This window comes from Tenrec ecaudatus, chromosome 6, assembly GCF_050624435.1.
Source record: "Tenrec ecaudatus isolate mTenEca1 chromosome 6, mTenEca1.hap1, whole genome shotgun sequence".
NCBI lineage: Eukaryota > Metazoa > Chordata > Mammalia > Afrosoricida > Tenrecidae > Tenrec > Tenrec ecaudatus.
In genome coordinates this window covers 32616528-33193243 of record NC_134535.1, presented here as the reverse complement: position 1 = coordinate 33193243, position 576716 = coordinate 32616528, and the positions used below count along the sequence as shown (strand labels likewise).

The 576716-nt window shown below is 44.3% G+C and overlaps 2 protein-coding genes and 1 non-coding gene across 5 annotated transcripts; 1 reads left to right on the top strand and 2 right to left on the bottom strand.

The window, feature by feature from the left end:
- Positions 1 to 141360: 141360 nt before the first annotated feature.
- Positions 141361 to 345075, top strand: PLXNC1 (plexin C1). The gene is made up of 31 exons (XM_075551175.1): positions 141361 to 142422; positions 168095 to 168235; positions 190818 to 190952; positions 196094 to 196194; positions 217955 to 218069; positions 228869 to 229016; positions 233590 to 233677; positions 236173 to 236275; positions 236392 to 236490; positions 256691 to 256821; positions 260501 to 260680; positions 264016 to 264103; positions 268359 to 268562; positions 268714 to 268899; positions 271820 to 271922; positions 276496 to 276597; positions 276891 to 276994; positions 283872 to 283910; positions 284164 to 284288; positions 285139 to 285337; positions 294194 to 294340; positions 315964 to 316141; positions 318629 to 318732; positions 329843 to 329897; positions 333423 to 333454; positions 333543 to 333650; positions 334892 to 335055; positions 337173 to 337320; positions 341120 to 341260; positions 341367 to 341441; positions 342650 to 345075. Exons 1-31 carry the CDS (start codon positions 141361 to 141363, stop codon positions 342752 to 342754), a joined length of 4710 nt encoding a protein of 1569 aa, XP_075407290.1. The 3' UTR covers positions 342755 to 345075.
- A 712-nt stretch (positions 345076 to 345787) lies between these two features.
- On the bottom strand, positions 345788 to 477490 carry CEP83 (centrosomal protein 83). 3 transcript variants are annotated; one of them, XM_075551172.1, is made up of 16 exons: positions 477026 to 477159; positions 432241 to 432511; positions 430409 to 430559; positions 406384 to 406476; positions 404461 to 404592; positions 394721 to 394972; positions 392079 to 392210; positions 382511 to 382625; positions 381286 to 381430; positions 381025 to 381174; positions 370307 to 370382; positions 367044 to 367201; positions 365085 to 365214; positions 350380 to 350483; positions 347713 to 347902; positions 345788 to 346441 (listed from the first exon to the last, which is right to left on the bottom strand). In XM_075551172.1, the coding sequence occupies exons 2-16, from the start codon at positions 432411 to 432413 to the stop codon at positions 346337 to 346339; spliced, it is 2106 nt and encodes a 701-aa protein (XP_075407287.1). In that variant the 5' UTR covers positions 432414 to 432511; positions 477026 to 477159; the 3' UTR covers positions 345788 to 346336. The 3 variants fall into 3 exon arrangements, with proteins under 3 accessions (XP_075407287.1, XP_075407288.1, XP_075407289.1); XM_075551173.1 differs by lacking the exon at positions 477026 to 477159 and adding an exon at positions 448135 to 448265; XM_075551174.1 differs by lacking the exons at positions 430409 to 430559; positions 432241 to 432511 and having other exon boundaries at positions 477026 to 477490.
- LOC142452047 (U6 spliceosomal RNA) lies at positions 434709 to 434815 on the bottom strand. The gene has a single exon (XR_012785111.1). It is a non-coding gene; the product is annotated as a U6 spliceosomal RNA (small nuclear RNA).
- Positions 477491 to 576716: the final 99226 nt, after the last annotated feature.

Sequence of the window (576716 nt, the reverse complement as noted above, 5' to 3'; positions counted from 1 at the left end):
AAGCCGCCTTGTTCTCCCACAGAGAGGCTGGTGGTTTCAAACTGCTGACCTTCCTGTTAACAACCCAAATTGTAACTTCACACCAACAGAAAGTAAAGTACTGGTTAATTATGGGCAGTATATGAAGTATATATATATTCCAATATCCTTTGACAACATCTCATATCCTAAGGGTAGCCTTCTTTGGCAAGCTGTGGAATCGACAGTGTTACACAGGGCTAACATGTACTTTGCACAATTGATGTATGTATGCATTGTAATAAGAGTTGTATGAGCCCCCAATAAAATGATTTTTTTAAGTTCTTCCTAATTTTAAAGGACCGTATCTTAGAGATGTCCTTCTCAACTAGATGATGGCAGGAACAAGGACCATATCTTTTTTTCCTCAGGAAAATAAACCAAAGACTCATATATGTACAATGGCAAAAAAAAAAATGTGGCGGTGGTGCTGGTGGTGGAGGTGGTGGTGGAGATGGTGGTGGGTAGTGGAGGTGGAGTGGAGGTGGTGGTGGTAGTGATGATGGTGGTAGTGGAGGTGGTGGCGGAGGTGGAGTTGGTGGTGATGGCAGTGGTGGAGGTGTTGGTGGTGGTAGAGGTGGAGGTGGTGGTGGTGTTGGTAGTGGTAGAGGTGGAGGTGTTGGTGATGTTGGTGGTGGTGGAGGTGGTGGAGGTGGTGGTGGACATGGAGGTGGAGGTGGAGGTGGAGGTGGTACTGGAGGTGGAGGTGGCAGAGGTGGAGGTGGAGGTGGTGATGGTTAGCAATGACTCATGATGACCCATACACAGAGGAATGAAACATTACCTGGTCCATGATGTTTCCACTGGTGAATTTTTAGTAGTATGTTGCCATGCTTCTCTTCTGAGTCCAGTTTCATCTGGAAGCTTCAGGAAACTGACTTAAGACCATAATGAAACACAAGCCTCCACTGACAGAGAGGTGGCGGCTATAGCTACACCTGAGAATAATAGTGGAGAGAACTGGGAGACGTTTTGCAATGGGCAGAGAGATCGCTTTCGGTGGATGCTAGAGCATGCAGGGATCATCGGCCCCGTGGGGTGTGCATTTTGTTGTCCTTTGTGTGGGTGTATTGATAACCATAGAGCTGGAAGTGAATTTAGGAAAATGATTGTAATGCAAGCAATCCCTGTGCAGAAGCACGCAAGTTATATCCAGTGGAATGCGATTGATTATATCCTGTGGATTTTGACTGACTCTGTTAGTTTGGCATCCATTTTTCAGTTTATTTCCTATATCCCCTATCTGTCTACACATTTAGAATACTTTGAATTTTCTTTAAGCTGATTAAAACATTTTTCTGGTCCCCTCATTAAATAATTCCCTAAATTTAAATATTGAACATGTTTGTTCGTTTAAGTGGGTCACCATCTTATCTTACTTTTAGAACATTGCATTTACACTAGATGCCCTTCTAATTTACCTAAGTTTTCATGTATCTTTTGGTTTCCTCATCTGTACATGAGGCAGTCTGCTCCTGTAAAGATTCGCAGCCTTGGGAAACCCGATGGGGAAGTTCTACTCCGTCTTAGAGGCTCAGCATGAATCAGAATCAACGCCAGCCCAAAGGGTTTGGTATTTGGCTTTTCTTAGAGGGTCTATGGCGAATGAGCAGGTGATGTAAGTAGAGCACGTAAGAACATGCATGGCGTAGGAAGAAGTCTGCGCCTGCGCTCTCCCTTGGCCTGACTGGACAGAGCCTCTCCCTCTCACTCACACTGCTGCTACATCTTACGGCTCTAGAAGCCACACCCAGCAGTTCCAGGTTGTGTCTGTGAGTGAAGAGCCACCATTTTTCAATCTAGAGCTCTTTCAATGTCATTACTTTCTAATTTTCTCCTCTGCCAGAATACTATTAAGTAAGAATTTATAGTGCAATTTTCTTCAGGGACGATGCTGCCTTTTTTTTTTTTTTTAACAGACCAGCATCACTCACCCGCACCACAGTCCTTGAGCTGAAGGCAGGTGGCATTGTCTTCTGCTGTTCTGCTGAACATCAGATATGAGCAGCCTCTAGTTCTGAAGGCGTCCTGGGGCATGGTGGTTACCCATAGGGCTGCTAACTGCAAGATCAACCGTTCGAAACCACTAGCCGCTCCGCTGGAGAAAGATGAGGCTTTCTACTCCCACTAAGAATTGCAGTCTTAGAAAGCCACAGGGGCAGTCCTACCTCGGCCTGTAAGATCACTATGAGTCAGAGTCACCTCGGTGACTATGAATTTGGGTTTTCATTAGGTGGTTTGACTCAAGCTAGGGGGAAGCAAAAGGCTGCCCAGTCAACTTGGAAAGCCAGCAGGTCTGTCTTTTGGTTGTCAGATTAGGGAGCCCAGAGGAAAGGTTCCCTTTTGTGAACAGGTGAAAGGACCTTGTTTAAATTCTTCAATCAGTTTCTGAGCCATTAAACTCCTTCTTCAGAATTAGACTGTTAGCCTCATGCTTCCAACAAGAGTAATTCCCGGCACAGCGTGACAAATCCCTATTCCTAAATGTATCAATCAAGACGGGCTTGGTTTTGCTGCTGTAACAAGGACCACCCCAAATCCCAGTGCTTTATCAAGGTTTGCTTCTAACTGATGCACATTTCCTATGTGGGCTCAGCTTCATGGTATGCCCACTCTGGGTCTCAGCCTAATTTGGGGTGTCTCCAGACTCACAGTCGAGGAAGAAAGCATGTGGCCACTGGTTGATTCCAACTCGGGGTGGCCTTCTTGTCCTTCCGAGTCGGACTTTCAACAGCAGATTGTTTGCGCAGTCACCATTTTTCTTCCAAGGAGTACAATCATACCATCAACCTGTCTGTCAGATAGTGGCCAGGTGCTTGTACTGCCTCAGGCATGTCATAAAACTACAGCCCAAACCAAACTCACCGCTATTGAGTCTATTCTTACTTACAGCAGCCCTGTAGGTCAAAGGGACTCTTCACAGGAGCAGAAAGCCTCCTCTTTCTCCAGTGCAGTGGCTGATAGTTTCAAACTGCTGACCATGTGGTTAGCAGCCTCATGCATAGTCCACCACCCCACCAGGGATCCTATGAAACCACAAAGCATCTCTTGGATGTTTTTGCAGCAACTTGTCGGGGAGTGTATCCTTCCCGTGTCCCCAAAGTAGAGAGGCACCGGCCGGTAAGCATAGAATGGGTGCCCCACTGGAGAAGGCTCCCAGGCCGCCTCACCGCCTTCATTATGGTATATTAGCTTCCCTGTCAGCATTTGAGACAGGAAATAAGTCCGTTTCACTTGGCCTTGCTTCTAACTTGACAGCATCCCTAATTCTAGCTGAAACCTCTGTGTGGGAACTGAGCACCTTAACGGTACCAATTTGCTCCCTGGAACTGACAAAGCTTTTCTAAAGAGGTGCCTCTGATGTTGTCCAGAGCAAGGCTTGTTTTCCCTCCTGAGTTCTGCTTCATGCAACCCCTACCTGGGTCTGATTGTAAAACGCATCTGCATATCTTAAAAGCTCATTATGTAAATGTATCAGAGCCCATATCCATCAACAGATAATTAAGAAGTCTATCTACATATTTATGAGCTTGCTTGATATCACATTAATGAGGAGATTTACTAGAAATATCAAATCAAGGAGGCACGAAGAAAGCGGCTCTAACAAAGATGTGCACCAGTGTTTATCAGTTCTTCCTCGCTGAGGGCTGTCAGAAGAGAGGGCCTCAGGCTGAGGTGGCGCCTCTCAGTGGTAGGATGATGTTAGGGAAAGAAGACCACACTGGAATGCTATGCGTCTTTGAAAGCAGGCCTGCATTTTCTGGCTTCAAGTAGACGGAAGATATTCTGAACCCAACGTCTCACTTTTTCCGTTGTCTGTAAAAATAGGATCATCAAGGGGACAGGGTGACAAGACAAGCCATTTTGCCTCCTATCGAAACCTAGGTGTTTTGCAATTCACATTTCATGAATGAACCTCTTCCCCTGTGTCATCTTTCCTCTGGGGTCCTGGAGGTGGGACATCTTTGCAATTAAAAACATGACCAATCATTCTAGTTTGCCAAGGCTGAGGGGCTTTGAGGGCGTGGGGCTGTGACGTTCAAAATCAAGAAATCCAAAGCCATACTAGGCAAGTTGGTCACGCTCGTTCCTAAGAACCATGGGTTATCAGAAATGATAGCAAAGACCCCTATTTCCGTATCCCAACTTTATCTCAACTCTGTAGTTCATCTCACTTGGTGATTCTAGCCTCAAACGTCACACGTGGAGATCTCCTTTCTTTTTCTCTTTCTGGAAGTCTTCCGAGCCTCCCTGCTCTCCTTCCCAGTTGCCATGGTTTCCCTGGTGTTCAGTAGGTTGCCCTAGGATTTAATTGGTGTCTATCTCTAGGTCACCTTTCCCCTTGCTCACCTCAGTTGACCTGCCTGATCTTCTGGTCTTTTTTCAACTGGAAATGCCTGACCTCTAGGTCAGATGACAAGACAGGAGGAAGAGTGACCAAAGAAAGAACTTCTGCTGAGCAAATATTGAGGGTCATCACCAGGAAACCCCTTGGGGTATTAAGTGAAGACCTTCAGTAGATAGTTAATAGCTACTTTTGGGCCCATTTCTAACACATGCAGTGGTAGCCTGCAACACAAATGTTATCACAGAGCTCGGCTCTAAGAGAAAGGGACTGCCCGGAGCTGCCTTCACTCGCCTGCCCACCACTGTTTGCCCCCGTGCATCCTCTCCCTGACATTTCTGCCTTGGCTTATGAATGGGTGTGAACTATCCAAAAGTACCTCGGCAGCGACAGCCCAAAGAAAAGGGGCTATTCAGAAAGAAGATAACTGCGCATGCTTCACCGAATTCCTTCCTGTTGTGAGTTTCCATCCTGAGGAGCAAACAGCACAGCCCTGCCAGAGATGCTGACCCAGAGATGCTGACCCAGAAGCATGACTCGTCGGGAGTGAGTGCTTCAGTCGGGCCCATCTGACTGAAGATTCTTTTTATTGTTGTCAAGTCAGTTCCTGACTCGTGACAGCCTCATGCACAATGGAACCACGCGTTACCTGGTCCTGTACCGTCCTCACAATTGGTTCCTGATTGTGACTCATCGAGTTTTCACTGGCTGAGTTTTGGAAATAAATCACAAAGCCTTTCTTCCTAGTGCGTTTGCCGAGACCCGCTCCTTATCAGAGCTTCACACAAGCCCCCACCAACAAGCAAATGATGACTCCACGGGGAGTACATGAGCCTAACACCGAACCCCGGTTTCCTACACGGAAGGCAGCAGTGCTGTCGGTGAACCGCAAGAGGAGAGAAAAGGGAAAGAATTTAAAACACAAAACCAAAACAAAAAATTATGTAGCCCCACCCAGATTTACTTCAGTTAAGGTCTTCAGAGGGAGAGAATTGAAATTGTGCATTTTAACAAATACACCAGATATTATTTTTTAGGTTTATTGATATGTAAATAAAATACTAAAATATATATTAAAAAACCACAAACACTACACAATTCATCTCAACAGAAGGAATACACAGAAATCAAATAGATTGTGTCTATGGGAAGAGACAATGGGGAAACAGTATCAGTAGTCAAAATGAAGCCAGCGACTGACTGGAACAGACCATCAATTGCCCACATGCAAGCTCAATTTGAAGCTGGAGAAAAGTAATACAAGTCCACAGGAGCCAAAATATGACATCGAGTCTATCCCTCCTGAATTTCAAGAAGCTCTCATGAAAAGACTTGACTCCCTGAGCACTAATGACGGAAGATCCGACGAGCTGTGGGGAGACACCAAGAACATCATGCGTACAAAGCAACGGCATTAACAAGACGGGGAAGAAGAGATCAACGTGCATGTCAGAAGAGACACTGAACCGTGCTCTTGTTCCGAGAGTAGCTAGAAAACATGGAGGAAATGATGAAATAAAAGCACTGAACCGATGATATCAAAGGGCTGCTTGAGAAGACAAAGTAAAGCATTGTGATGAAATGCGCACAGACCTGGAGGTAGAAAACCGACAAGGAGAAATGTGCTCAGCATATACCACTCTCATAGAACTAGAGGAAAAAATCAAGCCTCGAGTTGGAATATGGAAAGATTCTATGATGGAATAATTCAGGAAGCTCTCAAAGGAGATGGAGATATTCTTTTACTGTAAAAAGAACTCATTGATATTCAACCATTTCAAGAGGCAGCATATGGTCAAGAACCTACGGTACCGAACGAAGCAGTCCAGGCTGCACTGGAAGTATTAATGAAACGCAAGTTTCCAAGGATTGATGGAACACCAACTGAAATGTTTCAACAAGCTGATGAAGCCCTAGAAGCACAGCTGCCTTGCCAACAAGCTGGACGAGATCCATATTTGTGCCCATTCCAACGAGAGGTGACTCACCAGAATACAGAAAGTATTGAACGATGTCATTAAGATCACGGTAAGTGAATTTTTGCTGAAGATCATATAAGAATGCTGCAGCAGTATATCAAGAGGGAGCTTCCAGAATTTCAAGCTGTACTTAGAAGAGACATGGAACAATGGATACCATTGCTGATGTCAGATGAATCTTGGTTCAAAGCAGAGAATACCAGGAAGATGGTTACTTGTGTTTTATCGGTTATGCAAAGGCATTCAGCTGTATGGATCATAACAAACTATGAATAACACTGAGAAGAATGATACTTCCAGAACACTTCATTGTGTGCATGCAGAACCTGGACCTGGACCAAGAGGCAGTCATTCAGATAAAGCAAAAGAACACTGCATTGATTAAAAGCAGGAAAGGTGTGTGTCCGAGTTGTATCCTTTCACCACACTTATTCAATCTGTACACTGAGCAAACTATCTGAGAATATGAATTTCATGTGCATAAAGTACAGATTGAACTTTATGAATAAGAAAACAGTATCAGAATTTGAAGAAAGGTTATTCTGCGATAAATGCGTGGCCGACCTTTGTAGTAGTTACATACTCTGGTGCCAATTTGGGACGTAAGAGGAGTAAGAGTGAAGAGGTGGAGTCTACACTGTCATTCGGGTCATAACCAATGAGGCTTCTGTGTGGGCATGGCCTTCCACTGAGAATTCTGGGAACTCCAGTATTTCCTCCTTGGAGGCAGAAGACACTCTCTCTCTCTGCTCACTCCCTGCGAGACATCCCTGAGGAGAAGCCACATGGAACTACCCTGATGCAGCCCTGGAAGCTGGAGAAGCCACATGGAGACCCCTGCCAGCGCTGAGATGCTTACAACATCACTGGATTCAAAGACTTTCTGCCCACTGGCTTGTGGTTGTCCTGCATTTGGTGTCATTGCATGTGTTTTGTAAGGCTGAAGAGGACTTTATAGATTAGTATTGGACATATGGGCTAATATCGGATTTATGGGCTTGGGCTGGGTGAACTGGGTTGGGATGCTTTCTTAATGTTCAACTGCTCTTGTATGTAAACCTCTTATACACATATGCGTTTCTATGGATTTGTGCCTCTAGTCTACCCATACTAACACAACCTTGTTTACTGAAAGTGAGAAAAACATGAAGTACTTGCTGATAAAGATCGAGGATTACAACTTTCCATATGAATTAAAACCAAAGAAAACCAAAATCCTCACAACTGAGCCAATAGGTAATGTCACGGAAATGGAGAAAATTTTAAAGTTGCAGATGATTTCTTTTAAGTTGGACCCATAATCAATGCTCGTGGAGGTAGCACACAAGAAACCACATGACCCTTTGGATTGGGTAAATTTGTTGCCTAAGACCAAAGCTACGGTCTTTTCAATCACCTTTTATGCGTGTGAAAGTAGGACATTCGATAAAGAAGACCAAAGCAGAGTCCATACATTTGACTCTTGGTGCTAGCAAAGAACCGTCTAAGCACCATGGACTGCCAAAAGAGCACACAGACCAGTCTTGGAAGTACAAATCTAGGGCTCCTTGGAATCAGAGATGGCAAACCTCTGTCTCACGAACTTTGGGCATGTTGTCAGAAGAGACCAGCCTCTGGAAAAGGCCCTCATGCTGGGAAAGTAGAGGACTAGTGGACAAGAAGACTGTCATGGAAGTCGATTGACACCACGAGCACAGCAGTGGGCCTGGCCTTGTTTCCCTCTGTTGTACTTCAGGTCTCTATGAATTGGAACTGAATTGCTCTACAATAGCACCTAACAACAACAACAACAAAAATACACACGTTCATTCAAAATGTTCAATTCAGTTGCTTTTAGTATATTCTTAGGGTTGTGCAGACACCAATCAAATTTAGAACATTTTCATCACTCCTCAAAACAAGCCATTCCTCTTACCCATCAACACTCAAAATTCCCATTCTCCTCCCCATGCAGTGTCAGGGGAAGCCAGCCCCTAACACATCATTAAGGGTCCGGTAGGCACAATTGTACAGCGATAATAAGTAAAGATCATAGTAAAGTTATAGAGAGCATGAGAGATCGAAGAGAAGTATTGAAATAAATGGAGTCAGACACAATTCATGGTAGCATGCTCACCTCAGCCCCGCTTGGTGGTCCACGTGGAGGGAGGGAGGGAGAGAGAGAGAGACTTTAATCCTAGCCAAGGGTTTTATATTCTCTGGGGACATGCACGCCCCCTAATTACAGGTGAGGACCCACGTCACAGGAAGGGGTTGTGCTATAGGTAATATAGTAATGAGAGGGGGTGGTCTAGGGACATACATGCAATAGGAAGAGGAGGGATTGGGGGTATACATGTGACAAGATAGGCGGATCCTAGATTTAGGATGGCAGCCTAACTTTGATCTGTTCTCTGGATCTCCATAGGAACCATTATCAGTAGGGTGTAAACCCCACCTACAAGAACCAAGCTAATGATCGCAAGCTTCAGGGAGAAGTAATCCATTGTCTCCAGCAGCAGGGAGTAGGCCCACCCCTGTGGTGTGGGGAGACAGCAGTCTGGCAGGGACTGCATTCAGGGAAGATGCCTGTAAGCATCTGACCTCCCCTCACAATGCAGCCCCAGTCAGTCACTACTTTGTGTGTTGTATGGATGTGCCAGCTGGTCATTTCATGTACATGGAATCCCATAATGTGTGGCTTTTTGTGACGAGCTTCTTTACTTAGTCTACTGTTTACAAGCCTCGCTCATGTTGTAGCTGCATCAACACTTCTTTTCTTCTCAAGGTTAACTAGTATTTCATGGTTTAAATAGACTACCTTCCTTTTACTTAGCCATTTGTCAGTTGATGGACATCTTAGTTGTTCCAGTGTTTTAGCTATTAAGAACAATGCTGCTGAAGACATGTATGCAAAGGCTTTGTACGGACATATGTTTTTATTTCACTTGGTTATATACCTAGAGGCGGAATTGCTGGGTCATATGGTAACTCAATGCTTATCCTTTTGCAGAAGTAGGAGACCATTTTCTGCAGCTGCTACATTCCCCCCTGCAGTGTATGAGGTGTCTGTTTTTGCCTCATCCTCACCAACACTTGTTGTTACATGCCTTTTTTATTACAACCATTCTAATAGGTATGAAGTGGTAGCTTTTTGTGCTTTTAGTTTGCATCTTCCTGATGGTGGGTGCAAATGCTTCTTATGCAGCCTACATTTTGAGAATATTTGATTCCCATAGTATAGGGATAAAGTGCAACAGTTAAGCGTTTCTTGCTAACCAGAAGGGCAGTGGTTTAAACCACACTGACTCTATAGCAGCAATGAGCTTCTGCAAAACACGTTGTTTTGTAACAACAACAGCAAACTCTCTAAAGACACAAGTTCTACTGTGTCGTGTGGGGTCAGATGAATTGGAATTGACTCAATGGCAATAGTACCATGATGGTGTTACTTGGCAATGGCCCCTACTAAATGGTAAGCTCCCAGAAGACCTATAATACCCGCCAGTTTAGAACCCTTCAGTGACTGGCTGGTATCTGACCCAAAGAAAATTCAAAGCAATCAAACTCACCTTGATTCTGACTCATAGTGACGCTATGGGACAGGGTAGAATTGCCTGTGTGAGTTTCAGAACCTGTAACTGTTTACAGGGTAGAAAGGCTTCTCTTTGTCCTTCAGAGTAGCTGGTGATTTGGAATTTCTGGCCTTGTGGTTTGTGGCCCATTTCATAACCACCACACCATCAGGGCTCCTTGACACATAGTAGGTGCTCCCAAAGTAAGAACTAACATCATTTACGGCTTATACCGATATCAGGCCCAGGTTACACAGATTCCCTCATTTAATCATCAAAGTATTCCTTGAGACTGAAACAGTCCTAACATTTTAGAAATTAAGAAACTGGGGCACAGAAATGTTAAGTGGCTTGTCCAGGGTTACGCCCATAACAAAGGATAGGGCCAATATTTGAACGCAAGTTTCATGGTTTCCGACTGGGTTTCTTCCTGCAATAACTATTACTTGAGGAAATAAATGACTTCAGAAGTCTGTAAAAAGAAGGCGGAGACCACGTGCTACAAAGACAGAGATCATTCCATTACCCAACAGCCATCTTTCAAGAAAAACAGGCCTAGATGTTGGGGCTGCCTTGTTCCTGGGAATAGCCCTTTAACTGGCAAACACCGAATTCCTGATGAAGGATGAAAGACACAGGAAGTTTCACAGACTTAATTTTTTTTAAGCCAGATAGGTATTCATCTGAGCTTCCCACGCCATGATTTTTTAAAAAATTTCCTTATCTATTGCCTGATAGGAATGAAAAAATAGTATAATTGTTGTGGGAATCAGTCTGCCAGTTCCTTAAAAATGAAATTCCTAGGTGGAAATGCTATATACCCAAATGGCTCGAAAGCAGAGCCTCAAACAGAGACCTGGACACCAAGGACTGTGAAGCACTATTCACAACAGCCATCAACACATGAATGAAAGCAAACTGCGGTACATCCTTACAATGGAATACAACTCTGTCCGTAGGAGAAAGGAAGTCTTGAAACATGCTACAATCTGGATGCAGCTTGAAGTCATTGTGTTGAGTAAAATTGGTCAATCACAAAGGAAAACTATTGTATGGGCTTATACAAAACAAAACTCCCAAAACCAGCAAAAGCAAGTGCATAGAATACAAAGTGTATTAGTGGTTACCAGAAGGACATCATATTTGGTAAAGTAGAGGCAGAGCCAAAAAGAGGAAAGCCCCCAAGGAGATGGACTCACACTGACTGCAACAGTGAACTCAGCTTAGGGACACCTGTGAGGATGACGCAGGCCTGGGCATCTTTTCATTCTGTTGTGCATAAGGTCTCTATGGATTGGAACCAGTTCGATGCACTGAACAACAACAATACCAGGGGTGAGAGGGCGAGAGGGCGAGAGGGCGGGGAGGGGTGGAGGAAAGGAAGATAATGGTGATATAAAAATTACATTAAGGGTAGATTCGAAAGTTGATTATTGTAATTATGGTCAATAAGTTGCATACCTACGGCAGTTACATAATCTCCTGTCAACTTGGGAAGGGGTGGAGTCTACCCTGTCAATCAGGTCATAGCCAATGGTGCCTCTGTGTGGCCATGGCCTTCTCCTGAGGAGTCCGGGAACTCCTTTCTTTCTCCCTGAGTCAGGACACACTCCCTCCCTGCAAAACATTCCCATTGACAAACCACATGGAGCTACATGGATGGTGCCAGAGCCCTGGAACTAGAGGACCAACATGGAGACCCACGCCAGCACTGAAATGCTTCTACCACCACTGGATCCACAAGAATTTCCACCCACTGGCCTGGGATCTTCCTGCCTTCGGCATCATTGCATGTGTTGAGTAAATCTGAAGAAGTATTTATAGACTGGTATCAGACATATGAGCTAATATCAAACTTATGGACTTGATCTGTACTAACTAGGCTGGGATGTTTTCTTAATATACAATTACTCTTTATATAAACCCCTTTCTTATACACATATGAGTGTCTCCCTGGATTTGTTTCTCTAGTCAACCCGGACTAACACAGTACCTATAAAGACTTGAATTGAAAAAATATAGATACATTTACAGCAATAAAAAAGAGAATGGTTGCTGCGTATGACCAATCAAACACCCATGGGATTTGCTTCCTTGGTTTGGAGGTTTAGGGTCACACCAGAGAAAGGAGAGTCAGAAATAGGAGGAGGATTTGGAATATGTGGTGAATTGCCTCTGTAAATAACTAACTGCATCCTTTGCCAAGAGACCAGAAGAACTACATGGTACCTGGCTACCATTACTGCACATTTTGATCAAAGATTCTATTTTTAAAAATCTGAAACAAAAGGTAGAAAATGCAGAATAGAATTTCACATGCTCATGGCCTTCAGACTTTCTGGAACCACGAAGGGTGGATGAAACCTGGAAATGATTGTCCTAAAATAATCTTAGTGGCCCTATGGATAACCAAAAGAATGCGTTATTGCATCATCCTCACAATTGTCCCTCTGCTTGAGCCCATTGTTGCAACCACTGTGCCAATTCATCTCATTGAGGCCCTTCCTCTTTTTCACTGATGCTCTGCCAAGCACGATAACCTTCTCCAAGGACTAGTCCCTCCTGGGGATGTGTCCAAAGCAGGTAACACAAAGTTTCACCACCATCACTTCCAAGGAGCATCCTTCTTGCAGTCCTGACATTTTCAGTATTCTTTGCCCATGACTACACATTCCTACTCCTGGGTGAACACAGGAATCTTGGCAATTGGGGAGCCATCTGCCATAAATCAAATAACGGATTGTTAAAAGTCACAGTTTTTTATAAGCCAGATGAAAGAAGCAAAAATGGAGCCAGCAACAAACGACTTTAAAGCCTTTGTCTGGTATAACAGGCGAGAGAAGCCAGCTAGAGCCTAGCACACACCATTCAAGCCAAAGCCACTCTCCAAAGCCAAAATCATTTACTATCTTAACTTCCATGCTTACTCCGGGAAAACAGGACACCCCTGGAGACCTGAAAGACAGAAAATGCACCAGCAAAGACCTGAAGGCATTCTCCTCACAACTGCAGGCAACTGCTCACCATGGGATCAGATCAACTTCCAGCAACACATTTTGCTTTTTAAGAAGTTGACAAAGTCATCCTTTGAGGCAGACTTTGTAAAGTGGCCCCATGAGGTACTCACTAACAGCCAGTCAGTGTCACCAAGCAACGCCTGCCTGAAAACAGCCGCAGGAATCAGGCGATAGAGGTAGAGAAGGAGTGGGAGAGGAAGAAGACAGCCAGAGAGCACCCACTATGATTTGTCTCCTTCCGAATTCCCAAGCCACTGATACACAACCTCCAACGATTTGGCAGGGCGGTGACTTGCTGTGGTCAAAAGCATTCAAACAGAGGTTAAGAGAGGAGTATTTTCATATGAACAGAGAGGCAGAGTCACGCTTCTGGTAGCACTCATAATAATTCTAACAGCATATTTATGAGTTGTAGTATTGATAATCTGCTAAACCTGCACTATGCCCTTTACTCACTTAAAAAAGGCATACAGCAACTAAGATGTGGATATTAGTATCCACGTCTTAGCGGGGAGCACGCTGAAGCTCAGAGAGGCTTAGTGACTTACCCAAGATCTCACAGCTTCTAAGTAGAGGAGCTTGGAACTGGAGCCCTGGCTCGGTCTGTCTCCCAGCTCCTTGTTCTTCATCAGATCCCTACTTTACATCTCAAACGACTGTATCTTGGGTATACATGAGCCCTAGAAATGGTTTGTGTTTGGCTGCTAACTGCAGGTTTGGGGGTTCAATCCCATCAGCTGCTGTCTTCTTCCATAATGATTGGCAGTTTCAGAAACCCCATATACGGTTGCTAAGAGTCAGAATCGAATCTATGGCAGTGGGTTTATTTTGTTGGGGATATGAATCTGTGAAGCCACGTTGGTCTTTAAGGTCACAATCATGTGCATTGAGCATGTTGTCCCCATCCACCTGTCTACCCACTTGGCTTGATGGCGGTGGGTTTGGCTTTTGTGGGGTTTTTATTATGGGATCCCCAGGGACACAGAGAGCTCCTAACCACAAGGCCAGCCATTGCAACCCACCAGCTACTCCTCAGGAGACCTGCTGCCCTGTAAAGAGTCAAAACTTTGGGAAATCCAGTGAGGCACTTCTGTTCTGTCCAGAGTGTATCTCGGAGTCAGCATAGACTTTGTGGTAGTGCGGTTTCTGATTTTTTTTGAAGAGCAACATTGTCATTTTTGATTGCTGCCAATTGGACTTCAGCTCGTCGTGACAGAAAAGAACTGTCTGTTGGGATTTCCTGGCTGTAGCCTTGCGGAAGCAGGTCTCCAGGTCTTTGTCCCGCAGAGCTGCTGGCTGGGCTCGGTCTTAGTCATCTAGTGTTGCTATAACAGAAATGCCCCAAATTCAGAGTGGAGGCTCTAGGGAAAGGCTTTCTCTCTGTCTACTCTGGGTGAAGGTCCTTCTGCCTTTAAACCAGCTTCCTGGCCCCGTAAGGAGCCCTAGTGGTATAGTGGTTAGGAGTTGGGCTGTGATCCCCCTGATTGGCAGTTCAAAACCACCAGCAGCTCCATGGGAGAACGATTGGGCTTTCTACTCCCATAAACAGGTGCAGTCCTAGAAACCCACAAGGGGGCACTATGAATCAGAATTGACTCGGTGGCAATTAGTCTGTTATAGTTTTCCTGGTTCTTTGGAGAACTCCAAGTGTCTTGGTCTCTAGCTTTCCCACAGTGCTTCTTGTTCAGTCTCTTCTGTATCTCAGAAGAGATTGACTTGAGATGCTCGTGAAGCCTTAACACAACATAGACCACCCATTCCCAGATGAGAGTATATAACCTCAGGCATCTCAGCTCACTGCCGTCGAGTTGATTCGGACTCATGCCAATCTCATAGGACAGAGAAGAATTGCCCCTGAGAGTGTCTGAGACAACATCTTTACCGGAATAGAAAGTCTTCTCTTTCTCCCCTGGAGCAGGTGGTGGTTTCAAGTTGCCAATCTTGAAGTTGGCAGCCAACACATAACCCACTTTGCCACCAGGGCGCCTAACTAGAGGTATTCAAAACCAGCACCAGATCCACTGCTGACTCACAGCAGCCCCAGAGGACAGGATCTGTGGGTTTCCAAGACTGTAACTCATCTTCCCACCAACCACTGCACAGGTTAGAATTCACAACACTGATTTTACGGGGATCAATTTAACCCCCAACAGGTTTAAATCTCCCATCTTTCAGTTAGTAGAAAACATTACCTTCAGAACACAAATGAATAAGAAAAAAAGAGAACCCTTCCTTCATGGCATTTAATGAAACTTGAGTACATGAAAGGCTGGTTTCAGAAAGTTTTCTGGTGGAAAGATCTTGCAGGAGAGCTGGGCTGCGGGGAGTGGGGCTGGGGAAGGGGGAGTTCAAGGCATCTGCATACTTATCTGAGCTCCCCATCTAATTTGCAGTTTAACTGCAAAAGCACCGGCCCTTTCTGGCCCTGGCCTTCCCTAGCTATGAAACGAAGACGGCAGCCTGCCTCCTCTTGGTCTCATAGACTCTTAAGAGAAACCCAAGGATATGAGAATGGAAAGGCCCTCCTCCACTGCAGCATCCCCCATAGGTGCGGTGGGTGCTTCACAGTGGAGGCTGCAGCAGAAGCGGGGGGGGCCGGCAAACTGGAAGGAAGCAGCGACCTTTCAGAACAAAGGAATTTCTGGTCTCTGGAGTCTCCCCCTTCAACTCAGGATTACCCATTGCTAAGAGCTTTACTTTGAAATATGTCAGCCTTGCTTTTTCTGCATACCTGCTTTTTTATATTTTTTACCTCTGGCCAGGATAGAAAAAAAGAAAACCTTTTAAATGACAAATTGTCCATTGTTGGCCCTTCTAGCTATAATGTAGATATTTCTCTGTGTGTTCATGAGTCAACAGGTCTTTTTTGTTGCAGTTACAGAGTGATCCAGGATTGGGGAGGAATTTTATAAGCAACCCAGTAGGCTGCAAGGAGCCCACAGATGAATAAACGTCTCACCTGGGTTACAAGAGAGTATCAAATATGCCACGATTCTGTTTAAAAACTCACTAGTGACTCCCCTATGTGCTGCATAGAATGCCCACATTCCTTGAAAAAGCACTAAGATCCTCCATGATCTGGCCATTGCTTACCTCTCCAGCCCTGCCTCTCACTACTCCCCTTCATAGGATTCATCACAGGTATTGATTGCCTTGCTTCACTTCTGCCTTCGCAGAAGCTATTCCTTCCACCCATATACCTCCCTTCCATCTTTGCTTAGCTAAGTCCCTAAACCTTCATTGTCCTTTCCACTGGACAGAAATCATTGACATCACTGTTACACACCCAAAAGTCATCTACTTCCTTCAAGTTAACATCTCACTTGTCAACATCTACTCCCTAGCAAGCAGTAATAGTCAATGACATTTTGTGTTAGGTGTGTTTGGTTTGTCCTATTAGACCATGCCCACAATAATCATTCTAGACAATTTTCCCTATCAATCACGCTAATGCTCCATATTATCACTCCTTGTTATCCCGTCTGAAGGGCCCAGTAAACGGAAAGAGTCTGAAGAACAAGAGCAGTGCCTTGTTCACTCTTGAAGTTCCTGATCTTGGTATAGAAACCAACCAATTGAGTCGACTCATGGCGACCTGCTGTGCGTCAGAGTGGCACTGTGCTCCAAAAGTGTCTATGGGTGGATTGTTCAGAAGCAGATGCTAGGCCTCTCTTCCAAAGTGCCCCTGGGGGCCTCCAACATGCAAACTTTCAATTAATACATAACCATTTGCATCACCCAAGGAAGATACTAGTAATCTGATGTTGTATGCTGTTGAATAGACTCTAACTCAGTTAGATTCCAACTCACCACAACCCTGTCGGGCAGGATAGAGCTGTTACTGTGGGTTACCAAGACTGCGACTCTTTATACGAGTAGAAAAGCTTATCTTCCATGGAGCACTGGTGGTTTCAAACTACCAACCTTGTGGTTAGCAGCCCAACTCGTCACCCATTGCCCTACAGTTTCCAGGCTGCAATCTTTACAGGAATAGATTGCTAGGTTTTTATTCCTCCAATAGAGTCACTGGTAGGTTTGAACAGTTAGCCGACTGAGCCCTTACCTGTGGCATCACCAGGGTGCCTTGACTCTAGGATAGTGCTCCACCTAGTGCATGGTGTCTAGCATATAATGAAAAAAAGAACAACGCATTTCCTTCAGCTCAATGCTGATTCACAGTGATTCCTTGTGGATTTCTGAGACTATAACTGTTTACAAGAATAGAAAGCCCATTTGAGAGTGATTAGGGCAAAGAATGTCCGGATGTGCTTTATACAATTGATGTATGTATATGTGTGGATTGTGATAAGAGTTGTATGAGCCCCTAATAAAATGTTTAACAACAACAACAAAAAGAATAGAAAGCCCGGTGTTTCTCCCCTAGCGTTTAGTAGGACCTCAGAAATTTCTTGTTGACTAGATGAAAAGGTTTTCTCTTTGAGGACTGATGTGATGGTTAGAGTTTATGTCAACTGGACCCCACTGGGTGAAGGTAGATTTGAAGCCCAACCTATTCATCACGTGACAGCCTGATGACATCTTCTTGGGGGGTGACCTTTTGTATAAAAGAGAGAGCCAGAGCAGAGATGAGTGTTCTTCTTCTTCCACCTTCCACTGGATCTGAATACTGCACCTTATTCATTGATCTCCTGTCTTGTTGCCTGCCAATCCCAGAAGCCATCAACAGACTGCCAACCTCAGGTTTATTTTGGTAGGCCTTGGATCCATTTACTTCTGCATCCACCAGCCTGTGGCCCTTCTGGTTCATCATCCTGCTTCCTGTTCATCCACTTCCACAGCTGTAGGAATCAGAAGAAGCATCCAGTTCACAGCTTCCAAACTGAACTGACTTTATTGGCTTCTACAACTGTGTAAGCTGTTTCTTGATAAAAATCTCTTTCCATATGTATGCACATACAAGTCTCACTGGTTTTGCTCCTCCAGAGAACCCAGACTAACACAAGTGAGTTACTTCCTCCAAGGAGCCTCTCAATGTCCCATAGAGCCCACTCACCATGATGCAAACCCAGGCCATGATTGCTTCTCCAATCCCAGGCAAGGCTACCTGGCATTCCATCCCTTCAAGCATTTCCCTTGCTTCTTACTGCAGCACAAGCCCTAACAGTCCCCTTGATGATCAGGCAGGGCAGATTAAAGAAGCAAATCTCCTGCATTATGGCTCCAAATGAAAATCAGGAAGACCAAAGAGCCTTTCCCTGGCCAGGCCTCCTGCCCATCTCTCCAGTCCCAGCAGGTGAGCTAACTGGCAGGCCTCCAGGGGCTTTGTGCTGCTGCTGCTGGGAACCAAGGTTCACTCTATTCCTGGATTCAACTCCCGAGAGAGAGCTATTGGGACTGCAAACACAATCCTCACCATTCTAATAGGCTTATGGAGCAGCCAGGATTTTCCCTGGATAATGAGCCTGCATAATTTAAATCAAGGCTAATTGATGCACTTTGCAAACTTGTTGCCAACCATAGATGAGCCGCCCTGTCTGCCACTTGTTATTGCAGGGGGCAGGTCAAACATCATTAACAGTCTGGGTGGCAGGCAAGCCTGATATTCAGTTATTTGGGCTCAAGGGACACTACACACACCTTCGGGTTTTAAGAGGTTTGGGAAGGTCTGGAAACAATGGAATTGAAATAAGAGAACTGAGAATAATGTCATCATATTAGATAACACCACTGCCAACCTTATGGGTACGACTTGTTTGGGCAAGACACAAACAATAGATAGATAAAAGGAAGAAAGGGAGAAAGAAAAGGAACAAGAAGGTCTTTGCTAAATGATGGGCTTGCAAAATCCCAGGAGCTCTGACAGATGCTGGATTGGAACCAGGTGAAAGCAGAGGCAGAAGACGAGAAAGAAGCATAAAGGCTTGGAGTGGTCTCCGCTGCAGTGTGGACCACTGGGGCAGTTCAGTAAGGTTAGCAGCTTACAGGAACATATGCAGCCCTAGGAAGAGGGGTAAATGGAAGGTAAAGAATGGAAGACAGGGTTACAGATCTGAAAGGTGACTCATTTGGCCTTCTCTGCTTGTTATTTTTCATCTTGAAACTGAGAAGGCCGGCCTGCTCTAGCCTGTGCTTAGCCGTGAAGCCCATCCCACTTTAAAATAACCCCAGGCTACAGAGTTGGAAGCTTTATCTTTTGCAGAAACCGAGCCCTTCCATCTTGGCTTACATAAATGGAGCATGAGAACCCCCTGCAGCCTGTAGTTGCTGCATGTTTCTACTGGTGCCAGCAAAGCACACCTTCTAGTAATAGGATCAGTAACCGAGGAAGAGACGTGAAAGGCAAGTCTGAATTTATTGCCATCTGTCATGTTCCAGTGAACAATGAAAGCACAGTAATGAGAAATGTTGCATTTTTACATGTTCATGCTGGTCCAGCTCTGCTAAGTACTATTATTAGTAGCAGTATTAATAAATACTTCTGACATGCAGTAAAGATTCAGAGTGCTGGAGACAGCGCTACAGCATGTGCCAAGCACTTAAACTGACTGCCCTCAGTGGCTCCTAGGCATGAAGGATACAAGAGGAGGCCCAGCCGGGCTGGGGAGAAGTTACAAGATGGGGAGATTTTTCCTGCCTGTGCTGGAGATGCGAATGACAAGGCTTGGCACCCACTGCCTAGCAGTTGATCCCCTCAAGAGAGCTACTCTGGGGAAATCATTGGCAAGATGATGGAAGACAAGTGACAGTCCACTGCCAACATCACCTCTATCATCTTGGAGCCTTTAGGGGAAAACGAAAGACCTGTCCAGCCTAACAGCTACGTAGGTTAGACTGAGGCCAAGACTTCTAATTGCTCCCTAGAGAGTATCCTCATCTTTACTTCTAGAAACACAATCTAAGTGAGGAGAGAACTCCTGCAAATAGAATTCCTTAAGCAAGAGCAAGAGACAATCTAGCCTAGGCTCCGTGGCTGTGGCTGTGGGTAGATGGCGGAATTCTGGCCAATGGGTTGAGAGCAGGAGTGATGTATTCTACTTAGAAGTCTCATGTGTGCCACACAGAAGTTCTACAGTATGTTCCCCTCCCACTGGCTGGGCAAGGGCAGCCAATGGAGCACCCACCTGGGACCAGAGAAGAAGACCGACTTGGCCCCAGAGCATGGGAATCTGTTCTGGCAGCATCCTTCCCTACTGCTCTCGACTTCCAGCTTCCTCTGCTCTGCCTCAGGGAAGACAGCGAAACCACTCCTTGTCTTAGCTTCCTCCGGTCCCTGTAACAAAATGCCACAACAAAGATGGTTTTAAAAGAAGAGAAATTCGTCCGGATAACAGCCCTGCTGATTGTTTCTGCAGAATCCAAGAGAGGAGCGATTCTAGGCCTCTCTCCTCGCTCCGGGAGGCTCCCAGCCATCCTTGCTGTTCCTTGGCTCGCAGATGCATCTTCATATGACATCTTCTCGGTGTGTCAGCACGTGGCTGCTCTTCTTCTGCCTTTGTGTCTGCCCTCGCTCTTTTCAATCAATCATCAATGGGACATTAGCAGTCTTGTTATAGTTTTCTATAAACACTGTATGATTTGTGATGGCTCCCAGATGTTTTCATGTTTTGTGGCATCAAATTGCAATCGTATACATCTGTATTATACATCCCACAAATTAATCCAATATTAATGCAATAACCAAAGAGTAGTCAAGAGCATACACCCAGAAGATACTAGAGCGGGATCTAGTTGTTGCTTTGTTGCATGCCGTCAATTTGATTCTGACCCATAATGACTCCATGAACAAGAGAAGAAAGCGTTACCAAGTCCTGGGTCCTCCTCAGAATGACTTGCTCGAGCCCATTGTTGCAGCCACTGCACCCACCCACCTCATCAAGTTTCTTCCTCTTTGCCACTGCCCTTCCACTTTACCGAGTACGATGTCTTTTTCCAAGGCCTGGTCTCTCCCGCTAACATGTCCAAAGCATGTGGGACCGAGTCCTGCTGTGGAATCAAGAGTGTTAAGAACCGTGTTCTCTTGGAAGCAAGGTCTTAACTTCTTGAAACTGTTGTGCTGGTCCAAGTCAGGTCCCAAATATTCCAGGTGAATGATTTGTTATAGCTTGGATCACAAACCTCAAAGCAGAACTGGAACAAACCAAGACAGACCACACATGTGCCTAAGGTCAGTCTCAATGGCTGTGAACACAGAAGAGGTGGCACATTCCCAGGCACGAGGGCTGCTCTTGATGATTGAAATAATGGAAGTCTCATGCCCCCTTGTCAGTGATTGCTCGGGAATGAACATGTGACACGTGTGTCTTTTAGGAAACCCCCCAGAATGAGTTTACTTATTCTTGAGATGTGACCTCTGAGGAGTATCATAATTTCTGGAGCGATGCCTGAACTTTGGCAGCAGGAGGGTTCCTGAGTCTGGGTCACCCAGTGTGTGCGTAATTCCCAGTGTCGTGTCCCCACCCTACACAGACCCCCTGCCATACCAGAATCCTTAGCAATATTTTAAATCATAGAATAATGTATGATAAACATGATTGTAAATTTCTTAAATGGAGTATATCTTAGATCATATTAGTACTAACAGCAGAATTGTTTTGTAATATCTTTCTACATCAAATTACCTTATTAGTATACAAATGGGAACTAAAAGATCATTTTAGTTTTTTAAATTACATTATCAAAAAAATTTATGGATATAGGTCCACAGATACTAATGACCACAATATTTTAGCTAAAGCAACAGAGCACTTGGGGGGGGGAAATCAACAACTATAAAATCATCAGAAGCAAGGAAAACAAGAGCAAAAGCTTGCTGCACATGCAGATGTAACCGTGTGATGCGAAACATCCCGGTAATTGGGTAATAAGGATAGCTTTGGCCAGAGTGCATTGTTGTTCGGTGCCTTCCAGGCGGTTCCAACTCACCACGACCCTGTGTGTAACCGAACGAAACACTGCCCGGCCTTCTCCAGCCTCACAATGGATCCCATGTTGGAGCCCACTGTTGCAGCCATGAGGTCAGTCCATCTTGTCAAAGGTCTTCCTCTTTTTTGCTGCCCAACAGCTTTAACACCCACGAAGTCCTCCTCCAGGTACTGGTGTCTCCTGATAACAGGTCCAGAGTTCACGAAACAAAGTCTTGCCACCCCTGCCTCTACCAATGGACTCTTTCCTACTCAGATTTGTTAGCTCTTTGGACCAGTCCGTGGTACTTTCAATATTCTTTGCCAACACCGTACTTCAAATGCATCCATTCTGAGTCCTCAAGGTAACATCTTTGCTTTTCAACACTTTAAAGAAGTCTTGTGCCGAAGATTTGCCCAATGCAATGTGTCATTTGATCACTTGACTGCTGCTTCCATGAGCATGGATTGTGGATCTAGTCAAGACAAAATCCTTGGCAACTTGAATCTTTTGAACACATCAGAAGGTCCCAAACGTAATTGAGCATGGAGTCTTAGCCCAGAGCTATGCTGAGAGTGTAAGCTGGCTTTACAACAAAAGGTTTTTGTTATTAGAGCTAACTACAGGCCTAGCTTTATTCAAAATAAATCCATTTCTGCTATAACACTGCGCACAGATTGTGTTGGCAGCCACTGTGATGCCATCCGTCTGAGTGTCACTCAGTGTGGTCCACCTTTCCCATCCCCTGAGAGGCTCCACTGGCCACTGAGAGAAGCCAGTCTGAGGACACAGCTGGCACACCGAGGAACACTGGGAAATGCCTGGGCCCTGGAGAGTGTGGTTGGACTTGTAAAGTACCCAAGGCTGAAGTTTCTCTCTTTGTACTCTTTTTTTTTTTAATTTTTTATTTATTTTTTATTTTAACAATTTATTGGGGCTCATACAATTCTTTTCACAGTTCATACATATACATACATCAATTGTATAAAGCACATCTGTACAGTCTTTGCCCTAATCATTTTTTTCTCTTTTCTTCTTTTACATTTTATTAGGGACTCATACAACTCTTACCATAATCCATACATATACATACATCAATTGTATAAAGCACATCCATACATTCCCTGCCCCAATCATTCTCAAGGCATTTGCTCTCCACTTAAGCCCCTTGCATCAGGTCCTCTTTTTTTCCCCCCTCCCTCCCCATTGCCCCCTCCCTCATATGCCCTTGGTAATTTATACATCATTATTTTGTCATATCTTGCCCTATCCGGAGTCTCCCTTCCCCCCTTCTCTGCTGTCCCTCTCCCAGGGAAGAGGTCACATGTGGATCCTTGTAATCAGTTCCCCCTTTCCAACCCACTCACCCTCCACTCTCCCAGCATCGTCCCTCATACCCTTGGTCTTTGTACTCTTTATGGGGCAGGGTATTCATTCCTGCTGAACTAACCACTCCAAACCTTACATCCTTCACAGTCTTCCATTTGCTCCTGGTTCTGGTATCTGAGAATATGACTGGCAAGATCAGCTCATGGCCGCTCCACTTGGTACCAGCTAATGAAGGCGAAGGGTTAGAATCATCTGAAGACTTGCTCGCTCGCTTACTTGAGGTTGGCTGTACTTGAGGTTGGCTGTTAGCTGGGACCTGAGCTGAAGCTGTCCATTGGAACGCTACCTTGCACATTGTCTCTGTGTACCTGGACTTTTTTCAGTGTGGTGGGTGGGGTCTTAGGCGAAGCATCCCAAGAGAGAGAGCTCAAGATGGAATCATCTTGCCTTGGAAATCAGACCGTATCCCTTGCTCTTTCACTTCTTCATGACCTCGGCCCAAATATGGCCTTGCCACTGATGCTACCTGGCCATCTGTGGCCCTCCGCTGGCCTTCTGGTTCTCCAGTGTATTTATCACCGTGTGTTTATTTCATTTTACTCTTTTGCAACCCTATTTATATGTTTATTGTCTTTCTACCCTCTCTGGAGCATGAATCCCATTCACCGGGGGTAAAGAAGGCATTCCTTAACCGTTAGTGAATAAAGAAATATAAAAATGCACATTATTTTTAATACTCTCAACATCACTAACATTATCAGTTAGATATTTTAATGGCATTTCTATACATCTATATAACTTTCACATATGCATGTAAAAGTGGGACATTGAATAAGTGTGCTAGACTGGGTTGATTAGAGAATTAATCCAGTGACATTCATGTATTTGTAAGAGAGAATTTTATATTACGGAGTAATTACATATCAAGCAAACATCCCGGCCCAGTCCAAATCAAGTCCATAAATCCTATGCTAGTCCATAAGTCCCTCTCCAGACTCATGCAGCCACATGCGATGGTGCGGAATGCAGGAAGATCACAGACCAGTCAGTGGGTAAGAAGTCTTGTGGATCCACTGGCAGTGGGAGCATCACAGCGCTCTGGAAGGTCTCAGCATGTCTCACCAACAGGAAGGTAAACGTAGTGCCACTGTGAGTCAGCATTGACCCAGAGACAATGACTTTGGGGTGTGTGTGTGTGTTTGTGTGTGTGTGTGTGTGTGTGTGTGTGTGTGTGAGAGAGAGAGAGTTTCCTTCTCCAAATATAAAACAAAAGCCCTGTCAGACAATATTTGTTTAAGAAAAGGTGATGAAAACAGAATCTCTAAAACTTATATCCACAAACTTTTAAAAGCATAAATGAGTAGAAATGTATACATGTTTTCCTTAACTGATAAAATTAGCAAAGAGATGGTCTGCTATAATAAAAGAAATTTTAGGGATAACTGAAGCTCCGTTGAAAATGTCAAATGCACTTTCATGATAACATATATTATAAATTTTACATAAAAACTTTCTCTAACATAGATATTGTATTAGAAATATACACAAATTTGCCTTCTTGTCACAGAGTTTACAAAGCCTGAGTCGGTCCTCTGCCCAGTGTTCGTGGGGCTTCAGGTCTCTTATGAAGTTCAGCCCTCAAGTGCCCCTGTAGAGTGGGGAAACCTTGACCCCAGGCTGCATGGCCTCAGAATGCTGACTTACTTACGGACTCTGTCCTTGGGTTTCTCAGGTATTGCTGCCAGGCCCCTTGGTGTCTGCTGTCACCCCTCACGAGATTAATTTCCTCCCTGATGAGCATTCAGTTGCTTAGATCCAAGTCCAAGAATGTGCCCTTGGCCCTTGGAGCAAAGTACAATGATTCCCCTAAAGACCCTCTCCTTCAACTTCCAAGTTTGGTTCTCTGCTGGGTGGTTGGCATGCCCAGAAATATGATCCCAGAGGACAGGGCATCATGGAAACACCTGCCTGATGATCTACTTAGCAAAACGATGACACTCAAGTCATAGGCTAATTGTGCAAACCGTATGCGATCAGACTTCCAGAAATCTCTGGCACCAGAAATTTTCCCATGAACCCAGGCCATAGAGAACTAGCAAGTGCATGGGAGTCCCCTCAGGGTCCTCTGGAGAAAGTCTGGCTGGGCTTCCGACCTATGTGCTGTCAACAGCCTCAAAGTGGGCATCAGATAAAGGGTGATGTTGAGAAACAAATGTCTGAGTCAGGGAAGGTGGAAGAGGAGACACAGTGGCAGTGGACCAGAGCGGGGGAGGGGGAGGGTGGAGGGTGGGGAGGGTGGTGCTCTCCCTTCCGGATAAAGGATGGGTAAATGACAGATAAGGTCAGAGAGGACTGCAGGTCACATATGACCTTTCTCGGACATTCTTTTTTCTTTCGGTTATTGTGTACATGTGTTTCCCACTCTGTATAATCCTTAGAATTGCTAGTTCACAGACTACGAGGTAGGCCAGATTTGGCCCACATGCTGTCGCTTGGCTGAGGAGTCCTGGCCCCATCACTATTAGCTTCCATGACCAGAGAAGAGGCAACTCGGCTGTCCGTGACTCAATTTCATCTTCTATAAAGTGAGAATGCAGCACCCCGACTGCTGGGGTGCTTCATCACGGCCCTGGTTCCCAGTAGTGTCAGTGTGTGGAGAATGGCTGTCATGCCTTTTCCTTGAGTAGTCATGTATTCTCAAGGGAAGGAGGCTTGGTGTTGTTTTCTATGAACAAATATTTTTCTCACTGTCGAGGAGGTGAGAACTCTGAGTTTGGGGCACGGGCTCTCTCTGCTGGCTTGGGAGGAAGGGCTGTCTCCTTTCTGCTTCCGCTCCTCATTTCCAGGACAGTCATCATGCGGCATGGCACCTGTTGTCCCTTCTGTGTGTTCCTTGCTGCTATGTCTGCTCTGCTCATCTTTTAAACCATGTAATCGTCTCATTGATATATAATTCATGTATCATACAATTCCATAAAAGTTGTACAATCACCATTACGATCCATTTTAGAGAACTCCCTTTTTTTCTTGCACTTATAATGAGCTGCCTGTTTTCCCAGCCCCCACCATAACCCCAAAAAGTTATTAATCCAGTTACTGTCTCTATAGATTTACCTATGCTGGGTTTCATGTAAAGAAAAACACTCAAAAGAATAACAACAAAATAGAATTTTTAAAACCTTGATCGAAAAGATAACAGAAAATAATAAAAACTAGAACAAATTAGAAGTGGGTCAAAGAGAGAGCACATGATAAGGTGTTAAATTTTATCCTAACTGTATCTGCATTAGCCCATTTCCAATGCACTCTTCCACTCTCGATTTTGATGAGCCACTGTCGCCTGTGTTCCTCGAGTTACAAACCGTTAAGGGGCTCAGTAGCTTTGGATACATGAGTCCACCCAGTGGACCCTTAGAAGAAAGACCTGAGGATCTATTTCTAACAAACCAGCCACTGAAAACCCCAGGGAGCCTAGTTCAGCTCCAATACCCATGACGTCTTCCTGGCTTGGAATCAACTCGGCAGCCACTGGTTTCGCTTTCCCTTCATTTCCACTTTGTCTGAAAGGGTCACTCAGATGTGAAGGTTAAGGTTAAGATTCAAGGTGAGTGGTTAGCCCCCACTCTCACGTTCCCAATTCTACCTTACAAATCTGGCTAGACCAGAAGATATACACTGGTACAGATAGGAAGTAGAAACACAGGGAATCCAGGGCAGATGATCCCTTCAGGACCAGTGGTGTGAGTGGCGATACTGGGAGGGTGGCTGGAAGGTAAGGTAGAGATGGGGAACTGATTACAAGAATCTACATATAACCTCCTCCCTGAGGGACGAACAGAAAAGTGGGTGAAAGGAGACGTTGTGCAGTGTAAGATATGACAAAATAATAACTTATAAATTGCCAATGGTTCATGAGGGAGTGGGGAGCAGGGAGGGAGGGAGAAAAATGAGGAGATTATGCCAGGGGCTTAAGTGGAGAGCAAATGTTTTGAGAATGATGAGGGTAATGAAGGTATAAATGTGCTTTACACAATGGATGTATGAATGGATTGTGATAAGAGTTGTATGAGGTGTAATAAAATGATTTTTTTGAAAGAAAAAAAAAAGATGGGTTACATCCGTACCCAAGTAGACCTAGAAGAGTAGGAGAGATTTAAGGATGGTTCCGACAGGTCTTTCCTGCCAACTGACAGGATTAGAACAGTCCCCATGAGACTCCCTCTTCTGCAACATGGCGCTGTGTCTCCAGAACTCCCTGTTTTAATGCAAATAGGATTCCTGGAGGAGATACAGGCCATCTGGTCAACCCCGCTAACACGCCAGGACAAGGTTGCTTACCAAATTAGTGAATCTTTGAGCATAAAACCTGAAGGAACTACCCAAAATACAGCCAGAAGACAGCTTGGGGAGGAGGTGGGCAAAGGGTTTGTGAGAGATGAGGGCTGGATTATAGGAAAGAGATTGGAGGGAAGACTGGGGTTGATGAGAGGAGGTAAGTAGAGACAAAGTTCTGGTGCCCTGTCAATTTTGCTGTGCTGAGCCCTCTCTCTTTCCCAGCTTCAGAGACCAAGTCCCTGCGTGGTTGATGCTTGAAATTTGGTTGCCTCTCCTCCCCCCGGTCAAGTTAGCCACATCCTGCCTCCATGATCTTGTCAGTTGTTCTCTTGCTGACACTGCAGCTTGTCCTTAGAAAGTTTCATATACTTGATCGTGGGGTAAAAGTAGAATTATTTTTCTCTCTTGGCTCTTGTGAAACATAGAAGTGCATAAAATGTAAATCATAAGCAAAAGAAATACCATTGAATCCCCAGACCCAGAAGCACCCTCAACCCCAGTAATGACTCCCCAACCTTCCACCCTGGTCACTGCCACTCTCGTGACCATTGGGAGATTTTTCTACCTTTCTTATCTTAATATTTTCTACCTTGTTCTGCCTACCTGGGCATCTTTATATATTGTTTGTACCAACAAAACTAAAAATAAATAAATATTGTTTGTCTCACCCAACTCAAAACACAAACACCATTGACCCTGTCATCAAGTGGATTCTGACTCACAGTGACCCTATGGGATGGAGTAGAATGGCCACTGTGGGTTTTTCATGGGAGCAGAAAGTGTCACCTGTCCCCTGGGTGACTGATGGGTTCCAACAGCCGATCTTCCAGTGAGCAGCATCTCCTGTAAGCCACCATGCCACCAGGGTATCTTTGTCTCCACTGAATGGTGCAATTCATTAAAAATATATATTTTATTTATTTTTGTTGGAAACAGATACAACCCAGTGTGCATCTATTCACAATGTGTACCCAGTTAGTAACAGTTAGTTCCACGTACTGCCCATGGTGTCACCATTCTCCTATCCACCCATATTGCTTCATCGTCCATAATTCATAGGTTCTCTGCCCTTTAACATCATCATCTGAGCTTTAGGTGAACTGCTGTCAGATTCAGGTCATAGCAATAATTCTTCATAAGAGCACAATGCTCAAGGCAAACATAACTTATTAATTAGGCTGAACTTTTTTCCCTTCCATTTAATAATGGCTTCCTGGGATAGTTTCATTTCAAGATTATTTCCAGGCATTGGTTTCAGGGGTTTCTCTCATCTCAATGGATTCAGAGAGTATAGAATGATGAAATATGTATTTTTGCATGCCTGGCTTCTCTTGCCCAATGTCCCGTCTTTAAGAAAGTTACCTGTGGGTGTGTGAAACAGCTCGTGTTTATTTGGATTGCTATGTGGGTTCCACCATTTGAACACATGCCACTTGTTTACTCAGTCTACCAGATAGACATTTGGGATGTTTCTGTGCTGCTGCTGTTGTTGTTAGGTGTCGTTGAGTCGTTTCTGACTCATAGCAACCCTTTGGGGAACAGAATGAGACACCATCTAGTCTTACACCAGCCTCACAACTGTTCAGATGGTAAAGCCCCTTGTTGTAGGCACTGGGTCAATCCATCTCCTGGATGGTCTTCCTCTTCTCTGCCTTTCTACCAAGCGCGATGTCTGTGTTAGGTTGAACTCTCTAGAGAAGCAAAACCACTGATGCTTAATGTGGTGGTAAATGAAAAGAGAAGTAAATCAAGAAATGGCTTACACTACTGTAGAAAGAGGTTCAGTCCAGTCCTGTTCAAGTGAGGCTCCTCCTGCCTCATGGAAGCTGATGAATAGGAATTAGGAGGGTGAAGCTGAGGTGGCAAGAGCTGAGGCTGACAATGCAAGGTGAAAGAATCCAGAGTTAGCCGCATGAATCCACTGTCTGTAGTCTGCTAATGGCTTCTGGGAGAAGCAAGCAAGGCAACAAGAGTCAAGGAACCAAATGCAAGACCCATCTCCAACAGAAGGCCAAGGGCCAAAGAGGACTCAATGTATCCTTGTACAAAGAGCCACAGCACAAAGCCCACCGCCGAAGAATTGTCATTGAGTTGCAACACAATTGATAGGTGGGACTCCACCCCTACCCTTACCCAGGAGTGTCTAGCCGGCGTAATCTCTAACCAGCACGTTGTCCTTTTCTGAAGGACTGAACTCTCCTGTACATGTTCTCAGTGCCTGACATGAAGTGTTGCTCTCGGTGCTTCCAAGGAGCGTTCTGGCTGTTGCCAGTCCACGGTACTGTCACTGTGCTTTGCCAGCCCCGGAGTGCAAGCGCATTGATTTCTCTTTGGTCTTTCTTACTTACGATCCATCTTGCTCAGCATGTGTGATTAAAAATACCATGGCTCCAGTATTTTAGTCCTCAAAGTAACTTCTTGTTTTCCAACACTTTAAAGGGGTCAGAATCACCCATTGCAATGTATTGCTTCATCTCTTGACTGCCGCTTCGATGAGCATTGATTGTGGATCCAAACAAGATGAACTCCTTGACGATGTCAGTCTTTTCTCCATTGATCAGTTATGTTAACCACTGGTCCAGTTATGAGGATTTACGTTTTCTTCGCATTAAGTTGTCATCTTGGGTTGACATCATTGATCTTCACCAGCAAGTGCTTCAACTCATGCTCACTTTCACCAAGCAAGGCTGTGTCATCTGTTAGTAAGCCTTCCTCCAATCCTGCTGCTGCGTTCTTCTTCACAGAATCCAGTTTCTCTGATGATTTGCTCAGAATACAGATGGAGTCGGTGTGGTGAGAGGATACAACCCTGACACACACTTTTCTTGATTTCAAAACATACATTATTCCAGTGCTCTATCTGCACAATTGTACAAAATGTACAGGTTTCACGTGAGCCTGATGAACTGTTAAAGAATTCTCATTCTTCTAAGAGGAGATCGAAATGCCTGGGGCTCAGGTTTGGGAGTGGAAGGGCTTGGTCTAGAGCAGTGGTTCTCAACCTTCCGAATGCCGAGACCCTTTAGTACATTTCCTCATGTTGTGGGGACCCTTAACCACAAAATTATTCTCGTTGCTACTTCATAACTGTAATTTTGCTGTTATGAATCTTAATGTGAATATCTGATATGCAGTATGTATTTCATTGTTACAAATTGAACATAATTAAAGCATAGTGATTACTCACCAAACAATATGTAATTATATATTGTGAAATATCTATGTGTTTTCTGATGGTCTTAGGTGACCCCTGTGAAAGGGTCATTCGATCCCCAAAGGGGTCGCGACCCACAGGTTGAAAACTGCTGGTCTAGAGTCTTGTTTCTATTGCGCACTAGCAAGCGGGTCAGGCTGAGTCCTCGAATGCCTCCACCCTGCTGATACTCAGTTCCCTGACTGCCAAGTAGAAACGACGATGTGATGTTCAAGAGCCCTCGTTGTTCTCTGGCTTAATAGAGTGTACTAAACTGACCAGAGTGTGTGTGTGTGTGTGTGTGTGTGTGTGTGTGTGTGTGTGTGTGTGTGCCGAAATTGCAGAATAAACTAATCATAATACAAATAAGTTCAGCTGGGAGAATGGAGATCACTGATTTGACGCTTTGCTTTCTTAAAAAAAAATTTCTTTCTCCCAAATCAATCAACCAACCTACGTTGAGGCAGTAAAGATGAGGTTGCTTCTACGTGCTGTCGTTAGGTGCCACAGAGCCTGATCCGACCCATCGTGACCTTATCCACACTGGAATGAAATACCGCCGCCCTCACAATCGCTCCCATGCTGTAGCCCATTGTTGCGGCCACTGTGTCCATCCTCTCTTTGAGGACCTGCCTCTTTTTTTGCTGCCCCTCTGCTTTCCCAAGCATGATGTGCTCCTCCAGGGACTGGTCTCTCCTGACAACATGTCCAACGTATGTAAGATGAAGTCTCACCAGCCTGGCCTCGAAGGAGCACTCTGACCTTACTTCTTCCAAAACAGATCTGTTTGTCCCTTTAGCAGTCCAGGTGCTTTGAATATTCTTCTCCAGTGCCACAATTCAAATTTCTCATTCTCATAGCATATACAAATGGTTTTTAATGCTTCAATGTCCAGACATTTTGGTATTTGTCAGGCCAGATTTTATTCTAAAGCAGTAGACTAGGGACATTATATTCCCTTTTCCCGTAGTTTAGTATATAGTTAAAGGTACAAGAATAACAAAACACCCTCACATGATGGACCAAATGCAGCTTGAAAGTGAGACGGGACCTTAAGAAAGAGCATTGTACCAAGATTCTATCATGAATAACAATTTTACTGAGCTTCAGAGTTCACCATAAACTAAGAGTAACAATTTCTGCCCCCGCATCACATGATGTTAGGAGGGAAATGGAGGAGTCCCTGGGATCCAAACATAAGATTGGAGGTTCAGCCCACGCAGAGGGATCTTGGGAGAATGGCCTGGTGATCTAATCCCAAAATATCAACCATCCAAACCCCACGGGAGCACTGTCCTACTCTGATGCACATGGGGTTGCCATGAGTTCGAATTGATAAGTGAGCATAACATGCCTTAAGTGGTGCACTGAGTAGCATTGCAGTATTTATGAGGTATCGAGTGTTTCAGCCTCAGTCCCAACCAGCTTCCACTGTATCCCACAGCAGTATGTGATGGCTGGCTGAATAAAATGTTAAATTCTGGACCACAGGCCAGACCCAGGCTCCCCTTCTCCTAAATCCTCAGGTAATGGCTAAGTACAGTAAACCTTGGAGGCACTGTTCTAGGAACTAACTTTGATGGACTAGAAGAAGAAGTCTAGACTAGTGATTACCTGTTTAAGTGTCTATATCTTCTTGGCATGGTGATGGGTGCTAACTTATAAAGGATAGACCCTCTTCTTCACATTGGCATCTGCCCCGTGGGTGGGACAGAGAGCTCCATTAAAAAGCGTGGTAGCCTGGCACTTGGCAGAATTTTAAGTAGACCATGGTAATTACTACACGCATGCCCTCTGAAGGGACACTTTTAATGTAGACTCTTCTGTCTACAGATGAATTTCCATGATCTTTTCCTGGTCCCTCCCCTGCCCTCAGAACTCTCCGCCTGGCCTTCGCTTGGTACTTTGCTACGTGCTACAAATTTCAGGACTTGGCGCGTTCGTGCCCTGAAAGACCTGGGCTCGTCTCCCACAGCCCTTCTATTGCCGTGGCCGAATGGCCATCACACCTGCAATACTGATCTGGGCAGGTGCCCTGAGCACAGCCTGTGCCGGATGAATGCACTCTCCAGTGCTTGCTGCATATTGACTCGGCAGGACCCAGAGGTTCTAAGAGCCAGATGGACACCGGTTATGTCTACACAGATAATGAGCCCTCTAGCTTGACTCCCAACGCCAGGGTTTCTGGCTAGATATCACTCCCTTCACACAAGATGCAAGAAGCATTGCGGTCACACAAAGGTGCTCTAGAATTCATTTGGAAGAAGTTGAATGTGTGGTAGAGAAAGAGGAGGGCATTGCTAAGAAGGGCCAGCAACACTTGGGGATTTGTTCTCTAGGTAAATAGGGCAGAAGCAGCTTCTTTACTTCTGAGATCCAGCAGGAAGTGATCTGGGAATTCTCTCCAAAGACAACCCACACATTCTCTCTATTCTCTGCCCCCCTCCCATCGTACTGTAAAGCTCTGGGCTGTCCTAATCAGTGGGCATTTCCCCTTCCCTGCCTAGGACACAGCCAAGGTCACTCTAGCTCATGGGACACAAGTGGCTCTAGACTGTTTTTTCACTCCCACAAATGACACCAGTGCAAAGGAAGTCAAGGCCAAGTGCAGCCTGTGTGAAGGCAGGCCGAGAGCCCAGCAGATCAGAGGCCGGGCCCAATGATAATTCTCAGAAAGAGATACTTCCAAGCATCTGGTGACAAGCTGAAGGGGAGAAAGCATCCAGGTTCAATTTCTTCTACAGAAGGACTTTCAGATTGTGGTGAAGGTTGAATGAGCTAATGTCTGAAATAAAGTTCTTAGCACAGTCCCTAGAAACTAGTAAGTACCTGAAAACTAGGTGTTGTTGCTATTCTTGTTGTTGGTCTTCTTCTTGTTAGGGGATGTCCAGTTGGTTCCCACTCATAGTGAGCCCACGGACAGCAGAATGAAGCACTGTTCAACCCTGTGCAGTCCCCACAATTGCTCCCATGTTTGGCCCATTGTTACAGTGCTGTTATTAGCGGCTCTCCCTCTGCCCCAGGAACAGAGAGGCGGAATAACTGAAGCTGTAAAGAACAAAGGAGTTTATTGACGAGCTCCAGCTAGGGTCCGAGTGCCAGTGCACCAACGCAGTGGCCACCAGGGACAGGGACCCCCTCCCTTCGTAGAGCTGTCTTCTTACACTTTTCTGCAGGTTACATAAGTTGGGCAGGCTCCCCACTCCCTTTCCCACCCTCTCCCTGGGTTCATTGGCTTCTTTCTTTATGGCTGATTGTCTTCAGCTTCCGGATTGGTCAGTTCCAGGCTTGAGACAGTAACGACAGATCGTGTTGGCTCTTAATTGGCTGTCACCAACCTCGGACTTTCCAACTGCGAATTGGCGTCACTTCTAAGGAATGCGGGGCGGTCTTGGGGAAACCGAAACACAGACCTAGTCCAGGAGGTTCAGGCTGTCATGGAGTGACTGCCCCCATGCAGTGTCAATCCATTTGTTGAAGGCCTTCTTGTTCCTCACTGCTCCTCTACGTTACCAAGCCCCATGTTCTTTCCCAGGGACTGGTCTCTCTTGATAACCCATCTGAAACACTTACTTCTTTGCTTTTAAGGAGCATTTTTTTTAAACTTTATTTATTTATTTATTTATTTATTAGGTGTTTGTCATTTTTTAAAAATCATTTTATTGGGGGCTCATACAACTCTTATCACAATCCATATATACATCAATTGTGTAAAGCACATTTGTACATTTGTTGCCCTCCTCATTCTCAAAATATTTGCTCTCCACTTAAGTCCCTGGCATCAGCTCCTCATTTTTCCCCTCCCTCCCTGATCCCTCTCCCTCATGAATCCTTGATCATTTATAAATTATCATTTTGTCATATCTTACACTGTCCGATGTCTCCCTTCACCCACTTTTCTGTTGTCCATCCCCCAGGGAGGAGGTTATATGTAAATCCCTGTAATCGGTTCTCCCTTTCCACCACACCCTCCCTCCACCCTCCCCAGTATCACCACTCTCACCCCTGGTGCTGAAGGGATCATCCACCCTGGTTTCCCTGTGTTTCCAGTTCCCATCTGTACCAGTGTACATCCTCTGGTCTAGCCAGACTTGTAAGGTAGAATTGGGATCATGATAGTGGGGCAGGGGAAGAATTTAAGAACTAGAGGAAAGTCGTATGTTTCATCGTTGCTACACTGCACCCTGACTGGCTCGTCTCCTCCCTGAGACCCTTCCATAAGGGGATGTCCAGTTGCCTACAGATGGACTTTGTGTCTCCACTCCACACTCTACCTCATTCACAATGATATGATTTTTTTGTTCTTTGATGCCTGATAACTGATCCCTTCTATACCTCATGATCACACAGGCTGGTGTGCTTCTTCCTTGTGGTCTTTGTGGCTTCTGAGCAAGATGGATGCTTGTTTACCTTCAAGTCTTTAAGACCATACATGCTATATCTTTTGATAGCCGGGCACCATCAGCTTTCTTCATCACATTTACTTATTCGCCCGCTTTGTCTTCAGTGATTGTATGCAGAAGGTGAGTGTCATGGAGTGCCAGTTTAATAGAACAAAGTGTTCTTGCATTGAGGGAGTACTTGAGTGGAGGCCCAATGTCCATCTGCTACCTTACTACTAAACCTATACATATATGCACATAGATCTATTTCTCCATCCTCATATATAAATATATTTGCATATGTACATGTCTTTATTTAGACCTCTATAAATGCCCTTTGCCTCCTAGTTCTATCCTCTATTTCCTTTTACTTTCCTCTTGTCCCACTATCATGTTCAACCTTCATTTGTGTTTCAGTAATTCCTCTTGGTTACATTACCCTGTCACCCCCTACCAGGCTTCCTACCCCCTCCTCACCATGGATTTGGATCACTTGTTGTTACCTTGTCCCTGAGCTTGTTAACAGCACTGCCTTTTCCCCCTCTCCCATGTCCCCCTGGAACTGTCAGTCCCATTGTTTTCTCCTCCACATTGTTCATCTTGCCTATCTTATTTAGACAGACCTGTGGAGATAATAACATGCACAAAAACAAGACAGAGCAAAACAAAGCAACAAAATAAAACAAAACAACCACCATCACAACAAAAAGCCAATGAGAAAAAACAAACAACAAGAACAACAAAGAAAAGCTTGAAGTGAGTTCAAGGACTGTTGGCCTTTCAGAGTGTTTTCCGGTTGAGTCTCATAGGCTGCCAAGCCCTGGCCTCACAGTCTATTTTTGGTATTCCCTGGGGACTTCATTGCTCTGTTCCCCTTGCTGTTCTGTTGCACGCCTCTCAGGAGCATTTTGAATGTGTTTATTCCAAGACACATTTGTTGATCCCGTTGGCAGTCCTCGGTACTCTCAGCAATTTTTGTCAGCAACCATAATTCAACTGCATCAGTTTTTCTTCAGTCTTACTTATTCAATGTCCAACTTTCATATGAAAGGAAGCAATTGAAAATACCATGACTTGGAGAGGAACACCTTGAACAGTAGTTATTGTTACTGTTAGTAGGAATTGTTATTATGAACAAATAATCAGGGAAAACACAAAACTCACTGCCACAGCATTAATTTTGACTCACAGTGACCCTACAGAACAGGATAGAACTGCCTGTGTGGGTTTCCAAGACTATTACTGTTTATGGTGGTAGAAAGCCTCACCTTTCTCTTGCAGAGCAGCTGGTGGTTTCGAACCGCTGACCTTGCAGTTGGCAGTGTAATGTGTAAGTACTATACCACCACAGTTCCAGATTAAGTTTGGAGGAAGGTTTATCAACAACCTGCAATACGCAAGTGACACAACCTTGCTTACTGAAAGTGAGGATAATTTGATGAACGTGATGGTAAATATCAAGGATTACAGTCGCTAGTGAGAATTACAACTCTATATATGGAAAACTAAAATCCTCTTAACCAACCAATAGATAACATCATGAAGAATTGAGAAAAAACCAAAGTTGTCAAGGATCCACAATCAATGTTCAAGGAAGCAGTCGTCAAGAGATCAAGTAAATAGGGTGGGGAGGGGGGGGGAAACAACACTTTATGAAACTTCTTGTGTTTCTATGAGCCCACCAGTAGCTAGTGTGTCCTAGGGAAGATGATAAACACCGGGTTGGGAAGAATTGAGGACTCCTTCTGCCCAGGTGCTACCTCCTAACTAGTCCCACAGAGCAAAGGCTGCCCATTCACTCCTTCTGTCTCTCGAGCATCCATTCCATAGCTCTTTAGGCACCATGTAGGTGTGTCAGACACGCTTGCAGGCACTGGGCTAGAGCTCTGAACCAGCCTGGGGTATTCCAGAGAACAAGCACAAATGAGTATATAAGAAAGACATGATGGGACGATCTCTAGGAAGCATGAATAGAGGGGTTTGTGATGGACAGAATGGAGCTGCCATTCTCACAAGGTGGCATCGAAGGCACTGTGTCAGTGACAGGCAAGAGCCACCAGGCAGAAGAGTGAAGAGTGTTCCAGCCACAGGGGGGCATGAGAAGATAAGTCCAGAGACAGGGACACGTTTGCAAAATACGTGCCAGGACTATGTGTCAAGCACAGAGAGCAGAGGCCAGGGACAGAGGGAGGCAGGGCCAGGAAGCATAAGGTGTCTTAGCTTATCCTAAGTGCATAGGAAGCTAGCTCACTGAGAGGTTAAGCAAAGAAACCATATGACCATCTCCTTTGTTCATAGAAATGGCCACATGGTTTGGTTGTCATCAGACTCTCCCCTTGACGTGAGGGTAGACTGAGATACTCATGCCAAACTCTGAGTCTGGAGCCCGAGGAGACTATGTGGCCTTGAGGAAGGCAGAGAGTGTGTGCTGTGCTGAGCTTCTCCAGGGGTATAGGGTTAGAAGATCCCAATGGACGGCTGGTTTGCAAGATGATGTTTGCCATGTTTTCATGGTTGTCCTGGACCTGCTTGGCCCCAGGCCAAGGTGCTTCCTGACCTGGAATGCCTTTCATCTTCCTCAGTGCTACCAGTCTTCATGGTCCACTTCCCCATGCTGCCTCCTGAATCTACCAAGCCCTCTCGGGCCCCTGCGCTCTGACAGCTCAGCGTTATCATCAGCCTTGGCCGACTCTGTGCGGGTGACTCTTACGTTCCCAGCAAGACAATGTGGCGGGTGCCAGGCCTGTGAGTCACTGCTTTCTCCACTTTAATACCAGCCCCAAACCATGGAGTTGGTTCCAACCCTAGTGACCCTAGTGGTCAGAGTAGAACTACCCCTCCATGGTTTCTAAGACATCTCAATGAAAGCAGACTGCCACGTGGTTCTTCTGCAAAATGGCTGGTGGCTGCACTCCGACAACCAAAGAGCATTTTCACCACGGTGCCACCAGGACATCCTACCAACTGCCTAACATGGTGCTTGTTAAATGCCTGCTGACTAATTATAACTGCCCCCTCCACACACTTTTTAAAAAGTCACACTCCTGTGTGTGTATGATGGAGTGATGGTAAGCAGAGCAACTCCGTTTCCAATTGAATGCTTTTCTCATGGAACACATGGTGTTTCATGTACTTGATTGTGTTTGTTTGGTTTTGTTAGGATCAGCTCTAGCTGGGACATAGACGTCAGCTTGCAAAATCAAATTGGATAACACAATCGACTTGTGAAAATTAGGCGCCACCTGAATGAGAAATAAGCTGTGGCAAAACAAGGACGGAAGGGTTAGTCCACCTCACGCATGAGAGGGAGTGAGCAAAATAAATAAAAGTCCCCAGTGACATCAGTTTTGGCAGTCCCTAGTGGAAAGTGACCTGCCAGAACCCTGCTCCCTTGTTCCATCCGGGAACACTTTCCTTTAATGCTATTAACCAGGAGCAGCGGTCAGAAGCAGAGCTGGAGGCCTAGCCAAATGTGCTGGGCTCCAATTGCTGACTCATTTCCCTATCTCTTGCCCTTCCTAAGCCTTTGAGACTTAGAAGAAGCGGAGGAGGAGAGCACCACACCAGATGCTATTAACCCGTGCAGTGCCGTCCGCCTCCTGCAGGCCTGCTTCTTCCATTAACAACAGTCCTCCAACACGTGGAGACTTCTCGAAGGTAGCATTTTTGAACCGAAGGAAAATTCTCAGCTCCCCAACACATTTCTCGTGGAGAAACATCACTCTTTTCAGTTTACATCTTGACTTTCTGAATCCTGATGGGAAGAAGAGAGGACTATGTTGCTGTTGCCTTCATTCAGCGTGATCAAAATTGCAAACGAATCCCGGGACCAGAGATGTGAACAGGTAGGAGTAAGTGCAAGTCACACAGAACCGAGAAACAGGCAGATTGGGTCCTCCGTGAGATGTAAGTTGGAGGTGGGAGCATCTGATAATTAGGAGAATCTGCAGAACTCTGAACTCCACTTAAGGCCGTGGGTTTGACTTGAGGGTTTGCCAAGAAGGCTGCACTTCCTGCAGTATTTCACCCAAGGGAGACACGTTCCGTGGTGTTTCCAGACTAAAAGAGACCAGGAAGAAAGACCTTGTGATCCACTTCCAAAATTTAGTCAATGAAAACACCTGAGGGTCACAACAGGATACTCTCTGACATCGTGCTGGAGGATGTTTTTGTTGGTGGTGGTTGGTGCCCAAACAGAATAAGACCTCGCCCTGTCCCGGGCCATCTGTACCATTGTTCTTATGTTTGAGTCCATTTTTTCAGCCACTGTCTCAACCCCTTCTTGTCAAGGGCCTCCCTCTTTTTCACTGCCCCTCCACTTTACCAAGCACAATGTAGCTTTCCAAGGACTGGTCCTGTCTGATAACGTGTCCAAAGTACATGAAATGAAGTCTTTCTATCCTTACCTCAAAGAAGCATTCTGGCTGTACTTCCTTCAAGACAGGTCTGTTTGTTCCTCTGCTAGTCCATGGTACTTGCAATATCCTTTGCCAGAATGGTACTTCAAATGCATTGATTCCTCTCACTCTTCCTGATACACATTGGCCACCATCATGAACTTGAGCATGCGAATGATCCTGAAGATGGAGCAAGATTGGACAAACTTTGTATTTGAGGAGAGTAGGTGCTGACTTGATGGCATCTAACAAGAAACAGGCTTTTCATTTATGATCTCAGCTGGTGTGTTAGTCCAGATAGACTAGAGAATCAAATCCACAGAAGCTCATGTATGTATAAGAGAGTTTTATATAAAGGGTAATTGTACATTAAGAGAGCATCCCAACCCAGTCTAGTCTAAGCCCATAAGTCCGATATTAGCCCATATGTCCAAAACCAATCTACAAAGTCCTCTTCAGACTCTCAAAACCCATACAATGACACCGAATACAGGAACAATCACAGGCCAGTGGGTAGAAAATATTTGGATCCAGTGCCATTGAAAGCACTGGCTCCTCCAGTTCCCAGGGCACATATCAGCATAGTGATATGTGTCTTGTCAGTAGAGTCTCCAAGGGAGTGAGCAGAGAGAGAGAGAGAGAGAGAGAGAGAGAGAGAGACTGCCGCCTCCAAGGAAGAAAACCAAGCATTCCCAGAATTCTTAGAAGGTCGTGCCCACCCCGAGGCCTCATTGGCTATAACCGATTGACAGACTAAACTCCACCCCTTCACTCTTAATCCTCTCAAGTCCCAAATTGACACCAGATTATATAACTACCACAACCTTAAGGCTATTGCTTTCTGAAAAGAGTGAGACCAGGAATGTCAATTATCATGCCTGACCACATACAAGTGGTTACTCACAAAAGCAAGGATCCTAACCCAGAGATGAATCACTCCACTGTTCATTTTCTTGCTTTTTGTCTTTAGAGTTAATCTCTCCTTCTTGGACACCGGTAACTGTGGGTGACTTAATCATGCTCTGTGGAATTGCCAGCAGTTCAGCCCAAGCTACATATTAGAATTACCTGGAGGTATTTTCTTACCTGCCAACCGCTCAAGTTCCACCTCTGGAAATTCTGATTTTAACTGATCTGAAATGAAGTTCCAGCTTCGGTAGATTAAAAAAAAGTCCTCCAGGTGATTTCAATGTGTAACCAACATCAAGAATTTCTACTTTAATTTAGCTGCAGAAAAGGCGGAAGCAGCAACCATTGGTGCCCCAATACCTAGGACTCAGCATTTAATAGGATTTAATATCCTTTCTAAGGATACAGGCAAAATAATAGAATATGCTTTGTGATGTTGTGGAAGAATGAATAATTGTCTCCCAAAGATGTCCACATCCTAATTCTAATCCCCTAGAATTCAACAAACAGGACTCTACTAATTTTTTGATAAGCCATATCTCAAACCTATTGTTGTCTAGCTGATCCTGGTTAGAAAGAAGTGTTCCATGGGTTTTCTTGTTTATAAATTTTACATACTTATATGTAAGTATATATGCATGTGTATGTGTACACACACATACACAAATCACCTGGGCATTGTTAACATATCGATTCTGTTTCAGTATCTCTGAGGTAGAAATGCAAATTCTCAGTAGGGGTTTGAATTGGAATAAGTTGGTGAGAAGCCCTCCTGTGGGGTGAATGGAGAGTGAATTGGTAAAAGCTAGTGGAAGTGATCAGAAAAGCTAGTAGGATTGCGCAGCCAGCTGGATTGTGAATCATCACGTGCACCATAAGGAGCCTGGTGGCACCGTGATTAAGCACTCAACTGCTAACTGCAAAGTGGAGGTTTGTACCCACTACTTGCTCACGGGTAGAAAAGATCTGGCAATCTGTTCCTATAAAAACCGCAATCTAAGAAGCCCTGTGGGGTAGACCTACTCTATCCTGTTGGTCACTAAGGTAAAGGGTCAAAATGGACTTGCTAGCTTTAAGCAACAGGGGTACAAATAATAATGATAAATGGGGGCACAAACAGTTTGTGTTGAGTCAGAATGGAATCCAGGGTAGTGAGTTTGGGCTGAGGCTATCCTAAAGGATGGTGTTTCCAACTCGCTCTGCAGTGCCAAAGAAGAAAGGGACTGGAGATCTGCTTCGATTAAGATTATGAAATGGTGCTTACTTAATATTACTGAACATTTAGATCAAGTAGTCTATAGAAGAATCCTGATCAGGGTGGGAGTTAGGGGGTAGTGGCGGGGAATGAGAAACAGAATTTCAAATTGTTATAGAATCCAGATTTTCTAGAACCATTGAGGCCAGATGACACCTCTTCCTCCCACCCCCGAAAACTACCATTGTTGTTATTCAGTGCTATCAGCTTATGTCTGTCTCCTAGAAATCCTGTGTCTAAAAGGAAGGGAAAACAGCACTGCCCACTTCTGCTTCATGCTCACAATCATCAGTGTACAAAACTACTGTCCTGAGGAAATCTTTAAACCTTAAATCGAACCCATCTCCTGAAGTCATCTCTGAACCAAATAATTACTCAACCTAGCTAGAAAAATGTCTGCTTTAAGCATTACACTCATAAAGAATTATCTCTATGTGACCAAATTGACAGCAGCAACTTGAAAGGATAGATGAGACACTTATTAGGGAGCAATGAGTTTGTGTTAATGATGGTGAAAGTTTGGGGAAAGTTGTCAAGAGATGGGGCTCAACTTGAAGGATATAATTAATGTCACTGAATTGTACATGTAGAAATTGTTGGCGTGGCATATGTTTTGCTGCGTATATTTTTATACACACAGATTCCAACCAAGAAACCCCCGAATAGCAGTTCCACTCTGTAGCACATGAGGTCATATTAAATCTTAATCAACTGGAAGACAATGTGTTTTTCCCCCCAAACCACCCAGATTTTATACTTGCTATTCCTTCTGGTGACACCAAATGCTGTTTTGACCCTTAGTCTAAAGCAACCCAGCTTAACTTTTACCTTGACCACATCTGATTTCAGCCAGACGTTAATAATTCCAGACAAGTCCGACTTGGCATGACACTGTGATCGCTTCTTGATTACTTCATCTCAGCAGCTGAAAGCATTGGAAAAACACAGCAACCTAGACCAACAAAAAAGAATGCACCCAAGCTAATATCCCCAGGGAAACATTCAGCACCTTACTGCTCCCTTCCCACCACTCATGCTCTAACTAAAAAGGCAATAATCTTTCCTAAAGTTAGTACAAAATTAAAAGGGTGAAGCATGCTTTGATTTTAGATGTGCTGTGTACATATGTCTCAGCGATAAGAGCAAGACTTCAGATAGGAGAAAACGAAATTCTCAAATGCTGACCTTTGAAAAAAAGTTCTTCTTGAGGTTGGAAGAAAGACAGAGTTGAATACCTGACTTGTTCAATTGAGTTATAATCAGTTAAGATGGTCGTTTAGCCATAATTCCTTATGTTTTGTATCAGTGGTTCTCAACCTGTGTGTCGCGACCCCTTTGGGAGTAGAATGACCCTTTCACAGGGGTCACCCAATTCATAACAGTAGCAAAATTAGAGTTATGAAGTAGAAATGAAAATAATTTTGTGGTTGGGGGGTCACCACAATATGAGGAACTGTATTAAAGGGTGGCGGCATTGGGAAGGTTGAAAACCATTGTTTTATATCATAATTCGGGCTTTATATGTATGTGGCTATAGTCCTATTGGACAGGACATTGTCCACTAATGCAAAGGAATAGGATGGGATTAAGACCTGAATTTAGTAGACGGTGTCAGTGGAACCACACCCTTTGTTTACTGGGTGACAGCTTTGAGATCCTACTTTAAAACCAGCCCCCATGAACCCCTTCTTTCCCATGTCCCTCCAAAACCACTGGTCCTGTTGTTTTCTCCTTGGGATGGTTCGTCCTGCCTATTTTATATAGCTAGACATAGAGTGAAAGAAAATGAAAAACAAAACAAGCAAAAACCCAATAGAAAACCAATAGCTAGTACCAGGTCTGTATGCTGACCCTTATTTCTGTTTTCTGATCTAGCCTGATGAGTGACAAGCCCTGTCCCCCAAGTCAGAAGTCTATTTTCAGATTCCTTGGGGGCTTGGTTACTTTGCTCCCCTTGCTGCCCTGTTGCACTCCCTTCATGCTTCACCCCACTGTGCGTGGGGCAGAGTGGGCACACTTTCCGCAGACTGTCTCCAGTGTTGTCCCCATAGTGCAGTGCTATGGGTCAGTGAGGAAATGTCGTGTCTCATGATCCATTCCTATCATGGTGGGGTTGGTCCTAAGGTCCACTCTATGCACTGGCTGTTCCGAGCAGATTTGTCATTCCTGGGGTTTGGTGGGCCATGAAGAGATCCATTCTCTCTCTCTCTCTCTCCCTCTCCCTGCCCCCCCCCCCGCTCCTATGTGGTCTGCACAGACCCGGCTCTCACTCTATGGGCTATATCTTCAGTGCACGCCTCTATATTGCCTTCTTTGGGGGAGAGGGTCAACATAACTCGACTTGGGCCCAGCCCATCGACCTCTCTGTCAGTTTGCTGTTCCATGCCAGTGTAGTACCCCTAAGGCTTGGCACTCAGGCATGGGGTCTGGTCCCTCTCTCCCTTTACTGTGGCGACATAAACAATACATCCCCGTGGATGTATTTGTGTCCAATTCCCCATCACCTTTGTTTTCTTTTTTTTCCCCCTCTCTTTCCCCCTACTTTTTAGTTGGCTGCCATATGTATCCCAGAGTTGGGTCAGACCCCTGCCCAAGTGCATGGACGTCGACCCAGGATTTATGCATTAAGAAGCTTATCTTCTATGTTCATTGTACTTTTTGAGCTTATCTCAGTGGACTCATGTTGTACTTGTCCATTTGTGCTTAGCTAACTTCGCTCAGCATAATTTCCTCCAACTCTTCCCATGAAGCAAAGTGCTTCATGCGCTCATTGCTGCTTTTATGGGCTGCATGGTACTCCATTGTATGTATGTACTAGAGTTTTTAAAGCCATTCATCATTTGATGGAAATTTAGATTGTTGCCAGGTCTTCCCAACTGTGAACTGTGCTGGGATGAACATTGGGGCAAAGATGTCTGGTCTTGATCTGTTTCTTTCTTCTTCTGGGTATTTACCCAGTAGGGGGATTGTTGGATCATATGGTAGATTGATTTCCATTTGTTTTCAGGATTGTCACATCAATTTCCATAGTATCTACATGTATCTACAGGGCCACCGGCAGTAGTCGAGAGTTCTTATCCCACCACACCCTCTGCCGCACTTGTTGCTCTCTGATTTCTTTGACTGGGCTATCTTTAAAGGTGTTAGTTAGGTGGTATCTCATTGTTGTTTTAACTTGAATTTCTCTTTTGGCTAAAGATCGGGAATATTTTCTCATATGGTTATTGCCCATTTGGATTTCTGCCCCTGTGAAACATCTGATCAGGTCCTTTGCCCACCTCCTCAGTGGGTGATTCGTTTGTTTTTGTTTTTTTTCTTTTTAGAAGCTAGCAGAGTATTGTAGATTTTAGTAATAAGCCCTTTGTCTGAAGTGCCATTGCTAAAGATGTTTGCCCAGTCTGTGGGCTCTATTATTACTAGCTTGGCAAAGTCTTTCGATGTGTACAAGTGTGTTATCTTCAGTGTATCCCACTTGTCAATTTGTGCCTTCTCTGTTTGTGTCCTTCCTTGTTTCTGATAGCCTGTCTATTCCCTGTACCATAGTTCTTGAGTTTGTCCCAATTCCCTCATTGATGGCCCTAATAGTTTGAGGTTTTACTTCGAGGTCTGTGATCCACCTTGACTTTATTCTTGTGGATGGAGTGAGGTGAGAGTCTTGCTTCATTTTTCTGCAGGTAGATATCCATTTTTTTTCTGGCACTCTTTGTTGAAGAGGGTTTCTAATTCCCATTTGATATTTGGGGGGCCTTTATCAAAGATCAGTTGTCTATATGCTGATGTTTTATTTCTTCATTTTCTATTCTTTTCCATTAGTCTGAGTATGTGTCTTTATACCAATATCATGCTGTTCTGACCACTGTGACTGTATTATAAGTGTTAAAATCAGGTAAAGCAAGCCCTCCTACTTTGTCCTTCTTCCTGAGTATTTCTCTACTAATTCTGGGCTTCTTCCCTCTCCATATGAAGTTGGCAGTAAGTTTTTCCAATTCCTTTAAAAATATATGTTGGTACTTGTATGGGAAAGCGTTCAATTTATATAATGTCTTAGGTAGGATTGACATCTGTGCTATATGAAGACTTCTGATCTATGAGCATGGGATATTCTTCCATTTGTGGGGTCATTCTTGGTTTCTTAAAATAGTGTTCTGTGGTTCTCCTCGTATAAATCTTTTGTGTTTTTTTGGTTAGGTATATCCTTAGATATTTCAATGTGTGCTTAGCTGTTCTGTGATCTTGTCCGGTGTATATAGCAATCCAATAGACTTCTGTTTGTTGATCATGTATCCTGCCACTCTGGCATGTTTTTCTATCACTTCCAGCACTGCTCTTGTGTTGCTTTGGGGGGTTTTCGATATATAAAATCATATAATCTAAAAATAATGATAGTTTCACCTCTTTTTTCCCCAGATGAATTCCTTTAATGCCCTTCCTTTGCCTTATGTTGTTAGCTAGGATTTCCAGTATGATGTTGAATAAAAGAGGGGGCAAGAGACATCCTTGTCTGGTCCCCTTTTTCAGTGGACATGCTTTTGTCTTTTCTCATTTTACTACTTCCTTGGCTGTTGGTTTTTTATAGATGGCTTGTATTATATTGAGGAATGTTCCTTCCATTCCTGTATTCTTGAGTGTCTTAAACAGGAATGGGTGTTGGAGGTTATACAATGCTTTTCGGAGTCTATTGGTATTATTAGGTAGTTCCTATCATTTTTCTTGTCAATGTGGCAAATAATGTTGATGGACTTTCAGATATTGAACCATCCCTGCATCGCTGGAATGAATCTCACTTGGTCATGATGAATTACTCGTTTTATACACTTTTGTATTCTATTGGTCAATATTTTGTTAAGGATTTTTGCATTGGTGTTCATTAGAAATATTGGTCTATAGTTCTCAATTCTTATGGGACCCTTGCTGCATTCAGTATCAGTGTTATACTAACTTCATAGAAGTTTGGGAGTTTGCCATCCCTTTTTATGCTCTGGAAGAGTTTGTGTAGGTTTGGTGTCAGTTCTTTTCTGACTGCTTGGTAAAATTCTCCTGTGAAGCTGTCTGGCCCAGGGGTTTTTTTTAGTTGGTAATTCCTTGATAACCTTATCTATTTCTTCTGTTGTTATGGGTCTGTTGAGGTTCTTGACTTCCATCTGGGATAACCTAGGGAGGGATTGTTTTTCCAGGTATTTTTTCATGTTTTCCAAGTTGTTAAATCATTAGCATCCAGGCCTTTGTAGAACTGTGTAATTTACCTCTTAATTTCATTAGGGTCCATTGTAATTTTTCCCCATTTAATTCTTCATCCCGGCTACTGATGTTTGTTCCTTCCTGTCTTGGTGAGTTTTACCATGTCTATCAATTCTGTTAATCCTTTAGAAGATCCAGCACCTTTTTTTGGCTGTATTGATTTTTGCATTGTTTTCTCACTCGTTTATCTCTCCCTTGATTTTCATTTCTTCTCCCTTGCTATTGATAGGATCATTCTGTTGACTCTGCTCTGATTACTGGAGGTTTTGTGACAAAGTGTCAATCAGAGTCTCTCTTCCTTTCTTATATGTGCATTTATCACTATCAAACTTCCTATGATAACTGTTTTTGCTGTGTCCCAAAGGTTGTGGTATGTTGTATTCGCATTCTGGTTGGCTTCTAAAAACTTCCTAATTTCATCTCTGATCTGAACCAGTCCCCATGCATTTTGCAGCAAGGAGTTATTCATCCTTCAATTATTTGCTCTTGTTTTTCTTAATTGTCTTTTTGTTGATTTCCAGCCTTATTGCACAGTGGTCTGAGAGGGAATTTTGAGTGATCTCTATGTGCTTGAATTTACTCAGGCTCAACTTGTACTCCAGCATGTGGTCTATCTTTGGGTATGTGCCATGTGCACTTGAAAAGAATGTTATATATATATTTGCATTTGGGTAAAGAGCTTTGAAAATGTGTATGATGTCAAGTTGCCTAATTATAGAATTTCGCTCTGATGCTTCCTTGCTAAGCTTCTTGCCCTGGGAACTATCTTTCTAGGAGAGCAGTGTATTAAAGTCACCTACTCTGATTCTTGAACGTGTGATTTCATTTTTTCATCTTTTGGCATGTTTGATGAATTTTGAAGGTCTCTCATTGGGTGCATATATAACTTTGCACAATTCTATCATGTGATCTCCAGCGTTATTTCCAAAACTAAGACCATAATTTCCAACCACTATTTCTTCTTTTGTTTCCAACTCTTGCATTCCAAATGCCAATAATTATCCATGCATCTTGATTGCATATTTGGTCAATTTCAGACTGGAAATTTTGGTGAAATTTTTCAATTTTTTCTTCACTAGCTTTTATGGTTGGTAGATAAATTTCAGTAATAATTGTATTAATTAAATTAACTTGAATGCAGATAGATTTAATCCTATTATAGACAACTCTGTACTTCAAGATAGATCTTGAATTATCCTTTTTGACAATGAAAGCAAAAATACTTTTAAAAAATCTTCATCTCTGACTACTTTTTCAATTAAAAGATCATTTAATTGAGGGATCTTACAGCTCTTATAACAATCCATAACTCAATTGTATCAAGCATATTTGTGCATATGTTGCCATCATTATTTTCTAAACATTTACTTCCTATTTGAGCCCTTGGTATCAGCTTCTCTTTTTCCCCTCTCTCCGCCTCCCAGCCTTTTGACCCCTTGATAAATTATAAACTATTTTTGTTTTCATATCTTACACCAACCACTGTCTCCCTTCCCCCATGGTTTCTGTTCTTCATTCTCCTGGGGTGTGTATGGTATAGCTGTGTGTCGATCATTGCAATTGGTTCTTCCTTCCTCCCCTCCTCTCCCCACCTTTCTCCTACTCTCCTGGTATCACTACTCCGATTCCTGTTCGTGGATTCTGAATATCATGAGCTCTTATCTCTTATCTGTACCTGTGTACATGCTCCAGTCTAGTCTGCAGTGAAAGGCAGGACTGGGGTCATGATAGTGGGGGGTGAGGAAGCCTCAAGGAATCAGAGGAATATTGTGTGTTTCATCGGTGCTATAGTGAGCCCTGGTTGACTCATCCCTTCCTTGTGACCATTGTATGAGGGGATACCCCATTGTGTACAGATGGGTTTTGGGTTTCTGCTCTGACCCTTCTTGTTCTCAACAATATGGCTTTGTTTTTTTGTTTGTTTGTTTGTTTGTTTGGGGGTCTTCTGATGCCTGTTACCTGATCCCATCAACATCTCATGATCACATAAGCTGGTGTGCTTCTTCCATGTGGGCTTGTTGTTGCTCAGCTAGATGGCCGCTTGTTTCACTTCAAGCCTTTAAGACCCCAGATGCTATATCTTTTGATAGCTGGGAACCATCAGCTTTTTTCACCACATTTGCTTATGCACCCACTTTGTCTTCAGCAATCATGCCAGGAGTTTTAGCATCACAGATTGTCAGGTTGTTAGAACAAAGTGTACTTTCATTGAGACAGGACTTGAACAGAGGCCAAAGTCTGTCTACTACCTCAGTGAAAAATATTCCTTTTGATCATATCATTCCTCGTATGCTAAACCAAAATTTCCTGATTCAAAATGGCCAATACTGGTCTATTTAAGCTCATTAATGCCTACGATATCAATATTTATGCATTCCACTTCATTTTTGATAACTTCCAATTTTCCTAGATTCATACCTCTTACATCCCAAGGTCTGATTATTAGTAGATTTTGGCAGCTTTTTCTTCTCACTGTGAGCTGATCCCCATCAGAAAATGGATATCCTGAAGGCTTTACTTCATTCATGTCCCCATAGTCCACTCTTCTTCAAGAAAGCAGCTTCTCCTCAGTCACAATTTAAATGCCTTCCAACCTGAGGGCCCCATCCTCTTGCACTATCTCTGACAATGTTCTGCTTGCATTCATTGGGCCTTCAGAACCTGACAATGTTGGAGATCAAAATGATAAATCTGAAGTGAATGGTTAAAACCTTGTCACGTGATCCTCCCTGGGATACACATTGAGCCTGCATTGGTTTTCAACATTTTCTGGGTTTGTTTTTTGTTGTTGTTTTCATATTGGGGTTTATCTCTGATGTGTTTCATCATCGTGGGTATACCTCTTGAATTTTTGTCATATTGTTTTCTGCTTTCTGGCAGATAAAACCCAGGACTGATGAATTTATAGAGACAACAAGTAGAATAAAGTTTCCTGGGGGTACAGGAGTGGGGAAGGTGGGGTAAAGGGCCGCTGATATGAAGGAGTTCAAGAAGGAAGAGAACGTTTTTAAACTAGTTGTGGTAGCAATTGTACAATACTGCTTGATGTGGTTGAACTATTCCTCTGTAGTGGGCAGCCAATTACTTCTTCATCTGTTCTTAGTCTTGAAGCTCCACTGAAACCTGTTCTCTTTGGGTGACCCTGCTGGCATTTGAAATACCAGTGAGCCAGCTTCCAGAATCACAGCAACACACAAGCCACCACAGTACAACAAACTGACAAACAAGTGGTTAACTGAAACCCTGGGCTCAAACATAGCAACGATTTGAGGAGGCACAGCAATGGACAGTATTTCATTTCATTATGCATAAATGTGCTATGTGTCAGGACTGACTCAAAGACACCCAGCAATTACAGCCATTTGTTACATCCTTCTTATGCCCAGGACACTTCATATTTAGCACAAGACTGGGCAATGTTTCCTTCTGTTGTCTTTTACTAAATTTGAAACAATCACCCAATCATATGTAGTCACCCTTAGCTGCATGTTTTCCTCAAACTCCACCCTGATAAATTTTCCCATGAGAAACACACTCTGACCGGTGAATGAAAGAACAATTGATCAAGTGTTTGGCAAAAGATGGGAAACAATGGCTAAGTCATCTTTGGGGCTTAGGCATTTTGGTCCTGTACTTATTGCCAATTTACTTATTTGTTTCCACCTATAAAGAGGAAACTAAAATATATATATTTCTTTCTTCCTCACTATTGTCTCCTCATTGCTTACATATTGCCTATCACACAATAGTGCTCAAATAACAGTAAGCAAATGAATGCAAGGATGTATATCCTTATCTGTGAGAAATAACCATACACAATTGCATCTGGAATCTCATCCTGATATTTTCCCTTCTGACCTTCTGGTAGTCTTCCAATTACAATTTCATGTGACCCTTTCTACTTCTTAGGATATTTTGGTCTCTATCATTTGAACCACATCCTATAATTACAAAACAGCTTGAACCAACACCCTATTTCCCAATCCTTTTCCTTTTTGTGACATAGCACGAATAAAGACACAGCCTACAATTTGCCTTAGGATAACATCCTTTGGGATGTTTCCAGTATTTAAATCCATGTGTATGTTGACATATCTATGCCAAAAGCCTTTGCCTTGTACGATCTCGTTAGTGTAAACGGCAAAAGGAACTGATAGAAAGAATGCCAGGCAAGAAGTCAGAAAATCTAAGTTCTAAACAGGACTTTGAACCCGTTCAGCCCAGTTCAGTGATGGCTGACCAAGTGACACCAGATGGGTCCCAAGTTTTTTAACTCGAGTGAACCAAAACAGGAAAAATTATGGGTCAAGGGCCTACTAGAAAGTTCATCTCCCTCTTAGAAAACACAGGCTACAATGCATGTTGCATAACAACCAAGTCTCTTGATGGGTTGAATCTAACACATTGGTGGCCAGCTCAAAGATGGCGGCCAACTGCACTATTTTAAATATGTGTTGCTCTCCAATCAATTTGCTGCTGTAGAGTTAGTGCCTATTCACGGCGACCCCACAGGACAAGGTTTAAAAGAAAACCCTGTGAGTTTCTGTGACTGTAACTCTTTGTGGGATTAGAAAGCCCCATCTTTCTCCCTCGGAGCAAGTGATGGGATCAAACTGCTGACCTTATTCTTAGTCTTTGAAATAATTCAAGGTCAAGCATCAGACTCCTGAAGAGGCTCCCTACTGTTCTTCTGAGTCACACATTGTAGGACTTCAATGTATCATTTTTCCTGATCTAGTCGAGGCCATCCAGATGTTAAACATTTGAGTCTGTGCTGGTCTCACTTGACATTCACTTGGCCATGACTGACATAGCTCAAACTGGTTAGAAGCTCAAGCTCGAGAGCTATGGCCTGCTTACACCCCTTTCAAACAATGCCAGCATTCTTCCCTTGGCTTCTTTACAAATGGGGACAATAGCTTATGCTCTTACCATACCCTCTAAAATTATTTTTCCCCAGAGAACAAATAATTGATGTTTAAATAAATATCAAGTATTTTCTCAGTAAAAAGGAAAATTGTTCAATCAAGCTGTGCTCTTGGCATTGGGAAACACTGACTCCATGGATATAAAGTACAAATTGTAAACCGATAACTTCAGGGACCACAAAAGTACATTACAAGTGTTTTGTTTGTTCAGAGGTTTATTTTTTTTTAATTGACTTCAGTTATTAAAATGTTTCCATTTTGGGAAGCTTCACATAAAAATTCTGGAGTCCTTTAGAATATATAAAAAAGTGTCAGCAACTGGCTGGAGTTAATCAATGACTGTTTCCTCTTCAGGATGCCTGGTTGCAGTTCCCATCACTCCTCCTGTTATTTCCCCAAGTCTTTGCCACAGTTCCCACCACTCCCAAGTCTTTGCCACAGCCCCAATACACCCAGCTTTCGTGACTCTCCTGTGTTTCTGTCTGGTTCCTGAAGGTCTTAGACTTTGGAAACATCTTTTAAGGGATATTATCCAGCATGTAGTTCGATCCTCACGCTGCAGCTTTCAGAGTGGTCCTGTCCAGAAATACCTCCAAAGAAGAAAATGTGATTTTTGGTCATCCATTTCAACCTTGACATGTCTCTCTTCCATCTAGAAAAATTTCTTTTCAGTATAAAGAGACTCAACAAAAATAATACAAATTTAGATCTGGGTAACATCTTATAGCTCATTTGGACCAGCACCTTAATAGTATAAATGAGAAAAGTGAGGTACTATTTGGCCAGGATGCTTGCTTGAAATCCAGTAGGTGATCTCTAACTCACTGCCATCGAGTTGATGCTGATGCCTAGAGACCCTACAGGAGACTAGTTTGGGTACTTTAAAGAAACAAATCCACAGAAACTCATGTAAAAGAGAGTTTTATGTAAAGGTTAAGTGCACATCAAGAAAACATCCCAACCCAGTGCTTCCCAAGCCCACAAGTCCAACATTAACCCATAGGTCCAACACCAATCCACAAAGTCTTCCTCCATCTCACAAAGCAGACACAATGACTGCAAGAGGAAAAGCCGACTGCAAGAGGAAAGCCCAATCAGTGCATGTTTAAGTATCTCAGTGCTGGCAGGGGTCTCCACACGGCTGCTCCAGCACCCAGGTCTGCATCGGGGTAGGTACGTGTGGCTTCTCCTCAAGGATGTCTTGCAGGAAGTGAGCCTTGCCAGCTAAAGCAGGGAACTGGCTAAGACAGCTGCACCCTGGTCCAACCATCAGAAAGCAAGAGACCCGAGAACTAGAAAGGTGAGGCTCACCGAGCTATTTATCTTTCTGCCTTTCAATTAACCCCACATGTGTTTATTGGTCAAGTTGGCACAATAAGCTAACTAACTCAGAGACGTACAACTTCCCCGTGTGGGTTTCCAAAACTGTAGCTTTTTGTGGGAGTAAAAGCTTCGTATTTTTCCCACAGAGCAGCTGGTTGTTTCAAAGTGCTGCCCATGCAGTTAGCAGCCCAATGTGTAACCACTATGTCACTGTGGCTCCACCGTAGATGATAGAAACCAGAATTACACTCTTTCTGGAAAGCTTTCCAAGTGGCCATTTCTACTTGTTCTTTCCAGTTGCTTACTTTCCTTTATGGGAAGCACATGAGATTTGACTCAAGAATAACAGTGGATTTTTTTTTCTCTTGTTCTAGCCTTTGGATACACAAAGAGCTTATTTTCTTACCCTTAGTTGCCAAAACATTTTTTGAACCCTTCCCAAATGTTCCAACATTTAAAAAAAACATGTAGATCCTCCCAGTGGGCCTGGTTATTTCATGATACCGAAGGGCCCTACCACCATTGCTATAAATCATTAAATGTACTTCTGAAAGGTGATATACTCAAACTCTTATTAGCTTTCTGATTCTTGAGGTCTTTACCTGCCATTCTTATAGCAGAGTGTAATGGTCAAAAGCTTGGATATTTGGTCTTAGGCTATTTGGCCTTGAGAACCATTAGCAAGTCTTCTTTTCAATTGCATCATAAGCATCTAACAGACATTTTTAGAAAGGAAGACAGAAAAGTAATTGATGCATTTGAATTGTGGTATTAGTGAAGAATACTGAATACCCTGTGAACTGCCATAAGACTGAACAAATCCATCATAGATGTAATATAAGATGTCCTTGCAAGTACAGAATATGGGCTTTGACTCACTTTGAACAAAAGCTCACTGCCATAGAGTCAATGTCGACTCATAACAACTCTATAGAATAAGGTTGAACTGCCCCTTTGAGTTTCTAAGACTGTGACTCTTTACAGGAGTGAAAAGCCCCATCTTCCTCCTGAGGAGTGGCTGGTGGTTTCAAACTGCTGACCTTATGGTTAGCAGTCCAGCTCATAGCCACTACACCACCAGGGGTCCTTGGACAGTCATCAAAAAAGACCAATCACTAGAAAAGTGCATTATGTTTGATAAAGTGAAGAGTCAGAGAACACGAGGAAGCCCCTCACGGAAGTGGATTGGCATCACTGTTGCAACAACAGAGATGGCACAAGACCGGGCAACATTTCATTCTGGTATCCATAAGGTCCCCAAGAGTTGGAGCCAACTCAGCGGCATCAAACAACGAAAACCCTAGAGTAGAGGAAGACTGGGAAAATGAGCCTTGGGAATTGTCAGGCCCTTTCTCCAGGAAGCAGGTTTTGCCAAGAAGGAAGAGCAATGAAGAAGAATGGCTCTGGGCACAAACAGTACCTGCCGTTGCCTCTAACGCTTGGCACAAAGAAAGCACTCACGGATATTGGATATTGTTGTTATTCATATGACTATTTTGTATATGAGTTGTTTGCTTCCCCCTCCCATTCTTTCCTTTGACCTACTTTCTCAAAGGGACTAATTTATTTTATTTTCTCAGTGCCTAATAGGAGCTGGTAGGCATTTTTCAGTGAAATAAGTTAGGTAACTGAAGATTTGTCCATGAATTGGGGTAGAGTTAAAACCCAGCCCATGGACAATGCTTCAGAGTCCCAAGACTAGTTCTGTAGCCAACCAATGTTTAACAAAGATCTTAACTATGAACTGTGGCCCCAAGAGGTATGCTCATGAAGTCATATCTACCCAGCATCCTTCAGAGAGATTAACTACAGAGATCAACCACTATGTTAACTTGTGTTAACATACAAGTTCATGGCTTACTCTATCTTACATTATTTTACATTCCTGAAGTGTACAATTTAAGTAATTTAATGGTTACCATATGTCATTGATAATAAATTGTACTTTTTTACACCATTTAAATTGGAATGCATCTTCAATTAGAAATGCAAGTCATAATTTATTTGATGATTTTTTTCTGCCCTTATCATTCGCTGCTATTGTCAGTTGTGACTCCTGGCAACCCTACACAAACAAAGCATCACTTGGTCCTTCATCATTCCCAGGATTGGCTGTAGATGGGACGATTGTGATTCACAGGGTTTTCATTAGCTGGTTTTGAGAAGTAGATAACTAGGCATTTCTTCTTAGTCTGTCTTAGTCTGGAAGCTCCGTTGAAACCTGTTCAGTATGATAGGAACATGCAAATCACTACTGAGAGAATGAGGTGAATGGGCTAAATATCAAATTCAGGGCTTCTAAAATAATTTCAATAACATATGATATTTGAACTTTGGGCTCTAGAGTTTTTCAGCCCTAATATAAAATGTAGTGCTAATATAGTACCCTAATACAATACCAGAAGACGAGTCCTTTAGACTAGAAGGTATTCAGAATACAACTATGAAGATCTGCCTACTCGATATAGAATTGACCTTAATGAAGTGAACGGCACAAAGCTTTTAGAACTCTCATTTTCCACTGTGGCCGACTCAAAGTGAGAAGCAGCACATAGAAGCAACCAGTAATAACCAAAAGGTGAACTCTAAAAGGCAGACATCTACAAAAATGGGAAGTTGTCAAAAATGAAATGGAATTTACAAAAATCAATATCATAGGCATTTTGAATTGGACAAGAACATGCTCTACCATAGCAGAAATGACAGAGTAAACAGGAATGGCCTCACATTTTCCTGTCCAAAAGAGCTTTTCAATATCTATCCTGAAATACAATGTTGACAGTGACATAATATTATCCATCCTGCCTACAAGGAAGCCTGGTTAGTGCCCCTGTCATTCAAATTTTCACACCAACGACTAATGCCACTGATGGAGAAGTTGAAGATTTAACAACTTCTGCAGTGTGAGTCTGATGAAACATGCAATCAAGGTGCATTGATAATTACTACTGATAGGAATGTGAAGCTTCAAAATCAAGAAGGGCAGGTGGCTAGTGAACATGGCCTTGGTGATAGGAACAATGCCAGGAATCCCATCATAGAATTTCTCAAAACCAACAACTTTTTCAAATACTGTTTTTCGACAACATGAACAGTGACTCCGCATGGGTACCTCACCAGGAGGAATGCACAGTAATCAAATCGACCACACCTGTGAAAAGAGATGATGAAGATGCTCAGTATCATCAGTCAGAATAAGGCCAGGAACACCAACAGTCCAACATTTGCTCAGATATCAGTTCAAGTTGAAGCTGAAGACCCTTAAAACAAGCCCATGAAAATATATGTACATCCCACCTGAATCTATATATCACATCAGAAACAGATTTGACATGCTGAATACTAATGACCAAAGACCAGATAAACCACAATATGACATCACAGACCATCTACATGAAGAAAGCAAAAAGTCATAAAAACATAAAATAAGGGAAAAAATAACAAAGTGAATGTTAGAGGAGACTATGATACTTGCCCTTAAATATAAAGTAGCTAAAACATATGAAAGAAATGTTCAAAGACCCGCAATTAGGAAACAGAATGGAAAGAATACATTTGATATATCTCAAACTGGAAGAATGGAAGATGGATCTTGGCTGAAAACAAAGAATACCAGAAAGATGTTAGCCAATGTTTTATTGACTATACAAAAGCATACAACTATGTTGATCATAACACAGTATTGATAACACTGTGAAGAATGGCAATTTCGAAACAGTTGGCCCATTCCGAACTGGTACATAGACAAAAAGGCAGTTGTTTGAACAGAGCAAAGGCATACAGCTCAGTTAAAAATATCAGGAAAAATATATTTCAGGATTATGTCCTTCCCCTAAAGGTACTAAATCTGCATGCTGAGCAAATAATCAGAGAAGCGGAGCCATATGAAGAAGCACATGGCATCAGAATGGGAGGAAAATTCACTAACAATCTGGGATCTGCAACATAACTTGACCTGCTGAAAGTTAAGACTGAAACAAATTACTGGATTACACCTCAATGTAGAGGGGGTGGGGGAATTCCCATAACTGCATCAGTATCATGATAAATGGGGAAAAGATTGAAGTTATCAAGAATTTCACTTTACTTAAATCCACAATCAGTGCCTATGGAAAGAGCAGTCAATAAATCAACCTATTGCATCAGGCAAATTTGCTACACAAGACCTTTTTAAAGTGTAGCAGAGCAAAGATGACACTTGAGAACTAAGTCATGCCTGCCCCTGCCATGGTATTTTCAAGCATCTCATGTGCGTGCCAAAGTAAGACAATGAATAAGGAAGACTAAAGAAGAATGGATGCTGTTGAATTGTGGTGTTGGCAAGGAATATTGAATATACAATGGACTGCCAGGAGAACCAACCAATCTGTCTTCGAAGAAGTACATCCCAGATGCTCCCTAGAAGCAAGGATGGTGAGACTTCATTTCACCTGCTTTGGACATGTTTGCAGAAGGCACCAGTCCCTGGAGAAGAGCATCATGCTTGGTGAAGTAGAGGGTCATAGAAAGAGAGGAAGACTCTCCATCAGATAATGTATTGACACCGTGGCTGCAGCAATTGACTCGAACATAACAATTGTGAGGGGAATGTAGGACTGGGCATAGGGTGTGTCTATGAGTCAGACCTGATCCAAAATCACCTAACAAAAACAAAGACAACATTTTTAAAAAGAGCTATTGGAAAATGATCTCCACTTCTTGTAAACCTGTTAGTAAATAGCAAGCACATTAAGGCTTAACATCCAACTAGAACTGCTACCATAAACCTCAGAGAGATCCCAGCACAGGAGGCCACTGGGCACTTCTGTTGAATTATCATGCCTCCTTACTAGGTGCTATTGTAATGGATCCTTGTGGCTTTCCTTTTAACCAAGGCCCCCAAGAAGTTCCAAGCTAATGTTCTTAATACTTTGATACTATTTTCTTTATATGTATATTTTATAAACTGTTTTATTGGGACACGATCCAAGTATCATACAATTCAATAGTTCAATCATATCAAGTAGTGTTATGCAATCCTTACTACAATCTTAGAGCATTTTCTATTTTCTTGTACTCTTTATTTGCTCCCCAGCCCTCTTCCGTACCCCTGAGGAACCATTAATCCAGTTGCTGTCTGTATAGATTCACCAATCCTGGATTTTATAGACCAAAAACATACCAAAAAAAAAACCAAAGAGCCAAAAAAACTAGCAACAATAACAAAATACAACAGAGAACAATCCTAGTTAGAAAGAAACTATTAAAAACTAGAACAACTTTAAAATGGATCAAAGGGGGGGTTAAATGATAAAGTGTTCGATGTTAACCTAGTCATAGCTGTCACAATCCACTTTCCAATACCTTCTGTGTGAGATAGCAAGGCTATGTTCAGAGCATGTACCACAGGCCTCTGCCACATGTATTTCCCCCACACTTTCTTTTTTAATGTAACAGTTGATTTAATTCCCCTTTTCATGCATCTAAAAGCTCTAGCAGTTAAAAGTTAACTTTTGTGCCAACAGGTTTCTATAACCTTCTTCAACCTCGGTCCTCCTGTCTGCGTTTCCAGGGAGCCTTGTCGGATTGCTGGGGAGGAAGGTGTTATTTGCAGTGACACAACTGAACAAGAAAAATATAGAATATTCATATTTTCTAAAATGCACCAGCTAAGGGTTAACCTCCCCTCCTAGAGGTCATTCTCAGTCCTGTTTTCTACCTCCAAACGGTGTCCTGAGAATGTCATCTCGTGGTTCTATGCCATTGAGTAGATTCCAGCTCAGGCTGACCGTCTCGCAGAATAGAGTTTTCTTGTTTTGTCATCTCTTATGTTTGTTTTAGTTCTTTAAAATTTTTTTTGTATGTTTTAGGTGAAATTTTACGCAGCAAATTAGGTTTCCATTTCACAGTTTTGCACAAAATTTTCTGTGATGTTGGTTACAGTTTTGCAATGTGATAACATCTCATTATTTCCAGTTACCTAGCTTCTCTGCTATTTCTTCCCTTCTCAGCTTTTCTTTTGAGTAAATATTGACCACTTGATCTTTTAGAGTTGGTTGTTTAAGGGAACACATGCCTCATAGATGGAATCCTTACAGATCCCCATGTCTTTTCTCCCTTGAAGCCACTTGCATGGGCTTGAACTGCCAACCTTTCAGTTAGCAGATGAGCGCTTGCTTAATCATTATGGCACGAGGGCTCCTGTCCTTTTTACTACCTGCAGTAAATCAGGTTGGGGTGAAGGGATCATGAAACTTGCAACATCCGCTTAGAAAAGATCAGAATCCCTCAGGAAGCCAGAAGCCCATACCCACCCCTTCTGCTAGCCATCTCTATTTCCAGGAGAGTGATTTTCACACAGTAATTAATGACTCCGCATACTGTGGCAGAATAATGCAACATTAAGAATAGGAAACTAGACATAATTAATTGGAAGGTGACCCCAGTAAATAATCAGTCCTTAGGTTTGATCTTTAATAGCTTTTATCTTTACCCATGTATCTGCCCAATGAGCAGCATCATGTATTTCTTCTCATACGTCTCTTTAAAGGGACTCTATTCTTCCCTTTCCCCATCTTTCTACCTGGAACTCGCTTATGATGGATAGAGCTCCAGAAGCTGCCTGGGACCAGGAGGATGGGAATTAAAACCCAGAGGAAGGAGCCTGGGTCGCTGATGATGTGGGGAAGTTGCCTGCCAACCTATGCTGCCCCCTTCTATTTCTTGTAAAATAAGAAGGTCTTGGGGACTCATACCACTATGTTGGAGAACTCTCCTACCACCAGGAAAACCCAGTTAATCACTGATGCAGCCTTATTGATTGATCTATAAATAAAGGACATAGAGCATGTCAGGGATCAAAATCAGAAAAGAGCCTAGGCCTGAGGGTTGAAACCCTTTTCTAGTTTTTGCTCTGAAAGTTATGCCAGCAGTGCGCTCCATGCATTTAAGTGACCCACTTCACCTCTAGTTAATCACATGACTTCACTTAAAGAAAGAAAAAGTCCTTTCACGGGGTATGACAATTAGATGACATAGAAACGGGAAAGTACTTTGAGACAGTGAAACCTTGCATCTTTTTCTCATTAGCTGCCATAGTGAATTACTGTGAAACAATTCCTCCATTATCGCACTCCTAACTGAACTCAATTCTAGACCCTCACCCTCACCCTTGGCAATGGTGTTGAGGTTAAAGTTAAACCATCAACAGTGGCTAGAACTGTTTGGCTGGCAGATTTATCCATGAGCTATTTGAACTCCTCCTACAAGAGGGAAATAGTGGTATCTGAGTAGATACAAAGGTGGTCTGCTTTGTTTCCTTTGTTCTCTAAGGAAGCCAAGCCCACCTCTGTCCAGTTAATTCCGACACATAGTAACCTGATTAAGACGGAGTAGCACTACCCCATAGGGCTTTCAAAATGTGGCCCACAATACCGTTTGGGTTCTTTTCTCGAAGGATTTTGTTGTTGTTAGTGCCGTCAAGTCGGTTCTGAAACCCTAGATAAAGTGGAACAAATCCTGTCCAATCCGGTGCCATCCTCACCATTATCGCATCCGAGCGCATTCTGGCAACCACTGGGACGGCGCCACTCACCTGGGGACTCCTGTCTTTGCCCACGCTCCGCTTTGCTTCCCAGGGAAATCTCGCTTGTTCTTCTGGCAGTCCACAGTACTTTCAACATTCTTCACCAGCTCCATCATTCAAATGCATCTGTTCTAGTTCTTCCTTACTTATGGTCCAACCCTCACACGCAATTGAACAATACCACAGCTTGGATCAGGCATGTCTTAGTCCTCCCAGTGGGATCCTTGCTCCTCAACACTTTAAAAGAGGTCTTGTACGGTAGATTTGCCCAGTGCAATAGGCGATTTGATTTCCTGACTACTGCTTGCCTCCATGAGCATTGTTTATAAATCCAAGCAAAATGAAATCCCTGGCAATTTCAATATTTTCTGTTTAACATGATGTTAACTACTGGTCCAGTTTTGAGGACCCTGGTTTTAGAGGGGGGTTTGCTCTTCATCAGCACGTGCGTCCAGTCCTCCTTACTTCCACCAAGCAAGGTCCTGTCAGCTGCACATCGCAGGTGCTAATCAGCTTCCCTCCGATCCTGATGCTGCATTCTTTTTCATAGAGTCTTCAGCTTCTCCGGTGATTTGCTCAACACACAGATTGAATAAGTACGGGGAGAGGATGCCACCCTGACTCAACCTTTCCTCATTTTGAGCCAGGCAGTATGCCCTCTGACCGTCTGCTGGAATGACGGCCCTTGGTCCGTGTGTGGGTTCTGTATGAGCACAATAAAGTCTTCTGCACAGTTGAAGGACAGCAATTAGTGGAGGAAAGACTTTTCTGGTTGACTGTTATCTTAGCCCCAGTTCCATAATAGCAGAGGCTGTGAGATAGGGATTCTTAGGCAAGAGATGTAAGGGAGAAAGCAGGCACAGATTAGAATAGACTGAAGCCTCTTCTCAGTCAGCTACCAGAGGAACGAACCATTGAAGCAGAAAGCCCACCAAGGAATTCTCCCTCCCACCACTCCAGCAAAATGCAGCCACCTCCCAAGCATCACTGGGTAAAGAGGTTCTCCTGACCAAGGGTGACATTCAAAAGGCCAGCTAAGGGGGATCTGGGTGGGACACCCCATTGACTTTACGGGAATGGAATACTGAAACACTAACGCAGATTATAGAGAAATCTTCTGCCTGAAGGCAATAGGACTTTCCAAAGACACTTATTCATACTTTCAAACCCTTCCAGACCTGCTATCCTGAAAAACGTATATCTGTCAATGATGGGTGTGCTCTTAATGATCACCTCTGAGCTTGTTCTTAAATATCAACTTAAGGCAGGGAGGAAAAAAAGGACATGTTACTGACCCTTAGAATTGGCATCTCACCTCATGAGTTTTCCCACACCACTGGGGGGGGGGGGTGAGATTCAAGTGTGCCAATTACCCAGTTGCTTCTTGCCTCTGATCCAGGACAGAAACAATATATCAGAATGAAAGATCACACTAAGGGTGGTGCTGCCAAGACTTTGAAGCCTTGACTTAGATTCAAGGCCAAACAATACATCTTCTCCCCAGCCTTGACCTGAAATCAAGACCAGTTTACAGGTTGAGTGGTGCAAGTACACAGCCAAGCCTCCTGGCTGTACTTGCACTTGGAGAGGAGGATGGGCACTCAGAACACGCTGAGTGAGGTGAACGCTGTGCTCAATCCCTATTTGCCCTAAGGCAGAGGAGACAGATGGGCTGGAACCTTCCTAGGCAAGAACATTGCAGAAGAGTCCTATCTCAGGTAGAGATCATGTGAAGGCAATCATCCCTCCCAACAGATAGCTAAAAGAGGAAAAGAAAACAATTGGCATGGGTCTGACTGACTCGTGGAGATCCTGTGTGTATCAGAGTAGAACTAATCTTCTAATGTACAGAATTGTTCAGACCGTAGTGGGTAGGTGGGCACGAGAGAGCGGGAGGTGTGGGGGAAAGAAGTGGGTGCTAACAAACACAGTGACAAGGGGAAAACAAGTGATCTGAAATCGCTGATGAGAATGGCATCAGATGCCTGGAAGGGCTTGATCAAGGGCAATATAACCGAGAGGGATTAATGAAATCCGAATGAAGATTGAACATGATAGTGGGACAAGAAAATAAAAGGAAATAGAGGAAAGAACTAGGAGGCAAAGGGCATTTATAGAAGTATAAATAAAGGCATGTACATATAACAATAGGGAAATAGATCTAGTACATATATTTATGTGTTAAGTATCAAGGTAGGAGACAGACATTGGGCCTCTACTCGAGTACTCCCACAATGCAAAATCACTTTATTCTAATAACTGGCATTCGATGATGCTCACCTTCCCAACACGATTGCTGAAGACAAAATGGGTGCATAGGAAATGTGGTGAAGATACTGATGGTGCCCAGCTATCAAAAGATATAGTGTCTGGGATCTTAAAGGCTTAGAGTCAAACAAGCAGCCATCTAGCTGAGAAGCAACAAAGCTCACATGGAAGAAGCACACCAGCCTGTGTGATCACGAGGTGTCATTATGATCAGGTATCAGGCATCAAAGAACAAAAAGTAGTATCATTGTGAATGAGGGGGACTGGGTAGTGGAGACCCAAAGCCCATCTGTAGGCAACTGGACATCCCCTTACCGAAGATCATGGGGAAAAGATGAGCCAGTCAGGATACAGTATAGCACCAATGGAACACACAACTTTCCTCTAGTTCTTTAATGCTTCTCCCCCAGCTCCCCCATTATCATGATCCCAATTCTACCTTACAAATCCAGCTAGACCAGAGTATGTACACAGGTTCAGATAAGAGCTGGAAACACAGGGAATCCAGGACAGATAAACCCTGTAGTACCAATAATGAGAGTAGCCATACCAGGAGTGTGGGGGGAGAAAGAGAGAACCAATCACAATGATCTACATATAATCCTCTCCCTAGGAGATGGACAACAGAAAAGTAGGTGAAGGGAGATATCAGTCAGTGTAAGGCATGCAAAAATAATGATTTATAAATTATCAGGGGTTCGTGAGGAGGGAGGGGAAAAATGAGGAGCTGATACCAAGGGCTCAAGTAGAAAGAAAATGTTTTGAGAATGATGATGACAACAAATGTACAAATATGCTTGACACAATAGCTAGATGGATGAATTGTGATAATAGCTATATGAGCCCCCAATAAAATGATTTTTTTTAAAGAATTGTTCAGACAGCTTCTGGCTTTTCTGAGGTAGACCATCAGCATTACCCAGGGATTCCAAAAACACTTCAGAGACAGCTTAGGAGTCCTGGTAGACATGCTGTGAAAGAGGAGCCCACCTGGGCTCCTGACTTGCTCACAGAATCACCACCTGTCGACTGTCCCAGGTTTCTTCATCTTTTGCACAAAGCAGCTGCCTGGTGCTGTACTTCTTGGCCACATCGCTTGGGCATATCAGCTCCTACTCAGTCATACATATCACATCTGTCTTCTCTGGCCTTTGCGGATGGTTCCTTTCCCGTCCCCTCTCCTGAAAGCATGATGCAGCATTAAATAAAGGGTGACATTTGAAGTATTGCTTTTCCTGAATTTGTCACATCGCAGTTCTTGGAGGTAATGGATTGCCCGCTCTGCTCGCCTTCGAAGCAGTCACAGGTCTCCTGTCACCGCAGCTCGGGATACATTAGCAGATTAGGCAGCGTGAAAATGACAGCGTCTTGGGTGCCACATGCTTTCCCGATCCGAGTGATGTTTTCCAATCTGCTAGCGTGTCACAAAGAAAACATTGTTTGAATGATCTGGGGCTCTGCACATAGGGCAGACTTTTCTCTGTCTTTCTCTCCCTGGCTCCCTCCGTGTCTCCTGAAACATGTACTTCCAGTTGTCATGAGCACCCTGGGAGGTGGGCGGAAGGGCGCTGCTGTTTATCATCTCCTCCCGGGGTTGGTCTTCACTTAGTGGATCACTGGATTGCTTGCTTGGTTGATTTTAAGATTAACTCTCACATATTTGACTGACCTGATTGTCTACCCACTTTAAATGACCTCCTACTTCAAATCCTTGTACATGTTAAGCTGTTCAGTTGCCCAAGCAGGGCAAAATGTTCCAGATGAAGCCATGTCAGGGCAGAGGGTAACGCAGTTGGCTCTTCCTGGTTGTGCAATGGCTTCCCCTAACAGGCAAGACTGCCGGGAGTGAAGGAGAGGCAGGTCCCACAAGAGCCAAGAAGAATGTAGGCGAATACCCCAGGGCTGAATGGTCATGATGGTATCTTGAATTTGTCTCCCTTCCAAAGAACAAAGGTGTATTTGATGTACACAGGATCTCAGTTTCACAATTTTTATTTTTAACGATAAAATTTATTTTAAAGGATCTCTAAACCACCCCTCAGCCCACCAATTTGGGGCCTTCATTCTCTCTTACCGACATTGGCCTTTAATCCTTCCACTCTGCTCTTGACCCCCCAGCTACCACCATCGCCACTACCCCCATCCCAGTTCGCAGCCTCGGGCTCCTAGCACCTGTTTTAATCGTGTATTTGTTTTAAAAACTGTCCATCTTGCCTTGACTTAAGTACAAATGTCTTAGTCTTGGGTCAAGTTCTGCTGGGAAGTAGCTTTGACTGCCCCTTCTCAGGATTACCTAATCGCCAGCCCCTCAGTCTGCTTCCTCAGAGGGATGCCTTCACAAAGTAAGTACCATCAACTGGGCAGTTTGTAAGACTAGGAATAGACCCTCTCTGGACCACTACTCCCTTTACCACCTGACCAGAAGAAATGATGGTGCCTGGCTACCGTGACCGATCATTTTGATCAAGGGCCCAACAGAGGGATCTTGATTCAAAGGAAAAGCATGAAACAGAAATTCAGGGTCATCTGGCAACCAGACTTCCTGGATCCATTAAGACTGGGGGAACCCCAGATTCTAATCCCTGAGAGTAATCTTTAAACCTTGAACTGGCATTATCCCATGATGCCATCATGAAATTAAAGGACAGTTGACCTAATTACTAAAGAATGGTTGTCTCAGGCATAACACTGTTACAGAGAACTATCTGTGTAAGTGTAAACTGTCAACAAACGGTCTACATCACAGAACTTTCAGGGGCAGAGAATTTCAATGGATGGTGCTGCAGTAACACTGGTAGAGACAGAATGGTGACACGGCATCAAGTGTGCAACCAAATTATGTATGGATATTTGATAGTATCTATTGACACCAAAAAAAACTAAATAAAGCATTAAGTTGAAATCTGAAAAATGTTAAAATAACAGAAGTTTACTGAAATCACAGTTGTGGACGGTCCAAAAACTAAAACTCAACTGCCATCAAGTTGATGCTGGCTCATAGCAATCCCATACGGCAGAGCAGAACTGTTCCCATGGGTTTCCAAAGGTTGTAACTCTTTACAAGAACAGAAATCTTCATCATTCTCCGGAGGAGTGGCTGGTGATCTCGAACCATTGATCTTTTGGTTACCAGGGTTAGGAGTCTAAAACCAGGGTGTTGGCCAAGACTCTGAGGAAGAATCTGTTTCCTGACTCTCTCCTAGCTTTTGATGAAGGGCAGCCATCCTTAGGGCTCCTGGTCTTACAGATCCAATCTCTGCCTCGGCCGTCCCCGAACTGGCTTTCCTGTAGATGTGCCTCTGTGGGCCTCTGCTCTTGTGTAGTTATCCTGGCCTAGACAGCCTTTTAATATGGCCTCTGGGAACTTAAGTGATCACCTTCTCAAAGGCCTTATTTCCAACAAGAGCACATTCACAGGTTTCAGAGGTTACAACTTTAAGATCTCTTATGCGTGTGTGGTGAAGGAAAGGACACACGATTCAATCCATGAATGTCCCATTGCACCTCTCTCCCCTGCTCAGATTGATCTTTCACTGACTACTTGTGTTATCTCAAACAACACTCTTAGGAACTCATTGTACTCAGTCCAACAATTCATTCAATGGCTATTAAGAACTCACAGACAATATTCATCACTGAAGGCTTATTAGTAATGTTAACAGGTTGCGATTAAGATGAGAAAAGTCGAGGATTCAGTGGTTCAGTCAGGACACATTATAAAGTTCTTTCAGGACTGCTAATAAATGCCCATAGGGCTTGCCACTCTGCTATAAGATTCGACCTGAAGGCATTCAGCTTAAGCTCAATGGGCCAACAAGTTCACCTACCCAATTGAGTGCCCAGAGTCACGGCACTCCACAAGCCAGCCACCTCCCTGAAAGCATTCAGTTTTACTTGCTCTGTGGGCTGGGAAGCCCACCACTCTGTTCTATGCTCTGGCTCCTGGTACTGCTGCTGCTGCTCTTCTGATGTCACAGTTGCCTTCTGGATCAAGGAGGTTCAATGGTTCACTTGGGGTCCAGAGAACATATTCCATTCTTCGTTCTAGCTTACGGTAAAACCCTCCCACCTCCTGCTTCTCAGAGGGCTCATTTTATATCCATCAGGATGGCAATGCAATGAATTCTGTTAACAGTTACTCACAAGGGAATCCTTTCAGTGTCTTTCCCCCACCTTCTCACCCAGGCCCACGCAAGAAAAGGTTGCTTGGTGGGAGTTACAGAGACTTTGGCTAGAAGAGTCTCATTAAAGAATTCACTGCCCCCACAGTGGTCTTGAGCACGGTATTTAATCTTTTATCCCCAGATTCTTATTCCTAAATGGGAGTCAAAACTATCTATTGTACATATTTTTCATGAGGCTTTCATCTAAAGCAGTGGCTCTCAACCTTCCTCAGGTTGTGGTGACCACCTCCCCCACCATAAAATTACTTTTGTTGCTATTTCATAACGGTCATTTTGCTACTGCTATGAATCGGACGCCTCCTATGAAAGGGTCTCTCGACTCCCAAAGGGGTCACGACCCACAGGTTGAGAACCACTGCTCTAAAGGTTTCGGTGAACTCCTAGCAGGTGTCGAGAAGATGAGTGCTTCCATCACCATGCTCTCTTCTCATGGCTTATTTCAAAATCCAATGCTGACCTTTCCTAGTGCATTGGCTCCCTACCACTCCCTTGGCCTGCCTCGGACTGCAGTTGGTGCAAATATTGACTATGGCTAAGCCCCAGCACCCAGATAATGATCTGACAGAATGGACAGTGTTCACACACAGGAGTATTCATTGACCTATGCCACAGATGTTCAAATACATGTAAAAGGTAAAGGGATTTCCTTACATCAAAGGGAGGTCGGCATAAATGTGGTAATGAGACACCCCTGGCAAAGTCCACAAACCCCATCGCCCAAGGCCCACCTCTCTCAGAGCTGTCCGCAGACTGGATGCTGCCAGACCACTGCAGCAGGACCGGCTTCCTTGGTCAGGCCCCCATACAGCAGACACCTGCCTGGTCGAATACTCTGCTTTGCTGCCTTGAAAACCTCCATCACCAGCCATGCAGACATTTTCTCACCAGCCATGCAGACATTTTTACTTTGCACTGGGCCCCACGAATAGCGTAGTCAGTTCTGCTGGTAGACATTTGAGTTCTCAGTCCCAGTATTTGCGTCCTATCTATGGGGAAAGGGAATCGTGCTGAATGCCTTTGGTGTTTGGTTGCCTGACATAGTCAAACTCACTGCCATTGAGTCAAATCTGACTCACAGAGACCCTCTAGTATAGGACAGGGCACAAGTACCCCGAGAGCTTCCAAGACTGTTGCACGGTTGACGGGCACAGAAAGCCCTGTCTTTCCTGCTCAGAGCAGCTGGTGAGTAGGCACTGTGGTTCGCAGTCCAATGTATAACCACTACACCAGCAGTCCCCTCCCGATATCCTATCTGCTCATAGATATTTCTAGATTAAGTCGATCAATTTCACCTCGGTGACCACCTAGAAGTTTGCATTTAAGGTTTACGATGTGAAGTGCACTGTACATGGGACTTGAGATGCTCAAAAACACAGTGGTGTTATGTCCTAGAAAATCTGACTGCAGAAGGAATGAAGAAAGCAGCTGGCTGACTCCTTGTTGTTGTTGTTGTTGTTGTCGTCCTCCTCCTCTTCCTCTTTCTCCTCCCCTTCCTCTTTCTTGTCTTTCCTCTCCTTTTCCTTTTCTTTTCTTCGTTTTTGAAGATACCAGATACTTTATTGAAAATGAGTGGGAAACACGTACATTGAAAACAATCATCGACACAAGGCCTTAGAGACTGACATGTGTTTAAATTATGTGTTTTTTCCCTGCCACTGAGCACCAACATTTTAAGTACTGAAGCATTTGGTGGGATGATCTAGTCTCACATAATTTCATGATTGTGCCCTCATCTCAGGAGGTCTGGTGGTGCAGTGGTTAAGTGCCCTGTTGCCAACTGAAAGGTCAGCAGTTCAAAACCTCCAGCCACTCCTTGGGAGAAAGATGAGGATCTCTATTCCCATAATGAATTACAGTCTCAGAAACCCACAGGAACAGATCTACTCTGGGTTACCGGGTCATTCTGAGTAGGAGTCAACTTGATAACAGCGAGTTGAGAAGTTGGCTTAAAAAAAACACCCAGCTTTAACGAAGGCAATTGCTCGTAAGGAGAGGGTCTGTGGAGCTCTGTTTCCTTCACAACTGTTAGAAAGTGTTGTTGCTGTCTTGTTAGGTGCCACAGAATTGTGTTTCTTCCGCAAGTTCATGTGCTTTCAGTATTCCTCACCAGCACCAGAGTTCAAATGCACCAGTTCTTCCATCCTCCAAGTTTCACACGCATAGGAGGCAACTGAAAATACCATGGCTTGGGTTAATCCTCAAAGTAATTTCCTTGCTCTTCAACACTTTAAGGAGATCTAGTACAGTAGATTTGCCAAATCCAACATGTTCAATTTCTTGACTGGTGCTTTCATGAGTGTTAATTGTGAATCCAAGTCAAATGAAATCAAAGAAAAGATGGAAATCTAGAAGTGGTAGATGATGAAAATCCTACATAATTGTTAATTGACTAACAGAACTCAGTTCTTAACACTCCCGTTTGACATATTTATTTTACCCATGTGATTATCCCCCTATATCTCCTCACACTCAATGCCCACCCCCATCCCCTATCCCCCGCCCCCGACACACACACTTCTTTCTGACCTGGTTTTGAGGTCAGGTTGTACTCTCAAATAAACAAAATGTCTAGCATACATCTGCACAGCAGTTCAAAGGCGCTGGAGCCGCAGTAAGCACGGAAAAGAGACATTTGAGAAGAGATTCAGATAGAGTGTGAATGAAAAAATTACAGTACTCCATCTAAGCCTTTCGGTTTTTGAATATGTAGCATAACATCTGTTGAAGATAGGCTCTAATTTCTCTCATCACCAGGGAGCCAGCTGGTCCACCTCTCCCACGCAGCCCCCAGAGGTCACCTGCCATCGCAAAGAGAGTGCCGCCAGGAAGGAGGAAGAAATGACATCTCCAGGGAGAAATGTTTGGCAAAACCTGGGTTTCTTAATCAGTATTTCAGAAACATCCTTTCAACGCTCATATGCCCAATGGGAATGGAAACTTTATGAACAAGACACAGATGAATAAAGGCCTCACACCTTCAAAGATCATTTCCAAATTAACTTAAAGGATCCTCAAATCTATTCCAGCTTCCAGCTTGCTCTGAAACTAGTCAAGAGGGATGAGGTACAGGACCTTCTTTCTCTCTCCGTTAGGAAAGCGGAATGTGGAGATGGAGGGCAGGAGAAGAGGAGGTGAGGAGCCCTGGTGGTGGTGGTGGTTAGGTGTGGGGCTGCCAAACCCAAGGCTGGCAGTTCAAACACACCAGCCACACTGAGAGAGAAAGGTGAGCTATCTGCTTCAGTAAAGATTTACAGCATCAGTCACCCGAGACAGGGTCACTATAAGTGAGAATCAACTTGATGACAGTGGGTTTTGTTTTGATTTGGTCCAAGCATTTGGCCATGTAGCCATCATCCAAATTTCTTGAAGATGAGGGAGTGCTTTCAGAGCTACATCAGTATTTTGAACATTTCGATTGGTGTCTCTCAATTCTTGGCACCTGTTTTGGACTAATGTCTTCAGTGCCATTAGAACTTCGTCCTTCAGTATGATTTTTGACCATCTGCTACCTCTTGAAATGGTGGATGCCAACCAATTCTTTTTTGGTACAGTGACTGTCTATTCCTTCCATCTTCTTCTGATGTTTCCTGCATTGGTCAATATTTTGCCCATAGACTCTTCACGCTTTCAACTCAAGGCTTAAAATATTTTCTTCAGTTATTCCAGCTGAAGAATGCTAACTATGTTCTTCTCTTCTGGTTTTCTCAATTTAGGTCTTTGCACATTTCATTATAATGCTTTACTATTTGTCTTCTCAAACCTCCCTTTGAAATGTTCTGTTCAGCTCTGTTGCTTCATATTTCTTCCATTCATTTTAACCACTCTCTGTCCAAGAACAAGCTTCGCAATTTTTTCTGGCACGCTTCGGTCTTTTCTTTCTTTCCTATCACTGTTATGGCCTTTTGCTTTCTTTATGTTCGATATTGTCCCACGACTTGTCTGGTTGACTCTGTTCTTAAGAGGTTCTCTAAATTCAGAGGGGCTATCCTCAGGGTCATATTTGGGCATATCCTCTCATGGACTTGTTTTTATTTTCCCAAGCTTCAATCTGATATTGCATATAAGAAATTGATGGTGTGTTCCATTGTTGGCCCCTGGCCTTGTTTTAACTGATGATACTGAGTTTCTGTTTTCTCTTCCCAAAGATGTAGTCAACTTGATTCCTATTTATTCCATCTGGGGAGGTTCAGGTGTATTGTCACCATTTATGAGGTTAGTAAAGGGTATTTGCAATGAAGAAGTCTTGGTTTTGCAAAATTCTATCACGGAATCTCTAGCTTCCTCTCTATCACCAAGGCCATTATTTCCCAACTACAAAGTCTTCCTCTTTGTTTCCAACTTTCACAATCTAATCTAACTAATAATTATCGATGCATCTTGATCGCATATTTGGACAATTTCAGGTGAACGAGTTGGTAAAATTCTTCAATCTTTTCATCACTACCTTTAAAGTAAGTGTTTCGATGTGAATAACAGTTGTACTGACTGGCCTTCCTTGTACATGCATAGATATCCTATCACAGACTACATTGCATTTCAAGATAAATCTTCACATGTTCTACTTAATGATGAATGTGAAGCCACTCATCCTGAATCTGTCATTCCCAGAATACCACGCGATAGTGTGATTCATAAGGGCTGATTACCAGTGTCCATTTTAGCTCACTAATACCTGAGATTTCCATTTTACAGTGTTCCATTTCATTTTTGATGACTTCCTCAATTCACACTTGGTGCATTCCACATTCTGATTATTACTGGATGTTTGCAGCTATTTCTTCTCATCTTGCCATCTGCCTCATTAGCAAATGAGTGTCCTGAAAGCTTTACTCCATCCCCGTTGTTGAGGTGAGCTTCACTTCGAGAAGATGGATCTTCCCCAGCGTATGAGTGCCTTCTCACATGAGGGGCTCATCTGCCAGCACTGTATCAGATAATGTTCTGCTGCTATTCATAAGGTTTTCAGTTGCTAATCACTCAGAAATAGACAGCCTATTCCTTCACCCCAATCTACGTTTGTCTGGAAGCTTCGATGAAACCTGCTCATCGTGGGTCACTTTGCTGGCTGGTGTCTGCAATTCAATGGCATTGTTTCCAGCGTCATGGTAGCACACGAGCCACCACAGAATGAGAAACTTACAGTGGAGATTCCAGGCACAGGAACTGGGAAATGCAAAGGCCTAGATTTAGAAGAAAAAAAAAATGATGTGCTCAAGCTGCAGAAAGCAGGCTCCTCTGACCAGAGCATAAACGAGAGACAGTTGGTAGAGAAGGGAGAGCCATGTGGGTGTGGCAAGGGTTTTGACAGTTATGGTAGCCACAGGAAGGTAATAAGCAGGCTAATAGTTTTGCTTTGTGCTTAAAGGAGCCTGCCAGCTGCAGGGTAGAAAATAGAATGTGGGGGTAACAAGGGTGGTAAACTAGATTGCAACACTCTGAAAGAGGCCAGACCAGATGCCACCTTCATCACTCACTGCACGGCAGGGATGGGAGCCCTGGTGGTGTAGTGGGCTGCACGTCGCAAGTACCACCTGCTTTTCTGGAGAAGGACGAGGCTTGCGATGAGTCTACATCAACTCAGTAGCATGCACCCTAAAAGGCACGTAGGGATTTCAAGGTTGTCACTCTTTGTGGAAGCAGACTGCCTCATTCTTCTCCCATGGAATAGCTGGTGGGTTAAAACTGATGACCCTTCCACTAGCTGTCCAGTACTTAATCCATGGAACCACCAAGGATCCTCCTATACTTACAGATACTCATTGATTACAATAAAAGGCTCCAAGTGAAACCTATCAGGTAAGGGTTGGGAGAGCTACCAGCACAAGGCCGCCATTGTCCCCAAGGATGTGCCAACCTCTTTAGTTCTTAGCTGTTCAAACCACTCCAGGCAGAACTGAATTAGAAACCTCCAATATCCAAGATTCGTTTGTCATTGGACCTCAATAAATATGCATAACTGGAAATTTAATGTACGGTTTGATTAATACAACCAATGAATATGCATGACTGATTGCCTCGTGCCCCCTTCTTTCCTGTAGGCCCCTGGTTACTTACTGTTGTTGTTAGATGCCATAAAGTTACTTCCAATTCATAGTGAGTATGGAAGTTACATAATCTGGTGTCAATTTGGGACTTGAGAGGATGAAACGTGAAGGGATGGAGTCTAGTCTGTCATTTGGGTCACAGCCAATGAGGCCTCTGTGTGCACGGCCTTTTCCTGAGAATTCTGGGAACTCCTGTATTTCCTCATTGGAGGTGGAAGACACATGCTCTCTTTTGGTTCACGCCCTTGAAGACTCTCAAGTGACAATGCTTACTCCCTGAGCTGCTCTACTAATAAGAAACATGGCTCTACGCTGATAGACATCGTGCCCTGGGAACTGGAGGAGTCACGTGGAGACCCCTGCCAGTGCTGAGATGCTTTCAATGGCACTGGATTCTACCCACTGGACTGTGATTGTCCTGTGTTTGGTGTCATTGCATGTGTTTTGTGAGTCTGAAGAGGACTTTATAGATTGGTATCAGACATATGGGCTAATATCGGACTTACAGGTTTGGACTAGACTGGGTTGGGATGCTTCCTTAATGTACAATTATCCTTTATATAAAACTCTTTCTTATACATATGCGTTTATATGGATTTGTTTCAATAGTCTACCTGGACTAACACAATGAGCCATTGTGAAACAATGAATTGCTGCTCAGTCCTCTCAATCCCTGGCATGTTTGAGCCCATTGTTGCAGACACCATCTCCATGAGGGTCTCTCTCTTTGTCACTCCCCTCTACTTTACCAAACTTGACCTCCTTCTGCAGGATGCCTCCCATTAACATGTCAAAGGTACAAAGGAGTGGTCTGGCTATACTTCTTCCAAGACATATTTGCTTATTTTCCTGCCAGTCCATGGTATATTTGATATTCTTGGCCAACACAATAACTCAAAGCCATCAGTTCTGTGGTCTCTCTTATTCATTGTCCTGCTTGTGCATGCAGTTGAAACTACCACAGTTGGGAGTCAGGGGAAGCTTAGTCCTCAAAGTGACATATTTGCTATTTAACACTTTCAAAAGGTGTTTCATCGGTAGATTCTCCCAGTGCAATATGTTGATGTTATGAGTGCTACTTCTTGGGCGTTGGTTGTGACTATAGTCAGTAGTCTTCTATCTTCACCAGGACCTACCATTCACACATGTTGAAGTGCTATCTAAGAAGTTCTGAGAGAAGCCCTCATGGTGTAATGGTTATTCATTGGACTGCAATCTGCAAGGTCAGCAGTTCCAAACCACCAGCCAGTCCTTGAGAGAAGGATGGGCTTTCTGGTCCCATAAAGAGTTACAATCTTGGAACTCGCAAGGAGCCATTCCACCCTGTCCTATGGATCGATATGAGGCAGAATGGACATGAAAGCAGTGAGTTTGTTTGGGGTTTCAAGAAGTTCTGATGGCTATACACTAAGTTAAAACCAGAACATCTGCCCAGCAGCTCCATGGGAGAAGTAATGAGCTTCGAGAAGCCTGTGGGACAGTTCGACTCTGTCACACAGACTAGCTTAAGTCATAATGGACACAGCAGCAAGCATTGCCTAGGTGGTGTGAGCTAGTCACGCAAAGGGAATCCATTCAAATCCACCTCTCAGCTCCATGGATGAAAAGACTTAATGATCACATCACTCAGAAATTACAGCCAAGGAAACTTTATGGGGCAAGCTCTATCACTTTAGGTAGTTTGAGTGAAATCAACAAAATGACACTTAACAACAATGACAGCAAGTTTTGCCTGGCTATGCTGGAGAATAAAAGGCTCCTTAACTACTAAGGCTATTTGCAGGAACTTGAGAAACCCAAGTTCTTTGTTCCACATATGCGAAGGGACTTCAAAAAGTTCATGGAAAATAGCATCAAAGATAATAGGCACAGGCCCCTAGTCCCCATGAGCGTCTTCGTATGAGTTATTTTTCTTTTTATTATTAATCCTTTTATGGGGAGCTCATACACTTATCATAACAATCCATAATTTAATTGGGTCAAGCATAATTGTACAGTTGTTACCACAAGCATTTCCACATATTTCCTTTCTTCTTGAACTCCTTTATGTCAGCTCCCCCTTTTCCCCTCCCTCCCTCACTGTACCCTCCATGAACCCTTATTGTTTATATCTATATAAACAGAGAGAGAGAGAGTCATATTTTACCCCATCCAATAAATCCATTCATCTACAATTCTGTTGTTTGCCTCCCTTGAGTGGGGTTGTATAATCATCCTTGCTATCAGCCCCCCTGAGCTTCTTAAAGGCCTCTCATACTAACTCAAATGATAAAATCTCACCACTAGAAGGACAGAGCTAATACCCTTCCCAAATTTTATATTGTGTGTGGGGGGGGGCGGGGAGACTTGGCAGGTAAACATTTACTGCACACAGGAAGAAATTTAGACTATCGAATTTTCCATTGATATTGTTTTGGGACACCTCTCTGTTTTAGAAGAAGTTGGCATTCTTGTGCTATTTTTGACTCAGCAAATGCTGGCAATAGAAGATCATTTAAGTCAACCTCTCCACTTCTATGGAGCAGAGAACTGATTGCCTCAAATATGAAGAGCAATACGTAGGGTGCAAATGCATGTCTTGTAAACTTCCTGGCTGTCTAATTGGCAAAAGATAGGCTAGATTTCCATGCTTCCTGTAGGCAACAGGGAGCCACTAAAGGGCTTTTAGCAAAAGGTTAATGCAACCATATCTATATTTTAGAAACTTTCAAGTCAGGAGGTGGTTGCACATTGTTTCCCTACTAGGGCCTGTCGCAAGAATATCAGAATAGAGAATAAAGGAAAGCAAATTCCAGAGGACCAAGAGGTGGTGATGAGACAGGTCAAAGAGAGGTCTAGGTCTTCAACTTCAGGGAGTAAGACCTTTTAGATTAGGGAAATGGGATTTGAGGCAGAACTAATCAGGTCAACTTTAGTTCTATGATTTCAGAAGAGCAAAGTCTTCGTGTGGAGTAGAGAGTTGGACCTTCATGCCCAAATCCTGGAAGGGATGACTGGTCTAGAACTATAGTTAGATATCTATCAGCAGCATATGGAGTCATGAAAGGGCATGAAACATCTTGGGGGAATTACATGGAACATGAAAAGGCCCAAACCAGATCTCTCAGGCAGAGTGAAAAGGGGGACTGCGAAATGGGACATTCAGACAGTCAGAGGAGGGGGGTGGCCATCCATGCCAACCGGCCATCCACCACTGGACTCTCCATTGCAGAACTGAGTTGGTCCAGTCACTGACTGGACCGCCACTCGCTGCTCCCCTGGCAACAGAATCTTTTTTCTTTGAGTCTGTCTGAAGAACAGAAGGAGGTGTGCTGGGATGTGAGGAGATGAAGGGCCTACTGGAGGTGTTCGACAGAATCAGAGAAGGCTTCTTCCTGATGCCGAATAACCTAAGCAATCTTCTTCAGGGGCTGTAGGCGTTAGTCCATCACCAAGCTTGGACTAATAGTGTGGAGCGGGGGGGGGGGGGGGGGGCAGGGGAGGGCTATTCCAGACAGAGGGAGTAGCAAATTGCAGACTGTAAACTGCCTGTGATCCGGTTTGCATGGACTCTTGGGTGCATGTGGGAAAGGCATGACAAATGAGACCAGAGAAGAGATAAGGTGAAATGACAACAGATCTTAAGTTCTTCTTAAGGGGGTGGCACATGTTTAATTTTAAGGGTATGAGGATTTGTCGAGGTATTTTAAGCAGAAGAATAATATGATCAACTTTACATTTTGGACTGGTCACCTTGGCAACAGAGAGAGGTTGTTACATTGATGCAAGGTGAGAAAATGCAAAGGGCTCTGGCCGGGAGGATGGACGGGTGATGTACTAAGGAAGAACTGGCAAGGTTCTTTACTCTGACTGCCAAAATTAGAAGGTGACACCCCGAGTCAGGTCCTGAAGCAAAGACTACTAGTAACAGAACGGTGTCAGCTAGACATATGTCTGCCGCAAATACCAACTGCATTTCTCACCCTTCCTTGCAGGTATGAGCGACGTGTCACTTGTTCTGTCCACTGACATGTCTTCCTCTGGGACCCCTGGTGGGATAATGGTTAGGCACTGGCCTACCATCCGCAAGGTCAGCAAGTCAAAAACCACTGGCTGCTCCTCAGCAGAAAGATGGGGCTTTCAACTCCTGTAAAGGGTTCTTGTCTCGGAAACCCACAGGAGCAGTTCTCCCCTGTCCTGTAGGGCCGCGATGAGTCAGCATCTACGTGCCGGCAGTGATAGTGAGAGTGGATTGTTGGGTGCATGTGGATCCACCACCCTCTTAGGAGACCCAGTTGTGCAATCATTCAGCGCTGTTGCCCATGGAAAGGTTGGCAGTTTGAGCACCCAGTCACTCTGCAGGAGAAAAGACCTGGTGATTGGTTCCTGTAAATATCTCTGCCTAGGAAACCCGTATGGGGCTGTTCTACTCTGCCCTATAGGGCTCCTATGAGCTGGACTCTGTCCTATAGGGTCCTTATGAGTGAGAATATTCTTGATGGCATGCAACAAGACCACAGCCCACTTTAGACATCTCTAGGTGGTGCGCTCCACTACTGTATAAAAGGTTGGAAGTTGGCAGCTCAAACCCAACTTTCAAGGAGTCCTCTTGAAAGACAGCCCTGGCTCTTAGTCTGCATGACCCTTGAGAATACAATGATTTTAGGAATGGAGGTCGGACATAGGAGCCTGGGTCCCAGAGGGCTTCTTCTAGCAGGGCCTCTATACTCACTCTGGAAAACCAGAAACAAGCTTCACTTTCCTAACTCATTTAAGCCCTGTCATTCTGGCTCTTTATCCTTTTACCTAATTAGTAGGACCTAATGACAAGTTCACACAGTGACCATGCAGGACAGAGCAGAACTGCCCCTATGGGTTGCTGACACTGCGACTCTTTATGGGAGGAGAAAGCCTCTTTTTCTCCCATGGAGCTGCTGGTGGTTCTTGACTGCTGGCCTGGGCAATTGCAGCCCCATGCACCCATGACACCACCAGGGTTGACCCACTAGTAGGGAGTTTGGGTTTTTCTTGGAATGACGAGTGGGCCTCCTAACCACAAGGGCAGCTTTTCACAGGCTCTCTGTGGGAGAAAGACATGGCCTTCCACTCCCGTGAAGAGGGGCAGTCTTGGTAACCCACAAGGGAAACGCTGTTCTACCCAGCCATGCGGGGTTGCTTTGGTTCTGAATCGATTCGATGGCAGAGAGTTTGGATTTGGGAATTATTAAAGCTCTCCTTCTTGTTGTTGATGATGTTATTAGGTGCCGCCCAGTTGGTTCCAACTCAGAGTGGCCGTGTGTGCCACCGAATGAAACTGTGCAGTCCTGCCCCCGCCTCACGGCTCTCATGATGACCGGGCCCATAGTTGCAGCTTCTTTGCCAGTCCATTCCCTTTTGCGCTCACTCTCTACCAAGCAGGATGCCCTTGCACAGGGACTGGTCCACAGTATATGAGATGAAATCACGCCATCTCTTCTTCTCAGGGGCATGCTGACTGGATGGGACTTCCTTCAAGACAGATTCGTTTATCCTTCTGGCCATCCCTGTTACTTTCAATAGTCTTCCCCAACATCATCATTCAAACGCATCAGTTCTTTGATCTTCTTCATTCATGACCTCACTCTTACATCCATGTGAGGCAACTGAAAGCGTCATGGCTCGAGTCGAGCACGCCTCTGTCCTCAGAGTGACTTCCTTGCTCCGGACACTGTGAGGAGGCCTTGCGCGGCAGATTCCCCAGTGCAATAACCTCATTTGATTTCATGCCTGCTGCTTCCAGGAGTGTTGCTTTGTGACACAAGGAAAATGAAATCCTGAACAACTTCAATCTCTTATCCATTGATCATGCAATTGGCTACGCGTGGGGGCCAGTGGTGGGGTTTGTTACTTACTTTACATTGCTGTATAGACGATACAACAACAACCATAAATCTCTCATCTTTAGCTGTGCATGAAATCTTACACTCGGGGACCCATGGGTCTGCACACCCCTTTGCCCTTTAGCATAGTCCTCCGTGTCTCTGATGCACATTTGCACCCAATCCCATAGCTGAGGGAGTTTGGCAAACATGGAGGAGCGCGCAGCACCCAGAGCTGTCTTGTCTTGTTTCTGAAGTCAGTGGTCACCATACTAAAGAAAGAAAGAGAAAAAGAAAACTGTAATGTAAACTTTATCATGCAGAATAGCTAAAGCCCTGCCCAGTGTCACTCAGCTCAGGAGTGTGAACGCATAGGCAGGAGAGGCCAGCAAGATTCTGACTCTGATTACCTCACCCAGAGACATGCAGCCTTGAATGCCCTGACTCACCAGCTCCTTCACCGTGACTTTTACCCCACTGCAGCAGCAGGTGAAGACTGACAGCATCGCCAGGAAGTTGGAGGAAAGCTGAGCCCGAGTCTCAGGTGAGCACTTCAGCTGTTGCCCATGGCACCCTCTCAACCTCTGCTTTCCCCTTGGAGCACATATCTTATTTACAGCCAGTCAGTGTTTGCTGCAGTTATATGTTTCCAAGGGAGCCCTGGTGGGACAGTGGGTCATGAGGTGGGCTGCTAACACATGGTCACCAGTTGGAAACCACCAGCCACTCCACAGGAGAAAGAGGAGGCTTTCTACTCCTGTAAAGAGTTATACTTTGGGGAGAGGAATTCAATATGGCCATGTGGTTGGAGCAAGGCAAGCTGAGTCTGCCCACAGGAAGCAGCAAGCAGCAGGGTGGGTCACCGAGTCAATAGTTTGGGAGCAGGCCCAGGTGGGATATGGAATGCAAGCAATGCAAGGTGACAGAATCCACCAGCCTCAAGCTCAAGCGATGTATGCACCAGCAGCATGGCGAAGCAGGTTCAGAAGGAGCCTCAAGCTCTAGTGACACAATCCACGGATTAGCCTGGCCCACAGGTGATGTAACTCACAGGTTGAGGCAGAGAACTAGTTAAAGCAGCAGCACGCACACTCCAGCACTGATCACCAGAGAGCAAGGGTGGGTGGGGTGGGTGGGGGCAGGTCTTTCAGAGCCCTTTATCTCTTTGCCCGCCAATCAAACTGTGACCTGATTAATCCCACATGTTCCTATTGGCCAGATTGGAACAATAAACCTAACTGTTACAGCAGCCAAGCCCTTCACCAGGGCATCACCAACACTTCTTGCTTGAGAGTAGACCATTAACTCCACCAAAATCAAGAGCCAACTCTGCTTTCTTGACCCTGGTACGTGGTACATCAAAGTGAGGCAATAATATCCAGGTTGACTGGGTGAAGAGCCAGGCAATATAAAATGTGAGGGTGCTTGGCAAAAACGATAGAGACAGGGAAGATGCTGGGAGGAATGCAAGGGTTGAATACAACAGAGGCCATTCCTGTCATATATCCAATCCTGCATTAGCAGTGATCTACAGGAAGATGCATGAATGGACATACCAGCTAAATGGGTGTAGGAGAGAAAATGGGTGCATACTCACAGAGAGATACATGTGTTTAACAGAGGATATATTTGTTTCTTATATATCCATGAATGTGGTGGCACACACAGGGAGCCAAGTTATGAAAATTGCTTAGATGTAACCAAACAACTTGAGAGAATGAGTTGCCAGGCCTGAGGGCTCAGAACTTTAGTCTCGGGGGACACCAAGGTCAATTGGCATAAGGTACCCCACAAAGACGAGGTTCGAATCATACTTTAGTGAGTAGTGACCAGGGTCTAAAAAGCTAATGAGCAGCCATCTAGGGTACCACTCTTGGTCTCTCCATGACCCTGAGACGAGAGGAACCAGATGGGGCCTGTGTTAGGCCGGGTTGACTAGAGAAACAAATCCAGAGACAATCGTGTATATGTAAGAAAGAGCTTTCTATCGAGAAATAATTATTTATTAAGAAAACTTCCCAGCCCAGTCCAACTCAAGTCCATAAGTCCGATACTAGTGCACAGGGCTCTCTTTGGACTCACGCAGCAGGTGCAATGATGCAGAATACAATAATATCACAGGTTGCAAAGTCATGTGGATCCAATGATGGTGGCGCTGGCAGCGATCAGGGATGGTGAGCAAGAAAGGGAAGGCAGAGAAAGAAGGGCAGGTTCCCAGGACCCTCCTTAGGAGCAGGCCACCCCCACAAGGAGTCACCATTAGGCTGTGACCTGATTGACAGGCTAGACTCCACCCCTACACTTTTATATATCTTCAAGTTGACATGAAATTATGTCACTACCACAGTACCTGACTGGACTGCAAACTGTTCTGTACACGATCACATTAGAAGACCCTGGACAGACTGAGAGATTCAAAATCATATAAGGGAAGGGCTTAAGGAGTCAGATAGAGACTGGTGGAACCTGAAATAATGGCCCTTAGTCACCTTTCACTCGCCTCTATGGCTCAATAGTCAGTCAAACAATAGACCAGTCTACAAAGGGGACAATAACACTGGGAAGGTCCTTGCACCTTAGAATAATAAACCTTGAGATCAAAAGAGCAGTGTCTGTCCAAGGACAAAGGTGAGAGGGATTAGAAAGAAGGAGAAAGGGAAACAGGAAGTACAGGAAGTAGGTGACTTTACACAAGGGCTTGTGGTAAGATGAATGGGGTAAAATGGGTAGGAGGTATTGGGGATCTGCTCTGTGAACCTCCACTCAATTCACAGTTGAAAGTCTTTTGCCTCTTTTTTAAACAGAAAGATAATCAGTTCAATACAATCACTCACTCCCTGCCATCGAGTGGATTCTGACTTATGGGCAGAGTAGACCTGCCCCTGTGGATTTCCAAGGCTGTAAATGTTGATGAGAGCAGAATCCTTTTACTCCCCTGGAGTGCCTGGTTGGTGTGGCTGCTGACAGCTGCTCAATGCACAAAGCAGCACACACCAGGGACTCCTTTTAAAAGAAAACATGGTCGACAAATGCATCCAAGAATTTCATACAAAGAGAGAAGTGATTAATAAATAGTGTGGACCAAGCTTGGGAAAACCCGTTTGCAAATGTGTCCATTGTTGACACTTGTGTATGAGTCCCCGCAGAAGCCTCTTTACTGCGCTAACTACCTTAGCCAGGTTTTCGGATGCCCAGCGGCCTCTCCAGGCGACCTGGAGCTCCGGAAAATGAAAATGAGTTTCAACCTCCATTTAAAAAAGAAAGGACCGCTAAACGAGTTGGGAGGCAAAAGACAGGTCCTTCAAAGGCCATGCCCAAGACCGAACAGAAATGACTTCTAAATTTTCCCCACAGGAGGACGGCTAGACACCTGGGGTCGGGGGTCCAGGTTGGACCGGGGGTGGGGCCTGGACTAGCGGGGGTTGCCCCGGCGGGGAGCTGGCATGGGAGAAAGGCACCCTCTGCCGGGAGTGGAAGGAAACGCATCCACACCCGCGGGGTGTCCTTGACTCCAGGGACTCCCTAACTTCAGACTCAAGCGAGTGGTGAAGAACACCCCCTTCAAACGCCTGACAGATAGACAGACGGTGCCCCCACAAGGGTCCTCCGCCTCTCACCCCTTCAGCTCTAACTTCTGCTTGGCACAAGCAAAGATACGGCAGCACTTATTGGCTGAAGCTCGGGACTCTAGTCAGGACTTTGGAGGCCACCGCAACGCCTCACCCCAATCCCAGGGGAAAGAGTGCTTGGGGCAACCAGAAGTGGCCGGTCCTAGGGGACCTGCAGGCTCTCTCTTCCGAGCTTGGCACAGCCCCTTCCTGGGTCCTGGGCCTCCATCTCCTCGGAGAGAAGGCTGAGCGGGCATCTCGGGGGTACCTGGAGCTGGTTCCAGACCCCATGACGGGTCAGGACACACTTTAACCCACTTGGGCAGGAAATGAAGGATGGACCCGGGAGGAGAGGTGTGAACTGGCCTCTGCCTTGGCCCTTCACAAGCCCCCACTCTGAGGGCCCATCTACAAAATCAGGAGGCTGAAATAGACAGCCAGTTGACCCCCAAGCCGAGGATGTCCTGGCTCCGTTGCCCTTTTTGAGATCCAGATTGTGTTCGCGGAGGGAGTTGAAGAAAGGTGGACATGGATGGAGGCCTTCAACCAGCCCCTCCACAGGAAAGAACTGCCCGGGACCCGGGATTCCGTTCTTGAATCGGGAGTGACACCTAGTGGCACATCAGCCGCACGACCATGCTGAGTCTGAGTGGGGTTTTCAGGACTCCCACTTGACTGCCCTTGGCAGTCTGCTAAAAGAAGACATGGGGACACTGGGAGAGCATTTCCTGGGGCTCCCGGAAAACATTTCCTGCCACGTGGCAACAGCCCTGCCGCCCTAGTATACAGCTCCTTATACGCACGCCCTTCTTGTCTGGCGAGCTTTCTGGGCCCAGCATGCACTCTGAGGCAGCAGATCATTGTTAAGGCCACCGTGATTTGGATGTTGGGGAACAAAGATAAATAAGGTCTGGTTCCTGCACTCCCAGCCCAACTGGAAGGGAATAGGCTAGCACAGCCCCTGGTACTAGCTGGGACAAATGTTATCTTGAGTTCGTTCTGGCTGCTTTGAGGAGACCAGTAAGCTGCCGAGGCAGCAGGGGTAGGCCTAATTCTACTTAGGGACATCAAAAAAGGCATTAACCCTTGAGCTGGGTTTCCAAGATAAGAAGATATGGTTGGCAGAATTCTGAGATTTTCCAAGAGCCCTAGTTACTGGTATAGATACACCCTCACCCAGGTATTTAATCAACTTCTCATCTAAGTGCTGTAAGTTGGAACATCCAGGTGAAAAGTCACATAGATAAATGGATAGAATAAGATAGACACGCTAAGGTAGGGTGGTACCATAGGCTACATGGAGCTGCTGCTGACCACAACATCAGCAGTTCAAAAGCACCAGCCACTCAGCAGGAGAAAGATGAGGCTTTCTACTCACATAAAGACTTACAGTCTGGAAAATCTCCGGAGGCAGTTCAACTCTGTCCTATAGGATCTCTATGAGTCACAATTGACTTGATGTCCCTGAGGTAGCTGAGGTCATGGCACGGTGTCTATAGGATGAGAAGATAGTTGAGAACACACAAGTTTAAAGTGTACCAGAGTTAGGGCAATGTGCCTAGGAGTTTGAGCGTGAGTTGAAGGGGAGAAGGTTAGTGGTATGCTCTGTGAAGGTCAGTCCAAGGTCGGGTCTTCAGGGTCCTAAGCTGTGGAGCAGTCACACAAAGGAAGCACATTTCTGGGGTACACTCACTTGCACACCTGCAAGTGGTGGCATTTCCCTGAAGTTCATTACAGTCTGGTCACACACACACACACACATACACTCTGATATTGCCCACCAGTTGGCTGTCAGTTTGTCGTGCTGTTGGGGCTTGTGTGTTGCTAGGATGCTGGAAGCTATATCACTGGCACTTCCAAGGCCAACAGGGTCACCCACAGGTTTCAGTGGAGCTTTCAGCTTAGAACAGATAACGAAGAAGGAGTAGGCTGCCCACTGCAGAAGAAGTGGGCCCTTAAAACCTTCTGTATAGCAGGGAAACGGTGTCAGCTAATGAAGTAACAACGACCTAGGAGGGGGCTTCAAAAGGGTCATGAAAAAAGTGGAAGTGAAAGATAACAGATTATCCCCCATAAACATTTTGAAGCCCCCTCATATAAATGATAAATGTTATATTACTATATCTATTAAATATAATAAATAGTATATTGTAGCCAAGGATCCCTGGTAGCATAATGGTTATGAATTGGTCTTCTAACTTCAAGGTCAGCAGTTGGAAACCTCTAGCTGTTCCATGGAGGAAAGATGAGGCTTTCTAATCCCGGAAAGATTTACTGACTTGGAAACCCACAGGGGCAGTTCTACTTTATCCTATAGAGCTTCTATGAGTCAGAATTGACTCCAGGTAGTGAGGGTTTGTTTTTTTAAGTATAGCTGATTGTGTATATTATAGTAGTATCTATATCATATCCCTGATCAAGACAGTGATTATTCCTCAATGATCAGTTATCTGGTCCTATGTACTCTCTCTGCTCAGTCTCATTGTCCAGTTCATCTATCAGCCACTGTTGCAAAGGTCTATTAAAATGGCCTATATAAAAAACTAACTATATATATAAGTGAAGATATATATATATATATATATACACACACACACGTAGTTTTGCAGAAAGGAACCCACTCAGACATAGACAAGGGGCCAATTATCATGTTGCAAAACTGTGAAGGATCAGAGATTTTTTTCCTGCTTATAAAGGAGCCCTGGTGGCAGAGTGCATTATGTAATTGGCTGCTAACCACAAGGTCGGCAGATTGAAACCACCGGCTGGCTGCTCCGCAGGAGAAAGATGAGGCTTTCTACTTCCATAAAGATTTACCATTTCAGAAACCCTGCCCTACAGGATTGCTATGAGTCAGAATCATCTCAAAGGCAATCTTTAGTTTTGCAGTCACAAGCTAAGAAATGAGTCGGCCACTGTTTCATCAATGCTGGCAGATAACACAAGCCTCCCGGTCAGAAACAAAGGGTTCTATTGCTCCCAGCAGAGATGTAGCTAGGATGTCTGCTTTTTAATCCGTTCTCTGAGCTCAGTTCCCACCGGGTAATGCAGATGATGCCTACACACCTAAATCAAAAGCAAGCCTCCTGCCAGCTAGTCTGTTGACCGAACAAGAACTCAAAATCCCGTGACTCACCATTAGTATTGTAGCATGTCTTCATATAGACTCGCAGTGAGCCTATATAGGGCTTCCAAGACTGTCATCTACACAGGAGCAGACAGCCTCATTTTCTCCTGCATGTGGGCTGAATTACACAAGAGGAATCTTACTCAAACTCACTCACTGCCATTCAGTCCATTCCAACTACCGGACAGGGGAGAACTAGAGCTGCCCCTGTGGGTGTCAGAGACTGTCACTGTTTCTCCCAAGGGGCAACTGCTGGTGTGAACCGCTGACCTTGTGGTTAGCAGCCCAATATGTAACCACTATACCACCGGTTAGTCTTAGGAAGTCTACATCTCTTGCAACAAGCAGTAAGCATGCCTGTCCTTTCCTCTAGAGGGAGACACACTCTCTATCTCCCATAGATGTGCATGACACAAACCTGTCTCCAACAAAGGCAGAGGAGGCCCCTCCCCTTAGGCAGTGGAGCAGTCCTACCTCCCATCAGCACGTGGTTCGAACAATTAGTATTCTGATGACTACTACAGAGAAACGTATCCACGCTGCATAACCTCCTTTCTTTTGGTTACTCTCCAATGGTTATTCTCAAATGGACAGAAATGATCATAGAGCAAACCAGGACACAGACTAAGGAAAAGTTACAAAGAGTAATGGCGAGTCATCGAGTTTTGAGTTAATGTTTGGTGACTAGACTACCAAATGTGCTTCCCAAATAGGTTTCTGAAGAAACCGCTGTCAGCAATTGATTATGACATTGGGCACATGAGTTTGCGATTTCATGATGAATGATCTATCACTCCCTATCTCAGAAACTCAGGCACTCAATCTTTTTTGACAAGCAGCATGTATATTCTATTGCCAGAAAGGAAGGCATTTGTCAAATCCCTAATTTTTCTCTTTGAGAAAGTAATGCTTAACTCAAATGTAAGATCCAGAAGAACACATACGACTTTAATTACAAAGCACAACCCGAGATTTGCATTAATTGATAAGGTGAGCTTTAGACACGCATGGAAACTCAGAGAAGAAGGAAGGAGGGGACAGGGTTTAACCAGTGCCAACACTGAGCTCTAGAAAAGGCTTACATGTATCCACACAGGCAGCTCCCCCTCGGTCGTCCTTGTAACGCACTCATTGCGATGATCAGTTCTAGGACTTCAGGGGCCGAACAGAACTATGAAAGAAGAATATTTCTCTAAACTTTGCCATTTCTGACAGTTGTGTGGTTTCCATGAGTTGGAGCTGACCCACAGCAATAAAACAAAATAGCAACCGGTGTGACCTCAAGCTAATTATTGACACTGCGTGGTCTCAGTCTCCTTAGTGGTCAAACAGGGGTAATAATAGTACCTCGTGGTGGTTGTTAAGTTTCTACATGATAAACTAGCCACGGAAAGCCTAGTGCATGTGAGCCAGTTCTCGGTGCTCAAGATAAAGAGTTTGGAAGGCCATGACTGGCAGAGGAAGATGAATCCCAGCCACAGTCTCCAGGCTGAAAACCATCCCACGAACTGCCCCCATCCTAGAGTTACTGTTAAGATGATTCTTACAAGCAGATGGCTGCTTACCATAGAGGCTATCTGCCATCAAAAGCAATTGGGCCCATTAGCCGCCCCTCCCAAAGCACAGCCATTTCCCTTCTGATACTGATATTGTTCCCCCTGTAGAGGGCTCAGGGCACACCCAAGCTCCAGCCAGCTCAGAGACATCAAAGGTTAAGTCGTCATGTTAACCATAGTACTTGCCCATCCTGTTACGTATGTGCGTCTAGTACCTGCACACCTTGTTATGCATAAGTGCTTCCCGGAACTTGCTAGCCCACGACTATATCAGCCTGCTGGAGAATACATTTGTTCTCTCTCTTGGTCCTGACTCCATGGACGTGGTGAGCCCTTGCCTGCCTTGTCTGTCGTCTCTATTTTCCCTTCCAATTGTACAACTGCTCCTTAGGACCCTCTTGGTTACAAGGCTGGTCCTGGCAAAGAAACAGTAGATCTTGGAGATGCTGCGGATTCCGTACCAGACCACCACAAAGAAGCGAGTATTGCAATGAAGCCAGTCACGTGGATTTTTTTGGTCCCGCTGTGCCTATCAACGTTGTGCTTACACCATCCTGTCATCGATTAGTGTGTGATCACATTATGAAAAAGTTGGAAATACTGTGAGAGCAACCAGAATGTGACAAGGACATGACTTCACTTGCGGTTGGAAACAGCAGCAATCTGACTTGGTTAACCAAGTTGCCACAAACTTTCAGTTCGCTTTAAAAAAAGAAGGACATATTTGTGAAACGCAACAAAGCAACATGCAATAGAACAGGGGTATGCTTGTTTTCGTGAAAGCACCTGGCCCACACCCAGCACTCTATGAGTTTTAGCTCTTGCTTATTTTTATGATGACTACTGTTTACCAAGTTCCTGATTTGGAAGGACTCTAAACTCCCTGCATCGATTATTTGCTTTGTTTTTTATTTACTTAAAAATCCACTTCACCAATATCTTCACCAACCACAACCATACTCCTGCCACAGAGTCAATTCTGACTCTTAGGGACTCTGGGTCAGGGCAGACTGCCCTTGTGGAGTTCTGAGACTGGAACGCTCTCTGCCAAGGAGGGAAGGGTGCTTTTGAACTGCTAACTTCTAGGTTAGCAGACCAGCCAGTGACCAGTGTTCCACCAGTGTCTAAAATCAGAGGTTTGAAGAGCTGGCTATGCTGATACAAAACATCCTAAAGCAAAATACATATGTATGCACACAAAGCCGGACTCTCTGGGGAGCCTCACAATCATTTCCTCTTGCAACGCACCTGAAGAAGCATCCTTTTATTTTTCGTGGTAGGTTCACCATCCATCTGCCCCTATAAGATTATGAGCTCATGAGGGCCAGGGCCAGGCCTAGTTCATCTCTCACTGTGTTCTCTATCACTGAGTCCATCCAGCGCAGAGACACCCGACAGGGCAGGGTAGAATGCCCCCTGTGGGTTTCCAAGACTACAACTCTTGACAGGAGTGTACAGTTTTCATTTTTCCTCCCAAGGAGCAGCTGGTGGTTTCAAAGGACAGCCCTTTGGCAGTTAGTAACCAAAGGGTAGCACACTGAGTCACAGTGAAGATTCAGTGGCAGAGGTCTCACTTTCATGGTAAGTTAAGGCTCAGGTTCAACTCCCAGCTGATGCACCTCAAAGACAGACACCACCCATTCAGGGGGCGGGGGGGTTGCATGTTGCTGTAATGCTGAACAAGTCTCAACGGGATTTCCTGAGTGCGACTAGGAAGAAAGGTCTGACAATCTATTTATGAAAATCAAGCCCCACTGAGCGTGGAGCATGAGGTTGCCGTGGGTCAGCGTGGCCTCAAGGGCAGCTAACAGCAGCAGCTTTGCAAGTACCGTGCACAAGTCAGACCCCCTCAGTCATTGCAGAATGAAAGAGTGAACTCAGTGGAAGGAATCGACGTGGGACTGGGAAGCCAGAATCCTCCATCCTAAGGTCAGAACACAACACGACTGTTTTTCTGAGCTGCCACCTCTGTGCCTCATCTTTATCCCTGACTTGAAATCACTGGCACGCCTGCCATCCCACCACACCCACCTCCTGCATCCCCTTTCAACCAACCAACTCTCTTTCCTGCTAATGTGACAGTGAGTCAGAGGGGGCTCCAGGTGGGATGAATCTTGCCATCGTAATGAATTTGAAATTGAGCAAAAAACCATGCCTGCGGCAACTGAGTACCATCCCACTCACTGTGGAGAAAGCACCCAGTGTCCCTTAGGCTTGAAGAGATTAGAAGCTAATCATTTATATTGAAATCCAAGGGAGCCCTCCCCAAAGTCTGGTGGCTTGTTCCTACCTTGTGACTGACAGGTGAAAATACAAACTGATTCAAAATCCTTGGGCTTTTTAACTGGAACGCCATTCATTCCTCCATCGGGAACTAAGAAATGAGAAGGCGGGGCCGGTCCAGATGCCACAATGACACACATGTTCCTGATAGCGAGAGGGCCACCCCTTTTTCCAAATGTGGAACTCACACCCATTCTTCAAGGTTGAGGTTGCCTCCCAAGCTTCCTGGGCCTCAAATTGGCAAAAAATATATATTCGCAGTCCCAGGTGAGTTAAAACGCCCTCAGGCTAGATTTGCTGGACAGCAGCAGCAGCCTGATGTTATCAGCGCTGTCTTCCTGTTGTCATGAATAATGTATAAGCAGGAGCTATTAGGAATGGATTCTTCCATGGCTGACGGTACCACCACCAGACAAGTCCCTGACTTCTCAAGCATCTCATCAGTGGTTCTAACGGATCACCCTCCTCACCTCCTGACTGCCTGGTGGCTTCCTGCCAGGCACCCAGGCCCAGGCCCTGCTCCCTACTTCCCCCACAGATGGCAAGGAAGCTGAGAGACAAGAAGAGGCAAGGCACTCACTGCAGGTCTCCCTTTTTCTTGCGGGTCCATGTCGGAGGAAAGATGCTAGGCTTACGGGTGCCAATATCATAGGTTCAATTCCTGGTCCTGGCCCATGTGGGCTGACTGGAATTGCTCTGTCCCCAAACTCCTGGCCAGAAAATGCTTCTTGGCCCAGGTGAGGGCTAGAGGAGCATGTGTGCGAACACCCTCCTCCTCTCTTCCAGGTGCCCCTCTTTTTCCATCTCTCTATGGACTGAACAACCTGTCGTATTGTTACATCTGTGTATCGGAGAGCCCCACACCTGCTTGACTCATTCAACAGGCTTCTATTATCCGGGAAGGAGTGCCCAATAACCCAGGGTTACAGAAATGAAATGCACGTGCTTTATAAAGAGTGCAGATTATGAAACGATAAAAATCATAGTAGCAGTCAGTGAAGGGGATGAGAGGACTAAGCTAAGAGCTGAAAAACAAAGGACCTTAAAGCTGTATTTAGAGATCCAGGCAGCGGAACAGCATGTGCGAAGTCCTGGTGGCAGGAGGGGTAGGGGATCCCTCAGAGGGTGAGAAGGAAGCCCCAATAAACAGGGACCAACGCCTCTCCTTCCTTTCACACTTGTCCATTCTCTTGGGACTCTGGGCACTACTCAGTCCATTCTCTCCTCCCTGCTCTTGCATAGTCCTACCCTGGACCCAGGGACCTCCACTACTGTCTGTTCACTAGTGTGAACTTAGAGCTGTCCTCTGTCTGTGTGCCCCACCCGGAAGGCACACAATGCTTGAGCACTAAGCACCAATCATTCTCAGCTCAGATTGTGACCTTGAAACCATGAATGTTCAGTGGAACCAGCGGTTGGGACTGACTTCACCGCCTGACGTCAGAGAGGAATTGTGTGCCCTAGGATTTTCAGCCGCTGACTTTATAGAAGCAGACCACCACGCCTTTCTCCCAGGTCCTCTCTGGGTGGACTCAGTGCTCCGGCCTTTCAGTCAGCACCCAAGCAACCGTTTGCACCGCCCAAGGATGCCCTGTTCAGTGGAGAAGAAGCCAATACATCACAGATGGTTCGAATTCGGACCAGAGAGGCAATCATCGATTTTTCCTGGGACACCTTATGTAGTGCATACAAATGCCGACACTATCATTCTCGGGTGTTCACCTACAGGTGTCCAAAGAGTGGAATCATGGAGACATGGATAAGGAACAACAATCATAAAGACTTTTTTAAAGAGAAAAAAAAGAGAGAGGTATCTGACTTGTGATGGGGTTGTGGGAACAGAACCTCATCCCAGGTCAGGGGCTGCCTGTATTATGCACCTATATATGGGAATGGCCCATAATCATAAAGAAAAATCTGAAATGAGGTCTTTAGAAGCTACCACTGGCCTGCTGCCCATCTCCTGCTATAACATTAACTTGTGAAAAGTACAATTCAACTTCTTTTGCTTTTTAAAAAAATTTTGCTTTGTGTGATGAGACATGGACATGCATGCAAAGAAAGAGACAGGAAACCACTTCAAGATGTTGTATTGGAAAGGCCCCATGGTGGCACAGCAGGTTAAGTATTTGGGGGCTGCTCTTCTACAGGTAGGGGTTTTGAACCTGCCAGTCTCTCGGTGGAAGAAAATAAAATAAGGCGGTTGCTTCTGTAAAGACAGGAAACCTCAGAAACCCCATAGATGAGGTCCACTCCCTCCTACAGTGTGTCTGAGCTGTGATCGAGTCGATGGCAGTGGAGGTTTTTGTTTGGTTGCTTACTTGTTTTCTCTTTCTGGGCAGAATTACTAATGAGCTTTTAAATGTCCATCCTCTTTCTCTTTAATTTGCCCTAAGATGCCCTAATAAGCAACTTAAATGAGTTGTTTTAAATCACCTGTACTAGAGGATAGGGGTTGAGCACCTGTCTTGCTGTCCACTGGGCAATATATGGAGCACAAACATGGTCTCTACTTTGAAGGATGGTGTCTGAAATTTTTAAAAGGAAATATATTATACTGAAAATCAAGATTATATAAAAAAAAGGCGCGTCCTGGGAAACCATGCAGACTTTCTGTCAATAGGGTAAATTCCCTCCATCAGCATCTTGAGATTACCAGCGGCAAAGGGTGCCAAGGATTGGACCTTGGTGACTGTCCATTTATCATTTCTGCCCAAGGCAAGATGCTCAGAACAAGGACTTTCTCCTGTCAGCTACGTGAAGCCAGCAGCCCCATGTAATCTGGAGCGGAAAGCTCTCTGTACCGTTCACTTTATAAAGTTGCCTCCCCACCTCTCTGAAAATTTACAGTCCTTTCCAGCTCTCCCGTGGGCACAGTTTCCAGAGTTTCTTGCCTGAGAATGGGCCTTTGTGGAGTGTATGTAACAAGCACATCCCCACGGGTCTGCGTTCCAGCCTCTGCCCCAGGTACCCGTGCAGGGGCCGTGATTAAACCAAAGACAAAGCCTTAGTCTGAACAAGGGAGGAACCAGCAGGAGCACAAGAACTCCTGTGAAGTAAGAGTCTGATTGTTTTCATGCAAATTGCGTTTAGTAGAAAGGAGATAGCCGGTGATGAAATATGGGTGATAAGCTGAGCTTTTTTCTAAACCAACGGTGGGGGCGAGGGGGGTCTTTAATAAAACCACAGCATGTCTGTAACAGTGCCCATATTTCTTATCAAGTGGAATAGGCTTTCGCTATAGTGTGCCCCCGCCTCCCTCACCCCCAGTCCAACACAATGGATGCCTCTCCCGGCTTCCCCAACATTCCGTCTCAGGCCTGTCTGAAACCGTTTGTTTCAGAACGGCAGTTCTGAATGATAAATGCTTCACCGGAGAATAATTTTTTTGAACAGTGTATTGTGGTCTGTGTGAACATTCACAGAGCAAATTAGTTTTCCGTTTAACGATTTATACACAATTTGCTTCGTAACATGAGTTGCAATCCCCTCAATGCAACAGCCATCGTTCCGCTTCCCCCCATCTATTCCCTGTACCCACTGCCTCTCTTTCCTGCACACTCTGCCTCCTGCGCTTTGTTTTTGAGGCAATGCTGCCCGTTGGGATCTCCTGGTTGATTGTTCCGAGGCGCACACTCCTGTCCCCATGAGACAGGAGCTACTGTCCCCATGAGAGGGATGTCTATTGTTTGGCTGGTGGGTGAGCTCCTTCTGTAGGCTCCGTTGCCGGCTGGAAGGTTGTCCGAGGGCCATGATTCTGAGGGTTCCGACAGTCTCTAGCACACCAGGCAGTCTGAGCCTCTCTATGATTTTGAAAAGAACCTTCTGTTGTGATCTGAATCAGAGAGATCGGTCCTGGTAGCCAAGTGCCACCTCGTTCTTCTGTTCTCAGGCTCCTGGCAGCTATGGGTCATATGGTCCACTCATCCTTTAGATGAATTGTTCCTTTGAGAGCCAGACAACACATTTTCAGCCGTGCATAAGATGAGCAATATTAATTCCTCTCGTTTATTTTAACATACCCACACAAAACTATGTCGAGCACAGGGAGCCCTGGTGGCATAGGGGCTTATGCATATATTGGGCTGCTCACATCAAAGTCAGCAGTTCAAAGCTATCAGCCATTCCACAAGAGCAAGCTGAGATCTCCTGCTCCCTTGAAGAGTTGCAGTCTTGGAAACTCACGGGACCAGAGCTACTCGGTCCCATAGGGTCGCTATGAGTTGGAATCCACTGCGTGGCGATGAAGCTGAGTGGTTGAGCTAGTGTTGAACACATCAAGCCCATGGTTTCATTATAGATTAGGACAACCTAAGGAACCCTGGATCAGCAGTTCTCAACCTGTGGGTCACGACCCCTCTGGGGGTTGAACGACCCTTTCACAGGGGTCGCCTCAGACTATCGAAAATAAATTTCTGTTGGTCTTAGGAACCGAGACACCACTTCTCTATCCGTCTCCAGGCGGGTCCCCCCACATGCAGATACACTCACACATGAGTACCAGGCGTGAAGACTGTTACCCAGGCTATACCATGCTTTAAGATAACATTTCATTTATTTGCCATTAGAAATAAATATTTCACAATATATATTTACATATTGTTTTTGTGATTAATCACTAAGCTCTAATTATGTTCAATTTGTAACAATGAAAATATATGCTGCGTATCAGATAATTACATGATGATTCATAACAGGAGCAAAATTACAGTTACGAAATAGCAACGAAAATAATTTTATGGGTGGGGGGTCACCACCACAAGAGGAGCTATATTAAAGAGTTGCAGCATTAGGATCATTGAGAACCACTGCCCTGGATGATTGAAAGGGTTAAGGGCTTGGCTACTGACCGAAAGATTCCAGAGGTGCCACAGAAGTCAAGCCTGGCAACCTGCTGCTGAAAAATCAGCCACCAGAGAACCCCAAAGAGCACAGTTCTATTCTGACATTCTCACCGGGGGGGGGGGGGGTCACAGTGAGCTGGAATTCAGTTGGTGACAACTGGTTATCTTTGCCAGTGAATCAAGATATCTGTGGTTACACATGTGGTAAAAGCTGACTCATGCCTACCTATCTCAGTGTTGGGAAATTCGAGCAGAAATTCTACCACAACTCCAACAAGCCAGTTGGTTCAAGGCAGTCACTTGTTGTCATTGTTGTTAGGTACTATTGAGTCAGTTCTGACTCACAGCCACCAAATGTCCAACAATCAAAATACTGCCTGGTCTAGCACCATCTCGACAATTGTCCATGTGCTTGAGCCCGTGGTTGCAGCCATTGTGTCGATCCACCTCGTTGAGGGTCTATTTTTCATTGCCTCTTTACCAAGCATGATGCCCTCTTCCAGGGACTGATCTCTCCTAATAGCATGTCCCCCTGACTCAAAAGAGAAGTTTCCCACCACCTAATACATTATTTTTGTTTCTGCCTGCTTACTACATCATATGGGCCAATATAGCATAGCGGAAAAGAATATACATTTTGGCGCTAGAGCATCTGTGTGCAAATCTTGATCTATTTTCTAACAATACGATCGTGGCAAGACCTTACACATTGAGTTGCTACAAGCAAGGTCAGCAGTTCAAAACCACCAACTGCTCCGTGGGAGAAAGATGAGGCTTTCTGCTCCTGTAAAACGTTATGTCTTGGAAACTCACAGGGCAGGTCTACCTTCTCCTAAAGCATCACTTTGAGTTGGACTTGACTTAATAAGTCGACCAAGGTGACTTATTAGTTCATTCTCAAATTCGGGGAATGTAGGCAGGCCTTCCAGAGATGCTAATGAGTCATCCTGATCCCTCTGTGTGTTCAGGGGGTATTATTTATGAATCTCCCTCTCCCAGGACACTTGTCTTTTGCCCAGCCCCAGTGGGCCCCACTTCCCTGTGATCCACTGTGTGAGGCAGTGGTATTGTCCTGTAAGGAACAAACTCGGTAACTTGTGCTGAAATCTCTTCTCCTAGCCTTCTCTGACTTCTCAGGTTAAGTGTGTTAAGTGATTCATTCTCCAGGCTGGTTGTTTATCTGAATTTCAGCCACCTTAAAAAATTATCACAATAATGAGAGTTACAGGTTCCATCTCTGGAGAGGCTGGTGTGGGCCATGGATTTCTGCCCTGGGCCCACGTTCCCCAAAGATTGCAGGGCTGGGAGTGGAGACTCAGGGAACGTTGGTTGGACGCGGGTCTGACATTCCTGAGCACAGCGACATTTCGGGTCCTGTAGAACCAAGAGGAGTGACCTGCCCTGCGTATGCGCGCTTCCATCGTGAGCGCTTGTGTGACAGAACTTTGGAAAGCTGGGTGCGGATTTCCAGGAGGTGCGAGCTGGTGGCCCCCAAGTCAGGCCGCACCTGCAAACCGGCTGTGTGCATCTGTGTTCTCCGGCCTGCCTCCGTTCCTGCGCTAAAAATGGGAGGAGAGCGTGGGTGGAACTCAAAATACGTTCAGTCTAGTGGAATCGTGTGGCAGCTTCGACGACAGCTAGGTAATGCTGGACAAATGCAAGCCTGGCTGTGCATAGCTTTATTTATTGTCAAAGTAGCTGGTGAGTGCCCCCCTAGGAATTCCGGGCATTTGTTTCAGTTTTATCGGTTTTAAAGCCTTTAGTCCATGAGATTATAAATCCCCAGGCACGAATCAGGAGGCGGACATGCGGGACTTGTTTAGTCCCAACCTCAGAGCTGAAACTCAGGGTGAGCCTAGAGCCATTTCACATGGAAACATTTGGAAACATCAATCTGGAAAATTGAGTGCGGGTGAAAGATATGGTTCCCTTCCCCTTCGTGTCCCAAACAATGTGTGTGCGCATGCAGGCACGCATCAGTAAATGTCCAGGATCAGCCACTGTTGGATCTTGGTTAGATGTAAGTCATGCAAAGATGAATAAACAGATCTATTCCATATCTGTTAGTTTGGAGCACTTGGGGCATCATAAATTGGCCAGAGCAGGAAATGCCAGGCACCCGGGATCATGGGCTCGCTCAAGGCTGACAGGGATTCTGGAGAGAAGTTCAGCTTTGATGATCCTGATGTGACTTATTCCAAACCTCTTAGACAGCCAATTACCATGTCTTCCTCTAAGACAGACATTCTCAAATTCACCTTCCTCTGAGAATCCCAATTAGAATAGGTGTCGGAATCCAATCAGAAACATTGGGTGCAGAGGGGGGTAGCAGTTGTTAAAGCCCAACCATGTGGTCCTAGGGTGGAGAACTGACCAGGACTGGGTAAACCAAATAAGAAACAAAAAACAAACAAAAAGCTCATTGCCATTGAGCTGATTCCAACTCAGTGATCCTTTAGGACAGAGTAGAATTGTACTGTGGGTTTCCAAGACTGTAAATGCCTTTTATTTATTTCTTCCCCCAAAACCTTTTTATTGGGAAATAATACAGATATCTTATCATTTTATAGTTCAATCACATCGCCAGTACACTTGCTAGCACCGTTTCAAAACATTCCCTCCCTTCTTGAACTCCCCTTCCCCATCTCACCCCCCATGCCCCCCAGGGGCTCCTATGCTACTTTCTACCTCTATAGGTTCATTAATCCTGGGTTTCATCCACCGAAAAACATATAGCCACAATTCAAGAGGGCTGTCCCCAATGACAAAATACATCAGAGCTAAACCTCCATATGAAGGAAAAGATAAAAAGAAAGAAGAAAAAAAAAACATACAGTGTTAAAAACCATATCAGGCCCAATGTGTATGGGTGGAATCAACTGACAAGTCTTTTAAGTGTTCAATTCAGGGTTATCATTTTGATCTCCTACAGTCACCTCTCCAGTGTACTCTGTTTGGTAACCAGTGTACTCCATCCCAAACCACCCGAGGCTTACGGAGCTCACAAACGGGTCTTGTGTGATATCCATAGTCTCCTGCGAACCAGAATCTCACCATTTGGGTTCTAATCCTATTTCCTCCTTCGGCTTCAGATGATATGGTTTGTGATCCTTTGGTCCCTGATTTTGGGGTTCTTCTTCCATGTGGGATTAGTTGACATCTGTTAGATGGCTGCTTGTTGGGAAACAAGCCTTTAAGACCCCAGATGCGATTTCATCTGATAGCCAGGCACCATCTAATTTCTTCACTACATGTTGCTCTATCCCCAGATCTTCTGTGTTTCCTTCCTGAGTATGGAGCAGGCCCGTGATTAAGATCTAATTGTTCTTCAATGGGAACTAGGATTCAATGGGAGCCCAAAACCCATTCTGAGACCTGTGTCCTTTTTTATTTTTTAATCTGCCTTTGTCTCCCTTTAGAGACCCCCTTGTTAATTTATGGTAGAGATTCTTATCGATCATCTCTCTAGAGCATAAAGATCTTCCATTGAAAGCCCCATCTTTGGCCCTCAGAGTGACTGATGGTTTTGAACTGTTGACCTTGTGGTCAGCAGCCCAGCTGGTGACCATAAGTCATAAAAAATAAAATAAATTACCTCACTGCCACCGAGTTAATACCTACCCTACAGGACAGGGTAGAATTGCCCCCTGTGAGTTGCTGGGACTGTAACTCTTTATGGGAGTAGACATCCCTGTCTTTCTACCGCACACCAGCTGGCAATTTCCAACTGCTGCCCTTGCTCAGTGAATGACCAGTACCCTAGCAAGCAAGAGAAACCACCGTCCTCACCGTGACCTCTGCCCGCACCCAGCTCCGTATGTTATCAGAATGCTGGGCTGAAAGTGTCGCCGAAATCACCTCTTAGTCTTTCTAACACGGCGCCGGTTGGGTATCACCGATGCGCATCAGGACTTCGCATTGCTAACACGATTGCCCAGCACAATTGCACAGGTTCAACACTGCACACTGGCACTCCACTGAAAGAGCTGTCACGTATCTTTTATCAACCATCTCAATTTCTAGATTTCTTACCACAGTCACCTCTGGGAGGGAGCAGTAACACATCTTCTTCCAACATATCAGACCCTGACAAGAATTTTCCAGCAGATGGAAATAAAGTGCTTTGGAGAAGAGGTGCCAGGCCCCTTTGTAGTTCACACACAGATGCAGATCTCTTCACTAGTCATCCCTGTCCACAGGGCCTAGAGCCTGGCACCTGCCACAAGGGCTGGGGAGCCCCAGCAGCCTCTCCACCCCTGTGGGACAGGGCATCACAGTCTGGCTTCCCCTTAGTCAGTTTATTATATATGGAACTCCACACACACACACCCTACTTACTCCTACAAGAACAGAAAACCTCACGTCTTCTCTCTTTGCCTTCTCTCAATTTGTTCCATCTGTATTCTCAGGAGATTTGCTCTAGAGTTCTTTTTACCTTTCCACCTCCTGTATAGCTGGCCTTCAGCTTGGAGTCATCCAGGGTGCCCTGTATTGTTCTCTCAGTATTTGAGGGTGCCCAAAGCTCATGATTACCCAAACCTTTGAAGTCTGTGCATGTAGTAATGCTGCAGTTTCCTTCCTCCCCAGGAAGTATCAAAAGAGCAGTGTTTCTTAGTAGAAGGGTAGTCACCTGTTGCTGCTAAGTCAATTGTGACTCATAGTGACCGCATATGACAGAGTAGAACTGCCCCAATTGGATTTCCAAAGCTAGAAATCTTTGCAGAAGCAGGTTGACACATCTTTCTCCTGTGGAGTTAAAAACAGCAACCTTAGCCACTGCACCACCAGGGCTCCTTAGAAGGGTAGTTGAACCTCACATTCTACCATCTCCCCTTACTGTCACGTCTCAGCTGTTCTCAGGATAACCCCCCCCCTTCACCGCTCTCTGTGAGCCAGCTCAAAATGAGAAGCATTTTTATGTGATGTCATGGGGTTATGCGTTGGACAAGGTCAGCAGTTTGAAACCACCAGTTGCTCCAAGAGAAAAAGGCAATGCTTTCTACTCCGGGAGAGTTATGGTCTCAGAAGCTCACCGGGGTGGTTCTATCCTGTCCTACAGGGTTGCTATGAGTCAGAATTGACTCAATGGCCGTGTGTTTGGGGTTTGGGTTGGTTGGTAGGTTTGGGACGTTCATTGTTTTGGACATGTAACACACAGACTCTGGGATCCTGGAAGAAATTATAGAAGGTAAAAAGTTTGATTGCAAACTGACAGCAGGGGTACATTACCTAATTGTTTGTGTGATTTAGAGAAGCAAATATCTTGAAGGCTGGGAGGATGGCATGGCCACCTTGTTTGCGGAGGAACCGTGATTGGTCCTTCATTCCTTTTGTGGGAGTAGGCACACTGATCGATTGTTCACTGAGCACCTAGTGTGTGCCACACACTTTGTTAGGAACTGAGGGTCATCCCCGAGCCCCACCACTCCCTGCCATCCTAGAGTGAGTCATCTGAAGTGGAGACAGAGAGATGGGTAAGCAAATCATTACAACTTGTATCAAAGACACACTTAGACTCTGGACCTGAGACCCGAAGGTTAGAAGGAGCCAAACATCAGAAGAGTTTAGGGAAGCTTGTTCTAGACAGCTGGCACATTAATACGAAATAAAATGGTAAGCTGAAAAATTTTGAATACAAGTTTCTACCCTCAGAACAGGGAAAGGATTTGGGGTTTAAAATGAGGAAAGATGTGCATCAGGGTTGCCTTCAGCAAATTTGCCTCAAAATATCTCTTTAAAATCTTAAAGGGCAAAGACATCACTTTGAGGTATGCCTGACCCAAACCACAGTATTTTCAATCACCTCACATGCATGCAGGAAGACCGAGGGAAAAAAATGATGTCTTTGCAGTACAGTGCCATGAACTGCCGGAAGAATGAGGAAATCTAATAAGGTGACCAGTTTTTAACATTGGTAAAGCGGGACAGCAGCTGGACACCATTCATAAAAAGAGTCACATGGCAGCCGAAAACCATATACCCTAGCTTGTTGTGAATTCTTTCAAAAAATTGGGACTTTTATTAAACGCCGTGGGACGGGGGGTGGGTTTTTTTTTTAAAAATCTGGACTGTCCCGCTTTTGGCAGGACGTCTGGTCAGAAGTATAGCTGGGATGTTCCCTAGAAGCGAAGATGGTAAGATTTTGTTTCCTGTACTGTGGACATGTTATCACGAGGGATCAGTCCCTTGGAAAGGACACCAGGCTCGGTAAAGTGGAGGGCAGTGACAAAGAACATCTTCCATGGGATGGGTTGGGTCCGTTGCTGCCACAATAGTCTCAAAAATAGCAACAACCAATAGGAGGGTGAGGACTGAGCGGTGGTTTGTTCTGCTGGCCACGGGTTCACATTGAGTCGGCACCATCTCAGCAACACCTCACAACAATCGCCTTCTTGGTTTTTCCCCCCAATTCCTAAGGTTTTTCTTCATGCTAGCTCTTACACTGTTTTCTCTATAAAAGGTGAACAGCACTGAGCACCATGCTGAAAGTATATCTATATACTCAAGTATAAGCCCACCTGAATATCAGCCGAGGCACCTAATTTTGCCACCCAAAAAATGTGCTGCATAAAAAATGTGTGGAAAAACAGCTTATACACGAGTATATATGGTACAACAAAAACAAAGCGAAAACACATTGCCTTAAAGTAAATTCTGACCCCTGGTGACCCCCTGTATCACAGTAATATAGTCAACCTGGCCGATTAAACCCATGTGAGGTTAATTGAAGTTCAGAGAGATAAATGGCGTCCTCGGGTCTCTTGCTTTGTGGTGGTCGGACTAGGGTGCAGCTGCCTTAGCCAGTTCCATGCTGCAGCTGGCAAGGCTCATTTCCTGCAAGGCATCCCTGAGGAGAAGCCACATGGACCTACCCTGATGCAGCCCTGGGTGCTGGAGCAGCCGTGTGGAAACCCCTGCCAGCGCTGAGATGCTTTTGCATTCACAGTTTCAGCTTTCCTCCTGCAGTCAGCATCATAGTGTGTGTTTTGTGAGATATGAGGAGGGCTTTATGGATTGGTGTTAATGTTGGACTTATGGGTTTGGGCAGCACTGGGTTGGGATGTTTTCTTGATGTACACTTAACCTTTATATAAAACTCTCTCTCTTATACATGAGTTTTCTCTTATACATATGAGTTTCTGTGGATTTGTTTCTCTAAAGTACCCAAATTAACACAGAGAACTGCTCCAGGGAATTGTCTTGACTATGAACCTCATGGAGGCAGATCACCAGGCCTGTCCTCTGCAGTAGAATCAACTGCCATCCTTTAGGTTGGTCCATGAGCACAAATCATTTGTGTCACCCCGGAGTCCAGTCTATCACAGCTAAGACTTACTATGTGCCAGGTGCGTTCTAAGGATGCTGTCTGAGTTAACTCATTCGCTCCTCATAACAGCCCCAAGATGGAGGTTAGATTCATATCTCCAGTTCACAGCTGAGGAAGCTACACAAGTCAACTAGCGATGACGATTGTTATTATTTGTATAATTAGCAAATTATTCTATAAATATCTGTATAGTGGGTTTCAGGTTCCTTGTGATCTAATGTTCATTTCTGACCTCTCCTCTGCTGTGTCCTCTGCAGTTTAGAGCCTTGTCTCTAGACTCTCTTCTTCTCCATATATTGCAAAATTTAAAGATGCTTTTTAAACCATTGTTAGTCTTGTTGGTTAAAAAAAATTAACATTGCTGATCAGGCTCCCAGAAAAGTTCTTTGCTGTATCTTCCCTAGTCAGCTCCACCTCTTTGGATTCTATTCAGTTGAGCAAATGTTTGTTGAGAACTAATTGCCCAGCATGACCCTGCAGATGCCAAGACCAACTTCCAAAGTTTAAACTGCAGGAAAGAAACACACACACACACTAATTAGAATAGAATAGATGCTCTGTTTGCCTTACAGTTGAAATGCAAATACAAATTAAGAAGTGATTTATTCTCTGGTTGATGATAGGAATGAATATTACCCAATAGACCGCACCTCCCCCCAAGTAGGTATATTCTTAGCCTTCGTTCACTGTTTTATTTTTCTTCTTTAATAGTAAGGGTGTCACTCATCGAAAAACATTTTGATATGAAGAAGTAGCGATTCCATATCTTGGAGTCTGTTGCTGTCATAAATCCGACTTGTCTGAGAATTGTTTTCCCCAATCATCTGGATGTGTTCCCCCAATTAGATATAGATTTTCCTACTGCCAAATGGATTTTGTCTTTGTTGTTTTTGGAATGTGTAGGTATGGAAGCCAGTCTTTGAGGACAAACTTTAGTTATTAAACAAAAATTGGTGTGCAGCGTGATATTGCTAAGATGAAAAGGGACTTGATTTTTTCAACAATAAAGCAACGATTCCACCCTTCCTGAGGGCATTTTCCCTTGTCTTCCCTCCTCTACTTCTCAGGTAAGTGATGAAATAAACAGAGCAAAGAAACTGCATATAATATGCTGGGTTTTATGTCAATGTGGCTGGGCCGAGATTCTCAGTAGTTTGGTAATTAAGAGGTAGTCATTGCACAATGATGAGATCTAATATAATGTAATCATCTCCATGGTGAGATATGCTATGAGCACCCAATCAATCAAGAGAATTTCTTAAGGGTGTGGCCTACTTTTAATATATGCATGGATAATCAGGCAAAGTTTGCTTGAGTTTTGCTGAGTCTGAATTCTGCAACTGGTTTCTCACCTGACTTCTGGTTTTTGCTGTTGTTGTTTATGATTTCTGGGTTTTGAACTTGTGCCAGCAACCTGCCATACTGCCTGCTGATTGTGGGAGTCATCAGCAGCCTTCCATCCTTTCTATAGACCTTGGATCCATCAGCTTCTGCAGCTGTGTAAATGAGAAGCCTTCAGCCTAGCTCATAGATTTGGAACTTGCTCACCTCTACGAATGTGTGAACCATTTCCTGGAGATAATCCTCTTTCTTGCTCTACATATTTATAAATTTCACCAATTTTGCTTCTCTAGAAAGCCCAGCCAAAGGCAATACCATAAGCAACCAATCCAATCAATTATGACTATAGCTTGTATTTGTAAAGAAGTTTTGTATTTGTGAATAGCTAGATGGACCAATTACAAGTCTCTTATTTGTATTATAATGGACACAAACTTCATTTTCCAGAAGGGCCTGTCTGTCAACTTCATGTAATGAACTGCCATCCGCTTCCCCTGGCACAAAATTCAAATTCCCTCTTCCTCTATCATTTCCTATATCTGAAATGTCTGTATAATAGGAGGCAAAAACACCAGGCAAAGGGATCTAGAAACTTCTAAATTGGCAGAAAACATTGTGCTAGAGAACAACATTCTAGGCAGAATTCATGGGAATGGATTCAATAAAGGTCTTTTCCAACCCACACCCTGACAGGGTTTTTGCTCCCTTCCTGCTTCTGAATCTAATAATGATCTGGCTCTTTCTTAAGGAGCAGAATAGGTGAGAAATTACATGTCAGATCTGTTCCCATCCTACTCGTCTGTAGGGCCGCCGTAACAAAGTACTGCACATTGAGTGGCGTGGTGGAAACAGTTCGAACACTCACCTGCTAACCACTAGATCAAGTTTGCCAGAAGAAAGTCCGGGTGATCTACTCCTGAAAAAACCGTCATTGCAAAGTCTATGGAGCCAGGGGAGGGAGCGCTAGAAGCGAATGTCAGTGTGCAACTCACTGAATAGAGATCTAATCATAGAAGTATATGGTATGTGAATATTATAGCAAGAAAACCAGGAAAACAAAAGAACAAAAAGAAACAAAACTTGGCCAGTGGTTACCATAGGTGAAGAGGGAAAGTTGTTGCATAGGGGACATTGAGTTTATGTCAATGGTGGTAGAATAATTTTATGAAAAGATATCAATAATGGTTTGCAACACAGAGTATAATCAATGACACTGAATTATACAAGTAGTAGCTGTGGAATTGGATAATGTCCTGCCACAATTAGAAAAATAATTACATGACTAACAATGACTACAAGGAAGAAGAAAATGTTCTAGAATTGAATATGATGACAATTATACAACTCTTCTTGATGTGACTGAATTATTGAATTGTATGACATGTGGATGAAGTGCTAATTAAATTGTTTAAAAAAACAAAATCTATGGAGCACAGTTCTCCTCGGGGATGCATGAGGTGACCATGACTGATAAGAACAGAGATGTATTGTTTCCCAGTTCTGGAGTTCAAATTCCAGGTATCAGCAGGGACATGTTATTTCCCAAGACTCCAGGGGAAGATGAGTTCTTCTCTTCTCTCTATCTCAGCTTCCTATAGCCCTAGACACCCCTTCCTTTGCAGCTGCAACTTAACCCCATAGTTACATGGTCACCTTTCCTCTGCCTTTCTGTCTCTTCTGCTCTTTTACAAGACCCTTCTCAAATTGGATTAAGACACATCCTACTCCTGTATGACCTCATGTTCATCTATATATCTTAACTAATAACATATTTGAAGACCCCAATTTCAGGAAGGTCATATACCAGGGGTTAAGTTGCCCAACATAAATTTTGAGGGAATACAATTTAATTCACAACATCCATCAATGGCAGAAAACACATGTCAACCTCAACTTGGGTCCCCCAAAGCTAAGGTAGAAGAACCTCAGAACATTGGCCTTTCATCTGAATCTCTGAACATGGAACTCACTCACTCACTCTGCCATCAAGTTGATTCCTATTCATAGTGACCCTATAGGACAGGGTCGCCTTGCTCCTATGGATTTCTAAGACTGAAACTCTTTATGGGAGTAGAAAACCTCATCTTTCTCCCATGGAGTGGTTGGTGGTTTCAAACTGCTGACTTTGATGTTAGCACAATGAGTAACCCACCACATCATGGTAACACAAAATTACGGCTTTAGTTTCTCTAACTTATAACTGAAAGAAAGCACTTTGTTCAATTACTACTGTAGGAAAAACAAAACAAAAACAACAACAACAGGGCTATACAAGCAGTGCTTGTGACGTTGTCACTACCAAGAGAGATCACTGATATTTTTAAATCCCATGATGATTATTTTAGATACTATGCTGACCACAACTTCAGATTACGATTAAGTATTAGAGGTGCTCCTGGACCTTGTTAATGACCATGTTACAAACAAGGCACACATGTTAACATGTCATCATTATGTTGTGACTGTGTTTCAATATAATTGTTGTGTTAGGCTGGGCTGACCAGAGAAACTGATTCAATGTCACTCATATGTGTAAGAGAGAACTTTATCTCAAGAAGTAACTATATATCAGGAAAATATCTCATCCCAGTCCAACTCAAGTCCATAAGTCTGATACGAGTCCATAAGCTGAATTCTAGTCCATAAATCTCTCCCAAGACTCAGAAAGCCACAAGCAATGTTGCAGGAAGATCATAGACCGGTGGGTGCAGAGTGGCATGGATCCGATGGCGGTGCCTCTGAGTGACTTGACAGCAGGAAGGTGAAGCAGAGAGAGCAAGAGAGAGGCCCACCTCCAGAGAGTCATTTATCTCAGTGGCACCTCCAAGTGAAGTCATCAAACTAACATCTGAGTTTCAGGCTAGACTCAACCCATATCTTCTTATGGGCACCATTTTGGAACCAAAAAACCCTGACTCTCACAATTGGCTTCCTTTCTTGTTGATCTCCACTCCATCTTGACTCATGGCAATGCCATGGAAGCAGATGAGAACTGCTCCGCGGGGTTTAAGACTGTCACTGTTCCAAAGAAGCAGACGGCCAGGCCTGTTTTCCTAGGTGCCTCTGGGTGCGTTCAAACCACCAGCTTTGTAGCTAGTAGCTCACTGCTTGGACCACGCAGGGACTTTATTCCAGACATTCAAAAATATTCTCAGAAAAATGCACAGACTTCACCAGGCTATCAAAGGGGTCCATAGCACCCCAAAAAATTAAGAACTGCCTTTAGCAACTCTCAGTGTTGGTCTCGTCGCTTTAGGAGATTTTCAGTATACCCATTGCAAAAATACCATTCTCAATCTTATACCCATTAGGGTGGGTATCACCAGATAAAAAGAGAAACTAGCACCAGTTGGTGAGGACACAGAAAATGAAATTTCCTTTGTGCATTACTGGTGGGAAGGTAACATTGGATACCTAGTATGCAAAACAATTGGGCAGTTCAAAAGCTAAACCTAGAATTACTATATGGCCCAGTGATTCCAATCCGAGGTAAATGTTCCAGAGACTTGCAAGCAGAGACTCAAACAGATCCAAACAGCTATTTGTGCACTGATATGTAAAGGTAGAAACAACCCAACTGTCCATCAACAGATGGACGCATAAATAAGTGTGGTATGTACGGTGGAATATATACCACGAAGAGAAAGGAAGTCCGGATATGCGTTTTACATGGATGACTCTTAAGAACATTATGTGGAGTAAGTCAGACACAAAAAGACTTTTATCAAAGTGGGTGGTTCCACTATATGAACTGCCTAGAAGAGGCAAGTGAACAGAGACAAACATTTATCAGAAGTTACCATGTCATTGTGCGCTCACCTTTCCGAAACAATCACTGAAGACAAATGGGTGCATAAGGAAATGTGGTGAAGAAAGATAGCTGATGGTGCCCAGCTATCAAAAGATATAGAGTCTGGGGTCTTAAAGGCTTGAAGGTAAACAAGCGACAATCTAGCTCAAAAGCAACAAAGCCCACATGGAAGAAGCACACCAGTCTGTGTTATCATGAGGTATTGAAGGGATCAGGTATTGGGCATCAAAGAACAAAAAATCAGATCCTTGTGAATGAGGGGGAGTGCAGAGTGGGGACCCAAGACCCAACTGTAGGTCACAGGACATCCCCTTACAGAAGGGTCTCAGGGAGGAGATGAGCCAGTCAGGGTGTGATGTAGCAACGATGAAACATACATCTTTCCTCTAGTTCCTAAATGCTTCCTCCACCCCTATTATCACAATCCCAATTCTACCTTACAAATCTGGCTAGACTCGAGGATATACATTGGTACAGATAGGAACTAGAAACACAGGGAATCTAGGATAGATGATCCCTTCAAGACCAGTGCTGAGAGTGGCAATCCCAGGAGGGTAGAGGGAGGGTAGGGTGGAAAGGGGGAACCAATTACAAGGATCTACATATAACCTCCTCCCTGGGGGATGGACAACAGAAAAGTGGGTGAAGGGAGACATCAGACAGTGTAAGATATAACAAAATAATAATAATATATAAATTACCAAAGGTTCATGAGGGAGAAGGGAGTGGGGAGGGAGGGGGAAAAAATGAGTAGCTGATACCAAGGGTTCAAGTAGAAAGCAAATGTTTTGAGAATGATGATGGCAACAAATGACAAATGTGCTTGACACAATGGGTATATGTATGGGTTGTGATAAGAGTTGAATAAGCTCCCAATAAAATGATTAAATAGAATTAATTAATTAACTTTTTAAAAGAAGAAGTTACCGGTGACTCAATGGCAGTGAGTTTGGTTTTCTGATTTACCTAAAGTAGGTGATGGGTGGCAGGGAGGGAAGAGCTAATACTTAAGGGGCTGCTATTTGGGCTGATGTGAAGCTTCTGAAAATGAACAGTGGTGATGACAGTACACAAACAAACAAACAAATTTAAACCCTCACTACCCTCAGGTCAATTCTGATCTTGGCAAACCCTTTAGTGCAGAGGAGAACTGTCCTGTGGGCTTCTGAGACTGAACTCCTAACTGGAGTAGAATGACTCATCTTTCTCCCCAGGAAGAGCTGGGGATTTTGAACTGTTGGCCTTGGGACTAGCAGCTCTCTGCCACCAGGGCTCCTGAGGACAGAACCACATGGGAAAGTGACCCGTGTTGCTGAATTATACAAGTAAACGTGGTTCCAATGGGCAAACATTGGGGAATATTTTTTTACCACAAAGAACGTTAAAAACAAAATCACTTCCATTCGGTGAAGGGTTTATAAAATGATCCATTGAGCACACTTTACTGGGGCTTTCACTGTAAAATGAGATGCCTGTGTTCCAATGACATGTTAACAAAACCCTCCAGGGCAGTACGATGGAGTCATGTGATCTTCAGATCACTGGAGAAAATGACATCAGCTTTCAACGGACTTTCTCAGTTGTGGCTTTCTAATGCCGACAACCCCCCCCCCCCCCCCCCCCCGCCCTTTTCTCCTTGCTTCCTCTTTAGCAGTTTATCATGTGACTTGTCTGGTTTGTTCTTACTGCTGGGTCACAAGTGCAGGCCACCCAGAGGAAATGGCATGCAAATCCATCCATTTCCCTATATTCCTAAGAAGTTGGAGGTGGGTGGAGGTTGAATATGCTGATGCAATTAAGTTGTTGGATTACCTGTGGATTTTAATGACCATTTTATTCCTGTCCCAGCTCTTTCTCCCCGTCCCTGTACTCCAATTGTTCTAATGAGCTGCTTATCAGATGCTACTTTGTATTGTTTGTTATCTTTCCAATGCATACGCTTTTGGCGTTCATGAAATCTGTATTATCCTTCCCTCGTGTTGCCCCTGCTGCTTGGCAGACAATAGACCCACCATAAATTGTGTGGCTAAATTAAATAGCTGTCTACTGGGCATACTTAGTGGGCCTTCATGCTTGAGGATGCCGGTGTTGACATGATTATTTTCTGGTTCAGATTTGTTTGGGCATCAGCTCTCCCCCAAAGGCTGCAACTTACTTCGTGGCGAGCATCAGGCTGGACAGTGGAGACAAGATAAGCAGGGTGCACCTGTTTCACCTAAGAACTCCCAGGACCATCGAGGCAATCGACAAACAAAGAGTGCGACTCAGAGAAATGAGAGAAAATGCAGAGAGGTGTCAGATGTGAGGGTGGGACCCAGGAGGCATGAGGAGTCTGTAGAGAATCGCTGTCGGAAAAGATGCCACAGAGGAAGAGTAGGAATCTGAGGGTTGAACGGGACTTATCCAATGGGAGGAGGGAAGTAGTGGAGGACTACAGACATTTCAGTAATGAAGTAGTACACACGGTCTTTAATAGCTTAGACTGTGTTGTATTGGAAAGCACCACCAGTAAAGGATATACACGCATATGTGTGGCTTTGTAGAAATACTAGATTTATAAATGCTACAATTTAGCGCCTAGCCTCCTAGAGAGCAATGTGGAAGGAGCCCTGGTGGTATAGTGGTTATATGTTGGGCTGCTAACCACAAGGTCAGCAGTTCAAAACCGCCAGCTATTCTGAGGGAGAAAGACTTACCTTGTTGCTCTAGAAAGAGTTACAATCTTGGAAGCCCACCTGGGCAACTCTGTTGTTGTTGTTAGGTGCCATTACAACCCATTACAACCCACCGCGACCCCGTGCACAACAGAAGCAAACACTGCTCAGCTGGGCAGCGTTCTCACAATTGTTCCTGTGCTTGAGCCCCTACTTGCAGCCACTGTGTCAATTCATCTCCTTGAAGGCCTTGCACCTTCACTGCCCCTCCACTTTACCAAACATGATGGCCTTCTCCAGGGACTGATCTCTCTTGACAACACGTCCAAAGTAAGTAAGACTAAAGCTCACCATCCTTACCTCTAAGGAACACTCTGGCCATACTTCTTGAAAGACAGATCTGTTTGTCCCTTTAGCAGTCCAAGGCTCTTTCCATATTCTTCTCTAGCACCACCTTTCAAATCCATAACTCTTCTTCGGGCTTCTTGATTCACCATCCAACTTTCACATGCATATGAGGCAGTGGAGCAATGGAGAATACCATGGCTTGACTCAGGAGCACCTTAGCCCTCAAAGTAACATCTTGCTCTTCAGTACTCTAAAGAGCGCTTGTGCAGCAGATTTACCTAAAGCAACTCGTCTTCTGATCCCTTGATTGCTGATCCCATGAGCATGGATGGTGGATCCATGTGACATGAAATCCCGGACAAGTTTATCTTTCCTTTTGGTCCAGTTGTGAGGATTTTCGCCTTTTTGACATTGAGTTGTAATCCATACTGATGACTGCAATCTTTGATCTTCATCAGCAAGTTCTTCAAGTCCTCCTTTTCAACCACCAAGGCTGTGTCATCTGCATATTGCAGGTTGTTGATAGGCTCCTTCAGTCCAGATGCCACATTCTTCTTCTTGTAATTCAACAGCTCTGATTAGTTGCTCAGCATATGTATTGAATAAGTATGGTGACAAGATACAACCCTGTTGCATGCCTTTTCTGCATGATTTTAAACCATGCAGTCTTCCCCTGCTCTGTTTGCACAGCTGCCTCTGGATCCATGCACAAGTTCCACATGAGCACAATGAAGTGCTCCGGATTTCCCCTTCTGTTGTTGGAAGGGGCCAGGCCCCCACAGCTAATCACGTGTTCTATAGGCACAATTGCACTGTTGAGATATGTAAAGATAATAATAAAGTCATAGAGAGCATGAGAGATAGAAAAGAGATTGAAATAATGGAGTCGGACACATTTTGTAGTAGCATGCTCACCTCCAGGATGGCCGTGATCTTACCAGCCAGGTCCATGCACAGCATGGGTCTAGGCGAGGTGGGGCCGAAACCCGCTAGAAGGCTCGAGAGACCCCACTTATTGCTAGCCAAGGGTTATATCTACTTTGGGGGCCGTGATTGCAGATAACCACACGTCACAGGAAGGGGCAGTAAAATAGACATACACATTATAGGAAGGGGATGTACAATGGACATAGGCGTAACAGGAAGGGAATGAGCTAGGGCTGTACACGTGATAGGAAGGGGAGGAACTACAGGTATACATGTGACAAGAAGGGCGGACCCTAGATTCATGATGGCGGCCTAATCTTGGCCTCCCTTGGGTGGACTTGACTTCTCTGGGGTCTACTACAAAGAAACAGTCAACTACTATCCTTATCAGAAGGGAGTGGGTCCTACTTGTTGCTAGATAAACAGTGGTGACTGCTTGCTCTAGAAGGCTGATAACCCTTAGGGATAATAACCCCTGATCTACTTCTGTTGACCTCCAAGTGTATAGTCATTAGCAAGCAGCTAAGTTTGGCATATATTTGAGGGAGACAACTTGGGAGAAATCCTTCTGTTTCCCACACCCTTCTTCTCAAGGTTCTGCACAGTTTGTTATGATACATTTAAGAAGTACAGTTCTGATAGCTGATTCTTCGACACCTCATGATCACACAGGCTTATGTACTTCTTCCATGTGGGCTTTGTTGCTTCTCAGCTAGACAGCCGCTTGTTTACCTTCAAGCCTTTAAGACCCCAGATGCTATATCTTTTTAAAAAATCATTTTATTGGGGGCTCGTACAATTCTTATCACAATCCTTACATATATCCATTGTGTCAAGAAAATATGGTCATTTGTTGCCATCATCATTCTCAAAACATTTGCCTTCTACTTGAGCCCTTAATATCTGCTGCTCATTTCTCCCCTCCCTCCCCACTCCCGCTACCTCCTAAACCCTTCATCATTCATAAATTATTATTATTTTGTCATATATTACACTGTGTGACATCTCCCCCCGCCTTCGTCTCTGCTGTCCCTCCCCCTGGGAGGAGGCTATACATAGATTCTTGTAATCAGTTCCCCCCTATATCTTTTGATAGCGGGCACCATCAGCTTTCTTCGCCACTTCTGTTTATGCACCCGTTTGTCTTCAGCGATTGTATCAGGAAGATGAGCATACAATGATATGATTTTTTTTCTTCTTTGATGCCTGATAACTGATCCTTTTGGCACCTCGTGATCACACAGGCTGGTGTGCTTCTTCCCTAAAGACATCAAAGAACCAAAAAATCGAAGAACAACAAATGTACAAATGTGCTTGACACAATGGGTGGATGTATGGATTGTGATAAGAGTTGTACCGAGCCCCCAATAAAATGATTCAATAAATAAATATAGTTCTACTCTGTCCTATAGGGTCAGTATGAGTCAGAATTGACTTGATGGCAGTGAGTTTTGTTTGTTTGAAAGAGCACATTGTCCCAACCTTTCAAGGTGTTGCCACTTTTCTGCCATTGTACCTGTGTTTTTAGAAACCCATTCTATTGTTTGATCAAGTTTAAGGATGATTCAAAACATGGGGAAACAAATGGATTCCACAAGCATAGGTCCATTGCTGAACTTCGTTTGCTGTGGAGTGAGTTCCTTGATTTGGGGCAATGCTGTTTGGAACACGATGCTGGTGGATAAGGACTGCATAAATCTAGTGGTAGTTTCAGCAGAAGCATTGCCTACAGGGAGGACAAACCCATATCCAGAGTAAGTGTCCATCTCAGTCAAAACAAAATGCTGCCCTCTCCATGTTGAAAGTGGTCCAATGTAACTAATCTGTTGCCAGGTTCTTAGCTGATCACCCCTAGGAACGGTGCCATAGCAGAGACTCAGGGTTGGTGTCTGCTGATGGCAGATTGGGCATCCAGCAGCGGGTGTAGCCAAATTGGCTTTGGTGAGGAAAGCCCATGTTGCTGAGGCCATGCACAATCTCCATCTCTGTTATTTGGGTCACTTTTGTCTTGAGCCTGTTGGGCAGGGACAGGAGAGACCGGGGAAAGAGGGGACTGCTATCCACAGCATGAATCATTCTGTGCTTTTTTTCTCCTTCGTTTTCTTTATTTTTTTTAAAGAGTTTTTCCACTTTCTTTAGTCTTTTCTTTTTAAAATTATAATAAATCATTTTACTGAGGGCTCTTATAGCTCTTATAACAGTCCATGCAATTATATCAAGCACATTTGTACATATGTTGCCATCATCATTTCCAAAACATTTTCTTTCTTCTTGAGCCCTTGGTGTCAGCTTCATTTTTTCCCCACCCTCCCCGGCCCTCTCACGCTCGTGAACCATCGGCAATTTAGAAATTATTTTTATTTTCATATTTTACACTATCGCTGTCTCCCTTCACCCATGTTTCTGCCCCATTCTGTGCATTTGATTGTTAAATTTCACCTCTCTTCAGGCCACTCTTTGGTAAACATTCCCATGAGACACAAATAACTTGACATTTTTAACCCAATCAGAGAGGGTTATCCTCATGCCTATTCTCCATACCACCTTGTCACCAATTTTCCAATCATATTTCTCCCAATGCTCCAATCATCTTTGACCAGGGTACATTACTTGCTATGTTGTGCTATTGTTAGAGGTTGCTGTAGCCAGTCAGTTCTGACTCAGAGGGACCCTACATACAATAGAATGAAACAATTCCAGGTCCTCCTCCATCCTTCCAAGTCCTATTGTGTTGGAGCCCATTGTTGCAGCCACTGTGCCAATCCATCCTGTCAATGGCCTTCTTTTTTGCTGACCCTCCACTTTACCAAGTATGCTGTCCTTTTCTGGGGACTGGTGTCTCCTGATAACATGTCCAAAGTACATGAAATGAAGTCTTGCCAATCATGCTTCCAAAGAGCATTCTGGTCTTATTTCTTCCAAGACAGATTTCTATATTTTGCTGGCAGGCCACAGTACTTCCAATATTCTTCACCAAAACCATAATTCAACTGCATCAATTCTTCTGTGCCCATCGTCCCCTTTTCACATGCACATGAGGCAGTTAAAAATGCCATGGGTGGGGGGGGGCCAGGTGGACTTTCATCCTCAAAGTGACGTGTTTGCTCTTCTACACTTCAAGGAGGTCCTTGTGTGGCAGGTCTGCCTAGTGTAATGTGTCCTTTGGTTTCTTCACTGTGGCTTCAAAGAGCATTCAATTTGGATACAGGGAAAAAGAAATTCTTGACAATTTTGATCTTTTGTCCTTTTTCTTTTTATGATATTACCTACTGGTCCAGTTGTGAGGATTTTGGAATGCCAGGTGTATTAACTGGACTTCCTTGTAGATGTATCGATATGATCTTATCACAGATAGCATTGTACTTCAAGGTAGATCTTGAAATGTTCTTTTCGGAGATGAATGCAATGCCATTTCTCTTGTATTTGTCACTCCCTGCATAGTAAACCGCTTGACTCTCCAGCTCAAAATGGCCAAGACTCATCCATATCAGCTCATTGATGCTCTATTTCCATTTTAACAACTTCCAATTTTCCCAGATTCATACATTTCACTTTCCAATTATTAGTGGATGTTTGCATATGCTTCTTCCTATTTTGAGTCATGCCTCATCAGCAAATAAAGGTCCCCAAAGCTTTACTCCATCCATGTCACTACACAAACACACATCTGGCCATTTCTCTTTTCCACCAAAGTGAACAGCCAAGGTGCATTGTTTAAGTTCTGCCCACTGGGAAGATTTTCCTTCATCGTTGCCCTTGAGGGAGGTCCCAGACAAGAGCTGTTGTGCTCCTACTGTCCACTTCATTATACAGAGCCATCTGTAAACCAAGGATGGGGCTTCTCTTCCTTAGTCAACTAATTACAGGGAGCGCTCTATGAGGCCCAGGGTGCAGACTGTGAGAAGGAAGGCAATGTGACAGGAATTGGAAGCATGGGCATTTGGGCTACTTCTTCTAGCAACTTACTTGTGCCTTCAGGTTCTGCTTGAGTCTGAACTTGTAGATATCACTTCGATAACGATGAAATGCTGCTGTGTGCATATCCAATGTTATGGCTCTGGAAGCTCCAGATACATGGTGTCTTGGTGGCCTATGGTTAGGTCTTCAATCTCTACTCAGGTCCAATAACAAGCTGTTTCTCAAAAGGACAGAGTTGTATGCAGACACTGGCAGAGCTTTGCTCCTAAATCCTAAGAGTCTGTGCTGTGATTCACCATTAGGGACCTACCAAAAACTCCAAACGGCATCTCTGATTGCCACTGACCCTTCCTGTAACATTGGATCAGCTGGATCATATGGTCCAAGTAGTAGAGTGACTTGCTCAGCAACCTGAACCTGTTCCAAAGCCTTCCCTTATTCTGGGTCCAATCAAAAGTAGCAGCTTTTCAAGTCACTTGATAAATAGGCCAGTGAATCAATTCTGACTCACAGAACGCAGAAGAACAGAACAGGGCTGCTCCATAGGATTCCCAAGGCTGTAAATCTTTACAAACACGGATTGCCTCATTTGTCTCTCACAGAGCAACTGGGGGGGTTGAACCTTCCACGTTTCAATTAGCTCCTCTGAAATCAGCAATGATATCCACATCTTCTTCTGGATCTGGCCTGAATTTCTGGCAGTTCCCTGTCAACGTCCTGCGGCAAACTTTGCTGGATGATCTTTAGTGTAATTTTATTTGTATGAGATACCAATGATATTGTTCAATAGTTTGAGCATTCTGTTGGGTCACCTTTCCTTGGAAGGGGCACTAATATGGACCTCTTCCAGTCTGTTGGCCAAGTAGCTGTCTCCCAAATTTCCTAGCATAGATGAGTGAGTGCATCCAGTGATTCATCAGCTTGTTGAAACGTTTCCATTGGTTTCCTATTAATCCCTGGAACCTTGTTTTGGCTAATGCTTTCCATGCAGTTTGAACTTCTTCCTTCAGCACCATTGGTTCTCCTGAAGGAGTGGACTGTTGACTAGTCCTTGTTGGTACAGTGACTCTGTGTACTCTTCCCATCTTCTTCTCATCCTTCCTGTATTGGTCATCATTTGGCCCATAGAATCTCATTCTGAGTCTTTGCACATTTCGTTACAATGTTTTATTTTGACTTCTTGAGTTGCCCTTTGAAATATTCTGTTCAGCACGTTTACTTTGTAATTTCTTCCATGTGCATTAGCTCCCCTATAATTAAGAGCGCATTTCAGAGACTCTTCTGACGTCCACTTTGATCTTTACTGTCTTTCCTGTCTTGATCATGGTATTTTGCTTCTTCATGTAGGATGATCTTGACGTCTTCCCACAGCTCATCAGGTCTTCTGTCATTAGCGTTCAATGCAACAAATCTGTTCGTGGGATGTTCTCAAAATGAGTCTCATGGACCTGTTTTAATGTTTTCAGCTTGGCCAGAAGAGCACACTCAAATAAGGGATATATTGCCTTCAAACTTCACAAAAGGCCCACCTGCCACTGTGCCTCCTTTTGGGCAAGGTTATCGCTTATCCTCCACTTTCAGAAGGAATATCTTGACATCCCCAACCCCACTGGATCCCTAAAATGTCACTGAAGTGGCTGGTGCCTGCGTGTTTCCTCTCCATCACTGTAGCACGTCAGTAGGGAGCCTGCGTGGAACTGTGGGCGAGGTTTCGGACTGCTAACCTCCAGGTCGGCGGTTGCATACTACCACTAGTTGTTCCCAGAGAAGGAAAAGGAAGTCTGCTTCTATAAAGAGTTGTAGCCTTGGAAAGCCCTAGAAGGTTGCTATGAGTCAGAATCAACTCAGTGGCATTGGGTTTCGGTTTTGGGGTGTTATTTTGGGGGGTAGGGACATCTGAACATCTAATTGTCTTACCAGTAAGTCCAAAGCCATTAATCCTCTCCTTTACTAGGTCAAATCAGCACAATGTTGGCATGTAATGAACTAGCATGACATCTTGTTGAAGAAAAAACAATCGAGTCCCCTCTGGACCAAATTCTGATATGGAACCAAAGCGTTAATAGACAGTAAAGTTCCATTTCTGGCCTGGCCATTTGAAGGAAAACTGCTTCGGGTAATTCTTTGGAACTGGAACAAGGAAAAGGTGTTGATCAGATCAATTAACTAAAACAAAACAAAAATCCACTGCCATTGAATCGATTTTAACACATAGCACAGGGTAGAGCTGCCCTGTGGGTTTCCCAAACTGTAACTCTTTATGGGAGTAGAAAGCTGCATCTTTCACCCTCAGTCCAGCTGGTGGTTTTGTACTGCTGACCTTGAGGTTAGCAGCCCACTGAATAACCAGTACACTGCCAGGGCTCCTCTGGTCGGTCAGTAGAAGATCTACTAATGTGTTCAGCCATTGAAACTATTTCTGGAAGAACGGCTGCAATTGGAGCCACTCCTGGTTATGTTACAATAATCCCATTGTCATTTCTACTACTCATCTGTTTGTTTCCTGTTTTTTGTTTGTTTGTTGGGTTCTTCTGCACAGGCCAATTAGATGAGTTAAATGAGAATGTGGTGGGAATCACCACCCCACCCTCTTCAGGTTCTGGATAATGGCACTAATCTCTGCATTCCCTCCAGGAACGCAGTATATTGCTTTTGGTTTACTGTTTTTCTAGGTAGAGGCAAGGATCCCTGGTGACACTGAGCCGTCTGATCAATTCCAACTTAACCCGGGCAAGAAGTCTGGGTTAGACCTGGAATGCAAATTACAAGGTTGGTGATTCCAGCCACTTCTCCATGCCTGCTCCCACAAACATGGACAAGCTCATTAATCCTATATAGGACCACTATGAGTCAGCACTGACTTGATGGCAGTGGATTTGGTTTCGGTAGGTAGAGACAGTTCTAATGGCTTCCACTTGGCTCTTCTGACCATTATGGACCTGATTCCCCCTGTCAGGGATCCTACGGTGGAGTTCCAACAGGTGCAGAGTATGTCTGTCTCAATCCTGTGTTCTGGATCTGGGGGAATCATAGCAGCATGGGTTCAGGGACCTCATGAACCTACCCAGAGATGAGCTTGTGCTATTAAACCTGACCTTCCATGACCTCCACTCTGACTGCTGGCCACTGTGATGTTTTGGGCCTCACGACATCAATGTCAGTTCAGAGACACCATCTGTTAATTCCCCAAATGTCTGATTATTTCTGTCTCCCCAATGAACAGTTGCTCTCATAAAAGACCATAAATACTTTGGGGGAAGATTGGAAGAAATAGTACCAGTATAAATCTGTGGTAGAGTAGTGGGGGTCCTTCCTCAAGGGGACTCAATCTCCCCTTCATGTAGGCTGTTGTGGGTCTGGAAACGGGCTCGAGTCTGGGAATTGATTGAGAGGTCACGGGTCTGTGCTGATGCTTCACCTCAGACTGTGGCTCCCTTGACCTAGGATTCTTAGCTTGTAGAGATCAGCTCAGTGCGGTCGTACAAGTCAGACTGTTCCGAGGGCTGCTTGGCCTCTGCCGTCAATTAGTGTGACCATGTTCACTGTGTCTTTGGCAATTAAGTGCTGCCACTTGGCCTCTACCACCCCAGTGTCCAATGAGTCCCGTTGTAGTCAGGCGTCGGAAATTAAGTTAGGGCAGTTCCTGCTGTCAAGTATGACTTACGTGAAGTTTAATGGCTAGATCTCTCTTGTGGGAGACATACTTGGTCCTGCGCTTTGTGCATGAGAATGAATTCACTCTGAAGCCTGCATTGTGATCCAAGTGAGATAGAATTCGTTTCCGGCTTACACAGGCACCCTCAGGGCCCTGCGCCCTGCACGTGGAGCCCTGAGACCAAAGGAGACTGTTGCACAGCCTCTGAGGAGCAGCTTGAGAAGTTGAAGGGGCCGCTGGCCTCTGGATTCTGGCTTTGCAGGTTCTCGGCTGGGAGGCGTGGCTGACCTCACTGGCTGAATTGAATTCACTCAGTTGGGCCAACCAGGTGTAAAGCCCACCTTCTTGGACATAAGTTCAAACCTCTGAGCATGCGCAATGGACACCCCAGACCCTGTACTAGCTACCCAACATAATCACAACAACCTTCTGCGGCTCTCTTTGCAAATGTGTTCCTCGTCCTTGTGGTGGAAAGTGTAACCTGAGGGACTCCACAGGTGCAGTCTGAACAATCCACTCCAATGTGCCAATCTCCCTCAGTCTTCGGCTACCTTCTGCTGCGGTACACAAGGCAGTTTCTGGTACTTGAACTTGATGTCGTGCGTTTTTGCTCTTGTCAGGTGCCCTCCATTCAGTGCCAGCTCCCAGCTCCCTCTGTACAGCAGACCCAAGCACTGCCCATCTCATGCCAGCCTCCAAAGGTTGTCATGTTTGAGCCCATTGTGGCAGACTGCTCAGTCCCTCTCGAATGGCTTTCTCTTTGTCACTGAGTTTATCAACCACAGCTCCGTCTCTAGTTCGAGTCTCTCCTTCACCACGTGTTCAAAGTATGCGAGACAAAGCCCTGCCATTTCCCTCTTTTAAGGAGCATCCGGGCTGTATTCCTCTCAAGGAAGGTGGGTTTGTTCTGGTGGCCACCCATGGTACTGTCAGTAATACTTCCTTTCAGCAGCTTACTTCACATATATCAATTCTCCTCTAATCTCTCTCTCTCTCTCTCTCTCTCTCTCTCTCTCTCTCTCTCCCTCCCTCCCTCTCTCTTCACTGCAGCACTTTTATTCTTCCTCACACAATGCGTGTTGCTTGGGCCTATTCTCACGTAACAGTAGACACCAAAATTTGTTGTGTCATCTCAAGAGTTCAGAATTGCAAACAAATGAAAACATCGGACTGTGTAAGACATGAAAAATAATAATAATTTATAAATTATCAAGGATTCATGAGTGAGGGGGGAGCGGGGAGGGAGGGGAAAATGAGGAGCTGATACCGAGGGCTCAAGTAGAAAGCAAATGTTTTGGGAATGATGATGGCAACAAATGTACAAATGTGCTTGACACCATGGATGGATATAGGGGTTGTGATAAGAGTTGTATGAGCCCCCATGAAAATGATTTGAAAAAAACTTTACATAAATGAGGATGAGTACATTTACAGGTTTAAACGAAAACTGGCTTACAACTCAAGGCAAATAGCCCCCAGGGCTTGAGCGGCCACCAGCAGCTGAAGAAAGGACACTTGGCCCCAAGGCCAGGGCAAGGAGAGGACCCCCGCCCCGAGCCATCCTGGGGTGACAGCTCTTCCCGGGAGCGCCCTGAACAGACCGGTCAGGCTCATCCTCCCGGCTGCCTGTTGCTAGGGTTGGCATCAAAGGATGTACGGGGCATTGAACACAGGCCAGGGGGTGTTAACGTGACTACAAGGTCGAGATCAGCATTGCCGCCAGAGAGGACTTCAAGGACAATTCTTTCAAAGGCTTCTTCCCAGTTTCACGAGGGACCCTGAGGGCCGGCCTGCGCTGTCATCGAGTTCATGCAGCAGTCTGTCTAGGGGCACTTGGGGGAACGATGGAGGGCCCCAACTCCTCATCATACCCCTGCTTGCTGACCCACATCTGCTGGAAGGTGGACCGCGAGGCCAGGATGGAGCCGCCATCCATGTGGAGGACTTGCCTCCGGGGATGGGGGTGGGGGAAGTGCGATGATCTTGATCTTCGTGGGGCTGGGCGCCAGCGCTGGCATCTCCTTCTGCATGCTGTCTGCGATGCCAGGGTCCTTGGTGGTGTCGCCGGACGGCATGTCCTTCTGTATGCCCGGGTCACGCTTTCTGATGGAGTTGAAGGTGGCTCATGGATGCCTGCCTCAGGACTCCGTACCCAGGACGGAGGGCTGGAAGAGCGCTTTGAGGTGGCGACGGTGGTGGCGGAGAGCTCCTGCTCCAAGTGCAGAGCCACGTAGCTGAGCTTCTCTATGAGGTCTGCACGGTGCGCTCGGCGGTGGTGGGAAGCTGCAGCCCCTGGGTCAGGATCTTCATGAGGTCAGACGCAGGGTGGCATGAGAAGGGCAGAGCCCTCTGAGATGGGCACCAGGTGCATGACACCGTCATGGGAGTCCGTGACAATGGTGCGGCTGGAGGTGCACAGGGACAGGAGGGCTTGGACAGCCACATCCATGGCCGGCTGTTGAAGGTGACATGAATTGGGACATATTCTCCCTGTTGGCTTTGGGGTTCAGGGGCACCTCCCTCAGCAGTGCTGGGTGCTCCTTGGGGAACACTCGGCTTGTTGTAGAAGGTGTGGTGTCACTTTTCTCCTCTGTGTTGCCCCAGTTGGTGACAATGCCCGGCTCGATCAGGTAACTTCCACGTCAGGATGCGTGCTTGCTATGGGCCTCGTCGCCCGTGTAGCTGTCCTTCTGGCCCAAGCCCTCCATGATCACCTGGTGCCCGGGGTGCCCGAAGATAGATGGGAAGACTGCACAGAGGGGCTTGCACTTGGGAGACATTGTCAATGACCAGCATGATTATTTCTTCTTCCCTGGTATTCAGAGAGACTGCGGTGGCAGAGCAGAGGAGACAAAGTTGGAAGTGATGGCGAGGGGCCCAAGCTCCAATCTGTAGCTTAGTTTAGGCTCTGCTGAATCAAAGCTTCATGTGAATGAACCAAAAGAACGATTAGATCTTTTTCTTACCTCTCAAACAGAGACACTGAATGAGGACTCTTTGTTTAGTGGGCCCATAGCAGTAAACTCTGACAGACTCAAGTTTATGTTCTTGACACCATCATCACAAGCCCTTGGTAGCCTTCCACACACCTCTTCCCAAGTTTCTGTTTGTGTGCCTTAGAAAATACAAGCAGTCCATAGGAGTGAAGTATCCCCCCTCATGGGTCACACTTTGTACTTCACCTCTTGGGACTGACTGGGAGGAACAGCTAGAATCAAACATGGTTAGGGGTGGGTCCTGAGGATAATCAGCAATATTTTCTAAGGTTGCTGAAGACAAATGAGTGCATAAGCAAATGTGGTAAAGAAAGCTGATGGCGCTTGGCTATCAAAAGATATAGCATCTGAGGTCTTAAAGGCTTGAAGATAAACAAGCAGCCATCTAGCTCAGAAGCAACAAAGCCCACATGGAAGAAGCACACCAGCCTGTATTACCACCAGGTGTTGAAGGGATCAGGTATCAGGCATCAAAGAACAAAAGATCTTATCTTTGTAAATGAGGGTGAGTGCAGAGTGGAGACCCAAAGCCCATCTGTAGGCAACTGGACACCCCCTTACTGAAGGGTCGCAGAGAGGAGACAAGCCAGTCAGCTTGCAGGGTAGCAACGATGAAACATACAACTTTACTTCTTAAATGCTTCCTCCCCTACTATCATGATCCCAATTCTGCCTTACAAATCTGGCAAGACCAGAGGATGTACACTGGTACAGATAGGAACTGGAAACAGGGAATCCAAGACAGATGACCCCTTTAGGACCAGTGGTGAGCGTGGCAATACCTGGAAGGTGGAGGGAAGGTAGGGTAGGAAGGGGGAACTAATTACAAGGATCTACATATAACCTCCTCCCTGTGGGATGGACAACAGAAAAGTGGGTGAAGGGAGACATTGGACAGTGTAAGATATGATAAAATAATAATAATTTATAAATTCTCAAGGGTTCATGTGGGAGAAGGGACTGGGGAAGGAGGGGGAAATGAAGAGCTGATATATATATATTGCTTATAATCTTTCTTTTGTTTTAAATCATTTTATTAGGGGCTCATACAACTTATCACAATCCATACATACATCAATTGTGTCAAGCACATTTGTACATTCATTGCCCTCATCATTCTCAAAGCATTTGTGAGGAGCTGATATTAAGGGCTCAAGTAGAAAGCAAATGTTTTGAGAATGATGATGGCAGCAAATGTACAAATGTGCTTGACACAATGGATAGATCGTGATAAGAATTGTATGAGTCCCCAATAAAATTATTAAAAAATTTTTTTCTAAGGCAACAGTTCTCAACCTCTGGGGAAAGTTGAGAACCACTCTTCTAAGTTATCTGCCTCTGGTGTCTTAGGTGCTCCCCCAAGGATATCTCAGACAGACTCCTCAGGTACAGCTGGTTAATCACATCAGGTGGTGGTGGAAGGGACGATGATTGAACAGGAGAAGGTGGCTTAGTTGACAAAGCTGGAGCATTCTCTTCAAAGGCAAGTTAGAGCATTGAACAGTGGTTCTGGCCAAGGAGTGATTCAGCAGAATTTAGAGGCACTAGATTTCTAACTTCCTCATCCTCTGGCCTATGTCCCCATCCCAAGTTTCAGGATCTTATTCTTCCCAATCGATATCTTCACTTGAACTTCAAGCAGGGAATTCAATTGCCACTGTAGTTGAGATACTCTGAGTAGAAGACTCTGGGTTGGGTTTTCAGCGATATCACCTCTTGGCAGGAGACAAATGGCAACATTTGAGTCTTTTACATCAGACTTGAACTGTGACTCTGAAGCCTTGAGGTCATCCCTTGCTTACATTATTTTGTTGAATTAAAGTAGGACCAACCAATCAGCGTCTTCATACTTCCCACTCTGCCAAATTTGTGGTTGTTGCTGTGGTTGTTGCTAGGTGCTGTGGCGTCTGTTCTGATCCACAGTGGCGACTTCATGCACAACAGAGCAAAGCACTGCCCAGCTCTGTGCCGCCCTCACAATTGTTCCTATACCCACACCCATTGTTGCAGCCGCTGTGACTATCCCTCCTGTTGATGACTTTCCTCTTTTTTGCCAAGCACGATGTCCTTCTCCAGGCACTGGTCTCTCCTGACAATGTGTCCAAAGTGTGTAAAGCAAGGCCTTGTCATCCTTTCCTCCAAGGAACCTGTGACTGGCCTTCTTCCGAGACAGATCAGTTTGTCCTCTCAGTACCCCGCGGCATTTTCAATACTCCTATCCAGCACCACAGTTCAAATGCACCGATTTTCCTTCGGCTTTCCTTATTCAGTGTCCAACACCCACATACATATGATGCAATTGAAAATACAGTGGCTTCAGTCAGACTCACCTTCGTCCTCAAAGTAGCATCAGAGGATGAACAGGCCAATGCAGGATCCGGAAAGAGTGCGCTTCACCCAAACCTTCGCATATTTTGGATGCAGGTTGCACCACCAAAGAAACTGTCCTTTCTACTGATTGTTCCTATTGGATAACAACATGGAGGGTGATTACAGCTGCCAAATCCCTGAGAAGCATGGTCTAGCTCATGTGACACATACCCTAACCATCACATGTGCCTGTCCAGTAACCATTTTCTCCCTTGCCTTCCTCTCTCCTTGTCCGTGATGAATAGAGCCCTGTATGTGGTGATCACTAGGAAGATAAGTTGTTCCCCAAGACTTATGACCCATCGCGAGCAATCATCGCCATTCATTTCTCTTTGCCGATGGTTGGTCTAAGGTGCGCAGGAGCCTTGTTTCTGAGCAACAAAATGTCGAGAAGGCAGCTGGGAGGACTTTCCTTTGGAGCTGAAAAGAGGCTTGCTTCGAGAAAGCTTTAGTCCCTTCACCCTCTTGCTGGAAAATGGCGCTGGTGTTTGGGGCCCTGGCTGCCACCGTGCAACAGCAGAGGGTCCTTGGTTGTGACATCAGCATTGAAAGCGTTTTGCTGAGGAAGTGCAGCTAATGGACCAAGAGCCACGTCTTACCCATCATACTGGTTTCCTCTATGGCCTCACCCTTTGGTACCTCAAGCTCTGTGAGTGGAATGAATCCATCCACAGCACCCATGAAAGTAGTTGGGTAGTGATTGGTCAAAAGACCCGACACCCATAGATCCAATTTTTGACAATATACTGCAAGCAAGCAAGGGAACAAGCAAGCATGTTTTGAAGCCTCCAGCTACCAGGGTTCCATGCCATAGTGGTTGCATGTGGGGCTGTAATGAGTGAGGTCCGAAGTTCAAAATCACCATCCGTTTATCAAGGGAGACAGGAATTTCTATTCCTGTAAAGAGTTACAATCTTAGAAACTCACAGAGGCAGTTTCACCCTGTCCTAGAGGGTGGCTACGGGTTGGCACCGACTCGATAAAAAAGCGCCACCAGGACAGAGATACTGATCGATTCTCTGAATGAGTCCATCTTGCTCGTGGTTCCGATGAAGGCACCACATCCGTTTGGACCACCGCTGTCCTAGATGCTAACTGGTAACTTGATTTGGGGAGTGTCTTGTGGCAACCCCGTGGTGGTGCCTTAAAAGGGCACTGCTCCGTCCTGTGGCTAACTGTAATTTCAAGCCTGTAGGAAGATGCCTTGATCACTACGGATGCCAACTAGAAAGAGGAGTGCTAATCACACTTTTATTAATCGGTGACATACTTCCAACTTTCAGGAACAGATGCTAGGGAGGGAGGAAGGCTTGTAAACCGCACTACCTACCGGCTCTGTGTATTTTTTCCTGTGAAGTGCCTTTTCATCCACTAGGGGGCATCTTAGTGTATGTCAGAGGTGGGTCTTTTCTAGGCTCAGTAGAATGTTGCACTTGTTGCACCCGTGGAAAACATGATTCTCTGTTGACGGGTGACACCGCCTCCACTCGGGAAGGACGCAGAGCTCTAGTATTCTGTCCTATTTTTTAAACAGAAACAAGAATATCCTCAGTGGTGTGCTGAAGTGAATCAATTGTTTAAATTCTCACTGGCTTGAGACAGGATCCGTTACCCTTGTGAAATGAAAGCTTTTTTTTTAATTGAAATCAGATGCCTCCCCCCCAACCCAAAAAGAATCATGTTTATTTTTCACAATCTGTTGATTATTAAAAATAGAAAATGCTGACACTGTGCCCTTTCAATTTTAAAGAGCTTAATTTTAAATACCTGTTAGGCGCTAGTGTGATCTTTATGCTCAGTGGAGTTCTTAAAGTATTATTGGCACACAGTTGATAATTATTATAATTATTATAAGCTTGTCTGGCATAATTGCAGTATAAGACTCTTCCCTTTTCCACACAAAGCTATTTCCAAAGTTTGAAAGGTGCTTTACATTAACAAATAAACCAAATGCAACGCTCAGACTTGCTCCCCGCTATTGTTAATAAGACTTTTTGTGGCAGAATGGGGCTCCTTTCCTTTCATAGTCTTTATCTGCAGAGATAATCAATTCACTAATTGATAACTAGGAGGGCAGGGGTTGCTCCATGGTTAGAACTCCCACCTTCCATGAAGGAGACCCGGGTTCAATTCCTGGCAGTGCACCTCCAGCCCGGACACCATGCATCGGCCAGTGGTGGCTTGTGTGTGGCTGTGAAGCTGGACAGGTTTCAGTGATGCTTCTAGACTAAGATGGACCAGGAAGAAAGGCCTGGCGATCTACTTAGGAAAATCAGCCCACCCACCCAATGATGAGTCTTGTTGTACCTCAGGTGGTCACGAGGGAGGGGCTGACTTGAGGACCGCTAACAACACCAACAATAACAGAGCAGGACAGAGGAGCCCTGGCGGCACAGTGGCTATGTGTTGGGGTGCAAGGCAGCAGTTCAAAATCACCCTCAGTCATTCTGTGGGAGAAAGATGTGGCTTTGTTCTTCTGTAGAGAGTTACAGTCTCAGAAACCCACAGGGGACAGCTCCACCCTGTCCTATCGGGCCGCTATGTGTCGGCATCAACCTGATGACAGGGATAAAGTGATAGCATGGAGGGCTTTGTATTTGAGGCTGTGGGTACCTCAAGGAAGGGCCCCTGCCTGTAAGGAGTGTGCAGGCTTGAAGGTTCAATGCACTGAATGTCATGCATGTGATCAAATAAGCTGCATCAGGCTGGAGCTATCTGTCTGGCCCACTGTCCCATCCTCAGTCCCCAACCCGTTGCGCACACAGGGTAGGTTCTCGGGGAGAATTGGTCAATCGAATGAGTGAGTAAATGAATCCAAAGTTGGAGGTGTAAAGGAAGCTCCAGAGCTGAACTGAATCCGATGACATTCAGCACCTCGAGGAAACTGCCATCGGGCGGGAGAGGTCTATGTGCACCACGAATGTTAATGTACAAGGCAAGCCACAAGACGGAGACGCCTCGCACAGACTTACAGAATGCGATTGCCCTCCAGAGGCGAACATCCATGATCAGGCGGGAGAATCCACTCAGTTAAACCAATTCAGCGGGCCAGAATCAAGCACACTGCTGGACCCGAGCCTGGCCCTTCGGAGACGCTCAATACCATAAGTGAATGAACACTTGTCACAATCAGGCCTCTTGCTAGTTTCCAGGGACACAAACCTTTGATCTATTTTTTTTTTTAATTTTCGAGAGGTGTTCCTAGGCTAGTTGAGAGCTTCTAGTCGACTTTCCAGAAAAGACTCCCACAGGAAAGGGGCCTTTGAACTGAGTCTCGAAGGGCGCGTGGGAATGCGTGCCGGAGAAGAGGTGAAGAGTATGGTATGTGAGAATGCAGGAAGCTGGAAGGGCCTCGCCTGCTTGAAGAAATGCTAATGTGCTAAAAATGGACGATAGGCATGTCCTTAGCTCTCAGCATACACCGGTGCCCATTGCGTGGAGTTCCAACTCATGGCGATGCCATGGGGAGCAGGGTGAAACTGCCCCACAGGGTTTTCAGTGGTTGAGTTTGGGGAAGTTGATCATCGCATAAAACGAGTCTTCCCAGGCACCTCAAGGTGGACTTGAACTACCAATCTTTGTTACCTGCCTAGCGTTTAACCATTTGTGCTACCCAGAGACTGCCTCTAAACCTGTGGCCCTAGATACGGAAGTCCCTTCAAAGATACCTGCTCTTGACGATCATGAGGGTGAGACCCAAAAGAGGCACATTATGTTTCCGGTGCCGGGCAGGTTGCATGCTGGGAGAGTCATCTGGGCCAAGGTCGTGGCATCAGTTTACAGTCAACGTCTTTGCACTTTGTGTGATGAGCTAATAAATATGTGTAGCCATTGTGGAAAGCCACATGGTGCTACCTAAAACTGAAGATTGAATACCGTTGTTGTGAGGTGCCGTGAAGTCAGTTCCGACTCACAGTGACCCTGTGCACATCGTAAAGGCTGGTGCATCAAACTCAGCCAGCACCTCCTTGGGGAAAAAGGCCTGCAACCAGATTGCAGCCAGGCAAACCCTAGGGAGCAGGTCTGCTGTGCAGTGCGTGAGGTCACGTGAGTTAGAAGGGACTCGGCAGCAAGAGGCAGCGTGCCAACTGTCTGCATTAAGTGGCCAGCTATCAAAGGACTGACTCAAAGGAAGGCTTTCTTGACTGTGTCGTTGTTGTTGTCCGGTGTCATCGAGTCCATTCTGACTCATGGCGATAGCAGGGCCAAACACTGCTCAGTCCTGCGCCATCCTCACGATCATTGTTAGAGAACCTTCCATTTCAGCAGAGGGTCCTTTCCTACCAATCTGTTGCTGTGGGAAACAGTCTCTATAGTGACGAGCTGACCGGGAAGGTGTTCTGCTCAGTGCCACTGCCGGCCGGGAGCTCCTGTTCCCCCGAGGCCTCCTTTCCTCGCGTCCACCCTGACTGCACACCTCCCGTGGGCGTTTGGGCTCTCACCACGTGGCTTCCTCCTGGACCCCGTAAAATGAGACTTTATCAGCTAGCTTTGGGGTTGTGTTGGATTGGATCAGGCTCATTCACATACACGCAGCTGTGGTTTTTTGTTTCTTTGACATAGCCTGCAATTAGGAAGAAAATAATCTCAGATCACTGATATCACCAATAACACAGACCCCTTTCTTCCAGAGGCTGGAGGTCTAGCTGAACAGACTCGACATGTCTCCAAAAGGATCAATGATACGGCTTTCACTTGAATTCTTTGCATCGCACGAGAGCTAGAGCTAGGAGCCTTAGTCCATCTCAGCCTCTCTCTCTCTCTCTCTCTCTCTCTCTCTCTCTCTTTCTCTCTCTCTCTCTCTCTCGCACACACACTTCAAGTTCACAGAGTCCCTGAGGTACCTATCTGATAGACAACAAAATTAGTGGCTCCTGGTTTTGAACTGCTAACTTTGTGGTTAGCAGCCCAATGCCTAGCCACTACACCACCAGGACTCCATGACAGACAACGATCAGTTCTTTAATGACAAGAATGCTTATCCTCAAATACATCTCTTCCACAGTCTGACTTTTTCTGTCTTAACTCTCCTTAAAGCAATGCACCTCCCATTTTACCATTTCTAAAGCAGAGATTCGTCTCTTGTAGGAAAAGACAATTCCCCTGTAGAGTGACGTCATCACCATCTGCCTTCCTGCTTCCAACCTTCCTTTTTCTTCTGATATTTAAACCTCTGTAGTTTCCAATCGTCTTCTCCCCTCTTTCGAAGGGGCTGCTCTGTCTGCTATTGTCCGTGCATGCATTCCATCTCTCCAAAGCCCTGCCACCCCAGCCTGATGTCAGCGTCTCACACCGTTGGACACCTCGGGGCCATTGCAGCCGCACAACTCCACTGGGCTGTCACTAGCCCCTCCACCTGTCGCCAGTGGGGATGTAGATGCAGCTTCCACAGCTGCTGTTCGATCCAGCTGTTCACCTCTTCCAAGGGCACTTGAGGCCTCCACAAACACACCCACTCTGGTTCTTTTTAGTGAAAATACGCTTTTGTGAGTGAAAGTAAAGTTTGGGGTAGTGCATTCTCACAGACAAGCAGGGGCCATCTCTGGGAAGCATGGGAGACCAGGGGAGGAGGAGGCGGGGAGTATGTGGAACCCAGAAGGAAGATGTTAGGCCACGCCTTCCCTTGATATGCCCCCCTCCTCTCTGACCGCTCTCATCCCACATCCACTTGAAGGGCCTGGCTGTGTGTCATGGATTCTTACTGGATGCGCTCAAGAACACACCCACTGTCAATGTCGTGGCACCAGTCTCTCTTCTCTCTCAAGGAACTCCGTCTGGTAGAGCCGTCTGATTCAGTGTGCAGTTGAGGCCATTTTGACTCACGGAGATGCTGTTCATGTCAGAGCAGAACATAGGGTCTGTCATAGCTCACTTCGGGGAAGCAGACTGTGTGACCTTTCTTCTGAGACACTTTTTGGGGGAACCCACACCTCCAGTCTTTTGATTAGCAAGCAGCCCAGCACATTAATGGTCTGCCCCACCAGGGACCCCGTGCGACAGACAAAAGATGGGTAAATCAATGGTGAGCCTCCACGGGGCTAGCGAAATGCGTGCACTGTGAGCAGGCAAGGAGACACAGAGAGAAGGAAGTATGAGGAATCGGGGGAAGTTGCTGGAGGGAACGATTCTGAGGACAGAGTCTTACCTCTGCTTTGGCTGTCTGTCTCACCACCAGGGCCGGTAACACATGACCTGTTCACAACCACTCACACCTACTGTGGCAGCCTCATCAGCAAATCTCATGGAGAAGCCATACGCCTGGCCAGAAAATGGAATTCAGGGCCCACCAGGACTCGCCATACTGTGTGGCCTTGGCAAGTCCACTAAGCTTTCTGTATTTCAACTGGCTCCCCCGTGAAGTAAGGTAACACTACACACTGACTCCTGAAACAACAATAATAAAAACCAGAAGAAGTCTAAAGGAATGAACTTAGTAGTACCTAAGAAAGGTGAGTCAAAACTTTTTCCAAACAATGGGATTGGAGATCGCTGGTGCCTAGTCAGGAACACTAGTGGCGCTGTGGACTAAGAGCTGTGTTAAACTAACCACAGCGTCACTGGTTCAAAACCACCAGGTGCTCTGCAGAAGAAAGATGAGGCTATCAACTTTCATAAAGATTGACAGTCTCAGAAACCTTCTATGAGGTTGCTATGAGTCAGATTCGACTTGATGGCAGTGGGTTTGGTTTTTTTTTGGCGGTGTGTAATAACGCTAATAGTGATGTCATTATCATGACTCTGAGTACTGTATGTCAAGCCTTGTCTTAAATGCTTTCCTCATATGATCTCATTTCATATGCCGGAAAGCCCCATAAGGCAGATACCATTATTTGTAGTCTACAGTGAGGGTGTAGAGACTCAGAGAGCCCAAGGCCCTGCCGACATGAAGTGGTGGGACTGGAACTTGTTGGAAACCAGGCTTGTCTCCAGCCATTGAATGCCTACAGAGCCTTTCTACACACACAAAAAAGTGGGGGACTCCTCTTCCTTTGAGTATGCATGTGTAGCCCCATGCTAGAGTGCAGGGCGTCACGAGCAGAGGACAAGTTGGACTTCAGCCTCCTTTAGCCACCTATTGGGTGCCCCTGTACAAACAGCCCTTTAAGGTGATCTATTCGGGAGCCCAACCTCTTAACCATTCTATTGAGCCACCCAATAGGTAACCAACTAATTGAAAGTACCATGGGCTACCCAAAGAGCCCACAAATCTGTCTTGGAAGACGTATAGCCAGAATGCTACACATCTCCTTGGGAGCGAGGATGGTGACATTTTGCCTCACTCACTTGGGATCTGTTGTCAGGTGAGACCAGCCCCTGGTAAAGCAGAGGGGCAGCGAGAAAGAGGAAGACCGTCAAGGAAATGGATGGGCATCGTGGCTGCAGCAATGAGCTCCAGCAGAAGAACACTGGTGAGGACCGTGCCGGACTGGGCAATGTTTCAGGCTGCGGCACAGAGTCCCTCTGCATTGGAACCGACTCAGCAGCACCTAACAACAACTGCCCAATGGGATAGCTAGGGATGACCTGGCAGGAGAGGAGGAGGGATGCTGAAAGCGGGGAGTACAATTGCATGCTTAGAGGTCATGAGACAGGTGGGAGTCTAGCCTCCTGAGTTGTAGGGCCTGGGTGGCTGGGCTTTGAGTGGTCTTGCAGAACACGCACTAGAGAGACTCGAGTCTACCCAGTTATGTGAACTGGCTTCAAAACAGCTCTAGCTGTCCCAGTCTTCAGGGAACAGGAAATCCCGGCTTCCGGTACATACCATACCCCTAAGATCACATTCCTGGCCTTACTCCATCACCCTTCTCCCTGCTCACCTGGAACCCGCTTAAAGAGACTGAGAAATGCATCTTGGCCTATTTGACTATGAATATGTGTGCGCTTCCTCCCAATTAAAGCTCCTGAATGCTCCAAATGTGCAGCTTTCATGATGGAAAAGCAGGGGTAGGGGGGGAGCCTCTGACAGTGTAAATATTTAATCACCATTAAGAATACCCAATAAATGAGGGGAGTCAGATTTCAAATTGGCTGGTTCAGATAATTAAAGAGCAGAAGTCTAACAGGATAAAAATAAAGTCCCCTCTTTTTTAAAAGAAACATCTTTAGAACTCAAGATGGTTTCTATTTCTACGGCCTAGGTATTTCTTGAGCGCTCAGGGGCCCTAGACTATATCCAATGTACCTTTTCACTATTAGTAGGGGGTAGGATGGAGTGAGGCTTGGAGATGAAGGAATAATGGCGATCTTCTAATAGCCCTGTTGGGGTAATAATGAATAAAAATTGAATTTCTAGACTCTATGGAAGGGACTTGCTGAGGCTCAGACTTAAGGAGAAATAGCTTAAAAGGAAAAAGCAGTTCTGTTCAGTTTTGTGTCTTGCTTGAAATGTACTTCAAACGTTCAGCACTACTTTAGAGAGCGTAACCACCCCTGGTCCTTACCACCTTCTGAACCCTTAGCTTCCAGGAGTGGCTGCTTTGCTTTGTAGTTGGTTTTAGTTTTATGGTTTTGCTAAGGTGGGAAAAAAAATCTTACCCAAGTTGAACTTGGTGTAGGAAAGTCTGAGCAAAGACAATGCAAATATACTTCTGTCCACTGGCAGATTTGGGTGGGTGGGTGGGGGTGTTAGCAAATATCCCCAGACACAAAGAGTAGGTTTCATTGTGTCTAGCAGTCGTTCATGCTTTCTATCAATGGACAAACAACACGTAAGGTTTAAGCATCCATTTAAGGTAGTTTGGATTCAGGTTGAGACCCCTGGGTGGTTTGAGTTGGAAAGGTTGGAGGGTCAAGTTTACCTAGAAATTCTTTGGAGGAAAAGGCCAATGATCTCTTGCTGTAAACGATCTATGGGAAGCCCTGTGGAACAGAGTTCTAGTATGACCCATGTGGAGTGCCCGTGAGTTGGAATCCCCTCACTGGCAACTTGCTTTTTGATGGGTTTTTGCTTGTTTGTTCAGGAGCCATTTGGAGGTAGGTGGGGTTGTCAGTCATGGTTCTAGCAAGAAAGGGGCAGGTGACCCTCACATGGGTAGGTGAATGCAGAGACTAGCACAGAGGGAGGATGAAGGGCGGCCCTTTGTAGGACTCGTTGACTCTCTTAGGCCTGAAGGAGGGGCATGAGGACATGGTGACTGAGCCCAGAGAGGGCTGTGTGGTGTTGCAGGAGGACAGCCCACAGGGGCGGTCCCTTTGAGGGAGACCTTAAACCCTCAGATCAGGGAGGAGGGAGCTGAGAGAAGAAATATCTAGACTTCACCCTACTCGGTCACGCCGGGCTCTGTGTCTGGGGCCCACCCACTGGATGAATCCAACCAGAAGCCAAGGAAGACAGGGAGAGAGCTCCATCCTCGTCAAACGCCTGGGCTTAGAGCAAAGGTACAGGGAGCTTAGGAGAAGATGGAAAATACCCAGCAGAGATGGGGAGGAGCCAAGAGGCAGACGGGCTATGTCACTCCCCAGTCTGCCTTGATACTCTGCTTTTGGGAGTCAGTATACAATGTCAAGGGTGCTGGAGAGCTGCCAGGACCTTCACGTTCTCAGTGACTTCCCCGTGTCATTCTCACCCTGGGGACCATACGTCTGGTTCCCAGATGACAACAATCCAGGGCTCAGCGTCGACAGCAGCTGCTTTAGCCCTGTGACATTAGTGCTGTTTCCTAGGGAGGCCGGGGCCACAGGAAGGGGAGGAGAGCACCAGACCCCTCCCCACAGTCCAGCAACTTTCTCATCAGCTCTCCCCATCTCCCGTCCACAGCAAAAGGCAGCAGAAGTCGAAGTAACTTTGAAGCTATCTCTGTGTTTATCTTATCTCCTGCTACTCATTTCATTTCTAGAGTTTGAGCTCTTATTACTGGGAGGGCCCAGTTCGCAGCAGCTCTGCTCTTTGAATGGGCTTATACCAAGCTGCCATTCCTCAGAGGAGCTGGGTCGGGGAATCCACTGACAGGGAGCCCCTGAGTGACAAGAGCAGTGATGGGGTCTTAGAAGGGGCTGGAGTTGGTGTCTAGTCCTTGGGTCCCTTCTTTCTAAGGAAGAGTCAGATCAAAATGCACAGGGACTGAGTTGAAGCACATAAAAATCAGAGTAGAGATATTCAGTTACAGAGATACCCCCCGCCCCACCCCCAGTCCAAAGAAGTACTTGAGGGCGGCTTGTGTGCTTCATACTCTATGAACTCCAGTTGGCAGCAGAAACCCAGGAGTGATGATCTTTTCATCAGTAATGGTTTCAGATCTTTAATGCTTGATGGTTTGGGGGAAAGCCTACAAAGAAACTTTGTGGGAATAGGATCTGAGGAGCTGGATATCTTAGACATCCCAGTCTCCCCTCCCCCAACAAAACATAAGAACTCCTGACATTTTATATTCTTTCCATAGGCAATAGTTCATCCGTCCCCCAAACAAACAAACACCCAAACTCACTGCTATTGAGTGGATGCTCAAAGTGACTCAATAGGTCAGGGGAGAACGGTACCTGTGAATTTCTGAGGCTTTTACAGGAGTAGACAGTCCCCCTCTTTCCCTTCAGAGTAGCTGGTGTTTTGAACTGCTGACTTTGAGGCTCTTGGCCCAAAATGTAACTACGATACCACCATGGCTCCATTATCCATCATTAAAGCTGAATGAAAACCCTTATTTCACTTTAAGAAAGTCATTTAACCTTGATGTTATTGATTAAATCACACCCCGCTCCCCCATATATGTGTTGCAATGCTAACCCCTATACCTGTGCATAGAATCCTGGTTGAAAGTAGGGTTCTTTTTGTTATATTAATTAGATTGTTCCTTAATAAGAGGGGTTCTAAATCTAATCACTTCTGATACATACACATATAATTATGGTATTGTCAGAAAATATTGACTATACCAAGGACTTCCAGAAGAATAAACAAATGTATATATATAAACATATATTATATATAAGCACGTATTATATAAATAGATCTATAAATCAAATCAGGCACAGAGACCTGCACCCACAGGCGAGGACAGAGACCATGTGAGAATCACTAGGGAGCCAAGGATTGCCCAAGGTTCCCAAAGAGGAGACTCATGAGCGTTCAAAGCTTCACTCCTAACTGACCCCATGCAGAACTGCCTCGGAAGGCAGGCTTGGCAGCTGGGTCTAAAAGCTCAGAGCTTGGGCAACCTTCTGGAGCAGTTCTTCTGCGCACACAGGTCACCGTGAGTCGGAACTGACTTGGCAGCAACTAACAAAAGAAGGGATCGCTGTGGCCGAGACGGTGATTCTGGACGTCTAGTCTCCTGAACTGTACACATAGAAACCCCCTTCTTGACAGCTGCCCACACCCCATGCCCGTGGAAACAGCCGAGAAGTGGAATGACGTATTGTTTGGGGCAAATCTGTTTCCAAAGGCCTCTTTAAAGTGCTAAAAAGCAAAAATGTCCTGTTGGAGACTAAGGTTCCCTTGCTCCAAGCCGACATATTTTCAATCATCTCCTATGCATGTGAAAGCTGAGCAGCGAATAAGGAAGACTGATCAAGAATTGATGCCCTTGAATTACGGTGATGTCAGAAAGCACCGAGGATACCAGGGGCTTCCAGAAGAACGAACACGCCTGTGTTTGAAAAAGCACTGTCTGACTGCTCCTTAGAAGCGAGCATGGCGAGGCTTCACCTCACACACTTCGGACCAGTTCTCAGAAGGGACTGTTCCCAGTCAAGCAGAAGGTCAATGAAAAGAAGACAGCCCTCAAAGAGCTGGGTGGACGCAGTGGCTGCAACAGTGGGCTCAGACATAGTCAACGACCATGACCATGGTCGAGGACCAGGCGGTGTTTCATTCTGTTGTTCATGGGGTCAGAATGACTCAGAACCACCTCAACGGCACCTAACAACAACAACAATGCCACCCACGCGTCATATTCTCGTTATTACAACAGCACTAGGAAACTAAGATACTTGAGTTAAAAAAAAAAAGTTCTTTGTGCATACCACTCCACACTGCCATCTACAGTGATAACTGAGCTCACGAATAAGGTGTTGAGCCGTGACAAGGGGCAGGGAGATAACTCTAATGTGGAGGGGGAACCCAAGTTCAACCTCCTGAAGGAACATCACTGAACCGTCATCACTTAAAGACACCGGGCACTATCGCCAATGGAAGAATAGTCAGCTATTGCACTGAGCCATGCTGGTAGTCAGAGAGAACTAGACTTTGTTTATCTTCTTCCTCTTCTTTTAATTAAAAGATCATTTTATTGGGGGCTCTTAGAAAAACCCAGACCTCAATTGTATTAAGCATATTTGTACATATGTTGCCGTCATTATTTTCTAGACATTTATTTTCTATTGAGCCCTTGTGTGTTGATCTGGGTACTTTAGAGAAACAACTCTACAGAAACTCATGTATAAGAGAGAGTTTTATATAAAGGTTAAGTGTGCATCAAGAAAACATCACAGCCCAGTGCTTCCAAAACCCACAAGTCCAACACTAGCCCATATGTCCGACACCAATCCACAGTCCTCCTCCATCTCACAAAGCACACGCAATGATGCCGACTACAGGAGGAAAGCCGAGGCAGTGAATGTGTAAACATCTCAGCGCTGACAGCGGTCTCCACACAGGTGCTCCAGCACCCATGGCTGCATCGGGGTAGGTCCATGCGACTTCTCCTCAGGGATGCCCTGCAGGAAGTGAGCCTTGCCAGCTGAAGCAGGGAACTGGCTAAGGCAACTGCACATTTGTCCGACCATCACAAAGCAAGAGAACTGGAAAGGTGAGGCTCACAGAGCCATTATTCTCCCCACCTTTCAATTAACCCCACATGTGTTTATCGGCCAGGTTGGCACAATAAACTTTAATTATCTCACCTTGGTATCAGCTCCTCTTTTTACCCTGCCTCCCCCCATCGTGATCTCTTGATAAATTATAAATTGTCATTATTTCCATTTCTTACACCCACTGCTGTCTCCCTTCCCCCATGGTTTCTGTTGTTTGTCCCCCTGGTAGAGGTGTGTGGTTATGTGACAATCATTGCAATTAGTTCCCCCTTCCTCACCTCCGATCCCCACCTTCCCCCTACCCTCCTGGTATCACTACTTCCATTCCTGTTCCTGGATACTGTGTGCTGTGAGCACTTATTTCTTATCTGTACCTGTGCACTTGCTCCGGTCTAGCCTGCAGTGAAAGGCAGGACTGGGGTCATGATAGTGGGGAGCGAGAAAGCCTCAAGGAACCAGAGGAGTATTGCGTGTTTCATTGGTGCTATACTGCGCCTTGGTTGACTCATTGCTTCTTTGTGATCATTGTGTGAGGGGATGTCCATGGTGTACAGATGGGTTTGAGGTCATTGCTCGGACCCCCTTTGTTCTCAATAATATGGTTTTTTGTTTGTTTGCTTGCTTGGGGTCTTCTGATGCCTGTGACTAGCCCCACTTCTTTGCCGTGCTCCATGACACTGATTTTCCATGTCGATTGAAATGGTTCAACTTGTCTGTCTGCATCAGGTCACATGTACTCGACGACTCTTTACTGTACCCTCTTCTAACTGTCTTACTCAACAGCTGATCAGCAGGCAGGCTGGCTCCTTTCTCTTATCTGGCCAGTGAACCAAAGGGTCTTGGAGTTTTGATTAGGGTGTCAATTCGGAAGACCACATCAGCTTGAGCCAAGCAGCAGAGAAGGAAGTGGCCTGTGTGAAGGCCTTGAAAGATAACACGGGTGGTTATTTTCCAAACACTGTCCAGGGGCCGTAGCTACACGCAGACAAGGAGAGAGCATGAGCTGGCTTTCAGAGCCAATATTCTCAGCTCTGTCTGTTTCTTTCGGTCTAGTCATTTGAACCAGACCTCTGACAGGTTTAGTTTAGTTTAGTTTTGTTTTTAAGAAAGAAAAAGGAAGCCCCAATGATAGCCATCTTGTGACCGTGACCAATTATATACTGAATGGGCCTTAATGTTCTGAGCCCGGGCAGGAAACCACTGAATCTATCAAGTTCTGTCTACTCGAAATGAGTCGGAGAGTGGACGGTCTGGCGAAAAACCCAGGCTTCCTTCCCAGCCTGAAGGGGTTGCCTTTTTCTCACTATAAATACGTCCCCATCGGCAAATCAAAGTGCTCGGCATACGGCTGCACTGCCCGTTTCCGTGGTAGCAAGTCTCCGTCTGGAGGACAGAACGGCACCATCTTCCTCTTTTGGGGGTGTCAGCCTGTTGTGTTACAAGGAGGGCCCAACGTGCTGTGACACCTGACAAGATAGAACTGGTCGGTTGGCTAGAGAAGCCCCGTCTCTCATGGGGCTTGCATCCATCTGTGGGCCAGCCAGCCTGCAGCAACTGAGGAAGAAAAAGATCAAAGCGACACAGGACCCACAGGCCTGAACATCCACCCCGCTCCGCGTGGTTCATGTTTCCCACACTTTTCAAATGTGAACTTATGTCCTGAAGGTGGAGCTTTAGTACACGAGAAAAATAAAAAGGGCCAGCGGGTTTGTACAAAATGGGGTAGAAGCAGGCAAAGAAGATTTATATGCTTGCTGGCTGCCTCTGGCTTGATTTTTGGCCAAAAAGGAGGCACAGGTTCTGGCTGTTAGTGGTGGTGGCTTGATGTCTTTCCCTTCCCTGTAGGAGTCTGCGCACAGTTAAACGGAAGGCGGGGAGAGGAAGTCTGCTCTCAACTTTGGGACTTACATTTCCATCAGAGTCCCAAGCAACTGTAGTTGCCGAAGCCATTTCTGCTTTGTGCCGGCAGGATTTTTAAAGGCGATGTTTCTCTTTTTCAAAACGAGGCGGCAATGAATTGAGTAGTGATCAAAATGCCGTACCATAGAGTATGTTTAATCCAAATAGCTCCCAAGATGGTCTGCAACTGATTGTACAACTCCACGGGACTTAAGGAAATTACTTGGTTACCAGTGAAGTAAAACTATCTCTGAAATGGGATTGAACTGTGGCTTTCTCAGCATGGAACACTGCCCCAGCCTTCTCATGACAACAGCGGGGTTCGTTGTGTTCTTCAATATTCACAGGGAAAATTGCTCAAAATGCCAGTGCATAAATGCCCTACTATGCCCTGAAGGATCCTATGAGCTGTGCTAGATATTTTTTAGATTCTACCTTTCCATTTTCCAGCAGTGCAAACATTCTTAAAATATTCCAGACAGATGGGGACTGGGGGAGTGAGGCCTGATTAAATTGACGCAGACAAGCCATTGTATTTGCTTTTGCTGGTGCTCGCCTGATGAGCCTTAGCCCAGGACCTCAGGCGGTTGTTTCCGGTCCTCTACCACTCTCCCCACTTACAACCCAGCCACTGTCACCACCAGGGTAAGGGCCGCCTCACATGTGCTGAGGGTAGCATTTGCTACCTATTGGCAGGCAACAAGGTGCCCTCTGGCTGAGTTGGTTACATGTTGGGCTGCTAACCACAAGGCCAGCAGTTCGACTCCACCAGTTGCTTCTCGGCAGACAGATGAAGTGATCTTTTCTCGTAAAGATGTATAGCCTTTGAAACCCTAGTGAGCACTTGGACTCTGTCCTACAGGGTCACTAATAGTCAGAAAGGACTCGATAGCTATTGGGCAGACCCAGGTCATATCCAGTTTCACATGAGATTATGAGGGAACAGCTGACCCAGCTGAGTTCAGATATGAAGGCCACTCTGAGAACAATGCGATCCTCTAACTCCTCACTGGGAAGAGAGGGGCCAGGAACTGCCTCGTTCTCATCTCTCCCTTCTTCCTTTAAGCCAGTGTCCCTGCCTTTTTCTTCAGAGTTGGATAAGAACTTAAAGAACAGAACTTGCATCACTGTTGCAGAAGTTTACAAACTGCAACAGTTGCTCCTTCTCAGGGAGTTGGCACTTGGAGTAAGCCCACTTACCCCTCCCCCTCCTCAAAATATTCTAGCAGGGCTGGGGAACTGGAGGAAGAAAGGCTAGCAACCAATTGCCCTCCCAGAGGTCTCCGGCCTTGCAACAGCCTGGGAAGGGATGGAGATGGGGGTCCTTCTGCCAAGCTTTGAGAGAGCTGCCTGCTGCCTCAGGAACGGATTTTCTGGTGTGCAATAATTCGCTATACTGTGAAAATTCTTGGGGGATCTGGGGGCCAGCCGGTTGATCTTTGCCCCCTGGGTGAAGGGGTGGTATCTCAGGGGTTGTAAAAGGGAAGGGGGTAGCAGGGGAACCTTCAGCCAAATAAAGCGATCTGGCTCCGGGGTTAGACGCTTGGGCTGGGTCGGGTGGGGTCTCTTGGACCCCTTTTTAAATCCTGCCCTGGGGAATAACCCATAGGAGTTATTGTAATGCCCACAGGCGGCACAGGGCTACAATGGCTTGTGCAAACGGCCCTGGCACCTCCAGAGAAGGATTCAAATTCATCTGCTGTTTGTTTACCAGCAGTAGGATTCCAGCAAGTTCCATAACCTCTCCATGGTCATTTTCCACGACTCCTAAATGGGCATGATAATAACAGTCACTAATTAATAGGATCGTTATGAGGATTAAATGGGGTTTAATCCGTGCCGTGAATTTAGAACAGCACCGGGCACGCAGCAAATGCTCACTAAGTGTTAGCCATGATCATTAAGGCTAGATGGTGAGCAGAACTTTCTAGACGCTGGTTTGAGAGCCTGGGACTCCGTTGCCAAGGGAGATTAGAGAACCTTTGCAAATATGAAAGCTCCAGCCCCAGGGATTGTCCAGAACGAGAGTCTTGGCGCCTGCCTTTCTCCCACCTCACTCTTTCGGCCCAGGGAAACCCGCTCCCTGCCACCGGGGCCCCTGGGTCCCCGGAGGCTTGGGCTCGTCCAGGTCCCCCGCGCGCCTTCCTCGGGCCTCCCTCCCCCACCGTTCCAACACCTGTCCGCCGCCCTCGCCGCCTCCCAATGGCCTGAGCCCGGCCCTCCTCTCCAAGCCCTCAGTGTCTTGGGTGCCCGATCCCTACGCCTCGGCGTCTCTCCGCCGCTCTAGTAAACAAAACCCGGGCGGTGGAGCTGCCCGGCGAGCAGATCTCGGGAGCCCGCGCGGAGCGCCGTTTGCGCGCCCCGGCAGCCCCGGGCGAGCCAAAGGGCGATGGTGGCGGCCGCGGTGGCAGCGGCAGGCGGCTCAGCTTTGTTATGAATAGATGAAAGAGGCCACCTACACAGTAACCCAAATTACGCGACCTCCCTCCTCCCTATCTCACCGAATCAAGAGAGGAGGGGAGATGGGCGTGGAGGGAGGGCGGGCGGAGGGCGGAGGAGGAAGAGGATGAGGAAGGGGGCCAGTTGCATCCCACTTTGACAATGGGAAAGTGAAACGCACAAGGGCACCCAACCTCTCCAGCCCTCCCCGCCCGCCTCGCTCCTCTCCGCCCGTCCCCTCCCTTCCCCTCCGCGCCTCCCCGCGAGCGCGGCGCTGCACAGAGGAACTCTCGGGCGAGGAAGAAGCGGCGCCGCAGCGCGCAGGGCTTGCCACCGCCGCCGCCGCCGCCGCACGAGCCGCCGGAGCGAGCCCGCCGCGCGCCGCCCGCCCTGCTCTCCTTCCCGGGCGAGCCGCGAGCATGGGGCGGCCGCGGGAGCCCGAGCGCGCGCAGGAGCCGCCGCCACCGCCGCCCGCGTCTCCGTCTCCGTGGCCGCGCGCCTGAGCCGCCGTCGCCGCGCGCCCTGCCCGGGGGCGGCCCCCCCAGCCCCATGGAGGTCTCTCGGAGGAAGGCGCCGCCGCGCCCCCCGCGCCCCGCCGCGCCGCTGCCCCTGCTCGCCTATCTGCTGGCGCTGGCGGCGCCCGGCCGGGGCGCGGGCGAGCCCGTGTGGCGGTCGGAGCAAGCCATCGGAGCCATCGCGGCGAGCCGGGAGCACGGCGTGTTCGTGGCGAGCGGCAGCTGCCTGGACCAGCTGGACTACAGCCTGCAGCGCCGGGTCTCGCGCCTGTACCGGGACCAAGCGGGCAACTGCACGGAGCCCGTCTCGCTGGCGCCCCCCCCGCGGCCCCGGCCCGGCAGCAGCTTCAGCAAGCTGCTGCTGCCCTACCGGGAGGGGGCGCCGGGCGTCGGGGGGCTGCTGCTCACCGGCTGGACCTTCGACCGGGGCGCCTGCGAGGTGCGGCCCCTGGACAGCCTGAACCACCGCTCGCTGCGCAACGGCACCGAGGTGGTGTCGTGCCACCCGCAGGGCTCGACGGCAGGCGTGGTGTACCGCGCCAGCCACAAGAACCGCTGGTACCTGGCCGTGGCCGCCACCTACGTGCTGCCGGAGCCGGAGAAGGCGAGCCGCTGCAACCCGGCCGCGTCCGACCGCGGCACGGCCATCGCGCTCAAGGACACGGAGGGGCGCAGCCTAGCCACGGAGGAGATGGGTCGCCTCAAGCTGCGCGAGGGCGCGGGCAGCCTGCACTTCGTGGACGCCTTTCTGTGGAACGGCAGCGTCTACTTCCCCTACTACCCCTACAACTACAGCAGCGGGGCCGCCACCGGCTGGCCCAGCATGGCGCGCATCGCGCAGAGCGCCGAGGTGCTGCTGTTCCAGGGCCAGGCGGCCCTCGACTGCGGCCGCGGGCTCCCCGACGGCCGCCGCCTGCTCCTCTCCTCCAGCCTGGTGGAAGCTCTGGACCTCTGGGCGGGCGTGTTCAGCGCGGCCACCGGGGAGGGCCAGGAGACGCGCTCCCCCGCCACCACGGCGCTCTGCCTCTTCAGGATGAGTGAGATCCAGGCGCGCGCCAAGAGCTGCAGCTGGGACTTCCAGGCCGACCACAACTGCGTAAGTCCTGCCGCCGGGACCCCCGTGGGGATGGGGGGACACGCCGCTCGGAAAGAATGGGGGGACGGGGAAACCGGGGTGGACGTGTGCCAAGTCTCGGGTCCACGCACTCTAGTTGTCGCCTGACGGCCATTGGCATTCAACCTCCCCCCCCCCCCCCCAGCTACTCGAAAGCACGTCCCGGGGTCCCCAGAGGGAGGCTGGGAAAGGCAGAGGGTAGGAGTTAGGCACCAAACTCTAGCGAGTGCATCCTAGAGCAGCTCTTCTCCGTCCAGCTGTGGACGTTTGTCCGGCGCTGAGCAGCCCCCACTTAGCCTAGCTGCGGGGCCAGGGGCATCCTCTGCCCCCTCAGCTTCACCAGGCAGGTATGTGGGCTTGACCTTCTTGGTCAGCACGGTTAGCAAACACTGCGCCCCAGCAGAGAGGCCTTCGAATCTAAGGACTTAACTGGCACACCACACCCTTTGTGCACCCCCCCCCACCCCACCCCACCTCCCCAGGTACACAGGTGGTGTGTCCTGAAGAGTCTATGCTAGTAGCCTGGAGGAGAGGCTCCTGCTTGGTGGAACAGAGCCCTCAGCCAGAGGCAGGGCAAGGGGGCGGGACTAGCTCTGCGGAGCGCGCCGTGGGCTCCCGCTGGAGGGAAGGGTTGGGAAGGGAGGCGGCTTTGTGGGTGCCAGCCTCACCCTGAAGGGGAGAAAGCAAAGGAAAGTGTTGGGGGTTGCTCCTGAGGGTTCCTGAGCCGCAGCTTAATGGTCTGGATGGCTAGGCTTACTGGCACCACCGTGGGGTTGTGCCTGAACCAGGCAAACCTCATTGGCTTCCCCTGAGCTCTCAGGGCACCCACCGCTTGAATCTTGAGATTGGTATTTCTTTGACCAGCACATAAAGCGGCGGTTCAAGAGGGTCCAGTTGATGGGGATTACGGAGCCATTGTGCACTGCGAGGGGGTGGGGGGGGCGGTTTCCCTTCCAAGACTGCTGGCAGATCCACTCCACATATGGCTCCTGCGAGGGGAGCCCGCTGAGAGCCTCCTTTAAAACTGGACAGAAACCAAAGACCAGACATTAACGGCTACAGGTGTTGCCATTGTTTTTGGTATAAAATGAGTCTGCTCGGAGGGGAGAAGTCTCCACTTAGAAGATGTGTTGTGCAGCCATCTAGGAGAGGCTGGGGTGTAAGGTATATCAGTCTGTGTCTGTAAACGCACACACACCCTTTCCCCCCCACCCCTCTGCAAACACATTTTGGCAAATGTATTAGCCCTATTTATCAGGGAGGGGGAAAAGAAAAAAAAAGACCATAAAAAACACTGGGAGATCTTTTTTCACTATGGAATGGTCAGTTGCTACTTCCTCCTTGTCTGTTAACTGCCTTGGTGGCATAGTGGGTTATTCATTGGGCTGCTGAATGTAAGATCAGTAGTTCAAATCCACCAGCCTCTCAGAGGGAGAAAGATGAGTCTTTCTACTTCTGAAAACAGTTACAGTCTTGGAAACCCATAGGGACAGTTTTACTTTGTCCTATAGGGTCATTGTGAGTCAGTTTTAGCTCGATGGCTTTGAGAACTGTGAGTTATTTGTTTGCATTTAGTTACTGGTACAATGAATGCATATCTATATGTATATATACATGTGTGTGCATACAAATGTAAGTAACATATTGCCCCTAAATGACTTAGTTTTTTATACTCATATGACTGCTTCTTTATTACCTGTTTTATTTAGATCCTTGTGATCTGAAAGTTCAAGTTTGGCAAAATCACTATCATCTACTTCTCTGTTGAAAGACTCTACCTTGGGTCAAGATTTAGGCACACTGGATGTCTAGGATTGATTACAAGACCGCTCCAAAGCCCACAGCAGGTGATAACTTGGGAAGTGCAGGCTTTGCCATCTGACAGCTGTGTAGATGGATGGAGCCAAAACAGTTCTCTTGACTGCCTCTCCCTACCCATTGCATCTTCCGAGGACTGAGTTCCCTTCCAAACCCAGTTGGCACCCTGAACACACACACACCAGCCACCTTTGGGCTCTGTCAGGTGTCTCTGCTTGTGCTGGGATGGAGAAGGGGAGGTGAGGGGTGGGGGCAGACACAGAAAGACTTCTTAATCTTCCTGGAAGGTTGCTGCTCCTTGCAAATCCAGCAAGGGATAAACGCAGGCTGCCAGAAATCTGGAAGTGGGAAAATAAATAATTTAACTGAGTCCCCTCCCCACCACCATAGCATTTCTTGTTGCTGTTATTTATCGAGCACTCCCAGCGGGCTCAGAGCTGTGTATTCTGAAAGACAGGATCGCTATGCCTGGAGCTTGCCATCCAAGTTAAATAATATACTCAGGTTCAAACAATAGCATGTCACCACTGCACAGGTGGGAGCAAGCTTGAAGTTTTGTCTTTCTTTCTTTCTTTCTTTCTTTCTTTCTTTCTTTCTTTCTTTCTTTCTTTCTTTCTTTCTTTCTTTCTTTCTTGTAAATTCCTTGCTGCTAATATGCATTAAAAAGACTTAATGGAATTGCATTTTCAGAGTGGTTTTGAAGGGGGGGGTGATGGTGGTGGTAGTTTTGATGACAAAACTGATCGTTTTCGAATCTATTGAATAAGCAGATAAGATACTTAATTCAATAGAGATTTGCCTCCTGCCTCCGAAATATAAAGCAGGGCTGCGTGCTAGGTGACACCAATTTTGTCGATGAAAGGACAGTAGCAGGTTGTAACCCTCTTTGATGGGGTCATGGGATTGGCATGCACCCCCTTCTGTCCCCCTCACACTCCCCGGCTGTCACTCAGGCGAATGATGTCATTTGACTGCATTTGTTCTCCGTGTGGTTTTCAGGTCTTGAGATGGGTTTTGGAAAAGGCATGCTGAATTACAGGTGCCTAAATCTGGAGGTGGACTTAGAACGCCCTGGAGGCAGCCGCCATAGACCCCACAGTGAGTCCTTCAGCACAGACTCAGGCATCATAACAGTCAGCTGCCGGCAGGGAGGCACACGCGGCTGGGTCTGCCTGCCCTCTCCCCCTCCTGCTACATGGCTCCCTCCTATTTTCCATCTTCACTCCACCCTAGGTAGGAAAGTGACAGGGCTGCCTGGGTGGGTTTGCCATCTCTACGTTTCCCTCTTACCTCATTTTGGCGGGTTCTCCACCCCTTCGGCTTCCCCTGCCAAGGATTAATTTCTGAGAGGTTTGCGCAGTGGGTGTGTGCTGGACAACTTACAAATACACCGGGGCCATTTACTTTCACTGCCTGGCCACCAACTTTGAGCACAGATTCAGGAAAAGAGAACATTCACTTCAGCCTCCAAATGCCAAGCAGCCCGTTTCTGTAGACCGTTTCCATAATAATCCTCGAGTATTTATAGAGTACTGCCCTAGATTGTAAGGAGTCCTGGTGATGCTGTGAGTTAGGCATTGAGCCACTAACCACCAGGTCGGTGGTTCAAACCCCACTGTCTCTCCAAGGGAATCAGGATGAGACTCTGCTCTCAGAAAGAACTTCAGTGTCAGAAACCCTATCTAGGGTCTCTCTAAGTCAGAATTGACTGCATTGGCAGTGGGTTTGGTATTTGTTTCCCTAAATCTGATTTTTTTTTTTTTTTACAGCACCTCTTTAAGTCTAAGGTGGTTCTGTGAGGTAGATTTCTATTTTGTGTGATGAGGGAGCTGAAGATCAGGTAAGTCCCTTCCTTGAGGTAAAGTGAGCTTAGTCAGAGCCCACCTGCTCTCGCTCACATTATCTAGTGGCAACTTCCGCATTCATTCTAGTGCCCTGGTGCCTTTCAAACTTTCTCTGACTTCCCTGAACTAAAGAGATAGCAAACAATTTCCCTCTCCTTCCGATCCATCCCAGAATTGGGGACTGAGACTAGAAAGGCCCCTTCCTTCAAGGCAGTGGTGCCTGGTTTCCTTCCACACGTTTGTTCATTCAGAGTCCAAACCCTGACGTCATGCAGCTTGCCCTGCAGACAGGACAGAAGGCTCACATGCTTTCTCGCTGATGAGTGACCCTGGGGCATGCTGAGCTGTTGTGTGCTGATCCCGGGATCACCACGCCAATGAGACCTGTTGACCTCAGAATCCACACTTGTCCTGTGATGTGCATAGTACTGTTCTAGTGTCCGTCATCTGCCCATCAGGCCTCTCTGCCTTCTTGTTGTGGTCCGCTCCTCCCCCTGCCAGCCCTGTGTGTGGGGAGCCGGACAGCCCGTATGATTTTCTCTAGCGGGCGTGGTAGCTAAAGTGCTCAACTGCAAACCAAAAAGGCAGCAGTCGGGACCCTGGATGACAGGATCCACTTCCGTAAAGAAGTACAGCCGTGGAAACCCTGCCGGGCCATTTGACCCGGGCTAAAAGGGTCACTGTGAGTCAGAATTGATTCGATGGCACTGGGTGGGTTGGACCTTTTGGAAGCAGATCCCTTGGACCTGTCTGCCATCTCTGGGTGGATGTGAATTGCCAACCTTTCAGCCAGTACGGTTTACCTCCATAAAGCATCTGCTATGCAAAATTAGACTCCCAAAGAGCCACGGTGCCCACTCAGAAGGGAGGAAAAGCAGCAATAGATACTGTTGACTGAGTCGTTCCCCGTGCCAGGCTCTGGGCTAAGCACTTACACGCCGTGTTTTCAGTTGACTGTCACGATCACTTTCTGAGGGCAAGGGCTGTGATTATTATGATGATGATTCAACAGGTGTGAGCCAAGGCGTTCAGTAAGGTTCTAGTATAAGTGGGAAGCAGCAGAAGACTTAGAATCTGGGTGGTTTGGCTCAAGGGCTTGAGCTTTAACCACTACCACGGTTAACCAGCACCATGTCCAGGACCTGGGACACTGGGTTCTAATGCCACTCCGATCCTGCAGAGAGCAAACCTAGGGGCCCCTGCACAAGACCTGCTGCCTGTGCCCTGTGAGACACAGGCCAGAGCAGAGTATCCCTGCCTGTGAGGTGATGTCCTGGTTCTGCTTCTTTGCCCACTTGAAATTCTGACCCTGGAAAAGTTGTATTTCTCCAGGCGTGCGTTTCTAGACAGCGAGCGGTGTGTTCTTGTATTCAGGCCTATAAACCTCAGAGCGTGGTCAGTGCTGCCGAGCTGAGCCAAGCCTCAGGGGACTGCTTGCGACTTTTTGTTCCTGGAGACCACCTGGCTCAACCGAAATGTAGAGATCTCAACTGGTCAGAGCAGGGCGACAGGCTGTCTTGCCCGATGGAGGACAAACATTGAAAACATAAGGCCAGAGGGAAAGGAACCTCGTAAACTTTAGTTTCTGAACAAACCAACCACTTAGCATCGTGTCTGATACATTGCTGGGGCTGGGGAAATAGTTGTTGTATGAATAAACCAAGAGTCTTGGAGGAGGATGTTGGAAAAACTTTCTGTACTTGGCAGCAATGTTTGCTTGAGTTAAGGGCACGTCATACGCCCTTAACCACTGTCCTCTTACTGTCTGGTAGCTGGGAAACAAAGCGCCAGGCTCGTGCAGAAGGACCCCTTCTTCCCAGGTCCTGCTCTCTAGCACCCTCCACTCTTCCCACTTTTCCATAGATCTTCATTCACTGGAACAGACTTCTTGTCTTGCCGACCCGACAATCGACTTTGACCATAGAAATACACCATGTGTGGAACATATCATTTAATCATGTGCACGGCCATGCCTGTCAAGGAACCACCAGAGAAAAGGGCTGTGTGCCACACGACAGTGGTTCTCCATGTGTGGTTTCTGGACCAGCAGCAGCGTCACCAAGGAACTTGCTGAAAAGGCAATTCTCAGGGTCTCACCCTCAGACTTACTAAATCAGAAACCCTGAGCTGGGGAGACTGGCGATCTAATAAGCCCTCTAACTTCGAGAGCCGCTGCTCAGAGCCACACAATGCTCCTGATTGGCCTTGGGGTTCCAGCTGTGGCACCTGGGAGAGGAAGCAGTCCCATTTTTTCCTATTGCATTTTACGTTATGACCATAAAAAGGGTTCCGCTCGTTCTACTGCTGTCCTATTTTCTCCTCTAGGTGCTCAAAAGCAGTGCAGACAGCATTTAGGGCTTGTCGTCTGACTCCCAAGAACCTATACATCTTGCTTTAATTAGCTCCTCTACTCTTGCATACAAGAGCTTACATATCATTCCAGATTGTAGAATTCCCCGAGTCTTCCACCCTGCTGCATACCGGAGCCAATCCCACACACCAATCCCACACACATTCCTTCCTAGGGTCTGCTCTCTGTAATGTCCCTCCTGATACCCTGGTCTATCCTTGTCAGCCTCTGAAGGTTGCATGAAACCAAGATCTCCGTAGGCAAGTCCAAATCAGGGAGGGGGGTCAGGGGACCGAGCCAGGTGGGATCACGTGGGAATCAGGAAGAAGAACAATGCTGGGGTAGCAGTTACTTTCAGAAAGTCTGGTGCCAGATCATTGGGGCTCCAAGCTGCCACGTAGCACCTGTGTGTTCTTGGGCACCTGATGGAGCCTACCCGCATGGCGTCACTGTGAGTGTAAACCCACTCGATGGCAACGTGTTTGGGCTTTTCGGTTCGGTGTTTCCATTTCTTCATCGATAAGTGATGATTGAAAAGTGCCCAGTCCACAGGATTATTGTCCAGATTGATGAGTTAATGTGTACAGACTGCTTGAAATACTACTTGGCTCATAGTAAACGATACGTAAATGCTTGCTATCACCACCATCTTGATTATTAGTAACGAGTCCAGGTGGCTCTGGATCAAGGAGGCCTGAAGGTGCTTGGCGGCTGGCAGTGATGTATGCTTACCGGGAGGGCTCTCACTGCTGGGCGTGGCTGCTTCCCCTGCCCTGCTCCAGAAGAGCCTCCGCTACTTTCTCTTCACCTGAATATGTCTCAGCCTGTCTTGATCCTGCAATACCTTTCCACAGCCTTTCTTTGCCCTACCTCAGTGACTATGTGGTAATGGCCACCTATGCTTTCTTGAACACATTATCAGGAGAGCTGGAATCAGGTTTAATGCATCTTTTCACCCCAGGTTGTGAGTCCTAGTTCAGGATGTAACCCCAATCATAAGAAGGGCATCCGATGTGGCTGAGGGCCCCAGCAGGCACTGTGGGTGGGTGCCTTTGGAATGGAGTGGTGCAAAGACCAATATCTTAACTACAACAGCGTGGCCCCACTTCTGCCTCCCCTGGGCGCCCGCTGGCATGGGCGAGGAACATTTAGATCCGTGGTTCTCCACCTTCCTAATACCGCGACCCTTTCATACAGTTCCTCATGTGGTGGTGACCACCCCCCCCACCATAAAATGATTTTCGGTGCCACTTCATCACTGTCATTTTGCTACTGTTATGAATCAGGAGACCCCTGTGAAAGGGCCGTTCCACCCCCAAAGGGGTTGCAACCCACAGGTTGAGAACCGCTGATTTAGATGATTAAGACGAAGGCCGAGGTCCACTTGAGGTGGGGGGTGGGGTGTAGGCCTCCTAGGTGATCTCACATGTTTATGGGAGCAGGAACAGTGCAGTGGTGGGTTTCTTTATGAAATGTGCATTCATTTTTCTTCATAGTCCATCTGGCTGAAAATGGTAATCTTGATGCCGTCACAAAGCAAATAGAATTGTGACCTGTGCTTCACAGTCTCCATCATTGATTGTTATATGGGCTTGACTTTTCTATTCAATAGTTACACATATTGTTTTCCTTGCTTATGAAAGAGGCTTTGACCCTAGCGGTACCCAGCCACCCTGCTGGCCAATGCTGTAACACAGGGGTCAGCGAATGTTTTCTGTAAAAGGGTAGCTAGTCAATATTTGCTCAGGCTTTGCAGACTTCACATGGTCTCTGCGGCAATTATGCCACACTGCTGCCACAGCTCAAAGCATCCATAGACAATTTATAAAGCACTGAGCGGTGCTATCGAGGTACTATGATTTGAATTTCATATATTACAAAATATTGTTCTTTTTTCCCAAGCGTTTAGAAAATGCCAGCTTGCGGGCCATGGAAATTTGACCCATAGGTGGTAGGGTACTGACCCCTGCCGTTACAGAAAGGGTGAGCATGAAGCAACAGCGCAGTACAGTGTGATACCAGGTGGAATACAGAGTTAACATACAAGATGCTGTGGGAGCTCCAAGAAAGTGTCATGAAACTCAACCTGTGAGCTTCTCCGGGGCTTTAGAGAGACGATGCTTAAGCTGTGGCTGCAAGAGTGTGTGTAAGTTGCTAAGTGGGGAACGGAGGGAAGGGAAATCCAGGAAGAAGAAACAGCTTGCGGCCATGCGGGAAATTGAGTAAGCTTGTGAGCCGCAAGTTGCTCACTCTGGCTGAATAGTGTCCAGAAATAATGTGTGCAGGCCCAGATGGAGCCAACCAAGGTCTATGGATTTTATCCCAATGGTCGGTCATTTTCAGACTTTCCAAACCCTGACTTTAAAATACATCTTAACCTGAAACTCCATCGGAAAGAAAACACACAAACCCAACTTAACAAATCATCCTTAATCTTCCACTTCTGGATAAGACCATTGTCAAGTGCTGGGGATGTAGGTGGGGATCAGCACTTGGGATGTCCCTAGAACCCTCCAATGCACTGTCATGCCTCTCCCTGAGACATCTCAAATGATCTTCTGAGATCTGCTGATCATGAGTGAGAAAACCCTGGCTATGGGTGATGGGACAGCAGACACGAAAGAGTATTCAGAAGATGAAGTGAATAAGCAAGACTAGTGGCAAAGTACATTTCTTGAGCTCCTGTTATATGCAAAGTACTGCCTGAAAATAATTTTCCCCCAGTGGTAACTAAAGTAGATGATAAATTACAGGAATTTTTTTATACTAACGAATGATAGCTAGCCAATAGTCTTGTTACAGAAATGGAAAAGCTGATCCTCAAAATTATATGGGGACCCCAAATAGCACCTGAATAGCCAAAACTTTCTTGAAAAAGAACAATTAAGTACTCACATTTACCAATCCAGGATGTACTACAATGCTACAGTAATCAAAACAATGTTGTGCTGATACAAGAATAGAGATGTGGATCAATGGGGAAGAAATAAGAGCTGGAAATAAACATACACACCTATAACCAACTGTCTTCTGACAAGAATGCCAAGTCCATCCCATGGAGAAATGTGCTCTCTTCCACAAATGAGCCTCAGAAAGCTGGATCGTCACATGCAAAAGAGTGAAGTTGGACCCATCCTTCACACCATAAATGAAAATTAACTCTAAATGGATGAATAGCCTTAACATGAGAACTAAAACTCTTAGATGGAAATATAGAGGTAACGTTTAAATTAAGACTTTGATTTTTGATAGTGGATTCTTAGATACGATACCAAAAACTCAAGCATTAAAGAAAAGTAATAGTAAATTGGATGTCATCATGATTAAAAACTGTGTCAACTTAACTGGCCCAGGATTCTCAGTAGTTTGTCAGTTAACTTCTAGTAATTTCCATGACCAAACCAAACAGAATGTAATCACAGCCAACCAGTTATAAGTCTCCATAATGAGATTAGATTAAGGTGGAATGTAACCCCCATACTTATGTCACAGTCCTGATGCAATTAATAGTCTTGGGGGTGTGACCTCCTTCAAATATAAGTGGATGCTGTGGGAAAGCTTACTTGACCTTTTTTATTCCTGGTTCATCAACCTCTGATTCTTTGCACCTGAACCAATGGTCTGCCATATTGCCTGCCGATCCTGGGAGTTATTGGAGGTCTGCTAGCTGACCGCCAACTATGGATTCATTCACCTTTACAGCCACCGGCCTGTAGTCTTTTTGCTGATCTTGAGATTATCAGCTCCCGAAGCTACTCATGTCAGCAGAAGCCTCCAGGTTAACATCTGACCTATGGGAGGACACGTTCTTGTAACCATATATTTGATAAGAGTTTAACTTTCAGAATGTATAAAGAAATACAATGACACAAAAGACAAATAACCCAATTTAAAGTCAAAGGAGTTGAATAGATACATCTCAAATAATATATATATTAAAGTGACCAATAAATACATGAGAAGATGCTTGACATCTTAGTTATCATTGCTATTTATAGCTGCTGTCCGGTCAAATCCAATAGTGACTTTGTGTCTAGGGAAACATTTCTCAGCCCTATGCCTTCTTCATGATCATTGATATATCTGAGTCCATTCATCACTCATCCAATCCTATTGCCATCAAGTAGATTCCAATAGTACTCAGACATAGTACTATTGTACATAGTACTCACAGTAACCCCGAAGGACAGCTTTTCAGGAGACTTTCATAGCTATCCTATAAGGACGGCTTGGTCCATTGTGCATAGGGTCCTTATGGCTCTGGGATCCAACTCGATGACACATAGCAACAACAGTGATGAAACTCTGGGACAGAGTAAAACTGCCCGATAGGTTTTTTAAGGCTGTAGTCCTTACAGGAGCAGACTGCCACACCTTTCTCTTGCAGCGTGACTGGTGAGCTTGAACTACCTACCTTTCTTCAATTGAGCGCCAAGCTCTTTGTTACCAGGACTCCTTTCCTTCATCATTAAACTCATTTCCATTCAGTCGATTCTGACTCATAGTGACCCTACAAGGGGAACGCCAATCAAAACCACAGTGAGATACCTGTAAGGACTGCCCATTAGAACTGCCAAGATCAGGAAAACAACCAGTGTTGAGGATGTGCGGAAATTGGTACATCCTTTGTAGGAACGAAATGCTGCAGTCGTTGTGGAAAAGAGTTAGGCAGCTCCTCAAAAAGTTAATCATAGAATTGCCACCTGACCCAGTAAATCCACTCCTAGGTTTATACTGACTGAACTGAAAGCAAGGACACAGACAGATACTTGTACATGTATGTTCACTGTAACATTATTTGCAATAGCTAAAAGTGGGAACAATTCAAATTTCACATGCCCCATCAGTAGATGAAGGGATAAATGCAATGTGGTATATCCTTACACTGGACTAGTACTCAGCCCTAAGAAAGAAACAGGGAAGACCTGATATCGACTCCAACATGGATACTTTGAAATCAAGAACCAGTTAACCAGTTGCTAACAAGTTGACTCTGACTCGGGATAATCCTGGTATGTCATAGTAGAATGTGTTCCCTTGGATTTTCAACTGCTGACTTCTTAACTGCCACTTAATAGATTAACCTATGACCCATTTGCACCACCCAGAGAGGGATTCTTTGGAAAACATTATGATATGTGAAGTAGTCAGAGACGAATAACTATTATATGATCCCAATGATATGATATATCTCAAAAAGAAATGAGAAAAAAAAAACCCTAAGTCATTGCCATTGAGTCAGTTCTAACTTATCGTAACCTTGTATATCTAGAATAGGTAAATAAATGTGAGGGGAGAAAAGTAAATTAGGGAACAGGGCATGGGGAGGTGTGGTTTAAAGGGCAGTTGGTGTATGGGTTGATGAAAAGCTTTTTGAAATGGAGAGGGATGACCTGGTGAATATAATTAATGTTATGGCATATTTTTGTTACCCTGTTTCCCTGAAAATAAGACAGTGTCTTATATTAATGCTAGGTTTTATTTTCAGGGGATGTCTTATTTTTCCATGAAGATGAATATGGTACACATTTATTGTTTATTGTTTTATTAAAAGAGACCTTGCACTTCCTGTCTGCTCTGGCTGCACTGCGGCCAACAGTGAGCTGCACAGTGGTGCTCACCACTATGGTCCAGAGTCCAGAGTTATGGTAGCTTCCAGGGCCTTATTTTGGGGGAGGTCTTATTTTCGGGAGGATGCCGTATATTTCAGCAAGAGGAAAAACTGTAAGTAGGTCTTATTTTCAGGGGATATCTTACTTTCGGGGAAACAATATATGTATTTTGCCACAAGAAATTAGAAATTAAAAAAGAAATAAAAAATATTGAGAAAATATTATAGAAGATTATAGATAAGGCTTATAGAGTATAGGGTCACTATGGGTCAGAATCGAATTGATGGTAGTGGGCTAGTGGTGGGTTACTGGGCACTAGGTATTATTATAATGATGTTAAAAGCATTACCCATTTAATCTTCACCACAACTTTACAGTGTTGGGGGAGGGTAATATTACTACTCTCATTTTACAGATCTAGAAACAGACTGAGATTTGGGCTAAAAGATAAAACAAAACAAACAAACAAAGCCAGGTGATTGAGATGATGAGGCCATTTTAGGGATGGTCCTGAGGAACTCTTCTTAGGAAGGTGGTCTTACTGAGGATGAAGTTGCAGGGAGCTGTTCCCACGGAGCTGGGCGGAGCTGGGCACAGAGCACTCCTGGCAGGCCGGAGACCAAGTGCAAGGGATCAAAAGGGAGAAGGTTTGGGTTAGTTTGAAGAACAAAGGGTCAGTGTGGTTACACATAGGGGCTTAGTGAGGGAGAGTGTGAGCATTCTAAGAGGAGGCTGGAGAAGGAAGCAGGGGCCCTATTCTATTGGCCTTGTAGACGTTGGGAAGGAAATTGGATTTTATGCTCAAAACATAAGGGAACCTTTGAAGGAACGTGAAATGGTTAGAGAGATGTGCATTCCTAAATAATGGCTGCCTGAAGGAGATGGATGAGAGATTGAGCATAGTGGGGCCAAAGAGACCTACAGAGAGCGACTGTTAAGAGTCCAGGCAAGAAATCATCTTTGTTTGTTCAAGAGTGTGGTGACAAATGTGAAGAGAAACAGATGGAGTCTGTTCATTGCAATAATCCGTCTGAGGGACATCGAAGATCTGGACTGAGACTGTGGCTGTGAGGGTGGAGAGAGGGATAAGGTGAAATAGCTTTTTAAGATACAGAATTGAGAGGTGTGACTAACTAGAAGATGATTTTAATTAAAACAAAATTTTAGATGCCTTTAGGGTATTATTAGCGATTAAGTTGTGTACCCCCCCCCCCCCCCAGGATATATGTTGAATTTCTGTAGACCTTCTATAGTCTGAGATGGTGAGAGATCCAGATACTGCCCCTGACAATTTGGATATCTTGTTCGATAATAGGATTTTTCTTTTGTTATATTAATGAAGCCACAATTGTAGAATGGGTCCTAAACCCAATCACTTCTGAGTAGAAATGAAAGTGCAGAATTAACACATAAACACACATATAAGAGACGACCGACTCCATATGGAAATCATTTACCAGCCAAGGAGCTGACGAACATCTAAGACTCCTAACCTGGAGTTTTCCACACTGCCAAACATCCGATTTGGACGTTTAGCCTCGAGAACTATCAGAGTGTGAGAAAATAAAGCCACCCACTTGTGGGATGTTTTTCTGTGACTACAGCGCCAAGTAACTGTGTTAGGGTAGGTTCTTTAGAGGAGCAAAACAGACCATGCTTGTGCTTGTATGTATACAGAAAGGTATTTCTATCAAGAAATGGCTTACCCCGGTATAGAAGGAAATAGGTATGTCTGGGCCAGTTCAAGTCTGTAGGTCACATGTAAGCTATAGACTTCTCTGTCTCGTGTAGCTGTGGAAACAGACAGAACAGGAAGCAGGATGATGAAGCAGGAGGGCCACAGAGATCGGCAGGTAACACAACAGCAGATTGACAAACCCGACACAGGATCCAGCTCCAGTAGGTGAAAGAGTGAGCTCTGCTCTGCTGAATTCTCTCACTTATACTAAAGGCCCCACAAGGAGGTACCATCAGACTGTGACCTGATTGATGGGTTGGGTTCCACCCTACCTCCTCCAGGTATGTCTAGTTGACATAAACTCTAACCCTCACAGTAACTAAGATGGGTATCCAGAAGGAGCTGCTAGATAGCTAGTCGAAAAGAGCGTTAGGAATCCGTCTTTCCAAACGTGGAGTGACTGTGATGTGCCAGACTCAGTGTTAGACTCAACGCAGTCTTCTTTGGGCTGTGTGGGTTGTGCAAGAGGCCAGGTCTGACTCATCTTTGCTGCTCAGGTACCTCTGAGACGTCCCAAACAAGACTTTGCGTTTGTTGAACTGGAAGGAGAAGACAAAGGGGAAGACCAGTGACTATAGAGCAGAAAGATGAGCTCTAATAGGAATGAGGACGGGGAACTTGCTAAGGCATCCACACTTGAGCTGTGATTACAGGAAGACTAAAAGCCAGGTCACCAAAAAAGAAGTGTGCTTCCCTATCAATTCATGACCATTCTTCCATATCCCCCCAACGTGGTCTTCAAAGAGTCCTCTTGAGCAGTGCCTCAACTGACCGGCCAGCTGTTCCTGACTACTCATCATGGGCATCCCTGTAGACCTTCTACAGTCTGAGATGTCCTTTCTGAGGCTCCTCTCTTCCTCTGTGTGGCCACTCTAAAACCCGGATTCCAAGTGCTGACCCTTGCTTCTCTGATGCCATAAGGAAGGGGTAGCCCAGAGCAGCAGGGAGCTGAGCTATCGTCAGTGTCAGCCTCTTCTGTTGAGCAACACTTCTATGTCCCCTAGCCCGGGACTCCTGGCCCTGTGGAGTCCTTATGCTCTGGACGTCTATCGAAGCCTGTAGGTTTCTTCTTAGATCAATCTGTTTAATTGAATAAAATACAAGCATTGGGTTGTAAAATAAGCCAATTATGTTAATATACGGATGCATGCAAATATTTAAACATATTTTTAGATATAGTAAGATATCCAAACTCATTAAATAGCAAGATTTAGAGTTAGGAACCCAAAATAGCAAAATCTAGAAGCATGGAACAAGGGATATATATCATTGCTGATGTCAGATGGATCTTGGCTGAAAGCAGAGAATACCAGAAAGATGTTTACTTGTGTTCTATTGACTCTGCAAAGGATTTTGACTGTGTGGCTTATAATAAGCTATGGCTAGATAGCGTGGAGGAGAATGGGGATTCCAGAACAATGGATTACACTCGTGCCGAACGTGTACTTGGATTAAGAGGCAGTAGTGCAGACCGAACAGAACAAGGGAATATCTCATAGTTTTAAACCAAGAAGACTGTGTGCGAGGGTGTGTCCTCTCACTACGCTTATTCCGTCATCAGAGAAGCTGGACTCTGTGAAGACTGGGGGCGGCATCAGGAATAAAGGAAGGGTTATAAATAACCTTCCATGGGCAGGTGACACGACTGTGCTTGCTGGAAGTGAGAAGGACGTGAAGCACTTGCTGATGGGATCGCAGCCTTCAGTGTGGATTTCAACTCAATGTAAAGAAAACAAAAATCCTCACGACTGGATCAATAAGTAACCGTATGGTCCACGGGTGGATGAGTGATCAAGTAGATGAGTAGGTCAATGGATGGGTGGGTGCGGGAAGACAGAGAAATCCCAGTAACATTGAAAGACTGCCTAAGCGCTTACAACTCATAAATAATAGAGCTCACACTTAAAACCCAAATGCCTTTTAGCCTGAATCTCTTTTTCTTTTTACTATTCCTTATCACCATCCGCTACTTTTATTTTAAAGACTTAAAACCATATTAAGCCTTGTTTATAAAATTATGCAATTCTTATCCAGAGAAATGACTGCCCCATTATTCTCGGAGCACACCTAAAGAACTTTATCTACTTTCTAGAGTCACATTTTAAGTATACTGAATCTTTAAGTCATCTATAAACTGAGATGGTGGGAAAACTCAGTGTTTTTTTTACAGGTTGCCAATGAATTGTGGATGATACATTTAGAAAAGACCAAGGTACATGATCATAGGAGATATGAGGTAGTTTAGTGTTCTTCCCAAAGGCCAAAATCAAGACCAATCCAGACTCAGCTGAACTCTGTAATGATAAGGCCCACTTAGCAATGAAACAATGGTGTCTGATGGAATAATGACTCAAATTATTCAAACACTTATCCATGTATTTATTCATTCATTCAGTAAACATTTATTGATAACCTACTGTTTACCAGAAGCATACTAGATTTGAAGCGTAGAATAAGACATACATGTAGACCTTGTAATCTACTGGGAGACAGAAATAAATACCATATATACCGTATATACTGACCTACATATAAGCCGAGATACCTAATTATTACCTGGGATACCAGAAAAACTGATTGACTCAAGTATAAGCCTAGGGTGGAAAATGCAGAAGCTATTGGTGAGTTTCAATAATCAAAACAAGTGAGAATAAAATTGCTAAAAAATGAAACATAAGTGGGGTAATGTATTTAAATATTTATTTTAAATAAAAACATAAATAAAAGGACAAGTCATTTAACATTCGTAAACCAGCACAGTAAGTGGAAAATAGGTTCTACAAAAACAATAAGGTATCAACAATGATACCTTAAGAGTACTATTCCCTGAGCTCAAACCGTGACCAAGCTAAAATGAAAAGAGTTAAACTCCTCCAAAACTGGATTCATCATTATCATCCGTATCCTATTGCAGAGCTTCAGCTGGTGTGAGGTCATCATAGACGCTGTCCTCACTGAGATCGCCATCATCACCATCACTGCTGTCATTTTCATACAAAGCACAGTCTTCACTGCCATCCATGGCATTACTAATACTACATTTCTGGAATGCATGTCACACCATGTCTTCTTTATGTCAGGCTTCATGAGATTTCCTCCTTTTGTTAGTTGGGCTTGACCAGATGACATCCATTCATGCCACATCCTTCACACACGGTCTTTAAAAGCCTTATTCAAAGATACATCCAGAGGATGCAGTACAGATGTAAGCCCACCTGGAATAATGGCTAAAGTAACTTTACTAGATTTTGCCAATTTTTTTATGTCATCCGATAGGTGGGCTCTGAACATATCCCAAACAAGTAACGATGGCTTTTTCTTTAAGGCTGCTCCTGGTCATCGGTTCCAAATTTCTTCCAGTCATTTTTCTGTTGTCTTCATCCATCCAGCCTTTAACATGTGCACGCACAGTAATTCTTGGTGGGAAATTGATCTTTTTAGGTAAGGTAGTTCTTTTAAAAATAGTAACAGGACGTAGCTTATTTCCATTAGCCAAACATGATAAAACAACTGTAAAGTGTTTGTTTTTTTTTTCATTTCCTGTGGTTTTGAGAAAAAAGGTTTTTCTCCTAAACTTGCCACAGTTCTGTTGCTTGGAAGATCAAAAGTCATGGCAGTTTCATCCATATTCCCAATATCTGCCAGGTCATAATTATAAATCCTTCTTTGTTTTATAATAAATGACTGGAATGACATAATTTTTTCTTCAAGGTCTTGTGGCAATTTCTGGCAAATCTTTGTTCTTTGTCTCAAACATACTAGGCCAAGCCTATTCATGAAGCGGTACACCATTCTGCTGGCGCAGCAAATGCCTGGTGCTTTATATTTTCATCCTTAGCCATTTGTAGAGCACGTATGTGGATTCCCATGCGTGTTATGCAGTAACCATTTTGACGACACTCCATAATCCATTTATGCAATTCACTCTCTAGAGCCATAAAAAGACGTTAAACCACGACAAGCTTTTAGCTTTTGAAATCTGTTCCAAGTCAGCCTTCATTTTCCACCACTCCCTCACTTGCTTTTCGTCAACACAGAATTCCCTACTTGCAATACTGTTATTGCTCTCTTCTGCTCTTGACACAATCTTCATTTTGAAACTAGCCTCATCTGACCAGCGTTTTTGTTTTGGTTCAAGAGTATCCATTTCTAATAGGATAAAAAAACAAGACTTTGAAAAAGAACTTTCATGGTAATGTCCACCCCCTGCAACATGTTGGTGGGGAGGAGGAGGGGAGTCCATGCGGGCGGGGGATGCAGGATGTGAATTAACACAGAGACCAGAGAGGAGAGACGGAGCGCAGCCACAGACACATCCTTACCAGTTCAGCTGCCGGCGTAAGTGAATCACTACGGGTGCTTCTGAGAATTGGAGCCCATCCACGTCATAGGACGACTCAGATTGGTTAGATGTGAGTAAAGAAACATCCAAAGCCCTGCAGTGTCAGTAGGGCTTTGAATGAACAGCGGAGAAATGGCAATCACCCGCGAGATAACGGTGCTCGTCCTGTTACCTCTGGGGGCCCCAGCGAGATGTTACACCTCACTGGGGTACCACTGACCTGTGTAAAAGCCAACCCCCAGTTTTTCGGCACATTTTTTTTTGTGCTGAAAAACTTGCCTTATACACGAGTATATACTTAAGTTTTACTAAAATACTATAAAAATTGTTTGAAGGAAGCCAATGGGATACTGAGATACAGAATCACAGTTGTGTAGGTTGGGTCCATGAGGAGGTGACATTTAAACTTGAGACCTGAAAAATTAAAAGGAGCCAGGCTCCTTGTGAACTAGAAGTACTATGTGCAAAGATGCTTAGGCAGAAATATTATAATGTGTTCAAGAATCTGAAAGAAAGCCAATAGAGGAGTGTGAGTGAGAATAGCCAGCCATAACTTTGGAGAAGTAGGCAGGTAAGAGCTCAGGTAAAGCCTGGGGGACATTTGGACTTAATTGTAAGTAGGATGGGAATCCGTTGTCGAGTAACCTGGGCTGTTTTGTGTGTGAAAGGACCCCTCTGACTCCTGGATGGAGACAGATTGCAGGATGAAATGGGGAGCCTGAGGACAGCAGATCCCGGAGGTTCCTCATTAGTGGTGGAGGTTGTGGAGACAGAGAAGATGAATGTACAGTAGAATTTCTTAATGCTGCTACCATTTTCCTGGGCTGGCTGAGGGGAATGAGAAGAGAGTGTAGGGTAAGTGCAGTGTCACTGGCCATGACAGGAAAAACTAGAATAGCAGCGTTGGAGGGAAGAAAAGTCTGGAAACAATTTGTCAGTAACTATCAGCTTGTTGACAGGGGATGATGACATTTCCCTAGAGAGCATTTGGAAATAGAAATGTCCACAGTGGGGGGCGGGAGATAAGCAAGCTCATGGGTGGCATAAAAGGCTAATCTTTGGGTTGTCCCCCTAGCACGTTCACCACTTGTCCAGGCCAGGACTCCACCGAAAGACAAGGGACTTAGTCAACGGGTAGAGGTCCAGACAATGGAAGTACCATATCAAAGCCCCTGCTGCTAACTGAAAGGTTGGTGACTCATGTCCATTCAAAAGTGCCTTGGAAGAATGGTCTGGCAATCTATTGAAGAGTTAGTCACTGAACTGAATTGGGAGAACTAACCTTGCCGGTTCTGTGAAGCTAGAGCCAAGTGTCCTTGGGCTGATGTTGATGGCAGAGCGGCGTGCCCTTTGGGCACTGAGCAACTGTGCTGAAGGAGCTTTACACACTTGCCTGAGCAGGACAGAGACCCAGGGCTACATGGCTGAGAGAGCAGGAAGAAGCATGCCTTTGGACCTGATTGACAAGAAGTACTCCTGACTAGAGGAACTGTATCCTGAACATTTCTGATGCTGGATTATATATAACCCATTAACTCCCCCAATAAACCCCATAATCATGGGTGGCAAAAGGAAGGCAGCCATTGAAACTTCCTGGAGCATACCGCATGTGGCCGGGATTCCATGAGTTGGAATTGACTCCATGGTAACTGGTTGGTTTGGGGGGGCTTCTCTTTTCATATGAAATGAACAGAGATTAACCAGAGAGAGAGGCAGGGGATCAATCAGGATGGGGGGCATTTATATTGAGGAGGAACGGAAACATTTTGGAGAGTGGTATTTGGCCAGGGGGTCTGTGTGGGCATGCAGCGGTGAAGCGCTCAGCGGCTAAGCTGTGGTCAGCTCCTGGACCCACAGCAGCTCTGTGAGAGAAAGCTGAGAGGTCTGTAAAGACTGCAGCCTACTCTGTCCGCTCAGGTCCCCATGAGTCAGCACTCGATGGCACACAACAACAGTAACAAGCTTGGGAGGCTGTGGAGAGCTGGGGCCCTCAGAGGGAAGAGAAGGTGCAAAAGGAGGAGGAGGAGGAAGGGTGTTAAATGCTCATGGCACCGAGGTGTTTCCTGATCCGTGTTGCCCGAAGCTTGCCTGATGCAGAGGCTGCTCAGCCGTGTCCTTGAACTTCTCTCTTTCCCTCCCACACTCTCTGAACTTTCAGACGTTCAGAGAGAGGCCATTAACTTGGTCAGAACTTAATCAATGCTGTATGCTCTAGAACGAAGAAAAGAGGCAGGAGCTGCATTGGCTGATAAAATCACAATCTAACTTGAGTGGATCAGACTTCTCTCATCTTCCCGACTTGATGAAGAGAGTCTTGTCATTATTTCACACGCTTTATTTCATCGGAGCCTTACAGCAATGCTGAGAGGTATTTAGGGCATGAGGTGCTGTTCCCATTTTTTTAGGTGCACTAACCAAGGCTCGTGGATGATGCAAACAGAATGGGGAACAGCGCAGGCATGGGGCGTCTCCTAAGGTCCCCTAACCACAAGTAGGCCCCTGGGTAAGTAATAGGAAATGATGAAGAAACAGCTTCAAAACAAGTTCATGCCAAAGGGGAACCAACATGCAAAATGAACTGCTAAAGAGAAGCATTTCATCAATGTGTAAGAAATAGGTAAACATCTGGCTGATGTTTGCACTCTTCCTCTTTGAGAAATCAAAATAAGGGAGTCCTAGCAGAGGTCAGTGGTTCAAACCCACTGGCCACTCCAAGGGAGAAAGGTGAGGCTCTCTGCTGCCGTGAAGATTTACAGCAACAAAAATCCTACACAGTGTCCCTATGGATCAGAATCACATCGATGGCAGTGGGTTTCTTGATTACTACCTCAGAATCCTTGGATTATGCAAATGGCCAACTCTTTAGGCTACTAAACCGAAGGTGGTAGGCTTGAGTCCACGCAGAGGTGCCTTGGGAGAAAGGTCTTGAATTCTACTTCCAGAAAAACTTCCGATGACCACAGGCTGTCACCAGGCATTGAAGCCAAGCAGAAGGCAACTGGCTTCTGCTTTTCGCTTCACGCTTGCTTGGCCTTCAACACTTGAGGGCCCACTCTTAGGCATATTTCCTCCTACCGTTGCCATGGTAGCTACAGCATGGACAGGAACACCCTTCTTAATAAACCCACGGGCAGTGCCACCTCCCACCGTTAGGGCAGGGCATGCGTTGCTCAATGCCAGAAGATACCCCATAGTCTAGAATACGTGACTCGCACCCCCTGGAATTGTGCATTCATAACTGAGGGTGTGTGTTGTCCATGGATGAATGTATGGAGAGGTAGCAAGGCCATCCTGCTTCCCTTGTGCTAAGCTTATCACTACTCCCTCTACACACACACACACACACACACACACACACACACACACACACGCTCACCCCATCTCCTGAGCCTCGGTCCCAGCTTGATATGCTGGGGTTCCGTGCTCTCTCTTCAGCCCATGCTTTTTTTGAAACAAGGCCGCTTTTTCCTCAAACTGGAAACAGAAAAAGTTTCCCTCTGAGAGTTGGCTACCATGTAGGCATGACATGGCAGACAGGAGAAGCAGAGTGACAACCGAGGGAACTAAGAACGCCCAAAGGGGAGACAAGGTTTAGAGCTAAATCAAGATAGGATTTTGTCATGAAAGGGAGGACTGGCAAAAGCATCATTACAAGGCATTAACCTTGTTACACAGAGCCGAACAAGCAGAGGCTGGGATTCAGAGAGAAATTACACATAATAAACTAGACAGAATGGCTGAGAGCAACATTAGTGATTATGCCCTCAAGGGGAGAGAAGGGCAAGATTCAAAAAAAAAAAAAAAAAGGCCCCAAAAGAGTAAGAATAATATCTGGACCCAGGGGGCCAGCTGCCCCATTTCCCCCCTTTTCTGCTGTCTCCCTGGGTATTAACTCTACTTTTGTTAGGAGGTTTCTGGGAGTCTTGTCTTTCCTTTGTTTTCCTTTGCTGAAATGAGCATAAGAAAGCCATTCACAGGGCTCTTTCTGCCATTCCCGGGACCTGTCCCTTTCTGTGTGTTTCCAGCACAAAAGAGCCCATTTCCTTTGAGTCAGCAGCCCCTAGAGTTTGCAGGCAGCCCAGGCCTCCTTTTGCCCACTTTCTTCCAGATCCACCTTTGTCATTGGCTATGAGTCCTGACCAGGACTGAGGCGCTGCAGGGTAGGGAGAGGACCAAGCCCTGCGCAGGAAAAGTCCCAGCTTGAGGCTCAGCTCCACCAGTCATGAGTCATTGTTTATACAACGTGACTGGCCTCTAACTGCAAGAAATAGAAAGCCCAGCCAGACCGTAGGGCTTAAATCAGGACATTGATTGTTAACTTCTTAAAAGGTATAAAGGTTGGAGCTCTGTCACTCAGCGCTGCCCTCAAGAACCTGGCAATGTGTCCATCTGTCTTCTGCAGCCAGTCGTGGTCCCTGAGCTTCACGCTCCACCCTGAGTCTCATGGGAGCAGAATGGCTACCGTCATTCCACCATGTTGACCTCACAGACTGTATTCAGAGGGAGGACGTGAGGAGAGAGGACAAAGAGGCTATCCAAGAGTCTCCTCTTCTCAATGAGAAAATCCATTTCCAGAAGCCCCTCCAGCCTTTCCCACTTCCTACACTTCACTGGTCATAACCAGGCCTCGTAGCCATGTCTCGTCCTACCATCTCCACCACCACCAATTGCCCATTTGAGCCCATTTGAACTTAGTGACCCCCATGCATATCAGAGGAAAACTGTGCTCTCTGGGGCTTTCCCGGGGTGGTTCCTTTGAAGTGGACCACCAGTCCTTTGTTCTTAGGTACCTCTGAGTTGACTCAAACCTCCAATCTTTGAGTTGAGCAGCCAAACATACCAACTACTGTACCACCCAGTTCTATGAGGTGGATGCACAAATATCTGACCGCGGGGATGAGATTACCATTTGGCCCGGGCTAATCATGCTGTCGCCCAAGCCTGAGCGCACTGCTCCTGGAGCAAAGTGAGAGTCCTTCTGAGAAAGAAGAGAGCAGGAGTAACTGCCGTGTGTGTGTGTGTGTGTGTGTGTGTGTGTGGCGGGGTGGGGGGGGGGGCAGCACCTGTTTGCTTGTAATACTGCTAGGTGCCAGATACTGTTCTAGCTATATGTTCTGATTCCCTCTGTCCTCGTTGTAGGACCAGGGGAGTGATGGTGCTTATACTCACCTCCATTCACAGAGGAAGAACCTGAGTCACAGCCCAATAATAGAGATAAATAAGTCAGGACACGCGATTACTGATCTAGGATTCAAACCCAGGCAGCCTGACTCACTGTCCAATACGGTCTTGATTAGGTAAGATGAAAATCCTCCAGGTAGCCAACAGTAAGCTCTTAGCACACCGTAGCTGGTGGTGTGGTGGACTATGCGTCCAGGTGCTAATCACAGGGTCAGCAATTCAAAACCATCAACTTGCTCCTTGGGAGGAAGATGAGACTCTCTGCTCCTCCAGCAGTCTGCAAAACCGACTGGGCAGTTCTCCTCTGTCCTCTATGGTTGCTATGAGTTGGAATCCACTCGTTGTCAGTGAGTCGTTTCTTTGTTAGGCACTACCACCACCACCCCGACTACTACTCTCATTACCCCGACTACTACTCTCATTACACTTTCTTGTCTTCGTCATGACAACCTGACCAATTAGGCTCTGGATTAAAGAACTGCAGCAGGTAGCCACTGGGTGAGAACCAAGCTTGAATGTGGGCCTAACTTTTCTGGCTCCTGGTCCCAGCTAGCCACGAACCCTACCACTCGCCTTTGAAATTTGGAAAGAGTGACGGACTGGCTGTACTACTTAACTATTGTAGTGATCGAGGCCTTGACTTCAAAAAGGACAGTTATTGAGGAGCAGTCACCAGTCAGGGAAGGGCTTGCGAAGAGCTGGGAATTAAGAACCAGTATCTCCTTTCTTCCCTTTCAACTTTGGAGCTGCTTTTGGTTGTGCATGTGCATGTGTGTGTGTGTGTGTGCATATGTGTGTGTGCGCGCTTGTGTGTGTTTCGATCTTTCCCACCTCAGCAAGCGGCGCACGCAGCATCAGGATTCTTGGTTTATCAGAAGGGCTACACTTATTTGGCACCCACTGCCTATCAGAATCAGGGGAATGTTCTCCCAGGTGGTCCACAATCTCCGGCCACGATTCTTTCCATGTCTTGGGAGGAAGGCAGGGTGAACGCCTGCAAACAAAGATGGCGGCACTAGCACATTCAGGTTGCCCACGCCAAGGCGATGCCAACTTGGCCTGGCTGGCCGCTCTGGGGTGTTCGCATACCTCACGGAAATGGTGGGCATGGTCATCTGATCTCGAATTTGAGCGAGGTAGCTTTTATTTTAAAGCCAAGTGTCTGCTATGGTTCTCTTTCTTTCTTTTAAACCTAAGAGGTCACCCAAATTTTCTTTCTTTTTTTTTTTTCGGCTCATAGCACAAGGCTGCCTTATCTAAACAGTGATCTATTGTTTCACTCCTTAGTCCCTTTTTGCTCTTAACTTTAATTTTAACCAAACTGCTCCTCATCTTCCCCAATGCATGAAAAGAAAGTACTCTTTTAACAGAGGGTGGGAGGGGGTGGGGGTGAATGGGGGGGATCTCTAATGGGCTTTCCCCAAAACATCTTAAACCCAGAATATGTTATGCAAATAAGTCACTTTCTCTTAGGTTATGCCTTGAACAGTGATCCTAGTATCGGAGCAGGCTTATCTTCTCCTCACAGTGAAAACTTCCACAAAGAAATATAGGCGACACTTTAAAGGCTTCAGAAATCAATTTAGTCCATGAGTCCATTTCGTCTAGATGTTAATGAAACTTGGTGGGTTTAAAATAATGAATATTTAATAAGACATAAATTGAAAGACATAAACACTGTTGGCAATAATATAATGAAGTTAATAAGTCTCGGTTCTCCCCCTGCGTCCCCACACCACCTCCCCTCCCCAGAAACTGGGTGAGGTTAGGAGTCGCTTGCTGAAGTTTGCCGGCTCTCCCATTGGCTGAGATGTGAAAACCTTTTAAAACCTCCCGACGGTTGGCAACAGTTCTGGCAGATAAAGTCCGCTATCGCCCTTGCTCGGTCGCTTCAGACGGCAACGGCTCTTTCTAGCTCCCCATCTCCCTGAGATTTGGGCTGCACACTCCATTTCCTGTTGTTGCAGCCAGGAAACAGCATGAAGCACTTCACTCCTTTAGACTCGAAAGAAAGAGACAGTTTGGTCAACAATCTCCCTGCTCTCAGCTTAAAGAGGGGCTTTATTGAATGATGCGGAACAAGAGTCTGCTTCTGTGTGCTCCAAGCCTCAGACAATTTAAATGGCCTTGGAGTTGAGAGTCAGTGCCCCCCACTTCCTCCTCAAGAGGGTCAGTGTCAGGTTCAGACCGTCCACTCGGAGCTCCGCTGTGCTGTCTTAGCCACCACCCATGACCAGGCTTGCCTCGCTCCCTCCGAATGAATGACCCATCTTTGGGCTTCCCAATAGGCCTCTCTGGTCCAGCCCTCTTTGCCAATAGGATCGCTTGCCTCACATCTTGGGACATGGCTTGTGTGTTACCTCCCAGAAGCCAGCGCCTACCTAAGGCGCATTGCAGCAGGAGCCTGCAAACAGCCAGACTGCCTCTTTCCCCGTTCTGCTGCGGCTCCCTTCCGGCCATGAAGGTGACAAGCCGCTTCCTACATGAGCTGGAGGCGTGTTAGATGGGCGGCTAGCTCACCGCCGGCAATTGGTACATGCTAATACACCACAAGCCGATGCTTTTCCACGGGTTCCGAGGAAAGGGGGTTTTTGCACCCAATGACAGCCAAAGGTTCTGCTCGTGGAGACCTTGCCTGTGAAAATGCATTGAGGGCACAAGAATGGGGATCCACCCGAGGGGTCGAGCAGTGATGTAGTCTCATAGTGAGAATGGTCACCATTAATAATTATCTTTTTTTTTAATTTGTGCGTTTGTGTGAATGTTCAGAAAGAAGACGAAAAACCCGAAAGAATACAGCCAATCGCCTCGTCCACCTTGCTCCATTCTGACCTGACGTCCGTGTACGGCACCGTGGTTTTGAACAGGACTGTTCTGTTCTTGGGGACCGGAGATGGCCAGTTACTTAAGGTGGGTTTTCTGGGCCTTCTTGAATGTCTATTTAAATAATGATCTTTCCTTATTCTTCCTCCTCCTCCTCTTCCTCTTCTTCTTTTTTCACCTTTTTATTGCTTTTGGGTTATACCCCCAAATGATACCAATTGCATTGTGAAGCCCCAGAAATGGCCTGAAAGAAATCCGGGCGATCTAGATGTAATAAGTACCCTAATCGTGTAAGGAGACATCAGCCGCTCTGCTTCTGGGAGAGAGCTGGGACAGTTTCCCCTCCTTACTCACTACTCCTTGGGTGTGGTAAATGGGGGTCTGCTCTCTAACCCATCCCTGACTCACCTTCCTAAGACACTTGACCTTTCAGTCCCAGCTCCTTTGTAATGGAATGCACAAAGCACCTAACTTCTTACAACTCCTAAGAGAGGAGAGATCGCAAGGCTGGAAATGGAGAGGAGAAAACAACAGGTGTCCTTGTCCTTTAGCCCACTTGCCACCCACAGAGGGCTGGGTTTCTGCCCTTTGTACCCACACACATGATGGAGAGCTTAGAGATCTGAAACCCCTAGAAGAGACTCCATGGGCCTTTCATCTCTGAAGCCTATTTTATTTTCTCACTCCATGGACTGATTCTCAGCAAGTTGAGATGTTTGTTCTATGACAGGAGAAATGGGGAAAAAGTAAAGCCCAGAGACAGACTTGTCCAAAATTACATAGTGGCCATGGTATTTTCAATCATCTCACACGCGTGTGAAAGTTGGACATCGAAGAAGAAGAAGAAGGTGGAAGAAGAATTGATGCATCAGAATTGTAGGTATCATGGACTTCCAAAGGAACAAACACATCTATCTGTCCTGGAAGAAGTACAGCCAAAATGCTTCTTAGCAGCCAGGATGGCCAGACTTCATCTCACATACTTTGGACATGTTATCAAAAGAGACCAGCCCCTGGAAAAGGACATCATGCTTGGTAAAGTAAGGGGCAGCGAAAAGAGGAAGACCCTTCAGGAGATGTGTTGGCACAGTAGCTGCACTGATGGGCTCAGACATAAGAACATTTGTGAAGATGGCATAGGGTGGAGCTTTGTTCTGTTGTGAATAGGGTCACTGTGAGCCAGAACGGACTCTACAGCACCTAACACAACATAAGTGGCCGTTGTGTCACTTATGCCAATGATGGTGAAGATGGCATAGGTCTGGGCAATGTTTTGTTCATGGTTATTCATAATGTTGCCATAGCTCGAGGTGACTTGATGGTAACAAACAACAACAGCATTGTTTCGTGGCTTTTATTTTAGTCTCCACCATGTCAACTTGAGACTATTAAGAGTGAAGGGGTGGAGTTCAGCCTGTCAATCAGGTCGCAGCTTCAGGACCTCATTTGGAGGCTCGATGGAGATGAATAAATAGCTCCCTGGAGGCTAGATACACTCTCTCTGCTACACATTCCTGTTGACAAGCCACCTGGAGATATGCTGATGGAACCAGAGCCCTGGAGCTTGGAGGAGTCACATGAAGACCCATGTCTGTGCTGAGATGCTTCCATTGCCACTGGATCCACAAGACTTTTCACTGTGATCTTCTTGCATTCAACATCACATTGTATGTGTTGCATGAATTTATAGACTGGTATAGGACATACGGGCTAATATCAGACTTATGGACTTGATCTGGACTGGACTGGGCTGGGATGTTTTCTTAATATACAATTACTCAATGATATAAAGTTCTCTATTACACACATATGAGTGTCTCTCTGGATTTGTTTCTCTAGTCAACCAGGACTAACACATTCCCCCTCCTCAGCTGGTAACTCCATTGTCTCTCAGGTTCTGTCAGCTTCTATCCTGCGTGAATACTGAGGGATCTCTTTCTAAACTGACATGTATACCTAGCTGTGTGACTAGGTGAATCAATTGACCTCTCTGCGCCTCCAATTCCTCATCTATAAAATGAGATTGTACTAGATAGCCTAGAAAACGGCTTTCTACTTTGATGGTCTCGTGCTCTGTACATCAATCCCTCATTCTGGCGAAACCTACTCACTCGCTCTTCTCCCAATGTGGATTACATGATCCTGCTTGTGCCTCTCTACTCTGGCTGTACCCCCTGCCAGGCTGGCGTGCTTTCCCTCTCTGCTTTACTGACTCCTGCCTAACTGCCCACCACCCCCCTGTCAGTTTGCTCTGTCAGTTGGCGCCCTTCAAATGCCACCTCTTCATCAAGTCCGTCTAAGTCTCAAGTGATCTTGTTTTCGCCTTCTCTCCTACAATACGCATGCTCTGTATCATCCTTCTAGCTCCTTACAAGTGCCTTGCTTTGTTGCCTAAGTCCCCACCTTGACCTCCCCAGCTGGATTCTCAGTGTCTGGAGAAGGAAGCCACAAATTGCCTGGTAGAGGGCCGGTGCCCAGTAGACATTTGATTGAATATGTTTTCTCCGAAGGAAACCCAGTAACCTATGGGAAGGAATTTGTTTGTATACACATTCTTTTAAAGTACACATTGATCATCTTTCCTATGGTGGCGGCTCCGTTTCCCAGGGAGAGGTCAATACCCATGCTTCGTCCTGGACTGGTTGTTCGGTGCTACCAGGAAATACCTGTGGCGTTCTCCAACCTGGTGAGCCTGGTGGAGGCCTTTCCCGTGGCTGAAGAAGTCTCCATCCCTCCAAACCGGGCCTCCTCAGCCATGATCTTTTCAGATGTGGGATATTTTTGACAAGTGTTTTGACAAGAACGCTGTTTGCCCAAAGCCGAGCCAACCAAACTGTTACATGGTGAGTGGAGGTGAAGGAACACTCGGCTATAAATAGTCCCTCGTGGGACGGCCTGGTCTCGCCTGTCCTGTCTGCTCACCCCGGCCGCTGGTGTGCGGCCAGCCAGCGCATAGTGCCGTGGCCTTGGAGCAGGGATGAGCTTCGGCTTTGCCTGCGGAGGAGGAGGAGGGAGCTGGCTGCCCCTTCAAAGGCCACAGCAAATAGCAAGGGCAGGTTGTTTTGTTGGTTTGGTTATGGCTAACATTTGTACAGTGCCTCCTCTGCGCTGGTCACTCTCCGTGCTCTAATCTTCGTGTAATCCACTCCACAACCCTTGAGGTACCCGTGCTGTCATTGTTAGCTGTGGTTGAATTGCTTCCAACCGGCGGTGGCCTCCCACGGACAACGAAACAAAACGCAGCCTGGTCCTCCACTGTGCCCGTCAATGCAGTGATGTGCACTGCTGTGATCAGTCCGTAGCGTTTTCATTGGCTGATTTCAGAGACGGCCAGCCAGGCCTTTCTTCCTAGCCTGTCTCACTCTGCAGACCACTCTAAAATCTGTGCAGTATCCTAGCAGCCTCCATTGACAGGTGTGTGGCGGCCGCACATGAATTACCATGGCTGGGAATCCAACGTGGGTCTCCAGCATGGGCCGTGAGAATTCCACGGAGGAACCGACAAAGCCCTGCGGGTAATTTTGTGTGTTAAGTTGGGCTCTCTAAAGAAGCACAGCCAGCGACACTTGTATGTGTCGTGTATAGAAAGGGATTTCTATCAAGACATGACTTACATAGTTGTAGAAACAGGTAGGTCCAGCCCAGTTCAAGTCAGGCTTCTCGTGACTCGTGGAAGCTAATGAACAGGAAGAAGGATGATGAAGCAGAGACATCAGGGGGCACAGGGTGGTGGATGCAGAGGCCCGAAGTTGGTTGAATGAATCCACTGTACGTAGTCCGCGGAAGGCTCCTGGGATCAACAGGTGATGCAACAGGAGATCCAGGAACCAGACACAAGATCCAGCTCCAGCGGAGGGCCGAGGGCCAGAGAGGAGTCGGCTCTGCTCAGTCTCTCTCTGTCATACAAAAAGGCTTATGACATCCAGGTGGTATCATCAGGCTGTGAGTTGATCGGTAGGTTGAGCTCCGCCCCTCCCCTTACCCAGGCATGTCTAGTTGACTTATTCCCCAGCCATCACCGTATACTGTGTTCATGTTACGAACGAGGACACTGAGGTCTAGAGACGTTGCATAGCTTGCCCAGGATTGCACAGCAGCTGAGCAGAGATCTGAACCTAGATCAGCGTTTCGTGGACGGCACTGTTAACACTCAAGCTACACTGGCTTTGTAACCTCTGCACAGAAGACAATCTCATCCTGAGAGTTTGGGGGAGGCATGCTGCTGGGGGTCTGTGCAGAGAAACTGGCGCTCCTGAGATGGTTAGACATCCTCCACCCCAGGGAAGAATTCCACCCCTGGAGGGAGCACGGCTGACCATCTGACCAAGGGAAGACTGCAACTCTGGTAGATCCCTGGGATTGAAAGCCCCCCTCTCAGAGATGACCTCAGGAGAACTCCCTCTTTCCACACAAGTTTTGAGTGACGAATGGGAGCTGAGCTGGCCCCACCAGGCTCTCTAGACCAGCCCAATAATTCCCTCACTTATCCTCTTGGATGCAGCCCTAAATTATCCAGAGAACCAAAGTCCCGGGATTGGACAGACGATTTGGGAGCCACCATTAATCCCCAAATCCCTTTATTCAAAAGCTTCTCCGTCTTCCTTGCCAGCTTGTCATCCACACTGTTAGAAAAGACAAACGTTGATAGACACAAGTCTGGCTTCTTAAGCCACAGCGTGGAGGAACTAACGGGTGGTGGAGAACAGTACCAAGCCCAAAGCAGACGCAGGCGCTGGGAGGAAGAGGGGGAAGAGGGCTTGGATCTCTGGCAGCTGACTCACCCGTTTCTCACTGATCGAGGGTTGACAGCATTTTGACACGGGCTGTGCACTGGAGTCTAAGCCTGTTTGGATGAGAGACAGACAGCAGCGACGGGGCCAATGACTGTTTTGGTTTGTTTGTTTGTTTGTTTTTAACAACACAAAAAAAGAAAAAACAAAACCAGAAAAACCCTGACTTCTCCAATCTCTGAAAAGCTCGTGGAGTTTCTGTAAAATTTGGTGCAGCTCTAAACCTCATGCTATGAAACTGTTCTTCTTGCTGTAAAAGTAATGTATGCTTACACAGGAAGCTGTAAGCTAGCAGAGGGTGGGAGAGGCAAGGGGGAAGCAAAAAGACAGCCATAATTTCATCACATAGAGGCAACAGCAGTCGACAGGTTGGGTGCTGCTTTATTTGTTTATTTGTGTCTCTATTTTTATGTGAGAGCAGACCCTCTACACTATTTTGTCTCTCCTTGTTAACCAGAGGAAATGCTTATACGTAAACCCTATTGCCCATCCTGTGCAAACCGTTTCATTACTTTTGTGAGTTGCTGCCGATTTGATTCCGACTCGTGGAGACCCATGTGTACAGAATAGAACTGCCTCCTGGGGTTTTCAGAGGAGCGCTGGTGGCTTCGTGGTTATGCGTTTGGGCTGCTCCCCACAAGGTAAGCAGTTTGAAACCACCAACCACTCCGTGACTTTTCCGAAGCAGACTGCCAGGGCTGCTCTCTGAGGAACCTCTTCGTGGGTTCAAGCCATCGACCTTCCAGCTACAACCTTTCCTCTAGTGAGGGAGAAAGTTTGTGCTACCCAGGAGCCCCTCATGGTCTTCATCAGTATGCCATATCCCATCACGTGGGAATATTACACGCGGAATTTAAGCTGATGTATGAAGTCACTCTCGCCTATTATTAATAGCAAGACATGCGTTTTGTCCTAGTAAGGAGATGTTTACCTCCGAAGGTGAGGTTTGGCAATGATCTCTGGAAACACTCAAGGCTTGGTCGTATGCCAATGCCTTAACGGCTGTCCCTCTCCCTTCCTACTCCTAAGTCCCCTTATTAGGTTTTAGAGACGTGGAAGGGATTTAGAGCTGCGGGGACCCTGAAGGAGCATCTAGCAGGCCCCCTAATTTCATCTGTGTGTGTTTTGAAAGGCCATGGAACAGGTTACGTCCACTCATGTCCCCGCCACTTCCCACCCCTGTTATTTCCCCATTTTACTTCCTTTCTGGACATGATCGCATGCTATAATTTTTCGAGTTGTCAGCATCTCCACTGAGATCAGCTGAAAAAAATTATATATATATATATCTACGGCAACTCTGAACTCAGTGTTTGGGAATCTGCTGTGCACATGATCCCCAGCCAGCCACGCGGCAAAGTCTCTCTCCCGATCCGCCCCACGTCCATCCTGTGGCTTGGATGCCTGTGAGCTGGCTCTGTGGCATGTAGCAAACTGTCCTCACCTCAAGGGCAAAGTGGAATCTCTTTCAGCTTTTCCAGGTGGGAAAATAAGTAATAGCGGAATTTGCATGAAATTTAAAATTTGTAACTTTATGCCTGCTCATTAACCTTTCTTGTAAGCGTAAAATATAAGAAGGCAGTGGGTGAAGAATAATAATAGCTAGTATTTCTGAGCCCTTACCATGTGCCAGGCATCAGGATCCGCATTTGCTTGGGCTAACACATCTAATCCTTACGTGTAGCAGCTATGGCCACCTTGAATTTATAAATGATAGAACCCGAGGCTTAGACAGGTTAGAGAGCTCTCTCAAGGTGATTTCTACAGAATCAATCTGTTGTTGCAGAAGTTCACATTTTCAACCCCTAGCATGCCAGGTGGCACAAGCGGTTGGCATTCTTAGAGGGCGCAGTCTACCCAGGGGAACTGCAGATAAAAGGCCTGGAGATGTATTTCCAGAGAAACGAGTCATCAAAATCCTAGGCATTCTCCCCCCGTTACTGCAGGTGGGAATTAACCCACTGAGACAGTTAAGGTTTATTGTGCCATCCTGGCCGATGAACACATGTGGGGTTAATTGAAGGGCGGAGAGATAAAATGGCTCGGTGAGCCTCACCTTTCTAGTTCTCGGGTCTCTTGCTCTCTGATGGTCGGACCAAGGTGCAGCTGCCTTAGCCAGTTCCCTGCTTCAGCTGGCAAGGCTCACTTCCTGTGAGACATCCCTGAGTGGAAGCCGCATGGACCTACCTTGCTGCAGCCCTGGGTGCTGGAGCAGCCGTGTGGAGACCCCTGTCAGCAGAGATGCTTACATCACCACTGAATTCAAAGACTTTCTACCCAGTGGCCTGTGAGCCTCCTGCATTTGGCATCATTATGTATGTTTTGTGAGTTTGAGGAGGACTTTGTAGATTGGTGTTGGACATGTGGGCTACGTTGGATTTATGGGCTTGGACCGGACAGGGTTGGGATGCTTTCTGAATGTACACTTACCCTTTATATAAAATTCTCTCTTATATACATATGAGTTTATGTGGGTTTGTTTCCCGAGTTTACCCAGACTAACACACCCACAATGAGTGGGAAGGCAATGTGTTTTCTGACGTGACTAACAATCACAATGTAACAAGCCCTGGCAGTACAATGGAAGACCAGGTGCCCTTCCGAGGGAGAAAAGACCGGGCAGTCCTTAAAGGTGAAAACTCACTGCCATCCCGTCAGTACTGAACTCACAGAGATCCCATCTGACAGGGTAGAACTCTCCCTGTGAGTTTCTGGGACTGTAAGTGTGTGCAGGAGTAGAAAGCCCTGTCTTTCTCCCTTGGAGCTGCTGGTGGTTTCGAACTGCTCACCTTTCAGATTACAGCCTAATGCATAACCACTATGCCACAACCTGGAACACCCCATGAAGCAGTTCTACTCTGTCTGACAGGATGGCGATGAGTCAGAATTGACTTGATGGCTCAGAACACCAGCCAACCATTCAAATGTAGTCTGTGGAGCTTGGGAGAGTTTGTGGAATCGGTTTTTATTTTCTTCTTAATATTTATTGTATCTTAGTTGATTCCAATGGGAAACTGAGGTTTTAAGCTACGGGACTTTGGCTTCTGTGGTTTGGGGGAAAGCCTCCTGGCAAGTTAGGCCAGTGCAGACTTCTTGACTGGAAAGGAAGAGCCTTCTCTTTGGGAAGCCTCCAGGTCCTCTCAGAACCCAGCTTTCCCCCACTGGGATTCCCGTGAGCAAAGGCACGAGTTTTGTGGTCAAGCTGATGCTTTTGAATGACTCCCGAGAGATAGAAGGCCAGTCTGGGGTTTTCCCAACCTCTTGAGGCTAAAGTAGGGTTTGGGGTACAGGAAGAAAAGAGGAACTTCTCACAAACGTAGGAGGCCCTCAGGAACCTGTCCCCACAAAGAGCATACATTTATTCAGATGCTGGAGTGAAGCTGAACCCAGCTCCAGAAAGTTCTTCCTGTATTCAAGAAGAAGATAGACAGTTAATACCAGAAATGCCCATCGTGACTCTCTTATGAAAGTTCCCAAGTGGAGAAAAGAGGGGAGGGAATACTAGATCATTATATGGACAAGCTCTGTGTTCACTCCCAAAGAAACTTTACAGGAAAGAGAAGGCGGCCCTGAGGAAGCCAGCCCCACGGACCTGGGCCATTGCCGACGTGAGGCAACGGACGCACAAGTCAAAGCCGGAAGTGTCACAACGTAGAAGCAGGCCCCGTGGTTGACTATGAAACCTGTTTCGAGGCTCACCCCACCTCACTCCCCTTGTGAGTCTGCAGGAACTTCCCGATTTTAAAACGGAAAATGCACAGATCAAGAACCTTGCAACTCGGGGCGGTGTGCTTCTCTTACTGTTTACCTTAAATCAGTCGATTGGAAACAGTAGAGGGGTTGACCTTCATTTTTATACTTCACCTTTAGGGCTCCGAACTACCGGCACTCATTAAACACCATTGAGGAATGATGGTGCTTGCCCTTGTGTGTATCTCAGTGCATGTGTCTCTGTGGTGGTTTATGTCGCCTCTGGTTTTCCAGTAAATTGTTTATAGGAGAGAGCAGGGTAGAGAGACACACAGAGGTTTAACTTGTTCACCCATAAAAAAGGCATGTTGTTGTGTGCTGTTGGGTTAGTTCTGAGTCATAGTAACCTTGGTAAGATAGAGCCAAACTCCCCTCAAAGGGCTTACCAGGATCCCTAGTGGTGCTGTGGGATAAGAACCATGCTGCTCACCACAAGATCAGCGGTTCAGACCCCCCAGCCGCTCCTCAGGAGAAAGACGAGGCTGTCTGCTACCATAAAGATTGACAGCCTTGGAGACCGCTACAGGGTCACTGTGAGCTGGAATCATCCCGATGGTAGTGGGTTTGCTTTTGGGGTTTTGATCTTAGCACCTCGTGGGTCCAAATGAATGACCTTTTTGGTTAGCAGCTGAGCATTTAACCGGTCCACCCCTAGTGCTCTTGAATGAGGCACAAGAAAATAACTTTGGACTTCAAATTGTGTAGCCTTTTGAGTACTTACTGCTTTCCTACGTCATGGTGATAAGCTCACTGCCATCCAGTCGATTCTGACTCCTAGTGTCCACGCTGGATAGAGTCGAGCTGTCCGTCACCCAGGTTTCTGAGACTGAGTCTTTATGAGAGTAGACAGCCTCAGCTCTCTCCTAGAGCAGCTGCTGGTTGGAGCCACTGAGCTGGGGGTTAGCCACTGAGTGTACAGCCCACTACGGTAACCAGTGTAAAGGGAGGAAAAAAAATCCAACTACCATTTGTTGAATTCCGCGCCACCCGCCCCCCTTTCATTTTCTTCCCTGCCATGTCTTTTTTTATTATTAAACATTTTATTAGGGGCTCATACAACTCTTATCACAATCCATACATATACATACATCAATTGTATAAAGCACATCTGTACATTCTTTGTCCTAATCATTTTTAAAGCATTTGCTCTCCACTTAAGCCCTTTGCATCAGGTCCTCTTTTTTTTTTTCCCTCTCCCTCCACACTCCCCCCTCCTCCCTCATGAGCCATGTCTTTTTTGTGAGTGATGTTGGATTTTTAATGCAAGGGTCTGGTATGAAAGTCCCTACTTGGGGACTGTAGCTGGGGAGGATTTTATTGTATGCAGCAAAAATCCCCAGGCTAGTTAGTCACCGGCCGTGAGGCTTCAGGAAGATGCCAAGTGAAGCGGTATGTTGACACGTACTGAAATCCTCTATTGGAGAAATCTGTTTTCTACACAGGTTTCAGATGGAAATATCTGAAGAGTCTTATGAAATAGTGAATGCTAACAGAGGACTTTTTTTCTTTTAATAAGTAGCTACTGGACACCTTTTAAGGGCCAAGCACTGTTCTAAGTTCTGTGAGTATAAAAGCAAGCCAAACAGACCTGACTCCCTGCTCCCAAGGTGGGGAAAGACACCACAGAAGCAAGTGCATGGGGGAAATTAGTGATAGATTGAAGTCATTTCAGATCGTGATAGCACTCTGAAGAAAATAGAGAGATGGATTAGCGTAATCGCAGGGTGTGCTAGAGAGGCAATCAAGGAGAGCTTCTCAGAGGAGGTGACATTTAAGGCCAAGTGGATGAAGATGCATGTGAGAATATACTGGGAGTGGCTCAACTTGACATCAGGATCGCTTTGATGAAGGTTGGATTCTGGAAACAAGAGTCAAAAACCTACATCATGCCCAGAGGGGGAAGGGTATGTGCAAACTGGGTGAAGTTTCTCTGGTGCAAATTCCATCCATTTGGGGTTTCTGTGACTCACTGTCGAGTCTCGCTTTGCCTTACTGATCATGCTCCCTTTCCGAGGCTGCCCAGCTAAAGCCAGCCACAGAAGACATCTTTCCCTTCTGGCTTTGTCCCCTGTGCCACTGTCTCCAGGAAGTTTGGGCCCTTGGTGGCCCAGGGGGCTGGGGCTGGGGCTGGCCTGCAGGGGATGGGGCAGAGGTGGTTAAGCAGAACTGGGAGGGGAGAAGGGGAACCTGTCTGGAATCATCTCAGAGAGAGGAGACTGAGGACCGCTCTGTGTACACAAAGGTCCCAAGCCCTCCTTCCAGCAATTGGGGTCCCTGGCAGTGAACCTTTGAACTGTGTTCTTGCACTTCCCTCAGGACTGTGGTGATCGCTCTGTACACCATCTAGCAAACAGGCTGGGTCCCACTCATCCTCAGACACTTAAATTATCTAAATTGTATGGATTAATTTATTTGAAGACAATACACAGACAGGGTACACAAAGGATATCCAAAGAAAACCAGATGTGATGTGAGGGATAGTGCATTTGGAGTTGTTCCACCAGGTCAGACTGTTAATCAATCTTTATTCTATTTGAGGTTCTGAAAAGATTGAGTAACGGTGTGTGACAAGAATGGCCTGATTTGTGGCAGATGGGGGACTGGTTTTGTCACCTCGATGATGCACCTGCTCATGCAGCCATCTCAGTGCACTAGTTTTTGGCAGAAAGCTAGCATGTCTCTCTTGCCCCATGCACCTGACTCACTTGACCTCGCTCCCTGTGACTTCTTTTTGTTTCTACCAATGAAGAGGGACATGAAAGAACAGCAAATTTATGACAGAAGAGCTGAAGTAAAAAACAAGGGAGGTGCTGTCAGCCATCCAAACAGATGAGTTTGAAGAACATTACCAAGAATGGAATCACAGATTTGACAAATGTATTAAGTGTAATGGAGAATACTTTGAAGGTGTAAAGTTGTTTTATTAAAAAATTTAAATAGCTTTAAAAAATCCATTTTTCTGAGGGGTACCCCCTCATATACTACCTTGTATTCTGTAAAAATCACCCATTCTGGCCTCTGTGGCAACCAGTGATACCAGTTTCATGGATGTCCTTCCAGAATCATGATCTCTACAAACAAAAGCTAATAACCCCCAGCTACTGTCGACAAGACTCTGCCTCATGTGTGTCTGCGTAGAATTGTGCCCCATAGGGCTTGGGTGGGTTGTTGTTGTTTTAATCATTTTATTGGGGGCTCATACAGCTCTTATCATAATCCATCCATCCATCCATTGTGTCAAGCACATTTGTACATTTGTTGCCCTCATCATTCTCAAAACATTTGCTCTCCACTTGAGCCCTTGGTATCAGCTCCTCATTCCCACCCCCACCTTCCCCTCCCTCATGGACCCTTGATAATTTATAAATTATGAATATTTTCCCATGTCTTATACTGCCCGCCATCTTGGTGGTTTTTTTAAGCAGCTTTATTGGCATATAATTCATATCTCATACGATTCAATGGTCTAAATATGTCACAAAGGGTTGTGCAGTCAGCACAATCAATTTTAGGGCATTTTTTGCCTTCTTGCATAGGGTTTCCAGTAGCTGGTTTCTCCCCGAAGCAGGTCACCAGGTCTTTCTCCCAAGGAGCCCTGGGTAGACTTGAACCTCCAACCTTTCAGTGAGTGGTCAAGCGCATTAATCATTTATTTGCACTACCCAAGAACTGCTTACAAGCACAAGGGAAGATGTTCTTTCCCTTGGCTATGAAATCAACGTTGCTGTCGTTGTTGTTAGTTGCCATTGAGTCAGTTAAGATTTGTGGTGACCCGATGCATGACAGAACGAAACATTGCCTGGTCCTGAGACATCTTCATGATCATTAGCATAGACAACCTAGTTTATCACATATGTTGTTGTTGCCTTTTTCATGAGGTAAAATCTTAGTGTTTATAACATATCCATACACCAAGAGCTTTCCACTCAGTGTGATGGCTAACTCATGTTCCATCGTTTACTTCATAATGTAGCTAGCTAGTTCCCTCTTATTGGACATTAAAGCAGTTTTCAATCTCTGTTTTAATACATGATGTTGTAATGATTCTTCATGTCCACACGCTATTTCACATATATAAAGAGACTAGAGGTCCGAGGATGTGCGTCATCATTGTGATAGATAATTGTCATTTGTTTTCCAGTGCAGTCTTGTTCCCACCAGGAGTGAAGCTTCGCAATAGACACCAGCATCAGTAATTATCAGGACAAGCGCCAATATCAGCCATGCCAGGTGGCATATTCTAGAAACCAATGGGTAAATCTTGCACACAGTAAACTTTGACAATTACCCAAAAAGAAAGAAAGGGAAGGAGGGAGGAAGAAAAGCTATCCTGACCTAAGTAAACCTTCTAGAACATTCTACTGGTCCCTCCATCTGTCTGCACCAACCATACTCTTAGCAAAATATGCCCCCAGTGAAAATTGGACTGCAGCTCTAAGTCATTTTAAATGGTCAATATGGTAGTGCTTTTTGTAAATTAGGTATTTGTTTTTTCATTTTTATGCAAACAGCATCACTATTTATTTCCAAAACTTCCATTGCACCAAACAGAAACTCTATGCCCATTAGGCAATAAGTCCCATACTACTCTTCTCCCATCACCTGATACCCATTCATCTACTTTCTGTACCACTGTATTTACCTATTCTAGCTATTTCATATAACTGGGGTAGTATAATATCTACTTTTTGGTCTTAAATTAAATTCCAGACTTATACTCATCAAACGACTTCTTCAAAGGAGTAAAAGAGAACCTCCAGATTGGTGGAATATTTGGGGGTCCAACATATCTGATAAAGGTCTAATCTCTAAAATTTATGGAAAACAGCTCAGCAATAAAAAGACCAAGAATCCAATTGGTCAGAGAATATGACCAAACATGTCCCCAAAGAGGACATTCAATGCCTGCAATTATTAGCTGTGAGAGAGATGCAAATAAAAAATACAATGAAATATCTTACCCCCAACAATCATGGCACTGTTAAGACAAACAAACAAAAATAACAGATAATAACAAATGTTGACGAGGTCGTGGGGAGACCAGATCCTTATACACTGCTGGTGGGAATGTAAAAGGATACAACCATTGTGGAAATGGTTAAAAAGCTCGAAACAGAAATACACTGTGATCCAGCAATCACACTGCTAGATATCTACCCTAAAGAGATAAAAGCTGTAACATGAATAGGCATTTACACACTCATGTTTGTTGAATTATCCAAAAAGATGCAAACAACTTAAGTGCTTTTCAGTAGAGGAATAAGCAAACTGTGATACATATACACACACTAAACACAGTGAAAAGGAGAAAGATGAATATGAAATATCTCACGACACAGATGATGAAGGACATTATACTGAATAAAATAAGTCAATCACAAAAAGACAGATATTGTGTGAGACCACCATTATTTTTTTTAAAACTAGAAAAACTTTACACATGGGATTTTAAAAGTAATTTTGATGGTTACCAAGGATGGCAGTAGAAGAGAGGAAAAACTGAAAACTGGCTGGAAGACACATGTGCTAATGATGGTCAAAGGACCGGTTATACACTATCTGGAGGAAGATGCTGAGGTGACAGCAAGAACAAAGAGCGCTGAAGTAATTACGGTCACATAGATCATCCTGTAACAATAGTATTAACAAACAATAACTTACGAATGGCTGCATAAGTTGATAGGTATGCTGGAGAGGTATGGGAGGATGTACATCCACTTGCAGATGTAGGTTTGGTTGTGGATATTTCTACATATGTATGTGTAGGTGTCACAGATGTGTTCATGTAGGCCACAGAACACACAAGGATTACAATCGTGGAACATTCTCAGACATAACCTGACACCGTACAGAATGATGTTCTTAGGCTTGTGGGTGTGAGACCATAGTCTCAGGGGACGACGTCTATGTCAATTGGCACAACACTGTCCATAAAGACTGAGTTCTGCAACATTCTACCTTGATGAGCAGCATCTGGAGTCTTAAAAGCTCACAAGCCATCATCGAAAGTACAACTATGGGTCTCTTCTCATTCGGAGCACAGGAGAGGGAAGAAAACCAAGGACTCAAGGAAGCAGTCAGTACGGAGAACCAATGGACCGCATGAACCACAGCCTACTATGACCAAGAGCAGGTGGACTAGATGGTGCCCAGCTACCACTATGGCCTATGATTGTCCACTATGGAATGACATCAGAGGGCCCCAAAAGATCAGGAAGGAAATGCAGAGTAAAAAACAAAATCCATCCAAAAGACCAGACTGACTTACCAGTCGGACAGAAACTGGAAGAGCCCTGAGACTATGACCCTAAGACCCTCTTCTAGCGTGGAACAGAGCCATTCCCAGAGACTGCCAACAGACAGGCCCATAAAACAGCAGTGACAGCCGAGAAGAAAATGTTCTTTAAAGCAATCAGTTTGATGAGCTCCAAAGGAGAACATTTGTCCAAGACGAAGATGAGAAGACAGACAGGGGTAGAAAATGTAGACAAGAGGAAACAGGGAACATAGGGAGGGAATTTGGAAAGTGCGGATAGATTGTGGAAAATATAGCCAGTCACGGAATGCTTTACAAACTTCCTCCCACACATGCACGTATACACACACACACACACACACAGAGAGAGAGAGAGAAAATAAACTCCAAGCACCATGTCATTTCACTCGTATACATTTCACTGTGCATCTCTGAAAAAAAAAAAAGACCATTTCTTTTTAACCATATTATCACACCTAGTAAAATCACCAGTAGTTCTGGAGAGTTATCTAACATGCTATCCTTATCATTAAAGTTAGGCAGCCTGTTGGTGCAGTGGTTACGCTTTGGGCTGTTACCCATAATGTCAGTAGTTTGACCACCAGTTGCTCCAATGGAGAAAGATGAGGCTTTTTATTTCTGTTAAGTGCTACAGCCTCAGAACCCCACATGGGCGGTTCTCCTCTGCCCTATAGGGTTGCTATGAGTCAGAATCAACCCAGTGGTAGTGAGTGAATGACTGATAATTACATTTCCCTGATTGACTCAAAAATGCCTTTTTAGGTATAACTGTAGGCATGTATATATATATATATATATGCTAATTTATAATGAAGGGGATAGAGACCAATGTACATACATTTATATGTTAAGTATTAAGATAGCAGATGGACTTTGGGCCTCTGCTCCAGGTCTCCCTTAACACAAGAACACTTTGTTCTGATAACCTGGCACTGAAGACAAAATGGGTGCATAAGCAAATGTGGTGAAGAAAGCAGATGGTGCCCAGCTATCAAAAGATATAGCATCTGGGGTCTTAAAGGCTTGAAGGTAAATAAGCAGCCATCCAGCAGGGAAGCAAATAAGCCCACATGGAAAAAACACACCAGCCTGTGTGATCATGAGGTGTTGACAGGATCAGGTATCTGGTATCAAAAGATCCAAAACAACTATATCGATACAAACGAGGGGGTTTGGTGTAGAGACTCAAAGCCCATCTGTAAACAATTGGACATCCCCCCGCAGAACTGTTATAAGGAAAGTATTGACAAAACACACATCATTCCTCTAGTTCAGGAGTCCTCGAACTACAGCCTGTGGGTCACATGCAGCCCGCCGAGGACATTTGTCCGGCCCACCCAGGTTTTTCCCCCTTTTGTTTTTTTTTAACTTCAAAATAATATATGTGCAGTGTACATAGGAATTTGTTCATAGTTTTTATTTTTAAACTATAGTCCGGCCCTCCAACAGGTCTGAGGGACAGTGAACTGGCCCCCTGCTTAAAAAGTTTGAGGACCCCTGCCAAGTTCCTGAATGCTTCCTTTCTGCGGTCCAGCCGCAGTGGATGAGGGTCTCCGGCTAGGTGGGTAAGGCGTCGACGAGTGGGAGACAGAAACCACACGACTCAAAGGTTGTGGGTGACTTCCCATTTTATTCATGCAAAGCTTCAACTTATATATTCTTTTTCTTGGCTTAAAGCTTATGGCCTGAGATCATACATTAGGAAATTCTCAGGCCACAAGACCGTAACAAGTTACATCAATCACATCATGATTCTTGGTTAAAAATTAGTACATCTTGAAACTAAAACTTTCTCAACTACAAGGGTGATAGACATAAAACTTCTAACAATAACTGAGCACACTTCATCCAACTAGGGCGCATTGTTCTAACTATGAAATCAATAAAGCATTAATACATTTCATTATCAAATATCACTTGACAAGCCTTGGCTGTTCTTTCTTAGGCTGTTCCTCTAGGGCTTTCATTTCTTGTTCTTACTTTTCCACTAAGTTCCCATAAATTAAACTCCCAAAAGTCTTTCTGTACCAAGGCATGAGTTGCCTCACAATAGGTAGCTTTGCTTCAGTGGACTTCAAACATCACGGAGGCCCTCCTCTTGCTAACCATTTCATAAAACTTAAACTACTAAAAGGAACTTGTACACCTTTCTTTGTTAACTATTCTTATGCCATTTTCACTGTAAGCCCTCGTATAAGGTAAATCAGGAGCAGGAACTCTGTTTCTCTTTGGGTTTTTTCCTGGGAGGGGGATGCCGTATTCTGTCCCCTGTGCGGTAACCAAGATAAGGAAAGGGAAAAACCGTGGGAAGAGGGTGACAAACTGTTTTAGAATCTTGCACAAAAGCACTCCAAATAATTATGGCAAGGCCAATCAAACAAGTCCAAATACATGTCGAGGGAGGGTTTGGGCAGCCAACTCCCACCGTCCAGCTTCTTTGAAGCCGGGCCAGGCGTCGTTCAACTCTGTCTTCGACGGCACGAGGCAGGACTGGTCCCCTCGCTTCCTCCCCCCACTACCATTACCCAGTTCTAATTTACAAATCTGGCTAGACCGGAGAACAGAACACACATTGGTACAGATAAGCGCTCTCAACACATGGAATTCAGGACAGACAAACCGTTCAGGAGCAGTAGTGGGAGTTGCCATATCATGCGGGTAGGGAGATGGTCGGGGAGGGGGAGGGGAAGAAAGGGGGAGCCCATCACAAGGTTAGATATATAGCTGCCCTGCCAAAGGGGACAAATAACAGAAATGTGAGCGAAGGGAGACAACGGACAGTGTAAGATACAAAATAATACTAACAATATATCATTGATCAAGGATTCAAGAGGTGAGAGGGTGGGGCAGGGAGGGGAAACAAGAGGAGCTATGCCAAGGGCTGAGTAGAAAGTGTTTTGAAAATGATGACGGCAACATACATAACAAATATGCTTGATACAATTGATGTATGGAATGTTATAGGAGCTCTAAGAGCCCCCAGTAAAATGACCTTTTCATGCCCTTTTATAGTTGCTTTGTTGAAATGGGTGTCTGACAAGGTCCTCAAATCACATGTGGTTGTTCTGTCTCTTAATTTAGAGCAACTTCCCCACTTCCTTCACTTTCCTGCTCTGTATCTGGAAAGTAGTGGTTACTTATTGGGCTGCTAACTGCAAGGTCAGCAGTTTGAAACCAGCAGCCCTCCCAGGAAGGAAGATGGGCCTTTCTAATCCCATAAAGAGTTACTTGTTGACCTGACCTGAGTTGTTTCTGGGTGCAAGTATCTCTTACTTGTTCCAGGACAGAAACTTCTTCCCTGGCTTCCGGAATGTTGATGACGGTCTTTTCTTTCTTACTCATTATTGGTGCTGATTATAATTTTATTCTTACCACCTTATTTTGAAATTTGGTGTTTCTTGTTTCTGTTGGGTTTCCTAGTTTGTGACCCACAGGAGGAGTGGATGCACAGTGATAATCAGGGATACACGGGTGGGTCTGCGATGGAGGGGCGGGAGTGAGTATAGGGAGGGAAGGGGGTTTGGGAAGCAGGAAATGAAGAGGGAGTGGGGAGGGAGCACTCTCACTGACTGTGATTGCCCAACGCATTTTAAAGGTAATTTAACCATGGGGGGAGGTGAGGGAATGTTCTAAAATTGATAGGGTAATGATTGCACAATTCTCCTTGATATGATTGAACCATTGAAGTGCATGCTATGTAAATCATGTGCCAATAAAACTGTTAAAATCTTTAAAACCGAGTTTCCGTCTCTGAAACCGACAGGGGCAGTTCTACCCTGCCCTACGGTTGCTCTGAGGCAGCATCACTGAGTTTGGGTTTGGGTCCTGATTTTAAAGAGATGAGATCATTGTCCTGTGGACTGTCCCGCATTTGGGGTTTAGCAATTTGATTTCCTGTGGCGTCAGCTAGCCATTCCTCTAGCCCTGTTTGCTCACGCTAAATGGGCGTTAGCACTTAGGGTGCAGACTCGGCTTCACTGGAAGAATCCTTGATGAGTGGTGACGCCACAGGATGTTCTGACGTGATCAATTCTTCAGGAGATACCTGGGCAGCAGTCTTTCTCCTCTGGACCCTCACTGCCAAATACTTTTTTTTTTTTTTAAAGCCAGCTTCCTATCGCTCCTCCTCTGTACCACCACCTTCTAGAACAGGATCAGCTGTGTGAATCTCGGCTGATTAAGGAAGCTTATGAAGTCGAGATGGGAAGATAAGAAGTTGGCAAGTCAATACTGTGGTCAGTCACTAGCTATCTTCGCTCCCAGTCCTCAGTAGGATTATCCAATAGAACTTTCCACAATGATGGTGATGTTCTGTATCGGGACGCTGCAATAAGAGAACCTCTCACAAGTAACGTGAAGCCACTTAAAATGCAGCTCACGGGACTGAGCAACTGGAATTTTAACTTAATATGACTTTAAAGTGGCGTATGGATACCATAGTAGACCATGAGACTTGAGAGTCATGTTTAAATAACTTGAGGCACAGATTTTGGTCCACCTTCCTTGAGGCCCAGCTGCCTCTTATTGTGGTGTTTCTATTTTCTTTTAAGCTGTGTGTAAGCTATACTTTGAGCGATCGTTGACGTTGGGAGAGCCGGTGCGGAATGGGGTGTCAATGTGGGGGCTCTAGGTGAGCCACTGGTTGCCCTGGCTCCTTGTGGATTTATCCCAAAGCTGATGCTGGAGGGGAGTCACTCATTCCAGGGCAAAGTCAGACTCAGGCCCAGGCGCTGGGAGTAGGAGTGACCTTGGGGAGACCCTCTGTGGACCCCATTACTACAGTGCCTTTGATTAAAGAACAAATTCCAAATTGATGTGATGCAGATAGCCCGTTACTGAGCAACACATCTATGAAAGTATTCTTCTTGTGCGGCGAATCTCAGTTGCCAACTTTTTCTTTCTAGACTCTGTGCTCAATGTAACGGATGTCCCAGAGGTGGCGATGCGTGTACTGAGATTATATCTGACATGTTTGAATGGACAACATGTTAAGCACTTTCAATATCTTCAGGATATATCGCGTGAAGTAATAGATGTGAAGATGGCTAAGACATGGTCCACACTCACAAGAAGCTTGCAATCTGGTGATAGAATGAAATCTATTGAGCACGGCTTTTACGAAGGGGGAAATTCCATTATCTTATTCCATTTCCCCATGAGTTTTTGGAAGCCTCCTTGCATTATATTTCACAATTCTCATTCGAGCCCTCGCAGAAGGCATTATGAGGCTCATTATACAGATGAGTTTCATTATGCAGATGAGGACGGTGAGACCTAGGGAGAGTAAGTATAGTAAGTTACCTGTTCAAAGGAGCACAGCTGCTTAAACAGCAAGGTCAAGATGCAAACTCAAGCCCAAGCCACCATTAGATCTCTCCTGGATTATTGTAATAGTGTCCTGACTGGTCTTTAACCCCGGGCTTCAAACCCCGCTCTCTGTCAGGGACCAGACTGTTCCCTTTCACTGTTCCTAACTCCGATCTGCCAGACCATGCCATCCCTCTGTTCAAAGCCCTGCATGGCTCTTTCACGTCTTCTCTCCCAGAGAAAAAGCAAAATCTGCACCCAGACCTACAGGACCCTGTCTAGGTCCACCCCTCTCACCCCTCACTCTGGCTCCTAACCCTGTCTACTTCACTGCCCGCCGTCCTCCCACCCCATGCTGACCTCCGCCCACTTCAAGGCTGGGTACTGGCGGTTCCTTCTTAAAAACATGCCTGGATATCTGAATGGTCGCTCCATCCCCCGCTGCAAGTCTCTAATAAGTGTCACCTTCTCAGTGAGGCGGCCCTGAACATATGTTCTCCATGCCTTTACCCCACTTTATTTTGTCTCACATCACTTATTACTTTTGAGTCTATTTTAGCCTCCTCCCATCTGTCAGATTCTTGTACCGGAGTGGCTTATGTGTTCCTCTCATCCGGAAAGCTGTGCCACTGGTGTTTCAAATCCCAGGGAAGTCACCCACTGCAGACCCGTTTCAGTGGAGCTTCTAGACCAAGACAGACTAGCAGGGAAGGCCTCTGGATCAGCTTCAGAAAACCAGCCACTGAAAACTCTCTGGGTCTGAGCAGAATGTCTTCCAATATGGTGCTTCACTGCTTAGCAATTCATGCCTTTGTACACAGGTCACCATGTATCGGCAGTGCTATTGGCCATTGAGGGCAACTAACACAACAGTGAAATGCTTTTATAATTCATTGATTTATTGTTAACAATTAAACCTGTCAATGAATTTATGGTTAATGTGGTAGTTACACAGTTCCATATCAACTGGATAAAAGAATGAAGGAGTGGAGTCTAGCCTGTCAATCAGGTCACATCCTGATGCTCCCTCCTTGTGTGGCCCTTCTCTGGGAACTTCCTCTCTCTCTTGATTCTGCCATCAGAAGAGGCAGGCCACTCTCTCTCTGCTTCACATTCCTGCTAACAAACCACATGGAGCCACTCCGATGGCAGCCAGAGCCCTGGAGATGCGTCCACTGCCATTGGATCCACAGGACTTTCCACCCACCAGCCTGTATCCAGCACCATAGCTAATATTAGACTTATGGGCTAATATCAGACGTATGGACCAGATCTGGACTAGGACATTTTATTGATGCATAATTACTTCTTGATATAAAGTTCTCTCTTACACATACATGAGTGTCAATGAATTTGTTTCTATCATCAACCTGGACTAACACAGTTAATAGCTGTTCCCACCCCCGGCACACACCCAAGGAGCTAAGTTCTATATCGGTAGGGATTTCCACCCCCTATTTTGATTGCTGCCATTTTCCAAATGCCTTGAACAGTGCCTGATACATTATAGTGTTTAGTAAACAGTTGTTTAAACTCAAGGATGTCCAGTTTAAAAGCCACGAAGTTCCACTTGTTCATATTTTAGAACATACTTGTTTATACCTATCAAGTTGGCCTGCATACTTTAAAATGCATTGATCATGTCGAATCATATAGGAAAAATCGAAGCAATACATGCATACATTGAGCCTACTGTCTTTAATCTGAAGGTCACTCTTGGATTAAGGTATGTCAGACACAAGCCACAGTATTTCCAACCCCCTCCTATGCATGTAAAAGCTGAACATTGCATAAGGAAGGCTGAAGAAGAATCTATTTGAACTACAGGGCTGGCGAAGAATACTGTAAGTGTCATGGACTGCCGAAAGAGCAAACAAATCTGTCCTGTACATCTGCTCCTTAGAGGCAAGGATAGTGATACTGCATCCCGCATACTTAGGACCTGTTATCAGGGGAAACCAGTCCCCGGAGAAGGACATTCTGCTGGGTCCCATGGAGGGGCAGCCAGAAAGAAGGCTCTTGGCCAGACGGGTGGACACAGTGGCCGCCACCATGGGCTCAAGCATAGCAACCATTCGGAGGGGGCACAGGAGCAGCCAGCGTTTCGTTCCGTTGTACGTCGAGTTGCTAGGAGTCAGAGCTGACTCAACACCTAGCAGCTTGACTTTGTACTGATGAAACTGCCACCTGTGGCTTCTGGTAGAGCAGAGGCAGTCTGAAATTGTTGACCATGACCTAGAGGTTAGGCTACTTTTCCAGTGTTTGGAGTGTGTGTGTGTGTGTGTGTGTGTGTGTGTGTGTGTGTGTGTGTGTGTGTGTGTGTGATTACCACCTGACAAAGCAGAAATACTGTGCTTGTTAGTAGCAGCCTCCTTGAGGCCCATGAGGATGAATAAGAAAGACAGTCCCTGAGTCGATATATATAACGTGTAAGAAAGGATGTGGTTTTAAAGCGAGGCTACACATTTTGCCATCCTGTCAGCTATTCAAAGTACTTAATGAAAATCTTTTCTCGTTTTGAACACCGAACCCAACAAACAAACAGGTTATTCTGGATGAGAATTTGACTTCAAATTGTCCAGAGGTGATCTACGAAATTAAAGAAGAAACCCCTGTCTTCTACAAACTTGTGCCTCACCCAGTGAATCACAGCTACATCTATCTAACAGCTGGGAAAGAGGTAGGTGGAAACACTAGTCATTGCTTCTGACTTATGAATAAAAATTGTTTAATTGATGTCATTATCTAGTAGTGGAGCTTTTACTTTGAACTACCAAGTTTAAACACTGCTGCAGGCTTTCAGGAGAGCCATGGGCATGGAATTAAAAACCGTACTGTCAGTAAGTAAGCAAGAAATATTGCCTATTTAGGCAATTTTATTATTGGCTATATTTCCAGTGCCAAGTTTTTCAGAGGTGGGTGTGCTTGCAAATGGGTGCATAATCAGCAAGGTAACTGAATTTCCACATTTATTGTGTGAGCACTGAACGGTTAGATGCATTTATGATTCTACCCAATGGGACTGGGTTTGGAATTTGGGGTTAATACCAGGCCACCCTCTCATACACATTCATGAACCAGGAAATATATGGTCCTTGCATCCCCCTCTTCATTTATCTGCCCGTTTTGGTTTTCCTTCTTGCTTCTGCTTCCTGAAACCAAGAGGAGACCTTTTTACATTTTGTTCATCTTTGCCAAGTGCTTTTCACCCAAGGAGGGGGGAAAGGAAACTAACTCATTTTGACTGACCCTCTACTGATTATATACTAGCTACTGTTCTAAGCGCAGTCTTTTTCTAGATGCATAGTGTCTGAATACATATACATGTGAAAGTATAATAAGCAACGTTAATGAAATATATTAATAATTTAATGGAGGGAAGTGACTCTTGTTTTATAGATGAAGAATCTAGGCTCGGAGAGGTTAAATAACTTATTCAAGGGCATCCAGAAGATCCTCATTATTTTCAGATTCCATATTTGCTAACCTGCCTACTCTCTAAAATTTCTCTGCAACCCCAAAATATCAACACTCCAGGGGTTTGGTGGTCATTTGCAAACATACACACGCACAAAGGGGCCCCGAATTTTAAGTTGTTGGATGCCACACACGTTCACAGCTGAGGTCGAACAAAGCGACACTCCGCCTTCTTGTTTTAGCTCTCTAACCATAAATGAATTTCCTTTTGTGGTCTAGTCAGTGCTGTGTTTTTTGCATTTCTGTGATTTTGGCTGGTGATTACACTGGTTAAAATGGCCCATGACCTGAACATGGTGTTGAATGCCATCCAGTGTTCACCTGTGCAAGAAGTCTGTGACATTCTCCACAGGGAAAATATGTAGGACAGATGTTACACTTCATTCTGGCACGACACACCATGCTGTTTGCCATTAGTCCAGTGTTAATGAATCAACAACGTGTATTGAATACGGTCTCTTTAAATGGAGACACAAAGCAAACCAGGTTATGCTTTGATGGTTTATGGAAACATTGTGACCAGAGGCTCTCACAGAGACCCACCCCCTGTTTCCCTAGCAGTAATGGTTCAGCATTTGCTAATCTGGTGTCCACGGAGGCTTTACAAAGCACAGCTACTGTGAACAGCACGAGAATAGACTGTACATGAAGTGGACCTTGCCAGATCTCTGCCCTGCTAACTGACATCAAATCTCAAAATTGTCAAAACTAACAGACTACTGCAGCATGTGGTTTTGCCCCCAGGATATTTTAAAACATGAAGTGCAATAAGTATAATCAAGATGCATATATAATATTTGAGCTCCTACTTAATCGTAAGCCCTAATCAAAGAACAATGAACTCTTACAAGGTGGTCCTCTACAGTGCTTGCTCCCCAGGAAGTGATCACTGAATATGTGGGTGCTATAGCAGAGAGGGACAAAAAGTCAGATGGTGCTGGGCTATCAGAAAGAATAGAGTCCGGGGTCTTAAAAGCTTGTCTTAAAACAAACAGCTATCTAAATGAGGTATCAGCTAAGTCCACATGAAAGGAACAAACCAGCCCATGTGAAGCAAGGATTGTAAATAATAAAATCCAAGATCAGAGAAGGCAATTATATTAGAGCTTAACTTCTGAGCACCCCATTTGCAGAAGGCTAAGTAGGAGTGAAAGCCCAAAATCCACTTGTCGCATCCCCAACCAGAAGGCCCCACACAGAGTATAAGGCTCCGCTGCATTCCCTCAAACTATTAATCAGGCATGGGAATAATCTTGCCCTCAGACAAAGTGCAATGGAAAGTGGGTTACCACAGACACCGTTAGGTTCAATGTAGCACATTATCATTTGTTTGCCTTTTTGACCTATTTTTCATTTGTTCTAGTTTCTATTATCTTCGACTTTCTCTTGGATTGAACTTTTCTTTGTGTTTTCTGGTTGCCATTCCTGGTTTGTTTGTTTTTTTCTGTATGGGTTTCTTTAAATGAAATCCAGAGTAGGTAAATCTATAGAGACAGCAGCTGGATTAATACTTCCTTAGGGTTATGGCAGGGAGGGAATAGTAATGGGTTCAAGAATGTAGACAATGTTCTAAAACTGATTATGGTGATGAATGCGCAACTCTTTAAAAATTTTAAATCATTGAATTGTGTGTTACATGAATTATATGGCAATAAACTGGAATGCCATGGGCGCCACCAAGGCCCTCAGTTCACTCCCATTTTCTTTCTGTTTCTCTCTCTCTCTCTCTTTCACTCAGTCTCTGGAGAATAGGATGACATCAATCTGTTCCCGGTGCATTTAGGGGTACAGAGTAGGTGTGCCAACATTCCGAAGCCTCTGAGAGTTCTAAATGGCCGTATTTTACCCTTAGCCCTTTGTTCGTTGTCCAGCCAGTTACTAACTCTATGGCCACATTGAGATGGCGACACCCACATGTTAGATATCTTTGTAGACCCACTCTTCTCCCTACAAAAATTTCCTGCCCCATTCATGTTAACTGCGTCAACACTTTTTATTACCTGCACCCCCCAGCAATCCCATCCTAGAAAGATTTTTGTGTACCCAACAAGCTATATATCAAGTCACCGTTCCCTTGTCCAGGCTTTCCTTATCCAAGCGCATCTCCGCGCCGCCGGGCCGAGGACAGACTGTGCTGCCTGAGAGAGCTGACAGCATTCCAGCCAAGAAGCTGGGAAGCCTGGCTTCAGCTGTGTGTTTTCCATGTGACTTTTTGAAATAGTGCACATAACTCATGGGTCTTCATTACTGCTTCTACGGACCCTGTCCCCCTGAGCCCTGAACCCAGGACCCTGGACAAGGAACCACTGTGCAAGACACTGGTATTGGCGGGTCTCCTTTACTGGAGGGTAAAAGGTTCTGGTCTGTAGTTTTCAAAGCTGGAGAGGAGAGGTGTAGACTGGGCATCGAAGTTGGTCATTGCTATAGTCTGTATTTAGGATTACTGTGAAATCCTATTAGTAAGACTCCGTTGTCCCTAGATTCATAGCCAGCGTAATCCCTGGAGCGGCAGTAATACCTAAGGAATATCCTTTCCAAGACAAACTAATCCATAGCCCATCCTTAGAATGCTACAAGTACGGGTCCAGTGAAACTCACCGCGTGGAGACACCTGAGTTGATGTGGAAAAGCGTGTTATTAGGAGAGAAGCATGTCCCAGTGTGCTATTTATTATGTCTTCTCCTTTACATAAAGTGCTGTGTCTGCAGATTGAAATGCACCGAGTAATAATTCTCCAAGAATGTCCTGGAGACTCATATGGCACTAGATGCTCTGAGCCAATGTGGTCCTAGGACCAGATGTTACTCTCCCAACATCCTGGTGCTTCAGCATATTCTAGCTCTCCCAGGGTCTTGTGCTAAGGAAACCGCGTCAGCGTCTCAGCCTAAGGTTTCCCACGCTTATTGAACCCTGGAGCCTGCTTGTCGCATCTCCGGCACTCACGCACCGCCATCGAGGCAATTCTGGTCCGGAGTGAGTGAGTCTATGGGGAAAAGTAGAATGTCCCGGTGGGGGTTGGAGACTGTAACTCTTTACGGGAGTAGACAGCCTCATCTCTCTCCCTTGGAACTGCTGGTGGTGTCGAATTGCTGACCTTGTGGTCAGCAGCCCAGCTCCTACCCACTACGTCCGTCATCAGGACTCTTATTAAAATCATTGTCGATGTTGGAAGACCTTGTCTGTGCTAGACAAGAATTGCAATGCCCTGATGGCAGTCGGGACTACCACGGCCCTTTTACCGATCAGGAAACTAAGTTCAGAGAGCTTATGTGACACTCATTTAAATTGCCCCCGATTTAAAGGGGGTTTGGTGACCTGCAAGACACCATCCATGTTCCGGTTCATTCTGGCTCAGACTCATTGTCTGCTCAGAGCATCTGTCAGAGCACCAAGGGCTGACAAACAGAAGGGCATCCCTGTCCTCCCTGAAGCCAACTAGACTTGAAGGATGCCCTCAGGAGAGTCCTCGTTTCCCTCCTAAACTCTTTCTAGAACTGTCCATTTTCTTGAACTTTTAAAGAAGCCACTTATACTATTTAATGTGTACAAGTTCTTGGCATCACGAGTTCCACAAGTATGCTTACAACCTGCTGCGTGTGTTTGCTTGTGATGCTCAGGTGTCTCCCATTGCCCTGCTTGGAGGCTCTGCCTGACTCACTAAATACCTCACCAGTCCGGGTCTGCCCAGCACAGTGCCTGCTCTGCGACAACCGGAAGGGGCAGTTCTGGGGGCAGGAAAGTGATTTGACTAAGCCCCCAATTTCTTTTCTTCTTAACTCCAATGGAAGGAGGGTGAGCCAGCCATTCAGGAGCTGAGGTGATGGAGCCAGCCCATGACAGAGAGAGAGGGGACCTCACTCCTGCTTCGCCTCATTTCCATGTCTGATACACCCTCTTCACACTGGCCCTCCTGGGACCGAGCCTCTTGTACCACCGCTTCCACCAGGTTCAATTCCAAGGTGCCACTGGCCACACGTAGACTGTTTCTGTATGCACAAATGGGTGACCCGCTTGCACGGTCCCTTGAGAAATGATTAGCAGATCAGGAATCTGATTGCCCATCAGACCCACTGGGAGCGCTCTTGCAAACAGGCCCCACCCCCAGACTTGGCTGGCTTCCTCAGAGGGAGAGGCAGAGGATCTGGAATGTGTACTTTCAAAAGCTCCTGATACAGCTGCTGCTTCCTCAGGCCCCAGAACTTGAGATCGGCTGCCCCATGGCTTTATGGGGCTTTGACAAGAACGAGGACGATGCCCTTTGCGGCCCTTCATCAGCTCGGGGCTGTCGTTTTCGTCCGGTGTTGCTTATAAATCCACCTGAATGGCTGACGTCTTTACTTTTAGGTCCGGAGAATTCGCGTGGCAAACTGCAACAAGCACAAAACCTGCATGGAGTGTCTGAAGGCAGCAGACCCTTACTGCGGCTGGTGTCACTCGCTGCAAAGGTATTTCCTGAACCCGTTCCTCGTCAGCTCACACTTTCAAAAAGCCCCATGCACGGAACACTTGTTGCCCTGCTTTACAATCCGTTGCAGTGACCCAGGGGACCCCATCTCTTGACCAACTCCAGTATCTTGATGTAATCCTGCTTAATGCCTAAAAATGCCCACAGCCTGGTCTGTTCTACCAATAAGATGACCTGGGCCGTGGTGATCCAGTCTGCGGCTGGGAGGGGTTGACTAGGGGAGGGGGCATGGGACATGTTTTGCTTTTACTTTCCCCGGCTCCCCAAGACATGAAAGACAGAGAGAGAGAGAGAGAGAGAGAGAGAGAGAGAGAGAGAGAGAGAGTGAGAGAGAGAGGTGCAAAGGTTCTCCCTCAGAGAAGATAAAAGAATCGGGATGTTAGAGGATTTTCAAATGAATCCTCAGTGTCATGTACTCCGCTGGCTCCGTGGAAGCCTCTTATTGATGGCGCTGTCTCTTTATGGGCGGTACAGCTGTGGGCCTGATGTACAATCTTGGTCTCCGGGCAGAAGCTGCCCAGCCTGGTCTTGAATTACGATGCTCATGACCCATCTAGGCTCAGGGGCGACTTGTATCAGCTTCCTAGCCATAGCAGTTCCTAAGCATCGCTGGGACCAGGCTGGTTGGATTCACTGTTGCCATGGCAACTCAGTACTCAGGCTCTTGCTATGGAGGCGAGGAGGAGAGAGCTGCAGCTCAGGCAGGGAAGGGAGGGGTGGGGTGGGTGGTGGATAGAACATAACAGTGTCTGTCAGTTTGGTGCTTTCAGCTTTTTACAGGTGAAAAAGGATAAGGAAGAGCCGAGCTGGTGGCGAGAAGCTGAAGGCTGAACCCGGGGCAGTTTAGGGCTGGGAAGCAGACCCGGGAAGAGGGTTGCAGAGGGGGCCGGGGAGGAAGCCAAGCGCCACACAGGCAGAGAGGGAAATACAATATAACCAAGAGGTTCGGGAAATAAACGGAAAATATGGGGATGGAATTAATTAAGAGTTCATGGAGGAAGTCAGAATCGGAGAAGCAGCAAGACGCATAATTGCCCTTGCGTTTTGCTGCGCGTCCTTACCGGGCTGTCTCCGTCAGAGTCACTGGCAGACAAAGCAGCAGGCCAGCAGCGTTCTCATGAATAATTGTAATTGGGCAAGAACGTTCTCTTCTCGTCGCTTGCCCAAGACTAGAGTTTGAGAAATTAACGAATTGTGGAAATGCTTTATCATTCCCCACCCGCTAAGCGGGTTTGCCCGAATCTTTCGGACCCCTTCTGTTTATGTAGGCCCCTGTCTCTTTGTGGGGTGCTACACGCAGGAGCAGATCCAGATGGTGGCGGCAGCAGTGGTGGTGGTGGTAATTGTGCTGGAACTGACGGTGTGGGTGCGACTGGTGGGGGTGTTGGTGGAGGTGGGGGCGGACAGTGGTCGTTGCTGTATGCTGTTGAATCGATTCTAACTCATAGCGACCCTACAGGACAGAGTAGAATTTCCCCCATGAGGGTTCCTAGGCTGTGTGAGAGCCGATGATCAGGTGCCTTTCCTCCAAGGAGATCATTGGTAAGTTAAAGCAACTCACGTTTCAGTTAGCAGTCAAGCACTTGCCCATTGGATCACCAGGGCTTCTTGGTAACCATTACCACTGAGATGATTCTGTTCCCCAAACCTCCAAGCTCGCTGCCATCACGTCGATTCCGACTCACACTAACCCTATAGGATAGGGTAGAACTGCCCCCGTGGGTTTCCGAAACTGAAACACTGTGTGGGAGTACAAAGCCTTACCTTTCTCCTGAGTAGCGGCTAGTGGTTTTGAACTGCTTACCTTGTAGCTAGCTGTTCAACTCGTAACCACTATGCCACCAGGGTTAAATAGCCACACGTGGCTAATAACTACTGTATCAGTCAGCCCAGGTCTGGGGTTCATGGGTATTGTCCAGGCTGGTGATATGAATTGGGAGTTGGCCATATTTAATTGACATCAGATCGCTCTTATGGTAACAGTATGTAAAACGCAGTGAAAAGTCACATAGATTTTCACCCCTTTCACCTTCATGGGCATATTTTAGTTCATTGTCCACTCCAGCCATTGAGCAATGCTTTCTACGCTAAGGAACTCACCTTTCAGTACTGAACCACTGCGTGGTTCTAATGTGACGTGTAGACTTTTTATTGGCTAATATGTGGAAGTAGATCACCAGATCATTTCCCCCCCTAGTCTGTCTTAGTCTGGAAGCTCTACTGAAACCTATTCAGCAGGGGTGGCATGACAATATTTAGATGGTACTCAAGGAAGTCTTAAGACTAGACATGGTTGTGTGTCTTAAGGCTGGACAAATTGAGAAGAGAAGACTTAAGACAAGCAACTAGATCTAGTCCTAAGGCTAGACAGACTAAGACGAGAAGATTGATAACGGAACAGTGCAGTGCTCCAGTGGTAGGGTCAGGGAGATAAAGAGGAACTGAACATGCAGAGGGAGCATCGAGAAATGGAAGCGGAAAAACTAGAAAGGGGGTCTCCTGGAAGCCAAGGAAGAAAGGAGGAGGGAGTGGTTCACTATGACAGGTGCTGCTACGATGTCACACAAGGTAAGAAGAGATGGGTTTCGGAGATGGTCATTGGCAGCCGTGACAAAGGCAGTTTTCCAAAGTGACGCTACAGCCACAAAGGCCATGGAAAAAGAAGACAACGAGAGGGGCAATGCATTCGAGGAGCGTCGCTGAGAAAGGTAGCAGAAACATGGGGCAGATGCCGGAGGAGAAGGCGGAATATAGAGAGTTTTGACTTTTTTTTTTCAAGATGCTTGCAATGACCATGTGTTGGAAAGGTTCCGATCGAGCAGGGGAAGGTGCTCACTCGGGAGAGCGTCGTGAAGTGTCGTTCGGAGGGGGAGCGTGTATGAGCTAGCGTGCCAGTGGGGAGGGAAGCCTTGGACGGGAGCATGGATAGCTCGTGCTAAGTCATGGAGGGCGAGGAAGGTGGTGATGGTGACGAATACAGGCCAGGCTTGCAGGGCCTCCTCACATTGCTGATGAGTTTCTCAGGGATGGCCGACACAATTGAGGGGAGGAAACATCAGGACTTTAAAAGAGAAGAGAGAAGCATGAAAGAGGAGCGAGGAGAGAGAGAACCAATTAAGGCTGTGAAGAGGGGTGGCCCCTGGAGGTGGATGGTCTTGCCTTTGAAGTGAGAACAGTCAGCAGGCTTTTGCTTCCCTTGAGCCTTGCTCAGCTCTCTTGGTTTGGGCAGAGGGGAGAGGAGAGCTGGATTGTATCCATGCTGAGGCTGTGGCGGAGTCTCTGGGTGACGGTACAAAGGATTAGCACACTCAATGACTGGCCAAATGGTTAGTTTTGAGGGTACCCACAGGCACGATGGAAGAAAGGCCTGGTAAGCACGAATTACACAAAATCAGCCACTGAAAAGGAAACTCCTATGAAGCGCAATTCTACTCTGACATACGTGGGTTTCCATGAGTCAAAATCAACGCAACGATAGCTATTTTAGGGGTTGGAGCTCTGTCAGGAAATGCATCATCACGGGAGAGAGGGGCCAGGGTGCTGATGTGTACGCCATGCTTGACTTTCATGATCATTTTCATCCCGGACCCTGGGCTCGCGACTAAGGAGAGGAGAGATACACAGAGAGTGAGGGTGGAAAAAGATGGTAGAATCCACGCGTTGGCAGTGTCCATTCGGCTTCTTAAGAATTGTTAAAGTTGGGGAACTGGCAAGGCAGGAAGTAGTGGTTGAAATTCAGGTCATGGAAGGAGTGGAGTGTGGGGTAATGACAAGGGCTAGGGTTTGGTGATGTCACTGAAGTAGGATGGAGGATAGAATCATTGGTCAAGGGAAGGTCAAGAGACTGAAGGGTAAGAGTATTAGGTTGGCCAATCATCTCTATGGTAAGCGACATCACCAAGGGCGATGATGAAAACGTGTTTGGTAAAGGGAACAGCTCCATGTTCCAGTGATGGGGAGTCCTGGAAATAAGCAAGAAGGATTGTTGGTTGACGTAGCCCGGGGGCCTGAGCTTCAAAACTGGGAGGAGTTTGAAAAGAGGGAAGACGATTGTCTAGAAGAAGCAGGTAAGACAGCAGCAGGGTGTCTCTTGATTGGGAAGCTGGGTCCTCAGGGGTGAGGGATAGGGTCCAGCACATAGTAGGTGCTCAGGAAACATAAGTGATGGAGTGACTGGGAATCCCTTGCCAGGAGCAGGTTGAGACTTTAAGTACACCTTCAGTAGGATGGTGCCCTCCAGAGTCACGCACTGGAGGCCCTTTGCAGCCATCCCAGACCACTGGGCTTCATTGTGCTTGCTCTGGCCTCTGATGAAATGAAAGTAAACCTCAGATCTGTGACTCATGGTAAGCTCCAAGTACCATTCAAAATTAGGAATTCTAAAGGGGGATGTTTTCTTATAACTGTAGAGCATCCCACTGTGTTTATTTTAAATGTCACAGATTTATTTAGAAAAAAAATAATTTATTTTCTTTGTTGAGAAGGTTGAGTTTCCTTGTGTACGTGTCTAGAAAGTGGATAGGGTTGGGGCTAAGGAGGGGGCAGGCAAGAAAATTACCTTCACTTCCTTTTCATCGGGTGTTAAGAATAGGCATCTAGTATAAGCAGATAAAAAGCAATTAGATAAACAAGGCTCTACAAAGTCTAGTATTTTACTGTTGGAACCTCAAACCCAACCTGTGCTGAATTTGTCTGTGTGGGTGGAGAGTGCATTTTTGCAGGCTGAATAGCTTGGGTTTGGAAGCAGCTTCTCAGCTTTGCCCCATATTGCGAAGCATCGCACATGTGTTCAGTTATGGATTTCCACAAAACTGGCAAGCTTGCACCCATGAGCGGGTGAGCTTCCAAAGTTCATTTGCAAGTTTGTTTGGCACCCAGGATGCATTCTCCCACAGAAACAATGCCATAAATTAAGGGTTGATTCGCAAGCCAGCCTACAAAATTCAATTAAATAAATTTCAACAAATATGTATTGAGTGTTTACCAAGAGCCCCACACGGGAAAGGAGATAGACAGGTGACATTGAAAGAAATCAGATGCCCTTCTTGGCCTGAAGGAGCGGACGTGCTAACTAGGGGGGCAGACCCATCTGTGGGCAGCATTCCCTCACACAGTGTAAATACAATCAACAAATATTTATTGAACGCCTAACTGTTTCCTTGGAGTTGATTCTGACTCATGGCGAATAGTATGTGTCAGAGTAGAGCTGGGGGCTGGGAGCTTTCAAACACTGATTTTTTTTTTTTTAAGTAAACCTCTAATCCTTTCTTCCAAAGCGCCTTTGGGTGGACGCAAAGCTTCAACCTTTCCATTAGCGGCCGAATGTCTTCACGGTTGCCCCATCCAGGCATGCCACTGAGTTCCTACTGGATGCTAAGCCCTGCCTAGGTGCTAAGGCTGAAGGAGCCCTGGTGGTGTCGTGGTTCCACGTTGGGCACCAGCCACTGCGTGGGGGGAAAGGGGAGGCTTTCTACTCCTGGAAAGAGTTGTAATCTCAGGAACCCACCAGGGCCGTTCTACCTGGGTCGTAGGGTCGCTAGAGTCAGAAGGGGCTAGATGGCAGTGAGAGAGAGGGGTGCCAGGGATACAGTATGTTCCTGGCCACCTGGAGGTTTCAATCTAGTGCTGGGCATAGGCAGGCTCGCCGGATAGGTTTCTGCTCCAGTACACCCAGAATACCAAACTCACTGCCGGGGAGTCGATTCTGCTGCCAAGTGACCTGGGAGGACAGAGCAGAAGTGCTCCCGGGTGGCTCAGGCTGTACCTCTGTATGGGTGTGGAGCACCACGTCTTTCTCCAGCAGAATGGCTGGTTGCTTCAAACGCCTGGCCCTGCAGTTAGCAGTCCAATGCGTAAGCCGCTAAGTTACCGGGCCTCCTGTTCCAAGAATATTGTTTAAAAAAATATTTTTTTAGTGACTTACAAGCATGACCTCTATGTGTGTTTATTTTTCTTGCTCCTGGGTATCTCAGTCATCTGGGTGGCCATTGTGGGAAGCTGCAGGTTGGGTTCGGGCTGGCCTCGCCTGCCTCTCCTCCTGCAAAACCTTTCCCAAGCAGGTGCCACAGGCAGACGAGAACAATCTAACCGTGCCTGCGCAGAGAGCGCTGCAACGTGACACGGCAGAGGGTGTGAATGCCATTCAAGGGCCGGTGAATTGGAGACAGTCATCCAACCCACAATCAGTAACGGAGATGCTGTGCAGTAGAGTGGGTCGAGGGTTAGGGGGAGTTCAGAGGTAGAATTCTCCGTTTCCAGGTAAGAAACTCGGGCTCAGTCCCCAGCCAGCGCACAGCGAACTCAGCCACCCCAGTCTATCCGTGGAGGTTCGCATGTCGCTGTAATGCCAAGCAGGTGTCAGCAGAGTTTCCAGGCTAAAATAGAGTAGGAAGAAAGGCAGGGTGATCTGTTTCCAAAGACCAGCTCTCCAGCCCCTGTAGCTCATAGCAGACCAGTCAGATGCTGTGTTGGATCCCCATGAGTTGGGAGGTGACTAGTCGGCAGCCAGCAGCAGCAGCTAGCGTAGAGGAAGTCCAGTCGGCCATGGGAACACATTAAAAACGGAAAGGATAGAAAGAAAAAGAAACCAAATCTAAAGTCAGGACGGATGAGTAAAGCCGAGGCAGAAATTGACTGAGACCATGACCTGCGGACTGTCCGGGAGAGTGTGAGCAGGGGTAGACTCGGGAGCCATGCTGTAGACGGTGGACATTGTAGGGAGGATCTTGGGAGGTCATGCAAGGCTCTCACTGGAAGAGTGACTAGGTCAGGTGTGTGCTTCAGAGCAAGCATTCAGGGGTGCAGGAGTGGGTGTCAAGATAGTTGTCAACCATCAAGATCCAGGGAAAAGGATTCGAGTAATGGTCATGGAGACGGAGAGAAGGGGATGGGTTTAAGAGCAATTGGGAAGATAGAATTGACAGGGCTTGGTGATTCTTGGAATTCCACCTTGAGACCGACACTGTAAAAATGGGGCCATACCTGCCCCTCCCCAAGAAGAATTTGTTTCAAAGGATGACATTGATTCTGCAGCTCCGGGAGAGGGACATATCGGATCAGAGCACACGGGAGCAGATGAAAGGGGAGGAGGAAAGAGTGGAGCACAGCCTGGCCTACCAGGCCGTGGGGATGATGTTCCTAATTAGAGCAGCCAGTCCACAGAGAGGACAACATGGCTGGCCCCACCATGAGACATGATGCCCCTCAGTGACCAAGGGCAGCGATATAGGGGACAGCTCCGGAGACACAGTGTGGGAATTGCACCTGACCTGATCCCACCACACCGAGGCAAAGCACTGGGGGAGTGCAGTGGAACAGCAAGGGAATGGAGCGGCAAGGTCCCCAGGGAATGCTGAAAGTGGACTTTGGGGCCAGGGCGTGGTGCCCCAACAGACTGGACTGGAAAACACTCCTAAAGGCCAACAAAAGATCCTTGAACTAAAAAAAAATTTTTTTTAATGGGGCCATAAGAAGAAATAATAAAATATGAAGGTGGCCACTGTTTTTCTGAAAGATGTAGTCTACCTCCCTTGATCTCAGTCCTCACAAGGACTACAGAGTTGTGGTACCCCAACACCTCCTGGTTCGAACTGTATCGTGGGCTCTAGATGAGACACTAGGGTGGAGTCTGAGGGTGTGAGGGGCAAGGCTGTGAGAGATGGCCTCTGCTTTCAGGCGAGTGGTTGCTCTTTGGCCAGCAATGAAATTAATTTGGTGTTCAGGGTCAAGGGAGGGAGCCTGGGTCGCTGGTTTGGAATGTTGGGGCAGACTTCTGTCGGAGGTCTTAGCAGGTAGACTTCCACCTTGGCAGTGTGAGCAATCCAGCCCAGGAAGGGAAAGCTCAGGTCTTGGAGGCAGCTTAAAAGCACAGCAAAAACCAAACCAAACTCCCTGCCATCGAGTCAATGCTGACTCTTGGCAACCCTGTGGGTATCCAAGACTGTAACTGTTGACCGAAGGAAAGAGCACAGTCTTTCTCCAAGGAGCTGCTTGTGGACTCGAACTTCCGACCTTGTGGATTATCACCCACTGTACCACCAGGGCTCCTGAAGACAGCTTGCTGGGGATCCAATGCAGGCTTTTGTGTGACCTGCAAGCCTCCCACCTTCTTTCTAGCTCTATCTCCTCCTCTGTAAAGCAGGGCCAATAAACATGCCAAGTGGAGTCACAGAGAGGATTAAATGAGACAATGCAAAAATGTCTAGACACAGTACCTGACTCCTAATAAGCAGTAAAGTAACAGTAGCTAGTATTACGGCAGGAGCCCAGAGGAGGGGACCATTAGTGTCCGTGGGGTTGAGACAGGTGTCACGGAGGAGCCGGCATCAAAATTAGGCCTTGGTGCCTGAGTAGCATTTTACCCAGGGAAGAGCAAGCGGAAGCCCAGTGGACAAGGCACTGCAGACCCAAGAGCTGGCGGAGCAAGAAGGCTGCTTCGAGGGGGTCAGATTGCGCTCCTGCACTGAGCACTGGCTGCAGAAGGAGGGCATGGATGGGAGGCGAAGGCTCTGACTCTGGTGTCTGTTAGCGAGTGCTGGGGACTCGGGGGGCCCTGGTGGTGCACTGCTTACACACTTAGCCTCTAACGGAAAGGTTTCTCCCACTGGAGAAAGATGTGGCCATCTGCGTCCAGAAGGACGGACAGCCTTTGGAATTCTATGAGGCTGGTCCAGCTCGTTCCTGTAGGGTCACTTCTGAGTCAGAATCCACTCAGTGGCAGTGGGTTTGTTTGGACTGAAGACTTGTGGAAGGGGCTGCTCTAGGGGACAGGGCTGATGACATTTGCTTGGCAATATTTGCGTGAAACAGAGGGTCAGGAGGGAGCAGTGGTAACTCTGAGGTGGCAATGTCGAAGATGCGATGCTTCAACCCAAGTGTTAGTCGCACCCCCAGTCCACCCCCCACTCTTTCCCAGGGTCACTTCCTGCTGGGATATTTTGGGAAGAGTGAGTTCCTGAGTCCTCTATTTGGCAGCTATTTCTCCAGGTTGGTGTACCTCCCCACCTCCCCCAGCCCCTCCCCTCCTTAGGAAACAGACTTCAGAGGGAAGGCCACCCTTGTCTTCCATTGCCTTGAACAGGGCAGGGCCTGAAGACCCCGGGAATGCCCATGGTGAGCTCTGTAGGTGTTCTCACAATTACTTGCATGAATTTACTATGGCTCCTTCCCCCACCTCCTTCTGCATGTTCCTCCCATGTTGCCGATCGAAAGACCTTGCAGCCACCCCTGGTGGCTGTTTTTAGGTCGCCAGCTGTTCCTGCCTGTGGTACACAGGAGATGGGAAAGAGATCATTTTTCAACTTGGCCTAATAATAGAGCTGTGCAGACAGACTTTCTCTCCAACTTTCCTGAAGGGTTAGGAGAAAGAGAAGGGATTTTATTTTTTTTTAACCTGGAAGGGAAAAACTGAAATCTGAACATTGGTGAGGTAGTTAATTTATTGTACCAACCTGGCGGGTAAACACATGTGGGGTTAATTGAAGGGCGGAGGGATAAATGGCTCGGTGAGCCTCGCCTTTCTAGTTCTTGGGTTTCTTGCTTTGTAATGGTTGGACCAGGGTGCAGTTGTCTTGGTCAGTTCCCTGCTTCAGCTGACAAGGCTCACTTCCTGCAAGACATCCCTGAGGAGAAGCTGCATGGACCTACCTTAATGCAGCCCTGGGTGCTGAAGCACCCTTGTGGAGACCTCTGCCAGTGCTGAGATGCTTACACATTCAATGACTCAGCTTCCTCCTGCAATTCGCGTCATAGTGTGTGTTTTGTGAGATGGAGGAGGGCTTTGTGCATTGGTGTTGGACATCTGGGTTAATGTTGGACTTGTGGGTTTGGGCAGCACTGGGTTGGGATGTTTTCTTGATGTGCACTTAACCTTTATAGAAAACTCTATCTTATACATGAGTTTCTATGGATTTGTGTCTCTAAAGTACCCAGATTACACAACTGGACAGACGGTCCCCAGTGAGCCAGAGTGACAACTGAGCACCAAGAGTTCATTGGTTTGTTTATGGACATGTCCTAGGCCTTTGCCTTCCCCTTCTCCTCCAAGGGAGACACCAAGCTCAGACTCCTCAGAGCCAGTGCTCATCCTACGGAGACCTGGGACTATGAATTCCCCAAGTCCTGACCAAGACGCTCCATGGGGCACCGTGACCCGTAGCCTCATTCTCCCCAAGCCTTAGGAGCTCAGGGTGCTCTACACTGTTGTTGGTGTTGGTGGTGGTCTGACTCACTGCGACCCTGTGTCCAACAGAATGAAATGCTCCCAGCCCTGCACTAGCCTCGCCATGGCTCTTAGGCCTGAGCCCATTGTTGCAGCCCCCGTGTCAGTCCACCTCCTTAAGGACGTCCTCTGTTTCCCTGCTCCTCCACTGGATGAAGCTTGATGCCCTTCTCTGGGGACTGGCCTCTCCTGACAACATGTCCACATGACAGGAGACAAGGTCTCACCATCCTTGCTTCTCCGGCCTTCTGGCTGGACTTCTTCCAAGACAGATGTGTTGGCTCTTTTGGCGGTGTTCTCAGTATTCTTCTCCAGCACCATAATTCAAACACGTCTTCAGTCTTCTTTATTCAAGGTCCAACTTTCACATGCATATGAGGGAATTGAAAATGCCATGGCTTGGGCACATGCACCTTAGTCCTCAAAATAATGTCGTTGCTCTTGTAACACTTGAAAGAGGTCTTGTGTGGCAGATTTACCAGTGCATTGCAGTGTGTGTGTGTGTGTGTGTGTGTGTGTGTGTGTGTGTGTGTGTGCTGGGGGTGGGGCAGGGACAATATGCAGGCCCCTTAGGGATTTCCAACAGAGGGATCCAGCAGGGTGTGTGCACTCACCCTTCTGCGCATAGGTCTAGCCTTCTCCCCCTGGAAGCCTGCCTTGACCCCAGGCCAAGGTCTGCACGGATGGCTAGGAATATGCTCACCACACTCCAGACATGATGTCCCGCACATTCCATGCCATTCCCACTGGTCTCCTGGGACCCTGTGGAGTCAGCATGACTACAGTCTCAACTTCACTGATAAGACGACAGGTTCAGTTTATCCGTTACACTCCTATCGCCGCTCTGCTCTGATAAATTCCCACAAACTCAGTGGCTTGAAGCAACATAAACTGACCATCTTCCAATCCTGGAAGTCTGACGTCTGAAATGGGTCTCACCAATCGAAAATCAGAATGTGTGTTCCCGGAGGCTCGGTGGGAGAATCCATTGTGTGGGGCTTTGCTTGTTTTGGTTTGCATTGCTTCTTGCCTTCCCCAGCTTCTTGCCCGTCATCCTTGGTCCATGACCCCTTCCTCCAGCTCAAAGCCAACAGTGTCACCTCTCCAGCTCCCATGGACTCCGACGCTCGTTCTCTTTTTCACTTAAAAGAACCCTTAGGATGACAGTGGACCGAGCTGGATAATCCAGGATCAAGAGCTTTAACTTAATCAAACCTGAGAAGTCCCATTTGCCTTGTAAGCGAGCCTGTTCATAGGTCCTGAGGATTAAGATGTGAACATCTTTGGGGGACCGTTACTCTGTCTGCCACAGGTAGCACAAGTCAGTAGCTGAATCAGGATCCAGATCTAGGCGTAGCCCTTACTCCCAAGCCCCTCTCCCGTGACAGGGAAGAGAAGCTGGAAGGAGACATTATCTCTCGGGGCAAGGGGAGGAAAGGAAGAGAGCCTGGAGCACGTGGCCCAAATGGACCCTTTGTGGATGACTCATAATCTTCAAAAAGGCGATGGAACCCAGGCCGGCCTGACTTATAGAAATTGCTACTTTAAAAGCTTAGGTATTGATCGGCTCGTGCATCACTTATTTATCGGCGATCTAGTAGCTGTTAAGAGGACACGCATTGGCTTAGTAGTAGAAACGCTGCCTCCCATGTGGAAGACTTGGGTTCATGTTTTGGCCTATGTGCCTCATGCCTGTCAGTGGAGCCTTGCATGTTGAGATGATACTGAAATGGTTCCAGCGGTGCTTTCAGGCCAAAGGAAAAGAGGAAGAAAGGCCTGGTGATCTACTTCTGACAATCAGCCAGTGAAAACCGTATCACAAAGATCTGGTCAACCACTGATCATAGGGTTGACTCAAGACCAAATCCTCGGCAACTAAGGACAGCAAAGGTATGTGGCCGACCCAGTTCTGAGCCCTGGTGGTAAACACAAAAACCTAACCAAGCACACTGCCATCAAGTCAATGCCGACTCACAGCGATCCCCCAACCCCTGTGGGTTTCTGAGACTGTAACTGAACTGTGTACCGGAGTAGAAAGCCTGGTCTTTCTCCTGAGAAGCTGCCGGTGGTTTTGAACTGCGGACCACTCCGATCACAGCCCATCTCGTAACCATTACACCCCCAGGACTCTGGGCAGTGAACAGACAGTCGAAAGTGAAGCAAGCTGATAATGCAAAAATCTCGAAGGCAGCGGTTCTCAACCTGTGGGTCGCGACATCTTTGGGGGTCGAAGGACCCTTTCACAGGGGTCGCCTGATTCATAACAGTAGCAAAATGACCGTGATGAAGTGGCAGTGAAAGTAATGTTATGGTTGGGGGTCACACAACCCAAGGAACTGCATGAAAGGGTGGCGGCATGAGGACGGTGGAGAACCCCTGCTCCAAGGGCAAGGCGAGCACGTCAGCTGCGATTGCTGTTGTGAAGAACACCGAACCAGCGCGGCGCTGGGGGAGTGCTGGTGATGCTGGTGATGCGCTACCTTTTTAAATAGGTGGTCATGAAAGGCCTCCCCAGGGGTCTGAGACCTAAGAGACACGGTGACCTTGGGGACAGAAGGCCATCGTAACGCTGCTCCGGTCCTGTCCCATCCTGGGCTTTGTCCTTGTGCAGACCCCGAGTTTGAGCGAGTGCAGATCTCAGCGTCCCTGGGCAGCCATGTTCCTTTCCGGTCCAGTGGGCCTCTAATGACAGCGGTAATGATAGTAATGGGATCTGGAGGTGCCCCTCCTTCCTGTGTGAAGACCCCATTGTGCCAGCTAATTGTGTAGAAGCAAGGAGGACACGTGTCTGTGCAGTGGACGCGGTGGGGAGCCCAGAGGATTTTGTTATTTGGGCCTGAGGGTATGAGTGAATTGCCCAGGCAGGGGCTGGGCCAGTTAGCGAGAAGGCTGCGTTTGCGAACCTTCTGATGTTGAAGAAGGGTCTTGGGTGGCCCCCTCCCCCCAGCTCTTCTTCTCCTTAACAGCTGTTTGGGGGAGCTGTGAAGAAATCCCACTTTTCTCAAAGCAAAAGGTGGAAAGGGGATGAAACTATTCGGGGTGCAGCCTTGGTATCCCAGACGTTTGGCAAGCGTGGTCTCAGGAGAAGGTTCACCTGGCTAAGAAGCCAGTTTTCGTTTGGGAGAGCCAGAACTGGGGTCCTCAGGCCTCGGCGTCCAAAGTGCTTCTCAGCACCCTCTCTCTCAGTGATGCTCTCTGGCTTCGAACAGCACCATTAGGAACACCCCTTTTAGTAAATACATGTTTTAATGGAATAGATCTATTTATTTATTTATTTTTGGAGTGACCTTATCTCTGCCGGAGTGCACTTTTCGTAAGGATGTATTGATTGGCTTTTTAAAAATTCCCCCAATGTTTTCACTTGCCTTTGTGACCTGGTATGAGTGCCCTGTTCCCAGCAGCTCCTCAATATCCAAACCCAACGTTCAGGTCTTCCGGGGAGCCTTCTTCCCAGCCTCCGCTTCCTGCTTGAGTGATATTCCACTCTGAGCACAGCACGCCTGTTCTGTATCGTCGTCATATTGAGAGCACACCATTGCCCCTCTGCCATGCGTGGCTTTGCACCTCACTCCCCCGGGGGCTGGGTCCCCAGATCACTGCCGCCTGTTCCCTGGAGGGGCATGGAGGCCCAGAAAGATGAAGGAGAGTATCCCCAATTACAGAGGATGTGTGTGGGATCCTTTCTGACTCAAGAGACATCCTTTTCTTATTGCCCCCCTGGGGCTACCTGTCAAATCAAACAAACAACAACAACAAAAACACATACGACCTCTCCCAAGTTCTTTGGTTTAGGTTTTGCATTTGGAAATAAAGACTCCAACTTCTGGTACAGTCACCCCCCACGAAAGAGCCACACCGGGTGTGGGCCACCAGTCCCCTTTGTGGGAGCGTTTCGATCTGCAGTGTGAAATCGCTCCACGTCTCAAGACAAAGGCTGGTTTTCCACCACGTCAGTTACCGCTGGCCAACCCAGGGAACAAAAATCAATGAAACAACTGACATTGGTATCATGGAGACATAGACCAGAATTTAAGTCACTTTAAAATTTAATTCTTAATTCAATTCGGCTAGCTTTTGTTGAAGCCCAGCCGTGGGCCTGGCCCCCGTACTAGGCCCTGGGGAAGCCAGGATGAATGGGTTCTGCCCTGGAGAAGCTCGTAGGTTCGTGTGGGAAGCAGGCACCGAACAAATCATTTCAATGCACCGTGGAAAGCCAGCTGGAAGCTGGTGCTCGAGGCGTACGGAGACCTCAAAGAACCCTTCAGTCTTGGGTGGGAAGGAGGGGTGTATTGAGAAGCTTCAAAGAAGCTTGTCTGTCTCGGATTGAAAAGGCAAGCTGGGTGTTGGCCTGGTGTGTGTGTGAGGCATGCAGATGGGCAGACTGGTTCACTTTATTGCTGAAGGCCTGGTCTCATCCCTACCATTGTGCAGTTGTTTGGCCCAGGTCCTCCAGATTCGTGCCAGAATTCACCTTTCCGTTTAAAGGTGTCATGATAAGTATAATAGCCACGTCTAATATGTACTGAGGTCTTATTAGAAACACTCTCATTAGAAGCTCATTGCCCTAACTTTATGATGATCTATGATCCTGACAATGTAGAACTAAGACACAGAGAGGTCCCACAGGTTCCACCAGGTCACCAGTTTATAAGTGACCCGCCTACCTCCCCTTCTTTTTGCTACGTTCTAGCCATGCTGAGCTTAAATCAATTCCCCATAGAAACGAAGCTCTAAAACAGGGGTCCTGAAACTTTTTAAACAAGGGACCAGTTCACTGTCCCTCAGTCCCATTGGAAGGCCAGAATATAGTTTTAAAAAAATAAACTATGAACAAATTCCTATGCACACTGCACATATCTTATTTTGAAATAAAAAAAAAAACCAAATGGGGTAAAAATACCCACCAGGCAGGATAAATGTCCTCCACCGGCCTCATGTGGCCCGCAGGCGGTAGTTTGAGGAACCCCTGAGGAGATCTTTGCTCATGCTGTTCCCTCTGCCTGGAATGCGCTCCCCACAGATCTTGACATGGTGAGATCCTTCTCGTCCTTGAACTCAAAGAGGAAATGTGTTTGACCAGCATGTCTCTAAAGTGAATCTCGCCGTCCTGTGCCTTTGATTTCTGCCGAACACTTACCTCAATGTAGAATTATTTTTGAATGATTGTCTACTTGTTTGTTTTGACTTTGCGGGCCTCTCTGGAATGTTTAACGAGAAGAACCGTAACACTGGCTTGGACATCGATGTCTCCCCGGGGCCTAGCGCAGTGTTTGGTGTACACGGTGAGCTCTCTACTAGAATTTGTATTGTGAATACCAGGTACAGTGCTAAGCCTTAGAGGTGGCAAGGTGAATGGAATGGGCTTTCTCCCCTGAGATTTAATGTCTGGTTAGAGAAACGTGTGCACGTTGCTATGGAGCCCCCGAGGAAGAAGGAGGACCATGTTTCTCTGGAGACTGAACAGACGTCATGGAACCAGCCCTTGAAAAAGGTTTCCCGTTGCATCAGGTGCTAACGGTCGTAGGGCACCCTGGGCAGTAGGAACAGCCTGGTATGTGTGCATCACAAGTGTTTCTGAAATGCTTGCCCCCTAGCAGGCTCTCTGTACACATCAGGGATGTGGGATTATTGACGCCGGCTGTCTGGATTAATATGGACAATGTGGCCACCTGTTTGGAAAGGAAGCCGAGAGCTACATCACAAAGTATCGGGGAAACAAGATGAGCCTGCAAGTGTGTGTTGTAGGTTCCAGGTCTTGAAAAGACTTCGTAGGCAGAGGAGTTGGGTGTAGATGAAGTCAGAGTTATTAAAGATTGAGTCGGGGAGTGGCGGGATCAGAACTCCGCTTGAAGAAGGCTGAGATGTCGGGAGGGAGGTGACCTCTGGTGAGAGGCAATCTAAGGTCTAAGCCCACGGAGATGTACAGCCAGACAACCTGCAGCTAGATATCAGCTCCTCCAGGGAGTTATTAAAGTGCTAGACCTCAGGAATGCAGTAGGAGCCATCTGTGCCTCAGTTCCCCCCCTTTGTAAGGTTCAAACAACGATTGTACCTATTTCATGGCCTTGCTGTGAAGGAGAACCAGATTAAATCATGTGGAAGAACACTGCCTGGCACATAAAGTGTTTCAGCTTAAAAATCAAGCAAAGAAAATCCAACTCCCAAATTGTCTGTTATTAGCATAATTCCATCATGTTGATTGACTTTCCACTCCAGTGATGAAGGTCCAATGTTTCTGCTTTCCCAGCAGGTTATTTTGGTCTGGCATTTAGCCCTCACCTGACGCTGTGGGCCTTTGATGGAAAGTTCAGTTTGCCAGTGTAACTTCCTATTCTTGTCTACTCAGTAGAGTTCGGTTCCTTTATCTTGTGGATGGGCAGTTGTTATGAAAGTCCCCTGATGTTGGAAGCCACCTGGCCCCTTCTCTGGGCTCCTCTCCTTTCCCACCCATTCAGACATCTGTCTCTGGGCCTTTTATGAGTTGCCAAAGACCTTGGTATGCTCTTGGGGCAAAACCCTCTCTCAGCATGTACACAGTCTCCTGTTCCTCAGGAGTGAGGCGGGATCGCTTCCCTGTGAAAAGTTTTCTGATATTATATCAGCATAGCATCTTGAGTGTAGGTCACACTAACCCCCACATTGAAGCCAATTACCCGATATTTAGTTATCAGATTCCTTCAGGGACTGTCTGTTCTTCGTGAGCAATTAGATCAGAGGATGCTGATGAAATTCGAGTGGCAGGAAGTAGAAGCTACCTTTCTGAGTTCGGAGTTTCTATTTCAAGGTTGAGTAAGTGGTAAATTTTCACTGAGCGACTCTAGTCTAATAGAGTCAGATGCTCAAGGTCTCCAGCCCAGCCCCTGGGCATTTATTTCACTGCCTGGAAACTTCACTCTCTTTTCTGAGGTTGGACTCCCTGTTCTTTAGGTTGGCATAAAAACAATGAATAATTTAGACCATGTCCATTTTTTTAAAAAATAGGAATACTGTATAAATACAATACTGTAATAATAAATTTAAAAGTCGATTCAGCTGGGCACTGTTCCCAGACTACCAGCTGAGCAGAAACGCAAATAAGTAAAGAAGAGGAAAAACCGCTATCATGCAAATGGCTGCAATTTCATTGTTCCTGCTCCTCTCTCTTATTGCAAATATATGGTATCAGAGTTACATTATGGCTAAATGGATTTTATGAGGTAACCTGGGAACGCAATCACCTTTTATAATGTTATTTATGGGGGGGGTGTCGATGCTTCCCATATTACAAGCAGATGGTTTGCCAGCAAACGTTTGGACTGCCATAAGGTGGGAGTCAGGGAGGAATCTCAACTCTCGCTTCCAAAAATCTCACTGCCATTGACTCGATTCTGACTCATAGTGACCCTAGAGGACAGAGTAGAACTGCCCCTGCCGGTTTCCACGAGGACCAGCTGATGGTTTCGAACTGCTGACTTGGAGATTAGCCGGCCCATGAGTAGCGATAGATGAGAGCTGGACACCGCTCAGATTCCCCTTTGTTTCCTTTCCAAATCCTTGCTACCCTTCTCATCCTAGAAACTCTTCCCTTCTCTCCTCCCTGTTCTTGGGGCCCGCATGCCTGGCCCCCTTGTGCTGGCCCAGCCCCACCTTCCAATCTCTTTGAGGCCCCAGGAAGACCAGAGGAACCCCGAATGCCTTTGCATTTGACCACCCTGTTAAATTGTGGTTAGGGCCCATAGGACACTCAACTCTGAAGCCAGACTTCTGCCATTTACCAACTGCACGGCAGCGTCTTGTCTTTCTCTGGGCCCTGTTGTTTCATCCTCTGCAGAGCAGGATGAACTTCCTGCCTCAGGGTGGTTGTGGGGACTAACGGTCAAAACCCAACTATTAACCCTCAGGCAGAGCCTGGCACTGAGCCACGGTCCCATGCATGCCAGTGGGAAGTGAAGTCATGCTTCAGGTATGTTATGGGTGACCGAGGTTTCCATGAAAGCCAGGGACAGAAACCTACTGGGTGAAAATGCCGTCTGAATTGTAAAGAGCCAGCGTGGAAACAGGTTTGTGGAATCCTGTTTGTGAGTTGTGGCTGTGGTGGGTTTAGAATGCCTTTCTGGGGTGTGACTGGTGGGATAGGTGGTATACGGCAGGAGGAGAGAGGAGGGTGGCCTACTTATGGATGCAGTTGAGTGGCTACATTGGACTCTTATTATAGCAAACTGATAAGAGCAAGGACAAGCCTTCTGAAATCGTCTCAGCCACCTGTTTCCACATTCGGTATTTTTCACCTAAGGAAAGTTTTTTTGTTTCCATTACATCTTTGAATTTTTATTTGTTGCTGTGGGGTGTTTTGTTTTCTTTTGTTTTCCTTCAGGCAATTTTCTTTGCATTTGAGCAGGTTCTATTTTCTGATTTACAAAGAGGTATCAGCCTTATCTCGTGAGCATGTGATCGAACCGGAACAATTAACAAACCTCGCGGGGGGAGGAGGAGGCAGGAGAAGTAACACAATGTAGGGAAAGCAAATGCATGACTGCCATTTTCTCCAGAATGCGCTTATTCCCCTCCGGACCCAATTGTCCTCTTCTCTGTGGTCTGAAGAAATTTGAAATGAAGCCAGCTAAGAAACCAGCCTGAAGATGCCCCACTTGGGATTCAACGCCACCAGCTCCGCCAGGCCCGCCTTTCACTCGGGCCCGGACTTCAGCATTCTCGACTGATGCCGCTCTTGATGTCCAAAGAGAAGAGTGATAGCTTTCCAATGATTCATTTCGATCTAGCTGGAAATGTTTGCTCAAATGTGGGAGCTATAAGATGTTTTCCTCATCTTTAAGAGATGTGAGTGTGTGGGCAGTGTGCTGTCATGAAGATTTTATAATCTGCAATATTTGAGAAGTAATAAGATACTGTTGTTAGTCGGCCATCTGGTTATACATACTTGGTGCCATGGTTTATGGGTTTTTATTTATTTATCTTCAATTTTTTTTTACTAGTGAGAAGCCAGGAGTAGTCCAGAAATTCAGAGGTGTTTTATAGAACAAGGAATTTATGTTTAGCTCCTGACCATGAATAGGTTTCATTTGTCCTGATGCAAAATAAGATATGAAAGATTCGGGGTGTGTGTGTGTGTGTGTGTGTGTGTGTGTTTTATTTTTCTTTTCTCTCCTCACTCCACTCCCCGACTCTATCCCCAATCCCCCGCCCAGATGATAAACTGAAAAACTCAACTTCTAATGTGATCCTTCTCTGGCTCAGATCCCAACTTTCAACTGATGTTAAAAATAGCCTCTTTACTATCAGGTCTGTTACCGCTCTGGGGATTCCAAATCGTGGGGACCCCAGCCCAGAGAACTGCGCCCCTGGGGTTTCCAACCGGGGGCCTTTGGGAAGCAAATCAGTAGACTTAGCTTTCAAGGGGGGCTGTGCGTGGTTTGAACAGCCCACTTAAGTCGCCATTGAGCGCTTAACTGTTTGTACCACCATGGACTATACTACCAGGTGGAATCAGACATCAGTAACCCTAGCAAGAAAAAGTACAACAGAAAGGACCTATAGAGATTTCATATTTCATCCATCCCATTCAAAAATGTTTACTGAAACCCTACTATTTGCATATCATGCTGCCAGACACGGAGGGATTTGCTGAAGAAATATTAAAGGCGTTCTCTCTTCCTCTGAGGAGCTTGGAGCTTACTTGGGGAGAAATGACAGAGACATATGAAACAGTTAAGTTGTAATTCAAGGCAGCATATGATTAAATACCAAAATGTGTGGCTGCAACAAGAAAGGCTATAGGAGTTCAGAAAGGGAGTGATAACTCGGCGGCGGTGCTACTGGTTTCTGACTACAAATTGGCAAATTGTAGCACTGTTTGTATGAACTAGTTTACACTTGCTTTTTTGGCAGCCTCATGCCCTGACTCCCAGGCAGCCGTAGAGCCTACAAAAGTCTTTGTCCTCCAGTCTCGGTTGAACTGGATTGCTCTCTCTTCTTCTAATAGAGGAAGTGCCTGCACCAAACCACAGTGCCCATGAGTGGCAGGTCGAATTTTGACAGCCCGAATCTGTCGCAGATACAAAATAAGGAAGCAGCCTCGTTCCTCTGTCTTTTCCAGCCAGCAGCCCGGTCCCGCCATTGCAAATCCTCCCTGACATTGAGAGGCGGTTTTAATTTGAACTTAATGTCCGTGACGGACGAGCTAGCCATCAAGGGTCAGATGAATTTATGGCTTTGGGGAATTGCCGGTGAAAATTTCTTCCTGGTTAGTCTGTTGGAGAAGGAAGAGACACAGGTGTCAGGGATTGCAGCCACAACAGAGTCCCCTCAATGCCAGCATGTAGTGACATCCTCAAGTGTGAGGGAAGGGGTGATGGCCAATGGACCTCGCTGGCTTCCTGCTCTGTTTTTGCCAATCTTTAAATGAGCACAGACCTCAAAGTCAAATGGGGCCCTGCCTTTCTCAGACTTAATTTTTCTTTCTTTCTTTTTTTAAGTGAGAGATAAGAGGAAGGAGAAAGAAAACCCCCTGTGAAGTTGAATACACTGTGTGGACCCAGAGTTCATTCCTCTCAGATCCCCTCAGGGAGTCCCCACATCTGAATGTGGTCGTCATCTGGTTGTGTTTTCAATTTCATGATTCACGGCTTTTCAGTTTCCTTTTAAAATTCTCTTGTCACCGGTTCTCCCCGACCCCTCCAGTGCAGCCTTAGCCTTGGAGGAGAGAGAAACACCCGAGATGCCTTGTTCCTTTTGCAGACTGCTCCCGAATGTCTCCAGAGTCCCGCCTACAGGAAAATGATTGTGGAACTTCACTGCAGTTCTTGTTGGGGGGAGGACCCGTCTGGCGAGGCAAGGGTTCTCAAGCCAGTTGACCGGGGGTGGCTCTAATACCAAGCAAGCCAGTGATCTCACCACTCTGTTCCTGCACTCGCTCTCCAAGGGCTTGGCCCTGGCCACCGTGTAAGACTTGTTTGGGGCCACCCTCTGTCCTCCCTGACTTGGGAACATGTCCCTGAAAAGTGTTTCGCCCTTATCTGTTGATATAATTTGGTGGCGGTGTAAATAAACGTTAGTTAGCAGATGGTTACAGAATGTCTTATCAAATTTGGGAGCGGTCTTTGCCCTTGAATTATTTTTATTTAATCATCATGCTGAAAGCGCAGAATAGTAGCTCTTTGATATGTGTAAACAATTGTGTGATAAGCTGTTATTCTGAGACGGAATTGCAAACCTGAAATTTCTGCAACATGCAAGTCTTTTCCAGTTCTTTGCTAGGCTTTTCTAGAAGGAAGCCCTTTACTTCAGACCCCCTAAGAGGCTGTGATTTGGATGTATTTGGCTAACATCTTGAAAGATGGCTCAGGAGTCGAAGTTCAACGTGTTGTCTACATGTGCTCTCTGCTCGTCGACATGATGGGGAAAAACACTGCTGGGTTTTTGTGTGTGTTGCTTTTCATGGTTTTAACATCATGTTCCTATTCTCGCTCGAGCGAGCGTCAGAATGTTTCAACGTGTTCAGGGTGCTGTTTCGTCTTGTCTGTAGGTGCACTTTTCAAGGAGAGTGTGGCCGTTCCAATAACTCAGGAAACTGGATGGATTTGTCATTTGAAGCTGAACAGTGCCCTAAAATTCAGATGATTCGAAAAAGTAAAATGGAGGTAAGTGGGATGAGGATATTCTGTCAGTCTGTAATATATTGTTTCATTTTGACCATCTGATGCTAACTTACTTGTTTACTTACTCCTGGGTGTGAAGTATCTGTTTACCACCAAATCAGCTCAGTTACAGGAGTGTTTTTATTTAGCCAATAACTACTGCATGCCTATCAGGTACCGGGCACTCTACAAGGTGCTGGGGATCTGGGCCTGCCCTCTGGAGTTGCTCATCTGATGGAGTTGCTCAATCTGATGATTGATCTTTGAATTTAAAGCAAAGATGGATTTTTAATGTAGTAAATATATCTATCTATATTTAAATTCAGATTTAGTCAACAAGATTCCTTAAATCTGGCACAGCTGTATCGTTTTGTTTTGTTTTATGTCTCTTTTTCCTAATGTGGGAGTCCCTCAGTGGTAGCGGTGAAGGTGTTAGGTGCCGTTGAGTTGATTCTGACTCACAGTGACCAAATGTACAGCGGAAGGAAACATTCCCTGGCTCTGCTCTGTCCTTACAATTGTTCTTATGTTTGAGCCCACTGTTACAGCCACTGCGTCAATCCGTAGTGTCGAGGTCTTCCTCTTTTTTGCAGCCCGTCTACTTTACTGAGCATGGTTTCCTTTTTGAGGAACTGGTCTCTCCTGACAACATGTATGGTGAGATGACGTCTCACCATCTTTGCCTCTAAGGAGCATTCTGGCTGCCCTTCTTCCAAGACAGATGTGCTGGTTCCTTTGGCAGTCCGTGGCACTCTCGGCATTCTCTGCCAGCACCATAACTCCGACGCATCAATTCTTCTTTGGTCTTCCTTACTCAGTGTCCAACTTTCACACGCATAGGAGGCCATTGAAAATACCATGGCTTGGGTCAGGTGCACCTTCGTCCTCAAAGTAACTTCCCTGCTTTTCAACACTTTAAAGAGGTCTTGTGCGGCAGATTTACCCAAGGCAGCCCATCTTTTGATCTCTTGATGGCTGCTTCGGTGAGCACTGATAGTGGACCCGAGCCAGACAAGGTCCTTGACAAGTCAATGTTTCTCCATTCATCATAGCCTGGCCCCCTGGTCCAGTTGTGAGAATTTTGATCATTCTATTAAATTGTAATCCACACCGAAGGCTGCAATCCTGGAGCTTCATCAGCAAGTGCTTTGAGTCCTCCTCACTCTCAGCAAATGAGGTTGTGCCATCTGCATATTGTTATTAAGCCTTCCTCTAATCCTGCTGCCCTGTGGTAAACTGAGGGACTGGATGAGAATGTCGCACAGCTAAGTCATCCGTGCTCCTAGTTATGGGAGAGCTGACTCTGGTGGTAGAAGACTCTCACGGTTATGAGAGATAAATAAATCTTAATATACAGTCTCACGACTGAACACAGTCCCACCCCCAACCCCAATAAAAGAACTGTCATAGGGGAACTACCATATCATATAAGATGAATCTGGCTACTTCACAATGCTTATAGGTTATCTGTAGATAAAAGCAATCAGGCTCCATAGCCAACCCACTGTAAAATGTAGCAGACTCAGTTTTGACATCACTTGCTGGCAATGATCAGAGAGAGCTACCTACCCCTGGGGAGGGCTCGGAGGGGTTTGAGGTCAATAGTGCTAGGTCAAAACAATGACTCAGTTCATTGCTGGTTTTTTATGCTACCCTCTTATGAGTTATCCCCCATGGACTCTGTAACATGTTAGATGTATGATGTGCACGCCTTATGAAAGAGATGTGTAAGCCCGCTCTATATACCCACTGGGAACTGCATTCTCTCTCTCAGTCCTGACATGAGATGAAGATGCCCCGTGCCCCGCTATCTGTCTGTCTGTCTTTAATATTTTCCACAATTGCAAAGCCGCTTCTGAGGACCCGTGAGTGTGTTGGAGACCCCCTCACCCTGACAATGCCCTAAGTGATACAAATGAGTCATGCCCTTGGCTGCTAACAGAAAGCGGGAGAGTGCAAGCCGGCTCAGAAGTGCCTTGAAGAAAGGTCAGTGGCCTCCTTTTCAAAGATCAGCCATTGCCAACCCGGGGAGCACAGTTCTACTCTGACACACATGGGCCAGCAGAAGTTAGAACGGACTCAATGGCAAAAGGTTGTGCTAAAAACAATTTCTTTCCTGGTCTGCTAATTTTCTTCGTGCTTCTCTCATCAACCCTTCGATAAACCGGACTTCATGTCATGTTGCTACAGAAGCAACGCGGCCGGTGACGATTGTAGTTGGGGTCATTTGGAAAGCCAGTGGGGCACCTGCATTGGCGTTGGCACCTCCATGGGTTGCACAGCAGCCTTGTCACTGGATGAGAAAACGGAACAATGAGCCTATTCGAGCATTTTCTGAGACCCTAATCAGCCAGGCCAGACAGGCAAGTGGGGCTCCTGCTTGGGCAGCCCTGTGCTGTAAAGGGACACTTTCTCCCTGATGATGGCTCTTGTGTTATGAATACGTGTACAGATCCCCATCAGTAGCCAGCTGACCCGCCTCTTGAGCTGGCTGGGTTTTATTTGAATGCCACATTAACAAGGAAATGGACCACTTTCTCTTTTCCCCTCACACTTTGCCATTTCAAAAAGCAAGAAGCATACCACTTAGGATGATTTAACATTTAATAAAGGGGAGCCAGAGAATTTAATGAGTGATAAATAATAAAAGAATCAAGTTTTCAAGTCATAACCGATCAGAACTCACCAAGTTTAAAGTTATTTGGGCTGTTGTTCCTGTGGACTCCCTGGGGTGGGGGTGGGGGAGTGGCGGGGAGTGGAGGAGCAGGGAGATCTCTAAAGCCCTGTATCTACCAACTCTGAATCAAGAGCAAACAGGTTTGGGGGCAAAGAGGCTTAGGCGGCCAAGCAGAGGCATGGCCTAGCTTTCATTGCTCCTGTCAGTCTGAAAAATGGGTGCTTGCACGCTAATGGAGAATGAGTGACCCCACCTCCATTCTCAAGCATACCGAGCACTCTGCACAGCGCCTTGAGCCTATGCAAGTTTGTGTTGGTTGGTTGGTTGGGGTTTTGATCCTTGTAAAATTTTAGGAGTAATTCTTCAGCTAATCATGGTGGGGGGAGGGGAGAGGAACTTGATCATGAAATTAAAAGTGCTCTTTATGCAAGTTGCTTAACTACCTATGGGTTCAGACTGAAACTTTGCCTGGTCCATATTTGGTTGAAGATCGGACCATTCTGATCCATAGGGTTCCCATTGACTGATTGTTGGAAGTAGACTGCCAGACTACACTAGTCCTTCTTAGTCTGGAAGCTCCACTGAAACCTGTTCAGTATCAGAACACACAGCCCTCCACTGACAGATGGGGAATAGCTGCTTAGGAAGAGCACTGGCTGGGAATTCAGCGGTGTCTCTCACATTTGTTGTTGTTGTTGTTGTTGTTTGGTACAGGTGAATTGGTTCTGACTCATTGCAACTCTGTGTACAACAGAAGGAAATGCCACCTGGTCCGATGGCATCCTTACGATGGTTTCCTTGTTGGAGCCCATTGTTTTAGCCACTGTGTCAGTCCATCTCAATGAGGCCCTTTCTCTTTTGCTGGCCCACCACTTTCCCAAGCACAATGTCCTTCTCCAAACACTGGGCCTGCCTGGTAACTTGTCCAAAATACAGGACACAAAGTTTCCCCGGGAGCATTCTGGCTGTACCTCTTCCAAGACTGGGGCAGTGGCAATACTCTTTGTTAACGCCGTAATTCAAGTATATCGATTTTTCTTTGGTCTTTTAGGCTCTCTCTTGAAAGGCAAGAGTTCTACCCCTGAAACACTATTGCCCCCATAAATTAAGCACGATTTATTTTGATTCTGTTATTATTAGGTGCCTATTAAGTTGCTTCTGACATATAGTGAATCTATGTGTAACAGAACAAAATACTGCCTGGTTCTACAACATCCTCATGACAGTTCCTGTGTTTGGGCCCATGGCAGCCATGGTATCAACCCATCTAACTGAGGGTCTTTCTCTTTTGTGAGAACCCTTTATTTTACTAAGTAGAATATCTATTCGGGAACTTTCCAAAAACATTTACCTCTTAAACAACCACTAATTCTTTCTTCATCATCCTGGGTCTCATTCTTCACCCTAATTCCCTAACAATCTTTCCCAAACAACCCATCACATTGCCTTTCTAACTCACCATCACACTAAAGAATAAAGAGAGACAAATGTAGTCATTGGTTAAAGCTATTCTCTGAAACCACCTTTAGATGTATCATTTTAATTATGTTGATAACGATATCTGGCAGGTATCAGGCATCAAAGACCCAGAACAAAAATCCTATCTATGTGAATGGGGTGGGAGGGTGGGCATTGGAGTGGAGACCCAAAGCCTATCTGTAGACAATTGGACATTCCCTTAGAGAAGGGTCACAAAGAAGAGATGAGCCAGTCAGGGTGCAGGATAGCACCCAGGAAACATACAACTATCCTCTAGTTCTTTAATGTTTCCTCCCCTGCCCCCCCTCCATTATCATAACCTCAATTCTACCTTAAAAATCTGGCTAGACCAGAGCATGTGCACTGGTACAGATCAGAGCTGGAAACATAGGGAATCCAGACAGATAAACCCCTCGGGACCAATAATGAGAATAGGGATACCAAGAGGGGAAGGAGAGGATGTGGGGATAAAGAGAGAACCAATCACAATGATCTACATACAACCCCTTCCTAGGGGGATGGACAACAGAAAAGTGTATGAAGGGAGACAGCAGTCGGTGTAAGACATAGGGTAAAAAAGATATATAAACTATCAAGGGCTTATGAGAGAGGGAGGCAGGAAATGAGCTGATATCAAGGGCTCAAGTAGGAAGAAAATGTTTTGAAAATGATGATGGCAACATACGTATGTACAAATGTGCTTGACACTTGGAAGGATGTATGGATTGTACTAAGAGCTGTAAAAGCCCCTAATAAAATCATTTAAAACAAAGCAAAAAGAATATTTCCACCTATATAGCTATCTTAGACTTAACTTGAAAGTTCAAGTTCTATGTAAATAATATCTGACTTTGACCTACAAAGAGAGCTGTCTGTATTTCCCCCCCAATTCCATCTGTCAATTCAGTTGAAATGGAACTCACTAACTGCCCAGCAGTTAACTAGCTACCATTCCAGGACCTTTCTAACTAGTCCCCATTGAGTTGACTGACTCATGGTGCCCATGTGAGCGTCAGAGTAGAACAGTTCTCCAGAAGGATTGCAGTGGCTGATTTTTCAGAAGTAGATTGCCTTTCTCCCAAGATGTGTCTCGACAGACTCCAGCCTTTCAGGGGGCAGCCAACTTCATTTTCCATGGAAAGATGATAAACGTGGGTTCTTCTGGTGGAGTTGGGCGTCAATGACTGATGTGGTAGAGAGAAAAAAGCAGAGACAAGTTAAATCATGGGAAAAAAGAAAACCTTACTTAGACTGACAAAAGGATGGGTGCCATCCAATTTCTGCTTAATGTAATACTATAAGCTAGGAGACTTAAAAAACTTTGTGGGAAAATTATATTATCTTTTAACTTCATTTTCCAAGGTCTTTTTGGAGTTCCTGTGTATGTTTTCATACATGTCTTGACATATTGTTATTCAGTAATAATGATTTATACTAATAAAACCAGAAAATGAATGGAAATAAAAGTATTCCCTACAATCAGCAGGCTTCCCAAGGAAGAGGCAAGGGAAACATTATTATAACAAATCAGAATTAAAATAAGGAATTCCTTATTTTAATTCTGATAAAATTGACTGATGAAACTGATATTTTTTTAAAAAAGTGCTGCCCAGTGTAGTAACACAAGAAACAAGCAATAAGGATAATGACTTCAGTAGAAGAGACCAAAAACCCATCATTATTTGCTAATCTTTAGTGATTAGGTATCCGGGGGAAAAAAGTTCTCTTTAAAAACTGTTCAAATTACTAAAAGTTAAGAGCTAAATGCTCAGTAGATATACTCAGATACCAATAACCTTGCCACACAGCAAATAAAGAAAACAGTACACTTCATTTTTAAAAGATTCCATTGAAAAATAGAACAGAAATGCTCAGGTCTTTCTCACTGGAAGAGCGAGATACATAACCTTTTGAAAACATTTTACTAAGAGAAACAGGTGGGGGCAGCCGCCAAAAGAGTGATGCTGCCTTGGAATGGCTGTCTTCAGCATTTCTCTCTAAAAACAGTTAGGTATTAAAATCAAAGCAAAACCAAACCTACCCAACTGCCACCCTGTTGCTCTGACTCCACGGAGCCCTGGTGGTGTCGTGGGTGGGTCCCTCGTGGGTCCCTCCCAGAAGGTCCGTCACCCTCCCAGAAGGTCCATCACCCTCCCAGAAGGTCCGCCCTTCCACACTGCCAGGTGCTCCGGGGGAGAGAGATGTAACTCTCCTCTCCTAAGGGTCTACAGTCTTGGAAACCCCAGGGAGCAGTTCTACGCTGTCCTGTAGGGTCACACTACATGCGTGATCTATTACAGCCATTTGTAATTTGTAATAGTCAACGCTTATCAATTAAAAATAAAAGCGTCGATAAAAAGGAAAACAAAAACTCACACACGGAACTTTATTCAAAGGTACAACAAAAGTCATCTTGAGGCTGTCTCAGCAAACACTGCGTTTCTTGATGGGAGATTTCATTAAGAGGCTCAAATGTCAGTAGCATTGCTCTTTGTCAAATAAAACAAGCGGTAAACTTTTCTTCCCAGATCTATCTTCTCGATTTGTGTCATCTGAAGTAAAATTTGGAAAGGCTTTTTCTTTAAATGGATGTCAAAATCATCTGGAACAACCTGAACTTTTCAAGAATATCCAAAATATATTGTGAGGGAGAAACTAATTTTATTTAAGCTAGGCTATTCCCCTCTGACTGTGAACATATATTTAAGCGCATATATGTATGCAAAACAACTATATCTCAGCCCGTGACTCTTATTCAAAGATAGGAATATGTGTAGATGAATGAAATAAGACAGAAAGCTGAGGTCATTGTAAACATTTAAAATATCAGATGTAAAAGAAGAAGCAAAATAATTATCTCATAAAATATTGCAGTAACTGTCTTACAATATGAAAACATAATTAATTTTATATTTATCTTAAGGATAAAAATATACTTTAGATGAATTAAATAATTACATATAAACATCTAACTCAGTGAAAAACTAACAAAATAGAAATGAGCATCAGATAATTTGGAATCCTGGTAAGTTTCTTTGACCTGCTGTAGTATATGTAATAACCCAAGAAAAAGATTCTCATATCGACTTTGTTAAACAATCTAAGCAATAAGGAGAGGATAATTAAAGCACACACTCCAAGAAACTATTTTCAACAGATAAAATATTAATGACGAGCATGATAATACAGCTAGCATAAATTAGAAGGAAAAACGGCAAGGTACCAAGCAGTAAGTAGGCAAAACCTCACAAGAGGAGGCTTGGGTAGCAGACATAAATATGGAAATTTGTTGAAATTCCTAGTTATCAAATAAGTAAAGCGATAATAAGCTATACTAACACCTAGCGTTGGTGATGTCAATTAGCACAACCTATCGGGGAACTAATTTGGTAATATGTTTCAAAAGTCATAATTATATTCATTCTGCTTAAAGCACTAAATCTAGGCTTTAAAAAATGTGTTTTGAGGAAGTAACTTGGAAAAAACATTTTAAAACCCTAATTTGAAGATTCCGTGCAATAACATTTGTAGCATTATACAGTTATTAGTTGGCGCTGACTCATAGCAACTTTATATATAAGAGAGCAAAACCTTGTCTGCATCTTCTTCATGATCATTGATGTGGCTGAATTCATTAGATACCTGGAAATAACCAAACTGTTTGACAACAGCCAACCGAAATAAGACAACGTAGTAAAATGCTGCGTAGCCAGTCTTTGGCCCCATGGACACTGCTTGTTAATTGACATTTAAACTTGCTCACGATCCCATTTGACCCTTGTGATTTACTTCCTCTCTATCCCGCTTTCCTAGCTCAATCAAGAGCTCTCATTTTGGTAAGGATTCCCATGTTGGATGAACGAAGCTGATGCGGAACCGAAAGACTCTTGCGAACAACTCCGTGGCTGCCCCCTCCTGCCACTGCAGCTGACAAACCTGCCGTCTCTCAGGTTCAGGTTAATGCTAGCCGGAGTTCTACCCCAGTTTTCCCCTGAGATGATTTGCTGTCGAGTAAACACTACCGAATCTTCATCTTACTTGGCCAATTTGGCAGCAGTCTTAAAACCCTTCCTTCTAGTGCCTTCTATGAGGTACCCTCTCCATACTCTCCTTTTCTTTGGCCATTTCGCATCTTCCCTTCTGCATTCCTCCTCTCCTTGAGTTTTGGGGTGATGGAAGGCCTACCTTGAGCTCTTTCTCTCATCTCATTCTACAATTTGTCCATTGACAATTTTGTCCACTCTCATGGCTTTTGTATCTATAATCCTGATATCCAGATAGATGCTTATTTCCAACCCGGATTGTTCCCCAGAATTCCAGGCTCATATCCAATTGGATATGCTCTCTAGATCATCATGCAGGTGTCTTGAACTAACACATCCAAATTAAAACTCTTGACTTTCCCATCCCAAATCTGTCCTTGCCCTCACTATATCTTGTTTCAGTGGATGGTGCCTCCATCCATGCATTTGCTCACCCACCTCCTCCCTGTCTTCACCCCCCATTCCCAAACATGCTCATGCAAGGTGTCGAGTTTGTCCAGTTCGTTCCATTTCCACAGTTGCCATCTTGGCCCAGACCTCCATCATCTCCTTCTGAACTGCTGGGGGCCCTCCAGTGTTAGTCCAGTGGAGTTTTCCATACTTCCATTGGTCTCTGACCTCTTTGAAGGCAAGGGCTGTAATTGATTGGCTATGTATTCAATACCTTGTTTGGTACGTGGCAATGTTATGAACTCAATAAATATTAATGGAATAAGTAAATACAATCATTATAGTTATATGCAAATTCTGTATGTAATAACTGGAAGGAAATGTGAACAGTTTTACAAAGCGGTAGAAATGGAATTTTATAAAACATTTCTAGTATGTCTGTTATAATGTCTGAGCGATGAAAACATTCCAGATATATTCGCATGCACGACAGTATGTGCTGTAACTATGTGCTAAGATGTGTGTGGCGCAGATATAGATGCTAGGATGAAGATGTCCACATGGAGGAGGGTTCAAATCTGTGAGGACGATGAGTAGTGGGACAAACTTGGGTTTATTATCATGCTCAAGCTTCCTTGGCATGGTTGGATTGTAGCCTCGTTGAAGTTGGGCTGAAAGAATCTGCCTTCCTCTCCAGCATGATTCTGTGGCCCAGTTGGTTTTACAAAATGGTAAGTTGGGGAGTGACCCTGAAGAACAAGAATAGATGTAGCAAGCTTATTAAAGAGGGAGGGTAAAGCAGAATCTTGAGTGAGAGGAAGTTTGGGCAGAGACCAGGGTAAAACAGAAAATAGATTCCTCCCAGGGCACCTGGGGCCATAGCTCTGCATCGCTCCCTAATTCATAGCCCACCTGCCCACCTCACCCCTTTCGTGTATCTGATGCAAAAGGGCTCCACCGTTGACATATTAATTTCTCTACACTTTCTTTTCATAAGGAGAACTAACTGCTGGGTCCTTTAGGATGATTCATGTGGGGAGAGACTGCTTTGAGGATATGCTAAAGGTTTCTTCTTTTGTCCCTGCCCCTCCCCCACCAAATAACCGACCACACACACAAAATAAAAACCACCTAAACTTATTTTTAAAGTAGAAGATTTCACAGACTACTTTCCTTAACAGAGATCTAATAATGAAAGTAAAAATGAAAGGTATGACAGATGTAACAGCTTGGAAATTAAGGCACACACTCTTAAAGAACCGTGGATCAAAGGAAACAATTGAAACCCTGCCTCTGGAAGGGAAGATTCAGCTGCATTTGGTACCATTTTGATCAGACACCTCTTCTCCTATGGGTAAACTGCTTTTAAAGTTGTGTGGGAGGCTACAAATGAGTAGTCTAAGAAATGCCAGGGAAATTATGAAAACAAAAATAGAGAAGCAGAGATTTTCCTGAGCGGTTAAATATTCTTGAAGTCACGCAGTAGTAAGAGCTGACAACATTGGAATAGAAGTAGATCAATAGATAATTGGAACAGAGCAGTGTCTAGAAACAGATTCCAGATATATAGTAATTTAATATATGAGAAAGTGGTATTTCAGTTCAGTGGGAAAAGTTTATCTTTTCTTTTTAAAGTAAGTGATTCTGACATAGCTGATTAACCATCTGGCTAAAAATAGAGTTGGACCCATATCTCCATATCTATACATGAAAATTAATTCCAGATGGATGAAACATTTATGTGTTTAAAAAAAATAAAGCAATCAGGATGGCAGAATGGCTTTCTATTTGTCTATTGGGTAGAACTTTTAACCAACACAGGAAACCCTGTATTTGATTCCATAAAAACACATATTGTAGGGTAAAAGATAGCACAAACAAAAGTTATAAGACAACCAATAGATTTGGAGAAAGTATATGTCGCATGCATGACAGATAAGGATTAGTATCTGTGCTCTGTAGAGAGCTCTTAAAATTGATAAGAAAAACATACAAAGCAGAAAAATGGTCAGAGACTATGAATACACAATTCACAGAAAAGCAAACAAAATTGCTAATAAAAGAGCTTTTTCTTTACATCAGTGGTGATATGCTCTCTGAGAAATTTTCCTTCAGATGGCAGGCCAAAGGGCGAGTTCACCACGAGCCCTCTGATGAATGGAAATAATGGGAAAAAATAATGATTTGTTTTCTGTATCTCCTTCTCTGCGCAGACCACTGTGACTGTGGTTGGGAGCTTCTTTCCAAGACATTCAGCCTGTGTGGTGACTAATGCCGACACTAAGAAGGAGCTCTGCAGGAGCGATGCCCAGGCGAATCAGACCTGCAACTGTACCATCCCCACCAGAGCGCCCTTCAAAGGCACGTACATGCTTCTGTTGTGTTGTTGCTATCAATGGAAGAAAGCAAGAGAACCTGCTGAGGACAGATTGCCCAGGAAGCATATGTCAAGTCACAAGGGACCTGCATAGTTTCAGCCTGTCTTAGAGTTCTCTGAGCAACAGAACCTGTAAGAGACCTATCTCTGAACCTGTATCCATATCTAGAGAGAGATTGATGGACTATGGGGAATTGACTCATGCAATTACCAGCTGGACTGGCAAGTTCAAAATTCACAGGCCAGGTGATGAGAAGAGGGAAGAAGTTCTGCCAAAATATCTATTTATTGTTCCGAGGCAAAACATAGCCTAGAGAAATGCCCTTTTCATTCCCCAGGTTTTCAATTGATTGACTGAGACCTGCCCCACTATATGGAAGGGAGCCTGCTTTACTTGAGATCAATGACTGCAAGCGCGTAACACCAATTAAACTAGTGCTTGGCCCAACAACTGGATATCATAGCCCAGCCAAGTTGATACGTGAAAGTAACCCTCAGACCCTATCATCTCACTCTTCCCCTAACTAACTTCTGGTGATGGCCAGCAGTCTTTATCTTGCAGGTGCAAACTCTGTCCATGTCACCACATGTCCATCTCCTCTTTGTGTGTCTTTCTGTATTCCTCTTCTCCTCCTGATACTGTAATAGGATCAGCCTTCTCCAGCATGACCTCATATTAACTGATAACATCTCCAAAGACCCTATTTCCAAACAAAGTCAAGTTTGCAAGTACCAAGGGCTAAGGACTTCAACCCATGTTGTTGTGGGGAACCGTCTATGACAAGTGCACATCAGCTATATGCCAGGCACTCTGGTGGTGCGAGGGATGACAAAAAACACTGACCTGAGCCACCACTTAAAACAGTTGTTTATTGTGGGTCGAGACAAGTAACAGGCTATTACAGAGCAGTGAATCAATGCAGAGGGTATGGGCGACCACGGGATGAGCGGTGGGTGGACTTTTGGGGTGGGACGAGGAAAACTTCCTGAAGGAAGTGATGTCTAAACAAAACTTAAGAATGAGTATGGTTGAGTCAGGCCAAAAGGAAGGGGAAGAGAATTCCCAGCAGAGGGCACGCCGTGCAGTGAACACAGTAGAAGAACCCATAGAAGCAGTGGCTGAAGACTCAGGCAACTGAAGTATGGGCAGATGGGCAGAGTGATTGAAAAACAGAGTCCAAAGAAGGTCACCAAAGGCCATCTTGAGCCATGGGCTTTTCCCTGTGAGCCATGGTGGGACATTGAAAAGTTTAAAGCTGGAGGTTGACCCAAGCACAGGTGCAATGTAAGAAGGAGCAAACATTTTTCGTCCCTCCTCTTAGAACGCAAGTGCTAGACCAGTGGTCGTCCACCTTCCTCATGCTGCGGCCCTTTCATACAGTTCCTCATGTGGTGGTGACTCCTCCAGCCATCACATTATTTTCGTTGCTACTTCATCGCTGTCATTTTGCCACTGCTATGAATCGGGCGATCCCTGTAAACGAGTCATTCGACCCCCCCAAAGGGGTCGCGATCCACAGGTTGAGAACCGCTGAGCTATGCGGACAGGGACGTTATTAGGATACCCTATGGCTGTGCTTGGAACAATGCCTGGCAAACAGTACCCACTTATAAGCCATTAACCCTGCTGGCTGGCTTGGAGGGTAAGAGTGCTGAACGAGGAAGTGATCCGGGTGAGGATGACTGTCAGAGCTGAAGTATGGCTGAAGGTGGGACAGAAGTGGGTGGATTCGAGAGTAGTTTATGAGGCACCGTGGACAAGACTGGGCATCCCTGAGCCCCTCTGGGGGCACACAGGAGCCCAGGTAGGGCAGCGGGCAAGCACCGGGCTGTTAACTAGCGGCCGGCATTTGAACTGCTCCCCAGGTAACAGCTGGGGCCGTCAGCCTCTGTAAAGTGCATAGCCGTGGAAACCTACTGGAGTTTCCCTAGGAGTTGGAATTGACCTGGAAACTTACCCCAATTTTCCATTTTTCTCTATACAGACCATGTTGTTCATTTTCGTCATTAAAATACAAATCTTGCCTCAAATATTCGAGACCACGCTATAAAACCAGTTGGTTGCCGTCTTCGTTACCTACTGTTGCCCTAACAGAAATATCAAATGTGACGGTTTTAAATAAGAGAAATTTATTTTTTCACTTCTAGAAGCTAAGAGGTCTCAGCCATGCCAGTTCCTTCCAGGGGCCTCTCGCTGAGTCTCTGGTGACTACTGGGGCACCTTTGAATGTAGACAAGCCTCTGTGGCCTCTGCCTTTCCTCCGTGTGTGTGTGTGTGTGTGTGTGTGTGTGTGTGTGTGTGTGTCTTCCATCCCTTCTGCCCTTTTATAACTCAGATGTGATTCAATTTAGAAACAACTCCACTCAGGTCTGATCGAATTAGCATAACAAATAGCAGCCCCATTTTCAAACAAGGTCATACTCATCGGTGGATTAAGGTTTCAACACAATTCAATCCATCATAGTTGCTTCTACAACTTTTACAGATTGCACCCAACTCTTTGTCCCTCTTTCCCTGGATACCCTGCATATCCCAAACAGGCAAGCAAACGCACTCCCCATCTCGTGTACTGGGTCTACCAGCAGCCACTGGCAAACCTGTGTCCACCACCCCACCCCCTTTCACCAAATCCTGTTGCCCTTTGGCTTTGAAACATTGGGGGGATATCCTTTCTTCCACGCAGTCTTGCCAGAATCAGCCCCAGTTGTTCCATCTCCTGGGCCCCTCTTAGATTCCCCCCCCCCCGAATCTTGTTACCTCATTGAGCTCACTCATGATGTTTTCTTAACTGTGATGCCATTGAGTGTGTGTGTGTGTGTGTGTTTCATCTGTGTCTGCGTTTTATTTTATCTCTCCCGGGATAACTGGAAATGCTTCTAGAGCAGGATTCCTGAATATTCATTCCTGGGTGGTATTTCTAAATTCTGTTTTGTGTATAGTTGATGCTCAGAAGGACAGCTCTGGCAAGTTTCATCACCGGACACTTGTGGATTCCATTGGAAAGTATTTCCACTGGGAGTACCTCAGTCCTTCCTGTCTACACGTTCATTCTCTGACATTTATCACATGTCTGTTTCCATGCTCTTGCTAAGAGGTCATGTCAAACCTTCCAACCCTCCTTGTCTTCTGAACGGAAGATTATCATTTCACATTTACCCACTTTATGTGAGCAGAATTTATGTGGCATTCTGACTTGCAGAGTGAATTTTTAGAGCACCTTTGAAAGTAGGGGCTCGCAGATTCTTGGATCCACCCATCAATTAATTGATAGTAAGAAAATGAGGGGTGCCGACAAAATTCACCCAACTTCTTATTCTATCCAATGGAGACCTTTTCGAGTACAACGTACTCTCCCAAACAGCTCTGGTGACACCGTGGGTTAAGCCTTTGGCTGCCAACTGCAAGGTCAGCTGTTCTACTGTGAAGGAGAAAGACAAGACTACCTTCCCCCGGACAGATTTACAGACGTAGAAACCACATGCAGCAGTTCTCCCCGGTTCTATAGGGTGACCATGCATGTGTCCGTGACAGTGCATAGATCTGGTATCCTCATTCATTCATAAAAGAAAGAAAGGAGGAACACCAGGATGAATGACCTTAAAAAAAAAGACGATGAATGGCCGTGAAAACTTTGTCATAGATTACACACATGGTTCCTGGACGCCTAGGGCGAGAACGGGGTTGTTCGTGGTTGCGGTAGCCCCAAGCCAGGTGAGGATAGGATACAGTCACTACCTGGCCCGCTTACAAACCTCCTTCCCACGCCTCCTACCTCAGACTCCCTCTGGTCACGCTCCCAGAATCTGCATTTTTCCCTATTTTCCTCCCATGGTTCTGATAGGTAAGTGAGTTGGAGGCTCAGTGACTTGGGTAAAGTATCGAAGTTAAAGGAGACACGGGAAACATTACATCTCTCTGATGCCGACTTGGCACACGGCAGCGGTAGCCCTTTTACTTCATTCTTGTGGGCTTTCTAACCGACGGGCGGGTTTTCCAAAGCACGCCCATAAAGAAAACCTCCATCCCAGCTCCGGCGAGCCTGGGCTCCAAGTCGATTATGGATCCCAGCCCAGGGAACCGCACGTTAGCGTTTGGCAGGTAAATATTTGCAGTGCAGATTTTTCTGAAGGTGCAGGATTTCCTCCCGAGCATATTAGTTATCCTGTTCTAGACGCTTCTTGCTCGGTGACTTGTTTTCTTTTTATGCGGGCGGCCAATTACAAGCTGAGATAGTGATCCCAGAGAGAGCATGAGATGTAAATGGACTGTAAAATGGCTTTTTCCTAGTGATTATCCAAGGGAGGCTTGGAAGACAAGTTGGGTTCGGGTCTGCGTGGAGTGTGTGCTGCGCACTTTGGCTGCCTGGTGCAAATGGCCCGGGGAAGGGACCACATACTGATTGCAATGTTCGGGAACAGCTGGTGCGCCCCGCCCTCTGTGGAGGAGGCGGAACTATTTATTTATTTTTGCATTCGCTGCTATGCTTGACTCTAGCCGGAATCCACCGCAAATGACGTCTCCCCCCCCTCCACCCCCCCCCCTGCTCTTCTCTCCAGATGTCTTAGTTGTCAACGTGGCGTTCTCCTTTGGTGACTGGAGTTTATCAGAGAGATTCAACTTCGCCAACTGCTCATCATTGGGAGAGTAAGTAAGAAATCAAAAGATTCTCTCAGTGGTCTGCCTTCCCGGGCTCATGTGGTTGACTCCTCGATTTCCTAATGAACACGTTTGCAGAGTAGAACTTTCCAAGGAGCCCTTTGGACCATGGCCTAACTGGAGACAGGAGATCCCCGGTGTTCATCAACTCAGTGAGCTCCTCCATGCTCCGAGCAGCCAAGGCGTGAACACCCGTGCCTAAACATTTGTGACAACAGGGAGCTATGGCGGCCTTGAGACCAAGAGGCAGCCTTGAAGTACAGTAGAAGGGGTGTGGCTAAGACGCTCTTCCCTGACCAGAAAGTTTTAGAGGGTTCCGGTAGAGGAGAAAGGAGTGTTGGGCGGTAAGCGGAAGTAGTACTCAAGAGGAAGGACAAGATGAATTTTCTTCACCAAAGGCTCATTCTTTTTTTTCCCCCTTATCATCATTGACTCCTCAGGGCAGTGGTTCTCAACCTTCCTACTGCCACGGCCCTTTCATACAGTTCCTCATGTTGTGGCAGACCCCCAATCATGAAATTATTTTTGTTGCTATTTCATCACTGTCATTTTGCTAGTGATGAATTGGGCAACCCCTGTGAAAGAGTCATTCGACCGCCAAAGGGGTCACGACCCACAGGTTGAGAACCACTGCCTTAGAGTCATGTCTTCACTGAGCACTCCCTGCCTTCAAAAGCAAAAACAAAGGAAATGTCATTCCCCAGTTCCTGACTTCCCCACTGGAAGCTGGAGTGGACGTCTGCATAGAAACAATGGGCAGCTGTATTATCAGCATCGTTCCAGGTCAGTGGTATGACTGACCCAGTGAATGGACATCCAACGTGGGCTGCTTATGGGCGTGGCAAACAGTTACTGCCCTTGTCCCCTAATGGAAAGGCTGGAGGTTTGAGACCACCCAGGGGTGCCTTGGGAAAGAGACCTGGTGTGATTTTGGAAAGCCCACCCTTAAAAACTCTAGGAGCTGTGGGTGTGCTCTGACCCAGATGGGCTCTTGATGAGTTGACACAGACTCAACTGGAGCTAGTTCCGTGTGATTGGGAACCTGGTTTCTCTGGGGAAAATAGAGTCAAACCCGAAACTGAACTGGCAGCCCACTCCACACTGTTAGCAGAGGCGTCCCCACAACTCCTACACACTCTGGCGGCAGGATGATTCAAAGCTGGGTTCAGTTATGTCTACGAAAAATCGAATGAACTGAAGGAGAGAAACGCAAATGTTGATACCGAAAGCCACAGAAATCTATGCCTATAGGGGGGGGGAGTGGGAAGCAAGCCAATTAAATAGCAGTGATAGCTTAATGGGAAGCCAAAGATCTAGAGCCCACCTAATTGCTGGTTCTAGAGGCCAGGTGAAAGGAAGTGAGTTGCCACGGTGCCTCAACCAGGTAATTAAGAAGGAAAAACCAGGTCCTCGTCCCGGAGAAGGTGCTTCTTGTTAGCCATGCACCTTGTACCACTGTCACACCGGCGGGAAGCCGGGGACACGGCGGGTTCCACATAGGCCGGCTGGCCTTGTGGTTAACAAAAACAGACGCGGCCTCCTATTCCTGTGAGTCTTGGAAAGCCACAGGGAAGGTCTACCCTGTCCTACAGGGTCACGATGAGTTGGAATTACCTCGATGGCAGTGAGTGGAATTATCTCTGAGGTGTAGAGATGAGTGCAAATCACAGACCTGCTGGGCGCTCACCTATGTGCTCCGGTGAACACAGCGCACATTCCCCGATTTCTACTCAGATGAAACTGTGATTTCTGTAGGTCAGAATCTCGGAAGGCTTCCGTCTTTCATAGAGAACATACAAAATACACACTTGCTCTCTCCCCCTGTCCTAGGGCTTGCTGCTCAGGTCCCCAGACCCTCCCCAGCCTCCTGTGTATATCCAAACCAACCCGGGATCTCCATTTGTATCCTTCCTTCACTAGCTATTCTGAGGGCCTTTCAAGCCCCCCACTCTAATCCATGCATGGCAAATCATTTGATTAGGAGACAGTTCTTCCTTAATTTGATTAAAAAGCAAGCACTGTTCCCCTTTGCCCCTGCTGTCCAGGTACCACTTGCTGCCTCCCAGGAGGTTGGTGATGGGACTGTGAGGTGGGTGTGCTGACCTGGGAGAGGAGGGAGGGAGGCAGATGGATCCAGGTGGAAAACTTACCTGCGGGTAGACACATAGCAGAAAGATTCAGAAACTGGTTCAGTGGATACCTGTTATCTACTGACGCAGCAGGTGACCCCAACTTCAGGTTTCCATGGTAACACTCCTGCCAGTGTCATTACCTTCTGTCCACCCTGAGGGCCTGCTCAAAGCCCCAACACAAAGTCAGGCTTGTCTTCACTCCCCTTTGGTTCATCCCAGTCAGTCCAGGGACTTTTTTTCTCCGTCTTCTCTTTTCTTAAATACCTATGCACCATGTCCCAGAGGGAACATTCTCGGACAAGAGCATCTTCCTAAACACACAGGCACTAAGTTGGCTTTCCGTGTTGCCAGGTGCCGGGGATGTATTGGAGCTGGCTGCGCGTGGTGTACCCGGGAGAGAAAGTGTATCCACCCCTTCGCGGGGTGTGATCCTCCTGCTTACAAGAAAAACCAGGTAAGGTGACTTTTCTGGGGTGGCAAGTTGAAGCCCAAAGGAATGTGGGGGGTGGTCCCCCCAGCCTTTGCATTTCCCACCTATGTTGAAGGTTGAAGGGGTGCTTTTCATTCCAGGAATGGTGTCAAGTTGCCCAGGAGACAGGGCCACCCTCCGAGATGTCAGGAGGAAAGTTGAAGGAGAATAAGACAAGCAGAAGCAGCCAGAGCTTCCAGGTCAGAGCCCCCAACCCCAACGACTTGGGTTCCTTGGAGAAAAACAAAAACCCACAAATTCCTGATTTTAGTTTCCACCAAATTTATCTTGGAAAAAAAATTTTGGCTTTTTAACTAGGTTTCAGTTAATTGGCTCAATACATCAAAGACGGCACACTCACATAAGAGAAACTAAAACTGGGTAATTATGAAAAATGATGTTGTTCTGCAGGACAGGAACATGTAAAGGTGACTTTGCGGCTTGCTTTCTGTGGGGAGCTAGGAGGAAGTGCGGCACACAGCCAGGAGGGGATTTCAGATTTCAGCTCCAACCAAACCACACCTCAAGTATTGCATTTGTGGGAGGGATGGGGGCGGGCTACCCAGACACCAGAGGAAAACTAACCTCGCTCCACAACTAGGTTTTTCCTGTACTTGGTAGAAAGGGCCTAACCAGTTGCCGAGGGTGCTCAAACAGAAAGGGCCAAGATCTTCACTGCCCTTCTCGAAAGCAGTTATTGCCCCATGAGCTGACCATGGACGTCCAGCTTATTTCCGTCTTAGTGCACTGTCACTGAGCTCCGGGGGGATGGGGATGTGGCCATGTACGTTTCTGGCAGACGGTAATTGGCTTAAAGAGCCCAGAAGCGAAAGCTTGACTCAGGTGACAGGAGTCCGTTGAGCATGGGCTAGCTGGTGGAAAAGCAACACCCAAGGACCAGTTCCTGCTCTCATGAGGTCTCCTCCAGTCGCTTCTGACGCATAGCAGCCCTGCGTGCAGCAGTGAAACACTGCCCCGCCTGCGCCATCTCTTCACAGTGGCACCTGTGCTTGGCCCTGTTGTGCAGCCACTGTGCTGATCCCGAGCCGAGCCTTGGGCCTTCCTGTCTTTCCCTGCCTGGCTCCTGGATCAAGCGTTAGGTCCTTCTCCAGGGACTGGTCTCTCGCGACAACAGGTCCAAAGGCAGGAGACAAAGACTTGCCATCCCGGCTTCCAAGGAGCATTCCGGCTGTTGTTCTTGCAAGACCACTGTGTCTGTTTGGCTGGCAGCCCACAGCATGTGCAATGAAACTGCGGCCCGTCAGCAAACAGTCAACTCCCTTTCTAATCTGTGGCTTTCATTTGCCCGTTTGCTGCGGTTTAAAGGTCAAGTGCCAATAAGTAGCACATTTTTAATAATTATAAAAAAGTGGATGGTAACGTTGAGTGAATTAAGCAGAAGGCAAGCACATGTGAATAAAAATGAATTACGGAGTTAAAGGCATTCGGAAAGCTTGGTATACAAGTACTATTGCCAGACATGCAAAGATGTTGAGGCTTTATGAAGTGATGGGCCACTTTTGCTTCCTATTGATTGATGAGAAACCAAGAGAGTGATTTGGATCAAAGAGATAATAGCTTTTTTTATTAGTAAACTCTTTATTTTGAGGTAATTGTAGGTTTGCATACAATTGTACAAAATAATAGGGAGAGACCCAAACCAAACACCCACCATCACAGAGTTGATTCCAACTCGTAGCAGCCCTGTAGGATTTCCAAGGCTGTAAAGCTTCAATGGAGCAGACAGCCTCCTCTTTCTCCCAAAGAGTGACTAGTGGGTTTGAACCACTGACCTTGAGGATAGCAGTTCAACTCTTACTTGATAGCACCACCAGGGCTCCTTACCGAGAGACCCAGGTACCCTTTACCCAGTTTTCCCCAATGGTAAAGTAACACCTCGAAAAACTATAGAACAATATCACACCTCTGTATCAATATGCATTGGTAAGAGTCAAGCTACAGGACATTCCCACTGACGTAAGAATTCCCCTTTTATAGCTCCCTTCCTGCCTCCCATCTAGTTCTGAACTCCTGGCAGCTATAAAAACCTCTTCTCCATTTCTGTAATTTTGTAATTTCAAGACTTTTATATGAATCGAATCAGGCAATATGGACCCTTTGGGAAGTGGCTTTGTTTCACTCCACGTCGTTCCAACAGATTCATCCGAGTTGTGTGTTATCACTAACTTGTTTTTTATTCTTTGCTGAGTAGTGTTCCGGCCCGGCCCCTTTTAAACTTACCATAAGAAAGAAAAGAAGTGTACAGTCCCTCCCCACTGGCTTTCCTGTGCTTTGCCTTCCTGTACCTTTGAACTCTGAAGCTTCTGTGGGTCACCAGCAGAGCAGGAGGAGGCCCCAAAGAAACAAGTCCATCTTTGAGTGCTTCTCTGAAGATTACCTTCCTTCATTTGGAGAAAGACATTTTCAACAAAATGTTGACACTGGGGCTTGGGGCTTTTTTGTCTTTCTTTATATGACTCAGCAGAACAAAACTCACGGTTTGTTGGTAGGGAATAGAGCATTATTTGTCCCTGCGGGGAGGGCTTGTGCACTGGATAGCACTGCTTTTATTTGTCTTTCATTATCACAAAGCATGTGTAACAACATCCGGGTTTCTAGTGTGGCTCCTGGTGTTGGCCTTGACTGAAGCACCCAAGCTCTTTGCATCTCTTTTCCTAGAAGAGAAGCCGTGGGAAGCTTTACTTCAATTCAGAGCACTGAGGACTTCCCGTAACCAGCCACTGGAGACAGGAGACGGGCACGGCGCAGATGTAGTCCCAAACAGCAGTGATGCTCTTGGGAGCCTTCTGTTTAGAGATATTTCTCAAGCACCTACTAGATCAGTGGTTCTCACCCTTCCTAATGCTGCGACCCTTTAATACAGTTCCTCATGTGGTAGTGACGCCCCAACCATAAAATTATTTTTGTTACTACTTCATAACTGTCATTTTGCTACTGTTATGAATCAGGCGACCCCTGTGAAAGGGTCGTTTGACCCCCAAAGGGGTCTTGACCCACAGGTTGAGAACCGCTGTACTAGCTAGACCCTGTTATACTGAACTGGCTACTGTGGAAAGGATGCGCCATGAATCAGCCACAGCTGTCACCATCAGTCTCAAGAATCTTCCACACTACCACTTAAAGAATATCAGCATAGGAAACCCAGAGAGCCTCTATGTCTTGGGCCTTGTCTTAGTCAACCCTGTATGTCTAGGTCCACTGCCTGGTAGTTAAAAGCACTTAATCAGTGTGGTTGGTTAAGTCTTTGAGTGATGCATAGATTGATTGACAGAGATGGCATTTGGCTGGCTGGCCTTTGGAGGAGCAAGCAGCCTTCAGACATGGATAGTTGGAATAGGGAGTCTTCTAAATAGAGGGACTGGCGTGAGCAAAATTGTAATGGAGTGGGGGGCATCTGGGGAGGGGGCAGGAAATTCCAGAGTGTGCATTGCAGGAAACCCAGAGCAGTGCAATTTAGCCAGAGCCGAGGCAGCGGGGATTATGGGGCATAAGTTTAATATGACCTCAGACCTCAAATGCATCGGGCCTTACATACCAGGTTTAGGAGTTCTGGCTTTATTCTTCAGGAGCAACAGATGATCACTTCAGAGCATTTTTTTAATGTACACAGTTGCTTATTCAAGACCATGAACTTATGAGGTCGGATCCTTGATTCAGCCCAAGTTTGGGCCAGTTATCCTCAGAGCCTCATGGCCTCAGTGCTCGTCTCTGCACATTGACCAGAGATCTGTGGGCTCTCATTGACGAGAGGGATGCATTAAAGTCAACCTTCACCAAAATAAGGAAACTAACCAAGAAACCTATGTTTGTCTTTTAGATGAGAAGTATGTTAGCGATAAAGGCCTGTCTCCTGCCCCCCTCCCCCATCCTTTCTTCTGGCCTTGCCTCCTGCCTCCTTTGCAGGAAACCCATATATTTAATAAGTGAAACTCTGTCAAGGACCGTTGGCCCTGCCACCCTAACCACTTTCCTTCCTCTTCTCAGCAATCTGGTGTCTTCACCTGACTCGAGCAGGCAGCTGACCTCACTTTCCTGTTCTCAAGGGAAGGTGGTAAAGATCTATGAGATGATGTTGTTCCAATATGCGTTATCTGCTGACCCTCCTGCTATGCTTCTTGCTATGGGCAGTAATAAAGCCTATCGAGTCATGTCTCCTGCTCCTGAGGAATTTACAAGCAAGCTGTTCTTTCTTTTTCTTCTGTGCCCTGTCTTGTCTCTTCCTCCCCCTCAGTTTGAATGGGCATTTTAATTTCTCACAGGCAGGCCAAATCTACTCATTGGGTACTGTGGAATTGACTCCCCACCGTTCGCTCTTAAAAATGGTGCTTGGGCACCTACTATGTGTTCGGCAGAGAGGAATAATGTCTACCATGTGGAGCTGACATGGTAGCACTAGAATACTTGGGGTGAAGAGAGACTCATTTTTGTGAAGCAGTGGATTGTACCCAACAGAAAAGGTCATTAGAAAGAATATCAGAATGTACTAAATGGAGTATTGATAGCTAGCATTTGTTGAGCATGTGCTGTCCTAACCTCAGAGTATCAACCACTATATGTAAACCTCACGACCTGCTTGTTCCATTTATAGATAAGGACATTTTGGCTTAGTGAGAATAAATAAGTAGTGAAAGGTAGACAAGAGATTTGAACCCAGGCAGTCTGACTCCAGAGCCCACAGTTTTAACTACTACTCTGCATTATACCAGAAGTCCTGGTTGGGTGGTTAAGCACTTGATGGGCAACTGAAAGGTTGGAAGTTTGAACCTAGTCAAATGCTCTATGGGGGGAAAGCCTGTCAGTCTGCTCCCATAAAAATTATTAATATATTTTTAAATACTTTTATTTGGGGCTCTTACATCTCTTATCACAATCCATACATTCATCCAGTGTGTCAAGCACATTTGCACACATGCCACCATCATCATTTTCAAAGCATTATCTTCCCACTTAAGCCCCTGATATCAGCTACCCATTTCTTCCCCCACCCTCCCTCACAAACCCTTGATAAGTTGTAGATTGTTTCCATATCTTACATAATCTTCACCCACTTTTCCGTTATTCATCCCCCTGAGAGGGGGTTCCAGATTGATCCTTATGATCCATTCCCCCTTTCTCCCATCCCCCCCTCCCCTAATCCTCCTGGTATCTCTACTCTCCTTGTTGGCCCTGAGGGGATTATCTATCCTGGATTCCCTGTGTTGTGGGCTCTTATCTATAACAGTGTTCATGCTCTGGTCTAATCTGATTTGTAAGGCAGACTTGAGGTCATGCTAGTGGGGGGAAGGAAGCACCAAAGAACTAGAGGAAAGTTGTGTGTTTCATCGGTGCTATACTGCACCCTGACTGGCTCATCTCTTCCCTGTGACCCCTCTGTGAGGGGATGTCCTATTGTCTACAATAGGCTTTGGGTCTCCACTCCATGCCCTTCCCCCTCTCCCACCAATTCACCTTAGGTATGGTTTTGTTCTTGGTCTTAGATGCCTGATACCTGATCCCATTGGCACCTCATGATCGCACAGGCTGGTGTCCTTCTTCCATGTGGGTTTGGTTGCTTCTCAGCTAGATGGCCACTTGTTTATCTTCAAGCTTTTAAGACCCCAGATGTTATGTCTTTTGATAGCTGGGCATCATCAGCTTTTTTTCCCTTACATTTGCTATGCACCCATTTTGTCTTCAGCAATCATGTCAGGAAGGTGAGCATCACAGAATGCCAGATTGTTAGATCAAAGTGTTCTTGTGTTAAAGGAGTACTTGAGTCGAGGCCCAATGTCCATCTGCAACCTTAATTATTAACATATAGCTATGAGTACATGGTTCTATTCTCCTCTTGTTATATATATATTTACATGTGTACATGCCTGTATTTAGGCTTCTATAAATGTCCTTTGCCTCCTGGTTCTTTCCTCTCTTTCCTTTTGCTTTCCTCTTGTCCCACCATTATGTTCGGCCTTCATTCGGGTTTAGTAATTCCTCACTGCTACATGCATAAAAATTATTACTGTTGTTCTTCAGTGACCTTGAGTTGGTTCCAACTCTTAGGGACCCTATGGACAATGGAACAAAACACTACTCAGAAGGGTACCCTCTTTACAGTTATTGCTGTTTGAGTTAATGTTGTAACCAGTGCGGTGGCTCATCTCTTGAGGGCCTTCCTCTTTATCACTGACTCTAGGTCAGTGGTTCTCAACCTGTGGGTCACAATGCCTTGGGGGGTTGAACAACCCTTTCGCAGGGTCACCCATTCATAACAGTAGCAAAATGACAGTAATGAAATAGCAACAAAAATTATTTCATGGTTGGGGTCACCACAACATGAGCAGCTGTATTAAAGGGTCGCAGCATTAGGAAGGTTGAGAACCACTGCTCTAGATTATCAAGAGCATGATATACCCTCCTGATAACATGACCAAAGTCTCACCATCCTTCTTAGGAGCATACTTCTTAGGACTACATTTTTCTTGGATTCATGTAGATTTCTGGAAATCCATGACTATTTCAGCATTGTTCACCATTACTTAAATTCAAAGACATTAATTCTTCTTTGGTCTACCTTAGATATTGTCCAGATTCCCAGGTAGATGGCTTTCCCGTGTGGATGTTATTTATGATATTTCTCAATCAAATGAGAATGATGTCTCTAAGGTGGTTCAGGGACATATATAAACCATAGATATAAGAATGGATTTCGAGCTCACTTAATTGTAGCCCTAATCTAAGCACAATTATTATTAGGACATGGCCCTACTCCATACTTGCCCTCATGTAGAGATCACTGAAGATACAGATGTCCTAGCAAAGTGACGTGAAGAAATCATATGGAGCCTGACTGTCAGAAAGAATAGCATTGGGAGTCTTCAGGTTTGTCTTAAACAACCATCATTTGAATGAAATCTTCATAGAGAAGCACACAAACCTGTGTGATCCAAGGTTTGTAAATAATAAAATCCAAGACAAAAGGAAGGAACAATTTGAAGAGGAACACATCCCTCACCCCCCCCCAAAAAAAAAAACGGAAAAAAACTCTCTTGGGTGGAACTTTTGTAGTACACATTTTCCCCACTAGGCAAGCATCCAGCAACTCACTCTGAGTTAGTGCACCCAGTGGCATCTCCTGGGAAGATTCTCTCTGGTACAGTGAATTTTTTTTGTAAAAGCAGTTTCTCTCAAACCTCGCTTTTTGTGATGGTCAATTTAAGAGAGCAGCATGCATCTGAGAAATTTTGTTTCCTGCTTGGGAGAAATGTTATAATGTTGAACACACCTTCAAGGACAGCACTATAGGAAAAAATCAAGTGTACAAATGGTTTTCTCATTTCAAAAGCAATGGACCGTTGAAGAGATGGGGAAGTTATCTGGACTATGTTGGAGCTCAGTTCAATGGGTTGTAATGGAAGATTTGGGAGTGAGAAGGGTCTCTGTGAAATGTGTGCCTCGGGTTCTGATTGACCAGGAAAAAGAGCCTTGCAGTGGAAACATGCTGTGCTTTGAAAGAACAGCTCTGAAGAGCCCCAGACTTTTTTCCCAAGGTCATTACTATTGATGAGACATGGTGTGCTATTCTTTTTTAATTCTATTGTTGTTAGATTTTTTAAATAAATCATTTTTGGGGGGCTTTTGCAGCTCTTAGAACAATTCGTAAATTAATTGTGTCAAGCACATTTGTACAAAGGTTGCCATCATAATTTTCAAAACATTTTTTCTACTTAGAGTCCTTGGTATCAGCTCTTTTTTCCCTTGCTTCTTCACTCTTCCACCCCTGTGACCCCTTTATAAATTATAAATAATTTTTACATCTTGCACTGTCTGCTGTTTCCCTTCACCTCTGTTTCTGTTATTTGTCCCTCCACCCCCACCCCTCATTGTGATCCGTTCCCCCTTTCACATCCTTGTCCTCCCCCCTTACCCTCCCCTCATGGTATCACTCCATTATTGTTCCTGAAGGATTTATCTGTCTTGATTCTGTGTGTCCAGAGCTCTTATCTGTACCAGTGTATAAGCTCCAGTCTAGCTTGATTTGTAAGACAGAACTATGGTCATGATCGCGGGAGGGGGAGGAAGCATTAAAGAACTAGAGGAATGTTGTGTGTTTTGTCAGTGCTAGACTGCACCTTACTGGCTCATCCCTTCTTTGTGACCCTTCTGTGAGGTGATGTCCAATTGTCTACAGGTGGGCTTTGGGTCTCCACTCTGACCCTTCTCATTCACATTGATCTGATTGTTTTGGGTCTTCTGATGCCTTGTAACTGATCCTGTCGACAGCTTGTGATCACACAGGTTGGTGTGCTTCATCCATGTGGACTTTGTTGCTTACCTGTTAGATGGCCACTTGTTTAACTTCAAGCCTTTAAGGCCCCAGATGCTATATCTTCTACTAGCCAGGTACCATCAGCTTTCTTTACCATATTTGCTTTTGTACCCATTTTGCCTTCAGTGATTGTGTTGGGAAGGTGAGTATCATGGAGTGCTATGTTATTAGAACAAAGTGTTATGTTGAGAGAAAACTTAAGTAGAGGCTCAAAGTCTGCCTGCTACCTTTATAATTTAACAGATAAATATATGTACATAGCTCAGTATCCCATCCTTATATATTAATATGTTTGTATATCCCTATATTTATACATCTACATATGAATTTTGCCTCCTACTTCATTCTTATTTCCTTTTTAAAAATTTGACACCCTATCATTTCTTTTCCCTTTGACTCATTTAAAATTTGTATTAGTTTTTTTTATTATTTTCTGCTTTTTGATTAAGATTTTTCTCTGTTATTTTGTTGTTGGATGTTATTGTATTTCAGAAAAATAAAATTTAGGATAGGTAAATCTATAGAGACAGTAACTGTATTAATAATTTCTGAAGGTTATGACAGGGAGGTTGGTGGAATATGGGGAAATAATGAGCACAAGAAAAAAGGAAAACTTCTAAAGTAGATGTGGTATTGATGGCACGATTCTTTTTAAGAGGTTTAAACCATTGCATTATATATTATGTGAATTATATATCAGTAAAACTGTTAAAATTAAGAAAGAAAATACCATAGGTTGGGTCAGGTGTACCTTAGTCTCCAAAGGAAGATCTTTGCTTCCAAATACTTAAGAGGTCTTTCACACAGAATTTCCCAGTACAATGCATCATTTGATGTCATAACTGCTGCCTCCTCCCTTGCTTGTGGTGGCATACGTGTTGTCGTAGTGTGGTTGTGTATAAGTCTGGGTAGATGAGAGAAACAAATTAATAGACACTCAAGTGTGTTTAAGAGAGCTCTATATAAACAGTAATTGTATATTAAGAAAACATCCCAGCCCAGTCTAGATCTAGTCCATTAGTCTAATATTAGCCCATATGTCTGGTACCATTCTATAAATTCCTCTTCAGACTCATGCAACACATGCAATGATGCTGAATGCAGGAAGATCACAGACTAGTAGGTGGGAAGTCTTGTGGATCTAGTGGCAGTGGAAGTATCTCAGTGCTGGCGTGGGTCTCCACGTGGCTCCTCCAGCTCCAGGGCTCTAGCTCCATGTGTCTTGTCAGCAGGGAGACAAAGCAAAATGTGTGGGTCTGAAATCCAGTGAGCATTTTTTCTCTGTAGTAGCACCTCCAAATGAGGTCATCAAGCTGAGACCTGATTGACAGGCTAAGCTCCACCCCTTCACTCTTAAAAGTCTCAAGTTGACACCAGATTATGTAACTACCGTAAGTAGCTTATGTGTTGCTGTGCTGCTGGAAGCTATGCCACCAGTGTATCAAATACCAGAAGGGTCACTCTTGGTGAACAGGTTCAGTGGAGCTTCCAGACTCAGAACAGACTAGGAAGAAGGAAGAGGTAATCTACTTCAGAGGGATTAGCTACTGAAATGCTTAAGAATAGAATATTGTCTAATACAGTGCCTGAAGATGAGCCCAACAGGTAGACTGGCACTCAAAATACCACTGGAGAAAACATATTTCCTCAAATTAGAGTTGACCTTAAGGACATGGATGGAGCAAAGCTTTGGGGAAGTTTATTTGCTGTTATGGCACTATTGAAACTAAGTAGAAACAGCTGCAAACATCTTGTAGTAATCAAAATGTGGAATGTACAAAGCATAAATCTAGAAAATGTTAAACTCATCAAAAATGAAACAGAACACATAAAATTGAATATCTAGGTGTCAGTAAGTTGAAATAAACATATGTAGGCCTTTTGGATTGGATGTTCATGTGGTGTACTATACAAGAAGGATGGTTCCACATTTAGCATTGAAACAAACTCAAAAAAAATTCAAGATCTATCTTGGAGTACAAGGTAACCAAAGGATATTATTTGATATTATTCAGATTTATGTAACAACCACCAAAAACAGTGCTGAAAAAAATTGAAGAATTCTACCAATTCTACTAACTCTAGGTTGAAGTTGTCAAGGATTTTGTCTTGTTTGGATCCAAAATCAATGCTCATCAAAGCAGCAGTTGAGATCAAAATATGTGTTGCATTAGGGAAATACTTTAGTGTATTGGAGAACAAGGATGCTGCTGTGAGGACTAAGGTGCACCTGATCCAAACCTTGGTATTCTCCATTGCATCAAATGCATGTGAAAGTGGGATATTGAATGAGGATTATAGAAAAAATCAATACAAAGTACCATGGAGTGCTAAAAGAACAAACAGATCTCTCTTGGAAGAACTATAGCCAGAGTGCTTCTTAGAGGCAAAGATGGCAAGATTTCATCTTACACACTTTGGACATATTGTCAGAAGAGACCAGTCCCTTGGGAAGGACATCATGTTGGTAAAGTGGAAGGGCGGCTAAAAAGAGGAAGGCTCTCAGGAGTTGGATGGACACAGTGGCTGCATCAGTAAACTCCGGCACAGGAGCAATTGGGAGGATGGCACAGGATGGGACAGTGTTCTGTTCTGTTGTGCATCATGTCTTCCTGGGTCTGAGCTGAATTGATGACGCCTGACAACAACAGTAACCAACTTCAGCCATATGTTGCTGGTGATTGGAACTTGAAAGTTGAAAAGAAGAGGTAGCATTAGTATTGGGAAAATATGGCCCTGGTGATTAGAAAATGAAATTGCAGATCGCCTAATAAGATTTTGCAAGACTGATGATTTTCTTCATTGCAAATACATTTCAACAACATAAACAATGACTGTATGCATGGACTTTGCCTGATGAGCTTCACAGGAATCAAACTGGCTCTATCTGTGGGAAGAGACAATGGAGAAACTCAATGTCATTGGCCAAAGCAAGGCCAGGGGTCCACGATGGAACAGATGATCAATTGCTCATAAGTAAGCTGCAATTGAAGCTGAACAAAATGAAAACTAGTCCATGAGAACCAAAATACAATCCTGAGCATACTCCACCAGTGTTTAGAGACCATCTCAAGAAAAGATTCTAACACATGGGACACTGATGACAGAGCCCAGATGAGCAGTGGGATGACATCAAGAACATCCTGCGTGAAGGAATCGAGAGGTCACCAGAAAGACAGGAAAGACCAAAGTGGATGTCAGCAGAGACTCTGAAACTTGCTCTTAAATGTGGAATAGTGAAAGCAAATGGAAGAAATGATAAAGTTAAAGGGCTGAACAGAAAGTTTCAAAAGGCAGCTTGAGAAAACAAAGTAAGACATTTTAATGAAATGTACAAAGACCGGGAGTTAGAAATCAAAAAAGGAAGAGCATGCGCACCATTTCTCAAGCTGGGAAAAAAAAAGGAAATATTCAAGACTTGAGTTATAATATTGAAAGATTCTATGGACAAAATATCGACTGCTTCAGGAAGCATCTAAAAAAGGTGGAAGGCTTAAACAGTCACTGTAATAAAAAGAATTGGTCAACATTCAGCCATCTCTAGAGGGAGCATATGAGCAAGAGCCAATGACAGTAAAGGAAGAAATCCAGGCTTCACTGGTGGCATTGGCCAAAGCCAAGGCTCCAGGAACTGATGGACTATCAGTTGGAATGTTTCCAAAAAACGATACAGTTCTGGAAGCACTATGCTAAAAAATTTGGAAGGCAACTATCTGGCCAACCAAATGGGAGGGATCTATATGTGGACCATTCCAAAATAAGGTAGATCATAAAAAACTATGTACAATATTGGGAAGAATGGGAATTCCAGAGCCCTCATTCTGGTCAGGAAGAACCTGCAGATAGACTGAGAAGCAGTTGTTAGAACAAAACAAAGAGGTGTTGCGTGATATTGAATCAGGGAAGATGTGTGTCAAGGTAGTATTCTTTCAGCATATTTAGTCAATCCATTTGCTGAGGTAATAACCTGAGATGCTTAACTGTAAGAAGAATAATTCCGCAGCCGGACTGGAGCAAGGCTCACCAACAATCTGCAGTACACAGAGGGCAGAATGTTTCTTGCTAAACTTGAAGGGTACTTGAAGCACTTGCTAATGAAGATCACAACTCGATGTTGTGATTACAACTCTATGAAAATAAAACAAAAAATCCTCACAGCTTCGTGAGAGACAACACCATGATAAATGAAGAAAAGACTGATTGTGGGGTCCACAGTCAATGTTCATGTGAGCAGCTGTCAATAAATCAAACGATTGATAGAATGAGTCGATCTGCTTACACAAGATGCATCAAAAGCGGTAAGAGCAAAGATGTGTCTTTGAGGACGAAGGCGTGCCTGACTTCCGCCACACGGTGTTTTCAATTGCCTCATCTGTGCTTGGCAGCTCCACAGCGACCTGAGAAGAATGGATGCATCTGAATTCTGAGGTTGGTAACGAATATTAAAAGGACCAGTATTATCCAGAAGAGCAAGCAAATCTGTCATGGAGGAAGTACAACCCGAATGGTTCTTAGAAAGGAGGCGGCAAGACTTCTGCAATTTGAACGTGCGATCAGGAGAGACCTAGCGCTTGGTCAAGTAGAGGGTGGGAGAAAAAGAGGAAACCCCTCAAGGGACAGCGGATTAACATCTCCATCTCGGCTGCAGCCGTGCTCGGCCATTGGAACAATTCTAAGGACGATGCCGGACTGAGCAGGGCTTCATTCTATTGTGAGTCAGCATGAGTTAGTGTTGACTTGACGGCCCTCAACCACCACAGCAGTTTCCTGAGGGCAAGTGAAATGGACACCCTGGCAATGTCGATTGTTTCTACTGCCACGAGGTTGTTTATTGGTCCGTTGTTTGATGGCTTGTTTTCATTATTTATAGTGTAGAGAATCCTATGAGACCATTGTGCTCTGTCACATGAAGTCATTATGAGTTAAAATTGGCTAGTCAGCACTTAACAACACCAACTGCATTAAACCACTGCCTTTGGGTTGATCCAACTCACGGCAACAGGGTGGACCTGCCGCCAGTGGTGTGCAAGGCTGTGAGTCTTTACAGAGGCAGACAGCCACAGCTCTTTGCCTCCGAGTTTGACCTTAAAAGGCAATTGTTTAACCGTTGCATGACGGTTACATCGGAGCATGACGGCTCCATAAATTGAATCTACGCGTTTATATTGACGATGTAAGTCAGTCAGTCTTAAAGTGAGGAGACGAAATACTATATTGGATTCTCTTGGCTTTTGGCTGTCAAAGTTTCCCCCAGAGGTTTGGCGTGTGGTCAGGACCTCCAGCTGGGTCAAGCTGTAGGGAAGTGTATTAACATCCACGATTCGGAAGGAGAGAGCTTGGTTTAATTCGGTCACAAGGAAGAAGTTGGGTCCAGGCAAGGCTGGATCTTTTCTCTAAGGAGAGAGAAAGAAGCACGGGGAGAGGAAGGCTGATGTGGGAGTGGGGCTCGGAGGAGAGTGGGGGAACAAGAGTCTCAGGTTTGCATTAACCCTTGCCAGAGAGGGTTGAGCTGGGATGGTTTGGTTTGTGTCAGCATCAGGCTCTTGTGCAAGAGGGGCAGGGTGGCCTTCTCTGGTCCTGGAGGCTGTTATGCATCCACTGCGAGGAGCCACACTCAGTAGATCATGGAATGGCCCTGGCAGCCATGTCTTGGCACAGTCAGCCCTATCTTAACAATTTCAGCCTGGCCCTGGTGTGCCTGGGTCAGATAGGTGAGCCACCATCTGTAAGTGCAGGCCCTTGGTCTATACTCTTTCCCAGGTAGTCCCCAGTTCTAAGGACACATTGCCCCGGAACCAACTTTCCAGTTAAATCTCAAGTTCCATAGAACTTGGTCTAGGGTCCCACATGAAGGGGCATTTGTCCCGGGGCTGACTGAGCATCAAATGGATAAGCTTTTGTCCCCTGACACACTCTGATCTTCCTTTGATGCATTCGCGTCGTATTATTTCCTGTTCCTGTCCCCCCTGAACCCCCCTCCACCACCCGCTTTTACACGTTCTCATCTCCAACTGTGGTCAAGCACTCTTCTCGGTTTCGGATGTTGTCTGGAGTAAAGGCAGCCCTGTGCACAGTGGGATCCAGCTGTTGTGAAGCAGAGTATTCAGAAGTAGATCACCGCGCCTTTCTTCCTAATCTGCGCCAGCCTGTAAGCTTTGCTGCAGCCTGTTTAACGCGGAGGCAACACGCCACGCAAGCCCCCACTGATGAGAGACAGGTGATCGCGCACTCGAAATGCATTGACCAGGAACTGAACCCAGGCTTCCCGCGTGGAAGATGAGGGCTCTGCCATGGAACCACCACTGGTCCCCTTTCAACTTATACATTTCATTAATGTATGACTTCCGTCCCGTCACAGCCATTAATAAAGATGTTAAATAATTCTGAACCAAATAATCACCCCTGGAGGGCCCTACAGGACACTTTCCTTTAATTAGTTGAGCTACCTTTCATCTCTCTAATGTCGTTGGGTTTCAGATTTCCAGCTGGTTTTGAATCCATGTGACTTTTTATTCAGTCCTGTTTGAACTCATTTCACAAGTAAAAATCTGTGAGACGTTTTACTTAGTGTTGATTCGGGGCCAGGCCTACAGAGAGCTTTGCTCGGTTCAGAATTTTTTTTTTTTCCTAACAGATTAATAGAGTACAATTTGGTCTTAATAAACTGAGCCTTGCTAATGCACCTCTTTCCAATATTCTTTTCAATCATAGCAGTATTTTCTCCATTAATGTCATGGTAATTTGAATTGTGTTGACGTCAGACTTCACAAAAGGTACTCTTACTGTCAGGAGTAATCCTCTCAGACCTTTTCAAAGCTAACTGTGTCTTCATGTGTGCTATTTCCAGCATCTTCCAAATGACTTCGTTTTTTTGAAAATAAAAATAGTCGGGTAGTTTGTAAAATCACTTAATTAACCAGTCTCTAATGTGCTGCCTTACACAAACCAGGGAGTGACTTAAGCTCAAGAGGACCAGAGCGCATGGTTTTTTATGATGAATTTAAATGGTGCAGCCATGTAAAAATGACTCTTCCAGGTCTTTTACACGTAACTGACAGGAAGTGGATGATCTGAGGTTAATTGCTCGACAACATAGAGCTTTGGTTGTTGCACTGGGTGGTATTTGGATGTGCTCCGTGGACTAGGACAAGAAGGAAAAGTCACTTTCGGTAGGACAAGAAGCGATGGGCTTTTTGTATCAGGGAACCCTGGTAGTGCGGGGTGGTAAGCCCCCTGGAAAGACAGACAGTCTGCTTCTGAAAAGATAGGCAGCCTCAGAAACCCCACAGAGCAGTGCAACTCTGCTCTAAAGGCGGCGATGAGGTAGAAACTACCTGTGGCACTGGGTTTGGTTTGAGGGGTTCTGTAGGGGTAAGCCTGTGGGTCCCCCAGTCTCTTATGTGGATTCATTCACTCTTCCTTAAAATGCAAAATTAGTTCTCAAGCAGAGCTGTGTGGTGGCACATGTGGGGAGCTTGTTCTTTGCCTCTTTATTTCTACTGAGTTTTAAAATTCTGTAAGGGCCAAAGTAGAAAATGTCAGAGCTGTAGGGACTGCTGTGGTCATGTTGCTGCCCTATCTATTTTTCGGTCTTACATTTTCTTTGCGTGCCTGTTTTGTTAATTTAATGGAATCCTCTCGGTAGGTCTTTACCCCACGTAGTCAGACTAGGGAGACAGACAAAGGGTAACTACTCCCACTCTGAGCGCAGACTAGAAGCATTGCTCTCATGCAATAGCCAGGCTGGATCCCGGCCTCGACAGCAAACAGAATCTAAACAATCAGGCTGTAAAATGAAATCATTTTGCAGTAACAAGGCTGTCTGTACTCAGGGGGAAATAAAAAGTAGATAAAGCAACATGCCGGGTCTTCTAATAGTGTCTGCGGCACCATTCAAGGCATAAGATAGAACCCCTAAAAATCTTTCATTGTGTTCATTATAAGCTTCTCTTTTTCCTCTACTGGGAGGAGAAATGAGCTTTGAGTTGGTGTATTTAAGAAGTTTTGCTTAAGCAGACATCACCAGTATAAATATCAGAAGCAGGAAGGCCAGTCTCCAGCAGTGGTTCTCAACCTGTGGGCCGCGACCCCCTTGGAGGTCGGACGACCCTTTCACAGGGGTCACCTAATACATCCTGCATATTAGATATTTATATTGTGATTCATAACAGTAGCCCAATGACAGTTATGACGTAGCAATCATTTTAGGGTTGGGGTCACCACAACATGAGGAAGGTTGTGAACCACTGGTCTAGAGGGGAGAGACGGCTAGGAGCCAAAGTTCACTTGGATGTGAGTGAGCCTGCAGTGCGATTTATGCCCCGTAAAAGACAGTCATCTTGCCTCTGGGGAATGAACGGTCAAGTGCTCTGCGTCCAACCAGAAGGCTTGAGGTTTGCGTCTGCCCAGGCGTGCCTCAGAAAAACTCGCCCATGGACACGCTGTGGTGCTCTAGCACACACAGGGGCCTTGAGTGGGGAGCAACTTGAAGACAGTGGTCTGGGGCTGTGTGTGGGGGTGGTGTTTTGTTTGTTTGTTTGTTTGCTTGTTTATAAGTTATCATCATGCCTCCCTAAAAAGCGATTAGGCTTCTCTGTTGCAGGAGGCAGGAACATTTTCCTACAAAGAGGCAGACTGTAAATATTTTAGGCTTTGCGGACCCTGGGTCTCTGCGGCGACTGTGCAGCTCCGCCGTAGCAGAGCAAAGCCACGAGAAACAACACGTATGTGAATGGGCAAGGCTGTCGTCCCACAGAGCTGTATTTTTGTACGCTGAAATTTAGCTTTCACACACCATGAAAAAGGGGATTGATCTTGAAGCCTTTGCTAATTATTTTTCTTTTGGCTTTTTCCTTTCATTTAAACAAATGTAAAACAAGTGTCTGTTCAGGAGCCATATGAAATCTGGTGGCAGGCTGGATGTGGCCCCTGGGCTGTCGTTTGCCAGCTGTTGATCTGGAGCGCATCCAGACTGTCCTGTCCAGGGTGTCCGGCAACCCCTGGAGATGTCCTGGGGAGCCTGCCGGTGCTCAGTAAGTACTTGATCACTGGGCTGTCGCTGGGTGAGGGTAAAAGAGGAAGCCTTTTGCCATACAGCACACACTTGACATTTGCAAGGGATTTATCTTGAAATCCCCCCCACCCCGCATCCCAAGTACCACTCTAGCAGATAATTTCCCCCATAAAAAGCAGTCAAGTATAACAGAATAATTAAAAAGTGACCCTTCCAGGCCCTTAGTGATTCTGTAAATGTGGGGCTCAAGTCCTTTACAAAGTGATTAAAATAAATTCTGCCACTGAAATCAATTCTCTGTCACGTTACATCATCGCTGTGATGACATTAACGATGAATGTACCTCAATCTGCAAAACCAATCCATAGTGCTAATGAGTGATGGTGACTGTTTAGCTTATAGCACGTGTGTTTGCCAGGGAACAGAACGATGAAACGTCCATCTCGGCCGGCTGGGCAGCCCAGCGGCCTGGCCAAGCTGTCTTAATGAGTGGTGCGTACACAGGGGACCAGGGAATCCACAGTCCCTTCAAGGAGCAGGTATTAGGCAGATGTTAGACATCACTGATGTTCTCCCAGGGGCTAAGTGTCTGCCTCTTGGACTTTGTCCTCCAACTAGACACATTCAGAATGTATGTTTTAGCTCAATTTCACATGAGTATGCGTTTCTGAGCATTGAAGTTGCGATCAAATACGGCGAGTGTGCATATGGAACGAACTTGGCTCCAAGCCTTCCTTGCGTAGCCTTGGTCAAGGTCCTCAACTAGTCCACCCTGCTTGGGTCTCCGTATTATGAACAAAATGAAGACTTTTGGGAAATGATCTCAGAAGAGTAATTAAATGGTTAAAGAGATAAGACTTAGAGGAGAAAGGCCAAAGAGATCAGAATGTTTTGTCTTGGTATGAGATAGTGACTCTTGCCATCAGATAAAGGGTTTTTGTGTTTGCTTGTCTTTTGTTTTCATTGTGGTTTTTTGGGGGGGGGGATTTGATCTGATATTGAAAATTGAGGAGTCAAGATGACTCGCTGTTCTTTGTCACTGAGTCGATTCTGACCTGTGGAAACTCTGTAGACACAGAGTGAAACTGCTCCACAGGGTTAGAAAGCAGACCACCAAGCCTGCCTTTCAAGAACCTGTAGTGCAGTGGTTCTCAACCTTCCTAATGCTGCGACCCTTTCATACAGCTCCTCCTGTTGTGGGGGCCCCCAACCATCAAATTATTTTTGTTGCTACTTCATAACTGTAATTTTACTACTGTTATGAATCATAATGTAAAGATCTGCTATGCAAAATGTATTTTCATTCCTACGAATTGAACATAATGAAATATAATGAACATAATCACAAAAACAATATGTAATTACATATTGTTAAATATTTATTTCTAATGACGAATAAATGAAATTTTGTTGTGAAGCATGATGTAGAATAAATGAAATTTTGTTGTGAATCATGGTGTAGCATAGGTAACAGTTTTCACGCTGGGTACTCCTATGTGGGCGTATCTGCATGTGGGCGGACCCGCCTGGAGACCGATGGAGGAGCGGTGTCTTGGATCCTAGGACCATGGAAATGTGTTTTCCGATGGTCTTAGGTGACCCCGCTGCGGTCTAGGTGGATATGAACCACTAACCTTTCAGCCAGTAGTCGAACACGTAATTGCTTATACCACCATGCCCTCTTACAGCTGGTGCATCAAACTCAACCAGCACCTCCTTGGGTAGAAAGGCCTGATAACAAAGATTGCAGCCAGGCAAACCCTAGGGAACTGTAGTGTGTGAGGTCACAATGGACGAACCAACAACAGGAAGAGTGCCATCCGTCTGCATTATGGGACCAGCTATCAAATGACTGATGCGAAGGAAAGCGTCTTCGAATGCGTTGTTAGTGTTCGATGTCATCGAGTCGGTTCTGCCTCATAGCAACCCGATGTACCATAGATCCATACACTGCCTGGTCTCGTACCACCCACACCGCTTTCCTTTGTTTGAGCCTCTTGTTGCAGCCACTGGGTCCATTCATCTGGTCCAGGGCTTTTTTCGGTTTCGCTGCCCCTCGACCGAGCACAATGCCCTTACATGAGCCACCGTCTCAACATGCTCTGCGGAGCATTCTGACTGTACTTCTTCCAAGACAGAGTTGTTGGTTCTGTTGATAGTCCCTGGTACTTTCAATATTCTTTACCAGCGTCGTCAATTCTTCTTCAGTATTCCTTACTCCGTGTGCAACTTTCACAGGCGTATAAGGTGATTGAAAACACCGTGGCTTATGTCAGGCGCACCTTAGTCCTCCAAGTAACCTTGCTTTTCCATACTTAAAGATATCTTGTGCAGCAGTTTGGTTTTGTTTTGTTTGCAACAGTTTGATCCAAAGCAAATGAAATTCAATTATTGACAAAAGACCCAATAGAGCCTGCACTGTGGCCCAAGGAGGAGAGCGTGGAGAAGAAGCGCAAACCATGGAGAAGAAACAGTTGGCCCCAATGGCTTGAGGATCCAACTGACTTGATAATAGATGACAGAATGGGTTGATTTCCTGAGGGTTCCTCCCACTGCAGTCTACTCCTCGGATCATACAGCCTAACTGAAACAAGCAAAGCAAACACGAGCTGCTTTCTGGGGAATTAAATTTATCTGGAATGACATGTATTGCAACTTAATGATGAGTCTGCCATTGGCCTACGGTCAACGGACGCCTTTGCGCTTCCCTCCTTGTGCTTCTACTGTGCGCCCCGGGAGGCTGTGAGACAGCGAGCATTTCTGAGACTCTGCTGATCGCTTGCTCCTCAGAAAGAATGTCAGGCTCTTCAACTGGATTTTCAACTGTCTTGCGAGACAAAGAATAATTGGTTTGACCTCATGCTGTCGCATGTTGAGAGACATGAATCTTTAGCACTCTTCCCTGAATTCATTGATTTCATTAAACACTGTCTGCTTGTGTTTGCAAAATGTTGTTAATTTCCCAGTGATTTCTTCGAACGGCAGTGCATAAACAGATTTTTTTTGGAGTGATGCCATTTCTGAGCTCTGATTGTGTGTTTTAATCTTTCATCTCCAATAGGTCTTCTACATTAAGCCACAGAAAATATCGACTTTGGGGAAAAGTAACGTGATGGTTACGGGAGCCAACTTCACTCAGGCATCTACCATCACCATGACCCTGAAAGGAACCAGTACTTGTGATAAGGATGTGTGAGTTGCAGATCTGCTCCTTTTTCCTTGGGAACATGGGGAAAGGCTAGCATCTCTGCCAGATGACTATCACAGTCAGTGGTTTCACTCTTCTCGTAAGCATGTTCATGTGCCAGAGTTGGCCAGCTATTCTGAACATTTGAGATCACACGATTCCAATGAGTAAAATCATTGGAACATTGCGTGTGAAGTTCATTGTCTGTAAGTCTGATCTGTTTGAAAAAAACAAACAGAAAACCCATCAAATTTAGGATACCGCCTGGTTTTAGTCTTGCTATGTTCTCATTAGCGACTTTTGGGGCTGAGGGATCCAAACATCGTCATTAAGATGATCTCCTTAGGCAGTTGCACGCCTTTGAATTGTACGGAGAAGATGGCAAGTCCATCAGGAGTTGCGAGAACGAGCTTTTTGATCCATCTTATGTGGAAATTTTATTCTGTGTAGCCTTCTCTTTAGTGGTTTGGTTTCAGGCTCAAATAATAATTAACTACAATCTACTGTGTCCTAAGGGCTCAGTGTGTTACGCGTTGGGCTGCTAACAACCAGATCAGCAGTTCGAAACCACCAGCTGCTCCCAAAGAAAAAGATGAGGCTTTCAGCTCCCTTAAGAATTTACCGTCTCTGAAACTCCCAGGGCCAGGTCCTCCAGGGTCGCTAGGAATCAGAATCAACTCAATGGCAATGAGTTAGTAGCAAAAGCAGAACAAAACACCCCAACACAAATATCTGGTCAATGTTCCACTCGGACATCATTATTGTTATGAGTTCTTTCCTCATTATTCATCCTTTAGTTGAAAGTTTGAGGGTGGGGGGACCAATTTCTCCTTAATGTCCTTGTGCGCATGTTCCATTACCATCAACAAACCACGCCCCACCCATCCCCACCCCCAGCTCAAAGAGACTTAATAATAAATAATAAGGCAACAGATCATTTGAGTTTTCTGCTGGTGAGGTTCTGTAAGTTTAGGCTGATTTGAAGTAAAAGATGTTGTGTCCACACGAAGACTAATCCAAAGCTTGCGCTCATCATGGGATGCAGAGGAAACTGCTGAAGCATGGTGTTTGGGTTTCTAACTACTCAGAAAGATTTGTACAGCATTCTTATCGGCCACGCTTAGTTACTGGGTTTTCTCTTCTAATTCATTCGTTTCACATAGCTGCCATCCATGGCCCCTCGAAGCCGTGCATGTGAGAAATCTGCGATCTTGATGGGAAACAAACAAAAAAAAGCACACCTCGTCAGTGGCTTTCCTCTGCTCTGCTATTTCTGGGACGCATCCTGAGCACATTAGTGGTGTTGGTGATGTGATGACATGGGCATTTTTGAGCCATTCATTCTGGCTAGAGCCATATTGCAAAACTCTGTTTTTGTTTTGTTTTTAATTAATTTTGTCAACACTTTAAAAATTTTTTTAATTATTTTATTGGGGGGGCTCTTACAAATCTTATAACAATCCATCATTCGATTGTATTAAGCACACTTGTACTATGTTACCATCGACATTTTCAAAACAATTTCTTTCTACTTGAGCCTTTGATATCAGCACCTTTTTCCCCTCCCTCCCACCCTCATGAAACCTTAATCAATTATATATTATTGTTATTTCTTGTCTAACACTATCCGTTATCTCCCTTTACCCACCTTTCTGTTATTTGTCCCCCTGGGAGGGGCTATATATCCAACTTTGTGATGGGTTCCCCCTTCCTCCCCCTTCCCCCCGGCCCCACACTCCCCACCTACCCATATGATATCGCTATTCCCACTACTGTTCCTGAGGGTTTTATCTGTCCTCAATTCTATGTGTAGAGAGTTCTTATATGTACCTATGTGTGTCCTCCGGTCTAGCCGGATTTGTAAGGTAGAAACTTTCATTTTGTGTTTCACAAAATATGTGTGGTTAAACACCTCGCAGTGTGCTCACTGAAAGTAAACCAACCTCACTGGTTGTTTTTTCCAAGCATCACCCTGTTCCTGAGTCTTTATGCTCTCATTTCAATTCAGAATCTGTCTTGAGATACTGCCGTTATTAAATTAAATGACTAAGCGGCCTCTCTGCATGTAGTATTTCAGAAGCCACATCTGTGCGTTGAGCCCAAGTCCACGGGCAGTAAACATAATGCTCAGTTAATCCTGTACCCAAGTTCTTGCCCTAATCCTGAACTCTCAGAATATGCTTTCTTATGTTTTTTTAATGAGTAATTATTATGAAGAAACAAATACAAGAATAGTTGTGGAATGACCCACATTTCCATCTTTGTCCTCCCAAACTTGACAAACAAGCTTGAATGTTAATGATCAACCATGTTTGTGATGAATTACCTAGCATTTGGCTTTGATTAAAAACCTCAAACTGTTCATCTGTGGGTGTATAAATGCAAAAAGATTCAATGGTTTCTGGAGTTTGCTTTATCGCAAGGTATAGGGAAAGTATTAGAGATAACGATCACATTTATAGCTTTTCAATAGCAATAATCGATTCTCATGTAGGAGAATGATACTGATATAATAGAGATACCACCCAGTCTTAATGACTTGTGCAGACGTGGTGCATAGAGCCAGCTGTGAGTAATAGAGCAGGTGTGGTAGAAGGCTTTGCCTTGACTCTGGAGGCTGTTGAGGTCCAGCCCTGGGGATGTTGGGACAGCCAGGACAGCCCCAGCTCATTTCTGGTAGGGAGGGCCCCTGGGGATGGGCCTGGCCTGGCTGCAACAATGTTGATTGCTAAGGCCCTCGGGCTCTTGCTGCAAAGTTTCTGTTCACTCTGTGGCAAAATCCCCATTCCTGCGGTAGTGGGGTCTAGCTTCCTGGCCCTTTGGTACTGGCCCTTTTCAAAGTTTTTATTGTGAAAATTATCAAACATACATAAAAGTAGAGGGAAGCGTGTGATGACCTTCTCTACACCCATCACCCAGCTCTAAACCTTATCAACCTGCTCACTAATCTTGTTTCTTCTACCTCCTCCAGGTTTTCTTTGTTTGTTTTGTTTTTTGAGGAGGGTTTGTTTTGTTTTTTGGTGGGGGCGATGGGGTGGGAATTCAGGTGTGGATATACTAAAGTGTTTTAAAAGCATATCTCAGATATCACATTCTTCCACACATAAATGGTTTCTTCTATATCTCTAACAGATAAGCACGGTGCCATTATCACACGTGACAAATTAGCAGCCATTCCTTAGTCTCAGTAATACCCAGACTACGTTCTACTTTCTACTAGGGCTTCTTAAAAGCAACTGTTGCAGCCCCTTCTCTATTTCTAAACTCCAAACCAAACTCACAGCCATCAAGTTGATTCCGACTCACAGAGTAGAACTGCCCCTGTGGGTTTACAGGACCGCAATTCTCTATGGGAGTAGAAAGCCTCGTCTTTCTCTTGAGAAACGGCTGGTGGTTTTGAACTGCGGATCTTAACATTTAGAAGCCAAATGCATAACCACTATGCCAACAGGGCTCTTACTCCCTATTTCTAAGGGGAAAGCAAATAACAGGGTCAAAGACACAAAGGAAAGAGTCCCTCAGCCATGGGAGCTTGCCCACCAGAGATAAGTAGCTCCCGATTCATTCATCTATTTTCAAGATAGTTCATGATCCATTGTGATTCAAGACAACTTTATATGCTTCGGTGATCAACTGTACTCTGTGCCTGTGTCAAGTCAGAGTTCTCTTTCCACTTTGTTCTAGGATCCAGGTCAGCCATGTGTTAAATGACACCCACATGAGGTTCTCCCTTCCGTCGGGTCGGAAGGAAATGAAGAATGTGTGTATCCAGTTTGACGGCGGCCGCTGTTCTTTTGAGGGGTCACTGTCTTACATAGCCCTGCCTCACTGCTCCAACGTCTTTCCTGCTGCCACCTGGACCAGGTACTATCTAGGTTCACAACATTTTTCATGGAGTACACTCAAATATATGGAGACATATGTACAAGAGGGCTTCCAAAAATTTGTAGTGGGGGCAAAATCCCTTTTCTTTTAAGTTTTTTTTCCCATAAACCTTTTGAAGCCCCATCAGATCAAGAGGTCCGGGGTCAATTGCTGTCAAGTGTAAGTAGTGCAAACCGTTAACACTCGCAGTTGCTAACCTAAAAAGACGGGAGGTTATAATCTGTCCAGACACCCCTCCGAAGAAAAGGCTGGTGATCGACTTTCAAAAGCTCAGTCATCAAAAGCCTTGTGGAGCGCAGTTCTCCTCTGACACGTCACCATAGACATAGGAGTCATGCCAATTCTTTTCACACAGGTCCCCTTTGGATCTATTTCTAGAAATGCCCATGCCAACCAAGGGGTTGCTTCCCATGTGCATGATGCATCCTGTTTGTTCCCTGGCCATCGCTGCCAGGAAACACGCAGCTGAAATGTTTGTTCCTTGGCAGTAACTATTCTTAGCCTAAGTTTCTGGTACAAATATACAGTCCTTTTCCTAAAGGAGAAACAGCAGTTACATTGAAAGGATGCTTCGTATGTGAGAGATAGAAATTCCAGAATAAACCTCCCCTGGAGAAATCCAAAATATTAAGAGGAAGAAAAGAAAAAAAAAATCTCTCCTGTTCAATTTAAATGTGCATTCAGATTTTGGAATGGAATCCTAACAATATGTTCTTCCCCTCACTGAGCATGAAGTTAAATTTCCAATTACTCTTGAAATGACATCACAGATAAAGCTTTGCTTTAAAAAATATTCACTTCTAATCTTGTTATTAAGATTAAGGGAAATGCACATCAAAACCACAATGAGATGCCACTTCATTCCCACTGGTTGCCCTGAGTCACACATATATGAGTGGCATCACCCACCATGATTCGGCCAGTGTTGGAAGGAAGAGATGGAGAAAAAAAAGTGATGGAGACGATGTGGAGAGACTGAAACCTTTGTCATCGCTGGTAGGGGTGGGAAATGGTACAGCCACCGTGGAAAAGTTTGCCAGTTCCCCAAAAAGTTAAGCTAAATCCATCCGACCCAGCAATTCCAGTCCTGAGTATACACCTCAGCATTCTGAGAGCCCCCTTGACTGCCACCCACGTTTGTGGCAGTATTATTCACCAAAGCCAACAGACGGAGACGCCACGTGCCCATCAAGTGTATGAGCAGCACGTGGTGGTTTATCATACAAGGAACACTAACTACTCAGCCCCGAAGGCAATTGATGTTTTGATCTACACCACCACACAGAGACCTGGTGGTGTGCTTGAGTTGGACCCGGGGCTACTGACTCCAAGGTCAGTGGTTCTTACCCATCACTCACCCCCAGGGAGAAAGACGGGCTGTCTGCACCTGTAAAGACTTACAGTCTCGGAAACCCTATCTAGGGTTATGAGTTGGAATCGACTCAGTGGCAGTCGGTGTGGTTTTCTGGGGAGGATGCAGTGGGTTAAGCGAGGTGTATCTTGAAAACATTTTGCTGAACGAAATCAACCCAAAAAGGGCAAATACTGTCTGACCCCACTTCTCTAACTCATGCGGACTAGGCAAATTCACAGAGCGAAGAGAGTTCTCGGAAATAAAATATTACAGGAGATGTGGAATACAGGAAATTTAATTTCAACCCAAAGCTCTAGGATGGTACTCTCTTCCTTTTCCACCTCGCTCCTTCCTGTGAATTAATTTCTTCCTTTAGAGTTTCCCAAAATGGGTGATACCACCCCTTAGGGGTGCTGGAAAGATCCAGAGGGGTGGGGTGCTGCAAAAGCAGAGCACACCAAACTCATGACCATCGAGGTGAGTCTGCTCCTAGCAACTCAGGGAAACCCTGTGGGACAGGCTTGAATTGACCCTGTGGGTTGCCGAAATTGTAGCTCCTTATAGACGTTGAACGCCTCATCGCCTTTCTCCAAAAAAGCAGATGCCACATTTTACCAAAGACAATGGGCTAGAGCACAGAGCGTTTTACTTGCCAGGAGAGCGCTGAGGTAAATTTTTATTGTTAATTTGTTTTTTCTTTTCTGAAAAGGGGATAGTAGACCAAACAGGCTACTTTATATAAAAGCAGACATTGACCTGGCAATCACCACTTAACATGGGTCAGATGTGGCACATAAACTCACCTGGCAAGCCTACGTGGCACTCACCCCTTTGTTGCAGATGAGGAGACCGAGACTAGGAGCAGGGGAAAGGCCTTGTAGGGGCTTCCAGACAGCCTGGCTGCCAGTTTGTGCTTCTAACCATCGCGGTGTCTGCTCTGCTGTAAGACACAAGGCTGTTACTTGTGAGCCCATGTCTCGGTTACATCCGGGCCACTGTACTTGGACCATGAATGCACCTCTGCAGCGTGACCACCAGCAGAACCTGCACAGCTTGGTTTTCTAGTGATGTCCAAAGAGTGGCCTGGCGCCTCCCAGCCCCTGCCCGTTTTGACTGAAAGCACATGGCCACCAGCCTTTAAGGCCCCTGGGGTCCCCTCTGCCAACACCAATCGACCTGTTCCTGTCCTGGAGCTCACGGGCTCAACCAGCTGAGAGAGCTGACCTATTCAGGGTCCCCCTGCCTGGAACATGTCTGGTGACCCACATGGATGGGGGCGTGAGGGGAGCCAGAGGTGCGGACGGCTGTTAGTTTCAGATCTCATGACTGCTGTGCTTACCCCTGATGATGCACCAAGAATGTGCAGAGCCATTTGGCTGTGTTCAGGAGTGAGAGAGCATCGCTGTTTACTTGTATGGTTTGCCAAACGGGAGTTTAGACTTTGAATGTCATCGGCGATTTCACCTTCTCCGAAGTATTCCCTGCCTCCCTAAATATAATATAATTGGTAGCTTGAGAATTTTATTACACAAATTGTTGGAGGCTCTCTCTTCTTATTGATTAAACAGCAATCCAACAAAATCCTCTGTTTGATAAAGCCTTTGCGAGGTACAGTTGACGATCTGATTATATGTGGCAAAATGACACCACGAAATTCAAATTCTACCCAAAAAAGAGGTTTGGGCATTTTCCTAGAATTAAAATAGGATATGCCTTAAATATGTGGTGTGTGTGTGTGTGTGTGTGTGTAGTATTTATGTTTCTAGAACATCATGAATTGATAGCCAGTATCTCTAAAAGCCTTCTAAACTTATCCTGCCTTTGAAATTAAAATTATTTATTTTTTCTGAACTGTAACTAGGTCTGATAACAAATGTGAATAAACCGCTAGCTCTGTTCCTGGGTGCAAAGTGCCTGTGTGTTTACTATGAAACTCTTAACGTTGCCTTTTTCCTTACAGTGGTGGTCAAAATATAACCATCATGGGCAGAAACTTTGATGTAATTGACAACTTAATTATTTCCCATGAATTAAAAGGAAACATCAATGTAAGTCTTCCACGACTTTATAACAGCGGGTGGGTGTGTGTATGTGTGTGTGTGGTTCTCTTTGAGTTACATGCCTTAGACATACGTGTGGACCTGTTGCATTCGACCCGGCATCTGTGCTACCAGAAGCCCTGCTTCCATTGATCCCTGAGAGCTGGGGCCCAGAGAAGAGGAAGGAAGTTGGACTAAAAGGACCTGCCACCTGCCGGCTTTCTCTTGTGTGGTGGGTGGCAAGTCACCGTAATGAGGCAGTGTTTGTCAGCATGTGCGAGGCTGGTTGGGGATTGCTGAAGAACGATGCTTCTGTGAAACGTAGGTGGTGGTGGTCCTTTTTCAGAGAGAGGACTGGCGTGCAGAGAGCAATCATTTCCCACACGTCTCCTTCACTTGCTATTGTCCCCGTAACTCTATTTGATCCCTTGTGATCTCACCCTTCGACCCCAGTGAACCTCAGAGAAGGGGTCTAGTCCCCACTCCCCACCTACCTCTCACCCCAACATAGTCACAGTGGTGTCTCCTCCCTCTCTCAGCAGCCTCAGGTTTGAAGCTGCCCAAGGCGAGACCCGGGATTTCAGGCGCATTTGTGGGGAGCAAACACACTTCTAGATTCACTCTGAAAGCTCATCGCCATTGTCTCCTCTCTTCCTCCCTTTTCTTGTGGTAGATGTGAGGGGATCTGCCCAGCGCAGCTGCACCAAGGTAGATTCAGCTAAGAGTAGCTGAACGCTTGACCCCTGCTAGGGACTGGGCTGGGCCCCGGGTCTGGAAACAGACTACCCAGTGCACCATCCTGACAGCCGGTCCCACTCCCATCGGCCCACTGGCACGGTTCAGAGTCAGGCCCACGCCTCCCAGCACATCTGCTCACCGGCACGTTTGAGCGACATGAACACATCCAGTTACATGATTTGTACGGATCAGATCGACTCTGGCCAGAGGTGATGATGAGTTTGTTGGTGGATTTGCTCTCCCTCTGCAGTGCCGATCCTAAATCAATGCCATTGAGTAGAATTTATTGAGCATCCTCTATGGGAAAAACATTTTGTTGGGTGCTGAGACAGGAAGTAAATAAGAGAGGCGCTGCTTTGTGGAGGGAGATGGCAAGTCTACCCTGGGATTGATGGCCGAGGATGCACTGTGCCACCACAGAGGCCTTGTCAAGTTCAGGTTTCATCCACATGAAGGAGAAATGAAATATAGACGGCAGGTGGTAGAACTCTCTCCTCCCGTGTTGGAGACCAGGTTCAATTTCCAGCCCAAACACCTCATGCATCGCCACCTCCAGTCTCCCGGTGGAGCTTGTTTGTTACTGTGGTTGCTGAATCAGTTTCAGCAGAGATTCTAGACTAAGACAAATAAGAAAGGTCTGGTGATCTATTTCCGAAGTGTCCAGGGATGACAACTGCCCAATCCCATTGTGCATGAAGTCACTGTAAACTGGGGGCCCAACTCGATGACAGGTAACAGCATGAACAGCAGAGGTGGAGCAAGATGGGTGGCGGTGAGGAGGGCATTTCAGGTACAACAGGCAGGCCACTCACAGGCTGTGATGGGAATATTGTTGGTCGCGTTCAGCTGGAATTTAGAGCATGGATTGGAAAGGAACAGGAATGATGGATGGGCCACGTAAGAGAGGCTTAAGAAAGCTCTGCCCTTCGGACAGGTGGTGGGAGCCCGTGGCCTTGAGGGGGAAGTGACATGAAGAGAGGGTCACTCGATGATGATTATCCTGGCAGGAGTGCATGGCATGGGTGGCTGGGAGACCCATTAGGGAGCTAATGCTGATGGCCAGGTGTGTCTGAGATGCCAGCAGGCGTTTGGGCCGAGCTGTCCATCCGGGACTTGGTGGAGTTCGTGGTGGAGGCGATCAGATGCTGGCTTAGAAGATGATGGTCTTCGTAGGTGCTGTCGTTGAAGGGAGAGTGGGGATGACATGGTGGGAGTCGGAGGATGGAGGAAGAAGAAAGGAGGATGGAAGCTTAGAGATGGCTTTCTTTTAAAGAGTTGAAAGGAGATGGGAAGGCCAGGGAAGGTGGCTGAGGAGGTACTCCGGAGCTAGTCACAAAGGTCATTTCAGACAGTGAGAGAGGATCATTAAGAGGACCTTTGCAGACTGCAGGAAGATGGGGATGATCTGTCCACAGTTACCTTTCAAAGAAGGCAGATCCGGTGCAAAGTCAGCCTGCCAGGGCTTCAAGAAGGAGGAGCTGCTGAGAAGGTGGAGGCAGTGCCAAGAGCAGTGTTCATCACATTGACAGACATGTGAGCTAGAAATCCAGCCAGTCCCTGTGTAGCACAAAAGTGGATGAGGTCAGAGGTCTGAGGTGCCTCTGAAGAAAGGCCTGGTAGTATCTGAAAAATTCAGCCACTGAAAACCCTATGGGGCATAGATCTCTTCTGACATGCGGGGTCACTGTGATTCAGGGTGGACTCTGGCAAGGGATGGCTTATCCCAGTCTCTAGCTAGCTCTTTGACTCAGCTTTTTCCCACCTGTTGCCTCTTCCTTTTTTTAAAACAAAACAAAAGTCCAGTATCAGGAAAGCAACAAAAAGAGGAAGCATCCTTCCAGTCAATAAAATGCTTCTCACCAGTTTTAAGTTTTGTAATAAGATGACTGTCCACCTGCCCTGCCCTCCCAGCACTCTCTGCTCACGCTGCAAATGGCCAGATGTGTGGGTGGGTGCGCTTCGTCAAGGATAAGCCTGTGAGCCTGGGACTATGACACCTCGAGCCCCTGGCAGACCTCATGGCCTGGGTGGACCTGGAGAGGATGCCGCTGAGTGACATCAGCCCGTCACCAAAGGACAGTTGGTAGAGCAGTTATGTCGTAAGAGAGAGGAAAGACAAAACACCAGACCAAAGGCTTTCATTGCACCCGGTCAGAAAGAGGTTTCCAGGGGTGGGAGGCCAGAGGGGGAAGAGGAAGCAATGGGCTCCAGCAGTTCTCTATCTGGAGGTCGTGGCCCCTTTGGGGGGCGTCGAATGACCCTTTCCATGGGTCCACTGATTCATCACAGTAGCTAAATGACAGTGATGAAGCATCAACAAAAATAATTTTCTGGTTGGGGGTGCTCACCACATGAGGGACTGTGTGAAAGGGTCGGGCGATAGGAAGGTGGAGAACCGCTGTTGCCAGGGTGAACTTGACTGAAACGGAAGCTGGAGTCCACCGGAGGCCAGTGGTTGATGGTAAACTGTTGGGGAACATTGATGAATAGTTTTAGCTGTTGATGACAAAACTGTCCATCTGCAGTGTCACCCCCCCCACCTCATTTGCCATTTAAATATAAAAAATAAAGTCCTTGAAGCAGACAGGCCCTACTTGGTGCATGGCTTCCCGGGCTTCTTCCTTTCGTTTCAGGGGTCGCGTTGTCCTTCGCGCTTTTGTTTCCTCCCTTTTTTGGTGGCCTTTTCCTCATTATGAGGAGCCCTGGTGGCATAGTGGTTACAAGTTGGGCTGCGAACTTCAAGGCCAGCAGTTCAAAACCAGGAGCCGCTCTTTCTACTCCCGTCGAGAGCTACAGGCCCAGAAACCCACTGGGGGAGGTTCTACTCTGTCTTGTAAGGTGGTGACTCGATGGCAGTGACTTGGTGCTTTTGTTTCATCCTTGTGGTTACGGCCTTCCATTGAGGTGCTTTGCCAGCACATTGAGGCTCAGCCAGCACCAACCAGGTGCCGAGCTGAGAGTCATCTCCCAGGTCCCAAGCAGTCCCCATGGACGCAGCCTGCTGGCCTAGGGCCACAGCTAATGTTCTTGTACCTGAAAGGCATGCCCGCATGACCTGTTTTCCCATGATACACAATATGCGACACCTTCAATGAGCATTGGAGAAAGCTGCCCTTGAGGTTACTCTGACACATAGCAGCTCCTTATGACAGAGTGAAACTGCCCCGTGGGTTTCCAAGACGAAATCTTTATGAGCGTGGAAAGCCTCATCGCTCTCCTGTGGAGCAGCTGATGGTTTCAAACTGCTGACGCTGTGGTTAGCAGCCCAACCCATCACCACTATGCCACCACATGAGGAATTATATAGCTGTGTTAACTAGCTTATCTTGAGTGGTGAGTGTGAGTCAGGTACTTGCTAAGCAGGTTTGCGCTGATAGCGCATGGCTTACTGCCAGCCCCATTTTACAGATGAGAAAACCAATGCCCGGAGAAGTTACATGACCCGGGTTTCTTAGCTGCCAAACGTCAGGGCTGAGGTTCTTTCAGGAAATGATTAAAATGCTATTTCCTTTTTGGTTTGTCTTAGGTGTCTGAATATTGTATGGCAACTCACTGCGGGTTTTTAGCCCCCAGTTTAAAGAACCCCAAGGTGCGTACAAATTTCACTGTGAAGCTACGAGTCCAAGACACCTATCTGGATTGTGGGACCTTGCAGTACCTTGAAGACCCCAAGTTTACTGGGTACCGGGTAGAGTCCGAGGTGGACACGGAGCTGGAAGTGAAAATTCAGGTATGTTTTTTTTTTAATTGGGCGGGGGGGGGGGGCAGAGCAAGGGGAGGAAGAGATACCTTCCTGTGGAGGAAGCTGTGCTGTGCCCGTAAGTTTCCACATGTGCCCGACTTCTTCATCCCTGTTTGCATTTCTGCTCTCTTCGCCACAGAAAGAAAACGATAACTTCAACATCTCCAAGCGAGACATTGAAATCACCCTCTTCCATGGGGAAAATGAGCAATTAAATTGCAGCTTTGAAAATATTACTAGAAATCAAGACCTCACCACCATCCTTTGCAAAATAAAAGGCATCACGGCTGCAAACAGCATCGCCACCTCTTCCAAGAAAGTCCGAGTAAGGCAGCTGACTCCCCCCACCCCCCATGCTTTTCCTTTTTCACCTGGCACTCTGTCATTCCTCAGCTAAACGAGAAGCGGAGTGGAGTTCTTCCAGGGGCCTTTAAGATCCCCACTTAAAATAGACAGTAAACAAAACCACTGCTGCAAACCCAAGCAGCGTCCCTCCAGCGTTGCTGGAAGAATCCTGTCCGAACGTCAAAGCGTTGAGCACACTATTGTCTATAATACTGAGGAGCCTTGATAGCTTTTGTTCTGCCCATACATTTAGAATAGAGCATCTGCAAGCAGAATCGCAGGACCCGTGAAAAACGAGCTGTCATTCTTTTCCCAAGGGCGGAGGTGACTGCGCAGTGAGGCAGTCCCACGATGGGCCGCCTCGCGGAGACACTTGCACTTGCATTTGACGCCGATGGAGCCTAGACGGGCCATGGCTGCTTCCTTCCCCATGATGTCATAGTCATAGTCATTAATCTCTTCCTCGATGGGTTTGGGGACCCATCACCATGATATTTATGTCGACAATAAAGATGTGAGCCCCTAGGGAAGGGAAACTTACGAGAAGTCACTCTTGTAATGTTCATGCCATACGAGGCTCCGTAGAGTCTATACGAAAAAAGGCTTTATGATCTTCAGTTGTAAATTATTGGGCAAAGGACAAGCGAAAGAGAAAGAAAGATCTGCGTCCGTGTCAGCTGCCCCAGCTAATAGCTGCGTGGCCTTAGATACGTCATTTATTTTTGCCGAACCTCTTTCTCTGTCAGTATAGTAACGGGGGTAATAGTAAGGGGAGAATCCCTAGCTCTCGTTGAACTGAAAAGTGCCATCCCCTTTCAAGTGACTTGCAGAGAACCTTCTTCATCCTTCAGAGAATAGTTGCTGGGCACTGACACTGTGATGAGAATACAGCAGAGGAGAAAACAGACAAAAGGACCAGGCTTCATGGAGCTGATGCAAAGGCTGTAAATTGTAAAAGATCTCCTGGTTCCTAGTTGTGACGTGTGGTATCCCCGTGGGTACCAAAACAAAATGTTGACTGGGCGTGCACCTACTCATAATTGTTGATTTGCTCAAGGCCATCGTTGGGGCTGTTCCGTATTTTTGGTCACTTTCCAACCTGTTAGTTAAGCATTGCACTGTGGGTAAGGTTGACAGTTCAAACCCACCAGCTGGAACCAGGCGAGAAAGATGAGATTGTATGCTCCTGTAAAGAATCACATCCATAGAACTCTATATCGGATGGCTATGATTCAGCAGTGACTCAATGGCAGTGGGTTTGGTTTGGGGTTTGATTCCAACCTCCTTCTGGCCATATCTTGGAGATCTTCCTTCTGGCCATATATTGGAGAATATTCTTTTGTAATCCATTGGGTTTTCAGTGGCTAATTTTCAAAATGGATTGCCAAATCTTTCTTGCTGGTCTGGATGCTTGGCTGACTACCCTGGATGATCCGGGTCTGCCACAGGCCACCCTGCTGTTTGCAGTACTGGTGGTGGCTGAGCCCCCAGCAGCAAAGCAGCAAGGAAATCACCACAGCTGGACACACAGACAGTTGGGTGTTTGGGAAAACGTGTATTAGGTGGTGAGTAACCGTGCTGGAGGAAAAGAAAGCAGAGAAGGAATTAGCAGCATGGGCGCATTGCTGCAGGTGTTATCATGGTAGGCAGAGAAGACGTCCTTGTTAAGTGGACGTTGGAGTAAAGACCTCAAGGAGAGGGGAAAGGAGCCGTGGTGGTGTCATGGGTGTGTGTTGGGCTGCTAACCACAAGGTCAGTGGTTCCAAATCACCAGCCTTTCCTTGGGGGAAGGATGAGACTTTCTACTCCTGTAAAGAGTTACATCCTTGGAAGTCCATAGGGGTCATTCTACCCAGTCCTATAGTATCACCATGAGTCAAATCAACTGGATGACAGTGAGTTTGTTTTGATACTTGGAACAGAATGCTTCAGGGAGTCAGCCGCTGCATAGGTCCTGAGGCAGGAGCATCCCTTGTGGGTTTGAGGCATGGCCAGGAGGCCCAGGGAGTGGACAAGGAGAAGGTCTTTGGAAACTGGAGAGTTAAGAATGAGGTCAGGGGCGTCAGAGGGCAACCCCTTGTGGGCCATTACCAGGGCGTGGCTTTCCTACGTGAGTGAAGAAGTTTTCCTACGGGAGTGATCTCAGGCTGAGACGTGTCATGAGCTGACTGGTGGTTGTTAGGTGCCTTTGAGGGGATTTGGCCTCCCAGCTACCCATGTCACAGAGGAGGACCACCCTATGGGGTTCTGCAGGTGAGAATCTTCACAGATCGGTAGCCCTGGTGGCACAGGGGTTGAAGTGCTTGTCTGCTAACTTTGGAATGCGGTTTGAGCCCACTAGCCACTCTGGCGACCTGACGGTCTGCTTCTGGAACGCTTCCAGCCGCGGAATCGCTATGGGGCAGTTCTACTCTGTCTCACAGAGCCCCTGTGAGTTGGACTAGACTTGGTGGCAAAGGGTCTGGGGATTTATCAGTGGTGGAGAGTGTGCAGTTCTCTCCTGGCCTACAGGGTCACTAGGAGAGGCAATCGACTCTATGGCAGTGAGTTTTGAGTTAACCATTTGCATTACCTAGGGACTCCATGAGCAGGCGACCACCTCTCTCTTGCCCTCAGTCCTACACTATAAGAACCCCAGGACAAAGAGGGCCAGTGTTTAAACGCCACAGATCTAGTCCAGCACACCTAGACTTCAGGAAACGGAGGCCTTGTAAGTATTCCTGATTTGCTCAACGTCACGCAGCGAGTCTACCCCGGGGCCAGGACTTGAGCTCAGAAGTCCAGCCAAGCTCACAGCCTCTTTTGGCATCTTAGGAGAAAAACATTTGGAGTGAGAGAAAAAAGAAAAAGATGTCCATCCCTATGGTACCCAGCTGTAATGTCCCGCTTTGTCCCTTTAGGTGCGACTGGGGAATTTGGAGCTCTTCGTTGAGCAAGAATCCGTTCCTTCCACTTGGTATTTTCTGATCGTGCTTCCCGTTTTGCTAGTGATTGTCATCTTCGGTAAGTGGTCTGTTTAAGTTGGTCAGAGGAACTATCCCCCAGGGCCTCGCGACAGGCAGCCCAACCGTCCACATTCAGGGGCTCTTTGCTTCAATTAATGGAGGAACACCAAAATCAGAACCTGGCGGGGGGAACAAGGGGTACATGCTGGGGTGCTTTCTGAAAAATCTTGCCTGGATGCTTCATTAATAAAAGACTGGGTCAGAAATTCTGGGCCTTAATGTTGGAGAAATAGAATTCATGTCGCTTTTGCTTCCCTTTGAATGCTGAGGATAAATTGCTAAGCTACACGATTCCCTCAGGACTGCTTTGGGAGTTGGCACTCCCAGGGTGTGGTGATCTCTTCCTGTCTTCTCACCTGGCCAAACGCCCCAGCCCAGCTTTTCCTGGCAGAAATATAGTACTTTAGAGATCTGTCCTGTGCCATCCACAAAACTGTGACAAGGCGCATTCTAACAGCGAGATCCCACTTGTGGTTGCCTGCTGACTCGATCGGGCCTACCGTTTTATATTCTGTTAGGCCCACACGGTATTTAAATCAAACAAGTAAACATTGACACCATTTAAAAATTGAATGACTTCACATTTTTAAAATCTCTTGCCAAATGGAAGTGTGTCACAATCCGGGATCCCAGTTTTCCCGCAGCATCGGCTTGCTCAGAGGAGTAGGAGCTATCTTTTGGAGGGAAGCCATGTGCTCACTGGGTTTTCACTAGTCTTCACCATTCCCTGGTTGCCTGCAAACAGGGCCTTTAACCTCGTTATGCAGGTAGCTATGTGCCTGGTTCTTGGAGCCATCAAGTGTGGGTCTTGGTCCTAAGCTGCTTTTGTTTTTCGGCAACTTATTATATTTTTGTTGCTGAGTATACACAGCCAAAACATGGGCCAGTTCAAGTTGCGACATGCACTTTTCCGTTCTATTGATCACACTGGGGTGTGCGACCTTTCTCCACCTCCTTTTCTGCATTGCTCCCCCCAGATCAACATCAGCACACTGCCCCAAAGGTGCTCACCTGACCCAGGGCGTTGCTGCTGTTAGGCGTTCTAAGCCATTTTCTCTCATCCTTCTTAGGAAAAGAGAGATTCATCTCCACTTCTGTCGCCTTTCCTATTCCTTAATGTAGCACAGGGATTGCCTTAGGATGAGAGGCTAATGGAGGCCATTGCTGATATCCTGTGGTACACATTCCTTCCCTCCCTCATCCATCCACCTCTTTATATGAAGGATCTGTGTGGTTGCTGGGAACTCTGTGAGTCTCTGGAGCTTGAGAAGGCGAGTTAAAGCCTGGTCTCTGCCCTTGGGTGGTTCGGAGACTAGAGAGGGTAAGATTGATGTCTATGATTAGCTGGCCTAGTGAAACGGATTCATTATGCACCGGCCTTATTTCACCCTGGTGACTATGATTCCAAGTATTGGTTCCTGCTCTCCCCCAATTGTCCACGCCTCTATTTGGAATCCACAATTGGACTTCGGTGTTTTAATCACGGCGGGGCTGGTGGTGGGCTCTGTTTTGAGAACCTGCTACTGTTAAGCAGCCTCACCCTGCAGTCAAGTCCTCTGACTGATCTTCTCCTGACCTAGGTGTGACTGTGAACTCCTTTCCCTCATGTGTGTGTGTACAGATGGTTCATGGGCTTGAAGTTGATGTGGGCTAAAGTTGAAAGCTTGTTTCTGCAAAACTCACTTAAAATTCTCATCTTAGGCCAGGGCCGTATGTGTCATCATCAGGTTGCGTAAGTGCGCTCTTTGGTCCATCAATCACATCGTTGGTGAGAACACCAAACACATCTGGCCTCACCTGCCACCTGCAGGGCACCTCTGCCGTGCCCTTCTCTCCAGCCTGCAGCCAGGAAAAGCTCACAGCTTTGAGATCCTGACCTGCTAGCGCTCCTCTCGTGTTGCTCAAAGTGCAGCCTGAAAAGCAACTGTCCCAGCGGATGCTCCTGGACACAGGGGTGTCGTGGTCAGGGAAGCTGGGGCATCCCTGCAGACTGCATCTTCCCGGGAGATACGCAGTGCATGTTAGCCTTGGGACCGGTGACTTTTGTGAGGTGGTCCAGGGAAGAAACCCTACGCAGCTGGTGTCAAGTCTGTCCTAACTCACACAAGCCCCCCTAGGACAGAGTAGAAAGCCTGAGGATGTCCAATGGCTGGTTTTTCCAAAGGAGATCACTTGGGCTTTCTTTCAAAGCATCTCTGGGTGAACTTGAATCTCCAGCCTTTGGATTAGAAGTCAAGCACGTTTTACACAATCATTGGACTTGAACAGCAAACACAGGCATTCAATTTCATTTCTTCCAGTAGCATTCTCAAAGGACTCTGATGGAAGGTCCTAGCCGCTAACTGAAAAGGCAGCAGTTGGACCCAGTGGTAGGATTCAGCCAGTTCACACCTGTCCAGCAGAACCAATACCTAATGTTTCATTGAGGTTGGCGGTTAAAATGGTTCTTGCTGGCGTGAAAATCACAAATTTATATTCCTTACTCTTTTTTTTAACATTCATCTGTGCAACAGAGTGTTCTAAGCACCCACAGTAGTGTTCATTCTGTCCATACGTATAAAACAATAGATGGAGCTATGCTTATAATTTTTTAATTGATTTCATAAAAAGCATTATATGTTTGATGAAGTACAACATTTTTCTCCCCCTTGAGTTTGTTACCTCAGTAAACAAATGTACAATGGAGAGAGAAAAGTACCCAACAACCAGAGGGTGACAGGGTGACACACTGACATTCATTTCAGCTCTGTGTGATGCCCCAAATTCACATGAGATATTATGAGTGAATTATGCAATTCCTAAGAGTGCTCAAAGAGCTAAAAATAATATCAGAACAATTGCTGCAAGTTCAGCAGAAGCAGAAAGGGGTTTTTCAAAGATGAACGTAGTGTGTTTAGAGAAGAGAAGTCGCCTGTTTGTAAATACATCAAACCCAATGACTATTATCTAATTGTCTGAAAGACTGGGATCCTGCTCCTCCAGTGAAAAGAGGGTGAAGGATAAATCACACAGCCGATGAGGATGCCAATCAAAAAGCAACATGGAAACACCTTAACTAGAATGTTATTGTTTTTGTCGGGTATTATTTAACATTTTCCACTAATATTTTAAAGCTCTCATTATAAAATCTAGTTTGGTGTGTCTCTTTTATTGTTCTTATTTCAATATTAACACTATGAAATAATAAACCACGTTTTCAGTATATCTGTTTTCCATACTTAAAGTGATTACTTGTACGGCAGGCTGGTTGTTAAATTATTTGAATCTGATTGGAACCCACCAGCCTCAAGACAAGACCAGGGGCTTTGCACCGCGTCACAGCCTCCGAAATGCCATGTGCAGTTCCACTCTGCCGGGCTGGTTGGTGAGGCGAAACCGACTCAGTGGTAACAAGTCATTTTGGTTTGGTTTAACCTTATGCGTCTCTACTGGTAGCAGAACCCTTTTATTGGGTGATGCCTAGTAAAATCTCCAGAAAAAAATGCTCTAGAAGACTCCTAATAGTCGACAATCATTGAGTACTTATGCTTTAAAAACACTGTTGTAGATGCTTTCTACACATCGCTTCTTGCCGTCCTACTGAGAGCGCAGAAAGCCCTGTTAGGGAGAAAGCAGAAAGGCACAGATCGCTAATGCACGCACTCAAGGTCACCCAGCTAACAAATGGCAGGGCAGGGATGTGATCCAGAGAACTAGGTCCCGCCCGCCCGCCCTCTCGTGCATGTGGGTGGAGAATGAGGGATTCATTCAGACGTGGGAGTCATTGTCAGCCCACCGCCACGGCCACACAGTGTTTGGCTTATATAACGGGCCGTGAGTTCGTGATTTCTTTCTGCTTTTGTGGCTCAACTTTATTTCTCTAGGGATGTTTAGAAACATTAAAGAAAAGACTGGCACAATATCAGGGGCCGGTGGCTGGAGAGAGCACTCTGCTTGTTTCATTGCTTTTCAGCCGACTGGATCGTCGGTTACAAGTGAAGGTTATTTGATTCAGTTTTTACTTTTAAGATAAGCGGATTGTTTTTCTGTTGAATTTTAGCATCTTCCTCTTTAGAATGACCCCTCACTGGGAAACTTTCTTTTTTATAAAGCCCAGTTCTTAAATGTTATTTGTGGGCATGTGGTCCTTTCTTTTGCCCTTTCTTCTTTGCATGGTCATCCTTTACTAAGCTTTTAAAAAATTCTTATTGTAAAAATATAGATAGAGCTCCATTTGCCTGTTCAGTATTGTCCCCATGTATAATTGATTGAGGTCAATTTCATGAATCGCATTACTCAACCCTTATCACTATCCTTTGCCCAAATGTCCTTTCCCATAAACAGAAATGCAATGCTCCCAGGTAAAAAAGAAATCGCTCCCTTCCTATTACACCCTGGCCTAATCTGTGGCCTTCTAATGTGTGCCATATTTGCCTTTGTGGTTGTCTTATTTCACTCAGCATAGAGTTTTCAAGATTTTCTTTCTTTTATTTCTGTTAAGGAGCGGTGAGGTTGCTATCTGGTTTGGGTTTCCGCTTTCACTGTCTTAAGTTCGCATCCCAATCTGATGCCGGGTCTTGTCTCCTCCTCAGCGGCTGTGGTGGTGACCAGACACAAATCCAAGGAGCTGAGTCGCAAACAGAGTCAGCAGCTCGAGCTTCTGGAAAGCGAGCTCCGGAAAGAGATCCGTGATGGTAGGCTCCCGAATTGTCCTCGTCAGAACAGAAGTCCAATTATTAGGATGATCCTTAGTATTAAACTCTCCAATAGAGAGGGCCACCGTCACGAGAAGTGTTTGTGTCATAGGAGACAACTGAACAACAGGGCCGGGACCTGGCTGTGTGGTTCACTGCAGCCAGCCACTTAGCCATCTATTGTTTCTTCGGTAACGAAAGCCAAGGTCACACTCCGAGTTAGACAAAACAGCGTCAGATCTTGGCCACCGTTCATTGAGTTAAACTACTGCTCTCGGGGTTCTATGTTGCAGGCTTCGCCGAGCTGCAGATGGATAAATTGGATGTGGTTGATAGCTTCGGAACCGTTCCCTTCCTGGATTACAAACATTTTGCTCTGAGAACTTTCTTCCCTGAGGTAAAAGCGCATTGATCATATTGCTGAGGTTGAGTCTTGAATGATAAGGAAGTGCTGGTTGCTGCTGTCCAAAGGGTGGTTGTGTTTGTAAGGCAGCCGTGGAGAATGTGCCTGGTATTTTAAAAAAAATGCTTACGCATGAGTCGAGCAGGAGGAGGATAATAATGAATTGCGTTGATTGGGTCTAAAGCAGTGATGGGTCACTGGCCATTATTCTTGGTCCAGGAACAAAAAGCTTGGAGGGACAGGGCTTCCAAGTGGTGATTTGGGTTTTATTTCACTGCCAGCGCAGAACAGAATTTGTAGCTGGGAAGCGAGCGAGTTTATTTAAAAATCAATAAATTGTGGGCCGGCCAATTTCTTGTGTTTATCTGCATGACTTACATTGCGGGTGTTAGATTTATCCCTATTACTTCTCAATTGGAAATGAAAAGTACTACCAGCCTAATGGGAGGGAAGTCGACAGGGCTGGACTTTGAGTTGGTAATAGGCATTTGTAGCGGGTTTGTGGTTCTCTTCAGCAGTTATTCTCGAACTGATCCGCTAGTGTCATCCTCATTCGGTAGGAATAACTGCGAGAAATGATCGATGAATTTGCTCTAGATCTCTGAGGAGTATCTACTCAACCCTTTGGGTTTTCAGTCTTCGAACACCTTCATTTTCTCACCCACTCACTCATCTGCCCTCCCAAGTCTCGGGTGAGGCACACTCATCTTCCACATCACCACCTCCACCTCCCAACTCCCAGCTCCACCAGCTTGCCCTGCGTGTCCAAAACGGGTGGCCACGCAAGGCCCGACCTCGGGAGCACATCCCCACTGACGGTCATATGTAGAGGTAGATTTCTAAGCAAAGCCCCCACCTCCCTCCAGACCAAAGGAAAGCGTATATCCCCCTTACCAGAAGCTTTGCAGCTACTCTTGGCCAGAGTCTACCGTCCAGAATCTCAAACCAAAGCAGTAAGCGATCTGCAGCTTCTCTATAACCCTGGCAGTGGACAGTGTGATATGTGATGCTGTGGCTAGAGGTTGGGATACCGCCATAAAACACGCACCGTGCGTGTGTGTGTGTGTGTGTGTGTGTGTGTGTCCATGCCTTAGTCGCAAAAATCAAGATGGCTTCAAATAAGGCCTTTGGCCCTTGCAAAGTTGTACTTTTTATTATGATTATTAGTTTAATTAAACTTGTCCTTCAAGAGTCATTCAAGAGTACTAGGCCCCAAGACTCGCCGTTGGCCGCCTCTTCCATGCTGAGGGCAGAACACTGGGGCAGGGAGGTGAGTTCCCGAGTCAGGATGACTGCGCAAACGCTGCATCACGAGTCCCATTTCCCTGCTCGCTATTGAATTTCATAGCAATAAAATGACAGTGATTTCTACCATCAACATGAGTACAGTGTAGGCTTTTACAGCTAATGACTGCCCTTGAGTGCTGAATAGAGTCATCTGCGGCCTAAAAAAGAAATTTTCCCATCTTCCAAATTCAGCAATCAAGAGCAAGATAAAGTAATGCACGGAAAAGGTGCGCCATTGCAAGTAGAATGTTTGGGGGGCGGGGTAAGAGGAAAATCACAGGAACAGTACTGTCTTATTTTAGGAGACATCAAATTTATTAAACTCGGAGTTAGGTATCGTCTTGAAGGGCCTGATGGTGAAGTCAGATGGGATCGTTAAAGGGGAGGACCTAAGACAAACCAGCTTCAATTGATCAGAAGGCTATCAAGATCCAAGTCAACAGGAGTTGATAATAATGAAGAAAAGATATGGCCAAGAGGTGGCTAGATTCCACTACGGGCAGTACCCATCGACATTCACTCAAGGCACTAGCCGAGTCTTTATCATAATTAAGCCCCCCATGAAGGCTTGGCAACCCTCCACAGTGCAGCTAATGGGCTCCTCTGCTCACTGAAAGGTTGGAGGTTCAAGTCCACCCATAGGTGCCTTGGAAGACAGGCCTAGCTGCCTTCTTCTACAAAGCAGCCCTTGAGGATCCTGCGCAGCACACTTCTGTCCTGACACACAGGTCGGAATGGACTCCATGGAACCAGGTTGCATACAAAGTGATTAGGAGCCAAACCATGCAGGCCTTGGAGCTTGGGTGATGGTGGCAGACTCAAGTGATCAACATAGAACCATGTTACATACAGAGGACATACATAGAGCCATGAAGTCCCAGAGGAAAGTGGGCTCCCAGAGGGGTCGCTGGTCCCTGATTCGTGAACCTGTGGATTTTGACTTTTAAAGCCTTGCTTTTTTTATTCTATTGACTCTTCCTAGTCCTGCTGATAATAGGAGGGGGCAACAGAGCATGTAATTTCCTTGCAGAGGGAAGTTTGAGTGGAAGGAAGAAAGAGCCTTAATACCCAGGTCGCCAGAGTGCATTTTCTTGTTTAAGATCAAGAATCAGCCCATTTAAACTGCCTGTCCACATGACGTTGGTTCAGATGACATCTATCTATCTATCTATCTATCTATCTATCTATCTATCTACCCAACTATCTAAGGGCTGATATCCTGTTTATTATGAGGGGAGCATGTGGCCAAAATCGTTTGAGGGCTTCTACTGGTGCCAATGAATTTTAAACAATGAAGCCAAAATTATCTTTAGGAGAAACTTAATTTAGTAAGATACAGAAGTGGCCCAATGTTTCTAAATGAAAGCGAGATAAATCTATTTAATTTTCTATTTTTGTTCTGTTGACTCATTTAAAGTGTTATTCAAAACACGTTTTGAATTTATTCCCCTCTAAAAGAGAAACCTCAAATGTAAAAGTTTATAGCCAAGCGCTACAATACACTGAAAGTAAAAACAAAACATATATTTTTAGAAGCCAGTGGAACTATATCATTGTAGTCTAGTTTGCCATCTGAATGTTGCTAGGTGCCCTGGAGTCTGTTCAGACTCATAGCGACCCTATGCACACAGAACAAAACACTGCCCAGTCCCGTGCCAGGCTCACAATGGTTCTTATGGTTAAGCCCTTTGCTGTAGCCACTATATCAGCCCATCTTGTCGAGGGCCTTTCTCTATTTTGCTGTCCCTCAAGCTCACCTGGAATGATGTCCTTCTCCAGGATCTGGTCTCTTCTTACAACATGTTCAAAGAATGGGAGACTGAGTCTTGCCATCCTTGCCTCTCAGGAGCATTCCAGCTGCCCTTCTACCAAGACAGCTTTGTTTGGGGTTTTTGGCAGTCCGTGGTACTTCCGATCTTTTCACCTGCACCATGACTCAAATGCATCCATTCCTCTTCGGGCTTCCTTACTCGGTGTCCAGCTGTCACGTATACATCGGGTGATTGAAAATATCATGGCATGTGTCCGGCGCAGCTTAGTCCTGAAATAACGTCTTTGCTTTTTAACACTCGAAAGCGGTCTTGGGCGGCAGATTTACCTGGTGCAGTGTGTCTTTTGAGCTCTTCACACCTGCTACCTGAGCATCGTCTGTGGATCCGCGCAAGGCAAAGTCCTTGAGAAGGCGAATCTTTCTCCATTTATTATGCTATTACCTATTGCTCTAGTTGTATGGATTTCTGTTTCCTTTACATTGAACTGTAATCCTTACTGAAAGGCTACAATCCTTGATCTTCATCAGCAAGTGCTTCAAGACCTCCTCACTTTCAGCAAGCAAGGTTGTGTCATCTGCTTATTGAAAGTTGTTAATAAGCCTGCCTCCAACGCTGATGCCTCATTCTTCTTCCTGTAAGCTGGCTTCTCTGGTCATTTGCTCAGCCTACAGATTGTATCAGTATGGTGAGAAGATACAATCCTGATGCACACCTTTCCTGATTTTAAACCAGGCGGTATTCCCTTTGTCTGTTTTCGCAATTGCCTCTTCATTCATGTAAAGATTCCACATGAGCACAGTCAAGTATTTTTGGAATTTCCATTCTTCCCAAGGCTACCCGTCATTTATTCTGGTCCATGCAGTCGAATGCCTTTGCACAATCAATAAACGCAGGTAAGCATCGATCTGCTAGTCTTTACTTTCAGCCAAGATCCATCTGATATTAGCAATAAAAGCCCTTGCCCCCTGTCCTCTTATGAATCTGGCCCGAATCTCTGGCAGCTCCCTGTCAATGTGCTGCTGTAACTGCGGTTGGGTGATCTTCAGCAACATTTTACTTGCACGTGATATTTGATGAGATCTAGAATATGCTATGTGATGCTGTGGCCATAATGTGAGCGTCCTGTGGGGTCACCTTTGTCTGGGATAGGAACAGATATGGATCTCTCCCAGTCAGTTGGCAAACTTCCTGGCATACCTGAATAAGTGCTTCCAATGCTTCTCAGCTTGTGGAAGCATTCCAGTTGGTATTCGCGCAATTCCTGCAGCCTTGACTTTGGCTAGTGCTTTCGGTGCAGCTTGAACTTCTGACGTCAGCACCATTGGTGCTTGCTCATACACTACCTCTTGAGCTGGAAGTGTTCTTTGTGGTACGGTGACCCTGTGTATTCTGACTGCTTTTGATGCTTCCTGCTTCATTCAGTATTTTGCCCATAGAACCTTTCAGTACTGCAGCTTGAGGCGTCAATTTTTTCTTTCGTCTTTCCATGTAAGATGTGCTGAGGGTGTTCTTCCGTTTTGCTTTCCTAACTCGAGATCTGTGCACAGTTCGTTGTAATATTTTACTTCATTTTCTTTTTTTAATTTTTATTTATTTATTTTTTTAATTTTAACAATTTATTGGGGCTCATACAATTCTTTTCACAGTTCATACATATACATACATCAATTGTATAAAGCACATCTGTACAGTCTTTGCCCTAATCATTTTTTTCTCCTCTTTTCTTTTTTTACATTTTATTAGGGACTCATACAACTCTTATCACCATCCATACATATACATACATCAATTGTATAAAGCACATCCATACATTCCCTGCCCCAATCATTCTCAAGGCATTTGCTCTCCACTTAAGCCCCTTGCATCAGGTCCTCTTTTTTTTTCCCCCCTCCCTCCCCATTCCCCCCTCCCTCATATGCCCTTGGTAATTTATACATCGTTATTTTGTCATATCTTGCCCTATCCAGAGTCTCCCTTCCCCCCTTCTCTGCTGTCCCTCTCCCAGAGAAGAGGTCACATGTGGATCCTTGTAATCAGTTCCCCCTTTCCAACCCACTCACCCTCCACTCTCCCAGCATCGTCCCTCACACCCTTGGTCCTAAAGGTATCAGCCACCCTGGATTCCCTGTACCTCCAACCTTCATATGCACCAGTGTACAGCCTCTGTCCTATCCAGCCCTGCAAGGTAGAATTCGGATCATGGTAGTTGGGAGGAGGAAGCATCCAGGATCTGGGGGAAAGCTGTGTTCTTCATCGATACTACCTCACACCCTAATTAACCCATCTCCTCTCCTAAACCCCTCTATGAGGGGATCTCCATTGGTCGACACTTGGACCTTGGGTCTCCACTCTGCACTTCCCCCTTCATTTAATATGATATATATATATATACACATACATACACATACATATATACATTTTCTTGAGCTGCTCTTTGACATTTTCTGTGCGGCTCCTTTACTTCATCGTGGCTTCCGGTTGCCGTGGCTACTCTGCTTCACAGTAAGCTGCAGTCTCTTCGGACATCCAAATTGGTCACTTTTTTTCTCTCTCTCGTCTTTCTAATGACCTTTTGCTCTCTTCGTGAGTGATGTTCTTGATGTCCTCCCACAGCGCATCAGGTCTTCTGTCATTAGTGTTCCATGGGCGCAATCTGTCCTTCACTTCTTGAAATTAATCTGGGATATACTAAGTCGCATTTTGGCTCCTTCAGACTTGGTTTGGTTTTGAGTCACGTCACGTCACATCAGCAACGAAGACCCTGGAGTCTTTATTCCCACAGGCTTTTCTCAGCCCACGTCACCGTGGTCAAGTCAACCCTTCTTTGAGGACACAGCACTTCCTCAGTCGTATTTTCAGTGCCTTCCATCCTGAGGGGCTCATCGTCAGGCACAGTCTCTGTCAAGGTTCTGCTCTGTTCACGCGGGTTTCGGTAGCTGACACTGTTTCAGCGCTGTCCGTCATGGTTGTCAGGAGCTCATTCTCTGAAGGGGACAGCCTGTTCCTTCATCCTCATCGGAAGCCCTGCCGAAATCCGTTCACTTGGGCGGCCCTGCAAGCGCAGCCTCACGGCAACACACAAGCCACCGCAGTGCAACACACTGGCAGCCAAGTGGTGGAGTTTGTCCTCGTTAGAGATGGAAACACTAGCAATAGCAGAGCACTCTTGCTGTGCCCTGATTCGTCTGTTTTCCCACAGAGGTGATGAGGTGGGACTTGGTCTTATCCTCCTTTTGCAGACGAGGAAAGCCAGAAAGGCGTAGTAACTTGTTCAAAGTCACATGACCAGTAGTTGCTGGGATCAACTTTGGACCCCAAATAGTTGCTCCCCAGAGTCTACACTTTTAACTGCCCCACACAGCCACCTCTCTGATCAAGCCACATCCTACGCATATCCTGCCGCTAAGGCCCCGTGAAATTTTACCCACACAGTTCCATGTGTATCCTTAGAAGTAAATTGCTTGAGCAGTGGTCTAAACATAAGCTCCTTTCGCAAACACGTCTTGTGCTTTTGACCCCGTTCTTGAGCCTCGGAGTCCATTCTTCTCAAGTGTCGATGCCTTCACCCGCCAAAAATGGGATGGATGCAATGCGACTGAGTCTCGGAGACTTTAGAACTCACTGGTGTTTCTCGAGAGCGGAATAATGATTTATTATGTGTCGTAGGCTATGCAGCAAGCAACGACCCAGGGCTTCTTGGATTAGCAAATAGTGTCTCTGCTTTATGAAAACGGACTTGGATATTATAACAAAAATACACTCTTCATTTCCTTTGGATGTTATGAATAATAAAAGTGTCTCCTTCCTCTCAGTCAGGTGGCTTCACCCACATCTTCACTGAAGATATGCATGTAAGTCTATACCTTCTCATTTATAGCCCAGTGATGCATAGTGTTATCATTGGCATTAGCATCTCCATTACTATCACTTTGAATTTTTAGTGTGCATTTTTTTCCCGGGGATCATGATTTCAATATTGAGTTAAGTAATCCATTGTCTTGGAAAACCCATTGTGGCTCTACTATTTTTAACTTCAGATTTTTATATGCCACTCTCTTAGCCTACACTCCCGTATGTTCCAGGCTTCTTTCTTCTTCTTTCTAGAACAGAGATGCCAATGACAAGAATGACAGTCTCACAGCACTGGATGCCCTCATTTGTAACAAAAGCTTCCTTGTGACCGTCATTCACACCCTGGAAAAGCAGAAGAACTTTTCCGTGAAGGACAGGTATTTGGCAATCCTGGGTTGTGTTGAAAGGCGGGAAGGAGAGGAAACAAAAGCTCCACTGAGACTTTACTTCCCAACCACTGACCTCACAGTCTGTTGCAAACCCGCACTTCCCCAGACTCTGGTTCCACTGCAGCACAGCTGCCATGACAGGTCCCGCCACCACAGCACACACACGTGCATGAGGGGAGCCCCGTTAGAACCCCAACCCCCACGAGAAGACAGAACATAAGTGCTTCATCAAAATGCAGAAGTATTATTTTCTGTTTTTAAAAACACCCTTTGAATTAGGGGAAGGTATTAACTGCTGGCTGCCTGCCACAATACTCTTAAGTACTGCCCTAAAGTTAACATTGGGGGTCATGTTTTGTTTGTTTGTTTGTTTGTGTTGTCGTGCTGAGGATCTAGAGGCATGGGGCATGGGTGGAGGAAAGGGCATGGGTAGGGCAGGGGAATGATTCAAACTATTTAAGCAATTCTGGCCCAGGCTCTAACCGGGGACACACATTTCGTATTTGGCAAAACCCACAGGACCATGTGCAACACCAAGAACGAGCCCGTGGACTTGCTCACTCACTCAAGCGTGTCCTTGTCGGCTCCTCAGTGGTAACGAGTGGATGGCAGGAGCGCGGGGCGTTAACAACAGGAGAAGCTGTGTGCAGACGGGGAGGGAGACGAAGCGGGCCCTCTACTTTCTGTCCAATGTCGCTGCAGAAGTGAAACTGCTCCACGCAGATCATAAAGTGTATTAATGCACTCAACAGCACAAAGCAGAAATGCGCCTGAGAACAGCCATCAGCTATAAACCGGGCCTACTCCCTGTGGTTAACCGGGGCTCTCTTTTACCCAGGTGCCTGTTTGCCTCCTTCTTGACCATTGCGCTGCAGACCAAGCTGGTCTACCTGACCAGTATCCTGGAGGTGCTGACCAGGGACTTGATGGAACAGTGTAGCAACCTGCAGCCCAAGCTTATGCTAAGGCGCACGGAGTCGGTGGTGGAGAAGCTCCTCACCAACTGGATGTCTGTCTGCCTTTCTGGTTTCCTTCGGGTAAGTGTCAGCTCCCTCGGCAGCCGGTGGGGGCGGGGGGGGGAGAACAGTGTCAGAGGTAAGATAATAGTGGTTAATTTTAGCCGACGCTGGTTTCTCTGCCAGGACAAGTCCCGCATGCTCCATGGTGTCAGCATTTCACCTCTAGGAGCCGTGGTCCTTCTAGGACACTGCTCAAGGGGAAACAGAGATCGTGTTTCCGATCACTGGCCTGCGTTGTTTGCCGGTGAGCCAACTCCAACTGATGGAAACACCCATGGGGGTCAGAATGGAACTGCACTCCAGGGGGGGTTTCAAGACCATGACCTTTGGGAAGCAGACCACCAGGCCTTTCTTCTGAGGTGCCGCTGGGTGAGTTTAAACCATCCACCCGCCTTGAAATCAAGAGAAGGCATTAACTTCTTCGTACTGCTCTGGCTTAAGAGATGAGAATACGCAGAAACATCCTGAGGTTGACATTGGTGAGTGTGGGCTATGTCTTGCAGACGGTAGTAGTCAGAATCTCCCTGACTGCCATCGAGTCCATTCTGACTCATAGTGACCCTATAGGACAGGGTAGAACACGGTCCCTGTGGGCTTCTGAGACTGTAACTCTCTACGGGAGCAGAAAGCCTCATCTTTCTTCTTCGGAGCAGCTGGTGGTTTCGAAACACTGACCCTGAGGTTAGCAGCCCAATGTGTAATCTATGCCACCAGGGCTCTGATCAGAGTCTAGACATAAAAATAAATAACAATGGAGCACAGGATTGAGCAGGAGTTAGTGGTCCAACATGACAGAAAGATGGCCATCTGCTTCCAGCCCAGCAGGGAGCACCCCATGCTCTGTGAGGTCCCCGAAAGGAACTCTTGACAGGAGCAAGGAGCTTCCTCTTTCTCCCAGGGCTCAGCAGGGGGGTTAAGCCACCAAGCCCAGCGCTTAGCACACGACACCCCCAGGACTCCTTCGGTAAAGATCAAACCCCACTGCAGTCGATAGATAGGGGTTCCAAGACTGTCCATCTTTACAGGAGGAGACAGGCTCATCCTTCTCCTTAGGAGCAGCTGGTGGGTTTGAACCACCAACCTTCAGGTTAACAGCCCAATGCTAACCCGGCAGTGCCACCAAGGCGTGGATTAGGCAGGTCCCACTCCATCCTGCAGAATTGCTGAGTCAGCCCCGCATGGCGCCTGCGCTAGGGGTAAATAGTGCGGCTCTCTGGACCACTCAGGGGCGCCTGTAAACTGGCTGTGGGAACGTGATGGCCTTACTATCATGGGACCCCTGGTCCATTTAAGAGACCGTCCTTAATAGAGGAAAGGGGTGCTTCAAATGCTGAAGAGAACAAACTGTTTCAGGTCCATTTGAGAAAGAGCCATTTACTTCTCGAGAGCTGTCCGCTAATTACAAACCATTCCAACTTGACACTCCACCCTCACGCAGGGCCCCAAAGGCACTGCCTGCCCCTTGAGCGTACTGTCTTGGCGTTCCCACGTGAGTGCGGCCTTAACGGGCTCAGCGCTTAACACCTTTGCGAAGGTGGACTTCCGTAGGTGCCAGTGGTCAAGTAAGAGCTCACTGTTGGCTTCCCCCCTCATCTCTCCAATGCCTTGACCTATCTGAACCTTGCCTACATGGCCTGCAGGATGGGAAGAAAAAGAAGAGGAGGCGGCGGAGGAAGATGATTTAGCACAGTGCCGAAGTGCAGACAAGAAAATGCATGCATGCAGTTGCTTAACACAGAGCAAGCGCTCTGTCGATGCTGGACATTCTACTATAAAATATTAATATGCAAATAAGGGTGAACCCAACCTTGCCTCAGGCCTCCGAGGGCCCTGGGACCGAAAGGTCTCACCCTTCTTTCATTGTACCAGCCATCCAGATTCCAGGGGAGCTGCATACTGTAATTGTGTACTTGTAGCTAGTTGTGAAATCTAATTAAACTTTGAAGAAGACACACTGCCAGGCCACGGGTTTTAGCAGTGCTGCTTAAGTTCAGGTCCAAACGCAGCGCTTTAAATAGACTGTGCTTAGTTTAATGGTTAATGCAATCTTACAAGTAGATTCGCAGCATTTTTTTTTACTAACTCTTCCTCTCCCACGGCAATACCCATTTATTAAGATTAATGAAATCTGCCTTCTTTTCTGTTTACTTGGTATAAATCATCATACGCTTTGGGGAGGTGTTGTGTAGTTATTTCTGGGCTGATTTTTTTTCTTTCTTTCTTTTTTGTTGCTTCTCACCCATCACTATTTCCTCCACAACCGCTTCTAAGCAGAGGCAGGGGGACCCTAACCCAGTTCCTTACGTCTTGGTCTCCAAAGGCTGCCCACCAAGGTCTCCAAATGCTGCCCCACCAGGGTCCCATAGCATCAGACACTGTGTCGGTGGTGCCCAGTAATCCGCATTTTAAACAAGCTGATCCAGGTGGTTCTGAGGGGCCCTGCACTGGAGAACTCCGCGGTCATGGAGAACACTGGGCTAGGAGTCTTAGTTAGAACTGTCAGATTGGGGTTGGACCTCATTGCTGTCTTCCCTAGCTCTGTATCCCTGAGCTTGGCACGTTCCATCTGGGCAGCATTTTCTATCTACTGAGTGAAGGCAGGTAGGGTCCTTGGTTTTAAATTCCTTTCTGGCCCTTTCTCCTGGGATCTTGGGATTCTGACTCGGAGCTTTCACAGGTTGGTCTGATCATTCCTCTTGCTGTTCTGGTAGAGGTGGTCCGTCAATCTGTGCTCCAAGCCCAAACAGTCCCCTTGAGCAAAGGATTCTGGGTCAAGGTAGAGCAGTGCTGATGTGAGAGTGTGGAGATTCTAGGTGGCGAGGGGGCAGCCGGGCACTCAGTAGAGGAAGTGGGGGAGGCCACTAAGCCAGGCAGAGGCCCTTTCATTTTCAGGAAAATCGTGACTGGCTTCCCATAGTGAGATTCCCGAGGAGGTATGGGGCCTGACAGCCCAAGTCCTCCTGTCAAACCCCAGGATGATTTGAGAAGGAGCATAGACCCCTGTTTTCCAGATAACTTCCCCTTCTAAGCCTCCAAGGCTTTGTGGTAAAATAATAACTACCTCCCCCCAACCCCCCCCAAAAAAAACAAACCACTTGCTATTGAGTCTCTCTGACCCATATCAACCCCATGTGTTTCAGAGATTAGAATTGCTCCATGAGGTTCTTAATGGCTGCTGGAGCTGCGGGTTAGCTATTGGGCTACTAATCACAATGTCCGTGGTTCAAACCCACTAGCTACTGTTTGGGGGAAAGATGAGGCTGTCTGTCCCTGTAAAGATTTACAGTCTCTCAGAAACACTCTGTAAAGGTTGCTGTGAGTTGGAATCCATTGGATGGCAGCGGGGTTTTGTTTTCTGTTTTAATCTTATGGAAATATCCCTCGATTGGAAGATGCTGTGTACTCAGCTGCTAACCCAAAGGTTGGCAGTTGAAATCTGCTCATCGGAATCTTGGAAGAAAGATCTGGTTATCTGCTTCCAGTAAGAACATAGCCAAGAAAATTCTGGTACGGTTCTCCTTTGTAACACATGGCCTTGCAATAGGTTGGACTTAAGTCCATAGCAAGTAGCAGCCATCTTAGGGAAGTATGTCACCAGGCCTTTCTGCCCTGGCACGCTGGGTGAATGGAACCACCAATTTTTTAGTCAGTAACTTAGCAAGCACCATCTACACCATCCAGGGATCAATTTATTGCCATTTACTGGGTGTGTCTTATGCTACAAATTTTACTTACACTTTCTCCCATAATCCACTAGAAGCCCTATGGGGTAAGTATCTTAGGACCATTTTGCCTAGGAGCTGGGGGGTTGGTTCACACAGAACAGACTGACTGACTCCTGCCGCCTTCCCATCCCACAGCAATGGGACCGGAATTCAAGTGCTCTTAGCCACGCCACGCACTGCTGCCGTCAGTCTGCATAAGCAAGGATGGGGGGGGGGGGGTGCAAAGAGGTCCCAGTGCCAAAGCATCCATCTCTCGTAGGGCCATAGTTCTGGCCTCATGAAGGGATGGTGGTGAAGGGTACCGCCTAAGGTGGGCAGTACTGTAGGTTGGTCCTCTGGGGACCTGTGTGCTGAGGAGACTGACTGGTTCACCAGGGAGGGGGCCTCCTGTCCCCAGCAGGTGTGACCATCCAAAAGGTTGTGGTCAGTAGTGACAAAGCAGCTCTCATGACGCTGTGGAACCCTATGCTGGTCATATATCAGAGTTCCTTGGGATGCCGTTGAAACCACAGATGCTTCATTTCCAGGGATTCTGACTCTGTACGTCTGAAGCTGGGGCCCTCAAAATTTTTAAATAGGGGGCTAGTTCATTGCCCCTCAGACCCCTTGGAGGACCGGACTATAGTTTTAAAAAAAAATTATGAATAAATTCCTATGCACACTGCACATATCTTATTTTGAAGTGTAAAACCAAATGGGGCAAAAACACCTGGCGGGCCGGATAAATGTCCTTGGTGGACCACATGTTGCCTGCAGGCTGTAGTTTGAGGACGCCTGGTCTAAAGTATGGTCCAAACCCAAGCCCAACCCAACCAACGCCGTCAAGTTAATTCTGATTCATAGCAACCCTATAATAAGAGAACTGCCCACATTGGGTTTCTGAAACTATCATTTTTACATAAGCAAACTGCCACATCGTTCTCCCAAGGAGCAGCTCCGGGTTCAAACTACTGACCTTTTGGTTCACATCTGGGAGCTTTATCCACTGTGCCACCATGACTCCAGAAACTAGGGCCCAGGCATCTGGACTTCTTTTTACATAAGAGTCCAAAAGATACTAGGGATAACGGGCCAGGTTTGGGGTCATGGGCATGGGCACAGCATTCGAGGTTCTTGCTCGATGCCAGTGGAACTTCTCCATGGCACTTTCTAGATGCTAATTACCAGGACGCTCTCCTTTGGAGCTGCTGGGTGGATGCAGACCGTCCACCTTTGGGTTAGCAGTCAGACACTTAGCCACTGTGCTCCCACGGCTCCTTTGTACACGAGGAAATCTAACTGATTTCAGGCTCACGCTTGGCCACTAGGACTGCCTACCTGGCCCCCTCGCGTCAACCCTGAGAGCACATCCAGCCACTGAAATGGCTCTTCCTTCCCTCTGCTCTGTGTTGGAGGAGAAGCGGGAAGTGGGGGATTCTAGGTCTGTGGTTGGGACATCACCTACGAGTGGAGCACAAGAGAAGAGTGAAGTTGTGAGCCACCAAATACAGGGAAGTTTCTCATGAGCAATAAATGTCATGCATCAGTCCCAACTCTCTCTGGTCTTGGGGAAGTTTTGAACATTCCATCTCTGTCCTACACTAAAGCAAGGCCTTTAGGCTCTATCTGTAGAGAAGAAAGAAGCCCACCCGAGTATAAGCCGAGGTACCTAATGGTTACCTGGGAAACCAGAAAAACTGATTGACTCGAGTATAAGCTCAGGGTGGAAAATGCAGAAGCTACTGGTGAGTTTCAATAATCAAAACAAATGAAAATAAAATTACTAAAAATTGAGACATCAGTGGGGTAATGTATTTAAATATTTATTTTAAATAAAAAAAACAAAAAGAGGAGCTGATGCAGAGGGCTTAAGTGGAGAGCAAATGCTTTGAGAGTGATTAGGGCAAAGAATGTACGGATGTGCTTTATACAATTGATGTATGTATATGTGTGGATTGTGATAAGAGCTGTATGAGCCCCTAATAAAATGTAAAAAAGAAAAAATAATTTAAAAAAACATAAATAAAAGGACAACAGTTATTTAACATTAGTAAACCAGCACAGTAAGTGGAAAATAGGTTCAACAAAAACAATAAGGTATCAACAATGATACCTTAAGAGTACTATTCCCTGAGTTCAATCAGCAACCAAGCTAAAATGTAAAGAGTTAAAATCCTTCAAAACTGGATTCTTCATCATCATCCATATCCCAATGCAGAGCTTCATCTGGTGTGAGGTCTTCATAGACGCTGTCCTCACTGAGATTGCCGTCATGACCATCACTGCTGTCATTTTCATACAAAGCGCAGTCTTCACTGCCATCCATAGCATTACTAATACTACATTTCTGGAAGGCACGTCGCACCATGTCTTCTGGAATGTCTTCCCATGCATCTCGAACCCATTTTGCTATTAACTCTATGTCAGGCTTCATGAGATTTCCTCCTTTTTTAAGTCTGGCTTGACCAGATGACATCCACTCATGCCACTGACCCGTGTATAAGCCGAACCCCCAAAAATGTGCTGAAAAACTCGGCTTATACACAAGTATACACAGTGTATGTGATGGGAGTGGAGTGGGAGGAAGGCACAACATCCCAGTAGGCTTAAAAGAGGCCCATTACCTCTCCAAGGGGACACAGGGGAAAAACGCAGTGGGGTCCTCCATGCAAAGGCAGGACTGTTGGCTGTAAAATTCAGATGTATATACTGTCACTTGCAGGCCTACCTGGCTCTTCATCATCAGTAAAGCAGCATGACTTCCCAGCCCTGGCCCCGCCTGCCTGCCTCAAAGTGTCCGCCTTAATGACCGTTGGCCACTGTTGTTAGTTGCTGTTAAGTGAGCGCCGACAGACTCAAGGCCATGTGAGCTGTATAACTGGTGCAGAGGATCGCGTCCCACACAGTTGCCAAGGCCTTTGACAAGCAGGTTGCCAGACATTCCTTCCCAAACACTCCTGGCATGGGTGGTTTCAAACCACCAACCTTTACGTTAGCAGTCAAGTGCAAGCTAGTCAAACCCCACCTCCCCTCCCAGGGTTCCTCTGCTGATCCTCAGGAGGTTGGCTATTTAGCAAATACTCTGTGGTCCACCCGAGGCTACCTGCCTGCGGAGGAAGCCACTCAGAGTCCATTTAAGAGCATTGTTGTTGTTGGCTGCCACGGGGTTGGCTCCCAGGCTCATGGACACCCCATGCACAATAGACTAGAATGTTGCCTGACCCTGCACCAGTCCCATGATACCATGCAGATTACATCATTGTGATCCATAGGGTTTTCATTGGCTGATTTTCAGAAGTAGCTTGCCAGGTCGTTCTTCCTAGTCTGTCTTAGTCTGGAAGGTCCATTGGATGTTCTGTATCATAGCAACACTCAAACTCATACTGAAGGACCGAGAGTGGCTGTGCTTGGCCGGGAATCCAATCCAGGTCACCTGCATGAATTTGAGGTATTGAAATAACAATCAGGGAGGTAGCCCTGCTCCTGGAAACGATGTACCCAGCAGATGCCTGGAGAAAGAGGCCGTCAGGAGGGCGCTGAATGTGCAGGGAACGAGCTTGAGAGGAAAAGGCACTAGCTCAGTCCAGGGAGACAAGGTGGTCTGCGTTGGTGGCCCAGCACCCACCAAGGTGCAGAGGTGGGATGACTGCAGGAGATGTCTGGGAACTGAATGGGCACCTGCCTGGCACCTGCCAAGGAGATAAGGCTGCAAAGTTGCTTAAGTGAAGGCCACATTCTTCCTTAAAAGCTGTGAACTGTATGTGTGGATTGTGATAAGAGTTGTATGAGCCCCCAATCAAATGATTAAAAAAAAATCTGGGAACACCAAAAGGCATCATCCTTGGCAAATGGATGGGTTGTCCTTCCGCCTCTTCTTGTTCTCATGTATTTCAAAATTCCATTTATTTTCAGCTTGCATTAAAAAGGGGGACATGGAGGGGGCAATCAATAAATAGGAGTGTAAGTCTCTTCGGCTATTAGTAAACATTAGCCTACAGGTGAGCATAAGCCTACCTTACATAAGCTTAGCCTAAATAAATCTAGACTGCATGTGCTTCAAGGAGCCCTGGTGAAGTAGTGGTTACACGTTGGGCTACTAAACACAAAGTGAGCAGTTCTAAACCACCAGCCACTCGCTGGGGAGAACATGAGGCTCTCTACCCCTGTAAAGAATTATCATCTCTTGTGATAAGAGTTGTATGAGTCCCTAATAAAATGTAAAAAAAGAAAAGAGGAGAAAAAATGATTAGGGCAAAGAATGTACAGATGTGCTTTATACAATTGATGTATGTATATGTGTGAACTGTGATAAGAGTTGTATGAGCCCCTAATAAATTGTTTAAAAAAAAAAAGAATTATCATCTCAACAGCCCACAGGGGCAGTTCTACCCTGTCTTGTGGGGTCACAATCAGTTGGAATCAAGTTGGTGGCAGTGAGTTTGAGTTTTTTGATGGCATGTACTTGAAGGACCCCTGGTGGTGCCGTGGGTTAAGCATTGGACTGCTCACCCAAAGTTGGGTGGTTTCAATCCGCCACCCTCTCTGCAGGAGAAAGATGGGATGTCTGTTTCCATAAAGATCCCAACTAAAATACAAACTCTCTGCCATTGTGTTGATGCCAACTCATGGTAGCCCTATAGGACAGAATAAAACTGCCCCTCTGAGGCTCCCAGACTGTGCCTCTTTACAGGAGGAAAGCCCCTTCTTTCTCCTTCATAACGTCTAGGGGTTTCAAACTGTGGACCTTGCAGATCACAACCCAAAACATAACCACTACACTCCCAGGACTCTTCCATAATGAGTACAGCCCAGGAAACGCCGGGGCAACTCTAGTCTCTCCTGTAGGGTCATTGGGAGTTGGGCTAGGGTTTGATTTTGGTGTGTACTTGATGTAGCTATGGTCTGTAAGCAGTGTGAGTGAGTGAGTGAGTGAGTGAGTGAGTGAGTGAGTGAGTGAGTGAGTGAGTGAGTGAGTGTTGGGGACCAGAGACCATTTCCGGCGCATCTGAGTTCCTCTCTGGAATCCTAAGTGGCTCAACAGGCATTTTGTTGGGTGGTTGTCAGGCACGCTGCCTCCTGTCGCCTGTCATCGTCGAAAACGTTGGCTCTGGGGAAAGCACAGCAGGTTCAGGAGAAAGCTGACTGTCGTCACTCTTGTGTCTTTTCCAAGGAGACTGTGGGAGAGCCCTTCTATCTGCTGGTGACGACCTTGAACCAGAAAATCAACAAGGGCCCCGTCGATGTCATCACTTGCAAAGCCCTGTACACCCTCAACGAAGACTGGCTGCTGTGGCAGGTGCCGGAGTTCAGCACCGTGGTACGCTTGCTTCTCTCACCTCTGGCTCGGGCGGCCCGGCCGCCAGGGGCTACAGGCCGGAGTGAGAGTGCGGTGGGCACTGGAAGGGAAATGACCGCATTCCCATGGCAGGAGGCCGTGCTCGTGTTGTTCATTTAAAACAGTAGCTGATAAACCACTAACACGTGTTCACATAATAGATTTTAATTACTTGGATTTGGGGGTGGGAGGAAGTATAGTAAGGAGGCCTAGGGTGCTCATCAATTTCCAAAGATTTTAATATCAGGATTGCTTATAGCGTTCCACGTCGTCAAAGGAAATGCAAAGTGCTCCCCATTCAGCGCTTACAATTGCAATCAGAATCCCTCACACGGCCCTGCGCTGGAAGACCATGCTTGAAGATATATTTCAACCAAATTGAGGCCGTCTTATTTTAGCATGATAACTCAAGACAAACTCCAGCGCCTGCCCCATGCGGCGTGCGCCCTGGCTTTCTTTTCATGGGTTCGTTACAAATGTCTGGTATTATGCACATTGTACTGTGAGCTCATCGATGTTTCCCGAGGAACGCGTTACACCAAGACCGCAGTGGGCTTGCCTTGCCACTGGAGGGTCTCACCCCCCTGGGACGTTTCCTTCAGCCCGTCCCATCCCCACCCACCCTCTGCCCCCTTCTAAAGCAAAGGGGATCAATGCATGGCATATTCAGCAACTCCAGAGAGGGAGGCAGGCCTGGAAAATATATCCACAATTCCTTAGGCAGGTCCTAAGCTTTGCCGGAGAAAGATGGACTTTCTATTCTCATAAAGAGTTACAGTCTCAGAAAAGCACGGGGTCGGTTTTACCCTGTCCTATAGGGTCACCGTGAGTCAGCACTGGCTCGATGGCTGTGAGAGTCTTTGAGGCCTACGCTATGCTGCTAGTTCAGATGTAGGAAAGTGAGGGCTGTGTTCTGGCGGAGATCTTCACGGCTACTTCCAGCTGCAAGTTAGTTAGCTTGACGGAGACTCTGGCTTCTTCGCTCTCCTTAATGAAGGAGGGGAGGGCTTTCCGAGGGGCCCGGGTATTGCTCATGATGGAAGCCTAAACTCCTGCGGCTTCACTCTAACTAGCAAGAGCTACGGTGTAGTGCCAGAAGAATCCACCACTAATTGGAGAAGGCACTGCTTTGCTGTGGACTGTGTGTTGCTGTGTCCTCTGACGGGGATGCTCCTGGGGTCAGCTGCTCTGCATTCTGCAGCCTTGTGCACTGCCAGATGCAGCCTTACTCAACAGCCCGCCGAAGCCACCTTTTCTCAGTCGTCTCATTTCTGTCTATGCCCGTCTGCATCTGAGAGGCAGAAAACAGTATGTGCAAAAATCCCCTAACCACTGACTTGCCCGTGAGCCTATTCCGACTCATAGTGAGCGGGGGGTGGGGGTGGAGGAGGTGGAACAGGGTAGAACTGCCCCAAGGGACAGCGAAGGCTATCAGCTATCTGGCGATGGACTGCTATGTCTTTCTCCCATGGAGCAGTTCATGGGTTCAAAACACCTACACATCTGTTAATTGCCAAGCCCTTAACTACTGTGTCACCAGGGCTCGTGTGGAGTGGGGTCCCCTGGGAAGCTAGTTCAAGGCTGATGGCTAGGCCTAGTTGAATAGGTCTGCGCAGTGGCCTTAGAATCTGGACTTGTAGCCTGCACACTGGGCATGCTGCTGCTGCTGCCGGTCCAGGGCCCACACGTGGGGAATCGTGGTGAAGAGCTCGAACTCTGGAGCCAAGGCAGGTTTGAATCATGCCTCTGCCACTTTCGAGCGGTGTGACATGGGGCAAATCTCTAAGCCAGTCTGTGCCTGAGGGTTCTTGTCTATGGATGGAGAGGATGATGAGCAGATGTTGGTCTGGTCCGTGAGGACGGGAGGGTTGATGTTACGGAGATCACGTCGAACTTCGCATAGCACCTGGCACCGCCGTATATGAAGGCTCATCGAATTCCATTCACATCTCTTTGGACGCGTGTTTGAAACACAGACCCAGAGGGTCCAAGGCCTGAGTTGAGGAAATCAGAATCCTTAGGGCTAGAGCCTGGGCGTGGCTATCTTTTTCCAGCTCTTCAGGCTGCTCTAAGATGTGCCCCAGGAACGCCACTGGAGAGCTTAGAGAGAAAGAAGACAAGCTCGGGGTGAGGGTGTTTGCACTCGGCTTTGGTGGGCCATGGCTTTGTCTTCGACAACGAGGCCTCCTTCCATAACCAGAAGATGTCCATACACTTGCTTTGGCATACTTTGTTAGCACCGCAGAGAAACCGTGGCCAGAAATGCGAGGTGGGGTGATGAAGCTGCATTTTCATTGCATGAAAAGACGGTGCCCAGAGAGGAAGGCAAGGCAAGGCGGAGACAGGCTACGTGTGGGGAAGAGGCCCGACAATGCCGGGTCAGGGCATCTGAGCTTCTGAGGTTGGACTTTTTTCCCATTCTCTCCCTCTGAATGCTTCCCCCCAACCCTTTCATTTCGACACATTATGTATCTCGCAGTCAATTAGGGCCATGTGTTTCTGACTGGTTAACACTCAAGTCATCATCCTAACAGGACTTGCTGTTGAAGGCGTTCATGTGGACCCTGGAGGTTTGGCTTGGTTCCTTTCTGGCCCCCGAGGGAAGAGGCGAATAGAAAATTGTGATTCCAGATGAATCCGCATACCTCTCCCCTTTCAAATACGGAGTGGCCAGTATAGAGAGCTAAGGCTGGGGAGGGGTGAGCTCCTTGTTTCTAGGGTCCCTGCCTTTGAAATGAGTTTAATGCCTTGCCTTGGCCCTGTCCCCACGCCCTCTCCATGTGGATGGTTGTGCCAGGGGCTCTCGACAAGGCTAATTATCCGGTCTGTGCTTGTGTGACAAAACGTTCGCAGAAGGTCAATATAAAAAATTTAAGGTTTTTCATTTCCTCTCTGGCAAGTTCCCCCAGCCTTAGCCTTCATATTTCTAATTTTCTTCCTTCCTTCCCCCTCCTGCCCCCCCTCTTTCTCACTCCATCTCCTCCCTCCCAGGCATGTACGCCCAGTGGTTTTGAGTCTCGATTTTCTAAGTGTGCCTGAGGTGGTTTATGTAATTGAAAACCCAAAGTGTGGTGAACAAACTCGATTCTGTGTGAGAGCGAAAGCGCGAGAGAGGAACCCATCCAAGAGGAGGAAAGTCAGGAAAATCAAGAGTCATCGAGCTAGCAACCCGAAATGACAGTGCTGGGCGTCCCAGCGGGGGCGAGGGTTTTGTTTTTCTGGTGTTTTTTTTCCCTTTATAAAGGCCCCCAAACTCCTGTTTTGCCTAAAAGCTCAGAAACACAGCACTTCATTTAACAGCCCCAAAGTAAAGTTTCACACCTCTAAGATTAGGACGTGTTCTCCCTTGAGGTGTGCGGTGTTTTCTAGAACATAAAGACATCCTGCCAATTTCTTTCCTTTAAAAAAAAATCATTTTATTGGGGGCTCATCTGTCCTGGATTCCTTGTGTTTCCAGTTCCTATCTGTACCAGTGTACATGCTCTGGTCTAGCTGGATTTGTAAGGTAGAATTGGGATCATGATAGTGGGACGGGGAAGGAAGCATTTAAGAACTAAAGGAAAGTTGTATGTTTCATTGTTGCTATATTGCACCCTAACTGGCTTGTCATTTCCCTGCGACCATTCTGTAAGGGGATGTCCAGTTGCCTACAGATGGGCTATGGATCTCCACACCGCACTCTCCCTCACTCACAATGATATGATTTTTTGTTCTTTGATGCTTGATACCTGATCCCATTGACACCACATGATCACACAGGCTGGTGTGCTTCTTCCATGTGGGCTTTGTTGCTTCTCAGCTAGATGGCCACTTATTTATCGTTAAGCTTTTAAGACCCCAGACACTATATCTTCTGATAGACAGGCACCATCAGCTTTCTTCACCACATTTGCTTATGCACCCGCTTTGTCTACAGGGATCGTGTTGGGAAGGTAAGCATCATGGAATACTAATTTAATAGAACAAAGTGTTCTTGAATTGAGAGAGTACTTGAGTGGAGGCCCAATGACCATCTGCTACCTTACTACTAAACCTATAAATATATGCACATAGATCTGTTTCCCCATCATCATATATAAATATATTTACATATGTACATGCCTGTATTTAGACGTCTATAAAAGCCCTTTGCCTCCTAGTTCTTTCCTCTGTTTCCTTTTACTGCCCTCTTGTCCCACTGTCATGCTCATGCCAATGTCTTATACATGAAGCCATTAGACTAACAAATGGGCCCTGAAAAGTCTTCCTTCACTCTGCATCTTTCCTGAAGTTTCGGCCCAGCCCCATCAAGCCGCACTCTCCCTCGGGTGGTCAGGAAGCATCCTTCTGCATCAAGGCGGCCAGATGGGTGTTCAGTGAGGCAACGCCCAAGCCCAAACACCCTCCCCTCAGAAATCCTTCCTGGCTCTCGCATCAGTGGAGGGTTTGCAGGCACACAGGCAAGGAGCCCTAGCCGTCTCCCAGTATTCCATGAATCTCGGCTTGACAGGTACAAGAGAGGTGCACAACACACACATTTGTGCCGCGGATTCCCCTCCCTTGCTGAACTGGAAAACGGGCTTGCGCTGGGTCCAAAGAACGGTTTCAGAACAGATTGCCTGTGCACTGGTGAAGAGCCCTTGGAGGCGAGGGTAGGGTGGGGTGGAGGGGTGCTGTTCAGTGCCGGGGAAAGTGTACCAGTGGGAGCTAGGACATTTGCTTCACTTTCAGGAGATGAGAAAACCCAATAACTCGTAGCCAGCGTGCTGAATGAGCAAGAGACGTCTGACTTGTAATCAAAGCGAAGCGGGAAATGGTGTTTTGAACTCTTAAACCCAGGAAATGAGCCTGCCAATCTGATGCAGCAGGGTGATAGCATCTTGGCAGCCTGGGAAACTGGGTCCCGGCAAACATATTATTGCCCTCATTCTCATTTTCTAGAAGCAGGGAGATTATTATTCCTCAGGTTATGAGGACCCTTGGGCGCGCACAACACACACGTGCGGGAGCCTTCGTGCCTCTGTTCCACCTGAGTAAAGGTCTCTATTAACACACAGTGGCCTGTCTCTTTCCCGCTGCAGTTACCATTGGGGCAATCGTGTCCAGCACAATCGTGCAGATCTAAGGAGCCCAGGCTACCTCTAGGAGGCGTTTCTGGTCCTTGTGCTTCCTTCAGCATGGTCTCGCCGCTCCCAGCTCCTCCTGGTCCGTTCAGTTTGTCCCTTCCTGAGACCCATTATCCCTGTGATTAAACAATACACTGTCCCAATTAAGTCATTCTCTGTTGTTCCAATTACATCCCATTGTTCATTAAATCCTGATGTTTGTACTTCGGCAATCTTGTTTTTTAATATCCTAGCATTTGTGGAGTTAATTAACAATCCTTGAGTTTGGTTTTGTTTGGGTTTTTTTGCCTCTTTCTCCAGACCCTAGTGCAAATCGTTTCCATTATGACTCACAACCCTACTGAAACCCTTACCAACTTCATAGTTACTGTTCTGAGCATCCCGATCACAGCACTGAAAGCAGGCTCTCTAATTGAGTTAGGGAAGGCATATTCCTTCGTTGACGGCAGAGTGGAAAATGAAAAATTAACTCCGCATGGATGCTTCAAATGACTTCTTTCTTCAGACCCTTTCTTCTTGTGCCCACAAACTTGCTTGGAATTAGAAAATTTTGTTTCCTAAATACCAAAAAAAAGAAGTGTTTCGTTTTCTCCTTTATGGCTCCACGGTGACTCTGAGCTTTCATTATTCAGGGTCCTCGGGTCTGCTCAGAGACTGGCAATTTTTAGAGAAAGTTATGATGATGCTAGAGGGTTTTCTAGATTGTTCTTTCATGGCATTGTTCACACGAGCATGCCTTTGGAATTACGGTTCTCTAGCGCAAGGGTGAGTAACCAATGGCCTGTGGGGTCTCCTACCTATTTCTTTATGAAGAGAGCTTTGTTGGGGCACAGTGAGGCTTGTCGTTTACACACTCTCTGTAGCTGCTTGCCTGCTGCAAGGGGCGGTGAAAACCACTAACTCTCGGGACGTTTGGGCGGCAAAGCCTGAATATTTACTCTCTGTCCCTTTAATGGATCCCTGGTGGCATAGTCGTTCTGCATCGGGCCCTTAACCACGAGATCAGCAGTTCAAAACTACCAGTGGCTCCTCAGGGGAGAGATGAGGCTCTCATCCCCTGTAAAAGTCACAGTCTTGGAAACCCACAGAGGCAGTTCCACCCTATTCTACAGGGTCACACGATGAGTTGGCATCCACTCAATGGCAATGAGTTGAGTGAGTCCTTCTCAAAGAACGTTCCCCAGCGAACCCAGTGCCTGGGAGTCGGTTCTGACTCATAGCCCCACAATAAGGTCCCGTAGACCTGCTCCCTAGGGTTCCACAGCTACACTCGTTACAGAAGCAGACAGCAGAATGTTTAACCGCTGCGCAACCAGGGCTCCTTGTGACTGAACCTGTTGCCAGTAAGTCTGTTCCATATCATAGTGACCCCAAAGGACAAACTAGCACTGCTCCAAAGGGTTTCCACGCCTGTAAGTCTTTCCATTTTACTCCTACGGACCAACAGGTGGACTCAAACTCCTGACCTCTGAGTTAGCAGCAAAGTACTTAACACTGCTCACTCTTAATTAGAGCTGAACGGAATACTATATATATATATATGTTTATATATATATGTTTATATGGAGCTGGACTCCTCCTCCCCAACACTCCTACAGCCTTGGCTTGTTCCGTCCCTTCATGGCAATGGAAACCTTGTTGCTATTCGCAAATCTGAAACTTGAAGGCTTTTTGTGCACACACACACACACACAAGCAGTGATGAGCTCATATTAAACCTAAAAATTGGAAAGCAAACATTATGCATTAAGTCAGACAGCCCCTCCTACTTAATTTTCAGAACCTCACTGCCATTGTTATTTCTAACTCATAGCAACCCTACAGGACAGAGTAGAGCTGCCCCTGTGAGTTTCTGAGATGGTCACTCTTTAAGGGAGTAGCCAGCCTCGTCGTTCTCCTGTGGAAAGGTTGGTGCTTTTGAACTGCTGGACCTGCTGTTAAGAGCCCACCTCACAACCCACTACGTCACCAAGGTTGTCTCAGGCAGACAAATGGTAGCAAATGTGATGAAGCAGAGGAAAGCATGTGAGGAACATACATTGACTTAATTTGTCTTTTTCCAAAATAGGAAAACTTACTCCTGCCCTCTTTGCTTCCCCATGCCCAGCCCGGCATAGGGTTCTGGGGAGCAGAGGGTCTTGGCCCTGTCTGTCTTGGGGGGACAAGGACAAGGAGGATAAAGAGGAGGTCTGTTGGCCTGAAAGGGGCCTCCTGATTGGGGCCCTTTCTCTCCCAACCTCGCAGAGCAGCTTCCTAAGGCCTTCTCTCCAAACTGCCCTCACACGGCATCTGCCCAACATCCAGAAGGGCCTCTCTTGTCTTTCTTCTTCCCTCTCTTTTCCGTTTAGCTGTTTGCAGTGTAAACCAGATTTTCCTCTTGACCTTCATTTGTCTCTGGCTTGAAATTAGAAATGTGTTCTACGGGCTTTATTTCATGAGCACACATTGGTCTAAGATCTTTTATGCTACAGTCTCTGCTATGTAGTACATGCTGTCTTCTACAGTGGCTTTCTGAGCCAACAAAAGGAATCGCAGGAAGGACACAGCTTTCCATGCTCTGGTTAGCCAGGAATGTCACTGGGACGCTCATGAGGTCCTGGATCATTCTCCCACAGGGTGGGGTGCCCCTTCTCTGCCCTTGGGTTCATCCTCCCAGCTTTATTTTTTACCCACTGTCCCCTCAACATCTGAAACTGCCTTCCCGTGTGAGGGACACGGGCAAAACTGAACGGAGTGGAAGAGGCGCTTGGCTTTAAGTCCATGTACTGTGTCACTGAGGGACAAGGCGATGGACTTTGGAGCCTGTCTGGAGTTTGAGTCTGGGTACAGCTATTTCGCCAAGTAGCTAGGTGGCCTTGAATAAGTCACTCTCCCTCTCTCAACCACAGTTTCCTGGGTTATAAAAAGGTACAACACTGCCCATGAGTCATCTACCCATCATGCCCGGCGCAGATTGGGGCCTCATTTATAATAGCATTTCTTGCCTGTGATGGCTTCCCCTCATCTGCTCTAAATGATCCACGAAGTAGAAAGCATTCCCTCCCTATCATTTTCTAGGTTGGTTATTCATTGCTGATGGGTGCTGAGTGAAAGTCTATTAGCCGATTCCCTCATCTTTGAACTCAAAAACTTACTGCCTTCTAGTTGATTCTGGCTCCTAGCAGCCCTGTAGGACAGAGTAGAATTGCCCCCATGAGTTTCCAAGACTAGCACGCTATCTGTGAGTAGAAAATCCCATCTTTCTTTCTCAGGTGGAGTACCTGGTGGTTTCAAACTGCTGAACTTGCAGGTAGTGGCCGCCCAACATGAAACCACTGTGCCAAAAGCATTCCTGAAACATCACCACCAGTTACCATCAGGCTGGCTGCAACTTGTGGCAAATGCACGTTCCACAGGACAAAGCATTCCCCCCGTGCACCATCTTCATGGCCATTGGTCGGCTGGAGTTCATTGTGGTGGCCAGTGAGGATTCCCAGTGGCTTTCAACCTGGAGGGCTCTTCCGGAATAACTGTCAGTGTTCTGCTCTGATCTGTCAGGTTTTCATGGGCTGGTTTTCAGAAGTAGATTGCCAGGCCTTTCTTCTTAGGCTATCTTAGTCCAGAAGCACCACTGAAACCTGTCCATCATGGGAGACCTTGCTGGTGTTTGGGATACTGATGAAATGACTTCAGGTATCCCTGACACATGCCAGCCAGCACAGTACAACAAACTGGCGGATAGGTGACGCGCTCCTTGAATTGTGCATGTGCCTGGGAGTTTACAACCACTGCCGGATGACATCCCACTTGATTGTCAACCTGAAATGCCTGAAAGAGTCTGCTTGATGATATGCTACGAAAGGATGAGCCATTCCAAAGCGTTCTCTCTCTGCATCCTGGACTCATCTTTTCCAAAGCAGGCACAGCTCAGCACCAAGAAACAGACACAAAGTCACTGTGGTTGAAGCAGGAGAGAAGTTTCTTGCTCTTCCACACGCAGCAGCTCCGGGATGGCCAGCCCCGACCTCAGAAGTGCCCCGGCAGGGGACCCAGGCTCCTTCCCTGAGGTCTCCTCAGGTCACTTTATGGCTTACGTTGTCTGCTCCCCTCTATCCCACTTCCATGTCTCAGCCAGCAGGAAATGAGCAGGGCTCATGACAAGGGAAGAGGCGTGGTCATTTTAGGCAGTTTCATGGAGGTGGCCATTTAACCCAAACAAGTCAGTACCACAAAAGCCCCTTACAATTGCTCTGATCCAGTCATGCCTCCCCATTCCCCACCCACGAAGTTCACAGAGTAGGACTGTGTCCCCCAGAGCTCCCCTGGCTCTGCGCTTCCTGGAAGCAGAGCTCCCTGCCTTTCTTCCAAACTACTGCTGGGTGGGCGTGAGCCGCCAACCTTTAGTCCATTGCCTAGGGCAAACCATTTGTGCCAAGTAGGGACCTCTTGCCACTTACCACAGCTGCTTCGATCCAGGGGTCAGAATTTGGTCGCTTGGCCATTCCCAACAGCAGCAGAGCCGGGAAATGTGATTTGCGGTGGTACCTGAGCTGTAGGGGTCTCCAGATTTGGGGGGACGGTGAGGGTGTGGTGTTGACTCGTAGGGCTTCCGACAAAAAGACGAGCATGTGGAAACCATCAGCCGTGGCAAAGGAGAAAGACGAGTATGTCTCCTCTATGAAAGAGTCAGTCTCAGAAACCTGGAGGCAGTTCTAACCTGTGTCTGAGGCCCCGATGACACGGAATCGACTTGATGCCTGTGAGTTTGGTCTGTGGGTGGGACCTGATGGGAAGCCCAGGTATGGAGCTTGAGCCTCTCCCCACAGGCTGCCTGCCTCTCAGAGAGCACTTACCGAGAACCTCAGGCCGGCTGGGACTGCCTCTGGCCGAGTTATGCCACCGTTAGGCCCCTGGGGACTTGGAGCTCTTGGAGCTGTTTCTGAGTCTCGGGTTCTGTGTCTGTGCCTCAGTTTCTCCACCTGCTAAAAGGGGCTGACACTAACACCCACTTCCTACTACCCCATCATTAGGATTAAAAGAGTAGGAAACCCCACTAGGTAATCCCCATGGGAGCCAACTGTGCTGCATTAGGAACGCACTCATCAGAGACCTCCAATGGCCCTCTCTTCTGCACCCTTCCCCCACTGGAAATAGGAGCAGGCTCTCTCCCAGAGGGCAGGCAGGGGTTTTAGGAAGGCAAGCATGTTTCGTCATGCTCTGCACCTACCTTCTACCCAAAGAAAGTGTGATTCTCTAGCTAGATGTCCTGACCTCGGTAAAAGATGGACGCTTTGCTTTCACCAACGGCAGCGTTAAAGACCAGAAGCAAAGTGTCCCCAAAGGTACCGAGAATCCCCATGGTGCTGCTGCCCTACAGAACGTCTCCATGCTCCTCATCCAGCCCACCCTGCTTCCTCCCCCATCAAAGCCCCCCTCTAAGCTAGAAGAGATCAGATCGCTCTGCTGGGCCACCAAAGCACTCCTTCTGGCCCCGCCATTAGAATCCATTGTGCATGTCCCCCAGTTTCTCTTGTAGACTGCAAATTCCTCCCAGGCAGGGCTACCTGCCATGCCGGGCACACATAAAGCGCTACATAAATGGGTGACAGTGCGTGGATTCATCGACTTGAGCATCCACGAAGCCGCTTTGGGCGCATCCAGCGACAATAGGCAAGAGAAGGTCTGACTAATGGCGTCTGAAATTGTAAGAGCACTGAGTTGCCTCTCAGAGCAGGCACAGTCGTTCTGGAGGTAAGCAGCCCCAAGGCCGGCCCATCTGCCCAGCGGGCTCCTGCTTGGGCAACCCCTCCGCAGCTCCTGGACCTGCCCTCCACGTCACAGAATGACTGCCACCGTGGTCTGCGGGACTCTCCCTTCGGTGAAGGTAGCCAGTCCCTGAACAGGAAAAGGTATTGCCACAGGTCTTGCTTCCTCCCCGGGGCTGAGCCCACTGCTGTCCATCAATCTCTGGCTTCTGTTGGCCCAAAAGATGGGAGACAACCTAGCTACCCATCTGTCGCCTCCACCTTGCTGACCCTTCACACCCAATCTTGCTCAGCCTTTCATGCTGCGGAAATAAAGCCCCGAGGGGCGGCTTTCTGGGGAAGAGGCTGGGGTGCTCTGAGAGAACCCGCCCCTCTGTGAGAAACCCTGGTTGTACCGTGATTAAAGCGCTTGACTGCTAGTTGAAAGTCTCAAACCTCCCCATCACTGTACAAGAAAAGCAGGATCAGTCTGTCTGCTTCCACGCGGCTCTGCCGTGGCTTCCAGGGTCGATGCTGTAAAGATGAAACTGAGGTACAGGGAGACAAACAGCCATAACTGACAGGACCAGGGAGAGCAGAAACAGAAATAGCTTTATCAGGGGGAAGCTCCCTGAGGAGTTTCCATGACCTAGGCCAACAAGTCAGGGAAGTCCCGCTTAGCAGCTGGGGCAGGGTTTGTAAAGGGTGGTAGGAATGGATGGCAATTATGGCAATTAGCATGTGGGGTCTGGAAACTGGGAGAATTGCTTACCGACTCCTTGTGGCTTTCTTCAAACCTGGAACATCTGGTTTCTCTGGTTACCTTATATAGCGCCTTCTGCTGCTGACCTTTGGGATGTGCAGAGAAGCAGGGCCCTGATCTGCTTCAGCTTAGTCCAAACAGGGCTGCCTAGTTCGGACCCAGCCCAAACATTCCAAACTTCTTAATAGTGGTAATGGACGATGGTTCTGTCTTAACTACTTCCTGATGAGATGGGGCGAAGAAGGGGGTGATTAAGAGTTGGAAGGTTCAAGCCCAGGTCTGTCGGCAGCGGACTTTAAGAGTGGAGAAGAAGCTGATTGAAGGTCAGGTTGGAGGTATTTTTCATTCGTTCCTGCACAAATTTAAACACATGGAGCTAAAAGTAACAGTACACAGATTATCATCAGAGGTTTTATGAGGCACATGATCCAGGTCATGCCAGGACTTTGAAACCACAAGGAAGGGCTGCTGGTGCCACTGACGGTTTTTTATTTTTTTTGGCCATGTTGCGGAGTGCTTTAACATTTTATTTAACTACTTTTGACTTGTTGATAAAGTGTATGGCCCTTTTTGTTAGCTGTTAACAGATTTAATGCACAACGGTTCTGAAGGGTTCTCTGTGCCAGGGACGTAAGCTGTCGCTGTAAAGTGAGAGACTCCGAGGTGGAGTCCATGACCAGCCGGAGTTGTCTGTTAAATTTCTGTTTGGAGCATGCTGTGGTCTGAGGCTCTACTAGAAATCTCTGCCACTGCCAGGGAAGAGGCAAAACTAAGGTTTACTAGGACTGGAAACACAGGGAGTCCAGGGCAGATGATTCCTTCAGGACCAGTGGTATGAGTAGCGATACTGGGAGGGTGGAGGGAAGGTGGGTTGGAAAGGGGTTACAAGGATCTACATGTGACTGCCTCCCTGGGGGGCAGACAACAGAAGAGTGGGTGAGGGGATACATTGGACAGTGCAAGATATGACAAAATAATAATTTATAAATTATCAAGGGTTCCTGAGGGAGGGGGGATCAGGATGGGAGGGGGAAAATGAGCTGATACCAGGGGCTTGGGTGGAGCGTGGATGTTTTGAGAATGATGAGGGCAATGAATGTACAAATGTGGCTGACACAATTTATGTATGTATGGATTGTGATACGAGTTGCCTGAGCACCTAATGACTGATTTAAAAAAAATCAGTCAACAATAACAACAAAAAAAAACAACTAAGGTTTACTAGGACAGTGGGGAACAGCTACGCTTTGCCTCACTGTCCCTGATTTATAATCATGATACCGCATTATTGAGCATGTCCCTTCAGGGAAGCTAGAGAGACTGGATGGGGGAATGCTGCTCTTCTCTGACCTTTGGGTGGGAGTAACGATGCTGATTCATAAGGACCCTAAAGGATGAGCTGAGGAACTACAGGCAGTACCTGGAAAACAAGGTCCTGCTGTGGAAAAATTTACACACTAAGTTGGTGGTTGGAGGTCCTTTATGACTTAGTGTTTATTTAGGGTTAAACTCTGAGTGGTGGGGGTGGGGCACAGGCTTAAACAGACAGCAGCTGAACGAGGTAAGTGTGTCTTGGAGAGAGAGAGAAGTTAAGGGATTTGGGCTGTGTCTGCTTTAGAACTGTTTTAGAAGGGGCTGCAGGTGAAGGCAAACGCATGCTGACAAGCTGGGTCAAGGGGGATGGTGGAAAGGTGTAGTGGAGGGGGAATGTGGGACAAGGGAGTATAGGAGTTGGGAGCTACCGGGTGTATGGGGAAACAGCTTCGTTAAGGAAACGCAAGTCCTGGACCAAGCTTTAAGTACCATTTGGTTTCTTCCTGGTAAGATTGGCGTGTTTCAGAGAGAGTGGGAAGGAGTAGTGAGTTTGTCAGAAAGGAGGCGTTCTATGATGGGTTAACATCGGGAAGCAACAGGTCTGTAGGGCTGGTTCTTCCAGGTCGGGTGAAAGACGGGGAAGGAATAGAGGTGTTGTGAGACCAAAAGTATGGTGTAAGGAGGTTCCTAACTAATTTAAAATATCTCTTCCCAACCGATGGACCAGGCACGATGGGATTGTAAGGAGGAATGAGTAAAGGGCTAGTACACCTGGGGCAGGTAGGCTTGCCATCAATATCCATGACCAAGATTGAGGAAGGACTGCCTCGCCCTGAAAGTGAGGGCAGGCCAGAAAAGATAGCTTCTGTGTAAGAAGGACATTTACTCGCCCAATACCTTGAACAATACCCCAGGCTTGGTGAGGGTGATGGGGGTCCAGTTAGGGTTTCCTCAGACCTCGGCCAATCCCAGCAGGGTCAACGGCCAGTCAGGAATTGGAAGGGCAGTCCCCTGGTGCGGAGACACAAAGGGCCTGTCACTTTTCCAAGGACAGGCGGACTTCCAGTGTCCACTTCGACAGCACTGGAGCTTTCGGCCTAGGCACATCTGTGACCAGTGCCCTTCTCCGCACTTGAGCCAGGCACCAGGTGGCAGTCACTGTTCCCATACACCCTTGCCCCACTCTGCCCTTCTGCCGCAGGGCTGCTACTAAGGCTGGGGTTAGAAAATTTACATTCTGCCAGAGCGAGGCTTCACAGGCTGACTGCCTGCTCCTCACACCTGTTAAAAGCCTTAAATGCCATATTCCCTAAATCTCGGACTGGGGTTTGAAGTCCTTTCGAGTTAAAACCTTAGTTAAGTGGCTTAAAAAGGTGGTTGGACTTTTGTCAGGCTTTTGCGTGATCTTAAGTTTATTAAAATTGACCTCTCTATGGGAAATGGCCTGAAGCCAAGCCAGGACACACTGAAGCATTGTATTACGGTGGGCACGTCTGTCCCTACCTGCTTGATTGTCCATTTGATAACTCTAACCAGGTTTTTGTCTGAGAACCGCCTAGGTCAGGGTCGGTCAAGTGAACCTGGTCGGAGTGCTGCTGACCAGTGAGGATAATGTTATCTGTGGTCAGGGTAGAGGGAAGGATGATAAAAATATCATGCCAAGACAAATCCCAAGCCTGAGTTAAATATCAGACTCTTTAATACAGGTGGTGGGATCATTGAAAGGAGCCTAAACACTTTTCAATCTGATATTAATCACTGAGAGAGAAGGGAACATGAACCAGACCACTCTCTCAGTTCCCCCACTTACTAACTGGGGAAAGGAGTGCAGACTGGGGGAGATCAGAAGAGTGTGTGTGGGGTGGGGGGGGTAGATCAGAAGAGGAGGGGGAGGGGCTCCGGGTGGCCAGAATAGGAAGAAGGGTGAGTAGGAGGGGAGAGAAGGTGTCCAGGCAGGTCTGAAAAGGCAGACACCAGAGGGGAATCCAGAAGCAGGAGGAGAGGAGGAATTTTCTTTAGTCAAGAGCACTTGGGAAGGGGAGCAGGAAATACAGAGACAGGGATGGGCAGCAGCCTGGACGTACAGAATCTCAGAGGATTTGTGAGTTTACTGGCAGGAATTATGGAGATTTCTGAGGATATTGAAATCAGAAGTGCAGCAGGCAATTAAAGTTGTTACTTCTCAGAGGTAGCTTTCTCACCTCTCCCTCCTGCCGGTCTCAGGGTGGCTGACTGTGGATTTTATGGGAGAGGTCTGTTAGAGGCTGCAGGGAGGGAGGTGATATTGCCTCAAAGGAGGCTGAACAGGGAGGGAGCCGGGAAGAGGAGAGACAGAGAGAGAGATTCCAGTGAGCCTGAGGGGTGTTGGAGGCACAGTGCCTCAGTCAGAGCTAGGGGCCCACTGGGCGAGTCCCGGACTCTCCGGAACTGGAAGGTTCCCTGGCGCAGGCCTGCAGCTTTAACCTGCAGACAGGGACCTCAGATCAGAGAGAGACAATGGAAGCCGAGGATGGGGAGGGGGGCCTGGCTTGATGGCCAGTAAAACTGGAGGTTGGTCAGGCCTTTGTTTAGGGGAAGGATAACATTTTAGAGAAAGCACTGCAGGGCACAAACACAAAACACACAAACAGGCAGAAAAGGCTCAGACATACCCTCTGCTTCCAGTTCAGGCAGAAGGTTCAGTGAGTGGGCGGCCTAGGGCTCGGGAGTCCTGTGATCAGCAGGAGTCCCAGGAGGTCAGCACAGAGAAAAAGGCTGGAGGCCACATGAGAGAAGACAGTCGCAGAGAAAAGATGGACACGAGAAACTGGCCTTATCGGCACACCCCTTTCGGGGAAAGGCAGTTATTCCAGCTCCTCTTGGTACCAGGGCTGCAGAATAAACCCCTGCAGCGGCATCACGTTCAGCTTCCTAGTGCACTTGCTTTTCTGGGCTTTCAGCTAGTTAGCCTCCTGCGGACCCTGTGTTCCCGCATGAGCTTGCTCGTCTTCGGTGTCCAGAGCGACAAATGAAACAGAACAAACATACACAGAGAGATACTGACCAGAAGTCGCTTGTTCGGACAGGCTCCAGAGGTCCCAGAAGAGAGGAGGTGGGCTGTGCCCCAGCCGAAGCAGGACCGGGACGGCACAGCGCCCGTGTCCCTACCTCTCCCGGGCTTCAGGCACCAAATGTAAAGGTGAAACTGAGGTACAGGGAGACAGACAGCCATAACTGACAGGACAAGGGAGAACAGAAACAGATGTAACTTTATTAGGGGGGAAGCTGCTGACGAGGTTCCGTGACCTAGGCCAATAAGTCAGGGAAGTCTCGCTCAGCAGCTGGGGGCAGGGTTTGTAAAGGGGTCCTGAGGAATGGGGTCTGGAAACTGGGAGAATTGCTTGTGGACTCCTTACGGCTTTCTTCAAACCCGGAACATCTGGTTATCTGATCTGGTGGTTATCTTATCTGGTGCCTTCTGCTGCTGACCTTTGGGATGGATCCCCAGGAAAGCATGTGCAGGGCCCTGACCTGCTTCAGCTTAGTCCAAACAGGGCTGAACAGTTCGGACCCCGGCCCGAACAGATGCTAGTTGGAATTGACTTGGTTGACTGTGGGTTTGGGTTTCTGCCCTTTTGTGGTGACTGAAAATTCATCTCCGTGCCATAGATTGTGTGGGGGAAAGACCAGCCCCCACAATTAATTACAGGTTCAATAGGCACAATTGTATGGTTATAATATATAGAGATAGATTATAATAAAGTCATAGCATGAGAGATTGAAATAATGTAATCAGATACATTTCATGGTAGCATGCTCACCTCCTGGACAGCCATGATCTCAACAGCCAGGTCCGCACCCATCACCGGTGGCCGAGAGGGACGTTTATTGCTAACCAAGGCTTATCTATCGTTTTAGGGGCCGTGATTACAGGTAACCACACATGGCACAGGAAGGGGCTATGCAATAGACAATACAGCAATAGTGGGGGATATACAATGAGCATAAGTATAACAGGAAGGGGCTGAGCTGGGGGTGTACACATGATAGGAAGGGGAGAGACTAGGGGTACACATTTGACAAGGGCGGACCCTAGATTCATGATGGCCATCTAACCTTGGTCACCCTTGAATGGGCTTGACTTCCCTGGGCTCTCCTTAAGGGAAACAATCTATCCTTATCATAAGGGAGTGAGTCCTACTTGTTGTGGGATAAACAATGGTGACTGCTTGCCCTGGATGGCTGATAACCCTTAGGGAAAATAACCCCTGACCTACTTCTGTTGAACTCCAAGTGTGTAGTCATTCGCCTCATGTAGCAAGCAGCTAAGTTTGGCATGCATTTTGGGGAGATAACTTGGGAGAAATCTTTCTGTTTCCCGCAAGATTGGACTGCATTTAGTTATGAAACCTTGTTTTGATATTGTGAAAGAATTTTTCCAGTGCGGAAAAAATCTTCCAGCCACTTGTGTAATTCATTTCCCTAATTTTTCCCCCTTCTGGAAAATGGGACTAATAACAGAGTCTACTTTCTAGGGCTCTTGCTGAGACAATTTAATATGTGCTAATGCACACACAAAGTCCCTGAGTGGGGCAAATGGTTCTTGCACTTGGCTGCTGACCCAAAGTTTGGAGGTTCAAGTCCATCCCGAGGCACCTCAGAAGAAAGGCCTGGCAATCTACTCCACAAAAAACAGCCCTTAAAAACCCAACAGAGCACAGACCTTTGACCTGCACGAGGTCTTCATGAATTGACGTTAACTTGATGGCAACTGGTAATACACAGACAGACAGACAGACACATTTAGTAGAACGGTCCCTACACAGGTACAACTCACCAAACTCCCTGCCATCAAGTCTTTTCCAGCTCCTAGTGAGCCTGCAGGACAGTGTAGTTTCTGAAACTATGAGTCTTCGCAGGAGCAGACAGACTGAGCTTGCTCTCAGGAGCAGTGGCTAGAGGGTTTGAACCACTATCTTGCAGTTATCAGCTCAGTGCATAACCCATGGCACCCCCAGGCTCCTACGCACTGCTCCTTAACATGCCGTGATTCCATTGCATTGCTTAGCCATCTTGTCCCCACCCTTGGAGAGGGGAGGCTTCGATCCTGAGGTTAAATGACTTGCCCATGCTCAAAGGTAGGGCTGGGCGGCAGTGATGTGAGCTGTCTGATGTCACCTGGTGCTTGGGCTTCTCGGTCCCCCAGTCGGCTCTATTCAGCAATCCCTATGCACACTTCCTGAGGAGAGCAGCTGCTCCTGGCCATGCCGACGCTCTTGTCCCCAGGTGTATTTATTGTGACTTCTCCGAGGACATCTCAATGGCCTCCCCCATCCTGGGCCCTAGCTGCCTGCAGAGCACAGATGAAACTCGGCTTCAGTGGGCTCTGGTGGCAGCTGGAGAGATGGTGTGTCCACTGGAGGATGTTCCTCCACGGGACCGGTGGCCCAGGAAGGGACCAGAGCCAACACTGAGCCTCGGCGTCTACACCACACTCCAGAAAGCTGCAGTGTGGGCACTAAGCATTTGCAGCATAAAATATACACACAAATCAATTTGTGTCTGAATTTACTCCGAGAATTCCCCATGGACTCTATCAAATGCCATTTTACCTGTTTCCCACCTATGTAGCTGTGTAGGCAGCCGCTGATTTACATTATTTTACATCCACTTAAGAATGTGTGTGTGTGTGTGTGCACGCACGTGCGCTATGCTTTTCCCCTGCATTCTGTTTTTAAGATTGTTTACTGCCTACAAAAGGGTGTTTTTGTTAAAGACAATCGTGCCCTTCGGGCACTATCAGAACCACTGTTTCACCAACACTTAGAAACCGATTCCACAAGCTGGGTTCCCTGGGGCTGTGATGAAAGGTGCTTTCCATTCATCTGTATCTTTGAGGACCCTGCGAAATAGCTTGCCCACCTCTGCGGGAGAGTGGTGGGCTGCAAGCCACTGCTGACGAAGACTCCCTCTGCAGCTAAACTAGCCTGGCCCTAGACCTGGGGTCGAGGTAGCAGGTGGGTTCTTAGGCTGTAGGCAGGACCCGGGGCTGGTCAGTAAGCTTCGAGAGCCAGGAAGGAGGCCCTAACAGGATGGACTCCCATCAGCTCTGCAGTTCGGCAAATAGGCCTTCAAATCCTGGCTCTGCCATTTTCTAGCCATGGCCTTTGGGCAAGTTACTTGGCCCACTGTGCTTCAGTTTCCTTACCAAAAGTCTGGCAATCAGAGTCCACCCTGGCAACCTGAGTACTTGGGAAGAAAGGCCTGGCAATATACTTTGCCCACATTAGCCTAACCTGATTGAAACCCTGGGGAGCCCAGCTCTGCCCTAACACACACGGGGTTGCCATGAGGCACGGGCCACTGTTCTGTTATCGTGTGGATTATTCCCACCAAACCAAGAAGTGCAAACTCACAGCCATTGAGTAAATTCGGACTCAAAGCCACCCTATAGCCACAGCCCCACCCAACCCCCATCATTTGCATTTTCACACATTTCCCATTTGCTGACCATTTTCCCAGGATCCTTGGTGGCATCATGGTTAAGCGTTAGGCTGCTAACCACAGAGCAGCAGTTCAAAACCACCAGCCTGCTCCAAGGGAGAAAGGCGGGGCTTTCCACTCCTGGTAAACAGTTAACTGTTTTGGAAACTCATAGGCATTTCCACCCTGTCTTATAGGGTCACTATCAGTCAGAATTGACTTGATGGCAAATGAGTCTAGTTTTGTTGGGCTTTTTCCCCTGTATATCCCCCCCTTAATGAGCCATCTCAAAATCAGCAAGTATCAGTGCATTTCACTCCTTGTCGGAGTCCCTATGACCTGTGGGATGAGGTATCAGGCATCAAAGAACAAAAAAATCATATCATTGTGAATGAGGGGGAGTATGGAATGGGGACCCAAAGCCCATCTGTAGGCAACTAGACATCGTTTACAGAAGGGTCGCAGGGAGGAGATGAGCCAGTCAGGGTGCAGTCTAGCACTGATGAAAAATACAACTTTCCTCTAGTTCTTAAGTGCTTCCTCCCCCCACTATCATGATCCCAATTCTACCTTACAAATCTGGTTAGACCAGAGGATGTACACTGGTACAGACAAGAACTGGAAACACAGGGAATCCAGGACAGATGAAACTCTCTGGACCAGTGGTGAGAGTGGCGATACCAGGAGGGTAGAGGAAAGATGGGGTAGAAAGGGAGAACCTGATTACAAGGATCTACATTTAACCTCCTCTTTGGGGAACGGACAACAGAAAAGTGGGTGAAGGGAGACTTCGAACAATATAAGATATGACAAAATAACAATAGTTTATAAATTATCAAGGGTTTGTGGGAGGGCGTGTGGGAGTGAGAAGGAGAAATGAGGTGATATCAAGGGCTGAGTAGAAAGAAAATGTTTTGAGAATGATGATGGCAACAAATGTACAAATGTGCTTGATACAATGGATAGATGTATGAATTGTATGAGCCCCCAATAAAATGATTTTTTAAACAAATAAATATTTTTTAAAAGATTACCAAGGTGCTTTAGAATCTACAACTGTGTGTTAGGCTAATTGCAAAATATTCCTCAATGCTGTGCACCAAATGGGTTCCCCTTTGTGGGTTTAGACCTGTTTGTCTGTCCTTGTTGTACAGTCACTCTGTAGGTTCTTTTAAATTCGCTTTGAAATGCCCTGTGTTTTTACATACCTCCACAAAGGCCTTGCTCCCCGCACTCTTCAGAGGTTTTGTTGCACTGGGTGAATGTTAGCTGACAAAACGTTAGGTGATGGCACAGAAATGCAACGTAATAATGCAGGAATAACAGTCGGGGATGGAGAGCTCAGCGTTTTAAGGAGGCCTCGGGAAGTGGTCTGCGTCACAATGACGCTGGATGAGGCAGGAACGACGAATGTTCCTGTAATTAATGCGGCCTGGGAAGAAGTGACCTCTTAGGCAGGATCAGACGTGGCCCTCAACCTCTCCTGTCGCCTGGAACTTCACTTCTGGGACTCTGTGGTCCTATTAATAAAGAAAATCATCACCAGTCTGCCCTCACTTACTGGGGAGCCTTCGCTAGTGTTCGTTTTTGGGATTTTTTTTTAAAGAATGAAATTAGAAATCATCACTTTGGGAATATTTATATATAAATCCATTTTTATTCCCAGATATATTTACTCAGTGTTTTTTCTGTAATGAGAATTTGAATGTTCTGTTTTCCTTTCCATTCGCTCTGAAAAGAATGGATGACGGAAGGAAGTTTTTTGTTTTGTAATTTTTTAAAAAAGTGACAGTCATACAGTGCAAGAGGGTGTGTGCTGATGCGCTTTCAAAGGAACCCTGGTGGTGTAGTGGGTTATGTGCTGGATTGCTTGTTGCTTTCAAGTTGGTGGTTCAAATCCAACAGCCAGTCTGAGGGAAAAAAACGAGACTATGAATCGGAATCCACTCAAGGGGAGTGAGTGAGTGAGTTGGGTTGGGTTGCTAATCGAAAGGTCAGCAGTTCAAACCCACCAACCCTCCTAGGAAGAAAGATGGAGCTGTCTGCTCTCAGAAAGATTGAGAGCCCCCAGGGAAGCCCTTGGGAGCACTTCACTCTGTCAGGGAGGGGCACTGTGAGTTAGAACGCACCGGATGCCAGCAGGTTTGATGTTGCTCAGAGCTACTAGCATCACTAAGGGCTGTGTCTTTTAGGAATGCTTTTTCTAATCCACTGGGAAACCTGTTTGTGTCCTTGCAGGCATTAAACATCGTCTTTGAGAAAATCCCCGAAAACGAGAGTGCAGACGTCTGTCGGAATATCTCGGTCAATGTGCTTGACTGTGACACCGTAGGCCAAGCCAAAGAGAAGATTTTCCAGGCGTTCTTAAGCAAAAACGGCTCTCCTTATGGGCTTCAGCTCAACGAAATCGGACTCGGTAAGGCGGTGCCGGGGCTCTGTAGCTCCTCTCGCTGCCCCTTGTGCCCTAACCCAGGTGGAGGCCTGCTCAGGGGCGCAGAGAGGCAATGGCACTCCCCAAAGAGCATCTCCACTGGGCTCCTCCCAGGAAGCGCAAGACTTGGCAATGCCATTGAAAGATAGATGCATGCCAAGGCTGAGCCTGAGGCCTGGTGGGCCCCCCTTTCATGGAGCAGCACAGAAAGGTGTAAGCCCAGTGCCCTCTGTGTGTGCTGCGCTTCCCACTGGCATGTGATTTGTTTGTTGTGGTATGGAGGGTGTCGTGGGTGTTAGCTCCAGCATTCTGGAAAGGGCATCTTCCTGTCTGCATTAAGTGTCTTCTGCAGTCTCCCTCCACATGGAGCAGCAGCAGCTGCTGGGCGCGCCTTTTCGGGCGATCCTAGTAGACTGCAAAGCCCAGCACAGGTGTGAGCAAGCAAACAGGCCAGGCTGACTTCACTCCAATGTTCATGTACATCTTGAAGGCAGGCTCCTCACAGAGGCTGCCGTGGGGCTTTACGGCAAACCCTGGGGCAGGGAAGCAGAGCAGAAAGGTGGCAGTCACCAACAGCCTAACAAGGTTCATCTCCCCTTCACCGAAGGCCTGGACTAAGGGAGACCGTTAAACGCCTGCCAAAGTCAAAGCTCCAATGCAGGACCACGGGAGAAGCATGCCTGGGACAGGGTCTGGGGAGTGTGAGAAAGTGCGGCTAGGAGGAGGTTCTCACCTGGGCCTGACTTCAGAGGAAGTCGGGCGGCTGCAGCAGCTTGAAGGCCGTTTTAGCTCAACGAAAACTTAGGGTCCAGGTTCACAGGGGCAGTCCCTGGCCTCAGACCGGCCACTTCCTGGCCCTGCAGTGAACCGTACGCCTTAGAGATGTGTGGCTGTGATTGCAAAGGGCGGAAACATGCCCAGCAGGATGACCACAAGGGACAAGTTGGCCGGAGCCCCTCCCCGCCATCTCCGTGTTTGTACCCAACAGAGCGCCCCACCCTCTCAGCTAGGAAGACGGAGGTGCAGCAGGCAGCGGTGGCATCTAGTGACGGCCTGAGGGTACATGGGGACAGAGCATGGCAGCCTACCAGCCACACCTTCAAGGCTGATGTGAGAAACATCAAGGCAGAGCTTCCACAACCAGCCACAAACTACAGTCCACCCCACACTAGGAGCAGCTGTGTGCACGCCTCCCGCAGCAGAGGCCTGCGGTCACAGGTCTGACTTGAAAGGGGAAGGACAGACCAGCTCAGCCACCAGCGGCCCTTCAGCCCTCTGCAGGACCACAGCCCCGGGGGTAGCAGTCTCCCCAGGCTTTCTTTTATGTGGAGAAGGGTAACTTTTTAAAAATGGACTTTTTTTTTAGATAGACTTTATTTTGTAGAGCGGTATCAGGTTTAAAGAAAAATGGTATCGAAAACCCAGTGAGTTCCCACGGGCCTCTTTCCTCTCCTGCCCCGCTACACACACACTGCTTCCCCCGCCATTCTCATCGCCCCTCCCTGGTATCGTCCCTGTATGGAAACCTGGTGGTGCAGCGGTCCCACACTGAGCTACTAAACGCAAGGTCAAACCCACTAACTGCTCGACGGCAAAAAGATGAGGTCTCCCACTCCCATAAAGAGCACGAGGGCTCCCCTGTGCGACAGGGGCACCAGGAGTCAGCACTGCCGCGCTGGCTGTGAGTTCTCTTGTGATGCCTGTGGCTGTCACAGCTGCTGAGCCCATTAGTGACACACGCTGGGAGCCCAAGATCCTCCTCGGCTTGCAGCAGGGTCCACGCAGCGCTCTCGGCCTCCGGGGTCCCGGCAAGTGCATCGTGTCCTGGGTTTCCCTTGCAGTGTCCTGTAGGAGGGGTTCCCTGCCCTGAAAAGGCCCCGCGGTCCACCTGTTCACCTTTCAGAGTTTTCTTTTTGAAAGAGCAATCAGAAGGCTTTTTTTTTTAATCTCCCAGTCTTTCAATGTTTCCACTGAAGTGGCACTAGAATTATAAGTGAAAACACAGTGCGGGGAGGAAGGGCATGGGGAGGAGAGAAATAGAGAACAAACATCTGAAGGCCACATGGGGCCGTTGGGCCAGGAGGTGACCCGTGAGGTATTGGGCTACGTGGCCCGCCCCCCGAGCCCAAAGGAGACCGTCGGATACTGTGCCTCGGTGTGTGATGTGTGTGTGTGAGAGAAGTGTGCGTGCTTGCTTTGGTGTTTCCAGGAGGGTTCAGTCCCGTGTGACGCAGTATTTTGTCATTCGGCCTTGGCCTCGGAGCAAAAGCTGCAGGGGCCAGTGGTCTTACAAGCTAAGACCCCTAAGCACCCAACATAGCAGAACTGGAGCTGCGGGCCTGGCTGCTGGAGCCGCAGCTTTCAAACAAAATAGTGACCGCTTTCCTTCTCGGTCTGATTTCCTCATAAACAATGTTGGTGCAACGTGACAGGGCAATTTTCACCGGGACCAAATGTCTTTTGGTCTTTCAGAGCTTCAGGTGGGCACGCGGCAGAAAGAACTTTTGGATATTGACAGCTCCTCCGTGATTCTCGAAGATGGAATAACCAAGCTGAATACCATCGGCCATTATGAGGTAAGACCAAGATGCGCCCCCAAGCCTTGGTCCTTATCCCACCCCGCACCCCCTGACCCCAGTCCTAACTGGATTGGAGAATGACACTCAGGCAAACCAAACCACTTGCGAGCTAGACAATTCCAACTCCGGGCAAGCCCGTGTGTGTCCAAGAGGAAGTGCGTTCCACAGGGATCTCACAGGCTGACTTCTCAGCTGTAGATGACTCCCATGGACCCAAACTGGCCCACCCTTAGCGATTTCTACTCCCCACCGATGTCAATGCTGTTTGTTTTGAAAGAAAGAGACTAATGGTTATGGTCAGTACCCATTTCTGGGTCCACTGGGAGTAGCAGGTTTCCTTAGACACAGTGCCCTTGGTGGCCCCATTCTTGGAAAGCTTTGGTCATCCCCCATTGCTCTCCATCCTCAGCGTAGTCCAGCAGTGTGTTTTTCATGCGCTCTTCTGGGCATCTGGGATATGTCCTCAGCAACGTCATTATGCAGCTGGCCTGCTGGACACCACGTGTGAGGCTTTGGTGAAAGCCTCAACCTCTGCATGCCGGTGGCCCAGCATCTGTCTCTGCCACCTTTTGTGCAGGGCAAGTCTTTGAAGAGGCTCAGCAGTACCTCTGTTGGCCCCTTGACCCCATCCTGGGTGGAGGTGAGGCTGCTGAGGGCACATGGGACTTCTCAGAGGCCATCTGAGGGCCAGAGACGTTTGCAGAGCAGGAGAGAGGAAGCAGGAAGACCTTGAGTCGCACTGAATGCTGGGGCCCAGTCAGCAGCACGATCCAAACGTTGGTTGAGATTCAGTTTGTGCTAAGAGCTGGGAGTGTGGCAAAGACCAGGTGGCAGCCCTGGTGGGCAGGAAGGCAGAGACCAGTCAGAAAGCAGTACTTCGTGGTATTCTGAGTGCTGTGCTTTGGAGTATCTGTCTGGGGAGCCCACATCTGGCTAGGGTGTCAGTTGTGGGGCGTCTGCCAGGATGTGGGAAACACGTGTTCATAGAGAGCAGATAGACTTTACACTGGCTGAAACTTGAGGGTCATGGTAGTGGTGAGAGTCAATAATAGCGAACATGTGTGGAGCACTTAGGAATCCCTGGAGGTGCCCTGGTGGTACAGTGAATTATGCATTGGACTGCTAACCTCAACATCAGCAGTTCAAGACCACCCTCTGATCAGAAGGGGAAAGGTTAGATTTTCTATTCCCGTAAAGAGTTACAGTCCCAGAAACTCAACAAGGGCCGTTCTCACCTGTCCGCTAGGGTCACTATGAGTTGAAATCAACTCAATGGCAGTGAGTTTGAGTATTTGGTTTGAGTAAGTTTGGTGTTGGGGAAAGGGCCAGCCCCCCACCACTAATCATGGGTTCGATAGGCACAGTTGAATGGTTAATATATATAAATATCATAATAAAGTCACAGAGCGCATGAGAGCTAGAGGAGAGATTGGAATAATGGAGTCAGACACATTTCATAGTAGCATGCTCACCTCAGCCCCACTTGGTGGTCCACGTGGAGGGAGGGGGAAGGGAAGGAGGACAGGGGAGCGAGGACAGGGGAGAGGTGAGGGGGAACCAAAGAGAGGCCAAGGGAGGAGCTGGAGAGAGAGCTCTTTATTGCTAACGCAGGTCTATATACCTTTGGGGGGGGGCATGCAAGCCCACTAATTACAGGTAAAGACATACATCACAGGAAGGGGTTGACTATAGTTATACAGTAATGAGAAGGGACAATCTAGGGATATACACGCAATAGGAAGAGAAGGGATTGGCGGTATACATGTGACAAGTTGAGCGGATCCTAGATTCAGGATGGCAGCCTAACTTTGCATGTCACTGAGCCGGTTTGACCTGTTCCCTGACTCAACCATTATCAGTTGGCTATGAACTCTACCTGCAGGAACTAAATCGATGACTGCAAACCTTTAGAGAGAAGTAGCCCGTTGTCCTTAGCATCAGGGAGCAGGCTTACCTGTGGTGGGACTAGACAGTAGTCTGCCAGCTGACTGCCTTCAGAGAAGGAACTTGACAATTATTTACCATTAGCGGCAAGCAGTGTCCTATTGGGGGCAGAAATCCTTGTTTCCCACGGTTTGGCTTCTGATAGGAGTCTGCAGCCCAGATGGCCGTGGGCTAGGCACCGGGCTACTACAGCAAGGCTGGCAATCAAACCCACCAGCCCCCGCGGGAGATGAGACTGGGCTTCCAGCAAGGTTGGCGGGGTCTGAAAATCCATGTGCCTTGGAGGATGCTTGACGGCAGTGGGTTTTAGGAACCTGTGGGTGGTGCAGGCAGGTAACATGCTCTGCGGGTAACTGAAAGGTTGGCTGTTCAAATCTACCCCGAAGCACTTTGACAGAAAGGCCCGGCAGTCTACTACCACGAAAGCAGCCATTGAAACCCCATGGAGCAAGCACGGTCTGCTCTGGACGCATGAGGCCGCCAGGAGTCTCGCGACTGGATGGCAACTGGTGTGCTACAGGTGGTGCTCTGGCCTTGCGCCAGGTGCCATCCTCAGCCCGCCCCTTCGACTCCAGCCCGCTCCACCCTCTTGCAGGCCTATGAAGTAAAACTGTGCCCGTCCCACTCACAGCAACGCCGTAGGACAGAGCAGAACCCGGGAGGGTGTCCAAGCCTGTGAAATCTTTATGGGAACAGACGACCACGCCTTTCTTTCTGCAACGGAATTAAAACAAACAAAAACAAAAATCACTGCATCCCAACTCACCTTAGTCCCATGGGACAGAGTAGAACTCCCCCTGAGTGGTTCCAAGGCTGTGAATGGGAGTGGTAAGCCCTTTCTTTCTCCCAAGGAAAGGCTGGTGGTTTTGAACTGCTGACCTTGCAGACCACAGCCTAACATGTAACCACTATGCCATCAGGGCTCTCTGCAAGGTAGTGCTCTAATGTAGTATTTACCCACTATGAGTAAGTGGATCAACTGAGGCTAGGGGCGGTACAGTACAAGCCAATCCCTGGCAGAGCCCAGCTAGTTTGACTTCTCAGTAGCAAATCTGGCATGGGTGGGTCCCGGCAGGGGAAAAGGAAACAGGGCCCCAAGGCAGGGAAAACCCAGAACCACCCCAGCTGCCTGCAGGCAAGGGGAGGCCTGTCGGAGGGCCGAGCATCAGTCTTCACTAGAGACACGGGCGGGGCCGTGCTAGACACCTATCTGCTTAAGGATGATAATGAAATTAATCCAGCCTGTAGCCACTTCCCGTCCAAATGATTTATTGGCCTCATACCTCAGCCGTGCCGCATGGTAGTAATAAATGACAAGACAGGACAGGAGGGCTTAGAGGATTCTCCTTCCTTCGGTTTAAAATGCTGAGCGGTAAGGCAAATAAACGCAGGGGGCTTGAAGGAAAGCGGGGAGGTCACTGGCCGGCACTCTCGGGGTTCAGACCAACTCCGATACCCTTTTGAAGCACCGAGATAAAGACCCAGCACCTCCCTCAGGCACCCAACCCCGTTCTTGAGGGAGCCCGGTCCTGGCAGATGCAGGAGTGTGCAGGCATCCCACAGGTTTGCTTGTGGGAGAAAAAAAAATTTTTTCTCCTCCAGCACTTGCATTTCCCTCCAAAGAGACAAGATGCTAATTATCACTCTTATTCACTCTACGAAGGCACCCTCGTTTGAGTCACTCTATGGGGCTTGAAAGCAAAAACTATATTTCATTTAAAAATAGGGTCTAATTCAGAGTTTTCAGTGATTCAGACTCACCTCCCTCCAATTAGTCCAAATTAGTTAGGTCTGAACGTTAATCTTTAGTGGCGGCCAGTCCCTCCTCCTGTCTAAACAAAGTCCCGGCTGCTGGAGTGGGAGCCTGCTTCATCTCGCCTTGTTCTGGCCGTGGGGGAAACATCATGTAGCTGGTCTCCCCAGAACCAGCCGATCGATCTCCGTGCATCAGAAGAACCTGGAAGAGGCCAGAGGCAGCCCCTGGGCCTCAAATTGCCGGCGGTGCTCCGCCCTCCCCACCTACCCCCACCCCCCACCCCCGCAGCCAAACCCGGGGCATCGGGTGGCAGCAGCTTGGCTTGGTGTGCTGCTGACAAGATCTCCAGGCCCGGTTCCCACACAGCCACAAACTGAATGTCCACCACTGCCCCAAGAGGCTGGGGCTTCCAGGAGCCCTGCTTCCCTTAGAAGCGTCTCCTCCTGTCCTGGGCAGACAAGGGGTTAAGCATGCCACTGTCTTTACCAACACATTAAGCCAGAGGCAGCTCTCTCCCCTATAATTAAATCCTCTCCAAGTGCATCCTAACCGCCTGCTGCTCAGCTTCCTAGGAAGGGACTGCCCTTGTGTTCTGGAGCTGGAGGTGCCAGTTTGGGGGTGTGTGTGTGTGTGTGTGTGTGTGTGTGTGTGTGTGTGTGTGTCCCCTCCAGTGTGGCCCTGCTGGTGGCTTCTCTGAGGCCTGGACTTCCCCACCCTCAGCTGCCCTCCCTTGTCACCTTTACAGGAGGTGCTATCACACATAGTTTGCTGTGGTGTGGCATCCTGGGGGGGTGGGGTGGGGGTCAGGCGCAGGGGGTGTGTGTGTGATTTGTCAGGCTGGGGATTCTCTCTCTCTCCAGATGTCCCCTCCAGTGCTGAGCTTGGAGAGGCATTGAACCACCCTGCTGTTGGAGAGTGCCCTGGGAACAGGTGTGCGCGAATGCAGAAGTAGTCACGGCTGATGCCAAATTTGTCATTCAAATGGCATGAAAAGCTCAAGGCGATGTCCCAAAGGGTCTGTTAGGCAAGGCTGGTAGGCCTTCCTGTTGGCTGTGTTGGCTGAGAGTAAGGCAAAGGGAGCGGGCTCTCCCCACCAAGTTCTCCAATGGCTTCCAATGCCCGTTTACTTAACCAACACCTGCAGTGTGACTTCTAAGGGTGCTCCCTTCTCAGAGCATCTGAGTGGCACCAGCTGCCTGAGTACTCACTTTAGGAGGTTCAAATCTACCCAGAGGTGCCTCCAAAGAAACACCTGGCGATCTACGCCCAACAAACCAGCTACTGAAAAGCCCACTCCACTCTGAAGCACATGGCGCTGCCATGAGTCAGAAGCAACTCAATGGCAGCTAAGTTTAGTCCTCTGAACAGCCCGATGAGCTGGGCACTGTGATTATTCCTGGAGAGGTTACAGGACTTGTCCAAGGTCACACAGCTCTTCTCCCCAGTGCTCCGATGAAAAAAGAATCACATGACAGTTTCGAAATAGAAAGTCCTAGACAGCGTGGGAGGAAGATGTAGAACAAGATTCAAAACCTTCGCCAAGACCAGACTTACTGATCTGTTAGAGATGGTAGAACACCAGCTGTGGCCCTTAGACCACTGTGCGTCTAGGAGATCCTAGAGCAGTGGTTCTCAACCTGTGGGTCTCGACCCCTTTGGGGGGTCGAACAACCCTTTCACAGGAGTTGCCCAATTCATAAGAGTAGCAAAAATGATAATTATGAAATAGCAACGAAAATAATTTTATAGTTGGGGAGTCACCACAACACGAGGAACTGCATTAGAGGGTTGCGGCATTAGGCAGGTGGAGAACCCCTGCCCTAGAGCGCTCTCGGCACTACCCCTAGTTGTCCCCTGGGGTGGGGGTTGGGGGTGAGAGTGGGGCTAACTTCCAACCAAACAGGAGGGACACTGGAGCCGTGGGAGCATGTCTCTGGTTTCAGGAGTCCTTTAGAGCTTAGAGCCAAGGGAGCCCTCAGGCCAGCCATTCAAAACCACTGGCCTCTGCTCAGAGAAAGAGGAGACTCCCTACTGCTATAAAGAATTACAGTGTCAAAAACCCACAGGGGCGGGTCTTCCCAGTCCTGAGGGTCCCTCTGAGTCTGCCAGTTTGGTTTTAGAGCAGAGTCGGGAGTGTCTGGGATCACAAGTGCCTGCTTTGACGAGTTTGTTGGGAATGTTCTATCAGGCCCATCAGACACTTGGCTGCGCCTGAGCCTCCTGCACCGAAGGATGGAGTAAGGTCATGCCTCTGGCCCTGAGAAAAAGATTCTGTTTTCATCTGCTTCCAGCCCTGGAGCATCTCTCTGTGTGTGTGTGTGTGTGTGTGTGTGTGTGTGTGTGTGTGTGTGTGTGTGTGTCCCGGGGGTGCTGTGGTGAGAGGAGCAATGGTGATTGGTGGCTGCTGGGGTGATGGTAAGTTAACGAGAATTCTGTTTCCACATGAAACAGGAAGGCAGGTGTCAGGCATGGGATACCAGTTCAAGTGTGTGTGTGTGGGGCGGGGAAGAGTGGTGGTGATTTGTATTGATTATTGTGCTTTCTGGTGGTAGCTACATTTTGTTTGTTTGGTTTTGATAAGAAAAAAGTATCACCATGATTCAGGCAGGATAATTTTCCATAAAATTCTTTTTTTTAACTAATCATTTTATTGGGGGGCTCTTACCAAGCTTATGACAATCCATCACTCAATTGTATTAAGCACACTTGTACATTCCAGAAAATTCTTAGATTCACACTCCAGTTTTTCTCTTAAATTGAGCCAATACTTAACCCGTTTTTTTCTCACCTACTCAAAATGGCAGTTTGATATGGTTTCATCTTCTATTTCAGACGATTATTTTTATGGGATTATCTCCCATCTGTGTCATAAAGGTAGCATTTTACTATATAGAAATCTCGGGGACAGCGAGGCCAATTAGCATAGCATCGCCCAGAAACACCATGTCCGACAGCCTGCGTGGGTGAGTAGTGATGCGTCTGCCAAGTTCTAAAGCAGCTAGGTCCAGAGCAAAAGACCTCACTCGTCTCCTGCCCTCAAGCCCATCCCGACACCTAGTGACCCTTCAGGACAGCGGAGAGCTGCCCGTGCGGGTTTCCGAGACTGTAACCCTTCACGGCAGTAGAAAGCCCACCCCCAGTCTTTCTCCCCAGGAGAGGCTGGAGCAAAGGATGGTGGAGAAAATGAAAGACGTAAGGAAACAGTCCGGAACGGAGAATGAAGCCCATGAACCATAGCTCCACTAGCTAGCCAACAGCAACTCGAGGTGGTACCTGGCTTCCACTACCAGTTGCTCGGATCAGGACCCCATTAGGAAGTCAGAACCGTAATGAAGACCAGACTGACGCATCCGGTGGAGACTGATGGAAACCCGAGACCACAGCCACAGACGCGTACAGCTACCTCCCCCCGGTTTGGAGATGCTAACGCTCGACAGGAGCAACCAGCCTCATCTCTCTCCTGTGGAGTGGCTGGTGGGTTTGAACCTCTGAACTGCAGTTAGCAGCCCTGCTCCACAGTGCCGCCAGGACACCTTGTGCAGAGTGTGTCCAAACTCAAAACCAAGCTCCCTATCATCGAGTCGATGCCGACTCCTATAGCTGCCCTGTCGAACAGGGTAGAAGTGCCCCTGTGGATTTCTGGGACTCTATCTCTTTACGGGAGTAGAAGCCCTCAACTGACTCCCTCGGGGGTACTGGTGGTTTCAAACCACTGACCTTTTGGTTCACAGCCCAACGCAGAGCCACTTGCTCTACCAGGGTTCCTGTTTATTTCAAGAATGGCTTTGCCTTATTGATGTTTGGCCTGTTTCTCCCCGGATGGCCCCAACTGCTCATTCTGATGTTGGACAGATCTCCTGTCACTCCTGCCACCTTCCCAGAATCCCATGTTTCCAGAGAAGCGGGGAGGGTTCCCTGTGAAGCTGCCTTGTGTAGCATTTCCCCTCGGCCGCAGGTACATGTCCACTGCTAGCCCGTCTAGTGACGTTCATCGTTCTTTGATTTAATTTGCCTGCCGCCCCTCCAGGAGTGGCCAGAGGATGCTCCCTGCCACAGGCATGTGGGACGATTAATGAGGCCTCCTGGAGGAGCGATGGCCACCCGGGAGACAGACAGCATCGGGCTTTTAATGCTTGGGATTCTCCGGCCCTTTCTGTCTTCAGCTGACACAGGGGAAATAAATAGACAACGGAGACCTTCGCCTCTCCAAACATCTGTAAATAAACTAGTTTTTTGCTTTTAGAAGGGTGTTAGAGTGCCACATGGGGTGGGGACATCTACCAACCCCAGAGCAGCTGTGGAAGTTAGGAATGCACTCTCTTTGTGTCACACACACACAGACACACACAACACATCCACTAATGAAGTGTTTTCCACTTGTCTCGGGAGATCATTTCAGAGTAAAATTTCCTTAGTGCAAGCTGCATCTCCGCTCTCTTAATGTCCAAGCACAGTGCCAGCACTGGGTGGCGGCCAGCTCTTGAAAAGGCATGGGACCTTCTGGCACCGCTCCCAGTGGAAGACCCGGCTTTGGGGGGGGGGGGTGGTGATGAGAGAGTGGGGGTGCTCGTTTTTTTTGGGCAAAACAAAGCATCTGGCAGTTAGCGGAGTATTGGCTCACCACTCCACAGGACCCGTTTGGGATTCGCCCGTTGACAATTACCCAGAATGAATCACCAACTTCCTTTTATAAAAAGATACTTATTGGCGTCGACACTGGGCATCGGGGGCCGCTCCTGGGGAGGAATCCTGTAGCAACGCTGAGATGCGCTCATCAACGCAGTGCAGCCTTTGCCAGGGCGGGAGCCTGCACTGGGTGCCTGCTTTCCTTGCAGCACGTGTGGAGGGGAACTGACAAAAGGGCAGCCCAAAACTGAGTGGATTAAGGGGTGTGGGGGGGGACTCTGGGGGGGTTGGTAATCTCAGCGGGGTTGCCAAGCAGTCCAGTAAGGGTTAAGGATCCTCACTTTGCAGAGGCTGATGGCCCCAGCCAGTCCCTGCCCAGACCCCCCTCCCCACCACGATGGCGATCCCTGGCTGGAGCCAGTGGCTGATGGGCACAGCTGGCAGGACAGCTGTGCTTAGGGACCTGCCTCTGTGGGTTCACCCTGAAGGAGGTTAGACTTCAGTCCTTTGGTGCTTCTTAGGCAGTTCTGTATAATCAACATGAAATAGGTTAGAAGAAGAGAGTTTAGGTCTCTTTCTTTCTTTTTTCCCAAACATTCACCAGTTGCCATCAAATTGATTCTGACTCATGGTGACACTATGGGTGTCAGTGTAGAACTGCGTCCATAGGGTTTTCCATGGATGATCCGCACCACCACCACCGCCTCCCCAAGAAGATCACCAGGCCTTTCTTTCAAGGTGCTTCTCCAAACCAAAACCAGACACACTGCCCTGGAGTTGATGGTTCCGACTCACAGGGACCCTAGAGGACAAGGTACAACTATAGACGGCCACTCTTTATGGGGGTAGAGAGCCTGGGCTCGCTCTCGAAGAGCAGCTGGTTAACCTTGAGGTTAGCAGCCCAATGCGTAACCCGCTGTGCCCTCCGGGCTCCCCAACACCCAGCCTTTCAGTTGGCAGTTTAACTGTTTGCACTACCCAGAGTCTTCCTTTCCCAAGCGGTCACTGATGGTCATGGTACCGTCAACTTGGTTCTGAATCCTCATGAGCCCGTGAGCAACAAAATGAGACTTCACCAGGCCTGTGCTAGCCACGCAAAGGCTGTTATGTTTGAGCCCACTCTTGGTGCCAGTGTCCGTCCATCTCATTGTAGCGTGTATGAATACTCTTGTTCCTTCTCTTGCATGGTGTTTGTGGGGCGTCAGATATTTATACAGTGGACTAACACCCAGTCACGACACACAACAATCTACCAGTACCCTAACACGTGAATAGTACATCTAAGACACTGAGAAGCAGACTGAAAGGGTACAACACGGGTGTAATTCTGTTTGTATGGTATTCTAGAACAGAGGTGATGGAAATCAGAAGAAGGGTTACCTCTAGAAGGGGTGGGGTGGTTCCTGACTGGGAGAACGCAGGAGTGGTGGGCTGCTGAGGCTCCCCCTCCCCCCGTGTTGGCTCTCTGGATCTGGGGAGGTGGCTACACAGATACATATGCACATGGTGCACATTCACTGAGGGTCCACTTCATAGCAGTCTCCTTTAAGCATGTTTCTGGAATGGCACCCTTAAATTTTTAAAAATAGATATTTTTTTTCTTCCTTTATTATGATGTGGTTTTGGGGTCCGGTTGTGAGGATATTTGCTTGTTCTACATTAGTTGTAATCCATACTGAAAGCTGTAATCTTTTTCTTTAAAAAATTTTATTAGGGACTCATACAACCCTTATCACAATCCATACATACGTCAATTGTGTAAAGAACATCTGTAAAAAATAGATCTTATAAACAAATGAGTAGTAGGTGCATTTTTCATTATTTTTGTAAGCTTTTTAAGAAATTTTATATATACCTGGGGGACAAGTTCTAAGTGTACAGTTGGATGGATCATCACAAAGTGAGTTCATGTTCTAATAACTAGCACTCAGCTCAAGTAACACACCATAGTGAGTTTATGTATCTTACGAATATTTTATTGCATTTTAGGGGAAAGCTTACACAGCAAATTAGCTTCCCCTTTAACAATTGTCGTGCAAACTGTTCTGTACCATTGGTGACAACTTTTGCACTATGTCGTCATTGTTTCTATTGTTTGTTCTGCTCCCATCAGTCTAGCTTCCTTTTCCCTCCTTGCCTTTTCATCTTTGCTTTTGGGTAAATGTGGACTGGTTGTTTGAGGAGGCACATTAGTCACAGGGGATACTGTTTATTTTGTAAGTAGGTCGTCTGTTACTTGGCTGAAGGGTGACTGGTTTGCAGAGATGATTTCAATTCCATGTTCAAAGGTCCTCTTAGGAGATAGTCTTGGTCATTTCGTTTCTTGCAGTCTAGTAAGTTTGGCCTTTTTAAGGCACTGGTGTGGTGTTCTACTTGAGGTTTTTGTCCATTCAATCTTGCCCCTGGTCAGAATGGTCAGTATCGGTAGTGGGGCACCATCTAGTTCTCCTGGTCTCAGGTTTGAAGAGGATGTAGCTCCTGTGGCTGGCATTCAACTGTGATATCTGGGCCGCCACCTTCTCAGTGCTTTCCTCCCTTCCCTTCCCCTCCCCTCCGGGTTCTGCTGCTCTCCTTCCCTCCAGCATGAGCTCCTTGCAGGCAGAGACGATGTCTGCTTGACTTAGCCTAGCCACCAACACAGTGCCCGATGGATAGTGGGTCTCGATAAATAGTTGATTGGGTAGTAAGAGATTGTCTGATCCATCCAGCCATTTAATTCCTGGGTGCAGTTGGGAAAGGCCTTCTGTTTCTAACCCCTTTATGTTTTATCTTTGCTTTCAGATATCAAACGGATCCACTATAAAAGTCTTTAAGAAGATAGCGAATTTTACTTCAGGTAACCAATATGATACTGTTAACCTTTTGTTCTCGCCTGGCTTTATAAACGACCGCCGTTTGCCTCTCTCAGATGCATTGCCAGTAAGGTGAGATTGAGCTGTTGCCTCCTCTCCTCTGCAAGCAAAGAGAAACCCGCTCCATCTGTCTCTGGTGCTAAGAGGACAGTGAGCCTGGGAGAAGGAGGAGGGAAGGAAAATTAAAATGTAAATAGGTAGGGGCTGCTCCACGGTGAGGAAGACACTGTCTGTACGCAGCCCTCAACTCAGGGCAGAACATCACCCCTGCGGAGCTAGCTCCCGTCCAGCCCCTCCATGGGGTGGGGGCAGGCAGAGAGGATCCTTTGGGCAAACAGAGAGGAAGCACACAGATAAATCTCACAGCCCTGCAAGCACTGAGCAAACAAGATAACCCACTTAGGACGTCATGTGACTGCCCACCTGGCTAGCAACAGCACTTAGAAACTTCCCAGAATGTGGAGTGAGAGACAGTAGAACCAGAGCACCAGCTCCCTGCTCTGTGTCCCAGGAGCCCTGGGTGCCCCAGGGTTTTCAGTGGCTGGATTCGTGTCTTAAGTGGGTTGTCAGGCCCTTCCTCCGAGGCTTCTCTAGGTGGACTCTAGCCGCCACCCTCTTAGTCTGCTGCTGAGGTGGTTAACCTTTGTTCCCCACCCCCACGCCCCAAAAATCTCCATGCCATTGAGCCAATTTCCACTCGTGGCAACCCAATAGGATTGGTTAGAACTGCCCATGAGTTTTGGAGGCTGTAACTCAGTGGTTCTCAACCTGTGGGTCGTGACCCCTTTGGAGAGTCGAATGGCCCTTTCACAGAGGTCACCCGATTCATAAAAGTAGCAAAATAACAGTGATGAAGTAGCCATGAAAATTATTTTATGGTTGGGGGTACGGGTCACCACCACCTGAGGAACCATATTAAAGGGTCGCTGCATTAGGAAGGAGTAGAAAGTCCCATCTTGCTCCATCTCTCTCCCACTGAGCTCCTGGTGGTTTCAATCTGCTGACCTTGTGGTTAGCAGCCCAATGCCTAACCATTTCACCACCAGGGCTACGGCCTGACCCAAGGGTTCCTATAAATTAAAGGACATTTTAAGAGGGCCTGTTTCTAAACTCATGCGCTTCCCCCATTAGCCTGAGGGCACCAAAGCAGTCTTCAGGAGTGTGGGAGATCATCCCTGGGTGCTGTCCCCAGTGGGTCTCCCCAGGAGCCACACTCCACCTGAAAGAGCCAGCCCTCTGGAGGGGCTGGCCCTCCCCCCACAGGCTCCAGACTGCTGCCCCCAACACCTGGTCACCGCAAACAGGGACAGAGGATGACTCGGGAAGGAGGAGGGACACCCTTTGGACTCGTCCCCTTTGTCAGCTCTCACGAATGGCCGGCAGTGGCTGTCCTGTGGAAGTGCTGGGATTCAGGTTTCATAGGTGGGACCTTTGACTAGTGGGATTGCTGGGGACTTGGTCACAGCGATCTCTTCTTGGCACCTCCAAATAGCCTGTGGGCTTCATCCCTGACAATAGCTCTCCCTGTCTCCCCTGTCCTTCCGGTCCAGTGGTGAACCACCACCAGCCTGCCAATACTCTCGCCCCATCAACCGTCTCTCAGTCGGCAGCCAGGCGGCCCGGGAGAAAGGCACACAGCAGGCAGTTGGGGAGACCCTGAGTTGAGGCCAACCCCATTCCTCGAGACATTGTCCTTTGTGTTTCCCCATGTGTCTCCTTCCTTTTCTCAGCGGTCAGGCCCACACAGTGGCCCTGACATGCAGTGGATGATTTCCTCCTCTCCTTCCCAGGAGGAAAAAATCCAAACGCCCTCACCATCCAGCACTCAACTTAACCCAATTCCCAGCCCCCCTGCTTCCCCTGGCTGCCCTTGCTTCCCACACTGCTCTTAGCCCTCTGTTCACCTTATTCAGTCCCCGCCGAGGCCCCGCAGGCCACGCCACGGTCCCATTGGCTCTCCGAGCACCACTCCTTCGCCCTTCTTCCAGACCTCGGGACCTTTGCTCTGCCTGTTCTCCTTCCCCAGTTGGCCGAACCAGCTCTTGGAGGTCACTGGGCCATCTCAGACACGCCTTCTGCAGACACTCTCTCAGCTTGTGCTTTATCTTCAGCATCCTTCCTGGCGCGGCAGTCCTAGCATCCTTTATGTAATTAGTGTCTCGGTGTCCCCCGTCAGTTAGACTGTAAATTCCATCCCAGCAAGAGTTGCTGGGGGTTCTCAACAGCTGTTGCTGTGTCGACTTGAGACTCAGGTGACCCCAAGAACAAAGGAACGGAATGCTGCCACTCCCGAATCACCCCCATGATTGATTGGAGATCAGAGCCATACTTGTCAGGGATTGATTTTCAGAAGGAGGTAGCAAGAAGTACCTACCCTCTCTTGCTAGTCTGTCTCGGTCTGAAAGCTTTGCTGCGACGTGTGCAGCCGTTTAGTAACACGCTCCAGCCTCCACTGACAGATGGGGGGCGGCTGCACAGGAGGTATGTTGGCCAGGAATTGAACCAGACTCTATGGTTCAATGAGGTTGCTATGAGTCAGCATTGACTTGATAGCCAAGTGTTTGTTTTGTTTTGGGGTTTTTTTTTGAGTCCCATGCAGGGAAGGTGAAACTTCTCACTGACCCACCACTGCCCCCCACAGGGCAAAGACTAAACTAAAACCAAACTGCCCTGAGCCAATGCTGACTCCTGGCAGCCCTGTAGAACAGGACACGACTGCCCTGAGTTTCCAACACTGTACCTCTTTATAGAACTAGAAATCCCCATGTCTCTCCTGCATCACTCCCATGACAGGTTTCAGAGAGCCTGATGGTTTTGAACGGCTGACCCTACAGTTAGCTGCCCAACCCATAACCACTCTGCCACTAGGAGTCCGGGGCGAAACCTTGATCTTTTCATTTCATTGTGATATGCTTGGTAGCTCCAGCAACAAAACCCCTCAAACCCGCTGCCATTGAGGTGATCCCAACTCCTACAAAGCAGCCTGGCAGGTGGTTTTCAAGGCTAAATTTGTCCAGGCGCAGACAGCCTCAGCTGTCTTCCTAAGATTGCTGGTGGTCTTGAACTACTGACCTTGAGGTTGCCCCCCCCCAATGCCTAATCCACAGCCCCACCAGGTACAGAAGTATCTGTAAGGACCTGTAAACCTCTGGCCCATACTACACAGCTCTTACGATCAGGTGCAACCCAAAACCATTGCCATCAAGTGGAATCCGACTCAAAGTAACCCTAGAACAGAGTCGAAGCACCCTGGAGGGTGTCTGGGACTGCAGAATCCCTGATCTCGGTCCCCTTGGAGGGGCTGGTGGTTTCAAACTGCTGACCTTGCAATCGGCAGCCCAAGGAGGAAGCACTGCGCTACCAACGGGGGCTAAAACAATGCAGCTATGAAGAGCTCGCCTAACCTCTTCTGTTTATAGCACAAATGGGGGTTTTATGAGATGGGCAATTAGCCCAGGGTCGTGTTTTTAATGGACTGCTCTCTCCCCCCCATCTTTCCGGCTATTCAGAGGTGGAATACTCAGACGACCACTGCCACTTGGTGAGTTCCGGCTTTCCCGAGCCCCCTCGAGTGCCTTCCGAGGCAGGGCTTGTCTCGGGGATAACCCGTGAGCTCTGTCTTCCCTCAGATCTTACCAGATTCCGAGGCGTTCCAGGACGTGCAAGGAAAGAGACATCGAGGGAAGCACAAGTTCAAAGTAAAAGAAATGTACCTGACAAAGCTGCTGTCGACCAAGGTACTCTTACTGTTCAGAGGCCTGCTTTTACGGCTACCTTGGGGGCGGATGATGTGTTTGACTTAATTTCCACTCAAGTGTGAAAATGTTACAAATCCCTTGTGCCTTCTAGCAAAGCAAAATGAAAGTTTAAATTGTAAACGCCTCCTACCCCTTGCTTTTTATATAAACTCGGTCAAGATAACGGCACTTTACAAATTTCCACCCTGGCATCTTCAATCAGGCCCTTCCTATCATCCCCGCTCCCCCTGACTCACCATTTCACTGTTGTTATTTTTTAGGTTGACAGCATAATTATTCCTTTTTGTTTACTCCCTATTATCGATGAGCAATAAAACTCTCTCTTTGAATTGCAAATGAAATGCAAGCGTGTGGGGGGCTGACGCGGGTGTGTGTCAGTGACTATAAGGCCAAGTCAATCTTACTGATTTTTCTTCCCCCCCCAACCCCGCCCCTCTTAAAATTAAGCATTCACTTCACATAGAACAGGATCTGTGTGAGAGCTAGCGGAATACCGAATCAGGAGCCAATTTTTCCTTATCTGGCTTTTGGTGGGATTAACAGAAATCTGTGGTGGTCTTCTTTTTTTTTACCCTCCCCTGAAATGACTAGCAATAAAAATGCTATTATCTACACCTGGCCCCAGTAACTTGATGGGCAGGCTTCTTCAAATGACAGCTGAGAATCCGCTGAGAGCTTTAGTAGATTTGTTAAGTGAGCAGAGGGCAGCCAAGCCTCTTGATTTTCTCAGCTGTCCCACAGAGCTCTGCCTACTTGGGTTTTTGTACAACACTCAAAGGCTTTGGAAAGGACACAACCGAACCGGATGATGGAGAGAGATGCAACCGGCAAAATGCCCGAGACACCGCAACGCCACTTGGGCGTCTTTCCAGACTGTGCAAGGCTGGTCCAAGCCAACCAGTGGCAGAGCCTGGGTTTATGTACATGGCCCCCCCACGGACAACTCAACCACTAGAAATGCCTGAGCGCGTCCCCCGCTGGCTAGGCAGCACTGTCATCCGCAAGAAGCTTATGAACAGGATTGAGACCAGGGCACAGATTCCCGGGACAGACCCTGCTCCCGCACTCTTGAGGGTTGGCCTTGTAGACGATTCAACTGACGTTCGCTTTGGCTTCTGCGCATCCTAGTCCAGACGCGCGTTTCCTGGTCTGCGGAGTTTCGCCACGTCTACCTGGCACGTACGTGTTTGAACTCTCACACATCCGCTGTTTCCCTTCAGGTGGCTGTCCATTCTGTGCTCGAGAAGCTCTTCAGGAGCATTTGGAGTTTGCCCAACAGCAGAGCCCCGTTTGCGATAAAATACTTCTTTGACTTTCTGGATGCCCAGGCTGAGAACAAAAAAATCACCGATCCTGATGTGGTCCACATCTGGAAAACAAACAGGTGGGCGTGTGGACGGTTACTGACGGTTTTCAAGACTCTGGGGCAGACTGGGAACGAAAATGGAGGGGACAGAGAGGGAGACAGAGTCCTTTCTCCAGAGTCTGAAATGCTGCGCGTGGTAAGTCGGAATCGTGTCTTCCATTGTTGCTATTTTAAAACAATGGAAACCACTACAGAGCTGAGGATGCTTTTCTTGCAGAATAAACAAACAAAATCTGTTCTCCTGAATGTATGGGAAAACGCCTACGAAAACGTTAGCTCAGGTTTAGCTGGACCAGAAGGACGAGAAAGTAGTCTCTTGGAGTGATCTCCCAGGGGTTTCATTGGAGCAGAATCGGTCGTTTTGCAAGCTCTAAGCTGTCTTCTCAGTGTATGTCCCAGCCATTGCAAGCACTGGAGCCAGCTGGGCCATCATCATGAAGTATTAGAAAAAGCTGTGGTCCAAGTCTGTGTCAAACGCCTCCCAGTCAGCCCTGCTCCCGCCCACCCCTTGGCTGGGCTCTAGTTCATGCTCTCTACGCGTTAGTCACGCTCCAGGTGTGGGTGCTGCAGCCTACCTTGTCCCCGGGATGACAGTGCGTCTGAGCAGGGGCAGCAGCTGGCGAGTCCATAGAAAGACCCAGCAACCAGATGGTGGAGGCCAGAGATGGGCCTCGGCAGCCCTCAAGCTTACATTCAGATATTGAGTGCCCATGATGTGTCTGCTCTGGGAGCTGACACCACGGAGACCACAGCTCCTTTCTGTCTAGTCAGTTTCTACTCCTGGTGTGTCAGAGTAGAACTGTGCTCCAGATTGTGTTCAGTGGCTGATTAACAAATGAATTAAAAAAGACAGCCAGGCCTTTCTTCCAGAGCACCTTTAGGTGGACGCAAGCCTGGTGTGTGTCCCATTTGCATCACCTAGGGTACAAAATAGGCAAAAATCTGTGTCCTCCAGGAATTTACATTTGTGAAGAACCCAAAATACCAAACCGGCTGCTACTGCATCAACTCTGACTCTTAGTGTGACCCTAGAGAGAGGTTTCCGAGACGCGTAGTGACCCTAGAGAGAGGTGTCCAGGGCTGGACAGCTTTACGGCAACAGATAGCCTCAGCTTTTTCCCTCGGAGTGGCTGCCAGGCCTCAACTGCCAACCCTGTGGTAGGCAAGCCCCAATGCTCACCCAACAGGCCCACCAGTGCTCTTGAGTGGGTGAAGGCAGACCATAACAAAAATCATTGCTAGCGCATGAGAAGGCCTGAGCACGATGGAGAGCGTGGGGCAGGAGAACAGAGCCCGTCCACAAATGCAGGTCTAGAGACAGTGACGTTGAGCCAAGTCTTGGAAAAGGTGAGGGCACAACTCCAGTTCATCTAGGACAAGTGTTTCAGGACGACAGGCGCACGTCCTGGGGCAGGCGCTCATCTGGCTTGCTTGAAGGACCTGAGAGGCCAATGGCTTTGGGATAAGTGCCGAGTAGCAGGTGCTGAGGGCACTGGGCCGGGTCCCATCAGGCACTCGCCTGCCAGGAGATGGAAGGCCAGGCAGGATTCCGAGCAGAGGAGAGGCACAATCTGGTTCTTGGTTGAAAGGACCCCTGGTAGTTGTATGGAGGTGCTAAGGTGGTGGTGGGGTGGTGTGTGTGTGTGTGTGTGTGTGTTGTAATCCAGGTGAGAGATAGCGGCCATGTAGACCGGTGCGTATTGTGGACGGGTCAGTACTGTCAATGAAAACACACAGGACAGGAGCCCTGGAAGGTCAGAAAGACAGGGCTTTCTACTCCCAGAGTCTTCGAAGCTCACCGGGCAATTCTACCCGGTCCTAAACAGCCACTCTGAGCCAGCACCGGCTCTATAGTTTGGGTCTGGGAGCACCCAGGGTGAGCAAAGGTCAGTCACTGGTCACTGTTTGGTAGTGTCAAACACCACCCAGACAAAGCCCCACCCCCTTTCAAAGCAGCTGTCCTCCTTGAGTAGCCCTGTCAGTTTAACCCTTTCCCGGTTCTCTCTCAGCAATGTTGCTTCCATGCCAAGCCAGACTTGTCCACTGGAACAAATGCCCAGTTCCAAACTCTGAGAACATCGGCCCAATGCAAATGGCCCCGTTTGAAAGAGATGTTTCTCTCTCCTTTCCAACAGCCTTCCTCTTCGCTTCTGGGTAAACATCCTGAAGAACCCTCAGTTCGTCTTTGACATTAAGAAGACGCCGCACATAGATGGCTGTCTGTCCGTGATCGCCCAGGCATTCATGGACGCGTTTTCTCTCACGGAGCAGCAACTGGGGAAGGTAGGGCTCAGCGTGGATGCACTCCCTCTTCCTCGTAAACGTTTTTTTTAGTCATACTTACTATTTTCAAAAAGTCATTTTATTGTGGGCTCATATGACGCTTAGCACATTTGTTGCCATCATCTTTTAAAAAAAAATCATTTTATTAGGGATCACCTCTCATCACAGTCCATACATACATCAATTGTGTAAAGCACATTTGTACATTCTTTGCCCTCATCATCCTCAAAACATTTGCTCTCCACCCTCGTAAACAGTTTATCAACTCTGACAATAACAACAAACCGTTAGCCCAAAGCACACCAGCTGAAAAGAAATAGCCAATGGCCATGCCTGCAATTCTGGCTCTATTGTTTCTACATTTTATCTAGGATTTTTTTAAATTGGTTTGCTTTTTTTGGTAAGATGAACAGCAGGATCCTCTTGTTGGACTCTGCTGGCAGAAAAGGTTCGCCACAAAGGATAGATTTCGTTTCTTGGAGAATATGCCAGACGCTGGTAAAACCTTGGTCCCGTCCAAAACGACTGAACGGGTGCCTCAGTGAGGGCATCCGCACCCATAGTGAAGGGCTCCGTTCAGTCTGACAGATTGCTCCTGTGGAGGAAGGCCCTGCCTGAGGCTGTCCCGCTGGTTTGTCAGATGATAATCAGAACGTGGATAGAAGGAAAGCAAGCTAGAAAACAGCGAGCACGCTTCGGAGGGGTGATTTGGCCTTATGTGGACGCTCCACGACGCATTACACTGAGTCATGTGTACACCTAATTCACTTCAGGAAACCTTTTCATGCTCAAGTGTGGCTCTGGGCAGAGAGGGCTTTACGAGTCCAGGGGATGAACAGTGACTGGCGGGTCAAAAGCACCTTCAACTGTCACCCTGCTCCTGCGGAACAAAGCCCTTTCGGCTTTTGTTTCCGGACATCACGCAGCCTCTCAAGGGAGAATCCTTGGTCTTGGACTCCTTTCCTCCCATCACCTGGTGACCGCTCTCGTCTATTTCAGGCTTGCCTCTTCCTTCTCTGCCCGTCTCTGCTGGGGCGGCAACAGCCTCCCAACCAACCACTGTCCTTGTCCCTGCTGCCAGCCTCTCCCCTCAACTTTTCCTTTCAACCCAGTCTTGGGTGTTCTTTCACGAACATAAACCCAATCTTGTCGGTTTCCTGCCTGCTTACAAAAAGGTTTTTACATAAAGGGGCTCAAAAAAATTCATGGAAAAATTCCATGAACTTTTCATTTCAGTCTTCCACAACATTTTGAAACTCCCTCGTATTTCACCTGTTATCCACTAAGTGACAACCTTCATGGTGAGGCCCTTCCTGGTTTCACTCTTGGCCCTTCCTGGCTGGCCTTCGGGTCTCTTTCCCAAGCTCGCCATTTTCTTGCATGTGTCATATACTCTTGATGAAACAGGCTGACTTTTCCTAAAGCCACCGTCATCCCCTCCTGTCTCACAACCACACTGTCTAGCAGACTACTCACCCACCCACCCACCCACTCACTCACCCACCCACTCACCCACTCACTCACCCACCCACTCACTCACCCACCCACTGACTCACCCACCCACTCACTCACCCACCCACGACTCACTCACCCACCCACACACTGACTCACTCACCCCCACACTGACTCACTCACTCACCCACTGACTCACCCACCCACTCACTCACCCACCCACACCCTGACTCACTCACCCCCACGCTGACTCACTCACTCACCCACTGACTCACCCACCGACTCACCCACCCACCCACCCACTCACCCACCCACACCCACACACTCACCTACCCACTCACTCACCCACCCACTCACTCACCCACCCACGACTCACTCACTCCCTCACCCACCCACCCACTCACTCACTCACCCACCGACACTCACTCACTCACTCACTCACTCACTCACTCACTCACTCACTCACTCACTCACGCAAACACGATTTCCAGAGATGTGCCAGAAACGGTAGGAGGCTCAGATCAGTTTATAAATTCCTACTTGGACCCTGTCCCTGATCTATTTCCTATACTTTCTTCATTTAACTAATAAAGTTCTTCTTGGCACCCAGCACAGTGAAATATACTCACATGTGGATTGATTCAAAGTAAAAAGTAGTTATTGATTACTTACTATGTTCTTGGTATATTTCGAGTAATTCTCACAAGAACCATGTTCTCTCATTTTTTTCAAATTGCTTTTTCGCTGCTGGTCAACATGTCAGATCATGAACTTTATATTCAACAATGTATGCCACGCATTAACACACACACCTCCAATACCCTTCTTACACAGATGAGGAAATCAGTGTTCTGAGAGGTTACAAACCTTGTCTAAAACACCATGTAACAGATTTATCATCCCTGGCTTATCCAAATCTGCTACTCACTTGAGGTCAGGGGGTTTTCTGCCAAGGGTCATTTGGATATTTATCACATCATTCAAGAGTCCTACTGGTCAAACATTTCATTAACTCACCCCCATGGGATGGCTAAGGGGCCCTAGTGGCGTAGGGGGTCACGCATTGAGCTGCTAACTGGCAAAGGCAGCAGCTTGAAGCCACCAGTCACTCTGAGGGTGAAAGACTTTCTACTCCCATGAAGTCAGTCTTGAAACTCACGGGGCAGTTCTACCCTGTCCTTTACGATTGCTGTCAGTGGACATTGCTTGATGGCAGTGAGTTTGGTGCTTAAACTGATGGCCGGACTTGCTTCTTCGGTGAGGTGGGTGACATTAGCTGGCATTGATGACTTCTCTAGCCTTCTATAGCCCACAGGCCAGCTGTTCCCCAGCCCTGGCTTAGAGGAGACTAAGCGACGTGTAAGTTCAGTCTTACTAAATGGTAAGCGTCCGAGGGTCAGTGCCTTCCACAGCGCCCAGCTGAGTGATCCTGACTCTGTTAGATCTCTCTGGAGACAGAGTTGTACCTCGGTCCTTGGCTCCGCGCGAGAAAGAATTCACGCTGAAGCCTGGTTCGTGATCCAAGTGAGTTTTATGAGAGTTAGAAGAAGTTTCAGGTTTACACGGCACCCATAGGACTCCTCCCGACCATGCAGCCTGGCGGAAGCTGCTCAGCGTCACACAAAGATCTCTCTCTGGGCGCCTGCCTTTTCAAGGATTCCACGGGGAGGCGTGGTGGATGACCCTAGATCGACCCATTGGCTGAACTGAATTCACCTGGCTCAGGTGGGCCGATCCAGGTTTAGTGCCCACCCATGCCCACCTGCGGGAAACCTGAGCCTCTGAGCATGTGCAGTGCGCTGCTCTGTACCTATGCAAAACCAGACACCTTGAGGAAATGTAAAGATCTTGAAATTCTGAGGAAATAAAGGGACAAGCAGCAAAATCGGCCCCCGCCAAAGTAGGTTACCAGTTTTGTGGTTATATGAAGGCTCAATCAGACCAATCAAGTCTTTTATAAATGCCAAAATTCACCGGTGGGTGAGGATGAGAACAAGTGTTTTTAATTCAGGCTTTTTACAACCATTAGTCATGAACTGTGATTGAGATAAGTTCCATTGTTACAGTAACTCAAAATCATGCAAAAATAATAATTTTAGTTCTTTTGTGAGAGGAAGGCAGAATATATTAGCATTTAATCTGCCTGAAAATAACAGTGAGTCACCAGGACTCTCCGGCTGACAGTCAGTCATTCAGTCAACAACAAGTATTAAGCCCTTCAGCGAGGAGCCTGGTTACCGGGAGACAATACTGGTGGTAGAGGTTCAGAGACACTGGCAGGTATAAATTCACCTTCATTTCTGTTAACTCTTTCTGCCACGCTTGTTTGTTTTTTCCTCCCTTTTAGGAAGCACCGACTAACAAACTCCTCTACGCCAAGGATATCCCCACCTATAAGGAGGAAGTAAAATCTTACTACAAAGCAATCAGGGATCTGCCTCCATTGTCATCTTCAGAGATGGAAGAATTCTTAACTCAGGAATCTAAGGTATCTTTAGAAAACAGACATAATTTAACATCTGGCTCTGCTTTAAAAACAAACAACAACAAAAAAATGCTATCAGAATTTCTCAACAAGGATTTCTTTCTTTAAGAAACATGAAAATGAATTTAACGAAGAAGTGGCCTTGACAGAAATCTACAAATACATCGTGAAGTATTTTGATGAGGTAAGATTTTAAGTGTAAACAAAAAAAAATTTTTTTTAAATGGCTCAATCACAAGGGTTTGGGTGTAGCAGTCTAGGGGCCTCAGGACAGCTCTGGTACCCCAGGCAGCCAAAAAGGGAGGCTGGGCAGCCTGTCTGAGATGGGGGATCCTGGCACAAAGCCAGACCCTGCACCTGGCTGCTCCTCTGAGGGTTTTTTTGTTTTTATCATTCTGCCTACCTTTGGGACTAGCCTGAATTTACATCGAGTTCATGTGGCCTCCAGCCACACTGACTCAAAATAACTTTGATGAGTAAGAAGTAGTCCTATTAAATGGGGCCTGTTTCTGCTGGATTGTAATCTGCTGAAATGAAAGCTAGATTTGTATTCCATAGTGATATGAATAACCATATATCTGACTTAAGAAAAAACGATTTCAATAAACCATTCTCCTTTTAAGATTAATTCTCCTAAATCTGGATTTTCTTTTTTCTTTGGAAATTCACACAGACACATTCATCAGATGCGCTGTTTCCAAATCTATGTTAATCCCCCCTTCCCTGATTCCCCCCACTCAGTCATGCTGGGACAGGCTATCCATGTCAATGGTGAGAATAGCTCACCCATTCCATTTGCTACTTGAAGATCAAGTGAAGCACTCAGGTAGGGTAGAGGCAATGAGTTCCTTCCACATGATAAGCATCCCTCTCTCCAGGGGTTAGGGGTGAGAAGGGAAGGCCTGGGGAGGGCAGAGGAGAGGAGGGACAGGGACTGCACAGATGGGAGGGGTGTGGGGAGGGCAAGCTCATCTCTTACCAAGATGCCCCTGCCTGCTGCACCCATGGCGAGGACTTGCTTGCATGTTGGCTGCCCAGGAATGCTTGCTGTGCTGGGAATGGCTGTGACATAATGCATAAAGCAGGGCCTGGAAGTCTGGCCCCATATTTGTAAGCACATCATTGGTATTTCTTGTGAGCTTCTATTTTAAGCCATGGTGTTGTTGATCCTGTGATAATGACTTAGCAAAACAACTTGCCAAGTGAGTATGTAAATGACACTGGGAGAAAATGCTGGCATCTGTTTCATACAGATCGTCCCAGCTCACAGCACCAGGAATGCAAAAGGAAAAAAAGAAATGAAATATGAAAGTCAAAAGCAACAACAACAAAAAACAATCGGTTTAATGCTAAAGCCACAATCTCTAAAATAACTGTTCTAATTGTCAACAGATTCTAAATAAACTAGAAAGAGAACGAGGGCTGGAAGAAGCTCAGAAACAACTCTTGCATGTCAAAGTCTTATTTGACGAGAAGAAGAAATGCAAGTGGATGTAAGCGCTCTGGGGGCCTGGCTTAACCTGGCAAAGTTCTTCAGACGACTTGGGAGCAAAATGGCTGCTTGAGCTACTCTGTGTCGGTAATCGTTTCCGTTTGCACATAGGTTCCACTTCGAGCACTGTCTTTGTCAGAGACCAAGGTCCATGCCCCGCTTTCAGAAAGCAGAGCCCAGCGTGGTGCCTGTGGGAACCCTCCTGTAAATGAGGTGACCTGGTGGTTGCAGACAGCCTCCTTGTTTACAGAGAAAACGGGGCCAGTGGCGAGTGCCCTGCTATTGTAACTACAGTCTCCACTTAAGCACAAAAGAAGTGGTTTTGTCAGAAAACTACAGCTAGGTCTAGCACTTGTGACCACACTGCCCCTCTGCAGAAAAGGGCCGTTGCCAGGGCTCCGCACAAAATGTGAAGTGAGTCCTTTGGAAACAAGGTGGGGGTGTTTTAGGGCAACCTCGAGGATTTGCAGCATTCACACTTTTCCCCAGTTCTTGGAAAAGCTGACTGCAGGATGTGGTAGTGTGTACACGTAGCACTCGTGTGCACACGCGTGTGCGTGCACGCGTGCGTGTGTTTTTAAACCAAAAACGAACAGTGTTGCCACATTGTTGAAAGGGCTCGTGTTTTTCCGTGGTCACCAACTGCACTCCATCCGCCTCCCCTCCCCCTGCCCCAGGAGCTCTAAAGCAAGGAGCACGGTGTGCCAGCACCCCACCCACCGTGTTCTCGCCGGGCCTCCGCTCCGTCTCCCCGTTCCTTTGTTCATCCTGTGTGTACGTGCCGGTGGACGTGTTGGGTGTCGTGGCAGAGGACCTCGTTAGTCGTGCACGTGTTCTGTCTCAAAGATCAGCACGTTCTGTGAAAAGTGGCTTGCGTTTCCAATCCGACCTTTCTAGACTGGTGTCTCCTTGCTTTAGATTCCAAGTGAACCCTGTGGTTATCAATACTTGTGTGTGATTTCAAAAAAAAAAAAAAAGACATTTTCCATTTCATGAAATTGCTGTTCACACTGGAGTATTATATATAAATATATATCTCTGAGGCCCAAGGCCCGGAATCATTAGTATACAACTTGGTATCTTAGTCTTACTATGTACTTTTTGAAAGTATTCCTCGCAGGAGAATTAAAATACCCGTTACTCATGCCTTTCTTTTCAAAGAACTCCCTCTCCCCTTACACTGTAGTCTTTTTATTGCTGATTTTTTTATTCCTGAATTTTTGCTGCTCATGACCAATTTTAATACCACTGTGTTTTCCTTTTACTAAACCAAGAGAAAAAAGTAAACTTAATTGGCAACTCTCCCAAGCCTTTCTTGTGGCACCTTTTACCCTTGGTGCTCCAAAGCCCCAAATGAACAAATGCTTTTTCAAGCTGAACACACATTCCTCAAAGTCATGTACCTATACTGCATGTAACACCTGGGTTTAAACATGAGACTTTCCCTCAATGAAATTCTTTTTGCTCCCTGGTATCTGGTAAATAGCGAGAGCGGTGACGTCTCAACCAGGGGATTGTAAAAGCAGCAGTTACTGTCCCTGATAGGCACCCTCCCAACCCCACCGCCTTCGACCACTGTCTGTCCAACGGACACACCTCACAAAGACTACCAAATCGGGTTCTTGTAAGTATCGAGAGAGGTCTGGCCCCATGAAGGCTGCTACCATCTCAAAAGGTGTGAAGGAGTTCCTAAGCGAACACCAGTAGGAGAGTTGAGAGCCAAGGGTAGGAGAGTTGCCCAAAAGACGTTCCCTTCTTTAGGGTACAGAAATGCTAAGGGAATTCCAAGGATCAGCTACAGCTTTACCGTAAGTACTTACTAAATGCTACAGATGAGGGTGTCCCTGTCCAGCGCTCTGGCACACAGTCCTGTGGAGAGAATTAGCTGCTCTTCCAGGGATGCTGCTGCTGGGGACTTTGGACAAGTCACTTAACTCTTTGTGCCTCGATTTCTGTATATTTCTAACCTACCTCACTGAGGTGGCGTAAAGATTCACTAATGTATGTAGCGTGTTTGTCAATCCCCCAGTGAAAAGCACTATCTAGATCCACGTTTTGGATCACATTAGCCAAACGCAGAAAATGGCCAAATCAGATGGGTGCTGGACAATCAGTCACTGGGTTCATAGGAAACAGCAACCAGAGAAACAAATGGCAAACCATTTCTATTTTCAAGTTCCTTTGCATATTTTTTTGGTGCAAGACAATTCATTTATAAACTTTTTTTTCTAACACTAGTGTCTACAGCAGCATTTAAAAATTATTTGGTACCTTTTTCCGTATTAGGATTTAAAGTCTACTTCTTATTGTATACCTGATTAAAGATGTTCTTGGAGATGAATGTTTTAAATGTCTATATCCAAAAATAAACATTTTGCTGTAACTGTGGACTCTGTCTTTTTTTTCCTTTTCAATGATCCAGCTATAAATAGCCTTTTAAAAATTCAAAGTGGCTCCATGGAAATTCATTATATTATACGAATAAGATGTCATTGTACAGTCTACATGAATAAGCACTTACATCCCATAGTAAGGAAACCTCAATCCAGTTTCTAGCTCACTTATGCTGAGGCTGCTCAACTACAGTTCCTCGTCTGTACTATCAACTTGAGAGTTTTGATCATAAAGACTCCAGAATAATAAACATTCCACTTAGTTTGGCAGGGTTGAGCACTGCTTTGTTGACATGGAATTATTCCAGAATTCCTCTGGAAGATGTCACCTGGAAAGCTTCTTCTGCTGTGAACACACAGTGGAGAAGAAAGTAAGGGACGTGCAAAAGTGAAACATTTATACCAACATGCTTCGTACCCAATCGTGGAAAGCAAAGCCAAGCACCAACTACACTGTCACAGGAAACCCGCTGGCTGGGTTCAAGTTTACCACCATGGCCCGTTTTTCATACAGCCACAGGATTTCATTATTCCGACCTTGTTCTCTTCTATTCAAGGTCACCCAACAGAGCCAGACTCACCGACATCTACACTGCAAAATAGGTGCCACAGAGAAATCATACCGAGGCAGTGCAGGTAGGTAGAAAAATATTTATTCAGCTCTGTAATAAATTATGCACACACAGGTTTTAGAACACGTAGCCTTTTGTAGTGAACATATGGTTAGATAACTTTGTTTTTTTTTATTATAAAATTGTCATCTTTAAGAACTACATATTTATAACTTTTGTCCTAGTAAACCAGATGTTTGCCAACCTTGGTACTGCACCAAACATCTCAAAGGTGAGGAGAGGGGGTACCAACATGGGCATATTCAAGAAAAACAAATTTAATAAAGTAAAATTCATAAAATAATTTAAGAACTTGATTCCCTATTTCCTTTTCTTTCTTTTGACACTCAAAGGATTTTCAATAAATAGTCTCAATATCTCTGAAATGGTTTCTTTTAATGCTTCATTTGTTACTACTATCTGAAAGTTCCCAAATTCATGAAATACAGTGTGCAATTGGTAGTTTTCCTGGAGGCAAATTCAAGTGTCTGGCAAGCAGTCATACAGTTTCTAAATGCCACGCATGTTCAAACTTCCCAGCTTCCCGGATTTCAGCCCCTTTGATGAGCCTTTCTCCAAGAACTCATTCCCCAGGAGATCCAAGTTCCTCCAGTTGTTTTCTTTGCGTCGTTTCTAGCTCTTCTAGTCTTCTACGCAGTAAAGAGAGTTCCTTTTGATGCTGCTCCTCCTGAAGATGTGGCGGGAAAGCACAGCAAGAGTAAGTGATAGAAAACTCTGGAGCAGCCACAGGTCTGCAGCAGCCTCAGCCAGCCCCTTTCAGACAGGCCTGCCACATCTGGCGTGGAAACAAGGACCATTTTAGCAGTAAGAACCCAGTGGTGTGGGCTAGACTAGTCTTCACGCTCTCCAGTCTCAGGCTCTAGCCTGAAGTAAAAGCCTAAGTCTGCTGTTTGTTTCCCGGGCTGCAAGATTCTTCAGGGAGTGAGCGAGAATACAATAAAGTGGGGCCCTGGTGGACTTCTGGCAGCTTTTCTAACAGGACTAGAGTTTAACAGTAGCACATTATAAACACAGCCCTTAGTGACAAAAATCTTCAACATGATAAAACGCAATTACTTATTACTAGTCTATCTTCTGAAAAAAATCTGACCGTCAAATCCGATTGCGTACTGAGAGACCAAGTTTTGGAACCACTGTCACTCGTGAGCGATGCTGCTGTTACTAGTTCCGTCACCTCACATTGGCCCCACGTCACAGAGCGTTTCTGCTCTGGAGGGACTGGCAGCTGTCAACGTTCCTGGAACAGATCGCCAGTCTGTGCAGGAGCCAATGGGTAGGTCGGAACAGCCGACCTTTCAAGTGAGGAGACACGGCTTCTCATAATGCCACCAGGGGTCCATTACAAGCCATGGCCTTAGGCAAGTCACTTGACCTCAGAACTTAGTTTCCACCTGTGTAAATGAGGAATTATCATTCCTGCTGCCTCACAGTACTTTTCATTAGCGGAGGTAAAATACTACATTGTAGTGTTACATGAAGAACCTACAAACTAGGTTACTCAAGTTTCTTCCTTTCTCCTGTCCAACAGAAGATGCTGCTCCTACCGCCATCATTACAGGATTTCTCTGGTAAATGAAAGGGAGAAGTTAACACTGACTTGACTTAAATCAGTGGTTCTCAACCTGTGGGTCGCGAGCCCTTTGGGGGGTCAAATGAGCCTTGCACATGGGTCTCCCAATGCATCACAGGAGCAAAATGACAGTTATGAAGTAGCAATGAAAATAATTTTATGGTTGGGGGGTCAGCACAACATGAGAAACTATATTAAAGGGTTGTGGCACTAAGAAGGTTGAGAACCACTGATCTCAGTGAACTAGGTCACTTTTGTCACTAATTATTAGTACTGATCATATTCAAAATTGGTAGTTTTAACTCTTTATTTAGCAGGTAACAACCTACAGAAATGCTTTCAAAACTTTCCTCATAAATGTCCCATACCTGAAGATGAGGAGGGAAAGAAAGCTCCACGCCTGGAGCCACGTCTGAGGACTGAAAGCTCACAGGGTGGAGAGATGTGGTGGGAGGCACGTTGGGAATCAATATTAAACTTCGAAATTCATTGTGTCTTCTCTGTATATCCTTTAGCCTTTTTTGAATCCTTGTATATTCTTCAAATGGAACATTTTGTCTTAGAGGGGAAAGAAAATCATATCACGACTCTTTTCTTTAATAAAGTTCCACTCCAAAGGAAAACACAGTTCATATAATTTTAAACTAGAAAAAATAAATTTCAAAGGGAGAAATTTTATCCATATGTAATCTAGAGATAAAATTGCTTATCTGGAGAAATAAACAGAAAGATGACATTACATCTTAATCATAAGAAAAGTATTAACATTGCTAGTTATCAACCCATTTAAAAGTTTTATTTGGCCTCTAACTACCTATGGATCTTGAAAGTAAGAAAGAGGCACTTCAGGAAATGCAGAAAGTACTAAGGGGCTATATGAAATGGACATTTTGGTAGAAGAAATGTGGTCAAATTCAAGTAAGTTCATAAGGCCCTTTCTCTACTTCTTTAAAATTTAGGGAATTACAAAGGAGAGGCTACCCAACTTTAGAAAACGAAACTGAAAAACAAGCTAACGTTTAGGGCCCTCACAGAACCGCCATCTTATTGGTCACAACACGAATGTCTTCACCAATCACAAGGATAATCAAAGCGGGTTGTCCAACCACTATAAGTTTATGTGTCTTGTACTACAGCTGCCCAATTTTGATTGATATTTCAATATCTCTTGGAATTAGTAAAAAAGATACTAAGTAGTGTAATGCTGACATTTTTTCTGGAGTCTAGAAGCTTCTTGGGTGTTCTGAAAAACAAATGGTGACATTTGGGGATATACTAAAATAACAGTATACATTTTAAATCAAACCGAGAGTTAAAGAATAGTTCAAGTGCTGAAGGCTACCACTAATTAGCTGAATTTGAAAACGATTCTTTAGGAACCTGAATCAAATATTATAAATGCTACCTCTGGTTTTCTCAATCCCTTGAGAAATATGTAACTTTATAAAATTGTACTTGATACGGTAAGTCTTCCCTGTTTAAGAAAGGCTATCGATGCTGATTAGTAGCTGTGCTTCGATGTACCCACAAAATTGAAGTTATAACACAGTAATATGTTTCATACCAGGCAACCAAAACCTGATCTTTGATTCAGATATGCAGTCATACAAAGAGGACCAGCTGTTTCACTGTCTCAGCAACAAGAATGTAAAACACTCCTGGCAACCAGTTTGACATGAACTCTCCGTCCCAAGTGCACAGATGCCTAGCAAGCACAGAAGCCTTTTAGTTTGGAAGAGTATTCAGTAAAACGTTGTTGCTGCCAGGCGCCATGGAGGACAGCTCCCAACGGCCCGCTTACAACAGAAGGGAGCACTGCCCAGGCCTGCACCCTCGCCGATTGCTGCAGCCATGTGGTCATCCCCTCTGGTCAAAGGCCTGCCTAGTTCTCACCGGCCCTCTACCTTACCAAGCACGACCTTCTCCAAGGACGTGTCTCTCCTAACAACATGTCCGAAGCCCATGAGACAAAGTCTTGCCATGCTGCCCCTAGGGAGCACTGTGGCTGCACTTGTTGCAAAGCAGATTTGTTTGTTCTTTTGGCAGTCCATGGTACTTTCAATATTCCTCACCAGCATCACAATTCAAATACACCGATTATTGTTTGGTCTTCTTTATTTCTTGCCCCACTTTCACATGCATATGATGTAATTAAGAATACTAGGGCTGTGTCAGGCACACTTTAGTCCTCTAAGTAACATCCTTGCTTTTCAACACTTAAAGAGGTCTTGTGCAGCAGGTTAACCCAATGCAAAGCATTGTTTGATTTCTTTACTGCTTCTGTGATTATGGATCCATACAAGATGCAGTCCGTGACAACTTCAATCTTTTCTCCATTTATCAAGACATTGCCTACTGGTCCAGTTGTGAGGATGCTGGTTTTCTTCTTTACACTGAGTTGCAACCCTTACTGAACACTCTAATCCTTGATCGTCATCAGCAAGTGCTTCCAGGCCTATTCATGTTCAACAAGTAAAGTTGTGTGACCTGAATATAGATGGCTAGTAAGCTGCCTTCTAACCCTGACACAACATCTTCACATAACCCAACTTCTCTCATCATTTGTTCAGCATGTTGTTGTTTGGTGCCACCGAGTCGACTCCACCCACAGCGACACTGCACACACAACAGACTGAAACACTGCTCGTCCTGCACCATCCTCACACTGTCCCTATGTGGCGCCCACGGATGCAAGCCGCTGTGCCAATCCACCTTTTTGAGGATCTTCCTCACTATCTTAACCACCCTTCCACTTCAGCAAACACCATGTCCTCTTCCATGACAGCACGTCCAAAGGATGGACGACAAAGTCTAGCTACCCTTGCTTCTCAGGAGCACTCTGGCCTGACTTCTTCCGATACACATTGGTTACTTCTATGGGTTATCAAACACGTTTAGAATTTAAAATATACATATTATTTAAAAGAAATAAAAGTATATAATTTTTTTAATTTTAAAAGAAAATATAAAGTGTTTTATCCAAAGAAGCAGCACCCTATCACACTATCAAAATAAGACCATAGGTGAAACGTTACCTATTTAACACCTGGTTTTCTGTTTCCAATTCTTCTCTCTTTGCCTCCAAAAGTTCAACTTTCTCCTGAAGTTTCTTTAACTTATTTTCATGAAGAGATTTTCTCTAGAAAATGAGAAACAAATGTATATGAATTATATGTTAATACATCATCTCCCATTTGAACAAAACAATAATAGTGAGGACTTCATTTACCCAAATGCTCCTGTTTAGAAATTAGTATTTTCAGTGAATATTAACAGATAAAACTTTTATTGAAAATTGCAAAGATAATATACCACAGAGCTATGTGTCTTCAATGTGACAAACGGAACTATTATTTATGTCAAACCAGAAAATTGATATCAATAGCTAGATTGCTGCCAAGTAAAAATCTAAAAGGGGAAGTAGTCAAATTTTACTAATTAGTCTGCCTGTCACTTGATTAGAAATCGTGCGTCTTAATTTCCTCAGAAGGTATCATGTGTTTAAAAGAACTGAAACAAAATTTTAAATGGAAAGCATGCTTGCATTAATAAATTGCCACCAATGCAGCAAATTGAAGGACAGAGCTACTAAGGCAGGTTTTGGATGCATCTTAGTATCTAAACAGATTTTTCTTTTTTACTTTATGCAAAGGGAAATTGGTCCAATAACACACATGATGTGACTTCATCAAATAATATGGGCACATCTACGTAAATTGCAAAGAGTCTGAGAGAAAACAGCAGTATTTCCCCAGTTTTACACATATTGCCTTATTTTAAATGTAGAGACATCTCTCGTGATGGAATTTATACAGTAGATAAGAATGTGTAAGGTGTTTTCCTAACTTTTTACTGAAATATAACAGGCTAATGGAACTCAAATGTAAAACTCAAAAGCAAGTAACATGTAAATGCTCAGCTCAGGAACATTGACATGCCCTAAATTTCAACATTTTTTTATAGCAATAGTAATAGTTTCTAATGTCTTCTGTCTTAAATGTCTCTCATTAGGTATAGTCCTAGGCATTTTTTAATACTGCTATAAGTGGTACTTATTTTGAAGTTTTTCCATTGGTTTTAAATGTAAAGAAAAATAAATGAGTTATTACTTGTCCTTGCAACCAATCTTTAAAAATTCATACAATATCTTAATTTCTTATCAATAGATTTGTTTATATTCCGTGTACACCAAAGATATAAATTGTGAATAAAACAATTTTTGTTCCTTTCTACTCTATTTTTTAAAAATCACTTTATTGGGGCTCATACAGTTCTTATCACAGTCCATACATCTATGCATTGTGTCAAGTGAATTTGTACATATGTTTCCATCATCACTTTCAAAACATCTCCTTTCTACTTGAGCCCTTGGCATCAGCTCATTTTTCCCCCTCCCTCCCTCATGAACCCTTGATAATTTAGTTTTTTTTCTTTTTTTTAATTTAATAAATCATTTTAGTGGGGCTCATACAACCCTTATCACAATCCATACATACATCAATTGAGTAAAGCACCCTTATACATTCGTTGCCCTCATTCTCAAAATTCACCTTCCACTTGGGTTCCTGGAATCAGCTAGTTTTCCTTTTTTTCCCCTCTCTCCCTCCCTCCGCGCTGCCTCCTCCCCCCTTCCCCATGAACGCTTAATAGTTTATAAATTATTTTATCTTATTTTACACTGCCCCGCGTCTCCCCTCACCCACCTTCCCATTGCCCATCCCCGAGAGAGGAGGTTACACATAGATTCCCGAGATCGGTTCTCCCTTTCTACACACCCTTCCCTCCCTCCCGCCACTCTCACCGCTGGTCCTGAGGGGTTCATCCATCCTAGATTCCCTGTATTTCCAAATCCCTACTGTACCGCTGTGCATCCTCTGGTCTAACCAGGTCCGCAAGGTAGAATTGGGGTCATGATAATTAGGAGGGGAGGAAGCGTTCAAGAACTAGAGGAAGGTTTTGAGTTTCATTGTTGCTACACTGAACCCAGAGTGACTCATCTCCTCCCGACTAGCCCTCTAAAAGGGATGTCCAGCTGTCTACAGATGGGCATTGGGTCCCCGCCTATCACGCACTCCCCTCATTCACGGTGATGTGATTTTTTCCCCCCTGCCTTTACTGTTTGAAATCTGGTCCCCTCGGCCCTTCATGATCACACATGTTGGTGTGCTGCTTCCATGTGGGCTTTGTTGCTTCTGAGCTAGATGGCCGCTTGTTTACTTTCAAGCCTTTAAGTCCCCGGACACTGTATCTCTCAATAGCCGGGCACCATCAGTCTTCTTCACCACACTTGCTTATGCCCACATTCATCTTCAGCATTTATGAGAGGAAGGTGATCACACAATGATGGTTTTTGTTCCTGGTCCATTCAACACCTTGTATTCACTTAGGCTGCGTGTTTCTTCTCTGTGGGCTTTGTTGCTTCCAAGCTAGATGGCCTTTTTTTTGCCTAGTTTTTTGTTGGTTTTTTTTTTTTCATGTCTTACACTCACCCTTGTCTCCTTTCACCCACTTTTCTGTTGTCCATACCCCCTGGGAGGGGCTTATATGTTGATCACCGTGATCAATACCCCCTTTCTCCCGCCACCCTCCCCTTCCCCTCCTGGTATCGCTGCTCTCATTATTGGCCCTGAGGGGGTTATCTGTGCTGGATTGCCTGTGTTTCCAGCTCTTATCTGTACCCATGTGCATGCTCTGGTCTAGCTGGATTTGTATGGTAAAATTGGGGTCATGATAGTGGGGAATGGGGGAGGCGGATGAAGCATTAAAGAACAAGAGGAAAGTTGTATGTTTCATCAGTGCTATACTGAACCCTGACTGGTTCCTCTCTTTCTGTAAGGGGATGTACAAATGTCTACAGATGAGTTTGGGTCTCCACTCTGCACTCCCCCCTCATTCACAATGATATATTTTTGTTTGGGGTCTTTGATGCCTGATATCTTATGATCTCTCAGGCTGATGTGCTTCTTCCATGTGGACTTTGTTGCTTCTCAGTTAGATTGCCACTTGTTTACCTTCAAGCCTTTAAGACTCCAGAGGTTTTATCTTTTGATAATCAGGCACTATCAGCTTTCTTCGCCACATTTGCTTATGCACCCATTTTGTCTTCAGTGATCATGTTGGGAAAGTGAGCATCATGGAATGATGGGATATTAGAACGAAGTGTTCTTCCTTTGATTCTACTCTATCTTTTGTTTTCTTCCCTTTCTACATTGGCTAGGGCCTCAAAAAAAAATAGTGGCAGTGGGCATACTTGTCTTGTTCTCAAAGTTGAGTGTAGGGATAAGCATTCAATATTTCATTTTTGTAGATACTTTATTAGGCTGGAAATAATCTATTCCTTGTTTGATAGGAGGTTTCATTATGAAAGTATATTGGATTTTGTCAAATTATTTTTCTGCATACATTAAAATAACCACAATGGTTTTTCTTCCTGTTCTGTTAAGAGTGTTGAATTAGACTGATTAGCTTTGAATGCCAAACCCCATTCTGTATTCCTATAACAAGCCTTATAAAATCATGATATATAGCACAGTGGCTATGTGTTGGACTGCTAACCATAAGGTCAGCAGTTTGAAACCTCCACCTGCTCTCAGGAGAAAAATGGAGCTTTCCACTCCCCTAACGAGTTACAGTCTGGGAGATTCACAGAGGCAGTACTACCCTGTCCTATGGAGGAATTATATGTCAGCACTAATATGATGGCAGTGAGAAAACATCTGGTGAATATATCATTTAAGAATTTTGGATATATGTTCACGATGTGATTTTCTTTTCTTACAATGACCATAACAGTCTGTAACTGCAAAAAATAAATGGGGCATGAGTTAAAGTTTATTTTGCAAACCTGCCCAATAAACACGTGGGGTTAATTGAAGGGCGGAGAGATAAATGGCTCAGTGAGCCTTGCCTTTCTAGTTCTCAGATCTCTTGCTTTGTGATGGTCAGACCAGGGAGCAGCTGCCTTAGCCAGTTAGTTCCCTGCTTTAGCTGGCAAGGCTCACTTCTTGCAAGACACCCTTGAGGAGAAGCTGCATGGATCTACCCCGATGCAGCCCTGGGTGCTAGAGCAGCGTGTGGAGACCCCTGCCAGCTCTGAGATGCTTACACATTCACTCACTTGGCTTTCCTCCTGCAGTCGGCATCATAGTGTGTTTTTTGTGAGATGGAGGACTTCTTTGTGGACTGGTGTTAGACATATGGGTTAATGTACTTGTGGGCTTAGGCAGCACTGGGCTGGGGTGTTTCCTTGATGTGCACTTACCCTTTATATAAAACTCTCTCATACACGAGTTTCTGTGGATTTGTTTCTCTAAAGTACCTAGACTAATACAGGGCGATTTTCTTCCTTTTCTATTATCTAGGATAATTTGTGTTAAGAATGGTATTATTCCTTCTATAAGTATTTGGAAGAATTCACTAGCGAAGCCAAATGAGCTTGTCATTTTCTATGTGGCAGATTTTTAATTAAGGATTTCATTTCTTTAATATATACTGGACTGTTCATATTTTCTACTTCTTGTATTAGTTTTAAGTAGTACTGTAAAAATTTATCTAAACTGTATAATTTATAATTTCTCAACATAGTCATTTTGATCATTTCATCTTTCTGCTTTAGGAGCTACAAGTTATGTAGTGATATCCTTTTTTGCCACCATAATATTATTCATTTGTGTTATCTATTTATCTAGCATGGATACATCCATTTTGGGGGAAGTTAGGGAAATCAGATTTGCTAAGGTGTTGCCAATTTGGTCAATCTTTAAAAAAAAAACAAAACCCAACTCTCCTCATTTTCTAGTTTTTGTATTGTACATTTGTACTTCTGTCGTTTATTTCTGCTCATTCCTTGGTTATTACAATTATTTTACTTCTACCTAATATGCTGTTCTTCAACTTTCTTTAAATGATAGGTAGCTTATATCAATGATTTAATTTCCCTATTATATGCCTTAATGTTATAAGCCATGTAACACTGCTTTAGCCATGTCACATAAATGTTAATGTGTCATGTGTATATTACATGCAGTTCAAAATGTTTTTTAATTTTTCATAGACATTTCTTCTGCTTCAACTCACAGATTATTTAGAAGTATACTACTTAATTCCGAACATTGAAACAAATGTGTATTCTTCAGGTGTGAGAAGTAATGTCCTGTCTAGATTAGTTCAAATTGTTGAGTCACGTCTTCTACGGGATTTTTTATTAAGTTATTCTGTTATTTATTAAGGGACTTATGTTAAGATCTTTCATTGTAGATTTGTCTGTTCGGTCTTTTCTTACATCTTTTACATATTTTCAAGCTCTCTAGCAGGTACACATAAATTTGGAATTATATTTTCCAGTTTAATTGAATATTAATTATGAAATGTCCTTTAATAAGCCTTCCACTACTATCAGCCATCTTTTGGTTTGTTATATGGTTTATATTTTTCCATCATTTAACTTTCAACCTTTTAAATCTTTAATCCCCACATTTAATGTGTTCCTGAACACAGTTGGATCTTGATTTTTCAAATCTGCTTTAAATATGTCGCTCTTAAATGAAGATTTTGTTCATTCACTAACATAAAGTTGATAAATTTACCAATCTAAAGTGATTCTTGAGATTACTGTACTTGAGTCTTCCATCTGTTCATAGTTTTCAGTGGTCCCACCAGTTCTATGTTTCTTTATTGATCTTTTCTTGGTTTCTCTTATAGTAATAAGCAAGAATTTTTATTCGTTTTTCTCTTCATTACCTTTTCAGTGATATACTTCCTTTAATTATTATTTGTGGTGAGCCTAGGTGTTGGGATAGGTACCGTGAGCTATTATAATCTATGGAGGGCACTGCACTCCCTAAAATTACACGCATCTTACAGTCGCTTGATTTTGTTTACCTACCTTTTGCCCTCTGGACTATTATCACCATATAACTACCTCTACATATATTAGCAAGTCCATAGGGCACTTGTTGCTGCTTTAAACAATATTTATTTACATTATTCCTCAGGATACCCTTTATTTTACTCTTCATTCCTTCCTGTAAATCTTTGTTCCAAGTCAGTTTTTCTTCAGCAATGGAATAATTTCATAATATCCTCTCTAGTGGACTAACAAAAAAATTCTCATCATATTGTCATCTGATAAATTTTTCATCTCATCTAATTTTAAAATGACCGTTTCCTCTGTTAAAAAACTCTATATTGATACTTTTAAAGCACTGAAAGAGAAAAACTGCCAATCTCTTATTTTTGGTTTCTATATTTCTGCTGGAAGTCACTAAACACACTGACTGGTTCCACATTCAAGGGTACCTTCTTTGTTGCTCTGCCTCATTTTCAAATTTCCAATCTTCAGTTTTCAGCAATCTGATCAGGGTGAGTCAGGAATAGTTTTCTTTGCTTTAACCAGCTTGGGGTTCATGGAGCTTCTTGAATGGATCCATTAATGTCTTCCATTTAACCTACTGCCAGAGCCGATTCTAACTCCCATCAGCCGTTATATGGGTTCTAAGGCTGTAACTCTTTACAGGAGCAGACAGCTTCTGTCTCCCATGGGCCAGCTAGTGTGTTTGACCCACTGACCATGCAGCTCGTAGGCCAATGTTTACTCAACAGCACCACCAGGGCTTATTAGTTTCAGAAAATTATTGGTCTTCAAATATTGTGTCTTTTTCATTCTCTCCCCTCCTGCAGTGACCCAATTACATATTACGACTTTCTTCTGTCTCATACTTGTCTTATCATTTGCTCTGTCTTTTCTATTATTTATTCTCTCTTTAGGTCAGCTTGGAATATTTTATTTTTTTGTAAAATCATTTTATTGGGGGCTCATACAGCTCTTAGCATAATCCATACAAGCTTGGGTGTTGTCTACTGAAGCTCCTTACAGTTTATTAATTCTAACTTTTGCTATGATAGAAACGTTGGAACCAAACATTAGAATTCCTCAAAGATCAATCCTCTTGGATGATCCCATGGCTTTAAATACCATCTCCATGCTAATGGATCCCAAAATCTCTATATCTAGCCTCTGTCCTGAACTCCATAGTGGCACATCCAGCTGACTACTTCATATCTCCACTTGAGGGCTAATGGGTATTTCACACTAAACATATCGAGAGAGGTATCCTTGTTTTACCCCCAAACTTGTTCCTTCCACAGTCTTCTCCACTTTAGTAACAACAGCTCTATTTTCCAGCTTTTCAAATTCAAAATCTTAAACATCTTTGGTTCATCTCTCTTTCACACCCCATATCCACTCTCAGCTCTACCTTTAGGATATACACAGAATCTGAACAGCATTCCACAATGAATTCTGCATTCCAAATTCACTATCAATCTTTCACCTGGACTAATGAAGTTGCCCCTAAGTGATCTCCATGAGTCATTTTGTCCCATTTCCTCCAATAGATAGAGCCTTCTAGGATGTAGTTCAGATTATAACACCAGAAAACTGCCACCGAGTTGATGCTGACTCTGAGTGATCCTACAGAGAAGGTAGAACTGCCTCTGGGTTTCTGAGACTCTAAATCAGGCATCCTCAAACTAAGACCCGCCGAGGACATTTATCCGGCCCGCCGGGTGTTTTTTGCCCCGTTTTGGTTTTTCACTTCAAAATAAGATATGTGCAGTGTGCATAGGGATTTGTTCATAGTTTTGTTTAGTTTTTTAACTATAGTCCGGTCTTCTAACGGGTCTGAGGGACAGTGAATTGGCCCCCTGTTTAAAAAGTTTGAGGACTCCTGCTCTAAGTCTTAATAGGAATACAAAGCCTCATCTTTCTCCTGAGGAGCACTTGGTGGTTTTAAACTACTGAGCTGGTAGTAAGCAGTTCAATTCACCACCACTGTGGTAGTTATGTAATCGTTTGTCAATTTGAGAGGGAAGTGAAGGGGAGGAATTTAGCCTGTCAATCAGGTCAGATCCAATGAGATCTCCGTGTAAGCATGGCCTTCTCCTGAGGATTCTGTATTCCTCGTTGGAGGTGCGAGACACTCTCTCTCTCTGCTCACTCCCTGAGAGACTCTACTAACAAGATACAAGGGGCTAGGCTAATGGCAGCAAGATCCAGGTAGAGGGGCCACATGGAGACCCACACCAGCACTGAGATGCTTCCATTGTCACTGGATCCACAAGACTATCCTCCCACTAGCCTGTGATCTTCCTGCATTCGGCAGCACTGCATGTGCTTGGTGAGTCTGAAGAGGAATTTATAGATTAGTATTGGACACATGGGCTATTATAGGACTTATGGACTTGATCTGGACAGGGCTCAATATGCAATTGCTCTTGTGTATGAGGATCTATGACTTTGTTGCTCTAGTCCACCCAGACTAGCATAGCCACTGTGCCACCAGGGCTCCTTCTATCTATTCACGGCCTTCTACTGCATTCCTATCTCACTCCGAGTGTCAAAGTCTCTGTAGTATCTGGCCTACCTCAGCCTTCTTATGCTCCTTTTAATATCCTAAGCAGATTCGAGTCCATCTCTAATACTTCTATACTCTGTCTGCTTCATGATTCCTTTACATCTAGCAACATAAAGATAACAAACATCTTCATAACTGGACCAACAGGCAATATCATAATAGATAAACAAAAGATTGAAGTTGTCAAGAATTTTATCTTCCTTGGATTTACAATTAATGCTCAAAGCAGCAGCAGTCAAAAATCAGATGCTGTATTGCACTGGGTAAATCTGCTGCCCAGGATCTCTTTAAAGTGTTGAAGAGCAAAACTCTTTCTGTGAGGACTAAGGGGTGCCTGACCCCGACCATGGTATTTACAGTTGCCTCATATGCATGTGGAAGTTGGACACTGAATAAGGAAGCTTGAAGAAGTGATGCATTTGAATTATAGAGCTGGCAAAGAATACTGAAAGTACCACGGACTGCCAAAAGTATTTTTAAAAAATCTGTCTTAGTAGAAGTACAGCCAAAATGCCCGCTTTTTAGAGGTGAGGATGACAAGACTTGTGACATATTCTGGACATACTGTCAGGAGAAACCAGATGCTGGTAAAGGGCCTCATGCTTAGTAGAGAGGCAATAAACAGAGGAAAGCCTTTGATGGCACAGACTGAGTCCTTGGCTGCAACCATGAGCTCACAACACTTGCGAGGGGGCAGAGGGAGGGCGGTGACTCCTGCTGCCCACAGGGCAGCTCTGAGCCGGACTCCACTCCACGGCCAGCAGCAGTGACGTGGCATCCGCAAGACTTTTCTTTCCATGTGGCTTGCTTTCTTATTTATTTATTTTTAGCTCATTTTATAAGGGGCTCATACAACTCTTATCACAATCCATACATGCATCGTGTCAAGCACATTTGTCCATTTGTTGCCATCATCATTCCCAAAACATTTTCTTTCTATTTGAGCCCTTGGTATCAGCTCATATTTCCCCTCCCTCTACCCCCTCTTTCATGAACCCTTGATAATTTATAAATTATTATTATTTTTTCCATATGGCCTTAACCACAATTTAATTCCACCTCTAAGACCGTTCCTCCATTGTACCTAGATCCTCTTTCCAAATCAACTTAATCCATCAGCCTCTGATTCTTCAATCACCTCTAAATCTTCAAGCTTCTAACCATGCATTTCCAATTTGAGTTATTCATCAGCAAGCTTTGCACTCCACTGTTTCCAATTATCTACACAACAGAACCTAGGACATGTCTACTTGTACCTACTGCCATCACTTCACATCACACATTTGTGCAATCAAGTCAATCTTTTCTTTATACCCCCTATGCTGACACAAATTCCTTTTTGTTAGTATATCTTATAATAAGTTCAATGGAGTTATAATAACTCCATTCATATACCCTCACAGCTAAAATACTTTGTATTTATCTTCTTACATACTACTCTAGTCTACATTGTTTTTTCTCCAAATATCTGTAGGAATCACTCTTCATCTTTATCCCTACACCTCAAAGCTTTTCAGACTTTTTAATCTCACTTTAAGTATGCTTAACAATTTCCTAACTGGTCTCCCTCCCTCCGGGTTTTTCCCCTCTACATGATGGTTCTGAAAATTTAGTGTCCAAAAGAATCATCTGGAAGTGACTCATAGTATTCAGCATTCTTCGGGTATTTATTGCTTATTACCTTATTTCTTTAATTAGATTATAACGTCATCAAATGCAGAAATTAACCATGGTTTCAACTGTTCCATAAGTGGACAACACTTAGTACCAGACACATCACTTTTTTGTATGTAGAGATTCTATAACTTCAATGTACATTCTATTTCTGTTCTGAACACATTCATAATGGGATTCAACCAAGAGTTACTTCAGAGAGCTATAACTTAGACTGTAAAAAGTGGCCACTTCACGTGCCTCAAAGAGAATAAAAGCACAACACAATGTGCTCACTCTAAGAGATGTCTCTTGATAATCACACTTCAAAAAGCAGGAGGCATCCACATAGAGAAGTCATCAATCACAGCAGGCATTCTCACTAAAGACCTCTGGTCAAGTTTTCCCAAACAAATCACAGAGCAAAGTATCAGTCTCACAAAAGCACCTACTTAAAAAATACTTATAAAAATACATAAGCTTTGTGCTTAGAAGCTTAAAGTTGCAAATGAGCAAACTCAGATAGCAGTTTTGGGGGAAAACAATAAAGTTGCTATGACTCAGTTAAAAGAACCTCTCACTTTCCTGTGACTCAGATTTTATGACTTGCCTTAAGTCTTATTGCATAAGAAAGTTGCCATTCATATAAAGAACCTAAAAGATCTGTTGCACTGTTAATAATCCTCATTACTTATAGATTCTTTACTGCACTCACCCACTTGCTAATATTTACCTGTAACTCCAAAACCAGTATTTATGGCACTCTCATGCACATGGAAGAATAGAAAAAAACTTAAAGGTTTTAGCTGAGGGTGAACATGAATGGATAGGTATTTGCTAATTCAGTGTTTACAGAGACGTTATAGAAAATAGCAATGCAAATAACAAGAATCTACTGAGTATATAACCTTAAAAGTCAAAATTTTCACATCAAAATTTTATCCTTAACTTGAATGGGAAAGTAAGTTGCAGAAACTAAATTTTATAATGATTGTTTCGTCTTAAAAGCTATGACTCGTGGCTCTAATTGAGAGGAAAAGGAAAAACATCACACCATTTGGAATCAAAGTAAGTGGGAAATTAAAGAGTATCGGTGTATTAGAAAGAGTACTACACTGAGAATTGAAAGATGTTGACTCTAGGCATTGCTACTAGTTAAGTTAGGCTTTTAATCTATTAAAAGGAATAGGCTATCCTATCCTTCCCAGTACTTGTATGTCACATCCACTTTAAACGAAGTAAAATTGTAAGTTGCTGTGGCGCTGGCCGATGCAGTCCTTGGTATAATCTCTGGGTCACAGGCAGTAGTTGAATTGAGCTTAACAAGTTCGTATGACTTAAATCATAATCAACATAATCACATTTTTAATAAGGAAGTATTTACTGTGTTTATACCCATCGTTTCAATATGAAAAATAACTCATCCTAGATCACCATACTAGCAAATGTTACTTGGCAGCAGGTGTCTCCTCCCTCTTTCTGGGACCCCTTCTAGGATCAGTGGATAATCTCTCTCACCACTGGATGTCACTTTTGCTCCAAGGATTCACCTCAGTAATTAGAATCTGATCTCAAAGATAATTATCTCTAAAACCTTGACATATAAGCCAAATATCAACTCTCATAATGTCTAGTGCCTTCTAACTGCATCTGGTTCCGGGTTTCAGTATAAGACATGGGATTTCTCAGATCACAAGTAATCAATATCTGCGCTCTATTCATAACGTAATATAAGCAGAAAAGAATAAAAGTGACATGGGGATGAAAACCTTAAGCTTTCAGATGAAGAGAAAGAAGACTGGTTAGGTATTTCCTAGTTCAGTTATTTATAACTGAGCATAAAACACTTGGACTCCCACGTGCCCACTGCTGTCAAGTAGATTCTGATTCATAAGATCCTCACAGAATGAATGTTATTTTTCTTTCAATGTTATTTTTTTTAAATCATTTTATTAGGGGCTCATACAACTCTTATCACAATCCATACAAACATCAATTGTGTAAAGCACACCTGTATATTAATTTCCCTCATCACTCTCAAAACATTTGCTCTCCACTTAAGCCCCTGGCATCAGCTCCTCATTTTCCCCCTCCCTCTTTGCTCTCCCTTCCCCTCATGAGCCCTTGATAATTTATAAATTATTATTTTGTCATATCTTGCCCTATCCAACGTCTCCCTTGACCTACTTTTCTGTTGTCCGTCCCCAGGGAGGAAGTCACATATAGCTCCTTGTAATCGGTTCCCTCTTTCCAACCCACTCTCCCTCTACCCTCCCAGTATCGCCACTCACACCGGTCCTGAAGGGATCATCTGCCCTGGATTCCATGTGTTTCCAGTTCCTATCTGCACTAGTATATATCCTCTGGTCTGGCCAGACTTGCAAGGTAGAATTTGGATTAAGATAGTAGGGGGTGGGGGGGGGGGAGGAAGCATTTAGGAACTAGAGGAAAGTTGCATTCTTCATTGGTGCTACATCACACCCTGACTGACTCATCTCCTCCCCTAGACTCCTCTGCAAGGGGATATCCAGTGGCCTACAAATGGGCTTTGGGTCTCCATTCTGAACTCCCCCACTCATTCACTATGTTAAGATTTTTTTTGTTGTTCTGATGATGCCTTATACCTGATCCCTTCGACACCTTGTGATCGCACAGGATGGTGTGCTTCTTCCTTGTGGGCTTTGTTGCTTCTAAGCTAGATGGCCGCTTATTTACCTTCAAGCCTTTAAGACCCCAAACATTATACCTTTTGATAGCCAGGCACCATCAGCTTTCTTCACCACATTTACTTACGCACCCATTTGCCTTCAGCGATCGTATCATGGAGGTGTGCACCCAATGATACGATTTTTTTGTTCTTTGATTCCTGATAACTGATCCCTTTGGCACCTTGTGATCACACAGGCTGGTGTGTTCTTCCATGTGGGTTTTGTTGCTTCTGAGCTAGATGGCTGCTTATTTACCCTCAAGCTTTTAAGACCCCAGATGCTATATCTTTTGATAGCTGGGCACCATCAGCTTTCTTTACCACATTTGCTTATTCACCCGCTTTGTCTTCAGTGGTTGTGTCGGGAAGGTGAGCATCATAGAATGCCAATTAATAGAAGAAAGTATTCTTGCATTGAGGGAGTGCTTGAGTGGAGGCCCATTGGCCTGGACTATTTCGTTTATATCTGCAGCACTCGATCCATTCCAGAGACAAAGGTGCTGTTAGCAGCTAGCATTACATTCTGTTAAAATTTCAAAGTGCTTTTGGTTCTTCCAAGAGGAAGGTCTTTTCCTTTGTTGCTTCTCATTCCTTAACTTATTTTTTCGGGACAACAATGTTCCCAGTTTAACTGGCTCCAATTCTGGGCATGACTTGCTTCCTTTTCCTTCCTGTTGGACACGCCTCAAAGACTCTGTTCCCTTAGACAAACCCACAACGAAATGTCTTTGGCATAAGATCCACTTTAAGCAGACATCTTGGGGGTGCACATGCCGCCACGGGGACCACCATCGCCGGCCGGCCCTTCCCCTTCTCGGTGACCACAGCCGCTGCCACCGCTAAGCGACTGACACTGACTCACAACAAGTAACTAACTCCTCGCCGCCGCCGAGTCCACGGCCTGAATGTTATTTTTCGAATGGCAATGCTATACTACTGCTACCATTACGAGAAGAGAACAGCATTATTCAGAAACCAAGAAAGTGGGAAAGTAATGACTTCCAGACAGCTCCTGCTGGGACACAGGTGGCAGTTATATCCAAATAGAGGGCGTGCAGCTGTGTCCTAGAGTTCCAAAATCAGAGTATGCGTTAACGCTCAAAGACATTTGAACACAAACTTATTCTGAAGCCTGCTGAATATCTAGATATCTTTTCTCACACAAATGTGAATGGTTTGCCTTTCCAATAAGCATAAGGATCAGTAAGGTACTGATGTCTAGAAGCACCTTCTCACCTTCCCACAGGCAGTATACTAAGGGGATTGATAAAAAGCATCCTATTGAAAATACCTGCAGAGCCAATGGTCCCAGTGAGTAACGGTTACTGATGGGGACCATGCTAGTCTTTGGGTTTGCTGAAGTAGGAAAAGAAGGTTGTAAGCCAGTAAACATCTAGCTACATGATTTCCATGATATCGTAAACAGTTTTGGGGGTTCTGGGGAAAGGAAGCTGCAAGGTGAAACTTGAAAGGATCAGTGTTGTGGGGACTTACACTGATCTTTCAGATGGTAGGCAGAGTCCCAGTTCTTCTTGCTGGGGGCCAGGAGTCACCTGCTCCTGTAATACCAGAACTATGAGCCACAAAGCATTTTAACTGTAATAGGAATGTTACAGGTATGAATTAGACTAGTTGAAACAGGCTTAACCCACTAAAATACAGGTGCAGAATGAATTAAATAGGGTTTATACGGCCTGGCCTGGAATCCTTACTCTGAAAAACACCAGCTCTGTAGGAAAGTATGTTTCAGTTCTGAACAACTGACTTACAGATACAGTCGAGAAATGCGCCCATTGAGCAGTTCCGAGTTCCCCAATTCATCTCTGCAAGTTTCCCATTGAAACTATCATGTTTAAATATCAATTTTAGCACACCCCGAAAGCCTCAGTTTTAATTACACATTTTATTCTCCTGAATAGTAAATTAGGCTTTACTTGGGAAAATCGATTTAAAAACTACCACTCACCTTTTTCTGGGCAATTGCAGCTCGCTGCAGTTTCTCCTTAGCTTGGTTATACTTTTCCTCTCTGTCTGTGATTCGCTCATGAAGTTTATGTTTTTCTTCAAACCACAGTACTTGTTTATCTTCCAAAGTCCTGTCAGGAGAGCATACATAAAATGTGGAAGTTACCATAAACTCCCAGGATTAAATGAATGCAATCACAAGCATAAACAAACTTACAATCTGCCTCACCACACTCATAATTGTACAACTGCAGGCAGACCCTCTGGCATGGTTTTGCTAACACGTGTTTGCTAAGCCAGCAGGAGCCAGCAGGATGCTCAGTTAGAACAGTGTGTGCACTGCATCATCCATTCTTCACAACACCGCTCGGGTTAGGGACTTGCATCATTTCTGTTTTACACATGAGGAAACTAAAGCTTTGAGCAGTTAACCAACTTGCTGAAAGTGCCCCCCTGCTTAATGGCACACCCAACACTTGATAATAACCAGGTCTGTCTGAACTATGATTACCAGCAAGCAACAAAAATTAGACCTATTAAAACTGGATGAAAATCAACCCTGGTATCAAGTTTGAAGGCTATCTATTTTCTGGCTATAGTAAAATACACATAAATGATATGCACAACTTACTTTTGTTAGAATCCTTCTGCATACTTTGTATGATTTTTGAAACCCTTATTGTGGACTGTAAAAATCAGCACAAACTCCGAGAAGTTGATTGCTTGCCTAGAGCCTCACAGATTTTAAGTGTGTCAGCTACAGTTAAGATCACATCCCGTTGATCCCTGGTCCAGTTATTTTCTACTATGTAACCCTATGACTAACACTCAGAACCCAATTATTTGGTTTTAAATTAATACTACACTTGCTAGTATATAGAACTCTTAAGCACTTCTCAATCAAACACTTGAGAAGGAGCCCAAGATTGAAATTTCTACTTTTGCAAAATAGAAGCCCAACCAGTTGGAGCATGTGAAGAGTCGCACACATTAAGGACCAAGACCATGCCTGCTTCCTTTTCGTGCAGTACAGAATGCCCTGCATAAGCCGCCAGCACATCTCAGAGCCTGAAATAAAGGGAAACTGAAGGGCACGGCTGTGGCGTGCTTTCTGTTCTGGCATCAGCGCGGCTCTCAGAAGCGCACATCTAAGAAGAGTAGCACTTGCAGATTCCAAAAGCAAAGCAGGTTAAAATTTGTAGTTTTCTACCACATCCAAACAAAATTTTCCAGAAAACACAAGGTATTTATTTCCAGAAAATATCACCTCGCCGATCAAACCAAACTCTCTGCCATTGAATGGATGATGACTCAAGATGACCTTATAGGACATTCTAAAACTGCCCCTGTGACTGTCCAAGTCTGGAGCTGCAGCTAGGTAAGAGAATGAAAAGCCCGGTTGTCTCCACTTAACTGGCTGGTGGTTTCAAATCACTCATCTTGTGGTTAGCAGCCCAATGCACAGTCACCTACTTTGCTACCAATTTACTATAGTGTCTACGACGAACAAATTTCAAGATTAAAAAGATTATAAGCGAATGAGCCTTTTAAAGGGAAAAATCTAAGAAAATACAGTTTTAATTCTAGGAAGTGAATTTTGACCAGTAACCAAAAAAATCTATTGGCAGACATTCAGAAGGATAGGTCAGACATTTGAATGAATATACTAGTTTTATTAAGTAGAAAAGCTTTTCTTTGAGGGTTTTCAAAACACAGTGGTCAGAATGAATTTTAAAAGCCTTCCTTCTACAGGTATCCCACCTTAAACACACACACGCATGCGCAAACACGCACACAGACAAAATTCAAAAGCCCATTCTATTGAAATAGAAAATACATTAAGAACATCATAGAATGTTTGTAACCAGGTCCCAAAACACATTCAACATGGCAATCACTAAACCATCTACATATAACAGAAAGAAGAAATCATTTGTACATAAAAAAGAGCATACTCTACTTTTCAACTTCAAGTTGTGCTTTTTCAGCTTGGCTTCTTAAATTTCGGCATTCTTGCTTCAATCTCTCCACCATTTCCTTCAGCATTTGGTTTGAATTCAGCAAATCACTCTCTGACTGTGCAAGTGAGGTCATTTGGATCTGCAAACTACTGATTTGCTTTCAAAAGAAAATAAAAGGCCAATAAACAAATGCATTCAGGTATGAGAAGGGCACTGGGTAGTTAGCATCTGGCCTCAAGAACACCCCACTCATGTGTTGTGCCTTTGAGGATAACCTTAAGTGAAATTATGAACAGCAGTAGCTGGCTAGGGTAATTTCTTAATATAATCAGGAGTTATCTAGAACCCCTTCTCTCAGTCTCCTACCAATTCCTCCCTTTTTCGTCCCCCTAACACACAAGCCAGACGAGGTAGTACTGATAGTGGAGGGAACAACTGCTAGTAGAAGAGGGAGGTGAAAAAGAGAATTCAGCTATTAGAATGAATCTCCTGTCTGGGTTCACCTATCCTCCTAAGAAAGAATAGATTTTTAACAGCAGATCAACTGTTGAAAGCTGCTCAGGAAATCCCATCTCCGACAACCACAATACCCTGGGATCAGCAAGCCCTCCAAGCAAGTCTTCTCTGCCCCCTAGGCAGGGAGGGACAAAGGATCATTGTCACAGGATTTTAAAGAAGCTTCCAAGTATTTGTTATGTCTAGGGTTGGGCAAAAAGATGCTTTAAGAAATCTACTCAGAGTGTCAGGGATCCCCTGGCCTGATGTCATTTATTAAGGATGCAATGTCACTTGAGCTTTCCCCCACTCCAATTTTTTTTTGTGCTGGGAGTATTTTTCCTTGTGAAAAATATTAAGTAGTTAACTAGTTCCAGAACAACCACCTAGAAAAAGTCACACTGCTTTCAGGATATAGCCAAATGATCCGCATTTGGTACAGTATTTTACCTACTTCCCAACAAATCATTTTGCTAAGAAACCGTATAATTATCATATTTCATTGACTTTTATCACTTAAAAAATCATTTTATTAGGGCCTCATACAACTCTTATCACAATCCATACATACATCAATTGTGTAAAGCACATTTGTACATTCATTGCCCTAATCATTCTCAAAACATTTGCTCTCCACCTAAGCCCCTGGCATTAGCTCCTCATTTTTTCCCCTCCCTCCCCGATCCTCCCTCCCTCATGAACTCTTGATAATTTATAAATTATTAGTTTGTCATATCTTAACACTATCCCACATCTCCCTTCATCCACTTTTCTGTTGCCCGTCCCCCAGGGAGGAAGTTATATACGTAGATCCATATAATCAGTTCCCCCTTTCCACTCCACCCTCCCGGTATCGACACTCTCACCACTGGTCCTGAAGGGATCATTCGTCCTGGATTGTCTGTGTTTCCAGTTCCTATCTGTACCAGTGTACATCCTCTGGTCTATCCAGATTTGTAAGGTAGAATTGTGACCATGATAGTGTGGTATGGGGTGTGGGAGGAAGCATTTAGCAACTAGAGGAAAGTTGTATGTTATCCTTGCTACACTGCACCCTGACTGGCTCGTCTCCTCCCCAAGACCCTTCTCTAAAGGGATGTCCAATTGCCTACAGATGAGCTTTGGGTTTCCACTCCATACTCCCCCCCATTCACAATGATATGATTTTTTGTTCTACTGATACCTGATTCCTTCAACACCTCGTAGTCACACAGGCCGGTGTGCTTCTTCCATGTGGGCTTTTTTTGCTTCTGAGCCAGATGGCCGCTTGTTTACCTTCAAGTCTTTAAGATATAGACGCTATATCTTTTGATAGCCAGGCACCATCAGCTTTCTTAACCACATTTGCTTATGCACCCGCAGTGATTGTGTCAGGAAGGTAAGCATCATTGGAATGCCAGTTTAATAGAACAAGGTATTCTTTCATTGAGGGAGTATTTGAGTGGAGGCCCAGTGTCCATCTGCTACCTTAATACTAAACCTATAAATATATGCACATAGATCTATTCCCCCATCCTCATACATAAATATATTTACATATGTACATGTCTTTGTCTAGATCTCTATAAATGCCCTTTGCCTCCTAGCTCTTTGCTCTGTTTTCTTTGACTTTCCTCTTGTTTCACTATCATGCTCAGCCTACATTTGGGCTTCAGTAATTCCTCTTGGTTACATTACCCTTGGTCACACCCTACCTCCTACACCCTCCTCACCACTGATTTGGATCATCTGTTGTTCCCTTGTCCCTAGATTTGACTTTCATCACTCTTAACCACATTCTGAAAAGTTTGAAAATAAGAAGCACCAGGAGGCCTAACGAATTAAAAGAACCTATTATGAGGCCTAAGGGTCAAAAGAATCCAGATTTCTCATGCAATAAATTAAACAGGTGGTAGCAAAGTCAAGTAACACCAGACTGTCTATGTCCCTAAAACAACTGTCGGCATGTACAACACAATGGTGTCTCAAATTTCTAATTTTGAATATGCTTCTTCAGGCCAAAGTTTTCCCTGTTTATTTATTTGTTATTGTTTGTTTTTCATCATTTTATTGGGAGCTCTTACAGATCACATCAAGCAGCATTATACAATTGCTACCACAATCAGTTCCAAAACATTTTCTTTCTTCTTGATCTCCTTGATATCAGGTTCCCTGGTACCCCCTCCCTGCCCGTTTAATTTTAATAGGAGTTGTAAAATTAAGTCTGCATGACAGCTGACACACAAAAAAAGAAGACACCAATAAAATTCAGAAAATACGCTTCCACGTTTTTCCCAACCTTATAAAAATTTTTCCTCAATCCAAATGACTTTTACCAAAACAAATTTCCTCCCCGCCCCAAAAAATAAATAAATAAAACTCTTAAGTTTCATCGAGATAAAGTAAGAACTATCTCATGTATTAAGAAATGTATGGCAATCACACAAGTAACTTAAACCTTCTGTGATTTTACAATCAATTTCTTAAACTCAGAATATCAAAGTACTATCCTGTAAGTTACAATTTAAAAAAATTTTTAAACAACCTTTTATTTTCTGTATCTCATACAAATGTCTGAAGAAAAATATTTGGCAAAAAATAAAAAGTTTATTAAAGTAATACTTAAGGAGTTTCTAGGCATTATATCTTAAACATACCAACCTCATTATTAATTGTGATTAGATATTCAGAACACTGACATGCAAAATTCAAACACAGATACGAAATAAAGATTTTTAAGCAGCACTTTAATACAAAAGTAAAAGCAAAATATTTGCTGAAATCATACCTCTCTTAAGTCAGAATTTTCTTTTTTTTCTTTCTCTGCATTTTCAATATTCATAAATTGCTGTTTAAGTTTTAACCTAAAAATGACAAGACACCAAGGCATTAACAAGAATCCATATTTAATTCACAGGGTCAGGCAACCATTTTATCTTGTATCTATTTGACATAAAGCACTACACTATGCAGAACAGCAGATACAATAATACAGAGTCAGACTTCCAGCGGCTAGGTTATATTCACATAGAGCAATCAGGTTACATAAATTACTGCTTGCTGTAAGGAAATCCACAATGACTATCTAGAGGACTAGAAACCAAGCCTGTCTAAACGGACAGAATATACCCCATGGAGATGAAAATCTGATGGGTAGGTTTTTGATAAACATAAGGAACTACATGAACTTCTGGTGGAAAAAATAAAGTGAAAAACGTGTTGCGAAGGCATCAGAAAGTAGCCAGGTTCCGGAGAAGCCATTGCATGTTCAGGGAATTTTGCAACTTATAAATGCTCTCCTTCAAAGCTCACTGCTGCTCTCCTTTTTTTCTACTAGGTTCTGGGCTTTTTACTGGTTGGAAACCAGCTCATCATGTCCTTAGCCTACCATGATAGCTATACGCAACAGGTCAATTTGAATTATATTAATTCCTCATAGTAACTCTATGAAAGAGGTAGAGAAATCTTATTTAAAGTTTACAGATAAGGATCACATAGCCACCAGGCAGCCAAATAAGATAAAATCCAGATCTTCTAAGGCCTGATAACTATATCCTTGTCCCCACTTCATTATGCTGAAATTTTTCTGATTTTAAATTCAGGATTTAAAAGAAAATTGTTCAGTACAGGACAGTAAACTATTCTGCAATGTGTTTTACTGGCTCCACTCTGCGATAAGGACAACACTGTGTCCTCTTGAGAGGGACTAATACAGTCTCTGCTAGAACCTCAGCATCTCAGGAGACAAAACAGCTAAGCTGATGAGGAAGACTCTACACTAATTAGGTTTGGCAGGATTGGCTCCTTTACCTTTCCACTTTAAGAATTCTTCAAATACTTATCTCAAATATAATTCAGTTGTCTGAAATATTATTATGTCTTGTCTGCCCAATTAGGATGGGTTCACTGGGACAACAACAGCCTAGAGCTGTGCTTTCAACACAATTAAATTTTAATACATATGTTGATGGGCTGAGTGGAACATCCCAAGTCCTGGAAGATAACTGGCCAATATAATATGAAAGAAAACAGAAGATAGGACCCCATTGCGTCCTGAGATATCTAGATACAAATGCCAGAAACCATGGCTCTACGTGAGGAGGGCCAGATCGAGTCCACCTTTTGCTCCATTGCCAGTACACGCACACACGCTTTTATGTCCTAATGCTGGTGATATTGGAATTCTCTCAAAGTTCCAGGCATTTCCTCCATGAAATGATTAACTATGATTTACTTGTTGCTCTTAGGTTACTGAGTTAATAAGGTTTCTTTCTACAAAAATCATGAATAGGTTCCTAGCTCAGGTAGAGTGCTAGAAAAGTTCGGTCCAATTACCATACTTATACACAAATAATGCATGGGTTGTGTGGTTTCCTAATACAAACTACCTTCTCCATGTGATTTTCATAAAGCATAGTATTTTTTTGCACATTGTTGCCTTCAATTTCACACTAAGATTGAATATGATTTAATCCAGAAATGAAGGTTGGTTCAATATTAGGAAGTCTATATAACATTAATGGATCTAAAGAGGGGGGCATTATCATATGATTTATCTCCAGAGATAAGTTTAAGACCCCCTTTTTAATTTCCAAGGAAGTGAAAATTGTTGTAATGCCTGACAAAGGAACAAGAAAATAAAAATGGATCGATTTTTAATTATAAAATACATATACAAAGGAGCTTCAAAAAGTTCACGGAAAAATTACCTATCTTCTAATTCCATTTTTCTACAATTTTTGAAGCCCCTTCATATACCTAAGTCCTAAGCAAGTATCTTGTTTTATATTTTGAGTTAGTTTTATTATGAATTGTCTAGGGTTTTACTAGGATATTACCGGATAGACTCGAGTGTAAGCCAATCTGAATATGAGCCGAGGCACTTAATTTTCCCATAAAAAATGTGCTGAAAAACCCCGCTTATAAACGAGTATATACGGTATGTCATCTACATGTATAGATCTATTTTTCTTTGCCAATTCTTATGCATATAATTGATTTATTTAGTTACAATGGCCCGTACTTTCAATACAATATTGAGCAAAACTGGAGATAGTGAACATATCAGCTTTGTTCTGACCTTAGTGTAAATGTTTTTAAATGAACATACAAAACCAAACCCTAACCAATTGAAAATAAATAAAGAAAAGAAAAAACATACAGCTACAATAACAACAAAGAAGATTAAATGCTTAGGAACAATTTTTAAAGGAATGTGTTAAAACTACAAAAAGAAAGTTACTCTTGAAAGCCACAAAAGGAACCTTCTATTAATAGAAACTTATCTCTGTTCTTGGATAAGAAAATGTAACATTACAAAGATAATCAATTCTAAATTAGCTTTAAAACTTAATACAATCCCAATAATAATACCCACAAGATTTTTTTTTTATGGAGCTGAATAAACTGACATTTGAGTTCATATGGAAAAAAAGAGAGAAAGCATAGCCAAAAACTCAAGTCTTAAAAGCTGGTAATTAGCCACATATGACACATCCTTGTCCAGAGCAAGAGACTGCAGTAAATCAAAGACTCGAAGAAATCACTTTCTTTTTTTGGACAATCTAGGGGTTTACACGTGATAGGAAGAGGAGGGACTGAGGTGAAAGAATTTTCAAAGGAACAATGAACCACATGAGTCACAGCCTCCACTGTCCTGAGACCCGAATAACGAGATGTTACTACTACGTGCTCAGATCAAGATCACACAGAAGATCCTGAACAGAGTGGGAGAAAACACAGAACCCAATCAAATTCAAACGCATAAAAGATATCCCATTTACTGGTCCTGAGAGAGACTGGGAGAACCCCTGACACTGTGGCCCTTTGATACTCTTCCAACCTGGACATGAACCCACTTCTGGGAATCACCTTTCCGGAAAACTGGCCTATAAAGTGAACATCACACCTACGAGCTATGTGTCCTCAAACCAATCAACCATGTACCACCAAAAGGGCAGCATTGGCCCAGAAACAAAGTTCAGAAGGCAAGAGTGGGCAGAAGAGGAGCTATGGAAACAGAGAGGACGGAGGAAGAGGACTATTATAACACGGAGGAGACTGCAGCCAGCGTTGGCATAAAACAGAAACTGTGGAAACTGTTGAATAGGAAACATTCCATAATCCTTCACCCAAACAACAACAAAATGCTCTGCAACTAAAATAGCTAAAAATACTGAAAGAAAAAACCTTAAGGGTCGATTGGCCCAGACAGACAGAGCATACTGCTTTAGAGAAACAAGCTCGTTGCCATCAAGCCCCTAGAGGACACAGTAAACTTTAGGTTTCCAAGACTTTTAAATCTGTATGGGAGCACTCAGCTTCATCTTTCTTCCAATGAGCAGCTGGTGGCGCTGAAACACGGATCTGCAACTATCAGCTCAATGTGTAGCTCACTACACCACAGAACTCCTATAAGGTCTCTGTAGTTAAAATATTGTCAGAGTGCGTCAAAAGATAAACACACCATTGGAATAGAAGAGTTAGTAAGCCAAGAGAAATGAGAGGGCTTCAAGTTCATGGGAAAATGAAACTGAAAGACAATGGAAAGATTCCACAAACTCTTTTGCACATTCTCAAATACCTAAATATACATACCATATATACTTATGTATAAGCCGACCCGAATATCAGTCAAGGCACCTAATTTTACCACAAAAACTGCATTAAAAATGTGCTGAAAAACACGGTTACATATGAGTATATATGGTATACAGAAATGTATAATAAAGGTACTATTACAAATCATTGGGGCTACGGGTTTTTTTTATAAAAAAGGAAAATTGATTAGTCATTCAGAAAGCGACAGCACTTCACACGGATTAAAGATATAAATGCAAAGATAAAATCATACAAGAACAAAAAGAAGTGTGAACTCCCCTTTAACTTCATTACAGAAGACTATGGCACAAAATAATAAAGAATTCTACATAGCAAAAAATATCATAAAGCCAAAGACAATTGTCAAAATGGGAAAAATATTTGCAACATATTTCAAAGTTAAAGGAATAATATTTCTAATATATACAGCTTTTTAAAATTTAATAAATCTTTTTATTGGGGCTCATAAAACTCTTATAACAATCCATACATACATCAATTGAGTAAAGCACCCTTATACATTCGTTGCCCTCATCATTCTCAAAATTCGCCTTCCACTTGGGTTCCTGAATCAGCTCATTTTCCTTTTTTTCCCTCCCCGATCCCCCCTTCCCCCTGAACCCTTAATAATTTATAAATAATTATTTTATCTTATCTTACACTGCCCGTCATCGCCCCTCACCCACCTTTCCATTCCCCATCTCCCAGAGAGGAGGTTACACATAGATCCCCAAGATCATTTCTCCCTTTCTACACCCCCTTTCCTCCCGGTTTTGCCACTCCCACTGCTGGTCCTGAGCAAGGAGTAGGGGAAAATGGCCAAAGAAATCACTAGGAAAAATAAATAAACAATTCACTAAAAAGGTGTAAAAGTAGTCCTTAAATATATGAAGTTATATAATCTCATTCATAGTAAGAGAAACTTCTCACTTATCAAAGACAAAAAAATTAAATAGTAAGACATCAAGGCTGTGAAGAAACATTCTCATACTCAAGACACTACTTACTGGTAGTTAGGCAAAATGCTAGAATTTTAATTTTTTTTAAATATGTCCTCTCAGGACTGTGGAAGGCTGAATGAGCTGATGGCTGTAAAATACCATGAGTCTCGCTCGGGTTGCAGGACCTGTCACTTCAAATACCACTGCTGTGATGCTTCTATGTTAGCATGCTGTCCGACTTGGCATGGTTTCTTCATTTCATTACTATGACCACAATAGCCCTGGTGGTGTAGTGGTGACATATTGGACTGTGATCTGCAAGATAGGTAGTTCCAAACCACCAGCCACTCTGTAAGAGAAAGTGGGCTTTCTACTCCTGTACAATAATTAGTTTCAGAAACTCACAGGGGCAATTCTACCCCAGTCTATAGGGTTGCTAAGTTCTACCCCAGTCTATAGGGTTGCTAAGTTCTACCCCAGTCTATAGGGTTGCTAAGTTCTACCCCAGTCTATAGGGTTGCTAAGTTCTACCCCAGTCTATAGGGTTGCTAAGTTCTACCCCAGTCTATAGGGTTGCTAAGTTCTACCCCAGTCTATAGGGTTGCTAAGTTCTACCCCAGTCTATAGGGTTGCTAAGTTCTACCCCAGTCTATAGGGTTGCTAAGTTCTACCCCAGTCTATAGGGTTGCTAAGTTGGCCACTGACTTGATGGCAATGAGTTTCCTTTTTTTTTTTTTTGGTGGAATGCCTACTTCACTTTATTTTTTAAACATTTTATTGGGGACTCATATAATTCTTATCACAATCCACACATACATCTATTGTGTCAAGCACATTTCTACAATTGTTGCCATCATCATTTTCAAAACATTTCCTTTCTACTTGAGCCCTTCGCAACAGCTTATTTTTGTCCTCTCCTCCCCCACCCACCTTCCCTCATGAACCCTTGATAATTTATTATTGTTTTTTTATGTCTCACACTGACCGATGTCTCCCTTCACTCACTTTTCTGTTGTCCATCCCCCTGGGTTTGTAGATCATTGTGATCGGTTCACTGTATCTCCCCCCCACCTTCCCTTCCCCTCCTGGTATCACTACTCTCTATATTGGTCCTGAGGGGTTCATCTGTCCTGGATTCCTTGTGTTTCCAGCTCTTATCTGTACCCGTGTACAGGCTCTGGTCTAAAATGCCAGAATTCTTGTGGATGGAAACTGAACATTAGCTAACAAAACTCCACATGTAATTTCTGGTTTTGGACCATTTATTCACTTCAGAAATTTATCCTTAAGTTATCCCTCCAAGGAAGCACAAGTAAGGGTGGTGCAGGAGGCAAAAGGAAACAGAGGCAAGCTCTAGGAAGCAAAAGCATGGATAAGGAGATTAACAGAAGTGTGCACTTATGTAAATACATTAATCCATAACAATAGTGGTATGGGCCTCTGTACATACATTTATAAGGCAATACAATAAGGCTGCAGACGGGCCTTAGGCCTCTGCTCATACCTTCCAACAACACAAGAACACTTTATTCTAACTAATTGGCATTCTGTGATGCTCACCCACCACACCCCACTCTACACGATCGCTGAAGACGAAATGGGTACATAAGAAGATGGGCTGAGGACAGAGGACGGTACCCTTAAAGGCTTGAAGTTACACAAGTGGCCATCCAACAGTGAAGCAACAAGTCCACACAGAAGAAGCATACCAGCTGGTGCGATCGTGTTATCATCGAGACCAAGCAACAGACATCAGAAGACTCACAACAAACAGAAAACAAACAAACAAAAATGCACTGGTGAGAATGGAGGGGGGTTGGAGCGGAAACTCAAAGCCCATCTATGGATAATGGAACATCTCCCCACAGAGGGGTCGCAAGTTGGGAATGAGTCATTCAGGGTGCAGAACACCAATGGGTCACGTAATATACCTCTGATCCCTTGAGGCCTCCTCACCCCCACTATCAGGACCCCAGTGCTGCTTCCTACTCTGGACTAGACAGTAGCACATACATAGGTAGAGGCAAGAGATAAAACTCACAACACACGGAACCCAGGAACAGCAACGGGAACAGAAAAGGGTAGGGGGAAGGCAGGGATATGTGTGGAGAGGGGGGCACCAATCCCAATGAATGGCAGATAACCACACACACCCCCATACAGGGGGAAGAATAGAAACCAGAGGGGAAGGGAGACAGCGGTCAGTGTTGAGATTTGAAAATAATTAACAATCTATCAAGAGGCCACCAGGGTTGAGTGCGGGGAGGTCGGGGAAAAAAAGAGGAGCTGATCCTAAGGGCTCTGTGGAAAGTAAATGTCTAGAAAAGAACGATGGAATATGTGTACTAATATGTCAGATACAATTGATGTATGGATTGTAACAAGAGTTGTAAGAGCCCCCAATAAAATGATTTTTTAAATAAAAGATATCTCTCCAAAAACACAAAAATACATACATGTACAAAATTATTCATTGTAGCATAATTTATAATCATAAAACTTTGTAAAGTATTCAAGCATAGAAGGACTAAATAAGCTATGTCACATATAAACAATGGAGTGCTTCGTAGTTGTGAAAAAACAAGACCTCTGAACCATCAGAGAATTTCAGGATACACTGTTATCTAAGAAAAATGAGACATAAAAATACTTATTCACTCACTTGTGGAAATAAAAACCAGGAAGGATAAACCAAAGATTAACTTGGTTAGAAGGGGTGGGTAAGGAAAGATGGAGGGCAGGGAAACAGGGCAGAATGGATGAGAGTGGCACTTTCTTGAATATACCGTTTGTACGGCTCTGTCCTTGATGCTTCACACAAATATACTAATTAATACAATCTAAAAGGTGAAGGCTCAAAATGGAATGAAAAAATAAGATATAAAACTTTTATAGATAATAAAAGCAAAATGAAAAGAAGTTTGGGTAGAAAAGGCAACCTAGGTATGATATACCTTTAGACAATTGTATTTTGATTATATGCTCTAAGGCTAAATGTAAAAAGAACTGTACACATAAGTTACTATGTTTATATTTCGTAGTTATAAATTAGTCATTATTCAAAACTATTTTATACATACTTTGCCACTGCCACCGAGTCAATTCCAACTCATAGCAACTCAAAATAGGGTGTCTTAGGCTATGCTAGTCTTTCTTCTGGAGAGCAGGTGGGTTTGAACCACTGGCTTATGGTTACTAGTCTAACTAATACTTACCAACAGTGCCAGCAAGGCTACTTACAAATACTCTTAGGATGAGGGAGAATGACATGATTGTTGAAGTCAAAATGGGTGCATAATCAAATGTGGTGAAGAAAGCGGATGGTACCAGGTTACTAGAAGATAGAGCAGCTGGAGTCTTGGAAGTTAACTAGTGGCCATCTAAGGGAAGCAACAAGCCCACATGGAAGAAGCACACTAGCCTGTGTGATCATGAGGGGTTAATGGGATCAGGTACCAGAAGAACCAAAACAATCATATTGATGTGAACGAGGGGGGTTGGAGTGGAGACCCAAAGCCTATTTGTAGACAATTGGACACCCCCTCACAGAAAGATCACAAGGAAGGGATTAGCCAGCCAGGGTGCAGTATAGCACAGAGGAAACACAATCCTCTAGTTATTTAATGCTTCCTCCTCCCCACAACCATGACCCCAGTTCTGCCTTACAAATCCAGCTAGGCCAGAGTATGTATGCTGATACACATGAGCGTTCTTGGCACAGAGAATCCAGGACAGATAAACCCCTCAGGAGCAGTAATGGGAGTAACAATACCATGAGGGTAGAGGGAAAGTGAGGGGAGAAGGGGGAACCTATTTCAATGATTGACGTATTAACCAACCCCTCCTCCCCAAGGGGGACGAACAACAGAAACATGGGTAAAGGGAGACAGTGGATGGTGTAAGATGAAGATCATCATTTACAATTTATCAAGGAGTCATGAGGATGGGAGAGTAGAGGAAGGGAAAAAAGAGGTGCTGATACCAAAGGCTCAAGTAGAAAGAAAATGTTTTGATAATGATGGCAACAAATGTAGAAAAGTGCTTGACACAATGGATGGTTGTGTGGATTGTGATTAGAGGTGTACAAGACCCCAATAAAATGATTTTAAAAAGAAAAAATTCTAAAAAACACGACAATTTGATTTTTGTTTTTTAAAATCATTTTATTGGGGGCTCATACAACTCATCACAATCCATACATACATCAATTGTACAAAGCACATTTGCACATTCTTTACCCTCATCATTCTCAAAACATTTTCTCTCCACATAAGCCCTTAGCATCAGCTCATTTCCCCCTTCCCTCCCTGATCCCCCCTCCATCATGAACCCTTAATAATTTATAAATTATTATTTTGTCATACCTTACACTGTCTGACGTCTCCCTTCAACCACTTTTCTGTTGTCTGACCCCCAGGGAGGATGTTATATGTAGATCCCTGTAATAGGTTTCCCCTTTCCACCCCACCGTCCCAGTATCACCTCTCACCACTGGTCCTGAAGGGATCATCCGTCCTGGATTGCCTGTGTTTCTAGCTCCCATCTGTACCAGTAAACATTGTCTGGTCTAGCCAGATTTGTAAGGTAGAATTGGGATCATGATAGTGGGGGAGGAGGAAGCATTTAGGAACTAGAGGAAAGTTGTATGTTATCCTTGCTACACTGCACCCTGACTGGCTCGTCTCTTCCCCACAACCCTTCCACAAGGGGATGTCCAGTGGCCTCCAGATGGCTTTGGGTCCCCACCCCGCAATCCTCCTCATTCACAATTATGAGATTTTTTTGTTCTTTCGTGATGCCTGATACCTCATCCCTTGGACACCTTGTGGTCACACAGGCCGGTGTGCTTCTTCCATGTGGGCTTTGTTGCTTCTGAGCTAGATGGCCGCTTGTTTACCTTCAAGTCTTTAAGATATAGACGCTATATCTTTTGATAGGCTCCATCAGCTTTCTTAACCACATTTGCTCACACACCCGCAGTGATTGTGTCAGGAAGGTGAGCATCATTGGAATGCCAATTTAATAAAGTATTCTTGCATTTGAGGGAGTACTTGAGTGGAGGCCCAATGTCTATCTACAACCTTAATACTAAACCTATAAACATATGCACATAGCTCTATTTCCCCATCCTGATATAAATATATTTACATATGTACATGCTTGTATTTAGACCTCTATAAATGCCCTTTGCCTCCTAGCTCTTTCCTCTATTTCCTTTGACTTTCCTCTTATGACACTATCATGCTCAGCCTACACTCGGGTTTCAGTAATTCCTCTTGGTTACATTGCCTTTGATCATGCCCTACCAAGCCTCCTACACCCTGCTCACCACTGATGTGGATCACTTGCTGTTCCCTTGTCCCTGGGTTTTTAACGCCGCTTCCTTTCCCCTCACCTCTCCCTCTCCCTCTCCCATGTGCCCCCAGAACTGTCAGTCCCATTTTTTTCTTCTTCAAATTGTTCATCCAGTCTATCTTAGACAGACCCATGGAGATAATAACATGCACAAAAACAAAACAGAGCAAAACCAAGCAACAAAAGAAAACAAAACAACAACAACAAAAAGCCAATGGCAAAAAAAAAAATACAACAGCAACAAAAAGGAAAATCTTGTAGTTAAAGGATTGTTTGTTTGTCTTTAGGAGTATTTTCTGGTCGAGTCTGGAAAATACCACAATTTGAATGCTGAAATCAATTTTTCCATCTTTATTTTTCATTGTCCAAGGTTTGTATGCTTATGAACCCAGATATAAATAAAATATATATCACCTGGATTACTGCAAAGATAAATTTCTTGGTTTTTATTATTGTAGTATAGATGTTTTAGTAATTGCGGAATCTGTGTGAAGAGTAATAGAAATTCTTTATACTATTACTATACTTTGGTAGCTGATATTATTTCAAAATCAAGTTTTAAGATTTATAAACATAAATAGGTATATATACATATATACACATATATAACCTAATACTCTGAAGTTCCTTTCTCGCAGACTCTTCCGCCATTTGTGAGGCCCGTAATTTCTCTTCACACTGATCTTTTTCTGATTGCCTCCAGACATCATGCTCCACCTTCATTTTCTCTAGATCTGCTAATCTGTTCTCAAGTTCTAGCCTGAAACAACAGATGAGAATTATGTTACCAGAACTACAAATAGAATTGTTTGACAGTAAAATGTTTTCCTTTGCAAGGAGACAACATAAAATTAGGTCATTAAGTACTTACTTTTCATCTTGTAATGCCACTAGTTTTTGATAACCTTCTTCCTTGGCAGCTTGTACTTTACGGATTAATTCACGATCTTTTTCCACTAAGAGCACTTTGTGGTATTCAACAGCTGACTTGAGAACTTCATTGTCTGACTGCAATCCTAATTTTTTAAGAGAAAATATTACATTTAAAATTATTATGTAGCTTAGAAAAAAAATACAATTTATAGTAAGCATTTGTTAGAAAGACAAAAAAAGTAGTAGAAAATAATTCACCTTGGATAGACTGATGAAGTAAGAACCAAACATAAAGCACAGTTAATTTTTCTGTCATTGCTTACTTAGCACATAAAAAGACCTTTAATAAAAGGCATTTACTCATTTGAACCTCAGAGCTGGGCAGATCAGCTCAAGTTCTGGGACACAGACAATAGATAGCATCATAAGGAAGTGGTATGCCAGAGTTAATAAAGCCGCAGAACCCTAAACCTAGGATCCCGACAGAACAAAATAGAATATGGAGATTTCACATTTTTGCAATGATTTCACAATCTTGGCATGAATTCTGCAGGTAGAATACAATAAATAGACATCGAATTCAAAAATTAAACTACAATGCAGGGCTGGATCCCATGAGCAAACGCATGAGCTACATCAAGAAACTGGTAAGAACAATCATTCATCATAATTTCTGACTGATAGGACAGAGTCACAAGCCATGAGCAGCTTATTACTGAAGTAGACTGAAAATTAGAGCAATATTGATGAAAAGGTCATGCTAAGACTAAACTAAAACTTAAAAAAAATAAGCCTAAACTGAACTAGGCTCCAGTAACTAGCCTTGGCTATATATCAATAATTTTCGTATTTCTTTAGTTATAGAATCCACCTCTTTTCTTTATTTTAGTCTTATCATAGACTAGAACTAATAACTACATGATCTGAATAGATTTAAAACTAAAGCCAGAGTATGAAATCTCATTTTAAAAGTTTCAATTAACTCATGTATTAACCATGACTATGACATAAACACAGCTGCTTTAAAGAAAGAAAAAAACTTGCATCTATGAATTATCCAAATATTTAGCATATAAACAAAATATAAATATTCTACATGTGCTCTAAGATGAGAAAATTGAATTAATAAAAAACTCTGGAAATAAAAATTGAGGTAGACTTTACTCATTTTACTTTGTTCCCATGCAAAACTGACAGTAGAAAGCATGGAAATGATACGTCACCGTCCAGTTCACTTTGAACCTTATTCTTTTCTCTTTCTAGCTCACTCTTAGCTCTTGCTGCCTCCAGTTTGATGTCCGTTATTTCAAGTTTGTTTGAATGTTTAAGTTCTTTGACCTGTTAATAATTAAAAAGTGAAGTTACTATTTATCATTTTGGGTCATTAAGTGCTTACCCAGAAAGCCTGTTTGGGATTACAGAATAGAGTGTAACTACCTCCCAGGGAAGCTGGGGCTTCACTGCCTGCAACAATACGCTGCGCCAGATGACACCTAAGAAACCAGTCTTTTCCTGTGAATTTCAGTCACTTCTTAATACATGACTGGATGGGAAAAGGAAGGGCAGATAGGAAGCTATCGAGAAACAGGATCACCTGGTCAGCTCTGGAAACAGTGGTGGCTGTTGATAGGAAGAGGAACACCACACAAATAACTTACCCTGTCCAGTCACACGCGGTCACTCTGAGTGGAAGGCTAGGCATCTAACAACAATTTGAAGGTAGCACAATCAACTTTATCTCAGAAAATTAACACTAATTGCAAACGTGCTAAATTAAAAACTGGAAGGTAAGTAAACCATTTAAGAGACAAAACCAAAAACCAAGTCCACTGCCATTAAGACAATTCTGATTCATATCAGCTCTCCATAGGGTTTGAGATTTTAAGTCTGTACGGAAACAGATTGCTTCATCTTTCTACTGTACAGAGTGCCTTAATTAAGAGGCAAAGCTAACAAAAGGGGCAGGAAAGAAGCAGCCGCTAAATTTGTTTCAGAACTTAATGATGCACAAACTCTCTGCCACTGAGTCAATTCTGTCTCACAGTAACCCTACAGGAGAATGAACTGTCCCTGTGGGTTTCCGAGAGTATAACTAACTACAGCAGTAGTAAGCCTCATCTTTCTCCCTTGGAGTGGTTTTGAACTGATGGCCTTGTGGCTACACATAACCCATTACATCTCCAGGACTCTTTCAGTAATATACAAGCAGCTTCAAAAGGTTCACAGAATTTTTAATTCCATCTTTAATAAACTTTTTTCTTTTTATCATCTTATTGGGGGCTCTTATAACAATGCATACATCACTTGTATCAATCACATTTGTTCATATGTTGCCATCATCATTTTCAAAGCATTTTCTTTCTACTTGAGCCCTTGGTGTCAGCTCCTCTTTTCCCCCTCCCAACTGGCCATCTCACCATGACCTCTTGATAAATTATAAATTGTTATTTTCATATCTTATGCCATTTTCTGTTTGACCCCCTCCAGGGGGGGGTATATATTGATCATTCCAATCAGTTTCCCCTTTCTCCACCTTCTCCCCCCAACTTCCCCCTACCTTCATGGTATCACTACTCCCCTTACTGTACCTGGAAGTGTGGGGTGGGGGTGGGGGTTGTAATCTGTCCTGGATTCCGTGTGTCAAGGGCTCTTATCTATACCAATGTACATGTTCTGGTCTAGCCGGACTTGTAAGGTAGGTAGCACTGAGTCATGGTAGTTGGGGGGTGGGGGGGGGGGGAGAAGGAAGCATTAAAGAACTAGAGAAATGTCGCTATATTTCATCTGTGCTATACTGCACCCTGGCTGATTCGTTCCTTCTTTATGACCCTTCTGTGAGGGGATGTCCAACTGTTTACAAATGAGCCCTGAGTCTCGACTCCAACCCTCCTCATCTGCATCGAAACGATCGTTTGCTTTGGCTCTTCCAATGGCTGATCCCTGATCCCATGGATACCTCGCAATCACACTGGCTGGTGTGCTTCTTCCATGTGGGACAATGAACTTTTTAAAGTCCACCTGTATATAGATATACATGTGAATGGAGAGGAAGTAAGTGTGTGGGAGGATTAGGGGGGAGGGGTCAGAGGGTCATAATATATATATATGTATATAAAAATAAAATTTGAGACATTATTGCCAAAACCTCGTTCTTAAAAAAGAAACAACCTTCCCTCTTCTACACCCCCCTAAGTACCCCCACACCATACTGTTGATGTGATTTGTAGTTACTCAGTATGTGAACACAGAGCAAAGCTCCACAGTTTCCAATGGCTAATTTTTTCCAACAATTTTATTGGTACTTAATCCAGATATCACACAATAGTTCAATCTTATCAAGAAAAGTTGTACAATCACCACATTCAATTTTAGAACGCGCCCCATCATGGTTAAATTGCTTTTTAAATAAGTTGTATAATCACTACAGGTTCTAGTGACTATTCCCTTCCCAACTCCCACATCCACCTTTTGTTCCCCCAACCCCCTTGCACTCTCTTACCTCCAGCCCCCCCACCCCTACTTCCCCTACAAACCCTTACACATCAGTTCTTATCTCTATGCCTTTACTCCCCTGTAAACTGGAAAACCCAACAGAAACAATAAAAAACATAAAAAAATAAAGTGGTAAAGATAAGATATCTAATAATACAGAGATAAAAATACAAACAGTAAGCAAGAAATAAAAGGCCACCATGAATATTTAAAAGGCCAGGGAATAAATTTTTGTCATGGAACAAACAAAAAGTATTTGTACCTAGAAGAATTTCAGGTTGTGTCAGGAGGGAGGTCAAGTGAACAAGTATCAAGTTCAATCCAATATACTCACAATTACAATGATCTCTGATAGTAAAGCTGTTTGAGACCCTTGCCTGTGGTTTGTGGGGATCTGCAAGCGACTTAATCAAGCTAGATACTCCACAGATCGGTTTGGGGGTCCTACTTTCCTCCATCGCCATCTACAAATTGGGTGTTCAAAATTTAGGCTCTGATACTTTTTCCCTTTGTCATATTTGAATTTTGTTATTATTCTATCTGGATCACACAAGCTGATATGCCTTCTCCATGTGGACAATTTGGCTCCTCACTTAGATGGCTGTTTGAATAGAAGCCTTCCAACTGATAGCTGGACATCATCTGCATCCTTCAGCACACTTGGCTGTAGCATCCTTATCTTCAACGATCATTTCATAAAGATGAGAATCGAGCAGGGTCATCTTATCAGAACTAACTCTTCTTGGATTAGGGCTAGAGTTCAGTGGGGACCCATAATCCATCTGCTTGTTCCTGAGATATGCATGACTCAAGTTTACTTTGGTAGTTGCAATATGCATTATGACAATTTCAAAACCCCATGAGACCAACTACACCAACATCAGCTGGTTTAGCTAGCAGAAAACAAGAGACAAGCAGACTAAAGGCAGGGAAACAAAAAACCCCATCCAAACAGAAAAGTAAATCATTGTCAATCATCCCCCTGGGGTATAAGGCAACTGCACTGTAGCATCACCGAGATTTCCAATGACACATCACCCTGCACACTCTAGGTATGAGGACTCTATGCAAGTACAGCTCCACCAGGAGCTGCAGCCCATGAGTTGTGGCTCCACACAGTTCAATCTCCCATTCAACTGAGATCTGTTCACGCTAGAAAACGACAAATACACACAAGCCAAATATGTAAAGTGTGAAGTCATAAGGATAGGAAGCTTAAGGGTATGGAGTCTAGTAACAATGGAAACTAGAAAAAATTCAGGAAAAGTCCCAGGTCCAAGAAGAGTACAGATAAGAATGAGAAGCACCTCAATCAGAGAGTCCATCTGTGAAAGATGCTGAAAATTTGACACGACTGGTTAAATTCATAATTAAAAGATAAAGCAAATGAATGCTGCTGCACTGCTAAGAGCAAAAGACCTAACTCCAAAACAACGGCACTACACAACGGCTAACTTGTGCTGCCACCGCTTTGCATTTCTGAACCTCCTTTCCAACGCTCTTTTCTGTGAAAGCAACGCTGGTTAACTAAGTGAAGGCAGCTAAGGCCTATTTTAACAACTTAAGCATTTTGTAGAATGTTTCTTGCTACATTACAATTTCATGGACCGAATTTAAACTAAAAACACTTTAAATTTTTGAAAATTGCAACTACAATGAACATTCAATCATCATGACAAATGTAATTACAACTTCTATTATATACTAATTGGAAAAGGTTAAGGATGACCTGGTGTTCATTTATAAACCACACTGTAAGATGCTTTAAATATGAGGTGGAAAATAAGAGCCATCTTATTTTATAGAAAGTTATCATTTCCTGATAACTTCAAGAGTAGCTATAGAATAAAAACCTATTTGTTATTCATTCCACTCCGAGATCTACTGAAATGAGAAAACATTTTCCAGCTAACCAGTAATTATTAAAATTGAAAGAACACTGTACAGGGGCTCAGGAGACAAGCGGGGCTGGACTGTGAGGCCCACTTTTGCTATTAAGCAAATGATAACGGCTAGGTACTTGTCTCTGCACTTAAATTACTCACGTAACTTTTTCTTTAGCTCTTTATTTCTACAACCCTGAGAGAGGAACACACTTATACTAGGAGTAAACTAATTAACTTCCAAAACACACCAAATTATTTTATTTAACATGAAAAAATTACATGAAAATGTATTACACATAAATCTAAACTAAATCTCAGTCTTAATAACGTATTTTTTTTCTGTTTCTAGATCCTTAGTTCTTAATCTTCTTTGGGATCAGGTCTCTTGAAAATCATAGGAATCCTAAAAAAATTTTTCCTAAATTAACTATATAATGTAAAAATTAGTTTATACTTTCAAGAGATTTCTGGTCTTTAAAACCAAATCACCTTACTTTTAACAAATATTTTTCATTAAGATTTGGCCTTTAGATTTACTTATGTTTTGAAACAACAGCAGTGATTATCCAGAGAATGCAACTTAGTACTTTTAAAACCTCTATTAAGAAAGGGAGGTTGAGGGGAATGGGGAACTAATAACAATGAGTGCAAGACAGAAAAATGCTCTAAAACGGATTGTGGCGATGATTGTACAACTCTTCTTAAAATGCTTGAATTGTATGATATATGAATTATAGTCAATGAAACTTTTTTTTACAAAAAAAATCATGATGGTAACTTATGGGGTTCAGAATCTGTTAAGACTACACAGCCACAAGAAAACAATCTCTATATAAGCAGACAACAGACACATAACTGAAATCAAATGTTATCCAAAGAAATTCTGGATGCACAATTCAGTAAAATGGTACATAAATTCAAGATTTTTCCAAAGGTCAGAGATGGTATGACCTCATTAATTTAATGGCGCCCTAGCTAAATTCTGCCCTGAAGGTGCTGCAAGTTAGGCCTTGGGCTATACCTGCCAGATTGTTGGTTCAAACCCACCAGTCACTCTTCAGGAGCACAAGAGGTGGCTGTCTACTACCCCCAACAGATTCACAATTGCAAAAATCTTTATTGTTTGTGTCACTTTAAAGCTATCATCATTTACTGAATCCTCAAAAGCAAAAACCTTATGAGGTAATTACATGAATTTTACTCACAGGAAGTAAAATGTCTTTTAAGGCCATCACTTTCAGGCCATTTTTGGTACAGCTTTTAACCCAAGACACAGATATTCACACAGTTTTGTTCTAAAGCCTAACAAACATTTGCAAATTTGCATAACTCAGACAAATACACCCCAGGTGTTCTTTTGCATTGCAAACAACCATTTGCTGGAATTGCAAAATGTTGACAAAAAAAGTCAAGTTGCAAAGAAAACTGTGACAGTCAATTTTGAAATATTATTTTTAAATTTATCCTTTCAAAGAATTTCTTTTACATACAAGATTTCAAATGAAAATTTGACTTGTCTAAGTTGAAGGATGGTCTTTAAATACTCTATTTGTATGCAAAGTAATGCAAGTGTGCCTTAAAAAGACAGGCAACTCTTAGCAATGTGTTAATAAATAGAGCAAAATAAATAATAACTACACTACATTGCTCTTCTTTCAGCAGACAGTAGAAATCATCTGTGCTCTAACTCTAAAAGCAAATAACAATCGAGGAAAAAACATGTACAGAAAAAAACGAGAAATCAGAGTTAAGAGTTAGGACACAGGTGGGCTACAGAGCTCAGGTAAAACGTGCTGAATAAAGCACTTGGTAACCAAGAAAAGTCAGAAGTCACATGCAAAAGCCCAGCAAGTCCAATGTTCTGCTGACCAGCTACAGTTTGGGCATTCCAAGCAGTCCAGTCTGGCTATTCAGGTCCAGAATAGAGTTCCTTTACAAGCACTGGGGCACAATGTTTCATTGTTACAAACGTGAAAATATCGTATATACTCCTGTATAAGCAGAGTTTCCCAGCACATTTTCTTTTTTTTTTAAACCATTTTATTAGGGACTCATACAACTGTTATCACAATCCTTACATACATCAATTGTATAATTAGCACATCTGTACATTCCCTGCCCTAATCATTTCCAAAGCATTTGCTTTCCACTTAAGCCCTTTATGTCAAGTCCTCTTTTTTCCCCTCCCTCCCCTCTCCCTCACGAGCCCTAGATAATTTATAAATTATTATTTTGTCATATCTTGCCCTATCTGGCATCTCCCTTCCCCCCCTTTTCTGTTGTCTGTCCCCCAGGGAGGAGGTCACATGTAGATTCTTGTAATCGGTTCCCTCTTTCCAACTCACTCACCCTCTACCCTCCCAGTATCGCCCCTCACACCCCTGGTCCTGAAGGTATCATCTGCCCTTGATTCCCTGTGCCCCCAGCTCCTATCTGCACCAGTGTACAACCTCTGCTCTATCCAGACTTGCAAGGTAGAATTCGGATCATGGTAGTGGGTGGGGAGGAAGCATTTAGGAACTTGAGGAAAGCTGTGTTCTTCATTGGTGCTACACCGCACCAACTGACTCTTCTCTAGATCCCTCTGTGAGGGGATCTCCAGTGGCCGACAAATGGGCTTTGGATCTCCACTCAGTCTCCACTCTGCACTTCCCCCTTCATTCACTATGGTAAGATTTTTTTTTTGGACGATGATGCTTTATACTGATCCCTTCGACACTTCGTGATTGCACAGGCTGGTGTGCTTCTTCCATGTGCGCTTTGTTGCTTCTGAGCTAGATGGCCGCTTGTTTACCTTCAAGCCTTTAAGACCCCAGACACTATCTCTTTTGATAGCCGGGCACCATCAGCTTTCTTCACCATATTTCCAGCACATTTTCAATGTAGTTTTTGTGGTAAAATTAGGTGCCTTGGCTGATATTCAGGTCGGCGTATACTTGAGTATATACGGTAATTCATATTGGAATTAAAGAGCTTGAGAAAACTTGTGTCCTGAATTTTTGTGTTGTATTTATTTCTATGTATACTCTGTTACATATCTGTTCAAATAACCAATCAAATTAGAACTTCATCAAATGTAGAATTTACAGAAACTTAGTGTCAGGGTCAGTCAGAGGCCTGGATAACCTATAAGATCTTAATGACTTATCCCAAATTGCGTCATATGAGCCAGTTCACAGGTCATGTCCAGATAATTTATCACACCGCCCCTCATGACACCGAAGTGTACAAGCCGTGGGTACAAGACCAACCATTATGCTGGATTAAGGACAAATCAGGGAGCAATAATAAGGGCCAATGGGAAAGCAGGATAGGGGTTGAGGTGAGCCAATGGGGTCCTGTCACCTCACACATAAAATCCAATGTCATACTCCTAGACCTGGTTGGCTTCCTCAAATTCTGAGGCAACCACTTCAAGACTGAAGCACACTTTGCTTTTTAAATCTTTGCTTCACTTACTGTCTTCAAGGTATGGCTCTCTCTGTCGTGCTGGCAAAGCACTCAGGAGAAACTTGCTCGGCTTTCTTGGAGGAAGAAAAACATGGTGACATGGATTTCCGACCCATCTCACTTAGCAAGGGTTCTTTGGAATGTTAGAACAGTATCTCACATCACATTCTTCCTATCACATGAGGAAACCAAATCCCAAAGTGATTCAGTCACTGCTTAAGATTAAATGTACAATAATTAATACAGGAGGGCCAGAACTAGTTAATGGACTCAAAATGCTGTATTGTTTGCTACATTATCTTCTCATTTAAAACTATCACTTGTATATTATCGTTTCCATCACCAACTGCTATTTGTGGTCAATAATGTGGTAGTTACATAATCTCGTGTCAACCTGAGGATATATGAGTGAAGGGGTCTAGTCTAGCCTGTCAATCAGGCCACAGCCTGATGCCTCCATGTGGGTGGGCCTTCTCATGAGAATTCTGGAAACTTCCTTTCTTCTTCCCTTCCTCTCTCTCAGCTTGGCATTTCTTGTTGACAAGCCACATGGAGCCATGCTGATGGCAGCCAGAGCCCTGGAGATGCGATGCTTCCACTGCCATTGGATGCGCAGACTTTTCACACACTGGCCTGTGATCTTCCTTGCATGTGGTGAGTGAGTCTAAAGAGAAATTTATGGACTAGTATGGGACCTATGGGCTAATATCGAACTTATGCACTTGATCCAGACGGGGCTGGGATGTTTTCTCAAAATACAATTGCTCTTTTATATGAAGCTCTTACACCACATATATGAATGTCCCTGGATATGTTTCTCTAGTGAACCCAACCTAACACAAATACGATCTTTAATCTTCACAAAAACCTGTAAGAGGTAGGAGGCGAGGGAGGTGCAGACGCAGGATTCATACACAATCCCATTGGATTCAAAGCTCATAAACTTTTCCATTATACTTCATGACTTTATCTAAAATGGTAACAGTTTTAAATAGTTTAACATATATTAATTTTCACCTATAAACTAAACAACTATGCTCATACTCAAGATTAAAATATTTTAATAGTTAAAAATCCCTGCTTTCTTGGTACTTCCATTTGGTTGGGAGTGAAGATGAGAAAGGGAAAAACAAAAAGCAATCACCTACCAGAATGTGTCAATAGCTTCAAATAAACGTACAGCAGGTAAGGTTGAAAGTGTGCGGTAGAAGACAATTTCATAAAATAGAGAAAAGGAAACTCTCTGATGTAACATTTGAAGGTGGTGCAGTGGTTATGCATTGGGCTGGCACCAGCAAGGTCAGCAGTTTGAAACCAACGGATGCTCCATGGAAGAAAGATGGAGCTTTCTACTCTCATTAACACTAGCAGTCTCAGAAACTCACAGGGGGCAGTTCTACTCTATCCGACAGGGTCGCTATGAGTTGGCACCAACTCAAATGGCAGTGAGGTAAAAGTGGTGAGGAAGTACGCTATGCTGGTATCTGAGGGAAGAAAGGTCCTGAGGTGAAAATAAAAGTGTTCCAAGAAGAGTGTGCAGGTTGGTGAGGAGGGAGCAAAGTGAAGAGGAGGGAACTGAACAATGTGGGCCTTAAATGGTTGTAGGGGCTGAGCTACACACGGTCCTGAAGATTATGAACTTTTGTCTTCACTTTGAGTAAGCCGGGAACTCTTTAGAAAGGCTTGAAGACTAACAATGAATTTTAAAGGATCACTTTCATTACTTTATAGCCTCTCTAGAGAAAAAGGCCAATTAGGAAGTTACTGTAATAACAGTAGACGCGTCATGGAATAGACTGCAGTAATCACAGTGGAGGGTGTAAAACTTTGTAGAATTCTGCATGTAGTAGAAGGTAGTTGCTAAGATAAAAAAGAAATCTAATACAAAGAGCCACGAATTTTCTTTGTTATGCTACAGTATCAAGCTTTCCACAGAATGGAACAGAAGTATAAGATGACTTACTTGACTGGTCAACACAGTTACTTCTCTTTCAGCTTTATGCAATTTACTGAGTAAATGAGAATTTTGTTCACTGCTTGATTGTAGCTCTTTTTCCAAACGCTCACACTGCAGTTTAGCTGACTGTTTTTCAGCCTTTTATTAAAAAATACAGAGTTTTAGATTGGTTCAAAATTTTTAAATTAAATATAGAATCAAGTAAGCACTATTTATATATATATAGTCAGACTGCCAAAATTATTTAAAACATCATCAATATTAAGATGTACCAAAGTAACAATAGTATTCCCAAATTACTTTGGTCAAATTCAAGGAAAAGATATTTGTACCATCAAAGTAAAGAAAAAAAATTTTGTTTTAAAAAATAAGATTTCATTATTAAACCACAATAATAATATTTTCTTTATCATAGAGAATATCTGCCTCGTAGTCTACCTGGCCAGAAGATTTGGGAGAACCAGGAGATATGCAACAGAAATTCCTGGACAACGACTTACCAACAGCCACTAGCAAAATACTGGCCATGCAATTCCTGCATGGAAGTATCCAAGACCCTTGCTTGATACCTATTTACTCTTACTGTTGTCACAACTCAAGCAAACATTTGTTGGGGTTTCAAATCTACAGCAGATATTAAAAAGTATATTACAAGGTAGAAGAGAAGGTGCCCTGAGAGTAGTAAAAAAGTAAAAACTGAAAGTCTAAAAGAATGTTTAAAAAACATGCAATAGATATATATGAATTCAAAAACCTTGGCTAAAAATCTAGAACTTTTTAAAATATGGGCAAAGAGCTCTTGGCCTCATCAGTAAGTAAGACATTTAATGACGTCAAGATAAAATATCTATTCACAAAATAGTTAAATAAAAGGACATTAGTTTTTTTAACATTTCATTTCCTTTAATATATTAACTAAAATGAACAAATAAGCCCAGAGGGAAAAACAAATTTATCAAATGACACTCTTTGGGCACAATGCTAGCCAGCAAAGTCTAAGAGAAAAGAAATAGTTGTTGTCCTGTGCCTATTGTCATTTAATCTGATAAACACTAGAATTAAATATAGGTTCTTTTTAAATGTCACAAATTAACATTCCATCATTTGTCTTCATTCTTCTTACTCTGAAAGTAATCACTTTAAATATCCTCAATAAAGTTTCACATTGGGACCATACTCCATTTAAATGCAACCATTCTTTTTACGGTAAAGTGCAATGGTACTTGCTAACTATAGTTACATTGTAGAATTACATACTGAATTTTAATGAGGTACCCACTAAAGTTCTTCCAACCCGAATCATTTCACAACTATTTGTTCAGAATTGAAAAACACTTTGGACTGGTGTTAATAAATCAAAACTAAACTGGTGTATTTGCTATACGTTACACACCAAGAACTAGGATATAACTGATTCCTTCGGAACCATGTGATCACACAGGCTGGTGTGTTCTTCCATGTGGGCTTTGTTGCTTCTGAGCTAGATGGTCACTTGATTACCTTTAAGCCTTTAAGACCCCAGACACTATATCTTTTGATAGCCAGGCACCATCAGCTTTCTTCACCACATTTGCTTATTCACCCGCTTTGGCTTCAGCGGTTGTGTCGATGAGACTTTGTTTCATGTACTTTTAACAAGTCAAGAGAAACCAGTCTCTGGAAAAGGACATCATGATTGGTAAAGTAGTGGGGCAGCCAAAAAAGAGGAAGGACCTTGACAAGCTGGATTGACTATGGCAATGGGATCAAACATAAGAACAGTTGAGAAGGTCGTGCAAGACTGTTCCGTTGTACATCGGGGTGCTGTGAGTCGTAACTGACTTGATGGCACCTAACAACAACAATAATGTTGAACATCTTTTCTAGTAATTCCTGGCTATTTGTACATTTCTTTGAAGAAACACATAACTGAATCCTTTACTAATTTTTAAATCAGGTTACCTGTTTATGATTGAGTTGTAATACACACACTGGAGAATATTGCCATATATTATAGGTACAAGTTACTTATTAAATATTTTATTTATAATAAAACAAGAACTAGGATATATAAGCATAGCTGATGAAAATGAAAACCAAGAAGTCTGATAGGGGAAAAATATTCCTAGGAGGACGAGTCAAGCTCTGTCAACTCTTATCTTTCTCCAGTGAACTCAGGGAAATAATTCCATAAAGGCTTATATGCTTTAGCAACCAAGCTGAATTTTATTACTCTGGCAAGCAGCTGTCATGAGACACAGAAGTATGTCATTTCTGTTCAAACAGGACTTATAATGTTAGGATCTCAAATCCCAGTGTAAGGAACTTACTATCTAGGAAGAAATCGTTGTAGTTTGAGATGACATCACTCTTCAGAAATGCATAGGGAGAATTTTTTTTTAATTTTGTTTATTCTGTGGCTTTCTAAGTGTTAAATTGTCAGACAGGTGATCTGATTCCCAAAGAATAAATAATCCATTGTAAATGGGTAGCATAGCTATTGCTTATGAATCAATAACTTTCTTCCTTGGAACATGTCCTCTTGGGATTCCACAAATGCGTCAGCATTAGATTTGTGAGCACACATTTATGCTCTAAAAATCAGAGCCTTGTCAGTTGCACTTTTAAAAAGTATACCATAGCCTACTGGGAAGCAATTAAAACCTTACCTCTAGGGATCTAACGGTAGCCTGCATGTCAGCCAACTGCCGCACCTGTATTCTTTGGACACTTTCTACCTGAGCACCAGAATTCTCCTTTTCAGCCCTTAATTCTGCTACTTCAGTCTCTAAACCTTTTAATTTCTGACATAAATGGACTTTTTCTCGAGTAAGTTGCTCCAATCGTCTGCTTTCTTTTGTAGGATCCGTACTGAATAGCTGGTTATATAGTTCTTCTTTATCTTTCTCCAGTCTTGCAACCTAATAATTTGGAAGAAAAGCACACAACCCGAAATTACTTAATTTTCAGTCAGGAACATGCTTTACAAGTCAGTAAATTAAAATTAAAAATTGCACAATATGAAAGCTCAGTTGGTGAAATGGAGTGCACAAAGGAAAACAATCAAAAACGTCACGCTCTTCACGCTGGACTCAGCTGGGTGCAAATGTGAGGACAAGGGCCTTGTCCTAATTTCCCTCTCTCTCCCCACAGCGTCAAACACAGTGCTTAATCAGTTACTGACTACAATTCAAAATTTTAAATAAGTTTAAAATAAATCAGACTGCCAAATGATTATTAACAATGCATCAAATATTTTAAAACCAAAGAGTTTATGCAAGATCAATACACTAAATAGTGTGCTAAGCTATTCCTTATGTGACAGTAATTCTTTGTCGATGTCTATACTAATAAAATTATCTATTTCAAGGCAACTTAATTGGCACAAAAGCTGCTTGTCGGTGTAAATAAATACAAATGTGATGGATAGGAGTTTTTAAATGACAGCTGAGAGTTTATTAAAGTACTTGTAATAAAGACCTAGTTCTAAGTTCCCGAAGTTCAGGAAAGAGCTAACAATCACTACTCAAGGGCATATGGAAAAGTCACTGAGGGATACATCTAGGGGCTTGTCATTCAGAACAACTATCCCTGTTGGATACCACAATGAGCCTCCAATCAGGGAGATTCAGCTGCTCTCAGACCTATTCGTTGTTTCAGAGGTCTCACACCTCCACTGCAGGGATCTGGTGTCAAAACATCAGGGTAGAATGCATACTTCGCCTTTCTTGACCATACCAACTACCTACCCTTCTTTTCCCACTAAACCTCTGTAATTAACCAGAACTCCTTTTCATCTCTTTAATATACTGCATTTCTTCAACTAAAGATGTGACTCATTTAAAGAAAGGACTCAGCTGTTTAAAGATCATCTTTGTTCTACACAACAGGGCTGTTTGCAGCCAAAATGAGCTCAGAAGATCCACTCAAAGACAAAAGAATCCTGTGCAATGTTCTGCAACCAAGTGGCCCAAGAGACAAATGCCTGCTCACAGAGCTATCAATGAATAGAAGTAACAGGAGACACCTCCTCAGAGCAGAATTTGCTTTCCCCATCTCTAAAATGAGATTTTGGACTGAAGACCCTCTTTGCTGTTTTAATCTGTAGTGATTCCAACTTGGTTTTGGGCATACGGAATTAAAGACAATAATAGGAAATATAAGTACAGTTAATCAGCAGCCATGTTAATGTTTTTCCAGAAATAAAATGTGTCCTAGGAGGCAGTGGTAGCTGTAGCTGCCATCTACAAAGTAAAGCACCGCGCCCCCCCTCCCAACCCAATTCATGTTTCTCTCCTATCTCTTCCCATCCCTTTATGTTAGCACGGTGTGGTCCCTGATGTATGCTTGTTCGTGAGATTGGTTGATTGTTTTCTCTCATAGTTTTTTGCCTTCCTTTAACTGGGTGAATGTGTACAAAGTTACTTTTCTACTCTGGCCTCAGTTAAAATGAAGGGCTTGGGCTGGAGCATCTCTAAGATCCCACGGAGATTTCTCATGAGGTGCAGTGATGATATGTTACATTAGAGGTACAGGAGTCACTGTGTATTTGGGTCCAGAGGAGAAAGCCCTTTACTGAGTACTTAACTATAGATCAAAGGCTGAACTTTGCATGCAAAATCACATTTAACAGCAATATTTTTTCTTTTACATCCGATTTACATAGAGATCACACAATGGTTTTTGACGAAAACATTGACCATTCTGTTTGGTAGGGCAAAAAAAAAGAGGAAGGCTCTCACGGAGCTGGACTGACACAGTGCCTGGAACAATGTGCTCAAACAGTGATAATGGTGAGGACGGCAAAGGACTAAGAGTGTGTTGTTGTGTTGTCCGTGGAATCCCTATGAATCAGATCCGACTACTCAATAACTCAAAGCTGTCACCAGTGGTTCTGAAAGGTATCTGTGTGACAGCAGGAACGATAGTTGGAAGTTATGAGATCAGAGGGCAGCTAGTTAAAACAGTGTCAAGATTGATGCTAGGTCTATAACTCCTAAACCAGAGCTCCTTATTAAAACTAGTGAAGACTGCCATCTCCAAATTCCTCTGTTCATTTATGTACTCACGCACTAGTCAATGACTATCTACTTAGGGCCCAGCACTGTTCTAGGCAGTGGAGGTATAGTAGGGAATCTAGCAAAGAGAGAAGAAAACAAACATAACATCTCTTCCCTCAAGTTGTTGACATTGAATTACTCTAGTCCCAGGCATCTGGGCACAGACCCTGAACACATTCTCAGCTATTCCCTCTGCCTTCGCTGTCTACCAGATTCACATGTCAACTTCCGTGATGTCTTTAACTTGTTACATTCACAATTCTCCCTCTAAATTTCTGAGGCTTTGTTTCAAGTTCTCTTTCATGGCATTTAGCCAAGTCTGCTTTGTATGACAGGAAAGATGATGTTTTCATTTTCTTTTTCCAAGAAATGTTACATTAAAGCATATGGAATAGAAACTGATCCAGGATTAGGATTCACAGCTGAGTGAGGAGGGCGCACTACTCTCAATGCCAAGCACACAAAAGGTAATATACCAAATTGTACCCGAGTTGTTTTTATGACCTTTATTACCTTTAAAGAGCACAGGCTCTGGAATAGGACAACCTGTATTTCTTTTTCTTTAGGTATTTAAAAAAACACTGCTCATCTGTCTTCTGGTTTCTATTATTTCCAACAAATCTGTTGTCATCCTTATCTTTGATTTTTGTTCTGCTTTTAAAGAAGGTGTCTTCTTTCTCAGGCTGATTAAGCTATCTCAGATAATTGTAGGTTCACATGTTCTTCTGAGAGAGATTTGAGGTACCCTCTACCCAGTTTCCCCCAGTGGTAACATTTCTCTTTTTCTATTTTCTGAAAGAGATTATGTAGAACTGGTCTTAAATTTTCTCTAAACACCTGTCAGAATTCTCCACTGAAATCACTTTATTAGTTTTAAAATTATGAATTCAATTTCCTTGGTAGTTGTGTTATTGTTAAGTGCTACTGCCTCATAGCAACCCCAGGGGAGAAGAGACCTGTCCCCTAGGCTATACAGAGTCCTGGTGGTAGCGTGGGTTGTGTGTTGGGCCAGCAGTCTGAGACCACCACCGACTCCAGGAGGAGGAAGACGGTAAAGGCCTTGGCAATCCACCGGGCAGGTGAACTCCCCTCTGGGTCACACTGACTCAAAACCAGCTGGGGGGTGTGTGTGGGGGGGTGGTGGTGTTTGTTTTTCTAGTCTTAATTAGGGAAAATGGCGAAGTGTCTGCCACGGCACCACTGGCTAGGTCCCGACTGCTAACCTTTTGGTGAGCAGCCAAGCGCATAACCATTAAGCCCCCAAAGCTCCTCTTGCTAACAGCTATGACCATTCAAATTATGTAATTCATGTTGGGTGAGTTGTGGTAGTATGTGCCTCTCAAGGAATTGTTCCCTTTCACCTGAGTTGTCAAATTATGTGAGTAGCTTTATTCAAATAGACTTTTATTACCCTTCGGATGTGGCAGGGTCTGTAGTGACAGCTGGTTTAGTTTGTCAATTTTGCTGTCAATTTATGGCCCTTATCAGTGAATCTACCCTTTGTTTCATTGATTATTCTATTGTTCTTACTTTTAATTTCAATGATGACTATTTCTTTTAGATGTATTTTGCTCTTTTTCTGACGTACCTCTAGATTTGAAATGTTTCTTCTTTCTCACATATATATTTACTGCTATAGATTTCCCTTTTAGCACTGTTTTAGCTATGTCCCAAACAATTTATTTTTTACTTCCCTTGAAATTGCCTTTTTAGCTCATGCATCACTTACAAGTGTTATTTTGTTTTCAGGTTTTTAAAGACTTTCTTGCTACCTTTATGGTATTGATTACTTGACTGATTTTCTTATGGTTGGAGAACACACTTTGTATCTTAGGGTTCACTAGAGGAGAACCAGGAAGGGAGGGAGGGAGGATAGAGCTGTGGGCAGATTTTAAAAAGCACATAAAACCAAAACAACAACAAAAAAACCATTGCAGTAACTCATGACAGCCCTATGCATACAGAGGAGAACTTCTCAAAAGGCTTTTGTAGCTGTAATCGTTACAGAAGCGTAATTCCAGGTCTGTCTTCCACAGCACTGCTGGTGTACTCAAACCATCAACCTTTAAGATAGTGGTAGAGAAAAAAACTTTCTCCACAGTAAAGGCTAGCATAGATTGAATGCTTTCTATGTGCTAGGCACTTGGTCCAAGCACTTGACATTTTAATTAGTCCATCCTCACATATCATGAAATCGGTACTGGAGCTGACGCCTGAACAGAAGGGTTAGGAGTGCCGACTCCCTGCAGCATCAAAATTCAAATTCTGGCTTCCTCAAAACTTAACCGCTAATAGTCTGTGACTGATTAGAAGCCTTACCAATAGCACCGGTGATTAACTCATATTTGGTATGTTATATGTATTATATAATGCACACATATAAAAGCATTATTTTTAGTGAGTTAAAAGTATTTCATACAAGTGCAAAGATTTTGCACATGAGGTGTAGCTGCAGCGAATGCGTCACCGTTTCATTTTTTATAGTGCAGTCCTTACGCTAGATTAATGCGCCCTGGAATGGCAGGCAGCTGCAGCTGTACATCTCAGTCATAAACATCAAGCAATTTAACTTCTTTAAAAATAGTATCATGAATTATCTCTGCTCCTTGGGAGCCTTTCCAGCATCACTAGTGGCATTTCATTTGGACCCCACTGTTAGTCAATGTTTACAGTATTATACTAAATATGATGAGAAATGCAAGAGAACTGAGAGAACAATTTGTTTCCTGAAAAACTCTTGACTTGGAGAAAATTAGCATCACGTTGATTGTTGTTAATAATCTCCATATGTGGGTGTGTACAGCTCAAACTTGTGATGTTCAAGGATCTGCTTTATTTCGCATGTTAAGATATTTGTGCAGTTCTGTGATGGACACAGAGATTAAGTTGAGTCCAAAGGTCACACTAAACAAGTAAACAGACAAGCATTTTAAAATACTGATTTTTAGATGTCATTTGCAGCAGCCCTGGTGGTCCAGTAGTGAAGTATTTGGTTGCTAAGTTGCATTCTAGCCCATAAAAAACTTTAATAAATTTTGAAAAAAAATGAAACAAAGAAATCTGTAAAACTTCACAAAGCCCTTCTAAAAGGCTGCCTAAATCAACCTTAGGTTTCCAGGTACACTGTAATTGCAGAATCTGTGAGACTTTTCTGCATTGTGATATGTGTCAAAGGAACTTGAGAGGAGTTCTGGTTAGAGAACTTGGAATAGATTAGATACAAGAAGCATCCGGACCTAATGGCACACTCCAGATTACAACTTCAAAAGTCCCCAGCACAGAAAGGAAGTGTTCTCAGAGGTGTCATGAAACCTATTAACATAACCAAACCCAGAAATACACAATCAGTTTTTGTAATTCTCATATTGTAAGGGGGGGGGGGTTAGCACACAGTACAGGCAGGACCCAAATGAGCTCTTCTTCATGCCACAGGAACTATGGTTTCTCATGAGCCCACACTGACATAGCACAAACGCTGAGGTAAAACTCCATCAATTTGAAGGGCATCATGAAAACTCAGTGACATGGAGGGTTTTTCATATGATGCAGTGCTCCTTGCCCCCTTTTCTCAGGTGATCTGTATACGGCCTCAAAAACATTACCCGCATTCCTCTCAACCAGTCTACCAGTATAACTCCCAATCAAAAGCAAAACCCATTGTCCCTGCGTCAATTCTGACTTACAGTGGCCCTAGAAGAGGGCACAACTGCCTCACATCTTCATGGAAGCAGAATGTCACATCTTTCGCCAGCAAAGTCACCGTACTGTTCATTACTCTTCACAAACTAATATAAAAATCACAGTTCTAATAACAAAGAAAACACAGTAAGGCCATGAATAGTATGCGTGTGTGTGCATGTGTGTGTAAATAGTCAACTTCGGAATTCCACTTCTATAAAGTTCTGGCCTCCATAAAAATTTTTGGAAAAATACACTGAGAAATCAGGGCACGTATTTTTCATGAAATAAAGATAGGCTCTTTTATATATTGCTTTCACTCAGAATATCAGGTAGGAGATGTGAATTTCTGTAATGTTTCTCAGGAAAACATTAACAAAGTCTTCCTAAAAAGCAAAAACACTGTCGTTTCTTTTATCTGTTAAAATAAATATGTACAAGTCCTGCATAATTCCTTATATAACTATTTTTATTCATGTAAATTAATATCTTGTAAAGTCTTCTGAATGTACCATTTACTTTGATTTTTTCCCTACTGTTCCTTGATCCACAATCACTTCATCATTTTACTGCTAATATATATAGAAACTGGAACTTAAAGTGATGAAACTAAAGCAAATCTCCAATTATCCATTAATTAATAATGCTACTTCACATTCAATTTGGAAGTAGACGGGAAAGAACTCCAGTCTTATCACAAAGTCTAACTTTTCTAGCCTCTGCTAATCATGACTCCGTAGCTAGCAGTTTATCTCCAGTTTCTCAGGAATGTCCTGAGATGACAATTATGAAAACTGATGATGCTACGAACCCTTTAAAAGTTTTAATGAGTAGCATTAGGTTTTTCACGAGTAGAAAAGAGGTGAATCAACAGCTTTTAAATGCAGGTTTCCTTCTTTAAGAAAAGAAAATTAACTAGAGAATACAAATCATTGCTACTAGGTAAACATCACCATTCAATTTTAAAAGTATAAAATAAAGAATATAGTAATTTCCTCAGTAGTTAACTCTTTATAGATCTTCATTTTAGCTTGAAAATTTTTTATCATTCCAATCTTTCACAAAAAATGTTTTACATGCAATAAGTTGGTTATAATTAAGTTGGTTGGTTTTATAATCGTTTATCATTTTATAATAAGTTAGATGTAGTTATGGATTCAAAACTTTTGATACTGACATGTAGTATGGATAAACGACTTCTTGACAAAATTATAGCTGTTAAATGGCCTCTGATTAGAAAGGCAACTTCAAAACATTGGTAATTTCAAATTCAGAGCTAGGAGTTGGGATACCTGAGATGTACTGTAACCTAGGCTGTTAATTGACCCGATACCTCAGCCTCCTAGTTTAAAATATAAAATAGTCTTGTTCATTTCACCGTTAAGTGAAAATGAACTCATATACAAAAAGCATTTAAATTTCTAAAAGGTTGTTTTAATATAAATAATTTTATTCAGGGCTCTTACAGCTCTTCCAACAATCCATGTATGAATTTTATCAAGCACATTTATACATATATTGCCATCATCATTTTCAAAACATTTTCTTTCTACTTGAGCCCGTAGTATCAGCTCCTCTGAAAGTATTTTTTAAATAAAAAGGAATATCACAAAGAGTCCCTGCAGCACCTCTGGAGGTGCCATGGGTTAGGCACCGGGTGCTACCCACATGGTCAAATCCACCAGCTACTTGGAAGGAGAAAGAGGAGACGATCAGCTCCTGAAGGATTTAGTCTCAGGAAGCCCATATTAGGTTCCTAAGAGGTGAAACTGCCTAGATGGGAATGGGTTTGTCGCTACATTAGGAACCGTGGCGGCTATGTGGGTTAAGTACTGACCTGCTAACTTCAGGTCTGGAGTTAAACCCACCAGTCACTCTAAGAAAGAGAGCTGAAGCTCTCTGCTCCCATAGAAACTTAACAGTCTCAGAAACTTTAAGGAACATTTCTATTCTGTTCTATAGGGTCAGTATGAGTATGAATCAACTTGACGGCCAATGTGTTTTGAGTGATGCTACTATATTGCTAACAGATTCAAATGACCCAAAATACACACAACTTCTTACATATTAATCGCCAATAAGAATAAATAATGTGCTGAGCATAACTCAGTCTGATCCAAATAACAGTGTTATAGTTTTTACTAGATGACTCAACTCACCACTGCCAAGTCAATGCTGACTCAGTGATCGCCCTGTGGGTTTCCAAGACTGTAATTGTGGTAGTTACATAATCTGGTGTCAATTTGAGAATTCAGAGTAAAGGGGTAGTCTAGCCTGTGAATCAGGCCATACCCAATGAGTCCTTTGTGTGGGCATGGCCTTCTGAGGATTCTGGGAACTCCTGTATTCCTCCTCAGAGGCAGGAGACACTCTATCTAGGTTTTCTCCCTCAGGGAGACATTGCAGCTGACAAGATACATGGAACTATGCTAGTGCTCCAAGCTGGAGAAGTCATGTAAGTCATGTGGCAACCCCTGCCAACACTGAGATGCTTAAAAAGCCACTGGATCCACAAGAGTTCCCACGCACTAGCCTGTAATCTTTCTGCATTCAGCATTATTGCATGTGTTTCATGAGTCTGAAGGGACTTTATAGTTTAGCATCCAACACATGGGTTAATATTGGACTTCGGTTGGGATGTTTAGTCAATGGCTCTTGTATATAAAGCTCGTTCCTACACACACGAGTGTCTTTGAGTTTGTTTCTCCAGTTCACCCCGACTAACACACTATTGTTTACAGGAGAAGAAAATCTAGTCGTTCTCTGTCCGAGCTGCTGGTGGCTTTGAACTGCCAACTATGCAGATCGCAGCTGCACACATAACCACTACACCCACCAGGGCTCCTTACTGGATACAGAGAATACTACAAGTATTAAAAATTGTTAAAGAGAAGTATATTTGTTCCAAATAAAGACAATGCAACAAGTAAATATGGGTATGCAGGTATTTGCACATAGAAGGTATCCCATAGCTAGACAATGAATTCTTTTTAAAATTCAAACTGGTATTAGATTTGACTTGAACATGGAAGAATAAAATTGGTATTTCTATCCATCTTGAAAAATCATTCAAAAGCAACAAGATAAAAGCACAGCAAAAAATACATGCTCAGTTTCTAGAAAAACTGAGAGGAAACCACAAAATAAATAGAAGGGCAACCAAAAGCAATGGAAGTAGAGTAGGGGTGAATGCAGTAGGCCTCAGAGAAAGAAGACAGTGCAGATGTCAAAAAGAACAACCACTTCATGACTGACGGGCACACCCTGAGACGAAACCTGCTGCATGAATCAGTAGGAAGAATGTTCATGGGCTGGCAGGTAGTGATCTCCTAGGTGTGGCCTGGCTCCAAGAAGCAGGAGAGGAAGGGCTAATTAAGGAATCACACAAACTAATCTGCAAAGAAATGTCTACCTCTGTAAAGAAGAGACTTGGAATGCAAGAAATTCCCAAAGTCATCTCTCTTCACTGACAGGCTATAGGAAGAAAAAAAAAGAAATCGAATAGCCAAAAGATAACAATCAAAAGAAAAATGTTGCTATAGAGAATATGATAATCACAACAAACATTTCACCATTAGTAATAAAACTTGATACAATTGACTCTAAATTGGGATTTAAAAATAATCATGACATTTTGTAATGACTAGACTAGTAGAAAATCAATTACTCACCTCTGATTGATATTTTATTTTTTCTTCTTGTAAAATGCGTGAACACTCTTCTTTTTGATGTTCAAATTCTGATTTTAGAAATGTATGTTCATAACGAAGCTTATTATATTCAGATCTATACTTTTCCACTTCCTAAATTAAAAGGAGACGGCAGTTTTTCACAAGTTTACACATGAAATCTGTACTCAAAAAATCACCATTATAAATATAATTTTAAATTATTTTATCAAGTCATTCTAAAAAATTAATAAATTTCATAGGAAAGTATCTTGGAAAAGTTCTCATGGCAAGTATCCTACATACAGGATTAGTATATTCCGGAGAAAGTCCCAAAATAACAATTATTATTCAATAAACCTTACCTCTTCACTGAATCTCATTAAATAAAAATGTGTACTATGACAAAAGTTTTTATCTCTGGGCTCAATGAAATAACACTTAAGACTGCAGCATACTTCTCAAAATAACATATAACTAGTTGGGGGAGAAAAACTTATTAATTATGAAACATCCTCCTAAAAGTTTAACTAGATTAATTCAAAGCAAACAAAATAATTATTTTAAGCTTTAATATAGTAACTTAAGGTACAATTAAATATAAACATGATGGCTGAACTCAACAACCAAACTGTAATAAATGTAGTACAACTCCCTTATCAGGATCACATTCAGTCCTTGGGTGCTCCACTCCTGCTTTCTAACACTACAGAAGCTGCTGACATATTCTGAAGTCTCAGTAAGATCTGGGAAGCAGAGGTGAAAGATGATGGAGAAAGACTATTTTCAAAATGCATCAGAAATTAGGTAATGAGAAAAGCTTGCCTCCTAAAATACTCAGTTCCCTGTAAATTTTAAGTTGAAAGATTTTCTTCAAGGCTAGTTTACAAACCAAGAAAATAGGGTGCATGAATTTATGACATACTTTGATTTTTTCCACAACATTTTTACTTAGCTTGATCATCTACCTTGACCACAAGTGATTGTATTTCTAAACATAAAACAAAACCTACTCTCAAGCATAATGCTTTGCCACAACAAAGGAGGACACAGAAAAGATAATACCATCCCAGTAAACCATGATAAAAGAGATATTCCACAATTGTTTTTTGTAATGGCAACATCACTAGAGATTCTCAAATGAGTTCATTATGAAAGGGACAATACTCATTTCTAAGTAAAAGGCTTGGTATATTTATTAAATAAAACATACAAAATGTCTACTCTAGTACCTAAGATACTTAATATGTGCACCTTTTCCTGTAAAAGTTTAGTTATCTTATACCAACCCTTCTTATAAGGAGAATGAGCTCAACTTAAAGTAAAACTGACAAATTTTCACTTGACTGGGGCTGCATTAGTCATTCTTTCACTCAGAAACACTGAGGAACTACTAATCACAGGAACTGCTCTAGGGATACTGGCTGCAACCGTGAGCAAAACAAACAGAGGTTCCAGCTCTCAGAGCGTTCATTTCCTAAAGGGGATAAAAAGAATAAATACAATAAATAAGTTGTATAAGTATTTTAGAAACTGCTAGGTATTAGAGAAAAAAATAAATATTTAGAGCAGGATAAGAGAAGATCCGGTAGTCTAAGGAGTGATTTTTTTAAAAGACAGGTTGAAATATTAAATGGGGAAGGGCAATCTCAATAAGAAAGGGGACTATTAGCAAAGACTTAATTAAAAAGATGAGGAAGTCAGCCACGCCTACAACTGGAGAAAGACTATTTAAAGCAGATTAACAGCTATAGCAAGAGCTCCACAAACCAATGCAGCATATCAAGACTTCTGATGTGGACAGACAACAAGAGGTCAGAAATATAACGGGGTCCAGAAGCTAAGAAAAGGAGATATTTATGGGTGCTTCCGTAAAGGCTTACAGATGGAAATAAATGTATAGTTTTTTTTAAGTAACTTACTTACTTCATCAAGATTCTGAAAACGCTCTCTCATTGGAGTTTCTAATTCTTGTTGTATTTGGGCTCTTAGCAATTCCAGTTTTTGTGGAGTTAATACCTATTATGTGAAGAAGAAACAATTCTAAGTATGAAATCACACATATTAAATTTTTAATTGTCAAACTTAAAGCCTCCCTAGTTAAAATAATGAAACTCAATTCATAGATTTGTTCTCAATATAGCTGAGATAGTTAAGGTTTATTGTGCTAACCTGGCCGATGAATACATGTGGGATTCATGGAAGGGCAGAGAAATAAATAGCTTGGTGAGCCTCGCCTTTCTAGTTCTTGGGTCTCTTGCTTTCTGATCTTAAGACTAGGGTGCAGCTGCCTTAGCCAGTTCCCTGCTTTAGCTGGCAAGGCTCACTTCCTGTGAGACATCCCTGAGAAGAAGCAACATGGACCTACCCCAATGCAGCCCTGGGTGCTGGAGCAGCCATGTGGAGACCTCTGCCAGTGCTGATGCTTACACATGCACTGATTCGACTTTCCTCCTGCAGTCGGCGTCACTGCATGTGTTTTGTGAGATGGAGGAGGACTTTGTGGATTGGTGTCGGACATATGGGTTGATGTTGGACTTGTGGGCTTGAGCAGCACTGGGTTAGGATTTTTTTTGATGCGCGCGCTTACCCTTTATATGAAATTCTCTCATACATATGAGTTTCTGTGGATGTTTCCCTAGTGTTCCCAGACTAACACAATAGCTAAATTAGCAGTGATTATATAAATAGAAACATAATTTGAAAAAATACTTTAAGAATCTTACTCTCAGAGGTGCCAAAAACTTTTTAATATAACGTAAATATATTCACCGATTATTGCTATTGTGAGGAATAACAATGCTAGCAAAGTTGTCATTTGGATATAATGGATGTTAGTCTAGTTATTTTCTAAAACAAAAAATAACAAATTTATTTTACTAAAAGTAATTCCTCATACTTATTCTCCACCAGGAAAAGCTATTTTTCACTCTGACCACCAAAACTATTATGTTGTGGTTGTTAGGTGCTGTCCAACACTGCACAGCCCGGCACCATCCTCATACTTGTTCCTTTGCTAGCGCTATTGATGAAGTCACTGGGTCAATCCATCTCAAGGGCCTTCTCCTCCCTTGTTGCCCCTCCTCTTTACGAAACCTGCTGTCCTTCTCCAGGGACTGTTCTCTCTTGACAACATGTCAAAGAAGGTAAGACGAAGTCTTGCCACTCTTGCCCCTAAGGCGTACTCTGGTCGGACTTCTAAGACAGATCGGTTTGTCCTTTTAGCAGTCCATGGTACTTCCAGTATTTTTGCCAGCTCCACCACTCAGATTTATCAACTCTTCTCCAGTCTTCCTTATTCAACCGCCAACTTTCACATGCATGTGGGGCAATCGAGAGTACCACGGTTTAGATCTGCACCCTTAGTCCTCAAAGTAACATCCTTTCTTTTCAATACTCTAAAGAGGGCTTATGCAACGAACTTACCAAATGCAACACATCATTTTAGCTCTTAACTTATTTTCATGAGCATTGGTGGTGGACACAGGCAAGACAAAATCCTTGACAACTCCAGCCTTTCTTCCATGTATCATGACATTATCTATTTATCCTGTTGTGAGGATTTTACTCTTTACACTGAGTCATAATTCATACTGAAGGCCGCGATCTTTGAGCTACATCAGCAAGTGCTTCAAGCAAGGCGGTAGCATCTGCATTTTGCAAGTTGCTAATAAGCTTTCCTTCAATCCTGATGCCACATTCCTTTTCATCTAAGCCAGCTTTTCAGATTATTTGCTCAGCATACACATTGAACAAGTACGGTGAGAGGATGTAATCCTCACCATGCCGTACCCTTGTCTGACACCTTTCCTAATTTTAAACCATATAGTATTCCCTTGTTCTGTTCACACAACTGCCTCTTGACCCATGTACCCCACTCTTCATGAGCACAATGACGTGTTCTAGAATTCCCATTCTTCTCAAATTTATCCAGTTTGTTATTATCCACACCATCAAATGCCTTTGCATCGTCAATAAAATACAAATAAACATTTTTCTGGTATTCTCGGCATTCAGTCACGATCCATGTGACATCAGATATGCTTTGTTCTGTTCTTCTGAAGCCAGCCTGAATTTCAGACTGTTCCTGTCAATGGACTTCTGCAACTGTTGTTGGATGATCTTCAGGAAATTTTGCTTGTATGTGATATCAATGAGATTATTCTACAGTTTAGCATTCTATTGGGTTACCTTTCTTTGGAACAGGTACAAATATAATATCATCCAGTCAGTTGGTCAAGTAACTGTCTTCCTAATTCCCTAGCATAGACAAGTTAAGTGCTTCCAATGCTTCATCAGTTTGCTGAAACATTTCAAATAGTATTCCATCAATACCTAGAGCATTGTGTGTGTGTGTGTGTGTGTGTGTGTGTGTGTGTGTGTAATGCATTCATTGAAACTTGAATTTCTTCCTTCAGCATCATTGGTTCTTGCTCATGTACTACCTTCTGAAATGGTAGACTGTCAACAGTTCTTTTGAGTACAGTGACTCTGTGTATTCTTTCCATCTTTTCTTGATGCTTGCTGCATCGTTCAGTATTTTGCCCACAAGATGTTTTGCCCACAGAGTCTTTCAAGATTACAGCTGGAGACTAGAATTTTTTTAGTTCTTTCAGTTTCTGATTTTAGATCTTTGCACAGTTCTTTATAATAGTTGGCTTTCTTTTTGAGCTTCCCTTTGAAATTTTCTACTCAGCTCTCTGACTTCATCCTTTTTTCCATTTGCTTTAGCAATTCAATGATTAAGAGCAAGTTCCACTTTGACCTTTTCCTTTCCTGTCTTTTTAATAACCTTTTACTTTCTTCATGAATGAAGTTTTATTTTTTTTAATCATTTTATTAGGGGCTTATACAACTCTTATCACAATCCACACATACATTCATTGTGTCAAGCACATTTGTTGCCCTCATTCTCAAAACATTTGCTTTCTACTTGACTCCTTGGTATCAGCTCCTCATCCCTCTCCCCACAAACCCTTGATAATTTATAAATTATTATTTTGTCATGTCTTACACTGTCTGAAGCCTCCCTTCACCCACTTTTCTATTGTCCAACCCCAGGAAGGGGGTTATATGCAAATCCTTATAATCCGTTCCCCCTTTGCACCCCTCCTTCTCTCCACCTCCCAGTATCACTACTCTCACCACTGGTCCTAAAGGGTTCTGTCCTGGATTCCCTGTGTTTCCAGTTCTTATCTGTACCAGTGTACATCCCCTGGTCTAGCCATATTTGTAGGGTAGAATTGGGGTCATAATACTGGGGAGGGGGGAGAAGAAGCATTAAAGAGCTAGAGGAAAGTTGTATGTTTCATCGTTGCTACACTGCACTCTGACTGGCTCGTCTCTTCCCCGCGACCCTTCTGTAAGGGAATGTTCACTTGCCTACAGATGGGCTTTGGGTTTCCACTCTGCACTCCCCCTCATTCACAATGATATGATTTTTGTTCTTTGATGCCTAATACCTGATCCCTTTGACACCTCGTGACCACACATGTGGGTTTTGTTGCTTCTCAGCCAGAAGGTCGCTTGTTTACCTTCAAGATCTTAAGACCCCAGATGCTACATCTTTTGATAGCCAGGCACCATCAGCTTTCTTCACCACATCTGCTTATGCACCCGCTTTGTCTTCAGTTATCGTTTCAGGAAGGTGAGCATCATGGAATGCTAGTTTAATAGAACAAAGTGTTCTTGCATTGAGGGAGTACTTGAGTAGAGGCCCAATGTCCATCTGCTACCTTAATATTAAACCTATAAATATATGCACATACATCTACCTATCACCATATATAAATATATTTACATACCTATATGCCTGTATTTAGATCTCTATAAATGTCCTTTGCTTCCTAGTTCTTTCCTCTATTTCCTTTTACTTTCCTCTTGTCCTACTATTTTGCTGAGCCTTCATTTGGGTTTCAGTAATTCCTCCAGGTTACATTATCCTTGATTGATCCCTAGCAGGCTTCTTATACCCTCTTCACAACCGATTTTGGATCACTTGTTGTTCCCTTGCCCCTGGGTTTGTTAACACCACTTCCTTTGAATGATGTTCTAGATGTCCTCCCACACAGCTCACCAGGTCTTCTGTCATTGGTGTTCAATGTGTCAAATCTGTACTTGAAATGTTCTCGACACTCAGATTTGATAGCTCCTTATTAGTATCTTCTATAGAATTCACATTTCAATTATTAACCAAATATTTACATAATCTCCTAAGGTAGAGAACCGTCTTCAGTCACCATTATATCCCCAACACTTGCACCAATGCCCAACATACAGAAATCACTTCAGTATGAATTCTTAAATAAATAAAAATATGAATGAATAACAAATATACAAATATCAATATTATCAATATCTCCTCTGCAACAAGACCAGAAAAACTGGATAGGTATTATTAATAAACATTTTGACCAAAGATTCTATAGAAGAATCCTGATCAAATTCTGTGGAATAGAAATTCAAATTCTCAATGAAACTCGAACTTTGTGCAGTCATGAAGTTGGAAAAACTAGTGCTCTTAAATAATACTTAAAATTTAAACCAAAACAATCACTTAAAGAATTAAGTAATTTTTTTCAAAAGTTTCTTTATTAGTAAAGCATATCTATATTGAACTTGCATGTGACATTAATATTGACAGACAACTCAAATGGTTGAATGGGAAGCTTTAAGAACAGTGAGGTTATATAATGGTGGTTGAATATGCTGAAAAAGATTATGAGATTAGTATTACGTTAAGTATATAGCCAAGGCCATTGTACATGTAGAAATTCTTGAAATACAGTATCTTTGGTTGTGAATAGTTTCACCAAAAATAAATACTAGTTGCAGAAAAGTCTAACATGTATAGTTTATATTTTTATCAATCTTTAGGAAATTTGAGAATGTTTCATTTACCAATATCCCAGATATCTTAGTCTACATTTCTTGAATGCCAACTATATTTAAAATATTGTGCAATGTTCTCCAACATACATACTATTCTAGCCTCTTTATTTTTTCTAGCCTCTTTATCTAGTCAATAAGTACTAACCAGTTTAATCACAATAATCTTATAACAAATTACATTATCATTTCCTTGTTATAAAAACTGAGATAACAAAAGGAGTCAACTTTCTAAAGATTGCAAAGACTCAAAAAAAAGTATACCTTTCCCACTAAGGTTGAAATTCTGCTGAGATTAAAATCTGATAGGACAAATAATTCATACACACAACTAATTATAAAACTATGAAATATAAAAAATATTTTAAAGAATAAAATCTTTAAAAATAAAAATATATGCATATTTAATTTAAAAGCATGATTAAAGTTTATAGTTTTCTTACGGTGGCATAGAATGTATGGGGAGGGGGAAATTATACTCAAAAGTAAGCTAAAGAAATTTAGATGGGAAACAGTGAGCACTACAGAAAATGTAGACTCCTATTCCCTGTGCATTATGATTATGGCAGCCACTAAACTCTGCGACACCTAAGGCTAGCTATCTGGCACATACCACCTAGGAGGCTATAGTCAGGAAGAGAATTAAAGGGTAGATGGACTGGAGTCAAATAATGGAAGGCTCATCCACACCAGGTTCATACTTAGTATTCAATAAAAAGCTTAAGGAATTCCCTTAAAAAATAAGTTTCGTTTAACATGAACAGAAACCATTTTATAATTTCTATTTAAAGTCCCCTTGTTACTTGTCACTCACTTTCCTTCTACAATGGTAAATATTAACAATTCCTTATTATCTTTCCTGAAACAATCCATAGCTATACAAGCATAATGACCCATCATTTGTTTTCATGTAAGAAAACCATAGCGAACATATTTTCCATGTTTTCTTTATTCACTGATGGTTTTCAAGCGTAGAAATGACACTACAATATCTATTATCTTAAAAAACATGAAGATGGGTTAAAAATATTGGCATGAGATAGACCATAGCTGTGGTGAAAGTCAATGAGTGGGGTTAGAGAAACAAGATAGAAAAACACCTCTTATAGTAATATGTCATCAAGAGAGTGGATTAATACTATATATCCAGTGTCTAAAAGAAGAAGAATGACAAATAAAAAGAAAAAAAATCAATTGGCAAATCTGATTTGCATATGGATTGGTGGGAAACTAAAGACCTGGAAGGAAGTGTCTGTGGCCTGCTCCCAGCACCAGCACTCGTGACCAAAGGCCGTGGCACCCGTCACTAATGAGAGGCACCGCTCCACAGTCCGAGGTGGAAAGCACCTTCATGCACACATTCCAGGAAGGACGCTTCTCCACATCACATGGAACCTCCCCCCCATAAATGCTAATACAAAGCTGTCTCCTGGAGACTCCAGGCTCCTCACATACACAGTTAAAGATCCCTATCTATAAGAGAATTCACTCCCTTTGCATCTTGCATGCCTGGTACTTCCTTTGAAGTATTTCCCCAGTGAGGGTTTAGAATATTCAAGATTAGTATATTGCCCATTTTTTATGTGTATGTATAACAAGAGGCTTGCATGCCTGAAGAATTGTAGGAACCATTATTGAATAAACAAGAGGCTCTTCTCCCCCTTTTTGTTTAAGTCCCTGGTGCTCAGCTTTCTGTCTTGTCTTCTTTAATTGCACACATTGCTCAACAGGACCTTCTGACTGACAAGCTACCCCACATTGATTCAATCAAACCAACTAAAAAATAACCACATATACACAAAGCATATACCACATGATAATCACTGTATGATGACACAGTCTCAATGTTTCACTGAATGAATCAGTAAATGAATACACAAAACTGAGAAAATGAAGTCTGAATATGTGGCAGAGATATTAAAAAATACTTTAAAATAGTCACATTTCTGCCCATTCCAACAAAGACAATCCAAACGAATGTGTAATTATAAAACAATAGTAATAATATCACACAGAAATAAAAGTTTGCTGACACTAATTTTAAAATGGCTATAGTAATATATCAATTTCGGAAATTAAAGTCAGATCAGAAAAGGACATGGAATGAGGTATATCATTGCTGGTATCAGATAGATCTTAGCTAAAAGCAGGGAATATCATTGGCTATGCAAAGGCATTCAACTGTGTGGATCCTGATAAATTATTGATAACACAAACTCCAGAACATTTAATTGTACTCATCAAGAACTTGTACATAGATCAAGAGGGAGTTAATCCAGTAAAACAAAGAAATGTTGCATTGTTTTAAATCAGAAAAGGTGTGTGCCAGTGTTGTATCCTTTTACCATATTTATTCGATCTGTGTGCTAAGCAAATTATGTGGGGAAGCTAGACTACAAGAAAAAGGATGCAGCATGAAAATTGGAGGACTCATTAACAACTAGCAACATGCAGATGGCTTAATCTCACTTTTTAAAAGCAAAGAAGACATGAAGCAGTTACTAATAGTAAGTACATTAGACAGGTTTCTCTAGAGAAACAAAACCAGGTACTTATGATTTTATATATATTTGTACAGACAGACAGATACAACATAAGAAATAAAGAGCAATACAAATGACTCAGTGCAACTTATTTCCGTAAGACCGCTAATACACTGGCAATTCTTGAAGACTTGAGGGCCGCCGGGTGCAAGTCAAAAAAGCAGACAGCTTAGACCTCTGTAGAGCAATTCAGGCAATCTGGCCACATGCAGCAAACAGCAAGACAGGTCATCAACACCCAGCCAGATGACAAGGTCCAACAGTCCCCAGCTCAAGTGTTGTATACTCCAGTAGCATGGCAAAGCAGGTCTTGAAGGAACCTCAAACTACAGCGACATAGTCCACAGATTGGGTGTACAACTTGTACTGTAGCTCGCAAGTTGAGGCAGAGAACCAGCTAAAGCAGCCACTCACTGGTCCAATCATCAAAGAGCAAGAAACAAGAAAGGCGTGGCTCACCGAGCCATTTGTCTCTCCACCCTCTAATTAATTCCACGTGTTCATTGGCCAGGTTGGCACAATCAACCTATCACAGTATGATTTGATCCAAAATAATCAGAGGATACAGACTGAAAGAAAGAGGGAAAAAAAGCTAGAATCTTACATTTTAAATCCTATATACAATTTATTATATGCAAAATTACATAATTTCTATGAGACTCAGTTTTCTCATTTGTAACATGGAAGAAAAAAATATAAAATGCAAGACTGGCAGCCCTCAAGACAAAGGACTGCTAGTGTCTCACTGCTTTATAATTTATCCTTACAAAACTCCTGGAAAATATCAAACATACAATCACTCAGAGCCTCTCCTTTAGCCAGCACTGCATCTATCAGTGGTGCTACTGTAGGTACTCTCTTTGCTATTTCACACCCATGGACTAGTAAGAGCAGCAGACTCATCCATGCTTTGGGGTGTTCTACTTCGACCTATTTATCAAGTGACACGAAAAGCCTCCATTTTTGAGTGGGGCCCAGAACAAGAAAAGGCTCTTCAACAGGTTCAGGCTGCCGTGCAAGCTGCTTTGCCACTGGGACCATAAGATCCAGCTGACCCAATGGTGCTAGAGGTGTCAGTTGTAGATAAAGATGCAGTGTGGAGTCTTTGGCAGACCCCTATTGGTGAATCACAGGGTAGACTGTTGGGATTTTGGAGTAAAGTCCTGCCATCCTTTGCAGACAACTACTCCCCCTTTGTAAAACAGCTGTTGGCCTGTTACTGGGCCTTGGGGGAGACTGAACACCTCACCATGGGCCAACAAGTCACCATGAGGCCTGAACTACCTATCATGAACTGGGTATTGTCTGGCCCATGGAATCATAAAGTTGGACGTGCGCAGCAACACTCCATTGTTAAATGGAAGTGGTATATATGAGATCAGGCCAAAGCAGGACCTGAAGGGACAAGTAAGCTACATGAAGAAGTGGCCCAAATGCCCAGTCTCCACTCCTGTCACACTGCCTCCTTTCTCAGATAGGAAATGGAAATACAGGGAATCCAGGGCAGATGATCCCTTCAGGACCAGTGGTGAGTGGCCATACCAGGAAGGTGGAGAGAAGGTAAGGTACAAAGAGGGAACGGATTACAAGGATCTAACCTCCTCCCTGGGGGACGCACAACAGAAAAGCAGGTGAAGGGAGACGTCGGACAGTGTAAGATATGAGAATAATAACTTATAAATTATCAAGGGTTCATGAGGAAGGGAGAAGTAGGGAGGGAGGGGAAAAATGAGATGATACCAAGGGCTCAAGTAGAAAGCAAATATTTTGAGAATGATGATGGCAACAAATGTACAAATGTGCTTGACACAATAGATGGATGGGTGGACTGTGATAAGAGTTGTACAAGCCGCCAATAGAATGAAGAAAAACAACAAAACAAACTTAAAACAAGTTTTCAAGACACATGACACAGATTTCTAGGAGATAGAAAACAAAGTGAGTTTTAAGAGAGCTAGTGATATATTAAGCAAAGTAAGAACACAAAACAGAGTTGAGAATATAAGGAAACCACGGTGGCCAGAATCACATACAGAGTAACATGGGGACGGGGAGAGGGGGACGTGTGCACAAAAAAAGAGAGGTGTATATATCTGCAATGGGTACCTCAGGAATGTAACTAATGTTGAAGGTTGCTCGATTCAGGGACATGTGGGGCTGTCTTCTCCAAATGCCTGCGCTAGCAGAAATCACCTGGCAGGGCTACAGACAGGGTTGGAAAGGGATCAGGAACTAATTGGACACCCATGGGAAGACCCCAAACAGAGCAGGCACAGATTAGGACCCTGTAGGCCCAGGTAAAACTAATACCTTGGGCACATCCGCTTTAGGTATTTCACACAGGTGGGCCTAACACCTAATGCAGCCAATACAGTCAACTAATACCTTCAACCACGCTTCCCCAGCCAGAGGTGTTAACTATCCCAGCTGCAGGAAACCAGGTCTCCTTTTTGACTCTGCCCTTTCTCAGAGGCATGCTCTAAGGAGGACCTCTAGTGCAAGGTGCTGCATGCCCGCTCAGGGCCTCCTTGGAGGCTCACATGCTCTTGCTCTCATAGTCTCCTGGGATTCCCCAATTCCGCACCTGTGGGTGTTCTTTTCCATGTGGGTTCTCATGCCAAGTGGCGAACTCCAGTGTAGCTTAGCATGCTTTCCAGAAGTAGTATGTATCCTTTTGAGACTGTAAAACCAGCTTGACACAATGGATGTATGTATGGATTGTGAAACGAGTTTCCAATAAAATGATTTTTAAAAGAAGAAATAAAAACCATTTACAAAACCTGTAAAACCAGAAACTTTTCCTTTCTTTCATAAAAACTCACTTGGAATATAAATGTGCTTCTGCGACATGAATTCTTTCAGCGCCGTGTAGCAAGAACCGAGGTTTACTCCACTCCAGAAACCTAACCATGTCTCTGAACAGTAAGTGTACATGAATTGTCCAATAGGAATCTAATTTGCTGTGTAAACTTCTACCAAAAGCACAATAAGATATGCATTGCAATATATTCAGATTATCAAAACCATCAATAATCCAAAACACACTAAAAAGCTTTTTTATTCTCTAGAGTTAAGCTTATACAGTGTATTTATTTCGGAAATGGTGGGGGTGGAGGGTTATCTAGTAGGAACATCCTGCATTAAAGATGCTTTATGCTCATTTGTCCCCTCTACATCTACAGTTGTATACCCTGAAAATGTTGATGCTTGGATTCAGTTTGGTTCCCATGGGCAGAGCATTTAAGTATGTTACAAGTTTTGTTTTTTAGAAGAATGAACCACAGATGGAAACACAAAAGATTAGTTAACTCTAGGTAAACCCAGACCTAAGTTAACACATAATATATTATCTTTCGACATATTGTTTGCTGACATTTTACTTAATACAAAAAATTGAAGAGATTTAAATTTATGATGCTCCTTTTTGCAGAGATAACTTCTATCTACTCATGTCACACATTATTTTTATTAGTCTGCCCTTTTTGACCCCAAAGAAAAATTGACCTATGTGAATTGTGGTGCTGGAGAGGAATATTGAGTGTCACTTGGAATGCTAAAAGGACAAATCGATCTGCGTTGGATGAAGCCAGGCCAGAGTGCTCCTAGACTTGGCCTTGCATTCTTTGGACATGCTGTGAAGAGATCAGTCCCTGGAGAAGGACATCATGACCATCAAGGAGGGTCAATGAAACAGGAAGTCCCTCCAGGAGTAGGATTGACACAGTGATTGCAACAATGGGCTCAAGCATAGGATGGTACAGGACCAAGCAGTGTTTGGTTGTTATGCATAGGGTCGCTATGGGTAGGAACCAACTTGATGCCAACAACTAATGCCCTGCTTCAAAAATCATGAGCTTCCAAAAGGGCAAAAATTGTATTTTATCATTTATGCTGAGCCTTGTGTTTGGGCGTTTTACATAACTATAATCTCTAATCTTTACAACAGTAACCTCTTCTGCACAGTAAAAAAATCTATATTTCTAAGATTGGAAAAAAATGTTTAGGGGCCCTTACTGTTATTTTGTAGAGACAATTAATCTCCTGTAAATTTGCTACAAATAAGCTGAAGACACAGCAGGAAGCAAACAAATTTGCTGACCTGTGCTCCTACTCTGTACAGCTGTAGTTGTTCAATATACACACTGCTCCTACGTCCTGTTACAGCACAGGTGTAATAACTTGATAGTAACCATGTTTTAAATCCTATAATGATATAGGTACACCTGCCTCAACATTGACCTGGGTCACGAAACAGCAGGATGTAGGAACCTTCCTTACAAAATCTCTACTTATTGGAATTTTTTATTGCCTAGAAATCTTCAAAAACCAGCACATACATAAGAAAATCGATTTTCCCCTTTCAGTCTGCCTTCTTGGCAAAGCACACATACAGCAAAGACAGATCCGATCATTTTCCCACCCCACTGTTGGAGCAATGACCATGTCCTTGTCTTAGAATTCTAACGAAATATTGCCACTATGTGTGTTAAGAAAAAATTATAAGAATCCTTTTCATATAATAATCAATGCATAAATTACCTATATTCAATCTATAAAAATAATTTTTAACACCGGAATATTTGCCATAGTGATAATATGAAATAAGTCAATCTTTAACTTTTTCTGAGAGAAAACAGTGCTGGGACAAAAATCCTTAATAAATTAATGATTGCAACTAGGCTGCTCTGCACTTACTATCAGATAAATAAAATGGAAAACTATAGGGCTATCCAACTTTCATTGACTCTAAAAATAAAGGACACAATTTCAATAAGGTAAAAACTTATTAACTATCAAAAATTCAAAAGTATGCAAAATTTTTCCCGCATTAAAAAAAGTTTTGCCAACAAGGCTTACAAAATGAACATATAGCAACAATAGCTAACAAGTACTGACTACTTACTACATCTAAACACTGTACTAGCAATTTTAATGCACGGTTTCAGCCCATCTTTCACAATCCTAGAAGCTGGTTCTATTATTATTTCCATTCATTCTAACTTCACAAGTGATGCATAAATGCTCTTCAAATAAATGTCTTTTATATCTTTTCTGTATAAAAGCCAAAGGGCTGACATTAAATCTTAACTGAGAAGAGGCAGGTAGACCGATGATATAATACATGTGTATTTTGTAAATAACTGTCTTTCTTAAACTTTCATTGAAATATTCCTCATTAGGAAAACAAAAGGATGAATATAAGGAAGAAAAGGGGAGCGGTGGCATGGGGCACTAATCCACCCAAAGGGAGGGTATTGTTTATATCTCCACAGGGAAAGTGGAACCAGACTTCAACCCAGTGCCGCAAGGTGTGAATGCAATATCCCGGCATGGAGTAGGGAACCAGTGGAGAGGTCTGGAAGGCTGGCCCCAGCACCATAAATTAAGTGGATTCCTGCCCCTCCCCCCAAAAGAATTTGTTCCAAAGGACGACATTGACTCTGCAGCTCCGAGAGATGGACATATCTGATCAGAGCACATGGGAGCAGATGAAGGGGAAGGAGGAGAGAGTGGAACACAGCCTGGCCCACCAGGCCGTGAGGATGATGTTCCTGAGTAGAGCATCCAGTCCAGAGAGAACATGGCTGGCCCCACTATGAGAAATGATGCCCCTCAGTGACTAAGGGCGATACAGGGGACTGCACCGGAGACACAGTGTGGGAATTGTACCTGACCTGATCCCACCACACGGAGGCAAAGCACTGGGGGAGTGCAGCGGAACAGCAAGGGAATGGAGTGGCAAAGTCCCCAGGGAATGCTGAAAGTGGAATTTGGGGCCAGGGCATGGTGCCCCAACAGACTGGACTGGAAAACGCTCCTAAGGGCCAAAAAACAATCCTTGAACTAACTACAAGCTTTTCTTTTGTGAAGTGTTTTGTTCTGTTCTTTGTCAGTGGTTTGTTTTTGTTGTTTTGTTGTCTGGTTGTATACTGTTTTCCTCTGTCTTGTTTTCGTGCATGTTAGTGTCTCCACAGGTCTGTCTGAATAGGACAGGCTGGATGAACTATCTGGAGGAAAAACAACGGGACCGACAGTTCCGGGGGGACTTGGGGGGAGGGGGGTAAGGAAGTGGTGTTAACAAACACAGGGACAAGGGAACAACATGGGACCCAAAATGGTAGAGAGGGGGGAGTGGCAGGCCAGGTGGGAAATGATCAAGGGTAAGGTTGCGTAGAGAAGAGGTATAGCTGTAGCCCAGGTGGTGACGGAGCATGGTAGTAGGGCAGGAGGAAAGTCAAGGGAAATGGAGGAAAGAGCTAGGAGTCAAAGGGCATTTATGGAGGTCTAGACAAAGACATGTACATGCAAATATATATATGAGGATGGGGAAATAGATCTATGTGTCTATATTTATAGGTTAAGTATTAAGGTGGCGGAAGGACCTTGGGCCTCTACTCAAACACTCCCTCAATGCATGAATACTTTCTTTTATTAAATTGGAACTCTATGATGCTCACTCTCCCAACACAACTGCTGATGCCAAAGTGGGTGAACAAGTAAATGTGGTGAAGAAAGGTGATGGTGCCCGGCTATCAAAAGAGATAGTGACTGGGGTCTTAAAGGCTTGAAGATAAACAAGCGGCCATCTAGCTCAGAAGCAACAAAGTCCACATGGAAGAACACACCAGCCTGTGTGATCGAGTGGTCCCAAAGGGATCAGTTATCAGGCATCAAAGAACAAAAAATCATATCATTGGCTGCACACCTCCATGATAGGATCGCTGAAGACAAATGGGTGCATAAGCAAATGTGGTGAAGAAAGCTGATGGTGCCCGGCTATCAAAAGAGATAGTGTCTGGGGTCTTAAAGGCTTGAAGGTGAACAAGCGGCCATCTAGCTCAGAAGCAAATAAGCCCACATGGAAGAAGCACACCGGCCAGTGCGATCACGAGGTGCCAAAGGGACCAGGTATAAGGCATCATGCAAAAAAAAAAAAAGATATATGTATATATGTGTGTATGTATGTATATATATATATATATATATATATATATATTACATTTATACCATATTGAATGAAGGGGGAAGTGCAGAGTGGAGACCCAAGGCCCAAGTGTCGGCCAATGGAGATCCCCTCATAGAGGAGATGGGAGAGGAGATGGGTCAGTCAGGGTGCGAGGTAGTACTGATGAAGAACACAGCTTTCCCCCAGATCCTGGATGCTTCCTCCCCCCAACTACCATGATCCGAATTCTACCTTGCAGGGCTGGATAGGTTGTACACTGGTACATATGGGGGCTGGAGGCACAGGGAATCCAGGGTGGATGATACCTTCAGGACCAAGGGTGCGAGGGGCGATGCTGGGAGGGTGGAGGGTGAGTGGGTTGGAAAGGGGGAACTGATTACAAGGATCCACATGTGACCTCCTCCCTGGGAGATGGACGGCAGAGAAGGGCGGGGGGGGGGGGGAACTCCGGATAGGACAAGATATGACAAAATAACAATCTATAAATTACCAGGGGCACATGAGGGAGGGGGGAGCGGGAGGGAGGGGGAAAAAGAGAGGACCTGATGCAAAGGGCTAAAGTGGAGAGCAAATGCTTTGAGAATGATTGGGGCAGGGAATGTGCAGATGTGCTTTATACAATTGATGTATGTATATGTATGGATTGTGATAAGAGTTGTATGAGCCCCTAATAAAATGTTTTTTTTAAAAAAAGAACTATTCCTCATTAAACTTGCTTTGGATATATTTAACTCACAATTCATTCATATCACAAGCGGCCCTTAAAGGAAATAGTTAAATTGCTTCAATATGCCTCCGTACAAATGCATACATGATATATTTCTTTAGTTAATTTTTTGTCAAATAACATAACATACAGAAGCAACAAATTATCTTAGGGGGAGGAAAAGAAAAGAACTTCACGATGTAAATTATAATTGTCAGCAACAACTGGAATGTTTTCACATGGAAGAACCCAGTTATTTCGTGTAGTTCCAAGAAGCAAAGCCATAACCACAGAGAGGTTATAGGGCAAATGACCTCTTTCCAATGAGAGAGATGCTTAACAAACTCCAGCTGTTAGATTTTTCTAAAATGAAAAGTACTGAGCACAGGATGCCGAGCCCTGTGTCGTAGAGGCTCTAAAAAGGCATTCTCTTTGAACAGGAAGGACAACTAGTTAATTATCAAAACTTAAGCTGCTGAGGTTCTGTACTAGGAGCCAAGAAGACAAGCATCATACTAGACACAAACAGAAAATTAATCACTATTCAACTCATTCAATTTATTCATGTCATTCATCCCAAAATACGTATTTGCCATGTACTGTTCTGAGCACTGGGGACACACTTTGCTGTAGTTACATAATTTCATGTCAACTTAACGAGTGCAGGGGTGGAGTCACCATCGAATTATGCCTCCTTGTAGGTGGGGCCTTCTCATAAGGATTCTGGGAACTTCCTCTTTGTCTCTCTACCTTGTCTTTCTTTGGGCAAGCCATGTGGAGCCATGCTGAGACCTGAGCGAGTCATGTTCCAGAGACCCGCGCCAATCCTGTGATGCCTCCACTGCCATTGGTTCCACAAGACTTTTTACCCACCAACCTGTGATTTTCCTGCAGTTTGCATCATTGCATGTGGCTGCGTGAGTCTAAAGAGAGATTTATGTACTAGTATAGGACTTATGGGTTCAGATTTATGGACTTGATTTGGACTGGGCTGAGAAGTTTTCTTGATATACAATTACTCTTTTATTGAAGCTCTTTCTTATACATATATGAATGTCCCTGAATTTGTTTCTCTAGTCAACCCGGCCTATCACACACTGTGAGAAGAAAAATCTCAAAATTTATTTGATACATTTCTGTCCTCCTGGAGCCAGCGTTCATCTAGAATTAAAAATGGTCATAATTTGTCACTGTGAGTTAGAATTTGGCTTTGGCTTTTATGCCAGAGGAGCGCAGGCAGTCAATGACTAATTACTTGGTTGCTACCTAAAAGACTGGCAGATCAAGCCCCACCCTGCAGCCTCATCAAAGAAAAGTCTGAGGATCCTGCTTCCACAAGATTACAGCCTCGTAAAACCCTATGACAGCTCTACTGTGTCACATGGGGTCTCCAGAGCCAAAATCAACTCAACAGCCTCTAACAGTGTATGCCAGGCCCGACACTGAAAATGTCTCAACTTTTGGTCAGTTTGTCGTTATTGCAGTGGCTTGCTTGCTGCTGTGACGCTCACCCTGTGTCACTGGTATTTTAAATGCCAGCAGGTCATCTAAATGAAAGAGGAAGACTGGCGGAAATGGACTGACACAGTGGCTACAAAAGGATTCAATATAATAATAATTGTGAGGAGGGTGAAGAACCTGGCAGTGTTTGGTTGGACAGAGTCCCTCTGAGTCAGAACCAACTTGGTGACATCTAACAAAAACATACTGAAAATTTACATACGTAACAACTCAGTCCTCATGACACCCTGTTAAGGGAAAAACTCTGATCTCAATTACCAAGTGAGCAAAAGGCGGCACAGAGTCATAATTACTTGCTGAAGATCACCAAGCTCTTCAAATAGAGCAGGAACTTAAGTGGGTTTGTTTTTCCAGCAGAGCTTGTTTTACACCATGATGCCTTCTGCCTTTTCCTGTCAATCATCCATCCTTTAAGGTCAATTATGGTTATCTTTTCATGAAACTGTTCCAATTTACCCAATGAAGCAGGATCTGACCATTCTCTTTAGCCCATAGCCCCTTATATCTTCATGCTGCTATTATTTTGTACCTTTCTTTGCATCTATGTTGCTATTATGAGTTTTTCCACAGCCACTCCTTACACTGACACATCCCCTTTAAAGTTGAGAGCAATGCCATCAAGTTGATTCCTACTTGCTTAGACAGACTAGAACAATCCCATAGAGTTTCCAAGACTGCAGCCTCTACAGAATTAAGACTGCAACATCCTATGGCGGGTGGACTTGAACATCTGACTTTTCAGAAAGCGTCAATCAGTGACCAGTGTGTTTCCCACAACATAGGCATTCAAAAAAGAATTGTGAATTTCATTCACTGAAACTCAACATTTTCAATATTACTTATGAAGATTACATCTGATTTCTAACAGGGAGCTGCCAGAAACAACCCAAATTCAGAAAAGGAAAGTAGAATGAGGATTTTCACTGTTATTACATGAGTCTTGGTTAAAGCTGAGAATACCAGAAAGATGTTTACCTGTGTTTTATTGACTATGCAAAGATACTCGCCTGTGTGAATCATAATCAATCATAAATAACACTGCAGAGAATGGGGATACCACTTTAATCATGCTTATGCGGAACCTGTATGTAGACCCAGAAGCAGTCATTCAAACAGAACAGGAGAATACCTGACAAGGGTTAAAAATCAGGAATGTGAGTGTCAGGGTTGTGTTCTTTCACCGTACTTAATCTATATGCTAAGCAACTAATCTGAGACACTGGGCTACATGAGGAAGGACCAAGATCATGAATGGAGAAAGCCTCATTAAAAAATTGAGGTATGCACATGACATCATGAAAGCAAGAAAGACTTGAAGCTTACTGATGAAGACTCAAGAATACAGCCATGGACTGCCAAAAGAACACACAAATCTCTTATAAAAGTACAGCCAGAATGCTCCTTCAATGTGAAGCGGCAAGACTTTATCTCGTGGAGTTTGGATATGTTATCAGGAGGGATCAGTTCCTGGATAAGGACATCATGTTTGGTAAGGTAGAGATGGATTGGTACAGTGCTTTGAACAATGGGTTCAAACATTCAATAACTGTGTGGATGGTGCTGGGACTGTACAGTGTTTCAATCAGAAGCACATAAGATCAAATATGAGTTAGACCGACTTGAAGGTTTCTAACAACAAATCTGATTACAATAAAAAGTTCTGTGAACAAATACATTTCAAAGTCTTGACCAAAGCCATCTTAAGTAAATTTTGCAAGTAACCCGAAATAATTAAAGAATTTGCCTACCTCCTTAAGTTGTTGGGATATAATCTGACCCACTTGAAAAAAAAATAAAGTCCAATTTAATATATAAAATCCATACATGTTACAGGGAGAAAAAATTAACTTAAACTACAAATTAACATTTCTAAATAATTTAGAACAAAACCAATATTCTGTAAACACCTATGACATTATTACCAGCACAGCAATCAGAAAATATATATGGAGGCTCACCTTTCAGACTGAAAAAGTAAAGTTCTAATAAATCATACTTCCTACTAACAGGACACTGTACAGGAAATAGGAAAAAATCACCTGAGGGCTTAAGAGTTTAGGAAAGGAAAACAGGCAGATTTGAGAAAAATTCAAAACCTACAGGAAGCTCCTATCCTGGATGGGCATGCTCCTTCTGAAGTTGTTGTTGTTGGTTTTTCTTAACCATTTTATTGGGGGCTCATACAACTCTTATCACAATCCACACATACATCCATACTGTCAAGCACTTTTGTACATTTGTTTCCTTCATCATTCTCAAAACATTTGCTTTCTACTTGAGCCCTTGGTATCAGCTCCTCTCCTTCCGAAGTTTTGTTCTGCAGCTAGCAAAAGTTCTTGTCCTAGCAGTAGCCAAAGTAGTTGAAGGGAACCAAAATTCTGATACAACATCCGCTTTTTCTTTTTCCCCAGAAAAGAGAAGAAGCCTGGAGAAAACAGGGCTTCTGGAAAATGACAGGGTAGTTGCAGAACGATGAAAGCCAGAGAAGCATTCTACATGCTGTGTATAAATTCTCAAGTCTCTGCCTGGCCCCTGAACTGCTGTGCACATGTACAGAGTATGCTGCTCTTCTATTATCCTAGGTAACTAGCTGTCTACTAAGGCCAAAAAAAGCACTCTTAAAAATAATAAAGCAGAATCAAATATCTACTCAAAGTAATATCCACAGTGCTTATCATATAATCCATAGTAACTTCATACAGAATAGCAAAAAAATTGACTCCTTCTCTAGAGAAGACGATCAATTGAGAACAACATTGCAAAGACCAGATATTGAATTGTGAGGAAAGAACTTCATAATAGTCTTATCTATGTTCAATGAGGTAAATAAACCCATAACAAATGAAGATCAATTATCTCAGGAGATACGTAGAAAGTTTTAAAAACAAGATGAAAATTTTAGAACTAAATGTGTGTAACCAAAAAAGAGAGAGAAACTGAATAAACTTAAGAAAAATTAAAATGCCATGGAGTCAGTGAACTTGGAGACATATTGAAATTATCCGATCAAAAAGGGAAAGAGAAAAAAAAAATAGAAACTCAGAAATCTGTGGGGGAAATATAAGATATCACATACATAATTAGAACCCCAGACAAGATTAAAAATACAGCAGAAAAAAATTTTTGCAAAAATATTTGAGGGTCACAAACTTTCCAAATTTGTTGAAAGACATAAGTATATAAAATAGTTCAATGAAACCCAAGCATGATAAATTTGAAGAACATCATACATAGGAACAAATGTCAAGGATGAAGAGAAAATATACAAAGCACCCAGAGAAAAGTGACACATTATATACAGCTACATGGCACAAATGATTGTGGACTTACTAGAGACCAACAAGGCCAAAAGATGATGGAACAATATCCTTAAAGTACTGGAAGAAAGATGAAAAAATAAAAGCTACCAACCAAGAATTCTCTATCCAGAGAAATTATGGTTCAAGAATGACAATGTTATAAAGACATTATCATAGAGGAAGCTTCAAAAGTTCAGGGAAAAAACAGAATTAAAGACATAAACACAAAATTATGAAAAGTCATCACCACTAAAAATATAAAAAGGAAGTTCTGAAGCTGAAAAGAAATTATATAAGCGGCAACATCGCATCAACAGAAAGGAACGAACAGCATTGTGAATAGGGAGTACATGAGTCCATATAGAATCTTCATTCCAATCTTAATTTCCTCAATTTATTGTACCTGATTACTCAAAGGTATAATTTTTACATTGTCCGAGAGTTTTATAGTTTACGTAAATAAACGCACATGACAATGCTCGTATAAATGATGGCAGTTGGGGTAGGGGCAGGTAAACAGTAAGGTTTCTACCACTTAAATTAAATGGAAGAAACATCTGCAATTGTGTAAAGAATGTGTATTGTAAACCCTAAAACAGGGGTTAGGTAATGCAAAGAGGAATATTTAGTAAATCAATAGGTAAATTGAAGTGCAATTCTAAAAGATATCTAAATAAACCCAAGATAAGAAAGAAATGGGAAGAAGTACATAAAACAAAGACAATCACATCAATATTAACATTAAAGTATCAAGGTACACTAAAACGAAGTGGTTACCAGAATAAATTAAATAAAGAGATTTAATTACATGCTGTCTACACAAGATGCATTTAAATAATAACTATAGTGGATAAGTAAATAAGTAAGAATATGCAAATAGTAAAATTAAGAGACTAAAGTTTCTATTGCTATCAGATAAAATACATTGAAAGAGAAAGATCAGTAAGGATGAAAAAGAACATTCGATAATGAAAGAAAAACATCAAAGCTGGTCTGAGGGTGGTGAGATTTCTCAAGGATTGCTCACAATTACAGGTCGACTTCCTTATCTACCTCCGTCCTTACAACTGCACTTGACTAGTCTAAAAAAAAAAAAAATCAGGAAAACGTAAACCCTTTAAATGTGTATGTGTCTAATAACAGCACACAAAATATATAAAGAAAATATGGACACTAATAAAAATTTCAACCATCATGGTAGATTTTTTAACAATCCTCTCTCAAAAATTAATAAAACAACTAGATATAAAATCAGCAAAGATACTGTCCAGACTGAATTGATATTTTTAAAATACTCAAAATGATGTAAAAGGAGGCTTCAAAAAAGTCATGGAAAAATTCAATCTTTCAATTACATTTTTTGTAAGGCCTCCTCATACATTCTTCTCAATGCTCAAGATAAAGAATATGCTAAATCATAAAGGAAGCCTCCAGTAACTTAAAAGGATTAAAATTATTTGAAATGTAATCTCTGATAACAATGCAGGCAAATTAAAAACTGCTGCTATAACAATAAAAGATCTAGAAATAATCCAACCACTTAGAAATCAAACATATTTCCAAATGAGACATAGATGGCTACAAAAGGAATTATAAAATTTATGAGCTCATCAAACCCCCTATTTATTCTTAAATAATCTACTGTGCCAGTCAGAAATAGAGAATAGGTACTGCATTTTACTTATGCATTCAAAAAACATCCTTAAGACATACATTCCAAATATGAGGGGGAAAAACAAACGCTCTGATGTACAGCAAAAAAAACAACTGTAACCTGGAGCTGGAGAAAGAGAAAACATAAAGATAATAAAGAGTAGAAGCAGTTAAAGTTCATACCGTGGACATCACATGTTATCAGAGGAGTTGTAGGGTGGTACTAATGCTAAACATACTGGGCTGCTAAGCCTGGGAATTCAGTCTATCCAGAGACAGACACCTCAGACGAAAACACGTGGCAATCTACTTCAGAAAAATATCCGCGAACGAAACTCCTATGGAGCATACTTCTTTCTGACATACACGAGCCCTCCATGAGTCAGAATCAACTCAACAGCAACTGGATTTCACTCGTTACTGTATCAGAACTCATCCTAACCTTTGGCCACAAACTTGGCATTAAAGCCTTTCGATTCTGAATCCTCACACAGAGCAAATTGGTCAAACCCAAAGTATCTTCAATGCTCTCTAACACCAAAAACTTGGGTCTGGGCAGGATCTTATGTCTCAGGAACCTTTCATACTAGGGTTGTGGTTGATGATGATAGTTCTGATACCCTGAACACCCCAAGAGCAGTCCCCATATAAAAAAACACAGTCTCAGAAATGTCCAAAGAGCAATAAAGAGTAAAATTTAGATTGACTTGTTATGTCCTCTAAAATAGTCTCAAGTGGAATAAGAAATTCAGAATAAATCTAGAGAAAGTAACTGGATTAATAATTATAGACATTTATTAAAGGAAAAGTTATTCTTATAAAGGTTTAGTAAAGGTATGAGCCCCTAATAAAATGATTTTTTAAAAACTTTATATTCCAGTCTGGTATCGGGTGGTTAAAAAGTCATTACATTAAAATGTCTGTCCTACTCTGTTCTTATAAGACAAGTTTTAAATTATTAATACCTTTCCAACTAAATGTCATACATAGTTAGCAAAAGAGGCATCGCTGTAAATCTGAAGAGATTGAAAATAATCAAGAAACTGTTATTTCTCTATAAAAAGGATACTAAGCAAAGACCAGAAGAACAGATGATATCTATTCTGAAAGAGACGAAGATCTAAGATAACATTTACAAACCAAGAGCAGGGTTCACTTCGGATTCATTGGGGGTTTTTTAGGACCAATGTCTTCCATGCATCTGCCTGGAGTAAAACATTAACCTTGTGTACATGTTACTCCCATGAGAGAATACTTATACTTTCGATGCCTGAAGAACACCTCGGATTCAACTTTCACATATTCCATTCAGGCCTCTCAATTTTACAAATCAAATTAATCTGCTGATTCTAGAAGTTAGCACACTCTTTAATTCATGAAGTTTGTGGGGTTTTTTGGGATACCCTAAATATATCTAGAAGTAAAATCATTGCTAGACTTTAAGTTACTGAATGACAAATTTCCAAGGCTGCCGTCAATGGAATCCCTGACTTAGGTGGGATGCCAGGCTATATGACTTGAAAGACCCCTTCTTACTCTATGAACTTATAACTCCAGTTTTAATACCTTTTAATTTATACCAAAAGCATTCTTATTCAGGCAGAAATATACAGCTGGTACTGTTCAGATAAAATGAATAAATGAAAATATTCTTTAATACCTACTAATTTGAAATGTATATTAAGTTTGGTGCTAAAGTTTAGTTTTACACTACTTTCTAAAAAAATTACATATAGTGAAAAATATGTAAAGGAACTCTAGTTCATTATTCGAATATCATTTTTTACTTTAAAATCTAATTTGCCTATCATAAAGTATTTACACATATTGTTCTTACAGTATCTTTTAGGAAGCTCCTTAAAAATAACTATCAGAAAAAAATAATAACTATCAGTCGTTTTTAGCGCAGTTTCAATTACAACACTTACAAGAAAATTAGGAAATGATTCTTTAAAAATGTAATCTTTAATTCAGAATGTTAATCAATTCAAACTGGCTTTTGTTCCAACTTTTCTAAGTATTAAAATATTATTTAAATCTGTGTAAGGCATATACAGATAGACTGACACGGTGACTGCAAGAACACACTGAAATATAACAATTGTGAAGATGGCATGGGCAGTGTTTCATTCTGTTATATCTAGAGTTGCTATGAGTCAAAACTGACTCAGGACAGCACCTAGTAACAACAATATAAAGTATAATATCAATTAGCTAATATTCTAGAATATGTAAATAAAATGAAATGATATCTCTGGAAGATGTGGAGATATAGCAAAATTATTGCTAAGACTTGAGAGAATTTATCAAAATTACTTATTTCCACTACATATCCAACTATTTTGATACTCCTACTTCAAATATATTTTCTCACCTGTGCCTTTATTTCTTCTAACTCTTTAGTTTTTCCTACTAATTCTTCTCTTAGCTCTGCAAGCAGCAGTTGAAATTTTTCCTGGTGAGTTTGCTTCTCATTTAACAGTCTCTTGAGATCATTTTGTGACTTTATGTACTCATTTTGCAACCTGATTTAAAAAAACAAAAACAACTATAAATGCTAAGTCTCTCCTTTGCATTACTTTATGTATAGTAATTACTTTATGTAAAGTCAACCAACAAGGCCAATGCACAGGCCCCTGAAAGGGTAAATATTTTTTCTTTACTGAGTTTGATTTAACTCACTGGCCAACACACATTTTGAGGCCTCAAACATTAGATTTACTACTAGATATATTTATCCTGCTGATTCCAAAAATGGCCCAAGTTTTCTCCTATCAGCTCTAGTTTTGGGGATACAGAACATACAGCAAAAATAACTCTTCACTCTGCTCATGCATAAAAAATCAGGGCCTTTTAATGTAATGTTTGCTAGTCTTAGATAACGGAAGTAGCTTTATTTTACATAGTTGTATTATAAAACGTAGTTGTATCATAACATATTTGTGTTGTACTAAATAAGTAAACATAGTTTGTGTGGTACACACTGGCTTTATTTAATATACTTTCATTGTACTGAATATTTAGGTCAAGTTATAGTTCACATGGTGTTCTTTAATCCAAAGGCATATTTAAACAGTGAAAATTACACGAACTTGTAATTTTCTACAAGTAACACTTCAACTTCACCTTGATTAGGAAGTGAAAAGCAGGCAGTTTCAATTTGCTGTTTTGAAAGGGGGGTCAGAAACACGGGTTACTGTACAATAAACAAGGCGCCCTGATGGTGTAGTGGATTATGTGTTTGCTATTTCAGCCCACCAGCCACTCTGCAGGAGAAAAAGGAGACTTTCTGCTCTCATAAATACGTATAGCCTTAGAAACCCATGGAAGTTCCACTCTGTCCTATATGGTTGCTAAGTGACTTTGGTACAATAAATAGAGATTCCAATGTCCAGAAATTCAAAATGGGTCTGTCAGTGCAAACTCCTTTATTAAATTAAAATGTTCCAGTCTTGTTATAGTTCTAAGATGGCAGGCCTTCTCCACAGAAATGCTTAAAAGGTTATAGTTTCTTATAAACTCTAAAATGCCCTCATACCACTCATAGATGTGCCTTTTCAACTTTCTTTTTTATTCCCACTTTTCTTAAGCTATGTTCTGGCTTTGCAGTATCCAACTTATAGTCTCTGTATATATTGCAATATAACTAACTCTTTTTCATATATAGCTTCCTTTTTTATCTTATCCTGTAATCTGTGAATCTGAATTTTTCTCATATGTAAAACTAGGATGATAAATTACGCAATAGCTTAACTTAGTAGCTGAAAATATATTGGAACATCTTGTCTAAGAAGCTAGAGCTGATGTGTCTATCCAATGTAATTTTCTGAATCAGCATCCCAAATAACAGGCTAAAAAAACCAAGATATCAAAAAGAAAAAAAATTTGGTTGGGCTGTGTTATTAACTCAGTTTATTCATATAGTTTTATTTTGTGGGAGAAAAATACATTTAGCTCATTGAGATACATGTTATCAGATATGTCTTGCTTTCTAAACAAGAACTTTTGAAAATTCATATGCAATGATAATGATCAGGATCAGTTTTAGTTATTTTAAAGCAAAGAAAATAATTATTGCACTAAAAACTATCAAGGTGAATTCACAAAATTATACTGTATCGTCCAGGGCAAACATTCCGTCCAAAACGTCCTAGTAATTTTATTACTTTGACCATGCACCCCAACCTCTAAATTTAAACCACTTACTTTGTGTGCTCAGCTTTCAGAGATTTATAATTTGTTTTGTGATGCTCACATCGTAACCTCTCATCAATCAACATCTTTTGGAACTCAGTTTGAGAGTGTGTCAGTGCGCTGTCCCCAGCCGGAGGAAAGGCACTGGGGAAGGGCTCCATGCTGGGAAGGGAGTTGACCACCATGTAATAGAGACCCTGGCTTCCCGCTAACCTCCTTTTCTTTCTAAGAGTCTTCCCGCTGCCTTCTTGCTGAAACAGAATCTCAGGAAGCCAATGTATGCCTGCAGAGAGAAACAGGCTTAATTAGTAGGCTTAAACTTTTTCAATGTATATATTCTAGTCATGTACATTCTCCTTATTATTTCAACAAAACTCATTCTCTGGATAAGACAATCTGCAAAAGCAAAGTTGAATCATACCCTGAGAACTTTTTTTAACTTCTACATAAGCAGTGGTTAATGTTGCAACCCTTTAATACAGTTCCTCATGTTGTGGTGACCCGCCAATCATAAAATTATTTTCTTTTTTTTCTTTCTTTTTTTAACAATTTATTGGGGCTCATACAATTCTTATCACAGTTCATACATATACATACATCAATTGTATAAAGCACATCTGTACAGTCTTTGCCCTAATCATTTTTTTCTCCTCTTTTCTTTTTTTACATTTTATTAGGGACTCATACAATTCTTATCACAATCCATACATATACATACATCAATTGTATAAAGCACATCCATACATTCCCTGCCCCAATCATTCTCAAGGCATTTGCTCTCCACTTAAGCCCCTTGCATCGGGTCCTCTTTTTTTTTCCCTTCCCTCATGTGCCCCTGGTAATTTATAGATTGTTATTTTGTCATATCTTGCCCTATCTGGAGTCTCCCTTCCCCCCTTCTCTGCTGTCCCTCTCCCAGGGAAGAGGTCACATGTGGATCCTTGTAATCAGTTCCCCCTTTCCAACCATAAAATTATTTTCGTTGCTACTTCATAACTATAATTTTGCTACTGTTATGAATTGGGCGACCCCTGTGAGAGGGTCGTTAGACCCCCCAAAGGGGTTGCGACCCCCAGGTTGTGAGCCGCTGACAAAACGATTCCAGAGGTCCTCGAGGTCCCATCTGTAAGTTTTAGACCTAACTATAAGTACCTCTTTTCCCAGCTTCAGTCCAACTGCATGCACAAACGGAAGCCTGGTCATGCTATGGGATAAGCATTAGGTTGCTAGCTGCAAGGCTGACTGTGGAAATGCTCCGACTGCTCCATGGAACAAAAAGAGTATCTGTTGCTGTAAAGATTTGCTTACAGTCTTGGAAGTCTAAATGAACGGTTCTACCCTGTCCCACGGGGTCACTCTAAGTCAGAATCAAATGGAAGGTAGTAAGGTTTTACAAACCAAAGAGTCACATCTTCTCAAGTCACTGGTGATGGTGGATCCTGCTACATCAGTCTTCCCAAAGACACAGCGGTGATTAAAACTACAAAGGGTCTCTATTTTGACAGAGTGAACTGCACTCAAGCTGCAGATTCATATGCACAATCAGTCAACATATAAACACTGACCGGCCTCCTGTATGCTATATACAGGAAAGAGAATCACCAGTTATCTCCCAAAGCACTGACCCAGTATTTTGAAAATAAATATTTGTTGTATCAAAAGCAATGACAAAGTGTTCTTACTATAAAAATACTAAGAAAACAAAACTTTTCTACAATGATTAAGTCTCGTTTAACTTATTTATCTTTCTCTAGATCATTTTATATGTATTTTTTTCCTGATGGCATTCTCCCTTAGTCTTGGGTTATTGTGAATTGCGTTCTTAATCAAAACAGGATCTTTAGCCTATATAAACCATTAAATTACTCAATCTTACCCAAAATGAATCTTTTCTGACAAATTAGTACAGTGTTAGTCTACTACTTATTTGTGGATGCTGAGAGCCACTGAAGTGATTTCTAGTCATTGTGACCCCAGGTGGCAAAGTAGACTTCCCCCATGGGGAGCAGACTGCCGTGATTTTTCTCCCCCAGAGTCATGGGATGGGTTTGAACAACCAACTTTTTGGTTAACCATTTCTGCCAGCAGTTTCCTTGCATATTACAAAAGACTTTTGAATTATAATTGAAGCTACTTTCATTTACTGTCCAAATACATTTTAGCAGAGGGGTAAGTCCTGAAAAGACACTTCACCCCTTAGTCTTATTTTCAACATGCACTACGATTCAACCTTAGCAAATAAAGAGTGCACTTTGGTAGCAGCTGTGTCATTACTTTGTCAAGAGTAGATATTGGCCAAGGAATGAATGAAGGGATCACACATCTGACATGTCTGTTTTATCCTATTCTTTGGTCCAAAGTAACTTTTGGAGACAAATGGATAAAAGTAACCTATTTCATTACTTTTTAATATGCAAAATAAAAAACATTTTAACTTGAGTCTAACTATTAATAAAAGAAGATGTCTAGGTTAAATTTTTTTCAATATGGAACGCTTCATGAATTTGCATGTCATCCTTGCACAGGGGGCATGCTAATCTTCTCTGTATCGTTTCAATTTTAGTCTATGTGCTGCCGAAGGGAGCACTAGGTTAAGTTTTTTATTCTCATAGATACCATGCTTCCCCGAAAGTAAGACATCCCCCCAAAATAAGACCTACTTACAGTTTGGCCTCTCGCTGAAATATAAGGCATCCCCCCGAAAATAAGAACTCCTCAAAAGCAAGGCCCCCGAAGCTACCATAACTCTGGACTCTGGAACCATAGCGGCAGGCGCCATCCCTCAGCTCCACTGTTGGCCGCAGCACAGCCAGAGGAGACAGGAAGTGTGAGGTCTCTTTTAATAAAACAATAAATGTATACCGTATTCTTTTTCATAGAAAATAAGATATCCCCTGAAAATAAGACCTAGCACATCTTTGGGAGCAAAAATTAATATAAGACACTGTCTTATTTTGGGGGAAACAGGGTGATCAAGTATAAATTTCTAGGGACTCCCACTCTAAAATGGAAGTATGTATAGAAATAAAATTCCCTAAGCCTTGAACATTGTTAGAAAATACTGTTAAAATGATATTACTTCTTTCCTTATGATATTGAAATATACTACAATATCATAGGATTGTTGGATAGAGGAGTAGCTCAATGGGTTGACTGTTGTACCTGAAAAACAGGCTGTCTGAACCCATCAGTTGTTCCATGAAAGAAAAATTAGGCAGTCTGCTGCCGTTACGATTTACATACTTTGGACATGTTGTGAGGAGAGACCAGTCCTTGGAGAAGGATACTGTGATTGGTAAAGTAGAGGGGAAGCAAAAATAGAGGACGGTCCTCGACAATATGGACTGACACCGTGGCTCCAAGCATGAGCTCAAGCATAAGAACAATTGTGAGGATGACACAGGACCGGAGAGGATTTCTTTGATGTGCACCGAGTCCTCATGGGTCAGAAGCAACTTGATGGCACCTAACAACAAGAGCAGCATGTAAACATATAAGGGGAGCACCGATGGCACAGTGGGTTTAGCACTGGGCTGCTAAAGATAAGGTCAGCAGTTCAAACCCACCAGTCATGCTATGGGAGAAAGATGAGGCTGTCTGCTCCCATAAAAACTGACTGTCTCAGAAACTCTATGGAGCAATTCTACTCTGTCCTACAGGATCGCTATGAACTCAAATCAACTTGATAGCAATGAATATGAAAACATGTTATTTGCATATACATTGGTTGTCTTATATTTTCCCATAGTGTAGGAAGATTTCTCTTCTTTAAAGGCAATGTTCGACAACGCTCCCTCACTGAGCCATAGCACTACAGGGGGCAGCACAATAAACATTGTGAAGAAAGTGTGCCCAGTCTGCCCCACACAGTAGGGCAAAACGCAAAGGGAGTGCAACAGAGCAGCAAGGGGAAGAAAGTAACAAAGTCCCCGAAGTATCCTGAAAATAGACTTCTAACTTGGATGACAGAGCTTGGTACCTCATTAGACCTAATGGGAAAACACTCATAAGGATCAGAAGACAGACCTAGAACTATTTACCTTCTCCCCCCTCCCTGCCCTTTTCTTTCACTCTGTGTCTATGTTTACAAGATATGCAGGACAAACAATCCCCAGGAGAAAACAACAGGAACCGGAGGTCCCAGAGAGACATGGGAGAGGAGGAGGCGTGGAGCCAACAAATTCAGGGATAAGGGAACAACAAGAGATCTAAAATTGTTGTCAAGGAATTACTGAGAGCTGAATGGAAGGCAAGCATGATAGTGGGGCAGGAGGAAGGTAAAAGGAAACAAAGGGGGAAAGTAGAAGGTAAAAGCCATTTATAGAGGTATAGACATATATATATGTAAACATATTAAATTACAATGAAAGGGACAGGCCAATGTACATATATTTATATGTTAAGTATTAAGATAGCAAATAGACTTTAGGCCTCTACACAAGGCCTCCCTAAACACAAAAACACTTTGTTCTAATAACCCTGGCATTCTGTGATGCTCACCTTCCCAACACGATTGCTGAAGGCAAAATGGGTACATAAGCTAATGTGGTGAAAAAAGCTGATGGTGCCCAGCTATCAAAACATATAGCATCTGAGGTCTTAAGACTTGAAGTTAAATAAGCGGCCATCTAGCAGAGAAACACACCTGAAAGAGGCACGCAACCTGTGTGATCATGAGATGTCAACAAGATCAGGTGAGAGGCATCATAAAACCCCAAACAAACAAACAAAAAACATATTGCTGAGAATGAGGGGGTTGGGAGCAGAGACCCAAAATCCATCTGTAGACACCCCTCACAGAAAAGTCACAAGGGAGAAAAGAGTCAACCAGGGACAACAGTATAGCACCAATGAAACACACCATATTCCTGTGGTTCTTTGAGGCTTCCTCACCCCCCACAGCATGACCCCAATCCTGCCTTTCACTGGGGGCTAAACTGGAGCAAGTACACAGTACAGATAAGAGCTCAGGATACATGGAATCCAGGTCAGATAAATCCCTCAGGTACAGAAACAGGAGTAGTGATATCAGGAGGGTAGGGGAAGGTGGGGGGAAGAAGGCAGGTAGGGGAAACGGATTGCAATGATGGACACATTAACGCAACCCCCTCACCAGGGGAACGAACAACAGAAATCTTGGGGAAGGGAGACAGTGGTCGGTGCAAGATATGAAAATAATAACAATTTATAATGTATCAAGGGGTCACGAGGGTAGGAAGGAGGAGGGAGGGGAAAAAGAAGAGCTGATACCAAGGGCTCAAATAGAAAGTAAATATTTAGAAAATGATGATGGCAACATCTGTACAAATATATTTCACACAATTGATGTATGGATTGTTACAAGAGCTGTAGAGCCCTCAATAAAATGATCTTTAAAAAAAAAAAAGATATAGCACCTGGGGTCTTAAAGGCTTGAAGTTTAAACAAGTGGCCATCTAGCAGAGAAGCAAATAAGCCCACACAGAAGAAGCACACCAGTCTGTGTGATCATGAGGTGTCCACATGATCAGGTATCAGGTATCAAAAGATCCAAAACAAGCAATTATATCAATGCGAAAGAGGGGCATTGGAGTAAAGACCCAAAGCCCATCTGTAGACAACTGGACAACCCCCCACAGAAGGGTTACAAGGAAGGGATGATTCAACCAGGGTGCATGCAGTACAGCACCGACGAGACACACATCATTCCTCTAGTTCCTGAATGCTTCCTCTCCACCTCCTCTACCATGACCCAGTTCTACCGGACAACTCCACCTAAACCGGAGTACACACATTGGTATAGGAAAGAGCTCTCTATACATGGAATCCAGGACAGATAAGTGGGAGCAGTGAAATCATGAGGGAGGGAAGGGGGAGAAAGGGGAACCCATCACAAGGTTGGATATATAGCCCCCGCCACCCCCCAGGGGGACAGAAATGTGGGTGAAGGGAGACAAGAGACAGTATAAGATATGAAATAATGATAATATATAATATAATCAAGGATTAACAAGGGTGGGAGGGTAGGGGAAAATGGGGAGCTCAAGTAGAGGGCTCAAGTAGAAAAAAATATTTCAGAAATGTTGATGGCAACATTATACAATTGAATGATGAATGGTTATAAGGTGTGTAAGAGCCCCCAAGAAATTATTAATTAAAAAATAAAGGCAATATTGGCAATTTTACCTCCTTTCTAAATGATCATTTTCATGGCTATCACATTTTACCAGTAGGTGCCATAACCAAACACATGATAACGCTCTCGCCCCAGAAAAAGAAACTGAAATCACATTTTCATTTGCACATCCATAAAAATCAATCAGTAATAACCTTTCTGGAACATTATTTAAATCAAAATGATAGATCTATTAACCCTCTGACCCAATTCTAGGAATGTGCTCTGTGAAAATAGCTTGATGAATGCCCAAAGATAATTATGCAAGTAAATTCTTTGCAGAGTCTATTTTTAAATAATGATTTAAAAATCAGGAATAATCTAAAGGTCTAATCAATAAAAGTATATGAACACTATGCATTAAAAAGGATAAATTAGATCTATCTCAACTGAAATGAGAAATACATTAACATTGTCCTAATATGAGGAAGACAGTTATATAAACAGACATAAAACAATCAAGACATACACAGCAACCTGCTAATAGTGGTAACTTCTGGGTAATAATACAGAGACCTACACACCTTCAATATTTTACTCTTAAATTGTTTATTGTGATAAAAATTCATATATCCAAATTAGCACATTAGCAAGGGAATTCATTCACATCTTCTCATCCTATAACTGTTATTGTCCAATAAATGATTCGACGTCAACTGTAATTTAAAAGAACCTTAAACCAAATTGCCCATCGCTGCCTTCAAACCAATTCTTAACCCTCCCAACTTCATTATTATTTACTACTCATCCACACTTAGAATTCTGAGCCATTTTCTATTCTCTGAACTTCCCATCTACCAAACACTCATCCATTAAAATGTTTCTTTTACCCATCCCATTTTCTCCATTTCTACTTATGACAAAAACTTAAACACATATCACCTCATAACTAGACTATTATAATGACTTTTTGCTAACATGTTTTTAATATTTTCTTCCTTTGGTCCACTTCGCAAACTCTTAAACTAAATTAATATCAAAATTGTTATGACTTCTCCTTCTAACTCAAAAGCTCCTACATATGTAGTGAAGCCAACCAAAGTAAAAATGAGTACTACAGAACAGATTGATATGTATACAGATAGGTGTGTGTTCTATTCTCCCCACCTTCCCCCCGCTCCTGGTATGGCTACTCTCATTTCTGTTCCTGGATTCCATGTGTCATGAGCTCTTATCTGTACCTGACTGCATAAGACCTCTTTGGAGTACAGAAAAGTAAGGATGTTGGCGGATAAGATGTGCCTGACACAAGCCACATAAGCTGAGACTTTTGAATTGTGGAGCCGGCAAGGAATATTGAAAGTGCCATGGACTGCTAAAAGGACAAACCTATCTGCCTTGGAAGAAGTAAGGCCAGAGTGCTCCTTAAACTTCAACATGTTGACAGGAGAGACCAGTCCCAGGAGAAGGACATCATGTTTGGGAAAGTCGAGGGGCAGTTAAAAAAAAAAAAGAGGAAGGTCCACGGTGGGTGCAACAGGCACAGGTACAGGAACAATTGGGAGGATGGTAGAGGACAGGGCAGTGTTTTATTCTGCTGTGCACAGAAGGTCACAATGGGCTGGAAGTGACTCAATGGCACCTAACAACACAGAGAACAGAGGATTGCCTGGAACTATGAAAACTCTTTAAACCTGGAACTGAACCTGCCCTGAAATCACATTTTAGTCAAACAGCAGGGTGACACACAAAATAAAGATTATTTCTCATAATGATCAGCGGTCTACTTAAAAACTATCAGCATGAACCCAAAGGTCAACAATCACCCAAAGGCAAAGATAGGAAGAGGAAATGAGTTTTGAATAGGAAGCAATTAGAACACAAGAAGAATGCTGACACATTGTAATAGATGTGACTAATGTTACTGAACAATTTGTGTGGAAATAAGAACCTAACTTCTTGCTGTGTATACTTTGACCAAAAAAATCAATAAAATGTAATTTTTAAAAGAAGGTTCCTGTATATAAGAGTCAAAACAATTTAGCCTCAAGTCCCTATACAATCAACCCTAACCTATTTTAATTTCATTTCCTACCATGTGCCAAGTCCTACTCCAGCTAAAATGATCTACTCACTCCCCTGAACAATATATGTGCCACGTACTCTTGCTCATACAGTTTTTGTTTTGGTTTGTGACTCCTACTAATGAAAATGGCTCATAGTGTTAACGATAATCACTAACTCTTCTACATCTATGGCTAAATATGAGTAAGGTTAAATGTAGTGGGCAAATTTTAGGTAGCGATAGTAAATAACTTCCTGACTCAAAGTTAGGACCCCGTGGGATTCACTTGCTAATACTCTTTTAAGAACTTTCTACTCCTGAGATAGTAAGAATATCTCTGCCAAAAATTACTAATAAGATTTATGTAATTCTTATCAAAATTAGAATGAATTTTTGCATTTGCTCTTAAGTGGAAAAATACATGCAACAGATTTAATTATCTATTTCTGTATTATTCAATCAATCAATCAATGAAAATTTTGGCAAAGTGAATTACATCATACTCAAAAATTACATCGTACTCAAAAATATCATAAATAAAAGGCCTCATAAGTATAATTCTTGGAACTTCAAAAGCAGTACTACCACTTAATATGCAGGATTACAACAAAAGAATTTCTATATACTATATTTACTGTATTACAAAAGCTTTCTGGTGAAAACAAAAATCCTAATTCTACAGTCTTAAATGCTGTGGATAACAGATTATCAATCTCTTAGATCAAGAAAAGAAAGACTATCTTCTACTTCCAGTAAGTGAAGGACTAGGCAACTTGAATAAAGTCCCCTACTCTAGAAAACTAGAATAGCTGTGTGTGTGTGTGTGTGTGTGTGTATACATATACACACACACACACACACACACATAATATATATAAATAATTTTAATTTGCTCAAAGAGCAGAAAGCCTAAAACAGAAGAAACAGTTACTGAGATGGGAGCCCTGGTGGTATAGTGGTTACCCGTTGGTTGGGTTAACTCCAAGGTCAGCAGTTCTAAAACACCATCACTGCGTAGTTACAGTCTGGAAAACTCACAGGAGCAGTTCTATCCTGTCCTATGGGATCGCCATGACTTGGAATCAACTCAATGGCACTAAGCTTGGGGTTTTGGTTTTAGATGGGGTCAGGTAGAATAATGATACAGAAATTGTTATTTGGGGTCACATTTCTACTATGGACATTTGCCAGTTGCATAGCCTTTAAATAGGATGCTGAAAGCCTTCTCACAGCACTGAAATTCAAAGAAAGGGAGACAGGAACAGCAAGGAATCAGCAAGTCCTGGTAAACTTTCTTAATTTTGAATACAGATTTCTAAAGACTAGGGGAAAAGATTATCAAACTAAGTAGCAAACTATTTTAATTGCAAATAAATGAGACACAGTAACAAATAACGAGACTCATAAAATAGCACAAATTAAACCCACAAGAAAAACAACTGATAAACATACTAGGGTGTCACAATTAGTTATTAGGTACAGATTATAAAAAAATATTAATTATTAGGCTGAAGGAGATAGAAAACGATTGAGGATATTGGCAGGGAATTTCAAATTACAAAAAGAAAACTGTTAAAAAGTATAAAAATGAAAACTTAACCCAAATCAAGAGCTCAATGAATGGGTATAACCATTCTTATGTGTGTACCAGTCAGCTCATACTCAGACACCTTAGTGTTAACAGCGCGAAATGCTTGCGACTCAATCCTGTGATATTTTCGTGATTGTTGGCACATTTGAGCACATTGTTGTTACTTTCTTTTTAATCAATACATCAGTCGGGGACTTTCCCGCATTTTCACAGACTTTCTACTATGCCAATGTCTAGACATTGGTCTTTCATTGCAATGTGTCCAAAAGCCCAGGTCTTACCATGTAGCTTAGAAGGAATTTATATGAGTACCGAGATATATTAAAAGGATATATGCAAAATACAGTAGGAAAAAGATGCAAAGAATAAAGTAAACATGTCATTTCAACAGACATATAACTGGAGTCCCAAAAGAGAGCTAGGGCAGGAAAAACTATCACAAATGTGGGGGGAAGAGCCAGCCCCGCACAACTAATCGCGGGTTCTATAGGCGCAATTGTACAGTTGAGATAGATAGATAGATAGAGGCATATAGAGCATGAGAGATAGAAGAGCAATTGAAATAATGGAGTCAGACACATTTCATAGTAGCATGCTCACCTCCTAGACGCCATGACCTTACCAGGCAGGTCTGTGCATAGGATGAGCCACTGCTAGGTGGGGCAGAGACCTGGCAGCTGGCTGGAGACCTGGCAGGAGGCTCCAGGACCCCATTAATTGCTAACCAAGGGTTGTATCTACTTAGGAGGCGTGATTACAGAAAACCACACATCACAGGAAGGGGCAGTACACAATAGGCATACACATGATAGGAAGGGGATGTACAACAGGCATAGGTGGGATGAGCTAGGGCTGTACACATGATAGGAAAGGGAGGAACTAGAGGCACACATGTGATAACATAGGCGGACCCTAGATTCATGATGGCAGCCTAACATTGACCACCCTTGGATGGGCTTGACCTCTCTGGGGTCTACTACAAGGAAACAGTCAACTACTATCCTTATCAGAAGGGAGTGGGCCCTACTTGTTGCTGGATAAACAGTGGTGACTGCTTGCTCTAGAAGGCTGATAACCCCAGGGATAATAACCCCTGATCTACTTCTGATGACCTCCAAGTGTATAGTCATTAGCAAGCAGCTAAGTTTGGCATATATTTGGGGGAGACAACTTGGGAGAAATCTTTCTGTTTCCCACCTACAAAATAATGGTTTTGACAAACTCCCCAAACTGATCAAAGATACCAAATCTCAGATTTGAAAAATTCTAAATTTAATAAACCCCCAACCAAATGAATTAACAGAAATCTACACAAAGGTGCATCACATCAAGATAGCAAAATCCAAAACCAACAAGAGAGAAAAATTGTCTTCAAATGTTGAAAGGACTCAAAAAAGTGACAGGGGTGGGGTGTCAGGGGAAGCCAGCCCCTAACACATCATTACGGGTCCGGTAGGCGCAATTATACGGCGATAATAAGTAAAGATCATAGTAAAGTCATAGAGAGCATGAGAGATAGAAGTGAAGTATAGAAATAAATGGGAGTCAGTCACAATTCATGGTAGCATGCTCACCTCAGCTCCACTCGATGGTCCGCGTGGAGGGAGAGAGTGTTTAATGGTAGCCCCGGCCCCTTTTATATTCTCTTGGGATGTGCAAGCCCCAGGTGAGGACATACGTCACAGGAAGAGGCTGTACTATAGGCAATAAAAGTAATGAGGGGGTGGTCTAAGGACATACATGCGATAGAAAGAGGGATTGGGGGTATACATGTGACAAGATGGGCAGACCCTAGATCCAAGATGGCGACCTAACCTTGATCATCCTTGGGCGGGTTCGACCTCTCTGGGGTCTCCAAAGAAACAGACAAGTACTATCCTTATCAGAAGGGAGTGGGCCCTATTTGTGGGATAAACAGTGGTGACTACTTGCTCTAGATGGCTGATAGCTCTCAGGGAGAATAACCCCTGACCTACTTCTGATGACCTCCAAGTATAGTCTGGCATATATTTGGGGGAGACAGCTTGGGAGAAATCCTTCTGTATCCCACAGTGGGGGTGACTTAAACAGTAAAAGACAGACCACAATTACGGTGTTGTGAGATTACTTGGTATGGCTCTTCTAGCCAATCTATGTAACTTCCACAAAATGGATGCAGGGATTAAATGAAGTGTAGAACATTCTAACTCAAGGACTGGTTAGTTTTGCCACTCTGCTGGGTAAAAGAGTGTTATCCATGCCCTTACAGAGGGTTGCAGGGAGGAGATGAGCCAGTCAGGGTGCTGGGTAGCAATGATGAAACATACACCCGTCCTCTAATGCTTCCTACCCGCCTCTCCCACTATCATGATCCCAATTCTACCTTACAAATCTGGCTAGACCAGAGGATGTACCTTGGTACAGATAGGAAATGGAAACACAGGGAATCCAGGACAGATGAATCCAGGACAGATGATCCCTTCAGGACCAGTGGTGAGAGTGGTGATATCAGGAAGGTGGTGGGAAGGTGGAGTAGAAAGGGGAAACCAATCACAAGGATCTACATATAACCCCCTCCCCCTCCCTGGAGGACAGACAACAGAAAAGTGGATAAAGGGAAATGTCGGACAGTGTAAGACATGACAAAAAAATAATTTATAAATTATGAAGGGTATGTGAGGGAGAGCAGGAAGGGATGGGATAAATGAGGAGCTGATACCAAGGGCTCAAATAGAATAAAATGTTTTGAAAATGATGATGGCAATAAATGTACAAATGTTCTTGGCACAGTGGATGGTTGGATGGATGGTGATAAGAGTTGTACGAGCCCCAAATAAAATGATTTAAAAAAATACAAATAGTCGTCTCAGGAGCAGAAACAAGAATTCCCACAATTATCAAGAGAGAAGAGCCACCAGCAGAATATGATCAAAATCTATGCCTGAAGTAGAGGAAAAAGAGGTCACAGCACTAAGACCAGGAGGCAGAGTAGTCATGCTGAGACCTCGAGGTAGAGCAGTAGACTTCCCACCCAAAGTGCAAGGCAGAGGTTGAGGGGTCACATGGCTGAGAGGCTGACCAGGAAGAGACACGGCTGCTGGCATGGCTGAGAAGAGGTGCTGCTGTGAACAAGGACTTTATCTTTAATGTTTTCTGATCCTGTGTGTAGTACCTGTCAAATTCCCTAGTACACCCCCATAATTGTGAATATTGTATGAGACTTCTGTGTGGTCACTACAATAGATTATCGGTGAAGCAGGGTGCCCTGGGAGGGATGCTCAGCTTAAAAATGGAATAAAGGAGGAGAGTAGAGGAAATCACAGAAATCTTTCCACTAGCAAAGCCAGAGGAGGCCACACGACCCCAGTGACACTGCATCAAAAATGTACAACAATCTTCAAAGTACTAAATTTCTATATAAATGCATATTTAACAAAATTTTAAAATAAAGGTATTTTTAAACAGAAAATTCAATCTAGCAAACACACACTTATGGAAATAGTGAAAGGATTCTTCATACACATGGAAAATTATCTCAGGAATTAAAAAATAGAGAAAATTTAAATATAAACAATTCTAACTGAATGTTGGGTATACAAATAATATCTTTATGGATGTTTACATATATAGGATTAAAATATATGAAATTACTTGTATATAATTTAGAAGAAATCAAGTGTTAAAGGACACACATGCTAAAATGCAGTGGCCCAAACAAGTAACCAGTATACAGTGCCATTAGATCTTTCTCACAAAGAAAATGTAGCAGAACTACCTGGTAAGGAGTTCAAAAGAATGATATTTAAACTCCTTCAATGAATTGAGAAAGATCGAGAAAATCACAGATGCCCTCAAGGAAAATAGAGGGCGAGAAAATTAGAAAAAAATCACTACAAGAAAAAGGGGATAAAATAAAGATTAGAAACCATAAAAAGAACCAACAGACACTGATAAAATTAATAGAAAGATTTCAAAAATAAATAATGCACTCAAAGAGCAAAGGAGTAGAATTCAATCAATAGACTGTCTAATTAATGGGTGTAAAGGTATCTCTCAATACTAATCTTCTACAGGGAAAAAGAAAAATAATCTAAGAAAAACTAAGAATTATGTGGAATACCATCAAGAGAAATAACTCATGGGTGAACAGCATTATGGAAATAGGAAGACATTACAAAACGCATGGAAAAACTGTCAAAGAATTGTTGAAGGAAAACTTTCCTAACACCACGAATGACATTCCCTCACTGCCATCAAATCGATTCTGACTCATAGTGACCTCACAGTACACAGTAGAATTGCCCCGAGTCTTCAAAACTCCCTTTGAGAGTTCAAAATCTCATTTTTCTCCCACAGAGAAGCTAGTGATTTCAAACTGCTGACCTTGTGGTTAGTAGCCCAACACATTACCCACTATGTCACCTGGACTCCTTTATGAAAGACAAGAAGATATGCATTCAAGAACTTCAACAAATCCAAAATAGGGTAAACCTCAACAACAACAACAACAAAATCACAACATATCATAAAACTTTTCAAATTCAAAATAAATAAAAATTTTCAAATTCAAAGACAAGGAAAGAATCCTGAGAGCAGCTTGGGAAAAAATGAAGTTATCTACAGAGGGGTAACAATAGGGCTAAGTTCTGATTTCTCAGCAGAAATCATGCAAGCAAGGTTGTGAATAAATGACATATATAAAACTCTGGGGGAATACTGTACTAAACAAAAATTATGCATCAGACAAAACTATCCCTCAAATACAATGGCAAAATTAGACCTTTCCAGATATGCTGATTAAAGGATTTTATAAAAACCAAACTTGTGGTAAATATTAGGAGAGTTGTTGGCCAGAGAAACAAGAGCAATGGGTAACAAACCAAGATTAACATACATAATATACAAGTATCAATTTTTTTAAAATCCTACAGTACTGAAAATAGGGAAGAGAGGTATCAGTTTGTAATGAAAACAAATACTTGGGAAATACAAAAAATAGTGGGGTTTTTGAACAGTCAAAAAGAGGAAGTGAAATTGATTTCTAGATAGAACTTGAGAAGAAATTCATTAGTTATAGGGTAAAATATACTTTTCATCAAAATTAAAGAGGAAAACTGGATATTTATTTGCATGAGGAGAAAAAAAATCCCACATCTCAGACCATAAACAAAACAAATTCAAGATGAATGAAAGAGCTAAGATGGAGTAAAATGTAGAATTATAAAGATCATAGATTAAAAATGGGGACAAGCTCAGGGGCCCTAAAATATGACATTAATACACTATCAAACATAATGACAAATACACAAATACCAGAAGACAAAATAGATGACTGGAAACTCAGAAAACATGCATCAAAAGATATCACCAAAAGAGTATAAAGAAAATCTAAAGACTGAAGGAAAATTTTTGACAATGATATATTGGACTAATCTCTAAAATTTATGGAAACCTTTAGCACTTCAAGAAACAAACCAACCAAAATGAAAAACAAACAGAAGACATGATCTGACACTTCACAAAAAAGACAGGCAACCAACAAACGTAAGAAAAGCTTGTGATCATTAGTTATTCAAGAGATGCAAATCAATGAGCTATCACCTCACGCCAGCATTTAATAGCAAAATTTGAAAACAAATAATGGTGAGGGTGTGGAAGGCCTAGAGCTCTCATACACTGCTGGTAGGGCAGACCCCTGTGGAAAGCAGGATTGCACTTCCTCAGAAAGTTGGGAATAGACATGCCTTATGACTAGCAATTCCTCTGCCTAGCCTATATTCTGGAGAAGAGCCACGATGCAGATACATGTTCATCGCAGCACAAGAGTCAAAAGACAGAAACAACTTAAATGTCCATCAGTGGAAGAATGGATAAACAAACTGTGGTACATATACACAATACAGTATTATGTTACATTCAAGAATAATGATGAAATCTACAAAATACTTCATAATATGGGTGACCTGGAGGACATTATGCTACATAAAATTCACTAATCACGAAAGTCCAAATATTGTATAAAACCACCATTATAAAAAGGCAAGAAGAGACTTTCAGACAAAAAGAAACACTTTGGGGTGGTTACCAGGGCTGGGAGTAGAAGGTAGGGTGAGAATATCATGAGCTAGAGGGCAGACAGGTATTAACTTGGATAACCAGACCAAAAATCAGACTCACTCCTAGCGATCTCCTAGCAGTTTTCCGAGACTGTAACTGTTTACAGGAGTAGAAAGCCAAGTGTTTTTCCCACGGAGTTGCTGGTGGTTTCAAATTGCCAACCATGTAGATCGCAGTCCAGCGGGCAGCCACAACACTACAGGGAAGGTAATATAAAATTAAGAAAATATGATGGAGGCAAGGGAAGGCACTGGGAGGTTTGCAAGAGTTAAAGGAACAAAGGTAAATACTAATACATGCCCAATCCAGCAATAGCAGTTATCTGTAAGTACACCCTTGGATAGTCACACAGGCTGAACATGTGCGGTAAAGAGAGTGGGAGTGTAAGCACAAATACACACAGGCTTGTCAAGGGATATCTGTATTTACCTTTGCTGCAAACAAACCCATGAATGTGCTGGAGCATACAGGGAGCAACATTATGAAAACTTCTTAGACTTAACTAAGCACCTTGAAGGAATGAGTTACTGGGCTAAAGGGAATTGGGGAAAGTTTTTAAAAAATCATAAAAATCATAAACACATATAGCACAAATGATAAGCTCTAGTGTAGCCTATGGGCTTTAGTCAATAAAAACAAATCACAATTGATCCATCAATGATAACAAATTTACTACACACATATAAGATGTTAATAATACAAGATATAGTATATAGGGACAAGAGAAAGGATACTGAAAAACTGTACTTTCTGCACAGTTTGTGGGGAATGTAAAACTGCTCTAAAAGTATGTTTTTCAATCTTAAAGATTGAAAATGACCAAAATTATACAGCTTATGTTCTGCAAGATATCTCATGGGATGTTAAAATCTTACCACAATGTAATTAAGCTAAAAGTCACTACAAAAAGATAAATAGAAATGTCTCATATGCTTAGAAATTCATTTCTAAATAATTCATGAAAAAACAAAAGGTCACAATGGAAATTAGAAAATACCTAGAGTAAATAAAAATTGATGTTATAAACTAAAAGTTATGAGATACAGACTGCTATTTCTAGGGAAACAGAAAAGACACTTTTTCCTGCCCCTGCCATTAAGAAAATACCCAAAATATAAGGACTAAAAACCTCTCAAATTTAGTAAAGACAGAAATATACAAATTAAACAAGTGAAGCAAACTCAATACAATCAAAGGAACCCATTTCAAGATATATCACAGTCAACCCTCTGAGAACTAAAACAAAGTGCAAGTCTTAGAGCGGCAACTGCGAGGATGGCGCACAACCGTTCATCCCCAGCTAGTGGTAAGGAGCCCTGCGTTCCAGTCGTGCTAAGGACCAGCCGGGAAAACCCATGGCTGTCAGAAAAGGTCTTGTGGACAATCAGTACAGGCACCACCAGCAGCGTCAGTGGAGACTGCATGGGGAGCCAGAAGTCCAAAGCCTGCCCAGCGATTTTGAGAACCACTCCTAACTTTGGCTCTCAACAGAAGCCAATTTGAGAAACCTGGGTCCTTATTCTACTTAGCAATGATGAGGTGGACACCCCTATTCTTGGTAAAGGAGTATCAGAAAAAGCTGACTAGAATTTTTTGACAAAGATTTTAAAGTACCAATGATAAGAAATGTTTAAATGAGCAATTACAAGTCTGAAAGAAATTTTTTAAAACAGGAAATTACAGGAAAAAAATATATGTCTCAGCAAAGAAAAAGAAAATAAAAATTGAAAGCCAGGGAAAATTTTTAGAACTGAGAAATACGACTAAAATTAAAATCCCAGTGGATGAGCCAGCAGCACAATGGAGAGGAAGGAGAAAAGAATTACTGAACTGGAAGATAATTGAAATTATCCAACCTAACCAATAGATAGAAAATAAATACATAACAAATGCTCAGGGAGCAGTGCGACTAAAATAAAATATCTGCCACCCATATCAGAGTCCAAAAGGAGAAAGAGGAGGGAGCTGAAAAGTGCTCAGAAGAAAAAGTAGCTGAGAAAATCCCAAATTTAATAAAGGCACATACATACTACTTCAACAAGCTGAGTACATTTGAAGCAAATAAAAACATACACATGAAAACACACTATAGTTCTGAGGAAACTAAAACAAAAAAAAATTCTTAAGCAGTGACTGTGGTGATGGGTACATAACTTTTTGAACATACTAAAAACCTAAAAACCACTGAACTGTAGGCAAGTTTTACATATGGAAACCACTTTATTAAGCACGTTATTAAGGTGTGCCGATTATCTCTCAAAAGCACGGTTTAAAAACACATTAAACTGAGTAAACATGAAAATACAAAATATCAGATGTGTCTGACACAACTAAAGCAATAAAAAAACAAGTTTATAGAACTAAATGCAGTTCAGAAGCGCTAGTGGGTTACATGGTGGGCTGCTAATCGTGAGGACAGCAGTTCTAAACCCAGGTTGCTTGCTACATGAGCAACAGATAAGGCTTTCTACTCCCATAAAAAAGTTACAGTTTGGAAATCCAGAGACAGTTCTCTTCTGTGCTACAGGTTCACTGTTAAGTTGGCTTCAACTCACTGGCAGTGAGTTTGGTTTTTGCTTCTGGAAATGTACAGTTCAGAACAGAAGGAAGTCACAAATCAATTATGTAAACCTTCACCTTCAAAACCTAGGAAAAAATAACCCCAAATATATACTCAAGTAGAATAAAAAGGAATAAAAGCCAGTCCCCATGGAGGACATCATGCTGGGTAAAGCAGAGGATCCGTGAAAAAGAAGACTCCGCTATAAGTGAGCTCAGCAAGGTCATTGAACAAAGTTGAAAATGAATATTCAGAATTCAATTGTGCTTTGATATATACCAATAATGAGCATGCAGACATCAAAAAATGTAATTCAAGACTATTCACCTAAGCCTCATAGCTTATGAAAAATTAACTTTAAACTATATCACAGCAAAATGTAAACTGGAAAGCTATAAAACTTTGGGAAACAAAGAGAAAACCTCTAGTACCTAGAGCTAGGTAAAGAAATCCTAAGCTTGACACAAAAAAACACAACTTTAAAGGAAAAATTAATCAATTGATTTCTCTCTAACTTTCTTGCTCTGCAAAAACCCCTGCTACAACAATGAAAATAAAGGCTACTAATAGGGAGAAAGCATTTGCAAACTATATATCCAACAAAGGACCAGCATCAAAAATAGGAGAAATTATCAAAACTCAACAGTAGAAATGCAAAAGTCTAAGGCAAAAGAAATGAGACGTTCACCAAAAAGAATTTACAGATGAAAACATGCTAAACAAACCGCAATAAAATATTAATGCATGCCTATCAGAATGACAAAAATACAAAATAGTGACACTGCCAAATATTGGCAAGAATGTGGAAAAGCTGGATCACTCATGTATCGCTGCTGAGGAGGTAAAATGGTAGTCGCTCTGGAAAACAGCTTGGCAGTTTCCTTCTCATTAAACTCCATCAGACAAGTCAGCAATTATACTGAGTATTTATATCCCAGAAAAATAAAAATTTAAGGTCACACAAAAACTTTTATATAACTGCTATGGGTGATCAGTTGGATGGTCATAATAAAAATAAAAACATGACAAACAAGTACTGATGAGCACATGGAACACTCTCAAACTCTGTTGGTAGGAATGTAAAAGATGCAGATGCTGTGGGAAACAGTTTGGCATTCCTCGACAAATTAAACACAGTAATTCCACTCTCAAGGATACATTGGAAAGAACTAAAAACAAGTACACAGACAAATGGGAGTCTTAAGTGGCACAAACCTCAGCAAACCCATTGCTCATGAGTCCACTCTCACTCACAGCAACCCTACAGGACTGAGCAGAAGGGTGGGTTTCCAGGGCTATAGTCTTTAAAATAAGCCGGCCACGTCTTTCTCCTGTGGAGCAGTTACAAACCTCTGGCATTTCCGCTACCAGTAAATCACCTAACGAATGTGATACCAAGTTCTACTACTAGCCAAAATGTTGGCAGTCTGAACCCGCCCATGAGCACCCTGGAAGAGAGGCCTGGTGAGCTGCTTCCCAAGGGCACAGTCTTGAAAAGTCCATGGAGCAACTGGCAACAACTCAAATATTTGTACATGAATTCTCGTAGCACTAATTCCACAAAAGCTCAGACTCAAAAACGCACTGCCTTCGAGTTGGTGCTGACTCGCGGCAACCCTATGGGGCAGGTAGAACTGGCCCTGTAAATTTCTGAGACTATATATAGCCTCTACAGGAGTAGAAAACTCCATCTTTCTTCAGAGGAGTGGCTGGTGGTTACGAACTGCTGATCATGCAGTTAGCAGCCCAAATATATATATATATATATATATATATATATATAAATTTATATAATATATATATATAATGACCCAGTGGCCATCAAAGGATAAATAAACAAAACAGTATATACATATACTAGACTACAAATCAGATATAAAAAGGGATGAAGAACTAAGACATACCAGGAGGATGCATGCTACAAGATCACTGTTACTATTGGGTGCCATCAAGTTGATTACGACTCATAGAAAAGCCATGTGATGAAAGTGCTTCATAGGACTTTTCGTAGCTGTAATCTTCACAGAAGTAGGTCACTAAGTATTTCCCCCAGTGGAGCAGCTAGATAGGTTCAAACTGCCCTATGATGTATCCCAGCCCAGGCCAACTCAACTCCACAAATCCAATTCAAGTTCCTAAGTCCCTCTTCAGACTCCATAGCCACTTACAATGGCGCAGAGAGGTGAGGAGGAGGAATGTAGGCAGAAGATCATGGGTCATTACGTGCAGAGTCGCTTGGATGCAAGGTTGATGGAAATATGGCAGGGCACCAGCAGCCCTCAGAGTCCCAGCAAGCAGAGGCAGAGAGGGAGGGTTTCCCAGTTCGGTCATTTAAAAGTCCACACCCCCCAAGGAGGTATCATCAGGCTGTGACTTGATTGACAGGTTGGATCCCACTGCTACACTTTTATACATGTTCAAGTTGACGTAAAGTCATCTAACTACCATGCACCTTGATAGAATAGGTCATTGGGCCTGAGGACTTAGATCATAGACTTGGAGAATAGCAATGTCAGTTGGCCACAAAGATAATGCTCTACATTCTCCTTTGGTGAGAAGCAAAGGGGAGGTCTTAAAAGCTCCATTAATAGCTAAAGTCTCTCAATTATTGCTCCCTCCCGGTCCAGAGTACAGAATGAAGAAATCAAAGCAGCATGGAAACAATTAGTCTAATGCAGTGGTTCTCTAATGCCATGACCCTTTAATACAGTTCCTCATGTTGTGTTGACCCCCCACCATAAAATTATTTTCGTTGCTACTTCATAACTGTAATTTTGCTACTGCTATGAATAGTACTGTAAATATCTGATATGTAGGATGTTTTTTCATTGTTACAAATTGACCATAATTAAAGCATAGTGATTCATCACAAAAATATGTAATTATATATTGTGAAATATTTATTTCTAATTCAAATAAATGATATAGTGTCTTGAAGCATGGGTAAGTCTTCATGCCGGGTACTCGCATGTGGGTGTACCCACCTGGAGATGGATAGAGGAGAAATGTCTCGGTTTCTAAGACCATTGGAAATACTATGTGTTTTCAGATAGTATTAGGCATTCCTGTGAAAGGGTCGTTTGAGCCCCCTCGTGACCCACAGGTTGAGAACCGCTGATCTAATGGATTAACGCCAATAGACCACATGAATATTGGTCTCCACAACTTTGAGACCAGAATAACCACAGGGTGTCAAACTAACAATACCACCTGCTCTGAAAAGGATCTCATTAGAAGATCCTTGTGAAAATGGTGTGAGGGAGCCACACTTGGTCTCCTTAAGGCTTCCCTGTCAGGAAGCAGGAGGTATGTCTTCAGTCTCCAGCCTTCTCTATTCTGACACCAACCACTACTCCCACAGCTGAGTTCAAAAATTCATTGCGACAGTTATAAAGAAATCGTAGATAATACGATTAGGAGGGTTTATTAGGGGAGTTAACAGGCTACCACAAGTCAAACTCAGTAAACAGTATGGATACGGTCATTGGTCCACAGCAACACCTCTCTTCACCCAGCAACCAAATGTCTCTAGTGCTCAGTCTCTGCTATAGAGACCTCGGCTTCAGCCTCTGTGGGCCAGAAAAGCCACTGGACGCTCTGCCTCAGTCTCACACTCCACACTGCTCCTGTGTTCCCTTTTCAAGGTCTCCTGGGCTCTGCCCGGCTCCTTTGCTCCATCTCATGGTCTCCATGCTACAACCTCTGATGTCTCTGGTCTCAGCCTCTGCCACTTCAGACACAGATTTTGAACACACTCTACTTGTAAAGTCCTGGGATTTCTCTCCTTTCCTAGCAAATCTCTCTCCCTTCCTGCATAGCCAGGGGAATGGCATTTAGAACTGACCAATCTGCTCTATTATTATTCCACATGGCTTATTTGCATAGTCCCACTCAATCATTTGATGGGAGTCATAGAGACATGGATAGTACAGCAATGTTAAGAAATTTCATCTCACCACAGTCCTCAATAGAATGGGAAAAAATGTGGAGCAAAATTCAAAATCATTAAAAAGACCACACTTAATTGTCAGACAAGAGATGGGGAGAACAACGGAGAGAGGATGACCCTCAGTCACCTTCAAGTCTAGAAATGCAGTCACACCCAAGGCTCAATTTTTCAGCCAAACAACTGATAAGTCTGTAAGGGGTACAATAACACTAAGAAGTTAAACACACTTTAGAATAATCAATCATTTAAAATCCAAAAGGCGTATTTACCTAAAGACAAAAGTACAGAAGGGTGAGGAAAGGAGAAGGAATGGAAATAGGAAAATATAGAGAGGAACTGGGACAAGTGATATTACATTGTGGGCATTGCAATCAATGACATGAAACAAATGTGTTTGACTTGTTGAATGGAAAACCAATCTGCTCTGTAATCTTTCAACCAATTCACAATAAAGTTTTTTTTTAAAAAAGGAATCACCATAAATCCATTTTAATTAAAAACATTGGCTTAATTATAGAGAAGCAGAGCAAAAGAAAAGGAGAGCACCAAGATTCAGACCAAACTATATAAGACTAAATTAGGGCAAAGGTGGTTTTGCTGAACAATGAAGATAATAAAAGTCTAGAACAAGTGATGCTGGGACAATCAGATTACCTTGTGGGGAAAAAAAAACCTGGCCTTGATTTTATATTATGCACTTATATCAATACTAGTTGCACTGAAAGGCCAAAAAAAAAAATCCCAGTTTCTAGAATTTAAAAAAAAAATTCAAGATCTCAGGGCAGAAAATGAATAAAAAATGGCTAAAAAGCAATTCTTTGATAAATCATAAGATTTACTACCCTTTCTTTGTTTACTGGCCATTTCAATTTTCAATATCCTCTTTGTCTATGAGTCTTCTGCTAAGTTTTTATCCTGCCCTTCCCTGAGATTTTAAAGATGTTTTTCTTTATTCTGGAAACTATGTTCTTTTGTTATTCTATTGAATTGTTTGCCTTTTCACCAACTAACATCTACCTACTGTCAACCAATGCAATCTGACTCAGAGCGACCCTATGTAGTAATTTCAAGGCTTTAAATCTCTATAGGAGCAGATAATTTCATCTTCTTCCAGAGGAGCAGCTAGGTTTGAACTGCCAACTTTGCAGTCAGCAGTCCAAGGCTAACTGTATTTAAAAAAAAAAAAAAGAAGACAGATTATCTTCATCAGTCTATTAATTTATGAGCATTTATTACTTAGGTTAGTCTTTGTGACAGGGAGCCCTGATGATGCAATGGTTAAGCACCTGTCTCATAATCAAAAGCTGGTGGTACAAGCCTACCAATGGCTGCACAGAAGAGTCTGCTTCTATAAAGATTATAGCCTTGGAAACTCTATGGAACAATTTTATTCTGTCTTATGGGGTAATTAGGAGTAGGAATTGGCTCAACAGCAATGGGTTTTAGTGTCTGTGAAAGGCAATTTCTTAAAGATTCAGTACATCCATTATCTACATTTCTCATCTTATTTTTGCAAATACTACTATCAAATAACGATACTTACATGCTCTTCCTGCTGCTTCTTTTGACCAGTCACACTCAGCTCTAACTGGAACGTACATATGACATTTTCCATTGCACAGGAGCTGTGTTTCTTAAGCAGTGGTACAATGTCTGCCCAAAGGTATGGTAATTCAAAATAGTCTAAAAGCACAGCCGCTCACGCTCATGGAAAGCTTCCAAAACACATCCCATTAAAAAGCACAAGCTATGCCTGTGAATCATTTCAAAACAATGCTTTGAATACTACATGCCTCCAAACTGAGTGTTATTTCTTCAAATCAAGATCAAACGTCTAGACGAATGAACATCATTACTTCACGGACAAGCAAAATATTATTTGAAAATTTCTGTATAATCCAAAAATAATCCTACTCAAATGGCCTTTGGATGACCATCCCAGGTATCTTCTATACAAACAAGCAATAGTCACAACTTGACACTCTGCCAGAACCTGAAGTGCAGCTGGGAGCACACCCTTCAAAGCCCTGGTAAGGTGCCAGACCCCATCATTGTGATTTAGAAAGAAGTAGGGAGGGCAACAAAAGAGGAAGGAAAGAAGATATATATTAGAGTGGTTAGCAATCAACCACCAAGCTCTCTGAATTAAAATGTTATTCTTTTCTTATAATTGCACTGTCTGCTTTCGTACAGCTTAATTCACACAAAAGATTTCTAGAAATTAGGATAGAGTAACCAGTCAACCTCAAATGCTTAAGATAAATTGTGTCTCTGAAAAGCTGAGTTCTGAAAGACAAAAATTATTTTATATTTATTTTAATACTTCTTAGTGTGGGCTCTATTGCCTATTAACAGGAGCACTTATTACCTGTGAGTTCTAGAACCTTCTTTGTCCACAATCCTACCTTTCTTCTGAGATAAAAAAGGCTATCAAAACGGCTTCTAACATACAATGACGATTTTGTACTGTCCCGATGGCATATCCTATAAATTACTGTTTAAAATAAATACTGCTCTAGTTTTACTTACATGAGATTTTTTTTATTATCAGATTTGTTCTGAAAAACTGCATTTTAAAAGACAGTTCAGAGTTTTAAAAAAAGCTATAAAATTTTCCAGAACAAGAAAAAGGGAGACAAATAAGTCCTCCTCAAGGCATTCAAGTTAATTTTAAAACCAATTCTCTCTTTTTATCTTTTTTTTTTGGTTGGCATGGCTTTTATTTTTAACATTTTATTAGGGACTCATACAACTCTTATCACAATCCACACATACATCAATTGTGTAAAGCACATCTGTACATTCTTTGCCCTCATCATTTTCAAAGCATTTGCTCTCCACTTAAGCCTTTTGCATCAGGTCCTCTTTTTTTGCCCCTCCTTCCCCGCTCCCCCCTCCCTCATGAGCCCTTGATAATTTATCAATTATTATTTTGTCATATCTTGTCCTGTCCGACGTCTCCCTTCACCCCCTTTTCTGTTGTCCATCCCCCAGGGAGGAGAGGAGGTCACATGTAGATCCTTGTAATCGATTCACTCTTTCCAACCCTCTTTTTTTATCTTTTATTTTTTGGTGATTAAACTGTATTTATTGAGGAGCTATCACACCATACTTACTGAGTAGTCTCCTTATAGTAAGAGGGCCTCAAGGAAAATAATAAGCACACCTCATTTAATGCTCAGTTTTTTAGCAATCGAAGGTCTGTGGTAACTCTGGGTCTAGCAAGACTCTCTTGGATGTGTGGGGTCAGTGTGAGCAGGAGTGGACTCCATGGCACCTAACTGCAACGTAAAAGGGCAACGAGGAGTCCAGGACAGTAAAAAGCAAAAGAGAACAATGTATATGACATTAAAGTAAAATACTGCTTCAAAGATTACACTTACTTCCAACACTAATTCTCCATAAGAACCAAGAACACTTATAAGGGCCTTTGCAAGGGCATCTTATTAAATTCCAAATCCCACCATAGTCAACACCTGGAATAGCCATCTTTCTTCTACAGGGATTTCAGAAGCAGAAAAAGTCAACTAAAGCTGGATTTGTCAGGAACAAAGACATAAAATAAGTATTTTGTTTCTTAAATGTCCACCTGCTGCTGCTATTCCTCACTCTTTCCTTCAAGCAATCATTTCTATAGCAACAGATTCTTAAGAAAATGTGGGTGGAAAGCGTATGTTTTTGCAAAAATATAAGAACTCATGAACATGAGTTACTTAATTTTTTCCTTAAGACATATATATCTTGAGGGATAACTGTAGATGTGCAAAAGAAAAAAGAAACACTCTGAAACACTTAAAAATAAGGAAATGTAAAAATTATACAATTAATATTGCACATTTTTACATAGAAAAGTCTTTTTGTAGGTTATAATGACACCTTGTGGTAAGTTTTAAATTATATAAATTATCATGGAAAATGTTTTACAGCAAAGACATAGGAAAACTGGTTGAGAAAACAGCGAAGACGAAGAATGCACTGCTGAAGTGGAATAAATGTATTCAACATATATGAAAGCAAGAGGGAATAAAATCAAATTGTTTAAAACTGTCATTATATTACATGTGCAAAAACCACGTCACAGACTACAAAGGTAAGGTAGCATGCTATTCTCTTTAAGTAAAATTTATTACATAACTAAGATTTTGAAATGATACAAAACTAGACTACAAGGGCAATCTCTGTATGGTGTATAAAACATCAAAATAAATAGCCATGTCATTAATTCTTTCATAGTACTTAAAAACAATAGAATACTATATTAATGTCTTACCTTGCTTAATGCAATTAAGGTAATAATTTATTTTTCACCAAGAGGTTACTATGCTTACTAAATAATACTAAATGCAAGGAAACAAGGTTAAGATGTAGCTTGTTCGTATAACCTTTATGAATTCATTAGAAATAATACATCTACTTTTATAAGCACCAACATCATCTAAATCTGCAACACCAGGATCACCTCCTCTCTTTTCTTAGTCTCCTTTATTTGCATTCTTTCTGCTACTTGCCATGATAAACGTCTAACCTGTGGTTCCACCTCTAAAGTCGAGCTGCCACTCTCACAGCTAGTTATTACTTCTAATTTGAAGAACGACCAAATTTACATCCTCATTCTTAACCTCTCTACTAACTCATAACTCCTATACCACACAACTCATCTGCAATGGAAACTCAACCTAAGAACTTATTAACTTCAAATTTGGCAGTTGTTTTCATTAAACGAGGGGGGAACCTGTTACTACTAATAAAATTTTAAAAACCTCCCTTCCATCAAGTCGATTTTTACTATAGCAACGCTGTAAGAAAGGTAGAACTGCCCCTTGTGGCTTTCCGAGGCTATACATCTTGCTAGGAGTAGAAAGTCTCATCTTTTCCCAAGGCTCCAATGTTACTAGTGTGATTGTTGTTGTTATTGTTGTTTTCGGCATCATCAAGTTGGTTCTGACCTATAGCATAACAGAATTCAACACTGCCAGGTCCTGCACTGTCCTGACAATTGTTACTATGCTTAAGCCCACGGTTGCAGTCGCTGTGTTAATCCATCTCCCGGTGAGCCTTCCTCTTTTTCTCTGCCTCTCTAAGCCAAACATGATGTCCTTCTCCAGGTACAGGTCTCTACTCACAACATGCACTATGCATGTAAGAAGAAGTCTAGCCATCCTTACTTCTAAGGAGCACGCTGGCCAGACTTCCTCCAAGACACATCAGCTTGTCCTTTTAGCAGTTCATGGTACTTCCAATATTCTGCACCAGAACCACAATTCAAATGCATTCATTCTTCTTTGTTCTGCCTTATTCCAACTTTAGCATGCATATGAACCAACTGAAAATACCATGGCTTGGGTCAGGTGCACCTTACTTCTCAAAGTAACATCCTTGCTTTTCAATATTCTTAAAGTTTTTTACTGCTGCTTCCATGAGCATTGATTGGGATCCAAGCAAGACCAAATCCTTGACAACTTCAACCTTTTCTTCATCTAGCATGACGTTACCTATTGGTTCAGTTGTAAGGATTTGGGTCTTATTGACATTGAATTGTAATCCATATTGAAGGCTGCAATCCTTGAACTTCATCAGCAAATACCTCAAGTCACATCACTTTCAGCAAGCAAGGTTGTGTCATCTGTATATTGCAGGTGGTTAATAAGTCTTCTTCCAATCCTGATGGCACAATCTTCTTTGAATAAGTAAAATGAAAAGACACAACCTGACACACACTTTTCTTGATTTCAAACTGTGCAGTATGGCTTTGTTCTGTTTGCACATTGCCCCTTGATCCATGTACAAGTTTTCATGAGCACAGTGTTCTAGAATTCCCATTCTTCTCAAGGTTACCTATAGCTTGTTATGATCCACATAATCGAAAGCCTTGACATAGGTCGATGAAATACAAGTAAATATCTTTCGGATATTCTTTGCTTTTGGCCAAGATTCATCTGACATTAAGAGTGATATTCCTTGTTTCATGTTCTCTTTTGAATCTCATCTGGATGTCTATCAGCTCCCTGTTAATGTTCTGATGCAATCATTATTAGATGATATTCAGCAAACTTTACTTGCATGTGACATCATTGATACTGTTCTATAACCTGAGCATTCTGTTGGGTCACAGTTCTTTGGAAATGGGTACAAATAAGTTGTTGTTTTTTTCAGTCAGTTGGTCATGTTGCTGTCTTCCAAATTCCTAGTACAGACAAGTGAGTTCTTCTGGTGTTTCTTCAGCTTGCTGAAATATTTCAATTGGTAAACCAGCAGTTCCTGGAGCCTTGTTTGTGGTTAATGTTTCAGTGCAGCTTGACTTCTTCCTTCAACACCATTAGTTCTTGCTCATCTGTTATCTCCTCAAAACGTGAAATGTCAGCTAGTTCTTTTGGTACAGTGACTGTGTATTCTTTGCAACTTCTTTTGATGATTCCTGCATCATCCAATATTTTTCCTATGAAAACTTTCACTACTGCAACTTGAGATTTTAATTTTTCCTTGCATTCCTTCAATTTAGTATATGCTGGGCATGTTCTTCCCTTCTGGTTTTCCAACTGTAGGTCACTGCACACTTCATTATAATATTTGGCTTTGTCTTCTCATGCTGCCCTTTGTGATTTTAAAAAAATAATTTTATAGGTGAGAATGATGATGGCAACTAATGTACTTGACACAATGGATGGATGTATGGATTGTGATGGGTTGTATGAGCCCCCAATAAAATGATTTTTAATTAGATTTTTGCAATTATATCTCCCTACCTTAGGTTGTGCCCCATCAGCAAAGGAAAATCCTGAAGGCTCCGCTCCCAAATCTCCACGTCACCATGGTTGCCCACACTCCAAGAAATTAGCTCCTTGTCAATAACATTTCAACTTCCCTCAGATCCAAGGGGGCCATCCTCTGGAACTACCTCTGATAATGTACTGCTTACAGTCATTAGGCTCCAGTATCTGATACTATTTCAAAGCTATGATTAAACTTTTCAAGGGTTACTTCCTCCAAAGTGGCAGCCCAGACCACCTTCTTGTATTTTCACTGTATGTTCAGCTCCACTGAAACCTGTTCACTTTGGGTAATAGTGATCCTGTTGGTACTTGAAATACCACTTACATAGCTTTCAGCATCATAACAACACAGCCATCACAGTACAGCAAACAGACAAATGGTGGTTTGATGCCATAGGTATGCCTAAATTAAAACACCTTCTTAAATCTTTTTCAGTTAATCAGCGGTCAACAGAATAATCAAATTAAAATTCTGTCACAGCTGCACTTTTGCTCTAGCTGCTTAATAACCATGCAATCTGTATTTCAATAAAATTTATTAATTACTCAAAGGAAAAATTACAATCCTCAATTTTGAGGGTGAGCTCCACTTCGGGAAACCCAGAAACTTTGAAATTCTACTATAAAATATTTAGTTATCTGCCTCAAATCCATATGCCACAGTTACCAAATCTCTCACACCACTTCAAAGACTATCAGTAACTCCCTTTCACCTACAACTGCAGCTCTCAAATAATTTTAGCAGCTGAGCTTTTTTCGTAACCATCTGATCTCAATAAATAAAATATTCTCTATTTTACTTTTCTACCAGATGTCTCTGGGATTGTAACATCCATTGTGATGGCTACAAAACACTCACAAATTAAGGGTTTACTAAGGAAGTTAACAGGTTGTAATGTCTGTGAGAAATATTCATGGTAATTTATCAGGATATGTTACAAAGTTCCAGGTCTGCTAATAAATCTGCAAAGGGGCACACCACTCTTCTATAAGCTTCAATTCAAAGGCATTCAGCTTAAGCATTTTGGTTCTGCAAACCCAGCTGCCTGAATTAAGTGCCCAGAGGCCCCCAACTCTAGTAAGCCTCAGCCCAAAGACACCCAGCTCCACTTCAGCGGTCAGCATGTCCAATTTCCCCAATTAAGTGCCCAAAGCCAACACACTCCACAAGCCAGCCTCCCGCACAAAAGCACTTAACTTGCTCTGTGGGTTGAAAAGTCCATTACTCTAGAGGTTCCTTGCTCTGGCTCCTGATTCTGCTGCTAGTCTTGTGATGGCACAGCTGTCATTTTGGATCCAGAAGGTCCTCTGTGTAGGGATTTCGTGTGTAGGACACACACTCCACTCCCGGCCCTTGCTGGTAGTGAGATCCTTCCTCCTGCTTCTCAAAGGGCTTATTTTATACACAGCAGGATGGCACACAGGAAAAGAATTCCCAATTATTCATAGGTGAATCCTATCATATCTTCCCCTACCTTCTTACCAGACCCATGTAAGGAAATCCTTTGTAGGAGACATGTTGGCTAAAAGAGTCACATTAAATAATTCTCTGACCTTGTAGTAATTAACATCCTGTAGAAGTCCAATATTTATAATCAACAAGAATACCCATGTGTGCACAAATTAGTGTGTATTTATATTAAAAATTGAAATTCATGTCTTATTTTAAAGGCATGTATTAGGTCTTTCATTCCATATCAGGGTATGTGTCAATGACCTATAATGTCTTAAAATATGTCTTATAGCACAGTTAAATATTATTAAGTGTGATTCTTAAGAAGTTAGAGATGCACTTTTAAAAAAATCTGCAGATATTTCTGCAAAAACTTTTGCAGAATCCTAAAGTAACTCCCACACAGTTTTACAAAATTATCAGGTTAATCCAAACTTTTAAATATAGTATATAAAACTGTCCATTACAAAAAAAAAAGATTGACGTCAAAGATTTCATCTTGCTTGGATCCACAATCGATGTTCATGGTAGCAGGAGTCAAGAGATCAAACAATGCATTGTACTGGGTAAGTCTGCTGCACAAGCCCTCTTTAAAGTGTTGAAAAGCAAAAGAGGTTACTTTGAGGACTAAGGTGGGCCAACCCAAGCCATGGTATTTTCAATTGCCTCCTATGCATGTGAAAGTTGGATATTGAATAAGGAATTTCAAAAAAGAATCGATGCAGTTAAATGATGGTGCTGGAAAAGAATATTGAGAGTAGCATGGACTGCCAAAAGAACAAACAGATCTCTCTTGGAAGAAGTACAGCCAGAACGCTCCTCAGAGGCAGGTATGGAGAGATTGTGCTTCATGGACTTTGAATATGTTGAATATGTTGTAAGAAGAGACCAGCGAAAAAGAGGAAGGCCCTTGACAAGAAGGATTCACACAGTGGCTATAACAATGGGTTCAAACACAAAAACAATTGCGAGGATGGCTCAGGAGGATGGCTCAGGACCAAAGAGCATTTTGTCTTCGTCCTGGTTTGTACATAAGGTCACTATGAATTGGAGGCCACTCAATGGCACCTTGAAACAACAACAATGGCAATAAAGAATTGATAAATGTGCCCTAAATTTGTATGCTCATATTTTATAGTAAAAATTAAAGTACCCTTTCACAATAGGAAAAAAAAAAAACCTTGTCCACCACATGGACCCAGACCATCCTTATCTCTCAGACCACCTCAACATTATGCCTTAACAATTTTAAGCCATGTATATGTTATTGAAAACATCATGCATTTTCTCAAATGCAGCCTAGTTTCAGCTTGAGGAGTCCTGGCGGTGTAGCGGCTTACAAGCTGGGCTGCTATCCGAGGCAAGGTCAGCCATTTGAACCTGCTGCGGCTCTGAAGAGGAGGCGGCTTTCTACTCCTGTGAACAGTTGGCCTCAGAAACCCACAGGGCCATTCTAGCCTCTCCTATAGGGTTGCTATGAGTAGAAATAAACTCGATGACAGTGAGGTTTTGTTGTCTCCATTTTCACTCATTCTTATCTTCAACTCAGACATGACCTCCTTATGTTAGGCTTTCCTTTTTCTCTTCCTCCTAATTCCATTCTGATAAGGGTGTCCCTGTGTTTGTCCACAATGGCATATACCTATCCCTATCAATCAAAACTTTACCATCCTATAATCAGCTATTTATTTATCAATCTTCTTCACTAGACTGAGATCTCTACGAGGGCACAGATTTTCTCTGTCATCTTTAGACCCTCAGCCCCCAACCCTAAATATGGCAAGTATTCAATAAACACTCAAACTCACTGTCATCCTCAATTCTGATGCACAGCGACCCTATATAGAGCAGGGCAGAACTGACCCTGTAGGTTTCCAAGACTGTAATTCTTTACAAGAGTTGAAAGCCTGTCTTTTCTCTCAAGCAGCAGTTGGTGGTTTTCAAGTACTGACCCTGGAGTTAGCAGCCCAATGTGTGACCACCATACAAGGCTGATAAGCAGCTTCTACCTTTTACGAAAGGGCAACTCCTTACAATTTGATGCATGAGGGAAAACCAGGAAATCCAGTTCAACAAATACAAGGAACTTTTGAAACCAAAAGTTCATGGAAAAGTTCCATAATCATATTAATTTCATTTTTCCATGAACTTTTTAAAGCTCTTGCCTAGATTTGTAGTAACTAACAAATGCCCATGGAGCGCTAGTAGTACTGGGGTGAAAACACTCACCTGCCAATTTAAAGGTAGGTAGGCAGTTCAAATGCACCAGCCACTCCATGGAAGCGGTACAGTTTGCTTCCATGAAGTTTACAGCCTTGGAAGTCCGACAGTGCAGTTCTACTCGGTCCTTCTGCGTCAGTATGAGTTAGAATAGACTCAAATGGTTTGGTTTGGTAATTGCTTTAACATTGGGAACAGATGCTTAAAGAACACTGGTGGCGCAAATAGTTTAGTGCTTGGCTGTCAACCAAGGTGACAGTAGGAAACCCACGCAGCAGCTTCACAGGAGAGAAGTCCGTTTCCATAAAGATTACAGCTCAGCTGATACCAACCAAGGGCTGAGTAGATAGCAAATGTTTTGAGGATGATGGCAACAAATGTACAAATGTGCTTGACACAATGGGTGGATGTATGGATTGTGATAAGAATGGTATGAGCCCCCAATAAAATGATTTTTAAAAAAAAGATTACAGCTCAAAAAACCTGAGAGTTCCTACTGTCACTTAGGTTTGCTACAAGTCAGAAAACAACACAATAGCACCCAAAAACAAACACCTAATGCTGGGCAAAGAATTGTAAGTAATATAAAGATGTATGGGAAATTTTATTCCCCAAAGAGAATTTAACACATACACCAAAGAACAGACTTCCTACTTAGAACATAACATAGTGATGAGATTGATCAATAAACCCTTTCTATAAAAAGTCAGGAAAAAAATAACCATCTCTACACTCTCGACTTCAAAGCCACTCAACAAACGAATGAGAATTCCACAAAACTTAATTTGGTGTAGGCAGAACTGGGCAGTGTACAGAGGGTGGGTATGAACCAACTCAAGGGTACCCATCAACAACTTCCTGCCCAATCAGGGCATATTTGACTCTGAAAGGAATGTCAAGAAATCTTCCAAAACCAAGTGGCTGCCCTCAAGTCAATGCAAACTCATCTCAATCCTACAGGACAGGGTACAACTGGCCCTGTGGGTCCCAAGACTCCGTATGGTAACAGAGAGCCCGGCTTTCTCCCCAAGATATCTTGACAGGTATTTCTTCAGTCTAGTGTCTTTGTGAGTCAGAATCAACTTGATAAGAGTGAGTACATTGCTTTATGGAGTATCTTTTCTTGCCTCGTTTCTAAAGAGAGGCCCTCTATTAATTCTACAGCATTTAAGCAAGATAATCCTGAATTGAAGGAAACCGCTCACCATAATAAATGAGAAAGGTGATGGCAATAACTATGCCAGCTGTTACTATTAACTTCATCTTACTGGTAAGGAAACTAAGGACTGTAAGTTAATAACTATCCCCACGCCACAAAGCTTGTGCAGTACAAAAGCAGTATTCAATCCTATAAGTCTGGCTTGAGAATCCATATGCTCACAATTCTATTTTCTCTCTAGAGACCATACTAAAGAAAGTAAAACCTAAAGGACAGTTCAGGTACTATGTTAAGGGACAATCTCAAGCCACCGCCCAAATAGAAAAGCAATTAAGTAAGTATAAATTACACTGTGTGACTAAGATTCTTGGGTTACTCGGTACAAAATCTGTATCAAACGTACGCATTCACTGTAACAGCTCTGGAGCTTTGGTCATTATGTTCTCTCATCCTGGATGCCATCGCACGCCCAGCATACTGAGATAGCATTTCTGGGACTTAAAAGTTCCTTATATGTTACCTGCCACTATGTCTTGTGTAACAACTCCATGGAGGCAAACTTTATTCTTTAACAAACTTATTGAGCATTCATATGTCAATGCCTTCTCTATATAGTGTCTAGCATACTAAAAGTATAGACCTCAAAATGTTTGCTCAATCAATAAAGTTTAAGTTTTGAAATTTTAATTTAAATATAGATTGCTATGGATATATACAAAGTAGCACTTCAATCCATCACAATTTAAATCTTGATCATGACATGCCTGCATAGCCCTGACACTGAAAGGAGCCCTGGTGGGTAGACACTGGGCTAATCACAGTTCTAGCCCACTAGCCACTCCACAGGAGAGGGTTGAGGCTATCTGCTCCTGTGAAGATTTACAATCTTGGGAAGGTCTAGGGGCATGTTCTACTCTGTCCTATACAGTTGCTCTGAGTCAGAATCATCTCCATGGCAGTTGGGTTTTTGGCTTAACTGATACTGATACTACCACCAAATTCTTCTCGAAATGACTAGTAACATCAAACAGTTGCTTAAGCAGAATTCTGACTTTATAATTCTTACAAGCCCAAATCCCGATTCTTTAGTAGGAATACAAGATCAAGAATAATCTGGAATATAAGCCTTATCTCATACCTTCATGTCAATCATGCCAAATTTTACTAGACCTCATACAAATGTACACCTCCATCCCTTCACTTCCAGTGCTCACTCTGTAGGGATGCCCCATTAACCTATGGGTCAACATCTACTGAATTCCCAAAACTAACTCAAAGTGGAATTCCCAAACAGAATCAGTGAGGTCCATCCTGATCACAATCTCTGCTTTGCACTTTCACTGAATTCAGCTAATGCCTTCTGACACGGCCTTGTAGAGCTTCATGGCACTTCTTACAGGGTCTCCCGGGGTTGGATAACAAATCCTTCCAAGACAAGGGTTTGTGGGTCTAGCCTCCAGTATTTAGCATTTATAAAGAGACTGTCACAGAGCCTGCGCTTAAATGTTCATTAAATTAATGCCTTTTCCCATGCTTTCCCTTCATGGCAACACTTCCTGCAAAATCTTCCTTCCATTTACTACTGAATCCAAAGTAACCTGCAGTCACTCTTAACTCAGAGTGCTCGTGCCAAAGTCAACAGCAAGCTTCTTGTTATGCAGTCCAATGAACAATTCTCAACCCTTACTTGGCTATTCCACAGTATTTAGTATTGCTGCCCTCCTCCTCCCTCCTTAAAGCACTCCCTTTCCAAGGCAACCAATCTGCTTTCCTTTTGTCTCTGAGCTTTCCTCCAAGATTCTATCTTAACTAACACATTCTCTCCATTTTGGTCCTCCGTTAGGACCTCTCTGTCCACTACTTCATTCTCTTCTGTCACTTGTACACCTCCTCTTATAGATCATCTCCATGGCATCAATTACCATTGATATGCTTGGCTGCTAACCACAAAGTTGGAAATTCATTCGCTCAGAAATTCCTCAGGAGAAAAGCCTGACAAGCTACTTCCAAAAACTCTGCCACTGAAAGAAAACCCGTGGCACACAATTCTACTCTGAGACACGAGGTCCCCATGAGTTAAAAAGGAGTTAGTGGTTGTTGGCTCGGGGTCCTGAAATCTCTAGCCTAAATTTCTCTCCTGAATTCCAAGTCCACATATCCAGATAATTCACCCGACACTTTCACAACTTATCCTGTTCCAAACTCCTATTCCTCTAAAATTCTGCTCCTATTCTGATGCAGCTGCAACTAATGCAGCACTGGAAGAAATCACTCGTCTACTCCAAGAAATATGGAAGACTGCTACCTGGTTAACAGACTGGAAAAGATCCTAGTTGTGCCTACTCCAAAAAAGATGGCCCAACAGAAGGTGGACATCATCTAACAATATCGTTAATATCACCTGCAAGTCAAAATTTTGAAGCTGATCCAAAAATGGATGCAGCAGTGTGTCAACAGCAAGAGCTACCAGAAATTCGAGCCAGAAGAGGATATGGAATGAGGGGTATCACTGCTGATGTCAGATGAATCTTGGCTACAATGAGAATACCACAGATATATTTACTTGTGTTTTATTGACTATGCAAAGGCATGCGATTGTGTGGATCATAACAAACCATAGATAACATTGCGAAGAATGGGAATTCCAGAATATTTAATTTGATGTAGTGGGTTATATATTGGGCTGCTAAGCGCAAGGTCAGCATTTCAAACCCACTAGCTTCTCTGCAGGAGGAAGATAAGGCTTTCTGCCCCCATAAATATTTAGCGTCTAAGAAACCCATAGGGCAGTTCTATTCATTCCTATAGGGTCTGAGTCATAATCGACTTACTCGGTGTGAGTTAATTGTGCTCCTAAAGAAGCTCTACATAAACTAAGAGGCAGCTGTTCAAACAGAACCAGGGAATACTACATAGTTTATTATCAAGAAAGTTGTGCATCAACATTGAACCCTTTCATCATAGTTACTCAATCTTTATACTGAGCAAATAATCTGAGAAAATGCCCTACATGACGAATGAGCCATCAGAACTGAAGGAAGCTCATTAACACGCTGCAATTTGCAGGTGACAATCTTGCTGGCTGAAAACCAGGAAGACTTGAAGCAGCTATGATAAGGTTAAGGAACAATGTTCAGCATGGATTAAAACTCAATATAAAGAAAAATATCCACAAATAGACCAATAAACAACATCATGATAAACAGAGAAGAGTTGAATTGTCAAGGATTTCATTTTACTTGCGTCCACTCCAAAACCAAACTCGCTGCCATGGAGTCCGACTCACAGTGACCCTACCTACATAGGACAGCGCAGACTGTAAGGCTTCCTCCTGCAGAGCAGGTGGAGGCCGTGAACTGCTGTTGGGGTTAGTAGCCCAATGTGTAACCAACCCACTATGCTACCAGAGCTCCTTTTACTGGGATCCACAATCAACTTTATGGAAGCAACAGTCAAGAAATCAAACAACGATCAAATCTGCTGTTATAGACCAAAAGTGCAATTTTAGGGAGTAAAGGGCCCAACTCTCACTGCCATCGAGTCAATTCTGACTCAGCAACCATATAAGACAAGTAGAACTCCCTTGGGTTTTTGAGATTCTTTATGGGTATAGAAAGCCTTATCCTTCGGTGGAGTAGCTGCTAGTTTTGAACTGCTGACCTTGTGCTTAGCAGCCCAAAGCTATACCCACCACCAGGGCTCCTTGTCCCACACCAAACCAAGGCATTTCCAATCACCTCATAATTGCATGGACGTTGAATGACGAATACAGAAGACTGGAGAAGGTATTATGCATTTGAGCGCTGGTGCTGAGTAAGATTATTGAAAGTACCCTGGACTGCCAGAGGAGCAAACATATCTGTCTTAGAGAGGTGAGGTTGGCATAAATTACTCCTTAGAAAAGGACGTCATACTTGGTAAATAGAGGTCATGGAAAAAGAGGAAGCTCCGCAGCAAGATGAACAGACCCAGTGGCTACAATGGGCTCCAGCATGACTGTGAGGATGATGCAGGCCAGACGGTGTTTCACTCTGTTGCACACATGATCACTGAGTCAGTCTACTCAAGAGTGTCTAACAGCAGCAGCAATATTCTGTGTTCTCTCTCAGAACAGTATTGCCATCCGCCTCGTTGTTCCACTTTTACCTGTGAGTCAACCTTAACTCTGTTCTTTCCCTCGCCATACTCAATCCCTCAATTTTCCTTCTCAGGGTCGCTCTACTCTGCCTACTTTAATCCACCGCCACTGCCAGCCACTATCACAGTTCAACTCTGATTTACAACAGCTTCCTGGCTTTGGTCTGTTATTTCCTAAATGGTGTCAATTTTATGGTCTGGGTGATTTTTGTGATTATGTGACTTCCTATTGCTGCTGAATTAAAACCAAAGTCTTCAGTGTAAGTTATGCCCCTCCCACTCAGACATCTCTCTCCAGCTCTAACTTACACCTGTCTCTATTCTGGCCATACTGCGTCTCATTCTGTGCCAGGAACGCACTATCTAGTCTAGCATGCTGCTCCCTGCCTGCCTTATTATGCCCCACACAGTTTACCAGGCTGACTCCTATCTATCCCTTAGGTAGGTCTTGACTTTAACATTACTTCCATGAGATCATTCAGCTTTATCATGCAGTTTCAGTGAGGAATGGGTTTCTATGTTCACGGTAATCAAGTTTATTCCATTTGTTTAATGCCAATCAAGAGCTGTTATTAGATAACCCAGGATAGACTACAATAAAAATATGGAGAACTTAAATTCTTAAAAAAAACACAACAATTTAAAAGTCAGACAAACTAGAACCACCAAGACCAGAAAACTCTGAGACTACCACTCTTTAAACCTAGAACCAAGTTTATCCCATGATCACCTTCTAGCAAAATAACAAGGGCACAGAAAACAAAGGGCATTACCCACTAAGAGACAAGTGCTCTACACAAGGACCAAAATAGCAACAATTACCCAGAGAAAAATATGACATGATAGGAGGGCAGAGAAACATGAGTACTAGAAATGGGGCAAACAACAAATAAGAGTCTGTCGACATATTGTGATAAATGTAACAAATGTCATTGAACAACTTGTGTGGGAATTTCAAACAAGAACCTAACATGTAGTGTAACTTTCACCAAAAACTCAATTAGATACTTTTTTTTAATTGATTGCCTATAATGAGCAAGAAATGGTTTTAAGTGCCAAGACTAAAGATGTGCCCAAGACAGAAAAACCCCTGATCCCACACAGCTTTTGTTATAGTGGGGAGAAGGGACAGGGAAACACATTTTGCCAGGCTAACAAACTAATTGATTACTTCTCTGAGAAAAAAACAACAAAACTAATTGATCTCATATATAAGTATCAAAAAAGAAATACAAAAATACGGTAAAAAAATACAAAAGCTTAGGCTAAAAATTGCCAGGGAAGTAAATATCCAAGTTTATAACATTCCAAACAATAGAAAGTAATTTTAAAGACCTTAAGATAAGGAAGATGCTTTGCACTGGGCAAACCTGCTGCACAAAACCACTTTATTTAAAGTACTAAAATGCAAAGATGTCACTTTGAGGACTAAGGTGCATGCAACCCAAGCTATGTATATTCAATCCCCTCATTGAACAATGAATAACGAAGACTGTAAATGAACTGATCCATCTGAATCACAATGTCAGTGAAGAATATTAAAAAGATTGTGGGTTGCCAAAAGAACCAACCAATCTGTTTCAGAAATATATCCATAATTCTCCTTAGAAGCAAATATGGCCAGAGTTGCTCTTACATACTTTGGACATGTTATCAGAAGGGACTCGGGGAAAGGACATCCTGCTAAGTATGTAATAGACAGGGTTCTCTAGAGAGACAAAACCAGATTGCTAATAATTTATATATATATATGTATATATATATATATACACACACACACACACACACAGATAGATAGCACAAGAGATAAACAGTTAAATTGTACAGCAGTACAAATGGCTCAGTGCAACTCACTCCCATGAGAGAGTTATGAGACACTGGCAGTCCTTCAGGTCTTGAGGGCAGCCAGGTAGTCCTCTGTAGAGAAAATTCAGGCTATCTGGGCACAGGCAGCAAACAGCAAGGCAGGTCACCAACAGTCAGCCAGGTCACCAACAGTCAGTCCCCAGCTCAAGAGATGTAAATTCCAATTGTGTGGCCAAGCAGGTTTTGAAGGAACCTCAAATTACAGCAACACAGTCCACAGATTAGGTGTCCCACAGGTAGTGTAGCTTGCAAATTGAGGCACAGAACAAGCAAGGCAGCTGCACACTGGTCCGATGATCAAAGAGTGAGAGGCAAGAAAGGCAAGGCTTGCAGAGCCGTTTATCATGGAGCCATTTATCTCTCCGCCCTTCAATTAAGCCCACATGTGTTTATCAGCTGGGCTAGCACAATAAACTTCCTCAGCATAGTAGAGGGTTAGTGAAAAGGGGGAAGATACTCAATGAGATAGACTGACACTGTGGATGAAACAATGACTCAAACATAGCAACAATTTTGAGAATGGCCCAAGCGAGGCAATTATTTCTTACTGCTTTATAGAGTCAGAACCAACTAAATGGCACCCAACAACCTGACAAGGAAAAGTTTAGTAGGCTTATTTTCTAAAAGTTCTGTCCCTCGTTGGTTGGTGAAAATAATTTAAGTACGAGACTACTAGCTGTAAGATTGGCAGTTTAAAGCCACCAGGAGGTGCCTGGAAACCTGTATCTAAACGTTACAGCCTTAAAAACCCTCTGGAGAAGTACAAATCCCTCAAAAAGAATAGAAGCCCTTCCCCCTCTCCAAGCTGATTCTTGCTTACTCTCCAAGATCACTTAACTTGCAGTTCCACATATCCACTGGTTCCCAACTCTTTTCACTCAGCTGAATCTCACCAACGTCAAGACTCAGATTCAGTATGACATTTTCCATGAAAGCCTCGCCTGCGGCAACAGAGCTCTAGGTTCTAGGTTGGGTGTTCCTCCTAAGTCAATGAACCAGAGAAGTAACTATAGGAAGCACACAATTCCTGAAGTAATGATAGTTTTTTGTTGTTGTTTTTTTAATAAGAAAACAGGTCAAGTGGCTCACCCAGTCAAGCCTTGGTCTCGAATCAGTTCTCTTCCCACAGTCATAATACCTATTATATATAATAGCTTATTAAAGCTACTGACACAAGGTTTCCACGAGCTTCCACACCAAAACCAAACCAAACTTATTGCCATCAAGTCAATGCCAACTCATAGCGACCCTATAGCAGAGGGTAGAACTGGCCCGGTGAGTTTCCAGGATGCTAACTCTTTATCGGAGCTCAGAGCAGCTGGTGGTTTCTAACTGCTGATCTTGCCATGAACAGCCCAACACATTACCATTATGACAACTGGGGCTCCTTATGAACCTCCAGGAATAATATAAAAATGTTACTAAAAACCATTTCAGCTTCACCTACACAGCTCTGGTTGACGCTATCCATCGTGAAATCTCTGCTGTTAATTAGTACTTAACAGTGTTTCACACAGAGTAGGCCAGTCTTTAGTTGAACCCCCCTTTTACATGACCTTCTCATATACTAAAATTCCATCCAATACATATTTATCATGAATCTGTATACAAAACAATGTGCATAATTTGTTGCCTTTCTGAAAAATCCCTCTAAGTGTATGCTGTTTAAGCTTAACAATATCTCAAATGTCTACCAACACCAGGATGTGATTTGGTTGGGAGCTTGGAAGTGAACACTACTGATAGGCACTGCACCTTCATCAGGAAAATCCCTGTAGTCCAACTCTGTGTTTTCTGTGGTTGCTATGTTATACTGCAATTGTTACTGGGCAACACCACAGAAGCTAGGGAGGAGAGCTCACTAAGGAACAACTGAATCAAAGCAAGATTAGAAAAGTACTGATATAGCTCTTTTTTTTTACAATCATCAGTCACAGGCTTTATAGTACGACTTTAAAATTGACCTGGAATTTTTTCAAGAAAAACATCTAAAAATGATAGGTGGTTTTCAAAAGAGAACGAGTAGCTATAATATAGTTTCCTTCAAAATGATTTAAAGTCACAATTTACAGGGGAAAAATTTAAATAACTGAGTATTTTGTTAGCTTCTTTCACCTTGGGTTAAAAGCCAAATGCACTGTCATCAAGTCAATTATGATTCATAGCAACCCTATATGACAGAGTAGAACTGCTCTATCGAGTCTGGGAGACTCTAAGTCTCTAGGGAAGCAGTAGCCCTTTCTTTCTCCCTTAGAGTGGCGCATGGGTGGCCTTTCCCTTAGCAGAACAACACCTAACCCATCCTGAACCAATGGCGAATTAAATTCAAAAGAAGGAGCACTAGCCTTGACAAGTCAGTGAATGCTCCATGACCCAGAAAGGACACACCTGGTAAAAAAAATATACTTTAGAAAATTGTTCACTTATGAGGGTCAGATAAAAGGACTGGCATAATTTCATAAAATAAGACTGAGCAAATCAAAAAGTGAAATTTAAAGGGATAATATGAGGAACTGGGAAAACAGGGATGGGAGAAAGCAAAAGAGAGAAGGGAGAAAAAGGATGCAAGGACACTGAGGAAGAGAAATAGCGAGATGTTTAAAACTAAGATTCTACCAAGGAAGAACCAGGAAACTGACCAAACTCCCCAACCCCCTGGGGAGTCGTGTCAGCATTCATGAGGGAGCGCTTACTACTGATATTGTCATGGGAAATTCTCAAACATTCACTTTCTAGGAACAAAAAAAAAAGCCTGCCTTCTGATTCTAATGAATCCCCCATTATTTAAATCCCTTGCTTATGATTTAGTTACCCTTCCTTTCCTTGCCTCTCTCCACAATCTTTTTTAGCTTTCCCTTTGCTATGGAAGGGGGGGGGGAGTGCATTGGATCTGGTATCCTGCCCTTAAATTGCTTACAATCTAATGGGAAGGAATCCAAATACACATAAATAAAAGTACAAGTATAAAATCAATAAGGGTGACTGACAAGTATGATAAGGTTTTAAAGGTCATTCCAGAGGTCATAATGGATTGAACTTTCAAGAATAGGTACAATTTAGGTTTTAGGGAGGAAATCAGTTTAGCTAGGTAGAATGAATGGTATGGATAGGGAAAACCACACTGTAAGCTTAGAGGGTAGTGAAAAACCAGTTTGGTCAGAACCTAGTTTTTGTTTCCCATAAAGATCATAAACTTCATAAATTAAAATTTTTTAAGAGCTCAGATTAAGAAATGTGAATGTCAATTAGTAAGGAAAAAGTATTCCAAAAATGTTTTATATAGATCCGTATGTATATATATATTCCCTAAAAGTGCAAGTAAATTTGACAACTGAAGAAAATTTCTTAGTGAATCTATTATGTATAACGAGATTAAAATGAAACCATTTACTTAAAGCAAATAGACAGTATGGAGGAAATTTTTAAAAAGGTAATACTGACAATTCAGTAATCTTTTCACTGAGATTTCATTCATCTCTGCTACTTAAATAGGAATTTCCTATGCCTTCTGATGGAGGATTCTTGGCACATATCATTTTTTGTCTTCTCTGTGCATCTTGTCCAATTACTGAATGTCAGTACTTCAACATCATCATATGGGAAAGTAAACACGGTAGCGGTTATGATATACGGTAAGGGTTATGATGGAACACCAAGCTTTTAATTCCAATTCCTAGTTTGATTTCAATGAAGCCATTTCATCTCACTGCGCCTCAAAATGTCTCGTTACTTTTTTATTTGAAAGGTTACTGCATTCAAAAGATCCTGAAAAAAAATGATCTGGAAACAAGTCACATCTTTAAGAGTTCTGTGCAGGAAGACACATGAGTTATTGGTTAAACCAAGGCTTTAAAACTACCTGTCAATAATCAGTGTTTCCATGTCCCAATGCTGTGTGGAACTCAAAATTATTTGAGAAAAATTCCTGAATATAGCCTGCGTACTTCATCTGGTTAGAAAATCTCAAAGTAATGGTAACATTCCAGCAAACCCCATTCTAAAAAAAACAAAAAGCAACTCAAATTCAATTGAACTCCCTGGAGAATTCCTGTCTGACCCTGAAATATATTCTACACAAAATGTGCCAGGTCTGAATCATAACCGCTACCAGCTCGATTTAGGAATATGGAGGATTCTGGGCTCATATATGTGGGGCACAATTAATGATATCCTGAGTAGGAGACTTGTTTATGGAGCTGTTGCTTGGCAACAGGCGCACTGCTGCAACAACCTACTCAGCTGAACACTTCTCAAGTACTTCGTGCTGCTAGCCTGAACATAGGAACCACCATCAACTGCTTTTAAAAAAAATCAGTATAAGTCTCTCCTTACACAAAACGTAGGAATTTTTGGAAATACTATCATGACTACGAGACCAAAGGCTTCTCAAAGACTTGGCAGTGAGTTTTTTTACGTGAAAAATGTGCACTTACTATGGTCAAAAGTCGGACACGAAGCGTTTACCCAGTGTCCATTCATATCCGGTATACATGCCGTTGTCTCAGTAAGGTCAGTCAACGCCCACTAAACTTATTTTCAAAGCCAAGCGGGTAAAGTTGCCCGGCTTTCCCATCACACGTGAAAAACAGGAGTTCCTCTCGGGATAGTCCGTTATCAAACTGGCGACAAAACCACCCGAAGTGCAGAAGTGCAACACAAATCTCCCCAAAGAGTTTCACGTGCAATTCACTGGCTACAGCCTACTTCTCTAACGCGCGCTCTTATCTTTTTCTTTTTGAACCACAAAAAAGGATTCGGAACGCAAATCACACACACGAAATCACGAGTTTTCCAAACTACGGAAAAGATCCCGTCCCGCGAAAGAAAGGTTGCGTACCAGCCTCCGGCGCGGTCCTCGCAGGGAGCGCAAACTAAAGTTGGCAGCGCCCGGTGTGCGGGCTGGCCGCACTCGCCACTCGGGGACGCCCCCGCCGCTCCAGCCGCCCGCACGCGCTCGGCGCTCGGCGCCCGGGCATTGGCGCTGCAGGCGGCGCCCCACCCCGCGGAGGACGCCGGGTCCGCCGAGCCGGGCGAGGACCCGGTGGCCGCTCGCGACCCAGGCCGCCTCCAAGGAGCGGCAGCGGGCCCCTCGGAGAAATCTCAGAGGTCTCCCAGGAAGCGCCGCGGGCGGCGGCGGCGAGGAGCCCAGACGTCTCCCCGGGGGACGGGCCTCTTCAGGGGTGCGGGACCAACCTCGGCCCCGACGCCCGGCCCCCAAAAGCCGGCCGGCCGCCCGCCGCCCCTCACGCCTCAAGCCTCCCGGAGTGAGCTCCGTCCCGAGACCCGGGGGCGCGCGGAGCAGGAAGTCCCGCCCCTGTGCTGACGTCACCGACGCCGCCTGCGTCAGCCGCGGTCGGAAGCCGTTGGTTCGAGGCGGGAGGTGAGGGAGCCGAGGTAGGAGCGGGCAGCGGCGGCGGGAACCTGGTGCCCCGGCGTTCCTCCCCGAGAGCACCTCAGCCCAACTGGAGGGAACGGAAAATTCAGGGCTGAGCCCCGGCCGCAGAGGGCGGGGGTGACGCGCGTGGGTCAGGCAGGACATCGGTCTCCCTTCGCCGCTGCCGTCCCTTTGGAGCTCCGCTGCCCGCGCCCCGCGGTTCCCTCCTCGGAGGCTCCCCGTGGGCGCCCAGGTGAGGTGTGTAATCTGCCGGCCATCTCCGCTTCACCCCAGCGAGTCAGCTCCGCGCACCTCGTGGCAGCTCACCGGTTAGCACCGGGGGGGGGGGGGCAGCCTGGAGAGAATGCCCCTGCTCCCGCCCCTCCTGCTTGCAATTCGTGATCCTCAACTTCAGTTCCTCTGGATACCCGTGGGAACCGTGTGTCTTCCGGGGCTAAACTGGAATTGAACGGGAGAACCCTCGCATTTGAAAACGTCCATCATTAAGCCAAGGGCTGGAATAAGGTAGGCAGGCCTTCAGCCTTTCAAAATAGGTGCTAGAGGAAATACCTAGGGAGAGGCTTCAAAAGGAGGTTCATGGGAATCTTTAAATTCCATTTTGTGATGAACTTTTTGCAGCCACCCTCGCGGACACCCTCTCCTCACATGCAGTGCCTTGATTTTTAATTCTTCAGGCATTGTCTGGCACAGCTCACTTTTACCCCAGAGTTAACCGAGCCCTATGTTGGAAGCAACTGAGAAATGGCATTTTCAATGGAATGAGGAAAGAGGAACCAACCGGAAAACAAGACAAAAACTGGTTGGTTGTTTGCTTTCAGATGGAGATCACATCCAAAATACATCTCAGTGGACTCAACTCTGCAGTCTTTGGATTAGCTACCAAACATTAACCATTTGCACACACATGGACGACAGAATAATACGAGGGGATTTTGTGGGGAAATTTTATTATCTTTTACTTCAATTTTTGAAGCCCACTTTTTTATAAGTGGAGCCTTGATGGTGTTGGGCTGCGATCTTCAAAGTCTACGATTCAAAACCACCAGCCACTCCATGGAAGAAAAAGGGAGAGGGAGCTTTACTCCCGTGAAACATTCAGAAACTCACAGGGCCAGTGTACCGTGTACTATAGGGTTGTTATGAGTTGGCATCAACTCAATGGCAGTGAGTACTTTGTATAATAATAATAATAGTTTACTTTTACTGAACACATATCAGGTGCTTTTCCCAGTTATCTTAATCTCTATAGCTCTGTAAAATAGATACAATTATTATTTCCATTTTTCAACCTTACCTAGAGCTAGTTTGGAGCCAGGCTGTCTTATCTATAAAAGCTATATAAAACACAAATCAGTGTATCTGACAAACAGCTATCCAGTGGTGGATAGGAGGCCTGGGTTGTGCAATTAGCTTGACTACTAACAAAGGTGGGAGACAAGGCCACCCAGAAGGACCTTAAGAAAGACTACTGAAATTTTTTTCATTGTAGTGAAAACCTCCATGTAGCAAATAATGGGATCACTGGGAAGCGAAAATGACCACACAATTGGTTTTACTGGTTAAGACAAATACAAAGTCCAATTTGCAGAAGAAAAAATTTTCAAATTCCAAAGAGATCATTGTCATAATGGGTAAAGGTATAGGGAAACAATTACTGTCCTGCCTGACTGGTACAAAATTTAAATTGATAGCAACCTTAACAAAATTTGTTTTTCCTCTCATTTCTTTTTTTTTTTTTCCTGTTTGTATTTTTTTTTTAATTGGGGGCTCATACAACTCTTACCACAATCTACATATATCCATTGTGTGAAGCACATTTCTACATTTGTTACCATCATCATTTCTCAAACCATTTGCTTTCTACTTGAGCCCTTCGTGTCAACTCCTGGCTTTTCCTCTCTCCCTCATGAACCCTTGATAATTTATAAATTATTATTTTGTCATGTCTTACACCGTCTGACATCTCCCTTCACCCACTTTTCTGTTATCTGTCCCCCAGGGAGGCGTTTATATGTACATCCTTGTAATTGGTTCCCCCTTTCCACTCCACCCTCCCAGTATCACCATTTTCACCACTGGTCCTGAAGGGATCTTCTGTCCTGGATTCCCTGTTTCCAGGTCCTATCCGTACCAGTGTACATACATTGTATCTTTACAGTGTAACACTCTGGAACCATGAAAAGTGATGATAAATCTTTTTATTTACATGAAAATTATCCATAGCCATTGGGCCTCGACTCAACTACTTCCTCAACATAAGGTCAATTTGTTCTAATAAGCATTCTGTGATACCTTCCTGACACCATCGTTGAAGACAAAATGGGTACATAAGCAAATGTGAAGAAAGCTGATGGTGCCCTGCTATCATAAGATACAGCATCTGGGGTCTTAAAGGCTTGAAGATAAACAAAAGGCGATCTAACTCAGAAGCAACAAAGCCCACATGGAAGAAGCACACCAGCCTGTATGACCATGAGGTGTCCATGGGATCAGGTATGAAGCACATAAGACTCAGAACAAAATCATACCCAATGTGAAGAGGTGGGGGGGGAGGGGGAAGAAGTCATGGAGTGGTGACCCAAAGCCCATCTGTAAACAATTGGACATCCCCTCCCAGAAGGGTCACAAGGAAGAGATGAGCCAGTCAGGGCAGCACCAATGAAACAACTTTGTTCTAGTTCCTTATTGCTTCCTTCCCCCCACTATCATAACCTCAGTTCTACCTTACAAATCAGATTAGACCAGAACATGCACACTACTACATATAAAAGCCCACAACACAGGGAATCCAGGATAGATATGCCCCTCAGGGCCAACAATGAGACTAGAGATACCAAGAGGATAAGGGAAGATGGGAGGAGAAAAGGGGAATCAATCGCAAGGATCAACACATAACCCCTTCCCAGAGGGACAAACAACAGAAAAGTGGGTAAAGGGTAACAGGATGATAGAAGATGTGAAAATAATCTTAACTTATCAAGGTTCATGATGGAGGGGAGGGAAATGAGCTAATACAAAGGGCTCAATTAGCCCAAATTATGGCAGCATATGTACAAATATGCTTGACACAATGCATGATTATATGGATTGTGATAAGAGATGTAAGAGCCCCCAATAAAAATAATTTTTTTAAAAAGTATGTCCATAGCTTATCGATTGATGCCCCTATGCATTAAAAAACGTGTGAATGTATTCTCATACAAATGAAGGAGTCCTGGTGGCACAATGGTTAAGCGATCAGTTGATGGCCCAAAAGTAGACAATTTGGACCCACCAGTTCTATGGGAGAAAGATGTGACAGCCAGCTTCTGTAAAGATTGTAACTTAGGAAATTCTGTGGGAGCAGTTCCCTTCAGCCTTCCCCAAAGGGTTACTATGAATTGGAGTCAACAGCAATAGGCTTTATATAAATACAGGTAGTCTTTGATTGACATTACTAGGAACTGCACCTAGGCCTCACTGGTTTTTGCTTGTTTGGAGAAGCAGGAAGCACCAATGTAAAGTTGCTAAAGAATTCAAGGATGAGCTAGACAATATAGTGATTATTTACCATACCAGATATATTCAACATGGACAAAACAGGCTTATTGGGGAAAAATATGTCAAAATGGACCCATATTCACAAATATGAAAGTTGGTGTCTGGTTTCAAGGCATTTGAAGATAGAATCACATCCCTGCTTGGAGGAAATGCTGCTGGATTTAAATTAAAACGTTCTTGTCTACCTTTCTGTTCTCAAAACCCCCAAGCACTCAAAAACACCAAAGTAAGTTCTCTGTCTACTATAAATTGTGGTATCCCCAAATTATGTGCCTACTGCCTTGAAAAGACCACTCCTTTTAAGACTTCATGCCTCTGTTCATCATCTGGTGGAGTCTGAGGAATCAAGATGTGAAAATGTATCTACTTCTTTAACACATGATTTAGCCTATAGCTCAAGGTTCAATCCCCACTTTCAAGACATACTGCCTACAGACTACTCTTTGCTCAGGGAATAGCTGCGACAGATGGAGGTAGAATTTTATGATATCCATCAATGTGTCTGAAACATTGTACTTTCCTGGGAGGAAGTAATGGGGAAATGCATGTGGATTTGGAAAAAACTGCTGAGTTATGTGAACATCCTCCAAGCATTGAATAAAGAAAATATGATGGAAGAGATTGGAGGGTGGGGAGGAGAGTCCATATGGCAAGAACGCTGAATTTAGAACTTGATATCACTAATGTGAAATAGCTCATAGATCATGAAGAAGGGAAATTGACAGATCAGACCTTCATGGAGTTTGAATAGGAAATAAATGCTGAAGGAGAAAAAAAATGAGGGGGAAAGTCATTTTTACAATGAAAGGAATAGCTGAAGTTTTTTTCTAAACACTGACTTGAATAGCTTGAAAACATGGACCCACTTACTGAGCATGCTGCTAAAGTAGGCTACTGAGGAAGCAGTGAGATGTTACCAGGAAATATTCATATGAAGAAAAAAGGAAAAGGACCATACAGACACCTCTTAAATGTTGTCCCATATGGAGGGATAATCTAGATGATTCAGAACCACCCAGTTATTACAACTAACAAAATGCTAACGTCCATCTTTTCATTATTGGAATACATTTTTATGATTTGTGTATTGTTTTATGTATATGCTAAATTACCATATATACTCAAATATAAGCCAACCCGAATATCAGCTGAGGAAGCTAATTTTACCACAAAAACTGCATTAAAATGTGTTGGAAAAACTCCCCTTATACATGAATATATATGGTACACTGGAAATTTATATATCCAAAGACAAAGATTGAGTTTATGATACTGGTAATACAAGAAAGCTTCAGTAAGTTGTGGAAAACTTATCTTTTAATTCCATTTTTCTATGAACTTTCAAAGCCCTCATAATGAATGAAAGAATAAAAAAGGCATTCAACTTACTTCATAACCAACAATCACCCATCATAAGTTGAAGACTACTGGGTATACACACCCAGCACTCATCTGCCAGTTTGTTGTACTGTGGTGGTTTAATCATCAAAAGAACATTTTAGAATCTAATTGGTGGTAGGATAATATCCATAGGCCTACAAAGAAGACCAATTAATAGGCTTTTTTTCAAACTTAGGTTACAATCACTAAAACCAATGAAGAGACCAATGAATTCGACTTCTTTAGTCAATTGATCAATCAAGATCAGTCAAGTCAATTGATCAATCAAGGTAGTTACTGGCGACTGGAATGTGAACGTTGAAAACAGGAAGGAGCAGTAAATTGGAAAATAAGAGTCTTGGAGATAGAAATTATGCTAGAGATTAGATAACAATTTTGGAAGACCAACTGATTTATTGCAGACACCTTTTTTTTCTACAACATAATGGGGCCAGTACATGTGGACCAGATAGAATACACAGAAATTAATTCGACTAAATCTATGACAAATGCAACAATATGCTCAAACATTAATTGTGAGGATGGTTCAGAACTGGGCAGTGTTGTGTTCTGCTGTGGGTAGGATCTCTTATGAGTAGGAACCAACTGGATGGCACCTAGCAACAACATAGATAAGATGAAGCTCAATATCATCTGCCAAAGCACGGCCAGGGATCAAATGTGTAACCAGCCATTAATTGCTCATATACAAGTTCATGTTGAAGTTAAAGAAAATTAAAACAAGTCCACAAGAACTAAAATATGACTGAGTGTATCCCACCTAAATTTAAAGGCCATCTCAAGAACAGATCTGACATATTAAACACTAATGACAGAAGCTATGACATCAGGAGCATCATATATGAAGAAAGCTAAGGTCATTTTAAAAAGAAAAAAGACCAAAATGGGTGTCAGAAAAGACCTTGAAACTTGCCCTTGAATATAGAGTAGCTAAAGTGACTAGACAAATGACGTGTTACGAGAACTGACCACAAAATTGCAGAGAACAGCTCCAGAAGACAAAGTGTTATAATGAAATGTTCAAAGACCTAGAGTTAGAAAACCAAAATGGGAAGAAGAAAAAACTAACACCTTATTCAAGCTAAGAGAACTTAAGGAAAACGTTTAGGCCTCAAGTTTCAATACTGAAGAATTTTATAGACAAAATATTGAACAATACAGGAAACATCAAAAGATGATAAGACTATACTAGTCACTATATCAAAAAGAATTGGTCCATTTCAAAAGGTAGCATATGATTCAGACTTGATCGTATTTAGGGAAGATGTCCAACATGCACTGAGAGCATTCGTGGAAAACAAGACCAGAAATTGACCATTCCAATTGAAATATTTCAACAAAGTGATGCAGCATTAAAAGTACTCACTAGTCTAAGTACTCCGCAATTTACAAGACTGCTACCTGGCCAACTGAGGAGAAGAAATCCTTATTTGTGCCCATTCCCAAGAAAAGTGACTCAACAGGGTGCAGAAACTATTAAACAATATCCTTGATATTCATGTAAAGTTGTCCTAAAGGTTATTCAAAAATGGTTGCCGCAACATTTTAATAGGGAGCTGCCAGAAATTCTGCTGAATTCAGAAAAGGACGTGGCACAAGGCATATTATTGCTGACATGAGACGGATCTTGACTGAAAGCAGAGAATGTTTACTTGTGTTTAATTGTCTATGTAGACATTCATTGATGTGAATCATGACAAACGGTAATAATGCAAAGAATGGAAATTCTAGAACATTGAATGTGCTCATGGGAATCCTATACCCAGACCTAGAAGCAGTGATCAGAACAAGGGAATTCTGCATGATTTAAAATAAAAAAAGGTGTGCATCAGAGTTGTATCCTTCCACCGTACTTATTCAATCTGTATGCTGAGCAATAGTACAAGGAGCTGGACCGTATGCAGAAGAGTTCAGCATTAGGGTTGGAGTAAGTCTCATTAACAACCTGCAATATGCAGAGGATACAACCTTACTTGATAAAAGCCCGGGTGTCTTTTAGCACTTACTGATGAAGATTAAAGTATGGAATACACCTCAATGTTAGGGGAAAAATACTCACAACGGAACCAGTAAACAATTATCTATGATAAGTGGGGAAATTCTTAAAGTCATGAAGGATTTCATTTACTTGTATCCACAGCCAATGCTCATAGAAGCAACAATCAAGAAATAAAATGATGTGCTGGGAAAATCTGCAAAAGACCTCTTTTAAGTGCTCAAAACCAAAGATGTCTTTGAGGACTGATGTGCCCTTGACCTAAGCCAGGCTATTTCAATCACCTTATATGCATGTGAGGAGCCCTGGTGATTGTCAACTGCAAGATCAGCAGTTCTAAACCACCAGTAACTGAGGGAGAATAACAGGGCTTTCTACTCCTGTAAAGAGTCACAGTCTCAGAAACGCACAGGGGCAAGTCTCTCCTGTCCTGTAACTCGCTGGGTCCATATCAACTCCAGGGCAGGGAGTTTGATTTTATATGCATGTGAAAGATGCCCAACGAATAGGGAAAACCAGAAAAGAATTGATGCATTTACAGGATAGTGTTAGAGAACATTTAAATGGCCATGAGCTGCCAGAAGAACAAATACATCTGTGTTGAATGATACACACCCAGAATGCTTTATAGAAGTAGAGATGCTGAGTCTTCTCACCTACTTTGAACATCAAGTAGGACCCAGTGTCAGGAAAAGGATATCATGTTGTTTGGTAAAAAGAAGAAAACCCTGAACAAGATGCATTCACACAGAGGCTGCCACAATGGCCTCAAGCCGAAGAATTGTGAGACTGACACAGCAGCATTTTGTTAAACTGTACATAGGGTCACTGGAAGTTGGGATTGACTCGATGGCACCTAACAGCAAATATACACACATAGGTATACAAACACATGCATGCACTTTTTGCCATATGTTAACAAAATTTTCCCTCTTCCATTATGTGTATATAACTTTTAATGTAGTCAAAGTTCTAATGAAATCAGGAAGTTAATAGGATAGTGAATATTTTTAACAACTTTATGTCAATAAATTCAATCATTTAGGTGAAATGGAAGAGAATTTTAAAGGCCCAAGAACAAAGAAATTGCATTTGTAATTTTAAACCTTTCTAGACAGAGAACTCCCGAATCAGATGGCTACACAGACCAATTTTATCAAAAAATTGAGGAAGATAAATACTATACTACACTAACTCAGAAAGAATTGATGCTTCCAAGTGTATTTCATGAGGCTGATATATTCCTAATACCGAAACCTGACCAAGGATATTGTAAGAAATTACAGAACAGTATCCCTCATGAAAATATGTAAAATTGTATTTGAGCCCATCATTATAGCCACCGCATCAGTCTACATACCAATGTTTAAAGCATCCTTATTCATAATAACCCCAAACTAGAAACAACCCAAAAGTCCATCAAGAGGATCACACGCAGATTTATATATATTTATGCAATATAACAACAATAAAAAGAACAAACTAAACTATGGATAAATCTCACAAATATTTAGATAAGCAGAAGATGCTAGGCATGAGAGGTATATACTGTGTGGCACTTTTATATGTAATCCAAGAAAGGCAATCTGCTTATAGAAACTCAAAAAGTATTGCAGAGGCCAGGAAAAGAAATGTATCATATAAGGACATTTTCTGGAATAATGAAAAGATTCTGAATTTTGTTTTGAGTGTAGTTATACAGATATATTGAACTTCTGAGGTATGAATTTTATTGTGTTAAATATACCATAATAAAAGTGCAACTAGAGAGTATACCTTTCCATGAAGTGAATTATCCACATATTTTAGTGATGTCACCCTATATCAAGATACTTAAAAGATATAACTACTATCAGAAGTTAAATTGATGGGACAATGGCTAAACATCAACTGCTAACCAAAAGGTTGGCTTTTCTAGACTAAATACGCTAGTCAAAAAATCTATTAGGGTCACTATGAGTTGAAATTGACTCGATGCCAATGAGTTTGAGGTTTTTATGAAAGAAAATTCTTTGAAATAGTTCTGCTCTGTCACATGGGATCTATGTAAGTCCGAATTGGTTCAACAGCACCTAACAGCCACCATCATAAAAAATTAGCACTTTTGTAAGTCAAAACAAAATAGAGTATATGGCCCTGAAGGATGCATCCAAACTGCAGAAAATCTTCATAATCCATCAGACAATAATGAGTTTATCGTGGCAGATAAATGAAATTCATAATGGCTACAAAATCAAGGGCTTCAATTGTGGATCTAACAGAAGTCATATTACAAGTATGGAATAATAGGGTCTTAGGAACAGTAGGAATCTTTTTTTTTTTACAAGTTTAAATTTTAAATGAAAAAAGTACATTTGAGGCACTTGGGCAGGAAATGGGATGCTTTAGGATATGGGAATTCTTTTAATAAAAAGCAGGCATTTCAATATTGCTTTTTGCATTTAATATGTTGTTGCCAGAGCCAAACATAATGTAAAAAAATAAGCTTGTATTTCAGAATGTCAGGGGGAAAAGTTATATGGCTCAGTGGTAGTCTAAATTATTTTTATCTTCTTAAAATTTCACATATCTTCTCCTTTTTCAAACCTCTCCTTTTCCAACTTATCTTTCTTAATTTTTATTGTCTTAACCTGCTTTCCTTTTTTTAATTTTCTTCTTTCTTTACACCAGGTTTCTCAGCCCTTTTTTCTTTACCAATTCCCTGGGGGTCTTTTTTAGACACTTCCCGACTCCCTAATATATCCCCTTTATTAACCATGAAATTTTAATATTACAGATAAACAGTATATTTGTTTATGTACCCTGGCTCTTTGTTGCTCCACAAACCACTTTCATGTCTACGGAGTTTTTTCCTTTTGTTTTTTGTCCCCAAAGCTAATTGCACCCTCTTGCCCTTGCCATCACTCTCATTGAGAATGCGTGCCCCAGGCAATAAGCTCTTTTGAGGGGAAGGCTCAGGGCCTATTTATCATTGTATCTTCTGTGTATAATATAATCCTTAGCGCATAGTAACACAATCAATAGGTATTAAATTGGAAATTTGCTGATTTAAAATGAAACGTTCTTATTTCTTTTGGACAATGCTAGGGACTACTGATCGTCTTATTCCACAACACTGCTACATTCCAAGAATGTCTTTTTAAGAATTCATCCTTGTAATTTAATAGAAAATTGGAAAATGCTCTAATCACAAAAGTAGAACGCATACAGCCAGTTCCAAAGGGAGGTTACTTCTACGAATGGTTAAGTTCATCCGCCATATACTGAGTTTCTTGTTTCTAGCTTCCACTTCAAAAGTTTCTAAACTTGTGTTCAAATTCTGAAGTTATACCATGTATTTAGTACTTCTAACCTACTAAGTCGTTAAACTTTCCCTTTCTGTAACTAGAATCTATTATAGACAAATTTATTTGGCCTACTGGTCCCTGGATTATGCCAGCGCAACCCCCACCCCCACCCCACCCCATGGGTGATGATATCACCACTAAGCTAGATGATATCCCCTAGCTATAAAATTCTGTGGTCCTGAGGATTATACTCTTGAATGAGTGGTCCCCAATCAAAGCATTTTGGAAATCTGTGGTGGTATCAGATTGAGAGGGCAGTACTACCAACATTTATGGAAGAAGCCAGGCAAACTAGACATCCTACAATACGTGAAACTGTAATCAATCCAGGTCCTCATAGAAGCAATCACCAAGACAGAATTAGACATGCAAAAGGTTTGTCAGAGCAAATGACTGTGAAGAGCTGCAGGAGGAAGCAGTCGACAGGGAGAGTCAGATATGACACAGTTAAAGGAGAGAGGAAGGAGGGTTGGGGAGAAAGAGCCTCGGGTTGCAGAAAAGCTCTGTGAACCCCTTTGCCAGGCCAATAAGGATGCCCCAAGAGACTATTTGGGGAGTTCCAGTTTGAACAGACCTGGTCTGGTTCTAATGACCCTGCTTTGCTCAGGCATTGCTGGGGAACATTTCAGGAGGATGGAGCATATGAAGGGGCTTCAACAAGTCTGTGGAAAAATGGAATTTTAATGTAATGTAGTTTCTCCACAAACTTTTGAAGCCTTCTCATAGCTCAAATGCTGCAGTCGAACCTTAAGATGTGACATTACGAGTCTGTCAGCTAACTGAAACCCTTGCATGAACCAGATTCTCTTGCTTTTTTTTTAAAAGAAAAACAAAAATGACATTTAGAAACCTTTACCTGTAAAGTACACAAGATGTTGTAAACAAGGACATCTGAGACATGTCAAGGTGGTTATTTTGATGGTGTCCCTTTGTTATTTACATTGCCAGGTTTAGGTTAGATTCAGATTAAGGAGTTTGGGGAGATGAGACCTGCTCCTGGACATCCAACATGGAACCAGGATGAATTAACCTTCCAGGACAAACAAGTCTTCACGTTTTTGGTGGAGTCGCTTAGGTTTGCTGCTGCTTTTGCCTCAGAAGCTATTTGGAGATTTTAGAGAAACTTCCCGGAATCTTTTAAGTTTTGCTTGTAGTTGTCAGGGATGACAACATTAGAACTTAACAGAAGTGGTTTTACTCGGTCTGCACTATCAGCGATCTTATCACAGGTCCACCACTTCCCATTCCGAGTCTGTGAGGGTCTTACTGCATTGTCAGCCTCATAAGAATTCATGGGTTTGAACATCACTACAAACCATTTTTTTGTTGATTGTCTGGACCTCTTTGCCTTAGTCATAGGCAGGGAATATTTTACATTTTTCCATTTTGAAATTTTCATATCATCATTAGGAAAAATATTTTACTGGCTTTGTATTTATAAGCCCAGCAGCTGCTTCTGAATAGGTTCATTTGAGAGGCATTCTCTTGACACCTTGAACTTTGGAGGCGAATCAATGCCATTTTAAGAGCTTGGAACCATTACATCAAAGGAGTTCTCTTTGGTTACAGTCTCATCTTCATCATTTGCTTAATCTTCTTCATAAATATTATTCTTTAATATTTCTGTAGCTTTAGAAGAAGGTGCATCTATCTTGCATGTTCTTTTCATGATTTCTCTGAAACCTTTTCCCTTTCTAAGCTCTCCAACAGGATCCCTCTCTGGCAGCTAAGAATGGTGTTTCCCAGAGTCACCATTCAATGACCCAGGGCTCTATTTATCCGTGTTTCCACTTAGGAATAGCATCTCCATGATTACTCTAGACTGGACCTCTATTCTGGGGGAGGAAACTTAGAAGAGGGAGGTTACTGAACTAATTACAGTCTGTTTCACTCAATCGGTCTCAAGGCTACAACTAGTACTCATCTTCCTTCCTCTCCCCCCACTATCCGTTTTAAAGAGGTGACACTCTTCTTAGCTGGCTTACCTGGTGGTGTGACGCGCTCCCTCAGTTACCAATGAGAAGCATATGGGTATTGGTCATTATGTACTTCCCAGACTTGCTGCACGTGTCCTTTGACAGCTACAGTTGGGCTCAGGTATATCACGAAGCTTCAAGGGTATCACTCATGTTTTTCCCATGTGGCCAGCACACCCTGAGGGAAAGGAGTGGGTGCAAGCATGGTGGGTGAGGTGGGGGCCTGGGCTACTACAGCTGCATTTTATTCATACCTGCCGTTCTACTGCTGTTGGATCCTGGCTATGTCATTTCCATTTTACAATGACCTGCTGTTGGACCCATTGACTTGATGACTTGGCGATTAGCCCTTTCGGGTTCATGGCCACATAGTGCTACATGGTCGAGTCTTCTGTGTCTGCCAGAACCCAAAATTCACTGTTGAAGATTACATACCCTTGCTCTAAACTTCTAGGGACCTATGGTATATTGTGCTCTCTGGCTGCAGCATACTGTAACTCCACAATGACTGTGCCACTGTGGGCTCCCCTCAGAGCTGTGGGCCTTCTATGTCACTCAGTCCATGAGCCAGAACAGTATGCTTAGGTGTGCAGCGTATTGCCTCCAGAGCCCACGGGGACCCACCAGGCACTGTGCTTGCTTCAATAAAGGAGATGAAAATAACAAAATTTGGTTTTGACTGTGAAGGGGACATCTCTACATTCTGCTGACTACTGGACCTTAAAAGTGGCAGAATCTGGAATCATCTTAGAGTTTATCCCTGGCCCCCGGACAACAGAGGCTGTACCTAGACCTCTAGCATAGAAGCCACTTATTGCTTGTCTTGGTTCTATCAACAGAATATACCAATAGGATGTTCTACAGAATTTCCAGGCAGTCCAGAAGTCTTTAGAATATATTACAGTTGGTGTTGGAATCATTAGTATAGCCATTAGACAAAACTGTAAGCAAACAGTATCCATTCCTCATGAGTGAATACTACTTCTGGTACTCTGTTCTCATGGGACTCTAAGAACATATTCACCAAATCAGTGACCACCTACCATGTGCCTGAAGCCTTAGGGATCTGCTCTAGCAATGATACCATTTCTACCACTGCCTCAACTGGAACGGCTACTGTGTTGAGTGGCAGTCTACATTTATTCTGTAGGATCCAGAGTAACATTAACCTTTTCCCTGGGGAACGCTATTGTTTTTATTTTCTATCTCACCTTGGCTGGGGGTGGGGGGAGACAGTTTTAGAAGTTTCCAGTTGCCTTGCTTTATTATAACTTATCAAAAAGCCCAAGCGGTTTCAACTGCCAAGTACATCGATACCAATGACGTACTCAGGGACTGCAAAACTGAACACCAAACAGCTGTAGACCCACGGACTGTACAGCAACCCAATAGCACTACTGGGTAAGCAATGGACTGCTAACCACAAGGTTGGAGGTTTAAACCCACCAGGTGCTTTTTGGAAGAAAAACGATATCGGTTCCTGTAAAGATGTACAGCCTCAGAACCCTCTATACAGGGTCACCATGAGTTAACATCAACTTGATGACTGTGGGTCTGGGGTCCTGCTGCTGTCAGGCTTCACTCCAAGAGGGACATGAAAATACTTTGGGTCTCCAAAAGTATCAGGGCCTCCTCAAACCCTATATCCAAAGGTCCTTAAAATGACTGGTGTTCTCCTTCCCCCAGGGTAAAGATTCTATCCAAATTGTTTTAAAAGCCTAAATACTGACCACTAGTTTGGCAGAAGGCTACAGTTTCTAGCGGATGCCCTAAGTCTAATGTTGAGTCTCCATATAGATAAAACTCCTATTAACCAACAATGTGGAAAACTTTTACCTCTGTACATACAAAAATGGATTACTACCATGCCCCTAGCCAGCCCAGGGAGTCAAGAGTAGCTTTTAGAGACTAGGTTTGTCTGGGTATGCCCTTGATGAAATTTGGGGTGTTAGGATCAACAGAGTCAGGATTTGTACCCTGATTGCCTTGGTCAGATGGCCCCAACCCAATCTTTTGTATCTTCAATAGCATACACATCCCAGACATGGTCCCTTTCCTGCTTCTGTAGTCCTAGATGCACCTGTGATGAATTGACCTGCCACCAATTACTTTTCATTCATTCTCCATGCCCTATTTAGGTTGGCTAAGTTTCTGTAAATCCTTGGGCACCAGAATGGCACCAAGCTGATAGCCTCCCTCATCTGAACAATCTGTCTCTGAATTGTCTTTGTCCTCTTGAAGACAATTTGACTGTAAGTTGTATTTGGATCTGAAGTCTCTTCCCCTCCCTGGAACAAAATTCCTTAGGTCCTCTTTAGGGAATACCTCAAGGTTCCCAAGCAATTAATTTTTGTACTTTAGCTTGTAATACAGAACAAAGTGTAGATGTCTGCTTTCGTAGTGTCCTACTTAACCCCCTCATCCCCAAGTAGTATCACCCAATTTGGGAAACACTGGCCTCAAGCAATCACCACAGTAAATATGCACCACAGTGGTGTCAGAGGGCTCTCTCTCAGGGACCCAGCCACCTCTTCAATAAGTGAGCTCCAGGTCTGAAAATTGGCTCTGATTTGAATTGAGCTTTTTGTTAAGGTGACTGCCCTTAGCACCCTGCTCCTCCATTTTCACCTTCTTTTGATTACAGATGGTAGGCAGCACCCTCATTGGATGCCTATCTGTTTTGCCCCTAAGGCAAGGCAACCAACTTGTCCCAGTTTTTTGTAAGCTCCCAGAGAGGCCCCTTGGTATTCACACTTAAGCTCTAAATGTTTGTGAGCTGCCCTCGGCCATACAGTTTAGTAATAACCAGCGATTCCACTGTACTTTCAAGCATTGGTCTCTCCCCAGGCAGCCACCAGTGAAATCTTAAGCAATTGGACAACCACCTGTGTCAGGTACTGTCTGTGCCCTACATTCAGTTCAGGATGAGGTCATCTTTTCTTGGCGGATGACAAGTCATCTGGTCCGTAAACTCCACCCTACATTTTGCTTTCTCTGATTACTTCCAAAATCAACTGTCAGCTTGAGTTTCTTTTGATTTGCAAGAGATTTACTAGGGGTGAGGGGTGGTATCCAAGAAACACTAAGGAAGTGAGAGAAGGCCCCAAGAGCCTTTAGGATGACACCTGTGACTGGGGAAAGGGAAGCAGGAAGAACAGGAAGAGCCTGAGCCTGCAGTCAGCTCTGTGAACATCTTAGCCAAGTCTGAGGAAAGTTTGTCTGTCAGCAGAATCCCACATTGTTTTGGAACAATGGGGCACCATCACCCCACCATACTGGGTCCTTGGCTAGAGCAGCATAGGAAGGGTACAGCCTTGGCATGAATGCTACCAGATTCTTGAGGGTGGGGTACGAAGGTGCTGTTAGCTGAGTACAATACTCAGAGGTTTTCTTTTAAAGGGAGCCATCTCATACCCTAACTCAAACTCACTGCCATCAAGTCAATTGGATTTTTGAGACTTTCAATCTTTACAGAAGTAGGTAGATATCTTTGGAATAACTGGTGTGTTAGAACCCTTCCTTGTGGTTAGCAGCTCGGTCCACTCCAATATAACAAATAATTTCCCCTTACACCCTCACGATATTCAGATGTCCAACCAGACATTCATATATGTAAAAACAAACAAGCAACCTTTGAAATAACCTTTATACATAGCTAGAATTCATTGTTTTATGCAAAAATGTGGTTTTGTGTAGTTTTAACATATAGCGAATATTTTAGCTATACACATGCCATGTAAATTGTGAGAAAATTGTAATTTGTGTTTTTTTAATTTTACCACCTGTTGTCAGCCAATAAAAAAATTACTGCCCTGCACCTTCCTGACACGATCGCTGAAGACAAATGTGTGCAAAAGCAATTGTGGTGAAGAAAGTTGATGGTGCCCGGCTATCAAAAGATACAGCATCTGAGGTCTTAAAGGCTTGAAGATAAACAAGCGGCCATCTAGCTCAGAAACAACAAAGCCCACATAGAAGCACACCAGCCTGTATGACCATGAGATGTCAAGGGGATGAGGTATCAGACATCAAAGAACAAAGAATCATATCATTGGGACTGAGGCGAAAACCCATCTGTAGGCAACTGGACATCCCCTTACAAAAGGGTCATGGGGAGGAGATGAGCCAGTCAGGGTGCAGTGTAGCAATGATGAAACATACAACTTACTTTGAGTTCTTTAATGATTCCTCCCCCTATTATCATGATCCCATTTCTACCTTACAAATCTGGCTAGACCAGAGGATGTACATCGGTACAGATAGGAACTGGAAACACAGGGAATCCAGGACAGATGATCCCTTCAGGACCAGTGGTGAGAGTGATGATACCTGGAGTGTGGAATGAAGGTAGGATAGAAAGGGGGAACCAATTACAAGGATCTATATATAACCTCCTCCCTGGGGGATGAACAACAGAAAAGTGAGTAAAGGGAGACGTCGGACAGAGTAAGATATGACAGAATAATTTATAAATTATCAAGTGTTCATGATGGGGAAGTTTAGAGGGAGGGGGAAAAGTGAGGAGCTGATATCAAGGGCTCAAGTAGAAAGAAAGCATTTTGAAAATGATGATGGCAACAAATGTACAAATGTGCTTGACACAATGAATGGATGAATGGATTGTGATAAGAGTTGTACGAGCCCCCAATAAGATGATTTTTTTAAATTACTGCCCTGTTATTTGAAGTATCAATTCAATATACCTGTGTCTGGGTTATATACAGTTAGTCAAGGCATATATATGAATATACCACTTTTATCCTTATTTCCAACTGTAAATATGAAGATGTCAGGAATAGTCTTTTGAAAATGGCTTCCTCTAAAATCCAAACTCACTAATTTAAAATATTTGTAATTCTCTCTAAGATATGCAAAATAGTGACTGTGTTCAGGTGGGTTCTCTAGAGAAGCAAAAGGAGTGCTGCTTGCATGTGTTTGTATAGAGAAAGAGATGTATGATGGGTAATAGCATGCACAGTTGTAGAATGGTAAGTACAGTCTGGTTCTAATTAGGCTGCTTCTGATTGGTGCAGCAGTAGAAGATAGAAATGACAAACCGGAAGTAGGATGGTGAAGCAAGGGATACCATGGGCAGTGGCTGCAGTGGTAAATAAATCGAACTTAGGCCAAATAAATCCCCTGTAGGCAGTCCCTGATGGCTTCTGGGATCTGCAGGTGACACAGGAGATTGATGAACCAAATCTGATGCAAGTTCCAGTTCATGCAGAAGGCTAAGGACCAAAGAGAACTCACCTCTTCTCCCTCTTATACAAAAGGTCACACCCAAATGAGGTATCATCAGGCTGCAACCTGATTATGGATATAGGATGGGCTGCATACCTACCCTCACCCAGGAGTGTCTAATTAGCAGAAATTGTAACTATCACATTGATATAATAATGTTTATAATTCTGTGTGATTGCCTGAAACAAAGAATTTCTCTCTTTAAGTATTTGTACAAGAAAGGCAATTTGTAAAGGAAATATACACAGTTTAATTCTTTTTTGTTTTCAGGTAAGGAATTGTTACTGTAGCATTCCAGTCCCCCTCCCCCCACTTTCTCCCCTTACTTTTTGAGTATCATGATAAAGTCATGGATTTTAATATATTGGATATTTTTAATTTATTTTAGCAATAATTCATTACCGTATGTTGGCTTATCTGGAGACTCAAGTTGGTTACTGAGATTCTAACAGAACCCAAACAGTGTTTTATACATTTCTTGATTTTATGGAAAAGTAATCGAAACTTCTCAAATATTTCCTACCTTCAATTCTGGAGTCAACTACTTTTCTAAGGAGTATGGGTTCCATTTAGTGGGAAATGGTCTATAGATAATATAACCTGGGTGGTAGGGTTGCTCACTGTTTTGAGACTGACCATTGCTCTTGGACCTCTTCAATGGGAAGAGCTAGGAAATATATATTTGAAAAGAGAAATATATATATATATTTCCCCCCCTGATTTGGACTAAAGTTTTTAGAACAACTTGATTTTCTTTTTTCCCCCAAGTTTTATTGGCATATAATTCACATATCATATATTACAATAGTTGAATCACATCAAGAAGAGCTGAACGATCACCACTACAATCGGTTTTAGACGTTTTCTTCAATATTGTACTCAGTATTATTAGCTCTCCATTTTCCCTATCCTCCCTGCCATACCCCGAAGGAACCATTAATCCAGTTATTGTCTCTCTAGATTTACTTGTCCTGGATTTCATATACAGAAAAACATTCAAAAGTAAAGCTTAACAAGAACAACAAAATAAAACAGATAAAAACTTCAATCAAAAAGAAAGCAGAAAATATTAAAAACTAGAACAAACTTAAATAGATCATAAGGGAGATCAAATGATAGTATGCTCAAATTTTAACCCAACTACATCTTCAACAGTCTACTTTACAATGTATTCTGCATGATAGCAAGGCTAGCCCATAGTCAAAAGGCTTTATTCACATGTATTTCCCTTTCTCTTTTAAAAACTGAAACAGCTTTAAAATGAGTCAAAAGGGCAATAAAATTATAATACGCATTTTAACCAAACAGCATGTGCCATAATAGACTTTACAATGCACTCCGTCTGATAACAGGACTATTCACAACCCTCAATTATGATCATAGAGTAGGGTATTCATCAGAGATTTAATCCAGACAGCTTCTGACAAGATGGTGACTGAGTAACACATACCAGAGGGGTTCCGCAGAAATCAGCACAGGAGAGTCACTAAGAGGGAAATGCCAACACTCCTGGGTCGCAGGAAGAGTCCCATAAAGATAACTAGGCACAGATCCACTAGGTTTTGAGTAGCTGTGGGCTTTTAGCTTACCACTGTGGAGGCCAACTAGGGTTTAACCTCAGCACTGCCACAGCCTCAGCCAGAGTCAGGTTCCTTTGGCCAGACCAAGAGCTTTATCTCAATGCAGTCACAGCCTGCCACCACCTCAGGGCAAGGTTTAAACCCCTCCAGCCCCATAGTCAGGGCTCAGCTATATTATTACTTTTGTTTTTCTCTCTTTCCTCCCACAGTCTCAGCAGGTTCAGCTTTTTTTTTTTCTTTTTCTCTTCCCTTTTCTTTGACACCCCACTCCCCTTACCCTAGGGCAATTATGCCTGCCCTTCACCCAGCTGGGGGAGTTCCACCCTCTGCAGTGTAACAGGAGGCTGGGGAAACCCCACCCACCTTCCTCCAGGGGAAGTCCTGCCTGCTTAACTGGGGGAGCTCCTGCCCATCCTCTGTGGTCTCACGTGACTGACTTCCTCCCCTTGCCATATGCCTCATATGGTGGAAAGCAGCTCCATCAACACTCTCCAGTGCTCCACACTGCTGCAGCAACCTCTGCCCAACCTCCATGGCAATCTAGCTGACCAGGAAAATTCCACCCACCATCTGAGGAGCTCTAAAACAAAGCAGGCATACCTACCTGCCTTCTGTGGCATTCCCATTGCAGTAGGCACTCCTGCATGCCCTCTGCTGTGCCCCAGCTGCTGTGGGCCACACCACCACAGCTTCTTGTGAGATTATCCAGTGCAGCACCATCCTTGTGGGTCCACAACCACCCAACCAGCGTCCTCTGAGAGGACCATCCAACATGCCCTCAAAATAACAGAAGACTGGTTGACTAGGGAAAGAATGACACCACAAGAGGATTAAGCAGTAGGCCAATCCCATAGTGAAACTAGTCACAGGCAGTTTGAAGAAGCATTCCTATGAGTCTCCCAGAGAGCCCAGCACTCCTTGACTCTCTGTAAAATAGCACCAGGCTCCTCTAAAACAATGCAATGCCAACAGCAATCATCCCCAACTACCTCAACCAAAAAAAACCCATGAGAAACAAAAGATAATGTCAGAAGATGTCATGAACCTAACTACGTGCATAGAAGAAGCAGACACTGATCTATCACATAAATTTTCAGAATGCTGGTTGGAGTCATACAGGATACGAGGGAAACAATACAGAAAAGGATGAAATGATAGAAGAGATGAATACCATACATCAAAGGGAAATACAAGAGCTTAAGGATGAGATAACAAAAACCAGTAGCAAACTCACGGAATAACAGAAGACTGGTTGACTAGGGAAAGAATGAAACCACAAGAGGATTAAGCAGTAGGCCAATCCCATAGTGAAACTAGTCACAGGAGGCAGAGAACCACACCAGTGGCCTAGAGGACAGCCAAGCAGATTTAAACTAATAAGATCATCAGAGAAGCTGAAGAAACCTAAGAGCTATGTCTGATACTATGAAGAGGAACAACATCAGAATAATTGGATTACCGTAGGAACACATAGCAAAGAAGTCAACTGCAAAAGTAGTGAGAGAGTTCTTGAAGGAAAACTTCCCAGCTTAATGAATGAAAACCAGGAAACCATTGAGGAGACTGAAAGAACACAACCTACACTGAATCCCAAGAATAAGTCACCAAGGCACATAATAGTTAAACTATCCAACTTTGAGGAAAAGGAGAAAATCATGAGAGCAGCTGGAGAAAAACAAGCAGACATATATCAAGGTTCCCAAATAAGAATATGCTCAGACCTATCACTGGACACTAGGAAAAAGAGGAGAGAGTGAAGTAACATATTCCAAAACTTGAAGGAAAATAATGCAAAGCCAAGAATATTCTATCCAGCAAAATTATCTATCAAGATAGATGGATAAATAAGAGTCTTCTCAGACACGGAAAAACTCCTTGTCTACTCCAGCTGCGCTGCGGCCAACAGGACAAAAGGACAAGTACAACATGAGGCGGCTAAGGGAAGCTTAAAAATGCAAAAGGGGCCTAGGAAAAAAGCTGTTGCATACATGCATTTCTGGAGTGAGGCACAGGTAATATGGCAGGGGCCAGACCAAATCCAGGGATATGTATGGTAGCTAACTAAAAGGGGGGCAGGGAAGATATGGATTGAGGGGGAACAGGGCACTAACCCATCCAGGGTGAGGATGTTGTTTATATTTCCACAGGAGAAGGAGAGAGTGACCAGACTTCAACCCAATGCACCAAGACGTGACTGCAACGTACCGGCATGAAGCAGGAAACCAATAGAGATGTCTGAGGGACCAGCCCCAATCCCAACTACGTGGACACTCCTCTTCCCTGCAGAAGAATTCACTTCAGAGGACAGCACTGAAGCTATAGCTCAGGGAGAGGGACATGTCTGATCAGAGCACACAGGAGCAAATGATGGGTGAGGGAGAGAGAGTGGAGCACATTCTAACCCAGCAAGCCCTGAGGACCATATTCCCGCTCAGAGCAGCCAGTACACAGAGAGGTCCATAGTGCCGGCCCCTCTACGAGACACGAAGTCCCTCACTGACTCATAGCGCTAAAGGGGCACAACACTAGAGGCACAGTGCAGGAATTGTGTCTGATCTGAACCTACCACACAGAAGTGAAACACTAAGGGTATGCAACAGAACAGCAAAGGGAGCAGAGCAATGAAGTCCCCAGGAAATACCAAAAATAGACTTTGGGGCCAGGGCTTGGCACCCCATCAGACTAGACTAGAAAACACTCCTAAAGGTCAACTAAAAGACCTTGAATTATTTATTGGCTTTTCTTTTTTCTGTCATTGGTTTTGTTGTTTTCTTTTGTGGCTTTGTTTTGTTCTGTCTTGTTTTTGTGCATATTACTATCTCCACATGTCTATCTAGATAAGATAGGCCGGATAAACAATCTGGAGGAGAAAACAATGGGACTGATGGTTCTGGGAGACATGAGAGAGGAGGAGGCAGAGGAAAGGAAGTGGGTGTTAACAAACTCAGGGAAAAGGGAACAACAAATGATCTAAAATCAATAGCAAGGAGAGTGTAGGAGGCCTGCTAGGGTTTGATCAGGGAAATGTAACTGACAGGAATTACTGAACAAAGGAGAAGGCTGAACATGATAGTGGGGCAAAAGGAAAAGGAAATAGAGGAAAGAACTAGGAGGCAAAGGGCATTTATAGAGGTCTAAATACAGGCATGTACACATATAAATATATTTTTATATGACGATGGGGTAATAGATCTGTGTGCATATATTCATAGGTTTAGTATTAAGGTAGCAGATGGACATTGGGCCTCTACTCAAGTACTCCCTCAACACAAGAAACTTTGTTCTATTTACCTGGCATTTCATGACACCTACCTTCCTGACACGATGGCTGAAGACAAAGCGGGTGCATAAGCAAATGTGGTGAAGAAAGCTGATGTTGCCCGGCTATCAAAAGATATAGTGTCTGGGGCCTTAAAGGTTTGAAGATCAACAAGCGGCCATCTAGCTAAGAAGCAACCAAAGCCCACATGGAAGAAGAGCACCAGCCTGTGTAATCATGAGGTGTTGATAAGATCAGATGTCAAGCATCAAAGACCCAGAACAAAAAATCATATCATTGTGAATAAGGGGGAGTGTGGAGTGGAGACCCAAAGCCCATCTGTAGGCAACTGGACATCCCTTACAGAAGGGGAGGAGATGAGCTAGTCAGGGTGCAGTGTAGCACCGATGAAACATACAACTTTCCTCTAGTTCTTTAATGCTTTCTCTCCCCCCACCCCCACCCCGCATCATGACTCCAATTCTACCTTACAAATCTGGCTGGAAACCCAGGGAATCCAGGACAGATAAACCCTGCAGGACCAATATTGAGTGTAGCCGTACCAGAGGGTAAGGGAAAGGTGGGAGGAGATAGGGGGAACTGATCACAGTGACCTATATATAACCCCCTCCCAGGGGATGAACAACAGAAAAGTGGGTAAAGGGAGACATCAGTCAGTATAAGACAGGAAATAATAATAATAATTAATTAATTATCAAGGATTCATGAAGGAGGGAGAGTGGGGGAGGGAGGGGAAAATGAGCTGATCCCAAGGGCTCAAGTGGGAAAAAAATGTTTTTAAAATTATGATGGCAACAAAGGTAGAAATGTGCTTGACATAATGGATGGATGTATGGATTGTGATCAAAGTTGTACAAGCCCCCAATAAAATGATTATGATTAAAAAATAAATAAAAGAGAGAGACTTAATCCATGTATGGACCCTGTAAATAGATTTTGGGCTTCCACTGTCATTCATAGACTGCTACAAATCAGGTGTTCACAATTTAAGCTCTGATACCTTTGCCTTCTTTAGATTTGGATTATATTATTTATAATCCTTAGATCACACCGACTGGTGTGCTTCTTCCCTCTGGACTTAGTTGATGCCTCACCCAGATGGCTGCTTGTTTGAAAACAAGCCTTTAAGACCCCAGATGTTATTCTTTCTGATATCCATTCACAATCTAATTTCTTCACCACATTTGCACCCATATCTTCAATGATCTCTTCATGAAGGCAAGCATCAAGCAGGGCCATGTCGTAAGAACTAATTGTTCTTAGATTTGTTCTATAATTAAGTTCCAAATCCACTCATGCATCTATGATATATATATATATATGTATGTGTATATGTATGTATATATATGTGTGTGTGTGTGTGTGTGTGTATACACTGGTTCACCTTAGATACATCATTGTCATTTTAGGTTAGAGAACATTATCTTCACCATGGGGCATCACTTCCACTGCCATCCAGTCAATGCTGACTCATACCAATCCCATAGGATAGGGTAGAATTGCCCCGTGAGTCTCTGAGTCTGCAAATCATCACAGAATTAGAAAGCCTCATCTTTCTCCTGCAGAACTGGCTGATGGCTTTGAACTATTGACCTTGCAGTTAGCAGCACAATGCATGACCACTACACATTAATAGTGTCATTAGTTTAGCCAATGGCATAGAATTTAAAACACTATTGAGAAAGGGAAATTATACAACTATAGGCCAGCTATGAACTGCAATAAATGAATTGTTGACCTGCACAGATTAAACCCTTAAGTGACTAGACATTATTTACACAAACGGGTTGGCGGTAGGGAAAATCTACTAGTCATATTCATTTACAGCAGCAGAGCCATGTCTACCAGATTAATACATGTCATAGTGAAACTAGAGGGCATTCAAATGATGTGTATATAGTAGTTCTGGGTTACTCTTCATTGGGTATTCTCAAGTGAAGAGATTTGAACCAAAGTCCATGCCAGAGCAAACTGGTTTTCTATTCAACAAGTCATACACATTTTTAATTTGTGCCCCTGATTGCAACCCCTACAATATAATAGTACTCTTCATCATGAAAGTGATATCTTTGCTTCTTAACCCTTCAAAGAGATATTTTGCAGTAGATTTTCCAAACGCAAAGGGACCTGGTGGTGTAGGCTACTAATTCAATGTTAACAGTTTGAACCCACGAGCCAACATACAAAAGATGAGGCTGTCTGCTCCCCTAAAGACTTAATATCTGCAGGGGAAAGGAGGGCCCCCAACAAATCATCGCTGGTCCGGGAGGTGCAATTGTGCAGCGATAATAAGTAAAGATCATAATGAAGTCATAGCATGAGAGACAGAAGAGAGATTGAAGTAATGGAGTCCGACACAATTCATAGTAGCATGCTCACCTCAGCCCCGCTTGGTCGTCCTCGTGGGGAGAGCTCTGGAGCAAGAGCAGGAGAGCCTGAGAGCCCAACTTTATTGCTAACCAAGGGTAATAACTACTTAGGGGGCATGATTACAGGTAACCACACATCACAGGAAGGCACGGTACAATAGGCATACATATCATAGGAAGGGGATGTACGATAGGCATAAGCGTGACAGGAAGGGGATGAGCTAGGGGTGTGCACATAGGAATGGGAGGGACTAGAGGCACACATGTGACAATATGGGCAGACCCTAGATTCATGATGGCAGCCTAACCTTGGTCACCCTTGGGTGGGCTTGACCTCTCTGGGGTCTAATACAAGGAAACAGTCAACTACTATCCTTATCAGATGGAAGTAGGTCCTACTCATGGGATATACAGTGGTGACTGCTTACTCTAGATGGCTGATAGCTCTTGGGGAGAATAACCCCAGATCTACTTGTGATGACCTCCCAGTGTATAGTCATTCGCAAGCCCCTAAGTTTGGCATATATTTGGGGGAGACAACTTGGAAGATATCCTTCTGTTTCCCACAAGTATCCCAAATCCACAGGAGCAGTTCTACTCTGTCGTATGAGGTCACTATGAGTGGAAATCAATTTGATGGTAGTGGGAAGTAAAATCATGGTCTCAGCAGTGGCTATAAAACCATTAGGGGAAGGAAAACTTTCTATAGGACAGATCATGCTAACAACACATGAACACTCATCAGAAAAAGGCAGCGATTAAAACACTGGTCTGTTGGCAGGAAAAGCTCAGCTGCTCCAACCCACCAGTTGCTCCACAGGAGAAAATGTCACAGTCCGGTTCTGTAAATTATAGCCTTGGAAAGATTACATCTCTGGAAGTCCTAGGTGGCAGCTCTTCTCTGTCCTTTAGGCTCACAGTCGTTGGCATGCAACTTCATAGTGATGAGTTGGGTTGAGTTTGGTGAGTGTTGTTTGAGGTTTGCTTTAATATCGTCTGAGGAGGTAAAGGGTTTAGACATATTACAGTCCCTAAGTGGGCCCGCATAATAATGAGAGAGTGTTAAGACACAAATTCCTGGTCCCTAACTCAGGGATCTTGATTTCATAGCCTGAGATTAGACCAAAGAACCTGCATTTCTAACAGTCACCCAGGTGCTGCTGGCTCAGGGACTACTTTTTAAGTAGCCTGGAAAAGGATAAAATAGATGGACTATATCTGGGACTTTCTACTTCCATAAAGAGTTACAGTCTCAGAAACCCACAGGGACAGTTCTAACCTGTCCTATAGTGTCACCATGAGTTAGAATCATCTTGATGGCAGTGAGTTTGGTTTTGGATACTGAGTAAGCATCATAATACTGTTTTCTCTGCTATATGTTTGAAATTTTTTACAATAAAATTGTTATATAAAATACATATGGCAACTCTATTATGGTGGTCAATGTAGTTGTTTCTAAGTATTTACATATTACAATTATGTATCTTTATCCTAAGTTATTTATCTTTTATAGTCTATCAGGATATTACATTTAAGTTTAAAATCATAATTATAGGCATGGTGCATTATATACTGAGCAAACAGCATGGAGGAGGTCACCTCTGACCTCCTCTGGCTACACAAAGAAGACAGCAAATCCAACTCCTCACTGCCCTGAAGTCTACGGGCATGAGGCAGAGGTTAATTAAACATGTCTACAACCTCTGTCTTTATTTTACCCTATTCTGATACCAACCATTCCTCCCAAAGCATGCTGGGTTCAATAATCCATTGCAATGGCTACACAGAGCTCCCATAATTATGGGGGTTTACGATTGAAGTGAACAGGTTCCCACAAGCCAGGATCAGAGAGCACTAAAGATAGCCATACGCCCATAGCACCACCTTTCCTCAGTCAGCAGTCAAGTCTCTCTCAAGGCCACAGTCTCCCCATACAATTTGACTCAGTGTGTTTTCATTTATATGTATAATAGATGATGGATGATAAGTATAAGTGTGATTTCATCAATGTCTGGAAATTATATAAGTATGTATGGCTAAAGAATTGTGTACAGGTGCCAGGTTGGCAAGGGGTGGATTGCGATAGTTTATTGTGCCAGCCTGGCAGATAAACACAAGTGGGATTAATTGAAGGGCGGAGGGATAAACGGCTCAGTGAGCCTCGCCTTTCTTGTCTCTCTCTCTTTAATCATCGGACCAGCGTGCGTGCGGCTGCCTTGCTTGTTCTGTGCCTCAATTTAAAGGGTACACTACCTGTGGGACGCCTAGCCTGTGGACTGTGTTGCTGTAAGTTGAGGTCCCTTTAAACCCACATGATTGGAATGTACATCTCTGGAGCTGGGGACCAACAGTTGATGACAGTTAGTGACCTGCCTTGCTGTTTGCTGCCTGGGGATATACAGCCCAGCTCTCTCTACAGAGGAGGAACTGGTGGCTCTCAAGACTTAAAGGACTGCTAGTGTCTCACAACTCTCTCAGGGGAGTGAGTTGCACTGAGCCATTTGTACTGCTATATAATTTACCTGTTCATTTCTTGTATTATGTATCTATCTGTATATAATTTAAAAGTTCATTTCTTGTGTTATACATCTATCTTTATAAATATATATAGAAAATTACTTGCAATTTGGTTTTGTCCCTCTAGAGAACCGTGTCTAACATACCTGGTCCCATGGCCTCTGCCTCACAGTCTCACAGTCTCCACACACTCCGCTGTTCTACCCTGTGATCTCTTTGCCTCTGCCTTTGGTGTGACCATGCCACTGATGCCTCTTCTTCCTTGATGGTCCCAAGAATTCGCTCTCTCTGCTTCGGAGAGAACTCATTCTTATAGCCAGTGGAGTGGCAATTAAAATGGACCAATCCCCTCTATTCGTGTTTTGCATACCTTATTTGCATGGTACCACCCAATCATTTTGTGGGAGCTACAGAGACATGGAGAGAAGAGCCATATTAACAACTTTCACTTCACCACATATACCCATTGCCGTCTGGTTGATTCTGACCCTATACAGGGTTCCTAAGACTGTAAATCCTTATGGAAGCAAACAGCCTTGGAGCGGCTGGTGAGTTTGAACTGCTGATCTTTTGATTGATAGCCAAATGCCTCTCACTCAACTCACTGCCATTGAAAACCCCATCTGTCTCCTAAGGAACAGCTGGTGGTTTTGAACTGATGATCTGGTGATTAGCAACCCAACGTGTAACCACTACACCACCAAGGCTCCTTGTCAGGAGACAAGGATTGTCTAATCAGATTAATTTCGTTTCAGGGTGGTAAAAATCAAAAGCAAATCCATTGCTGTCAATTTTGACTTATAGCAACTCTCCAGGACAGAGTAGACTCCCCATAGTTTCCTGGCTGTAAATCTCTGTGGAAGTAGATGGTCTCATTGCTGGAGTAAAAGGTGGATTCAAGCTGCTGACGTTTTAGTTAGCAGCCAACCTCTTTACCCAGGGCTTCCTGGGATGATAAAGGATTGCTCAACTACTCATTGTAAAATGGGAACATGATGTGATCTAGGCGAAAATCGCCGACATGAGGCAATCTGTGCAGAAATGAAGACGACAGAAACAAGTTCCAGTGGCTGAAGAGGGGACTCCAGTCTCAAAAGCAGAGACCTGGCAAGTCCTCCAGCATGGCCAGTTTCCTAAAAGAGAGGTTTAACTCATCTGAAGGGTCCTTGCGTCCTCCTGGACTCTTTATTTTGTTCAGCATTTAGGATTTTCCAGCTATTCAAAATGGGAAAATGACTCTGAAGCACATTGACTTTTCTCCAGCCAGAGAGAGGCAGGCGGTTATTAGCACCCCAGGAACTTGTCCGGGAGCTGCATTTTCACAGACCGCTGTCCAGCGCCGAACAAGAGCACAGCTGAGAGCTGTTTGAGAAAGATAGCTGTAGTGTCAGCAGTGGCTGCAGATTGGCCTTCTGGGGGAGCTTTGAAAAAATACTCATGGCTGGGTTCGCCCTTTAGAGAATGATTTGACTGCATTAGAGTTCCTGGGCAAGTGCCAGACGATTGCAGTGTGCCGGCAAGGAGTGGGGAGCCAGTGGAAGGGCCTGAGGGCTCGGCCCCCAAACCAGAAGGATTTACTTGAGAGGACGGCACTGAAGCTCCAGTTAGGGGAAAGGGACATGTCAGATCAGCACAAATGGGAGCAAAAGAAGGGAGAGGAAGAGAGAGTGGAGCACATCCTGGCCCATCAAGCCTGGAGGATGATATTCCCACTCTGAACAGTCAACGAACAGAGTGGACAATATGGCTGATCCCACTAGGAGACACATTGTCCCTTGATAGCCCAGGGCCCTAAGGGGGACAAATGGAGACTCAGGGCTGGGACTAGCCCAGACTGACTCCGTGACACTGAGGCAACGCACTGAAAGCGTGTGACACAGCAACTGTGGGAGCAGAGCAGGGAGCCCCCGAGGGAGTACAAAGGACAGACTCTGGGGCCAGAGCATGGTACCCTATCGGACCTGACTGAAGGACACGCCTAGAGATAAAAAAAAATCAGAACTTTATCTATTTACAGGTTTTTCTTTCTTTTAATTAATATATTCTTCTATGGGTAAAAAAAAAAAAAAAAAGAGTTCCTGGGCATTGGTGATGCTGCAGGTGATTCTCATGTGGACCCAGGGCTTACAGCCATCATTCTAGTGGGGAAGCAGTGGTGCTCAGACTTTAGATGGAAGTATGGTCACCTGGATGATTGTAGAGGAAACACCATCATGGGGCCTTACTCCCAGAGTTTGGGATTCAGTGAGTCTGGAGGGGGCCCAATCACTGGTATTCCTTTAACAAGTTGCCAGGAAGTACTGATGCTGCCTGCCAGTAGACCACACCTGGAGAACTGAAAGCACACCGGCTGCATACCTAGAGTACATGATTGATTACCTCCTGGGAAAGCACGTGGCCAATTTTTTGAGATGCTGAGCTAGTCGCTTTTTAATGGAAGGACCAATTTTATTTGACAAGACTGCTGAGAAATTCTTGCTACTCAGACTTGAGTATTTGGGACACATTTCTCACCAAAAAAATGAGCCAGTTACTTCAAGGGGGTAATATATATATATAGCCAATGAGAAAAAATGAGTGAAAATCGGTATTTTGGAAAACTATATCATCATGTGCTTGACCATATCCCAATATTAAAGCTTTTTGCGGTAAGATTGGTAGTAATATTAACTCATGTTAATTTTTGATATTGTGTTATGAAATGTGTCAGCCTTTGAAAGATCTGCCTAAGGCGGTGGACCAATATTTTCCAAATGAACTGTGTGCATCATGTTGCAAAGTCTTGTCTGGGCAACAGAGTCAATCAAAGGGCAAGTGAGATCAACTGATTATAATGGAACAGGATGATATGGTTTCAGATTCTACATCCCAATTAACCTTTAAAACTGCCACTTGTGTAGTTCTGGTATAGCACAAAGAAGAATAGCCACAATTATCTAAAAGAATTGTCTTCCTTTTCTAACTAGTGTCTGTTAGGCCATATTTCCTTCATCTACTTCAGCCTACACAACACACACCCACTCCTGAATTGTCAACATGGTGGGGCTCCAAAGACCAGGCTGTTATGTGAAATCAAGTTATAGAAGAGTCTGGGGTTGTGCCTCACTCAACTTACTCCCTATGTGCTAAAACGTGCCTTTCTTCCCCCACCCCGCCACCACAGCATTCATGGGGGTTGGGGTGGGCACTCTGCCCACCCGCCACCGCTGTCTCCCAATGCCTAGGACTTCTAGCTTTCCCCCCATCTGCTCTGGCCCCACAGGTTCCTCTGGACTCCTTCTCAGTTTGTCTCTTTCTACCTCCACAGCACCTGTGGGTGCTCCCCCTGCCTTTCTACAACCTGTATCATCCTGCCACTGCCTCAAATGCTTCAGTGGCAGGACCCAGACACCGTGGGAAAAAAGAAGAAGGCATCCCATCACCAGTTGACTGCCATCCCTTATGGGACCCAGTTGTTACCAAGGCCTTCAGTCTATCACTTGGGGTGACCTGTGGAGCGTACCTTGGGCCCATCAGCAACCCCATGTGGGGCTAGATCAGAATTTCTCAACCTGTGGAGCACAACCCCTTTGGGGGTCAAATGACCCTTTTACAGGGGTTGCCTGCTTCATAACAGCAGCAAAATGACAGTGATGAAGTAGCAACGAAAATAGTTTTATGGTTGGGGTCACCACAACATGAGGAACTGTATTAAAGGGTCACAGAATTAGGAAGGTTGAGAACCACTGGGCTAGACCATTGGTGGTGCTGCCTGAGAATTTTTTAAAAAGTATGTTAATATATAATAACCTCATTGTTATTTTAACATGAATAAATATTTTGTTAATTTCAGTTATGATTTCTAATAATGTAAATATTATAGATAGACATAAACCAAAGTTCTAGGGTCCTCAATAATTTTTAAAGGGATATGGAATCTTGAAACCAAAAAAGTCTTGACTTTGGCATGATTACATTAATTTTATGGTTATTTGTTAAAAGGTACAAGTCTTGTATACTTTTGTGAATGATGTATTTTACAACACAGCTATATATATCTACTACCATTAAAAACAATCAAAACTCACTACCATTGAGTTGATCTATAGGACAGGGTGGAACTGCGCCTGTGAGTATCCAAGACTATAATACTTCCTGGGAATAGAAAGCCTCATCTTTCTCCCTTGAAGGGACTGGTGGTCTTGAATGGCTGACCTTGTGGTTAGCAGCCCAATGCATAACCACTACTCTACCAGGGTTCCTTACTACTTTAGTAGATCCACATATATTATACAGCTACATATTAAAAAAACTATTATGGTAGAAGGTTCATGGTTCAATTGTTAGGTTGTGTGGTTTAGAAAAAAATAGAATAGTTGAAATACCATTTTCTGCAATGCATGTAAGTATTTATAAACAATAAAAAATGCCATTGAGTTGACTCTGAGTCATAGTGACCTTATATGACAGAGTAGAACTTCCCTTCATGGATTTCCAAGAGTGAAATATTTACAGAAGCAGAATGACACATCTTTCTCCCTTGGAGGAGCTGGTCAGTTTGAACTGGAGACCTTTCAGTTAACAGTCAAAAACCTACCCACTGTACCAACAAGGATCCTTATAAACTGTAAAGTGATATCCAGATATTAGTCACTATTATCATTGCAGAGTAATAACTTATATGGCAGTTCAAAATTCTCTCTGTCTTAATGAGGGGTTTTGCTAATGATTTCTAAAAGACTCTTGTCATAGAAACGTAATGTCATCTCAACTTGATGATATAGAAGTGAAGGGGTGGAGTCCAGCCTGTCAATCAGGTCACAGCCTGATGGTACCTCCTGGTAGGCACGGTCTTCTCATAAGGAGGATCCTGGGAATTTACTTTATCTCTCTCTCTCTCTCTGCCATCACCTTCTTGTTGACAAACCAAGCTAACACCTGGGCCAACCCTATGATGCTTCTACCGCCTTTTGAGCCACAAGATTTCTCCCCCACTGACCTGTGATCTTCCTGCATTTTGCATCATTGCTTGTAACTACATGAGCCTGAAGAGGGATTTATGGACCAGTATCAGAATTATGGACTTGTTCTGGCCCGGGCTGGGATGTTTTCCTGATATATAACTAAATACTTCTTGATATAAAGCTCTCTCTGGATTTGTCTCTCTAATCAACCCAGGCTAACACAACTCTTGAGAAGTTCTTAAACCATCATGACTCCCTTCTTAATTTGACTTCCAAAATATTTGAAGATTGTTACATAGTGTTAATGTTGTTTTAATGCATAATATATTGGGTAGTTCTTCTACTCCAAATAATATTTAATCTTCTGATCTATCATCCTTAAACTGCTTCCATTTATATATGTTTTAATATTATCGATGATCTCAAATCTTCAGGAGAGAGAAGTGAGAAGTAATCATAAATAACAAATATGAGTAGGATGAGGGGAAATGGCCCTTGCATGTCCTTTTTTTGAAGATTCGAAAGCAATCACGTTTCCCTCCTTCTGCCACACATCACCTCAGATAAATAAGTAAAGCAGAGGGCTTTCATTTCTAGTCAGTTGTCATAGCAACTTTTGACTATCCAGAGAAGAAGGAATTCTCATATATTAAGCCCAGACTCCACAAGAACTAAAAAGATACAAAGACTAAAAAGGATCTTTAAGGATGATTTGGAAGATGTGATGAAATTTGATATGATATTCAGACCTTTCCCACCAAATGTATGTACTTTTCTCCCTGACATATATTTGAATGTCCCCTTAAACATGTAGATTTTAAAGCCCAACAGTTATAGATTCATTTACTATTTATAACATAGACTATTATATCTTAAATATTCCTAACCACACTTAGCATGGTACTATTTCCTTCACCACCACCACCACCCCTCTCACCCACACATCTTACAGATGAGGAAAGTGAAATTTAGATAGTTTTAAGCAAATGAGCCAAATTCACAGGATAGGTCAATCTCAATCTCTCCCTTCAACATAGGTGACAACTTCTTAAAACACTTTCCCATTCACCTGGAGTTCCCCATTTCCCTGGCGAGGTCGTGGGTTACATATTGGGCTGTTAACCTCAAGGTTGGCGTTTCAAAACCGCTAGCTGCTCTGCAGGAGGAAGATGAGGCGTTCTACTCTTGGAAAGAGTTACAATCTTGGTTACCCACAGGGGCAGCTCCACTCTGTCCTATAGAGTCGCTATGAGTCAGAATCCACTCGATGGCAATAAGTTTGATTTGGTTGCTGAGAAAACGCTGTACTGAGCCCTTTGGTTCTGTGTGTTCTGCAATTGTGGGAAAGACTGGGATTTGGACCTGAACATTCTTCTCTATCCAGATCACCTCATCGGGTTCTGGGACTTTACATGCCCCATGAGTTGGTGATCCTCAAATGACTATCTCCAGCACACATCTTTTTTTTTTTTAACGTTTTATTGGGGGCTCACACAACTCTTATCACAATCCATACATACAACAATTGTGTAAAACATCTGTACATTCATTGCCCTCATCATTCTCAAAACATTTGCTCTCCACTTAAGCCCTTGGCATCAGGCCCTCTTTTTTTCCCTTCCCTCCCCACTCCCCCTCCCTCATGAACCCTTGATAATTTATAAATTATTATTTTGTCGTATCTTGCCCTGTCCGACGTCTCCCTTCTCTCCCTTTTCTGTTGTCTGTCCCCCAGGGAGGAGGTCACATGTAGATCCTTGTAATTGGTTCCCTCTTTCCAACCCACTCACCCTTTACCCTCCCAGTATCACCCCTCACACCCCTGGTCCTGAAGGTATCATCCGCCCTGGATTTCCTGTGCCTCCAGCTCCTATCTACACCAGTGTACATCCTCTGGTCTAGCCAGGCTTGCAATGGAGAATTCAGGTCATGATAGTGGGGGGTGGGGGGAGGAAGCATTTAGGAACTGGAGGAAAGCTGTATTCTTCATCGTTGCTACATCACACCCTGACTGACTCATCTCCTCCCCTAGACCCCTCTGCAAGGGGATCTCCAGTAGCCGACAAATGGGCTTTGGGTCTCCACTCTGCACTTCCCCCTTCATTCACTATGGTAAGGTTTTTTTGTTCTGATGATACCTGATCCCTTTGACACCCCGTGATCGCACAGGCTGGTGTGCTTCTTCCATGTGGGCTTTGTCAGCACAGATGTTTTGTGTGTATTTCAGACTCATATCTGCAACTACTTACTTGCCCCTTAGGTATCTAATAAGTTTATCAAAGGAAGTAAATCTAACGAGTTTCTGTCCTGCCTCCAACCTTCTCCACCTCAGTCAATGACAGCACTGTCTAACCAGAGGCTCCAGCCCATAGCCCTAAGTCATCTTTGATTTCTCAGTTTCCCTTGCCTTCTAACTACTAATTTCTAAACATGTCAGATTTGTCCACAAAATCTGTCTTCAGTCTCACTAGAGGTTTTCACCACCATCTTTTCTCTACAATCCTTAGCAGTAACATTCTAAGCAAGTGTCCTGTTTCTGCCCCCCTCAGAATAGCCAGAGGGGCTTTGGAATGTTAAAGCTAATTTTTAAGCTATCGATGGATCCACTTTGCTCACAGAACAAGATCTGAACTCCTTACCGTGACCAGGCAGGCCCTTCGTGGGCTGATGCCTGCTCCAGCTTCACCTCGACTGTTCTCACCACCCTCCACGTGGCACCACTCTGTGTTAGTAACAATGTCCCCCTTCCCTTCCCTTCCTTTAAGCCCATCAAGCTGTATTTTTGCCTCTGGGATTGAGCAGTTCAAACTGTACATGCTGGCTCAAACATCCCTCAGCTCATCTTCCTAGCTAGTTCCTTTTCTGTCCTTCAGGCTTTAGCTCAAATATCCACTCCTTAGAGAGTGCCTCATCTAAAGCGGTCCTCCTTGACGGAGTCTCAGCCTATCGCCTCATCTCTATTTTCTGTTTTATCTTCCCACTCGTGTACGTTCTTCTGGATCAGGCTCCCTGATTAAAGTCTCTCACTATTACCAAGTCGATTTTGATTCAGAGATGCTACAGTATGGAGTAGACTGCTCCAAAGGATTTTCAAGATTGTAAATCTTTATGGAAGCCAACTGCCACATTTTTTTCCCAAGCTTAACCACTTCTGCACCACCAAGGACCGAAGGCGCATATTATTGGAGGTACCCAAGAAGCCCTCATGGAAGGAAGAAAGGTTTGTAAGGGGGGGGGGGGGTTGAGAAAGGAAGGAAGGAAAGCTAACAGTGCCAGGATCCCATCCCAGGGTTATTTCACTCCAAAGCGATGCTTGCAACCATCTTCCTCTATTTAGATATTCAATATGCTGTCCAGTGCTGAATTCTCCATGACCCTGAGCTTGAGATGGGGGGAAGAGAAGATGAGTTATGATAGAGCAGAATTGGAAAGGTGAACATACCTTACCATCCTGTAAATGTTTTGGGCTTTGACTGGAGGAGGACCAAAGAAAGAGCCCCGTTTTTACACGGGCACCAGTGACGGTTAAATTCCTTGAAAGGGGAATTGAGTTCCTTGAAAGAGAAGCTCAATACATTCCAAGTAAAGAACATTGTTCAAAAATGTTAACTCAATTGGGGATGGAGGTGACAGTCATGCAGCTCTCGTCCTCACTCTATAGTTGTTGACATTGAAGTTGGATCTACACAACTTGTGAGGAAGGCAGACAGGAAGGCACATGCTGCATTAGGGGATAAGGAGTAGGCTGAGGAAATGAAGGGGTGATTGGTCCCTCACGCTAACCGAAAATTGGTTGGGAAGTTCAGGCAGTTTCTGGGAGAAGCTATAGGAAAGAGAAAATGCAAGGATTTTTTTCCCATGTGAAATATAGTTCTGATTTATATACATTTCTAGAGGGTTTGAAACTCAAATATCTCACTCTACTTCTGTTACCAAAAAAATAGCATGCCGAAGCCTGAGAGAAATAAATTGTTATAATTTGCATGTTAGTTGGTTTCAGCAGGCGTGGCTCCTGAGTCTCTTAAATGTCAAGGATTTCAGCATGAAAACACTTAGCTTTCAACACTTTAGAAACTCGCAATGATAATGTTTTTGTTTTGTAATTTAACAATTCTTTGACTGCAGTCTTTCCATTTTGAAACACTTAAAATCCCAATTGAAAAATTTTCAGGGGGTGTAGAAAGTTTGGGCCACCATGATGGACGGAAACTCAATTTTACTATTGACTTTGATGTTGACTTGCAGAGATCTTGCTGCAGTTTCAGTTTTTTTTTAAATTATAAAACATAATATGACTATTATTTTGAGATAATTGAATAAAACGAACAGGTCTATGTGGTTATTTGTAGATATCTCACATCATACCCTACTATGTAAATGCTATTTTTAGACATCTTTGTAATTCTGTATTATATGAATTCTAATTTTCATGCAGTGGAAACAAAATTTAATTTGATAGTTTATCAAGATCTAATATTATTTCTCTCAGTCCTTAATATTATTAGCGTGAAAGATCTCTGGTAAAATTAAAATAATAAAATCTCCAGACTTAATTTTGTCTTTTCTTCTTCTCCTGCACAGAACCTTGACTCTCAATTCTATCTGAAGAGTTCTCATGTGTTTGTTTCACTCCTGTGCCTCTGACCTAAGATCTACAAATACCCCAATTTTATATGAAAAGGCATTTTCTATAAGGAGAAACATAAGCAGCAAAACCATAAAAATATGTACTCATGCCCACAAACATAGAATGTGAAGTGAATTTAAACATTTCCACTTAGCCATTTAGCAAATATTTTTTAAATGGCTAATATGTGAAGTTAAAGTGTTCAGGTTACTTGAGATGTAAGGAAACACATCTTTATATACTGCAAACAACAACCCCAAACAAAATAAAACACTAATCCCATTGGTGTTGAGTCACTGGCAGCTGGCTCGTGGTCCCCTGTGCTCCAGAGCAGAATTGCTCCGCAGGTGCTCTTGGCTCGGGATTTGACTGAAACACATCTCTAGGTCTTTCTTCCACAGCGCCTGTAGGGTAGTTTGAACGTCCAACCTTTAGGTTACTAGAGGAGGAGAAACCACTTGTGCCACTTAGGGACAAACTGAGTTGGAATCAACTTGATGACCAACGTATGCTGATGTTTACATTGTGAGGTGCTACAGAGCCAGCTCCGGCTCACAGCAGAAAATGTAGCCTCATCCTACGTCAACCGTCATCTGGACATTTATTGTTATACTTGATCCCATTGTGGCACCCACTGTTTCCATCCCTCTCATTGAGGGTCTTCTTTTTTCCTGGCTCTCCACTTTACCAAGTATGATGTCCTTTTCTAGGGATGGTCTCTCCTGATCACCTGGCCAAGGTAGGTAGGTAGACAAAATCTCTATCCTTGCTTCTAAGAAACCTTCTGGCTATACTTCCTCCAAGAGGCTATACTTCCTCCAAGATAAAGTTTGTTTGTTCTTTGGGCAGTTCGTGGTACTTGGAGTATTCTTTCGCCGACATAATTCGAATGAATGAATTCCTTTGTGATACTTATCCAATGTCAGCTGTAACATGAGGCCTGGGTCTGGTGCACTGTAGTCTTCAAAGTGACAGCCTTGCTATTCAACGCTGTCAAGAGGTCTTATGAAGTAAATTTGCCCAACGGAACTCATTTGATTGCCTGCTTCTTTTTTTGAGCGTTGGTTGTAGACCCAAGTAAATTGAAATCCTTAGCAACTTCAATAGTTTTCCATTCATCATGATGCTTTCTATTGGTCCAGGTGTGAGAATTTTTGTTTTCTTTACATGTTGAGTTGCAAACCATACTGTAAGCTGCAGCCTTTGTTCTTCATCAGAAAGTGCTTCGAGTTCTCCTGCCTTTGTATAATCTATATATCCCAGGTTTCTCCAATCCTGATGCCATGCCGAGTTCCTCTTCATATTGTCCAACCTCACTATTTATTAACTCAGCCTTCAGGTTAAAGTACGAATGGTGAAATAAAACACCCCAGATATACACCTTTCCTGATTTTGAACCATATGCAGTATCCCTTGTTCTATTTGAATGACTAAGTTTTGGTCTATGTACAGGTTCTGTATGAACACAAAGAAGGGGTTTGGAATTTCACAAAATTCTCCACAATTTTATCCATAGGTTGTGATGATCCACATAGTCAGATGCCCTTACGTAGTTAAGGAAACACAAGTAATCGTCTCTATCATTTTCTTTGCATTCAACCAAGATCCATCTGACGTCAGCAGTGAGATTCCTTCCACTTCCTCCTCTGAATCAGCTTGCATTTCTGTTGATGTCGACCTGCAGCCATTTTAAAATGGTCTTCAGCAAAGTTCTATTTTCATATGATATTGTTCCGTAATTCCTGCACTTGGTTGGAACACCTTTCTTGGAATGGGCATGGATATAGATCTCTCCCAATTAGTTGGCCAGGTAGCTGCTTTCCAAATTTCAATAGCACAGTCGTGAGTGCTTCCAAGATGGCACCAGTTTCTTGAAACGTTTCAACTGGCGTTCTATCAACTCCTGGAGCCGCGTGCTTCACCAATACAGTCAGTGCATCCTGGAATTCTTCCTTCAATACCATTGGTCCTTGACCTACTTCTTGAAATGGTTGAATGTCAACCAGTAATTTTTGGTACAGAGACTGTGTATTACGTCCATCCTCTTTTGCTGCTTCTTGCATTGTTCAACATTTTGCCCAAAGAAAGTTCAATATTGCAACTTAAGGCTTGTCAGTTTGTCATAGTGCATTGACTTGCTTCTAATTGTGATTTTGGATGCGAAGCCAGCAGTATTTCCAAACCAGCAGGGTTTGAAACAAGTGGGCTACTTTCAGCAGAGCTCAAACTAGGAAGAAGTAGTAAGTTGTCTCCTTTTGAGTGATTTGACAGTGCATATCACAAGTCTATAATTTTTCTTTGAATAGAATAGTAGGCAAAGATACAAATGGCAAAAATTCAAGGGTTCGTGGCAATGTGTAGTTATTGGAATACTATTAGTGGAAGTGTAAGCTAGTATGACTACTTTAGCAAACAACTTGGCGTTAGGTGGTAAGGTTAAATATGTACATGTTTTATGATCCAGGAGTTCTGTTCCTGGACATATATCCTAGAGAAATGTATACAGTTTATCATGGCAAGGCACCAGTCTCACACTCTCTTCTAGTGTTCTAAACTGCAAGACAAGAGTGAACTTTTTATGGAGTGATGTAAACAAAGGGCTTCAAGCTCATAGGCAAGAGGAAGTGTAGGACACAAAACTATAAGGAGTTTTAAAAGTACAATCCTTCTTAATTTTATCATTTCTATTTTATAACCTCCTGGGACATGCTGACTAAAACATTCTTCTGGTATTAAGCCATCAAAGCACTCTCACCAAAGACCTTTAACAAACAATTCTCACACAAGCTTTCATTTTGACCCTTGCTCTTTTCTGGGACAAGCAGTTAATTTTTTACAAGAAGTTGAATTGTTTTTACAGAGCAGCAGAAAGAAAGATTTTAGGCCAAGTTGCAGTTAAATTCAAAATTAAGTGACTTTGGATCTGAGGCAGCCTGTCTGGTCATGTCCAGTGCTTCAGTGGAGGAGTACCCCATCTTCTGATAGGGTTAAGTAGTTGAGCTTTCAAGACCCCGAATGCCAACTCTGTTTTAGGAGGTTACTGAGCACAATGTCGTGTTACCTTGTTATAACTTCAGGTCTGATATGAGGGTGAGTTGATTCTTACTGGGAATGGATATTGCAAACAGGGTACATTAGAGGAACAACTTGGCATCCCCCAAGGTCTGATTCCAGAACTAAACTTTATTATCCTTAGCAAACATTCACTTATCTTTAATACCAGATTTGGTTCATTGCTAGATGTTTCAAGGCTTGGTTGTAACAATGCCTGATATATGTAACAAGCCTTATAAAAACAATTACAAGCTTAAAGTGAGTAGGCAGATTATAAGAAAAGAGTGCATTCCAGACATTCGCCCCTCCCCCCAGAAGAATTCACTTCAGAGGACAGCACTGAAGCTGCAGCTCAGGGAGAGGGACATGTCTGATCAGAGCACATGGGAGCAAATGAAGGGGGAAGAAGAGAGAGCGGAGCACATCTTGGTCCACCAAGCCTTGAAGACCAGATTCCTGCTCAGAGCAGCCAATCCACAGAGAGGACCATATGGCCGGCCCCACTATGAGACACAACATCCCTTACTGACCCATAGCCCTACAGGGGACAACACTGGAGACACAGTGTGGGAATTGCACCCGATCTGATCCCACCACACCAAGGCAAAACACTAAGGGTGTACAACAGAACAGAGGGGAAGAGAGCAATGAAGTCCCCAGGGAGTACCAAAAATAGACTTTGGGGCCAGGGCTTGGCACCCCATCAGACGCAACCAGAAAACACTCCTAAAGGCCAACAAACAGTCCTTGAACTACAAGCTTTTCTCTTTTGTTATTGTTATGTTGTGTTTTGTTTTGTCATTGGCTTTTTGTTGTTGTTGTTTTGTTTTCTTTTGTTGCTTGGTTTTGCTCTGCCTTTTTTTTTTTTTTTTGCATGTTATTATCTCTGCAGGTCTAAATAAGAAAGGTTGGATGAACAACCTGGAGGAGAAAACAAGGGGACCAGCAGTTCCGGAGGGACATGGGAGAAGGGGAGGTGGGGGGGAAAGGAAGGGGTGCTAATAAGCCCAGGGACAAGGGAACAGCAAGTGATCCAAATCGGTGGTGAGGAGGGTGTAGGAGGCCTGGAAGGGTGTGATCAAGGGTAATGCAACCAAGAGGAATTACTGAAACCAAAATGAAGGCCTAGCATGATAAGGGGACAAGAGGAAAGTCAAAGGAAATATAGGAAAGAGCTAGGAGGCAAAGGGCATTTATAGAGGTCTAAATAAAGGTAAGTACATATGTAAATATATGTATATATGAGGATGTGGAAATATATTTATGTGCATATATTTATAGGTTTAGTATTAAGGAAGCAGATGAACATTGAGTCTCCACTCAAGTACTCCCTCAATGCAAGAATACTTTGTTCTATTAAACTGGCCTTCCAAGATACTCACCTTCCCAATACAATCACTGAAGATAAAGTGGGTGCATAAGCAAAATGTGGTGAAGAAAGCTGACGGAGCCCGGCTATCAAAAAATACACCGTCTAGAAGTAAACAAGTGGCCATCTAGCTCAGAAGCAACAAAGCCCACATGGAAGAAGCACACCAGCCTGTGTGATCACGAGGTGCTGAAGGGATCAGTTATTAGGCATCAAAGAACAAAAAATCATATCGTGTGTGCTCACCTCTTCGATACAATCGCTGAAAACAAATGGGTGCATAAGCAAATATAAAGAAAGCTGATGGTGACTGGCTATCAAAAGATATAGCGTCTGGGTCTTAAAGGCTTGAAGGTAAACAAGCGGCCATCTAGCTTGGAAGCAACAAAGCCCACATAAAAGAAGCACACCAGCCTGTGTGATCACAAGGTGCCTAAGGGATCAGGTATAAGGCATCAAAGAATAAAAAATCATATCATTGTGAATGAGAGGGAGTGCGAAGTAGGGACCCAAAGCCCATCTGTAGGCAACTGGACATCCCCTTACAGAAGGGTCATGGGGCAGAGACAAGCCAGTCAGGGTGCAGAGTAGCAACGATGAAACATACACCTTTCCTCTAGTTCCTAAATGCTTCCTCCCACACCCCACACCACACTATCATGGTCACAATTTTACCTTACAAATCTGGTTAGACCAGAGGATGTACACTGGTACAGATAGGAACTGGAAACACAGGGAATCCAGGAAAGATTATCCCTTCAGGACCAGTGGTGAGAGTGGGGTTACCGAGAGGGTGGGGTGAAAAGGGAGAACTGATTACAGGGATCTACAAACAACAGAAAAGTGGGTGAAGGGAGACATTGGACAGTGTAAAATATGGCAAAATAATAATTGATAAATTATCAAGGGTTCATGAGGGAAAGGGGATCAGGGAGGAGGGGCAAAATGAAGAGCTGATGCCAGGAGCTTATGTGGAGACCAAAGTTTTGAAAAAGTACAAATGTGTTTTATACAATTTATGTATGTATGGATTATGATAAGAGTTGTATGAGCCCCCAATGAAATGATTTTTAAAAATCAAGATTCAAGATTCAGTACTTTGAGGAAACCAACTAAAAATATCAAAGAAGTAAGATATGGCCATAGGAGAATGGTATGTAACCAGGAGACTTTTGATATATTTTATTAATATCTTATTGTAGATGTATTTATCCAAGAGAAGCAAGAAATATTATAAATAACACAAATTCCCCCAAGATGAGCTAGGAATAAATAAAGGTCATTCCAACATCTAAAATTTCTGAGTAAGGAATTTTTAGAACTTCTATTAAACTACCAGTCCATCAGCCACATTTTCAGCAACTTGGATCATAGAGAACAATAGATTATGAATAGAGTTTTCTAGTTTATAATATGCAATAAGTAGGAACATTTCTTCAAATGTTCAATTTTACAAACCTTAGGTGACTTTTGTAGCCAAGCCAAAACTATGGAATTTTGATGATTAACTCTAAAACAATGAATCATTAATAAGAAATAATAATGAACATTACTAGCTAAAAAAAATTGCATCATACTAGAGGACTAGAGTATCCATCATGCCAGAGTACCCATCAAAACCTACCCAGCCCTGAGTACTATTGAAACAGGGAGCTGGTGGATAGGTAGATAATTCTGAAAGCAACCATAATTTGATTCAAACGCATCGATTGATCTTCAACCTTCCTTGTTCACTATCCAGCTTCCACACACATGTGAGATGATGGAAAATACCATGGCTTGGGTCAGGCATGTCTTAGACCTCAATTTTATCTTTTCTAAAAAGCAATGGCTTCTTGTCTCTTGGGGTCAACAGAATGCCTTCAACAGAGTTGAAGTTACCTACGTGTGTGATATAACGCTGAGCTAATTGTAATTTTTCTCTAGAAACATGTCTACTAGAAGCTAAATGCTTTTAATAAAGCAATGCTGTCTTCTAGGTCCTCAACTTATTGTGGCAATGAAGAGTGATACAGACATGGTAAAGGTTGCAAATCTACACGCAAAATCTGAGAAAAATAAGCAGGGAATTCAGTGAGCTCTGGGATCATTGCTTTCCAGATGAATTGTAAATTTACTTTTTCGTAAATAAGTATTGGCTTCCCTGGTCCACTGGAATAATGAAAGATGCACTACAACAGTAAAGCATGCCATGTTACACTAGAAAGTAACAAATATGGGTTATGGACGGCTGGGAATCTAGAAAGGACTGTGTAACTAACTATACAGTAGAACTGAACAGATCTCCAATCTGTATTGTGTGGCTTAATTGGAAGGACAGGGGTGATTTGAGGGCAAGTATACATAATCCTTTAGCAATAAAATTCTAAACGAGTACTTCCTTTCTTTCTTGTTTAAGAATTGGGGGTAGGGGGTCTACTTGAATTTTAATAAGTTCAATGAGCACTTCAACCAAACAGATGGGATGTTGTAGCCTACACTATTTTAAGGATTAGAGAAATAACTTTAAGGAAGAGAGAGCTTTGAAAGGAAACGTAAGGGCGCACAGATGGCAGTCTCTTCCTTTTGAATGAGAGCTAGCCCTAAGTTTGGGTTTGCAAGAATAATATATAATACTACTATTTGCCCTTTTTCACTAAATTGTATATGCCAATTCCATTTAGATATTAAATTAACAAAGGTTTCGTGATTAAGCAAAAAAAAAAGATGCAGATGTTCATTAGGGCCAAGACATATTTGTTGAGGCAGAAAATAAACTAATGCTTGTGTTGTTGTTTTTGTAAATCAGTACTCGCCCCCTTACACACACACACACACACACACACACACACACACACACACACACTTTTTAGGTTGTTTTACTCCAGGGCAGAGAATTTTTTTTTTTAACAATTTATTGGGGCTGATACAATTCTTTTCACAGTTCAAACATATACATACATCAATTGTATAAAGCACATCTGTACAGTCTTTGCCCTAATCATTTTTTTCTCTTTTCTTCTTTTACATTTTATTAGGGACTCAAACAACTCTTATCACAATCCATACATATACATACATCAATTGTATAAAGCACATCCATACATTCCCTGCCCCAATCATTCTCAAGGCATTTGCTCTCCACTTAAGCCCCTTGCATCAGGTCCTCTTTTTTTTCCCCCTACCTCCCCATTCCCCCCTCCCTCATATGCCCTTGGTAATTTATACATCGTTATTTTGTCATATCTTGCAGGGCAGAGAATTTTATGAGCATGAAATGTCAGTCAGTTGCAGACAGTTATAGAGCAGCTCCGGTAGTGATTAAAAATTGGCAGCATTCTCCATTAATGTACATAGTGTCTTATCTTTAAGAGTTTAGAACTAAAAAAAAAAGAGTTTAGAACCATCATGGGAAAAGCACCTGCACTATCCCTGGAGCCACTCATTCTGAATTAGGGGGGAAGCGTCTTTGGTAATAGACACCTTCTATTTATTCTTCAATTTAATATATTTATTTATTGAATAGCCAGGCATTTTACAATAGTGGCAGGGACCAGTTTTAGACCTATTGAATAGTTCAAAATCTGGCTTTTCCAGAGATATATTGGAGGTTTTTTTTTTCCCTTCTGGGGAGGCTCTGTAATTAAAGGGTCATTAATTTGTTAACCTTGGCAGCCTTCTATAGGAGCTGTGGTGGTGGCACAGTGTGTTTCACATTAGGTTACTAACCTCAAGGTTAACAGTTCAAAACCACCAGTTGCTCCCTGGGAGAAAGATGAGGCTGCAGGCTAGAACAGAGAATGTGCACAGGTACGGATAAGACATAAGAGCTCACAACACATGGAATCCAGGAACAGGAATGGGAGTAGTGATAGCAGGAGGACAGGGGGAAGGTGGGAAGAGAAGGGGAGGAAGGGGGAGCCAATCATGAAGATCAACACTTAACTGTACCCTCTCCTCCGCGGGGGGGGGGGGTGGGACAAACAATAGAAACTGTGGGGGAAGGGAGACATCAGTCGATGTAAGACATGAAGATAATAATAATTTATAATTTATTAAGGGGCCACGAGTGTGGAAGGGAGGAAGAGGGAAGGAAAAGGAGCTCACACCAAGGATTCAATATAAAGTAAGTGTCTAGAAAACAATGATGGCAACATATGTACAAATGATGTATGGATTGTTACAAGAGCTGTAAGAACCCTCAGTAAAATTTTTTTAAGTTGCAGCTTCATAAACCCACAGGGGAAGTTCTGTCCTATAGGGTCCCCATGAGTCAGCATTGACTCGACAGCAAGGAGTTGGATCTGCCTTCTTTGTTTTAAAGTTTGGGCAAGCTTGTGAGTCAAGTTAGGTAATGTGGCAGTGGGAGTAGTCTTCTGCTCTAAATAATGTCTTTTAATTAATGATGACATTTCAAGCTTGAAGCCAGCTGTAGATGTTGCATTAAAGACCCCTATAGTTCCTTCACCTAAAGGATCTAATTCAGAATATTCTAAAAACGTATGGACTGTTGGGGCGGGATAATTACATACACATTTGTCCTTCTTTCATAATCAAGAATGGGCTTTTGTTCACTCAGTTATTGGGGGGAAGACCTGGGGGGTTTCTTCAACTCATTTTTGGCTCTACCTCAAGCTTGTGTGACGATGGTCCGGCTGTCTTTTTCCACAGTTCTTATGTATCCAGAGCTACTACCCTGAGAATCTTTTCATTCTCCATAATTTGGCTTTCCCACCACCAATTAACATATGGACTGATGGAAACACACCTGGCAACCTGGGCTGATACCGATTTTTAAATCTCTAGCGAATTTCTAAGAATTCTCACACAATTTGGGAAACTATGTAACAATGCTGGGCAATTCTGTGCAAGTCTATGGAGTAAAAGAAACAAGCCAATTATTTGGGTTTTCCCTAGTACTCACTCCAGGTTCTTGGAGGCAAAATTTAAAAGCTATTTAAGGAATGGCCATCTAGTTTCAGATTCTCTGGCTTTGAATCTTTAGTAGATTCCTTGGGAGAAGAAAGGGAATTCAAACAGAATGTTTAAAAGGGTAAGAAGGTAGAGGAGGGAAGAGAGGAGTCACTGCCAGCAAAGGAACAAAAGGAACTGCAGTGTGTGTGTGTGGGGGGGGTGAGGGTGTACATCTACTAGAGCTCTGATTTTTTAATTCCTTATTTTATTTCACAAACTATATTCTATTTAGTTTAGTCAATTTAGGAACCGTTCTTACAGAGAGGGTCTTATTTTGATGCCTTGAAAGGCCTTGAGGTGTCCCATTAATTTATTAATTTGAGATACATTGTTTTCTAATTTACTGTGCAGAAAATATAACTTAGAAAGATCAAAGATTTCAACATGTAGCCACTGATCTTCTGAATTGCCTTTGGTTAAGTCATGCCAAGCTGACAGAAACAAGCATGTCAAAGGACCAAAATGCTTGTTCATGTAGTGAGTAAGAGCTCCTGAGAGATTCAGTATGGCACTTAGATTTGGCAGTCCCCATGTTAACAAAGGCCGAGTTAGCTTTGGAAGCTTTAAACAAAAGTCTAGAGGTTTCATTGTCTCAGAAGCAGAGGATATTCCTAATGAAGAAGTATCACAGATTTTTTTTTTAGTAAATGTCTTGATGTAGCCTGTGTTCACTATTTCTTTTACTTTAAGGTTTTAAGATTTTAAGCAATGGTCACATGGAATCCATATCTAAAGGAACATATGTTCTATTTTATAAAAACAGAAAAGAGAGAGGGTGAAAAATCCTACAATAAAATGGAGCAAACTCTGCAGAGAGATAAGAGAGTTGACTTGAAAATATTTACTGTACTGTAGCTCCCAAATTCACTGTGGAGATGGAAGGCCCCAAAGTAACTTAATCTCCTGCCAGCTCTAATCCCTTGTACCTTGGAAATGGAAGAAATAATTTCACTTTGAGGTACTTTTGTAATAAGCAAAGCATCAGACTGACATTAGAGAAAGCAAAAAGTTTTATTGGACACCCAAGGAGGACATGGTAATGCTTCAAATTGCAAGAAGAGAGTTACGTTTTTTTTTTTAATCAGGTGGAATAAACAAAGGACAGCATGCTTAGAGGCATGAAGGCGCACATGACAAAAAGTTACAAGGAGATTGTTAAACTACCATGCGTCCTAACATGATCAGTTCTATCCCTAACCTCCTGAGACATGTTGATCAAAGCATTCTTCTTGGATTAAATCGCTCAAGCACTCACTCAAAGCAAACATCTTTTACCAATTCTTGCACAAGCTAAAGATTTGACACTTGCTTCTTTTGGGATACAAGCTGTTAACTTTTACAGGAAGTTGAATGGTCTCTTCAAGCAGAAGATGCAGAGTTTTTCAGGCCAAACTGTGGTTTAATTTAAAATGGAGTTTAATTTAGATCTGGGGTAGCCATTTTAGTCGTGCCAAGGACCTCGGTTTGGGTTTTTTTTATACAACCTTTCTTCTATGCACTGTTTATAAGAGCAACGAAATAGAAATGACTCCACCAACTATATACTGCCTAACTGATCACATTTGTGAAAATAAATGAATTATAGTTATAAACAGGAACCCGACGATTCCAGGAAGATTACAGTGAGAGGGAGAAGGCAGAGCAAAGACACATGGCATTCTTGCATTTGCATGAAGTACAAAACCACGCTGTTTAAGGAAACACATGTACATGAAAAAACTACACATAAGATAGCGTGAGAAGAGATGTAAGAGCCCCCAATAAAAGTAAGGGGAAAAAAAGAAAAGAAATAAGCTTAGTATATTGGTTGTGCCTGAGGGAGAGAAAGAGGATATGGTTGAAATTGATTCGAAGTAAATAATTATCTACTTACTGCCATCAAGTTCATTACAACTCATAGTGGCTTTATAGGACAGGGTTCAAGTGGCTGTTTTCAAGACTGTAACTCTTTATGGGAGTAGAAAGTCTCATCTTTCTCCAACAGAGCAGCTAGTGGTTTAGAACTGCTGACCTTGTGGTTTACAGCCAAGTGCATAACACTATGCCATCAGGGCTCCTACTCAATTTTTGACAGTTTTAAAAATCTAATCAAGGTAAAAAAAACATTCATTTAAATAAGTTAAGCGCTCAAAAATCAGTAATAAATCAAGATGACTACAGTGATTCCATTTATATAAAACGCTATACCTGTTGCATGTATAGGGGTCCTGGTGATGCAGTGGTTACTAGTTGGGCTGTGAGATAGTTTATTGTGCCAACCTGGTCGATAAACACAAGTGGGATTAATTGAAGGGCGGAGAGATAAATGGCTCGGTGAGCCTTGCCTTTCTTGCTCTCACTCTTTAATCATAGGGCCAGTGTGCAGCTGCCTTGCTTGTTCTGTGCCTCAATTTAAAGGGCACACTACCTGTGGGACACCTAGCCTGTGGACTGTGTCGCTGTAAATTGTGGTCCCTTTAAGACCACACGATTGAAATTTACATCTCTGGAGTTGAGGACTGACAGTTGGTGACCTAGCTGATGGTTGGTGACCTGCCTTGCTGTTTGCAGCCTGTGCTGGGATAGCCTAGCTCTCTCTCTCTACAGAGGACTACCTGACGGCCTTCAAGACTTGAAGGACTGCTAGTGTCTCACAACTATCTCATGGGAGTGAGTTGTACTGAGCCATTTGTACTGCTTTATAATTAACTGCTCATTTCTTGTATTATATATCTATCTATCTGTTTATAATTTAACTGTTCATTTCTTGTATTATATATCTATCTGTATATAATTTAACAGTTCATTTCTTGTGTTATATATCTATCTTTATAAATATATATATGTATATGTGTATATATATGTATATATATATATAATTACCAGCAATCTGGTTTTATCTTTCTAGAGAACCCTGTCTAATACATTTTGGTACTGAGACTGGGGTCGAACTCACACAGACATATCCATTGATCAGCATAGTTGTCACTCCAGGGGAGAAAGACTGGACTTTCTGCTCCTGTCAAGATTTACAGTCTTGGAAACACACAGGGGTCACAATGAGTCGGCCTTGACTCGATGGCAGTGAGACTGGAGCTTAGTTGCATGTATGGCCAGCATACAAAGATGTGTTCAGAACAAGTACTGATGTATTTATCTTTCTTGCTACCTCGTTAATGAGACTGTACAGATTTTCTTCTCAGTTTTACTTTATTGTCTGCTTTGTTCTTACAAATGATGTGTCCCTTTTTTTTTCTTTTTTTACATTTTATTAGGGACTCATACAACTCTTATCACCATCCATACATATACATACATCAATTGTATAAAGCACATCCATACATTCCCTGCCCCAATCATTCTCAAGGCATTTGCTCTCCACTTAAGCCCCTTGCATCAGGTCCTCTTTTTTTTTCCCCCTCCCTCCCCTTTCCCCCCTCCCTCATGTGCCCTTGGTAATTTATGCCTCGTTATTTTGTCATATCTTGCCCTATCCGGAGTCTCCCTTCCCCCCTTCTCTGCTGTCCCTCTCCCAGGGAAGAGGTCACATGTGGATCCTTGTAATCAGTTCCCTCTTTCCAACCCACTCACCCTCCACTCTCTCAGCATCGTCCCTCACACCCTTGGTCCTGAAGGTATCATCCACCCTGGATTCCCTGTACCTCCAGCCCTCATATGTACTAGTGTACAGCCTCTGTCCTATCCAGGCCTGCAAGGTAGAATTCGGATCATGGTAGTTGGGGGGAGATGTGTCCCTTTTTTATACGACAATCATTCTCTTTCTTTAAAAATTATACTATTATTACCAGACCAAAACCAGGGATGTGCATGGTAGACAATGGTGGAGGAGGTGGGGAAAGGAAAACAAACGGATGAATACAAGGAAGAAAAGGGTAGTGGGGGCATTAATCCACCCAAGGGGAGGGTATTGTTTATATCTCCACAGGGAAAGTGGGACCAGACTTCAACCCAGTGTCGCAAGGTGTGAATGCAATATCCCGGCGTGGAGTAGGGAACCAGTGGAGAGGTCTGGGAGGCTGGCCCCAGCACCAAAAATTAAGTGGATTCATGCCCCTCCCCCGAAAAGAATTTGTTCCAAAGGACAACATTGACTCTGCAGCTCCGGGAGATGAACATATCTGATCAGAGCACACGGGAGAAGATGAAGGGGCAGGAGGAGAGAGTGGAGCATAGCCTGGCCTACCAGGCCATGATGATGATGTTCCTGAGTAGAGCAGCCAGTCCACAGAGAGAACAACATGGCTGGCCCCACTATGAGAAATGATGCCAATCAGTGACTAAGGGTGATACAGGGGACAGCACCGGAGACACAGTGTGGGAATTGCACCTGACCTGATCCCACCACACCGAGGCAAATCACTGGGGGAGTGCAGCGGAACAGCAAGGGAATGGAGTGGCAAGGTCCCCAGGGAATGCTGAAAGTGGACTTTGGGGCCAGGGCGTGGTGCCCCAACAGACTGGACTGGAAAACGCTCCTAAGGGTCAGCAAACGATCCCTGAACTAACTACAAGCTTTTCTCTTGTGAAAAAAAAATTATACTATTATTATATTTAAGGATCCTTGGCAGCATAGTGGGTTATGAGTTAGGTTCCAAATCCCAGCTGCCTCAAGGGAATGAGATGAAGCTCTCTGTTCCCATAAAGATAGAGCTTCAGAAACCCCCAGTTCTACTCGGTCACATAGGGTTGCTATGAGTTGGAATCTATTGATGGTAATGATGGCAGTAGATGTGGACATTTGTTACAGTATTAAATATGTTATTAAACCAAGCCCACTGCCATCAAGCCAATTCCAGCTAAAAGACAGAGTAGAACTGCCTTACAGAGTTTCCAAATGTATAATCTTGATGGCAGTAGACTGCCACGTCTTCCTTCTGTGGAGCAGCTTGTGAGTTTAAACCTCTGAACTTTTTGTTAGAGCTGAATGTTTTATCCACTGTCTTATCAAGGTTCCTGAAGTATTATATATATATTTATTTAACAAAACCAATAATGTCATAGGAACCACCTAAGTCTATCGATAGAGTACTGGTTAAATGATCTCTTGTATATCCAGAACTTGGGATGGTATTATCATTAAAATGTTGTATAAGACTTAAAAAGGATAAATTAAGAACCAAATACTAAACAATAGCATTCCATTTTGAGTAAGCTAGAGAGAGGTAAGGAGGCAAGGGCATAAGAAGCAAGAGGAGAGAGAGATAAAAGAAGAGAAAAGAAGGGGTAGAGGGAAGAATGAAGGGGAAAAGAAAGAGAGAGCGAGCTGGCAGCCCAACAGTTAAATGCTTGGCTGTTATTGGAAAGGTTGGTGGATTGAACCCACCCAGGAGCTGCATGGCAGAAAGACCCAGTGATATGCTTCCTATAATAGTACAGACTGGTAAACTCTATTGGAAAGTTCAACTCTGTCAATAGGATCATGGTGGATTGTAAATCCAAAACTCAGCTTGATGTCAACAATACATTTTACACTCTCACGCACACAAGGGCCTGCAAAAATTTTGTGGAAAAATTCCATTGTCTTTTAATTCTATTTTTCCATGAACTCTTCAAATCCTCATTGTGTGGGAGATAAATACATATATTCCATACTAAAATAGGAAGAATAGTATCATTGTGGTTGATTTTGTTTTCCTCTTTTTACATTTTCCCCCATGTTGATGTGTTTTTATTAATTCATTTTTCAGATCAGATCTTGAAATACTGTTGAAACATCTTACACTTATCAATAGGCATTCCAACAGCACCATTTTTTGTCCAGTAAAACAGATCTTCTACAAAAGGTCCATAAGCCTCCAAGACCAGACTGGGTTTTCTAGAGAAGCAAAATCAGTGAAATGTATACTCATATCTAATAAGAGAGCATCGAGCTACTAAATTCAAGGTCAGCAGTTCAAAACCACCAGTTGCTCCATGGGAGAAAGATGAGACTTTCTACTCCTATAATTAGTCTCCAAAACCCACAAAGTTCTGCCCTATACACTATATGGTTGATATGAGTCACAATCAACTTGATTGTGAGAGGGGAGAGACTCATCTCAAGGAAATGGCTCATACATTTGTCAAGGTTGGGAAGTCTCCGGGCCGTGGTTCAAATATTAAGTGGGAGACTTTTCCTGCCATACAGGGCTGCAGGGACTTGTGAACTCAAGGCCAGCAGATCAGAAAGACTGCTGATTCATGAGCCATGGCGCCTGATGAATCTAAGATTTCTGGCAATACTTCAGGCTGCTGGGTTAAGTCCTAAGACCAAGTGATCAGATAATAAGAGCTAGATGCAGGATCCAGGCAAGCAGAATATCCATTATATTATATAAGATCCACTATATTGCCAGACTATCCATTATAGGTAGGTCATATCCCAGAGGAAATGTCCTTTCCACAGATTGGTTGTTCATAGCAGATCTCTTCATGGAAATGATATATTATATTAGATCTCACTATGGAGGATGACTACATTCTGCCAATCCAGAGAATAATGACCAAGCCACATTGACACACAGTCTTAACCACCACAATGTGTAATAGCGATAAATGGTGTGAAGTATCTGTGGTTGAATGTGGCAGCAATGGTCTCCAAAGGATCATACTTCCTTAAATCGACATTCTTGGATATTTTACATTAACTCTGGCTCAATTATAGGACATGCTTATGCCAAGGTGACATAAGCAGGTCACTTTGTGGTGCACACATGAGCTCGACAGTGCTTTTGAATAGGTATAGGTTTGTCTTGCTTCTGGGAATCCTATGGCCGTAACCATGTGAATGGAATAAACCCTTGTCTGTCCCATCTAAAATCCACCCCCAGGAAAGCTTGACCATCCAGGTACATCCAAGCTGGCCTGAGCCAGAGGACTGTCCAGTCAATAGAAACTGTGAAAAAGAGGAAAAGTTTGCTGTTGTAAGCTACTAAATATAGGGGTGTTTCGTTTCATGGCAAAAGCTACCAGAGCAGAGCATTTCAGATGGAGAGAAGGGCTCCCGAGAAAGAATAGCAGATGCAGTCGCTTTGCGTCTGCGCTGGCAGAGTTGAAATCTACTGAGTGGTTCAGATGGCTTGTGTTCAGAGAGCAAGAATAGAAACATGGATAAGAATTGAGTGAAAGAGGCAGCGGAATCAATCATATTCTGCTATTGCAAACAATGCTGAAATTAGTCACGTGCCAAAACAGCCACAGGGTAAACTCATTATAATTAAAAGGTTTTGGCAATGTCGAATTGCTTGGTATAGTTCTTTTATTGATAGTCTTTGTGAAACTCACCAAATGACTGGGTGAAATGGGTGATTCTCACCAGATGATTGAGCACGCAAATAGAGTGAATCTTGCCATTTCTCTGGGTTTAAAGTGAGCTGTGTCCGATGCAGGAATGGGGACTCTCCCGATTATGAAGAAAGAAGATCCATGCTCAGAGCACATCTGTGATCCCTTGTGGAAAAGTGGTGGCGGCAGCAGGAAGTGATAGCAGAGACCACAAGACAGAGCGGTAGGTGTCCAGGGCCACGGAAGGAGTAAAGTTGAGCGGCTTAAGCCTGGAAGTTGGTTTGAAGAGTGAAGTGCCCTTTGGACATTCATCAGCATGAAGGGAACGTTGTAGAACGTGGCTGAACAGGCCAGAGACCCAGGGGCCGTGTGACTGAGAAGTGCTGTGAATAAAAGAATTGTATCTTTAACATTTCTGATCCTGAATTGTAAACTACCAGGTTCCCTAATAAATCCCATCATTGTAAAGAGGGTCTGTGTGTTTTATTTGGCCATTGAAATGGATTATTGAACCCAGTAGAGCAGTAGAATGATGTGGTGGGGGGGATTGTTGGTGTCAGAATAGGGTAAAGACAGTTGGAGGGCCAAGGTATGTTTAACCAATACCTCATAGAAATCATCCCTTGGCAGATAAGAAGTCAGATTCTCCTTCCCCCTAGTATTGCTGGAGGAGATCAGAGGTGTCCTCATATCATTTCCTCAATGGATATGCCAAAAGATTTGTATTTTTGGTATTTTAAGATTACCTTCCATTGGGGTTGTAAGAAATTACCATCTCACTCAAAGCAACAACAACAAACAACTCATTGCTATAAATTCAAGTCCAAGTCATAGCAGCCTTACAAGAACCAGGAGAACTGCCCCCGAGGGCTTCTGAGACTATAAATCATTATGAGAGCAGAAAACCTCCTCTTTCCCGCAGAGAGAGGCTAGTGTGTTAGAACTGCTGACCTTGGGTTTAGCAGCCTAAAGCATAACTCTCTACATCACAAAGTCTCCTCACCACCTCCCTAACAATGTATTCTTTTTAATCCTCAAACAATATCTGATAGGTGAAGAAAAAGGGGTTTTAATCTGCATGTCTCATTATCAATAAAGTTGAATGATTATTCCTGTTTCAGAGTCATTAGTTATGCTTTTCTTCCTGTGGCCTATTTATCTTCTTTGCCTATTTTTCTACAGGATTGTCAGTCTTATTGTAGATCTTCACAGACGAGGAAAATTAGGCTTTGCCTGTGATTGAGCTGCATTGTGAATGACTCACCCTAGTTGTTTATATGGAGATGAGACTGGGTTGGCAAGAGGGGCAGTGGGATTGCTTGATAGGAGGCTATTGCGGTGCTCCAGGTGAAAGAAAATGCTGGCTCAGTCATGACCGTACTGTCGAGGTAAGAAGCGGTCAGATTCAGTGTAACATGATAGTAATACCCTTTCAATAGTCTTTATTGCACGTTTACTTGGCACTGGGCACTGCTTTTCCTCACCACCCCACTATGTATTATTGTTATAAGCATTTTTACTAATAGTTTCTCATTCTACTTTCCCAATCATTCTACGAGGGAGGTGATATTTTCTCACGTTTACAAAAACAGGGAGAGTGGGTTTCATGGCCAAGTCCAGGTGCTAATCCACCACGAGGCCCTACCCTCTACAGCTGTAGGCCTGGAGGCCACTCTCCTCGCTGCAGCCAAAGCCATCATTGTGCGTCGCATAGCTGCTCTCATCCCTTCCTGGCCTGAACCCGTGAAAGGTTCTCCAGACTGCAGTCATTCAGAGGATGCACAGCTTTCAAGATCTGGCCATGGTTCGTCGTTGCCAATCCTCCTGCCAGCGTCCTTCATGCATCCACCACCCTCTTCCCACCCCCGTGGAACTGCTCACCTTTGGGAGCCCACCACCTACCACCTCACCTTCAGACCCAGGCAGGGGCCTTGTACAAAAACACCCTTCTCGCTTCCCTCTTTCTTCCTCTGTCAGTCTCCGCTTAAAAAGCAGCTCTTGTGGGCACCTTTGAGTGGAAACCAGCTCGCTCACGAAAGACAAATCAACAGCTGTTTTGGGTGTTTGTTCTATGTTCTCTCAAAGCGATCTGTTCTCTCCCTCTCATGTACTTATCACCCTGCAGTCTGGTTGTTTATCTTCCTGTCTGTATCCATTAACCGCCCCCAGAATCCCTGCCAGTGGAACTGTAAGACCATTTTGTAGACAGAAGAAATGTTTGCTTTTCCTTAAATATTGTTATGTTGTAGATGCTATCAAGTCACTCTCAACTCACAGGAAAACCTGCGCAACACAACCAAGCCAAGCACTGCCAGACCGGCACCATTCTCACACTCGGATGTGTTGGAGGCTTGGTGGCAGCCACGCTGTCCATCCATCTCAGAGGGTGTTCTCTTAGGACTGACCTTCTCGTTTACCAGGCCTGAGGTCCCTCTCCTTGGTCCGGGCCTTCACGATGATGTGGTCAAAGGACCTGAGATGAAATGTTGACCTTCTCACTTCTACAGAGCTTTCTGGCTGCTTCTTCCAGCCAGATTTGTTCTTTCTTCTGCCGCCAGAACTGTTCACAATCCTCCACTAAGGCCAAAGGCATCAGCTCTCCTGTCGTCTTCTTATCCACTGTCCAGCATTCACACGCAATTCAAAATACATGGCTGGGCTGAGGTGCCTGCTTAGTCCTCAGAGAGATAACTTTAGTTGCCTGTTTTTCCCTCCATTCTGTAATTAATTTTCTTATAAAATATCCTTTTAACTTAAAAAACTTAAGTTATATTGACATGTAATTCACGTATCATACAATTCAATGGCTTAAACATATTAAAAAGAGTTGGTTTGAAAATGATGATGGCAACAGTGTACAAATGTGCTTGACACAAAATTGGATGTATGTATGGATTGTGATAAGAGTTGAACAAGCCTCAATAAAATGACTTAAAAAAAGTTGGGTAATCATTACCATAATAAATTTTAGAACATTTTCTTCATTCTTGTACCCATTTAAAAAAATCATTTTACTAGGGGCTCCTAAAACTTATAAAACAATCCATACATCAATTGTATCAAGTATACTTGTACATATGTTGCCATTCTCATGTTCTAAACCTTTACTTTCTATTTGAGCCCTTGGTATCAGCTCTTCTTTTTTCCTTCCTTCTCCACCCTCCCCCCTCGTGACCCCTTGATAAATTATAAATTATTATTTTCATCTTATACTGACCGCTGTCTCCCTTCACCCATGATTCTGTTGTTCATCCCCATGGGGGGGTGGTGGTTTTTCGCCGATCATAGAGATTGGTTCCCCCGTCCCTCCTGGTATCACTACTTACATTTCTGTTCCTGAGGGATCTATGGGACCTGGATTCCGTGTGTCGTGAGCTCTTATCTGTATCAGTGTACATGCTCTGGTCTAGTCAGAGCTGAAAGGTAGGAATGGGGTCCTGAGAGTGGGGGGTGAGGAAGCATCAAAGAACAGAGAAATATTGTGTGTTTCATCAGTGCTATACTACACCCTGGTTGACTCATCCCTCCCTGTGACCCTTCTGTGAGGGGATGTCCTATTTTCTACAGATGGGTTTCGGGTCTCTGATCCAATTCCCCTCTTTCTCAACAATACGGGTTGGTTTTTTTTTGGTCTTTTTGTTTGTTTGTTTGTTTGGGGTCTTCTGATGCCTGTTACCTGATCCTGTCAACACCTTCTGATCGCATGGGCTGCTGTGCTTCTTCCAGGTGGGCTTGTTGCTTCTCTGCTAGATAGCTTCTATACTCATTATTATTAGCTCCCAATTCCCCACCTCACCCCCCAGCCTCCCACGGCATAACCCTAAGGAACTATTAATCCAGTTATTGGCTCTATAGATTTAACTATCATGGATTTCTTTCTTTTCTTTTCTTTTTCTTTTAAAAAATCATTTTATTAGGGGCGCATACAAATCTTATCGCAATCCATACATACATCAATTGTGCAAAGTACATTTGCACATTCATTGCCCTAATCATTCTCAAAACATTTGTTCTCCACCTAAGCCCCTGGCATCAGCTCTTCATTTTTCCCCTCCCTCCCCGGTCTCCCCTCCCTCATGAACCCTTGAAAATTTATAAATTATTTTGTCATATCTTGCCCTGTCCAACATCTCCCCTCACCCACTTTTCCATTGTCCGTCCCCCAGGGAGGAGGTCACATGTAGATCCTTGTAATCAGTTCCCCCTTTCCAACCCACCCTCCCTCCACCTTCCCAGTATCGCAACTCACACCCCTGATCCTGAAGGGATCATCTGCCCAGGATTCCCTGTGTTTCCAGTTCCTGTACCAGTGTACCAGGTACCAGTTCCCGTACCAGTTCTGTACCTGTGTACATCCTCTGGTCTAGCCAGATTTATAAGGTAGAATTGGGATCATGATAGTGGGGGAGGAGGAAGCACTTAGGAACTAGAGGAAAGTTGTATGTTTCATCATTGCTACACTGCACCCTGGCTGGCTCGTCTCCTCCCCAAGACCCTTCTGTAAGGGGATGTCCAGTGGCCTACAAATGGACTTTGGGTCTCCACTCCACACTCCCCCCCTCATTCACTATGATATGATTTTTTTTGTTCTAATGATGCCTGATACCTGATCCCTTCAACACCTCGTGATCACACAGGCTGGTGTGCTTCTTCCATGTGGGCTTTGTTGCTTCTGAGCTAGATGGCCGCTTGTTTACCTTCAAGCCTTTAAGACCCCAGATGCTATCTCTTTTGATAGCCGAACACCATCAGCTTTCTTCACCACATTTGCTTATACACCCATTTGTCTTCAGCATTTGTATCAGGGAGGTGAGCACACAATGATATGATTTTTTTGTTCTTTGATGCCTATCATGGATTTCATATAAAGAAAAACATACAAAAACAAAACAAAAAACCCACAACAATAACAAAATAAAATAGAGAAAAACCTCAATAAAAAAGATAACAGAAAATAACAAAAACTAAAACACATTTTAATTGGATCAAAGAAAGAACAACATGTATATTAATTCACATTCCAATGGATTCCCTCTGATACCAGACCACAGACATCCATCGTCAATGGTCAGAGGGGTGAGACACAATGGCCCCAAGCCTAGTCAGCTCTGGAAGCTTCTGCATTCCTCTGCTTGCTCTAACCTACAACCAAAGCCTGACTCTTCCTCTTTAGCCAATTTTATAACTTTATAAGGATAAGTTCTAAGAACAAGGAAGTAAGCATGGTAAATATTGATTGACTTATGCGCCTTATATAAACTGTGTAAAGACAACAATAAAGTAGATCTACACCATAAGAGCCTGGTCTCTGGAGGACGTGCACTCTGTGTGCCCATTGGTGACTTTGTCTCTGCCACTCCCTTGTGTGCAGGACCTGTTCCCACAAGAGGGATTCACTGGACGTGTAATACACATGGGGACCTTGCCATTCCACTTTGGCCTTCCAATGTCATCCATTGCCTTCTACAAACTAGGTGCTCAGAATTTTAGCTCTAATATAGTTCCCTCCTCCAGGCTTGGATTTTAATTTTTACAATCCTTGGATCTACAGGTTTCTGTGCTTCTTCCATGTGGACTAAGCTGACGTCTCTCTTAGGTTCATAATTGTTTTAAGACAAACCTTTAAGATCCAGGCATTAGTCTTTTCTGACAGTTGGGTGTTATTTGATTTCTTCACCATACTTTTCTATAGCACCCATATCTTCTGTGATCATTTCAGAAGGGCAAGTATTGAGCAGGGCCACATCATAAGAACTACTTTTTCTTAGATAAGAATTTACAATTAAGTGTAAGCTCAAAATCCATTCATATGTCTATGGTTTATATATGCCCCCTGGTCTACTTTAAAGGGGTCATTATCATTTTATTGGGGATTATTATAAATTACCCCATGGGGCAATATGTTAATTCTATCGATAGTATCATTAATTTAGCCAGTGGCATAGAATTTAAAATACTGTTGAGAGTAGGAAAGTATACATTTATAGGACAGCTTTTTAGATTAAATATGGTATTGTTGACTTAAAGTAAAAACTTAAGTGACTGGACACTATTTACATTGTGAGTGTTGGAGATAGGGAAAAACTTTCAATAATGTTCATTCACAAAGGCAGAACTATACCTGCTAGACTAAGGTGTCATTAAAAAAAGAGCAAAGAGAATATGAAAATTGCAAACACATGGTAATCTTGAGTTGCCATTTATTGGGCACTCTCAAAGCAAGAGATTTGATTTAAAGTTTAATGACTTCCAAACCCATAACCTCAAATAGTAGTCATTGCTTCTTCTCACATTATGGTTTTTCTTAAATCCAAAGGACTATTTTAGTTCCTTTTAAATGCTACAGGTATGTTTAAGGTAAATCCCAGCTTACATGGTAGGGTTTCCGAACAAGATCCGTTTGGTGTGGCCTCTGAAGAATGTTGTGCACTTTGAAAGGATCAAGTGTAAGGTCCCTCTTGTGTATCGTAGGCAGTCTGGGTCACCAAGGGCTGAATAGAAACATGGTCAAAATTGTCTGATCCAGAGTGCGGGAATAGTGCCCGGTCTGGCCCCATCATGCTGGGGCAGGCACTGAGGGCACGCAGCAGAGCAGTGGGGGAGCAGACTGATGAAACCCCCAGGGAATGCCAAAAATAGACTTTGGAGACAGTGTGGCACCCTATCAGACTCGACTGGAAGGCACTCATAAAGGCCAGCAAACAGACCTTGAACTGTTTATAGGGGTTTCCATTTTTGTCAGTGGCTTTCTTTTTGTTATTGTTATTTTGGTTTTGGGGTTTTTTGGGTTGTTTTTATTCTTTTGTTGGTTTTGACTTCCTTTGTTGTTGTTTTTTTAGCTTTGCCTGCTTTTTGCACTTATTAATGTATCTGCATGTCTATCTAGATAAGATAGTCAGGATAAATAATTTGACGATGAAAAGAGGAGATGGAAGGTGGGAGAAAGGAGGGGCAGGTCATAAACCAACCCAGGGACAAGGGGCCAAGTGAACTAAAATCAACAGAAAGAAAAGGCATACGCTGCCTAGTGGGGCTTAATCAAGGGCAATGTAGCAGCGAGGAATTAATAAACCCAAATGAAGCCTGACCATGATGGTGGGACAAGAGGAAAGTAAAAGGAAATAGAGGAAAGAGCCAGGAGGCAAAGGACATTTATAGAGGTCTAAATACAGGCATGTACGCATGTAAATATATAAACATAACGAGAGGGGAATAGAACTATGTACTCATATCTATATGTTAAGAATTAAGGTTGCAGATGGACATTGGGCCTCTACTAAAATACTCCCTCAACACAAGAACACTTTGTTCCAATGACCTGGCATTCTGTGATGCTCACCTTCCCGACGCAATCACTAAGGGTAAAACAGGTACATAAGCAAATGTGATGAAGAAAGCTGATGGTGCCCGGCTATCAAAAGATACAGCATCTGGGGTCTTAAAGGCTTGAAGATAAACAAGCGGCCATCTAGCAGAGAAGCAACAAAACCCACGTGGAAGAAGCACACCAGCCTGTGTGATCATGAGATGTCCATAGGATCAGGTATCAGGCATCTAAGACCCAGAACAGAATCATACTCAATGTGAATTGGTGGGGGGGTGGCGGGGGGATGGAGTGGAGACCCAATGCCCATCTGTAGACAATTGGACGTCCCCTTACAGAAGGGTCACAAGGAAGAGATGAGTTAGTCAGGGTGCAGTGTAGCACTGATGAAACACACAACTTTCCTCTAGTTCTAGTCCTTCACCCAACTATCGCGACTTTAATTCTGCCTTACAAATCAGATTAGACCAGAGCATGCACACTGCTACAGACAAGAGCCCAGAACATAGGGAATCCAGGATAGATCAACCCCTCAGGACCAACAATGATAGTACAGATACCAGGAGGATTAGGGGAGGGAAGAAAGGGGGAATTGATCATAAGGATCCATCTATAATTCCCTCCCAGGAGAATGAATAATGGAAAAGTGGGTGAGGGGTGACAGAAGATATTGTAAGATATGGAAATAATAATCTATAACTTATCAAGGGTTTGTGAGGGAAGGTGGGCCAGGGAGGGAGGGGGAGGAAATGGGGAGCTGATATCAGGGGCTCAAGTGGGAAGAGAATGTTTTAAAAATGATGATGGCGGCATATGTGCAAATGTGCTTGACACACTGGATTGTATGGATTGTGATGAGATGTAAGAGCCCCAGTCCCCACCTCCAGTCAGTCCTGGGGCTTTGGGGCTCAGCTCAAGGGAAGTCCCTCTGGGACATGGGGGTAGTAAATGGTATGACTCTTTGCTGGGGATGCCTACACAATAGGTTATGCTGGGCCCCTCTAGGGTTTCCCATATGGGCTCCAATAAATTTCTTCCCTTTTTCTTAAAAAAAAAAAAGCCCCCAATAAATGTATTTTTTTTAAAAAGTGTCTGGTCAGGAACATAATATCAGGTGTATTCTCCCATTGGGGATCTACATAAGTACATTCATTGCTTCACCTGGTTTACCCACCAGGAGACGTGAAGCCACTTTCTCTGACGCAGAAATGTCCCCCACTGTTTTAGACCTGAATTTCCATGAAACTTCACTGAGCACGCTTGTAGACACACGAGTTGATTTGGGGTGACCATGAAACAATGTGATATGGCACGAACTAATTGGTCTTTTTATCTTTGCTTCTGAGCACTTTAAAGAGTTCTTTGGAAGTTAATCTGCCCAATGCAATATGCCACTTGATTTCTTGACTGCTGCTTCCACGGGCGTTGGGTGTGGATCCAAAGAAGCTGAAAACTAACAACGTCAATGCTTTTTCTGCTTATCATTATGCTGCTTAGTCTTAGTCTGTAGTCTTTGACCTTTTCAGTAGGTGCTTCGAGCCCTCTTCATTTTCAGCAGCAAGATTGTGTCATTTACATACTGGAACCTGTAAGTGCACCTTCCTCCGATCTAGATCCTGTTCTTCATATGGTCTAGTTTTGTGTTTTTATACAGTAATTTATATAGGTAGAACTATTTACATTGCTGACACATCAGAGACTAAACAGGCATACCCTAAAAAGTCTCTCTCTTCTTTCCTCTCCTTCCACCCTCCCCACTCCCTGCTCCCCACTCAATTACGTTTCATTCTCTGTAAGTAGCTGCTGGAGTTTCAGTTTACTCTTCTGAAAAATGTTTATGCACATTCAAGACTATATCCATTTTCACAATAAATATTTCACATAAATGGTATCATAATATGCACACATCTCTTTATCTTTTTTCACTTAACATTTTCTGGAAACCTTTCTAAATCAGTGCACAAAATACTCTGTGTGTGTGTGTGTGTGTGTGTGTGCGCGCGTGCGCGCGCATGCACAATGTGGACTTACGGTGCAGTGAATTACTTAATGTGACATTTCTAGTCATAGCCCTCCATTTGGTAATGCATTATACACAGGGCTAGAAATGCCCCCATGTCTGTGGTGATGGTTTTTTTTGAAGTGAGTTACCTGCTGTGCTAATGTCAGATTCAGGTGTGTGCCATTTCTTGAGTCCCTGCTTTACTAAAGGATGTGACTCAAGCTACCACCTTTCATTTCCTTAGGGGTGCAGTCTTCAAAGTAGTTATCATCTTTGCTATCTGTGTTAACACAACTAATTTTCTGTTTTAAACTGTTCTCTTATTAGGCAAGCCACCAGCTTCCTGTTTAATTATGAAAAGAAGGAAGCTGGGGTTTCCCCCAGAATTGGCCGAGGGCAGACCTGGCAGCCTACCATGCACAGCAAGGACCAACGTGTCCCTTTGACATCACAGGCAGAAAACCCAGGCTTGGGGCATCATGAGGCAGAACACACCTCCATCAATGCCCTGGATGTGGGCGACTCCTTGATTGAGGATCCACCCAAGATTAGTTCTTGCCCTGAATCATCCTGACAAACAGCAATCAGACGCCAGGCAGCATCCTAAAGATGGTCCAGGACGCAGGGAACCATCTTGGTGACATGAGTCCCAGTGCACCCCTTTGCCTGGTTCATCAAGAAAGACCTTCTCCTTTTTCTCTTTCAGCTGTTTTCTCTGTAGCTGTACTAAGCAATGTTTGCCAACGTTGCTTTCTTCTAGACTGTGTCTGACTCACCTCTGCTTGATCTCTACTTCATGGGACTTTAGCTGGTGGCCTCCACTGGCCTTACATCTCTCTGTGTGTTAATCCTCACAAGAATCCTACAAAACCAGTCATTTTCTTACCAAACCCACTTTACAGAGGGGGAACTAAGCACAGAGACGTTGAGGAACTTGCTCATGTGCTCGTGCGCCAGAATTGAAGCTGAGCATTTCCACGAGCCTTTGTTTTATTTCTTCTCCACACACCGTGGGGGGTAGCGAGGATGCCTGAGGTCTTGACATGGCTCAGGTCACCCTTGACGTTTTGGCTGTGGTCTCTCCCGCTCTGTGTGACAGGCTTTTCCTCTTCTGCCATTCCATCCAGGGTGACTTCTCCCCGGCCCATGGGCCATGCCAGCGGTTTCTGGAGATGATCAGTCTTCTTCAGCTCATACATGTGGCGTTGAAATAGCCGTCAGCTGCTCTCCTTGCCATCATCCACAGCTGGGATGTGCTCTCAACGGACAGGACTCCGGCTCCCACAGCTCCGGGAGGCCAGGAAGGAAACCCAGTGCTTTTCCTGTAGCATCAGCTCACTCGATGTGGGTCCGAGGAGGCCGAGGTGACACACTGCTGTCCAGGAACCCGCTGCTTTGGGTTTCCAGAAGCTTCGCCTCAGGGCTGTGGGTTTTTAGGGCCGTAAATAGATCTGATCCATCTGACAAATCGCAAAGGCAATTTCCCTACACCGCCCCGCTTCTCTGATTGGGAATTATTGAAATTCAATCTTCTCCCTGACCTGGGGGAGAACAAATGCCACAGGGTTGCTTTAAGTATTTAAAGCGAGGTCCGGATGCAGGTGATGAGAAGATTTGGAACAGTAGGGTCACGGCAGCAAGGAGGTCAATTTTCTCCAGGGTCATCGGCACATTTTCTAATGCACTGGAAGAAGAATTGTGAAGGAACTCTGAGTCAAAAGAAGGACCGCCAAGTACGTTTATATTTTATTTTGAAACTCAGTCTTGTGTCTCCATATAGAAATTGTTACTTCACTCTGGGAGGCAGACAAACTCTCTCAGCCAAACTCCCACATACTTGCTCTCTTGTAGCCAGCCTGGGAATGTCACCTAATTCGAGGTGATGTCAGGTGTGGAAATGTGATGGGAAGGTTCTAAGAGAGAGTCCTTTTCTAATAAAAGGCAGGGAATTGCTGGTCATTCCGAACTCCAGGGCCCTGGACAAGAGCTTGGCTGCTAAGGGAAAGCTGAGCCATCCAGTTCTAGCCAGAGATGCCTGGATCGATTGGCGTGGTGATCTGTTTATCTCTAGTTTCATTTCTATCACCAAGACCATATTTTCCAACAACTGTTTCTTCCTCTTTGTTTCCAACTTAAGCATTCCAATCTCCAATAGTTTATCAATGCATCTTGATCGCATGTTTGATCAATTTCAGACTTGAGACATTGGTAGAATTCTTCAGTTTCTTCATCACTGGTATTCATTTTGGGTGCATACATTTGAATTATAGTTGTATTCATTGGATTTCCGTGTCTGCGGAGAGACATTATTATATCACAAACAGCATTGTACTTCAAGATTAGGTCTTGAAATGTGTTATTTGATGGATGAATTCAATGCCATTCCTCTGGATTATGCCACTTCTGGCCTAGTGAACCATATGATTTTCTGATTCAAAATGGACAATATCAGTCTGTTTCAGCTAATTAATGCCTAGCATGTATATGTTTATGCATTCCATTTCATTTTTAACAACTTTCAATTTCCCTAGATTCATACTTTGTGTATTCCAAGTTTCAATTATTTTTTTAATCATTTTATTGGGGGCTCATACAACTCTTATCACAATCCATACATACATCCATTGTGTCAAGCACATTTGTACATTTGTTGCCCTCATTATTCTCAAAACATTTGCTTTCCACTTAAGCCCTTGGTATCAGCTCCTCATTTTCCCCCATCCCTCTCCTCTGCCCCCTCTCTCATGAACCCTTGGTCATTTATAAATTATTATTTTGTCATGTTTTATACTGTCTGACATCTCCCTCCCTTCACCCACTTTCTGTTGTCCATCCCCCAGGGAGGAGGTTATATATAGATCCTTATAATCGGTTTCCCCTTTCCACCCCACCTTCCCTCCACCCTCTTGGTATCGCCACTCTCACCACTGGTCCTGAAGGGGTCATCTGTCCTGGATTTCCTGTGTTTCTGGTTCCTATCTGTACCAGTGTACATCCTCTGGTCTAGCCAGATTTGTAAGGTAGAATTGGATCATGATAGTAGGGGGGAGGAAGCATTTTAAGAATTAGAGGAGAGTTGTATGTTTCATCATTGCTACACTGCACCCTGACTGGCTCATCTCCTCCCCTTAACCCTTCTGTAAGGGGATGTACCATTACCTCCAGGTGGGCTTTGGGTCCCCACTCCGCATTCCCCCTCATTTATAATTATATGTTTTTTGGGGTTTTGATGCCTGATACCTGATCCCTTTGACACCTCATAGTCACACAGGCTAGTGTGCTTCTTCCATGTGAGCTTTGTTATTTCTGAGCTAGTTGGCTGCTTGTTTATCTTCAAGCCTTTAAGACCCCAGACGCTATATCTTTTGATAGCCGGGCACCATCAGCTTTCTTCACCACATTTGCTTATGCATCTACTTTGTCTTCAGCGATCATGTCGTGAAGGTGAGCATATGGTATGCCAAATAATAGAACAAAGGGTTCTTGCACTGAAGAAGTACCAACTTCCTTATTAATTGATGTTTACAGTGTTTTCTTCACATTTTGAGTCATGCCCCAACAGCAGACGAAGGTCCTGAAGGTTATACACTCATAGATTTTATCCATCCCTGTCATTATGGTCGACTCTACTTTGAGAAGGCAGCTCCCCCACCCCTTATTCTATTATTAATTTTTCCCATTTTAAAAATTGGGAACTCTGACATATTATAACAATTCATAGATCAATAAATTAGATCAAGCATGATTGTACAATTGTTGCCACCATCATTTTCAAAACATTTTCTTTCTTTTTGTCCTCTTAGATATCAGCTCCCTTTTATTCCTGCTCTCCCCCAAAGAAGCCTTATTAAATATTTTTTATTTTTATTTTTTCTGTATTTTGCACCATCCAATGTACCCATTCACCAGCCATTCTGTTAATCGGTACCCCTGAGGTCATATGGTCATCATTGTTATCAGTTCCCCCTTCCCCGCCGTCTCCACCTCTTTCTGTACCTTCAGGGAATCATTATTTCCATGATTACTTTTGAAGGGTTTATTTATCTTGGCTTCATGCATCAAACGATCTTCATTATACAAATGAACATATGCCGAATCAATGAGGAAAAACTAAGACCATAATAATAGGAGGAGGAAATATTAGTGAACTAGAGGATAGTTATGTGCTTCAACAGTGCTATGCTGCACCTTAGGCATATCATTTCTTCCGTGTGTGACTCTTCTGTGAGTGACTGTCTGATTATCTTACAGGTGGTTTTGGGGTCTCCACTTTGCCCATGCTGAGAAGGCAGCTCTTTCTGTCATATTTAGAGTGCCGTCTGATCTGAGGGGCTCAACCCTGGCATTGTTACTGACAGAGTTCTGCTTCTGTTCATTAGGTTTTCAATAGCTGACAATGTTTTGAAGCTATCTATAGGATTTCGGTGGCTAACTTCTCTGAAGTGGAGAGCCTATTCCTTCTTCGTAATCTGTTCTTAGTCTGGAAGTTCTGCTGAAACTTGCTCACTTTGAGTGGCCCTGCTGGTCTTTCAAATACCACTGTCACAGCTTTCAGCATCACAGTAAACACAATAGCCATCACAATAGAACTAAGGGACAGACAAGTGGTAGGCTTTAAAGTTAGTGGAAGAAAAAAGAATTATAAACAAAAATACATGTATACTGTGTGATATTTATCTATGTAGTTACTTTTATTTCCCCATGTAGACTTGGGTTATTATTTAGCAATCTTTCCTTTCAGTTTGACAGACTCCCCTTAGCATCTCTTATTGCTTTAACAACAGTAAGCCCTCTCAGTTTTTGCTTGTCTGGGAATGTCTTTTTCACTTTTGAAGGATGGTTTTGTTGGATATAGAATTCTCAGTTAACTATCTTTTTCTTTCAATGTGTTGTCAGACAGCCTTCTCACCTCTGTGATTTCTAGAAGGAACCAACTATGAATGTGATTATAAGGTTTCTTACATGTGATGGGCCACTTCTCCTCATTTGCTGCTTTTAAAATTCTTTGTTTACCTTTTGACAATTTGATTCTTACCTACCTAGGTGTGGCTCTCTGAGTTTATCCCACTTAGAATTTGTAGACTTTCTGCAATGAGCTGATCAATATTCTTTATCAAGTTTGGCTAATTTTCAGCCTTTAGTTATTCAATTTTTTTCTGTACCTTTTCTCCCTCTGATAATTCCATTATATTTATGTTGGTATATATATATAGTATATACACACATATATATATGGTAGTACCCCATAGATCTCTGAGTTTCTGTTCATTTTGCTTACTTCTTCCTTATATTGGGTAATTTCAATGGATTTATCTTCAAATTTACTGATTCTTAATTTTGCTGCTTCCATCTGCTATTGAGCTTCTCTGCTGCATTTTCATCTCAGTTATTGTACTTACACACACACACACACACACACACACACACACAGAGGCCAGCTGATTTAATTATATATAAGTACTACTCCTTGACAGCAAACAGACTACTGCATGACCAAACAACTGAAGAACTAAATCCTAGCCAAGGTGACACATAAAAGGGACCATCACAACTTGCCCATTGTCACATTGGGGCTGATACATTATCCCTAATCAATATTCTCAGAGAAGAGACCTATCCTGAAAGGGAGCTCTAGCTGGTGAGTTTCTAAAACCCAAACCAAATTCACTGCCAAGGAGTTGATTCTAACTCCTAGCAGCCCTCTAGGAGCGAGTAGAACCACTCCGCAGGGTTTGGAGACTGTAAATCTTTATGGGAGTAAAAAGCCTCATCTTTCTCCCACAGAGCAGCTGGTGGTTTCAAATTGCTGGCCTTGCAGTTAGCAGTCCAATGCATGACACCAGTGGTTTTCAATCTTCCTAATGCTGTGACCCTTTCATACAGTTCCTCATGTCGTGTTGACCCCCCTCCAACCATAAAATTATTTTTGTTGCCACTTTATAACTGTCATTTTGCTACTGTCATGAATCAGGTGACCCCTGTGAAAGGGTCCTTTGACCCCCAAAGGGGTCATGACCCACAGTTGAGAACCGATGCACTACACCATGAAGGATCCTTACTGAGCTTCCAGGAGGGCTGAAACCAGCTCATTCTTTCTTGATGCTCTTCTGAGAATTTGCCTTTTCACTGTCATCAGGTTGATGCTGATTAATAGGATTCATTCAGGTCAGTGTAGAACTGCCCCTGTTCGTTTCCAAGACTGTAAATCTGTATAGGAGTAGAACACCCCATCTTTCTCCTCAGAGCAGCTAGTGGATTTGAACTGCTGACCTTGTTGATCACAGCCCCATGTATAACCACTGCATTTTAACATAAGAATTACCTAGGGAAGCACAAGAATCATCTGGTGATCCTGTTAAAACATAGATTCTGATTCAGTATATTTGGGGTGGACAGGCATGTTCTCAGCAGAAGGGTGGGGTGGGGAGTCCCCCACAGATGGAATGAATTGGTTGGAATTCCTGGTTTCAAGAGTTCACAGACAAGACTAGTCCAGACCCTTCAGCTTTTACTGCAGGCCCTTGCTAATTGGAACAGTCAAAAATAGTTTTAACTGCTATTCTAAAATTACCCAGCTGAGCTTTCAAGTGAAAACCTGTTGGATATTTGGAAGGCTCCTGCTCTCAGGTTTGTTAGACACCCCATTGTTTTTCTCTGCTGTCGTCTGCACAGCCACTAATGCCATACAGGTCATGCAACTGGTGATGGTCCGGTTGGCTTTGGGGTTTAATGGCTGTGTCTCCATTTATGTGGGGAGTAGGCAAGTTCCAAACATCACGCTGCCATCTTCCCCAAATCTAAGCATCTACTCTGGGCCTCAGGCTCTTGTGGTCATGGGAATAAGCTGCAACCCACAGGTATGCTTATGGTCTCTGCCTGAAGCATGCCTTCGTTGACATTCCATTGGCCAAAAGCAGCCACAGGGCAGAGACAACAGTAATATACAAAAGATAACACTATCTAGTGGGAAGAAGCCCGAAAACACACCACGAAAGGCACGCCTGCAGAGCGCAGTCAGCAATTGGGAACCATGATAGATGCTCCACACCACTCAACTGCGTCTGCTTCAAAGGCAGTTTCTAAATCTTGCTAAATTGCTTTCCAGAAAAGCTCTGTTAATTATACTTCCATCCGCAAGATATGAGAGTGCCCATCACACTACCACACTCATTACTATTGAATATGGTGCAATCACTGTTAATTCAATAGGCGAGAAATATGGGGGTGGCTTCAAGTTTAGGTCGCATTCCTTTTATTCTTGGGAGACTTGGCACTCTTCATTAATTTCTTAGTCATCAGTCTTTCTTCCTTAACAACTTGTCAGCTCGTGTCCTCCCCTCGCCCCTTCTCTCGGTGGCAGATGGTGTTTTTCTTATTGATTTATTACACATTAAATTAAACAAGACCTTATTACATATTAAAGATTTTAATCTTTATCTTTCATATTTCTTGCCCATATTTGTTCCAATTTGTCATTTCCCTTTGTATCAGTTATCTAATTCTGCATAACAAATCACCTTAAAACTCGGCATCTTAAACCAAAGAAACATTTGTTCTTGCCTCCAAGTCTACGGCTCCGCTGGGTGTATCTGATGATCTGGACCAGGCGTGGCTGATTGCCGGCGCATTCGCTCATGCAGCCGCAGTCAGCTGGTGGCACAGCAAGGGGAAGAGAGCCAAGTCCACTCTTGCTCTTGGCTCCTGATTTGCTGACAGGTGGAACAATAGATGGGTGACTTTACCCACCGGGCCATTTTTCCTTTTAAATTGTGGTGAAAGATATATAGCAGGTCATGCTCCACTTTGATCATTTCCCCTGTAGAATACAATGGTATGTTATGTTCACCATGCTATATCACTGTTACCCATTTCCAGAATGGACAGTCTCCCCAAATAAGAATCAGTTTTGCCTTTTCATTAGAGTTACATTCTTTATGGGCATAACTTTTAACATTTTTATATCTTAAAGGTGGCCTCTCCTTCCTTGTATGGGTTGTCTCTTTCATGCTTACACGGTTAATTGTCAACGCCAAGGTCTGCTCAACATTCACCTACAGTTTCTTCTATACCTTTTTGCTCTTCTGTTTGCTCCCCTTGACTCTTTATCTGAAACTGATGGGTGAAAAGTGAGAATTTAAATGTTTTGTCTTTTCCACAATTAACTAAACAAATTGTCCCAGGTGCTAGTCCAGGTTGACTAGAGAAACAAATCCAGAGACACTCATATGTGTGTAAGAGAGAGTTTCATATCAAAGAGTAATTGTATATTAAGAAAACATCCCAGCCCAGTCCAGATCAAGCCCATAAACCCGATATTAGCCCCAAATGTACAATACCAGTCTATAAATTCCTCTTCAGACTCACAAAGCACATGATATGATGCCGAATGCAGGAACATCACAGGCCTATTGGTGCAAAGTCCACCAGTGGATCCAGTGGTGGTAGAAGCATCTCCAGGGCTCTGACTGCCATCAACTCCATCTGGTTTGTCAAGAGGAAGGTGAAGCAGAGAGATTGTATGTCCCACCTCCAGGGAGGAAGACAGGAGTTCCCAGAATCCTCAGGAGGCCATGTCCACACAGGCCTCATTGGCTATGACCTGATTGACAGGCTAGACTTTGCTGAGGTTGACAGGAGATTATGTAACTGCCACACTGATATACCATTTATGTAATGTTTCATCTTCTTTCTCCTGTGGATTGGTGATGTTATCTGTTGCGAGTTAATTTGCACTCTCCAGAAAGAGAGTGACCATTGTTACCTGTGACTCTGACCTTATTTTGAATTGCATCTCTGCAGATGTAATTAATTCAAAGAACATGAAATCCTACTGGAGTAGCTTGGACCCTACCCCAAGTTTATGAATGTCCTCATAAGAGGAGGAGAGAGACAGAGGGAAGATGGGTGTGTGACAATGATGGCAGGTTATGCAGCCTCAAGCTAAGGAAGCCCAGGGTCTACCAGAAGCTGGAAGAGATATGGCAACATCTTTCTGCAGACTTCAGACAGTACCCGGCCCTGCCAGCACCCTGAATTTAGACTTCTAGCCTCTTGAACAGAAAGAGAATACATTTCTGCTGTTGCAGCCACTCAGTGTGGGGTACCTTGTTACATTAGCCCCCATGACCTGACCTAGAACTCATGCCAAGCTGCTCGTCCATGCAGCCCAATGCCTGTAGCCATTCTCTGGCAGGTCTGAAGTCCCCTCCCCACCCCACCCCCCAGCTCCAGGGCCTGCAAGTAGTTTCTTTCAGGAACTAGGAATTTAAGGGGCAATCCCACTTAGCACCTCACTTCATCCTTTTACATTTCCAATTTGTAAAAACCTCCTTCTGACTCTAGTGCCATATAGCTGCAGACCTCAGAACTGGTGCCAGTCTCCTTCATTTGGGCCCTTGGGACCCATGCTGACTCTGGCAGTTGGGTTATTAAGTATCTGCTTTATGATAGGATGTGAGATTTCTCAGGGAGGTGAAGTCCCTTTTCTAAGATTCTTTCACCAAATCAGCATCTTGCTCAGTTGAGAACATGAAACAGCAGAATCTCTGGGCCAAAGCTCTCCCATTTAATAGGATTGCTTGGGCTACCAGGAGGGCAGGAGCTAAGTGCCTGGGCTTTGCCTTCAGCTGAACCTCCACTTCCTAGCTGTGTTATTTTGGACACCTTACTTCTCCTTATTCACGTTCCTTAACTATAAAATAAGAAGAATGTGAGTCGTCCTTCTATTACAGAGTTCATAATATTGCTTAACCATGACCTGTCCCAGTGGATCGCAATGTGGGGGGCTTACTTGTTATCATGCTGGAAGCAATGCCACCAGTACTTCAAGCACCAGCAGAATCACCCGGGGTGGACAGATTTCAGCGGATCTCCAAACTAAAACAGGCTAGGAAGAAAGACCTGGCAATCTACTCCCAACAATTAGTCAATCAAAGTTCTAGGAATTATAACAACATATTGCCTGACTCAGTGCTGGGAGATGAGCCCCCTCGTTGGAGGCACTTAGTAGGGACCGCACTAGACTCAAGCCTTTCACAGTTCATGAAGACGGCGAGGTCCAGACATCTGTTCTATGTTCCCTGGAGTCGTCACAAAGCAGAGTGGACTCAGGGCATCTCATGGTAAGGACTGCTTGATTGAGACTAGGCAGTAGAACTCTGTCCCTGGTCGCTAATGAACTTTCCTTATCGGTAAACTTTTCCACCATGGTTAAAGTGCCCATTTGGGCTCTAAAAGAATTGGCAATTTGAAACCACCAGGCACTCTGTGGCAGAAAGTTTCCATAATGCACTATCATAGCCCCTGGGAAGCCTCCAGGACGTTAGTTCTCCTTTGCCCTCGGAGTGCTAGGCCTGGGAATCAATTCTACAGCAGTGATCTGGTTTGGGGGAGCCGGGAGTTACTCTTTGGAACAGAGAGCATCTCTTGGCGCTGCTCCATTAGAATCGGTTCCAATGGCATGGTGTCTTGTGGGTGGCTGAGTGATGTGTTACTGGTATGAGTTCCTAAGCTAGGGCTCTGGTGTTCTGAGCTGGCACCACCTCTGTGCCACTTCGTCTGGTTGGGTGTTGGGGCGGTATGAGATTAACGATAAAGAAGGGTAGTTCAGGGTTAGCATGCCACATAGTCATCTCAATGAATGCTTAACATCGATTGCATTCGATGTTCCCCAGCTCCAGAGATTACCTATTAGGGAAATCCTAGAAATGTTACTTGATTTTCTCAATAGTGACACCCGCTATGTTATGGCAAATGGTCAGGTGATGGTCGGCAGTCAATTTGCATGAAAGAAGACAAAGTGACCATTGACCCTTAAAAAAACCAACCATTGAATGGATGCTCACTATTCCCATGACATCCGCTCTCCTCCTCCCCTCTGGGTTTCAGATTCTACACTGATTTACAGACTAATAGCCCAATTAGAAACATACTGACTATGGTTGCACTGAGGACAATGAGCCTTCACAGCTCAAGCTGGCTCCTTTAAAATCACCTGAAAACCCGAGGAAAGGAGCACGGGCATGCTCGTTCTTGGGCAGACTCTGCCCCCTGCTGTTGATTCTTGCACTTGCACGTGCACCCGGCTATGGACGGCTTTGTTAATCTCCCCGTCCCCACCCCCACCCCGACGACGTGCACAGAAAAGGCCTGTCACCCCGCACCAGCCTGTCCTGCAAAGATAATCGACTCCGATGCTCCTTGCGCCCTGTGTATTTGAAATTCATTTAGCACACTCACCTCTGATAGGGAATATTAAACCTCACGGGAAAAGGCACCAGACGCTCTGGTCTCTGGTGGACCTTTTGAGCAAGGGACTTGGACCTAAACCCAAGAAGTGGGCCCGGATGGCTACATGCGCCGCTGCCTTAAGATGAAGGACACTTTGTGAGTCGGAGGGAACCTAGGCGGTGAGTGTGGATCCCTGGATCACAGGGCATCTGCGTTGAAATCCCAGCTCTTGGCTTCTTCCGCCTCTGATTTCTAGTGTCCGATGGAAAGGACCTCAGCGTTCCCCAGGGCCCAGGCCTGGGCAGCGCTTCTTCTGTAACCAGGGGCGAGTTGTTGAAAAGCGCTGCCTTGGAAGACCGGCTCAGAATTTGGTGGGGAAGGGGTGGGAGGCGGAATAAGGACCCTCCAAATACTACCTGGCCCCTCAGGTGGCTACATCACCTTCCATGGCAAAGACTGCAGCCGCGAAGAAGGCAGAGGTCAGGAGATAGGCAGACGGTCCTCAGTCGGCCCAACGGGCCCACTGTAATCCATTACAAGCGTCCTTATAAGGGAAACACGCGGAGGGGCAGCGAAGGAGAAGAAGGCATGAAGTAGAGGCTGGAGTGATACACACACACACACGCCCCATGAGCCACGAGACGGAGGTGGAAGATGGAAGGAACAGTCTCCCCGAGAGCTCCTGTTGCTATCTTGCTTTGGTCCTGCACGATCCGGTTTTAACTCCTGGTCTGTGGAACTGTAAAATAAGAAGTGGGTATTTCTGAAGCCAACTGGAAACTGCAGGGAGGCAGGGCGCCACTTCCGGCACCCTGCAGGTGGGCTGCTTACACACCTTAGAAGTTGTGTGTGGAAAGAGACTGGGGACAGAAATCCAGCCTGGAGCAGTGCAACCTGGAGACTTCCTGTCCGCTCTTTACAGACGGTTCTCCACCTGGTGGTGTGGGGAGAATGGGAGGGGAGCTACAAGAACCCTTCCCACCATGAGGGCCCGAGAGAAAATAACAGACCTCTCAGGAGTCAAGTCTGCCCAATGTGGTCTTACTCCAGAGCCCCTAGCAGAAAGACCTTTCGCCCATTAACAGCTAATTGTTGCATTCTGGGTCTGGTGCCAGGTCTTGCTCTAAGCACCTCCCTTCTATCAGCTGCTTTCTGTGCGATTATCTTAGAACAGCTATGAGCCCAATGTTCAATTACTAATTCAATGCTTTGAGGAGTGGCCTCTTTCTAATCAGGAGTGTGATCAATAAGCAAGTAAGTGGGAGGGGGCACCGTGTTGAGCGACTAAAGGGCTGACCCCTTGTTTCACATATGAAAAGAAAAATGTCACCACACATTACAAGCAGCCTGAGGGGTATGGATGGAAGGGGGAAGGGGCCTCTGTTGCCAGGCAACTAGCTCCTCATCCCTAATCATGTGCATTAAAGCCTTGGGTCCTGGTTTTCAGCACAGCTGGCGGACCTCCCTCCTGCTCCCACTTCCTGCTTCCTCCTAGTGGTCCTTGGGCTCCATTTCTAGACCCTTGGACCCTGATACAGCGCCCGGGCCATGTCCACATCCCAGGGTTCATAATGAGAAAGGAGTCTGTGTAGCCGTCCCGGATGTCCTGCCGGCCCCCGTGGGGTTGTTATTCCTACAACCTGGCTTTTTGAGTGAGCCATCACCCCAGAGGCTTGCTGAGATTCCAGGAAAATCCCTTTCTGACCCCTCCATTTCTGAGAGGCTCTTGCTATTTGCCGTGTGGATGCTGAGCAAACACATCAGTCCCTGGGCTGGCTTTCGATGTGCTCTGCAAACATTTCTTTTGGATACAGACCACTGTCCAATTATGTGAGATTCAGCTGCACCCCCTGGGGATCTGTTGTCTCCGACAGCAAGGCCCCAGGGTGACCGAAGAGTTGACACAGCACATGCCATACAAAGGGACAACGTGCCCCTATAGGAGCTGTGGTCCCATGAGGCCCGGCGGTTTTTGGGAAGAACGCCCCTGCAGGCTTACTTCTGGAATGCACAAGCCCAGGAATTGCCGATGTTAGAATACGTGTTTGCCTCTTTCACTCCAAGACACAGAGGCACAGGGACAAAGCGCATGCTTGTTGTGGGTGCTGGAGTTATCAAAAGGCTGCCTTGGTCCGGAAGGCGACTTCAGAGGGAATTCATGATAAGCATTAGCTCAAAAGACAAATGCTGTCCAAGAATGTCAGACGTACCAAACTGATTGTCTCCCTCAGTTCTGAAGCTGATACCGTCCTTCTGGTCAGAGGTCTGAAGTTTGGACTGGTCTTCATTGGGAACCTCTGACAAGCTAGGCTCACCCACAGCAGGCCATCCATATATTTTCTTTAGTCCCTATTTCATTTCTTAGGGTATCATTTCCATGAGGGCAAGACACTTGTCTGTTTATTGACTGCTGTGTCCCCAGCTCCTGCCATAAGGGCAGCACCAGTTCACGGGGAACTACTGTTGCTGTGATTACACTCCACGCCAGGAAGGTAGCAGGCCCTGACTTAGCTCCTCCTCCCCCAGCCACCGATTTCCAGCCAGTACTTCTAGACGTAATTAATGTAATGAGCTTCTAGTGTCTCATAAGCTATTTTATACAAATATAAAAAGGCTATTTTAAACAAATATAACTACATTCCTTGTACAGTCCTTTAAAAAACAGTCAATAAAGTATATTATGTTTCCACTCCACCTTCTCTTTTTGTATATCTTAAAGATCCTGTCACATCAGTTCCTCATTCTTTTCTACCAAACCCAGACCAAACTGACTGTGCTCCAGGGTCACTATGAGTCAGAATCGACTTAAGGACAGAGCAGAACTGGCCCGGAGGGCTTCCAAGACTAACTCTTGATGAGAGTCGAAAGCCTCCTCTTTCTGGGAGAGTGGCTGGTGGTTTCCAGCTGCTGACTTTGTAGTTAGCAGCCTACCATGTCAAACCCAGGAGGCCACAAGGACACAGTAATGGTCTAGTGTGTGGATGTGCCTGCATTTACTCACTGGGTTCCAAGAGGGCCATACGAGGAGCCCAGTGTTGTGCTGCTAATGGATGGAAAGATTGGTGGTTTCCCCATACCAGCCATTCCATGGAAGAACAGCGTAGCAACCGGCTTCCACAAAAGACTGCAGCCTTGGGGACTCTCTGGGAAACTTGTACTCTTTTTTACAGGGTCGCTATGAGTCAGAATGGACTCAAGGACAAGTGTGGCTTTTGGCTTGGGTAAATAGATACGTTCTCTCCCAATTTTTCTATTACAAAAAGTGTTACAAATAATCTTGTATAACAAATCGTACATTTGTGACCTGATGTGCTGTCTCAAACAACATTTGAATGCTCTACCTTTCATATAGTTTCTGTAATCCATTGCAATGGCTACACACAACTCACAGACAGTATTCATGATTAAGGGTGTATTAAGGAATACAAACGTTTGTAAGCCAGCCACTTCATGACTTTATCCTCCCCATTTTGGGTATCCCATTTCTATGCATCAACCGAGTGGTCTGAGGAGACGATCATAGTCTTTGATGTAAAGAATCTTCATTCCAGTTGGAACCTTGAGAGTTTGAATCCCTAAGGAAAGTCAAATCAGGACAGGCCGTACATAAAGTCTGCAACAATATGCACCAGTTCACAGGCTCAAAAATCTCTCTTCATTTGGTTGGGTTCTGGTCAACTCAATGTGGGCAACCTCACCAGGGTACCCATTGGCTACCTTGTCTTTCGACCATGTGCATCATCAGAAATTCTCAACAACCCTACCCCCCTTGTGATAGATCATGACCTTCAGACTAGTCAACCCACTCTCATCCCTGTGAACCAGGTCCACAGATGTCAGTGGTCAGCCTCAACATTTCTCATGATTGCTGGGTTTCTCTCACTTCTACTCAACAAGTGGGTCCAGATGGTCACCTAGCAAGCTCCCTATAACGTTTAGTCCTAGAGAGGAGAGTTCCTTCACGGCTCCAAAGTTTTCCAGCCTCAGGCACTAACCACCAGTTCAAAATTCAAAAAGCCAAAGGGTTCCGTTTTTTTCCCTTCAGTCTGCCAACAGTCCCCAAGGCAAGTCTCTTCAAATGCAAATGCCCTCAGTATGCCAAAGCACTGGGTAGGGTTTATCTTTTCAGAACCTTCTTTGTAGGCCTGTCCTAACCCATTAAAAGATTCAAATTGATGGCTAAAAGCAACTAGGCTTACACACTCTATTTTTACTTCTTAATCATTTCTATCAATCATTGTATCGATAACAATTGTAAGAAGAAAACAGTATAAACCCAGTAGAGCCAGATCCTAAACTCAATGTTAAAACAATTTAATCTATCTTATCTTAATCCTTATTAAACTATTCCTTTGATACAAAATATGGTCTTAGGCCTCTGAATGCATCAAGCCAAGGTAGGGCCTTTGTCAGCCCTTTTGACTGGCAGCATGGTCTCAGAGGAGAAGTTCAAGGGGTGATTTTGCACACTGAGCCCACCTTTATCACATTCATTATTTCAGACCGGATTAACCAAAGACAACTTCTAGGAATCAAAACGTAACTACCCATATTCTTTCCAGAAAACAATTGAGTAAACAGTGTGATCATTGCTGACCTCTGACTAGCCAAAGGAAAACTACCATAGGCCAAAGCTCATACAGGCATACACTCTACATCTTAATGATTTGTTTCTCTCGGCACCATAATGTTGGTCCGGGTTGATTAGAGACTCTAATCCAGAGACACTCATATATGTATAAGAGGGAACTTTATATCAAGAAGTTATTATGCATCAATAAAACAGCCCAGTCCAAATCAAGTCGGTAAGTTCAAGATGAGCCCATAAGTACGATATTAGCCCATGAATTCCTCTTAAGACTCATGCAGCAATACAATCATGCTGAATGCAGGAAGATCACAGGCCTGTGGGCGGAAAGTCCTGTGGATCCAGTGGCAGTGGACACATCTCCAGGGCTCTGACTTTATCAGCATGGCTTGTCAACAGGAATGTGAAGCAGAAAGAGTGTGTTTCCCGTCTCCAGGGAGGAAGAAGGAAGTCCTTCCCAGAATCCTCGTGAGAAGGCCATGCTGACACGGAGGGATCACCAGACTGTGACCTGATTGACAGGCTAGACTCCACCCTTTCATTCTTATTTATCAAGTTGACATGAAATTGTGTAACTACCACAAGGAAGTTAACAAGTTATAATGCCATTAAGAAATGCTGAAGATACTGTTGTTCTTCAGGACACCTTACTAAGTTCTTTCAGGGCTGCTAACAAACACCCAAAGGCATGCCACTCTGCCATGAAGCGAAACCCAAAGGCTCTGGTCTCTGGGTCTCTGGGTCTCTGGTATCTGGGTCAGTGCATCGGGCTCCCCCAATTAAGTGCCCAGAGGCACCCATTTCACAAGCCAGCCTCCTGCTGCAAACATTCAGCTTTACTTACTGCATGGGCTGGGAAGCACACCACTCTGTTCTATGCTCTGGCTCCCGGTTCTGCTGCTGCTGCTCCCCTGGCATCACACAGTCTTCTGGATCCTGGAGGCTCACTGCACAGGGTCGCTCAGGGTCCAGAGGACACACTCCACGATGCGCTTGCTAGCAGTGAGATCTTCCCTCTCCTGCTTCTCAGAGTCTCCTTTTATACCCACCAGGATGACATTCCAATAAATCCCGCTCACAGTTACTTACAGGTGTATCCTATCAGTGTTTTTCCCACCTTCTTACACAGACCTAGGCAGGAAACAGTTGATTTGTGGCAGTTACAGGGACTTTAGCTAGGAGAGCTACATTAAATAATTCAACGCCCCGCAGATCATATCTATAGGATTATTTCCTAGCAGCCACATTACCGAGTCAAGGTATATATGCACTTGTAATTTGGATTGCAAACCAACCACATTATCAGCATGTCAATTCCAATTCATGGTGAACCCATGTGTTACAGAGCAGAATGTTTCCATAGGATTTTCTTGGCTGTATTCTTTATGGAAGGAGATCACCTTTCTTCCATGACACCATTGGGTGGGCTTCAAATGCTGGGTTGTAGACCAGCAATGGAGCACTAACTGTTTGCATCACATTACTCTCCCCTCCACGTTTATCTTCACTCCTTCCAAACAACGAGAGAGCCTTAACTAAATGCTTGGTATTTAGTTATCATAATTATGAGGTTTATTTAGGAAGTTAATCGGTTATAATTCAGGTGAGGAATGCTGGGCGGAGTTATGTAGGCAGGGCAGTTTCTTTTCTGCCAGGCCCACATGCAGGCCTCTCTCTGGTCCTCAGCCACATGGCCTGGCCTCCTCCCTGCTCATGCCCTGGTACGAATATTAGGGCCGCCAGTAAATATTCAAAGGGCACATCCCTTGCCATAGTATCAGCCCCTAAGTTATTCAATTCCAATTTTGTGCATCAATAAATCCAGCTCCTGTAGTTAAGTGCTGAGGGGTACCCTCCTCCACAAGTCAGCATCCGACCCCAAAGCACTCAGCTTTATTTGCTCAGTGGGCTAGGAAGTGCACTACTCTGTCTCATGTTCTCGCTCCTCGTTTTGGTTCTACTCCTCTGACATCACAGCTATCTCCTGAATCAAGGAGGTTTACTGCACAGTGTCCATGAGTCCAAAGGACATGCTCCACAACTGGCTCTTTTCTCTTGTGTGTAGTGATGCCCCCTCTCCTGCTTCCGTGATGGGACACTTTCTGCCGAGTGGTGTGATAAGCACAACCCTACTAACAACACTCACAGCCAAATCAAATCATCTCATCAGTCTGCCCCATCTTCTCTTACCCAGACCAGCCAGTGAAAGGTTGTTTGGGGTTGTTGCAGAGACTATGGCTAGAGGAGTCACATTACATAATTTGCTGCACTGTGGTCTAAAAAAAAACAAATCCCCAAACATTGTATGAGCTCTGACATATTAGGAAACTTAGTCCATGTCTGTGAAATTAGTTTTTCCTATTTTCCTCCCTATGCTTTTTTCCTTTGGAGAAAAGCCATTTATGTGTTTTGCCTTATAGAATATTTTTCATCTAATTTATTAATCTGTGTGTATGTGTATAAGGCTGCCACCTCTTAATTTGCTTTTTAAATAGTTTATCATATATTACTATCATTTAGCTGCATTCTTGGAAGTTGCTTTTATTTTTAAGTAGCTATATTTAAATGGGTGCTTCCTTGGACAGAGTTTAGGATATATTCTTAACTCCTTATGAATTATTCCTTGAGGATTCTTGGGCAATTTGGGAAGTGCTCAAGCTGTGATATCGCTTGTCCATTTGATGTTGGCTCTTATACATCTGTTTCAGTAAACGATGTGTTTTTAATTCCGCACACACACACACACACACACACACACACCGCCTGCCCGGTGCCGATCCTGGAATGTGCCATTGGTCTTTAGTCATCTCTCACTCATTACTGGTGCAGAGGATTGGAGTAGCTGCCACGCATCTGTTCCCAAAGAGAAGGAGCCCATCTCTCACCCTGTCCTGTCCTCTCCTTGATAGAAGCCCCCATGCCGGTGCTGCCAGCCTCAGATGACGTACCGAAGCCCCTCCTACCATGTCCTCCATCATCTGGCCCTCCTCACACCCCACAGGGACAGACTGCCCAATAAGCAAGGTAAGCACAGGATTGCTTGTGCGTCTTTACCAATCTGTAATGAACGGAACCAGTTAAGCCCATGTTTACCTTGCTTGCTGGCTATCCTGTCCCTGCAGGGCTGGTGATGGGAAAAGAGGCTTTGATGCTGTCGGCAGGCTGGGGTTGGGAGAAAGGCTGTTGAGGCCAGTCATACTTATAAGCAGAGTCTTGGATGGGGGTGGGGGTGGGGGTGGGGGGTGTCGCTCACTACAGAGCACTAACTAAGCATGAGTAAGCCGGGCTTGCCTTGCCTGTTGGGTAATCTGACACTGACTCCTCTACCGCATCCATCAGCCAAGGTGCCTCCCTTCTCAGCTGCTTGCCCTTCCCACCTCTATAGCCTACACCCAGGGCGGCCCAGGTCTCCTGGCCTCAAAGGGAGCACTTTCAAAGAAACTAAACGCAAAATTCCATAATGCAAAATGCAACAGGAAAATAAATATTCAGAATGAGAAAAAAATCACAATAACTCCCTCTTTTTGAAAAGCTGGCAAATACCACAAAACACAAGATGCTAAAGAATAAAATCATTGCTTTTTATTAATTCATTGCCTGAACACACTTCCATAATACGCTGTCCTGCCTGTCGGACTGTTTACTCTTTGATTTTCCTTTTCATAGGCATTTGAAATGCCATGATCACATGCCAACCGAGGGGCAGGAAGAGCCTTCAGGCGTTTTCCCAGTGCCGTTGAGAGTTTAGCAGAGTTCCCTTTAGCTTCACGAACGGTTCGCTTCACACTCCAGTCACCTAGGCTTCTGCTGTCTGCTCGCTGCCAAGTCCTCCATTCAGAAGACCTTCTGTGGATGCCAACATGGTGTCTATTTCCAGGGACAGGAGCCCAACTGAAACCCGCCAAGTGGAAAATAGCTTGATTCCAAGCTGCTGTCGGCGGGCACCAAGCGAATCAGAGAAGGAAACATGGCTGAGATGATCCATCTCCGCTTCTCCCTACACCTCGGTTTCATCTCCTCAGAGACGCACTGCGTGTCTTCTTCCCACCCAGTGGGTCTCTGCCAACTCGAGACTCAAATTGCACTGCTGGGTCTGGTAAGTAGCACCCTGGCTCCCCCAAGGTACTCAGAGTGGTCCAGGTTGGGTCACGTGACTGCTCTGGAGGGGCGCTGGAAGGGAGAACTCTCCCTGGAACTTCAAGGCTGGAGGAGGGGAGGAACATTCTCCCTCAGAAGTGAGGGGTGCTATAGGAGGCAGAACAATGTCCCCCCTCCCCCCGCAGATGTCTGCATCCAAACTCTAGAACTTGTGACTATGATACAACACACCCGCGAGAAGTCATGGAAGAAAACAGTGTTTGCAAATTAAACATCTGAGAAAAGCATTCTCACGAAGAGCGATGCTTGCTCCCAGTCTTCCTGAAAGATGCTGCCGTTTGAGTCTGTTTTCCCACCTTTGATCAAGCCAGATGCAAGAGTCCTCGCTCTCTCATCCTGCCTGTACCAAGTGGGGTGCATCTGTCGGTGCTCTTGGGGTCCAGGAACCCAAGGGGAGAGATGGGCTGCAAGGTGAAGTGGGTAGGCTCTGTCCTATCATATTAATAGACATTCATACCTACATACAAACACACACATACATACATACAAACAAACAAACACAAGCATACATCTACACACAAAGATGCACACACATACAAACATGTGCACACACACAAACACGCATGCATACACACAAACATACGCACGCAAACATGCATATACACACAAACATGCATACAAGCATGCATACATACATGCAAGCACCCATATACACAAACATGCACGCATACATACAAACATGCTTACATACAAACATACATACAAATGTACATGCACACCTACCTACCTACATACAAACATACACACATGCACACAGAGGCTACTCAGTTCCAGCCCATGGGTCTGAGGTTTGTACAGATCCGTGACTGCTGGTTTTCCAATTTTCAAAACAAATTGGAAATCTAATTTTTTAAAAGGCGTGGAGTCAACTTGTTAAATATTGGCACCTGTTTTAAAAAAAATTTAGACACCATGCTAGCTCAAATTATTAACATCAAGCAAAGCACATCTAAGCGTTACATTTGACTTACAGTTTACCACCTCTGCTTCCGCCCTTCTCTCACTGTTTCGTTGGTCCCTGTCTTACCCAGCAGGAAGGGAAGGACCCGCCTGGCCTCCCTGGGCGACCCTCCGAATGGGGGCTACCCAGGGCCTGGCAAACATTTGCAGGTCCATACAGGCCCACGACGAACTGCAGGGCGCAGCAGTGTGGCTGGAGCGGCTGGGCGTCAACATCTCAGTATGAATAAAAGGCGAGGACCGTAATCCTGGTGAGAGCAAGAGAGGCTGTCAGGGGAGGTGAGGGGAAGGCGAGCAGGGTCTTGGTGGTGGACCCCGTGCCTCCCATCATGGCGGGAAATTGAGGGCTCTGACAGACTCGGACAAATGCCGCTTAGCAACAGCTTGTGTTTGGGGAGTGGGGGTGGGACAGCGAGGGCCTGTAGAAGAACTGGGGAGGGGATTCAGGGGCTCCAATGAGAGGGCTCAGAACACGCACACTTGGAGTAATTCTCGGGGGGCCTGGGCATGTTGACTGCCATTGGTGAAGCCTGTTCAGGAGGGACACATCGGGAAGTGGGTGGGGATGGGCACCAGTGGTCCAGGAGTGAAATTGTCACCTTCGTGAGGAAGAGCCAGGCCTGGTGCAGCACCTCCTACTGAGCCATCACCCACCCAACAGTGCCGGCTTGTGTTGCTATGATGCCGACTGGCTGTCAACAGAGCTCCCAGACTAAGAGGGACTAGGAAGAAAGGCCTGGTCATCGACTTCCAAAAATCAGCCAATGGGTCTCAACGCTCCAGTCTGCAACTGACCATAGGAAGGCGGAAGGGCTGGGTGTCGTTTGGCTCCATCGCAAGCAGGGGCCACTTGCCTCGGGGCCAACGCAACCACGGCTCAACACAACCCCTTGGGGACGAGCTTGGGTGGGGTGGGCGGGAAGGATGAAGGTGGGACTGAAGCTCAGCATTCAGACCACCCTGGCTCCCCAGGGACACCTGGAGGGACGCCTGAGTCCTCCAGCTGTAAGCGGAGCCAAGCCACGTACCAAGACTCAGTAACCCGTGGCAACCCCTAGAGGCTGCTATAACCTCACCAATGAGCAGGACGGCACAGAGCGAGAAGGCCGGTTTCCCAGACACTGGGGATCACAGGCCGCCACCACGGAGAAAGGATAAGAACTAAGAACGCGAGCGGCCAGTTCTCCAGGGGCCACTAGCGATGGAACGTCCTGGAAGCTTAGCCCTGGACCTTGAATAGGCCTAGGGAATGTGTGGTCAAAGGCATGGCTTGGGCCGGGTGGGATGTGAGATCATTGTCCGTGGAGTGTTGGCTGTGAAGAACTCCGTGGGTCTTGCAGCTGGTGACCCAGGCTGAATTCTCCCTCCTCTATTTTGGTCCACAGATTGCGACGTGACCTTTCTGAGCAGTTAGCCTCTGGGCCAGCTCTTCTCTTCTACTCTGCAGCTCATCCTCACACCATGACAGGGATTCGGTGCTTCCCGTAGCAGCCAACAGAAGCCATTAGAAACTCATCCTGCATCATGACAAGTCTCCGAGCCCAAGCTTCCAACCCAACGGCCGTTCCTATGGCCCAAGCTGAACCTCAGACCCCGGCAAGAGGACATGGCCAGCCTACCCACATGGCATACGGGCAGTGATGTTCTGAGGTTGGCACAGGTGTGGTGGAGGCCAACGATGTCCCATTTGAATGCGGGGGGTGGGGCTCTGTGTTTGGCTTGACCCCCCCTTACCTCACAGATTCTCTATACACAAGCCCTCTGATCCGCAGCCTCCACTGACCTGCAGCCTGGCTCCCTGGACAGTCGCTCTGTCCTTAATCTGCTCTGATACCCGTCTCCATGCCCCTTCACTCAGAGTGAGGCTAACCCTTCGGAGGAGGAGGCTGTTTGTTGTGGGCCTTTTGACCCAGGTGATATTTGATGTGACTGTTTTGAAACACTCCCCACAAAATTCCTCAAAACACTACTTTGTAGAAAAAAGAAACGTGTAAGCCAAATGCAAAGGAACAAGCAACGATCAGCGTGAGGGATCATTGGAGAGACGGGTGCGATGTCTGTGGAACACTTTACGCAGTAACAAGAAAAATAAAAATAGAATATTTAATCATTTGGATGTCCCCACCTCCCCCCGCCCCATGTAACAATACCTTTCACACTGAAATCACTGCTTCAAGAACATGATGTCAACATATCACATGTTTGTCCAACTGTGCCTTCTGTCTCCGCCCCCAGCCTCCTGTCTGCATCAGCTAGGAATACTTCCTGGGGCAAGAAATAGAACACTCTTCTAGAAAAGGAGACAACCCCCCCTTCAAATATCATTGATGGAGACACATTTTTTAAAACAGTTTTATTGGGAAATAATCCATATATCATATAATTCACTAGTTTCAATCATTCATCACTACAATCAATTTTAGAACATGTTCTTTCTTTTTTAAAATCATTTTATTAGGGGCTCATACAACTCTTACACAATCCATACATACCTCAATTATGTACAGCACATCTGTACATTCATTGTCCTCATCATTCCCCAAACATTTGCTCTCCACTTAAGCCCCTGGCATTAGGTCCTCATTTTTTTCTCCTCCCCTCCTGCTCCCCGCTCCCTCATGAACCCTTGATAATTTATAACTTATTATTTTGTCATATCTTGCCCTGTCCGATGTCTCCCTTCATCCACTTTTCTGTTGTCCATCCCCCAGGGAGGAGGTCACATGTAGATCCTTGTAATCAGTTCCCTCTTTCCACCCTACCCTCCCTCTACCCTTTCAGTACTGCCACTCACACCACTGGTCCTGAAGGGATCATTTGTCCTGGATTCCCTGTGTTTGCAGTTCCTATCTGTACCAGTGTACATCCGATAGAGACACATTTACTAAGTTTTAAAAAAGGACCATGATGCATCATCCCGATGAGGGAGACTATTAGCATGAGGCCAAGAACAGCATCCAAAGAGTCACAGAAGCACAGCCGTTTCAATAGGACAGGGAGAACAGAGGACACCAACCGAATCACGGTTGTCAGAAGGTCAATCCATCATAGCTGTGGGTGGGACTACAGAGGGAGGCAAAGGGCCATGACTTGGATAAGCACATGCTTGCAGATGAGGACAATTCACATGACTGGTTCAGGGCCCTCTGACCAAGGCAGTCAGGGTATGTAGTCCTGGTGCACAAGTCCTATCAAGTCCGTCAGGGCGAGGTGGAGGCGGCCTCTCCCGGGGCTGGTCTTACATCCTCTTTCAAACACACTCTGCCTGAGGGCATAGCTCTTCACATAGCTGCTCAGTGGTCAGAAAGAATCAATGGGAGCTGGAGACTTAAAAATGGACTGGGGACTCCTAGTGTGAACCGTAGCCTTCTGCAAATCCAGTGTTCAGAAATGTAAGCTTTGGTACATGGTACCCAGGGCTTACGCCCGGTGCCCTGGTGGCATAGTGGGCCACAATCCAAAAGACCAGCAGTTTGAAAACAGCCATGGCCCATGGGAGAAAGACTCTGATTTCCATAAAGTGACAGCTCCGTGGGACAGTTCTACCCTACGCTCCGTTGTCGCTATGAGTGGCCATTGACTGAAAGGCAGTGAGGGCTTACGCAGGACAGACACTAATCATCTCACCTCACTGGAGTCTGCAGGCAGATGGTATTGATACAGCTGCTCAACGGTGACCCAGCCTTCTCCCGTCCTCAGCGTGCTGGCTATTAGTCCTCATCAGTACGACCTCATGTTTGCAAGAGGGCTGCCTCAATTCCAGTTATCACACCCACATCTAGGGCAGGAGGAAAGGGGAAGGGGAAAGGGGCAGTAGTTAAAAAGTTATTACTAGAAAAATAAAAAAGTTATTACTACTGTCCTGGGAAAAATTGATAGTGCCTGGACCCATAGTAGTGGTAACAGAGAAGGCAAGACGAGGGCAAATGCGAAGTACAGTTAGAAGGCAGAAGTGACATGGCAGAGGAGGATGGCCTGAGAATGTAGCTTGGGCGGCGAGGTAGGTCGTGGTGGGGGAGGTGGGGAGGGCCTTGGATGGACGTGCAGAGCACAGAAAGATCTGATGGAAAGCGAAACCCCAAACTTTAATATATATATATAGTTTGAGGAGTCTTAGGGACACCAGGTACTCACACAAGAAATTCGAACTATGACTTTGTAATTCAGGAGATGTGTGGGTGCTATAACTACATATAGCTAAGGAGCCCTGCTGGTGCTGACCATAGGTTGGTAGTCCCAACCCACCAGGAGAAAGGTGGTAGAGGTGACTGAGTTGGCATCGACTTTGATGGCAGTGGTTTGGGGTTTGGTAACTATGCAGTTGTGGTAGAGTGCGTCCCAGGTATGTCACCTAACTGAACTCAGGGGGTGCGTGTAGAGAGGTGGTGGAACAGAGATCAGGAAGCCTGGGACCCTGAAGGGGTAGAAAGAATAACGAGAGAAGGGTGTGAAGGAAACCCCCTAAGGGAGGAGACCGTATTGAAGAGTACGTGTGGTCTGCAGGGCCAGTTGTTGAAACTAAGTAAGACAAGGCTCTGAGGCACTGGCTCTGACAACTGGGTAACTGGTGACCTCATGGAAAGCAATTCATAGGCCGTGGGTGTTGGTTCCTGTTTTCAGAGGGTTGTGCAGTCCTAGGAAATAAGGAAGTGGAGATTTTTCCTTCAAGAAATACCATGTGAAGGATGAGCATGTAACCAATTCTGGTGAAAAGGACAGAAAAGTAGTCTTGTTGGGGGCTTTCTGGAAAAGATGAGAAAGGAGAGTCTCTAAGCCCCTCCTGTCTTTCTGGGTCAGAGTGTGAGGTTTGGCTTTCGGGCAGCCAGCGAATGGCCAGGAGGGGAGACCTGATTGGTATTTGAGTGTGGCTTCCTCTCGATCACGCTTACCCTGTCCTATTCCAAGATGGGGCAAGAGTTCGTCTTACATGTTTCGGACATGTCAGGACAGACCTGTCCCTGGGGAAGGACATCATGTTTGGTCAAGGGGAGGGGCAGCGAACAAGAGGAAGGCCCTGGATGAGATGGACTGGCACGGTGGCTGCATCAAGGGCTCAGGTGTAGGAGTCTTAGGGACACCAATTGTGAGGATGGCGCAGGACCTGCAGTGTTTTGTTCTGTTGTGTGTTGGGTCAGAGCCAACTTGGTGGCTCCTAACAACACCACCAATTCTGAGAGCGTGACCACCAAGCATTGTGGAAATTCCGACTTAAGAAACAGAGAATCCAATATTCTTTCCCACTGTCTCCCCAAAGCATAGAAACCTCAGAAATTCTATTATTTCACGCATCTGAGGACTCCCGTGTGGCCCTGCCGGATGGTTTTGAATCAGACAGAGGCGGGCTTGAGTTACAGCCCCACCATGCCTTTGCCTCAGAGACTTCAAGTGGAAAATAAGACGGCAGCAGCATCTTCCTGGGCCGGGGTGGGGATTAAGTGAGATGCCTTGTAAAATCCCTCAGCACAGAACCTGGCAAGTGACATGCTCAAAAACTGGAGGAATTCCCCCCCCCCCCTTTATCTAAAAGTTCATTGTAGAATGTGTTTTCTTGTTTTCATTCCAGAAATGAGGTCACCACTTGATAAAACAGAAAAGTACCTACCATCAGTCTGGGGCGGGCCAATGAGGTACGCTCTATTTTTAGCCAGGGTGGACTCTGAACCCTGGCAATATCTTTGACGAGATCTGCCTTTTGGCCTGGCCTCGGTGTTCCTTCCAGTGTGGCCAGGAGGATAAGGGGAAACAGGGAGGGTGGCGCGAGGGGAAAGGTCAGTTTTGGGGAAAGCGAGAGCCAGCTCTCCAGAGTTGCATCATTGGGAGGAGAGAGCTGCGTCTCTGGCGAGGGACAGTTTGCGGGGAGCTGGTTAGAGTCAAGCAGTGCTCGCTCCTGAACACCCCTGGCTGGGTGTGCCAGGTGAAGAGGGAGGCGACAGGGCCCGGCCAGTGCTCACAATCTCGTGGGATCACAGTCCCGGGAGGACGGGATGGTGGTGCTCCTGAGGTTTGGTTCTCACAGCTTGTGGGCTCACTGCCGCTCCTGAACACCACCCCACCCGCATGGCTGGACTCCGGGAGGTCTGCTGGGAGAACCAGGTGAGCAAGAGGATGCGGCTGCAAGAGCTCTCTCTCTAGGCAGGAGATAAGCAAACAGGAAACACCGCCCAGTCACTGGGAGAGAGATGTCGCAGAGCTTTCTTTGGTACTATAAGAGGGGGGATCCCCCCCAAATGGAATTTTTCCCCAAGCTATGTATTAATTTTTTGTTTGTTTACAAAACAACCTAATCACCTTCAAAGTGCTCCCCGTGACACCTAATTCATTTGTCAAATCTGTTTGGATGACTGACAGCACCTCCCTCATTTGTTTTCTGTTTACCGCTTCTATGTTGTCACATCGCTGTCTTTTCATGTCCCTCTTCATTCGCGAAACAAAAAGAAATTGCATGGAGAGAGGTTGCGTGAGTCAGGTGCGTGGGGCAAGAGAGGCATGCTGTTTATTTTTACCCAAAACTGGCACACTGACATGACTGCATGAGCAGGTGCATTGTCCTGGTGGCAAAACCGGTCCCCCATCTGCCACCAATCAGGTCATTTTTTGTTGCACACTGTTACCCAATCATTTTAAACAGAAAGCTTGGTTAACAGTCTGACCTGGTGAAACAAACTCCAAATGCACTATCCCCCTCAAATCACATCCAGTTTTTATCAAGTTCCCTCTCACACAGAGGGTAGGACAGAACAGGAGGCCTTCTGTCTTAGGCTAGGTTCTCTAGAAAAACAACACCTGTGAAGCTTATATACGTAGATAAACTTACATTGAGAACATGGCTCACACTGCCGTAAAGCTGGCCAAGTCCAAGTCTGTGGGCCATATGTTAGGCTGGAGGCTTCTCCTGATTCAGGTAGCTAAGGGGGTTGGCGAATGCAAGGTCAGTAGGAAGACCACAGGCTGGCTGCTGCAGAGAGTATCAGCAGCTCAGGCTTGTGGCTGCAGAAGACTATAAACCCAAGGCCAGTAGGTCGGATGGCAAGTCACTGATGACTCCCAGGATCAGCAGGTAATGTGGCAGGCCATCGGCTCTTGTCCAAAGAATTGGAAGTTGAGGAGTCAATACAGGTTCCAGACCCAGCAACAAGCAAGCAACCTTTTCCACAGTGCCCCTTTATATTAAAAGCAGATCACATCCCAGAGGAAACTTCCTTTCAATTGCATCAGGAGGGTGATCGAGTAAGGGTGTTGAATCACATCCTAATCTTCCTACAACCAATGGGCTGCCCTCGGCAACCCCATTATGAAGCTGGTTACCTTGTGGTCGGATCACATCACAGGGAACGACTACACATTAACTCCAAACCACTGGGAACCCTGACCCCGTCACAGCGACACAAAACCTGCAACAGAGCCGACACTTGAGAGGGCCTTAAAGAAGCAGAAGACAGGCGATTGCCTGCAGAAGGGGTACATGCACATCACCCGAGGGCGGGAAACACCGAGGTGGGTGCGAGGTGAACTGGAACATCGCACGGAGCATCGGGAGCTGGAGCAGGAGAGCTGACTTGGTTGCAGCACGTTGATGAGCTTGTGGGCTTTGCTTTTCCATTTGACTTGACGGGCGTCACTACAGGCTTGAAGCAGCGGGGCAGAGTGATCTGGCTTGCATTTTAGGGGAATCATTCTGGCAGTCACATAAAGGACAGCTGGAATGGGGACAAAACCAGACATCTGGGTTGTCGTTTATGAGGTTCAGTGTCCTGGAGAGAAACAGCGGTGGCCTGCACAGGGGTCAGAGGCTTATTGAGAATATGGGATTGGCGTGATTTGATGCTAGTGTTGGGGAGGGGAAGAAAAAGGAATGGTTTTGGGGTTTGGTTGAGTGAGTGGTGCTAGTGGTGCCTTTAGTTGCACAGAAAAGCCGCACATGATGAGCTTCACTTTCGATGCCGAGGCACTGCCAGGAGGTCTGCGTCGAGATGACGGGTTGGTGACTGTGGCTAGAGGCCATGCAGTTGGTCCTGACTCGTGGCTGGCCCTTGTGCAAGAGAACGAGAAACTGCCCAGGACGGCGCGATCCTCACAATCGCTGTGTTTCAGCCCCTCGTTGCAGTCAGGGTGCCAACCCAGCCTGTGGAGGGTTCCCCCCTCCCCTTTTCCATGGATCCTCTTGCTTTTCTAAGCACGATAGCTTTCTCTAGGCACCCGTCCCTCCTCATCCCATGTGCAAAGTACGTGAGTAGAAGCTTTTAAGAAGCACTTTGGCAAGATTTCTTCCAAGACAGATATTGCTGTTCTTCTGGCAATCCGTTTCAATATTCTGGTGTTTTCCCTCTCCAAACACCATAACTCAAATGCATCATGGCTTTTAGAAAAATGTTTCTTTATTAACTGTCCAGCTTCCACATGCAAATGAGATAACTGATTTCTCCTCAGGGCTGTCCTGCAGGAAGTGAGCCTTGCAAGCTGAAGCAGGGAACTGGCTAAGGCAGCTGCACCCTGGTCCGGCCATCACAAAGGAAGAGACCCGAAACCAGAAAGGCAAGGCTCATCGAGCCATTTATCCCTCTGCCCTTCAAATAACCCCACATGTGTTTATCGGCCAAGTTGGCACAATAAACTACCTCAATCTGAGAACCCTGTCTAATACAGAGCATTTGTGTCGGCCGACCCTCATGTTACAAGAGGTGCTGGTAACGCAGTAGCAGGTGGCAGAGGAGCAAGCTCTCTGAGCAGGCAGCGGGAGAGGCGGGGAGCAGGAGGGAGCTTCAGTCCTGGACAGCTGCATGGAGAAGTGTGAGGAAGAAGGGGACAAGTCATTGAGAGAGCTCAGGCTGGATGAGTCAGGTGTCCCAGCCCTCTGTAGCGGGAGAGCTATATAAAGGGGGGTCCAGGAGAAGCGGGTGGGCCCTCTGGCACACACTGGAGGAGCAAAACCACAGAGGATCCAGACAGTGCAGAGGCTTCTGGGTAAAGTTGTTTTTCTCAGTTGAAGCCATGTGTCTGGGTCTGGGCAGTGACTGGGCAGGGTGGCATGGACCATGGTTGTTTGGGTGCAGAGACTGCGGGTGAGGAATCCTTAGAATGCAGAGGAGCCAGCTGGGGAGGCCATGTGCTCACAGCTCAGCATCCTGCACAGGGGGTTACTCACTGCTGACTCAGACCCAGGAGCTCGTTTGTATGTCATGCCTGTCAAGCCCAAACGGGTAGGAATACCAGGAGCATCTCATCCCCTTTGAAACAGAACCACCCCAGATCTCCTGAGCAATCCTGCTGTGGCGCTGAGTCTCTCTGACCTAGAAATATCTTTGCTTTCCAGAGCACTGCTCAGCTATGCCCACGTGGCCGGCTGGGGGATGGAGCTTGGAAGAAAACAAAGCAAAACACTTGGGAAGTCTATATCCTCTGTAGAAACAGCACCTAGTCTTTAAAGATACATATTTATTGACATAATTCATACAGAGTTCGATCGTTTATAGTAAAGAGTTGTGCAATCATCGAAACAATCAATTTTAAACCATTTGCTTCTTATAGCTGTTATTATTAGCTCCCTGTTGGCCCTCAACCTCCCCTGCCACAACCCAAAGAAACTCTTAATTTTGTTCCTGTCTCTATAGGCTTACCTACCCTACAAAGAAAAGCATGTAACAAAAGCAAAAACCCAAAGGCAAAATAAAACACAGATAAACCTCAGCTGAACCCAATTTGTAGAAGGCACTGGCGGAGAGTGGAAGCCCAAGTCCATCTGCAGACTCTCTAGTCAGATTAAGCCTCTGGCAGACGCCCTCTCGCCAGAGGCCAGGGATGCGAACAGCTGTATTGGTAGACAGAGTATTGGAAACTTGATTGCGGTGGATTGAACCATGGTGTAATATGAGACTGGGTCAGTTTACCGCCTTGACCCAACCTGAATTTGCTCTAGGCTCAAGTATTTCTTGCTTGTCCCACAACAGAACTTTTTTTGGTCCAGCCTTTTAAATATTGATGGTGGTTTTTTCTTTTGTACTTTTTACTTGTACTTTTGTATTTATTTTAGATTATTATTTTCTTCTTGCTATTTTGTTTTGTTCTTTACTGTTTCTGTTGGTTTCCCAGTTTGTGAGGCGCAGAAGGAACGATGCATAGAGACAATAACTGATGCAAGGGTTTATCAGAGACATGGCGGGGGTAGGGAATGGGGGTGGTGAGGAAATTTGGGGAGCAAACAATGAATGCAGGAGCGGGGAGAGAGTACTAGAACTGATTGTGATGATGTATATACAACTCTTTTAAAAAGCGATTTAACTGTAGACGTGTATATGTGAATACTTTATCAAGAAAACTACTTAAAAAAAAGGACTCAAATTTGGCCAATGGTTACTATGGGCGAAGGAGAAAGAATTGTTGCTTAGGCGGCATTAAGTTTATGTTAATGGTGGTGGCGTAATTTGGAAAAGGATTTCAATAATGCTTGTACAACATGAAGAGTATAATCAAGCACATCGAATTGTACATGTAGAAGTTGTGGAATTGGAGAATGTTTTGTACTATATATTTTTTGCCACAATTAGAAAAAAATAATTACATGAATCACAATGAATACAAGGAAGAAAATGCTCTAGAAGACTGGTGATAATTATATGACCATCTTCTCGATATGATTGACTTACTGATTTGTATGACATATGGCTGAAGTGCTAATAAAACTGTTAAAAAAGAGGAAAAACCTCCACTGAAAAGATAACAGAAAATAATTAATAAAACCAGAACAAATTTTAAATGGGTCACAATGGAGAACAAATGATCAGGTGTTAAATTTGTACCCAACTACATGTACATTAGTCCCCTTTCCAATGTAAGATTTAATTAAGTTTTAATCTTAGGTCAAGATACTCAGAACATGGCCATTATCATCCTGAATATTATATCTTTATTTATTATATAACTCCTCCCACCAAGATACAACACATCGAAGGCAGCAACATTGTATTCCTGTACCCAGAACAGTTCCTGGCACATGGTAGGGGCTTCAAAAAGATATCAAATGACCCTGTTCTTTGCACTTTATCTCATTTGAGTCACAAATCTTAGGCAGTTAACAACTTAGGAGAGGAAAGTTCTGAGAAGTTAATAAAGTTCCCCAGAAAATAAGATTGTAGCAATTAGTTGATTTGTGCCTTCCCAAAGAGTGATGTTAAATCCTGACTCCTGTACCTGGGACTGTGACCACATTTGGAAACAGGGTGTATAGATATAATTAGCTAAACTGGGGCAGCGGAAAACTCCCTGCCATCAAGTTGTTTTTAGGAGCCCTGGGTGGATCTTGGTTATGCTGCTGCTACCAGTGGCTGCTGATGGGAAGGTCAGCAGTGGAAACCACCAGCCACTCCATGGGAGAAAGCTGAGGCTTCTTACGCCCATCAAAGAACCTCAGCAGCAGATCTGAGCAGCAAAAACCAGAATCAGCAAATGTGAAGACAGGGCCTGTGAGATGACCTAATCTCAGAAGCAGAAAGAATGAAGAAAAATGAACAAAGACTCAAGATCTCTGAGACACCAACATATATACACACACCAACATATGTATATTGGGAATATCAGAAGATGAAACGGGCAGAAAATATATTTGAATATATAAAGGCTGAAATTAGTCAAACTGATGAAAAGCATCGATAAGCAGATCTAAGACAGTCAGCAAATTCCAAGCAGGATAAACTGGAAGAGAGCCACCCCTAGATAGATCAGAAGCAAATAGCCAAAAGCTAAAGACAAAGCGTTTTTTAAGCAGCAAAAAAGAAGTGATTCTTCAATAATATGCACAGCTAATTTCTCCTAGGGACCCTGGAGGTCCAAAGGCAGTATGACAGCCCATTCAAGGTGCTGAAAGACAAAGATGTGAACTAAGAATTCCACCCCCAGAAAAACTACCCTTCAAAAGTGAAGTGGTTAAGACATTCTCAGTCAGACAAAAACTGAGCGGACTTAGTGTCAATGAACCTGAGCTAAACGATGGGAGTCCACCAACCTGAAAGGAAAGAGCCCTAAACAATGACCCAAGTCCACGTGGAGCAATAACAGGACCGGCATAGGCAAGGCGAGCACCCAGTATAAATGCACTTTTGTTCGGAGTTCTCTGTTGTGCTGCGGTGGTTTGTGGGTTGCTGTGATGGTGATGCTAGGTCACTGGTATATCAAATACCAGCAGGCCTTCCAGAGTAAGGGCAGTCTCTGGAGAAGGCACAGGCTGTCCCCGTCAGAGGAATTAGCCACTGAAAACCCCACGGATAGAAGCGAAACAATGTCAGTTACTGGAAGACTAATGGACAGAAGCGAAACATTGTCAGCGATGGTGACAGAAAACGGGCCCCTCAGGTGGTGAGTGAGGGCAACAGGGGGGCCCTAATTGGACTGGCGGCCCTCCGAGGAGCGGAGCTGCAGGGACACATAGGGAGAATGGCAGGTGAAGGAGGAGGCAAGACTGGAGGCCTGTGTCTGTGAGCCAGGGATCCCTAGCAACACAAGCACTATGAGCAAGTCGCTGGACAAATTCTCCCCCATGAGCCTCCAGGGAGAGTCTTCCCCAGTTGACACGTGGTTTTAGATGGCTAGCTCCAGACCCGTGAGGGCACATTGTTACCACAGCTCGAGGACACTCATACAGTAGGTCAGGAGGAAAGCCCCCACTGTCCCACTGAGCCTCCCTGAGTGTCATGCGGTCGCTCAGAAAGCAGTTTATTCACTTACTAAAGGAAAGCCCTCACGGGAAACTGGTTCCTACAAGAAGCCAGTTGCTGATTTATACTAAGAAATACATAGCTTCCAAGGAGAGGTCAATGCTCTTCTTGTAGGCTCAAACTGCCAAGGAGGCAGCCAGACACCCCCAGCATGGCTGGGAACCCGAGAGGAGGGAGGTCCCTTCAAGGGAGCCCATAAACGGACTCTGTGAACTGGGTACCTGGAAGGTCCATTGCAGCTGGTCAGTCAGGACCCTTCCGTCCAATAGGGCGCGCCCACCTCGCCGCCCACCTTTCAGCAGCAGTCCCCAGGCAGCAGCCTCACCTGCCTTTACTTTAAGGAAAAAAGTGAAAAGATTGACTTGGCCTGTTTTCATTGACTTTCTTAAGGGATGGCTTCTTGTTGCCAAGGCCCATGCATAACAGGAAGGCATCTTAAGACACTCTGACCCTGTTGTGGGGGGAAATCCACCTCTGTGAGACAATGGCTGTGTTTGGACCCCTGCTAATTTGGGTCATTGTGTATGCGGGTGTGTGTGTCCTGCCAGGAGACTACATTTTGAACTCTTTGTGTTGCTGTTAGAGGCTGTGGCGCCAGCTCTGGTTTACAGCAACATCATGCACCATAGAAAAAGCATCCACCTGCTGGCAGGCGTAACCATTGTGAGCCGTGGGGTTTCTGTTGGCTGATTTTCAAAAGTAGACAACCAGGCTTTTCTTCCTAGAAACCTATTTGGCATGCTAGCAACTTGTAAGTCGCCACTGACAGACCAGCGGTGGCTTGGGCATGAGGTGCATTGGCCAAGAATCAAACCCCAATGGTATGTGTGGAAAATCCCCAAACCAAACAGAAACAATCTTACTGCCAAGGAGTCAATTCTGCCTGAAAGTGAACTCTATCGGGCAGAGTAGACCAGCTTCATAGGGTCTCTGGAGCTATAAATCATGGGAGCAGACGGCCTCCTCTTCCCCCCTCAGAGGAGCGGGTGGGTTTGAACCGCCAATCTTTTGGCTAGCAGCAGCGTACATAACCCCCTGTGCCACCAGGGTTCCTTCTTGATGGGGACAGTGCGTGAGGCCGGGTTGTCTGGAGAAACAAAACCAGTGACACTTACCTATGTGTAACAATGAACTTTATATCCAGAAGCAATTTTAATACACAGTATGTGTCTTCAGAAACAAAACAACCAAACACTCCCTCCAGATTCCATATCCCTCAAATGGAACCAGTAGTTTGAGTGGCTAAAATACATCAATTAATTAAAAGGAGGAAAAGTACAATGGAAATGGACTTGGAGTCTTTAGTAGCAAGCAAGTTAATCTTTACAACCACCAAGAAGTAGTCCTATATCAAGAAGGCTTGCCAGCCCAGTCCCACTGAAGTCCATCGGTCTGAGGTGGACTGAGTCCCTCTTCCCATAGCTGCAGAAGGGTGACTGGGATGCGGGGAGAGCACAGGCTGGTGGGTGGAGAGTCAAGTGGATCCAAGGTCCGTGGAAACATAGCAGGGTGCCAATAGCTCACTAGGCTGGCGGTCCAAATGGAGCCGATCTAAGAAGCAGGCAGAGTGCTCGCAAGGAAGAAGACAAAGACTAAGAGGGAGGAGAATTTCTGTCTTAGAAAAATAGGCCACATCCCTAAGGAGTCGTTATCAGGCTGTGAGCTGACCAATAGGTTGGACTCCACCCCTGCCCTTCACACTGCTTCAAGTTGACATAAAGTAACTTGCTACAGAAGGCAAGTGAAGTCTACCACTGACCTTTGGTGATGTCTTCCTGCTCTCTGTATCCTGGGTTTGGTGGCAGAGTGGGTTTCAGGTGAGACAGCTAACACTGAGGTCAGCAGTTCAAACGCACCAGTTGTGCTGTGAGAGAAAGATGAGGCTTTCTATTCCTCCAAAGATTTGGGGTCTCAGAACCCCACAGGGGCAGTTCCACCCTGCCCTCTAGGGTTTTGCTGTGAGTCAGACTTGGCTTACAGGCAGTGGATCTGGTTTTGAGTTTATGGTCTTGGCTTGAAACAAGTCTGGGAACAAACACCCAGTGGAAGGCTTGCATGGGCCCCTCAAGGCAAGGATTTTGAAGCTAAGGCCAATGACTTCTGCATTCACAGCTTTGGGATGGTTGTCATCTGCTTCTTCTCACACTAGGCTATTTCAGCCTTGGGCCCATGGGAATATTTCAGTTCCTTTCGTTTGATACCAACGGTCAAGTCCAGGTCACTTAGTGAGAGGTCCACATGGAATTCTCCTGGTGCGGCCTATGAAGGAAGTTATTGAACGTTGAAAGGACAGAGGACCAACCAGCTACTTTTAAGCAGATCAGAACAGAACAAATCCAATTCCCCTGTCCGAGCCAGGCTAGAGGAACCAGCAGTGAAATAGTTATTAGCCAACTGACCAAACCCTGCAAACTACTTTCATCAAAGCCTTGGCAGGGGGTGCATTTTGGCTGGCTTATGAGGAGAGAGATTTCATAGGTGACCACCACAGATGGTGGCAGATGTCACGCATCACAGAACAGGAGCCCCCGGGGACAACTCCATTGCAGAGCTAAGCTAAAACGCAGGTACTCAGCCAAACCAACTGCCAATTATATAGCCCAAGAATCTCAGGAAGGTGGGCAGGTGTTAAAGTTTCTTTAATGGATTACTTTCCATTTCCCTTCACTGGCAACTCTTCAAAGACTTGCGGTGTTGACTCCAGTTACC

Excerpts from the sequence above, each read along its gene's own strand:
- PLXNC1 (XM_075551175.1), top strand. The coding sequence starts at position 141,361 with ATGGAGGTCTCTCGGAGGAAGGCGCCGCCGCGCCCCCCGCGCCCCGCC. Across the intron at positions 168,236-190,817 it reads GAGATGGCCAGTTACTTAAG|GTTATTCTGGATGAGAATTT; the intron begins GTGGGTTTTCTG and ends ACAAACAAACAG. Across the intron at positions 190,953-196,093 it reads ATCTAACAGCTGGGAAAGAG|GTCCGGAGAATTCGCGTGGC; the intron begins GTAGGTGGAAAC and ends CTTTACTTTTAG.
- CEP83 (XM_075551172.1), bottom strand. The coding sequence starts at position 432,413 with ATGGTGGTCAACTCCCTTCCCAGCATGGAGCCCTTCCCCAGTGCCTTT. Across the intron at positions 381,431-382,510 it reads GGTTCAAAGTGAACTGGACG|GATTGCAGTCAGACAATGAA; the intron begins GTGACGTATCAT and ends TTAAAAAATTAG. Across the intron at positions 381,175-381,285 it reads GTGGCATTACAAGATGAAAA|GCTAGAACTTGAGAACAGAT; the intron begins GTAAGTACTTAA and ends CTGTTGTTTCAG.